This window comes from Accipiter gentilis, chromosome 1, assembly GCF_929443795.1.
Source record: "Accipiter gentilis chromosome 1, bAccGen1.1, whole genome shotgun sequence".
Classification (NCBI taxonomy): domain Eukaryota; kingdom Metazoa; phylum Chordata; class Aves; order Accipitriformes; family Accipitridae; genus Astur; species Astur gentilis.
Window position 1 is genome coordinate 55,294,105 of NC_064880.1, and position 502,500 is coordinate 55,796,604.

At 41.4% G+C, this 502,500-nt stretch overlaps 4 protein-coding genes and 1 long non-coding RNA gene across 46 annotated transcripts in view; 3 read left to right on the forward strand and 2 right to left on the reverse strand.

Annotated features, from left to right (window-relative positions):
• The window catches only part of TANC1 (tetratricopeptide repeat, ankyrin repeat and coiled-coil containing 1), a 119,434-nt gene extending 33,332 nt beyond the window's left edge, over positions 1-86,102 (forward strand). For 4 of the 9 annotated variants that reach the window (XM_049816509.1, XM_049816572.1, XM_049816518.1 and 1 more), the window contains 25 exons: positions 11,993-12,067; positions 26,709-26,912; positions 37,651-37,752; positions 40,818-40,939; positions 41,904-42,093; positions 49,525-49,782; positions 55,029-55,154; positions 57,267-57,548; positions 58,451-58,602; positions 59,876-60,107; positions 61,341-61,507; positions 63,551-64,158; positions 65,550-65,658; positions 65,876-65,998; positions 66,885-67,121; positions 67,779-67,964; positions 69,954-70,032; positions 73,688-73,821; positions 74,353-74,476; positions 74,598-74,773; positions 77,311-77,443; positions 78,286-78,377; positions 80,674-80,820; positions 82,386-82,486; positions 83,357-86,102. In XM_049816509.1, coding sequence (XP_049672466.1) covers positions 12,007-12,067; positions 26,709-26,912; positions 37,651-37,752; positions 40,818-40,939; positions 41,904-42,093; positions 49,525-49,782; positions 55,029-55,154; positions 57,267-57,548; positions 58,451-58,602; positions 59,876-60,107; positions 61,341-61,507; positions 63,551-64,158; positions 65,550-65,658; positions 65,876-65,998; positions 66,885-67,121; positions 67,779-67,964; positions 69,954-70,032; positions 73,688-73,821; positions 74,353-74,476; positions 74,598-74,773; positions 77,311-77,443; positions 78,286-78,377; positions 80,674-80,820; positions 82,386-82,486; positions 83,357-84,728 — 5,517 coding nt within the window. In that variant the 5' untranslated portion in view covers positions 11,993-12,006 and the 3' untranslated portion in view covers positions 84,729-86,102. Of the gene's footprint in view, positions 1-11,992; positions 12,068-17,607; positions 17,642-26,708; positions 26,913-37,650; positions 37,753-40,817; positions 40,940-41,903; positions 42,094-49,524; positions 49,783-55,028; positions 55,155-57,266; positions 57,549-58,450; positions 58,603-59,875; positions 60,108-61,340; positions 61,508-63,550; positions 64,159-65,549; positions 65,659-65,875; positions 65,999-66,884; positions 67,122-67,778; positions 67,965-69,953; positions 70,033-73,687; positions 73,822-74,352; positions 74,477-74,597; positions 74,774-77,310; positions 77,444-78,285; positions 78,378-80,673; positions 80,821-82,385; positions 82,487-83,356 lie in introns of those variants that run through there. The other 5 variants (XM_049816528.1, XM_049816546.1, XM_049816555.1 and 2 more) reach the window with 5 other exon arrangements.
• On the reverse strand, positions 73,828-119,253 carry WDSUB1 (WD repeat, sterile alpha motif and U-box domain containing 1). Of its 9 annotated transcripts, none has more exons than XM_049816603.1 (13): positions 118,985-119,253; positions 118,547-118,697; positions 113,981-114,402; positions 110,597-110,781; positions 106,211-106,303; positions 105,304-105,397; positions 103,067-103,100; positions 101,411-101,451; positions 101,200-101,306; positions 100,124-100,303; positions 89,957-90,097; positions 89,000-89,059; positions 86,390-86,633 (listed from the first exon to the last, which is right to left on the reverse strand). In XM_049816603.1, the coding sequence occupies exons 3-13, from the start codon at positions 114,376-114,378 to the stop codon at positions 86,470-86,472; spliced, it is 1,497 nt and encodes a 498-aa protein (XP_049672560.1). In that variant the 5' UTR covers positions 114,379-114,402; positions 118,547-118,697; positions 118,985-119,253; the 3' UTR covers positions 86,390-86,469. The 9 variants fall into 9 exon arrangements, with proteins under 9 accessions (XP_049672602.1, XP_049672560.1, XP_049672567.1 ...); XM_049816610.1 differs by lacking the exon at positions 118,985-119,253 and adding an exon at positions 116,100-116,323 and having other exon boundaries at positions 118,547-118,912; XM_049816619.1 differs by lacking the exon at positions 118,985-119,253 and adding an exon at positions 118,800-118,907.
• A 3,537-nt stretch (positions 119,254-122,790) lies between these two features.
• On the reverse strand, positions 122,791-408,532 carry BAZ2B (bromodomain adjacent to zinc finger domain 2B). 22 transcript variants are annotated; one of them, XM_049809455.1, is made up of 38 exons: positions 287,915-288,046; positions 247,751-247,793; positions 215,395-215,505; positions 210,702-210,857; positions 195,515-195,676; positions 193,758-193,951; positions 185,888-186,094; positions 184,809-185,207; positions 181,729-182,338; positions 180,143-180,439; positions 177,708-177,768; positions 177,054-177,162; positions 176,677-176,778; positions 170,485-170,695; positions 165,805-165,897; positions 165,620-165,681; positions 160,568-160,633; positions 159,750-159,815; positions 159,030-159,074; positions 158,747-158,779; positions 157,491-157,556; positions 149,845-149,985; positions 148,805-149,059; positions 147,807-148,021; positions 146,326-146,400; positions 140,948-141,191; positions 139,505-139,567; positions 138,147-138,291; positions 134,795-135,459; positions 133,869-134,145; positions 133,529-133,684; positions 132,917-133,077; positions 131,699-132,009; positions 131,176-131,311; positions 129,406-129,552; positions 126,944-127,203; positions 126,023-126,166; positions 122,791-124,750 (listed from the first exon to the last, which is right to left on the reverse strand). In XM_049809455.1, the coding sequence occupies exons 3-38, from the start codon at positions 215,399-215,401 to the stop codon at positions 124,597-124,599; spliced, it is 6,495 nt and encodes a 2,164-aa protein (XP_049665412.1). In that variant the 5' UTR covers positions 215,402-215,505; positions 247,751-247,793; positions 287,915-288,046; the 3' UTR covers positions 122,791-124,596. The 22 variants fall into 22 exon arrangements, with proteins under 22 accessions (XP_049665412.1, XP_049665459.1, XP_049665566.1 ...); XM_049809502.1 differs by lacking the exon at positions 215,395-215,505 and adding an exon at positions 222,471-222,546; XM_049809609.1 differs by having other exon boundaries at positions 182,158-182,338; positions 287,735-288,046.
• Positions 326,585-355,625, forward strand: MARCHF7 (membrane associated ring-CH-type finger 7). Of its 5 annotated transcripts, none has more exons than XR_007507176.1 (11): positions 326,585-326,759; positions 332,942-333,098; positions 337,769-337,927; positions 340,062-340,233; positions 342,485-342,652; positions 346,399-347,515; positions 347,780-347,949; positions 349,172-349,304; positions 350,663-350,776; positions 352,593-352,641; positions 354,498-354,585. XR_007507176.1 is itself a non-coding variant. In XM_049809630.1 (11 exons), the coding sequence occupies exons 1-11, from the start codon at positions 326,587-326,589 to the stop codon at positions 354,657-354,659; spliced, it is 2,334 nt and encodes a 777-aa protein (XP_049665587.1). In that variant the 5' UTR covers position 326,586; the 3' UTR covers positions 354,660-355,625. The 5 variants fall into 5 exon arrangements, 3 of the variants coding, with proteins under 3 accessions (XP_049665587.1, XP_049665579.1, XP_049665594.1); XM_049809630.1 differs by lacking the exon at positions 352,593-352,641 and having other exon boundaries at positions 326,586-326,759; positions 346,399-347,193; positions 347,362-347,515; positions 349,172-349,281; positions 354,498-355,625; XM_049809622.1 differs by having other exon boundaries at positions 326,586-326,759; positions 349,172-349,281; positions 354,498-354,658.
• On the forward strand, positions 384,629-386,202 carry LOC126042514 (uncharacterized). The gene is made up of 2 exons (XR_007507204.1): positions 384,629-384,738; positions 385,585-386,202. It is a non-coding gene; the product is annotated as an uncharacterized LOC126042514 (long non-coding RNA).
• Positions 408,533-502,500: the final 93,968 nt, after the last annotated feature.

The following is a 502,500-nucleotide window of genomic DNA, read 5'->3' on the forward strand; positions in this document are numbered from 1 at the left end:
CTAGTGTTTTGACCCTTTCATAATTGATTTTAAAGTAGGGCGTTTGTCGCTTTTTCTGTGTTTAACATGAGAGGATGGAGAGAGATGGGATGAAAGTGGCCGTTATGACAAAGGCAAGAAAAAAAAATCTGTGTCTATATTTCATTTTCCTTTGCTCCATCCTGCCTCAATGCAAACTACGTCGGTGATATCCACTGGTTCCTAGGGATTGCTGGCTGGGATGCTTATAATGGTGTTTCTTCAGGACTTTTTTTTAAACCTTGTGACCTTATTTCATTCTAGAACGCCTTTCTAAATAGTGACCCCACTTGGAGGAGGGCCAGCTGGTTGGTTGTGGGGTTTTTTCGAAACCTTTTTATTGAGGTGAGGATTATTGCTGAAGACAAGTAGCCAGCAGTCTTCCTCTTAAACACCCTTCATTATTCTGCTCTCGCCACACCCACCCACCTTCTTCTTGCCTCTGAAGTGAAAACTTAGTTTGTGGCATAATCTATATACACTAATCCCTGTCTTGCAAAGCTGGAGGAGAGAAAAGATAATTAATTGAATTTAGAAATAAAAGGTTGTGGAATGATAGAGGGTAATTTACTTCTGTGATACCTAAAGATAAAATTGAAGGGAGAAAACAGCCCTGGTGAGAGTGGAGTCAGGCTGAATGAGGTGAGACTAGGAAAGCACAGTGGATCTTTTGATCCTTTGAAGAATTTGGCAGTATCTTGTAATTGACAAGAGCTACAGGGGTACCATTCAGGAATAAGCCTAAATAGCAACAATAAATTTGATAAGTTCAGTAGGGATGAGAAGCAGGGGGTTTTGTTGGCGTTTTTTTGCTTGCTTGGTTGGTTGGGTTTGGTTTGGTGTTGGTTTTTTGCAAGTCAAAACTGAGGAAAGGGGAAATTCTGTAGAAAATGGTAGAAGGCTATGGTCTTGGCATTTTCTCTGGAGGGACTTGGCAGAATGGGGAGAGAAGGGGAAAAATAAATTTGTCTGCACCTCATCTGTGGTCAGATATTTTTCATATGAGAAACAGCTGCGAATGTTTAAGATTTTATGGCTTTTCTGACAACTGCTGCTCTTCTTCCCTGGTGTAGACAGGCAAATGACTCAGCTTATGATTCTTCATCCGCATCATTGCTGAATTGTTCAGGTTAGTTCAGACAGGTGCTTATGACCTTTGAAGTTAATATTTCTGACTTGTGAGTGCTCTTCACCTGCTTGAGTGTAAGATCAGTTTCTTCAGTGCTTCAGGGTAGTAACAGGTAGCTGGGGAACAGTAATCTTTAAAACTGAAAAGCAGTCATTTCTGCAGTATCTGGCACCTGACCAAGAATTTTTGGACAGCAGTCAGGTGGAGAGACCATCTTTTCCCCTGTGTTGGCAGACCTTAGAGACAGTGGCCAAAATAATCAGCAACAGGGTAAAAGAGTAGCATAGCAGAAAACTGGGTGATTGCAGGGTAGAATAAGTACAACTATGATATCTGGGAAGTCAAATCTAGAACCAGACTGGTGGGAAAAAAGCTACTGCAAAAGAACATTATAATAGCTAACATGATAATGAGGGGTTTTCTCATGCTTCCTCATCTTTCACCTCTTTCATTTTATTTTCATAGTGCTTTGGGGCATAATTCCACTATTTGGAAGTGAGCAGCAGATTGGAAACCTTGGTGTTCTTTTGCAGTCTCCTATTAAATTGATGCATAGATTTCAGGGGTGTCAGATAAGGGGGTGGGGAGAGGAATGTGGAGTATCTCATAGGTAAGATTAATAATAATTAGGTTATTGAATGGGCAACAAATGAAACAAATGTAGTGTAGCTTGTCAATTTTGTATTGGTATTGATCTTCCTGCATAAGAAATACCTACAAAGGGTAAAGACCATAATTGTTTAGGATATTGTAGAAGAAAATTTCAATAATAGCTGTTTAACTTCAGTGAGTTTGTTTAGATTTGGCTAAATATAGCCCATTGGAAACATTGTAAATGCCTTTTACTTTTTTTTATTTAACGAAGTCAGAGACGGACCTCTTCAGTGCATCTGTTTTATCTTTTTCATTCATGTATTTGAATAATAATAAAACACAAATATATCTCATCAGAAGTTGTACCTTAAAAAAAAAAAAGTGAAAAACACTATTGTCTTGTTTTCAAATGGTTTTGTTCGTTCTTGAATGAGGAGTCTCTCAGATCTGGGAATATGCCCTCTGTTTGTTGTAAAACATTAGATATTGATGACTGAAAATGTAGTCATTTTAAAGGATTTTTTACTTACTGTCTTGCTTGATTTCTGTTACATCAGTAACACCTTGCTGCTCTAAGTATTTTTTGTTGCTGCTGATTTCCTCTTGTTTGAAAAATACAGTTAAGCTAAAGGAATTTGAATTTGCCAGAAAAGGGAAATGTTGAAACTTTTCTGTATCTAAGCAATGAATTTCTTAATGCGTTTAAAGGCAATGAAAGCAGCTGTGACTAAATGAAGTTTTCTGCAAACCTTAGGACTGAATCTTGGGATATTTACAAAATACAAAATGCACTTTTTAAAATACAGCTTTTTTTGAAGTATATATTTAATAAATCCTACACTGAGGGTGGTAAGTCCTTAAGTACTTCTGTGCAAATGGTAGAATGACTAAGATGTTCCACCCTTTATTTCTTTGCAAATATATGCTAACTGTTTTTCACGATTTAAATATGGAGAGGCTAAACAACACAGCTTTGGGAAACAGGTAAATGTGGAGTTCATGGGCATTAGCTCAGGTGCTTACATACCATGTAGGATTAGTTTATTTCATCTCTCCAGAAACGATGAACTGTTGTGGCTAGATCTTTGAAAATAACCTACTCTGATAGGTAAGGTATGTAAAACGTGCATGCTGCAAACCTTTAAGGAAGGTAGAACAAAAGTTACGAATGCAAACAAAATCTATGAATCATCTTGTTACTGATGTTAGTACCTGTCAGTAATAGCTATATGTGGAAAATATTCTCATGCAAGGAAGTTGCTGAGTTTTAAGGGAGACTCACAGGCAGAGTGAAAATGTGGAGAGATACTTTTTTTTCTGTCTTTTTGCTTTTCAGAGGAGATTCCTTAGGTAGTGAAGTTAATTTGTAAAGATTAGGAATAAAGTAAAATGTTATGTATGTCTCTGCTCCCAACTCTTTACATAACCTAGCATTTGTATTTTATAAATCTGATCTTCTTTTGGAGTCCCTCATTTATAATAACACTGATCATACAAATTCTTAAATCAAGGGACTTTCCACCCCTTCCCTTCATGCTCTTAGTATGATGCAATTGTATGAAAATGTCTTGTGTATCTGAAGATAAACAGTTGAACTGGTGGGAGGGCAGCACCTATTTTAAAATAATGTATTTGACATGAGCTGGGGTGGGGGATTGAGTTTTGTAAGCAGCTAACATGTTTGATTGCATAAGCAAAAGAGCATTGAGGTATTTTCCTTCTTTTGTGACATTATTAATATCAGCCCTTAGATAACAAGTCCACATCTGGTATCTGTTTTAAAAATGAAAATGATAGTTAAAGTTTTTAAAAGACCTTGAAATCTTTTAAAAAACAAAGAAACAAAAAAACCCACAACCAAGCAACAAACAGGTGGTTTCAAGGCAGAGTTTAAAAATTGGAACCAGGGAAATCTAAAACTGAATTGTTTACCAAAGCAAAACTGTTGCAATAGCTTAAAGTGATTCTGAAATCTTAGTTAGTGAATTATTTTATTTAAGTTTAGTTGTGGAGAAAGAGGAAATACGGTGTGCTTAGAATAAACAAGATGCCAGCATTGCTGGAAAATATCCTATTAATACAAATATCTTTAAACCAAAACAAGATCCAATATCCCATGTCTGTTTCAAGGGATGAGGAAATAAAAATGTACAGTATTGCCGTTCAATTTGATCAGTCTTCTTGAAGTGTGAAAGACAGGTATGAAGAAACTTTTTACCTGAAGCTGAAATGCTTTTTGGTATATGTCAGAAAGCTTCACAGTATGTACAAATAAGTTGGGATTTTTTTTATTTTTTTTTAAACACATAGTTTATTAGTAATCAGTATTTCTAAGCTGTAGAATTTGATTCGTTTCCTAAATGGTTCAGCTACACACCTTTGTGGAATTTGGATGATGTTGTAAAGTAATGGAGTTGTTGTGTTTAGAACTACTCAAGAAGACATTTTATTTTTTTGTACCTTTCAGCTTGCAAATGAATAGTAAATTTCACTGTGTTTGCTTTCCTGTTCAGAGCCTTTATTGGTTAGGTCTCTCCTTGAGTGTGATTGACAGATCAAAAGATAAATTTCTTTGGAAGTGGTTACCTTTCATTTTTGCATATCATTTTATAGGGGAGAAGGAAGGATATGGACTTTGCTTCCAGGTAATAGGCAACTTTTGTGTCTACACTGAATGTGTCTGAATAAGCAACCATCTCGTGTGACATATCTGTTCTGTACTGGAATAGATCCTTGAAGAACTGTATGCACAGTAGGGAAGTTGGCCTCAATTCCAAAAAGAGAAAGTCTAGGATGGAATTGTCCTTGATTCCTTTTATTTGATCTCTTATTACCCCCTACCTATATCCTAAGAATAGGATTGACACATACTGTAAAATTTCAGTTCTATAGCAAGCCTCTCTGTTCTGGTTAATCGAAAATTTATCCTTGTCATATTTGCAAAATAAGTATAGTATGCAAGTTCTCAGGTGTTTGTGGTTTTGTTGTTTTGTTGTTGTTCTTTTTTCTACTCTGTTCCAGCTATGTATGAAGAAAATCTTTCTCAGATTCTAAAATTCATTAACAGCTCCAGATCCTACCATTGCATAATGCAGTCTTTCTAACATGGCATACATTTTTTGTATGGGAAAGAAAAAAAAAATCTTTTTATTTCAAAAGCAGAGTGTAATAAGTACATTGGGACTTTTCTTTGATGTCTTAGCTTAGGAGGTTATCTGGAAGAGTGTTTGACTATTTATTTAGAAAAAATGCTTAGAGTTAGAACCATAGAATAGTTTGGGTTGGAAGGGACATTTAAAGGTTATGTAGTCCCAACTCCCTGCAATGGGCAGGGACATCTTCAACAATATCAGGTTGCTCAGGCCTGGCCTGAATGTTTCCAGGGATGGGGCATCTACTACCTCTCTGAGCAACCTGTTCCTGTGTTTCACCACCCTCACTGTAAAAAATTTCTTCCTTATATCTAGTCTGAATCTACGTTCTTTTAGTTTAAAACCATTACCCCTTGTCCTATTGCAACAGGCCCTGCTAAAAAGTTTGTCCCCGTCTTTCTTCTAAGACCCCTTTAGGTACTGGAAGGCTGCTATAAGCTGTCACCAGAGCTGGACGCAGTACTCCAGGTGGGGTCTCACCAGAGCAGAGTAGAGGGAGAGCATCACCTCCCTTGACCTGCTGGCCACACTGCTTTTGATGCAGCCCAGGATACAGTTGGCCAGTAGACTTAGCACACTGCCAGCTCGCGTCCAGCTTTTCATCCACCACTAGCCCCAAGTCCTTCTCGGCAGGGCTACTCTCAACCCCTTCATCCTCCAGCCTGTATTGATACCAGGGGTTGCCCTGACCCAGGTGCAGGACCTTGCACTTGGCCCTGTTGAACCTCGTGAGGTTCACGTGGGCCCGCCTCTTGAGCTTGTCCAGGTCCCTCTGGATGGCATCTCCTCCCTCGGGCATGTCAACCGCACCACTCAGCTTGGTGTCATCTGCAGACTTGCTGAGGGTGTGCTTGATCCCACTGTCTGTGTCATTGATGAAGGTAGTAAACAGTACTGGTCCCAATACGGACTCTTGAGCGACACCACTTGTCACTGATCTCTATCTGGATATTGAGTCATTGACCACTGCCCTCTGGATGAGGAGAATTCCATCTGACACCAGCAAGCCTGGTGCCGTGTAGTTGATTTTCTTTCCTTTCGGAATCTAATAATCAGAATTTTTAGACCTCGTAGTACTGGGAGGTATATGCCGTTTAAAGTAAGATTGAGTGAGTTAGAATACACGTCCTACTACAGTACAGCTAGCTTCTGTAATGTTTTTATTCTCGTCTGTGCCATGAGGTTTTCTTCAGAGGCAGAATGTGTCCTCTCTGTAGCCCCTTGAGCTGGTTATTTACTGCCTCTGCTAGGTGTTTGCTCCAAGGTGAGTTTTGTTGGAGAAAGGGAACATACTTGAACCAACCCAAAAGATTTACAGTTGCATTTCCTGCTATTCCCATCACCCTCCCTCAGTATGTTAGATACATTTTAAGGCATTTCTCCTCTTTTGAGTTTGAGTGGGGCTTATCCCTTAAAAGCAGTATGTGCAAGTATGTGCAGTATGCTGGCCTACAGGATGGATAGACTCAAAGGGAATAGTGTACTGTAAATGGTACAATGTGAAACGCATGCAATACATGTGGTCAGTGGCATGAAGTCTAGTTGAAGGCCAATAACTAGTTGTGTACCCCAGGGGTCAATACTACGTCTAATCCTGCTCAGCACCTTCATTAATCATAGAATCACAGGTGGCTGAGGTTAAAAGGGACTACGGGAAGTCATCTTGTCCAACCCCCTGTGCTCAAGAAAGGTTATCTAGAGCCAGTTGCCCAGGACCATGTCCAGATGGCTCTTGAATACTTCCAAGAAGGGAGACTTTACAACCTGCCTGGGCAACTTGTGCCAGTGCATGGTTGCCCTCACAGTGAGAAAATATTCCTGATGTTTAGAGGGAACGTCCCATGTTTCAGTGTGTGCCCATTGCCTCTTTGTCCACGGGATTCCTCTTTGCACCCATTATTTTTTCCACTGACTTTTTTTAAGCTCACAATTCTTCTTCCTTTGAGCTGCTGCAGAGGGTTTCTTTTAGCACTGCACCTGTTCAAGATCCTGTAAATGTTGTAGTTTATTATTACTGCATTTTTTCTTAAGAAAGATCCAGTTCTCTTGCAACAATGTCATTGTCTTCACTTGCAGTAGGCTCCCTACCCCAATGATCATCTCTGTGAAACCAAACTCTTCCGTAATTACCCTCTTGTATTTTTCGTTCTGATTGCATTACACCACTAAGCCATATCACTTTGGGGTAAAAACAAAACAATTAAAAAAAATCTATCCAGTGGTCTCTGTAGGGCAGAGCTAGATGAGACATGCTCTGTGAACTTCAGCAAGACTTCGGGTAGACTATTTCTTCCTTGTTCATGTGGTGATACCAGCTGAATTTTAATAAAGTCACTATTGTTCTGCAAGACCTAAGACATTTTAAAATGCTTGTAAGCAAAACTTATCATACAACATACCAGCAATATACAACACTGAATAATTTTAGAGGAAACATTAACGTTTCAAAGCCAGGCAGAAGTTAGGGAATACCAAATTAAGAATGTCTCTGCAGCTCTAATTAGAGTTTCCATTCTTCTACATATGCATTATGTTTCAGCCTTGAATTATATGATTGAACACTGTTTTCTTCACTGAATGCTCTAACTGAACCTGGGAATGCCTGCTAGTAAAGTTAAAAGCTACAATACCCTAGAGTGCCGTTGCCTCAATTGCAACATACTGAAATGAGCTGAGAAAATTTTAATTTTAAGGAACTGTCCAATTACATATAAAAATGGGTTCCAAAGAATGTAAGACCTTCAAACTGTAATATCAAGGTGAAATTTATATATTTAGGTTTCTGGAACAAATGACCAATGTCCGAATATAAAGCACAAAGTCTGTGTTATTTCCAAACTCACACATGGACCAGTATCTTATGGTGTGAAGTAGCTGGAAGGATTTGAGGTGAGTCAGAACAGTTGTTTTCAGTTTGGTTTGTTGGGTTTTTTTTCCTAAGAGTTTTGTACTAAAATTAGAAAGGTCCTTTTTAAAATGGTGATCAAGAACGTGGGAAAGAGAACAATGGACCTGGAGTCTACTGTTTGCCGGAAGAAATAACAATGAAGACTTCTAAGAGTTTGGCTGATAGGTATGAAATGTATATCACAGCTGTCCTGTAACAGTACTGTACTTCACACAGTTGTGTGATTCAGAAAACATCAAAGAAACCTGGTTTTTGAGCAAAAACCATTCACTATAGCACTTTTTTTTGTATAGCCAAAGTACATGCAGTGCAAACTGGACGTGCATGTTTTCACAGCCGTTGCAGCCTACATGATATGCACAAGGAGGAAGCTATTCTGAAAAAATACTTAATGAACTTGGGAAGTGAGTCATTCAGATTTTAGGAAAAATACATTTAAGGTGTTTGAGCAGTCTTCTGCCTTTTTTGTTTAATCTGCAGATTTTAATCTTGTGCTGTTACAAGAAGTAATATTTTAAAATACCTTTTTCCATACATAATAAAGACCAATATTTTGTAGCAATAGAGGAAAGTTAGCTGTCTGTAACATTAGAATATCTGTAATAATTCAAATAATGCTTGTATATATCATTTTTAATGTGAAGTCACTGTTACCTCATACCTATTTCAAACTATGGAAGATATTCTTAGGTTCTTGATTTGTTAATACTGTTTGAAGATGGATTTGATTTCCGAAAATATAAAGTGTTCACATGTCTCTTGCTCAAAAAAACCCCAGACTCTATTTAAATAAAAAATGATACTGTTCCTCAAGCACTAAATTTCTGTAAGAGATACCAGTTGTTAAAGAAAGGAAAGCTGCTTAAATCTTTGGAGTTTGAACCCTTTTTTTTAGTATTTTTTTTCCTTTTTAATCTACAGTTTCATAACAAGCTATTTGATAACTAGTTACAGCTTTCCTATGAACCTGTTTGTAGCCTGTATATTCCTCTTGGCTGAAGTCTGACACCACAGAAAACAGGTGTGGGAAGGACTTTTGAAAGGTCTTTTAGTACATCCTCCAGTTTACGTATCTGATCCATGTGACAGATTTCCGTTATTAAACAACTTTTGATAGAATTGGAAGAAAAATAAGCTTTTAAAGTTTTCTTCATGCCTGAAGCAGAAGCTTGTGAGGCTTACAGCTTGTCTTGTGGTTTTTGTTTTGGTTTTGTCCCCATCCTTTAACAACTGTGTCATACAAATTAAATGCGTTAATTTGTCTGGATCTTTAATCCTCAGTCTAACACTTCTTACTCCAGCCACAACCAGTTGTGTGGTGGTTGTTTTTTTTCTTGCAGATGTCTGTTTCAAAGATAAATATTCCACTCTTTTCTTATGGGCTGGCAGTTTTCCTGTAGTTTGTTGTCCATACTGCTGGGAAGTTTTTTCTTAGTCTCTAAGCTAAATTTTGTCAGCTGCAAAGCAGGCTTGTATTACTTGGTCTATCAAAAGTTGATATACAGGATAGATTTGTAACAGTTAAAATATATAACAGGCTAATGTAGTTAGGTCTCTCCTCAAGTGTTCTCTTAAAAATAAACCACCTTTTCAGTCTCTTAAGTTGCACTGTCTAGACCACTGATCTCTGGCATTGTCTTCTCTGTGCCTTCCACCTGGTCCAGATCTGAATTCTGGTGCCTGCAATGGGATGTAGGCTTTTCCAGAGGCCTCATTAGTACCAGGTAGAGTGGAATGATGACTTTATTTGTTTTAAAGGTAGTGTTGGTCTTCATGCAACTTAGTAAGTGGTTTATTTTCTCTTATAATCATGTGGGCTGTTTCCAGCTGACCATGTCCGAGTCTCTCAGAAAAGTCATTCTTCCTTTTTTGTAACAGCGTAGCTGAGGACGTGACTTGTCATTTTCCCTTGTTACTGCTTTTTGTGAAAGCTGTTGTGTAAGGGAGAAGTGCTTCTTTTTCCCTTTGCAAGCCTAGAAAGCTTAAATACTGGGAAAGGGGAAACAATTGGGGAACACATAGGATGAGTGAGAGTGGAGGTACAGTACTTAGCTATCTTTGTCATCCCCCCAGTAATTGGCTGTTTGGGAACATGAAGTATATGGTATTTCAGAGGAAGTAACCAGGGCTGCAGTTAAATTTTGCTTCAAGTTGTTCCATTTTAAACTTCTTTTACTAGTTGTCAGTGCAGTTTGTTAATCTCTGAAAATTCTTCGCTGTTGTGGATTGTCTATCTAGCTCATCCAGTCAAGTGAGGAAGGGAGAGTGTTTTCTCATGTTGCATTTAGTTTTTCCTTGTGATCTTGTGGTTGAATTTTAGGAATTATTTTCTTATTTTCAAAAAATTGAGCATTGTTCAAGGGAGTGTCATTAACCCTGTTCTTTCAATCCAGCCTCTTCTACCTTGCTGGACAGATGTGTTGATAACTGGCATATAGCCTCTGCTTATAGAGAATATGATTGATACCGAGTCACTGATATTAGAAGCATGTAGAGTATATATTTAAAAAACCCTGCGTCACTCTTTCCAATTGGCATTCAACATTCTAGTGTAGTGTAGTGATGCTTATCTTCAGAAATTTATTTATAGTTTGTAGTCCATAAATAATCATAATTTGCTTCCTTTTACTTTATTTGATTTTTTTTTTTTTTTTTTAGTTAGATGATCCAATTTTGAGGGTGGTTTTGTGAGCTTTTTCGATTTTTTTAATGCTGAAACTGGAGAGGGCTGCTTAGTTTACATTCTTTGGGAAACACCTGAAAATACTGCAGAACTTGTTTTACTCCTGTAGTTTGCAGAAAGATAGTTACTAGCAGAGCGTCTTTATTTTCCTGTGTGTAATCCTTAGCAGATACTTTGCCCGAGATGCAGAGCACAGAAGATAGTGCCCTATGGTGGATACTAAGGAATGTAACTCATCAGTACAATTTGCTTGAGTTGTTACCTTGCCACATGAAAAACAGCCGTTTGCATGCACAGCTGTACCTGTGTGGAACTGACCCAGGGATTTGTGCATTGAATGTAACAGAGGCTCTGGAAACCTTCCCGTTTTCTAATTAGTATTAGTTGTATGTGCTTCAGGTTATTCATAGAAACTTAAGAACTCTGTTGTACTGATTTTTCTTTTTCTGCTGTATTTCATAAAAAGAAGTGAACTTTCTGAAGAATCTGTATTTTTTGGTTGGAAGATTTTTGCTTTCCCTGTTGATTTCATGTGGTGTTTATGGCAATCCATTACATAAGACAGCACAGTCAGATAACTTTTTTTTTCCTTCTTCTTGCATATTCTGTATGGCAAGTTCCCTAAAATGAGATATCCTTGGAATTTTTCAATAGAGAAAACAAATGAAATTAGAATTTATAGTTGCTCTAGAAAGCTTTTTGAGAAAGAAGTGCTCTTCATAATTCTGTTCATTCTATTTTCTTTGCCTTGTAACTGAAGATAGTTATCTGAAACAACTCAACTGTCTTCCAGGTTTACATCCCAGATATAGTTTTCTTACAATTAATAATCTTCTGAAATCTGCAACTGCTGCTCACTTGAAGTTGGTTGTTAAATTTGAGATGTGGAAGATGGAAATGCGTGTGCTCACAGGCATGGGGGAATATGTGGGCACATAGGCATGTACTTCGCAGTGCAGCGATTTAGGGAATTTCTTCTTCAGCTTTTTCTGTGTTGGTCAGCAGCGCGTGGCATATAGGTAAAGAACAGTTGTGTGGTGATACCGTGTCCCATTGTCAGCTGTCTCTGTTCTACGCTCCTGCAGCTTGGACCGTCCAGCTGACAGCAGGTTTCTGACATGTCGCCTGCTCCCCCAGCTATGCTGATGAACTCTGGTCAGGAGTTAGACCTTTATTCTGTTTTATTTTTGCCAGTGTTTTACAGTAACTTACACGGGTTTAGCCTTATAACCTTAATTATATGTGGAATGTGGAGAATGCTGTATTATTTTTCTGTACAAGAAGACAGTGAACTCTAATTGCTTAGTTGAAGTATTAAAACATTCCTTGTGCATCAGGACTTTGCTTAACCAAGCTACGTTGTAAAAAGCAATGTAACTAGCAGAAAGTTTCTTCCGATTACCTCACTGTTTTATTTGTATTGATCCTATCTTTATTTTGTTCGGGTTTGTGTGAATGGACGTTATTAATGTTTCATTTATTTTTTGTTTCTTTCTGTTATCCTTTAGGAGCAACATTTAAAATGTTAAAGGCAGTTTTAAAAAAGAGCCGAGAGGGTGGAAAAGGGAACAAGAAAGACTCAGGTATGAATATTAATAAAATATTTTATAACGTAGATGAGTTGTGCATTATCAATCCGGCAATTAAGTTTATTCCGTTGCAGCAGTGATGCCCCATCTCGAGGGCGGCGGGTGACTCCTGTTGCTGGTGCCAGCGGCAGGGAGGGAGGTCTGTAGGCCATAGCCCCTCGCCTCTGTTTTGGCCGGACTGCTTACACACAGAGCATGAGTAGCAGGTCTGAAGCTTCCTGGAAGGGGTATCCAGTGCACTAGCCCCCGAATCGCTGCTGGGAAGGACAGATAAGAGCAGCTTGCTCTTGGTTCTTAACCATATGAATAGTGACAGCGGGCTGTGTGTATTGTCCTGCTAGCTTAAACATGGCCCAAGGCCAGAGTTTCAGCACCCTGAACTATAGAAATAATATTTTAAACTACTGATTCAGTTATGTGGTAGAAAAAAGCCATTATGTGTTATGGGCGATAGAATTTCTGTTATTCATGTATTTAGAAAAGTATTTATTGAAAATAAATTTAGTCAAAAGTTTTGAAGTTGATTATCAAACTTCTATCATCTTCTAGTTTTTGCTTTAACTATGGAGATTTTTGAAGGTAAAATTAATCATCAACAAATTTTACTTTAAAAAAAAATAAAGTTTATTTTACTATTGATTGTAAATTTAGTAGGCCATTACTTATCTGTATTGCCTTTCAGGAAGAAGGGTAACTAAGAACACTTCACTGCCGTTTTTGAGGGCAGAGAAGGACCAGCAATGCCCCTTTGAGAAAGAGTAGTAGTTCTAGAAGTGCAGGTGTTGGTGGTTGAGTATTAAACCTGCCTGCTCTGTGCAGGTCACGCTGACGTCTTTGCTGCAGTGTCTGGAAAGCTAATGTATCTGAGTAACGGTTACCTTTTCTTCACAGTTAAATTTTTAGCTTCAAACTATTAATGTAGACTAATATATCTGAATTTCTGATGAGTTAGATCCTAAGTTATCTATAAGAGTGAATTTATGCTCTTTGGCAACACGAATTTATTACTCCCATAATTAAATAAAAGAAGTAAAAACAAATATTCTTTTAATGTATTAAGTACAGAATGTAATATAGACCACCACATTCACATTTGCCAGAACCTTTGAAACAATGGAGTCATATTTTCTTTGACAAACAAGTTATATATGTATCTTGTATTGCAGCCTTTAAAACTATACTGAGTTATACTGAGTCCTACAAGGCAAGGTTATTAAAAGTGTTCTTTTGCAAAAAGCAGTTCTGTTTTCATCTGGCAGGTAATGTGTTCTTCAGGAAATTCTTGTGGTCTTCTGAAGTATACGCTCTGCCACGGTTTCTTTGTAAGTGACTGAATGATGAGAGCTATCTTGAAAAGAGAAAACATTGACACTAGATCAAAGATGCACAGAAGTGATCACAGAGCAAGACAAAAGGCATCCTGTTAATTTTGTATGTACTGCTGACTTGAAGTTACCAGCTGGAGTTGTTTAAACATAGTGGGCTAAAGATTCCTGTGGTGAGGCTTTCATTGGTACATTTTTCCTTAAAATACTAGATGGAAATTGGTTTAAGCTCAAAAGGAAAATCAGGCTGTTTGGAATGGAGCTGTGACCAGCCTTTGATTAAAATCTGAAGCTTGAAAAGCCTTTTTCCTTTAGGTCAGAAAACACATATTTTTTTATTTTAGGATCTCATCACATCTGTCTGGATTAATGTGTGCAAAAGAAAGAATTTTTCCCTTTGTTTTAACAAATGCAATGCTGCTGTATTTCTGAACACCAAGGGGAGTGTTAGAGTGTGGGAGGGTTTTTTGATTTAATTTTTGTTCTGTTTTTAAGCAAAGCTCTAGAGTTTCCTGTATGAACTGAATGTTATGGAAACCAAGTATTGGGAAAAATCGATGAATAATGCCTGGCTGGTGAAAGCTAGAGTAAGGAGGAGTGCAGGAACTGCTTTTTAAAAGGAAGTAATCTATACAGTGGATTCCAGAGATTTTGGCTTGTTTTATATTTGAAGATGTTGTGAAGAGTTTGAAAAGAAATGTGTGTGTTCTGTTCTGTGTTACAGCTTCTGTAAAGCTGTGTTCAGTTTAATAAGTTTTCTCTTTTATTCCGAAGGACCTTCCAATTCTTTCAGCTGTTAGACATTTCTCAGCTTTTGGAGAAGATGTGAAGCAAGGCAAAGAACACTGGTCTTTGTAGAGCTTATTTCTTAGTCACTCCTCTCCCTGATCCTTAAACTTGAAACAGTGAGAAATGGGATTTTTTTCATTGTAGAGTGGTCCTATTTCATGGCCCTTCAGGACTTTAGTAACAACAGCAGCTCTTAAAATTTACTACTCTACAGAACTGTGAAGAGTGAAAATGAATGCTAATGGTGGAAGCTGACTTGAGAGACAGCTAATGTGGAAACATCCATCCTTCTAGCTGCCATTTAAGAAAGTAATGCAATAGTGAATTTAGATGCTTCTCAGGTTTGTGGGCATATAGATTTGATTTTTTTTTTTTGCTGATGAAATTTTGAAAAATTTTCAGGTTTTTCGGAGCTTCAGAGTGTAGCATGAAGTAGGTGGGAGAGTGCAGCTCAGTAGTGCCAAACTGAACCTGGTTAGGAAGACTTTTGTGATCTTTTTTCAATATATACCCAGTTAAGGAATAATGCTGAAGAGCTAGAAGGTAGTTACGGCAAATCTTAAGCTGCCACAGCCATTTCAGAACTGACTGTATGAATGGGCTTGCAAACTTCTGCTAGAGTGCGTGGGTAAATCTGTCAGACTTTGCATCCCAGTAGACAGAAGAGAGATGTTGAGGAGTTGAATTGCAGCTGAGGAGCAGTAACTCCTGAAAGCTCTGTCTTGACCACTTGAGATTGTTTCACTCTAACTGAAGTCAAATTGGAAGAGGTTTAGGCTAAACTGCAATAGTTTATTCTTGAACTGAAGTAACCCATGTTGTCCCATGGGTTTATTTGTGCTTAAAAGGAATGCCTGGAAGTCTGCGTAAGTCAAATCTGAGTATGATGATTCCTGTTTTACTGAATAGAACTTCCTGTTTGTGCATTAACTATATCTTATTGGTTTTACATCTGTTAGCCTTGCAGAATCAGTGCAAACAGGAATGGTTTGTTTTTTTTTTCCTTGACTGAAGGCACAACTCTAGTATTAAAAAGTCTGTAAAAGGATTAAAAAACAAGCAGAAAATTAGGAATGTTTTTTGGTGTGGTTTTTTTAAATAGCTTGTATGGATTTTAATGTTAGAATTTCCTCAGTTGCCCTGATATAAGAGCTTAAGAGCTGAAGATGTGCATAAAATTTTTGAAATCTAGCTGCTGAGTATGTTAATTACAATTTTTAATAAACTTTTAAGTTCAGGATTATCTTGAAAAAGAGGGTTGCAGGAGTTAGTGTTGATGCTTCTGGGAGAGAGACTGAAGTGCTATGCTAAAGACTGGTAGAGGGTCTTTACATAAACAGTTTCTGCCCTCTTCAGATGAAAGTCTGTCATGTGGGAATCTCACTTTTGAATAGAAAAAAACGTACCTTAGGCTACTCCAATGGCAGTATGCTAGCAGTGCATAGTTGGGCTCAGATCCTGCAGTTGCTTCCATAATAATTCTATCATCTACAATTCTTGTATTAAAATGGGTTTATTTAGATGTGGCTGGGAGGCATTGATAGGTAGGTGGCTGTTGCAGGATTAGGTAAAATCTAAATGAAGCAAAATTTTTGTGTTTAAACATGCACATATGTAATTACATACATAATTGTATATCAGTATGTGCAAACATATGTGAACATAGATTAAAAGAGAGCAGTGTTGACAGCATATTGTTTATGCATAGAACAACTTTTCAAAACAAAACTTACTAAACTTCTAAACATGGATTTGAAGACAAGGTAGTTAATAGTGCATTTAGGTAAACTGTTGTGCTAAAGGAACAAAATGTCAGACAAACCAATTTTTAGACCTAGGCATCCAACTTTTTTTGCATCCAGCTTTTTTTTTTTCGGGTTTTCTGCATTATGAAGCAACCTGTCTTTACACCCCTTCAGACATAGTTATTTCTGTGGTATGGAAATAAGTGTCTGTAAGTTGATTTTTGTTCTGTCTTGCCCCCCTTCCTTCAATTAAAGTGATGTACATACTTGGTAAAGGGCAGAACTCAAGGGGAAAAAAAACCACAATCTGCACCTGTTACATTAAAGTAACAGAAAACTATTTTGTGAATGTTTGGAACCTAGCAGGAAAAGGGCAAACAGGAATATTAATTATTGTGTCCTGGAAAATAATCTGTGGTGTTATACTGTCTCATGTACACTGAGCTGGAAAGGTACAGCAATTACTCTCTCATTTTCCATTTCTTTCTCAAGGTTTTTATCCAGTCTCAGAAACGAAGTAAAAATTCAGTATTTTCTCTTCGTTGTCAGGTTGCTATCATCAAATAAATATTATGTATTTAAACTTTGGACAGGTTTCCAAGTTATTTAGCGAATCTTTGGAAGGTGTGTTTCTAGTAAGGAGTGGCAGACCTAGTCTTTTTTGATGGGGAATCTGTTAGTGTAACTCTCACTGGTCCTTATGACTTCTTCTTAAGGCACCCATTTTCTTTCCTTGTTCTTTGCCTTTTGCCTTTGTTTTGTTAATGGACTTTATTTTCTAAATCTAAGATAATCTCGTCTCTTTGTCTTTATTTCTAAATAAATTTATTTCTCTCTTTATTTCTGTGTTTCTTTTTTAACTACCTTGGAAGTTACTTTCTACTCTCTTCTGTGTTCTTTTCATAGTTGATTGTGGATTGTATGTTTTCCAGTTTCTTTCCTTGAGGTTTTTAAATTCACCTCTGTAGCCACTGGGAGATTCTCTGCCTCTGGCCTCTCTTGGAAAAGGACCTGACCTTTTTTATTTTAGTATAGCACAGAAACTTCACATCTCAGTGTCACAATTCAAGAAATTGGAGCCAGAAGACTGTTGTTTGAACTCAGGTTCTACAGGATTACCTGCAAGTCTTGTCTGTGTCTGTGATGAGGTGATAGTATGAAGAATATACATAATAAGGTTCAGAATGTAAACAAAAATACTTTTAAAATTATGATTGTTTTAGTAGATGTTCTACTCAGCTACTTATTCTTAAATGCTTAAAAATACTTCAGAGCTAGATTTGTATTAGTATTTCCTGTTGGTTTTTATATGCTGCCAGCTGCTTTGCAGTATATAATTATGTTTTTCTTCTTTAACTGTCCTAAAGCCAGCAACTTGCCTGCATTCTGGGAATCTGCATTTTTTTTCACTTACTAAGCAAAAGACCATTCAGTATAAAATACTTGTAATGTATTTCAACTTAAAAAGAAAAGGAAATACCGTATATTAAATTTCTACAGAACATGCTCAGTTATTTCAGATGGCTTTTTAGTAGCATGAGCATTGTCGATCTGTTGACCCAATATCAGGCCTGAAGGAACATGAATAATGGAAGTATTGTGCTTAGTTTGCAGTGTTCTTCCTGCACTAAATCCCATCAGAAGTTTAACATCAAATGTAGTACACAGTATGCATGAAAACTCCGTTGATTTCAGTAGAAATTAATGTGGTAAGTAGTTAGGACTTTCAGGTTTTCCAGCTTAAAAGCTTGTTAGACATTCATGTTGTGCTCAAATAACAAGGGACAAATTATTATGTCAACAAAAAGATAATGTTTAGAATGTAATACTACAGTGCTGTAAAGGTAGATCATCTGGAGAAATGAAATTAGTGTTTCTGATTTCTAGATGATGAAATAAAAGGTATTGAAGTGCTTATATATTCGTATGCATTGTACTTTCAGTGACTGTCTTCATAGTCAGATTTTTTTAATTTGGGCTACAAAAAAGTTCCATATTAATAATCTTTCTAGGCTCTTGTTTGATTGTCCTGTAGATCAGACTTAATTTTTACAATATTCTTTTGAGACTTAGTTTCCTTTGGTTTACCACCTTCTTGTATTCCAGTATCTTTATATAAGTATCTCTGACCTAAATATGAGCGTACAAAGCTTTTGAATGTTAGGATAGAATGGATGCTTTTATTTCTGCATTATGTTCTGTTGTAGATTGGCATACTCTTAGTTATTTTGTTTGTATGCCTTGTTCTTTATCAACATTTTATACTAAACAAGTTGGATGAAATCAGTGAATTTAAAATTTCTTCTTTATTTACATATGATCAGACACAATTACAAAATTGAGATTATACTTAGTATTCTTTTTGAAAAATAAAATGGCTTTCAAAGGCATGAGCTGTGATTGCTCATATGATGTTCTGCCAATCTCATTTTTCTTTCTCCCTCTCCTATTAGCAAAGACCACTGCTAAAAGCCTGACGCGTAGCACTTTGAATGATAAACATAAATGTGCTTAAATTCACTGACACAAATTGCTACTTTAAAATAAAAGTGAAGTTGCTATGCAAGAAGGCCTAATCTTTTATTAAGACCCACTACTTAATCATTATTTTAAAATTGTTTTCAGAGTTATTTCCCTGTAGCAGCAAAGGTTTGGTGATTCTCAGCTGAACTTGTTTAGTTAAATGCATATTTGAACCCCACCTTTCTGCTATTAAGTCTCATTAAACATTTCTATCTGACTGATACATTTGTAACCAAGCTGAGAGCATCAAGAGTTTCAGATGCTTTTCTGACAAATGGAAAGGCTCAAAGTAATTAAAATAGTTTGCATTTTCAAGCTAAATATGCAAATTCAATTGGCTTTTTCTGTCCAAACTCTCTATGATACTAGGCTTTGAATTTTAAGTGCAAAGGGACTTTGTGGTGCATAAAGTACACATCCACTAACTGTACTGGAATACTTTAAAGCTTCAGTTTGACTTTTTTTGTTGTTACTCTAAAAATATCTTGCAACAGAAGAAGCATTGTTTCATGCTTAAAATATGGAGCTGTTTTTGATTATTCTGTGTTGCTTTGCCCACTTTCTGCGGCTGTTGACAGTTATTTAAGAGTTCAAACTATTTTTGCTGAGTAGTGAGTAGTTAATGTGGTGAATGTCTTTTCTCAGAAGCTAATTCCAGTGATACATCCTGCATACATATAAACAAAGGGGCGGGGGGGGAAAAAAGATCCTGTCCTCAAAAAACATAAATAGAAATTATTTCAGTGGTCCTAATAACCTCCATTTATCACTGTTTTCTTTAAAAATTGGTTGTTTTTTTAAGTAAGCACTACTAGAGAACATTAGTATTTTGTGTACTGAAAAAGTAATCCAGGGTTCAGAAATAAATGCCAGAAAGTGAGTAAATAATGTCAAGTCTCAGCATAGTTGGCAAAGACTGTCTATTTGGGCCTTTTATTCTAATCTTCACTTGGTTTCTCACTCATTGCACTTCACTGCTTCTGTTACTCAAGCTGTCATGAGTTTTCTTCCCATTCCATGCTAGTTTCTCCCTTTTACTGGTCTCTCCAGAGTCTCAAGAGCAAAAGAATTAAATGTTGATCTTCCCTAATGCATGTTTTTACATGATGGAAGCCTGTTTTCCTTTCCCAGAAGGCTAGCTGATGAACTACTTCACTGTGAATTTCTCTTCAACTCCTGATCAGCATTGGTAGTAGTGTGAGTGGTTACCTTGTCCTAACTGGAAAGACGGTGTCACTTGGCTCCTTCTGTCCTTCTAGATTGCCTTCTGACTAAGTTGGACTGGCTGTGTGTACACAAGTACATGCACACATGTAAGCATTTTAATTCTGAAAGACACAGATCCTTTAAAGGGCAATTTTCGGTGGTTTGCAGTTAAAATAAAGCACCTTATACACAGTCACTGAATCATGCTACAGAGTTCTGTCTACAGTTGCTTGTCAATTCTGTTGAAAAATAAGATGGGAATGGAACGTAGAAGAAAACTGGTTTTTAAAATATCAAAACCACTGGTTTTGGTAATCTTTAAAAAGTTTCTTATTACAGACATAGGGACGCCTCATTCTGGAAAGTGCTTTCCAGCTGCATGACTTTCCTCACACCACACAACTAATTTCTTTTTCCCACTTATAAATTCCTTCTGAACTTGTCTGTAAAGTCTCTTCTTTTATTAACATTTGTTAGGATGAAATATATCCTATGAAGTGGAATAAAGTTTCTTAAGACTGTCAGTAGTAACGTGTAAGCATATCTGAGTGTTTGATATTCCTGTTTGCGGAGACAGTCTTCATAGTGCTGCGTTTGCATTGGTACAGTTTGTTACTTGTGCTGTTCTTCAGAACTCAGAAGTTTTCACAGAGGTATCATGATGTCCTTGGTGCGGAGAGAACAGAAGCCTCATGTAAAGCAGCTAACAAAATAACCCAGCAGTAGTTACTGTCATTAGAATCTTTTGCGTGCTCCCCATGTCAGTGTGATTTAATTGCATCTCAACTCAGACGTTATGCTTGCTCTCAAATAGGAAAGGAATTACACCTCTTAAGCTCACCTTTTAAGCTTTTACTGGTAAAGATTCTTGAAAGAGCTTTACAAGAGTTTCGGTGATGGCTGTATAAGCAGAAGTTATCGCAGGTTACCCAGGACTGTGTCCAGTCGGCTTTTGAGAGTCTCCAGAGATGGAGACTCTACAGCCTCCCTGGGCAACCTTTTCCACTGCTCCACTGCCCTCACAGTCTCTAACAACAATACACTAGTGGCTGACAAATTTAGTGATTCTTCTATTCCCATAGAAATGTCAGGGCAGTTTGCAGACAGAATAATTGCATGCAGGTTGAGGCCGAGCCGGGCACCAAGTTTAATGCTGGTTGTGTTCTCTTCTACTGACAATCCTGATTTTCTTTCTTGTCTTCACTGTGTATTGATCTCTGAGGACTGTCGATGTAAGCCAGCAGTGGCCTTGGTAGGCACAAAGCCCTAGGCCAGTCCTGTCAACATTCTCTCTTCCTAAGGATAGTTAGCAGTGGTACCCAGCTTTTTGCCACCTTCTGGTCTCCTGCCCCAAATGTGTAATAAAAGTGCGAAGTTTGCAACTGTTACATGGCAAAGTGTGTTTACTGCTTCTTTGCTTTCCGGTTCATGCCAGAGTAATCTGGTCAGAGCTGGGCTGTTACAGTCAAGCTCTCATTTGTTTGGGAGGTGTTGTTGGTGCACTTCACCCCGTGGCGCTTCCAGGGAACCTTTTGCAGCAATAGGATGCTGTAGTGTTAATGCTGGTTTGTTTTAAAAAAACCCAAACAACAAACAAACAAAAAAACCCAAACAAACTTAAGCAGAACTGCAGAATTTAAGATTTCTTCTGCTGTAACATAATTTTATAGCAGATATGTTTTTAAGTGGGTTGAGAGTCTTTTGCTTCACTTCAGATGGGTTAAAGGAGAAAAAGACAAAAATCAGTTATCTCAGAAATACATATTGAGAGAAGTCTGTGGAACATTGTCTGTTCTGCAGTCGCTGTCAATATTCAGACTTAAGCAGTCTGCACTTCCGTTGTTTTAGTTTTCAGTGTTTTGAAGATGGCAGTCCTATTCATTCATGTTAAAATAATCTGAATTCCAACATCTGCACCAAACTCCAGTTTACACGTATTTTGGTAAAGTAGTTAGCATCCTTCTGGTTTCTAAGCAACTTAAATTGAATGAAGAATTAGATGTGTTTTATGATGTTTAATACTGACATACACTGTAAAGGTTTTCATTGTAGTTATCCTCTCTAGTCAGTAGAAGGATAAGTTTAATCTTAAAGTTCAAGTTCTCTTTTAGGATATTAGGCTCTACAAAATCATTACTTTAGTCAGCCATCCTTGTATCTTTTTGTATCTTAAAGAAAAAAACCCTACAGTTTTTGTTAATCAGATTATGCTTTTCAGTTACATCCCTAGGTACAACTAAACTGGGATTTGATTTCCATTCTCAAAGCTTTTTGTGTGTGGATTTTAAAGCTATTAAGTTGTTTCCATGGTTACTTTGACCACTGAGCAAGAACTCTGCTCTTGATTGATGCTTATGAAACTTTTTTTGTCCGGAGGCTACTTGGCAGTGGAAAATGTACAACTCAGACGTTTTAAAAATAAGAAAGTGGGATTTCACAGGACTTTACCTTATGTTTTACTTTGACGCTATTAAAAAACTTGTGAGAGGTCATCTTCCTGCTATTCCAGAACTTATGTTTGTCTGTTGTACATTGGGGTAGAGGCGCAGAAATATAGTGTAAATGTAAAGCATTGTTCTGGTAGCTAAAATATTTGAAATCACTAACCTTTAAGCTAGTAACAAATAATTTTGGTTTTCTGTGTGCATCAGTGTGTGGCATCTGGTTATATTCAGGCATTGTAACAAATTGCATTTTGATAGCTGTTACTCGAGTATTTTTCTAGTATTGTTTCCCTAATATCAAGTTATGTGGAAAGCATAATGTATTACCTTGTGGATCCCACAAGCTTGTTAATTTTGAGTCTGTCTTGTCATATATGTGGATTCAAGTATCTTGTGGGAATTTTGCTGCAGGTTGGATGAAGTGTGTAGATTTGGTCATCAGCCCAATTTATACAAAATAGAAGATGCAGGATTAGGATAAATTAAATATACAGGATAGATTCAGTGACTTAGGAAAGGATGATATGAGCATATAAAATGAATCTTGCCATCCCACATTATCACATGTGTAATTTAACTACAGCCAGCCATAAATAACATTACTTGTGTGGATATAGAACCTCCATTCATGCTGTACTGCAAGAATATTAAATTTTGTAGGTCCGTTTTGAGGACCAAGAGACAGAGGTCATCTGCCTCTGATTTTTGTCCTGTAACTCTCACTGTGATATGGACCCATGAGCCTATTATAAAATTGCGTATGTCTGAGGCAAGTGCTTTAATATTCAGTGGAACTGGGTTGTCTCTGTGGGAACTTGGTATCTCGCAGTCTTAACTTGGCATGAAGCAGCTACTCCTCCTGCTGTGACTCCGTCATATGTGGTAAAGAAAGGTGAGCCTCATCCTAGCATCAGCTAGAGACAGGGTACGTTTCCAAATCTTCTGCCCAGTTCCGCCCTTCTACACATTTACTTCTTTGTGCCCCTGCACCCCCTTTCTTCACCTCTTGCTCCCTTTTGGGGGGTGAGAGTATGTTTACACCTATTAGGGAGAAAGTCAGTGGGAAGAATAACCCTGAGGAGGTGTGTAGGAAAGAGAGAAGACAAAGCCAGCAGCTGTCCTGCTTACCCTCTAACCAGCCTCGGTCTATGGACTTGGGGACTGCCTCACCTGAACGTAGCTGTTAGTTACCATCAACATTTACTTCTTTACATAGTTACTTTACATTTACTTCTCTCTGAACAGCCCCTTCAGTCCATGTAAGGTTTTAGTATTCAAATGCCACGGGTTTCCATTTACTATTTATCAGAGTTCTTCTTGGATCATGGGGGTCTATGGGGGGTTGTTCTGGTTTGTGCCTATAGTTGGGACAGTATTCGGAAGGTTGTGGTGTAGTTCTGTTGGTTCCCTGCTATTCCTGTTTATGTTTTTTTGAGGCCACAAATGTGGGATTGGTCCGTTAGGTGGTGTTGCATTTAGTTAACAGTTTTTTAGGAAGGTCCTGGAGGAGCAACTGTGCACTTTCTGCTTTCTTGGAATGTTTTGTGTCTAGTAGCTGTCTGCGATTCCATAGTATCCTAACCATTTTTCATTTATAATGTGCTTTTTTTCTGCTTCAGTAGAATACGTTACTGTTTAAACATGTTCCAGCATCACTGAGGATATGATGTCCTCATAGGTTGAAGCCAGTATGGTTGGCTTTTCTCAAGGTGTGCTTTTTTCTCTGAAGAGCTATTGTGTCTTAGCAGCGTGGGTATGTGAGTGACAATAAGCAAAAGCTTGTTGTAAAATTAGGAAAGTAAGTGATTCCAAAGAGGATTTTCTGTGGTATGCATTTTGGATTTTTGGGTTTTTAAGTCATACTGCTCCTAGATTCTGAGTCGTGAAACCCCTATCTTTGTACCTCTCCTCACAGTATCTGCGATTGTTGTCAGGAAAATGCAATAATAAGAAAAATCAGAGTACTGCTGTACCAAAAATTGCTAAGATAGAGTGGTGTATATATATAGACTGTAAAACATCTTTCAAGTTACTGTCATGATCAAATAATCTCAATTTATTGATTAGACTTACACCAGCAGTGTATTTAGCCCTATCTAACTCTCTTCCATGGCGTAATGTTTCATGTACAGTAGAGAAGGGTAAATTAAAATAAATTAAAAATTCAAAAGTCTACTAAGAAGACAGTGAATTAAACACTGATTGTTTGTGCCATGGTAAAAGGGAAAAAGAGAAATTAGGGAATTGTAGGTGGACTTACTAACCCTGAAGGGGAGGAGGTAATTTTTGTTTGTTGTTCTTGTCTCTTGCACCCCCTCACCAGCATTCCAGCTGGAGTACTTACACAAATTCCAAATTACAACCTTGGTAACGTGTCTAGTAAAAAAAACTAACAAGAATGCCAGTATTTTCTAACTATAGTTAGCTGCATTACCGTGCTACTTCCTTGCTTTTCGCTTACGTTCAAAGGAAAAACTGGAATATCACAAGTTTCTCTGTGGATTCTTCAACAATTTATGAAGCAAACTCACATGTACAGTATTGGATAATAAATAATAATATACCTAATGCTAAAATCTGTGTTTAAAAACAGCTATTGTGAAAGTTTTTAATTTCTAAGAGAACAGAGAAAGAAAATCCTTAGCCTCTTGATTTCCACTGAAAGTGAATGGGAACTCAGTAATTTAGATATCTTGGTGTTTCAAAAAAATGTCATCTGTGATTATAGTCTCTAAAATATTTAGTCTTTTTATTTTAAATATATACTTAGGTGGTACTTTTTAAGAACGGTGTGTTACAGCTAGCTTTCTAAACCTTTGAAGCTGCTCTTCTAGTTCCCAGGATTTTAAACCAATAGTTATACTCCTATAATAGCGGCAATGGACTTCAAAAAAGAATATGAAGTTACAGTTGCTTAGTTTTTAATTTCCATCTTGACTTGATGAAACTAGAGTTGTTTCCTTAGAATCATTACCTGTTACTATGAATTTTGTTTGAAGAGAGATAACTTTTGGAAAGTGGTAGTTTAGTTGGTGTTTAGTTAGTTGGAGGAATAAGAGAGTAAGTTTTATAGTTATGAAATTTTAAGAGAAGTTTGAATCTAGCATAGCATTCTTCAAGGTCATTTATTATACATAGCCCTCGTGTGGTACTTGTGAGGAATAAAGTATGGCTAGGAAAAAAACACCAAATAATCTTAAATATGGGCACCTTTGGAAATAGGGAATTAGACTTTAACATTCAGGCATGTTTGGTTTTCTATCTTCCGTGCATACTTCTAAAAAAAAGAGACCGGCAGTTAAATTTACAAAAATATTATAACTTTTTTTCAGTGGGTTAGGTTTGGTTTTTTCCTTCTGACACAGTGTGGAAGTTCGTTGTATACAGTTAATGCTGCTTGTAGTGAAATGTGGTTGGAGAACAGCTGTTAAAAATTGAAGGCAACAATTGAATGAGAACAAAATGAACAAGAAATGTGGATCTTGTAGAGCCACATTTATCTGAAGTGTTTCCTTACTGTAAGAAAATAAACCTGTTATGAGGGATTCACATCTGAAAAGATATTACTTCTCCTTTGTTTGTCTTTTCTGCTAGTTGTACTTTGGGTTCCAGTACTTTAACCGTGCTGCTTGTTGCACGTGGACTTGTTTAAAAAATGTTCTGGCATTCTCTTTACTCTTTGCATCAGTTTTGTTTTGCTATTTCTTATCTTTGGTCATACCAATTCAATTTCAACAGTAGTTCATGTAAATTATTGTTCAATACCCTAATTTGGATATTAAAAAAAGCTGTAGTTAGTTGTTAACCTTTGTTTTTCAGCTCTGTTTCTGTTATCTGACTAGGAAAAACCTAGCACTTTCGACATGTATTTCTGCTGTCTTTGAATCATTACTGTGAGCAATATATTTTTCTGTTGTTTTGAAAATACAGTCTTGATGTAGCTGAAATTGCATATCCTGCACCAGCAAGAAATTTCTCTTTTGTGTGTATTTCCCTGTTTTGATGTGCCACTTAGTATGTTGTGAACCAATAGCTTGTTTTTTTCCCTAGATAAAAAAAATCACCGTTGCTGTCAAATTGCACATAACTGGACCTCTCGGTTTTAAAACAGAAAGATAAAGCTTAGACTGGCCATCTATGAGTGTACCTTTCAGTGATCCACCTTATAATTGAGTGTAAGGGGTAACCTGACTAAATTCCTCCTTGAACTAGTTCAGTAAACAGTATTTTCAGCTGGTCTTGACTTTCAGGATATCACAGTGATCCAAAAATACCTTTTCAGCTGTAAAAATAATTTTATCTTCATAGGAAATTTGGTTTTACCTCTAAGGATGAAATCTGAAAAGTACTTACTGTGTTGAAAGTAAGGTTTTTCTTCCCCCTTGCTATGTCTATTACAGTAAAATAAAACCTCGCTTACTTGTATATTTAAATTTTTCCAGTGGCTATCTGGATTCTGTAGTGGAGGGTGCACAGTAGGACAAGTCATGCTGAATTGTTGCTGGCAGATGTATTTTCCTATGTTAAATACTTGTATTTCAATGCAACTCTATGCTTTTTATTTTGGTATATCACATAACAGATGACAAAATTTTATTTTTAGCAGGTGACTCCTGCCCAGAGAATGCCTTGCAGGTTATAGCAACATCTGGCCACAATGCAGATTTTCCCATTGGCAATCAGCCAGTCTCTGAGGACACTTATAGAATGAACTTGACTAAAGGAGTCTCAATGTCGCTGCCATCTTCACCTCTGCTGCCACGCCAGTCCTATTTGATGCAGTCAAGATCAAACAAAAAGTCTCCAGGTAAAATGAAACTGATGAGCAACTAAAATCTTCACAGCACCTTAACTTAGTTTTCAATACACTTTATATAAAGTAACACAGTAAAATCACGTTAATCTTTTGCAATAAGAACAAGAGCAGTGAATGCTTTTTGCATGTTCCCAGGGCAAAAAGGTAATTGGTAATTAAATAGAATATGTTATTTCATATAGCAAAGAATTATTCTAATCGGTATTGCAGATACCTATATTGAATTGTCTGAATATGTTTAAAACCTGTTATTTGTGATTAGTATATCAGTTAGGTAGAAGACAGTGCAAAAACCTCTGTTTATGCGTGTTAGTGACTGTGTAAGAATGAATGTTGTTTGTGGCTTTTAAGTTCATTTATTTTACTCATATCTACATACATAAATGTATTAGTAGATAGATTGCTGCTGAAGTTGGGACAAGAAGCTTGTTAATTTTCAGTGGTTGTGTCCTTAATAATGACCGTGTACTTATGTGTGAGCCTTGCTAAATAAGGTCCTCCATCTGGATCTCTTTTTATCAGCATTCTGTACATATAAATCATTCCAACACGCTAGCATCACTTAGGTCCATTCAGGTCAAAGCTTGAGCTTCAAGTGAAATTGTCCATGTTCCTATTACTTGTGGAGACACTTAACAGTTTTGTGGTTCTTTGTTGTAAAGTTCATAAGGTCTAGGAACAAAGTGTCAAAAGTTGGTTTTTGTCAGCACTAAGAAATGTCTTGGTTAATGACTCATTTTACATAAAAATAAGGAAGAAATGTTACTCAAAGAATTGCCACAGGATAGTAAATATAATTTGTAGAAAGTATTGGTTTAAGTTGCCTATCAATGTTTACTTTTTCCTTTCAAAATTAAAAAATAATAATCTTACTTCATGTTTAAATAATTTTGGGTTGGTTTTGACAGTTCATGTAAAAATTTTGAGCCACAGAATGGTAGTTTGTTTGTTTTGTCTCTTATTACAAGTGATTTGCGTGGTAAACAATTTCAAAAGATAGGGTGAAGTCCTTGTAATGGAGAAGGAAATGGTATTTTTGCCAAAGACTTGACTGAAGGTCGAGATCTAACTCTTAGTTTTGTTACTGTTGGTAAAACTTAACTTCATTCTAGGTGCATTTGAGATAATGTCTTACTAACCTCCTTGCTCCATGGTTTACTTTAGTGACATGCATTTTCATAAGGAGAGTATAGGCTGCTAACTATTTCTCATGCAGAAAATGTGTAGCAGTTGACAAATTTTGAATGAAAAGCCATATTCACAATGACTTCAAAGTCATTGCACTGTGATACATAGCCAAAGGAAAAGATTTCTTAAGATTATGAAGTGCTGTGAATGCACTGGCATTTATGTGTCATTATTTTGTATGAATACCTAAGCAGGTGATAGGATGCTGATGGAAACATTCTGTGCTGTTCGTTTGACTTTCAACAAACTGTAGCTGATGGAAGATGATTTAATATAAGTTATCTGTCTATGCTGGGGCAGGAGTAAGAGAGAGAGTATACTAATGTACTGATTTCAAAGCACTCTCAATTAGTAGCTTACAAATAGCAAGTTGAAGATTTTTCAGGGTATGGTGGATGAAAGAAGAAAGGATTGCATGGAAAGTTAAAGTAGTATTCTGAAGTTAAGATGTAGTGATCAAGTTATCTGACCAGTGGTAGAAAAAAATTCTAATTCCAGTCCTCAGTTTACAGGTGAAGACAAAGCAAGTACTCAGAGATGTATTTTTCAATGTAAATAATACCACTAATATTTTTTAAAGTCTTTGAAACTGTGTAATGGAGTAGAGGAAAAGGTTGTCCCTTGACATATAATCATTTGTTCTACCTTTGGTTTTGTTCTGTAGTTCTGTTTTTATAACCCAGGCATGTCAATGGCCATACACATATAAGGTGATATCCTTGCATATCTTACTTCCTTGAAATTAAATTCTATGTAGTGTCTACTAGACTGAAGCAATATACTGTATATATAATCAGTGGTTATTATGAATGTGTATATTCACTAAATGCTACCCAGGAGTTTTTCATAAATTTTTATTGAGTCTCAGTAGTTTTAGTTAAAAATTTTGGTTAGTAAATTAAAAAAAAATCAGGTTTTCCTGACAGTGTGTTTCAGGGTTATAAATTCAAAAATAAAAGTTGTAGTTAACCAATAGTTATTTGCACTAATGTTCTTGAAAACTTCTGTATTTGAGTGCTTCGTAGTCAGTACATTACCACTTTTCTAGCAAGTTTGTCTATACTCTAGCTTACATTTATCTAGTCCTGCATCTATATTTGCTGATTTAAAACCAGCTACTTAATTATGCTTACATGATCAGTTAATAAAAATAGGTTTTCCTGGTTAAATAATTTTAAAATGATGCGTGGAAGAACATTCTGCAGTAAGAAATGCACTGTAAAATATTTTAAGTTTTTGTGTAACTGGTATTAACATTCAGACTCTTTCACAGGATTAGACTCTAGTTGGTGATCTCTAGAACAGAAAAATCTTCAATGTAAATTAATTAAGCAACGAGTTGCTCTTACTGCTTTTCCTTTCATTGCCCTTTCTGCATATTTCCAAGTGGGTGTTAATCTGTGGCTTCAGAGGGGTATTCTTGGTTTTGTTTTTTGTTCTAATTTGACCTCTCTGCTTGGCTTCACTACTGCCTGAGCAGCAAGTATTTCTGTCTATTGTCATTTCTTTAAAATGTGTCAGCATTTTGGGTAGGACTCGAGCAAACTTTTTCCTTTTATAATGGCTTCATCCACTCATAATGTAGTTATCCATCACATAAAACTGTTGAAAAACCAGCATTTTCGTTCCACCAAAAGTGATTTAGTTAATGATGGAAGTATGTTTTACACTCAATTTCCTACCTTTTCAGAAAGTTGCACACTCATAGATAGATGGTGCTTGAAAGAAAGCAAATTCTTTGACTGTATCTTGATAAGCAAAAGGTATTGCAAGTACTTTTAACATCTTAATAAATGTTGGTAATTTACTATACCATTTAGCAGTAGTACCATGTGAAAAAGAGCAACAGCGACAAATAAAATATAAGGCCAGTTTGTAAATTTACATTCAAGCAACATAGAAATTAAAACAAAAGCTGTTTAATTTATAATTTAAAATATTGGAAAAGTACTTATTTCCCCCTTCATGTCAGGCATATTCTTACTTGCATGAATGTTTGCTAATTTTGAAGGTTATTTTACCTTCTGGGTTGCTTCGGGGTTTTTTTGAGTTTTATCTAATTTTTTTTTAATTAAAAATGGGATGGTAGGAAAAGGATGTTATGCTTGAAATTATTTTCCCTGTGAATGTTGTATACCTCTTTGTAGTTTTCTACTCCAGATGACTCAGAGAATAGAATGCTTCTGCAAGTATGCATTAGCCACAGAGGTACTATGGGGAGCGTGGTGTTTTTGTTCTGTCCCTTTAGACTAAAAGGATTTTGTTCTGTCATAGGCATATTTGTTCCATGAATAATGTAATTGTAATTTCTCAGGTTTGGACTCCTCTCACTGGGAAAAGCACTTAGAAACCTCTAACTTGCTAAACATTGAGGTATCTGTTCAGAACAGATTTGGAAATTGCTAGTCTGGGGACTCCCTGGATGAACACAGGACTTTTTGGGTTTGGTGTCTCTTTGAAACTGCTATCCTGGTCTCTGGCATCCCGCTTCTCATTTCCTTTCACTCATCTGCTACCCCTCTAGCTAGGGGTTCAGGCTTGAGTCTGAACTGATCAGTCCTCATATGCTAGGAGACCAGTATGTTAGCACTGTTAGGTATTTTATTGTTCCTATCACAGTGGGCAGGCACGATGACAAATGTATACAACTGAGAGATGCATCTTGGCTGCAGCGCGTGTGTGGTCATAGCTGCTTTTTTGCCCATCCATCTGCAAGTAGGTCAGCCACTAGAACCTCGTAACACATAGGCAGGCAAAACCATGGGAGAGCAAGCTGAACTTCCTCACTGGCACACGGAAAGCTGCACAATCCCGTTTGCACGATCTGCTGTGAGTGACATTGTGTTTTAATTATTTGCATAGGAGGTGGGGGAGCTTTTTCTTTTGTGGGAAGAGCTTGGAAGAGTACCAGTGTTTCTGGCCCCAGTTCAGTCCTCAACTCTAACTATAAAAGGAGGGAGGAGAGAAACTATATCTTAAATTACTAATGAGCCTAAATTTATTGGCAGAACTAAAGTGACTGGTTCATTTGGAGTCAAAAGCTTCCTTAATGAAATAGTTCATTGAGGAGGAGGTGGGTAAACGAACAGAAGCAAACAGAACAAGGAAAAAGTCAGCAGGACAACTCTGGGAAGGGGAGCAGTAAATGAAAAATTGTCACAGTAAGTTGAGTTTCTTCTACTATAAAGCTAGAATGAACATTGCTTGGATTGGTAATCTTACAGGTGTGCAACTAAATCAATATTCATGTTCTTAAAGAGCAGTAGTTGATTGTACTCTGATTTAGGAGAGTCAACTAAAAGAATGAAAACAGTGATTTATAGAGGAGGTTCCAAAAAATTGGTTGTTGGAGTTTAAGGTGTTAATGAAAGATACTGTTGCTGCCCTTGAAGTAAATGTTTACTGACATAAATTATTGATACTGTCATGCCTGAACAGAGAAAGAAAGCAGCTTTCCTTTTAAAGACATCAGTGAATATCAAAGATGACTGCTGGAAGAGTCTTCCATAAATGTGCAATAGAACTTCTAGTTAGTTTTTAAATTAAACTTCATTTAAAACTTTTAATTAAAATAATCTGCATACCTGAAACTTGAGACTAGACTAGGTAAGAGAACTGGTTTCACCTAAGGCTTCAGTTTTGAGCACCGATCTTGAGAACACTGGGAAGCAGTTCCTCTTGCACGCACTAAGCTATCCAAATGCAAGGTCCTGCACCGGGGTCGAGGCAAGCCCCAGTATCAGTACAGATACAGATTCATTTAATGCTGATGGGAGGGAAAGCCAGTTTGGAGGACTAGGAAGGAGATGCACAAATTACAATAACCTTGTGGAAAATCAGCTCTTCTGCAGTCAAAAAAGCATTAAAAATTACTAGGAAATCAATAGATGATAAACAAAAAAAAGTATAATTATGGAATTGTATAAATCTGTAGTTTGTCTTCCTCAGGAAGACACTGGTGTCGCTCTGGTGATACCAACTTTAAAAATCTACAACAGAGGTAGGAGAGAGCTAGAGAAGGGCTGCAGGAATGACTAAAGGTGTGGAATGGCTCTGAAGGAGAAATTATTTAAATAGATTTGGCTGGTATTTTTCTGTGTGGAAGACAGACAATTGGTGGGAAAAGGAGACAGTATGATTACTGTTTCATGCAGTGTTGGGTTAACTTGTGGATGGTGCAGATTGTTAAAGAAAGGCTGGGATAAATTCTTGGAAGGAAAATCCATCCTGAACTCTTAGACAGAAAGTGACCACTTCTGACTCAGGAAACGTTAAGCCACTGAACACAAGTCAGGAAAGGTGTACCAGGGAAGTATGTTTTCCCTAACTTAGATTCTTCTCTGCTGTTTGCTGCTGATAAAATACTGTCCCAGATGAACCTTTTATCAGACCTGATGCAGCCATCTTACACTTTTGGAAAAGAGCTTCCATTTTGCAGGTACAGTTCATGTTTAAATGGGTCCTTTTTCACCCATGGATTAATTCATGTGTCCTATTCTAGATCAGTGCATGAAAATAAAGTTACTGTGAATTTTCCTAGTTATTGCAGTGCTGTGTATCTGATTTGCAAGTACCGTAAGTCACTTCCACGTTAGTTTATGAGGAAGAAAATGCAATAAAGGGTCTCTTTCACAGCTTAAAGGGTGAGTGTTAAAAATACATCCTGAAGATATCTCCATTCTGATCTGTTTTACATGACTGCTACATGTTGTTCTGGTTCTTTTAGAATAGTTGCTTTTTGTTGTTCAACTTTGATACATCTGATTATACCTCTGCTTACAAATGACAGATTTGGACTGTTGTGTCCTTAAAGAATGTGATTCTGTTTCAAAGGAATGTATTTTTAGCTGCTTTCACCAGGACCAATGCCCTTTGTTTTTGTTATGAAACAGCGTCGAAAGAGCACCCTCTGGTGATAGTTGGTAGCTAAGCTATCTATTAGTTCAAAAAATGTAATCGTCTTATAGTCTTTAGGTGGAGATACAAACATACGTTCATGTATGACTTACATTCCCTGCCCAGTATTTCCTAGCTAAGAAATTAGGTTATCGCCATATTCCCATATTCCACTTCTAGGTGGAAATCTGAAAGAACAGGTAGGTCCTGTAATGAAAGGCCTCAGCGCTCTGGTAGAACCAGATCGTACCTGGGCCATAATCATGTATGTAGGCCTGTGGTGTAGCAGGCTGTGCATTTTCAGCTCAGTTGCAGTGTGCTGGGGTGGTGTGTTACCCAGGGGAGCCTAAGGCCAAAATGGAGAGAGTTGTAGCTTGTCTTTAAAAGCAGTTGTCAGCCTTAAAGTGGTCATGAAAATGAGCAAGAAATCAATGTCGCTTTCGGAGACTTAATGTAGCATCTGAGACTGCTGCCAAAAGGAAGGATGGGACACTTTGTGTGACTGCAAGTGTCATAGCCTAAATATACTGCGGATTTTTAATAAACAAAGTGTGGGATGTCTCGGAGAACTTCAGCATGCCCTTGAATTTTGAGCCAGGTAGAAGGATGCTATTTGAAGACCCAAACTGAAGACAAGAAAGCCACCTTATAAAGAGTGATGTTGTATAGTTAGCATCAGTCCTGCAGGTCCCTCTCCAGTGCTTTGTGAATGGGGTTTACTTTGCTAGTGAGGGAGATTGCAGACCAGAAAAAGGAGGAAAACTTGGAAGCCCGAAGTGCAAGACCTAAGTTACATATTAGCAATAAGGAGGAAGAGTGAAGGGAAGCCAGCCTACTGGAGTTGTTTGTAGCGTGCAGCTTGAACACCACATACTAATAACTGGCAAGCCAATTCTGTTTTATCCACATACTGTGAGCACTTTCAAGTAATGTAGGTAGGTAAGTACTTCTCCTTTTGTTACTGGTGTGAGAGGAAGAAAGTGAGACCTGAAGGGCTGCAGTGGCAAAGTAACACTTAGCAAGGCAGTAGCGCCGGGAGGTGGTTATACGCAAGGACTGAAACTCAGTTTGTGCCTGTGTTGTTGTTTGGGGTTTTTTTGGTCATTTTTTTTCTCCGATTCCAGTATGCTACAGGCTATTTTATTTTAAAACTGTTTTTTGTTATTATTGAGGATGTATTTTTGTTGTTGTTTAATGGCACATTCACCTCCTGTGTTTTGAAAACTCTACCTTTAGTTATGTTTGAACATTTAACCTAAGGAAAGGTGCTAGCTGTATCCTTCATTGCTGTCTTGAAATCTCATTGTAAAACTAATTAAAGACATCACTTGTCAAATGCTGCAGTAGCATCTGTGGATGCAGTTACAGCTGTCCATGTATACTAAAAGAATAAGTAGCTGTAGACACTGAGGCATTGTCATGATTGACAAATGTTGGCTTCAGAAATGGTGAAAAAATACGTTTACAATTATTTGGGAATTTACCGGTAGCCTTTTACTTTTATCTACTGGAACTCTTTTGTGTCATGAGACTTATGCTTCTTGATAAGTTTGTGAACTTTGTGGGAAGGAAAGATCTTGCTTAATAGCTTGATAACTAAGCTGCTTTCTCTGTTTTTTTGGCTTGGTTTCCTTAGGAAATGAGAGAACCAATCGTGCTGCATAACTCTTTTAACAGATGAATTAATCTTTGTAAAACCAGCTTTTCAATCTGGCACTTCATTCATGATATTATAGTTCCTACAGAAAAGAATACTTACCTGAAATCTTTTTTCACTCCTTTCTTTTTAGAAATGCATGATTTCTCAGTCAAACAGTATCTAATGTGTTATTCTATAAGATTAAGGGATTGAAAGACTATAAACTGTAATTTAAAAACCTTTTTAATACCAGTTTGAGTTTTACATGAAATCCATGTAAGCTACAGTATGAATTTTAAGTGCTTCCGTCAAATACATTGCTTTTTAAAGATTCCTTTAATATTGTAGCAGGCGAAACTCATGAAGATATATTGGTTAAAAATGGGCATATCATAGGCCTGTAAAATTACTGTGTGGGTTTATGAACTGTTAGGACATAGGAAGGATTCATTAACAATTGTTTTGTGCTGGGTCGGTGATTCTCTAACCAGGTATCGGTATGCTACTGTGATTATAATGATTAAGTCAGGGAAGTTTAAAAACCATGGCCACAAATTTGTCATCTTTACCACTGATACTCGGAGTGGGTGACTGAGCACAGCTGCTTTCTTTGTGAAAGCATTGCTGATCCAAGACGTCGTGAGGGGAGGAAGGACTGAATTCATTCAGCAGGTGAATAGGCAGTTCAGTTTAGAGAAGGGGATGCAACATTGAGGATGTGTTTACACAGTAGCATAGCTAGCTGTTGCTCCGAAGATGTATTGTGAATTGCCCTTGCTTCACATAAAACTGCCTCTAGCTTTCTTGGAGCTTCCTGGCTTCAGCTCTGGCCATCTTCAGAAGCACTGGTCGGTGCTCAGATGTAGAGTTCTGACGCTCCGCAGTTACCGTGTGGACACGCAAGTAACATTTCCTGATCTGCTGCTGTTTCACTTCTCATTGACCGTAAGTTAAACTGTTTGTAAAAGGCCTTCCATTGTCCAGTCCCTAGTTCTGCAACAGGCAGAGTCAGAGAGTGAAACGACTTGAAAATTGCAAAGTTTCATAATAATAAAATCCATGTTCTGCGGCAGTGTTGTAGGTCTGCTTCTTAAAAGACTTACTGGTTTTGTGTACTGTGTATTGTTTATTGATTGTTTTCCATTCTTAAAAAAATCAGCCGTATCAGTAGCTTATTGCTGAGAGATATAAGAAGTAACTAGTATTTGAATTCATCGCCTGATTTAAGAAAAAGAAGAAATAATGTGACCATGTAACTGTAAGTTCAGGATTCTGTGGAGTATCACAAGAAAAGTTCTTCATGAAATATGCCAAGTTCTCCAAGCTTGCTTTTGAGACTGATTTTGTTATTATTATGAATAAAATAATAAGAGTAATATGCAAACTTGCAAGATGCAAAAGTGGAATGCTGCTGGTAGAATGGTTTTCTCTTGTGCTTTGTCACTGTGGCCTGGTGTACATATTTGAAAATCACTTGGCTGCAACATGTCAGACATATTTTCAAGCAAGGAAACCTTCTTTCTTACTCTTACAATGATGTTGCATGGTAGAGGAAACCTGAGATCATAGCTCTGTAATATAACAAGAGGTTGTATTTAAATAAGAAGGGAGAATCACTGTCTGTTGCTAAAGCTGGGGCACTCCACAAAAATACCTCTGTTTCAGCATTTTCTTAAGCATAGCAACTGACTGTGTTTCTAGGGACTTCCAGCTAATACTTATGTTCTTCTGGATGGAACATTGCAATCACCTTCTGCACCTCAAGCTCACTAAAACTTTGAAAGTTTCAAGTGGCTTTGTTACACACATTGCAAGAAATTGGGATTGTCTTAATGAAAATTTAGGATAAAAATTTGGGTTTGAGTTTTCAGTACCACTGACGATGATGTTTCTGTTCCCTATGCCATTTAAGTATCTTAGCTTTCTAGTGCGTAACTTTACAAGTTTCCCTGTTCGTGCTTTTCCAAAACTTAGTGTTGCAAATGCCTTTATTGATACAAAATTCTGTTGACATACTTTTCAGGATGAGGATAAATACACTGTGGAGTTTCAGTTCTATGATGTATCACACGTCACCTTAGTGGTCTACCTGCCAGTACTGTCAGTTGCTGAATTAAGATCGGAATTTCACCCAGTATTTGTAGCACAAGCAGATGTTTGTTGATTCAATAGTACCAGTACACTTTTTCTGCTAAACCTTTAGAGGGCAGCATCGTTCCCCTTCTGTTAGATAAGTTGTGTAGTTAACATTTCCTGTGGTTGCTGCTAAAACATATTTAGCAAAGATTAGGATCATAAACAGCCTGAAACCAAAACATGAAGCTAGAAGTGAGAGGAGTTTAATTTTTGAAAAGTGTGTGTGTGTGTGAATACACAATTCTTCTTAATACTGAAGGTGGCATGTTTGAACTTAGTATGTATGTGAACTGAGAATGCTGGTGTTTAATGAAACCATTAGTAGCCACTAATGTTTTCTTTTGTTTTTTGAACTGCTCTTCATCATTCCTTATGATCAGGGCATGTGCCAGTATTTGGAGAAAGTACGCTGTAATATAAAGCTTCTTGGGTTTGAATTATTTCATGTGTTGATGTTGCAAGCTGTCTGCCTGTAGTCTTTTTCTCCTAGCTTCAAAGATGCTGATAACAAAATTATCATTCTATTATAATGGAAAATAAAATCTCTGAACCAAGAAGACCCATTGAATGTTCTCTGAGTTTGAACATGAAAAAGTCACTCACTACATATACAGGAAAATTTTTCAGGTTTGTCACAGCAAGCAGATTGGTTTTGTTTTCCAGCAGGCTTTTTTACTCCCAAAAGCCCAAAGAGTGTTTCTTTCTCATAAGAGTGGAAGTGCAGCAGCTCACTAGTCTTTACAGTAGCAGCTGTGTATGTAAGAAATAATTCCTCTGCTTTTTTTGCGTCACACAGGATAGACACTGTACATATGAAACCTGAGGTCTCTCTGGAAAAAACTAGACACACTCAGCTTATTCCCGTTGCAGGTCCGATCAGGAAGCCCAAGTATGTGGAAAGTCCTAGAGTGCCAGGTGAGGCAGCTCTACCTCTGAGAAAAGGATCAGAGGAAGGAGAATCCAGTCAAAATGGTAAGAGTCTGTTCAGTGGTACTTTATTTGGTAGAACAGATGTTCATTTCAGAGTGATACAAAGGAGCCTGCATAATAAGGAAATCTGATTCTTTATTTGTAAGAATGTTTTGCAGATTTAACATGCTCGTGGTAAGGAGGAGATTCTTGCCATTATACTTACTTGATCTTTATAACTGTCTCAGATCTCGGAGCTGTGCATGCACTGCAGGCAAAATGATGTCCAAGTGTTGTTGATTACTACATATGCCAAAGGCCTACTAGAATTTTTCTGAACTTGTTTTTAAATTAAATTGAGTCCAAGCGTGTAGCTCTGCACTGGGTACAATGCTTCATTTGAGAAATTTTGTAAAAGCTTGCTCAATAAGAAGGCAGTAACTGTAGACTCTTGTGTTGGAAAAGCTGGGAAAAGCTACCTCCCTGGAGTTAATTGGTATTCTTGGAAAGTTTCATGTTTGTTAAATTTGACTAGTGCATAACAGAGTGTGGCTTTGACAGTGAATGTCATGGTCAAAGCAGAATGACCCATATGTTGGTCTATGACTATGTGCACTGTAACGTGAATTTCACATGCCTTGAATTTTTAGATTAATTTTTCAGTCATTAAAGTCATTGCATGTAACTGATGAGCTTCCAGCTGAACAATTTTTTGGTTTTGTTTTGCTTCAATTTTGAAGAAAGCTACAGTTATAAAAGCCAATGCTTTCTTTTTCAGAAAGCCCCTTGGTTTTGATACGTACTAGTGAAAACAGAACTCATTGTAATTGTTTTCACCATCTTCTGTATGCCCTATTTGATAGGTTACAGTTACCCTGCTCCCTCTTGTGCGTCCACCTTCAAAGCCATGTTAGTGCTGGCATTAAAATTCTATGTCCATCTGGGAGAGCATGTATTCCTCATCTCCCTAATCTGAAGGTGACCATCTCATGATGATCCTCTTTTTCACAGAGTTGTACTCCCAGACAGTAAGACTGCTGGAGGTCAAAATTAAACTCTAGTGTTTAAGGATTAAACAGTGATTGCTGGGTTGAGCACCTTAGACTTTTGGCTTTCATCTCTGTTTCTGAACTGAATTTGGTACTATGCCTAACACTTACTCAGACTTGTCAAAGATTAAGATTGAAATATAATAGTAATAGGGTTTTGTAACCTTGATAGAAGAATGAAGAGGTTGATTTCACAAACTCTGTAATTGCCAGGATTGTAATTTTAAAGAGTAATTGTAATCCTCAAAATGAAAATATGACAGAGAAAATATGTTTTCCAGTGAAATATTCTAAGACCCGTCAATTTGCAAAATATTCTGAGATACAGAAGTTTTTGTATCTGCTTTCAAAAAAAGACACCATTTCATACACTTCCTCCTTTTGGGATTAAGTGAGAATCAGGTAATTCGATCTTCCAGAGTAAAACTTTAAGCTGTCTGCAAAATTAAGAAATAAGTGTGTTCAAGTAGGCATTGAGCTGGAGTGAAAAAAAAGATGGTTGACTAGTAAACTACTCATATTTGCAAACCATGGGGTTTATGTCACTTGCAGTGAAACATTGTTGAAGTAATGCTTACTGGTCAAGCTGTTCAGTTAAAGTCATTGTTTTCTATGTTTTTCTTACAATCTGCAGCTTGGGGAAAAATGTGCTATTTATTGCGAATACCACTGAATCTCAGCTGTGTCTTATGTGGTTAGATAACATATGCTCTTCATGAAGAGTGAATACTGTCCTGATGCTCACTTGGCTTAGGGGAGCCGTAAAGGAAAGAACAAATTAAAAGGGGCAGTTCAGCCTTTTTTTTTTTTTTTTTTTTCCTTTCCTTTCCCCCCTGCTCTGCTTGTTGATAGTGTAGAAGGTAGTGCAGCTGAGAGGCTTGTCTGTCCTCTGAAGTTTAAACTTCATCAGTTAAGTCCGTACACTTAGATCTCTCTTCCTCTCTTCACACTTCCTCTGAGGTGCTCCTTATCAATTAGGAACTTTTTGTTGCATGAAGTAGCCAAATTTGAAACAGATAAAACTGTTAGGATGTCCCTACTGACTTCCAGTTGTGTGGGGATGACATCCAGAAGCTCGGTGCCTTGCCCAGACGGCACTGACTGGGAAGCAGCAGTGTGGGTGCTCCTGCTTTTTTCCCTCTTTGCAGTCAGGTGGTAGCTACTGCAGCAAGCAGTTCTGTAGCTGAGAATTCCTGCTGTGAGCTATTTCTCCCAAGTGGTTAGATGATGCTCCTTAGTTAACTATTTATACCTGAGGATGGGACAGGCCTATGTATTATTCTTTTTTTTAATGGACAAAAGAAATAAATACTGTATAAATGTTTCTGCTAGGGAAGAGCACGACAGCTTGGTAGGTGATGCCAAACTGTTGGCATCAAAGAAAGAAAATGACAGAAGATGCTAGTTTGTGAGATTCTGTTAGCAATAGGTGTTTTTCCTAAGCAGATCTGTGGTTGACTGTTTTTGTTGGAGGTTCCCTCGTTTTGATCTTTGATTATTATCTGTTAAACCTCAGAAGACATTTTAAAGCACTGTACTGATAAAATACTGTTACAACCAGAAAAGCTGAGACATTCAGAACTGGTGTCATATCCTTGGCATGGGAAGCACAACAAAAACATATGGCATTAGTTCTAGTGTTAACTGTAAGCTTACAAAACATCTGTATTACTAACCTCTACTTCTCACGTTTTTAACATTACAGAAAACTGTATTAAAAATTACTGGAACAGAATTTCAGTCTGCCACTGAGCTTTGATAGCACTGAGTTTAACGCTGACGTTAGAATAATCACATCGATCATCAGTCCAGTGATGAGCTGGTTGCACTTAACCATTTCTGGTTTGACTGGCAGGGTAGGTTTTTTCGCCCCTGTGTTTGTGCAGATATGTAGAAGATCCAAGACCCACCAACAATTTAAAGTCTGATGGACAAAAAGTTTAAACAGCATTAGTTTCTTTGTTGGACATATTGCTGACAGAAGAACTGGTGTTTACATTTGATTGTACTTTTGCTACCTCTTGTAACAGTTTCCAAATACAAGACTCTAATCTTCAACCTTTTTCCCCTACTCCAAAGCAAAGCCTGATAAAGACTCAAGCTGTTCTCCTGCAGCACAAGAATTGATGACAAGATTGGGTTTTTTACTGGGAGAAGGGATCCCAACTTCTGCTCATATAGAAGAAAAAAATGAAGTCATGGTAGGATAATGGAAAATAATACATTTAATGTTCATCCTGTTTGAGAGGACTAATGCTATTTCCTCTATCTGCTAGTTGCAGTTACTTGATATTTACTAAAATACATTATATTTTAATAGACATATGGTAATAGAATTGTAAATTAACTTATAACAAGTGTGTGTTTTGAAGTTGTGAGTTGGCATTGCATACTTTAAAAAAAATAGAGTAGACTTATCATTTCTGCAAGATAAATCTAATCTACTGTGAATGTGAATAGCTTCTAGGGTTCTCTGCCTTATTTTAGTATTTAGGAGGAACTTTTTTTTCCTTCTATTCTCTGTGATTTATGAGAATGGAAAATGTCAGTGGTTTGTTAAAATAGGAGCATGCTTTTGGGGCGTGTGTGTGTTGGTTTTTTTCCCCTGAGAAGTTCACTTCATTTGACAGTCTTTCTCTGTCATTTGAGGGTAGAGGAATTAGGGAGAAGCAAGCAGTTGCTATCCATATGAAATGCATCTGCTAACCAAAACTGCACAGTAACTACCAATATCTCTTTCTTCCCCCCTCTCTCTCCACTTTTAGTCCAAGGCCTCACAAATCTTAGTGCATCAGTTTGGGTTTTATTGATAGTAAAATGTGAATAAGTCTGCAGTTCTAGTGTTTGTTACCAAAAAATAAATACTGGGGGTGGAGGGGAGGGGTATCCAGTAAAATGTTTAATGGAGAAGAAATCTGCCTCACTGCAACTCTTCCCTGAACTGTGAAAATTCCTTTTTTCTTCAGAATTCACTTTTTAAGAGTAATCTGAAAATATGTCACTAAGGTTCCCAATCAAAATAAAGTTTCAGCTCCTTGAAGTTTTTGTTTGAAAAATGGGCTCTTTGCTTTGTTCTTATTCTACTTTACCTTGTTGTTTCTATTTTTCAGCACAGTAGCGTACTGACTCCTGTGCAATAACTATTCCTTTTTCTTCACATTGCAGTGTACAGTAGCCAGTCAAGGAGTGAGTCCATGTTCCACCCTCACAAGCAGCACTACATCACCTAGCACTGATAGTCCCTGCTCTACTCTCAACAGCTGTGTTGGCAAAACAGCAGCTAACAAAGGTAGTCCCTGTGGAACCATTAGCAGCCCTAGCTCCACCCTGGAGAGCAAGGACAGTGGAATTATAGGTAAGCGTCTTAATTAGTAATGCAATTAATAGAAATTAATCTTCTCTTAATAGTACAAGTCTGAATAGCTGCTTCATGACATTGTGTTCAATTTTATACTGTCCACAGATCCTGTTTCAAATCCTCTGTACCTGAAAGATTCAAATCATATTCTTTGGCTATGACAGTTACTGTTGTTAGGTGTGCATTTCTCTTGTTTTCCTGGTGCAGTTCTAATTTCTCCATGTTTTCCTTTAAAATCATTAATTTCCTCTGTTATACTCCATTTCATATTTCTTCTGCCTTTTTCCTTTTCCATTATATGTCTCTACAATGCATTTCAAGCATAGCTTGAAGCTGGTTTCATTTCCAGCTGAGGAAAAAATAATTGATGCTACTTCTTATGAGAATAACATAAATCAAACCATTTAAAAACAGTGCAAATGTTTGAGTAATTGGCATGAAAATGAAGCTAAAATGGGGCATCATGGAAAAGGTGAAATTGTGTGATCCTCCACTGAATAGATGACTGAACTGAGGCTATATAAGCTTCTTCTGTGGAGAGTCAGCTATCTTTAGAGGCAGCTACCATCGCAGACCAACTGTTCCATAGCTCCTTTTACCAACTAGCTGAATATTTCAGTAGGTCTGTTCAGTATTAAAGAAAAGATCTAAATTCTTTGCTGCCTCGTTTGTACCATCTTCCCTATTTCTGCTCCCTGCCCTAATGAATCTTTGTCTGTACCGCTATCTACCTGTACCTTTGGGCACCCAAGTGGCTGCTTTAATATTATTTTCTGGAAGGTCAGACTAAGATGTAAAAAGCATATTTTTCATGTTGCTACAAACTGTTGTAGGAAGGTTTGTTCTTCTTTATTGGTTGAGTCAATATTTCTTTTAAAATGCTGACTCCTTAACCAATTGATCCCTTTTAAAATTTATTTTGTAACAGCTGTTAAGCTTACCAACAAAAATAAAGCACAGAATGCCCCCTAACCTGATGCTTTCTCAGTATACAAATGGAATAGGTGAGCTTTCAGTTTATCTAAGTCTAGCTGATGGACTAAATTTAGAGAGGCTGAAAAAGGGAAGTAATTCTAAATCTTAAATGCCTATATTTAACCAAGTAAGCTTCAGATGTGTCATTGTCTTTGACTGTGAACTTAGTATCTTTTTATTTCCAACTTTTGTTTATAGAAGGAATTCCAAGTAAAAGTGGTCTCTGCCTGCCATTATGAATACTAACATGATGATCATTGGTGTAATACTTGCCAAGAAGTAGTGATAATAACATGTTTTGAAAACACAGTTGATAACGCTTCACTCTGACTTTATAGATGTTCTTGCATTTTATTATAAAGTGAAGTAACTAATAGTCATAAGTTATGACATAATACTATTTTTACTGATCAGTTACCCTAAAAGAGGTGTTCATCATGCATCAAAAGACTCATTTGTGTAACACTTAAGTACTTCAGTTATAGAAACTGATTTTGTGAACTCATTCTTAGTAGATTGATAAAAGCCATTGTCCATGGTTAATTTTGTGTAGGATCTAGTTTTGGGATAGCATTTACATTTTGATGTAAAGGAAAGGGTATATCAGACTTGTTGCTCTTGGGTTCACAGGATTCAGTCACTGCTTGACTTGACAATAGAGTACATTAGTTATAGGTTTTGTCAGAATTTAGGGTTTCCTGTTTTGATTACACTGATGCAAGTATGAAACAAACTGAAATGATTGTACAGGTGAGTATATTGGTGTAAAAATACAGCAGTGTATGTCTAGAAGAAACAGTAATGCCTCTTGTGGCAAAAAATATTTATCTGTCAGTATACCTTAGCCATTTCCTTGTTTAAAATGTTTTACTTTTTTTTACTTTTTGCTTTTTTAATAGAGTAGTTTAAATCAGTTCTCTGAATGACACAGGGATCTGAGAGTTGTACCATTAAACCAAAACAGGCTTCCCACATAGGACATGGTTACAAAGATACTTCTAGCTTCATAAATGCATCTATACTTAAGCTTTCACTAGCTCTGTAAGTGCTATTTAGACTATTAGGCACTTCTGCTTAGGCATGTTTCTTAAGAATTTGGGACCTTTGTTAAGGCTTCTCCAAGTGATGAGTGTTTGCCCTTTATAAAAAGAGGAGTCATGTTCGTTTGGAATACTTAGTTGTTTGGAGATCTAAATCAATGTGTTTGTTCATTTGTTTAAAGTGGTACCACACTGAAAAACTTAGTTGACTTTGCAAAAAAAGTTTAAGACTGCACAGTATTTTGCACGCAACTTTTGTTTATATCAGTGAGAGTAGCATCAATGTGAATATAAAAATTGGCATTACTAATACACTAAATTGCTTCTCTAGTACATGATTGTTGTGGCTTAACCCCAGGTGGCAACTAAGCCCCACACAGCTGCTCGCTCACCGCCCCCCCCCCAGTGGGATGGGGAGGGAATCGAAGGGTAAAAGTGTGGAAACTCGTGGGTTAGGATAAAGGCAGTTTAATAGAGAAAGCAAAAGCTGCCTGTCCAAGCCAAGTAAAACAAGGAATTAATTCACCACTTCCCATCGGCAGGCAGGTGTTCAGCCATCCCCAGGAAAGCAGGGCTCCATCATGTGTAACGGTGACTTGGGAAGACAAACACCATCACTCCGAATGTCCTCCCCTACCTTCTTCTTCCCCAAGTTTTGTATGCTGAGCATGATGTCGTATGGTGTCATGGTTTAAGCCCAGCCAGCAACTAAGTATCACGCAGCTGCTCAGTCACTCGCCCCCACCCAGTGAGATGGGGGAGAGAATCAGAAGGAAAAAGGTAAAACTTGTGGGTTGAGATAAGAACAGTTTAATAGAACAGAAAGGAAGAAACTAATAATGATGATAATAATAAAATGACAATAATAATAGAAGGACTGGAATATACGAAACAAGTGGTGCACAATGCAATTGCTCACCTCTCACTGACCAATGCCCAGTTAGTTCCCGAGCAGTGATCCCCTTATGCCAACTCCCCCCAGTTTATATACTGGGCATGACATCATATGGTATGAAATATTTCTTTGGCCAGTTGGGTTCAGCTGCCCTGACTGTGTCCCCTCCCAACTTGTGCCCCTCCAGCTTTCTTGCTGGCTGCGCATGAGAAGATGAAAAATCCTTGACTTAGTCTAAACATTACTTAGCAGCAACTGAAAACATCAATTTATGTTATCAACATTCTTTTCATACTAAATGCAAAACATAACACTATAGCAGCTCCTAGAAAGAAAATTAACTCTATCCCAGCCAAAACCAGCACAGTGATATAGAATGGGAAAAAGGCATCCTCATTCTCTGTTAATTACATACTTTCAGCTTTACTGAGCTCTTGTGTGAGGTACTGCAGCCCAGGGGAGGGATGCATGTATGTTTCGTATATGCAGTTTATAAGAAATGCATCTTCTGTGACATTACAGATACTTTATGAAGTCTTAGAATAAATACATTTACAGTATCAGTAATGCGTAGTTCATCCAAGACTATAGAAGTAGCTGCTGGTTTTGGAGTGGATTGGATTCTTTCTTTCCTTCCAGAAAGGCAGGATAACAGGCTGAAGCTCTGTTCTTTAACCGTCTTTAAAACCTGTTCTTGACTGAGAGCTTTCCTTCTCTCAAGTGGACAAGCGTTGATACTGATATGAACCTACTACACATGTTTTGCAAGCTTGAAATACTCTATGAATATGTCCATGTTCTAAATGAGTTCAGAACTAGCTTCATGTTTGTTTAAAATAGTATATTGGCATGACAGCTACATCATCCATTATATAACCTTTAAGTACTAATATTTTTAAGAAAAGGTTTTTTAACCCAATGATAAAAGTTGCTTATTGAACTAATGAAAAGGAGGGAGTTTCAAAAATAGGAGAAACATGAAAAGAAGTCCTTCATTATAGAGAAGAGAGAGCATGGCGGAATTGTGAAGAGTATGAGTGTGAGAGCAGGTGGGGGGGAACTCTGTATAGTTTCTTCAGTCAAGCATATATGGTTCATGATCATGGGACCATATGAAAATAATCTGCCACAGTTCTGCAGAGCTGTCATTTGTGTCTCAGAATCAGGGAGAATTTGAACACCCCTTGTCAACCCATGACAGCACCCGTTACATAAAGGCATGAAACCAAGAAGGGGAATAAGAGGCATCTCTCTGATAAATGGCCTGTGTTTTCGTTTTTTAAATACAAATGTGTCTGTGCATTCACATTTGTTATTAGTAGTAAATGTGCATTTTAAATTATGTTTAGCAAGTATATGTTTTCTAATGTCTTTGACAGAGTTTATCCAACCATGAAAATAGCTTTCTCTTTCATGCCACTTATGTGGGCTTCCATTGTATTTCTACTCCCACTATGTTTTCTGGGCCGGCAGACTCTGATGGGAAATCTATCTTTTCTTCCTTTCCCTCTTTTTTCACTCACAGTTTAGGTTTCTTCTAGTTTTCTAATGTTTTCCTGCTGTAGTTGTTTCTGTTGAGTCTGACATAATAGTGGAGGCAGGTTTTAATCTTCAGCAATGAGCTAAGTAGCAGAAAAGTCTGGGCTACTGGCCAAAATGTAAGCTTTTTCAGGATACTTGCCACTGTTTCAGTATGGAAATCTTGAGCAGTGAGGTTTCCTGATGCTACGTTTCACTCCACGAAGAATCACAGTTTTAACTATTTCATACTCCAGGAGGAGCCAGATTTTTTTGACACGACCATAAAAATGAAATAAATTTGTCATGCATAAGTACAGTCTGAGCTGTGTACAAAGGTTAATGAAATGCCTGAAAAGCTTTTTCTTCTATTGCCTCTAAAATGTATATCATATTACTGGTATTTCTTAGAATAGAAGCTCTTGAATTTAAGCATCAGGTCTTAAATTTCTTGTGAATGTGAGGCTAAGCAGGAAGGATGCAAAGTTGTACGAGTACCTCATCGTCCTACAAGGCTAAAGTCACAGTGCAGTTGATGTGAAAAAAAGAATAGTTGGTGCTTCTTCTGACTGGAGAAGCCTCAGAATTCTAAGGGGAAGTCTGTGTGTTTGCATTTTGTTAGCAGTCTAATATGCCAGAATGTTTTAGTTAATGATTTGGTGAGTTGAGTGTAGAATTGCCACATATATACCTTTAACATTTAAAAACTTAGCCTGGGGAGGATCCACAGTTCACATAGATATTATTTGAACTGGCATTAATTTTTTATTTTTTTTTTTTTTTTTAAATCCTGGCATGTCGTGGTTTAACCCCAGCCAGCAACTAAGCACCACGCAGCCGCTCACTCACTCCCCCCCCATCCAGTGGGATGGGGGAGAAAATCAGGGGAAAAAAACAAAAGTAATACTCCCGGGTTGAGATAAGAACGGTTTAATAGAACAGAAAAGAAGAAACTAATAATGATAATGATAACACTAATAAAATGACAACAGTAGTAATAAAAGGATTGGAATGTACAAATGATGCGCAGGGCAATTGCTCACCACCCACCAACCGACACCCAGCCAGTCCCCGAGCGGCGATTTCCCCCCACACACACTCCCAGTCCCTATACTAGATGGGACATCCCATGGTATGGAATACACCGTTGGCCAGTTTCGGTCAGGTGCCTGGTGGTGTCCTGTGCCAATTTCTTGTGCCCCTCCAGCTTTCTCGCTGGCTGGGCATGAAAAGCTGAAAAATCCTTGACTATAGTCTAAACACTACTGAGCAACAACTGAAAACATCAGTGTTATCAACATTCTTTGCATACTGAACTCAAAACATAGCACTGTACCAGCTACTAGGAAGACAGTTAACTCTAACCCAGCTGAAACCAGGACATGGTGCCCTTTCATTTTATGTCTTCCTCTGTTGCGTTCAAGTGTTCAAAACACATTGAGTGTTGGTTTAACCTTTAATAAGTATTTGTTGTTCAGTTATTTCGTGAGAGTTTAATGTAAGTATTGAAAAACATTTTAAATGAAGCAGAGTAATTTCACTATTAAACATACAAAAACCAGTATATACTTGCAAAGTGTTTTTACGTGAGCACATTAGCATAGTTTTATCAAACATTACTCAAGTACGTCTTCAGGAATATAAATTCTTCACACCTTCAGTTATTGCAGGAGGCCTTGATTAACTACAATCTTGAGGAACTAAAGATGCACTCTGATAACCCTCAGCCACCAAATTGGACAGCCACCAAATTGGAATATTTGGAGCACTCTAGATAATGCAGTTTGTGTTGTTTCAGCTTTCATCAAGTGAATCACTGCAGCAGTGGAAAACTACTGTTCTGTAATGCAGCATCCAAAAACACCTGTGTGGTCTTTAGTTGTCTTTTAGCTGAGGATCTGTCTAAATTTGTGCTGCTTATTTTGTGGCATCTGAAATTCTCATAGCAAAAACCCCACATCTTACTGCCAAAAAGTTTCACAAACTGTTGAAAAATTATTTGTAAATGTTTTTTGGTTGGTTTATAATGACATCAGAAACAAACCCAAAAAAGCCTTTATTTGAGCCTCTGATTTATTTTACACTGCAGTACACTGAAATACTTAAAAACCTAAATCAGTATGTTTAATATAATCTGAATTTTTGTTCATATACAGTACTGGGTCTGATCAAACATCCATCAAGCCTTGTATACTCTTTCTGAGGGTGAAATGTGGTAGGTACTTAAGATGTAGTATACAGCTCAGTTGCTGGAAGCTTTTTCTCAGGATTAGTTTGCCAAGTATGTGAGTGCAGGCTGGTTGTAATCCTAATGTAGCTAAGCTATCTATGTTAGGTGAGCTAGATCTCTGAACAATATTGAATTTTTGTCATTTATGCTTCACAATATACAGGATGTTTGGCCACAAGTAGGCTTATGGAAAGCCTTCCAACTTTGGAAGAGCTGTGGAAGTTTTTTCGAAGAAGTGAATTTTGAATTATTTTTTTAAAATATTAGTCTTCAAAAATATGAATCATCAAAAAGATGCATTTAATTTTTTTTTATTGCTCTCCATGCTGTTTTTACTACTTACTGCGCTTTTGTTGTCTTCATGTTTACAGAGTGGTTTGCAAATTTGCAAGATATGTTATAGAATTTTAATTTTTAAAACAAGTTGACGCATGTTTTGGTGAAGTAGTAGATCCTTCATATAAAGTCATAAATGCTCTGGGTTCCCCCCGCCCTCAGCACAAATTGCATAGATCTAAAGATACACCTGGATTCTTCAGAACATTTTCTTGTCTCCTTTCTCAGGTGTTCTTCCCAATCTGAGAAGCTGTGTTGTTCAGTTCTTTTAGATAAATAATATTCCTTAAACTTAACAAAATATCCAGTGAAGAAATACTTGAATATCTGCTGGCCCAAAATGCCATTTGAGTATGAAAATTACAACACATATTAACATGAGTGCACCATTTTCCTCTGATGTGTACTTTAGGGTTTTTTTCTCTCTTTTTCAGCAACTATAACAAGTTCATCAGAAAATGATGATCGTAGTGGATCCAGTTTGGAATGGAACAAGGATGGGAGTCTTAGAGCTGGAAAACATCAAGGGATTAGTCATGATCGAAGAACAGATAATTGTTCACCAGTTGCAGAGGAGGAGGCTGTTGGATCTGCTGAGAACTTGCCAAAAGCAGTACCAACAGGAGAGGGTCCTGTTCCTTATGCTCAAAGTTCTGGCTCTTTAATAATGCCTCGTCCAAACTCCGTTGCAGGTAAAGTCCTGAGGTGGAAAAAAGGATGTTCTTAATGATAGGACTTTTCTGTTGAATCTTTCTGTTGAAGTTAGGGTGTTACGAAAGTTTTTTTATAGGCTAAAAAGAAAAGAGCATAGGTTCTAAATTGAATAGATGAGCATTACCCAAGTTGTTTGAAATTGTCATACGGAGGCCTTTTATGGTGCTTTTTAGTAGGTATTGGTTAGGTCAGGACTTCTGGAACACTTAAAAGTGCATCAGTCATTCTAGGACTGTATCTGGCGTCAACTAATCCTTGAGGTTGTTGCTTCTGTGCAAGTTCACATTTGCTGGATCTGTAAATCTGACTAACACTAAGAGCAATATCATACTTTGATCTCTGTTGAACAAGTAACATATTTTTTAAAGAACTATGTGAAATTCTGCCTTCTACTGGAACCTTTCATTTAGAACATGTGAGTCCTTTCAGTTGTGATAAATATGTGAATTACCGTTACTTTTTCTAAGAGTTGTGAAATAGACAAATCTCTGAAAAAGCACTTCCAACTTGGAATCTATTAGTAGAGCCTATCAGATTCTGACAATAATGGGCAATTTGCTTACATAAATAACCCTGCAAGAAAAATGTTCTGGTAGTGGTTGGAAGCATGGCTGCCATATATGTGGCGGTAGGTTTAGCTAATTAAAAATTAAAAATTAAAAAACTTGGTAAAAGCAGTGTGAAGAAGACTTCAGTAATGAGGTTAGGTCTTGGGAGTTGATGATTCCTAGAGGGAAGATGGGAGGATATTATACTACATTCCAGCTAGAAAATACTGCAAGTAAAAAGGAGTATTTTTAGCATAAAAGACGAAACAAAAATTGATGCATGGGATTTTCTTAGTATGGTAAGACGTATAGGAGAAATATTGCTAGTAAACCAACTTTTGACATCGTCAATAGCAAAATTTTGGCAAAGAACGTGCTAGCAATTTTGATGATAATCTTTTAAGTTCTGACAGCACCACTTTAAATTTTGGAAGGCTACAGATTTTAGTAACAAGCACTAATTCTGTGGTTTTGTTGTGAAGGCACAAACATGTTGGTTCAGCTGGGGCAAAAAAAAGAAACATTCTCCATTTCATTTTCAAAGGAAGTATATAATGTGTTTATTCTGGAAGAGTCCAGCAAATTATAATACATTGGAACTGCAATAGAAAAAGATACTTATGCAGCCCAGTAAATGTTATTATGAACCTAAGACTTGTCGGTAATAGCCAAAATCCGATGCTTTAAACAAAAAAAGTCCTACATTTAGAATGCTTCATGAAAGATACTGAAACGCACACTGTAATCTTAATAAAGGTAATTTGAGGTTTTAAAGTACCACAAAAGTCATTAGCACATTGTTTCAAAATTCTACAGTTGAACGCGTATTTTGCAGCAACTTATCATAATATGAATACAATAATGCCCAGGTTCACAGCAGGAGAGAGAGTCCACAGTTCTCCATAAAACTGCTGTTAGCACTGAGCAAAGCTTTCTGGCTTTCTGCTATGTTTGTTCGTTAGAATCATCTGTTGACGAAAGTGAATGTCTTACAGTGAGTGAACAGCAGCAAGCAATGGTAATAAATTTGCATGTCTCTAGCTATTTTATGTAGTTATAAAATGACAAACGTTAGAAACAATTTTTGAGTCTGCTTTGAAAATACCTTGATTTATCTGCAGTTTGCCTGTTGAATGAGCTGAGCTATGGTTTTGTAGCGCCGAGAAGTTAAAGCTCTGTGCAAATTGTCCCATGTCAAAGGAAATGTAATATCCTGATCTTAGGTGTTCTAGTATCTAGATAGTGCAGAGATTTTGGCTACAGATTTTTGTGAAATCTTAGGTACTTTTAAGCTGTAAATGACTGTTTTCTGGCTTTTGACCACCAGTGTTAAATTTCTCTCTTTAAAAACTGGATACTTGTGCTACATGTGCAAGAAATCAAATAATTAATCTGCAATAACCTTGCAGATAAGGGTGACTGCAGAAATTTTTCCTAGATGAACATGGGATTGGAAGTTGTCACACTTCCACTCCCTGCTAGAGAAGCGGGAGTGTTGTTTTAGGAGTCATTGAATTGCATCTTGCTGTTACTGCTTCCCCTTTTAATTATGTCTCACTCCCTGTTTTGGAGTTCTGAGATGGACCACAACCATGCCATCCATGCTCCCGCTTTTCCTTTTATCTTATGTTATTCTCTTCGTGAAGAAAACTGTCTCATTCATGAACATGGTGAATACGATATTCCAACTCTGCATCGTATGTCAAGCTCATGATTATCATTTGAAGCATTTTTATTGCTTGCATGTGATCCATGTTTTTTCCACGTAATTGATCTGCATGTCTATTTAAAACTAGTGCCTTTTGGAGGTGGACATGAGTTTTGCTGACTCTAGGACATGATGGGGGAGGAAGCAGCAACCACCTTCCTCTCATGGATATTATAGCACTACTGCATAAATTTTGGGGAATTTCACTCTGTACTAAATAGCTTTGTTGCCAAAGAGGACTGCACTAACTGCCTTTTCATTGTTACAGCTGCCTGAAATACAGATCCCCAGATTGTAGCTTTGGCTTCTTGTAGACTTAGGAGTACCTGAGTTTTTCAAGTGTTAAAAAAGCATAGTGTACTTGAGGTCGTAAGGGGCCCCTGGAGGTTTCTGGTCCACCACCTCACTGGAAGCACATCCAATTAGAACAGTTTGCTCAGGGCCTTGTTCAGTTGAGTGTTCAGTAACTCCAAGGATGAATATTCCCCCATATCTTCGGGCAACTTGTTTGGGTGTCCTCAGTGAATTTTTTTTGCTTTATATCTAGTGTGAATTTCCCGTGTTCCAGCCTGCGTTCATTGCCTCTCATCCTGTTACTGTGCCTCTCCAAGAAGAGTCTGATTGTGGCCTCCTGTTAGGTGAAGAATGACAGTCAGCTGCTGTCTTAGCCATCTCTGTTCAAAGCTGAACAAACTCAATTCAAACCTGAGACCTCCCTCCATGTTTGATGCAAAGGAATTCTGTGCAGCTTCTCATATTTTTAAAGTGACATCCACATGAACATTGCCTTTTTTTGACTCTGGCTCTTTTTCTAGTCTTTAAACTCTTTCATTTCATTGTTTTATTATTCATCCACTGCATTCAGGATTTTTTTTCATTGCTGTAAATTTGGACTGGAGTTTAATTTTCAGGCTGGACTTCTGCTGTATTAGTACTGAATACCTTGGCTCTGAACATGCCACTGCAAGCCCTGTTCACCTCTTACAACTTGGACCTGTCGTTTTGACTTCCCTGCTTTACCCTAGGAAGAGATGGTAGTCAGTTAATGCTCAGTAGGTCTGTCTCTTTCTTGAACTGGGAAGCCCAGAACTGGACACAGTACTCCAGGTGTGGTCTCACCAGTACTGAGCAGAGGAGGATCGCCTCCCTGAACCTGCTGGCAACACTCTTCCTCATGCAGCCCAGGATGCTATTGGCTGCCTTTGCCACAAGGGTGCATTGCAATCTTATGGTCAGCTTGTTTACCACCAGAACCCCAAGGTCCTTTTCTGCCCAGCTGCTTTCCAGCCTGTCAGCCCCCATTGTGTACTGATGCCTGGGGTTACTCCTCAGGTTGAGGACTTTGCATTTCCCTTGGTTGAACTTCATGAGATTCCACTCAGCCCCGTTCTCCAGCCTGTCAAGGTCCATCAGAATGCCAGCACAGTTGTCTGGCATGTCAGCTGTTCCTCCCAGTTTTGTATCATCTGCAGACTTGATTACGTTGCACACTGTCCCATCATGTAGGTCATTAATGAAGACGTTAAACAGTACTGGACCCAGCGTTGATTGCTGGAGTGTACCACTAGTGAGTTGCCTCCAGCTGGACCGATCACAACCCTCTGTGCTCATTCATGCAGCCAATTTTGGGTCCTCCTCACGCTGCACTTATGTAACCTGTACTTCATCAGCTTGTCCATGACAGTGTTATGGGAGACAGTGTCAGAAGCCTTACTAATGGGAGACAGTGTCAGAAGCCTTACTAAAGTCAAGGTAGACAACATCCATCCACCAAGGCAGTCATCATCTTATAGTATCATAGAATCACAGAATGGGTTGGGTTGGAAGGGATCTTTAACTACCACCTAGTTCCAAACCCCTGCAGTAGACAGGGACATCTTTTTCTAGATCAGGTTGCTCAAAGCCCCATCCAGCTTGTGTTCAGTTAAGAGCTCCTTGCTTATCCATGCAGGCCTCATGCTATATTTGCTTTATTTCCTGCTTGTCAGGATGGCCCTTTCTTGAGCTTGCAGGACATTATCCTTGAGTGTCAACCAGCATCTTTGGATCCCTCTTCTCTCCAGGACTATATGCCATGGGATTCTTCCAAGCAGAACTCTGAAGAGGTTATAGTGTCTGCTCCTGAAATCTGGTGGTGTGCTCCTGCTTTTTGCTCTGCTCTCTCATATCAGGATCCTGAACTCCGCCATCTCATGGTCACTGCAGCCAAGACTGCCCTCAACTTTCACATCTATGACAAGTTCTTCCTTGTTTGTATCAGGTCCAGCAGACCATCTTTCCTTTTTGGCTTCTCAGTCTCCTATGCCAGGATGTTGTTGTCAGTACGCTCCAGGAATCTGAATTGCTTGTGTCTTGCTGTGTTGTCCCTCCAACAGATGGAAGATTCTGGATTTGATACCAGTTTGAAAACTGCTTTTTTAATGTGAATATTCATTTGGTTTATTTCTGGTGAAAAAGTATATATTCCTGACATAACTCGGCAAATATGTTCTCTGAATTTTCAGTTCCTCTTTTGTATAGCTATCATTTTGGTTTAAAGATTGAAGAAAAATAAAAAGTGTTATCCAGAATTCTGTAGCATTCGATACACAAAGAATATAAATATTTCCTCAGAGATAGTGTACTAGCAGCTAATATCTGATCCTGTTCCTAACACCTCTGACCTTACGGAAATGGTTGTTCTCATAGTAAAAAAGGAAACTGTATTAACATGAGAACTGTTTACCACATGAGGAAGTTAAGGCAGATGTGAAGGCCATCTGAAAGGGGAAAAAATCCAACTGAATCTTTAGTGAAATTGATTGAAGAGCATTTTGTAAATGTTATAACATGAATGACTTCAACCACGGCCATTGTCTAGAAAAACTTGTATGTAAGTACTATGTTGAGGAAAGAACTGTAATAAATAATGATGTTCTTTGTAACTTACGCTGAGAGAAAAATAAGCTTCAATCCTTTAATACTATAGCAACAAGTTCAACCAAACTGGAGGATCTGAGTTATTTGGATGGACAAAGAAATACTCCTTTACGCACTTCAATTCGCTTACCTTGGCACAACACTGCTGGTGGAAGAATGCAGCAGGAAAGTAAAGGTATACATATTTACATCTGCATCTGTCTTGACACAGTCATACAGTTCTTCAGTAGTTTTGTAACATGGATGTTCTGTGATCCTTGTAAACACTTCCATCCCACAAAGTGCTCCTGAAAGATCCCTCAACTTGTCTGAAAATAAGATGCTTGCTTACGCTTTTTCCTCCATAATGTTGTGGCTTAGAAATTGAATGTATAGCTTTTAATAAGAAATCAGTATACTGTTTATCTAAGTGTGCATGGGCAGTGCAGCGCAGATCATGTTAATCTCCAAAATGTGTAATACGAGTGTTCAGGAACTGTTCTGAATATTTTCTTGACTGCTAGATTTTATCATGTGATGTTCAGGTAACAGTGTATTGCAATTTAAGAAATACTATGCTGAATTTAAAATCTTCAAGAGGCTGTCACTAGAATTCTATTTTAGGAAGAAAACTGATCTAATAGCATCACACTTACTTGTGGCTAATATACACTTCAATATCTCTGGTCTTTGAGTCTGAAAATAGCAGGTTTATGTTAAATGCAAGTGATGTGTGTGATTTTTTTGTTTTCTCCTCTTAACTAATGCAGTCATCTGCAGGCTCTGTTAATTTACCAACATCACAAACGGGTGATTTAGACCACTTAAGGAACCACTGTCTTAAGGTATCAGCAAAAGTGGTTTTATTGAAATAGGATGTTATAAAAGTACAACTTAAAGTTTGAGGGCAAGGTTTGCTCTATTACTTACTGCACAAAGGATATAATGATTCAAAGCTACCAAGACAAAATCTTAGTGCACTGTAACACAAGGTTATGCACAATATCAGTCACTTGCAAAAGATGTGCAGCGTGTGAGGTGTCTGCCTCGAGGAACAACCTTGAGGGGCGTCCCAGCCCAAGGGGAGATCACAGCTGTGCAGCCACACTGCCTAGCAGGGAGAGCTCAAAGAAGGCTCGCTTAGGCTGCCATATTTATGCGATAAAGTGGTTGGCTGGTAGTCAAATTGCATGTGATGGGAAAGGTATGCATGAGACTCCTTGTACCCACAACTTTCTTTGTTCTTTGGTGAATGAGTCTTGGAGGAACCACCTGCTGTTCGTGTATTAATCGAATGATCAGTGTTCCAAGCTCATATGCATTGATGCTCACTGTGTCACTCTGCTCCTTTGTGGGTTTCCAGAGAACAGACTGGAACTAGAGAAGTTCTTGGCCTGGTTACAGCTCAGGCCTCTACCTCCTTTGGAGCCTGAACCAAACTACCACTGGTTTGGTCGAGAAGTTGAGTGCATCCGTCACAACCAATGACAACTAAAAGCAGAACAATTTAAGCAAATTCCTGGTAAAACTGATCTTGAGATCATGTATAGGTGTTATGCTGTTCTCTTTCATTTATGTTTTTTCATAGTCTTAGATCAATGCTGAAACAGCATTTGTGTAACATTAGGTTTGGTTAATGAATCCTCAGCATTATATAAGTGAACATTATTATTTTTGTAAATTTTAATGCATTTTATGCAACCAAACCCAAATTACTCTTCTCTCTGTAAGTCTTGTCAGGTGTGCCAAATGTATAGATTAAAGTAATCAAACATGACTACACTTTCAGCTGTGCTCTGTAATTTCTATTCTTGTGGCTTCAAAAGTACAGAAAAACAGGGTAGTAATTTTTTTTTTATAGTACTTTAAAAATATGGGGAGTGTTAAAACAGAAAAATTTATTTATTCTCTGTACCTTTTTCTGTTTCTCGCTACATGTCTTTACAGATCTGAAGACCTGACACTGAGATGCTCAGCATTGTAGTTCACTCTAAACTGAATGTTTGGCAGTTCCCCATTTATGGAATTATTAATGCATTTTTAAGAAAACTTTTGGATTCTGCAACTTACTAACTCAAATTCAATAGTAAAAAAATCCTCAAATCATAGTTGTAGTTTCTCTCCTAGAATTTAATTCACGTAGGAATTATGGAGGCTACTTGAACTGAGCAAATCAGTCTTTAGCTCTAAGAAGCCTGATTATGAATGTTGTTAACAAGGTCACTGAATTAAATGATCTGAAACAGTGCTGTTTTATTGCATGTCGAGTTTCTTCTAATAAACTTCTCTCCCTGCCACCTCTTCTCAGCTCGTTTCATCCCCTATAAGCCTCAAGACATTTTGCTGAAGCCACTATTGTTTGAAGTGCCAAGTATAACAACAGACTCGGTGTTTGTTGGAAGAGAATGGCTGTTTGAAGCGATTGAAGAAGGATTGAAGAATACTGATCCAGCAGAGAACAGAGGAGCAGTCATTACTGGAAATGTGGGATTCGGGAAGACTGCAACTATTTCACGGCTGGTGGCACTCAGCTGCCACGGAAGTCGCATGAGGCAAATAGCTTCAAATAGCCCTAATTCATCCCCAAAAAGTACGTTCTTTTTCTGAGTAATTGTTTGGTTATTGTGCTGATAGTAAGCATCCAATGTTGTTTGCTTTTTTGGCTTAGGGTAGTGGGGCCTCAACTCCTCACCAAATACTTGTTTCCTCCAATGAGGAAAGGAAACTGTTAAAATTGTATGCTTTGACAAATACCTTCCACATAATACAGCATGGGCTCAGCCCATGAAAAGAGACAGTGAAATGGAGACAATACGTAGAATCTATTCCTTCTGTCAGGCAGCGTGTACCCTAAACTCTGTTGGTAGTGTGACTGGAGTAGCTTCTTCCCCCATTAGTTTGGAAAGAGAGAAGTGACGTGTTTCTTCCCCACTGTGTACCACATGCTTTTTGCTACCAGGTGTTTTCCATAGAATTTCAGTAGAGGCAAGGATAAAGCTATGGAGAAACCCATTCTGTCTTCTACTGAGATCCATAGGATTCTGTCACCTGACCAATCCAGTGCCTGTGTTAACTGGACAGATGGTGCGACTGTCATTACTACTACTTCCCCCTGCTGACACTTCAAAGAATAATAGTATTAATAACAATGATAAATTGTTCATATTTTTCAAGAGTTCAGTCATATAATAACTATTAGTTTAAATGTGTCATCACATATATAATTTTCATAAGGAAACTCTTCACATCAGCATGGTTTTGCTTTCAGTAATGCTATAATTTTCCTCAAAAAGTCAGTTGAATTGTTTTAAAATTGTGAAGTTGCAAATATGGCCTGTATTTATCAGACTAGTTGCAGGCTTCTTTTAATGCTAGTGTTCAGTTTTAATGTTCACTCTAGCAGTAAAGGGTATTCTGTGGTGTTTTCCTGTAAAACAATCTGCTGTCAGCAAATTTGGTCTCTTTTGTATTTGTTGCCTTTTAAAAAAATAGGTGGTGACTCCTGTCAGGAGATTCCCTTAAGTCAGTTACCCCTGTCTGCTCCTCCAACAAGTAGTACCAATACAATGAAGACTCTGAATTGTCCTGGTACTCCTGAATACCAAAATCAAACAGGTGATTCTGTGAGACGCCTTGCTTCAAAGGTGAGTTTTCACTTACTAATAGATTTTCAGTATGTTAGAAAACCTCTAACATTGGGAAAGACAGTCTGCTTTGCAAAGCCTCCTGGGTATGCCAGTAGTCAGTGGTGGGAGAACTGGCAGTAACCTTGGACGCTTCTAAAAGATGCGTATGATTCATGACTGGTGAAACCAGCTACCTACCATTTCTACCTTTGAAGTTGTTACTTGAATTCTGCTTGGTCATAGAAGGAGTTGCGTTAAAAATTTCACATTTGTTTTATGTGTGTATGGGAGGCTGGGATCCTTTACTTGCAAAAGGGGCTGTGTGTTCTCTACAGGTAGATGCTTAGTGTACCTTCCAAAAGCAAAATTCTGGAGGAAAAAAAAAGAAGATAAAATGGTTTATGTGTGTATAATCCATCTTTATGATACAGGTTGAGTCTGAATGTAGTCTTTCTATTTTCCATACTCTGAGAGTCTGAAGTGAGCCATTAAAGTTATTTTTGCATTAGATTATTATGATGTGTTTTATTTTTTGCTTAAGTAGTAAAAATAATTAATGTCTGAATTGCTTACTTCATGCAAATAGTTGTGAGGAAAACGTGAGGTTATTGTTGCAGTCTTTAAGGTGATGTGTATTAGTTGGAAAAAAATGTTATGAAAGCTACTGAAGTGAAAACTTTTTATTTACTGTGAACACTGTGTTTTCCTTGTGGTTTGATCTCCGCCCCGCCCCCCCGAAGAAATATGCCCTATGTTATATTTTTAAGTAATACATACCTTTTCAACAATCAGAATAAAGCCAGTTGTCCTCTTTCTCTATTTGCTATATGAGGATGTCTTTAATAGCTGTCTGTCATTTACTTTTGCCTGATAATGATCAAATTTAGTCCTTGGGACATTACAGTGTGTGACACAATGTTATTAAATTACAGTTAACAGGTTGCTTAGTCAGAGCCTCATTATTTTCCGTGTACTACTTGGTTACTTAGCTGTTTACCCACTGTATCCAAATAGCAGAAACTCGGATTATTGTTTTCTTGCCAGAATCTGACACTTTGATTTCTTTTCCTCTTTGCATGCCCTACAAGATCAAAATCTATTTCATTGTCTTCCTTTCTGTGTCTCTGACACAGGCCATCTGAGATCAGTTGCGGAGTTGGATAATTATCCTAACACTGAAAAATATTCTGTAGTTGAAAGAGAAATTTAGTAACACTTTATCATAATTGGACTAACTAGTAACCAACTTAAATATTGAAGGGGTAACACTTTTTTTTTTTTAATTCTTCAGGTCGTTGCTTATCACTATTGTCAAGCTGACAACACATACACGTGTCTTGTCCCAGAATTCGTGCACAGTATTGCAGCTTTACTTTGTCGTTCAAATCAATTAACAGCATACAGAGATCTTCTAATAAAAGAGCCTCATTTACAAAGCATGCTTAGTCTGAGATCTTGTGTCCAAGATCCAGCAGCAGCTTTTAAAAGGGGAGTGTTGGAACCACTTTCAAACCTCAGGAAAGGTAGGTTAAGCAGGAAGTGACTTGGAAACTGAAGCTAAACTGCATAAAACGTGAAAAAAACTAAGAATATGTATTTTAATGCTCTAGGAGAAATAAATAAAGCAGAACATTCCCAGAGAAAGGGATTCCTTAATTGTGGTAGTTGTTTGTAACAATAATAGGTAGGTTTTGAACAGTTGTTTCATGTTTTAAAATAAAATTCTGTGAAACTTGCTAAAGATCATGGAAGCTTCACAGGGGTTTTTTTTTGCCAGAAAGCTCAAGGATAACTTTGTAGCTTGAAGTTAAGGCTGGCACATTTGCATTAAAGGATTTTGTTTTCAGATGCTTTTGAGTTTTGCCACACTTACTTGTTTTGTAATTTTCTGTGCCTAAACACCTGCAAAGTGGGTGTGGTTTTGCTTGCTTTTAAAATTGATATGGTAATGTTCCAGAAAAGCATGTAACAACATGATTTTGGTATTTAAAAAAAACCTAGCAAAATCCTCCTTGAAAACATCTAGCTTCACAGTATATGCCAGCTTGTGCAGGTACTTGATATATGGCAAGGCAAGGGAGGAGATTGGCCCATGTGTGAACAGACCATGTGTCGTTCCTATGAAAACTGGTTTGCAGTCTTGAATTTCGTTGACAGTCGACAAAATTCCTGTGAAATCCATTGGCAAATCTTACATTTACCCCTGAGATTTTCATCCTTACCAAGTGCTCAAAATGAATATTGGTAGCTTCTCAAGCTGTTGCAAAATAACCTTTTCTCCTCAGAACTGAAAGTGTAAACCAATGCCTTTATGATTTTTGCAAATTGTAAACTTTTTTTGTTAGGTAAGTCCAAAAAGGATAAGTTTTAAGTAAATAGCTAATAATTAAAAGTAGTGTTAACTAGTAGCTTAAACAACCTACATATGCCTTCTTCCCATATCCATGCATCTCTTATGTTAACAGCCTTGTTTAATCTTTTAAGTCTTTTTTAAATCAGTTTTGAAATAGATCCATAATAATAGTGCAGTAAAAAACACTATTGTAGGTGATTGCTTCCACTTTTTATCATTTTATGGCAATGTTGTTTTATATCTCCGGATGTTTTTAATTTCCAAAGTAATGCTTAAATGCCATAGGAGTATTGCTGTGCATAAAGATATGTTTTTATTTCTTGATGTTCAAAATTTGGGGATAAAATGCGTCACTTGATAGGAGAATTTGTTAATCCTTTCCTTCTTTATTTTCATACTTCAGAGCAGAAAATTCCTGAGGAAGACTACATAATTTTGATAGATGGTTTAAATGATGCTGAATTTCATAAACCCGATTATGGTGACACACTTTCTTCATTTATCACAAACATAATCTGTAAGTTTCCTCCCTGGCTGAAGCTCATTGTGACTGTAAGAACTAACTTCCAGGTAAAAACACCTTTTGACTTTTTTCTTCCCTCAAAGACTAAGTGATCTTTTATATGGGTGCAGCTCCATTATTATGAAAAATGCTGGGTTTAGAGGAATTCAAAGTAAAGTCTCTTGGGTTTTTTTCCTTACTTTGTTGTTGCATGTTTATTTACAGTGCACAAGTATGACATTGGAGGCCTTTTTTGTTTTGAATCACTTTCCTGGGTATGCTAGTAGAATTGCTAATACAAGAAGTGGTGAAATCAGAGTATGTTTCCTTGGCCTTCAAGAGTGAAATAGATAAATGAATGATTGAAAGCTTATAAAAAGAAAAGTAATTAGAAGGCCAAAGTGATTTTTCCTTCAATGTTTACTTGTTGAAGTGTATTTCTGCTGGTATTAAGCTCTGGATTTTTACTTTTTGGGAAGGGATAAGCCACAATTCCACTATCTATGTTGATGAGATTGATTTCTGGCCTTATTACCATTGATCTTTGCATCTCTTCATCTGTTTGCTGCCCCTGAAAAAACCCAGTCTCAAAACTTATGGTTAAAGCATTTTGTCAGAACTAAGCAGCTAAGAGATACTTGCAGAAATCCTGAGGGTGTTTAAGTGAGGCCATACAGAATTCCTGGTTTTCTGTGCTGGACAGTAATGTTCTGAACAAAGTTCTGGGTTTGTTTCCAGCACTAGTCAGGCTGTTTTAAGACAGTCAACTTCAGTTCCCTTCAGTTTAAAAAAGAAGGTGTGTCTGTTTTAGTCTTTTACCATATCTCTGAGATATAGAGCCCTTTATATATTTTGACAGTGCTTGAGATACACAGTTCTATCAGTCCTACACTGCTGCTTGACTAGGCATCCCTCATTCTTAAAGAAAACTTGGAGGACTGAGTCCAGCTCTGTGGTAGCTGTTTACTAATGCAGTTGAGAGTAGATCTGGACAGAAGCAGGCTGATGGCTCCAGAGTTGCTCTGTGCACCAAGCTGACAAGGTGCAAGACAGTGCTGATGTGAAGTTGGATGTGTGATGTGGTTGGACTAGATGACCTTTAAAGGTCCCTTCCAACCCAAACTGTTCCACAATTTTGTGTCTGTTTTGACAATGTTAAGGTGCAGGTGTGCTTCAGTATGACCTTCCGAGAGTTTATTTCATATCTGCCTTATTGCCACTAGGACTCTAAGCATTTAACTGGCTGAAGAGTTTAGTTCTCTACTAAATTTTATTTTTAATGAGGGATCTCTATAGTAGAGATGGTTTTCTCTCTGGAGAAGTATGTGTCTCTGATCAAAACATCTTACTAGCCTCCTGAAAGTTCAGCTTTTTGAAATCCATTCAAAGCGGAATAGAGAGTTCCTTTTTGTGTTGTGAAAGTGTTGAGATGTTTGTTAAACCCTTCTGATACATGCCTCTGTGTAAGAAGTTTTAGGTCTTTTGGATCTTTACATAAACATAAATGTGTTCTATGTTACCTAAACATAAAAATGTGTTACAGTAAACCTGTTGAAGTGTCTTGACTTGTCCCATAATTGTTACTTGCCTTAAACTAAATGGGGGGCTGTATATGTTTGGATGGTACCTTTCTGGTACATTGTTACAGGAAGATGTAATAATGAGGAGATTCTTGTCTCTCTTGTCACTTCTGATATTTCTTAATAAATCACTCCCTCTTAATAGATTATTCCTTCTACCTCCCCCCTTGCCCATCTTAGGGTACAATTCTGGTAACTGTTTTCTGTTCCCTTAATCTTGAAGTGATCATTTCTATAACTTACCCCTTCAGTTCCCTTCCTGAGCTTGGTCAGTAAAATATTTGAGACCTTCCTATGAAAAATGATGGAATGTAGAAATACTGTTGTACCTGTTATCAGGGGACAATATTTGCAAAGCCATCACAGAGACACTGAATTTATTTTTAATCTGTCTGGTACTCATTACAGAAGAGAAATATAGCAAAGATGCATTGTTAAATTTTCAGTGCTGGAATACTGTAATGCCTGTGTGGTTTGTTTTTTGAGTTTTTTTTTCCTTTCCTGTTTTTTCCCCCCCTCTTCCCTTCATAGGAAGTAGTAAGTTCACTGCCCTTTATCGCAATATCCCTGGACAATTTTCCAGACAACAAAGAAATTCATGATGACTTGAATGCTTATATTCAGTACAGAATTAATAACAGCCAGGAAATTGTAAACAACATATCTTTAAATGGAAAAGCTGATGCAGCTATTATTGGGAAAGTGAGTAATCACCTGATCATGAGAAGCCTGGGATCTTACCTCTATTTGAAACTCACTCTGGATCTTTTCCAAAAAGGTCACTTAGTAATCAAAAGTGCAAGCTACAAGGTTGTTCCAGTGTCTCTATCAGAACTGTACTTACTTCAGTGCAATATGAAGTTCATGACAAACTCTGCTTTTGAGCGAGCCCTGCCAATATTAAATGTGGCACTGGCATCCCTACATCCCATTACAGATGACCAGATTTTCCAAGCTATTAATGCAGGCCAAATAAATGGTGAACAGCAATGGGAAGACTTCAGCCAAAGGATGGAAGCCCTTTCATGTTTTCTCATAAAAAGACGTGACAAAACACGTATGTTCTGCCATCCTTCCTTCAGAGAATGGCTTATTTGGAGAGCAGATGGTGAAAATACTGACTTCTTATGTGAGCCAAGGTAAATGAAACCTGTGGTAAATCATGTTCAAATAACTGCAGTTATGTTTTATATAATTGGTTGCAACAATTGGTGAGAGGAAAGAGTAATGTTAAAACACAAGCATGCCTAATTTTTTCCAAAATAAAAACTTCTATACATTTAGAGCTAGACTTGACCAGAAGTATCAGAGGTTACAATGCATAATTGACTTTGTAGAATTTGCAGATCTGCATTTGACTTTGCTACCTTCATGGAGAAATGAGTACTATGTTGTTATTAATATAGCAAAATTGTTGAGAATTATGTGCAGCAGTACCTTGTCTATTTAGAGTGCAGGAATAGAAAGAACAGATCATTTGGGCTCTTTTAAACATAAAAATATTAAGACATTTTGTTCTAGAATTATATCCTCATGGCATTGTTTCAGTTTGTTCCATCTCACCTTCTTTGACTTAGCATGAATTAGTTAAATTGGAGACAATAAGCTGTTGTTGTACATGCATGTTCTCGTTGTCTGCATCTTCCATTTTTTTCATATTCTTCAGGGTTTTACTTTTTTTGTTTTTATGAAAGAATAAATAATGCTGACGTTTAAAATTAGCACCAGCCCAAGACTTCTCTGTGCTTTTGAGTGGATTCAACAAAAACAGTTCAGCGGCTGGAATTACTAGGGTTGCAGACTGTTTGGCCCCTACCGTTTTTCCACGTTGCTAGCTGCACCCTGGGCCCATTGAATACATGATGCATGTAACATGCGTGCTGTAACAGATGGTGGAGTGTTGCCTAGTCTTACTTAAAGCCTCCTTTTTTTTGAAAAGTTCTGTTAAAAAATTTCTGAAGGTGGGGTGAGAAGCTCCCCGCAACTTCATCCCCCAGATGAATAGTCTAATTAGCGTATGGTTAATTGTTCAGTTCCAGTATACAGTCTGATTAATGTACAGTATATGATAACCTTGTTTTCTCACGGTTATGCCATTTCTACTGTTTCCTAGAACACCAACTAATGTAGATGTAGAATTACTAAATACACATTTTATCTCAAATTTCAAAAGGGTTTAGATCTTCTAAAAGGATTGGATTTTATCTGAGGTACCTGCAGTTTCTGGCTGTGAGATGAAACAATACAAAAAGGGAGCAGTATGCAAATCGGTGTCCAAAGCTGCTTTGGTTCTGACATGGGCCTCTTGTGAGGTGACAGTAGAGAAATATTAGGAGTGTGTTTCAACTTTGAAATTTACCTTTTTTCTCTTTGCATTATTTTGTTACGGAAAGAATTTATTTTAGATGTAGTGGTATGTTTCAGTAGTGTGACAAAGAAAGTCGAGCTATTGTGACAGGCATACAGATGCGTTAGGATACTTAGGAAAGTATATTTATAAAAGCAGTTCTCTCTTAATCCTTTTTACTAGGAATGGACATGCTCTGCTGGCTTTCATGTTTTCTCGACAAGAAGGAAAGTTAAACCGCCAACAAACTATGGAACTTGGTCATCATATACTTAAAGCTCATATTTTTAAGGTAAAGCTTAGAGCTTAATAGGTTTTTTGATCTATTCATATGAATGCATCTTACAGATTCTCCTCTGAGTTGCTTTAATAATTTTTTAGAGGCTTATGCAAAATACTTGGTAGTGCTAACAAACAGTATTGTTACTTCTCTTTATACTGATGAGATGTAGATATAAATAGTATTTCTAATCCTATGGAGGGATTTCCTGTTATATCATTTCTGTTAGGGTCTCAGTAAAAGGACTGGGATTTCTTCCAGTCATCTTCAAGCCTTGTGGATTGGTTATAGTACTGATGGACTGTCTGCAGCCCTTGCCTCTCTTAGAAACATCTATACGCCCAATGTGAAGGTAAGAAAATAAGCATTCATGTACAATCAGTGCTTCACCTGCCACTGTTGCTGTAACTGTTGATGAACGTCAAAATTAATGTAACCCGGGAGAAGAAAAAAGTCACCACTATGCATCTGTAACTGAACTCCTTTATAACAAGTCTTCATGTACTTTTTAAAGCTGTTGTTAAAGTCCAGTTCAGTTCTCCTTGAGAGTTTTGATGGAAGGAAGGGTTTCACCCTGACTCTGATGTAGCCACGCTCTGTAGTGTAGATAAGCATGTGGATGCATTTTCAGGGGGCCAGATGTACCGCCTGATTTGCTGGGCAGACTTCAGCCATGGTTTTTTTATATGGGGAAGTATTAAGGGAATTGTAAAGGAGGCAATACTGTGAGAGTGAAAGGCTGTCAAATACCAGAACTTTGCACTATTATTTGAATCCCTGGATTATGGATGGGGAAATCCAAGTTGACAAGTTGCAATTTTAGCCGACCGCTAAGCCTTTTGATCGGAAATTTGCGTGTGCACGCACACACACACACGCTGATAATTTTGGGGGATTGCTTTTTATGCACTCTGGCTCTCTATTAATGGAGTCAGGTATGTAAATCTGCACAGTAGTAGCAAATTACACAGATGAAATTGTGCTGAGAGAGTAGTGAGTTTCAGGGGAGAGGTGAGTTCTATTGGGAGTTCACAGTTTGGTAGTACAATAATCTATGTGCTAACAGATGATTTTAAACTTTCCATATTGCTACATATGTGATAAAGTCGACGTCTGCCAATAAAATCTGCATCAGAATTAGGGAGTAACATATGAGTACCTGAATGAAGATGTCAAAGTCTCTTAATAAATTCAGACAAATCTGAGGAAAAAAATGTTTTATTTAAATTAAATTTTAGGTGAGTCGGCTGCTGATCTTGGCAGGAGCAAATGTGAATTATAGGACTGAAGTACTAAATAATGCTCCAGTGCTGTGTGTTCAGTCGCACCTTGGACATGAAGAAGTAGTCACTCTTTTACTAGAATTTGGAGCTGCTATTGATGGAGCTTCAGAAAATGGGATGACAGCACTTAGTTATGCAGCTGCTGCAGGTCACATGAACATAGTTTCACTGCTGTGCAAAAAAGGTGCAAAGGTAAGCTGATGCACAAAGATTGCAATGTTTGCAGCCAAAAAAATCATGCACAGGCCTAAAAAAACTGTTCTTGATTACATAAGCATATAATTAACAAACATAAACTTGGGGCAGGGTGGCAGGGGAGTCCAGAACATCTACACAGGCTTCCATGAAGCATTTTCCATGTGCCACTGATCACAACACTCTGGCCCATCTGTTCAGTCAGTTTTGGGTCTGTCTCACTGTGCACTTACGTAACCTGCACTTCCATCAGCTTGTCCATGACAACGTTATGGGAGACAGTATCAGAAGCCTTACTAAAGTAGAGGTAGACAGCATCTGCAGCTCTCCCCTCATCCACCAAGCCAGTCACGTTGTTGCAGAAGGCTCTCAGGTTGGATAAGCATGATTTCCCCTTGGTAAACCCATGCTGACTACTCCTGATCACCTTCTTGTCTTGCATGTGTTTGGAAATGTTTTCCAGGATTAGTTTTCCCATCCCCTTCCCAGCAACTAAGGTGAGGCTGTTTGATCTATAATTCCCCAGATCTTCCTTCGTGCCCTTCTTGAAGACAGGAGTGACATTTGCTTTCTTGCAGTGCTTAAGAGCTTCTCCTCTCCATGGTCTTTCACTAGACTTTTTAACTTTGAATATTTTTTTTTTCCCCAATGCAGGTTGACTATGTAGACAAGAAAGGCCAGTGTGCTTTGGTCCATAGTGCGTTGAGAGGGCATTGTGATATCCTTCAATACTTGCTTAATGTTGTTTGGATGACTCCTTCCCAAGAACAAAATTCACTAAGAAAAAGTCACGCACTGCAACAAGCTCTAACAGCAGCTTCCAGTATGGGACACTGTCAGGTAGGTTGACAGTTGAAATATTTCAAAATGTGTTTGAATTTATGAGAATTGTACAACAATGCTTGCAGCTATTTTTAAAAGAAGTTTGGAAAGCAGAAATATTGAAACTTCTGATATTTAAAGTAGTAAGCATTCTTAGCAGCTGTTTTAAATGCTGTAGATAATTATCCAGTAATAGTATTTGCTTCAGGATTTGTTTATATGTAATTTTCAGCCTACTTTTTCCTCTCTGTTCTTGGAAGCTGTCCTAAATCTCTAGTGGTAATGATGATATTCTGTATCAGTGATCCACCCTAGTATGTTTCTACTTCAAGTTGAATTTCTTTTTTTATACTGTAACAAGTTGTATATTGCGCATACATGCACATGCTTAACTTTTCTTAACCTGATGCGCATGTCAAGTTACACACTTTAGCTTACTTCAGCTTAATGTCACTTAACAAAGAAATTTGGAGTTGTGTGGATTTATATGATAAAAGAAGTGTTTGTCAGAGTTACAGTATTGCTCAGTAAAAGGAACACTAAAAGTAAACACATAAGAAATACTCAAAATGCTTTAGATATTTAGGTGATACAAGTATGTTTTCTGTTCGTTGGGAAAATAAATCTTAACCTTATCAAGGTTATCAAAAGTAATCAGCAAGTAAAGATACTTGAATAAAGATCACAGTAGGCTGATGGAATTTCCTGTTTATGTATTACAAGTGATGTGCCAAAAGTGGAAACGTAAAATCTCTTCCATAAAACCATTTCAATATTTACTACTTTTAAATCTATTTTTTAATTGCTATAAGATCAAGAATCTGATCTTTGAAGTTGTTTACATGATTCAAATGTATGTCTGTGCAATTAATTTATTATATGATATATAATCCATCACTGTCTCACAATATAAATTGGAGGATTCTGAACTATCATTAACTTGAATTAGTGGAGATTTCCTTCACTCTCATAAAAGTTCTTGTTTGCTATCCACTGATTAAATGAAAGCAGTCAACTCCTGAATATCGGCAAAATAGATCACATTAATCATAAATACTTACTCTTACCTGAAAATGTCTATCTTTCTCTATTTTTAGGACAATAAGAAGCTTTATTTTTCTTAGCTAGAAAGAAGACCCGTGTGTTTCATGAATTTTGAATAGATTTTATTCTAGCATTTTGAATTTTAGAATTCTCCATACGTTGTTTACAACACTTCTCATACAGCCTGAAAATATCCATATATTTTCTCCTTTCCTACCTTTGCTTTTTCCCATAGCATACAAAACTTTTGTTAGTGTGGTTCTACTCCCTTACCTGCTTGCTGCAGTCTCAGTGACGGTGTCCCCCATTAGAAAATCTGTTTAAAATAGCCATTAGCAGAGGTTTTAATTTAATAATCTTTTACTGGTAGGTGGTTACAAAACATAGATTTCCTTAATAAAACAAAAACAGAGCAAAACTTAATTTATAACTCAACTCAAGTTTAAGAATTAGCATTTAACAATGTATTTAAACCATTCTGTGAAGAAATTTTGAAAAACAGCTAGATAGGAATCACTATTTCACATTGTTTATATGTTTTTCCTCTTATAAGATGTGTGCAAGTGCTCTCTTTCTTCCTCTTTATTTTAGACAATAGGGAATTTCCTCACTGAACTGGGATGCTTTATTTTTGGCATTGTTTGTCTTGATTATTCTCGTATACATAGGTCACACAGGAGCTTATTAAATTATAAACATGTAAAACACCCTGAACCAATCAACAGAAGGGCACTAGGCTTTTTTTAGAAACTGCTTTCAATAACATTCAGTTGTCTTCAAGTCATACTAAAAATCACACTGAACTTGCTTTGATGGATTGTGAACAATATTAATTTTCTTTGATTTTGTATGCATTAAGAGAGAAGCACTCTCACTTGTTTTAAATCTTTTACCTGTTGCTGTATCTTGCAAGTGACAACTGATGGGTTTTGTGACTCACTCTCTCTCTGCTGTTTTTGACAGGTGGTTTGTTACATCTTGACAATTGAAAAGGACCATGAAATAGACATCAATGACACTGATGCTTTGTGGGGAGAAACAGGTATTTCCTTTCTCATATTTTTCCCTAATTAGAGTTGCTCATTTAAGAAGTAAGAGTTTTTAATTTTGATATTTTTTTTTTAATTGAATTTTCTGTGATAAAAGTCACAGGAGAATACCAGTTTTGATAATAAAATGCTCTTTATAAGTATAGAGTTTTTAACTTATTAAATCTACTCATCTCATGTATTGAAAAGAAGAGTTATTTTAGATTAAAATTACTGTAAAATACTGATTTCCTAAATTGAAAATGTCTGTGGAAATATAGTGCTTCAAGCTTCACTGTAGAATTTCATAGGATTATCTGTTTGAGAATTTATTTTTTTTTAAACCTCATTTATTTGCAGGAAATGCTATGCAATTGCCTCATTTGTTCTAATTAGGCAATGGATGAAAAGACATGCCTTTGTATGTATGGGAAATGCCAAAATTTTTTTTAAAGACAGACTGTAAACTGTGCAGCCTGCAGCTGAAATTTTTCCTGTTTTACCATATGAGTAACATCTCAATTTCATTTAAACAGTTGAGATTGCAGAAGCAGGTGGGAAAACAGTCTCTTTTAATGATCATCAGTAGCCTCTTCACGGACCGGAGAAGCAAATGTTCTTTATTCCTATGCATATACAAAACTCTTGCTGCAAATCCAATGAATTCCAAAAAATGTACATCTGTTGCTAAAGTAAATTTCCTTTAATATTTTGTTGTCAACAGTTTGTATTGAAATTCTTGCCTAATGTATTGGGAATCTGTATTCATTAAGTAAGTGCTTCCTTATCCAGTCCTCATTTGTTGTAAAGGTCTGAGTCCAGAGAACTACAAGCAGTTCCCTGTGGCACTTTTGTGCTCTCTGAGATACAGAATAGTAAGTTTGGGACAAGAAAAACCTGTAGAGTGAGTCAAGATAGCCAGGGTTAGTATTACATGAAATATTTATTACTCTTCAATTATTGAACATAAAAAACTTAAGTGGAAAGGATGCTAATTTATATGCTGCTGGAATCTTGGGAGTTTTGCATGTGTGGGTGAACTGACATTTGCATTGTACTGCATGGTTCTTTGCTGTCTATTTTGTAAATGAGATCAAGGTATGGAACTGGATAGTGATAAAACTTAGAAGTATGAGGCAGATGGAGTGAGAAGTGTGTTTTGTGAGTGCCTGTTTCAAAAAGGGAAAATCCATTGCACCTTGAAACAGCATAGAACAACCTTAAAGACCGTTCCTTTTCATTTAGTAACATGTTCGGGAACAGCTTGTTTCTGTTCATTTATTTGTATTGCTGTTATCTACTTGAATCCTAAGTTGGTTCTGCTCGTTATGAAGGCTGTTTCAGTAGCATTTTATATTGTGAGTCTTTTGGAATGAAAGACAGCTAAAGATGATCATTGCCGGTCCCAGTATTTTATCACATTAATGTAGCTCAAGGCCATATTTGTACAAAGTACAGGTTCAAGGCAAGTGAAATAGCAAATTAAAGTGAAACAGATAAATTCACGTAACACATTATATAAGAGGATATAGGGGTGAGAGACTTTTAAGCCTGTTTTCTAAATTTCCGTAGTTTACCCTTTTCAAAATCCACATTACTGTGTCTTAACTGGAAAAGACAATCTTAGGTTAAAGACATCTCTGAGATGTTTTTCCAGCCTCATATCTTCTATACAGATTAGCTAATTCGGAGCATTGCTTACTGTCTAGTAAAAGTGGTAGAAAATAGCATCATTTTGTCCGCTCTTCACTTTTGCAGAGTGCCGTTGGGCAGATCAGAGGTGATCCTTTTGAGTGGAATAGTTGGAATTCCTGACCAGAGTTTAATCCTGATGTTGTTTAAGCTGACTGGAGGAATTGTTTAGTCATTTTATACCTGGATAAGGTGTAGGGAGTTACATTGTTGCTGTAATGTTAGTTAAACCATGAGCTAAAAGGCTGGTACTGACAGAATAAAAAATGTGACATTTTTGAACAAGATAGTTTGGTTTGCCTTTAATGGTGATACCTGTAGGAGTTACATTCCAGTTTTTGAGATCTAAACAGTTGATGTAATTGTAACATAGTGAAGTATCAGTAAGTGAAGAGTGAATGGGTTAGATATTGTTGTTAAAAAAAAATAATAATTAAATTACTACTTCCTGCAGTGTTTGTAATTTCATTTACTATCAGCATCCACTGGAATTTTTTAAAATTCTACTTAATCATGTTTGAAAATGCTAAAAAATTAGTAACAAGAAATTCACAATTTGACCCACTTCTTATTGGAAAATATATGGTATTAGGATTTAGAAAATGGAGGGGAGAGTCCTTTTGCTGATTCTTGCAGAAGTTAGCACGTGAACCCTTTTTCTAAACAGTGTTAACATTACTGATGATGCTTCAACACAAACAACAAGAAAAAAAACATTTTCATTTCAAGCTCCATTTAAAACACACAGTAAGTTGATGTGAGCGAAATGGAAGAGGGGAAAAATAATGATGGGGAAAATATTTTATTTTCAAGCTTCAATGAGTGTCACAGGGAAAAGCAAGGAGTATAATAAGCTATGGGAGAAGGTGGCAAGTTGTGCAAATGCCTTACAGCAACACTTCAGTGTTATGGTACTGAGTAGAGTCACAAAATATTAGTGCTGGATCTGTGGAAATTACCTGCTTTCTCATAAGCCATATATTGTGAACATAGATGTGCAGTACTTTGTATGTTATGGATGTCTAAAGTAAAGATCGTATCGATGGTTTTATTATTGTGCTATGTGAACACATTTGGTACTGTATTGTGTTGGACTGCTCCGTCACCAGCGCATGTAGGCATGCATGCAATTGCAATACTCTGGTGTTTTCAGCCAGGGCTGAGAAGGTGTCCTCTGATAGTAGTAGCTACCTGTTTAAAAGTTGCAAGGTTACTGCGTTTTAGATGGAGGTCAAGAGCACTCACTCTTGACAACATACATTGTTCAGTTCAAAAAGATTTTTAAGGTGAACTAGAAGGTTGATGCCTCTTCTATACTGAAAAATGTACAGGAATCCCTTGCAGTCCAGAGCAAGGGTAAACACACAGGAATTAGAACTATTGATTGATAACCTACTGTGTTTTTCACCGTGAAAAACAGGGAAAGCAATTTTAACTAGTGCAGAATGAAGCTAAGTTGTCCAAGATTACAGACTTTCTGCAGAGATCTAAATATCTGATGTTTGGCAATACATCGCTGCTAGGGATCAAGTAAGCAGTACTTCTGAAACTTGAGTTACAGTCCTTTTGTTGAATCCCAGAACTGTTATCATCTTCGCCTTTTGAGAAGGGCCTGGTGGAAAGAAATGAAGTTTTCTTGTCATGAAGAAAATGATTAATGAAAAAGGAACTAGAACTGCCTCAGGCTGGTGGGTTTATCGAAAATTTTCATAAAGATTCCTTTTAACCTACAAGCTATGCACATGATACAGTTGTTATTCTTTGAGAATCATCTTTTTATTTACCAGAGAATGCCTGTGGCTTATTGACTTAACCTGATTCTGACTAATTCATTTGAGTCTGAAAGTAGTTATGAAAATCTTACGGAGCAGCTGAGTTGAAAAAATCGGGGATTCAGTAATATTCCCATAACGTGCATGTGTCAAAAGATGTGGTAAAACAGCTGAGAGATAATGTTGATGAAAATGCTTTCTTTAGCCCTGACAGCTGCTGCAGGAAGAGGAAAACTGGAAGTCTGTGAATTACTTCTTGAACATGGAGCAGTTGTGACGAGAGCTAATCGGAGGGGGATTCCTCCACTTTTCTGTGCAGTACGGCAGGGGCACTGGCAGGTCTGACACATATTTGCAAATTAAATGGATTCCTTTGGGAAGTGGTCCTTGATTCCTCCCATCCCATCGCATCTCCCAGTCCTGTAATAAATTAGTGTAAATTTTCTAATACACATTTGCATCAGCTTTGAAGGGATGTGTTCAGAAGCTCACTTTTTAAGTTATTGAAAGCGATACAAAGGATTTTAAAGTACATTGGCTGCATGACAACCTTAGTTGTAATATACCTGAAAAATAATACATGGGAGTTAAAATATTTTATTTCTGAGACCAAGAACAGAGGCAATTTCAGATCCTCTGTACTGTTTCTGTATTAATGGAGAGAACACCTTAGAGTCTGGAGCCTTCCTCATGCTGGCCACTCCTGTCAGGAGAAGGCCCTGAATTGCAAACAGTTAAGGCTTGAGTTGCGCAGGATTTCTCAATGATTGCTATAAATAACACCATAGTCCTCTTCTTTAAAAGTTCATGCTGTTATGGCTAAAATCTAAATCTGCCAATTTATTTTTAAATTGCTATTTTGTATTTCAGATTGCTAAACTTCTAGTGGAACATGGGTCTGATGTGAATTTAAGTGACAAGCAAGGCCGAACTCCACTTATGGTGGCTTCTTGTGAAGGACATTTGAGCACTGTGGAATTTCTGCTTTCTGAAGGTAGAAAATAAATAGTGATTCAAGGCTGCACAGCTGTTCCAGAGACTGTATCTGTGAGAGTTAGGTAATTTTGCTTATTAAACAGGACACCTTCATAACAAAGTTAATTTTCATTTTACAGGTGCAACTATTTCATCTCTGGACAAAGAAGGACTGACAGCTTTGAGCTGGGCATGTCTAAAAGGCCACAGGCAAGTGGTTCAGTATTTAGTTGAGAAAGGTGCAACAACTGATCAGACAGACAAAAATGGACGAACACCCCTAGACCTGGCTGCTTTTTATGGAGATGCTGATATTGTAAGTAGAACTAACAGCAGAAAAACTAAGCATGTATTGAATTTTCATAATAGAAAACAAAGCTTAGAAAAATACTGCTAACCAAAACAGAAAGGAAATTTGAGGAAGTAGCCAAGATGCTTACACTGCTAGCATTTTGACTGCAGTGCAAGTATTTACTCAGAAAAGCATTTTCTAGATAAGGTGTTAGTACCAAGGTAGTTGTGATAGATAGAGCATGCTGTTGTACTTCATCATGAGTTTTTAAATCTCAATAAAAAGTAGCATTTACAATTTCTGTGTTGGATGAACTGGAATTAAAAAAAAAACAAACAATAAAAACACCTGTGGGACGTGAAAGGAAAATATCTCTTTTCAGCCTCTGCAAACCCACTGAGGTAACTGACAGGGTCCCAGTCTGTTGGGTGCCTTAGGTGGAACAGAGACCCCAAGTAAGATATGTAGGAAGAAGAATAATACTGCCACAACAGATGAAATGCAGGAAGATTTTGCTTTTCCATCATAAGGCCGCATTACTTGTCTTTAATGGGTATCTTACATGTTTTGCATGACAGGGAGAGAACCGTTAGAAATCCGTACACTTTTCATCTTGCGAAGATGGCACTGAGCACATCTTAGTGTTACTGTCCAGTCTATATATGTGGAAGACAGGGCCTGAGGCTTAAATTCAGTTTTTCTCGGTTTGTTCCACAGATCATTTCAGAAACAGGACAACAACTGAAGTTCCTTTTTCAGTCCTGTACCTTTCTCACATACTACCTTCTTCCTGTATAATAAATGTTACAATACAAGATTTTAAGGCATTTTATGTGAAGTTCTTCTGAATCTGAAATGGGCCATGCCAGTAACAGATCAAAAGTATAAAATAAGTTTAAAGTCTATGATTTAGAATCCTTTACATCTTTAAAATCACAGATTTTTGAAGTGATTGTATATTTTTGTTCTCATGCTTCAAAACTCAGTAATTAAGCACAATTCAGAAGCCTAACCAGATAGGAATGCAATTTCCACAACCTGCATGGTAGGGCATGCTCAAATCTGCATGCACTATAAACAGATCCAAGAGTTCACCAGGAAGCTAGAAAGAATAGCATATGCAGCCTCCTAAACTCACTAGCATCTTTATTTCTAGAGTTGGTATATACAATGTCCTGTTTCAAAACAGCAGTTCTTGAATAAGAATGCTGCCATACAGTATTACTTGCTGTAGCAGTCTAAGTCCTATTCAGCCTTAGTCAGGATTAACTTGAAATTGTAAATTAAGCCCTTAGATTCTGTAGTGGCTTGATAACATGTTTCAGAAGTCACATCAGAGCTATTCCTGCCACTGCAAGTGTTTCTAGGTAACACTGGGGACCTGAAGAGGGACTTCTTTCCTGCTTGGGAATGAGGGGTAGCCAGACTCCTGTGTAGGTTACTGCACTGGAGTCGAACAGACTGCCAGTCCACCTGCTAGACTGGCCACATCAGCGGTTCACATGGCTGAACAGCCTGGTCTCTCTGCTAGGGCAACAGACAAAGGTGCAATAATACTAATTAAGAGATCACTCAGCAGGCCTGCAGCTTTCCTGTCAGTGAGAAGGATTGTTAATACATCTGTCCATACTGGATTACTGCCAGTCGCATTTGGGCAAGCAATGGTTATGTGAAAGTACTATTGCTTACATCAAACCTGCCATCGCTGTAATTTCCTATTTGTTGCACTTTTAATTAATATTGCTGATGGACAATTACAAGAATTACTCTGTTGCTCTGGATGCCTGGTGAATGCTTGGTGGAAGCTGATGGTGTCTGACATACTTATTTTGCTTTCTTAAACTTTTTTATTTGCCCTTGCTGCATTTTACATTTGCTGCATTTATGTCAATCTGCAGCGTTAGACTGCTGTAATAAATGGTTTAAGAAATGAATAAAATTACAGATGTTTTTTTCTTCATACAGAACAAGTGGTCTCTCGGCATCATAATTTGTGTTTACACTGTTAACTAGCATGTTTTAAGTATCTCACATTACAGAGAATAGTAGTCTGTGTATTTTCTGTTTATTGTATTTGTATAGCATTGTGTCCTACACTAGGAGCATATTCCGGCACTACACTTCATGCTTGTCATTGTTGTGTTAGGGTGTACTTGAAGCTGAAAGCACAGGGCCTGCACTGCTGCTCTGCTTTCTTCTGAGCTTACTGCCTTTACGCTTGAGTTGCTGTGTCTGCATATTGGCATGCAGAACATGAACAAAGGAGGCAACAAGCATAATGTTTTGGTCTTAAGTGTTTTTTCTGACACAGGTACTTCCAGGAATTTGCATGTTGGTTTTTTTAATACCTTAATGGCAGCTCTTGAGTGCAGTTCGATTGCATTCCCATGCCGTGTTGGCTTCAATGGATTCAGTTCAATGGATTTAAAATGGCTTTAGCACACTCTGGAGTGTATACACAGTATACTTCAAGGAAGATTAGATGGTAGCTTAAATATTTCACTGTTCTGCCTCTCCTACCAAAAATCACGTTACAAGGCTTGCCTTGTTTCTTTTCACAGGTGCAGTACTTGGTAGAGAAAGGAGCAATGATTGAGCATGTTGACCACAGTGGCATGCGGCCACTGGACAGAGCTATCGGATGTCGTAATACATCAGTAGTGGTTATGCTACTGAGAAAAGGAGCTAAACTAGGTCAGTAAAACTATCCTACACTCAAAGGAAACAACTGAATATCTGCTCTGCTAGAATTACTGTAATTTCTGTAAAGTAGATTAAATAAATAAATCTTGAAATACATACTACATTTTTGCAGGTCTTATGGTTTGCAGATGCCCACTCAAGAGAAATCAATCTCTTTCTTTTAAAGGCAGACACTCAAGACTCACTTCAGAAGTGAGGAAATGCTTAAGTAATTTTATTCTGTTCCTTTCTTTGATGTATGTTGATGAGGAGATCTGGAGGAGTCAAGTCTTTACATGATTATCATGATATACTTAAACAAGAAAATTTTCATTATACAATTAGTGATACTTAATTCTGACACTATTAATGATTTAGAAGTTTTACATTTAAATAACATGCTTTTAATAAATTAGAGAATCGTACATTTTGCAAAGGGTGGGCAAAAAAATACATGTGCAAATCATGTATCATCACTAGGCAAGCAGATGGTGCAGATGTGTACATGATAATTACTGAATCTGTAGTACCTTTAAATCATCATTTACTATATTTGGGTACTAAGAATGATCAAATATAGATCCTTATTTAGTCACTTTACCGTGACTTTCATACTGTCCTATATTGGCTTTAGACCAGGGGTGACATGAGTCGGACCATTTAATATCTGGCTGTTATCTGTGTGGGGTGGCAGGGGGCATGTATGGATATATATGTATTTTAAATATATGCACATAATAATAGTAATCCATGCAGGTGGAATACTTAAGTAGGATTAGGCTTTCTAGTGTGAATAGATATCAGAAACATACTTTCTTCCCTTTTGTCAGAGATCCTTAAAATTTAACTTGCAGGAAATGCAGCATGGGCAATGGCCACCTCAAAACCTGATATTCTCCTTATTCTGCTGCAGAAACTGATGGAAGAAGGAAATATACTGTACAAAGTAGGTAGATTTTTATTTTTTCTGATAGCAGAACGTTATAATTGGACTTCTGTCTGAAGGTAGATTAAAATTCTTTATACCTCCTTTTCTGTTCAAACAAGATGTGTTCTTGCACGTCCTCTCATGTTGGGAATAAGACCAAGAAATCTTGAGAACCCTGGGAAAGAATAATTGAAAACTCTTGTGTAAAATAAATAAATAAATAAAAAATTTAAGACAGCTAAGTAACATTTTCTTTCTGTTGAGCAAATCGTTCTGTGAACATTTGTAGCAGTCAGTTGCTTCTTAAGAGCAACTCAGAATGTAAGGTACTCATTTGAATGTGTCTTGTTGAATTAAGTGACATTTAGGAATACCTTTTCTTCAGGATAATGTTCTTTTGTGTGCTATTTAAATATATAATGAGGGAAGCGACAGCTCTTGTGATACATTCTTTTTACTAGTGGTGATATACTGCTCAGAAGAGAGACTGGAATTATTTTTGTAAACTGTGATACACCTGCATTATTTCATTAGTACAACACAGTGTTCAATGGCTTATATAAGCATAATTTAAAGTCTGTTCTAGCTACAATACTTGTGAATTTGTATGGATTTTTTTATAAGGGCCCTCAAATCACCTTACCTCTGATTTTTGTTCTATATCAAATGGCTTTGCATAGTACAGAAGAGAGACTCTTGATGAAGACTTTGGCATCATGAATCAGCGTGGACCTGCTTAGATTCTCCCAAATTCTGTATAGGAGTCTTAGGAATACATCTGGATAATTTATAGAGTTTCTTGATCCTGAAATGGGTTTAGAGCTTTATATCCAAGCAGGTGCCTTTAAGCATGGGACACCTTTCAACATAAAGGGTAACAGATTTTATGCTACAAAGGCAGTTCTGCCATCCCTGGGAAGCCTCTTCCAGGGATGTCACACTTCTCTGGTGGTGTGTTGAATGCAACTCACTCGTTGTTCAGGGAGAAGGTGCCACCATGTCACCAGCACCAATTCATTTCCTTCAGTTTCTCCTCAAGTTGCTCCACAGGTTGAAGCCTGCTTGGACTCTGAGACCACAGAGTAACATAGCAGGACTTGGTACTAATATGTTTTACCAGAGGCTAAATTCCCTGCTGGTATCTATTTTTAGAGTGCTTAATTTTATTACAGTAATTTGAATGGACTTGCTAGAGCTATGGTATGTTATTTAGCTTATTAAACTTTTTGCAGTATACTTTGATTTATTTACTTGCCAAAGTGGTTTTAAATGGAGTTATTTTGCAGAGTAACACACATTTGAGCATGCTCACAGTATGCAATAACTACTTTTCAGCTCTCCAGCTAAATAAAATAAGATAAACCTTAAATATTTTCCTTGCCTGTTTCAGCAGTAAATTTTGACCACTTTGAGTGTTAAGATGAATTAAATGATAAAAAACACCTGATGTTTATGAAAAGAAATTAACTTGTAAAATATCCGTAAAATCTCTTCACCTGTCACTTTAAAAGATGTGCTTTTCTATCGCGCTACAAGGATGTCGGTGGTTTTTGCAAAACCGTCTCAAATCTTCAGTTTATTGTGAAGATGTTCTCCAAGCATCTCTTGGAGAGTCTGAATATTTCTAGTGCATGGGTGGATCATTCAGGTAGTCAGGTTAGCTCTCTTACTCAACCTCTGTTAAGCAGTAAGGAGAGTGACCTTTGACTACTTCAAATTCATAGAGTCAGTCGCCCCACTATTCACAGCTGAGACTCCTAAGTGGATCTGGCAGTAGCTGGACTGCATGTTTGAATGTTGTACCGACTCCTCCTCCCTCTCCCATCCAGCCCCTTCTGTTGCCAGAGGTTATTCTGCAGTATCACCACCTGATTAAGGATACACCATTCCTGATTAAGGCTATGCTCTACTAGAGGCATCTAGGCCTTAGAGTTTTAATCAACTACATCATCAGATATTTGACTGCTCTATTTTAAAAAAATAAAGAAATAAATAATGAATTGTATCATACATAAATTCTACATACATGCCTTTTTGTGGTACAAGTAGTACGTATTAATGAAAATATGATCCTGGTGAAATACTGTTAAAGGTATGAGTTTAGAAACAAACACAAATTCTAGTTAACATGCAAGTTCTCTGTGTTTAAGTGTAATTCCTACTGTATGTATTTATTTTTTAAAAAATCTGGCTCTGCGTTTTCTATGTGAAGAGCACATGTTTGTTGGTAGATGTCAAATACAAATGTGCTTTGTTGCACCAGTATTGCAATATTAAGAGTTTGTGAAAAGCCTTTTGTTTCCTAAATTTGTAGAAAGGTAAGATGAAGGAAGCAGCACAGCGCTACCAGTATGCCTTGAGGAAGTTTCCAAGGGAAGGATTTGGAGAAGAAATGAAAGCATTCAATGAGCTGAGAGTTTCGTTATACCTAAATTTATCACGATGTCGCCGAAAAACAAATGTAAGTTTTGCTGTTAATCTGTTGCCTCTCCGGTATTGGGAATCTTAGACTTATACTGCGTTATTGAGTTTGTACTTGGATATTTGGGGGTTTTGCTATTTTAGAATCCTTTTCACGGTATCCTGATTTTGGGCTTTGTTATGTCAACAAATGGGGACAGCTCGTAAGATGAGGGCATGTTGCCATGGGGGATGCATTACAGCTGTCCTTATGTAATACAGTTATTTTGGAATGATGAACTGCTGGATGGTTTTGGTACTTTAAAAAGACTAAATGGAAAATGCCACCACCACTACCCTTTGTTACCATACAGCATAACTTACTTCTACAGCTGTATTGTATGTGCTGGTTGTTTCTTTGTACCTTCACCACCGCATTAGGTGGCTGGTAAGAACCTGAATGAGTATTGGAGCAAAAACTTCTGATTTTCTGAATATACCTTACACAGTTCCTTCTTTTCAAACAGTAACTTCTTAATTCCCTGGTCATCTAAGTTGTTCTTGGCATCTGCTCCCATTTGAAGAATTTCTATATATAGGTGTCCAGGACTTCACATAGGCAGTTCTGCCAGTGCTTTGCATAGCAGTACTAATCCTTTCTTTTCTTTGCTAGAACTACCTCTCCTAATGCCTTTCTTGCCGAGACTGGCTTTTTCAGTTGCATCAAACTAACGGCAGAAAGTGGCTCTGTGACGAACTCGTGTGTGTGTGTGCATGCCTGTGCATTTCTTACATTTCTTGTGTATCCCGCTGATAAACTCTCATTTATATTTTGCTAATCCTGAAGTGCATCACCTTACATGTAAAGCTGAAGCTCATCATGTTGCTTTTGCATGATATCTCAGGATGGTTTTTTTGGTGTTAATACTTTCCAACCTCCTGTATCATCATGTTCGAGATGAGATAATTCAGTATCATGCACACCCTGTGCTGTGTATGGCTGTTATAAAAATTAGACTTGCTTCTGCCTTCATCTTCCCCATAGCCATCTTTGCCCCCATTTCAGTTCTGCTTTGTCAATTCCAGTCTTTGGTTTAACCAATGATTTACTAAACTCTTATTCTGTGTTCTTGTTAAACAAAGACCAAATACATTATGTTCAGTGCAATTCTTCTCTAAAAATTTCACGTACCTTGTCAAAGAAAGCTCTAGACTAGTCCTAACCATTTCCTGATTTTTCTTTTTTCCTCTAAATTCCTAGGTCTTTAACTGGCCGTTTTTCAAAACACATTCTAAAGCCTTGCTATGTGAGGTGGTCATTTATCCTGTTAAACATGCATTCTCTTATATTTTAACATCTTTGGGTTGAAAATAACTGTATTGTATCTGTATTAACATTGCTTTTTAGCTACCTTGGAGTCAGTTTCCCTTAGACATGAGAGACAAGGTTAGCAAGATGAGGTCTGCTCTCAGTCTTTCACAAAATATCTGCTTTTGCTAACTGATAAAAGGTGACTTTCTATACTGCATAAGCTATCTGCACTTTTGAAGCAGTACCACAAATAAAAAGCATGCAGCTTTCTTTTATTGTCAATGTATAATGAGTACATTTGTTTAAATTGTTAGGACTTTGGTATGGCTGAAGAGTTTGCTACCAAAGCATTGGATCTGAAACCCAAGTCTTACGAAGCCTATTATGCTAGAGCAAGAGCCAAAAGGAACAGCAGGTACTGTTGGATTCTGTGTGTCTGTCTGCACAGATCTTTTTTAACTTCCTAACACTTCCAATAACTCTTTTCCTGTTCCGCTAGTTGTATTTGGAATTTACAAAGGAAAAGTTATTTTGCTTGTGCACTTTCCATCTGTATCAGGTCTTTGTATCAGTTAAAGCCAACCAAATCCAAAAAGCAATACTGAATACTCCTTTAGGTAATTATTAGGCAGTCCAGAAAGTAACAAACTGATAGGAAGAGGGTTTATTTTAAGTGTAAGAGTGAATGGGACTCCTACTCCATGTGACTCAGCAGTGTGCTACCGAACTCCAGCGCTGCATTATTTATTACAAAGAATAACTGGGTGCTTTTATAGGACAGGATATGTTGAAACATTAGCAGTTCAAGACAAAAACAAGGGCAGAGAGGAGGAACCATCTCTTTAAGCTGGAAAAATACCAAACTACATTGGTATAGTTGAAATATAGGGAGAGGTGCCTTTTTGATTCGTGTCTTTTCTAAGCAGAATAATAAATGGTCATGAAGCAGACTTTGGCAAGGTACCCACTCTGACGGTAACAGTAAAAGGCTTATGAGACAGAGTCAGTTCCTAGTGTTATCAGCAGACTTCTGTTGCCTTCCTGAAAAAGCTGTTACAAGGGGAGGGGTTTAGCCCTGGGGCTGTGCTTTCACTGTAGGAAAGAATTTCCTGGGTTTGGAGAACATCCAGTTCTTACATTGTCACCACCTGCAGCAGATGACAAATCAGAAGATTTCTTTGAAAGTGGTGGAGGTGGATTAGTGGTAGGCAATGCTGAGACTCAGATTTGCCCCAGGTTTTTATTGCTTGCCTTTTTTTTTTTTTTTTTTTTTCCCCCTAAACAGAAAGCTACTTGCTGCTCTTGCTGACTTACGTGAAGCCACACAGCTGTGTCCTAGCAATCAAGAGATAAAACGTCTACTGGCTCGAGTAGAAGAGGAATGCAAACAGTTCCAGAGAACACAGCAACAGAAGCATCAGTCTCCACAGCTACTACAGCAAATTAACAACTCTGATAATGAGGAGGAGGGCATTACACAAGGTGTGAATGATAACTTTAATCTTCAAGACAGGGAGGATGAACTGCTACACCCTGATGAATCTGTTTCCTCTCCACAAAGGCTGCAGTGTTCCTTAGCTGCTTCATCATACAGCAGGACCCTTCAAGAAGGTGTTCAACAGAAAGCTAGATCTGTGTCCCCTCAAAGCAGAACAGGCAACAAATATCTGAGAGAGCCAGGCTTGATAGTGCAGCCAACAAAGCAGGCACAGATTGTAAAAACCAATCAGCACCTGAGCTCCATCCAGCCTGGATCAAAAATGGGAAGCAGTCAATGTAATACAAAGACACAGTCATCTTTTCAGCATCTTCCTCAAAGTCCCTTGCCAGTCCGGCACTCTAAAATTCAGCATTTGGATGGGACAAGCACGTTATCACCTGGAAGTGTCTCCACAGGTCCTAGTTCTGAACTATACAGTGAGAAGTTTATGTCCAGCCATTGTTCCCATTCACAGCATAATGAGAATATCTCTTCTCATTCTTTTGCAAGTAAGTCTAAAACCGCTGACAGGTTAACAGCCCCTGCTGAAACAAATTTCAGTGAAGCAAGGCAGCAAAGTCCTCTAACCAGTGGTGTGTCTTCCAGTTCTCCATCCAGTAGTATGATTCTTGCCAGCTCCACCAGCAGCTTAACTTCAGCCAGTAGTTTTTCAGATAGTATTAAGGGACTAGGCCCAGACGTTCGACTCAAGGAGAGCAACGTTAATCAAGTTCAGGGTATTGTTGCTGAACACAGACCTCGCAATACCCCATTTATGGGAATCATGGATAAGACTGCAAGATTTCAGCAGCAAAATACTCAATCCAGTCGCACTTGGCACTCTCAGGCATCGGATGGATTATCAACAACTGTTGCTTCTGGGGGCATTCAGTCCTCAAATTTTGAGCCATTTTCAGTCAAACACTACCAAACTAAAATTTCCTCTACTGCTGCTGGCCCAGGAGATGGCAACCAGAATGGTATGCAAGCTAAAGAACGTGAGGAGCTTAAGTGCCAAATACCTACCCACTGTCAAGACAGCAGAGCACCTAAACAAGCTTCGCATTTATACCCAGATGCTGTATCAAAACAGCAGTCTCACATCAATAAGGAAGGCCATCTAAGTCATGTCATGTCTACAAAACCAAAGCGATCATTCATTGAATCAAACGTATAAATACAATTTTGTATATTTACAGGGATGTAAAACTTAGCTCGTAACATCATAGGGTTCTATACAAAAATACCGATTGGCTGGTCACTTGTGAGTTTTGAGTAAGCAGTCTGCATTGGCCAGTACTTAATGGGATACAACCACTTTACACTGTTCCTACCATCACAGGACAGTTACAGTAACTGGAATAGTAAATCTGTGTAGAAAGAGGATCACCAATCCACCAAACTAGGACCTCAAGCAAAGAAATCCTTTCCATTACATTTTACCATTAAATAATACTTTCCTTTTCCATAGGGCTTTAATCTTGGCTTTTGGTTATATTACATCTCACCACTGCTTACATAATAATTGTGCCTCTATAATGCTTAAGTAAGTGCTTACTTCTCAAAACAGTGTTAAGAAAGATACCTGCTGCATAATACTCGGATCTGTATATGTATGCTTTTTTTAAAATCAAAGATAGTATTTTATCACTTTTCTAGTGGGATCTAATTTGGGTTGCATAGTGTACATTTAGGAAGCATAAATAATTTGTGTATGAGTAAACTAAAAGTAAGTGGCCATGTTTTGACATGTAAATATAACTATTTTAGTAACTAGAAGAAATCAAGTAAAATAAACATTGACATTTGCATGTGTATTGAAAGGCTTTGACCATATTGGTTATTGCACTGAAGAACACAATATTATGGCATATTAACAATAATCGCACTTTATATAGTTTATCTAATCACCTTTGGGTGCTATCTTAAAGCAGAATGATTTATTGTTTATTTGCAAAAAAGGTACAGCAATGAAATGTTCAGTAAGTGTTTTTATGAAAAACCCAAGAAATTGATGGGAGTGAAGACGAAAGTTTGAGGAAAAGTGTATGTACAGTTGCATGATGGGATGAAGTCGTGAAGGTTTTTTTTTTTTTGGAGGAAATAAGATTTTTATACTGGCAAAAAGAGCCTGAAAATAAACAGATGTAGTGACATTCCTATGAGTGCAATTAGGTTGGAGTGGTCAACATTACATAGTCAGTCACTTTTCATGTCTTGTTTGTATGCAGTGTTTTATGTACATTGTAAACAGCCGTACCCATTTTTACAAATTCTTTTTGAGTTTGCATCATTATGCTTTAGCTTATTTATTGTTTACTGTTTCTTTGATATTTTGTACAAGTCCTATATTAGCCTTGTCCTGTAGTTCTATTTTTGCACACTACTGTATTTTTTTCCATACAAAATAAAGATTATTAATATACCTGTGGGATGAGATGCAGTCACTGATGGTTACAGGAGAAACTCCCTCCCAACTTTTACAACTCCACGTTCATTAATAGGGAACAGAGAAAGACATTTTTGGTTTTAAATTGGAAAAAGGAATACAGATTATATACTTTGCTATTTCTTACCTTCTGAAAGACTAACTTAGCAAAACCAAAACTCATAAATGTAGTGAAAATTTTGAGACAACTTTATTTGAAAAACTGTATATCTGAATACTTCATTTCTTAAACAGATATACTGCAAAGTAAAATTACCAGTAACTTAACTTAAAAGTTTTTCGGGAATTCCCTGGGAGCTTCCAACAGTGAAGATTCTCCTTCTAACACCCACTTAAATGACAGCCACAGATTAGAACAGAAACACACAATTTTTTTTTCTTTCCAGTTGTTTCTGATACAGTTATTTCCTTTAGCTACATACAATTTCATTTCCATTAATTTTAACAAACAACTTCAAAACTAAGTGGTTTAACTGTCTTTCTGCTGAGTCTCCAGCCAGCGACTGATAGCCATTTTTAGTGTCCTATTTGGTGTAAGCATAAGAGAGGGGAGAGGAAGATTCGTCATGGGACTAGATCGTCTTCTAGTGCTGATCCAGTTTTCCATTGCTTCCTTTTCATAGGAGTAGCCATCTATAAAGAAACCACCATCAACAGCTTATGCTACAGATGCCTGAGCACTGTTATGCTGTACAGCTTGTAGCTATTTAAATTTAAAAGGGATGTAAGGGGATCAGTATTTCCAAACAGGAAAACTGAGATACAGAAAAATGGTCTGTGAAAGCTTTACCATAAACTGAAACATATTTGTTTCAAATTACATAGTTAAACATACTACAATAAAATTCTATACAGCAGTATTAAGATCAAAATTTGGTTCAACCTTTCTAAATTATACTATACTCAGCAAACTAACCACTACAAGCTATTTTAGAAAGCACTGCAAATTTGTCAAATAAGTTACAGCTGCATAGGTTCATTGATGACTTCAAAGCAGCATATTATCTGAAAAACTCTTGCAGCTGTGTCTGAAGACACCCCCTCCCTGCCCTGTGCCAAGAACCAGGTATGGCTGTAAGGACACCCGAAATAGAGAAGGCTCTGTGTGTACGTACACTGATGTTTTGCTGCTGTAGTGATTTCAGTTGGCTTGGAATTTTGCCTCTTGTGTCTGTTTGTTAGCAGCAGAGGCATGCCAGCGAAAGACCTTTGCTAAACTAGCCCTTTCCCACCCAAAGGATTGTCTCTGATGAGGTCACGGGATTAAGCCAAGTTCATGCATGAACTGGTGACTAAGGTACACAACAGGACCAAATTACATAAAGACTTCCTGTGTCCTTATTTGTGGTTAAGGAATTACCTACTGTACAGATAAAGTTCATTACAAGGCTATAAAAAGGAATCATCAGAGCAAGAAACACTGAACCAGTGAGGTGGCTGGCCAGGAAACTGCGTTGACAATCAGCATTTATAACAACAGTACTTACTCAGTTCCTTTAAAGGAAATCAGGTGATGCTCATCAAGTTGCCTGTAACTGCAGTTGCTTAGCTCTGTGATGTTTAGTTCTAAATTACTCGACACCATATTAGACATTGTCAAGCCTCACCAAGCATTTGCAAGTAATATTCTCCCCCCACCCCAGTACTTTGAGAAATACATCACAATGTTTGTATTTGCTAGTTAAGGACAATGGGAGAGGGAAAATAAAGGGTACTGAACCATTACTATACATGAAACAGAGTTGTTAATAAAACCAGCACGTCAGTCAGTTAAAAAAAAAAAAAAAAAAGTGCCTAAGGTGGGGGAAGAACTCCATGCCAAACAAAAAAGTCCAAACTAAAAAAAGCTGTGTACCAAAAAAAACCCCAAACCATAAATGGCATATTGGTATTAAAGTTAGTGCATGCCTTTGGTTAATAAAGCCATTAGATTTTAATCACAGTTTAAACAATCATTTCCATTTAGCTGAATATAAAGTTCTTGACTAACTTTTTAAAAATTATTTTCACCTCAGGAACCCTTTATAGTTTAAAAAAAAAAAAAAGGAAAAAAAAAGGACAGTGATAGCTGACCATGAATATAAACAGTTCAGACTAGTTTCATGTTTCTCTCTCTCTCACTGCAAAGCACCAAAATATATCATGCACGTTACATAAGGCTTCCTTTTCAGTTTGAATGATCCATAATATGAACTGAAAGCTCATTAACATCTAAAGGCTAACACAACTAAAGACTGCTGCTGTGCAGTACTCAGTGATGAACACTCAGCGGGCCGACCAAGCCCCGAGTTGGGCACTTAGCCCTCAACGCCCATCTGGTTTCAGGATTTCAGCTCTTCCAGTCAGCACCATAACAAGCTGCTACTTGAAGAACAGAAATAGAGGAATAAACCCCACCCCACCCTGCCATGTATTAGCACAATCACCCAGGAACACCTCCATCTGATGAAATACAAACCTGTGTCTTCCACCCCTCCTCTAACACAGGGTGACACTCTATTTCCTTCCCCTTATTGAATATCGGCCACTTACTTAACATGGAAAAAAAAATCTTATTTAGGCTGGTCACTTGAGTAAAAGAAATAGGCAGTTTGGCATTCTACCTTCTATTTAGTTTTCCTTAAATTCTACATAGCACAGAAGCATAAAAGTTTTACTTAACTCTTACTTCGCTTACTACCCTAAACAAAATACACAGCTCACTTCAGTTAGTTACTTTCTCATCTCAGAAATATCTAAATTCCTCCAATTTGAATCTGCAGAATTGCCCCCATCTTCAAGTCAGCCGCGTTCATACTACAGGAACTTCAGTTCTACAGTGTCAGGCAGTAAAGTAGCTAGTTAGTGAATACAGAAGTTTACGAACACAGAACTATACTTTCCTTCACCTGTCTTGCCACAAACCAACCTTTCTCCTGCTGCAATAGCTAACATTCCTGTTATTATTCATCAACTTCTATAAAAATAAAGCAGTGTGAGGAACTCCCAGATATGCCCACCCGATGTTCTGAAAAGCAGAGGGGTCCCATGTTTCAGGACAGCAGTGTAACACACAAATACTGAAAGGCAAACAAGCATTATTTATTAGCTACTAAATACTATAATTGATCACACACTGTGAACATTTTTTTTTAAAAGGTCAACAGTTTCTCTTTAAAATGCCTATTTCATTTTGTAATATACATGTGAACAGTAACTGGGAGTAATTTTCAAATTTTCAACAAAACTATCCTGCTCTAAAGCTATGTATCCTTATTTCAAAATCATGCAAATAAAAGGAGATGCAAGGCTGTCCCCCTACTGCTACTGTTTAGAAGCTCAAGCCCTGTTAAGTGCAGTGCTTACCACTCTAGCAGTTAGCAAATGTCTTCATATTTTTAATGTTTTAATTCTCAAAAATCTGGCATGATACCTCAAAACTGTATGAAATTAGTCACTGTTTACAGAACATAAAAAAATATACTGGTCTTTTGATGATCAATATGCTCCCCCCACCAAGATCAGAACTATAAAACACTAGTTCTTCTAAAATGTTTTAGCTACATCATAACATCTTCTGCTCCTTGCATATCTCAGTTCCAAGGTCTTGTTGAATTTAAATTAATCTCATTCTGTACAAACTTTTAAGTGCTATACACATGGTGTGCTAAGAGTAGTAACGAGCCTGGCTTTTGGTCATGTCATATCCCCCCCCCCCCCACCCCACCCCCCCAGGGTGCACAATTCCATTTTGCACTTAACCGAGACAACTCTGTAATTAGGCTTGTAATTACATTTGCAAAAGCACACAAAGGAAGGAACATAACAGTATTATTCTCTGTATCAGCAATGTAATTTGGCAAATTAAACATTTACCACAGTTCTATTTTGTTGCAACAGCTATTTGATTTTCGTGTCCCCACACCTATCTTTACCCTTAAGCAATTCATTTTAGTCAATGCTGTCTAAAGACATACCTGCTGCAATGACAGGATCCTTCATAAGCTCCCTTGTTATAGGGCACAAGAACTCATCGGGGATAGTAACAGAAACAGAGATCATTGTCATCCGCAATTCTTCAATTTTCTGGAGGACTTTACTGCGCAGGCCTAGAGACTCTGAAAAGTTAATTGTATGTGAACCGGACAACACAGACATGTACGGCAAAGAGGTTAGGCCTTGCATTAATTAGGAGTTGTGTTACAGGAAACACAGCTCCATCTCACCACCCCCACCTAATACAGAAAAATCTGCAGCCACTCCTGGCCGCCACTACAAACAGCCCAACTACAGCATGTCACTCCTGCTGGCTAACAGTAACTCTGTGGAATAATGAAAACAAACAGTAAAACACATGCAAGTGCAACATTGCTGCAAAGACACGGCTAGTCAGCAGAACAGCATTTTAGTTGATGCATAATAGAATCACACACATTGCCCCCATGTGCAAAGCTAACTGCAGATAAAACTGAGATGGGGTGGAAGATAGTGTTTCTCCCTTGAAACTGGACTACATAAGTAACAGTGTGACTGCGTAAGAGTGAACAAGAGCCACCACCACCTTCAAACAGAAGGCTACCTCCCACCAAAGCATGTGAATGGCTACTCGTCACTCTTGAACCAGGTTTGCCCTGCAGGGTGGCACAGGGTGATATTTATATCAACATTATGGACATAAAGTGCTAAAGTTGTCACATATCAGTAGAGAGGCTTTCAGATGTTGCTTAATCTCCCCAAAAGTCTAATTCCAATAAGGCTGAGCACACTTAACAGAAGGACTCTGCTGTTGGTGTAGCATTACACAAAACAAGATGAGAAGGAGGTGGTATTACTCCACTTCCAACCCTCTGTGTAACAGCTTAGTGGTTTACCACTGCCCCTAGGCACCAGGCAGTCTGGATTCCAGTGTGCTTTTGGCTGTGCAGCATCAAGTCCACCTTTCTCACTTCCCAACTGTATATATTAACTGCTCTTCCAGTAGAATATTACACCAAACAGGACAGCAAAATTCACTGACACTGTAGCAGGATCAGGAGACTCCATTAGGAGGTTCTGGCCCCTGTTCCTTACATTCTCACACTGCATAATTGAAGAAAAAGCATACAAAGTAGAACCATTCACCCAAGTATATGCTTACTAGGATATATTAAATCTTCTACCTCTGAGCCATGTCTGCACAACACACATAAAATTAGACTCACACAGGTTCTGAGACTCTGCATCCAGGCCTTATGAGTTCTTGTGACTCTCTTACTAGAGATCAAGAACCACGTTCCTACTTCTTGAATTCAGGCCACCATTAACATATACATTGACCTTCACTGTAGAGTGTCAACATTGAGTGCCAATTTACAAAATGGAAGCATGCAGCACCAAGAATAAAACCACATGCCAGTTGTAGCGGTTCCATTCCTTAATGTGATTTACAGTTTGATTGACCCATTTTTAAAAATGGTAAAAAGGAGGAACCTGGGAACTATCGACCAGTCAGCCTCACCTCTGTGCCTCGTAAGAACATGGAACAGATCCTCCTGTAAGCTATGTCAAGGCATATGGATGACAAGGAGGTGATTAGAGACAGCCAACATGGCTTCACAAAGGGTAAATCATGCCTGACTAATCTGGTGGCCTTCTATGACTGCATCAGTGGACAAGGGAAGATGTACTGATGTCATCTACCTGGACTTCTGTAAGGCCTTTAACGTGGTACGAGACAACATCCTTGTCTCTAAATTAGATGGATTTGATGGATGGACTGTTAGAAGGATAAGGGGTTGGCTGGCTGGCTGTGTCCAAAGAGTTGCAATCAGTAGCTCAATGTCCAGTAACGAGTGGTGTCCCTCAAGGGTCCGTACTTCGAGCAATACTATTTGCTGTCTTCACCAGCGGCACAGGCAGTGGCATTGAGCACACCCTTGGCAAGTTCGCAGGTGACAGCAAGTTGAGTGGTGCAGTTGATTCGTTCGAGGGAAGGGATGCCATTCAGAGGGAGCTTGGCAGGCTTGAGGAGCGGGCCAACTCGTGAAGTTCAAAAAGGCCGAGTGCAAGGTCCTGCACCTGGGTCAGGACAATCCCCAGTATCGGTACAGAATGGGGGATGAGTGGATTGAGACCAGCCCTGCGAAGGAGGACTTGGGAATATTGGTAGATGAAAAATGAGGTGTGAGCCAGCACTGTGTGCTTGCAGCCCAGAAATCCAGTCGTATCTTGGGTTGCATCAGAAGAAGCGTGGCCAGCAGGTTGAGGGAGGTGATTCTGCCCCTCTGCTCGGGTCTCATCAGACCCCACATGGAGCACTGCATCCAGCTCCGGGGTCCTCAGTACAAGAAAGACATGGACCTGTTAGAGCAGGGCTAGAGGAGGGCCAAAAAAATGGTCATGGGGCTGGAACCCCTCTGCTACGAAGAAAGGCTGAGAGCACTGGGTTTGTTCAGCCCGGAGAAGACTCGACTCTGGGGAGACCTGAATGTGGCTTTTCAGTATATAAAGGGCGATCATAAGATAGAAAGAGAGAGACTTTTTACCAGGGCCTGCAGTGAGCGGACAAGGGGCAGTGGTTTTAAACTGAAAGAGGGTAGGTTTCGATTGGACACAAGGAAAATTTAACTGGAACAGGTTGCCCAGAGAGGTTGTGGATGCCCCCTCCCTGGAAGTGTTCAGGGCCAGGTTGGATGAGGCTTTGAGCAACCTGGTCTAGTGGAAGGTGTCCCTGCCCATGGCAGGGGGGGTTGGAACTAGATGATCTTTAAGGTACCTTCCAACCCAACCCATTCTATGATTCTATGATAGCATGTGTGCAAAATTACCTTCCTAATACCCCCTTTTCTCCCCCACATCATCTGTCAGTCTCCTGGTTTCTGCCACAAGACAAGCATCACGCCCATTCACTTCTTAAGCTGTGTCTTTCTCCCACTCTACCATGACAGAGTGAGCGTTTAACTTCTAACTGTGCCAGATTTAAAAAAAAATAACAAAACATTACCCTGCCAGAGGAACCCTGAAAAAGCTCATCAACAAACCTTAGAATGGCTTTTTAATATTAGTCTTTAAAAAATGCCTTTAAAATATTGACACAACTTTGAAAGCTTAAAACATTTAAATTAACATAAACATTGCTTTAAATTTGATACAAACCATAAAATGGCAAGATCCAAAATAAAAGGAGCTGGCACAGTATAAAGAACTAATTTCAAGCCACAAATACAGTCATTTCTCTAAGTGACTGATATGTTACAAAACACACTATTAGCGCAGTGACTGTCTGTTTGCAGGGATTAAAAAAGTAATTACAGAGTAAAAATCTGAATACCACTAATATTACAGGGACTGATTGCTTTTTTACTGACTGCTGTGGCCTTCTAGTCATGCTAAATGTAAGGACATGCCATTTCAGTAAAAGTGTAATTCGCTGGATTTCCCTTAACCTTCACATTAGCTTTTGTCATACAAGGGTATTTACATCTGTTACAATACACTACACCTGTTGCATAGTATTGCTGTCCTATGGCTTACAAAGGGACAACTGAAGAATGCCTGAACCTGTGTTTTTTTAAAAGATTAATGTCCTCCTAATCTAAAAATAAAACTACAAACACAGTTGTGGTTCTGCCATGCTGCCTTGTTTTCTTTCAGACTGTTTAGTTCAGACGCACTCAAGCTGATAAAGTGAAGACGCATCAACAGTAACTTTGCTATCTTCAAAGATTGCATCAAAACAACAAGGTGTGTTTGTACACTGTGCCTGCAAATTACACTTCATTGTTGTATGCTCCTATTTCATGAAAGATAAGGTCTTAGACTTGCAGCACCTCAATGTTCATGCAATGCTTGTGTAAGCACCTGTATCAAAATGGAAGTAACTTATCTTTACAATTAAATCGTACACTGGCATCCCTCTCCCCAGAAAAGTGCATCACATTTATAATGACGTGGACTCTCATTCACACAGTATCAATAAAACCATAAAGCTTCATTTACTCCCAACTGTCCATTCTTAAAAAAAAACAAAAAAAATAACCTCACTGTGGATAATCCCCTTGTGGCAAGATTATGATAAACCTTAAAAAACCTAGGTAAGACATACTGAAGACCTCATGATACACACAGATCTCTACCTTTTGCTCAAGGTCTCAGTAATAGACCTCCTTTATTATTACAATGCATGAGATTGTTCCCACCAGACCTCACTACTGTGCAACACTGCTACTGCTAAACTGATTCTCTTCTATCAGTTCTAGAGAACAAAGTAAGAGTATCTTGATGAGTTGCTCAACTCTCTTTTTTTTTTTTAAATATCTGGCAGAGAAAATATTATGAAATGGCACAAAAGCTGCTAACTTAAATTTGGATTCATGGTAGGGCTTTACGCTTACATATTATATTGAGATTAATATATGGGAACCAAAATCTTTTATAAATTCTCATCAAGTTTGATGCTTGATTCCAACCACTAAAGGTGGGGAGGTGGTGGGGATACACACACTCTGTTTATTCCCACAGATTGTCTAGAATCAATTTATATTTCTCATTCATGAGAAACAAAACCAAATACCATAGTGGCATGACTACCTGTAAAGCAGCATAAGACATCAGTGCTTCGATTATGCTATTTAAAATGCTAAATTAAATTACTTACATTTATGGTTTCACTATTAAACAAGACAGCGCAAGCAGAAAGCTGTGAAAGGACCATGCACTCACTCCATGTAAACAAACATAGTGCATATTTGATTTAGGGGGGAAAAAAGCCCCCAAACAGCTGTAGCCAAAAGGAAACTCATGCTGCAAAAATGCATGCAACTTCTGACCAGAACTGAACATCTTACATGTTGGGATGGAAGAATGACATTTCAGAAGAAATTGTTTTCAAAAAACATGATTGAAATGCCCAGTAGCCTAGTCATCATTATCTTTTATACTGATGTACAGCTCCAGTCTAACATACACTTAGTGTTCACAACTAGTATTTTTAGATTTGATGGTATATGAATATATTATTACAAATGTTCTCAAATTAGATATAGCAACGTACTATTGCAAGTGAAGGTCACAGAGCTGATTCTTGGCAGAAAACAAAATCCCTTAAAAAAAAAAAAAATCCAATTGTGGAGATGGCTAGGGGAAGAAGGGTCTGTTACTGTAAGCAGTAAGAATCTTTGGGTTTAATAAAGATTCAATTCATTCAATTCAGTTCAATTAAACATAATCAATCTCTCTTGCATAAAAATGACCTGTGCAGCCTGAGTGCTGGTATTTTATCTAAGTCTATGAAAACTGCATTTGTTTTGGTTGTAGTTTTTTTAAAGAAAGAATACTCTAATCAGAGATTTGTGGAACTTGCAAACTCTTCTCTTTACAACGTACATATTGTGGTATAAACTCTTATTCATAGAATCATAGAATCATTTAGGGAGGAAAAGACCTTCAAGATCATCGAGTTCAATCATCAACCATGCCCACTAAACCACGTCCTGAAGTACCCCTTCTACTCGATTTTTGAATACCTCCAGGGATAGTGACTCAACCACTTCCCTGGGCAGCCTATTCCAATGTATTCATGATCATGTAAGGCATCACAAATACCAATTAACGCTTATTCCCCCATGAAGAACCACAAGTTTATTTAAGTATCCTAAAACTGATCTAAGTACTTATTATTACCTATTTACTGAGAATATACAATAGCTGTGAATCTGAAAAAAGAGCTGTATCTGTGTTTGAGACAGCAGCCATTCTTTCCAACTTAGTTGTGAGTATAAGAGGAAAAAAGAAATCTAACAATGAGAAAAGTAATTTTAAAGTTCTATAAACTGTCACACTACAATTTTAACCTGTCAAGAGTGGAAATGCATCCCAGATATCGGTAATCTTCATCTTGCAGCAGCATAAAACATGCCTCCTTTTAAAAATTGTTTTATGTCAAAAACCTGTGAGTGTAATGTGTCACAATTTTTTCTTCCCATATAGTAGTGGTAAATACTAGTTCCTACTCTGGTTCATCTTCCGTCTTCAGTACTAAAATGGAGAATTCATACAACAGTCTTCCAACCAGCTGCTCTACTCTGTCCGTCTGCAGAGTGCCAAGCAGACTGGCCTTAACATACCAGTGCTTGCAGCTTCACCATACAATTAATCAGCTGCCTCAAACAATGTTTGCAAAGGGATAAAACTCAGTCACACTGATATGCAAGTCATTTTAATCAGCAAAGACAAAATATGTCTCCAAGTAAGAAAAATATATGCAAAAGAAAAAAAATTAACCTACATTTCCTTAATAAGGACTATGTAATGACATATGTAAAGATAAAAGACAATGTAAGAATTGAAACATAGTATTGAAATACAATATAAGTTCATGCTTATTCTTAGGAAGAGCTGCATGGCAATTTTGTAAAAATGTACAAGATCAGTTTGGGATAAAGAAAAATTAAGAATATAACCAAAGGAAAGAAAGGTAAAAAAGGAACCAAATAATTCTGTAGTTATAACTGGATTTTGAGGGCATCTTCCACAATCTTCATCACATGGGCAATTTTTCCTAAATTCCTCTCATGTAAACAGATTAAAGAATATTGCATCCAGTTTGCACTTCAATTAACTACCTTCTGATTAAAACTCTAGTCAGGGATTTAATTAAGAATTGTCCATGACACATCATCTTTTGAAAACTAGTTATAAAAGAACACTCAAAATAAGATTTTGTTGATACAGGCAAAGCACGTGCAATTTTCTGCCTAATCTATACTGAGAAATTCCCCCAAAGTTTACTCCTATGTCAGTATACATGTAGGGCATGGTGAATCACAAGTGATTCAAATTCTGTTCCAAAGTATTGTTTTCAGGCTCATTCTCAGACCCAGAGTTTCTTGATAAAAGATGTGAAAGAGGAAAGAACTTACTCATACTTTTTGTACATACCTAGAGTGAAACCTTAAAACCAGAAGAGGAAGACAAAAAAAAACCATCTTTGATAGCACATTGCTGATGAAGAGAAGACAAAGTCAAGCTGATCAGGTATTTTAGAATTCAGTTTATGCATATTCATCCTTGCTTTATAATCTAAGAACACCCTGCAGTAAGTGAGGAAAGGATTGAACTGTCTTTAAGACAATCTGTTCTGTTGACATACCTAACCCAAATCAGGATAGAGTCACATGAAAAGAAGCCTTCCCAATGTGCTGCAGAAGAAGGGAAAGTATTTGGAATGCCTCCAACTTCTTTACAATTTGTTGTATTACAGTACAAAATAATTTGTATGGCACTAAACCCTAAACTGAAGATGTGGTTTTCCAAAAATTAGACCTAGTCTCACCTCCTGCCCATCCTCTGCAAACAAACTGCAAGTCAAGATTCACCTTACATTAACAAATTCAGTTAGCCTGATAGGAAAAAAAGAATGCAGGCATGGAACAATGTACCCCCACTTTCTATTCTGAACTGGAAGAGGATGTGTATTCTTTTTTTTCTGATTCAACTGCATCACAGAATTGCAATGAATGTGTCATTGTGTCTGTTAAGAATGAGAAATCCTGAACTTTTTTGAATGTACACAAGCTTTTCAGCCAGATGTATATAACGGTCACTTTACTTTTGCTCAACACCTTACAGTGTTTAATATAGTGTTATTTATATTATATGGCAATTAGTTTAGAAAGAGGCTAGTTCCATTTGCATGGTAACGAAGCATTCTTTCAAAAAGCTGTCAGAAACAATCAAAGAAGCTAATGAAATGTTATGTGAACCACTTGCTGATCACTTTCTCCTAGATCAAACGCCTTCAAAGGCGTGTGGATACCCTTTTTATTAAATGCAAATCAGAGCTGATGCAAAGACTAACAGAACAAGAAATAAGCAGCTAATAAAAAATACTAGAAGAAAAAGCTCCTATCCTATCAATCATCAAGTAAAATGGTCTAAAAAACCTCCCTTTGCTAAGACTGTAAAAAAACCTCAAGAGTTCTTTGGCAAGATCTTATGGAACTGGTAAATGTTGCATTTTTAGAGCAAAGAAAACAGGTTATCAAAGAGAAAGGATATACTCATTCACGATTTTGTATAGTGATAGACTCCTAAAATTTAGTTAAACTGGAATAACACTGAAAAACATGTAATTTTTAGACAGTGTTTTCCTATTTTGTAAAAGCTTGAGCTATGGCAGATAGAGAGCAATTCTTCAAGTCAAATATATCAGGCTACAATTTCTATTCTGTGCCAACTATAGCTGTAGAATGATATGTAGAAGCAGAATCACAAGCATTTACCACTTCAGAACTCATCAATTTGAATAATTTTATTAGGTGACTTTGAGTAGTATATTTCATTATTTTGCTTTAAAAACATCTTTCATATAACCATTAAAGTGGAACTCATTGCTTCACATTGCATATATGCTGGTTCATATTTGTGGAGTAGCTTATGTTTATAAAGACAGTAAGTGACTTCAGTTAAGAGCTTTTGTAAGAATTTCTTATAGCTGCCTAATACCTGTGAAAATCTGACTCCTTATCCTATAATCTTATGATGGGTGTTAAAGTATCTACTGAAGAAAAAGCATGGCAAAAGACCAAAGTCTTGAGAACAGAGACTGAGCAATGAGTATTTTACCTGATAATGGGAAAGAACATATTGAAGCTACTTCAGCTCATATGTACAATCAATCCTCACTGCATCCTTTTATAGCAAATGAGTCAGAAAGCAACAGCTTCCCATAATCAGCCTGTATTCTACATGTACTCTGTCTAAAGCCACATCTATCCTTTGCATCTTACAGCCTGCCTTACAATGGGCTCTGAGAACTTTCATTTTAAGATTTTAAAAGATTTTTTAAGATTTTATTTTCTTATTTGAGTTTGAAATTGTTCTTGATAGTGTCATTACAAGTCTATTACGCAACATATGTTTTTGCTGATTTTTTTTTCCCCATAGAGAATGCTATGTTCAGCAGGTCAGTTCCCATCATTGGTCACACTGCATTCAATTCTCACATAACTTTCTAGTCAGCATTATTTGATTAGCCTCAGCTGGTGATTGCTACAACAGAGTTTTAGGCTACTCTAATGTTAAAGAAAATGTGTACAGAAACTGATGAAGCTAAATGTCTTTCGTGGATGACAATTCCTAACAGATTCCCAGCATCTCTGTTGATTTCTAGAATTCAAAGCTAGTTGATGCAAAGAGATAATATGATCTGATACTAACCAATACCACGCATGCACACACACATATAGAACAAAAAAGGAAGGGAGCAGGCTTCCTACAATGAAGAACACGAACTTCTAAAAATAAACCTGTACCTTTTAAAAGGTTTCTTAACTCCTGCAGCCTTTTGCTATACTTGCTCTCACTTTGGCAAACATACCAGCACCTAATCTACACTGAAATCTAGGCATCAAAATGAATAGAGAGTTTACATTCAGAAAGTTCCAGTGTAGTTCACCATCCTTAAATTTCTTATTTCAGAATTAACTGCTGTAGAGTCATTACTAATACAGCACTTCCTTGTGATTGCTTCCAAAAAGTAATCACAGTTTTGCAATAAAGTGACAGGACAATGTATTAACTAGGACACCTGATGAATTATAAAGTGTCTGAGCCAGGCAAGCTTTGTTTGATCCTAACTAAATGTCAACATCAAATGCTTCATCTCCAAAATAAGTGAAAACTAAAACACACCTTGTGTTTTTCAATTATGGTAACACTGCACTGAAGAATTTCACTGCTAAATTCAAGGTAATTGATCACATAGTATTATAAACATGGCACTTCTGCAGACTGATAGAAAAACTATAGAGTACCCTATTTACCAAAGTCAGAATCATTCAGTATGCACAAAAGCTGAAATTCCTTTTCCACAGCGTAATGATACAAGATACCAAAAGGAAAATAGAAACAAAAGCAGGTAAGACCACTTCACACGGCATTGTTAGTGGAAGTGCACTTTATGTCTCTAGGTATAAGTAAACGAACAAACAAAAAAAGAGTATTGTGGATAATGTGACATTAGGGGTTTTTATCAGCCCTGGTAATGAAATAAAAATTCATTTCAGGGACAAAAACATCCATGTATGGAACTAACTCATTTTCATTCCAATATTTCACACATTTACTCTAAAGATTAAAAACTATTTGGATTTCTATACTCTTACCAATTTTTAATTCATTAGTCAGACTTTCTTTAGTAAGATTCAGCAGTTCCTTGCCATCAATGTTATTCATTTTGAAAAGCCCAACAAAGTCTGCTAAGTCTTGGGCACAAAGCCAGGCTGAAACATCGTCCTCTGACCAGTCCTCAACAGTCACCTTAGATTCATTTTCTACAGTATTTCCTTTAGAAAAGAAACATAAAAGACAGTTTAAAAAAAAAAAACAACAAACAACACCCTCCCCCACCAAAAAACCCCCAACAATTAAAAAAATCCCAGTTCTAAGAACAATGGCAGTACTGAATGCTGTTTTTCAAGTGTTCTCAGTACTATACCTTCCCCAACATGTAATAAAAGAGCTGCTTATTAGACATTACTTCGGGGGGGGGGGGGGGGGGGGATAATTTGGGTTTGCCTTTTACCTCTCAATTTTCAAAGTTTAGAGGAATTTAATCTCTTGGATGCCTACACTTCTGTCAAATCTGAACTGAACTAAAAGACAGAAAAGTATCAGCAGACACCAAAACCAAGTTTCACAACTCCTTATAAAAGCAGACCAAAGTCCAGACTTACTTTTGTGCTTTGAACAAAGATCTATATACCTTTGTTCCACATACTTTAGATGCTGATCTATTTTGTAACATTAATTATCCTGGTTTTTTCACCTGTAACAACTGGTAAGCTGTATTTCTTGTTCACAATTATGCTTGCAATTAGCATATTTTCTGTTTAATTCATCGCCAATGATACTAATCCAAAAAGTCTTTCAGAGCTCTGGGAATAATATTCACCTCTTAAATGCTGTCCAGAGAGTAAGAAATGGCAAATATCAGAAAAGAAGACACAGCAGATTAATAAAATTAAAATACTTCTAGTATATCTTTTCTTTAAAAAAGATAATACCTCTGTAGGACATTAATACGATCAATTCAGAGAAAAGATAAATAACGTGCACATAATCCAGAGGTTACAAATTAACTCTATGTAATAAAAAGTGGGTTTTTTGCATCTTCAGAAGGTGTCCCATAGTTTTGTGCTTTAAATTTAAAGAACAGGTTACAAACACTTCACACACTAACCTGCACAGGGTTGCTTAAGGTCAAACTGCCATATGTTCACAGTTTTATCCATTGAACCTGTAGCAAGTAAGGGACTATATGGTGCAAAAGCACAAGTTGTAACATATCTACAAATTTAAAAAAAAAAGTATGAAATTATGAAAATTCACAATAAAAGGATTTAATGTCTTTTATTTATTAACAGTAGAACAAAATCATACTGAATTCTTACCTGGTATGCTGAGACAAAGTATGAAGGGTATTGCCAGTACTCTGTAAAAGAATATTTGTGATTTTAAATCTTAAAGAATAAAACGAATGTCCATTCATTTGTATACTTTCTTTCAAATTAAGGAGTAATATTGCTTCTTGGAAGATGACAGAAGTTAACCTTCAGAGAAGTTATACAATCTTGCCAAAGCCGATCAGCAGCAGAGTCAGAAATGCAACCAGAATGTCGTACTTGAAGACCCCTATTCAATTCACCGGAACACTGCTATCCTTCAACAATCGGCCAGCATGGAACTTTTAGCATAACAATGCCAGAAATACCAACTGAATTAATTACAACCATATTGGCTGGTTGCTCATGTGGATAAAAATATTTCTTCTACAAATCTAGGATTAGAAAAGACCAAAAGTGAAGAGGTAACTGAAATTCAAAGAGATCTCATGCTACAATCTTTCAGTTGGGCCAATAATTAATCACACCTGTGGTTCTCCTGTTTGGCCACTAGATGCTACTAAAAAACAAATTCCTGAATTCTGCACAGTTTTAACTTACTATTTGAAAGATTTTCCTTCTTATGAAAGATATTATTTCTTTGACAGGTAAAAACAGACTGGAAAGATGAAGAGCAAAGTTATCCTGAACCACTAATTGATCTTTCAGCACTCCAGTTTTTAGAGCTGTCCATCATGAGGAAAGTGCCCTATTTTAGGTCAAAATCTCTCTTCCTCCCACAAAGGTTTATTGTTCCCACTTCTCCTCAACAGCTATAAAAGTCATTGTCCCATTTGGTAAAAACCTAAGGCTACAAAAGCTGACAAACAGTAGTAAGAAATACTTACACTGCAGTTTTCTGCATCTTTCAATTTTGGGGTTCCAAAAATCTCAGGGACTGCTTACATACCTGTCTAAGCTTCAAACTGCTAAAATAATTGGGCCAAAAATTGGGAAGGTATCATATCAGCGATTTTGATGGAAAAATTTAACTGTAATTGAAAAATTGTATCAGTACAATAGTATGTGCAGAGAAAGCTGGAGAAGCTTAAAATTTGTTCATCCTTCCTTTTCAGCAAAATTACTATTATTTTTAATACTACAAAGTGCTAAAGGTAAATAACACTTACAGGTGAACCACAAAGAATGAAATAACAGTGTTATAGAAAATACCTAAACAACGTCTTTTAAAGAAAAGACATTGTATTTAACATAAATATTTTCCTGAATTCTTTATTATGCTTCTACTTTATGTGCACTTAATATATAATTAACTAAAAAATTTCTATGATCACAATTCACGATTTTATATCAAAAGCTACAGTACTTGCTTTGGAAGCCAAGATAGATTTAGGATAATAAAAAATCCTACTTCAATATGAAGATAACATGTAAGTATGGAATTCATTGAGTAATACTGTACTGTAGAGAAATCAAATAACAAACCCCTCAAAGAAATTTAAATAAAAAGTGAGATCAATTCTCGAGAGACATTTTTCTTCAAACTCCTTCCCACCCTCCCGCCCCCAAATGCACAGTCAGTATTTTGGGTTTATATAGTTTCTATTCTTCAATATTTTTTTACGTTGATAAGACACTGCAGAAGCAGCGCTGACATTTAAAGACACCAATCCAAGGAATGATCTTGCACTATGCTATACTTACAGTTTCATATATTATGACGCACTTGTCCACAGACCTTTTAAAAAAAAAACACATCGACATTAAAATGATGCAGAGAGGAAAAAGGGCACCACTTTTAATTAAGAGGAAGAAAAAAACCTTTTTCACAAACAAAATAAGAGCAAACAGATACACCGCTTTATGAAAAGCTTAGTTAACTAGCCCCTCCCCCCCCCCATGCCCACCTTAAAACAACACTGATTAGCTCTACATCCAGCGTGATATAAAAACCAGTAGTTAAATACGAAAACTCTGCACTTCCATGAGAATTTCTGATGTGGAGGATTTGCATAAGGCTTATGCAAACTGGCCCCCCACTCCCACTGCTCTCCACTGTCTGTACCGCATCTACTTTATGCCTCTGCAAGCAGTATCTGTAAAGCAGAGACACAGATTCTGGCTATCCATGAGCTACTCCCAGCACTTGTATTTATCTTGGAAACCTTTACATCTGCAAACCAGGCTAGAGGAAGTAGTGCAATGCAATACATAAAATATAGTGTTGCAATGCAATCAATACATAAACTATTTCATGAAATACAAAATGCATAGTTATTTACCATGACAGCAGCATTTCCTGAAAGACTTTACAGGATAGACATTTCCCTTAACAACAATATAAGTGGAAACAATAATCTGTATGTCTAATGGAAAATAAAATAACTCTAGATCACAAACATTCACAACAATCTTCAAATACTGAAAAAGACTCCCTTAAAAAGAATACAAAGTAAACTGTCAGAGCAAGCTATTGTCTCCTGGGGTTTGTATAGTTTTAAGTTTATTTGCTGGCTATTGTAGACTTTCCTTCTTCCTTTGCAAGACGTCAGTTTTTCCATTTCGATTTAGAAAGTCTTCATAAAAAAGACAATTAATATTTAGAGTTGAATCGTTTTGTTATTTCAAGTTGCCACTTAAACAGTTTAGAAGTGATTAAGTACTGTTCATAAGAAGCGCAGAATGAAAGCATACAGTCATTAATATTCATAAAACCATAAATTATTACATCTCCCTCATTTATAATTTCTTCTTTCAATAGCTTGATCCCTGAGGAAATCCACTAGTAACCCAGCTGTCAGTTTATCTTCATGCTCCTGATCACCAACAACCATTTGAGCCTGACAGTCCCATCATTTTTCTACACAACTTATATCCACTTTTCTGGTCTGTATCTCCCCAACTTGGTTACAAGACTACATTGGGAGACCACATCAAAAGCCTTGCTAAAGCTGAGGTGTAAAACGACACTGCTCTCCCTCTGTTTACACAGCCAACCTTCTCATCACAGGAGGCAGTCAGGTTGGTCAGGCTCACTTTGCCCTTGTTCAATTCCTGCTGCTTTCCCCAAACATGTTGTGCTTGGAAATGGCTTCCAATCCCACTGGAATGATTTGCTCCATAACCTTCTCAGAGAGTAGAGTTAGGCTGACTGGCCTGTACTTGCCTGGATCCTCCACCTTGCCCTGCTTGGAGGTTAAGTGTGACATTTGCCTCCTTTCAGTTATCAGGAATCTTCCCATCACTCCCCTGGGTGTTTCAAACATAACAGAGTGACCTTGCAAGGATACTGCCAACTCCCTTACCACCCTCTAACAAATACTAATAATACTAGTCTTTAACTGATGGTGTCTGATTAATTTTGGGGTCTTAACCATTGTTCTGTATAGGGCTGACTTCAACAACACAGGTCTACAGTTATCTCAGTCGTGCACTTTTTATTGAAAAAAGGCTTATGTTGCCATACTCTGAGTGTGGATCAGTGAGGGAAGTTTTAATTTCAACCAAATCTATCAAAGACAAAAATCTCAAGATATTTAACTTTCTAAAAAGCTCCCAAAAGTCAGTGAGTGAGTGAGAAGGAAATCCTAAATGGTGTCCCAAAGAGATGGCAAGACTGCAATGTAGATTTGTATTTTTAACAGATGCTAGAGTATCCACAGGAAAGACCTCATAAATGCCCCAAAACCAGGAAATCATGAATCTCATTACAATACTCAAGAGAACAGAGCTTGCAACATGCTAAATTTCAAACTCAATCACCCACAAAGACCAATTGGAAAGACACTTCAATAGTTTTGGAGGTCACAGAACTTTTCCTTAATTACTGGAAATACATTTTGAAATCTCCAACTCTTCTGAAGTTTCTGTTTTACAATACTGAAGCATGAACCTGGACAGCCATCTGTGTGAAATTAAAACAAGTAAAAGATACTGCTTACCCTGAAACTAACATCTGCCCATCATAAGAAAATGCACAAGCCAGAACTGGGGCAGAATGTCCATTCAATGTGCATTTATATTTCAATTCAACACCTAAAAATACAAAAAGTAAATTATTACATATGGACGTATTTGACAAGGTATAAGACAAGCTGCTTTCAGAAGCTTAAAGCTGCACCAAAGATCTGACTCTGTGACATACTGTCTACAAAAAAGGGGATAAAAGATCACGGAGACAACTTAATTTGACTTCCTCACTTTGTAGTCTTAGCATGTCTAACTGTTTTAGATAATTAAATGTGTATCTGTACACACAGTAGTAATCATTACAGACTTCTATATAAAAGACATTGCAAAAAAAAAAATACCCACTGAAGATGTTCTTGGCCATCCACTTAGTCTCTACATAGCAGTCACACATCTACATCGCAGTTTTAGCAGGAGCCAACACTGTTTTCATTTCTCCAGCTCTTGCTCAAGGGCTAAGATGTACTGAAAAATGAAAGGAAACCTCTCCCTGGCCTGGCAGATTAAGAGGTTTCAACCTATCAACCTGCTCAAAGGCCACAGTAGAAACATTACTGGTTACCAAAAGATAAAAATGCTAATTAAAACCAAGTGTTTATCATAACATTAAGTTTGACAGAACTGGGGGAATTTATTTTTTTTTTAAATCTTTACTTTTACAATTATTGATAAACAGATCACTAAAGAAAATTTACAGGGCCTAATGTCACAAAGTGCCGCATGCCTTAGCTGCTCTCCTGCTAAACAATTAAAAGAAAACTTTAAACTTGTGGTTAGTTTGGCTGTGAATCCATGACAGCAGTATAAATTTGACATTAGATGTAAATTGTCACTAAAGACTTAAGACATTGGAATATGAAAAAACCACACTATACACACCTAAGAAATCTGCAAACAAAACAAGCCAGAGTTTGATCTGATTATCTTGACCACAAGAAGCCATCTGGAAGTATCTGAATCCATGTTCACCATCTGATAAAATTCAAATATATTAATAGGAATCAGAAGCACTGAAAATAACAGCATATCAGTAAACTACATCAGCATTCTTACACTGGAATTTGGTAAATTTCCTTAATCTCAGTACTACTTTTAAAAAGCGTTAATAAAAATAATTGCAGAAGTTGTAAAACCATGTAGAAGTAAGAAATAAGTGTCACTGTTACACTGTTTCCTGAACAAGTACATGAGGACCAGAACTGTGCTCGTATTTTTTTTCATGATGGTAAATGTTTGATTCTTCTATCTACCGAGTGCAACAATATAGTCTTTTAACCTAAATTATATGATTATATCCATTTCTTCTACAGTTCAGTAGTTCTCAAACTTAACCACATACGCGTGTACAAAATTTGAGAGTATCTGACAGGCTATTTTCATAATTTTAAATGCTCAACTTTTCATTTTTATAAACTAAGTGATGTTTCATGACTGCAGTCCAGCCAACCACTCGAGAAATACTGCATTAAAGATGAAATACAAAGTAACAGTTTCATAGCTTTGCCCTCTCTATTCAGTGGACATGAACATTTCTGAACTATCATGTTCCATTCTAAATGTGTTGTTTCAGCCCATTATCAATTTTTTATTATTATTCTTAAGTCCTGTGACAAAATATTTCTGCTCTGCTACTCCACTGAGCTGGCATACCAGCCTGACACAAGTCACCATAACAATCCTTCAGTGGCATTACCTCTGCCAGTTCCAAGTCTTAGAATTCCTACAAGAATCACCAGGATTAAAGCTGGAAATCAGAAAATCGCAACAGACATTTTAAGAGCTCATCTTACCAGCCCTGTAGTTACCAGAGATGTCAAAATATTTACTGTCAAGTGTCTTACAAAATAACCCCAGTGATTTTATCTCCATTTTTCTACCACATAAAGTATATTTTAATTTCATATGGTTATCACAATAAACCCCTTGTATACATACAGCTGTTTGTTCACAGGATCAGAGCTATTACAACTGTGGCAAATCTTAGGACTTGTTAAACACTAAAGCATCAAAGTGCATCACTTTTACAAGGATTTTACAGTGTAAGACTTGGGTCTTACAGACTGATGAGTAGCATGTATTAGCTATCATGTTGTAAAAACACATGTCTCTTGGTAACTCAGAACACGTTACTTGGAAACTGGGTCAGAATTCTGTCATGATGCACAGACTTCGATGTTATTTTACAAGTTACCAACTTGTTAATGGGATATTACAGTTTTGCACAGGCAGAGCTCTTTGGGATAACTCAGAGGAGGACTACACTGTCTTCCACTGAGGTTCACTAGAAAACTTTAGCAAGACACACCAATTTTTCACCAGTATCGCTACATAATTTCACTGAAGTTTACTTATTCAGGAGCAGGGTAGCACTGAAACTTCGCAGTCGGACAGGAAAGCCGACACAGCATTACAACTGCTCTAGATCTGACGAGCTTCTACGCAACTGTGAATCCACTTTAAAAATAGGAGAATCACCTGTTACAAATAGTCTAAAGCACAAAGAACCGATCAGACACTCTGGTTCTAATTTTGCTCTGAATTAAGTAGGTGAAGAGTCTCAATCTAAAACCAGCTTGTAATTGTACTGGATAAGCACTGCTTCTATGGATTTTGTAACGTGTTAAACCTGCCAATAATCCCAGAAGTTTCAATCCTTGGTGATTAAACAGCAACACACAAAAAGGAAAAATGTTGACTTTCAATAACATTTGGCTTAAATAAAATTAAGAATGACCACAAATCAGCTACAAAAATCCACGGTGTAGGAAATACTTGCTTTCTTGCCTATTTCTCTCTATCTTGGCAGAAGGCTGAAGGGTTGGCAACATACTTTTTTTTAAACCAAAAGTATAATATCAACAGGAAATAGTGTAGTGGAAATTACACTCTGATCTGTTTCAGCTTCAACGTGTTCCTTTGCCCTCAGATGCAACTCTTAGTTCATGATGGAGTTTTTTGTGTGGTATTTTCACCAGAAAGATCCATTGGTGCTATTTAAAGATTAATCCCCTTTCTGTTGTGACAGATTAATTCAGTGCTGTCCCAACACCTTTCAGTGGACACACATTTGATGGATTTGATATCGTCAGTCACTAATTCTCTGTACTGCAGTATATGCTCACATCCTACTCCCTCAGCTTTCTCCTGCTTCTGTCCTTTTTTCCCTGCTTCTTCTGCTTTCTTCCTGCTCTGTACCACCTTAAGCAAGGTGGTACCCAGACAGGAGAACTTATTGCTGTGTTTAGCACTAAAAGATGTAAGTGGCTGCTCAGTTATAATTTTTGGTACCTTTGAAAGAGCAGCTCATGTACTCTGAAGATAGAAGCCTCCATATCTTTACGGAGACCACTTTGTCTCCATAGTAGATCCGGAAAGCACAGAAGTATTCCTACAAGGTTGTTAAGACAAGTTACAGCATTACTTCTGAAATCTGATGATGCTCCTGCCCAATTTCCCAACCTCCATCAAAAGCAGATGACTATGTGATTTTCTAACTATTTATTGAATACTTTCACCTGACAAAAATTTATACAAATTAACCTTCCAGCTTTTCAGACTCTTATATTCAGAATGTCCTATATTTGGTTGTTCGGCTATGACACTTTCCTGTACCGCAATTAACTTCTACCAGGATATTTCAAATAGAACTTCTTTTTTGTGCAGAAGTTTCTTCCTACTATACAAGCTATGTAAGCTTAAGACATGCAACTCTTCTGTATTCCCACAAAGTTATATAAAAAGGCTGTGTCATGACATAATTGTACTGGTTTGGGCTGGGATAGTAGCTCCTATGGTGCTGTACTTTGTATTTGTGACCAAAGCAGCGTTGGTAGCAGAGAGATGTGTTAGATGTGTCAGAAGCCGAGCGGTGCTTGCACAGCACCAGGGGCTGTTCTGCTCCTCACCTTGTGCTGCCAGCCAGCAGGCTGGGGATGCACAAGGAGCTGGGGCTGCCGGGGGGGGGGGGGGGGGGGGGGGGGGGGGCACAGCCATGAGAGCTGACCCCCAACTGACCAAAGGGTTATCCCGTACCACGTGGCATCCCGCTCAGCAATAAAAGCTGAGGGAAAAAGAGAGGACATTTGAAGTTACGGCATTTGCCTTTCCAAGCCACTGTTATGCGTGACGAATCCCTGCTTTCCTGGAAATGGCTGAACACCTGCTTCCCGATGGGAAGTGGTGAATGAATGCCTTCTTTTGCTTTGCTTGCACATGCAGCTTTTGCTTTCTCTATTAAACTGTCTTTATCGTAACCCATGAGTTTTTGCACTTTTACCCTTCAATTCTCTCCCCATCTCACTGAGAGGGGAGTGAGTGAGCTGCTGCCGGGGGCTGAGCTGCCCACCGGGGTTAAAATACAACAATAATTTTAAAAGCCTGTACACACAAATGCAAAGCTTTCCCTAAGAGAGCTAGAAGTTTAAATATGCAATTTTCAGTATACATGGTTTTGCATATAGAGAAACCTATGTTCTAATTATTTTAGTTCCACAGAAAGCCTTACAAATGTGAAATAAATGAAAACTGAACATAACATGCAATGCAGCCTTGAGAAGGACCTACACTATGCGTGCTTTATGTTTTTGATCTCAATACCCAAATACATACAAGAATATCAGATTTCATTCTCAAAAGAAAAAAAAAAAAAGAAGTTCTTGCCCATCACAACCATGAAGAAGCACATAATGACAAAACTCAATTGCAAAAATAGCTGTAAAACATTTTAGTGGGACACATGAAATTCTGGGCTCACTGCTCCCCCAAATTTCTCCATCTGAGAAAGTCAGGTGCAGGAAAACAATCTATCTATTCACATCCCACAGCTCAAGCATTCAGTCTATTAGGAGTTCAGTTCTCTGCATTGCTTTAATCTGGTCCTGCCCCTTGGGGAAGCGAAGTGTGAAAGAGTAAAGTGGGAATGGTAAACAAGCACAACATCTTCTAACACCCTTGTTAGCCCCGGGAGATAGGCTTCACTTACAGACACTGCCCAAACATTTTCCAAAATCCTGACAGGATAATTAACTACTGAAAGCTATCATAAGCATGCTTATCACCTTGTTTGTTGACCTAGTATATTCCTTGTCATCAACCTGACCACAACTTTTACTTAAGAATATTCAGAATATTCTAAAACATCAGCTCTTCCCAATGTCATTTGTTATCTTGAGCAGTGATGACAAAAAGAATATGAAAACAAGAGCTAGAGAGAAATAAAGCAACTCTTTTTTCCATGTTCCTCCCCTGACAAGTCCAGTAACTAACCAGAAATTGGCTGCGAAGAAATATCACAGCAGGTAACGCCAAGATCATGTGCTTTTTCATTATACAGGCATCTCATTTTATCATCCCAAAAGGTTAAATCACCACACGATGATCCAGTGACAAAGAAACTTCCATTAGGAGAAAATGCACAGGCCACCAAAGAACCATCTTTAACATTCCCAGATCTGAAAAGCAAAAGTACACAGGATTTCAATTTAGAATAAGTAATATTCTGAAGAAGTGATCTCTCAAATGCAATCTTATACAATAAGCCAAAGTGTTCTGAGTTTTGCACTTTGAAACTTGGTAACAGCAGGGAGAGAAACTCACACCAACTGTGGACAGAGATGCAAAATAAGCATAGCTGCAGGAACCAGGACCTGATCTTTGACCGCAGGAGGAAAAATGTGAGATGGCTCCCCAAGGTAATAATTTTAACTGAGTGATAAAATAATTTTCAAACTAAAGACAATCTGCATGGACTTACCATGTGAAAGGCATAATGCACTGTTAAAATTCTATGGCAGGATAGATTTTAAAAGTCAAAGATAAATACACAACTATCATAACTCAGGTTTACATGTATACAAATGGGAAAAAAAGAGACACCCACAATTTGTTCTGTTCTGGTTTTAAAGACAAAACAGAACACCTACTAATCTATATGATAAGCTGTAGCTGAGTAGATTACTTTGTGATTTAAGATATAGGGTTAATTTTGGACTACTCATATACAAAAGAAAGCAATGTGAAAAAAATGACTTTTGTATTTTAACTAAGTCGGCCAAAGCACTTTATAAAACTGATCTTAGAAGAAAATTCCTAGCAGATACGGAAGTATGGTCAATCCTTGGGAAGTAAGTGGGGTCAACCTAACATCCTCTAGGTTATCTGATAGTAACCTAAAGTCAACTGAAAGCGTCTCACTCCTTTTAATGGACACAAGATGCAGCCCAGCATGCATAGATGAATCTTTAAGTACAGGAGAAAAATCACAGCCATAAGCAACAGTCATACAGCAAGAAACGTCGGTTTTATTTACTCTGTCATTGTATTTTGTAGAACAACTGCTCATTCTCTCTTGCTGATAGAGATTTTATTTACCGCCAGAGGTGTCAAACAATGCCACAGAAGTCAATAAACTTTCCTCTAAGTCTCTCTATTCAGACCAAGACCTTCAAAAAATCACTGACTCCCTTAATTCTATCATTAAGAATACTATCAAATACACTACAGTGCTTCTCATTTTTATATGTACAATCCTTTTTCCTTAGTGCAGCTTTTAAAACTTTCCTTCTTTCACACAAAAAGCTGCAGATTCTGCTCTGAAAAATGTAACAGTAAAATAAATAGTACTATACATGTTCAGAGAATGCATTGAAGACTTTCAGGCCAGATATCAGTATCATAACTACTGAACAGGAAAGAAAAACGCATAAATTAACTTGCTTTCATGTTGTTCGTATCCATCATAGAGATGTTCTAAATAGCCATCTTCACAATTTGAACGGGCAGTCAGTTACAACAGTTGAGCTGATAAGAAGTAACTGGATACCTTTGTTTTAATTACCATCCATATATTTAGTCAAATGACATAACAGTGTGGTAAAAGGTGTTCTCTTTTTTAGCATCTACACAATCAACTTGCAAATGAAACAGCAGACCACAGACTGACATTAGACGGTTAACTAAAATCCTCTGACATAATTTTTAAGTACCTTGATCATTTCTAAGTAATACTGATCTCAGCTTTAAGAAAATGAAACAGGTGCACTTTTCTATCTGCAATTACAAATGACAATAATAATAAAAAAAATTAATCAGCTGAAAATATATATACACACACATCCCAAAGTATATACAGTTAAAGTTACGCTGACTACTGTTGGCATGTTAACACTTTGAAATGAACTTTAAAAGTGAAGGGGATGGGACTGTTCAAGTTCTTTCTTGTTTCTTGACAATGGAGACACCGAAGTAGAATAATTTCTTAAAACAACAATATAGTCTCTACACATTATACATCCACCATTCAACTAAGAAGAAATTAAGGATGTAGGTCTAAAATATGCATCACTGCATATATTAATAGCATATACTTTTATGCTTTTTAGTATTTTTAGTATTTCTGGGTTTTCCCCCATCACTAACAAGTATTCTGAATTAAAAAAAAAGAACCTCCTCACTAGTAATACCTCAAAATAAATAAATCCTTAGACTTCAGAATACTAATTCCTCATTTTTCTTAAAGAGAAAACTAAGAAAAAATACATAACAATACCTCTTTACTCTCAGAAAACAAAACAACCATTTCAGTGTTTCTGTATGCATTACAAACAACAAGGTGGCAAAAATCTATTAGAATTCTGTTTATGGACATGATTTCAGATAACTAAAATCAATAATTTTGAAAAATTTTACAGTTCCAATCTAAATCACTGCTGTGGAAGGCAAAGGTAGAGAGGCCACAAAAGCAGTAACATGCTTGACAAGGGATTACCAAAACCAAACAAGTTTGGCTTTCAGAAATGGCAGCTCCCTCATCCCGAGTGAAACATCTCATCAATTCTCTCAAATTCTTACTTCATTCCTAACTTTAGAGAGATGCTGTGTAATTACTGCTCTAAAACCTAAATAACATCTTGCCTAAGTATAGATTACAACTGGCCTGAAGACTTTACTGAAATATAGATGTGTGGAGGAGGACTTTGAAGATCACTTTAAGGTTCACGCCTTTCACTGTGCAACACCACTAAAAATGCTCATCTGCTTTGTTTCAAATGTTTATTTGAACAGTCCTTTCTGTCACTGTTATGTCTTAAACTGTATGGTTTCAGGCTATGTCAATAGTTTATAAACTCTTTGATTGCTGGGTTACTATCAAGATTCTAAGACCTTCCTGGACTCCAAATAACCTTGTAATTAAATACCACTATGTATAATGCAGTGTAAGGCACACAGCACAGTCAGGCTCCACTAACTAACTGTATATTATGTACCATACTTTGTTGATCCACTGTCTAGAAACCAGATGCATGCAGTGTGCAATGCATCCTGATTTCATGTTAAATCAATGAAAACACTTCCACGAACTTAAAAACCCCCAGGATTTAGATGAAAGATAACAGTAAAAATTAAAGTTTCTCAAGTTTGCATTGTTTAACTTGAAAAAAAAAGGGGGGGGGGGTGGGACGACACGGGACGGGACTTTGCACATCTCCCTCTCCTATTGATAATCTTTTGGTTTTCTAAATCCTATTCCTGTTTCTTTGCGATATCAATCAGTGGTGTAAGTCTGCAAGTCTTGTACACAGTACAGCATACTACTTAAATTATATTCTTGTCATTGTAAACAAGGCTGTCAAAAAAATATTTGGCACTCACCTGTACAGTTTCAATGACTGCATGTTCCAAAGAACTACACTCCCATCCGCTGCCCCTGACACTAGATATGTGGACTCAGGAGAAAATCGGCAGACTCTAACAGGACTGCCACTGGGCTGCTCTAGCACTGCCAGCATCCGACCATTGCGAGTGTCCCAAACCATGGTAGTGCCATCTGTTGAACAAGAAGCTAAAACGTGTCCTGATGGAGAGAAGCAGCAGCAGTGGACAGCATACGTATGACCTTTTAAAGGCGAGTATGGAAGCTCAGTAAAGTTGTTTAAAGAATAAACACGAATTGTTTTGTCCATGGAACAAGTAGCCAAGCACGATGATGAGAAAGCACAGTAGTTGACATCATCACTATGATCTGATAAAGTGTGAATTAACATCGCCATTTTATCTACTTTCAACAAAAATATCTGAAAAAAAGTTTAAGAGTTAGTCTTATCTCTCCTATTTCATAAATGAAACATACCACCTTAACAAGACACATTCACTAGGAAAAAAATAATAAATTCATTTGCAGAGGCAGATTTTCCATCTAAGCATTGTTTTATCTTCAACATAAATCAGAGATTAATCACAGCAATGAGATGAGGGGTTTACGACTTGGTTAGAATTAACATATCTAAACTTTTAACGTCAACTTGCAATTTTGCAGTATAACATGCAAGACTACATAGTAGCTACTTGGTCTTATAGCAATAACAAAACAAGTTATTCTAGTTATTTCATTTATACTAAAAAGTTCACTGTTCAAATTTGTTATTATTTGCATCTACACTAGACACAATGGAGTAAACGGACACTGTACAAGACAAAGCATTAATTAGGGTTGCAGCAGGAATATAGAAGCATAGAATGGTTTGGGTTGGAAGGGACCTTTAGAGATCATCTAGTCCAACCCCCTGCCATGAGCAGGGACACCTTCCACTAGACCAGGTTGCTCAGAGCACCATCCAACATTTCCAGGGGTGGGGCACCCACAGCTTCTCTGCTCCAGTGTCTCACCAGCCTCATAGTAAAGAATGCCTTCCTTACACCCAATCTAAACCTACCCTCTTTCAGTTTAAAACCACTGCTCCTTGTCCGCTCACTGCAGGCCCTGGTAAAAAGTCTCTCTCTTTCTATCTTATGATCGCCCTTTATATACTGAAAAGCCACATTCAGGTCTCCCCAGAGTCGAGTCTTCTCCGGGCTGAACAAACCCAGTGCTCTCAGCCTTTCTTCGTAGCAGAGGGGTTCCTGCCCCATGACCATCTTTTTGGCCATCCTCTAGCCCTGCTCTAACAGGTCCATGTCTTTCTTGTACTGAGGACCCCGGAGCTGGATGCAGTGCTCCATGTGGGGTCTGATGAGACCCGAGCAGAGGGGCAGAATCACCTCCCTCAACCTGCTGGCCACGCTTCTTCTGATGCAACCCAAGATACGACTGGATTTCTGGGCTGCAAGCACACAGTGCTGGCTCACACCTCATTTTTCATCTACCAATATTCCCAAGTCCTCCTTTGCAGGGCTGGTCTCAATCCACTCATCCCCCATTCTGTACCGATACTGGGGATTGTCCTGACCCAGGTGCAGGACCTTGCACTCGGCCTTTTTGAACTTCACGAGTTGGCCCGCTCCTCAAGCCTGCCAAGCTCCCTCTGAATGGCACCCCTTCCCTCGAACAAATCAACTGCACCACTCAACTTGCTGTCACCTGCGAACTTGCCAAGGGTGTGCTCAATGCCACTGCCTGTGCCGCTGGTGAAGACAGCAAATAGTATTGCTCGAAGTACGGACCCTTGAGGGACACCACTCGTTACTGGACATTGAGCTACTGATTGCAACTCTTTGGACACAGCCAGCCAGCCAACCCCTTATCCTTCTAACAGTCCATCCATCAAATCCATCTAATTTAGAGACAAGGATGTTGTCTCGTACCACGTTAAAGGCCTTACAGAAGTCCAGGTAGATGACATCAGTACATCTTCCCTTGTCCACTGATGCAGTTACTCCATTGTAGAGGGCTACTACCTTAGTATATTAGTAGTATACCAATTACTAGATTACGATAGCAATAATTTTTTATTAAATACGATCTAAATGAAAAAAGCCTGGTAAGTTTACCTACCAATCTCGGATGAAAGTTACAAGGTGTCTTTGTGTTTGCTTTCAAACCATCCTGTCTTTAACTGAAAGTGTCATGCATCCACTTCCAAGCCATCCACATCAACAAACTTTTTTGTGAAAATATGGAATTAGCAGTAACATGTTTCATCGCACCTCTATAAACCTGAGCCCAGGAATGAAATGCTAAATTGCTAGCTGGGAGCAGGCCACAAAAGTATGCTAGGTCTGAAATACGAATCACAGAAAAGTCCACTTAGTCTTTGTTTCCAAATACTAGCAGCTATTTTGAACTAATGGCTATGGGAAGCAAGCAAGAGCAAAGAATAAAAGCTAACCTCAGGTATGGTCTGGGGATGTGACAGCTACTGATTTGCTGGGAAAGAGCTGCTGCACCTTCCTTTCTATTATCTTCCCTACTCTTGTGAAATCAAATTATCTGTATCACCACAGGCTAGGTTCTACTTTTTTGCCCTGGAGAGATCTGGTTAGGTGACTAAGTGTGGGACTCCCGTCAAAGGAAGGAAAAGGTGATTTATTTCCTTACCCCTGCAATCTCCAAATATTAAAAAGAACATTTACATCCCCTCTCAGCAATGCTGTGCCTCTGCTTATACAGCAACCAATGCAAAATGGCAGGCTTTGGAGTACTCAGTACTGCAGAAGACTTACAAAGACTAAAAACATTATGACAGAAATATCAACTGACAGCTAGAAAAAACTTCAGTTCAGTGCAAGCGCAGTGCTTTCCTTATACTGCCAAGAAGCTCTGTCATTTTTATCTTCTGTATTCTTTAACATTTGTGTACTACAGTGCACAGAGGATGCAACCAGGATGAGGCCCCATCGTTTGGAATGTAACAGAAAAAATGTAAGTCTTGTACTAGCAAATGTACAAATTTGCCTAAAAAGAAGCAAGTGGAGATAATAAAAATAGAATAACTGAGCATAGAATCAAGGGTTGCCTGTTCAGAATGTTTTACAGTAAAATGTAAACATTAGGAGAGTCCTACAGAAGCAAACAGTCAAAGATACTGTTCACTCTTTATTCGCCTTAATTCATTATTGTGAGACTCGTCCTCAACTATCCTTTGCTCTAACAGAATACAATTAGTACGGTATAGACCCAAGAGCAATGCTTCAGCTATACCAAGAGCATACAAAAAATAATCTTACACTCTTACATAAACACTTTCAACAACTACAACCATGTGTATTTAGCGTTCCTTCTCTTCTTACAACTCCAAAAAACTATGTTTGCATGTCATCACTGACCCCCCAAAAAACTTAAACAGGAAGCAGTATCAAAAAGACTCCTGGAAATTATTCTAATCTGGAGCTTGCTGAAATATGTTCCAATGAATTATACCTTGCAATCTGCAGATCCAACAGTTGATATGCTCCTTCTAAAAAACCAGCATTTAGAGCCCTTGCTATAGTACAACTGAGTAGACAATTGTATATATTCTTTGGACTAAAAACAGATTAAATACTAAATTCATATCTGCAGGTCTAACACAGACGAGCACTAAGATTTGATGACCTGAGTCCAAGATAAATTTTCCTTTCCAGGCCTGAACAGCTTATTCAAATTCAAATTTCTGCTACCTTTCAGAGTTAGGCAGCAACACTAGTGATGGCAAAACATCAGGGTCATACCAACAACATGCTTGTGTTGCCAGTCAGAGAACTGACCTGATTTTCATACAAGTCAAATATTATATACTGAGTAACACAATTAGTCAAATTGTGACTATGAAGAAGATAATCAGAATATGAACCTCTCCGGAAATTGCATTTGCTGCTACACAAAACAACAAAAGAAAAGATTAACTCTATTCACATTTTCCCAGTACTTAAGACTACTGGGACCAGTTTAGATCTCAGCATCAGACAAGCGATTTACACTCCTGATGTCCAGGAAAGCCCCTACAAGGTAAATTCCAACCAGTTCCTCCCCATGCTGGAGATTACAGCCAAGCTTCCTGAGAAAAAGGAAGCATAGAGCCAAAAGAAAGTGCCTAAAACTCTTAAAAGTTGTTTATGCTGAACAGAAGCAGTAATGCTATTTATATTAAGTTATCTAAAAGAGCAGACTAAGTGCTTCATGCTGAACGATAATTTCAAAGCTAAGAGGCAACCACAAACAGGTGTGTTTATATATATACACGCACAGACAGATTTGGTTTTACATATAAATATATATACATACATATGTTCATATATATATGTGGACATATAAATATGTATAAACGTATGTATACATACACTTGTATATATGTATACATAGAGACACAAGGAATATATAAGGGCAAAATACCTTTTCCCTTCAGGCAGGGCAGAGTATGCCAGTGTAGTTAAAGATCTGATCTATTTTAGCTTGAGGATTCTCCCAGTTTTATTACTATTCTCTCTAAAGCCACTAAACAGATTGAGTAGTGTCAACACCACCTCTTATCTGTAGAAAGAACATCAACATACTTCCTTCAACTACGAGAAACCGAAGAGTCACACAAAGCTTGGCATCTGGAAAGATGAGGCTGAACAAGGCCTTAATCTCACTGTTACGAGATTTTCGGGAGCTCAGTGCAGAAAAGCAAACCTAGGAATGAGAAGATTCGGTATCAGTAGTTTAACTGGCTGAGGGAGCAACGAGAATCCGGAGCATTTGTCACCAAAGCGGCGTTTAGCACTACAGCATTACCTTCTCTAGCAATTACAATTTTCTCCTAACCCATAAGCCACCAGCAGCCCCTCACAGAAAAAGCAATTCTAGGCATTACCGCCAACCCCCTTCCTCTTATCATCGCCTACAGTCTACCACCATCTGACGTCGCTGCACCGCAGACGCAGTCTGGAAACGGCTCCAGAGGACGGCCGGTATCTCACCTCCAACTCTAATGGCGCCTTTGGGGCAAACACTCGGGCAGGGCCCGCAGCGGCGCGGAACGCCACCGCAGCCCTCCCGCAACGGCAGCGAGAGGTCACGCCCGCCGCCGCTGAGGGGAGCGGCTCGCCGCCTCCCGAACCGCCGCTCTCGGGCCCGGCCCGGCCCGGCCCAACGGCCGCCGCCTGCCCGCGCCCCGGCGGGCCACTGCGAACCCTCCGTTAAGCACCGGCCCTCCCCCTAAAGACGGGAGGACAGACACCACCGCGCACCGCGCTTGCGGAACCCTTCGCCCGCCCGTCCCGCCGCGGCGCTCTCCTTCCGCGCGCCCCACCCCCGCCCCCACCGCCCAGGCCGGCATCGCTGCGCACGCGCAAATCTCGCCCCCGCCCGCTCAGCGTGGCGCAGTCCGAGCTGGCTTCCCCTGCTCGGGGCTGCACCACGGCGCGAAGGCCGAAGGGGGAGAAGGCGTTGCGCCTTAACCGACTCTTCGCTGCCTCCGTCATTCCCCTCACTGAAACAGCGTCGGCGTGGATGTTGCTTTCGCCCCGCTGCGCCCACACCTCTTGTCCGAACCCTTCCCACGTTTCAGATTTGGCGGCCTGGATCCACGTAATGCCCGCCACCATTTTATCTGTCCAGGTGCCTGTTGGGGCTGTGTGACACAGGTCCCGTCGGCAGGAGGTGGGCTGAAAGGGGGTGTCAGTACCTGGCATGAGGGCAGCAGGCTGAGGGGAGGGAAAGGGGGTGCAGGAAGGGAGGCTCTAGGCCAATGAGCTCTAGGATGCTGCTCAATCTTCAGAACGGATCAACTCCGGACAGTGCCAGTCTCTGAAGGGCCCCATGCTTCTACACGAAGTATGTCTGAGAGAGTGGGGGCTGCGTTTGCCAAGGCTGCAGAACTGCAATCACGGCTAGTGGAACAAAACATCACGACTGCCTTTTCCCTGCACCTCCCTGGCTGCCACCAGTGCAGCCCCCTGCTTCAGAGTAAAAGTCTAGGGCTGGCCTCCCAGCTGTTGGTCCAACCAGTAAATGATGAGAATGCAAGTGAATATGTGAAGTTACCTGCTATTAACAGCTTAATGAAGGGGGTTTCAAACAAATACAACTCCCCCATCATCTATCAGGAAATTTACATCCAGGTACAGGTTTAGCAACTCATGCAAAATCAATGGGTTGTAGAATCATATAGTCATTTAGGTTGGAAAAGACCTTTAAGATCGAGTCCAACCATCAACCATGCCCACTAAACCACCTGAAGTGCCTTGTCTACATGCTTTCTGAATACCTCCAGGAATGGTGACTCAACCACTTCCCTGGGCAGCCTGTTCCAGTGCTTGATAAGCCTTTCAGTAAAGAAATTTTTCCTAATATCCAATCTAAACCTCCCCTGGCGCAACTTGAGGCCATTTCCTCTCGTCCTATCTCCAGCCACCTGACAGAAGAGACCAGCACTCACCTTACTACAACCCCCTTTCAGGCTGTTGTAGAGAGCCATAAGGTCTCCCCTCAGCCTCCTTTTCTGCAGACTAAACAGGCCCAGTTCCCTCAGCTGCTCCTCATCAGACTTGTGCTCCAGGCCCCTCACCAACTTGGTTGCCTTTCTCTGGATGCACTCCAGCACCTCAATGTCTTTCCTGTAGTGAGGGGCTCAAAACTGAACACGGTATTTTATCTTCGAGGCTGCACCTTGAGTACTGTGTTCAGTATCACGTCACCTACATTTTTTGAGGACAACGAAGTCACTTTCTTGGAGTCAGTCTTTGCCCACAAAACATTCCCTTTTATGTAAATGGTCTACCTTCCATGTTTGAATCTGTATGATCTTACATTCTGTTTTATAGTATATGTTATGTGATTGCACACTATTTGATGACTGCCCATTAATTATTGTGAATCCTAGGTGAGGGGTAGTATTCAGTCTATTTCATATGTGCTGCATTGATTTAGCAATCCGTTAAGATTATACATTACTAAATAAAACACCTCATGGCCTTAAAAGAACTTTTTATAAATTGCTGGAGACTTCCTTACTGAAGACGAGGGTAGATAGTTGATTGTGAATACCACATGCTTAGATTGTGTGGACTGTGAATACCACACCAATACACATAAAAGACTGTTCCATAATATTTTACGGATAGGAAAGTTGAAATTACTCACTAAATAAGACATTGTGAATCAGTAACATGCCCAGAAATTTAGCTACTATCAGTTCTAGTAATGATGGTTAGTTTGGACAATACAAGCAACAGAAATTTGTGTAACAAAAGATAACACATTCTTTTTTCTGAATGTACACACCAGCTATAAAAACTTCTGGTTAAGTTTGAAGTTCTAAGCTCAAGGTAGTTTGAAAAGAGTTACATCATCAAATAGCATGATTGTGGTGCTCCTGATTTCAGACTTCAGCCCTCAGTTTGCAGGCATGTTTTGGTAAATCTAAGACACCTAGGAATGATACAAGTTTAAAGTCCCCCAGGCCACCTATTCACCATATTACATAAAATGACTGTTACTCAGATATCTGTGCCCATTCACAATTAACAGAGCACCTCTACCCTTCTAGTCATCATTAGGAAACTACAGAAATCATATAAAAAGATTAAAGAAAAAGCTTTGTACCTCTTTTCAGATATGTATTTTGGCCCAGGCAACTACAGCTTCTGATTTTCAGCTGCTTTTGTATCATCCTTTTTTTTTTTTCCAAAGAGATACCAAAAGACAAAAGAGAACCCACACTCAAAACCAGAACATTCTTCATTGAGCACCATTAACAATACTTTAAATAAAGTTTGAAAGCTTGTCAATAAATTCTCTAAACTAAGACCAGCATACTTCATTCAGAAAGGAAGAGAGCACACTGGAAAAACTTTTCCTCTAAGAAAACAGAAACATCAATCGGAGAGAAAGGTAGCAAAGACAAAAAGCACACTTTTCTAGTGGTTAAACCCCTGCTCTTTTCTATGGAGCTGCATGATTGCAGGTGTATGATTCAAACTTGCCATTCAAATATTGTAATTCCTGTAAATTTAATTTTACTGAAATAGTAATGAAGACACTGGCTGCTAGTGAGCAAAGCAATACATTGGTCATCAAAATTCAAGTTAAGTGACACTTGTCTCGCTGTCATAGCTATATAGTAGCTGTTACCACCTTAACTTTCCCAGCTGTTCAGCTGCATTAGGATACAAGCTGAAAAAAACGCAGCTATGTATGTAGGGTAGCTGGTACCATTGTTCTGACTTTTCAGAAAATAGTACTAAATCTAATATGGCAGATAAAGCATTAACCAGTACAGAATCTGAGAAAAAAGAAACACATTGTTTTGCATCTAAGAAATAGTTTTCCCAATAGTCTAAGCACACTTACAACACTCTTACAAGCCTACCATACTATGTTCAAAACACTGATTAATCTTCACATCTCTGGAACATGTCAGCAAACCTTTTTACTGAAGTCTTCAGAAAGGTGATGGAAAAGCGTGTAGCAGTCAGTGGTGAAGCTAATGTTAGAATGCAAGACTGCCTGACACCCAAATGTGCATTTTTTATTCTAGGTAACACAAATTATTCTAACAGGACTTCAGCAAAGAAAACTAGTATTGAACAAGATGTTCTGGGGAGGGCAATGGAAACAAAAATTTTATTAAGAACCAGGCACTGACTGTTCTTTTTCAGCAGAGACAAGTAGTAATAATGATAAGGGAGTATATAAAACAAGGCTCTAAGACTCAGACATGGCAGGCCTAGTTTAATAGCAGAAAAAATCATCCCCCCCCCCCCCCCCCCCCAAAAAAAAAAAAAAACCAAAACATTACTTGGTGAGGGAGCTATAGGTATTGGGGCTCCACAGTATTCATTTGCAATTCCTCTGTTTTCTTCAGTGAGAGCAAGGATTATGACTCGCGCCCTTCTACAGACCAAAAAAGGACAAAACTTTACATGGACAGTGGTTTTAAGAAACATTACATGTGGCATGTATTTACATTATCATGTGCATTCAACACTAACAACAGTCAACAGGACTGGCAGGAACAGGTCAAATACTAGGCAGCCCAAGGGTTACACCTGAAGGCCTTAGCTAATGTTATTTACGCTCATTCAAATAGGCACTCTGACTGCCTGGCAATTGCTGCTTTTTCAATTACCATTAAAAGGCCAGGAGAATTAGATGCATCATAGTAAGAACTGAATGTTAAATGCAAGACTCCCAAGATATTATTAAAAAAAATCCTGTATACACAGGATCTGAGGTATTAAAATCGCCAAGAAAATCTGGTTTGCAAAACAGTCTTTTATTGTATCCGTGCCACACATACTAGTGAAAAATAACACTCCTAAAAAAGGAAAAGAAAAAGAATGCTACCTTTCCACAACATTTCTTTTAAATAAAACTTCAAGTACTCTTACATTAGTACAAAAAAAATTCTGATCTATCTGCCCCAACAGGCCACCACAACACACAGTAGATAAAACACAGTGGTTACAAATGTCTTTTTTGTTATTTCTGTGGCAAGGCAAATGGAGGGAAATGTTTCTATGAAAAAATACTGTGTGCGTAGGAAATTGTCACAATTTTATTCCACATGGATACAAATGATTATACTTGAATTTGAGGCCGTGGTGGCTTGAAATTATATAACAAAATAGAAAAATGGAAAACTAATATCCCCTACACCCTGTTTTAAAGGCAGGCACTACCAAGATTAAGGAGACTCCACAGTGTTGGTAGAGGATAATTACTGTACAAGCCATATAGCTATAATTACCTTAAGACTAAAATAAAATGCTACCGTCCTCCTAAGGCATAAACAATAATGTCTGCAAACAATATGTACACATCATACATATTTAAAACAAGACTTAATATAAACAATAATGAACAGTATATACATGTCTCAATTTTTCTTCACTGTCTTGAAATACAATTTAACTACACAAGTGATGCAGCAACATATATATAAATGTACTTGTAACTCTACAGTAAAGTTTAATTTTTAGTGCTTTTACAGCACATCAGTGTAAACAGTTTTACTTGGCTTTGTTTTATATTTTAAAACATTCCTTGTTGTATTTTCAAGATTTAAAGCAATTTTCTAATTCTTCCTTTTCACAGAAAACGAAGATTCTGAATGCTGTATAATCATAAATAATTCATAAAATTAAATACATTCACTAAAAAATAAACTACAAAGTAAAAAAAAAAGAAAAATAGATATTTATTGAAAGGGAAAAGAGAATCATTTCCCCGAGTAGAGCTCTGGTGGTTGAATATTCAGTGCGTTTTGATATATTTTAAATTGCTATTGCACTATAACACCCCTTTCTTTGAAATTCTTTGGGTGTGCTTCCCTGTTCTACCTAAATTAGTTTGTTAAAACACACAAACCAATAACCAAGGGGCTATGGTTGCTGTAGGAGTGAAGCCTTTAGAACTAGTATCACAACTCTGTGATATTTTAAAGGAAAAAACCCGGTCATTAGTTATGCATGTGCCTTGCACTTTCATGTAAATACAGTTCACATTGCTGGTCTTATCAGTCCTCATTTAATGGAAAAAAAAAAGAAAAAAGAAAAAAGAAAAAAAAGAAAAAAGAGTTCTGGTAACTTCAGCTCACTTTGAAAATTTCTGTCCATTTTTTTTCAAAATACTTCCTCATGTTGTGGCCAGCCCTGCCTATGTCAGAATCATCTTCATTAAAGGTTTCACAGTTGTCAAAAACAAGCCTGACATCTAGCGAAAATGCTTCAAGATTAGGGTACCTGAAAGAAGAAAAAGGTGAATGATTTTTGGAACATGGAAAATCAAAGGGGAAAAACACTTGAACTACATGAGAAAGAACTACCTTAACATTAGTGAATTTACAACCAGCCTATTCAGAATATTCAGTGAATACTTTACATGTGAATTATACTTTTAATTTTTTTAATTCTAATTTAAAATATTAACAAGAAAATTTACATCAGTGGAAGGAAATACTCTCATCATTGAATTTGTTGTTTTCCTCAGAAACTCCATAAGGTAGAATTTCAAGCCTGTACTGGAAAACAAACTTCTTAAATTAGCTTCCCCCTTCCCTTCAGTAGCTTTCTAGTTAAAATGCTGTGGCTATTTTCCATTTATTCATCTATTCTTGGGCTCAAGTCCTTTCACAGTAAGGGTTGAGTACAGTTGCATTTACCTAAAAGAGGAACAATATAAGGCTGCCCAGATCAATCCTGTAACATTGTCTTTGTTATTCTTTTTATTATCCTGAACATACATGGCCCAAATAGTGTTCCAATATTCATAGGAATTAGTAAAAAGAAACACAGTACAAGTTAGAAGTCTACCAATACCAATGAGCATATGGGGAGCATTTAAATCTCAGATTCAAGGCAGAAAAAGCCTGAAGAGGTTAAAAATCCCCTTGTGTTATCCTAGGAAACTTGCTTTGTGCGGAGCTGACAGATGCTGAAAAGGGTCAATCATGGATGACAAAATTTTCTTTAGTGGTGGGGAGTCATTAGAGCACAGAGATGTAACAAGGAGGGAAGGGGAAGAGAGGCATAAAGTGTCTTTTTATTTTCTAAGAAGTTGTCTAATTCTGGGACTATAAAATTATTAACCACCATTACTGGAATGTTACCTGGCTTCTCACAATAGGGGTACCAATTCACTCCACAGCAACAACATTATTTACAGGGCGTCCGTTAACTTAAAGCCCACACAGTTGGTCCCTGCTTACATGTAACAACACTAAGATGTCTCAGTGAGAAAAGATAAGGAAAAAAAGTTTTTTCCTGTTGATTATTTTGTGTGTGTGACCTGGCAGATTTATTGTTTTTCAGCCAGTTCCACAGGTTCTCCCACCTGATATGGTATTTCACTTAGATATAGCAAAGACAAAAGAATTTTTATTTTGACTGTAAAAGTCATCAGAGATGCCAGAGCAGGCAGATCAAAATAGTTTAACTAATTTTAAAAGATGTACTGTATTTCAATGTTTAAATATTTTGAAAATGTAAAGTAAAATTTACAATAGGTTTACTTACTGTCCACTACTTAGCTTTTCTCTAATGGTGGAAAAGTCCATAGGTTTTTTAATAACTTTCTTATAACCAGGAACAAGTTTCAAGTTTACAGGAAGTAAGAAAGGCCAGGCATCTTCATGAGTTTCCAATTCTGAGAGAATCATGCTGAATAAAATAAGGTTTTAAATCAGTATTTTTAAGCTGTTCATATATTCACATAATTTTTTTCACTGTTCCATAAATTCATCATGTACTGCCAACCTATTCACTTTATAAAAGGAAAGCACTTTATTCTGTGCCCTGTGCAAGGTTGAGAACAATGTCGACAAAGATAGACATCTTAACTGAGTATTTAAAATAGCATTCTCTCTAGGCAACCTACACAAGATTAAATTCTAGTGATCAACATTCTAAAAGAAAAACACGGCCCTGCAACTTATATACTTCAAACCTCAACGTAAACCATTTGCAAACCAGTAAAACAGGTGCTAATACTGGCTTTCCAAAACTGTGATGAGACTAAACTATGTCACTTTTGACTGACCAGCAGTATTACAAAAGAAGATGCATTCATATTACTATACTGTCTCCTCCTCTGTAATGCAACACCTTTCGGACATAGTGGATAATCATCTTTGCTACACTTGAGAAAACTGTCAGTACCACTGCTATCAGGGTTCTTCCCATTCTTGGAAGGGCATGGAGGAGTAGATTTCACAGACCACATTCTAAGATAAGGTACTTTCTTCTTGGGCTTCATTACCAAACACAGCAGTTACTCCCAGCACACACATGTTAAATCCTTTTATATATACATTATCACAAACCTGTATGAGACACATGATAAAGAATAGCGTTCTTGTTCCCCAGAACACAGATAAAAGCAATCAGGCACTACTTGTTTCAACAACACTTAACCAGGTTTAAAATTTGTCACTTTACCTGCATATAGCCAAGTCCTTGGAGTCATCTCTTTTAGGTTTCTTAATAGCAGTGAAATTTTCTTGCTTTAATTGGCTTACAGAAACATTTTCATCCATTTTTCTTTTTTTAGGGTCTGTTTTTCCTCTTTTTAAGGAGGCGCTTGTAGTTGCAGAATCTTCATCCTCTGTATCTCCTGCTAATTTCCTGCTTCTCTTTTGTTCATTACTTTTTTTCCCTTTGATTTGAAGTTTTTTTATTTTTAGAGTTTGACCACTTGCCTACAATAGAGAGAACTGAAATAAGCAATAACCAAGAAATTACAGAAACCTCTGTTATTATATCTATTGACAGCAATGAAGATCAGAAAGACAGAAGCACCAAAACAATTGAAATGTTTCATATCAGAGATTATTCACTTTTTGCTTTTCTCTAAAGGGAAGTAAGGCTGTAGAAATTCCCATTACTAGTGATTTAGGGTCTCAACTTGTGACAATATAAAAGCACCTGACCTTCAGACTGGTAAAACAGTACCTCCTAACAAACAAGGCTAGCAGAGTTTTAGACAACTATTTGTCTGCTCCTAAAAGACGGATACAACTACAGCTGGAATAGTATATTCATTTTCAAGCAACCATATTATTCGCAAGATATAGAAAAGTGGAAAAGAGTTTTTAAAAAGTCAGGGACAAGATCAGCTGATTTAAAGATTAAAAGCTAGATATGAAAGATACAGATAGCTTGGCTACAAGACAACTACAGGAGAACGTAAAAGGAATATGACAATACAAGAAAATGCAGATTTCACTACCTACTAGAAACCATTACTACACAATCCCTTTACTTCACGAATGTCATAACTAAATTAAGCATTTGGCACTGACTGTAACTAGCATGGTGGGAAATGTAGTCAGTTTGTACAAATCACATGATGAATGAAGCATGAATGTGGAAAAATATGTTGTGTATAGAATTCCTTTTGCTTAACACAGAACACTAGAAGAGATTTGTAAATAATTGTACTCTCTAAACACTACTCTGTATCATGACTGTTCTTAGTCCAAGGATAGAAAAACAGTCAAGTATGTCAGTTCACAGGGCAATTGAAGAGGAATGTTGATTTTCAGCCATTTGGTTAAAAACACAATGTAAAGCAATGAGAACAGATCAGCTGTCATCACCCAAGGCCTAACTTGGAGATGTTCTGTGAATATTAATTCTAAGTAGGTGAGAATGGCAGATGTTGATGTTTTTCTTGTTTTAGGTAAGAAAAAAAATTAAATCAGGATGGCATAGTTTATATGAAGTCTTCAACAAAACTGTTTCAATGTTTTGCAGAATTATAAATCAATATTCAACATGTTTTAAGGTTCTGCTGGAATTTCACCTTAAATTTCTGGTGCCTTTAAGTCTCCAGCTGTTAGCCAAATTTAGGACAGAAAAAAAAAAAAACTGAGAAAAAAAATTTTTCTGTTATACTAAACCCAGTAGCTATTTGGGGGTGGGGGGTGGGCGGGGGGGGAAGAGATATCAAGAAAAGTGATGGGAGTGATGGGGTAAGTTATAGCATGATAGGGTAATTTCTATCTTTATAACAAGGTAAGTTGTAATATAACCAAGATAATGACAGAAAAAGTTACAGCATGAGTTAACCCTTTATAAACTACTACACAATCAATGCTCAACAGTAACCTGTTTTTATTACTTGTCACACATAATAGTTTAGAAAACAATTTATCTTCCTTATTACTTTGTGAAAGATGCACATTGACAATACCCAGAGAAAATATAAAATTGAGTATTTACTGTAAAGCTACTTTCTTTTCAGTTATAGTATTCACAGGTAGTGGTAGAAAACATAACTAAAGTTTAGCAAAAAATTCATTTAATTTTAGGACTAACTAGGGATGGAAAAATTGTGGACTTTTAAATGATACTAACCGCTATATCAGTCATTTGCATAGAACTAACCTAAACTTCTATTTACACTATTTTCCTTGGAAGGGGGAAAAAACCCCACAAACCTCACACAGGAAACATATATAGCTTCTCTCTCAAATATACTGTGTATCAAAAAAGTAAAACTAAAGCATACTGTACAAAAATGACAAAAAAACATTTACTACATATTTTCTCTGATTTTTCTTTTCAAACAGAAACTAAGATTTGTCAACACTTAACAATGAAGCTCAAAAGACAAACTGAAAAGATTCTAAAAAGAAATAAAAAACTAGGGTATTTAATCAGCAAGAAAATTCTGTACCTACTTATATTAAAAAAATTACAGTTTAAAACAAATAAAACTGTAGCCTTTACTGCCACTAAAATCCAAGTTAAAAAAAACTATTAATCTCATTATTTAATGGCAGCCCAACAAAACATACAGACCATTATTTTCATTGAAAAAAGCACTGGTAGACCTGTAACTCTACCATCTATGAAAAGGTCACTCTAAGTCACTTCATCTTTATGGTTAGTATTACCTTTGCTATGCAGGCAGGACAAAACCAGTCACCATCTGGTATGGTAGTGATCTTGGGTCTGTGGCAGTAGGTATGACAGCCTTTATCGCAACCATCACAAAGGAGCAGCAGTTCCTCATTATCTCCCTTTCGACAAATTTGGCAGTACTATAATACATAAAAAATGGCTTTCATTCATTTTTTTAAAATTTGAAACACAGGAATGGTAAATTTCCCTTCCAAACAAACAAATTCATTCTCAAAATTATTTTCCTTTCATTTTACCACAGAGTCTACTAATGATCACATCTGTAAAAGAATATATGCAGTATGTGAGGAACTAATCTAAAGGCTACATTTGGGAACACATTTGAAAAGCAATTCACTCTAAGATAGGTGTCCTACAGCACACAAAACTATGAATACTTTTTATATTTCATTAATGTCCATGAGAAGGAAAGGTATCTTATACCCATCAAATCACTTGGCCCACACATACTATCTCAGGAATTTTCTCTTCATTTATGCCCATACTGCATATATAAGTTGCTATTTCACAAAAATAACCTAAAACAGTATATTCAAACAATAATCAGTAAGGATCTTATCCAAAGGCCACCATGAACAAATTCAGTAAGGCAAAACAAATGATCCTAGCATTTCCTAAAATTCACCCTAACTTAAAAATATCTAATGTATTGTCAATTTTCTTACATACATTGTGTGATTTTGATACTCTTCTGTATCTGGACTTCTTTTTCAGGAACTTAAAGATCTCCACATTTTCACCAAATACTTACATTTACTGTGTAATTAAATGCATAGAACATTTCAATCAAATTGAGAATGATACTATACATTTTTTCTGGATAATAAAGTACTACACATTGAAACATTCAAGTGCCTTTTCAGGTGCTCCTACTAAATTCATAAACTTTTTGCTCTAAAGATAGAGCTTTAAACTTATAGCTATATAAACCCCTAGGTACAGCCTTACACTATAGTTTTTGTTTAAATCACCTTTTAGCTGTCCAGATGTAATTAGAATCTATATAGGACTGGCAGAAATTTAAAAAATTGGGGGAAAGACCACTAACGGAAGAATCACTTGCCACCCACTACATAGCATTGGCCATACTTAATCACATCATAATCACTATTGCTGTAGTAATAGTTTTGTTTTCAGAAATTTGAAGTTCAAAAGTCCATGCAAATTTTGACACATGCAGTTAACACAGATCTACTTCTTAAATGTACAAGGAAACAGGTATTGCAGCTTATTTGCTCACACACTTGCCCAATTTGTAAGTTCAGTTGTGAGAAGTGTGCATGCAAAGAAGCGACGGGTTTGGAGCATCTCAACGTTCTGAGAAATGAAGTCCTTAATTGGGATATGTAAGGTTGAACCTCCATAAAGCTTATGTCACGGATGAAATCAGAAATATTCCATCAGATAGAGTATCTTCCATCAGATGGAGCCAGAAATGACTCTTTATTACCTAAATGTTAACAACAAGGAGTAATTACCATCTTAAACAAAGCAACCCGTTACAGGGGCTTTTTATCTTAGAAAGATCAGGATGCTGAACTTGGCAAGCAAGGGACAATCTTCTCCATTAGGCTTGTATCTATCTGTGCACAATGTACAGTTTAACTGTATTAGTTTTACATGCAGTAATAAGAAACACATTAACAACCATGGTATCTTAAAATGCCTCAAGTGGGAAAAATGGAATATAGCAAAAATAGTTTAGTTACAGTATTTTTTTATAAAAAATTAAAAACACTTACAACTTTCATAATAGATTTTTCCCATGCTATTGATTTCTGTAACTGCTGAATGCACAGAGCTACCTGTGCAGCACTCCGTGCTTCTGACAATGCCCTTCTCCATACCCTTAGCCCTGGAGCAATATCCTCTTCAGTTCTGCATTGAAATACAGAGAAATTAAGTAGGTCACATCCATGTTTGCTTATGTTTAAACGTGGAACAATCATTATCACATTGAAAGCCAAGCAATGACAAAACGTACACAGCCAATAAGTATAAGGTTTAAGCAACTAAATTTCATGTAGTGCACAGACTGTGGCTACGTGCCTCAAAGCTTAGTCACAACCAGTTAAATGTAGAGATAACTTCGCAAGATTATCAACAAACGTAACAAAAAATATCTTTACAAAGCACCATGCAGAATAACATGATCCATATGGATCACAGACATACAAGAAAGTACATAGATAACAGGCAATAAGAAAATAGGCTCCAATTAGCAAAGAAGCACAATAATTTTTCAAGTTAATCTCAATAACCTACCCGTCACCATCACCACTAATGGATGGTGCAGGAGCAGGGACAGTAACTGTGCCCACATTATCCAGTTTGATCTGAATGGTGGTACTTAAGGGGCTCTTCAGATACCTTCTCTCTATGTTCCGCTCCAAGTCAGCAAGCCTGGTTACAGCTATATCTAGAGGGTTGTCACTCGTCCGCTCTAGAGAGCTGGTATTGCCTTCTTCGCCTCCAGCACAATCTCCATCGTGCTTCTTGCGCAATCTAGTAATTGACTTATGTTCACGATATACCAAGTCGTCTCTCTCTGATGCGGGTTCAGGACACAGCCAACCCTATGTTAATAGAAAGGTTTGTGCATTTATTGGTTGCTGTTAACTTAGTGTGTACACAGAGGAACTGTTTTACGGAATCTAAACTAAGTAACTGAAGTTCTGTTTCCAGTAGATCTTGGTTACTTGTAATCCATCTGTAGAGACAGTTTCCAAAATATCCAGAGAACTAAAATAATTGATCAAAAAAATACAAGCATTACCAGACTTTCTGAAGAGAACTTTCTACAACAGCCTGCATTCTTATCTCCTTTTGAAGTATCCTATTCCATTGGTCAAAACATCACAATAGGTCTGTCTGTCCAACAGGCTCAGAAGACAGTATCAATTGGTCACACAGAAATAACATCCACCCCTAGAACAAACTAGATCCCAAATACTACATCTGTACTATAACCAAACATACGCAATTTGATATCCATACACCCACCTTGGAAAAATTCCAAATTGTCATAACAGCCAGTGAATTCTTAACTCTTTCACACTCACAAGTATCACATGTTCTCCATGATGCTACAATACTCAAGCAAACTTGTAGGCTTTTCTGAAATCATTAACAGCAACAATGACCCAAACCAGGCAGAACTGTGGCAAAACCCACTACAATGAAGCAGTCTTTATGCAATAAATCTTTGCATCCATATAAGGTTAACAAAAATGTGCAGGGAACTGAACACTGTACAAGAACAGTCTCCAGGAACTGCCATTCTGAGCATCTTCAGCTGAAGATTTCACTGCAATAAAATGTTTCAAACACAAATATCCACAATAGTGCTGCAATGGATTTATTTGCAGACAATTAGAGATGGAACAAGAAGGCACTTACCAACTGCAAAAGGACTGCTAGTATCTACTTCAAATTCTTACCGCTTACTTTATAAAGAGACATTTTACTAAAAGTTGGTTTTACCTTAACTTGTAAACTAGCTGATGCAACTCTCCTCTCTAGATCTTCCACCTGCTGAAGAATAGCAAGATCCATCTCCATTGCTTGTTCTTCTACTGACCAGTTTTCCACAACATCTCGAGTTACCTGGTTATCTTCATTTTCATTGATATCAATAATTGCAACTGTTTTGAGAATCACATTTTTATTATTTTAATTAGTATTATAACTTCTCTGAGTAAATTCAAGCTGATATACCTGTCACTCCAGCCAAATGGTGAAGAACAGTTGTAAAAGCGTACTACTCTTAAGATACCCAACATGGACAACAAATTCTGTAGGTTTTCAAACTTGCAATTTAAAGGCAAGAAGAGGAAGGAGAGGCTGAGCAAGAGTGTTACAGAGAAGGGAAAAGCTTAAAAATGCTTATGCTACTAGAGCAATTTATATTAAATGGGATTTCTCCAATCCTGTAATTTCCCAGAACAAGGCTGGTAAAAAGACAACGACAGACAAGACCTTTACTTTTTTTCTCCAGCTGCTACTCCAACCCTGCACTTAAACACATCTCAAAGAGCTCTCTGCCAGTTGTCTTATGCCCCAACATCACACGTAACATAAATATCAATTACATACCATCCTTATTTTTGATGCAGGCCAGGGTGATATAATCCATGTGTTTCTGTATTTGCTTTTGTAAGGCCTTTTCTCTTATTCCCCTGAGATGCAGCACTTTAAGCAAAGATTTTAGGTCCTCTGGATCAGTAATCCTCCACCACCCATACTGCATTTCTAAATCAAGACAAGCATATGAACATTTTGCAGGCATTTTCTATGTGATCACACACAATCAGATTACAGAAATTATCTAGCCAATTCAACAGGCCAATTATAAAAAAAATAATTTGTAACATTGTAGTGGCACTGTAGAAGTCATCCTTCACATGGTTCCATCTTATTGCTGTATTATACTTACCTTCTGGTATAGGTTTTGGGTTAGGGTAATCTACTGGCTTGGCTACTTCAACTGCTGTAGAAGGGGCAGAAGCTGTTTTTTCAGTTTGTAGTGCTGGTGATTCACTTGTACTTGCAGGAACACTAGATGCCAAGAAGGAGTTACCATTCACTTCTGATAATCCCAACCCTGATCCGAGAGCAGGTAAAGGAGATGAAAATGGAACATTTGAAGTAAGAACTCCTGTAGGCCATCCACAAAACTGAAGTCCCATTATAGGTAGTCCAGTCTTCATCTGCTACACAGAATATATTGTTAACACAATCACAACTACCATTATTTCCAAGAAACCTGAATTATGACTAAGATGCTATTTGTCAAGCAATAATCAAAACAAAAAGGAGGCTTTTACTCAGTACTTTGAGTAGTTTAAGAAAAAACTAAATGTAACACTAACATGTAATACTCCTTATTAGGGCCCTGCTAATGCTTAAAAAAATAATAGCTTTTAAAGGGAGGGTGTGGTGTGTCATTTTTCTGAAAACTAGTTTTTATTTATTTATTTGCTTTTCATTTAATACCAGTGGCCAGCCTTCTAACAGCCAAATTAAATTACTGAAATACAGGTACAAAATATCATATATTGGCTTACCTAATTTTACTTATCTTAATCTTTTTTTATCAAGAAACTTCGAGTATTATACAACATCTGTAACATGGAATTAGTTATTAACAGAATCATATAACATAATATAATAATGATAACAATGATGATGATGACAATCGTCATCGTTGTAGTGATAGTAGTAATAATAATAATAATAGCAGTAATAGAAAAAAATAAAGAAGATATAATGATAGCACTTCTGTGAAACAATTTGTCTAAACAGAAATTCTGCCCAAATAAGCAGAGCAAAGTCAGACTATTCAAAAATTCACTTATTTACCTGCAGTGGTGACAATGCAAAAGGACTTAATCCCATCGGACTCTGTGCGGAGGTTGTGCCCAGAAGAGGTGAAGGAACAGGTGAAGGTGACTTTGATGGTGGATGTGATTGAGGAGTAAGTGAAGTTGTAGTAGCTGGTGTATCTATATGGGTAACTGACATGTCATCACAGGGTATTCTCGGTAAAAGGCTGAACCACTGTCTGCTCTTTTCAGTAAGAGTCTTTAACAATTGATCATTTGGAATTAGTGGAGAACTGTAAAACTTTCCTGTCCCACTTGCATTAGGACTGAAAAGATTATTAGAATCAGACTTCTCAATGGTGCTTTGTGATACAGTGGGCTGAAGACTGCAGAGAGAGTTTTTTGAGTTACTTGGGTAAGATAATGTGCAGCCATTTGCTGCACTGCCATTAGGTTTTGGGGACATGATATCAGATTCAGGTGACATTTTTGCTACCTCTAACAGTTTGCTTAGTTTTGAAAATGACCCAGGCTTCTGTAAAAACAAATTAGTGTTGTCCTTTTCTTTCAGATCTTCCTTTTGCTCACAGTGAGTTGTATTTAAACAGTGTAATTTTTCTTCTGTCTCAGATTCTTCTTCTTTGATATGCATGCTTTCTACCTTTTTTAACTTCTCCTTTTCTTTTGCAATTTCTTCTAGGCCTAAAAATGAACAAGAAACATAGATGAAATATAATAGACCAACTAATTTAGACCATTGTTATCATCACAGTTAAATAAAATTTACTTCATTTTTGGCCCAACACATGCCAGATCACAATGTATTTTTTCTTTTCTTTTTTTTTTTTTATTTTTTAAATGAAATCACTTCTCACTTTACAGAACACTTTGCAGAAGGAAACAAGCTTCAAGGTACACACAGGTTTAAACTCTGTTAAACACCTGGAGGAAAAATAACATAGTTCACATAGCTATAGTATTCCCCCTTAAGATGCTTATATGTCTGGAGCAGTTTGCCAGTGTGAACTCTTTGAAAGGGACAAATTTTTGGCAGCCTTCTTTTTGCAAGACTCTCATGCTTTATCAAAAAACTCCTCTGTTTCTATCAAGAGGGTACAATGTTTATAGCCTTAAAGCTTTCTTTTGCAAAAGACCATTTCATTAAACTCATAACCAACTACAAAAAGGAGGACCAAAATTCATGTTGTGATATCAAATATTCCCCAAATATTGAAACACAACATTGTATTTTACCTCTTTCAAGAAAAATCATTAACAACTTTGACTGTGAAACAACGTCAACATTCTTGAAAGTTTAAAACACTTTAAAGAGCCACCCAACATGATGACTGGGACTCTACACACACCTAAGCAGACAGATGTGATCAGACAGTGTAACAGCTAAGCAATTTAAAGTACAACAAGCAGAAGCTGACTGCAAAAGCCGGTTTCTTCAAACATATGAGGTGCAGAAGATCTACCTTTTCTGAAAAGGAAAAACATTTTTCTTACTTCTTTGCTCTCCTAGTCTTCCTTAACCATTTCTCTTCTAACCTTATACTGATGTGTCAGCTTAGGCTAAAAAGTCTTAAAAACTGTAAAATGCCATGGAAAAATATCAGGAAAAGAGGAAGTAGAAAATCCAACATTCCAACTTCTTATTTTCATCAGATACTGCAATCGCAAGTAAACAAAGGTCCTGCTTATGGTTTATGGCCAAAACATCCACAAAAGCTTACCTGCTCTTTCTGGAAAATCATAATTTCTAAAAAGATAATTCATTAAAGAATATCCCCTCCCATTAAAGCTTCAAAATGTGTCCAAAGTTATGGTGTATGTCAAGATATAAACACTTTGAGTATCAGCGTTAAGAACCAAAATGACTACATGAAGAGGGAGAAGTATTTTTTAAATGGACAGATCATTCCACAGTTTGTCTCATATTTCCAATGTTTAGATAAAAGGAATTAGGAGTGGATAAACAGTAGAATTTACTGAAATAGAGCAAATTAAGAGTTGAAGGGAAGAGGGAGTAGTTGAGAACTTAAATACATGTCCATTTTGCTATTCAGGGAGATTAAACTTTCATTAAGACAATATATTAAAAAAAATACGGGTTTGCCCTATAGTTCTTGGCTAAAACTTGTGTCATTTTTTTGTTTGTTTGTTTTTACTACCTTAAGACAAGTAGGTGTGTTTCAATGATTTTGTGTACAATTTCTGAAGCATTTGGGGATTCACCTGGTTAAAATGTAATAAATGCAGTGAACAAAAGGAATGGAAGCAGTAAAGCATATGACAGTTTACCTTCTACATCCAGCTACTCATGTGCAAAACCATTCCTAACACAGAGCATAAAATAATGCAGAACAGGTGACACAGAAAAATTATTTCTTATGCTACCCATTTTAGAAAGGTAACTTGAAGATCAAGATTAGATTTAGGAGAAGTTCTACAGTTTATTTTGGGGGCCAAAACAGGTCTTAGATTTCATACCATGCGGTAATCTTACAGTTATTTTAATTAAATAGCTCTCTAAAATGATGCAATTCTCATGACATAATGCAATTCTGATGTATATCAGATTTTGTTGTTGTTTTGGGTGGGAAAATTGTGAGAGTAATTGGGTTTTGCTTCATCTATATCAGAATTAGTAAGGATTTTTCTGCAACCAAAATGAAGGCTTATGTTTAAGAATTCTAATATCCACAAAAAGGTCAGATTAATACATATTTTCTGCATCTATCCAATTTAAAGTGTGCAAAAATGCAATCACAGTTAGTATACAACTGTCACAACCACAAAATTACATTTTAACTTTAGCAAAAATAACTTCAGCATTTGCTGAATTGGAAAAAAATCAGTTTGTAAAATACAGAGGCTAAGTCATATTGTTGATCAGAAAACACAGTAGTACTTCAATGTGTGAAAATAATTTTCATGTTTTTGCAGACATACAGATCTTCAACCACAGAACAGTCTGTATATTTGCACAAAATATAACAACTGAAGATGAAAAGAATTTTTTTTTGCATTCTGTGGTCATCCTAGTTTTCATATGCAGAGTTCACTGCCATACGTAAACGTGAAATAGTTGAGAGACAAAAAATATCCCATGCAACATACAGAACATATAGAACAATAACAACTAAAACTTCCAAAATATTAATCCTCATTTTGAAAGATAATAACTGATATTTCATCATCAAAAAGAGAGCATCAGAGAGCACCATATGAATACAGAGGTCTACTGACAGTAGCCTGTTGAGCCTCCGGTTGAAGGTGAAGCATGAAGACCGTGCTGCACAAAATCATAGCCTACGGAGATGGGCAGTATGTCTTGGCATAGTATGGGCCTCGGTGTGACATTATTCTTTTATGTTTCTTACCTTCACCACTTTCCATGCCTTCTACAAAAATACCACCACATTGGGGCAGAATCCAGTATCGGCGCCTGTAACGATCTTGACCAAACATCATTGAACGCAAACAGTGCGAAGCTTCAAATAACTTCTTTCTATATTGGCTTTGTTGCTGTTTTAAAAAAGGGAAAGCATTATAATTCAGTAGGCAAAAAAAATGCACTATAACAGAAAACATCTCCTGGCAGCCAGACTGAACAAAAGTTCAAGGGTCACATGAGGAGGCTCTCTTATCGAGATTTCATGTGTGTGTTATGTGATATTCTACTCACAATTGCTGCCTTGCTGATTTTACTTACAAAGCTCCCTTGAAAAAAATAAATTCAATCACTTCCTGGTTCAGCTTAAGTTTATCAGTCTTCCTTTAAAAATACATTTTGTGATGGCAGGTCCTGTCTTTTTAACACTGACTCTCAGAGAACAATAGAATCAAAGATTTCATTGCACAAGAACTGCTGAAATCCTACCAATTATACAATAACAGCAAATGGTAAACAGAGCACTGAAGATAGCTGATATTGCAGCTCCTGATGGGAAACTAATGAGATATTTTAACTGGTTCATAAAAGAGTAAGAACAATAATGTCTGAAACTAAGTTCTGTATTCAAACACAAACAGTTCTCTGAGGGGGGCCAACAAGAAATTCAGTTTGTTTATTCAATTCTTGCTCTACTAAATCAACACTGCTGGAAGTCAGGTGTAATTCTGGACTGCTAATTTACTGCAATTTGGAAAAGGAGAGAAACCAAGAGACAAAGTCTTAAATGACAAATTTTCTAATACAAAGAATAAAAACATGGGCCATGAGTAACCCTATCTACAGCATTCTATCTTTCTCATTTACATTTCTCTTCCTATTCCATTGTTCTTTCAAAATCTGAAGCAGACAGCTCTCTGTATTGGCTTGGAACATAGTTGCAGAAATTAGCCAACTGTAGGAGGGAATGAGAACTGCAATCATTTGTACAATGGAAAAGTCATTGCTTCTTGTACATAATATTTATCATCACTTTCTACGATCAACAAACACAAGGATATAAATTAGGTCTGGATAAAAATTGTATTACTTTTTATTCTGAGATGTGCGAATATATTATCAACAGCTTTCTAACTGTCTTTTGAGTCATATCCACTTAGTGCCGCTAGACTAAACTCACAATTCAGGTGTCGTGAACAGTAGCATCATTCATATTTTCATGAAACAAAAGCTGATCCTTTATTTCAATTTATATTAAGTTGGAGCATTGAAAATGATGGTTAACATTCTTACCCGTGACATCCAGTGATCAAATTTGTAGTATAACAAAGACAAATGACCTCTCACCTTTGTCAGTTTTTCAATCTGCTTCTCTAGTTCTTCAACACTTGCTGTCTGGTCCCCATCATCCTATAATCACCAAATATACTGTCACGCCAGATTTATTTCAGGATAAAAATCATACTACCATGTCTTACTAGTATTACAGTAAAAAGGTGTAACAGAAAATGAGAGGCAAATTCTAAGTGTAAAGAAGTTCAAATTTTGTGCTTGTTCAATATATTTGATTAGGAACAACGTAACTGGAAAAAGATGTATCTTGAATCTTTCCAAACCATCCCAGATGCATATGAAGGAGAAGGCTTGTGGCCAGATGTTCGCTGAAAACCTTCTTTTACTGGAAGAAACAATTTGATTTGTACACGAACACTTAAGACTAACAGAATTTAATCCTAGTTTCTATGAAGCTTTTTAGATATTCAGATTCATTTCTAAGTGGTTTTCATGCATGAAATAATGGAATCTGTCAAAATCTTATCAATCAGTCTTTGGTCAGTGCACACTTGCATTTTATTTCAATGTCTACAAGAACTTGTAGAGCCACTTTAAATTACAAGTCTGCTATAAAAGTTCCAGTATTAATCTTACTGGTTTTTGAAGAGGAATGCACCCATGATTTAAGTCTATGGTTCCCTTCTTCCTGACATAGTTTAAAAATGAAAGTCATTTCCATAAAGAGAATTTTATTTAATTCAAGAAAGTCTTTGGGTATAACTGTAGGTTTCCAAAAAGAATACAACCAAAACCCTAGGAGCTCCCAATCACCTGCACCGTTAAGATAGATACTGGTCGTGTATTTCTTGGCTCTGTAGAACTGTACCAGGGTGAAGCCTTCTGAAATACCACATATAGTATGAATGCAGTGGAACTTCCGTTGTATCAGAAAATTAATCTCTCTACAGGAATTACCGGACTTTTGTCTATAAAATGCCCAGTGCACCAAAATAAGAGATTGTACAAAAGGGAAAAACATTAAGGGACAAATGTGAGATTAGATACCTAAATATTACTTATTTTTAATTCTCAAGTATTAATTTGTAAGAACTTGGTGCTATGCCACTAAGGTATTATCTTAAATTCATACACATTATGGTACTTAAAATAAATCCAGAATAATAGCAACAAAGGGCTGCTCCTACTGTAGAAACTAGAAACAAAACAAAAAACCAAACCAAAATAAAATAATAATAATAAACAAAAACAAATAAACCGCCAAATACCAACCCATACTATAATATATATCAAAAAAAAAAAAAAAAAAAAAAAAAAAAAGAAAAAATTACTCCAGAAAATAAAGTTTTGCCAAAAATTTAAAAATATTGGAGGTACGTTACACTTCTTTTTTATTGTGAGATTTTGGGGAAGCAGCACCATATTGCAGAGAAACAGAAGGGGAACAAGTTTTAACTTACTAGTTAATTAAGCTTCACTATACTTAAAATCCCTCACCTCATCCTCACAAACTTCTGTCTTCTTTCCTTTTTTATCTTCTTTGTCCTCTTCATCCTCATCATCCTCATCTGCCTGATCATCACTGTCGTCATCATCATCATCGTCGTAATCACTGTCCCCTGCCTTTCGTCTGCGTTTGCGGCCTGGTGTTGGTGTTTCCAAAGAGTGCTGTTCCTCTCCTACATCACCACCTCCTGCAGCATCTCTTTTGCCAGTTTTCTTGGCATGAATGATTCTAAGCCTTGAAACACATGACAGGGGGTGAAATTACAGAGTATGTCTGTAGCACAAACATACCTTTCTTCCTATGTATTGAAAGTAAATCATACATTTTAGATTCAAATTAGCTCTTCTATTCTAATATGACATAGTATGTTCTCAATACTTATTGCCATTAGTCAACAGGAAAAATTCAGGTTATTAAAGCCCTTAAGCCTCTTACTCAGTTCCGAATAGAATTTCTGTTTCTCCCAGATGCATTTTATTACATAAATATTCAGAAGAAATGAAACACAAGAGGGATTTTGAGAAGTCAGGAAAGACAGTTAGAAGAAAGAACCACTTCAACTTCCTTATGTTTTGTTCTATGCTTTTAAAAATATTATTATAAAATACCGGGGGGGGAATCCTCCGCTGGAAGTATGAAATTATTTACATTTGCCTGACAACAGCAACGTTTGTTTAAAATTTTTTTTCCAGATTTTTATGCCTTTTTAATTTATTATGCATTGTTTTACTTTAGTCCTTTGGCTGATATTTTTATTCTAGGACATACTTTCTTTTCCAAGAAATCTTAGCTACCTAAATTACTAGGAGATTACTCGATCAAACTCTCATTTTTCCTTTTATGAAAGAAAAGGGAAACTTACATACCAGTAATTATGGTTGTAGTAGACCTTCTTCTTCTATAAAAAGCCTATAAGACAAGATTCCACACAGCAAAAATTATAGTTCCACCTATCAGGGAGCTAGCAGGCAAACATGCTGAATCACAGGAGGTGTAAATAGCCAGGCCTAACCAGTCACTTACAATGCAGACCAAAAATGCAACTGACTTAGAAGAGATTCATAAACATGTGTAGAAAAGACAAAGATTTTTGTAAGAGATGATTAGAAGAAGGTAGGATGGGAAAAGTAGAATGGTGACGACAAATACAATTACCAGTAAGTAATTTTTCCTTGTCGTACTTCTCTCTCTTCCCATCCTACAAAACAATATTCCATACAGCAAGTGGCTACAAGTATGATGAGTGTTGTAGAAGTACTGGTTTCTGGGTATACTGACAAATGTATCAGTCTTCTAAAACGCGGACAAACAAAGTCAGTACTCAACAGCAGAGACTTAAATGAAGCCATCACTGCTCAATTGGTAGCAGCACTTTTTAAAAAGACCATTAGCAAGAAATCATTAAGGGGACTTCTGTTTGCTTGAAAACAGCTGGGCTTTGGGGTTTTTTTGTATGTGGGGACAGGTTTGTTTGTTTTTAATGCAGTGGTTAATCCACTGGAGAATTTAGAAAGTTTTATACTTTTATTTTTCCAATACAAATGGATTTTTAGCTATTTTAGTGATTAGAAATATTTTTTGATAAAAAAAATTTCTAAAGCCTTCCGGTGAATTCGGAAGTAAGTAACATTTTCAGATCTGGTGCAAAAAGCCTTAGTCTCACTGAGTATCAGTACTACTCGGGATTCCACTGAGTTAAGTTTTAAAATAAATAAATAAATAAATAAATTTGCTTTTTATGAGGATAACTTCAAACCATCAAATCCTCTTCATCTGGACCGGAAATTACTGTCTATACACAGGAATTAACTATCAAATAAAGCCACTAATCAATGATTGGATTGACTGCTGCATGACTGGACAATTTTAGAGACAAATTAGACTAAGATAATCTTGAAGACAATTCAATAATAAATGTGGCACGTGGGAGTTCAACAACCAGCAAACACCTCTTTCATATACCTAAAAGAAATGAGAAGCAGCAAAAAGGGCTACTTTTGCCAAAAGCAAAAATAAAGATATAATGCTGTCAAGCACTAAAGGAAGCCTGCATGACACTAAAATTATAAGGATGGAAATAAATCAAAGATGCTCTTTTTTAATAGCACCATAAGCATAAGGCGGCAGCAGTCTGTATCCGAAGTAGCATAGAGGCAGAAACCAATGACAACATAACATAAAAAATGTTCAGGTTATTTCAAGAGGTAGCATAATTTTCCTGCTGCTACCTAGACACATGGCTCCCTGAGAGAAGAAAACTTTCACTTGGAAAACCGTTTCATCTTTCTCACTTTCAGGTATATACCAAAACAACATCTGCAACTGTTCAGAGAATTACAAAGTCGACTGGCCCACAGAAAGAGAGGGTGGCCCATCAGATAACCAGATGCGTGACTTAAGCCTGCTCTAATCTAATGCGTAATGTTTACTAGATCACAGAAGGAAAATTCACCTTTGACTTAATTTTCATGCCTTCCTCATAATTTTTGCACATAAGTATTAAGTAGTAGCAAGTCAAAGAACTTCTAAGGGTCGTACTTTTAACACACTTTTAACGTGTTTTGGGTCTCAAAAAAATGAAAGTTTCCCAAATCAGCATTACCACCTGCTACCCAAACTCAGGGTGTAATTTAGCCCCTCATGTAACACTGCTTTTGATATACCATCATCATTTACAGTTGAGATGGCCTCACTGGAGAGAAATTAACTTATAAGGAATATGCCATAATACTGGCATGTTAAAAAGAACATTGTTGCAGTGAAAAACCTTGTTCTACAGTATTTCAAGTCTTGTAAAGAAACAGATATTACCTAAACCTTCAAGTAGCTGTATTTCATTTTTATTCCCTTTTATATTGATCAAGCTACAGAAGAAATGCCAAGAAGATATGTAATGGAAAACGAGACGCTGCGATTATGATTATCTTGTTAAAAATTAGCTGAATCATCTCAGGTGAGACAGTCTTCTGACTGTAGCTGTGATACAGAAAGCACAAAGAAAGATGAATTGATTGTATGAGATAGGTGCCTTTACAAAAATAGTGATTAGTATCAAGATTCATATCTAAATGTGATAGAGAAGGAACTAGATGCAACCTCTCACTGACCATCAGTCCAGCAGACACAGTCCAGGCAGCTCAGAATCCAGTTTCCAACCATATATATTACATTTATCAAGGAATTTTGTTCAGCATCCCTAACAGGGGGATGGGGCGGGGAAGCATCCCTATAGGCTTTTATACAATTATTCCTTTTTCCAACCTGGGATTTTTAATGTTGCTTTTTTGTATCTTACAAACATGGGGTTTTATGTTGTATTTTTAGCTGCCCTCCCCCTTCCCCCCCCCCCCCCCCCAATATCCAGTTGAGGAGCTAAAAGTGTGAACTTAAGTACAGAAAAAAAAAAAAAAATCACTTAGTGAAAACATCTGGTACAGGTAAAATCTTTTCTCATCCCACTGAGATATACTTCAAGACAGTCTGGACATAGTAGTATGAAGATTTACCACAACAAACACTGGCAAACCCATTCCTCAGCATCCGTTATTCTACCACTATACACTTCCCAGGCATGATGGGCTTGTGTTCAGGATCACGTAAAGGTCCGTACGCATATGAAAAGAGTACACATCTGTTGATCACATGATGAGTATTCAAGAAACCAGATATTCCTATGCAAAACTGTTTGGGACTGGGATGCTTAAAAACTAGACTGAGCTTTGAAATGGATGGGGAAGATAACATGCATAAGAATGAAGTCTGGAAGCAGAAAAAAAGACCAAACAAAAGACTGAAATGGACAGATTTCTTTTCAGAGAAGCCCCAGAACAGTTGTAAGAGTTTATGAAAAATAACTGGCATAATAAAGAAGAAAACATTATTTAAAATTGATCGAAGAAGACTTCTAAAAAGCTTCTTAGAGTTCATCAGAGAAACAGTGGAAAATCCAAAGATTTTGAACCAAAGATGAAAGATGAGTCAAGTCCAGTAAACTCAAAGAAGCGGAAGAACACTCCCGCAATACTTACGCTCAAAAATAGGGACAGCACTACTGGAACCTGAAATCCACACGAGGGGAAAACACAAGAAATAGAGAAATGATTGTAGAAAGGAAGAGAGGCTTGGGACTTCAGGTTATTATGCCTACTATTTGAAAGGGAAGAAAAGAGATCATGAGGAAAAGGGAGGATCCTACATCTACGAGTACTTACAGTTTGATGGAGGGAGAGAAAGACTAAGCAGTCCCTAAAGAGACAAGGACAGGTAAGGGTCCCATTCCACTAATGGGCAGTAGGCTACATCAGAACTTCAGAAACACTTTTTAAACTATATCCCATAGAGGGGATACAGATAAAGACAGGAAAAAGTATTTGGATTGTCCTAAAAGATAAAACATATTAACCCTGTGCAGACTGGGATCTGCAGTATTAGTAGATAAATTTTTTTTTAATTGGTCTAATTTTTTCCTCTACCTCCCTCTTGTCCTTCTTCTTTACTTCTTTCCTTCTTCCTTCTGAGATACATTAAAGGGAAAAAAGGGAGACATAAGATTAGAAACACAAGTACCTAAAGCAAGGACTAAGAAAGGATTCACTGTTCCTAGTAAGAGGTAAAGATGACCAAGAATTAAAAAAAAAAAAAACAAAAAAAAAAAAACAAAAGAGAGTCTGGCTATGTATTTTTACCCCCTGTGATTCATGAACTTTATGCCTTCCAGCTTCCTGTTAGTTGGAGCCATTATGCTTGCTGTATGGAATTTTGTCTTGTAGGATGGGAGAACAGTGGATATGAAACTGACAACCCTTAAAAAGTTCCAGTTTTACCTTAAATATAAATATAAAAAATATCTCAAAGTTTGCATTCTATATACGATCCCTAGCTATAGGGAACAATGCAACATTGACAGATGGGAAACACTATGATAACATAATATAAATTAGGAACATTTGATTGGTAATTGTTGTATGAAAATCATGTCTTCTTAAAACACCTTTCAAAATGAACATTAGTAATTACAGTAGGTACAAATAAACTTTGATAATGTCAATAGCAATTTGATAGCTCCTGTAATATTCCAGTAAAAAATTTTTACTTTCTTCCAAAGAATACAAAATGGACTTACTTTGCTCCAATTTCGAGGGACACTAACCCTCTGAATCTCATGCATCTTTAATAGATTATAAAAGACTGGTGCTGTTCCATTCTAAATCCGCATCCATCTTAATTAAGCAGTTCAGTTACTAACTTCTTGGTAAACCTGTAATTGCATCAGCTAATTTTGTCCCTAGAACCAGTTGCCTATATAGGAGCATATCAAAGCAAATGCAAAAAACCAATATATTGTAATATTTAAGGAAACAGAACTTACTTCCGAAGTTTGCCTTCAACCATCCATTTATCTCTCCTTAAGTTTGACATATAATCAATGTTTTTATCAATTTCACTGTCAAAGACAAAATAATCCATTAACTGTGAACTTACATATCTTTTTCTGACATACATTTTTGTACAGATACTTTGTCCCAAATAAATGTTTAAAATTAAAAGTAAGTAATTTTTAAGCTAGGAAATCCCAATGCTAGGAATGCCAATGTAGCCTACTGCTGTACCTATGTCAGGCAGTCTTTACTTAGAGTATCACGTAAGCTTTCTTTCCATAAGAAGCATGTCATACAAAAAATTTGACATTTCCTTCCATAGCTCTAATTCCATGTTGAGCCTCTAGATTTATTTGCCACAGAGCATCTATCCCTGCACGGAAAACAAAGTTATCACTGGTACATCTATGGTACTCTAACTAGGATCCATGTGATCTACAAACTAACGTTCCCTTTTCACTGCAGAAATTGAAGAACCAAAAAAAGCGCTTCACTACAGTGACTGTCTGCGAGCCCACTTCTGAGACACCCCAGCATCAACAATTTAGTAGGTTACAGTTGTTTCTACGATGAAAATATAGAAACTCAAGTACTGAATGATCATTTCTACATAACTTGCTTAACAGTTAATCATCTGCAGTAAGATAAAGTTTCTTACTATGATGAATTTGATTAATACACATGAACTCTCTTGCACAGTATATGCACAGCACTTGCACTGCCCACTTCTGCTGTTTTTCAGCTTGAGAAAACATGAAGCATCTCTTTCATTCTTTCCTTACACAACCCTGATTTTGCTTTGCAGACTATACCAAAAGCAGCAGGAAACAAAACAGCACTCAATTAGGTAATGAAAGACTTTACCACAGTAAGTAAGCATTCGGAGGTATATGTAGCCCAATGACTGGCATTTCCTATGTCTTTACTGCATGTTGCACGTTGTTGGGTTTTAAAATGTTGTTTAGCATAGTGGGGTTTTTAATTATGGAATGGTATACCTTACTGCCCACAAATGAAGTATACACTTTCTTGAATTACTACCACCATAAATCAGGCTCGCCACCTCAGCTTACAACCCCAGTTAAAGTATTTGGACAAAAGAAGTCTTAACAAACAAAAGGAAAAAAGGGAAAACAAGAGTACTGCAGAAGCCTTATACAACTGTTCTAAATTATCCCCCAGAATACCTAGTAAATTTCTCTGTAATCAACCTCATCTTTTACTCCAAAAATAGCTGGAGAAATTTTGGTGCGAGCTTTGAAAACAAACTTAGAGACCAAACATGGAAAAGTTCTACTCTTCCATCCTATCAGAACTACGTAAAGGTAAGAAGCAGTAACATAGCAAATTTCAGCTTTCATTGTAAGAACACCATGAATCCTCCTGTAACAGAACACAGTGTATGCAGTATTTTTGAATTATAACATTTTTATAATTTTATTTTTACAGACCTGTTTAGGAAAAAACTTACCTTACTACGCTTTTGCTGCATGCTAACTCGTTGACAAGAAAAGCAAGTACTGATGCTTTCTGAGCTGGAGTATGTGCCTGAAAAGCTTTTGTTTTCAAGCTCTCTATCAGCTCAGTTTGCCCACAGTGAGCTTCCATGAATATATGCAGAATCTCGGACACGTTATCTCGATTGATACCAACATTCAGTAAGTGTTCCCCAAGAATAGTTTTAGCCTAAAAAGAATAAAGATGTTTTGAACAATCACATTTTAAAATATTATTTTCCTCTGCAGGCTATATTGTTGTTTATAAAACAGTAGGTGGGTTTGTTTACATTTTTACATAAGGACTTTAATCAGGATTTTTCTTTAAAACTATTCAAATGTAAATCTTGAATGGATTAACAAATTTGAATGTCTTCACCTCTAAGTTTTTAAGAGCAGAGATAATATTAATGAAATAGGTTAAATGAAAAAATACATGGTCCAACTGGAACTTGATGAATACCTTTTGGTACAATCATGCTATGTAGAGTTCTAGAGTACAAAAGACATATGTTGGCATGAAAAAGAAGGATAATAAGAAAGAGAATCATGAATGAATCAAAGTTTTGATGAAGTGATGTAAAGAGGAGACTTTGGGGAAAGAAATGGCAAGATTCACTGAGATATAACATGAGGGCAAGAATGAAGGGGGGGGGGGGGGGGGGGGGAACGACACACAAAAAAAGACATGGCCACAGGTGTGATAGTGCCCTACAAGAGGTCCAAATAAAAATGGGGGAGGGTAGAGAAAATGCCCAGAAATGTATCACTTCTGGAAAATGGGAAGGCTGACAGGGCACAGAAAGTCTTTGAGTAACATTAGAACAGTGACACCAAAGAGGAGAATTAGGGAAGAGAATGGAAATCCAAATCAGAGAGGTGTCAAAGACAGATTATGAAGAACACATTCATAAATATAGGGTGTTTACTATGGATTTTTTTCTTCCTTTTTTTTTCTTTCTTTTTTTTTTACCTTGTATCCTGTAACAAGTCCTGGATCACAGACAGCTGCAGAGACAAGCTTTACCAGCAAGTCTTGTACTTCTCCCATGCTGTCCCCTATGTTTAGCAAACCCTCTTGAAGAACGCTCAGGGAAGGGACATCCACATTCACATCAAAGCCAAGAACTTTACCAAAGTTACGCAGGAACTGCACTACCATAAGACAATCTGAAAACGTGCTCCCATCGAGAACAAGGCCTGGGATGCGAGGTAACTCTGGCAAAGGCTGAAAAGTAAAGAAAAACAATGGAAAGATTCAGTAGTGTATTTTGAAAGAGAACTTTTTTGATAGTACCTGAGGAAATTAACTGATACTTCCCATATGACCTACAGCATGATAACGCTAGAATGTAAAGGCTATAGAGAAGGTGCCCCCCCACATACCATCCAGTAAATTTCCTTTAAAGGTGAAGCATGTTTACCTTTTCACATATTACAGGAGGCAAGAGATTAATAAATACTTACTTTTTGGCCAGGAGACGCTCTCAGGCTCTATTCTGAGCCAAAATACTATAAAAGGTGGTGTAAAAATATTTGGGGGACACAGGCAGGGGAATTCTCTGGAAGAGAGAGGGCTTGAACCTGAGGTAGAGGTATGTCAAAGTCCTGAAGGACAAGAACTAAGAACACAGAAGACTGGGAGAGTAAATTTTTGAGTAACAGCTTAGAATAGTTGCACATATGAGAAAAGCTCTATCTAGTGCCTGTGTACTGAGACATGATGCATATTCCTGCTGTAAAAATAACTCTGACTAATTGGGTTTTTTGAAGCAATCATGCAAGTGCTTTTTGGGAAGCAGGCCACTTTTAAACAAAATGCTTTTCATTAACTAAACATATGCTACGTTAGTGTTTGCAGTAACTTCTATTTGTATATATTTCAAATAGTTATCTAATTATCTAGACTGAAACTTGAATGCTTTGGGAGTGGCTGCAAGAAAAAAGTTACTGTCACAATTGCAAAATACAGAAACAAGAGACAAGAAATTAAGTTTACATTAGTATGATTACCTTCTGGTCTGCTAAGCACATATCTTCGTTAGGCTTCTTTAGCTCCTTTGCCATTTCTAATTCCAACCTTCGCTGTTCCAGTTTACGTTCTTTATTTAATCGTTTTTCATCGCGTTTCTCTTGCTTTAACCGCTCTTTTTCCTTAAATAGAATTAAAAGGGCAGAAAATAAAACCTACATATTATACTTATAATGGAAAAATCTAAAAATTTGAAAAACACTACTTACATAATCTTAATAATTACCACAGCAATTAAAGAACCTGCATTTAAGTAAAGGGAAGGGGGAAACTACAGCAATAGAACAAAATCATTGAATCTGTGAGCAAATCTAAGATTCACTGTTTTTCTCTCCTGTCCACACGGAAACGGGTATTGAGTATGTTTACACTGAAAGATTCTTTAGAATACCATTTCAGAAAGATGACTGAGTGAAAATATGGTCAAGAACTACCATACATGCAAGAAATCTGATTTTAAAGGCCCCGCTTACACACTAGTATCATCAATATACATCTGCTAAATCAGGGACCACTCAAGAAAGCAGTAGTTGGGAAGACCTGGACAACACATGGTTTAAAAATTCCCATAATACATGAGCTGGGTATGAATGGCTTATGAAACTTAACCGATTGTTTCAACATACATAGCATCTGGCCTTGAACAACCATGCACTTAGCATGCAATCTGAAAATTGAATAGTCATTAATATCTTATTCTGCACAACAAGAACACGGGGATAATCAAGCGAGAAGACAAGTGCCTATTAGTTTTCTCTTCCAACACCCTCTGCGTTGATGTGACACAGAATATTATACTAACTGTACCTCTCTAACCTTCTAAGACTAACTCTGAATTTGGACCTCCAACTGCCTTTTCCACCTGTCATGGTTTAACCCCAGCCAGCAACTAAGCACCACACAGCCACTCACTCACTCCCCCCCCCATCCAGTGGGATGGGGGAGAAAATCGGGAAAAAAAGAAGTAAAACTCGTGGGTGGAGATAAGAACGGTTTAATAGAACAGAAAAGAAGAAACTAATAATGATAATGATAACACTAATAAAATGACAACAGTAGTAATAAAAGGATTGGAATGTACAAATGATGCGCAGGGCAATTGCTCACCACCCGCCGACTGACACCCCGCCAGTCCCCGAGCGGCGATTCCCTCCCCCACTTCCCAGTCCCTATATTAGATGGGACGTCCCATGGTATGGAATACACCGTTGGCCAGTTTCGGTCAGGTGCCCTGGTTGTGTCCTGTGCCAACTTCTTGTGCCCTGGCTGGGCATGAGAAGCTGAGAAATCCTTGACTTTAGTCTAAACACTACTGAGCAACAACTGAAAACATCAGTGTTATCAACATTCTTTGCACACTGAACTCAAAACATAGCACTGTACCAGCTACTAGGAAGACAGTTAACTCTATCCCAGCTGAAACCAGGACACCACCCCTGACTCCAGGGGTTCTGCTGTCACCTGCCAGCATTGATATGCTGGCCTGCCTACACAATTCATTACATACCTCCGTGTAACCAGTATCAAATGCAAAATATTGAGTAATAAACCATGTATGGAATCTGTCATATATCCGTGCTCTCTCTTTAGATCACAGAACTGTGTGCATATACACAAACGTGTGTGCGTGTGTGTTTGTCATGACCTAAGAACATGACACAACATAAAGATGAAGACACTATACATGCTTTTCATTTGTGGACACAGAGGGCTAAAGAACCAAGCTAAGCTGATTCATATTATTCAGAATCACTCCCCATTATTCTGTCAGTTTAAGAGGTTACTCTAGTCTCTTCAGTTTACTACTACCAAATTTTGCATAAATGAGACTATGGGCTGTAACTGTAAGTCAGGACTCAGCTGAATTTGTAGAATGGCATTAACTGCTGACTTTGCTGTATAGTTCTGTCATGCCCCATGACTTTTTATTCTTTCTTTTTCTATATTGAATATTACTAGGCCACTGGTGATAACTGTGGCTCAACACTATGACTGCACAGAGCAGCTGATAATGACCTCTGCTACAGTATTTAGTGGATTTTAGGGAAGACAGAGGTCAGAGTTGGACATAAGGAACATATTTGGACCAGCAATCTTACACTGGCAGAAAAAAAGCAGTCATGTACAGAACTACCCATCTGCCCAACTGCTGCATTGCAGCAGTGTAAGCATCCTCTGTATTGACAGCACAGGCCCTCATATCTGTGATGATTTCATAAGGGACATGCTGCTTATTCATGTTTTTCTCCCTTTACCAGCATACATCTCGTATGGAAAATTGCAATACACTAAAGCAGCACACAAAATCAGTAACTTTATTTTAAAATGGAAAATACTCTTGTTTTTTTAAATGGTTCATTGCCTTTTATCTTAACCTATGTCAAGGTCTCAAAGCCAACTGGCATTTCCTACAACTTGTTCTTGACAACTAGAAACTTTCTATCTCAGAAGAAAACAAGAGAAGTACATACGGATATTTAAGTGGCAACATATTAATTTGGAGTTATGATTAAAAATGCAAACCTTAACAATGCTAAGTTTCATTAATGTATTTAGAGATTACTTTTGCTGGCTGCAATAAACATTTACCTATGTTTCTATTAGAGTAAGAATATAATTACAGCACTGGATCAGACTATACAACCATGTAGCCTGGCATCCTGATTTCCAACAGTGGATCAGGTGCTTAGGGTATCATCTCCCTCTACTCAGCGCTGATGAGACTGTATCTGAAGAGTGTCCAGTTTTGAGCCCTCCACCTCAAGAAGTATGTGGAGAACAGGGAGAGGGTAACACTGGTTTTAAAAAGGAACATACTGTTTTTTTGAAATCAGAGCTATCCCTTATTTATGGCTGATGTGGAAAATACATCTTCAGAATATTCAGCTCTTCGTAGCTTTATTTGCACAATTTTAACTGTCACTACTTACCAGAATGATATAGGTCAGAAACAGATTCCTGATTTTAGTTTATGGAAAATATTGTCAACAAAACTGCCATTATTTTCCTTTCCAGTTTGTATTATGGGATACTACTAGGAAGATCAGAAACAATTTAATCTAACTTTTTAACAAAGATTAATCATAGAATATCTTGAGTCAGAAGGGACCCATAAGGATCATCAAGTCCCACTCCCTGCTCCTCACAGGACTATCTAAAACTAAACCATATGACTAAGAGCATTGTCCAGATGCTCCTGGAACTCCAACAGACTTGGTGCTGTGACCACTTCCTGGGGGAAGCCTGTTCCACTGACCAATCACCCTCTCAGTGAAGAACCTTTTCCTCATGTCCAATCTGAACTTCCCTGATGCAGCTTCATTCCATTTCCTTGTGTCCTATCACTGGTCACCACTGAGAGGAGATCAGCACCTCTCCCTCTACTGCCCCCCTTCAGGAAGTTGTAGGCTATGATGAGGTGACCCCTCAGCCTTTTCTTCTCCAAGCTGAACAGACCATGTGACCTCAGCTGCTCCTCCTAAGTCTTGCCCTTGAGACCCTTCATCCTCGAATCCTTGATCTTGGTCATCCTCCTTTGGACACACTCTAACAGTTTGACGTCCTTCTTATATTGAGGAACCCAAAACTGCACACAGTACTCAAGGTGGGGCCACGCCACTGTGGCATACAGTGGGACAGCCACCCTGTCTCAACCAGCTAGCTATGCTTATGCTTGATGCACCCCAGGACACAGTTGGCCCTTTTGGCTGCTAGGGCACACTGTTGACTCATATTCAACTCGCCATCAACCCAAACCCCTGGATCTGTTTCCACAGGGCTGCTCTCCAGCCTCTCATCCCCCAATTTGTACGTATAACCAAGATTACTCCATCCCACGTGGAGAATCCAACACTTGCTCTTGTTAGATTTCATACAGTTGGTGATTGCCCAGCTCTCTAGTCTGTGCAGATCTCTCTGTAAGGCCTCTACCCTCGAGGGAGTCCACAGCTTCTCCTAGTTAAGTATCGCTGGCAAACTTAATGTACATTCAGCTCCTGCATCCAGATCATTTATAAAAACATTAAAGAGCACTGGCCCTAAAACTGAGCCCTGGGGAACTTCACTGGTGACTGGCCACCAGTCTGATGTGACCCCATTTATTAAAACTCTTTGAGCCCAACCCATCAGCCAATTGTTCACCCAACATATTATGCACTTCTCTAGCTATACGCTGGACATGTTGTCCAGAAGGATACCGTGAGAGACAGTATCAAAAGCTTTGCTAAAAATCATAACCACCCACATCTACTGGCTTCCCTTGGTCAACTAGATGGGTGACCTTGTCATAAAAGGAAATTAAGTTGGTTAAGCAGGAGTTTCCCCTCATGAACCTGTGCTGGCTACGACCAATAACTGCATTGTCTCTCAAGTGTTTTTCAATAACTCCCAGAAGAACCTTCTCCATAATTTTACCAGGCACTGAAATGAGACTGACAGGTCTGTAATTAGCAGGGTCTTCCTTCCTTCCCTTCTTGAAAATTGGTACATTTGCCAGCTTCCAGTTGACTGGGACCTCTCCAGTTTCCAAAGACCATTGAAAAATAATGGAAAGAGGTCCTGCAATAACATCGGCTAGCTCTTTCATTACCCTAGAATGAATCCCATCAGGCTCCACAGCCTTATGTGCATCCAGCTAAAGCAGCAATTCTCCAACATGTTCAGAGTCAGCTGGGAATTTATCATCTTCCCAGTAACAGTCTTCCAATACAGGGCTCCAGGGGTCCCAGGGCCCATCATCGGTGTTAAAGACAAAGGCAAAGAAGGCATTAAACATCTCTGCTTTTTCCATGTCCCCTTTTGTGAGGTAACTGACCTCATCAAGTAACAAACCAATGTTATCTCTGATCCTCCTCTTGCTGTTAACGTATTTTAAAAAGCCCTTTTTGTTGTCCTTTACAGTACTGGACAGCTTGAACTCTAGTCGAGCTTTGGCCACACAAATTTTCTCCCTACAGTAGCAAACAGCATCCCAATAGTCCTCCCATGTTGCCTGTACTTGCTTCGAATGTCCATAAACCTCCCGTTTCTGCCTAAACTCTAGAAGAAGATCCCTGCTCAGCCAGGCTTGCCTTCTGCCCCACTTGCTTGACTTCCCACACTTTGGAATTGCCTGCTCCTGGGCTCTTAAGAGATGGCTCTTAAAAATAACCAGCATTCTTGGACCCCAGTATCTTCAAAAGCCAATTCCCAGGGGACCTTCATACTGTCCTGGTTTAGGCTGGGATAGAGTTAATTTTCTTCCTAGTAGCTGGTATAGTGTTATGTTTGGGGTTTGGACACTAACTAGGCTCCTTCAGCAGCCCAAAGACTGCTCTCCCCATATACAGGGTCAAAGTTTTGCTGGCGGTTTTTTTCCTATCACCAATGATTTGAAACTCAACTACTTTGTGGTCACTGTCACCAAGACAGCCACCGATCACCACTTCGTCCATGAGTCCCTCTTTGTTTACAAACAAGAAATCTAGAAGGGCACCTTTTCTAGTCGGCTTAAGACTTAACCCTGAAATTTTTCCTTGCACTGAAGTATTATTCAATTTTTCTTTGTTTTGGTCTGTCACTTTCTTTTAAATTTACGAACATATCTAAGAGAAAAGTTTTACCAATGTCTTTGACAATTAGATGCTATAACGATAGTTATTTTACTTCAATCTCTTAGCTATCTGTATTTATAAAAGTCTCAGGATATAGTGATAAAAAAGTCTCAAAATATACAGAAATATATAAAAAGTAAAATTTGAGAAGTTAGCAATTATGTTTTAGCATTGATAGTCCCCCTTAAGACAATATCAGGGTTAAAACTGAAGACAGCCTCAGGATTAAGATGCAAATTAGTTTATCATTGTCTCATAAAAGTTTCATCAATCATACTGTACAGCTCTGGTTTTATCATCAATGCTATTTCATCATGTACTTGTAGATAATTTTTTTAACCATCTATAATGCAACTAAACTACTGTATTATTTCAAACCAATGAAGCTAAAAAAGTTTGAGTTGTTTTAGCTAGTAACATTTCATTTACTACAGTGTAACCTTAATAAGCAGGATGTGGTATTCTGTAAGAGAGGCTTTTTCTCAAGCTACCTCAGTCATGAACATAAGCAATGTGGTTACAACTGCTTTCAAGGCAAAGCTAAAGACTTCCCTCTTTTTCTTCCGCAACCTTCTAATGAAATTGAGACCTCTCAACTGGCTACAAGAACAAATTCTATTACAAAACCACTATTATATTAGCTTAAGAGCAGGGAAACTTCGGTGTCTTTCATGCGATAGTATGGCTAAAAGTAAAATTTAACTAGTTAAAGGCCTGATTAGTCAACTCAATTTAAGTATTTCAGTGGATTTTGGGTTAGGTTGTGCCGATATGGACTGCCAGTGTTTCTTGAATATTTTTCCCCCTCTAAGTAAAGTATCTAGAGTTCCTTAACTTGTAAGCAAAGTAATAATTTGAATGATGAAAAACAATACTTTAATTCAGATGCCCAAACACCCAATTTAATAGCACAGAAAGTGTATTTAGTCTTTAGCATTAATCCTCATAATACGAAAGTTTTATTAGGTCCTTTTGTGATATACTAAATTTATATAAATGAAAGCGATCACCAGAATAAAAAGCACTCATCGTAAGGAAAGGGCAGCTATTTTGGAAATAGTCTTATTTTGAGAAACAAAACAGAACAAAAAAATGCAGATGTTTAGATGATCAGAATCAAAAGAAGCCTGAAATTTTGAAAAGGGAAATCAACCAGTTTTTTCTTATCAGCTTAATGTCACTGTGTTCAAAAAAGAAAGCAAGTTAAATAACCGGATTCAGAGACGGACAAAGTAAAATGATTGTACGCAAAATGACACAGCACATACACATTTAGGACTTTAGGCTTCTCTATCTCTTGGTTCAGAATTTCTGACATATGTTTAGTAAAAGAAAATGAGAAATGAAGTATCTATTTTCTGTAGCGCGGCAGTACTTTCTACTGAAGGACAAATAAATAAAATTACTAAGGCATAATAATCCTACTTGCTTGGTTTCATCATGGTCCCCGTCTAGAATCATATATAAAATCCACAAGTTCTAAGAAGCCTGGGCTAGAATAAGATGTATATTTTTACCCCTGGGTAAGTATTGAGGAAAACCTGTTCAGCAAGTCTGACAAGTCAGTATGATGAAGTCCTTACTCTTCTTATACACATGAACAACGCGAAGAAGAGAAAATAAAACTTCCTTTCCAGGAAATACTAGGGTCTCTGAAGTGACTATGCAATTATTGGCTTCTTGCTCAGAATCACTGAGGATGGAAGGGAGCTCTTGAGCTCATCCAGTTCCCATTGCCGTGTGCATCCTGTCCACGCCAGCAACCCACAGCAGTATCAGCTACAGCAGGTTGGAACTCCACAACCTACCTGGGCAATCTGTGCCAGTGTTCAACCATCACCCTCAAAGTAAAAAAGCTTTTCTTAAGTTTAAGCAGAATTACCTGTATTTCAGTTTGTGCCTATTGCTTCTTCTCCTGCCACTGCCATGCATACAAATGAAATTATACAAACAGGTACGTTAAAGACACTGCTCTTCTACAGATCACTGCAGAATGAAAACATGAAAAGTTCAAACTTTTGAAGGTTGATACTCACTTCTGCTTTTTTACGTGCTTCCATGGCTTTCATAAGCATCATGTGTTGTCTTCTCCTTTCTCGTTCCTATTGAAGCAGGTAAGATTAGAACAAAACTAATCCACATTTTCAAATCAGTAAAAAAGCTGAGTAACAAATTTAGCATTAATAGACAAGTCACAGTAAATACTAAATATAGGACAAGAATGGCCAAGTCTGTGCATGTTTTAGTTCAGGTTTAGAAAGCAAATACAAGAACAATCAAAAGCAAAAAGGTAAAGCAATGAACATGGAGACAGTGTAAAAAAGAAGCATACAGATTTACTTATGGTCAGTTGTGATGCTCCTTCATAAGCTGGCAGAACAAAAAGCATAATGGTTGGCTGGAACAGGTCAGTTACCTTACATCTGCTATTACAGAACTTGCAATTTACTTCTTCAATAGCCAATTCAGCAGAAATTTTCAACTGGTCATTTTCAAACATTGCAAAAATTAACATTTTTGTAACCAAGCAACAAATATGATTAATTTTCTCAGGTCTAGATCATTTTTAATCAAGCTAGTGGTGGCGCTTATACATACGCAACGACACTTGCATTTACTGATGTCTGTGCCTCGATAAATTATGTCAGTAACTTCAGATGCTTTAAGGAGCTGTATTCTTGAGCGTTAAGTATAGAGTTTTTGCCTTAAAAGCTGTAGAGTAAATCTTGGCCCCAGTAAAGGCTATGGGAATTTTATCATCTAATTCAGTGAAGCTAGGAATACATTCTAATGTTTCATTCTATATTTATAACATTATGTATTTACCACCAACTGAAAGCTAATTTCCTCAGTACCTTACAAACTTAGGAAAGACATCATCCTGATTTCTAAAATAGTTAATTGAAATTATTTTTAAAATGTCTGGATTCATTCACAGTGAATGGGACAATGCTTGCAAAAATTATCAAAGTGACTACCTATTAATTTTGCATTAATTAATCCCTGATTTTATACAGTAGTCCAATTTCTATTAGGACATCAGTAACATAGATTTTTGGTTAAAAACCTCACTTACTTATTGTGATGTTCAATTTATACACATGTTCAAGACATGTCTTTTTTTTTTTTCCTTAACAGACAAGACAAGCAGATGTATGCAATGCACTGTGCTGTAAAGCCATGCAGCAGTATGTAATATGACAGCAGCCAGTGCTACATTTTATGCATTGCTATGACAACCATATCACAACCAAATCACAATGCGGTGTTAGATGTACAAAAATAAACATACCCATACCATATCTAGTCTATGCCTCTCCAACTCCTGGTAGAAAGAGTTGGCAAATATTATGAAACAGAAATCACAAAGTCATAAAACCACTTTATAATCCCCCAAAAGACCCCAAAACCAAAGCAAAGCAACAAATCATAAGGTGAAAGAAAATTTGTGCAGGAATCAAACCCAGAAATTTAAAAAGGGCATAGTTTGACGATTTCCCCACCTCCCCCATATAGCTTAAGTAGTAGTTCACAATGGGCATTCTGTCTGTTTGGTCAACTGAATGTATACCAACCTGGTGTTTCAGAAGAACGGCTTGCTGCCTTCGCATCTCTTTTTCCTTAAACAAAACAACAGAAATTTATTTAAAATATCTATCAAAATTTACTTACAAGTTGCACATTTTTGCCACACTAAAACAGTACTTCTGAATTAAATTCTTATCTCCCCACCCCCCATAAATTGACCACAGAGAAGTATACATGGTATACATGACAGCGAGTCTATTGAGTTGGGAGTTCCATGTTAAAATACACCAAGAATACCAAAGCAGTAATAGAAGTACACATGTAAACTGTATTTTCAAATGTTTGTAAAACAGTTCTGTAGTCTTGTACACATACACCCTAGAAAAGACTATGCTTGTTGAGAAGCAACAAAGTTTTTTGACACAGTGTGCTTAAAAGAACGTTGTGAATAATGTTACTGCACGAGCATTTTAAGTTATGCAAACCAAGCATCACGTAAGCAAAACTCATGGTAGTGGCACACAAAAAATCACTGTCTCTATATTCATGTGTGTATGTATGAATGTATGTGTATGTCACACATACACAAAATTCTCTCTGTGTATGCTTCATGTGTTTATGTAAACTTATGTACACATTATTCATATGCCATCTCTATTTACAGTTTCATTATCAATGAATATTCTTCCACATTTACTGCTTTTATACATCAACATATAGTATGCACAATAACACAGTTCTTGTTTTTGGAGCTCCTCTAAACTAACCTTTATTCGTTTTTCGGCCTCCAATAATTTGGCATTTGCTGCTTCTTCCTTCTTTTTCTTTTTTGCCTGTGCATGCAAAACAGGTCACACAACAGCACCATCACAACTTGAAAATAATCTGACTAGAAATAAAGTTACGTGCCTATAAAAAGTTCAAAACATCATCACATATCTTGTATGTTGCAACAGACTTCTTCCCCAATGCAGCTTTCATAAACAATCAATTCACAATTAATTTACTTTTTAAGAATTAAGACAGAAATTCAAGAGCCCTCAAAATTGCTTCACCTGGCTATTATAAGTAAGAATGTAAGCATACACAGAAACAATAAAACATAAGTGGCAAAGAAATTACCATTAATTTTTCCATGAATGGAGACTTGCAAACTAGCAATCTGTCTGTGCTAGTATACTAGCAAACTAGTATAGTATAACAATATAGTCTAGCATATATATAAACTCAGTATTTTAACTCCAATGCACTTTATACAGAGCAGAACATGATACTGCTTTAACATCCTATTATTGCAAACTTCTTTTTCAACAAAGGAATAGTTACGCTGTTAACTTTAGCAAATACAAGATTATTTGTGTAGAAAGTCAGGAACTCAAGTGAACATTTGCAAGATTTGGGTCAAAGTTAATACAGATTTTTTTTAAGAAAAAGATTTTAAGACACATTTTTGAACTGGCCTTTGGAAGTCCAGGTTGCTAGAACTGTTATATTTAGTTACATTCCTAACTGCATGCATGACTATTAAAATAAAACGTTCTTTAATATGGCAACACAAATATTGCATTTGAGCCATTATTTTTACCTCTAAAAGTTGCTGAGCTCGAAGTTCTTTCTCCATTCTGATTTGCTGGATTCGCTTAATTTTTTCCTACAAGAGGAAAAAAGTTATTTCTTTTTAAAAAAACAATATTGAGAAAGTAAACTTACTTTTTGCATTTTAAAAAATGACCAAGTTTATACATATATGCTTTTTGTTAGGGAGTCTCGCACCCATTGTAGTCAATTGTTCCCACATAACAAGGTACGTTTAGCATTTTTACTAGCATTAGATGATGTCTGGTATATCCCTGAAGGAACCAACACTGCGTTATGCCTAGGTGCTCATGTTTAAGTTGTCATAGTTTGTTGTTTTTTTAAAACAGCTTTAAGGGGACCAGATTAATGACAATGTAAGCAAGTTAGCAGCATTCAAATCCTAGCTGGCAATGGTGGAGAAATTTAAGAATGAATGGAAATGGGAGCTATCATGAAAAACATGATGTTTTGACGTGATCTCCCTTAATAAGAAATACAGGGTTCTGTCAAACCACTATTTTCTGCCTTGGTTCTAGCAGCCTTTCAGTTCATTATGGTACCACGGGCAACATGGAGAATCAGAGCACTGTGAAACCCAACGTACGTACCCTGTCAGCCAGTAATAGTCACCCACATGCAACTTGGATAATATATTCACAGTTTAGTACACTTCAGTTTCTCCAGATTTTTTAAATATTCAGGTAATTGATGATGAGTTTGGATGCCTTAACACGTAGTTTATGGGACTGAGTTTTATACTTGCCGAAGAGTGAAATAACAAAAAAAGTAACCAAAACAGCAGCCACGGTAAGTACAACACATTTCAGCATGTTTCATCATGGCAAGAACAAAATGATCAAGCTAAGAACTCCACAGATGAATGCTGTCTAACAATATTCTAATTTATTCTTTTTCAGGAATTAGTTCCTAAAATCTGAATGAAGTCCTATTACATTGATTTAGAAATTCAATCATTGCAAACTTTGGGATTAGTTCACATTTCTTGTGCTGCATGGGTTTTGTCTGTTAAATAGTAATAACCCAAGTTCATATTAAAAAATTTTTAGTACATTATTTGAGGTTTTATTATCTCAAAAAAGCTGCTTGAGCCACAATGACTAGGCAGGGACCATTATGAAGAGAAGTGCTACATTACATTCAGCTGAACTTGCTATAAAGTTTTAACAGCAAAACCCAGACCATGGAAAGGCCCTGCAAGCTGCGAGGCCTAAATCAGAAGCCTGAAAAGGAGCTCAATATTCTTCCCTGGAACAGCAGATATTTTCCCAACAGTGAGTGTAAAGCACATCTCTGTGGAAGACATTGTTTTCTTGTGAGCTGGTCTGAGACTCTAGATCATGGGCTACTCTAAGAGAACACACATATACTGTATACATATATACAGTGATGTATACACTTTATAAAAACAATAATTACAATCAAAACCAAGCCCCTAAGAAAACATAATCTAAAATATTTAACAAAAAAGGATCAATCAGAGAAGAGAAAGACATATAAAATTTCCTGTAGAGCTCCAATACCAGAAGACCTCATGAGGTCTTACAAACTCAAGGCAAATCTTACCAGTTCATTAAACTGTTAAGAAGTCCAGCATAAGACTACCTTATGCAGAAAATTAATTCAGGGGCCTTGTTTATACAGTGTTGAACTTTGATTTTCAACATGCAAAGCTCACAGTATGGACCTTAAGTCTCTATTATCCCCCAATATAATTTACAGACAAAACTGTACAGAAGTTTAGAGTATGTACTGTAGTCTCTCAATTCCATAAAGGCTAGAGTTAATACAGAATAAACTTTTCAGTAGAGGGCGGTGTCAAGAAATATCCAAGATTAGAAGAAGTTTTCAACACATTGGAATCATGAAAATTTTATCAGTTTGTAACTCAAGAAGGAATATGGAGATGATAAACGAGGTCTGGATTTGATGTATTTGCTAAGCAATTCTTGATCCCTGCACACCTAAGAATGTAAGGAACACTTTATAATCATCAGGTGATGTGACTGGATACAAGCCCAATGCTCTTAAAAAAAGAACAGTCTGCATTATTTACCCTTCTTTAGCAAGAATGGGTTGCCTTCATAAGTGGAAACCTGGAAGCTGTCACTAACTACAAAAGTTCAGAATGGTTGAGGTTGGAAGGGACCTCTGGAAGTCGCCTTGTCCAACCCCCCCAGCTCAAGAAGGGTCCCCTGGAGCCAGTTACCCAGGACCATGTCCATACAGCTGCTGAAAATCTCTAAGGTGGGAGACCCCACAACCTCCCTGAGCCACCTGTTCCAGTTCTCAGTCACCCTCGTGGAGGAAGAGTGTTTCCCGATATTCAGGGGGAACCTCCCATCAGTGTGTGCTCCCACTGCCTCTCATCCTGTCACTGGGCACCTCTGAAAAGAGCCTGGCCCCGTCTTCTTTGCACCCTCCCTCCAGGTATTTGTACACATTGCTGAGAGCCCCCTGAGCCTCCTCTTCTGCAGGCTGAACAGTCCCAACTCTCTCAGCCTCTCCTAGTTTAACTCATAGAAGGTAGAGTGACAACTTCTAGCCCGCTGTCTACTATACTGAGCACTTTCTTCACAGAAAAACATAAACAATTGCCAACAAGGATTAATTGTTATCCATTCCTGGGATATTTAAGGTATCTGCAGTAACAACAATTTTGGTTAACTACTTAATAAAAAAAATAATAATAATAAAAAAAGAAGTATGTTAGGTTTTAGTATCTGGATTTCAAAGATGTGAAAGGCCTTTATATTTTCATTGGCTTTTTTAACACCTCAGGATACCACTTAAGAGGCAAAATAATGAGATCTGGTTTTCCAGTATTATTTCTAACTGGTGGGATGGTGAAATCATACAAAGACATTGAGTTGCTGGAGCGCGTCCAGAGAAAAGCAACAAAGCTGGTGAAGGGTCTAAAGCACAAGTCTTATGAGGAGCAGCTGAGGGAACTGGGGTTGTTTAGTCTGGAGAAAAGGAGGCTGAGGGGAGACCTTACTGCTCTCTACAACTGCCTGAAGGGGGGTTGTGGGGGGGGGGTTGTGGGGGTGTCAGTCTCTTTTCCCAAGTAACAAGTGATAGGATGAGAGGAGATGGCCTCAAGTTGTGCCAGGGGAGTTTTTGATTGGATATTAGGAAAAATTTCTTCACTGAAAGGGTGGTCAATCATTGGAACAGGCTGCCCAGGGAAGTGGTTGAGTCACCATTCCTGGACATATTTAAAAGACGTGTAGGTGTGGTGCTTGGGGACATGGTTTAGTGGTGGACATGGCAGTGTTAGGTTTATGGTTGGACTCAATGATCTTAAAAGTCCTTTCCAACCTAAATGATTCTATGGTTCTATTACTCCATCTTAATTAATTCTTCTCTGACATCCAAAAAACCACAAAAAAATATATCCAATATAGACATGTTTTGTTTTGCTGATTTTTGAATCTGAATGTTAGATGAGAAGCTTCTATAGAGATCTAAATGCAACTCAGCTGCAAAATAAAATTACTCGGTAGATTACTCAAATAACACAACAGACTGAAAAGGTGTAACGAGCTCAAAAAAACTGTAACTAAACCATCTCTAGAAAAAACACAAGTGAACTACAATATAAATAGAAACCAGTCTTGAGACTACAGTGAAGACACTGCAGAAACATTTTCCCTGCAACAGACTTCAGCTTTATCCTGTATGAAAGGCATGAGGTATTTTAAATCAGGAAGTTAATTAAATGTCTCATGAAGCTGATGCATGAATGCAGTGAAGGCAAACCTGGAATCCTCTCTTCCCATGTCCAACTTTAAAATTTTATTTACAGCTAAAAAAGCATTACATTACAAAGTAACATATCATCAAGTGCAAATACTTATAGAATTTCATGGAAATGTCAGTTAAAGTTTCTATCACAAATGAAAGGTATCGGTTTTAATAGTAAATGTTCATCGTCTCCATCTTAATATATCCCTTGTATTTAAGACTCTATAAATACTACTATAATAAGAATATGAACATTTAACATAAAATAGTTAATCCAAACAATATTTAGACATCCTTTTTTAAAAAAAATTAAATGTACTATTAAATGTACTAAATGTACTATGTACTATGCATACACATACCAATTCAACAGCAGTACAGGTTGAATTTGCCTACCAAAGTCAACTTTTCCTACTTTTAAAAGGTTTTATATACTTATTCTCTGCCACTGTAAGAGGGTAAAAACCTGTAGCAATAAAAACCTGTAGCAATAATGGTACTGAACACAAAAAATGTCTTTTCACTGAAAGCTAAAAAACTTGTCCTTTGACTGCTACCAGATGAAGCATTTAATTTCTGTACTCTGCAGTAAGTTTCATAATGAACAGAACGAATATAAAAAACAACCACACAAATATATGTTTGGATGCAAATTATTCTCTTTTAAAAATCTTCAGATTCCCAACATACACAACTTTTCACTAATTCACTAAAAGCAGTTGTTAAAAAATTTAAAAGCCTGCTTCCGTAAGTAGGTTAGTTTGGTGAAGTTTATATGGGCTCGCTTTTATTGGACGTACTTGGTATGGCAGTATTTAACAATACTTGTATGTTTAAAAACATGTATTAATTCACTGGCATACTGAGATACAAGCCTTTGCACACAACTTAAAACCACTGACAGCCTTCCAGAACACTGAATAAGTTAACTGCGCTCTTCCAGTATTTACATAAACAGATATAACAGTTTGTTTTCACAGAGCGAAATAAAGGAAGACTGCATCACTGTACTTTGATAGCAGTTTTTTAATTTCTTACTGATATTAGCAAGCAATTACATATGTTGGGTGGCTTAAATCAACACAGACAAAATTGGGATGTCCTGACAACGTGAACGACAACTACAGAGTTTAGAATTTTAAATAATATACACTGTGTGCTCTTTAAAACCAGATTTAAAACATTCACTTTGTAATCAGCATACTCAATAATTTACTAAGTAATTAAAATACCCGTAATTCAATAATTCAAAATGTAATTTAAAGAACTAATTTAACAATCACTTAAAGTTTACCTGCTGCTTCATTATCTTTATCTGTTCCTTTTGCTTTCGCTTTTCTTCAGCTGCCATAATAGCTGAGAAACAAAAGCAAACAAAAAATTATTATCAGCAGAACATGACAAGTGATAGCTAACTTTTCATTAATACTTTCCACAATAATCTGCTAGCATGCACAAACTTTCCTAAGTAATACTTACCTTGCTGTTTTTTTGCTTCTTTGGCAGCTCGAGCTTGTTCCTGCTTCTGGAGTTTTCTCAGTAGCTTTATTTGTGCTGCTTGCCTAGCTATTTCTGTTACAAAAAGAAAATATTAAGTTCATAAAAGCAGTGCTGTCCAACAATAAATCCAGACACTTGCATGAGGTAAAGACATTTGCATGAGGTAAAGATAGAGGAAAAAGTGGATTTGTTTTGCACACATTTATCTTGACAACATTTCACTATCAACTACCTTTAGTGGTATCTCACTTATCAGTAACTACATCAACAGTACAAATGAACATGGATACTTTCTACATAAAAGAAAATACTACTTTTGGAGGAAAAAAAATACCTATTAAGTGATAGCGTCAGGCCAATAATGTTGCTTCATTTAAAAACTGATTTCTTCTTTCTTTTTAATGCAGAAAACACTTGTCTCAGAGTACGAAATCAACATTTTATTCAGAAAGCATGGAATTACTGTTTTCCTTACGAGTCACCTCATGTAATCAATCTTTTTTTAACAATGCAGTAAGAGCACACTCATCAGGGTCACACATCTCTCCAGCATGGCTACCTACAGCCAGCCACTCTTCTGCCAATTAGTAATTTCCTGAAGCATTCTACTGCTTTAAGTGAGAACATTTATTAAATTTGGATGAACTGTGCATGGACACACTGATGTAAGACAGCTGTAAGAAGGATTTTCTCGGGGTTGAATTCAGCTTGCTTTCAAAGGACTGAGGTCCACGACCTCTTTCATAGCATTCTCCAGAATACTGTCAACTTCTTGTGCAATGACCAAGATGCAGGCAGACATATGGAAAATCCATGTATAGATAAGATGATGCTGCAGATAGGAAGGGTCGTGTAATAGGTACACAACAGGGAAACCTTCAGGGCCAAGGGGAAACCATACAGAAGAAGTTACATCTTAACTGAAACAGAACCAGTGGCTGGAAGTTAGACTACATTATAGAGGAAAACTTAAGCTATGAAGTATGGAAGGCCAACAAATGCAGTGGACCACTTAGTCTGAATTAACACAATCCATAAGGAGGATGTAGTTAATGTTCGTCATGCGTTTGAAAAGGACAGATGGGAAACAAACACCTATACTGCAAAACACAGAGACGACAAATCAGACCACCTGTATTTCCATTCAACTAATATGTGCCATACCGAGCAAAATTTAAGGGCTTCTAAATCAAGCCAAGAAATCAAAAAAGAAATTAGGGAAAACAGAATTCTTGGTATCAAATGATAATCCAGATGTAATGGACATCTCACAGACACAGTAGAAGGATAATTAATAATACATGGTGTTGCCAGGTACCAATGTTACAGGAATATCAAAATGAGATGTACAGGCAGAAGACTAGCTTTCTATGCAAAGTGCAGTATCAAGTCACGTAGCATAAAAAACAATGAATGAAGAGACATCTATGTAGTCCACTTGGTGGAACCCTAAAAGAAGTTGTACAAAAGCAGTCTTCAAGCACGCATACTTCAAGTGAGCAACCTAAAAGCAGTATTTTAAAAAAGGTATACTTGTCCAGGTAAACATGGAGCCACATTTAAAAAAGGAAAAAGGTAGTCCATATGCAGGTCTTCAGAAAAGGAGGCCGTCATAGGAAAATGGTGAGCATATAAAACATGAAAAGCTTGCTCAAATAAGAACAGGAAAGCCTATGACAGACCAAACTTTAAGAGTTAGAAAGGCTGAAAAAGAATTTGAAGAGCACATTGCAAAGGATGCCTGAGCAGACAGTAAAAGATCTTTACATATATCACAACAGGAAGCCAGAAATGTAATCAGTGGGACCCAATGATCAACAGGACAGAAAAAAGAGCCTTAGAAAAAAGGGTTACTGAATTCCTTGTATCAATCTCTACTGCTGAAGATGCTGGGTAGATTCCCCTACTCAGTGCATTGTCCACAGCAAACAGGTTGGAAGAGCTAGATGAATTAGAGGTAAATATAAAAGAAGTATTAGATCAAGAGGGCAAGTCAGGTGTTAACAGTTCACCAGGATGGGACAGAGTAAACTGAGAAACGTGAAGGAACATTAACATGAAACCACAGAGACGTTGGTCTGGGTGTTTACTGTATTATTAACAACAGCCACTGTGTCATAGGACTGGCAACTCTCATTAATGAAAAGGGCTCTAGCAGAAGTCTTGGCAAGTACAGATAGGTTAGTCTGATTTTCCTTTCCTCTTTAGAGTCTTATTGTACATATTATGTCTTACATATACTTACTGAGTATATTATAAAACACCATCAGTTCAGACAGTTGGCGTGGCTTCTACAAAGGGAAACTGCCTAATTATGGGTTTCAATGAGAATGTCAGTAACAGGGAGATAAAGAGAATTTAATGAACATAACATATTCTGAATTTCAGAAAGTATCTGACTAGGTTCTAAGTCAAACATTAATACAACTAAGCTGTTATGTCTTTGAAGTACAGCTGCACAGACTGAAAGCTCTTTAAATGATAGCAGGTGAAGGACAGAGATCAGCAGTCTCCTTTTGTGGTGAAGAAGAGTTAGTCGAAGGTTTTTTCACAAATCGGTACTAGAACCAGCTTTATTTAGTATCTTTTTTCATCAATGAAACTTGTAAAGGGGACTGCAAAGTTAAATCCCAAAATGTGAAGATGTTATTAAGCGTTCTGGAAAATCCAAGGCTGTGCTGACAGCAAGGATCTCTGGAAGAGCCCTGCAAAACAGTGGGAAAAGGTAGCAGAGAAGCTTCATCATAGATAAATGGAAGGTAATACACCTAGAAAAGAAATACTGAAATTAGAGGACACATTAAGAGGATCAAAGGGATGGAACCTTCTGAGAACAGACTAAAAATATTTGGGCTCTTCAGTTTGGAGAGGAGAAGACTAAGGACAAAGAAGATCAAGGTCTGCAAAATCATCAAGGTGATGGATAACATAAATTGGAGAACTGTTATTCTCTAAACCCCACAATAATGGAACTAGGGAACGCCCACTGACAGTAACAGAAGATCATTTTTTAAAAATTAAAATGGTCCAGTAGTCAGCAGACTTCTGGAACTTGTTGCCACAGCAGGCTGGTAGAGCAAACATTGTCAGGAGGTTAAAAAACAAAGAACAGGCTAATTCATGGGCAACAGTTCCATAAATAGAAAATAAATGGAGAAAGAAAAAAATGTGCTCTACATCATCACTCAGAAAACACCTCAGGATACCACAGTGCATGTATGAGGAAATAAATGGACAAAGAAGTGATCAGGTTCACATGCTTTCTCCAAGCAGCATCTCCTATGGCCACTACTGAAGACAGAGCTCTGCACTCAATGACCCCTGGGCTGAGCCACCGAGACATTTCTTATGTTCTCATGAGGTGAAAAAAGCAGCAAGGTAGATATGAACATATGTAACATCAAATACTATACATTCTGACTGTTCTTGTATATATAAACCATATGTTTTTGTTCATTTTATTAAATGCTACAGCATGTGGTGGGAAAATAGACATGACAGAGTTCTAAGTACTTCCCACCACCCCTTACAGTAGCCAATATAGGGAAAGGGAAGATACAAAGTGAAGCAAAATGGCTTAGTGACTTGGGCTTATCTTTTCCCACTGAGAAGAAAAGACTTCTGGAATCAGTTACTGTGTCTCAATAATAAATACACAGCCTCTCAGCAAATGCTACAATGCTTCAGCAGTTGACAACAGTTTCCTAATTCTCAGACTGAGCAAAAGGCGGTGACCTTAACACACAGGTAAAATAGCTATGCAACACTGCAAAACATACCATGAATTAAGGCATTTCTAAAACTGACTTCTGTCTGTCCATCTGTCCAAACCATTACCATTGCATGCCTTAAATATATCTATACAGAACAGTACTCTTTGCAGGCAACAAGGGAAAAAGATGCAAGGACATGATGCAAAATACAAGGTAGCTAACCAAACATGTGCATGTCAGCACGTGAAAGAAAAATTAAGTCTTAAGTTAAAACAAACACCCTGACTCCTGGGCTGTAACAATTTTTCATATTAGATCAGATGCATTCAGAAAATATGGCACAGTTATGAACTAAAGAATTGAAATTAAAAACTCATGTATCTGATGTTTGTTTAAAACCAGGCCCTCGTGCTTTTGACATATAATAGTATTTGTTATCATGGAAGTTCTACTGTCAACATTGGTACTACTTATTATAGGATGCTATTCAACCTTATGGGCATTCAAATCTTGTCACTATCAGGCATTTCACAAGAAAAGTATTTTCCCTGGAACAGCCAAAAGCTTCACAGAAAGGCTAACTTCAGTGGTTCTCAATTTCAATTTCTAGGTCCACTGTTGTTTGAGCTGATACAGGAAAAAACAAAGATCTGTTAATTTTTGTCAATTTAAAAAATACGTCAGTGGTAACCAGATTATTGGATGTCTGGTTTTTTAGATTTTATAAAACTGAATAGTGTAACTGTAGAGTAAGCTTTTACACATGCATTTACACACACTTCTTCCTTTATATTTAATGCTCTTGAAAAAGGCTTCAATAAAAGCATGTGGCAAATTTCCAAAATAAAATGTTGCATACTAATACCCTAGTGAAACACATCACTCCTCTTCAGAAAACACATTAACTCTCTATATACTGATACCCTGTTTGTGAAAACAATCTTACCTTGAGCCTGGAGCTTTCTTAAAAGCTTTGCATCGGTGTTGTCTAGAAATTCAGCGCTACCAACATTCGGAGGTCGGCCTTTGCGTCGTCTCATCCTTGACTCCTCTCTAGAATGCTGTCTGTCTGGATTCGGTGGTCGTCCTCTACGCCCTTCCATAGCTCTGATACGGGGAATGACTTCCTCTTCCTTCAGAAGACACCACTGCACACCCTTTTAATTGACACATTTCACAGAGGTATTATAAACACAAATTTAAAAAAGGAAAAATAAATCTAAGATGCTTGAGAACATGAACAGCAAGAGATTCCCCCACCCCCCCCTTCCCATAAGTTATATATATATAAAATGTACTATTTGGGTAGTACAATGTTTTGATGATGCACAGAAGCTATATATTGAGAGCTTATCACTATGAACTTTTTTAAATTGTACTACTATGCAAGACTCTGAAGACTACTCAGTGACATACACAGTTATTACCTAGCAGGTATGCCACTATTGTGATATTTTTAATTATTTATAACACAATTGCTTATCGTTTAACCCTTTTTAAAAGGCAAAACAGATTCTTCCTTATTCCATAAACTAAAAAATAACTCCTCTGCTTTTATATAATCCACTGCTCAACATGAATGAAAAAATGTGTCAAGCTACGAGTTACTGTATTCCAACTGTTAGTATTTACAGAAATTTGGACATACAAAACAATCAAATGCAGTAGGGCATTTTCAAATATTGCTTTCTGCAAGGTTGTAGATCTCAACAACCAAGTTGAAAAAAAACACAGAATCATTTTAATCTTGAAGTTTCATTTAGTACAATGTAGTTCTCCCCTCACACACTGGCAAGAAAGTTAATTTCTGTGCCAACTTGAAGCAGTCAAAACTTTATAACTTTTGACAATCCATCTATCTGAACTAGAAGTTATGTTAACTATATTTTCTAAACACAGCATGCAGCACTACATTAAACCCTTTCTTTCACAATTACTACTGGTTTTCTGTGGAATCTCAAAAACAAATACTGAAATACTTTATTAATACAAATACCCAAGTTAGTCCACACATAGAAATAGCTTTACTTTAACTGATAGAAAGTAGAGATTATTGCATCTACTAAGCAGAGCAGGAGCACAGTCTATCTGATCCTGTTTGACTGCACATGAGTATTTCAAAATTGTAACATCTTTTACCATTTTCCAAAGTTTTTGAAAAATGCAGGGAAAAAACGTAAGCTAAGTATCCTTCAGGACTACTCCATAATTTGCCTTAAAAGGCTTTGTAAAAGATTTTTAAAATGTCTGTTAAAGCAAGAATGAAAGCTGATAACTTAAGAGTAATTAAATATCTGTTCAGAAAAAATAATGGCATTAGCAAAGTTTTCACACTCGTACATGCATAAATACCGAAATCAAATTTGCTGTACCATAAAATGCATTTTTTATTTGCTTACTCTGACAATTTATCTTTTAATTCTTTCTGCTCGTTCTTCATAATTACAAATGTTTAATATAAGATTCAACAAAAGAAATGACATTTTGCTAATGAAACATTCAGATTCCAAGGAAGTGATGAGTATCTGCAAAGATACCTTTTTTTGAAGTCTGAATCACTCCCAGTTAAGACCATCCGAAGAGTCTATCTCACGCTTAGTTTAGAGACATTCCAAAGAGCTTTGTTATTAGCTGTGTTCCTAAAACCAAGCTGTTCAGAATCATGACTTTACACTATGTGTACAGTGCATCATCACTAAGGACTTTTTAATGCAAAATAGTCACCTCTACCTCTTAAACACAAGTTAATTCATCTTCTGTCTTTAGGAGTACTACTTAGGCATACACTTTCATTTCACTGTCTAGTACCCGACTTACAATTTATCACAGGTTCAGTCTGTTGAGCAATGTAAGTGAGATTTAATACTGTACTTACCACCTACACCAACCTCCAGCCTAGGAGATCTTACCCCAGAAACTGCAAGTGCTGAATGTGGGCAGGGAAGGCAAAATAGAATTCAAAGAAATGGAGGAGAAGCAGACATAGTTCAAGAAGTACCTTAGATCCTGCAGTGAGATCACTCTTGCTCTGTATGTGTATTTTCTATCGTTACTGATACTAATGATAAGAAATATGTGCGCAAAAAAAAAAGAAAGAAAGAAAGAAAGAAAGATGGAGGTCTACAGGATCATTAGTGCCACAGAGACCACAGATGTCTATTACATTTTCATAATGCCTTCCAGGAAAGAAGCTAGAGGCCATCAAATGAAACCAGTAGAAGGTTCAATAAGCAAAAGAAGCTGGCGTTTCAAGGAATGGGGAGAAGACTGTTTAAAGTCCTGCCAAAAGACATTGTGGATGCAACAAGTTTCCACAAGGGAGGACAAGACAAAAATAGTCCAGAACAGATCTATTAAGGGTTAAGCAGGAGTTAACTGACCACCTATATTTTGTGCTCAGATATCCTTGAAAATCTGACCCAAAATACATTTCTATTAAAAGAACGTACAATCTGTTATTCTGTAGATTTTCCATATTCTAAGGAAAAAATATGAAGGTTGTGCCCCAACATAGAAGAATCAGGGGCATCCATAAAATCTAAGCTCCGCTACACAACCATTAGAGAAAAAATGGGAATAACCCTATAAAATGTTTTGGTTTATTGTTGAAACTAATAAAAATAAGAACTTAATTCAATTTCTCACCTTCAGGCACCTACCATCTATTTCAATACTGTACTAAGATCAGGACACTTGACCAAAATGCACCAGATAACTATGCATGGAAGCAGAATCAAGCTCAAAGCCTGTTAACCAAATTAATGAACAAAACCATAGGCACCTTGCAAGAAGCAGATATCCTCGTTTATTTCAGATTTGTGAGAAAAAGTTAACAACAAAGCTTTCTAAATTAAATTGCAGAATTCAGAATAGGAAAAACATTTTAAATTCCAGTTTCTAGAAAAGGAAACAAATAATTACTACTACATAACAAATGCATATGACAGCTGATTTTATAGTTGGCTGTTCTGTACGGTATTTCTATTGCATCTGTAATGAACATTTTAGATTTCTAAATACTTATTCACAGAGTAAGTCTCTTAAGTAAACAGCAGTAAGCTTAAGAATTGGCTTAAAAGAGGTAGACTTCATGCCTTATAGAGATGCACTATATTTGTTCCGAGGCAGCACCATAATCAGATACTCTGAGAAAGACTAATGTACATAGGAGTTACTTCACAATAAGGAGATCAGGAAAGGTACTTGAAGCACTTCCCTCCTCTCCCTTTCCTGAATTCAGCTGCCTTCCTAGGCAAGCATTCAGAGTTGGGGATGGGACGCAGATATTTTCACAGCTTTATGCAAAATCTCATTGGGAAAAAAAGTGCATGCCATGTTTACCATGACTTAATGATGACTCCCAGAGAGCTATAAGCAGGTTTAAAGGTCTGTATTTTGCCCTCACTGATACTTCATCTCCAACTAAAATGGATCTGAATGGAGCTGCACGAAGAGTCAAGGTTTCACTAACTACATAATGACCCTGCAAAGGGAAAAGCCGAGAGAGCTGGGACTGTTCAGCCTGCAGAAGAGGAGGCTCAGGGGGCTCTCAGCAATGTGTACAAATACCTGGAGGGAGGGTGCAAAGAAGACGGGGCCAGGCTCTTTTCAGAGGTGCCCAGTGACAGGATGAGAGGCAGTGGGAGCACACACTGAAACATGGGAGGTTCCCCCTGAATATCGGGAAACACTCTTCCTCCACGAGGGTGACTGAGAACTGGAACAGGTGGCTCAGGGAGGTTGTGGGGTCTCCCACCTTAGAGATTTTCAGCAGCTGTATGGACATGGTCCTGGGTAACTGGCTCCAGGGGACCCTTCTTGAGCTGGGGGGGTTGGACAAGGTGACTTCCAGAGGTCCCTTCCAACCTCAACCATTCTGCAATTCTGTGATGGATACCCTTACTGTCATTTATTAATCAAAGCCAGCAAGATGCAATCTTACGGCACAGCTCAGAATCACTCCACAACACTTTCACCTACTACTTGATACAGTATTCCTATCCGTATTACTCAAACTCTTAAGTACCCGTGCCCTCTCCATCACCCCAAATCACATTCACACTAATCTTTCTAAACTGCAGCAGTTTAAAGCCTCCAGGTCCTGCCACTGAACTTCCATATTTGCAAAACTTCAAACATTCCTCTAACCCTACTATTTCACGGCCCACTTCTGCCAGATATGCTTCTCTGTTAAAGCAGTTAATCACTGCTTTGAATAGCCTGTAATATCTGGTTGCTTGTGTACCAGGAGCACTATCAGAAGCACGTAATCCATGTATTTTTGGCTTGCTACAGGTAATTCTTCAATATAACTGATTAAGCCCTTAGATCATTTTCTTCACATCTTGTTTCATCTCTGAGCTTTGTGAAACTTACCCAATCACTTTGGATGCATGCTGCATGTCTCAAAAGATGAGAGAAATATATAACGAAGAAAGGGAAGAGTAACCATGAAAGGCTATACAGAAGAATCAAAGTTACAGCAAAAGCAGCAATACAATTCCTGGAATTACCTCCAGACATCCATAAAGATATGATTATCACATATTGTTTTGAAGCTGGACAACTGAAAAATTTTCAGTAAAAAGGGTGCAAATTCTCTTCATGAAGTACCAGTATCACATACTGTTTTTCTAAGTGCGTATTATCAGCCTGAGTATAGCTCAACTGTTCACATTATAATCTTCTCATTCAAAATGTCATATATAAAATGTAAATACCTTTTAGCACATCTGAAACAGCTGCCCTCAATCCCTATTTTTACGAGAAAACTTTTCTTTTGTTTAACCAAGTCTTAATGGAACCTACCATAAACTACACAGGTAGAAAATACAGTGAGATCTACAGCAACTTAATATTCATACTGCCAGCCTTGCCTACAGAAACCTGCCTTTCCCAATGCCTTCATTCTTAAGTTTTGCAGTATCAAAGAAGGGAAAAACCTGCAAATCATCTTATGAATTAAAGGGAGAAGAAAGAGATAACTAGGGAAGGGGACAAGACTAATGAACCAACATGGGCAACAGAAACAAAAATGTAACAGGGTAAAAAGAGAGCAGATACCCCAACACCACATTACGTTCACAACAAAAAGAATTATTTCAATCAAGCCATTCAGGTACATAATGAAGTTCACAACTACATGAACTTGCAATTGTTGTTTTATTAAGGCCAAACATGAGGAGGGTTTAGCAATGTTTTACCCTGTAAGCCAGGAATCAGGAAGCACCATCTAGAAGTAGCTGCTTCCTATGAAATCAGTCTTTATTGCTTTCAAATATATACTATGTAAACATGATGTATTTCTACAGGGTATCACAAGGACATAAGGCTTAAGCAGAGCCTGAATTCAAGACTGCTGAGAGCACGATTTCTGTCCATGTTCCTGTAGCAACATACTCAGGATACTTATCTTTTAAAGAAGAAAATACATACACTGACAAAAGTCCAGAAAATTTCGTGCACATCCTGAAGAAATGGCAACGTGACCAAAATACAGTAACACAGTATGGCACAAATATAGTAGTAATTTCCTTGAAATTGTTATTTTACTTATCCTTGTGTGGTTTATCTACACAAAGTCTAAGAATTCTACCCCCGTAAAGCATAACTGGTTTAAGTCAGCATTCCTTCCCGTAAAAATCTCATGCTTCAGAAAGCTCAGATGGTATTCTCAAAACAGGAAACACTTGTATTTAAACATGTATTTTTTTATATATTATGCAGACGAACACATGAAAAGAGTGTGATTTAATGCATACACATAAATCTAACAATATTAGGTTTATACAGTAGAGGAAGAAATAAGAGTTTTACTCAGAAATATCTGAATACTGACAAAGATAAAATATGTAGCTCAGAATTCCTTTGTACTAGACAAATCCAGGCTCAGAGCTGATCATAAGGCATGCCAAACTCCTGCAGCCTCCTAATAAAATCACTGAGAGGAGCTGTTTTCAACATTGCCCAGGATCAAGCTCTCACCATTTCAATATAACTACCATTAAGACATACGCACAATTTTTAGAAAGAATTAGCTAAAAACAGGCAATGCTTCAGATTGTAGCAAAAATTACTTCACCTAAATTTAAGTTAATGTTCCTTGGATCAAAGACTTTACTTTTTAAAAAGTGGATACCTGCGGTCCATCTCTGGCTTCATAGAAGTCACCCACTCCTATTTTTGCACTGAAGCTGAAATTGTCCCTTGAGATATCCATTATTCCATTTCTGCTGAGATACTGAAAAAATCACATATTTTTCCACTTCAGCTTGTAAATAATTACAACCCAGCTTTGATGTACAGCTAACTTTGTGAGTGTAATGTTTTGCATATTCTATCAAAGGGATATGCATTTATATGAGATCAAATCAATAACAGACTGAGATACATTATGCCTCACATCACAGGATATTTTGAAATAAGTATCTTTATTGGAGGGGAAAAAAAAGGCATTTTTTAATTGCAAGCATGCTTAGTAGCATTAGAACACAGAAGTTAAAAAGAGGAATGTACCTTTACTACTTCAGGATACTGTCTCAGCTTCTTTCCACAAGGTGCAAAATATGCTACTTCTCCTTGAAGACGACCACCGAAGTTTCTTATTCGGGTTTCTCTTTGCCAGCTGGAGTGATATGAAATAGTTGCATACAACAATACACTTTTTAAAAAACAACTAATGCCAATTTAAGATTATTACATAAAAGGAAAAAGGTGTGTATCTAAAATGTGACAAGAGTATCGTAAATGAAACAGGCAAAACCAGAAATTGTTATTATCTAGGTTGTCCAAACTCTGACTCTATATGGATTTATTTATATCAAGCTACTTGCATATTACCAGATTTTAAAAACCTTAGAACTATATTTCAGGGAGTTATATGGAGTCTATACTGGCTCAGATTTAACCAATAGGATTAATTTCCAGTGGCAAAACTGCTAAGAGACAGGTCAGGTTTCCAAAAGAACAAATTTGATGCACAAAAATTAACACATGAAATATGCTGACACTTTTAGAGATCCACAGTCACTGTGAGTTGGAAATCCAAATTGTTGAAGTTCTTTCCTTATTATTCAGGCTCAAAATTTTTTTAACTATCATTTCTTTACCAACTGACTTTTGAAGGTATTAATCTCCCTTCAAGTAATATGAAGTATACACATAACCTACCCGTATTCGAGAGGAACACGCAGCTCACGTTCATCTGTTACTCTTCGTCTTTTTGAAATACCTAAAACAGAATTTCTCATTAACACCTAAGAGAATTTACAAAATGAAAATGTGTTGCTAAAATATGCTCTTTCTATCCCCAAACCAAAACATAAATAATTTTTACATTCTAGCCATTACATACCTTGAGTACCAAGAAAATTAATGTAACTATTCTCCTTTTAAAATACATTTTCCTCTAAGTTTCCTTTAACCTCTTCTAAAATTGTAAACAGAAGAAAACCTAATTACGCCATACTGAACTGCTTGCCTTGTTTGGCTCTCTCAAATAGGGCTAAAATAATTCCTTGCACACCTGTTTTTCTACACTAGACCATATTTAAATTTTTTCAGTACAGAAGATGAAAATGAAAACACTCTTTAAAAGTCCATATATTATAATAGGCTCGGCCTTCAAAGAACACTGTGTCTAGACTGCAGTCAACCGCCAAATGCAGAAAATTTTCAAGATTATTCTACCTTTTCAAAGTTCAAACAGAGGTGTTTGGCGCTAGTCAAGAGACTGAATCAATAATACAACAGAGACAATTGCCAAACATGGGGTTTTACAGAGTGCCAAAGACTGATACTTTTCTCAGGCCTCTTTGAGAGAACTGCAGGACATGCACTATGTACACAGACAAACTTTTGGAAGATGCATTTCTTAAAAAAGTAGTCTGGGCTTTGTGTAAAGAATGTGACATGTCTCTTCCCTGTGGAAACAGACATGAGAGACTATCATCATCAGACTGAACCCTTGAAACTTGCTCCAACCTCTTGCAGCCAAGGAGTGTCATCTGGTGCAATGGCACAGGTTTCCAACTGAGATGCCTGCACGATGTGGAAGCAACTGCTAAGAGTCCTCTACAGAAAGCACGGACGAACTGCCCATGCTTGGATGCCAAACTTTGCGGACACATGTCTGCAGTCTTAAACTAACATGACTGATGATTACATTACTTCTAATAGTCACAGTAGAGGGAGGGAGATTGCTTGTCCAAATACAAGTGAATTGAAAAAATGAGGTGTCCAGTGAAAAACATATAGAGAAGAGACACAAAAACTCTTCAGTGACTGACCAGCTTTAGGTAAAATGGACACAAAAATATTTTAATTGTATTACAGTGAGTCTTACTAGGAAAAAGTACTACACCTACAACAAGGACACAAAATTAATTTATTCTACCTCCCACCTCTCCGAACAGACAAAAGTCCGCTACCGGCCTTTTCAAAAGCATCACAAATCAATACAGATTCCTAACCAAAAAAATTAACTTTGTATTTTAACAATTTGGATTACTCCTAATGCATGGGAAATATTTTACAAACTGTGTGGTGAATAGGCCTGTTTCTTAGAAAAATATGAAGTAGATCACATTACATTGCTTTAAAGTTAATGCACTTGATGACATGCAATGAAATTCCTATTCCACTGAATCAAAATATAAAACGAAGTTAGGAGCGCATGTCCCCACTTAAAATCTACTTACTTGCATGTTAATTAAATATCAAGTTTCTAATTCAAAGTAGTAAATATGCAATTTCATTTAATTGTTACCATGCAAATTGAGAAGTGTGACTTTCAAAAATGCATTCTTTTCTGTAGCAGTAGTAATTACTAAATCTTACAAATTAGTCACCAAATGAAGGATTATAAACACTATGTAACATCAGGCAAATACTAAATGTACTTTTCATGAACTTTTTTAAAATAATTCCTTGCACGTAATCCATAAATTCTACTGAGAATTTTGAAGGAATAATGAATAAAGTTATATTTTAACTAAATACAGTTATTAAATTTGTTGAGGAAGGGGCAGAAATAAAAGATTCAGAATGCAAACTGTAATGCACAGAAATTAGAAATAAATAAAAGTAACTAGTTTATAATAAATTTGTAAATAACGAAGACTAAACAATGAAGAATTTTAATGTAATAAATATCAACCCTGGCTATTTCATCCTACCCTCTCTCAAATAATTATGTGAGCTAATATGTCCTGGACTAAGCATAATGTTCAGGTTTTGAGAACTTGCAATTCTGCTAACCGATTTTAATGTCCCTTGCAAACACTCATGAAAAGATCACAGAATCACACAATAACCCAGGTTGGAAGAGACCTCAAAAGATCATCCGGTCCAACCTTTCATGGGAAAGGGAGCCTAGATAAGACTAACTAGCACCCTGTCCAACCGCATCTTGAAAACCTCCAGCATCAGGTACATGACCACATCCCTGGGAGGTTGTTCCAGTGAATGATTGTTCTTCCTGTAAAAATTTCTTTCTTATGTCCAGGTATCACTTGATACCAGTGTCTAAACTACTTTTGTGACTACTGTTACAACACATGCCGCTTAGATGTTACATTGTACTATAACAAAAGACATTCAGGTACCACAGTGTGTACTTGGTGTAAGAGTAGATGGTGCTGTCCCAAGAAAAACCGCAGGCTGGGACTCAGGACATAAGGCAGCTGGTGCAGAGCTTGGGGTCTTTGCTACTTGGAGATTAAGCGGGGTGGAATGAGCTGCAAGACCAGTGGAAGAGCTCTTCGCAGAGGATGACGTTTTACTCAGTTTCAGTGGAGTCTTTTCTCCCTCAGTGTCTGTATCGGATTCATCTTGATCTTTATCATCCTCATCATCTTCATCCTCAGACCCTTCTGTATCTGACTCAGAATTACTGTCAGACTCTGTTTTAAAAAAAAGTGTGGCAAAATACACATTATGACTTGATAACCAATGGCAAATACATTTAAGTTCTAACACTTGAAAAGTCTTTTGCCTTATTAAATAAGAAGCTTCTCTGACTTCAGGGTTTTTTTTTTATAACATCTCTTGAGTATAAATAGAAGGTTATAATTAACTACCTAACCTTTAAAATGCCTACAAATACGACAGCATAAAGAAATTCTGCATGATATTGCACTCTTTTCAGATGGAATTCCTTCATTTTTCATGAGGAGATGAGAGACAGAAGCTGCAATATTTTAAGAGACTGTACACCCTAGAATGAGCTACAGCTAAGACATCCCACGAGCCAGGCAGCAGTTGAACGCTACCACAGGAAGGGCACTTCACAGGCTGTGAAATCTAGCATGAAAAGGAAGCAAACAATGGAACTGGGCACAGGCTGAAAGGTGTCAGAATTGGAAGTGTGGCGATATAGGCAAAGGAAGAGTTAAAGGGTAGACAGGATAAGGAACTGAAGACAGGCTACAGCTGTGAGGAAAAGAAAGAGGATTAGTATAGGGTGTGTGGATGAGAGGGGGAAAGAGAACGATGAAGGTGGAGCTGGACCCAAGGGATATTGGCACACATGGGGGAAAGGAGTGACTGGGAATACAATCAACTCTTTAAAACAGGCATTGCCTTTCTGAATTGCTGAAGAGCCTTTAAAATAGTAGTCTGAATGCTATCTATGAACACTGCAGCCCTTACAACTGTTCTGGTAATTTTCTCTAATCTTGCTCACTGACTATTCTGCTCCTGAATGAAGCCTAGAAACATGCTTTTCTTGCCACTCTTGACAATTTGAAGGCCTTCGTTTAGTCCCTCTCTGGTTGGGAAGCTTGTTCTGCAGACAGGCTCTGCCTGCCAGAAGAACTAACCATCAACCAGCCTATTCTCTCCATCATCCTCCTGGGCACCTTGCCACTTAAGCAATACATGAGCTGCAGGCTGAGTGATTGATCTGGAAGGTAGGTAGGTCTCTGACAGCCTTTCCAGAAGGCTGTGGAGCCATCTTACCAGGACAGATGAAAATATATCTGCCATATGACCAAGTAACAGATACAATTTTAGATATGACATAATGGGGAACTGGGAGCCATGTGTTACTTTCCAGGATATCTGCAGGACACTGTGTGGGCCATGCTGTCCCAACATTTCCTAGCCCCTATTTTAAAATATGGTACAAAATGCATGTTTTCAACACTCAGAAATAAAGTTTCTGCTTTTCCTATTAAAAAGGTTAAACCACCTGATTGGCTATCATCAGAATCATCATCTTCATCGTCCTCATCTTCATCTTCGTCGTCATCGTCATCATCATTTGAGTCGTCAGAGTCCTTACTGCTGGGGGCATCTGAGTCTACCCCTCTGAACTGCTCCACCACCAGTTTTGCAGAATGAAGGCGGTGTTGTGTTTTTACTGCATTTACTGCATTATTGCTGACTGTTTTATCCTTTCCTGAACCAGGTAACACAGGAGAGGTAGAGGGCATAACAGATGTCCGGTTACCAGTTGTTTTTTTCCCACATGCACTCAAGTTTACTGGCAAAGAAAAGGGGGCACTACTAGAAATGGCTACACTTTCATTGATCTTGGTCTGGGATTTCAGTTTCGTAGTAAGTGCAAGAGGAGCCTCCTGGATGACGCTCTGAATAACTCCATTGGGTTGGTGATTACCTAAAAGTGCATTTGTCAGGAATGGATTAGAATGGTTGTTTTCCAAGGATGTGAGTTTTTGATGAGCTGGTGAACTAGATGTTGGTTTGGGGCTTGACAAAGCTGCAATAACCTTCTTCAGGTTCTTAGATGATTCCTGTTTCTTTAGCTGTGCTGCTGGGAATGTCTGTTTATATTGTTCCTAAAGAAATAAGAAGACAGAGGAATAAAATGTGGAATTTTTATTTATTTATTTTTAGTATTCAGGCAGGTGAACTCTATGAAATCTTAAACATCCGCTAAGCCATTTTTAGTAGATCAAAGGTAGGTGCTAGCTACAACAGAAGAGATGAGTACAAGTTATATACTCTCTCTCTTGATTTTCACTGTAAATGCAGTAGAAAAAGACAAACTGAACTCCAGATAAAGCTGATCTAAATTACGTAGTGAAGCTTTTTCACTTGCTACATGGCTCTAGACAATCATTTTCATAAAGATATTAAGCATCTTGAAAAAAGAAATTTTTAAAGAGAGACTACTCTCAGATACTGGCATAGGAAACACTCCATTTCTTATTCATTTCAGCATATAAAAATCTCATTAGTGAATGTAAAACTAACGTTAGTAATTTGTTCATTTTAAAGCACATGGTAAATACAACACACTAATGGCAACAATGCTAGCAGAAAAACCAAGAGAAGGCTCTTGGCATAGAAAAATTTTATCAAAAGAAAACATGGGAAAAAAGATATTACTCAGAAATACTGTGATATGCTAGTTTTTTAAATCTGAGAAAGTAGTACTTGAAAGTTCTTCCGGTAAAACTTAATCAGTAGTGGCTCAGAAATGCATGTAAAGCTTACACTGTCTTTAGTCTCAAGACTCTTCCAAGGAAGAAGAAAATACATCATCACTGATGGAAGAATATAACACAATGGATAAAGATGGTACATTTTAAATCAATTTTTAAATATTAAGTCAAATACAATACATTCTTGAAGTTACTAACATTTAAAACTGAATATGAAATTATGAAAACCTATAAAATAAATATTCACACAGTGCATGCTTCCAGTAAAAGCTTTGAAGAAATCAAACCACTAAATGGGTAACGTATCATCAGCTAGAGACTCATAACCTGAATTTGACAGCAGAAGCCTCTTCCAATGGGAAAGACATATGTTTTTATAATTATAATTTATTTAGCCATTCCAGGTAAATGACTAGCTTATTTGAATTTTCTGAAGTACCTGGGAGCTGAAAGGAAAAAATAGTGTTTCTAGTCTGGTCTGGAATAAAAATGATGTGATAAAAGTATTTTTCAGTCCTCACCGAGGACTGCTAGTTAGCTGTGAATCAGAGTTCAGTTTACTCTTCACCGATACTACTTAGTTTAAAACAAAGTTTGTTTTTAATAATGACACTTGCCTTGATAAATGTACTTTTCTACATATTTGTTTACGTATCTCTCTCAAGCCACAACATTTCTAAAATGCTAGATTTTCTCTTCTAATCCCCATTCAAATCTAACTGAATAGAAAATATGAAAATTTATCACTAGTCACCATAACCACTATTAACAAAATAAATAAACTGAGTATCTATAAAGAATTGTTGTAAGTTACAGAACTGTTAATACATGTAATCATATTGTAGAGTCCTGACCAGAAAAAGGAAGATCAAATGTATTGCAGTAGCCATACTGAGTTTTAATAGCTATCAGTGCATTAATATCCTTGTGTCTTTAAAGAGCAAACAAAACCCAAGATTGAATCAAGCTTTTTTTTAAAAAAAAGGCTTTCAGCTACTTTGTTTAAAATCATGATTAAAATAGGTAATTTTAACTACTTTGACTTAAAACTATCCAACTTGAAACAAAGCAAAGCCATGCTTATATACTAGATATAGAAAGTATTAAATCAGCATTCTGACTGAAATTAGGAGCAGCACAGGAAAAATATCTAGGCCACACAATTTACCCATGAGTACTTTTCTATTTTGATATTGATTTTAACTACTCATTTTACTTAAGAAATGCATGACAAAATCCTCTGCTTTCTTTGTGCCCATTACTCTCACCAGTACACGGATTGCTTTCAGCTGAGCTGTAAAGTTCCACTGTATGATGAGCATAAAACTCAGGTTTGACATTATGTGACAGTAAGTTGTATATATGATACATTATGTATACATTACGGTATGCATACATGCACCACCAAGTAGACGACTTTTCTCCGAGATAAAGTTACAGAACAGTAACAGCACTTCTATAATGAATCATCACTAAAATTAAAGCATAATATTTGCTGCTCTTCAAAAAAAAAAAAAAAAAAAAAACACCACCAAAAAAAACCTACCAGCCAAAAAAAAAAAAAAAACCAAAAAAACAACCAAACAAACAAAACCCAGAACAAACAACAAAAAAACCACAAACCCAAAAACCAACCACCAGAGTTCACAACATGTACTACCCACACAATTTAGTTAGTTTATATCATTCAGAAATCCGTATCAACTGTAAATAAACACTTAAAAAAACCATGATATGAAAATAAATATACATATAATTTTAAAACTTTTTTTTTAAAAAGAGCTTGATAGCACAATGTTGCATCTTGTTAAGCAGGCAATACAGGTTACAAATAATCAAAAAACACTGTTTTCTCACTCACCCGTTTTGATCTTACATCGCTGGTCAAAGAGATAGATTCTTCAGAGGTATTTTTATTCCCTGCTTTGAGTAGATCAGGGGAAGGAACTATGAGTTTTAAATAGGTTTCCTTTTTGGCTTGATGTACCAAAGACAAAGGTTTCACATTGGGAACCAATCCCGTAGACTGTATTACACTTGTGTGTTTGTTCACAGATTCCTCCTTTGCCTGAGAGCTTTGGAAAATAAACGGAAGCTGCTGTGACAAAACCTGAGGCTGCTTCTGCTGGGACTGGAATGATGAGTGAGTCTGGGAATCAGACACAAGAGGTATCTGCTGGTGTGTTCTTTTTTCTTGGGACTTTTCATGTGGTTTTTGTCCATCAGTTTTCATATCTGTTACGCCACTATGCATTAGCACCTGCAAAATACATATTTTTGACTGTTTATATCGATCAGTTAAAGATCCTTTAAAAAAAAAAGTATATCATCAATCCCCATGAAACAATTATACTATTCTTGGTAGAGGATGAAGAATAATAAATTTAAAGTCAATCTTGTCAATTATTTATTGTTTAGGATTTTTTTTCCCTCCCCAGATAGTTTCAGCATGTGAAGACAATGCTTAATAGAGAAGGAGTACTAAACCATGGTTGTTTCTAAATATATTTTTGACTAGGTTTTGTAAACCTAACAGGATACCCAAGATTCCAATCTTGTTCTTCCATTGGCTACCAGGAAAAATAACCACTCTACTAGGAAAAAAGCAACCGCCAAAGCAATATCCATAGAAAGATTTATTTCCAATATACTATCAGGACACAGCACTCAATTTCTTTGGATTTCCCACTTTGTAACAAAAATAACAGCCTACCAACTGTTAAAACTCCCAGCTGATAAAGAACAACAAAACACACGCAAGCACACAAAGGAATCAAAAAAAAAAAACCAGAAAACCCTGAAGCAAACCCAAAAAGAGTATTCTTAGCATTCAATAATGTGTAGTTAAGTAACTGCTTGTGGGTACAAAAAGGAACAGGTCAATTTTTCACAAATAGCTTTCGGTGACAAGACTGTGAGAAGCAGAGTGAGGTGTCATACCTTGTTCTTGTTTTTGTGATGTGCTTCGTTTTCAGAATCAGATTCATCATCTTCACTCTCTTCAGCACTCTGGTCCTCCTCCTCCTCTTCATCCTCCTCTAGATCATCGGAGTCACTGCTACTTATGCCTTCACTTGAGGTGTCTGAAGAGGAGCCCGAATCACTGTCGCTGTTACTAGAGCTTTCTACAGCTTTTTTTCTGGGCTTCTACCAGGAAGATGAATGCTCTGTTAATGGTTCAGCTTTATCTGTCATATCATCTTATTATTATGCATAATCTTTAAAACAAAATCCAGTAAGACCTTGGAGTAAAGTGATCTGCAATCCTCGACCACAACTGTCTGTCTTTCAGGAAGACTAAAGAGAAAGCAGTGTTTCACAAGACGATGAAACTGAAAAACTGGTCACAAAGTTCCACTAAAGTATTTTTCTGACCACATGCACTGGCAGAACAGTTGGCATCACTACATTTTCAAAGCAATATATCAAATTCAGGCCTAGAAAGTTGGCCTGGAATTCCAGTCTACTACAGAATGTACTGCTTCCAAAAAAATTTTAAACCAAAACCTTTACTGCAAACTAACACAGTAAGAACAATACATACTAGATGCATCAATGTTTCAGTGACACATTCATTTAACTACATTACTTCACTTGTAATGTCACAGTATGCACTGTTCAGCAATGTAAGGTTTTGAGGACTGAAAAGAATATGCTCAAATTGCTTCAGGGATATGCTTCTGAAAAATGGACCAAAATCTGCTGAAATACTCTGAAAACTGTATTTAAACTCTTGGAACGAACAAATTTGCAGACCAGAGTGGGGAAGTAAAAGAAGCAACACACAAGAATGTAGAAAAGAAGAAAGGTGTAAAAAAGAGAGAAACTCCAGAATGTGGACACTGCAAGACCAGAGTTTAAAGCGCAACAGATGATGAAAGTTTGCTTTTTGGGGAGCAAACTAAAACAAACATATTTTACAAACACATCTGAAGGAGGTACAGGTGGACTCGAGTGTTATGATGGTGACTACGCAAGAGAGACATTGAAGTACATATTACTGCATTAAAGTGTATTTAATCATTAAAGAGAGTTCGCAGAATGATGTTCAAAGGTAGGGAAACATGTGAAACAAGATTACAGATGTCAGGCTGCAGCAGCAAAGTGTTATGTAGCCTGTAAACAGGGCACATGGAGTCACTGAGGGAACTATAAGGTTAAAATTAGTCAAAAGGAAGATAGGTGGACAGCAAAAGTAGGTGACTAGAGGGCAAAAAGGTTGCAGCAATACTAGATAACAATGCAGACAGGAGCATCAGAGAAACAGTACTTTAAAAATATATGTTTTCTTAACAAAACTTTTGCCAAAAGTTTACTTTTCAAATCTATTCTTTTATGATAGGTGTATTATAAAACAGAACATCTTTTTAAAGATTAATTTTATGTCAAAAATGCCTGTCTTATGTAGAAGAAATTCGCTTAAATTAGTACGGAGAACATGACAAACATTCTTGAAAGTGGGTGTACTGGTTTTGGATGGGATGGAATTAATTTTTTCATCGTAGCTCCTATGGTGCTGTACTTTGTATTTGTGACCAAAGCAGCGTTGGTAGCAGAGAGATGTGTTAGATGTGTCAGAAGCCGAGCGGTGCTTGCACAGCACCAGGGGCTGTTCTGCTCCTCACCTTGTGCTGCCAGCCAGCAGGCTGGGGATGCACAAGGAGCTGGGGCTGCTGGGGGGGGGGGGGGGGGGCACAGCCATGAGAGCTGACCCCCAACTGACCAAAGGGTTATCCCGTACCACATGGCATCCCGCTCAGCAATAAAAGCTGAGGGAAGAAGAGAGGACATTTGAAGTTACGGCATTTGCCTTTCCAAGCCACTGTTACGCGTGACGAATCCCTCCTTTCCTGGAAATGGCTGAACACCTGCTTCCCGATGGGAAGCGGTGAATGAATGCCTTCTTTTGCCTTGCTTGCACATGCAGCTTTTGCTTTCTCTATTAAACTGTCTTTATCTTAACCCATGAGTTTTTGCACTTTTACCCCTCGATTCCCTCCCCATACCACTGGGGAGTGAGTGAGCAAGCAGCTGCGGGGGGCTAAGCTGCCCACCGGGGTTAAACCACAACAATGGGATTCAATTTACTTAGTGAAATAGCTATGAAATGTGAAAGCTGTAAGTGGATTAAGTCCCATCTATTTGTCAATTGGGTAGTATCTGTAGCTTTCTTTTTTTTTTTTTTTTTTTTTTTTTTTTTAAACTAGGTTCTTTATCAATTCCTGTGATGAACACAGTAATAATTCACATCACCATACCTTCGGCATGCTGTCACATGCATTGCTTCACTGTTGGGAAGTCCATCAAATTTAAGTGTATTTATTTGGATTTATGGTTTCACTGCTCAGTTCAGAGAGGTGTCAGTTGATACTTCACATGAGGGACAACAATCTGAATGTACACAGACACTTGGAAAAATTAAAAATTAAATAACTATGCCAGTCTATGGTAGGTCCTACATGTTTCATTGCTGGTATCCTTTACATCATATTTAAGTATCTTCCTGTCTAATATTTGGCACAGATTCAGAATATTTCTTCATGAAGGTTAAGATCATAAAATGAAGGACAAGACCATGATCTGAGGCAGTGAAAGTAACAATGCCTCCTGGAATCAGGAGGATTTTATTCTAGTTTTTCTCCTTCAAGGTTCTCTATTTATCTCTGTATGTGAAAAGGGAAAAACCCAAAACACTGCAATAATACTAAAATCAGAAATATCCAGTTTATTCATGATGCTGATGAAATACATATTCATAACATCAGCTTCCTAAGAAACGCATGTGACAGTCTGGAAAAAGAAGAGTATGTCAATGGGCTTACTTAGCTGATAGTGTTTACTTCCACACATCAACACTAAAGCTTTTGCTGTCCATCTAACTTTACAAATTGCGTTAGCTGCTGTATCTTACAAATTTATCTTTTCATACTGCAGATGAGAATATAAGAAAATTACCATACCAAGAAAGGAGTTGGGAACATTCTTGTGAAAAAGGAGGTGGCAAGTGCCAAGCAACATCCAACATGCAGGTCTGATTCACAAAGAACCACCCCAAGTAAGAAAAGAGACAGCTAATTTTTACATAAAATTTAGTATAACTTGTAAGCAATCAAATGCTTTGAAACAAATCAGGCACATGACTACATTGTGAAATACAACTGCTTCCCAGGGAGTTTTTACTTCATAAACAAACAGAATCCTCTGACATAGATAAAACCTACACAAAGAAGTTGGATTAGTAGGATTCCACAAGAAGGTATGGCAAATTAGTAGCTTAGAAAAAATGTAATGAGAGGGAAAAATTAAACTCTTGCATTTAATGGATAGAAAAGGATTAATCTTGATGGAGAAGTTTCTATCAAATCCAGCATAAAAGGTAGAGGTAGAGCAGCTGAGTGGAGTGGGGGGCCACCAGTAAACTGCATAGCGAAGAAATAATTCAGACCGAATCAAATAATGTAAGCCAGAAGGATAAAAACATAACTGTAAAGAAAGACCTCTCTGTAAAGACATTTAGAACAACAAAAAATACTGGAAAGAAATTCTAAAATCTTGTTGAAACAAAAGAAAATAGTCAAGAGAGAAAAGGAAAAGTACAGACCAAAAAGTATTGTTCTACTTCATTTGAAATATACTAGGGAAAAAAAAAAAAAAAAAAGAGCATTAGACCTCTGAAGAGATATGTAAGACAGGCAGATACTTCTAGAATATAAAAAAATGTATTATTTAGAAAAAGATACTAAAAGACACTTCAAGAAAACTCAATAAAAAATTATTGTTATAAGAGCAAATTTCAGTTCAACTAGTTCCTATATTGGAAACAATATAGTCATAAAAGTTGAAGCAAGAGCAGGTTCAATTAAAATAAATTCCATATTTTATTTTGGTTCGTTGACTTTAGCAGATCTGCTGGATGGTTATGCTAATTGAAAGTGTCCATTGTTCAGAAAGCGATGATCTAGACTGAATAAGAGTATCAAGAAAAGGAGCCCGACTGTAATGACCCAGTGGGATAGTCCCATAAAAAAAAAGGTGACTAAAGTGGTAGTTTAAAAAGATTTTAGTCATCACTTCAAAGCACTGAAGTTTATAAAGGGAATACAACATGGTAATTGCCAAGAAGAGATCTTAAATATAAAGGATGTGACTACAACCCCCTCACTACAGGAAGGAGGCTGTAGTGAGGTGGGTGCTGGTCTCTTCTGTCAGGTGGCTGGAGATAGGATGACAGGAAATGGCCTCAAGTTGCAGCAAGGGAGAATTAGGTTAGATATTAGGAAAAATTTCTTTACTGAGAGGGTTGTCAGACATTGCAACAGGCTGCCCAGGGATGTGGTTGAGTCACCATTCCTGCAGGTATTCAGAAAGCGTGTAGACAAGGAACTTCAGGACATGGTTTAATGGGCATGGGTGATGGTTGGACTCGATCTTAAAGGTCTTTTCCAACCTAAACGATTCTATGTTTCTGTGATTCTACACAAGTTAATAACCAAGCATCCTGATGCTAATTCTGGAATCCAGACAAGTAAAAGCCTCCAACACAAGATCTTGGAGTGGATTCCTATCTCACCAGCTGCCCATAATGGTAGGGGACTTTCTAGAAGCCAAATGAGGCTCAAGTTCACCAGTAATGCCTTCTTTCCCTAGAGACTTGCTTTATCAATGAAAAAATCCTGCTGACCTTCCTCACCCTAGAAATTCACTAATGCAATCAACAGAGGGGCAGTCAGTTTTACATTTCTTTTGTGAGGCTGAAGCAGCACATTCAGATGAATGATTATTTATAAAGCGTATCTGCTTATTCAGCTTTATCTTGGCCACAAACAGGGCAGGCTTAAAAGACGACAATTAAAGCATGCTAAAGTTATCAACACAGTGACCAACACAGCAAAGTAAAAAGCTAACACAGTTACCAAATTTTTCTATGTAAGAAATAAGTCATGGATAATACATCAGATCATCACGATGACATCTATCTTCAATACAACATCATTATGCTCAACAGACATAACATGATATGCCACAAATACACAGTGATGAGTAAGGATTTGGCACAATTTTGAACTCTTGTTTTGGACAGATACCGGTTTATCATTGTCTGATATGTATAGCCCTCTGAATGATCAAATACACAACCCTGAAGAAACGAAATGGATGAGAACTTCTAATAACTACAGCTTTGAAGATCAGATGCTTCTATCAACTCAGAAGTTGTTTTTCACAAGCTACAGACAAAAAAAATTATATAATACAAGTTACTATCAGACTGCACTTTACAATTCCCTAAGATGGTAGGACAACAGAACTAGAATTCAACCAGGAAGAAAACACTGTACAAGAACTAACTCTTTAGCATTTCCCCAACTGTAAAAACAAGAATTAACTCTTTAGCTTTTCACCAACTGTGAAAACAGCCTGGTATCAGCTTTGCCTTTTAAAGAAAAAAATAATTTTTTAAATACCAACCTCAAAAGAAAATCACAACTAAGGATATGATTGAAGAAATCAGCAGATGAATACTAAAAAAATAAAACCCTAAAGAAAGGAACATTTAGAGAATTTAGAATGTTTTAAAAATAAACTGCGCTCTTTAGAAAAAGAGGCAAGTGTTGTTACACTTTGAAATTTAAAAACATAAGATCACTTGTTAAAAGCCCAGCACAAAATACTCCCATCTGCCTACTGCCCCCTGCTTATTCCTCTGCCTTCAATTCCAGTTGTAGCTTCATTCTAACATACTGAAATAAAAATACTGAATCTTTTTCTTTTTTTTCTTTTTTTAATCAAATCACTTGATCATCTCCTCATGTTGCAGTTCTCATTTAGAGTATTCTGTATGTTTTGATTGGAAAGCTTGTTCAAATCATTACATTGACAAATACCAATTACCTCAAAAAGTTTCAGAGGAAAAGTAGTTAAGAGTAAGGAGTAGAGGAATGTCTAGAATGTCAGCATTATCAGGTAAGACCAGGAACAAACTCCACTTCAGTATCAGAAAAATTACTACAAAAACTTAGGAAACAAAACTGTTGACAACCTGAAATTTATCTGCATTGGACAGATGATTTAAGTGTTAAGATACAAAACTGAACAAATTTAAGAAAGCATTTACATTAATCGAGTACATTTTTTTACAGCAACTCAATATTTAGCAAATTGAAACTGGAGTTTGAAATCAGTACCTACATCAAAAGAGAATGTCTCAAAGATACAGAATATATACTTAAAGACAAATGGTAATAGCAAGAAGATAACAATGCTGACCTACATTTGAAAAAAAGCAGCAAAAAGAGGTGAAATTTTCAGTGATGCTCATATTAACAAGTAACTGGCTTAACCAGCTCAATTTTCTGTATAAGGCAAAAAGCCAAAAAGTGAACAGAAAAGAGTCTGTTCATTTACTTATGATATAAAATTTTGGGATGATATTTGGAGATATTAGAAGATAGTAATTTATTTGATATCCTGTGTAACTGCAGTAATAGTCAGAAATGCAGAGACATTACCTAGAAAAAGCTTTACATCTACACCATAGAAACAAAGCTTATGTTTTGCACATATATACCCAGGATAAAAACAGAATTTTGGAAAGGAAAGAGCTGTTTCTAGTATTTAAACCTGAAAATAGTCAAATATTTCCCAAATACCTGTAACTACCTTAATACTTTCAAAAGTTGTTGATCGTTGAACACATGAAGAACGTTTTAAGGGAAAATGTTCTTTAACATGTTAATAATTTCCCTATTATCAATATATTAAACACCGTATCACCACACAAATACAATTAACCATTTGAGTGTGGAGAGCTATTTTTATACCGATACATACAAACACCAACTGTCCTTTGAAAATGCCAACCTCTCACCTAAGAACACTCACGTTTGGGAGCTGAATGTAATGCAATAATAGAAAGAGAAAGAAAGCAACAGGCCCAATTCACTCCCCAAACAAAAATATAAATATCAAGAACTAGAAGTATTTTAAGCCTAGATATCTGCCAGTAGGGAATGACTCCCTTAGCTTCTATTCTGACAGTAATCAATGTCTCAGTATCCCATTTCCTGTGTTTTGACTAAGTAGTTTTGATTGCAAGAGTAGCAAAGTTCTTAAGGAGTGCTTGGGTCAGTATATAAGGAAGCTTACCTACTCATTCAGACTACTCATGTCTTTCACATTAGATGGCTGTCTACATTTTTTGCTGAATCACAGCCATTAATAATACTTCTTTCTTCTGATAAATAGGAAATTACTCCCAAAAAGCATTTTTCTTTTAATGTCTAAAAATTTCATTTTGCTTCTGAAATTTTTTATATTTTTAAGTTACATGAAACATAATTAAACAGATGTAATTAGTAATATATTTATATTATAATTTATATTTTATAATTATAATATATAGTCATACTGTAATATAATATCATCGAACACTGGTATTAATACACTTTAATTTTATGATTATATAAATTAAATAAACATGGTGTCGCATACAGCTATTAACTAGTGGAATTAATGCTAATTATAGCTTTTGGTTCATAAACATGTCAAAAAATCAAACAAATTTCAAAAAAACAAAAACAAAACCACACACCACACAAAAACCCCAACACAAAAAAAAAAAAAAAAAAAAAAACCAACACCAAACAAACAACACAGAGACAAGGGTACAGATCTTGCTCTAATAAAGAAGAAGAAAAACCCAAACCATTTTGTAATGGGAGAGGACACTTAGAAATGCTGCTGTGTGCACAATCAGAACACTTACCATGTCAATTTTTTTGTCTGAATCTTAAGGGGTTCTCTGTGTATTTACCTTGTCTTTGATTTTGTCAGCTCTGGTGTCCAAAAGCTGAACTTTGCTTTGCTCCTGGTTATATTTGCGACCTCCTGCTCCTGAGGTTATAGCTTTCACTTGGCCTGCAGATGTTGCAATGCTAGTGGAGAGTACAGATGTGCTGATACCAGATCCTGCAGTGGTACTGTTCCCATTCAGTGATCCATTTATACCTTCAGATGACAGATTTACAAAGTGACACTTAAAAAAATCTGAAGTAGCACATACTTTTCTTTGAGATATTCCAGTCACATTAACCTAGCTTCCATAAACACATAACAAGATACTAGACTACTTACAGGTTACTCCCAACGTATACTAAAAATTTGCCATCCAAGAGTCACTTTGATTTGCTCACAGAGTTAGTTTAACTAAAACATGCAGAGCACCCATGATTTAAAGAACGAACACATGTAACACTCTAAGGAGGGGAAAAAAGGAAAAAAAATAATCTGAAATTGTCCATTTTTAAGACCAAACTATCCTTGAATCTAGTCAGGGGCAGAAAAAGATGATTTTGAAGAAAGGCAACACAAAAAATATACATTCCCGTAAATATCTTACAGAATAATTAATTTACAATTTTGAAGTATCAATCGGCTTCAAAGAAAACCACATGAAGCCCAAAGTATTTTATAAGTTTTGCAAAGAGTAAAATGGCGGGGGGGGGGGGGGGGGGGGGGAAGAGTTGTGGGAATGCTATTTGAAATCTGTCAAGACAACTGTTGTTTTCTAAGAAAATACCCCTAACCACACAAATGTGCTACTATGCAATCCCAGGACTATTGTCAGATTGATTCTGAAACACACATCAGGTCCTAAAACCTACCAAAACTATTTTTTAAAAAAAAAGCTTTGTTTGTACATCATAAAACCACAGAACAGAATATCTTGAGTTGAAAGAGATCCAGAAGGACCAAGTCCAGCTCCTGACTCCACACAGAACAACTTAAAAGTTAAACCACAGATCCAAGAGCACTGACTGTCCAAATGCTTCTTGAACACAGACAGGCTTGGGGCCATAACGACTTCCCTGGCAAGCTTGCTCACCCTGGTGAACAACGTTTTCCTAACATCCAATGTGAACTTCCCCTGATGCAGCTTCAAGCCACCCCCTCACATCCTGTTACTGGACACCAGAGAAGAGACCAGCACCTCCCTCTCTGCTCCCCTCGTGAGGAAGCCATAGACAACGATGAGGTCACCCCTCAGCCCCCTCTCTAAACTGAACAAACCTAGTATCAAACAAACTTATCCTGCATCTTCAAAAGGCGTGTAATACCACTACATAAAATAACGGTTTGCAACGCAAGAAAATGTTCTAATGTCATTGGGCTATTTTCATTGAGATCCTGTAGCCACAGCCATCCCTCCTTCCATGCCCCCCCAACAAACAACTACCTGACACCTACTTCTTATATGCAGAGGAACAGTATTCACTACAGAAGTACAAGGCCTCCTACACCAAACCACAAATTTTAAAAGAAAACATCTCCCTTCTACTCAGTCCCAGACAAACTATCTAAGGAAAAAGAGGCAGAGGGGAAATATTAGCAGAAAGAGTATTTTGTTATTGAAAGCCCATACTTGGATGTCTCATGCTTAGCTAACAGAATCAATTTTTATAGAACTGCTTAGGAACGGCAAGAACAACGAGAAGTAAAGCTCAAATTCCACATCTTTCTGCAGGTGCAGAAGTTCAAAATGATTATTCCCTCTCTAACTTCAGCCATTACCTTTTTCTGTACTGCTCCGACTACTTTTTCCTGTAGCTCTTGAGTGGAATGAAGCAGAATCGTGATTCTGTGCAGGAGGTGCAAACAATGGTGGAATTCCCAAAAGTGGGGGGAAAAAAGCTGCCCCGGGACGAGAGTGTGTGTCCGCCGTTCGCCACCATTCTACACCGCAAAGGAAATAAAAGCAAACTTCAGTTGTTCTAATAATACATTTAAATATTTCTGTAAGCATGTTGCTGTGCATAATCTAGAGCAGATTTACTGAATCTGGGAGTAAGAAGAAAGCCCAACACTTGGGAAATTCTTAAATGACATCGATTTCCTGCAGCAACTCTAGTCTGAAGTCATTAAAGCCATTCTGGTAAAGATGTCAATGCAGTTTTATTTAAACACATTCTGAAAATAAATACTTAATAGAAAGCTATGTGACAGTGATCACCTCAAAACGAAACTGGTAGTCTTATAAACAGGATCAATATCCGCAGGTTACTCTTGAACATTCACTATTACCCCAGCAGTCTTCCTGTATCAGAACTATAAAAAAGCACAATGGCTTTAAGTCACCTCTGCAATCTCAGTCTTGGAATACTCCAAGGCCTCCACCACAAAAACACAACTGAAGCAGTTCCCCATGAGATGACCTATTTAATATAGGAATCTCTAGCTACTCCATAGTAACTCTATACCCACTCTAAGAGGCTTCTACCCTGGAGTTTGACACCGGATCATAAAAAAGCAGTCTATATTTTTCTGTAACATCCCTATTAAAATGTTTGTTTCACAACCAGAAACAGGGCTACTCTGTGCTGCTTGTTACATAAATTCAAGCAGTTGGGCATTTTAAGAAACAATCTAATACTTTTTAGGGGGGGTTGTTGCTGTTTTGAACTTTCATCTTAAATGGTTATTGATTTTTGTTTTCCAGGAAAATTAACTCAAATGAGTTGATACAGTCCCTACAACTTTTGATTTTTAAAGTTCTTTACTCTAGCAGCAACTATTCAGAACATTTATGCAACCCTTATGTAATCCTTTTCTGCAGATTCTTGAAACTCTGCAAGACCAAACTGATTATACATTTTTTTCATAAGGCACTGCTAAGCCTGAACAGCCACTTAAGAGCCAAATATCCAGTGCACTGCTCTTGTCATACATTTCTGTGCTTAAGCAGGAGCCCAGAAACAGCGTGTAGCTTGGCATAGAGGAATTCCATAAAAGTGTCAGGGTCTTCTTTTATGATAGCTGGTGCAGTAGCTACAACATCATTTTGTAACACACTTACTAGTCAACAACTGAAAAAACAAACAAACAAACAAAAAAAACCCCAAAAAAACAAAAAACACCACAAAAAAAGCCCAACTAAAACAAAAAAAACCCAAACCCAAAACACTGCCACAATAACTTTTCAAATCCCTCTGAAGGGAAAGAAACTTTTGAAAGAAGAGCCTATGTTAGAAATTATATACGTGAAAGAAATTGTGTGTGTTTGAAAAAAAAAAAAATGCAGTAATATTTTTTCAGGAAAGAAAAATCTCCTCCAAACTTCTCTTAAAGCTAACCCTCCACACTCATCACAATCAAAACAGAAATGGTATCACATTACAAGATGCAGAAGAATCAGAAACATAACACACAAATGCCATTGTGACAAGGGCTAGAAACATAGGTTTGGTCTACATAAAACCTAACAAGCAAGTTCATATAAAATAATTCAAGCTGTGGAACAGATGGTTATCTCCTGGCCAGGTCCTATACTGGCCATACAACTCTGTGAAGGTGTTTAAAGGGTAGCAATGGTAAGTGTTTTGGTACAGTTGACTCATACAAAAACGCTGTTAAAACACAGTGCTTTTTTTATGCTTAAAACACCAAATTTGTGAGTACACTTTCCAGTCTTACACTGAAAACTTGTTTATGTAACACTAAGCACTAGAAATACACTGGAAGGCATAATCTACACAAGTAACAGGACGAACTAGGTGGTAAGCAAGTCTCTTCTGACTTCTGTGACTGCTTTTCCTCTCCTTCAAAATTATTTCTTTAGGGTTTAAGTGCAATTATGGGTTTTTTTGAACCCTGAAACATAGATTGAGTTGTGGCGTACATCCAGGACACACATAGTTTTGCCTAATAACCCCGTGAACAGCTGAGAAAGAGCAAAATCTGTGGTTTGGCCCACTGGCATGCTTCATTTCTTAAAATAAAAATATCAAGTTTTGTATATTACAAGGACAAGAACTCTGCCTTAAGTATGAGCTTCTGCTGTTTTACACACATGCATTACTAGTGGGATTAAAAGAATTAAACCATAGAGTTGAGCAGGATTTAGTCTAATGCATTTTAAGACAGCTATTTCATATTGCTATAAAAAACATACAGAAGGTAAAGAAAGTAAGAAATTGCTACGTAAGTATAAGGATGTTACATGTGGTAATTAAGACTCTTAGTGAATACATAAATGAAGTTTGAACAATACTAATAAACAAATTTTAACCTGCCAGCATCACCAGACACTGAAATCATAAGAACATATATCACAGTGATTTAAAAATGTTATAAATGAAAGATTCTCATTGCTAAAAAGACACAAAATATGGCTAGAACACCAGCAATGAAAACAGAAGACTGAACACCCTAGAGCAACAATTCCAAAACTTTCATCATGGTATGAAAAGCAGGCTGTAATCGATCTGCAAAAACTTCCCACTATTCTATTATCTTAAATTTGGAATTTGAGCATAGTGATACATAGTAGTTTTCTATGTATTCTGAGTGGTCCCACAAAGTTACAGAATCATTGCCTTGGAATATACTAACCCAAGAAACCTAAAAACAATGGTCACTAGGCAATATATATAAAATAGTACATGTGCAGACAAATTGCTGCTGAATTAAGGACAAAGATGCTGTTCAAAGGCTTAAGCAAGATTATAACAACTACATACAGACAGACTGCCTAAGATAACTTAAAATTATTTACTATATTATCAAGCCCTATGGAAAATACTGACCTTCAGTGAGACAGCAAAACCAAAATTTTAAGATTTGTCTAAGGTCAGATGCAGAGTTCTTTCATTCCTACTTGTCCTGGTTTCAGCCACGACACTATGTTAGCAAAAATAAAGTTTTCTCAATAAAGAGAGTTTCTCTTACAAAATGGAACAAAGTCAATGGAAGATATGAACAACTACCATCCCTTATAGCAAAGCTTAAAACAAGTACTGGTTAACTCTGCTGTGCTAACACACATTAGATGACTGTTACAACTGAAAGAATCTTTTTGTAAAATAAAAAAAAAAAAATAACTGAATGAGAACATTACAAATTAATCAGTATTCACTGCTTTTTGAAATTTTACCCCTCCTACTTCACCTCTACATGCATTTCTTTCAGATGCTTTTGCTTTGTATAGGTATATATATAGTATCTCATTATCCTCCCAGTAAAAAAAGTTCTGCTTTTACTCCTCTGGCATTAATAACTAAACCAAAATTCTGTCATTTGTATCAAACAAAATTTTAAAAATACTAAAAGATCTCTTTGCAATATTTGCTGCAGGTTTTTACCAGTACCTAAAACTCTACAGGTGGCAGAATCCCACAACCATAAATTCTACCAGGGGCAGGGATGGGGACGGACACGCAGGGCCTGGCCAGCCAAGAAAAGGGGAGGTCTCTTCAAGATACTCACTTCCTGGCAGGAATAGCTTTTCTTCAATCTACAGAAAAAGTGAATTAAGAAGAATCCTGACTTACTGCATACTTTGGAGAATGCATTACAGTATTTAATCTACTTTAGAAAGCTTTGCTCTCAGATATAAGATTTACAGAGACTGGAAAGATGAAAAACACTGGCTGAGTAGCTTACACCTTACGGTGGAAGTCAGATGCACTGGTGGAAGTCAGATGCATCATTTCATCTGTATTCATCTCTCTTGTGCAATATGTTGATTTTAAAGGATGGGAGACTACTGATTTTACAACATGCCACCAAAAATAAACCCCTTTACTTATGAATAAAATCAAGGGAGAAACAAGATCATGCTGACCAATTCTATTACAGACAAATTATATGTCTGTATAGTACCAAGTACTGAGGGGAAAAGGAGAAAGAAAGAAAAGGAAAAAAAAAAAAATCACTGAGCTCGCAAGAAGTTGTCAAATGAAATTTCCTTTTCCAAGTTTGGACAGAAATTTCACTGTTAAGTCTAAAAGACAAAAAGTACATTTATAAAGGAAAACAAGTCCACCTTATTACTGGCCGAGTACTTTCAATTATTGTGTTTATGCAATCAACACACCATGTAATGAAGAGGGATGTTACCTTGTGATGGAAAGAATAAAAGAGATCAAGCACTCCTTTGTTTCTTAGAAGACTACTATGAAAACACTGTTCCTGAGAAACTCAGCCAATATACTTATTTGTTCTCATCAAAATCATCCTGGACTTAAATCAAGCCTATAGTCTGAAGTAATTTACAAAGTCTGCCTAGTTCGAGGACAGTTAACCCTCTTCTTCAGTTTAATATTCCTCGCAACAGCATTTACCTGGAAAAGGTGCTAGCTGGGGATGTGCCGCTAAGTCTGTGGGTGTACCAAGTGCTCCCAAGCCACCAAACTCTGAATACCCTGCGCTGCCTGCATGCGGACCAAAGACTGGGTAGCTGACCATTGGGAAGGCACTCGACAAAGTGAGTAAGTTACACAGCTGATCCCCAGCTGTTCTGAACGTATGCCCTGAGCGGAAGAAACAACACTTGAAATTGCACTATCCAAACAGAAGTAGTGAAGTCCAACCTCAAGCTTAAAAAAAATTAATAAAAAGGTTTTCCATTGTAAAAGCTATCATTAATTTTTACATATAGAATCTTCTTCCAGTATTGGCATTGTATTTCTGTGACACAGAAAATATCTGAAAACATGAGCAACTCTAACAAAAGGCTTGTAAGCAAAAATGTAAAAATGTATTCTATTTGCCATGGCAACTTCTGCTAGCAGTGGAAAACAGTCTGTTCCTTTAACATACTGGGATCAGAAACAGAAAAATATGCTTTTATAAGCAAGACTGTTAGATGTATCTATCCTTAACACACACAAAATATCCCATTTCAGAGATGAACAGGGGCCTACAAAACACACAATGCACAAACTTAATAACGAAATGCAGAAAATAACAAAGATATCTTGGACACGTTTTGTAAATTTTAAAATACAACTCAAAAACCCCAATAACTTCAGTCATTTTTGAGATCTAAAACGAAACATCTATAAGCTAGTTTTTAAAAAAAATTTATAGAAACTTCCATTGATCGTGATCAAATTGTCCATTCATAGGCACTTCTACATTCAGTCCTCACTGGTATCAAAAGTACAAAATTGTTTCTAGGGAAGCCATTAGCTTTGCCTTGGAGAAGTTGTGAAACTGCTATTATATTGCTTAAACAGTGTATTTCATCTTTTTAGCTATGGTCCTAGATGAATTACATTGAATTAAACATGGCTCAATTTCTGAAGGTGATAAAAAAAAAAAATCCATTTTAAATGCCAGATATACATTAGTCCTAAAACATTTTCCACAGCAGTTAGTTCTAATCTCACGCTACATTTTCAAAGCCCACAACTTCATTTAAAACTCCTAGAATACTAATTTCCAGTCCCATGATCAAACAACAGGAAGCGTTACAGTGCTTTGTCTGTCTTCTGTCAACAGTCACATCAAGTGACTTCACCAGTCAAGCTTGGATGTTACAGCTGTTTGTAGCCTACATCTTGGTAAGAATCTTCTCCTTTTCTTGACCGTCTTAGAGCTTTGCCTTAAAGCCAATTTGTATTTTTTTTTCCTTCAAAAAACTGCTTTACAATAGGATATCTTTCACATAGCTGGACTTCAACAACAGCATCCAAAAAGCAAAGGCACTACTGTGAAAGACATTTTTTTAAAACAACTCTCATGATTCCTCTTTTTTTTTCTTTTTAAATTGACAGGGTTACCTAATCCAAAAAAACAACAGTCTACAGAAAAGGTCTTCAATCTGTGGCTTTAACAAAGAGAAGAAAGAAAAAACAGTCTGGTGTCTCCAAACCTAGCAGTCTGTGGTAGGCATTTCCCTTAGAAAAGATTCAGGAGTACACAAATCTAAAATAATGTAAACCTGTGGAATGAGACACTGAGAAACTTTTTTTGACACTCTACATTAAGACTTCTCCGTACTCGTCTGAGTTTTAGTGTTTTGGTTTTTTTTTTTTTTCTCAGTAGATTTATTTGAAGTGGAACGGATTATCCTGACACAATGTGCAGTCCCAGTCCTTGGAGGTTTCCAAAACCAGACCAGGTAACAGCCTGGGCAACATGGTCTGACCCTGTAAATGGCTTCTACTCTTCAGACTAGAGGCCTCCTGAAGTCCCATCCAACCTGAGCTTTCCTAGATCCTACAAATTTACATGCACTTCTCAGTGTAAACTCAAGATGATATCCCAATGATATTTTTATTTTGCAGCCATATTTCAGAAATACACATTACTCAATTCCAATCCAACTATTTTAATTACTCTTTTTGAAGAATCCAGTTCTTTACCTCAGTTTCATACCATTTCATCATCATCTTATAAACTGTAATCTGTGGTAACTTCTTCAGAGTCAGGAACTGGTTTCCTTTGCTTTTTACATCTGTACAACAGGGCAAACTTTTTCTTTGCATATACAGGTGATGAAAGGAGTAAAAATCAATACTACCACAAGCACCTCCACACATGTGTAATAACAAATTATTTGCAACTAGTTGCATTTAGCAGCTTACACGTCATATGAAAATTTACACACAGTTATGACAGGCAAATATACCTAAAAATAGAGAAAATATTTAGTAGTAAACAAAAACATTTATTTTAACTAGGTATTTCTGCTTCCAATTTACATTTTTAATTTACAGAAGTCTTGCCAGTGTTCCGTACCTCTCTAAAACCTTATAATTTACATAGACTTTTTTTATTTAAATTTGTTACTGTTGACAGGTATAAGCATAAAGGCCATTTTAAGCTTCTTTCTTGTAATTTATTAGTGTCCAGAACAATATTCTGACCTGACTTTTGACACTAGAATAGCTATAACACAATTATGCATTTCCCATCATGACTGCATACAGTGGACATACTGAAAACTCTCATAACCATCATGTATCTAACTGCCATGGTTTCTAGCCAAATCAGTCCATAACTGTAAGTTGACTTAAGGATAGAACCAGCCACACTCTATCATGATCTTTGAAAGGTCATGCAGGTTAGGGGAGGTCTCCAACAACTGGAGAAAGGCCAATGTTGCATCCATCTTCAAAAAAGACCAAAAGGACAATCAAAGGAACTACAAAATGGTCAGACTTATGCTAGTCCCCTGGAAAATAATGCAGCAAACCCTCTATATGAACCATGTAGGAACACATTCCTGGGCACATGCAGAATGCCTTCTGTGATAAAATTACTGGGTTTACGGACAAGAGGAGAACAGTTCTTGTCATTAACCTCCAATTAAGCATGGCATTCGATACTGTCTCCCACAAATATTCCTTAATCCAAATTAGGACATTATGGTCTGGATGGGGTGACAACTAGATGGGTAAGACAACAGTGGGATGCTCACAGGATAATGGTTAATGGGCCCTACTCTACTTGGATGCCTGTGACAAGTGGAGTACTGCAGGGTTTTATCCTGGGATCTGTTTTGTTTAACATCTTTACCAATGACCCAGAGTAGGAAACAAAGTGCTTTCTCACAAAGTTTGTGGAAGACATCAAACTGGGGCAACTCCAGTCAACCCTCTTGAGGAAAAGGCTGGTATCCAGGGGGTCCTAGACAGGCTGGAGGAATGGATTGGCAGGAACTTTATGAAACTCAACAAGAACAAAAGCAAAGTCCTGCACATGGGAAGGAATGACCCCTTGGAACAATACAGGCTGGAGACTGACTGGCTCGGGAGCAGCTCTGCAGAAAAGACTCTAGGGGTTTCAGCAGACACCAAGCCATACATTAGCCAGCAGTGTGCCTTGGCAGCAAAGGTCAGCAGCAGGCTGGACTATATGAGCAGAAGGACAGCCAGTAGACCAGGGGAAGTAAATATCCCTCTTATCTACATCTACAGATACGCAGAGACCCAAGGTAGTTTTGAATAAACAAGTAGCAACTGCCAGAAGCGCTTTAGCTGTGGAAGCTGAAGCTCCAGAAGGCTAATTTACTGTAATTTTCAGCAGATTAACCTATGGAATCACCAGCACAGTGATATTTGCTTGTTACAGCCTAGCCGGCTTGACCTTCTCTTTGATGTACTTTATTGAACTACAAAGACTTACTCTATACATGTTGGAGGGAATCACATTCACGTATGTAAAAAGTCTCTCATTGCAAGGAGTGTGTCACCTGAACAATTTGCCCCTTTGCCCTAGCAGAAAAATAGCATCATTTGAGTTTTTAGTAAACACATTTCTTGAAGAGAGGCAGACAATAACACCCCTCTACTCACTAGGTGCTATTTGTTGGAGGTGGGAAGTGGACAGAATTATCTTGCTGCTAGGTGACAAATGACAGTAGAGGTGGCCTACAGTGAGTATGTTCCACGATTTGTCTTGTACAGGGTGGCCATAACACGTTTGTTGAACAGATTATTTCAGTAAATTTTACTCTGTTCTTCAGATCTCCTGCCAGAAGCACTGAAATTCTTACGTGCAGCAATGAAAATGCCAACCAGTCCAGTCACAGTGCTTATTTAAAACTTTCCAGAGCAGGTACTGACCCAATTCAACACCCTCTAGCAACTGTTTTTTACTGCACAGTCTCATGACGAAACAAATGCATTACAGAAAGCCTGTTCCACCTACAAGCACTGTCTTCAGTCATGCCACTGTGATAAAACTTAAACATTTCAGAAGGTAAACGATGAGTACATCGCATCATTATCAGAAAAATCAGACGGGGGTGATTAAAAGTTGATTAGTTTTTTCTTATTAGAAAGCCATTATCACATTGTCAGGCTTTCACCTTAAAAATTAATAAACCAAAATTTTATGGCTTCAGCCCTCTGCAAAACCAGAATGTATGAATTAACAGAAGATGCTAGATATTCTTTACCTCTCTGAGAAAATCATCAGAACAAGCAACACATATCGAACAACTCTATCTGTAGAAATGAACTGAAAAAAAGGTGATGCAAACCAGCAAAAGAACCACTAGAAATCCTAGAGGAAAGCCTAATCAAGCAACAGTTAAGCTCTATTGTGCCACCTTCATAGTTCTTGTTGGAGAAATGTCCATTGTTTTTTTAAAAAAAAAAAAAAAAAAATCACCAGGGGATTAGCTGCACAAAACTGCAAGATGATTGCAAGTTTGCACTTTATGAATGCAATTTTAACATCTTCCATCATTTAATTTTTATGTACACTGCAGTATTATTTCTTTAGTTTGCTTTCACAATAAACCTGCTCTGACCAAGTTAACTGAAAAGCTCTAGAAACAACAAATGCTTTAGAACAAAAGTTTCTTCCCTTTCTTCTGGTCTCATCTGTTCTTTGATAGAAAAGCACCATTCAAACACTCAACAGCTGTTACCTTCGTATTTACAGCTTCCACTATGGTGAGACCATTCATTGTATCATCTATCACTCAGAAATAACTAGGAAAAGGCAGGTTTGGCAATAGTTTATTTCATCTGAAGTCTAGTATCATCGCTATGGAATACAAGACTTCTACAGAGGGCTTCTCTATTTGCTGACTCTTGCATAGACCGTTTAAAATGCATAATTTAAGTTAAAACATCCTTTGAGCCTGTTAAGTTCATCAACTTTCTTCATCACACACACACAAAAAAAAAAAAAAAAAGAGTAGATGACTTTATACTATAGTACACATTATTACAGCCTTTTAGAAAAATACATCGTGCACTACCTAAGCCATTATCTAATGTGTCCAGAAAAGAGAAGCCGTCAATTTTTAAACATGCATTTGGAAACATGGCAGAAATGAAACATAAAGGAAACATGGGAGCAAAATCTTGTAACAATAAACTGAACTGTAATGACATTTTTCTTCTGATTTGATGAAAACATTAACCATCTGTCTAGTAATTAATTCCAGTATTTCCTTAATTTTCCTATTTTAGTGTTTGCTCTTCAAGTTACTAACTTACTGTAGACACACTCTGCATAGCAAGATTTCATATTAAACTGCACTCTTTTAACATTCTTGACTTACTTCAAATAGGTTAAATATTTTTGAGCACAGCTTTTTAAATTCTACTAACCACTACACAGATAAATGACTGAAAGCATTACTCCAAAGGGCAACATACATTTCAACAATGCTTGGTCTCTTAGTAACAAGGAATGATAACTGTGAATGCCTTTGTTAATATTAATGAACTTCACGGTGCAATATAAGGTTTTCCGAACAGCTAAAAAGGAATAAATACTTAAATACTGCCTTAAAATACAAAGCATCAATGCACCAACCAGCAGAAATACAAAAATAACATGATATTTCTAACAATGCTAAGGGCATTCCAACTTACATGGCAAGTCTAGAGAACTGCTTAGGATGACACAAATTACTCTCTATTTTCCTCCTTTCTGTCTTGTTCTTTAATCATAACAGTGCTAGCAAAGCTTGCCTTCTACATGCCTCCCAACACCAGTAAGTCTTCCAAACTGCTTGTATGCATGATTCCAAACTATTTGTATGCGTGATTTCACGGTACTGGTGAATGTCCCTCAATGTAAAAAAGCTGGAAAGCATGGAAAAGGCTGGATATGGTTTATATATACATAAGTAACAATTGTCCACTCTTACCATTCGTTTAAAAAAATAAAAACCCTCATCTGAATAGAGAAATGTCAAAAATATCTGTTAATTTAAACTAAAAACAAAGCACTGGCTATCTCATTAAAGTACTTTAAAAAAAACACACCCGAAAATTAGCATTCTGAATATGCTCTCACAGAAGCAAGTACACAGGTAACAAATATGAATGCAATTGCAAGGACTCCATCTTTAACTTTCCTTCATAAATCATAGGTTAAAAAAAGCTAGTCTTGGACTAATTTTCTTTAAAAAGGAAAGTTTCAAAAGGGATTGACAAAACTGCACTCTACCAAGAAAGCTGATACATAATTTAGGCACAAACACTGCAGATGATTAACTTTGAGGAGTAAGAATACAAGGAACATACCCAGAGCACTGATCTACTTAGCCATATTTTAAAAAGTATCAATCACATGGCAACTCTTAATGATGCTTGCTTTAATATGAAAACTACTAGGTGCTTGATCTGGCTTTAAATGAAATTACGTAGGTGCTCAAATACAATGGTTTCCCTTAATCTCTAACATCCAAAAAGCAATGCACTGAATTTGTTTTTCTTTCAATGTTGTTTCTACTAAGTCAGTTTCTTACAAATAAAGGTAAAATTCCATGTCCAAAAATTGTTCACTCATCTGTGTAGTCCTTATAGGCAAATATTAGAGGACACAGAATTTTTAAAAAATAGGGGTTTGTGTAGTTTTTTCCTACATCTGGCATATTATTCTCACAGTCTTGCCCCTAAAAAACAGAGTTTGGCCAAGTGCCTGGACCGCACTGCACTGTGCAGTCCAAACACTGAGAAAGAAATCAGCTTCTGGCCCATTAAGGTAATAACATGAAGTAGGAAGTCTAAATGAAGCTGGTATTATGTTTAAAGAATTATTGCTATTAATGAAATTAGAAACTTTGAGAATGCTTCTTAATGATACGTATATAAAACACTAAAATAAAGATGTACTGACCATCTTAACATTGATTTCCAAAAATTGAGAACTTGTGATGTAGATTGTATAACACTATAGGTACTCTGTTAGTATCACAGCTGACAACTGCACTCTGTCATTCACATCCTTGTACTTAATCTAGGTATCCACATTGTTTTAACTGTTACCATCACATTCTCCCTCAACATTTGAAATTGTTGTACATTCCACAAACTGTAAATCACTACTTTATTTTTACATATCCATTTCAATTTTGCTGTTGTCACTTTGCATTCAGAATCCTGGAAATCTCCAGAAGTCAATAAATACCCACAAGCCTCAGATTAATATTTTGACAAAACCAAACACTATAAAAAACACTTATCACAAAAGACAGGTTTTTGTACAGTTTTACATTTTAGGCACTAAATCTGATCTTTCTCAACATTTATTTCAGGATTCACAATGTCGCATTTATATAAAGACTGAGACACATAAAAATAGCTGGTCTTAAAAAAAAAAACCAACAAAAAACCAAACAACTTTGTTACCGTAGATCTGAAAATAAAGTGGAAAATTACAGACATTTCCAATTAAAACAATCCTGTGACTTTGTGCATTTATGTCCACAAGTTTAAAATTCTTCTGGGTCTCATTTAAGGAGAAATAGTGGACTCCAAAAAGACTGAAGATTTTTGCTTTGATAGAAGCAGCTTCTGGTTCAGAAAAAAGTTGCATTTGTTTTTTCTGTTTGTTTGGGGTTTTAATTTTCCTTTTATAAAAAGTTAATGAACTTCCTTTTTTTGAAAACTAAAAATAAAGAACCTTTCAGGTCTGATAATATTGAAACTGTAAGACTCGATTGTTCAGCTTTGAACAGTTTCACACACTGGTATTATTGCCCCTCATAAAGACAAAACACTGAACTGTGACATCATTTACTCATGTGAGGAAAGGCTGTTGATTTATATTCTTCCAAAGTTGCTAACAATCGCATGAGGATGAATTTAAACTTCTTTCCAGAGTCAATTTTCTTTTCCAATGCAGGTTCTTATTTTCAGCAATGGGTGAATAATAAGAAAGCAAGTAAAGTTCTCTTTACTTGACTGGAATGCTTCAATTATTCAGGAACTAGTGCTTTATTAACCAATTAAACTAACAGTATGTGAAATACTCCATAATGGTTTCACACAGGTGCTTTGTCTATTTGACCTGGGAATATGCCAAAATAATTCATCTGTAGTGTAATCTCCCTGGCAAAGCATAAAGACTCCCAGTCCCAACTCACCATGTATTGTGGGGACCTGACAGGGTATCCAGTCAAGTTCACTGCGAAGACTACTTAATAGACTATTGATTGCTACACAGATAATAAATAGATGAACTGGAATTAAAAAAAGCCTCTCTAATCAAATGCATAGATTAAGATGCCTTCACCTTCTCTTAGTAAGAATAATTGTTCATTCTTAAACAATTATTAGATGCTAGAGAAATACATTTTTAAATGTGAAGATAATTTAATTATCTGATTGAGATTGACAGACATTGTCACTTTTTTTTTTTCCTAAATATCACAGAAGTGAATAGCATCTCATTTAGGAATAGGCTAGGATACTAGTCTATCTTGACTACATAGGATCTTGTAAATTCAAGAACGTTTTGACTCAATGAAATTGCCATTCCAGCCATAGGTCATTCATGGGAAAACAGCCTTTGGCTGGTTCACAGCATAAACATTTCTGTGAAATTTCTCTAAGACAGTGTATACCTTTTCAGAGTGGATGCAACAGCAACCCTAGTGTACTGTGCCAGGTAGAGAAATGGACATACTCATAAATAAAACTGATGGGACAGAACTGATATTAAACTACATTCCAGCTTGTTTTTAGGAATACAAAGTGTCCTTGAGAAAATATATACATTCTTAAAAATCAGATGCAGCCAGGCAAAGGATCTGACCATTAAATAAAAACTAAATGGAAACAACCCATGAATACTAGGAATTACTATCAGTCTTTTTGACTATTAGCTATCAGAAATGAAACTTTTTTTTTTAAATAAAGGTTGAGAATAGATTTTTTAAAACCTTGAAGAAAAGGACTATCTGGATTTTCTAATGAAGAAGAAACTGTCAGTTCAGTATCTTTATTACATTATTCATCTGCTTTAGTCTTACTGTATCTTGATAGACCAAATATGTATCCTATATATACACACAATGTTACAAGCAATACAAAATCACATGCTGTAGTATCTATAAAGCAAAGGCAGAAAGGAGAGGTAAATGAGTCACATAAATCCTCAGTTTGGGACCGAACATTTATAGCCATATGTAAATGAAGTCCTACTACATTCTGGGAATCACCACAGAGAACCATTTCAAATGGCATGGGCTAATGAACATAGACATAAGAGTCTTTTGGAGTTGAATTTGTAGTGGGGTACTGAAAATAAAACATGTTGTTATTTGTTCCAGACCAGTTTTAGTTAAGAACTCCTCTGGATGGTTTTAGAGTAATTAAAATAAATAGCTAAGACATAATTCTAGGTACACAGACATTCTGGTTTGTTTTTTTCATCCCAAGGAAGCTGCAAATAAACAAATACAGGCTGTAATAGGGCACTCAGAATCTACTGGTTCTATAGGTATGAGAGCATAAGAGTTTTTCAGTTTGGAGAGTACACGTTTGCTCACTCTTCTGCAAGAACCAAGTTTGTTCTGAGAGTAGCAGATTACCATGACTTTAAGCTGAAAAACTTCCTATTTACTGTATATCTTATAGGAATCAGTAGTACTCAGGCTAGCAAAAAGAATGTATATCATCTGTTCTCTAAAGTGAAGAAAGAAACAGCAGGGAAGAGATATTTACCATTTCTTGTTCTGTTGATGACATATACATCATCCAGTTGAAATACAAGTTTCATCCACAAAAATGAGATTTCTGCATGGAGAAATCTTCCTTACAAGTTTCTGATTCAAGCCAAGATGTTTCACGCTAGTCAGGACTATCTAAGACTATGACACTTTGAAATTCACCTTTTCAATCTCAAGTTCCATTAGAAGAAATGAAGAAACTATTCCTCTAGATATAAAAATACAGTAGGGGTTGGGCTTGAATGCTGAGAACATGATGTATAGTCAAGAAGTAATTAGATCTTAATCTGAAAGTGGCACAGGCAGCTTTGCAAACTGAAAGTTTCTTTTACATTTGAAAGAGACAATTTTAAATTCATTTAATTTCTTCAATAAACAAGTACTATGTAAAATGTATTGACATGATACTACTGTTGTTTAGCAAAAAAAAAAAACCCAAACATTTTTCTTTAACGCATCTGCACAACCTTATTCAATTTGACTTGTAATAATTACCCATGTTGGCAAACACTGAAATCACATTGCAATATATAATTGAGTCATTTTTACCGCATGTGTTGATTGTGGAACTCAGTGGTGCAGCTCCAGTAGAAAGGCCACCTTTCGATACTGCTGAAGCTACAGACAGTGTAGAAGACGCTGGAGTCAAAGCAGCTGCAGTAGAGGAGACCGATGGTGAGGTTAACCGCTCTCCAGACTCCATATCTGTAAGATAGAGGCCTTCACATGAGAGGTACATCACATGAACAGCACTCACGTCATCAGGGGAATCCAGCACAACTGCAGCAGTAAGGGAATTAGGCAGTGCCATCGAGAGCTATGTCACATATCAACTTGAATGCCAACAGCCTCGCCTGGGACCACCACCCACACCATCCACTCAGGAGGTCCATTTTGGCTCAGGCTGGCACCTCCAGCCCTTGCCCAAGTCAGGTCACCGCTCTCCAGCCTGGCCTGTGCCCACGTCTCCGGGTGAGATCCCATGTCTCATGCTACAGCTTCCCTCCAGGCCTGCATCAGCTCCTATCTTCTGCTACTCCTGATCAGACTACCCAATGGACCCTGGGCCTGAGAGATTCTTTAGTTTTGTCTGGACCCTGTCTGGACCAGCACAGTGTTCAGACCCTGAGGGACTGTGCCAGGGTCAGGAAAAGCACTACCGGAGTCATCCTCACCCGCCAGCTTGTCCCTCCTTGCAGAGCACCCCTGCTCTTGCTGCTCCCGGACAGACCCCAGCTTTAAAGGACTTGTAATACATGCTAAGAAGTCCACATTTAGTCTCTTAATTTAGGGAAAGACACAGCAATTATGGTGAGATAGTATGAGTATAACAACTCCTGTAAGTTGCTAGCTTGTTTTTTCCCTGGTGAGCTTTTCATATAAAATAAGGCATTTTTATTTGTGCCATGAATTGCCTACATCCAAATTTACCAGACTGACTTCACTGAACAAGCATGTGTATTTTAAGAAAAACAGACAGTAAAATTATTATTAAAAAATATGACTTGTTGAGAAATAGTTTTCTCAAATACTTCAAAATTACAGCCAAGCAAATGATGCCTAAGCATACTGGTAGCAGAGTCAGAGGACTATCTGACTCCATCTGCCAGAACTGCAGTTGACGGCGAGTCAGGATCAGAGTATAAATAAGGTGGGGAAGAAATCATTTCAGAGTCCCTTTATTATTACAAAAGCAAGACAACTAAGTACAGTTAACTCCTAACAGGGAACTCCTCAGAAACCGGTTCCTGTCCTGGACTCTCCTTCAGCTAGAGAGGCAACACCCTTTCTCAGGCCTATCACTGGAAACCGGAGGAGGCCAAGTACTAAGTGTAAAACAATTGCTGTAAAATCTCACTCCCTGTCTTTGTAAAACAGAACGTCAAGTACACAGGAGACACACACTCTTCCAAATTCCATTTTAATCAATTTACAAAACTGATGTGTTAAACAGGACTTCTGATCCAAAGTTATGTTGAACAGTGACTTCCCAAATATTCATTTGGAAAGCCAGCATAAAGGCTGTTATCTGCTTCTCCGGAAAGATGCAGTATCCTTGTGTGTTGGTTTTGCATGGCAAGGTTTTGGTAGCAGGGGGGGTTACAGGGGTGGCTTCTGTGAGAAGCTGCTGGAAGCTTCCCCTGTGTTCGAGAGAGCCCATACCAGCCGGCTCCAAGACGGACCCGCCCCCGGCCAAGGCCGAGCCCATCAGCGACAGTGGTAACGCCTCTGTGATAACATTTTTAAGAAGGGAAAAAAGTTGGGACAGGGAGAAACAGCCGCCGGAGTAAGGAGTGAGAACATGTAAGAGAAACAACCCTGCAGACCCCAGGTCAGTGCAGAAGGAGGGGGAGGAGGTGCTCCAGGTGCCAGAGCGAAGATTCCCCTACAGCCCGTGGGGAAGACCACAGCGAGGCAGGCTGTCCCCCTGCAGTCCATGGGGGTCCACGGTGGAGCAGATCTCCACCTGCAGCCCATGGAGGACCCCACGCCGGAGCAGGTGGGTTCCCGAAGGAGGCTGTGACCCCGTGGGAACCCCGCGCTGGAGCAGGTTCCTGGCAGGACCTGCGGATCTGTGGAGAGAGGAGTCCACAGAGCAGGTTTTCTGGCAGGACTTGTGACCCCGTGGGGGACCCGCGCTGGAGCAGTGTGCTCCTGAAGGACTGCATGCCGTGGAAAGGACCCATGCTGGAGCAGTTCGTGAAGAACTGCAGCCCGTGGGAAGGGCCCACGTTGGAGAAGTTCGTGGAGGACTGTCTCCTGTGGGAGGGACCCCACGCTGGAGCAGGGGAAGACTGTGATGAGCCCTCCCCCTGAGGAGGATGAAGCGGCAGAAAATAACATGTGATGACAGTAAACCCCATCCCCATCCTCCTGTACCTCTTGGGGGTGGGGGGTGGTAGAGAAATCCAGGAGTGAAGTTTTGCCCGGGAAGAAGGGAGGGGTGGAGGGAAGGTGTTCTGAGATTTGGTTTTATTTCTCAGTACCTTACTCTGGTTGATTTGTAATAAATTAAGTTAATTTTCCCCAAACTATGTCTGTTTTGCCCGTGACGGTAATTGGTGAATGATCTCTCCTGTCCTTATCTCAACCCACAAGCCCTTTGTTATATTTTTCTCCCCCGTGTCCAGCTGAGGATGGGGGAGTGATAGAACGGCTTTGGTGGGCACCTGGCATCCAGCCAGGGTTAACCCATCACGCCTTGGTTCCTCTCAGTCAGTAAAAATGAATTTTAAATTAAAAGCCAAAGGAAATACAAAGCAAAAGTCACAGAGAAACACACAAAATATCTGTAAGATACACATTTTACCTAAACCATTAATTCCTCAATACTAATAATTTTTATACATGGCAATTTCTGTGTATCGAATAAAGTCTCTAGACTTTGCTAGCTAGTAGAAAAAAAAGATACTACTTTCCTGAAGTGAAAATTCTGCTAGCAAGGGTACTATAGTATGTCATACAGAACTGACTACCCTTTACACAAACCGCAAACAACCACTCTGCACAGAACAGCACCAAAAGACTTCATTGCTTTTATTCTTTACAGCCCAATTTATCACACATAATTTTCATGCATGCAGAATAAAATGATTTTTTTTTCTGCAAATACGAAAGAATCAACTACTTGCACTGATATGGTGCAAAAAGTTATCTACTACTATACTGAGTGAGGGCTATTAAGTTTTCCTTCAGAACAGTAGTAGAAATCACAAAAACTATTTCCTTCACAAAACTTATCAAGGCAGAATATTATTAAATATTTTAAATTTTTAATTCAGGAACTCCTAAATACTTACTTTTCTCCAATTAAGCATTTTCTATCCACAGTTAAAGAATACCTCATTGATTTTTGGTAATCTGTGAATATAATTCAGCTAAACTGCTAATCAGTGGAAGCAGGCCACTGAAAAATACTGTATATACTGTAGACTTTAAATCTTATATTATGTCCATTAAATTTTATAAATATTCCTAAGGATAATAATTAATAGAAATGCCTTTCATAAGGGATTATGACTTACGTACTTATCTACAGATTTAAGTCTGTAGCGTTGGCAAACAGATGCATTATTTCACGCCACAAAAAATTTACTATCTTTAGTATATAGAGATTAAGAAATAGACATAAATGAATATAAACAAAGTACATTTTTTAGACACTATGAATGATTGAACTTAGGTGAGGCCAACAGGCAGTCCTTGCACAAAAACATATGGTTTTGTTGTATTTTAGTATTCACTGTTGTAAGTATGGCCACAGTGAATTTACTGTATATATGGATGGCATAAAGGACATTAGAAACATATCATAATGTTATTATTACAGTAATCACTTGTAAAAGGGAAGGTATTTCTAAGCTTTAATGCCCTGCATTCTAAACTCTGGATCGAAACTTTGTGTTCTACTTATGCTTCCTGCCAAAACCATCCAGAACTCTCCAATTTCTAAAAAAAATTGCTGTCATGTTGTGTGTAATAATACAACACTAAAATAAGTCTTTACCATCTAATGTATTTTATAAATGAGCACAGTTAAGAACCACCTATAAGCAATCTGCATTTGTGTCATAAATGGGAAGATTTCCTTGGTAAAACAATTTATTTTTTTTAAATACAGAAATGTAAATTTAGCTATAGGTGCAAGCTTTTAACCTACGTAATCCATCTGTTTAAATTGGTAATACAGCATCAAATAAGAACTGGGAGAATAGTAATAAACTGCCCTTTTAAGGCTCCCCCCTCCTTCCTCCCTGCTCTTTTTGTTTCAGTTTGCAGGGGGGTGGGGGTTGCATTTTCAACCTTCAATTCAGCTGCTTGTTTAAAGTCATTAATAGAAAACTGGAATATTGGTATTTCTGAATGATTTTGAATTGAAGAAATTATATTCTTTTCCAAGACACATACATACTTTTGCTTTCAAACTAAGTCAACGCTTAATTATGTTTAGTTAATTACTCTAACCACAGCAGATGGCTGACTCCAAAAGAGATAATCCCCGAAACAGTCATTAGTCAGGATCAGCAATAATTACACTGTAGACCTAATGCGTTCTGTGACTAAAAAAGTCCATAGCCGTTAACAGCAGATCCATATTCTTTTTCACCTCAAGTATAAATTAGACATTTGTTCCATTTTAGTGTATTTTGCCAATCAATCATTATGAACTTTCGTGATTGCTTTTTAAACTCTCTTATTTGCAAACGAGAAATTAAGTAAAACCAGAAAAAAAACCACAAACCTGACATTTTTTATTTTCCAGATGTAATGATTTGTGTCAGTTCCTCTCAACACATTGCACGTCAGAGTCTCTCAGAACAGACAGTCCAGCACAGCAGAGTTCATCACAAATCTGAAATGCAGTTTCATTTTATGAAGTAAAATTTAACATCTAACTCTTCTCCTTCAAAGTGGAGCAGAGCCCAGAAAGGTCAGCAGACAGAAGGTAAATGCAGAGCATGGGTGCTGGCTGGGGAGGTGACCCAGCAGGCCAAGGAGCACCCATGGGTTCTGCGCCGTGATATCACGGAGGCTGCAGAACCAAGGAGGAGTGGGTGTAAAAGCAGGGGTGTGCCAAAAAAATACACAAAACAAACAAGTACCCTGACCAAAACCTCACGGAGGAGGAAGCGTAGCACCCACAGGAATGGCCCCAGTTCATTACTGACAAGCTATGGACACAGGAGGCTCCCTGGGATGCTCCCTGCTCTGGTGACAAGGTCTGGTCATTGACCTTCCAATATGCAGTCTACTACTGCTACAATGTTTTAGACATCTGAGATTTTTTTGAACTCAAATAAAAGTGACAATATAATCAATGAGATTCACTTTACATGTCTCAAATGCTGTACAAACCTTAAAGGCCAGGTTAAGTGCTAAATATTGCAAGTTTTGCAGAACTTCACTGTAATTATGTCACTTCCAATAATTTAAGCCCTTTACATAAAACTCTAGGGGGAAAAAGCCACCACAATAAAACCTTTCTTAGTACATTAATCACCACAATAAAACTTTTTTTAGTAAATCAACAGCAAGATTGGTTTGTGTTTCATAGGTACTATACGAACTACAAAGTCACTTCTTTCTAAAAATAACCATAATATATTACTGTCAGTTACACTATGCAAGGCACACAGGGTACATTCCTGCATTACTCTCTGAACCTTTTACAGCCCTTCTCTTTCTAATCCCAGGCCAGATTCAATCAGTGGTCTAACAACTCGCTGTTTATGGCATCACAATCCATAGCAGTGAAAATATCCATAAAATCACAAATATATCACTTCACAATTGTACAAATGTTTAACAGTCTTTACCCACATAAAGTGGCTTACCAAAAGCCACATAAAAGCAGATCCAAGTCTTAAGTTTGGCACAACTGAGTCAGGACTGGCCTAGCAAAAATGGAAACACTGAAGGGAATCAGTTGCCATTCTACTATTTGGTAACATGCAATGGCCACTTTAGATAGACTCAGGACAAAACAGGACATTTTAAAAAGATGCATCTGTTCTGACTCCATCTGACAAGATAAACCCATCATTAAATGGTACATGCAAATTAAGTTGCAACTCAAAGTCTTATCTTCTCCCATTTTACACATAATTGTGGTAGTTTTAGTTAGAAATAAACCTCACTTCAAATACTTCCGCATTCACACATTTCATTACCTTCGTGATTATGGTAAAGAAAGAATACAGAGGGCATTGTAATTCAGTTGCTTTACATTCCATGGAGGGAGAAGCAGCACACAGGTCAGGTTAAATTACAATCCTCCATGATCCTCGTTTCTGGATAAACCTCAGAATACATTCCTGAAAGCTGCATGATGCTGGGCAAGAAATACAATCTATCCAATTTGTACCATAAAAATTGAATGACCATACGAAGTACCCATCACGCAACACAGCACTACAGGGAGTCACTTAATGTTCAACTGACCCAAGTCTACTTAAAACAAATATTTCAAACCCAGAATATCAACACTAAGAGTCTGGTTTAAATAAATAAATGCAAATCTATCTGTATTATTTGTATTCCATATGAGGTTATCAACTTTATACATGTATGTTTCGCAGTCACCACTTTTATTTTGAATAAGCACCCTTTCACCTTCTGTTATCTTCACTTCTACATTGAGTTAGGATGGGAAAAGCTGATACCATCACCCTCAAAACACAAAAATAGATTAGTGGAGATAGCTTCTTACACAGATGTAAACACTTTTAATCAGGAATGCTCACCCTAAAAAAAGCAGCCTACTAGTACAATTAATCTGCACGAGCCACTCCTGGCACAACAAATTTCCATGAGGTGACAAGAAAAGGACCCCATTATATAATTTACTTTTGCCAACAGAAAAGCTGTGCAGTTTGTCCAGCCTAAGAAGATGAGCACTCATGCTTTATATAGCACAATGACAATGGGACAGTCCAGTTCTGTGGAGATAACATTAAGACTCACGGAGACATAGTTCATGGAGTGGAGATGATGGCACCACACATCTGTATTCCAACACTGCTAAGCAGATTCTAAACAGCAAATAAGTACCGGCACTAACCAAAACTGATGCAGAGACTGGACTCTGTGGTGACTGCAGAGGCTGAAATAATAGTATCTGAAGAATATTCAAATGCGAGGATTCTCTGGCAACAGTTTGGTAAGTGCCCAAAAGAGGCAATTCCGCCAGATGCCGTCAAACTGAAACAAATGCTTCATCATTTCAGAACTGACGTTTCACAAACCTTTCTGTTCCAAGAAAAAAAAAATGAATCACTGTAAAATTTTATACTGACTTGGGATGAATATCAGTTTTTAAGGATTATATTTTTGTGCATGACAGTTCAGCTTAAATAGATTAAAAACGTGTTTCTAGTTTCTGTGTAAAAAGTCAATTTTTCATTCTCCACATAACTATTTTTTTCATATCCTGATTATGAGACTTTGGTACTTGGTTCATCTGCACTAGATAACTAGTACTACTAAATCTTGTTGTACAGAAGCAAGACTGACAGTATTTTATACTATTACTTACGTTCATGAGGGCACTGAGCAAACTCTATCTATAACTACCTCTATAACCTTTAAAATCATAAAGTGGTATTCAATCTTTGCAATACAATATTTTTTAAATACATAACAAAAATTCTTTCTTAGGGTAGTTCTGAAACAGCTAACAGGAATCCACATTAGAAATCCTATGCCAACAGTAGTTTGAAAATCAGTTAAGTGCTAAAGGACCACAGAACATAAATCACAAGTGAGCAGTTTCAGTAGCAGGCTTTTTACAGAAATTACTATTTAGGTCTATCAAACAAAAACTCTGTTTCTAAGGATAGCTGCAAAAATAATTAGAGTATTAGGATGAAGAAGTATAAAGATTATCAGCAGTATTTCAGATATTTGAAAGCCCGTTTTTTACTCCTTTTTGTTGTATATATTCAAAAATAAGGTATTAAACATTCTATTTCCTCTAATTTTGAACTACACAATAGATTTGTGCCTGATCTATCCAGTCATTTGATAATCAGGTGATTTTTAACACTGAGTTAAAGACAAATGCATTGCCTCCTTGTTGGCAATACTTTGTCGACATGCCTGTTTCATTGCAGCTTACAATCAAGAAAACTCTGAAATAGATTCATAAATATATGTATAAGTAGGCTTCCTATAGACAATGTCATGAAAGTAACTCAGATGGGGGGCAGAGCGGGGGGATTCTTACCATGCATTCCTTGACATGGTAGCATAATTTATGTTTAAGAACTCAAAAGAATTACATTTTGCTCTAGAGTCTTACATACCTAATTGTGTGCTAGGGCTCCCAGTACTATGAAGCTCAGGCTCCCAGTTTCCAAACATGACTAGTCAGTAGTATGTTATCAGGCCACTACCTAGTCTAGCATTCTGTGACAGAGTAAGCACTATCACCTACTTTTGTTATCTGTAATCCTGTTCTCCTATTCACCTCTCTAAGCTAAACAACTGGACTTTTCCAGGTTCTTTTCCTGAGAATCACTTGGTTATCTTCCCTGCTCACACCTAAAACTTGAACTTATATCTAAAACAAGTATTCCTGCATATAATTACCCAGGGATACATTCCATATTACTTTACTTACCAGTTCTTATGCACCCAAATTTTTTACTTGCTAAAGTCTATCGAGCTAATATTTTCATTCAACTATGCACTACTTATGCACAGAACACCTACCTATTTTATAGAGGTGAAGAAATGCATTTAGAACTTAGAAAAACATGAATGCACATTTGTATTACTACCCTTTTCCTCAGCTACCAAGAAGGGAAAACAGTGTCATTTTAGAAATTACAGTACCTGAACGACCAGTGAAGTGCAGCAACACAGTCTCTTTCGACACACTACTCGAGCAGGTCTTTAAAGCAGCAAAACTTCAGTGCCGAAATAATACCAATAACAGAAAGAATTGCTTTGACTAGACTTTAACAGGAAGGAAGAAAAAGGAGTGTCTGAGCACCCCTATGGCAGACAAATCCATTAAAATCAGGAGTGTGAAATAAAAACTGTTACTTTTTGTTTATCTGTCTCAAATTCTCACCATCACTGCTTTAAAGACATCAGACATTCTAACAGTAGAAGACAAATATCCTATACTGGCAAGTCTAGGTGAGAAAGTTCCTGGGCCTCACATGACTAAACACTTGAGACTTGCTGTTAAGAACTGCATTAATTGGTCTTTTTGTACTCAACTGTGTAAACAGCTAACCAAACTCCTTTGTTACTGTTTTCCCTCCAACTTCAAGTATCCAATAAAATCAAGGTACAGTAAGAATAAAGAGAAGAACACTGCCTTGCGGTAAATGCCTTGTCTTGTTTCATTAACACCAGCAGAGGCTCCTGAAGTGTTAATTTTCCACAGGATACAGCAGACCAGCTGTGAAAAAACAGTTCAGTTGTTTGAATGGCAAAAGCACCAAAAACTTTTTCCTCAGCAAAGCAAGCCAGTTTAACAGGGTTATTCATATACTAGATTAAGATGTGTACCTTTCACGGAACTAATGCTATTTTAATGTCACTGTGATCCAGCCAATTTTTGACACTATCTCCTTTTCTAATCTGCCTGAAATCTACAGATCATTCAGGTGCTAGAAAGCTCTACATATATGAAGAACTGGATTTGGCTTTTCCAACTCCTCTCTGTAGACACACCATCTAGAATTCTTTGGTGGTATAGGTGTCCGTGGACTGAATTACAGGTGCTGTTAACAATGATCTATGTGTAAAGGACAGAAGCAACTGAAAACAGAAAAGGCTCCAGGAAGTTTACATAGAGTCATTTCACTGAAATGCCTGTGACACTAACATGTCCTGAAACTGCCTTCATCTCCAATAATTACATATCTAAATAGATGCCTAAAAAAAGCTTATCTTCCCTCTACATCCTAATTTTTCCTCCGAGATAAATACTTTCCCCTCAGTGAAGAAAGCCTGAATATACTTGAGAACCAGGTAAGAAATGCTCTTTCCACCCAAGTCCCTATTTGTTAACTTAAATGGGAATCAGTATCATACTTTTAAGTGACCTAGTTACGGGATAATTCTGACGAGTTTTTTCAAGACTGATGACACTGGAGTGTCCTGCAGTCAACATTTTTTTAGCTTGGTAAATACCACCATTGAGAATGGTAAGAGGGAAAGAGCATAATTAATGTCTATTACCATGTAGCAGTAGCTCACGTACCAGGGGGTTAGGACAGCACTTTCTAATCTTTTTAACGTTCATATCTAGATACATGCCACTTGGTAACTATCTACCTCCTAATTTTGTTCTCCTTATCCTTCTCTACAAAGAAGGAAGGAGAAAATAAGTTTGAAAAATGAGAATGATATTTCAGTTGAGCCTAAAGAAGAATTTCTTACCCACAGTTGTATATTTTAAGTAATAGTGAAAGGAAGACTAATCACAAAATAATCTCTTTTAAAGTGAAATTGAAAACAGGTGAAAGTCACATACATATGTGGCTCCATAAACCATATTATAGCTTTCTGACCTTGCCTATGATGGTGCACCAAACAAGGCAGCTGACAGAGGCAGAGCAATTGTTGCAGCAGTTAACCAGGTTGCTGCTTCAGGGAATTTTGGGGGGAAATTTCCTCAAGAGTCACCTTCTAGGAACTTCTGGTAGCCTGCTGCCAACAGTGATAGCTGGCATCAGGAGCCTTTTGCTTCTGTCAGCTGTTAACTGTCAGTGTGTACTAGCCATTTACTGGGTGGGGAGCACCTGTACCTGTTGCCTACAACTAAGGGAGTGCCAATGACCCATTCCAACAGCTTTGGAGATGTGGCTACAGACAAGGCAGCTCATGGGGGAGCAAGCAAAGTGGCCCAGAAGCCCTGCTGATGGCTGTGCAAGGACTGCAGTCATGCGCCGTAGGGCCTGAGCAACTGTCCCTAGTGCATCAGAGAGCTCAGACCATGAAAATCTCTCCTGGAGCTGCTTGACTCTCCATCAGTATGTTTGATTTATCAAGATGAAGCAAACCTGAAAAAGCCGTGATAGTTTCTTGCGCTGTCCTATAAACAGTCAGGAAGGATTACTGGTAGCTATTTTGCATCTGACTTTTCAGGACAAACAGCTTGGAAAAAAAGGAAAAAATAAAGGATTCCAACATTTTCTTCTGTTTTATTTCACCTGACAATATTCATGCAGCAAAACAGCAGCTGTCCAAGGACTGGGACATTAAACCAACCGCTCTTCTTTCAGCAAAGCACTTTTAATTAAGCCTGATTATCTGCAGAATAAGCGATTTTTAAATAAACACAGAATTGACTCACTGAAGTCTTTACACATAATTCTAAATGTTATTGACATTTGACTGAAACACTACGTGTTTTATTTTTAAATGCAAGTATAAACAAGTATTTAAGGTAGCTAGTTACCATACGTGATCTACTGAGCTGAACTAGTGTTCTCTTATTTTTTAATTCTAATTTTGGTCTCAATGTGTGTGCATGGCATAAAACAGTCTATTATCTAACCGTCTACTATTATCTACACAAAAAGTTTACATTAATGCCCAGTGAAAATATCCAAATTTTGCACTGTTATGCTCAACTGAATGGAGTTCAAATAACAGATAACTTATGTGCACCTTCAAAAAAGTAAGCTTAGATTTCTTATCATGAGTTCTGAAAGCCTATTGTCAAACGATTACAGGTATTTTACATTTGTATTTCATAAAAATTCCAGTCCTCATAACTGTAATTAGTATTGTATATAATGTTTTCCATTGCCAGCTCTACAACTGAAAAAAATGGTACCAAGAAAAAAACTTCACCTTTTAGACTAACACTCCAAAAGGGGAGGGTGGTGCCAGGGGATGGTCTCTGTCTCTTCTAATATGTTTAGAAGTCCTAGAATTATAAGAAAATTCCATTTCAGCTATATTTAAGTAAATTCTCCTAACAACTGCATATTAGCACCAAATCAACACAATAAAAGACAGAAAAGCAATCTATGCAGACTGTTTTCTAAATCAACTTAACAGTTACACCCTGAAATCAACTGTTTATGTATGTAGCTCTCAACATGAACTTTCTTTAGTATTATGTAGTGGCGTGTATTATTAAAGAGTCAACAAACAGGATGAAGCAGTGTTACTTAGCAGCTGGGTATTCTTGACCATTGTATGATCTGTCTACAATTTTCTAATCCATTTCTGTATTTGAGCATTGTATTTTCTGAAAACAGCAGGTCTCAAATAAAACATTACATTAATTGAATAGGTATTGTGTGTTCAAAATATCTGTTAAAACTCAACTCATGTTAAGGAAAATCCCCAAAACATACAACCATCTTTCTGTAAAGTTTGTATTTATTTTAAATAAATTCTGCTTAATAGCTCAAGAAATCTTTTCTTTTCAATCTCAGAATGTGTTTCTTAATCTGCTACCAATAAACATATATAGCAGTGCATTTGCACAAGATAGTAACTTCAAGCATTTTTAACTCTATTAGAACATGTCTTGGAGCAGATGAAGAACTAAACAGGAAATACAATACAAAAGAGAAATACACACTGTGGCCAAGAAGCTCGAAACTGGGACAGCTGAAGTCAATGTCTTTTTTTTGTGCTCTTCCAAAACCTGACTTGCAGTCTGTCAGAAGCAGAATTACTGCTTTTCTGCTAACTTTTTGTCATTCAGAAACTTAGTTCCTGTTTAGTCGTTTTATTGTACACCTCTTCCCATGGTTCAAAAGCCAGACTACATCTCCTCAAGTTCAAAATCTAGGCTTAGCTCCAATTACAGACATCAACAGAGCTTGAGAAAATTTAGAGAGGAAGTGCCCAGCTGAACCTTTGATGGCAAAAACTGCCACAGGTTTGTCTGGAAACTGTTAGAATTCAAAACTGTTAAAATTCATGCTTGTGCCAAACATGCTGGTTAGCATTTTCATAACCGAACCTTGCCTATCTTTCCCAAAGAACAACAGAAGGCACTAAAATAAAGGCTAAATTTGTGAAGCCTAATGTATCTGCTCTAACATTCATATACAAAAACTCTCCAAAAAACTCACTATAAACAACTTACTTTGCCCACCTGGTATTATTTTGCTTCATGTGGGGAAAAAAGCGCATAAAAAAAATGAGTAGCAGAGAAAATGTCAATCCACACAGTTAAACTTTAAAAGCATAAGCTACAGGAAGGATAATTTTGGAAAGAAATAACTACAAACCCAGGTATCTGTTTGTGTGTATGAACGCCACATGAGTCAAAGTAACCAACTCGGAACTAGTTCATTGGCACTCCCCTGTAAATCTTTCAAAGAATAAAGATGCAGAGAAAAGGATTCCTTTACCCTGCAGTCCTAAACTTACAGACTACCATAATAACTCATGTACTCCAATGAGTAAGAATGTGCAAGGATGTTAATCAAACTCCTTGATAATAAATGGTCTAGAGTCTGCATTAGCTGCCACTTCTTCAGATTTTCCATCCTAAGAATTTAAGATACTATTTTACTGCTTGAAAAATTGCTGTAACTAAAACAGCCTCCATACTCTGATGAGAAATGAGTACTTAGATATTAAGTCAGAGTTCCAGAAAGGCATTCAGCAGAAACAAATCTTTTGAGTGTGTACCTGTTACCAGCCTCAGGCATTGCACTAGGTCCCAATTTTGTTTTAGAATACCACCAAACTTCAGTCTCATCATTCTAATATTAATATTGTTTTACATTTAAACAAAAAGAGAAAGAGCCAAACATCTAAATGGTATATTCAGTTCTCCAGTGCCAGCAAAGACTAGTTTTAGCCCATACCACAGCGAAGAGGTCCATCAGCCTCTCACGTCATTAAGTGAATTTTGGCACCTTGACTAAAAAACTTATCACTGAGGCATGCTAATTCCTCAGTTTTGAGCTCCTAAAGCACCTTGTGGTATCATCCAGCAGAAATGCAATGGTTCCCACTAACAGTCTGAGGCAGCAAGGCTGAGACACAGATAAATGGTTTCCACATTTTCATGTTGTTCCACTCACGTAGTTCTTTGGAAACCCAGAACCAACTGTAGAAAGAAGTATTCTGTGCTATGCTACCCATTGATTTAAGTCAGCTTCATCACTGGCATCCACCCTCATTTTCATAGGTTATTTGTTCATTGCTTCTTCCAGTTTTAAGGCATTATGATCTCTAAAAAAATTTGAGACATTTAAGCAAAACAAGAGTCCACTGAAGTTTACCTAAGCATAATAACCGGAAGGAATAATAATGGGGTTCTTAAGATATAAAGAAATAAAACCAAGCCTCAACAGAAGCCACAGCAGCTATTACCATGTCAGAAGACTATCCTTGCTAACTCCATTCACAATATTATTCTTACAAACCAAGCAGATGCAAATCTGACATCTCAATGTTATTTACACACTTGAAGGAAGTGGTTAGACATAAAAAACCTGACAGATTGCATTTTTATTTCCACATACTAGAGAGAAAGAAGATAATAAACTATCCATATTTCCATCTACAAAAACAAAAGTACGTGTCAGCATGTCTAGATTTCAGGCTTCTAACAAAGCCACATGCTACACATTACATCTTCCTACACTATTAAAGAATACTAGTTAAAATACAAGAGTCCATTTCAGCTGTATCAGGCGTTGTTTTCTTGGCAAAGCTTAGCAATCATTTAAAAATTAAGAATGATACACAGTATTCCCATAAACCATTCTATCAGAATTTAAAAGCATTTTGCAAAGGCAAGCTGGTGCATCTTGGCCATATTTGAGTAACAGATAAAACTGTAGCTCTATTGCAGGGTCGGGGAGAAGGAAGCCTAAGCAGCCCCAACTCCTGCCACACAGCATTCACTTCAAGAGGACAGCAACAAGAAGCGCACAGCGATGGCCTATTGCTGCACTCTGGATTAGGATCTGCCCTTCTCCGTGCAGCAAGAGCAGCTGTACCCCTCAACTGAGGCTGTCCCCCCACACTTCCCTCTCCTGGTGGGACACAGAACAGACATGAACTGAAAGGGAGCCCACAAACCAGTAGCTCCAGCAGCACCCATCAGGGCTGTCCCTCCTGTTTTACAGGAATCCAGTTCCGTCAAGTAAACTAAGCTGAAGCTTGAGCCAACAAGTTCAGCTGTGAGGCACCGAGCTTTGAGTTTAAGAGCCTCTACAGAGACAGAGTATGCAAAAAGATATCATGCAAAACATTTCTGAAACACCAGGATTGTAGGACATTGGAAACAACCGACTGGGGTACAAGAAGCCAGCTAGACAGTGAGGGAGTGCAAGCCTGCTGGAAAACAATATTCATGTTTTGCTGGCACCCAAATTAGAACACTTCTTGGGCATTGTCAATATCAAGTATTATTGTAACATATTTAGAACATGAAATTTATATAAAATTCTATCTAGTAACAGGAGCAATTTGGTATTTTATTAAAAAATTTAATGGAATCTTGTTTTGTAAGAGGGATTAGCCTAGAACAGTACTCCAGGTCACCGGTCTTTCAAATTAAATAGCCAGTGTTAAGGGGCTTTTAAGGGAGACAGCACACCTAAGAAACCTAAGGCTATCCCATGAAACCTTTATTTTGCAGTTAATGCTTTCAATATGAAGAGGTCATAGTTTCACACAGAATGCTGACTGTCCCTCACTCCTCAGTAATCCTCAGAATACATGGGTATTTGGGGGGGAAAAAACAGTGCAAATCAACAGTTTCCAAATACCAGGTCTTCACCACCACTTGAGAAGCCCTTTAACAAATTAATGTAGGTTGAATCCCTCTTCTTTTCTTCCCCATAGCATTTTTCCTGCCCTGTTCCCCTCAAAATAGACCTGTATCTGCACATTCTAGCCACTCTATTGTCCATACCCTTTTCTCTGTATGTAACAACCCATGTGAAATAAAGGGTCAAGCATCTCCAAAAACCTCCTTCTACCCCAAGCTGGAAGAAGAGTCTCTGTTCCTCACCTACTTACATTTCTCATACTGTGAACAAACATAGATGTCTTGTAGATGCTGTCTAGTTTACAAGTTCTTTAATAATGGCTATTTAATTTGAAAATATTTAACTGAATCAATTTTTCTCCAGATTTCATTTTTGGTTCCAGTATCTGTCAATATAGTGGATACCTCCTGTTACTAAATGAAACTGTACCTGTATCATTTTATTTCCATAGTAAGATAAAATAACAGAAAAAGTGGACATTTTGAAAAGCAACAATGATTTTCGTTAGGAATTCGCTACCAGTTTTTTTTCATTCTCTAACTAGCTACCAAAAAAAAAAAAAAAAAAAAACCCACCAACAACAAAAAAAACCCAAACAAACAAAAAACCAACCAACCAAACACACGGACAAGAAGTCTTTGGTACCAAAGGAACAATATTATTTTAATATGAATTTATATTGGAACTGCAAAATTTTACTTAGCACCTTTCTGAACTTTCACAAAATAACCAGGACCGTGCATTGGTATTATCCAGTATAGAACTTCAGTAACATCTATCATGGCACGTGCAATGCTATTGCAAATTCTATGCCATTTATACTAGTGTTAAGGTAAGACCAACCTTAAGGAAAAAAAAAAATCATTGTAGACCCATTTAACAGAGCAAACCAAGACCAAAAATGCACTGTAATCATCGTTTTACAATGTAAAATCTGTTAACTGATACTCTGGAGCAAAATAAACCTGGACCTGTGGACTAAGTGATACCTGTCACACCCACCTAGTCCTCATCAGCAAGAGCCAAGAAATTACTTGAAGTAAAAAAATCACGTCAACTATAATAAATACAGAGACAGAACATTTCCTATACATATAAGAAAAGCTGACAAAAAGTTTTCAAATAAAACAAAACAGCCTATGTTTGTTAGACACGAAACAGTTCTGCAAGTGATAAAAATAAGCTATGAAATACCAATACTTCAGAATGCACATGAAACACATGCATTTTATGTCACTGTTTTTGCCCAATGAGTATTCATCAGAATTTTTCATAGTTACTAATAGTTGTCCAACACCTAAATAGACTTTAATTTTTTTTAAATCTCATGCAAATCAGATATATTCGCTCATCACTACTATCAGATAAGCATTACAAAAAAGCAGTAGTTTTCTATCTTAGAATATAGAAAAAATTTAAAGTTGCAACTCTATATATTCTTTCTTCAATCTATAAACATTTCAAACTACTAACCTGGGGAAGAGGGAGGGAGGGGAAGAGGGAAGGAAGCACAGAAGGAAAGGACCGAACACTTGGCATTACAGAAGAATAAATACAGAACATTAACAGCTTACTGTGGAGGGTGGTTTAATCAGGAAGTAGCCATTATCCTGTCGCTACAGAGCAATGACAGCACTCCAAAACAACAAGCCGTGGCTTTGGTGTTGGTGTTTGGTTTGTTGTTTTTTTTTCCTTTCAGTCAAGAAAGAAGAAAGAACACATGCTATCGTGCCTGAGCTTTGCTGAGCCCAAAGGTTGCCAGATGTCTATTGTCAAAAGCTACCCTGAAAACAAAATTCAAGCAAGCATTTACAAAGCTGTATTTGAGGAAGCATCTAAAATCTACCACAACCTCCCTCTGTGTTACACACAAAACATGGCTGTCTTATTCAGAGATTAGCAATTATTGTAATGAGATACTGTCGGAGAGGGTCAAATAGTACTTCCTGCAGTTTACACATCTTGATTTCCTGGTAAACAAACTGAAAGGCAGGTGGAGCACTTAGATCACTAGTAAACACACATGCTCACATGACCAAAACCAACCTAGATGGAATATGCCGTTTTAATAAAACGTGTATCTGTATTTTAATTACATGAGGCAACAAGGTAGCAGAAACATAAAAATAACTGAACCATGAAGGAAATTTTTTCCACAATGTTACACAGTCATCAATGCCACACTTTGTTGTTTTCTTTTTTAAGCAAAGTCCAAGAAAAATATTTTCTTTTAAGCGATGCTTATGTACACACACCCGCACCTCAGACTGAACTGGTCACAAAGTTGTTTTGGTATGAGAAGGTGCTCTGAAATGATAACCTGAATCAACCCTGGAAAAGCCTGAAACTGAGTAAAAAAATTACTAATCACTGTGTTCAGAATTTAAGCTTCAATCTCCACAAAAGCACTATTAAAGAAATCTACTAACAATATTCAGGACAGAAATGATTAAAATTAACTTCCTGAATAATTTTTAAAGAAAAAAATACAAATTACTTTTTTATTTTTTAAACTGCCTAACACTTTTCCTCCTCAAAATAAGTTAATCACATATGGACTAGACACATGGCAGTGATCCAGTGAGAAAAGCTAGTTGTTTCCTACCTATAAACTTTCCAAAAATTAATTTCAACAAGCTCCAGTTTAAAAATCAGATGTTCACAGTGGAACTCAAGAAGGCCTTAGGCTACTATAAAAATTGAAAGAACAAAAGAAAAAACAAACCCCCACAAAAAAAATCCTTGACTAATGGAAGAAAAAGCTTGTTACTCCTAAGCAACTAGAACAAAGTATTTGGTCCACTGACAGAAGATAGAATTTCTTTAAGAGATAAATACAGTCAACTTACTACACAACAGGTTGATGCAAGTGAAACTGCTACAGTGCCCTAAAACAACAGTACAAGGGCATAAACTTTAGCATGCAATAAAAGATTATCTGCATACTACAGGAAATACGCAAAGGTGGGGGCAGGGGAGGGGAATGGATTAATCAATTAATTCTCCCTCTCTCTGAAACTCAGCAGCATGAAACAAGACGACCTAGGGAATACACCAAAGTAACATGTCTGAATAAACAAATCGAGGAACAGAACAACAAAAAAGTTTCTAGTAATGATGTTATAAATACATTGCAGCCATTTCTCACATTAAGCTCAAGAAAAGAACAAAGGAAAGCTATGAGTAAAAAAAATACAGAAAGCATTACTGAAAAGGTCATGAAATATGAAAGGGTATATCTGTATTAGCAAACACTGCTACTGAAGACACAGCTTGTGCCAATGAAGGAGTTATTCTGCCATCATAATCTCCCAAACAAGGTAAAATACTTTAACGAGAGGGATCTCTGGAACCAAAACAATACCCAAAGCAGGACCTGGGCAAGCTGTGCTTGTTATAGATATAATTAGTACAGCCACAACTTCCTTATCAAACACTTGGATGTAACTCATTCCCTTAAGTAAAACCACATCAAAACTTCAGCATTTCATTCATCTGGTTTTCTATTGTTACTCATCTTACAAAAAAGCAGTCTTGTCAAACAATATAGAAAACAGTAAAAATCCAAACAATCAAATGAGAAAAGCCTTCTGCAAAGACGACTATCAACAGAACTCTTCACAGTAGTCTTAAAATAGTTTTAGAAAGCAACATATGTTGTTTTTAATGAGGGTAAATTTGGTACTAGTATCACTGCAAACAAGCTCTCACAACAAGATTTAGGAGATTATGATCTAAAATCTCAATCTGGGAATTATTCTTAATTCCAGAAATCTGCATGCTAAAATACAGGCACAATGACTTTGAGTCTTATGTGACTCAGGGAAAATCACATACACTAGATCTGCATGTTAAAACACTAGCTCATAAATGATGATTTTTCTAAAATTATTGCAATCCATATTGCTCAATGTGAAAAATATTTAGTGGGGATCAGCTGTTATCCATTGAGATAGCAATGAAGGAAAGGGAAACAAAAATATGACATTGGAAACAGCCAAACAGAAGGTCCATACTTACTTTCTGAACTCCAGGTTGAATCAGACCCTAGCCCAGTAACAGTCTGCGCAAGATGTTAAAAGCAGGGATTTGTTTCTACCAGTGCAACCATTAGTTGACCCCCATGTTCGTCAGCAAGAGAATAAGAATAATGATTCAGAAATTAATGTTCTCAGTTAGAAATTCTACAGGCTACTCAAATACTGGTATCCCAACACCTAAGCTCCATGAAAAAATTATGTTTATAAAACATGCCTAAGAGGACACTGAAATATGATACAATAAATCACTACTCCAGCTATGTCTTAAATATACATCAGCACCTGCACTCACAAAATGGCACAGAGTCAACCTGTGGAGCCCAACTGAACAGTTACTGTCTTTCTGGGAGATTTTATTTATTTTTATTTTTTAAATAGGAGTATCAGTTTCTATATAACAAATTCTAACTATAAATATGGGTATTGAATAAGGGTCTAACTATAAATAAGGGTATTGAAAAAAATAAATAAAAAATTAAAAATATTTTCAAACCAATACATAAAGTAACAGCAAGTACAATATTGAGGTGTTCTTTTATTGAGATTTCAAACATAGCCCACGGGAATTAAATCTATGCTCATAAAGAAAATACAAAATCCTGAAAACTTTACTATTTAAAAAAAAAAAAAAAAAAAAAAAAAAAAAAGGGTTTCTTACAGAGCCTTGTGTGCTACAATGATTCCTGCCAAAGAAATTTCAAAAATTTAAGAGTCATACCACTACAGAGTGTAAGAATCATCTCAACACTGTATCAAAAAACCAAGTATCAACCCCAAAAAAGAGCCTGGAGCCTATCTAGAACTACCTGTATCATTCAGGTAGCTCTATTCCAAAATAAGCTTTGATTTAAAACTTCATAGTTTACCCTGTGTTTAAGAAATATAAAAGCAGTTAAGCCATGAATGTTGCTTATGCTCACCTGAGAACATGTAATCTCTGTGAAACCTCTAGTGAATGCCAACAAAGCCGGAGATCTGTATTTTGCATCACACCTTAATGCAAATACCAAAATTGCTGCAGAAATACAGATTACTTCACAGCAGAAACACTTGCTTAAAACGATAAATATTTACAAATATAAACACAATACCTAAATCCAGCATCTTCTGTGAATACAACCTGCAGCAGTGTTTTTTGAGAGTATCAACTCCACGCAGTCACCTCCATAGTGCATTAAATCAATATATTTAGTTCTAAAAGTTTCACATGCAGTATTAGCCTACCTTTTGCTTCTAGCAATTTTAGTTGGAATCCTTTGACACTAGCTACATGGACAAATAAGGAGGGGACAAAAGGGACCATTCATTACTTAAAGAATTATTTTTCTGGGGTGGGACACCAAAAGTTCTAAATCACCTTTTTACTCAAGGAAAACTAACAAGTTAATAAAAGTGACCTCCAACTAAACTACAAAAGATGGGGGAGGAAGAAGACTTGGACGGACACACCAACCAACCAACTTTCCTCCTCATACTCAGACTGTGCCAAAAGTCTCAACCACCTTTTACTCCCAAGAGCCCTTCATACAATGGCATACCAAAGCAAGTCCTATTTGCGTCCCTATAAATTAGATTCTGACAACATTCACAAGGTTTGATATAATTTTTTCCCCACATATGCTACTGCACAGAGACCATTCTTGGGTTCCACTGTTACACAGCATAACACCAGATGTTGAAACTGGTCTCCACATTTGAAAACATTAAGATGCAGCAAGAGACAGATTATTTCATTTCAATTAGCTTCTCGACACCAAAACCAACTAAGCCAACCAATCTTTAAAATTCATCAGCTGACGCTAAGTAATCTGCATCCTTATACTGTTATAGCCCTACCGAAGCAAAGGGAAAGGGGATTCCCCTTCCCATGGGGAAAAGCGAGGCAGCATCTTCCCTTTGTTCTACCTCCTCCATATTCTGGTTGCATATACTGGTCATATTGCTCATGATTTAGCTTCATTTTAAAGGCCCTTTGGTCCTTATTGAATTATTTACCAAACGCATGGACACTTCATCTATCAATTTGATCCTTAAAAGAGCATCTTGGAATTGGAATAAACACAAGAGCTACTGCAGAACTCTCACTCAGAAAGAGCCAGCCGTATTCAACTATTAAACACATCCCTAACAAAACCCTAATAAGAATAGAATTGTTTCAAGGCATGTAGAAGTCACTCAAATGAAAACCCAGTAACTAGTTTATTCTTTACAGTACGACAGTGCCCAAAAGCGTTCTTCATACTGGCTCATTACCTAGAACTAATCACAAAACTACTCATAAACCCAGATTATTATTTATTTAGTAGCATTTAATACATCTGCTACTAGATTTCAACCCCACAAAGTTTATATATGGAATTAATTCTGAAAGAACATAGGAAAATACCTGAATTAAATAATTTTAGTGCATTTTCATTTTCCTGCACCAAAGCCTTCTTATATGTTCCTTCTCATATTTAATACTGTGTTTATCAAAATGTCTTAATATTACAGAAACAGTAGTTTTAACTAGCAATATGGAAACAAAAGAAACTAAAGCACACCAGTATCCTAATGAACACATTGTCCTATGTACCAAAACATGTCATTTCATAATAAAGTTGATGTATCTTACCATAAACAGTTTTTCAATATTTTTCACTATATTCTATTAAAATATAAAGAGTGATTTGAGTTTGATGAGATTTGAAACTGAGATGATGTTTGTTTCAATGTTCTATATACATTAGTATCAGCCATTTTAAAAAAGCATTACAGAGACCAATATTCTTATAGTTAAATTTTTATTTTGATGGTTAATTCAGCACTAACTGTTATTTAGTCAAACTGAAGGTTTGGGGGAAAAGACCACATGGGTAGCAAACACAGCAAAGAAATCCACAGAGAAGGAGGGTTAAACTGCTGTTCTCCATAAAAAATAACAATTTACCTTTTTATTGGAAAATTGAAATATAAAATTATTCTCAAAACATAAAGATTTTTCTGAAGTTTTTAAAGGTTAGAACTATAAATATATATTCTTTATCTATCATCATAACATACACATACACACACTCAAAGACCCTCTGAGAATACAATATTCATTTTGCTGCAGAAGAACAGACATTGCATAACAATGAGATTTGCTAATGAAATCAGCCATCAACCTGGAATACATATGTATTAAACCAAGACCTCAGTGTCATTTTCTTTTTGCATCGTTCGTTCTTTCTCTCATTTTTCCTCGACCTTTCAGTATCTTTCCTACTCCTGGTTTCACTGTTTCAAGTACAGCAATATTGCAAAATATTTTGTTAACACCGTATATACAACAGTTTTTACTTTACAAAATTTATTTCTCTACTTATTGCTAAAAGTAGATTCTAATTGCATGGGTTCTATCAGCATTCTTAATGTAGCCTTGAAAGAAAAATCAATGGGTGCTAAGGAGACAAAGGAGTTTTATTTCTCTGTAAAACAGCAGGAATATCTAATAAAAATTGAGTGTCACTTGGAACAAACTATACTTTCACAGCTAAAGTTGCACACCATTTAACTCAAGAATTTAATGCAAGAACAACACATTTTTAAAAATTGCCTCTATGTTTATCTAATGATTACACAAGAACAGAATTTAGAACCATCACACAAATAAAAGTGTGATTGCTTTGCATGAACATGCAAAATCATCATGAAACCCAGTAAAACAATCCAGCAAGTTCACTAACAGTATGTATAAGCATGCAGTATACATCAGTTACACAAAACATTTTACTGAAAGAGAGATGAATACTGAATGGAATTATTTATTCTGCTACTCAGAGCTGACCAGAAATATTAAAACATTACAAAAGTTTTTTAAAAGACATTTTTCTCTCATTATAATAATACCGTATTTTGGTTTTGGGGCGTATAGGCCGTCTTATACTTCACAGATAAAAAGCAACCTATTTACACCCCTAGCTCTAAAAGTATCAAAACTATGTTTTGAATTCACCCCAAAACTATCAAAACTAATAACACAGCCCACTAAATTTTTCCACTGTTCTCATTTTACAGAGTTTTTTAATTGAAATAATACAAATAAGCTATTGCTGCTATAATGCCACTATCAAGTTAGCATTATTGTTGATAAGCTCCAAAGTCATACCAAAAACTAATACAAAACAGTAGAAAATAAATGTTTCCTGGCTTGTTTGGTAAGGCTGGTTTTTTTCTTTGTGTGGGGGGTTTCTTTGCTTGTTTTTCTCCTTTCTTTTTCAACTAACACTCCAAAACCCTAATTCCATGAAGACAAACCACCAATTAGTTAGTTACCTTTAGTATACCAAAATCACATACAGAACTCCTTTGGAATAAATGAAAGTAATTTGTAATTTATTTTCTCATTTTATCTTCAGAGCATAAGGAAGTCATTCAGTCATTCTACAGTTATGATGGCCATCACAACACCAAAGAAACAGACGGCACAAGAGACCACTGAAAAATAGAGGAGAAAAATAATGAAATGTCTGAAAATGGACTTAACCATCCCTGGAGCCAGTCATATCAAATTGTCGCTATACAACCCAGGAAGAATACCATCAAGATACTGGACATAATGAGCTAGGTAAGTAATTGAAAGCATAAAAATTTCCATAAACTCTCTTCATATGTGCTCCAATTCACTTATGTCATTGGGAGCTTTGAAAGCTGAAAGCATATAACACATGGCCTTACTTTTCCTTCCATTTCTCTCACTTTTAACAATATGCAGCTACATGATATAAACATCCAGGCATATGTCATATGAAGCAGTCTTACTCTCATTCATGCATTTCAGTGTCCTAATACAAAGATGCATGAAGACTGTTTTCGATCACACGCTATCAAAAATGCTTCTGTTTCAATTACAAAGCATTTGTCCTTCTGCAAAAAAGCCATCCACATTACATCTCAAAATGACTGAAACTGAATAGATAGAGCTACAGTTCATTATAGTGGGCTCACCTTTGAAAGCAAAGGCTATACAGCCTCCAGGGTTTGAAAGGAAGAGACTCTAATGCAACAACCTTGACCCTTGAAAATGCTGGGTCATTTTCTTCTGTGATGAACAGTGATTGCTTTCTATAATTCTAACAATTGTCAAGTAGGCTAAAGAGTATGGCTGGCAGATGATAGTTGTGAAATGCTAGCACTTTTAACAATGACTTACTACCCTGTAATACAGGTCAACTGTCCAACTGAGCATCTTCTACAAGATGTTATAGGCTTTTGAAGCCATATACTACAACTGAAATCAATGGCTTCATTAGGGATCAAGCTAGTGTATACAGGACCTAAGAATATAGAGAATTGTTAAAGGATACAGTCTTAATGCAAACAATTAATTAAGAAAGACTCTAAGATATCCAAATCTACTGTACATATGAAATATGTGTCATGGTTTAACCCCAGCCAGCAGCTAAGCACCACACAGCCACTCACTCACTCCCCCCCCGACACCCAGTGGGATGGGGGAGAAAATCGGGAAAAGAAGTAAAACTCGTGGGTGGAGATAAGAACAGTTTCATAGAAGAGAAGACACTAATAATGATAACACTAATAAAATGACAACAGTAATAATAAAATGATTGGAATGTACAAATGACACGCAGGGCAATTGCTCGCCACCCGCTGATTGACACCCAGTTAGTCCCCGAGAGGCAATCCCCTGCCCCCCCTGCCCCCAGTTCATACGCTAGATGTCCCGTCCCATGGTATGGCATACCCCCTTGGCCACTTTGGGTCAGCTGCCCTGGCTCTGTCCTGTGCCAACTTCTTGTGCCCCTACAGCTTTCTCGCTGGCTGGGCTTGAGAAGCTGAAAAATCCTTGACTTTAGACTAAACACTACTTGGCAACAACTTGAAAACATCAGTGTTATCAACATTCTTCTCATACTGAACTCAAAACATAGCACTGTACCAGCTACTAGGAAGACAATTAACTCTATCCCAGCTGAAACCAGGACAATATGTGATTCTGGTACATAACTTGACAGTAGGCAATCATGCATATATCTTAAGTACAGGACATCAAACTTCACAACTTACACAACTTGGCACAAATTTCATGAACAAGAATGAGAACATAGAAACCAGTTACTCTACAGATAAAAGTGAACCCTCATTCGATAAATACAGACTCAACCTCAGAGAACATCAATAAAATTCTATCAACAGTATACAGAATTAGATGCTGCCATGTGCTAAAAGATACCTGAATTTTTATCAATAAAGAAAAAACATGAACTCAGAAATGAGATTGAATTTATCAACCATATTTATCCTCCCTGAACTAACCAGAAATAGCTTCTTCAATATATTGTCTAAAATTCTGTATTTTACTGGAATAAATCACACAGATACAGATGCCCACAGTATGAACATATTCTAAAAATTAACACTGTCCAGTTTACTGTGGTTTAGGTTGTGGCTTAAAATCATATTCCAGAGAACTGACATTTTACATACACAGTTTTAGTATCATGCTGTACTAGTAGTCATACCTATGCACACATATACACACATGCCTTTACTTTCAGTAACACACAATGCTTAGTTAAAAGCTGTTTCTGGCACTTCATGCAGAAATTGCAAGCATCCTTCAAAGCTAACTTTTTAAAAAATCTGGCAATGACGCATGCTTATGTTTTTTCATAATGAAATACTCCAAATTGTACTGAATTATGATGACTACTATTTATATACTTTCAGGGAATAGAAGTAGAGGACAATTTATTAAAGCACAGGAAGAACTCCTGAACACTGGAAGGTCACAGCCTATGTGCTGAGCTGCTAAGCAAAAACATCTATGATGTTCCAGAGCTGCCATTTTTCTTCCTTGACAAAGACTCCATCTGCCACAGAGCCATTTACAGCCTCAGAGTCAGAATATCAATGATTTCCAACCATTCTGCAAGTCTGCTTTCACCTTGACTTCACCTCTGCAATACATCTAAAACAGATGATACATATAACCCCTCTACAAGCTCTAAGCCCATGCTTTACTCAACTGATATGCATTTAAGCTGTGCTCTCACATACCATTTCTTTACTTCTTCCGAACCATGCAAGAATATTAAAACTCCAAATTCCACATCCTTTCCATTGCTGTGCTTATTTTAAATAAATCACCTTTGGAAAATCTAAGCAGAAAACCTTTCAAATATTGACAAAACATGTAAAAACAGTTAGAAAACATCTGATTATTTTAAAATCTGTATTTACACAACCTACATGCACACAATCTCAATTTTTCTTTTCCAAATAAACAAAAAATGTTTAGTAAGATCCTTGTTACAGACCACCATGCAGAATAAACTATCACAGCTTCACTGAAACCAACAAAACTACATTCAGCTCTACATCTCTTGGTGTATATACAAACTGTTATAAAAAAAATTCCAGGTTAGAGCTGGAACAAAAAAGGAAAGAGAATCTTGTCTTACTGAATGAATACCTCAAGAATTAGGTCCTCAGATAAAACAGATTATACATCATGGATCAATAAAACCCATTTTTATCTATATATACATAGATAGATATTCATGTATATGCACACACATGTTCTCCTTCAAGTATGAGAATACTCAGTCTATCATCAGGCTCATCACAACACAACTTTAATGAATGTATTCCTTGATAGCAACTTTTGGAGTCTTGAAATTCAGGTACATGTTGGTACTCTAGAGCAATTTTTTAAACATGCAAACTTGCAGCTTGATTTTACAGTGAAACTGGATCACAGGATAAACAATTTTGTATTACAAATATAAAAGTAAACACACACAGTCACGTAGCTAGACGTCAAACTATCGCCATACAAACTCTCAACATGTTAAATATATAGTAGCAAAATATTTTAACATTAGACAAAACTTGCAAGCAACTTTAGGAAAATTTACTTCATAACAACAGTAAAGTACATACTTTACAAACTCAAACTTTACCTCCCATCCTTTTTTTCTCATTGCCTATGTCTTTACTTCTTCCTGTTACAGAAGTAATAGTGTCAGACGTTTGACAAATTTTCTGTTCTACTTTTACGTGCTCTCTGCCCACTATTCACTTCGTTCAGGCTGCTTTTAATATGCCAAACAAACACAATTTAAGCCAAGAATATTTTTCTAAATCTGCATGGAAAAAATGTCTCTGTCTCCCAAAATACATTGCACCCTAGAATTTCCCTGGCTAAATCACACTAGGGCTTGGGTAGACCACAGTATAAGGTTGAACTAGTTCAGGCATTACCTTTGTGCTTCCCTTAGAAAGGGTAGGATCAGATATACACAGATACATATCCAACATGATTATTTTATGACTTACAGGTATTCACCTGACACTCTCATATCACATCTCACCCCAAAAATCCCAAAACCAACCAAAAAAAGAAAAACCCACCACCAAACTTGTTCAATTTTCCACCTGCTATCAATATACATTTTGGTCATTTCTTATCTCATTTACAATTCAACTACCCCTACCCATCTCCTCATTACAACTTCTTACTTTGTTTTTTTTAGTGGTGTTAAAAGTGGGCTGGCAAACTACAAAATACAAGGCAACACCTGCATGAAACATACTTGTCTCAAGTCAAATACAGACCAGCACTTCACTGTTCACTATTTTTTGTGCCTAAGAGTCAAACCTGAAGAAGTGCACCATGCTACATCCAAATTTAAGACAATTGTTCCCAAACTGAGGACAATATGGCCCAACAGAAAAGCAAAGGAACCCATCTTTGAGAGGATGTACTACAGTGCAGCAGGGGTAAGGAGACAACCAAGATAAGGTATTCAGGCATGGCCAGATCTGGGAGACAGAAGTACCCTAAGAAAGATCTCACTGAGGATGTGCAAGGGCAGTGGAAAAAAACAAGTCAGTCACTGTTAGAAATCCAGTACCTCTCAGTCTTACACAACAGCAGCTTTCTTCCACCATGTATTCCCTGCTATGAACCACTGACTTGACTCAACAATTCCTTGATGCTACTGCCTCTTTCTAATTCTACCTTCCCCCTTGAAAAATCCTGGGAGGAAAGAGACAATGGTGAAGAAACAGAAAATAATTAAGAACTTTCTAGTTAAGACAGAATCATAAAGTTGTTTAGATTGCAAGGATCTTACAGAGGTCATCTGGTTCCATCTGCTCCTCAAAGCATGGTTAACTTCAGAGTTACATCAAGTGGCTCAGAGCCTTGTCCAGCAAACAAGATGTGGATTTTACAGGCTCTCTGAACACCCATTTCAGTGTTTCATAGAACCACAGACTGGTTTGGGTTGGAAGGGACCTTCAAATATCACCTATAGAGTCCAACACCCCCTGCCATGGGAAGGGACATTTTTTACTAGACCAGGTTGCTCAAAGCCCCATCCAACCAGAGTTCAACCACTTCCAATGATGGGGCATCCACAACTTCTCTGGGCAACCTGTTCCAGTGTCTCACTGCCTTCACGGTAAAGCATTTCTTCCTTATACCCAATCTAAACCTACCCCACTCAGTTTAAAACCATTTCCCCTTGTCCTGTCACTACAGGCCCTGGTAAAACCCTCTCTCCGTCTATCTTATGATCCCTCGTTATATATTGAAAGGCAACAATCAGGTCTCCCCAGAGTCTTCTCTTCTCTGGGCTGAACAACCCCAATTTTCTCAGCCTTTCTTCACAGAAGAGGTGCTCCAGCCCTCTTATGATGTTTGGTGTCCCTCCTCTGGACCCACTCCAACAGGTCCATGTCTTTCTTGTACTGGGAACCTCAGAGCTGGACACAGTACTCCAGGTGGGGTCTCACCAGCACAGAGTAGAGGGGGAGAATCACCTCCCTTGACCTGATGGGCACACTTGTGTTGATGAAGCCCAGGATGCAACTGGTTTTCTGGGCTGCAAGTGCACACTGCCAGCTCATGAAGTTTGACAACTTTCACGCTCGGGAATTGTTCCCTTTTATCTAATCAAATTTTCCCTTCACATAATGTGTGTCTCCTGCCTCCTTTCACTGTACACTTCCAAAAAGAATCTGACTTTTATTTTAACACCTTTTAGGCAGCTCAGGATAACCACTAGCTTCCTCAAGCCTCCTCAAGGCTGAACAATTCCAATCCTCTTACACATCTGTATTGTGTCACGTGCTCTTGCTCCCTACTCATCTTGGTAGCCAACCACTGAACTCACCGAAGTATGTCACTACCTTTCTCGTATTGGGGACCCCAAAATTGGGATACAGCACTCTAGATGCGGTATCACAAGGGCCAAGCGGGGCAGTGGGAATCATCTCCCTGAGACTGCTGCCCACACTTCTGCTAATACACCCCATGATGCAGTTGGCCCTCTTTGCTGCAGGAGTGCATGGCTGACTCATGTTCAGCTTGTTGTCTACCAACACCCCAAGGGCCTTTCTGCCCCCAACCTGTCCTGCTAGGCAAAAATTTGTGAAAAAAGATCTTTTATTCTTATTCACCCACTGTTATGATAAATTAGTAAACAATGTATGGACTACTGAAGCAGTAGAACAGAGCTACCACAACAAATCAAGAATAAGCCAAGGCCTTGTGCCTTTCACACATGGTTGAAGCAGCTGATCAAGGTGCCACTCCCAGTTATGAAGCTGTTCTATTTTCACATCAGTTTCTCACAAAACACTCATCGAAGCTCTTCCAGTTGTCAAGTTTAAAAACAAACAAACAAACAAAAAAAAAACCACAACTCTCATTGTTTATTTAATTAAGGATCCCAGTTTTGACTCTTTTGAATCTACTGTTTCAAGTTTTCTTTTTACCACAGGATTTGCTACTTACCTTAAAATCAGAAAAGAAAATAAATAAAGCAAATTTAGTTTTGCCTAAGGATTTTTAAGTCTTTAAGAATATAATCAAATACCAAATGATTCACAGTAATATGAATTCTGGTAACTGCAAATAAAAAAAGAAACACAGAAAATATGCCTCCCTCCTTGAACTTGTAACCCTTACCCAGACCACACTTTTTAGACCTTTCCTGCGGTGAATTGGTGAAGTCCTACTAAAAGCAGCTTTCTTGCTGAAACAGGAACACAATATTCAGATCAGCTACCAGCAGAAAAGTCCCTGAGACTTAGATTTAAAAGATAAGGTTGCATCAACTTACAAATGGAAAATTATCTTTTCAATAGTTGACTAGAAATGTCTTCTTAACCTAAACATCTAAATTACACAGCTACTATATATTAAGACACTGAAATACAATTAGAAAAAAATATTTCTCATTTCCCATAAGCAAAGCTTTGTATTTAAATGCTAAGAACACTTCTATAAGAAAGCCAAAGCAAAGTGAAAACTCTTATCTAATCATATGTAGTTTGAAAGATTCCCAAACTTTTAAACTTTTGAAGTAACTGTAGGCAACAAAGATACATTTTTGTGCAAACAGATCGCTGCTATTGCAAAGGTAAAACCAGCTGGTATTAACAATACAGTGATACTACCAAAAATTCAATTTACATCTGAGCTCTTCCAGTTGCCATCTGTACAGTAAAGCTCAATAAACCACTTATTCCTCCTAGCAGATGCTTATCATAGATTGACAATACATAATCAAAATCTGCTCTTTAACCCTTTCAGCAAATAACCATTATTAAATCTGGTTTCAGCAGCAGCATTATTAAAACAGTTGGGAGGAACTCTTACAGAAGTTGTGTTAGTAATGAGGGGATTTTTTTGGTTTTTTTTAAACTGCCTTCCTATTATAAATTACAACACATCAAATGTAGTCTAACTGTAATAAAACTAGGTATTCCACAGAGAAACACAGGCTTTATTAATTCTTTCCTTGAAACATTCAGTCATTTTGTAGTTTTATTTCCATAACTGTTTTATCTAACATGGTAATTTGTTTTCATTGATAAATAAATCTAAACATACACATAAAAGCAAGCATACACACATACACACACACAATGACCATATTTGCAGACAAATCAGCAATATACAGCAATAAACTTATTTCATTTTTTAATGAAATTATTTTCAAAAAATAACTATGCAAAACTAAGTAAAAAAAGGCATAATTGCCTTCTCCCTGTTGTTTACACTCTGTATAATTACTGTAAGCACATAAAACAGTTAAAATCTTATTATTTTTAGTTTCTTAGTCAATGTTAATTGTTGTTATTATACTGAAGGAAAAACATAGTTAAATCTGCAGGTGTTAGACATATATGAAGGAAGTAAATTCTCACATTCTTTGGGGGATGGGCTGTTTTGGAAGCTTTTATATTTTTTCTGAGCTTGCCAAATGTACATCCACCTACACTGTCAAAAAACCAAACTGCTACTTTTCAAATACTATTACTACAAGCAATTAATAGCATGTTTTCATAGAATGGTTTGGGTTAGAAGGGGACTTTAAGGATTATCTACTTCCAGCTAGACCAGGTTGCTCAAAGCCCCATCCAAACTGGCCTTGAACATCCCCTCCAGGGATGGGGCATCCACAACCTCTCTGGGCAACCTGCTCCAGTGCCTCACCACCGTCACAGTCAAAAAAATTCCTTCCCATGTCCAATCTACCCTCCTTCAGTTTAAAACCACTGCCCCTTGTCCCGTCACTGCAGGCCCTGCCAAAAAGTCTCTCTCCATCTTTCTCATGATCCTGTTTTATAGACTGAAAGGCCACAACCAGGTGTCCCCTAGAGCCTTCTCTTCTCTGGGCTGAACAACCCCAATTTTCTCAGCCCTTCTTCACAGGAAAGGTGTTCTAGCCCTCTGACCATTGTTGTGGCCTCCTCTGGACCTACTCTAGCAGGTCAATGTCCGTCTTGTACTGTAGGCCCCATAATTGTTTTGGGGGGAATATAAAAACAAAGATTCTTTTTCCACGACCAAAGGCAACTTCACACGAATTCTATGCATCCTTTAGAGTACTTACACTGATGAAAAGGCAAATACAGCTATGTATCTAGATGCATAAGCTAACTTCTGAAGAGAAGAATGGGAACAGTTGTGGGGAGACAGCTAACAACATACTCAAATTGCCATAAAAGCATAGAACTACTGTTGTTAACCCAAGTTCACCAAATTTTTCTTTTCTTTCCCCCTTACCTCTCTGTACAGCGTGCTCCAATTTGTTATCAATAGTTTCTCATCAGTTGCCAGTTCCCAGACTTCTTATCAAATTTTACTTACAGTTCAACAATCACATTTTTCTTGCAATTTCTTTTGATCTGAGACATAGCAGCTGACAAGTGATAAAGCACATGGTTTAAAAAAAAAAAAAAAAAAAAAAAAAGGCAAGATGTTTGCGTAACACATGTTTCTCCAAGTCTGCTGTGTTTTTATTTCATTTGCAAATAGGCTACTATTTACACACACTTAGGTTTCATAGAATCATTAGGTTGGAAAAGACCTTTAAGATCAGAGTCCAACCATCAACCACGCCCACTAAACCATGGCCTGAAGTGCCTTGGCTACACATTTTTTTTGAACACCTGCAGGGATGGTGACTCAACCACATCCCTGGGCAGCCTGTTCCAGTGCTTGATAAGCCTTTCAGTAAAGAAATTTTTCCTAATATTCAATCTAAACCTCCCCCGGCGCAACTTGAGGCCATTTCCTCTCGTCCTATCACCAGTTACTTGACAGAAGAGACCAGCACCCACCCCACTACAACCCCCTTTCAGGCAGTTGTAGAGAGCAGTAAGGTCTCCACTCAGCCTCCTTTTCTCCAGGCTAAACCACCCCAGTTCCCTCAGCTGCTCCTCATAAGACTTGTGCTTTAGACCCTTCACCAGCTTCATTGCCCTTCATTGTCATGTAAGGGAAGTGCTTCTCTTGGCAATTTGCTTCTGTATTTTATAACCAGTAATTCAAATACGCAAAATCTTTCCTGGGTCTGACACAGTAAAAAAAACTGCAAAACACTTTTTTGTTGTTGTTCACCTTTACACTCCTAGTCATCAACTCAAAGTAGGCCAATACATACTTCATTACTGTAAAAAGAAACTGGGTAGTTTTCAAAACCTGTCAAATCCTTACTTCTACTTTCTGTAGAAAGCATGATTTATGAATCCTTTAACATCTTCCTCTTTGCCCAAGATCATCTTTTTCTCCCTCCACTCTCGCCGCCAAAAAATGGAAAAAAACTTAAGTGTAGATCTCACCCACAAAGATTCTTCTGCTAACCACAGCACGCACTAACTCTAGTATTCCTGTAATGACAACATGTCTCATAAACATAACCTGTCATCACAGTTTTGGTCAAATTCTGAGGTCTCTCTTCTTAACTTTACTTTAACTCTCTAAAAAATTTTGTTCAGCCTTCTGCTCAGCTGATCTTTTACTTTTAAATCTCTTGTTTAATTAATTATAGCCATTAATAAATTTTTTAGTTACAGCCATACAGAAAATTTTTAGAAAGTATTATCTGCATAACTTTCAAGTACTGTGTCAACAGTTCTACAATGTTTCTGTTTCCACAGGTAAAGCGGTACTGTTAGAATTCACCACCACCGCCCTTTAAAACAAATAAAAAGAGCCATCGTCGGGAATGAAAAGGATTTTGTATTTTGGGAGTAGGAATTTAGAAGTTATCTAAAATGGCATGACTTTAACAGAGAAAAAAAACAACTGATTAAGTACAAGGAGTTATTACTTGCCATTTTTCCTAATCTTTTCAAGCTCTCCCTTCAGCAACCTATTTGTTACAACAGAATGCATACTGAAGTGTCATTTCTTTGGATGGAAGGGTTGTTATTACTTCACAACAAAGAAAGTATAATCTGTAGACTAAAGAATTGATTGCACCCACAAAAATGTTAGAGATGACTAAGGATATGTTTTTTCTTCTTCTTCAGAGATTTGACATTTCTCATCCCTCACAAAAGGATTAAGTAACTTATAGTTGGCCACAAACACACAAGCAGAATAAACTGGTACACTGAGTTAGTACAATCAGCCTTAAAAATAAGCTTGTTTCCCATGCATTTTTTAAGGCCTACAGGAAAATTGATCAAAAATGCAAAATCTTTCTATAAATTCCTCCTGCTCTTTTCCAATTGCATATTTAGAGGGAAAAAAGTTATGCACGTCAACTTGACCATTTATGGAGCATTCTTCTCATTCTACTGAGTAAGGCACTTCTTTGTTCAGTATTCATCCTGATTGTTCTACTGAGTAACGGGTCAGCTGCAGCCAGCCAGCAGCTTTCATTCCGTGGTTGTAGGTCTAGGGAAAACTGCCCCTCAAGTAGGATCTAGACTTGTTTGTGAGTAGTAACTCCCAAAACATTAAGGAGGAAGGAGCCCTCATAACACTTGAGTGTTCAGAGAAGTCACAGAGAGATTTTCAACTTGAGCAATGGGTGTTTTCATATTTCATGTACCTGTATTCTCAATGGGACTGCCTCTCCTTCCCAAGGAAAAGGACTAATTTTTTTAATATTTTTTTAAAAATTATTTCACAAGTGAGAAAGTTAGCAGGTTTAGCTTTTTTAAGCCCAAGACATGGGTAATGTTTAAAACTAATTAGATGCTACACACTCCTACCCCTTGCAAAACTGGAAGCTGCTTCTAGGAAGTTTCAACGTCTTTCTTCAGACATAGGGAGGCTGAGAAGGTAGCAGTCTTTCAGTTTCAGTATGCCCCAGAAAAAAAATGTTACCTCATTAACAAATAAACAACAAGGTTCAGCTTTTACCAAAAGAAAGCTTTTTCATTAAAACTGGCTCACCTTACAGAAATTGGCAGTATACTACCTACTGTATTACAGAAAGTTTCACAGTGTCTGATGAACTGCAGTAAACTCAAAATCCTAGATATGGTCTTTCTATTTTTGTCTATTATTGCAAATTGCTTAATGACTTTCCTAGTTTTTTGTTGTTGTTGTTGTTTCCCCTCTCCCCCCGAACCTGGTTCAGATTGTTGCTCCTCACTTCAAAATAGCAGGCTATCTCACCTCCTGCCCTTACCTGCTCTCATATCACTGCCCACTAAGCAATGTGTTCTCTAGAAAACTGTTCTTTTGACCTTTAATTCACTTGATCCCTCCTATTTAATAGAACTGCTCTCTCCATATGAACCTATTCATTCTTTGAATTTAGCAGATGTTGGTGCTCTTACCATTCCCGTAAATACTGTATTGTCACATGGAATGGTTTTAATAGCTTCTCTTTCTTCATTGTACAGAAAGCGTGCAACCGTACACTTGAAGTACTTCTGAACCTTTAAAATTTAATCTTAAAAATTATTTTAAGCAACATGCAAAAATGATTGATTTAGCCTTCCCCACCCACCCCCATTGTCAAGGCAAATTTTGTCTTTACTGATTGTACAGCTGCCTCTGGAATAAGAGCAATAAGGTCACTACTGAAACATAAGACTCCACTGTAACACACAATATCATGCCTGGGATCTAAACAAGGCTCTTGTTAATCAACATATCCCATTACTGAACATAAACTTACAATATGTCTTTACAAATTTAAGTATGTTATTTCCTATTTTCAGCATATATTATCACAAGTGTATGAAGAATTGATGGTTAATATGAGAAACACCAAAATAATAAACTTGAAAAATAATTTCAAATTTATTGCCAATGTTCCTCTCTTACTTTATGTACCTAACAGACAGTAAGTACAATAGAAGTTAAAAAGCATGCCTGAAAGTTGAATTTGTGAGCTAAACAAAGCCAGTCAGGCTTTCTGTTCAAATCTCTATCTATTTCGCTTTTCACTGTTAACTTCATCTGAAGCAAAGTACTGGAGTAAGACACAAACACTTGTTTTTCTTTAGTTATCCTGAAAAAAAAACCAAGCAAACTGATGTGAACACAAAATTCTTTATTTCCTGATAGTCTAATAAACTATCTATTAATAAAACCAAGATCATTCATGCTCATCACATAGCAAAATATCACACATTCTCTGACTTTTCAAAATACTTTTAAAAGGTGCTAAAATTGATTTTTGAATCAAAACTCTCAGAACAATCTCTTAATTAATTTTAAATATTCCCTAAACTACTAAAGGTATATTGAAAATGGGCAACACACTAAAATTACTTTCTATCATATTTATTATTGCAAGCCTACATACAAAGAAATCCAGAAAAATTATAAGAATGATATTATGGACATTAATTGTTAAGGACCTACTCCGTAGTTAAGCCTGAAGTCACAAAGGTAATTCCACATGTGGACTAAGAATCTAGAAGTCTTAGTTAAGCCTGTGCGTAATGTCTTGCTGAAATCATGATCTGGATGCAGAATTTAGCACTAAGCCATACAGTACATAATATTTTCCTTTTCCCTATATGATTTATACTTCTCATGAAATTATCAGAATGCTAATGGCTACAGCTTACTTACTGTGATGAATGTGGTCAGTTCTGTGACATCGCTGTTTTGCAACCTGCAAACACAAAACAACTAACGATCAGCTAAGTCATCCTTTCATCAAGTAAATTTCACAAAGGCACATCAAACAGAACAGTAAAATTTCTCAAAAAACACGTCTGTGAAGTATTTCCAATGTACTGAAAACATTGTTTCCCACAGCCGGATACGAAGCCATTAAAACAAGAACACATTAAGCCAAATGTTATGTAATCACACCTTTTTTGTTTGCAACCAGCTGTTTAAATACACATACCTATTTTACCCTTACTAAATTGTGAATGATATAGTACAATGTGTTCCCCTTTGATGTACACAGTAAGTCAAAGGAATCTTACTGTTAAAATGCAAAAAGAATTCTGGCCTTCTATTTTGTTTATATGGAACCAGAGTACCATTCCATTGCTGATGCTCTCTAGCATAAGGATTTCAAATTCTCCTCGTGCTATGAAAATTCAGAGGCATTGCTATGTCAATACAAAATCCACACATATTTCACTGAAAATTTAAAACTAAAAATAATTTTTGAACACTTGTTTGGACTGCTTTCTTCCCAAAATTTTTTTCCCCTGGGTAGATCAAGTTCTTCTAAACACATAGTTCATATACGCTGAATAAGAAAAGGGAAAACAGCATAACAAAAGCAACATTTGGAATACAACCATTTCAGGAAAATGTTACTTGCTATATAGTAGTAGAAATCTTGATACTATTGGGGTTTTCTAGTAACTTTTTTTTCACTGAAGACTAGTAAAGAGTCAGTGAAATTTTACAGTTTGATCTTTTAAAAATATCTTCTGTAGCATTAAACATATACTTGCTATATAAAGCTTGTAGATGCACTGATAGAAAATTTTCACTGAGTAAATGTGCATAATTGCCTACATATAAAAAAACCACTAGGGTAAAATGTCATTTCAGGGGCTTTTTTTGTTGTTGGGTTGTTTGGGGCTTTGATTTTACACTGAACACTTTTTTCAAAAAACAGATGTGTAGAAAAATGGATGGTTTTACTCTGGAAATTCTTCTACAGCATCACACTGATGGGAGCTTAAAGCTGGCCTACCTCACAGTGGCGCAGTCAAGAAAACACACTAATAAAATTTACACAAACAAAACTTCACCCATCTACATGAGCAAGATGATCTTTTACAGAGTTAGGTAAGCTAAGTAACAATTCAAATCTAGGTAGGTAATTACATCAACAACAGCCAGTTTTTTTTAAATTTAATTTTAAATTACAAACTGTAAACATATGGGCATTAACACAAACAATTGCTTTTTCGTTTGTTATGGCCACTACTGTCAAACTACACCCCCAGGCCTGCCAGAAAAAAACAACAGGTATTTTTCTCCCCTGTCAAAGGACAGCTAGGAACAAATTGTTCCTCATAACAGTCAGTGGCAGTATGATCAACCTATACAGGAAAGGAATCATGTTTGTTCTCCCAAGGAGAAATCAAAACATTACTGTTTCCCTTCTCTACCCTACTGCCATGCTTTGACAACATAAAAAAAAAAAAAAAACCCCCACACACCACAAACACCCACACACAAACAACGTACTAGACCAGAAACAAGAAAGAGAGAAGTGATGGAAGGAAATATGACACAGTAACTACACCATTTAAAAAGTGGGAGCAAAGCATTTGAGAGAGGAAAACCTAAAGAAGGTATTTACTTTACTACTCTCTCCACCATCCTGCTGGCTGACTAGAACCCTGAGCTATCCTTCAGAAAGTAGAAAACTTTCTTCTAAGCTGGAAATATGGTGTTTCCTGTCAGCCGAAGCTCAAGTACTTGCTGCCTTTTACAATTTTGCACATACTACTGACTGCATCTACATCTGTGGCACTGCTATGATTTGGTTTTGGGCTCAGTCCTGAAGGCACCAACTAGGCCACCAAAACCTGAACCTTGGGACAAAATGTTAGAGGTTCAGCAGAGTTGAGGATACTGAAAACAGCTCTTAAAGTTCCAGCTTGCCATCTGCAAGGAATGATAACCAGCTACCTTACTGGCAGGTAGATCGTACTGCACAGTCACAGCTTCCTCAGCCCTGAATACTGTCCAATGAGAGGAAAAAGTTTCTTTACAGAAAAGTTACCCAGATCCCCAAGAATCCAACCACTTTGGAAAATACTCTTCTTGTTTTCCCCAGGATAACAACACTTCCAAAAGACCAGGAGGAAATCCTCAGTAGCAGATTCAGCCTGATGCTCTCTGACTATCTGTTGCTTCAACACATGTCCTTTACCAGCTGCTGACTTCTTCTCTACACTTCATCTGCTCTGACTGGATGCAAGTATGTCAACCAAGGAGTGAGGAAAGAAAGAAGGGCTTTTTTCATCTCTTCTCTGTCCTTAGTACATGAAAAGGGTCATACTTGGAAAATCCTCTCCGACTTTACTGGAAATGCAAAAAATTGTAAACAGAGTAGTTTCCGCAAGAAATTGGAATAGGTACTTAAGAAATTACAATACGGAAGACTGCACAATTGCAAGTAAAACCAGATAACAGTTTTAAAAACAGGCTTTACTATGGTTTAAATACGTCAGGGTCTGCATATGTTAAGAATTATTCCCAAAGCAAAAAATTTAAACATTAGCCACGTGCATAAGCAAAATCACTTCGTACTGTCTGGAGCTAGCTTACCTTCATGCCACACAAATTACTTCAGATACTAATGTAAAATATATTTCAACAAAGTACATCCATATTTTCTTAGCTTTCTTTGACTAAAGACCTACTAAAGTCAGTCTTTCATCTCAAATGGTGCAATAAACATTTCAGTCCACCTTCAAAACTCATCTGCTGCCTGTGTAAGCTTTCAGCCTTCTGTACTCTGGTACTCATGTTATTAGAGATCATGTTCTAGGTCCATTCCTACCTTGAATACCTGTGTACTTACATAAGCTAAAAGGTGAGTACCTTTGCATAGGCAGTTGAGGCATGAAGTTGATTGCACCTGAGGGAAGGGTTGGGATAGGAGGGTTTTAAAATCTAAGCTTGGAAAGGGGTGATAGAACATGAAATCAGAGTTTGAGATGGATGAGCAGAGATGTCAGGAAATGTCTGAGAGATGCGAGGATGACAAAGCAGGAGAGGAAGGCACCAGAAAACACACAGTTGTGCAATACCACCAGCAGGTGCTAGGGTATGCAAATACAATAATTTCTTAATCCCCTTCTTGAAATACTTAACAGAAATACGGGAACACAGCCCTCCATTAAAATATCATATGGTATTATGCAAATCACCCAGCATGAACATATGAGTATCACATACTTTCATTAGGCTAAATAAAAACTCTGTATTCAGCAGGAAAATTCAGCAGTATATTCAAAATTACAGGTAATAAAACTAGTACCAGCATTGAACTAATCTAATGCAGCAGTCAAATGTTCTTCCTCCCAGTGTCAACTACACATAGTCAAGATCTCAGTGAAGGTCCAAATCCACGAATTTTACAGATTGGGAAAGTAGATCTGGCTAGATGTATGTACACAAACTTACCTACTATCTTTTGATAAGCCAAAACTAACTTCAGTTGGATAATTTTTTATCACACACAACTGACTGACAAACGTTCTGTGTATCTAATATGCTCCAAGGGGAAAAAAAAGTGCATCTTGGTGCAACTGCTGTAAACCTGAGCAAATACATTCAGTTTTTAGGAACAAAAATACAGTTGTCTATTATATTCACATAAGAACAAAACCTAACTTCCCATTTCTTACTCAAGTAAACAAACAAATGTAAATATAATGCAACATGTACAAAATGCATAACATACTGCCCTGGTTACTTCTCCCATATGCAGTACATATTTACAATAAACAAATTACCAAGTTAATCAAAGACCATTGTCCATTCTTCATCAATAAAGAAATGCATATTTAATGCATGGTCTTGTATGACTGCGGTTGTTTATTCGCTTTCCAAAGACTAAAAGTGTCAGTGTTTAGAGCTTATTCAGTTGCTGTAGAAAGCTACCTCAGTATATTAATAGCACTACGCCACAGTCAGTAAATAAATGGTTCAAGACCTCTAAAATAGGCACAGCAATTATTTTCCCTTTGAAACACAGAAGAAACTTACACATTGAAGACATCCCTTCCACCACACCCTGCCGTTCCCAGCATCAAAGAAATATTACAAGCTTAGGTGTTGGAACGGATTGAAATTTACCTCATGAATTTTTCTTAAAGATAATGGCATTTTTATATAGCCATAGCCAACCTTCCCAGGTATTCACTTTATTTTTAAAATAAACACTATGAAAACTTTAAAAAAAAAAAGACAAGATGAGGACCAGTCAAAAACTCAAAGTCCCAGGATTTAACAGTGTAACTTGGGCTTCTTCTATCACAAGATTAAAAAGTGTTATATAAAATGCATTCATTACTTGACTACTTTGAAACTCTTCTTTTTGGTTTTAAATATACATTTCATTCCACAATGGTTACAGTATTTCCTTAAACACACTATCATGAAAGCACAATGAATGGCTTAAAGTTGTGTCATCATTGTGTCATCTGTTCATTTGGTTCCTGTTCAGTTACTGTAGGACTTCTGAATCTACCTCCCTTCGTTACCTTGGCAAATCTCAGCCACACACCATCCACTTCAATAATGGAACTTCACCTCCCTGTAAAAATAATGCTCATTCTCTCCCTTCACAGCAGTTGCAGAAAAGATACTTTTGTAACTCTAATCATTATTTTATTTTAAACACAGGGGAATTTTACATTTGCTATCACCTGTACATTTCACCTGTGTTTGAGATACACACGTATCACACATCGAATTAGCTTGACTTGAAAAATCATTTGAGGATTACACATGAAGCAGAATTCACATATTTTCCCTCTTTCCAGCACCTCGTATTTGGTGCTCCCAAGAGAGTCAAAAGATAATTATCAGCAGTGCAATCCAATTATTTCACACTTTATCTTGGAAAAGTGTAAATAATACATTACTCTTTACCCTCCAAGTAAATACAGTTGTGCATTTCTTCCTAAAGGGAAGTAGCACTCAGTAGTAAGATAATTTTTTGATTAACATTCCAAGACCTAATTGGGCATTTGCATATTATAAGCAAACCCATGAGGAAGTAGTGGCGAAAAGGTAGAGGAATTTAATATCATAAAGACCATTAAATAAGACAACGTAAGAAATGCACATAATGGTAAAATCCAGACAGTCTGAAGCTTAAACTGGGCTATCATAAACCCAATGTTCAGGCTGCTTTGTATAAAATTTAATTGTAGCAAGACATCTAACTCATAAAATCAAGGGTAAAAACAAAATAGATCTACCACACCACTTGATAGATTCTCAGAAGCAAAAGACTCGCCTGTAAATAGGATATATCCACACAACAATCCCCACTGTGACTGTTTAACTAGTTTTCAGCCAAGGTTAAGCTAAGCTAAACAATGCAACTATCTTCTTACAGCACACAACACAGTGCAGTTAATTTTCAAGTATTTATTGCTTTTCCTTTCAGCTCATGAGCAGCTGCATACTCCTGCCTCTACACTTATGAACATTTAAGTTAGCCAGTCCAAAAGTGGTTCAGGATTCTGTATGAGCTACTTCCACTGCAAATACCTTAGCTCCCCAAGATTTTGTACAAGTCTTCAGGTACCAGATTCTACATATTCCAAAATTATTCCCTTACCTGTTTACAAATTTCAGCTGACAGTACTTCAGTTTAAAGTACTCCCTTTTCTCCTTCTCATCCCATTGCTTCTGGTGGCAACTCCTTCTAAACAAACTCTCTATTCCCACGCTACCAAAATCAGTCTGAATGTACTGCTCATGTGCTCAGGAGTTCAGTAATACTGCTCTTGAACAGCCAGTTGTAAGTGAGATTGAGATGTACTGTGGTAAAGCAACCTATAGTCTATTTACATACACAAAGACATCTTCCAACACTCTTCACTCAGCTGAGCAAGCGTACAATCCCAAGACAAACAGGGGCAGGATGCAGCCACAGTAGCGGGACTGCTCCTTACAGCAAAATCTCGTCACAAGATGAAATAAGGCACAATAGAAAATCGTACCAATTAAATGGCAGCAGCACTGACCCTAAATTGTTTCAAACCTCTATTAGGAAAAGCAAGAATTTTGATCATCACAACCAGAATGGATTAGATGGCCCAAATGAAGGCAAATACTCAGGTAGAAACAACAGCACATCCTTTTGATAGCTGTGGGGCTTCATTACTTGAGTACCTTATAGCTGCCTATTGGACATTCCTACCATCCACTTTACAACTTATTGACATGTCCAACTTGATCACCAGCATATATTAACTAACTAAGAGGCACGCCTATCATGACAAATGTCATTCTGATTGTTGCTTCCTCTAGAGTCCATCCTCATGTTTGCTTTACTCAAAATTGGATTTGCATTAGCTGACCATGTAAGGGTTTGCACTACAGGTATAAAATCAACATATAAAAACTCTTTTTAGAAGCAAGCTCAAGGAAGAATCCAAATTTCTATGTTTACTGAAGGTTTTAAAAGCAAAAAAAAAAAAAAAAAAAACCACAACACAACATAAATCATCATTTATAAAAAAACCCGGCTTTTATTTATAGGGCAAATCCAGGGAAAACACGACTAAGACAAGTGACTGGAAGGTTTGAAAAAAATCATTCTATTTGCTGCAGATATGTATATACAAAGACTGAAGCTTTTAAATTTTGAAACTAAAACCAAAGGAAGCATCTACTTTTATGAATAATATGTTCTTTACGTATTTCAGTATTTTTCTTCTCCCTGATTAAATGCACACAGACTGGTTTTGGCCCTAGCGTCCAAAGTACAAAGTAAACAGGTCCCTTAGGTATACAAAGTGGAAAACTAAGTTAAAACTCAGCAGCAAAGATATGATTTGGCATGAACTTAAGGAAGTTACAAAACACCAACTTCTCTGTCCAGTAAAAAAAAAAAAAAAAAAAAAAAAAATTAAAAGGACCAAAGAATATCGTTTCAGACTAAATATTCTCTTCCTTGACACAACTGTGCATACACACAAACATGGAAAGCTCAGGATTTACCATTTAATTGTGCAACAACAGAAGTCTTTGCAACTAGTTTCTTTTCCCTTTTAGTATTCACAGTTATTCCACCAACAAACCCCAACAGAAAAGCATTTTATTGTGGTTTATCTTTTACATTTTAGAAGTGATTACTACAAAGCGTAAAACAAAGTATCCTTAAACACAAACAAAATCCTAATGCAATTTGAGAATAGAAGGCCAGAAACAGCTGACATTCCACACTCAATGGAGATAAGTGGAAGTTGAACATTTAGAACAGGAAGAATACAAAATGTGGGGTGCCTGGAAGAGGAGACTGTAAACTTTCCTTTATGTTTATATTTCCCGGTATCAACCCAGCACAGGCAAAATGTCTCACTGGCTGCACTGTGCTACACAGACACACAGGTGTAATAACCGCTTCTTATTGCAAGAATAGGACAGTAAATGTGGACAGGAAAGATTATATTATTTTTTTCTTTACAAATTTCATTATTAACTATGCAATGTTAATGCAACCTAATCTTTTTTCCTGCATTATTTCCTTATTGTGTACAAAGTAAAGAAAAAGGAAGTTTCCTGTGCTTAACATTAACATATAAATAGAGCTAATTGAGGTTTGACTTAAGTGGGAAGACAGGGTGGGGTGAATTCCCACCTTTGTTACTGTTATCACTTGCAAGGTCGTTTTTTAAGCAAGACTAGAATAACAAGTTTACATTCTGGCAATGGCATCTTCTCAATTAAATCAAAACTTAGAATCTGAAAGCACTGCCAAATGCAGCAAAAACTGCACCATTCTCATAAAACGAGGAGGCAAGAGTTTTCTTTCTTGACTGCAATTTCCTTCTTTCTCCAATGCAAACATACTACAAAAGATATGCCTGTCTTCTAAAAATTGACTTGGTGCCCTTTTTAATTATATTGCAAACAAAGGTTGAAAGAACATGAGTTTTCAAGTTACATTCTTCCTGGTTTTCATTAGTAATTCAGGACTTGTCTGCTCTGGAAGTTTACTGTGACAGGAGAGCTAACAAAGTTAGGGCATTATAAAAGACTGAAAAAGTGAGATTAGGGAAACTTTGTCAAACTGTTTCATACTTCTGTTAACATTTGTAACTAGTATTTCTTGAAAGCCTGGCAGAACATTTGATAAAATGGGGGCACTTGTTCCCTAAAACTTACATAAATATTTGAAAAAACTGAAGTTAGTTTCTCTATGCAAGACAAGATATGCCATTACTGATACCTTTGGAAATCTTAGCAGAAAAGTCATTAATACCTATTAAAGACTAACACATGACCATCTGCTTCTTGGAAAACGCTTCTAATGGAATAGTCAAAAGGAAGAGAGAAGAGAAGCCATGGCCCTAAAATACACACTTTTATGAAAATAAGCTGATAAACCCACACGTTTTTAGAAATATTTTTTAAAGGCTTTTATCTCCTTTGATGAACTAATGTGTGGAGAGCCAATTCAAAATACGGATTTAGAACAAAAGATTGACCAAAAAAGTCTCCACTGTGACAGTGCAGTTAACAATGTAAGCTTTGTGCAAATATATTATATAGTTACAGAAAAATTTTAATCTGCCAAAGCAAAATTACCCTTTATGATTCTGGAAACTGACAATTCAACAGGAGTTCATTATTTCAGCAGCAGATTTCAGCAATGTGCATATTCGTGCTACCAACTGATGCCCAGTCTTTGCTATGAGGATTATTTAAGTACTAGAAATCAAATGCTTTCCCTAAGAGTTCGGGGTGTAAATTCTTTTAAAAGATTTATATGTAGTTGGGTTTTGCCCACTTGCAATTCTTCTCCCACCCCCTTCTATAAACCAGTGTACCAATACTGAAAGAGCACATAACTGGGAAAGACTTCCTGGATCAAAGCTAATTCCTTCCTATCCCACATCATGCAAAACTTATAATGGATCAAATGCCATCTTAAAACTTGGCTTCTTTCTCCCATCTTTATGTTCCCCAGGTTTGCAGCCCGAAATTTTTCTCTATCAGCTTAACCGCATTTGTTCGAATCCTACAATTTGTGTGTTCTTTACACTGTTTTTCTTGGAGTTTGTTGCCTGTAGGGCAGGAATATGCAAGCTCTCAGTTTTTAATTTTATTAAACTAAACGAGTCTAAATTCTTTCAAATCCTTCTGTAAGTCTCCAAATTACCCTCAGAATCCTAGTGTATGTTCTTCTCACCTATTTTAGTTTCAAGCTTCTTGAACACAAATAATCCCTTCTGGAACAAAAGGGAAATACACTGTATTCCAGATGAGGCCTTACCAGGACATTCCCAGCGCAACAATGATGTTAGAGAATCATTAAAGCCACTGCACAAAAAGCCTCCCATCCAGAGATGCCACATTCACCTCAAGTGAATCATTCAAGTATTGGCCAATAAAGATACAGCAGTCACATGCTCACCTGCACCATGCAGAACTGTTTATTGGTTAAGCTCTTTACAGCTCTTGCTGTACCTTCTGAACAGGAGCAATGCAATGTGGGGGCTGGGGGTGGGGGGAATCTGATAAAAAACCCCACACTGAACTGTCTTGAATATTATCAAGTTCCACTGGGTCTCTTAATTTTAGCTTAAGACCAAAAATTTCTTTAAAGATCTTCTTGTTTCTTCCACTCATTTGCAACTGTACATTCCTCATTACGTTAAGTATTTGAAAGGAGAAAAACAAATGTAACTTCTATTCCCCCAAAATGCCCTGTTTTCTCACAGGCTATTACTTTATCATTGCTCAAAGAACTAACCATTATCCACCTACATTAGACAAAATTCTAGAAGTGGCAGGAAACAAAGGCCTTTACCTTATCTTAACTTTGTAAAAACAGAATGAAGATAAGAAATGTTAATTCAGTTTCACTGTACTAAGAAATCATCTTTTGAGCAGCAGCAAATGGAAGTTGTCCATCTTTATGACAACTGTCCTAAACTCAGGAAGACACATTTTTATTGTGAGTATGCTAGCACTGCTTTATGAAAGCAGAAGCCACATAAAACCTTTGATCAATTGCGGTCCTTGCTTTCTTCAGTGGGCAGGTTATACCTCTGTGCTGCAAAGGAAATAGTTGGCCAGCTGCTAGAACACTCCACACAGGAACTCTGAATTGGCCCCAAAATGCAAGACTGAGGCGTCTAGCCCACAGCTCCTCTGTATTCTTTTATTCAACAATTTGATCCATGAACACGGAGACTTCTCTTGCATTCAATTCTTTGTGTATAGGGACCCACTTACATCCATCAGAGAAATATTTATGTTGGAAAGACCTTTAAGATCCAGTTCAACCCTAAACCTAACGCTGCCAAATCCATCACTAAACTACGCCCCCAACTGCCACATCTACATGTCTTTTAAATACCTCCAGGGAGGGCGACTCAACCAATTCCCTGGGCAGCCTGTTCCAGTGCATGATAACCCTTTCAGTGAAGAACCTTTTCCTAATACCTAATCTAAAATTCCCCTGGTACAAGATTGTCTGATCATGATCAAGTAAACACCTTCTGGACATAGTCCTTATCATTCTCTGAATTGTTATCCTTCCCCCTTAATCTTCATTAATTTAAATTTGCTTGTTTGACCATTGTCATGGTTTAATTTTAAAAACATTATTATTAATTCTCATACTAGAACAATTACACATAATCTGATTTCCAAATGCTGCAAATCTCTATATACACTCTGTGAAGAACAAAGAGGATCCTCCTTTTCCTTATTTCTCTTTGAGTGCAAAAGGCCACAAAAGCTTAACTACCAGTCGGAGACCTTATTTAATTCAGTAGTACTAAAAAAGAATTCAACTTCTAAGTCCTTTTTGCATTTTTCAGGTAAAACATGTGTCTGCAAGACATACTAGTTTTGTAGAATCATTATCCCCTCACTGAAAAAGAATTCCAAGCTGAAACAGTGAAAAAGTTCAGAATGCTGAGGTTTGTTTTTTTATTCACATTGCTGACCATTTCACACAGCTTGACAAGGTAAGATTCCTAGACTCAGCTACTAAGAAAAAAATCTCTTTGGAAGAAACAAAAAGCTGCATGGATCGTCAAAGCTCTGTCAGCACATCAGACACTGCTAGGCCATGAACCTTTCCACATCAGGACCTTTCACTGTTATGACAGATGAAAGCAATGATGTCAGCAGTGACAAGGTCTACATCATGATTAGGTATTTTGATCAAGATTCAAGATCTGTGAAAAAAACGATCGTTTTGCAAACCTTGTCTAAAAGTGCTGAAAGGCTTTTGCATCACTTAATTAGTTTTCATCGACTCCCACATTCTACAGACACGAGAAAATTTTTCTCTGACTCAGCATTTACAGGGATCGGCAAGCACACTTAGAATTAAAAAGTGTTGGCTATTCTATATAACCTCCCTTGTGTGTCACTTCTGTACATTTGATAAACAAGAATGATGTCAAGGCCATTCTCCAACAAGTAGGGACATGTTGATTAACAACTCTACCATGCCAGTATAAATTGAAGAAAAGAACACTGTCAGTAAAAATATAATAGCGTTCCTTTTCCTGCCATCATCATCAGTGGAAGGCGAAATTAAAATGTGGAAAGAATTAAGTTTTTTCTTTTAGCGAAGGAAGTGCCATTTCATCCCTTAATATCCATTTTGAGCTGAACAACAAGAGAAAGTCTGACTATTTATTACTGCATTAAGAGGGACTTTATCTTCATGCTCTGTTTAAAGACTGACCGCTACCTTGAGACTGCGTATTTGCTCTACAATGTTGTAAGCTGTAGCAAACGAGGGAGCAGGAAGATGTGACTTCAGCATTCATGCAGCTGCTCCTGTCTGCCAATAAGACACTGTAATTGTTTTGCTTATTGCCCCATTAGCCAGAAACCCCAGTCACAAATGAAACTTCACTGCATTTTTCATGATTCAAGGAAATGTGCACAGTATTAAAAAAAGCAATAATCGCACAGACACAAACGCAGCTGGGGAAAACAGAGAGAAAACAAAGATGAAGAAGTCAGTCAAGGGAAGACTGAGGAAAAAAAATCAAACCTATGAGAAAGGGGAAAAGGCTGGTTTTTTTAATTAATAAATTAGGCTACTTAACCGAAAAACAAAAATGCAATGCAAGCAAAAAGTAAAAAAAGCATATAGGAACAAAGTGACAATTCTTTCCATTATTATTGTTATAGTTATTAGAATTGTGAATACACACTTTGAAGTTCTTTTAATTTTTGTAAATTCGCACCATTGATACAGGTAGCTTTATTAGGCGTGTATTTACTATCGCAGCCAGCATAAAGTTGAGACATCATATTTAAAAGGTCAGTAAGTCACTTTTAAGTCTCCCAGCACTGAAATCTGCTAACACGTGGTTAGATAAGGTGCGAAATACAGGTTTGATTCCCAATTCAATTATATCAACTACACAAGCAAATATCAAGAATCCTATTCTGAAAACTGTAACAATAAGCTACTTCTTTCCATGTAAAGATCTTATTCCCAGGTCCTTAACAAATAAAGCAGTTTCATCTCTAAAATTTGAAATTTGGGCTCCCTCTGACATGACAAACAGAAAGAGCCTGTATCTTCTCTAATAAAAGCAACTAGCAGCTGCAAGATAAAGCACTTCAACCAAATGCAATTGGAAATTAATTGGTTATCAAGTATAGCTACATTTAAACATCCTTTGCATCAGATCTTGTCTATTTTCACATCAATGACAAAAACACTGCCCTGCCTGTTAGAAAAACCAATTAATCCAACTTGTAAAAGAAAATATATATATATATCCTATTCTTACAAATTAACCAGACAGAGAAATAAAGAGAAAATATTATATACATGGTTTTCTGAAACACTAACAAATACCTCTCACATTAATCACAGAATGGTTTGGGTCAGAAGGGACCTTCAAAGATCATCTAGTTCCCACTCCCCTGCCATGGGCAGGGACACCTTCCACTAGACCAGGGTGCTCAAAGCCCCATCCAACCTGGCCCTGAACACTTCCAGCGATGGGGCATCCACAACTTCTCTGGGCAACCTGTTCCAGTGCCTCACCACCCTCACAGTGAAGACTTTCTTCCTAGTATCTAATCTAAATCTACCCTACCAATCACCTGCTATTTAGAGCCTGAGATACTATGGGAGAAAAAGATCACCCATATTGTGTGACATGAAGAGTTCATTTAGACCTGACACAGAAGTAGTATTTTTGAGGCAGAAACACAGGTTACTTTTTAGAGTTACTTGTAACTGTTCTCTTGATGTGCGATACATATTTTTTAAAAAAAAAATCATTTTTCAGATTAAATACACAAGAAATTACATGACCTGAAGCAGGTAAGGTGTAACATATTTTTGTAACACCAAAGTCACAAACAGAAATTTGGGGGAAAAAAAAAAATTCTGTGCATTGTATTTGAAAGCTTATTTGGCAGAGTACTACTGGAACCCAAGAACAAAACCACTTCCAGAAAAAACAATCTTACATAATGCTAAGATCATACTATTTACTATATATCAGTGCATATATTTTATAGGCATATCAGAAAAAACAAGAATAGATTTGACAGTAAGAGCATTATAGAAATGGAGACAGCTTTTACCTACAAATATATATTAAGTAACAACAATATCTATCGTAATTCTAATTCACTCTTGCCCAAGATAACATTATCTTCTTGAAGCACAAATGCGTAACATTTTTAGGCACCGGAATATTCTGCTCACAGGGACTAACAGTTTCCATCTACCCACAAACCAAGTCAGCATAATACAACATCCAAACACACAAATACAGCCTTCAGTAGGCCAAACACCTAGCTTACAGCTCTTGCTTTTTCTTCCGAGATAGGAAGAAAAAACCATAGGCTCCTGCACTGACACCTGTCATACAAAATGGAGAGTAACACTTATTTTACGTATTGCATAGTCCTTAGACAGTAATATCACATTCCCTATTCTGTATTTCACAATGTATACTCTTCAATTCTGTCCTTGAGAACCACATAGTCTGCAGCTTTTACAGTACTACAGAAGCAGCAGATATCCAAATCTGAGTTCCATAGCCTTATATTGGGAGATGCCATTAAAAAATACCTAGTAATATAAGATAAATAGCAGCACTTCATAAGAAAAATATATCAGGATATGAAGAAGCTGTGATAATAAAATACCCCACTTGTGATTCAAATACTGCATCTTCATTATCGTTTAATAGTGTTTAGTAAAATATTTGATTTAAATTAAAAATCATGTAGTAGATTTTATTGGTTTACATCACTCCACTACATTTAGACTGGAACACTGCCTGTATTGAAACAGTGACAATTACAAAGTAACAGATCATACAGTATGTTTCCTAGTTCCAGGTATAGTGAAGGCAGCATTATTTTTCAAAACAACCAATAAAAGATGTAAAAATGCATTTTGTTATTACTGACAGATTTTTTTAAGTATTTGTTTGGTTTCTGAAGTTTACTGCCTTACCAAATAAAAGCACTGAAGTTGATAAGCTAACTTTAGCACAAAGAACAGGGAAACACTGATTTTCCTAATTTTCAAAATCATGATATGTTTACATATTACCCTTTATGTCTTCATATTTGCAGAAATGGAGAGTGATTATTAAAAGGTGGAATTACAATCATAAAAGAATGAAACTAGTGAACATATTTTATCAAATTAAAACAGTGACTTTAAAGTAAAATATTACACTTTGGGAACAATAAAAGGCTTCAAATGGGTCAATGTGCAAATAATCATATGAAAGGCAATATAAAAGCCTGCATCACAGAAAACCAATAGTACTAATGGACATCTTCAGCTGTTAATCCCTCAATTGTCAAGACACATGACATGAGCCATATGACAGGCATACCTAGCTGATTTATCATATCACATGGTAAGTACAGGTCTAATACATGTTACCTGGAAAAAACCCACACTGGTGGGTGAAGTCTGTTCCATAGAGTTTCCTAAACACAGAACCCTGCTACAGAAAGTTCATCTCACTGAAGCCAAAAGGCAAAGCAGACCCTCCAGCTGAGACTACCACAAAAAATTCTGGAATACAGAAGTTACGTTGCTCCCTGCTAACATGCAAAATAGAGGCACTGAGAAAGCCAATAAGCAGACACAAGATAGGAGTCAGATGAATGAACCTTACACACTACAGGAGCACTGACAGATAAGCAACAACTATACTCCCAGTAAGAAGAAAATATTTTCCTTCTCTCAGAGAGAAGATAAGTACTGTTTTAATTTATCCCAACAACACCATTTATACCATGGCTCTATAATGCCTGGTTAAGGAAAAAAAGCAGGCACGAGTGATTTACATATAGTTGGACTTGGTAATTACTTTATTATAAGCTTAGTAGCAAGTTCTTCAGTTCCGTCTTTGATCGATTATTGCATATATTTACATTGCCAAGTTCTCCCTTCCCCAAAACCTGAGGGGAGAAGAAGGGTTGATTTTTCTTTTATTAAAATTAGCTCCTTTGTTTTTCACTGAAAAACAACAATTATTTCAGTTCAAATTTATCCACACCTAAACAAAATACACAAGTTTCTTATAATTTGACAGAATGGAGCTACAGACATCTTTATTATTCAGAGTAGAAGCAACAAAAAGAACAGAATTTTAACCTATAATGCTCAGGTTTCACTGTACTCGCTCACACAGTTTATCACAAAGTTACTAAGATCACCTGTGCCAAGCTTTTCTCATATCATGATATAACAACAGGACAAGAGAAGCCATTTTGTACTTTCCAATTCCGCCAATTTCCTTAAAGCACACTTTCATGAAGTCATTCTCTCTCAGGACATTGTGCATTCACTGTCAAAACAGTATAAACCAGGAAAGAACAGAACAACAAAACAAAAAGTTATCTTTTTAAAGATCACATTGGGCAGACTGTATTTTAATCCTCATGCAACTTAATCCAATGAAACTTAAAGACCTCCGAATTTTAGAATACGTTAGTTCTAAAGACTGTAGCAATATGCTACTCTTCTGGACAAAACTTACAACTCTGCACACACTCCTAGTATCATTCTGACACAAAATTAGCTTAAACAATTGACCAAAACATCCTAAAGCATAAAACAAGTGACACACAGAATCACAGAGTGGTTGAGATGGAAAGGGAGGTCATGTCATCAAAGCCCTTGCTCAGAGTCACATACAGCCAGCTGCCCAGGACTATGTCTAGATGACTCAAGTATCTCCAAGGGTGAAGACTTCACAATCTCTCTGGGCAATCTGTGCCAATGCTCAGTCACCTTCATGACCCTTTCTCAAAAGGGTTTCCTGATATTCAGGGGGAACCTCCCATGTTTCAGTGTGTGCCCACTGCCTCTCATCCTGTCACTGGGCACCTCTGAAAAGAGCCTGGCCCCATCCTCTTTGCACCCTCCCTCCAGGTATTTATACACATTGCTGAGAGCCCCCTGAGCCTCCTTTTCTCCAGGCTGAACAGTCTCAGCTCTCTCGGCTTTTCCTCACAGGAGAGATGCTCCCTTCAACAGCCTAAGGCCATTTATCGGACTGTCTTCAGTAGCTCCCTCTCTCTCTCCCATACTGAGGAGGAGCTCAGAACCAGACACAGAACTCTAACCTTCTGACAAATTTCACCTCTGTCCTTCAGCATCTATTCAGCTAATTTTCAAACAGTGAAATGGTATAAAGAATTATGGTAACAACTTATCAATTATGGTAATTCTTATGGCATAAAGAATTATTATATCAACTAATTCAAAGAAACATAAACTGCATACAGATGTTTCTCCATACTATCAGAAAACACAGTCGCGTGATATTAATGAACAAAATACATTGACAGTGTGGCGGCACCAAAACAACAGACTACAGGACATCACTGGAAGCTGGAAGTGTAAAGCAAGCTAGCAATTTAACCTCTTACCAGTTAAAAGAAAATTGAGAACTAGGTAGGAGTGATGGACTCTGCTGCCAGGAGTGCCACTGTTTTTTCTACACTCTCCCTTCTCATTTCCTATGAGCCAAGTCTTGCTGAAGTGACGATGTAAGTCTTGGCCACGTGGCAGAGGGTGAATTATGAAATAGTCTAAAAATAAGGAACGGGTGGTAGTCTTTCTTATTATTATTATTTCAAACCATTCATATATATTAAATTCATTATCCTAGCATCATTCTAGTACAATAGCAATGGCCTGGCCTCTGATGATGATGGGAAGCAAACAGCAGCATGGATTACAGCAAGCCTGAAGACTTTATTAATGGCTACCTATTGAAAATAACTATAGCTTTGTGTTTCAGATTACTTTCCTTCTGCTACCCTACTCTTTCTGAGCAAAAATAAGCTTGCAAGTACTTTTTTCTGGTCTGCAAGTTTTCAGGTTCAGAGTAAAACACAGTTTTAACTCAGGTTTCTGCTAAAATGAAGGCTGACAAGATAACTTATGAACTTGTAGAAGAAAGTTGTCTGCCCAGTGACTGAGAGAGAAAATTTTGTAAAGAAAGGGCACTAAAACCTGAGTGGAAGGGACCAGGGCAGGGCATGATGGGGCAAGAGGCCACAAGCTAGCTTAAATCAAAATATATCAAGTGTTTCATACTAGAATATCCTTGTCTTTTCATTGCTTAAAAGTTGGAGCTTGAGCTAAAGAATGAAACTTCCACCACTGCTTAGCACTAATTTAACTCTGCTACTAATGGAGTCCAAAGCACTTCTAACAAGAGTATCAACAGAAATGCTAAGCATTTTTTAGATATTGCCCTAAGCATCAATCAATATCTATCTCAGACAAAAACCATTAAAGTAAATTAGTAATAATCCACCCTGGCATAGTTTTACTAACAAACTACTTTTTATTTAGAAGGAAAGATGGTCAAGATATACATTGGTTCTAAAGCGTAACACACTTGCTTTCAGTTTGTGATCTACAGACCCCTGGTAACCTGACCCCTGACTGCTTCTTGATGGCCCATAAAAAATAACCAGGAAAGCAAGCAACGGGGAAGTTGAAAATTAATCATTCTGAGACCAGACTCTTTAAAAGATGTGATTTCTGATTATTTCATTGGTTGCTATATGCAAGATATTCCATTAAAAAAAGGAACTTAAATGACTTGTTTAAAAAACAAAGCTTCTGCAAGTCCTGTAAAAATTGTAGTCTTACACTTTTGCTGTTCAAAATTAGTTAAATTTATACTGGTCTAATGGCACCAAACTTCTGGTAGCTGACTCAGAACATACTGAAAACCTGTTTTCCAGCAATGATATGACGACTTCTTTTCTACCATCGGCAGAAGTTAATTATTGCCACATGCATGAACCAGTGTGATTTATATTACAATAAAGCAGCCATTTGTGCAGGCTTCCTAATATCTGACAAACAGGTCTGACTCTCGTTAGTCTGGTTTACAGTATGGAAATGAACCAGGTATGATCTACTGCATCACTAAAATCCAGTCCATGATATTTTAAAAAAAAACAAAACAAAAAAAAAAAAAAAAAACACCCACAACCACACATTCACTTGCGTTAAAAGATAGCTATGACTATAGTTTTTAAAACCCTATGGTTTTCATTTACATTTGACCAAATAAAATGGCAAGTCCTGCTTTTATTGATAAAACTGCTATCAGCTGTCCATAACCTAACCATGTGCACAATTTGTTTCACGGGACACTAGTGAGCACACAGACTTTGGTTCTGAAAACTAAAATGAAAGCTCTGGAAAACTGTGTATTATGTGCATGCATTTCACTAAGGCAAGTTTTCCTTTCACACATCAATGCAAATATTTGTTCTCTCATGTAATACTGGAATGAAAAGATAACAACAAATTAGCATGAATTGTGTTAGCATATCGGTGTCCTCAGTTAGAAATACTTACATGTGCACATGGGAATGATTCTAAGGTATTTTCACTAACAGAAATAATTGGATTGTTTATTGCTTGTATTTACATATGTAAACATCATTCTATTCACGTTACTTAAGTGACCTACATCTTCTAATTGAAATCACACCAAATTTATTCCAAAAACATAATTTTGATCCAAAAAGTAAACTTTAGTATCCAGTATCCACATTCTATTACGCACAGAAAACATGCAAGAAGGTACCATGCAAAAGCATTTTACTTCACGTTTCCTTACGCGCATGCTACTTGTGAGGTGGCAGAAAAATTCTCCTGCAAGCAGTGCTCCTATGATGGTCCTTTGCATTTTCCTACTGCCATAAACCAGATCCTCTCCAGGAAATACAAGCCCACTGCAACAACTCACTCAGCAAGGACAGCGATGACAGTGGAGATATACTTGCTGAGGAATATACACACTGAGGACTCGGAGAACTGTTACGGGCAAGAGTGAAGTAACACTAATACTGCCTACCATTTCCTCAGCTGGTGGGTCTAATCTGTGCATCTTCAATACAGTGATTGATTTTCACAAAACTGTAGAACTTTACCTTTGAATATCTATCCTACCTTCACTTATGGCTGAAAATGAACAGCAAAGAAAAGTTACTGCATGGAATGGATAGGCACATGGACAAACAGGTGAATGGACACAGTGTTGTCATAAAATTTTACGTGTTGACAACAGGTACTTAAAAGGGAAAAAGCTACAAAGGAACCTCCTGCATAATTAGGAGTGACCAGAAGCATTATAGAAGCAGTTGAGTTTTATCAGAACTTACTTGTTCCATTTCATTAACAGCATTTGAGTTCAATCTGTTTATAATAAAGTGTGTAAATACAGGTTAATCTGCAGCTCCAAGGCTAACAAGGCTGTGGATCCATGACAATAACTATTTAAGGATTCTCAAAAATCTACATTATGTAGAATCAGTATTCAAAAGTGTGTCATTTTTTAATTAATGCCATTCTATGCATCACAGGCAGCTTTTTAATTGGGATGGTCCCTCGCATCACTAAGAACCACAGTGTGAATACTGTACATTCATCACAGCCAAACTTTTAAGTACAAAACACAACCATATTCAAAATGGTATCATATTCACTGGATCAGCAGCCGCACAGAATACTTTCCTGCTTTCTCTGGTGATTCTGTCCAGAAAAGGTAGTTATGTTTAAAAAGCAAAACCAAAAATGCTCCAGCTTAGAGTGTGCCCAGATAATAAGGCCTCAATTTTTTTTTACAGCCTACATTCTTCTGACTACTGTGATTCAGTGTTAAGTGGGGTAAAACATTTTCCATAGTAAAGAAAACATCAGCTAATGAAATGAAAAAACTGTTGAAATCTGGTAATTTTTTTTGAGAAAAAGTGTACATTATTACATTTTGAAGACAAAAAACCCCACACTACTGAAGGTGTTAAAATAGCATCAATGTTACTACTGAAATCATGAAAAAAGCCTAGTCACTGATTAATTTAAGGCTGAGATCCTGTAAAACAATTTTACATGCTTAGCTCCTTTAAGTGTCAGTAGGTCAATGTCTGTTTAAGAACGCAGGCACACACTTACACCCATTCAGGATTAAGATGTATTGACTTAATCTAACTGCATCTGAGTTATGACACATGCCCTACATCTCATGGTAAACTTGTGTAGTGGGGTCACCCAAGATCTATATACTGCTTCAGTTTTCTTCTAGCAGATGCAGGCATCAATTCAAGGAATACAAGTGACAAATAAACAAGCACCTTTATAGAATCATGGAATCATTTCATTTGGAAAAGACCCTTAAGATCATAGTGTCCAATCATAAACCTAACACTGCCAAGTCCATCACTAAACCTTGTCCCTAAGCACCACATCTACATGACCTTTAAATACCTCCAGGCACAGTGACTCAACCACATCCCTGGGCAGCCTGTTCCAATGATTGACCACCCTTTTCAGTGAAGAAATTTTTCCTAATATCCAATCAAAAACTCCCCTGGCACAACTTGAAGCCATCTCCTCTCATCCTATCACTTGTTACTTGGGAAAAGAGACTGACCCACCCCACCTCACTACAACCCCCTTTCAGGCAGTTGTAGAGAGCTATAAGGTCTCCCCTCAGCCTCCTTTTCTCCAGACTAAACAACCCCAGTTCCCTCAGCTGCTCCTCATAAGACTTGTGCTTTAGACCCTTCACCAGCTTTGTTGCCCTTCTCTGGACACGCTCCAGCAGCTCACTGTCTTTCTTGTAGCGAGGGACCCAAAACTGAACACAGTATTGAACGTGTGGCCTCAGCAGTGCCCAGTACCGGGGAACAATCCCTTCCCTAGTCCTGCTGGCCACGCTGTTTCTGATACAAGCCAGGATGTTGTTGGCCTTCTTGGCCACCCGGGCACACTGCTGACTCATACTCAGTCAGCTGTCAATCAACACCCCCAGGTCCTTTTCTGACAGGCAGTTTTGCAGCCACTCTTCCACAAGTCTAGAGCATTGCATGGGGTTGTCATAACCCAAGTGCAGACCCAGCACTTAACTTTGTTGAATTACATATAACTGGCCTGGGCCCATTGATCCAGCCTGTCCAGATCCCTCTGTAGAGCCTTCCTACTCTGAGCAGATAAACTCTCCCACCCAACCTGGTGTCATCTGCAAACTTAGTTAAAGTGTACTCAACCCCCTCATCCAGACCATTGATAAAGATACTAAACAGAACTGGCCCCAACACTGAGCCCTGCGGAACATCACTCGTGACCGGCTGCCAACTGGATTTGGTTCCATTCACCACCACTCTTTGGGCCCAGCACAAAGGGTGTGCCCATCCAAGCCATGAGCAGCCAAGTTTCTCCAGGAGAACGCTGTGAGAAACAATGTCAAAGGCGTTGCTGAAGTCCAGGCAGACAACATCCACAGCCTTTCCTTCATCCACTAAGCAGGTCACCTTGTCATAGAAGGAAATCAGGTTAGTCAAGCAGGACCTGCCTTTCATAAACCCATGCTGGCTGGGCCTGATCACCTGCTTGTCCTGTATGTGCTGTGTGATGGCACTCAAGATAATCTGCTCTGTAGCCTTCCGTGACACCAGTGTCAGACTGACAGGCCTTTAGTTCCTCCTTCCAGCCCTTCTTGTAGACAGGTATCACAACTGCTAACCTCCAGTCAGCTGGGGCCACCCCAGTTAGCCACGACTGCTGATAAATGATTGAAAGTGGCCTGGTGAGCACTTCCACCAGCTCCCTCAGTACCCTTGGATGGATCCCATCCGGCCCCATAGACTTGGGTGTGTTTAAGTGGCGTTAAGCAGCCCCCTTGGATTATGGGGTCTTCATTCTGTTTCCCATCCCTGTCTTCCAGCTCAGGGAGCCGAGTACCCGGAGAACAATTGGTCTTACTATTAAAGACTAAGGCAAAGAAGGCACTAAGTACGTCAGCCTTTTCCTCAGTCTTTGTCACTATGTTTCCCCCTGCATCCAATGAAGGATGGAGATCCTCCTCAGCCCTCCTTTTGTTACCAATTTATAGAAACATTTTTAATTGTCTTTTATGGCAGTAGCCAGATTAAGTTCTAGTTGGGCTTTGGCCCTTCTAATTTTCTCCCTACTTAACCTCACGACATCCTTGTAGTCCTCCTGAGTTCCCTGCCCCTTCTTCCAAAGGTCATAAACTCTCTTTTTTTCCCTGAGTTCCAGCCAAAGCTCTCTGTTCAGCCAGGCCAGCCTTCTTCCCCATCAGCTCGTCTTTCGGCACATAGTGATGGCCTGCTCCTGAGCTTTTTAAGATTTTCTTCTTGAAGAATGCCAAGCCTTCCTGGACTCCTTTGCCTTTCAGGACTGCCTCCCAATGGACTCTTGCCAACCAAGCCCCTCAAACGGCCAAACTCTGCCCTCCAGAAGTCCAAGGCAGCAGTTCTGCTAACTCCCCTCCTTACTCCTCTGAGAATTGAGAATTCTAGCATTTCGTGATTGCTGTGCCCAAGACAGTCTCCAACCATCACATCACCCAAAAGTCCTTCTCTGTTCGCAAACAAGGTCCAGAGGGGCACCTTGCCTAGTTTACCTCCTTTACTGAAACACAATTTGGTAATAAATGCATACCTTCTTGCTGAATCAAGGCTTACAATCAATGTTAACCCAGTACATTTGTCTTAGTAAGCACACTGGATCAGGTCACTTTCACTTAAAAGTTCTCTGCTTCAATTGCCTACATTCCATTCAGAAAATAAGCATATACAACAAACCAGATGCCTTAATTTTTACAATATATCTGAATTGGAGACAAACTTAAGCTCGTGAGCAGACTTAACTTGTTTAATTTAGCCTAACCAAAATAAAACACTTACTTAGTAAGTAACTAAGGTCCAAAAAGTTCCTTTAAAAATATCACTGTGCCATTGAAGCCACAAACCTCTTAAGAAAACATTAAAAAAAAAAAAAAAAGACTTGTTGTGCTAGAGCAAAATGCATTTCAACACTTTAGAATTAAGTACCCATCTACCACATACAATCTTTCAAATTCCTAGTATTGCTATTTCTTATTCTTGTAATGAAAGTTAAACACAGTATATCCATGTACAGAATGGCCAACCTAATAGTTAAGGCGGTTTGTGACAATTAACACACTCAGGCTTCTGTGGTCAAAAATAATGTTGTCTGCTACTAGAAGCAATCTCATAGAAAGTATAATTCTGAGATATTATTTTAAAAGCTGCATTTCAGAGAGCAATTACCCCAAAAATGCTCTGCTTATTAGTACTAGGTCATTCACATTGACAGCATTGATAGGATACCTGCTGCACTCAAAAAGAGACAAAACAAACAGAGTAACATGTTTACACTAGTTTCTGATCTGTTTTTAATCTTCTCTTTCACAGGTGATCCAGAAGGAAAACAGGCTGAGAACTGTAGGTAGCAGGTGGCCTCCTTTAGCCTTTTTTTATGTACAAGTTACAACAGATCTTCTCTAAGGCAGATGCAAGCTCTATGCCTCAGCTACTGTAAGGCCCACAGGACACAAGTACTTTCAACATATTTTTTTTTTATTACTCCAGCCAAACACATTAGCGCAAATTTAAGTGCAACTTACTTGCAATGTTGTGTGAAGTCTTTAGGATAGAACATTTTTCATTTCCATTTAATATAATCCCAAAAACATACTCTTGGAGTTGACACCTACTGCTGTTTATCTTTTTGGGTTTTTTAGATCATAATTCACAAGAAACTGACACTTTTCAAGTAACAGTTTTATTGCTTACTACACTGTTATCACAAGTTTTCCCAATGAAAAGACAGAACTTCTATTGGTCAAGTAACTACTTATTTATGCACCTTACATGTTTTTACTAGTAGTTTCACATTATTCCCATTCCTGAAATTCTGTGCAACACTGAAGACCTTTTCAGAAAGTTCATAAAAACATATTTAAAATACATCCAAGACATAAAGCTTTATTTAAAAAGAGCTTATTGTACATAAAAAATAAAAAAATTTTAAAATAAAGTTTTAACAACATGCTGCAAAGTCTTGCTGAAAATTCTCTTCCTTGTAAAAATTTCATGCCAGCACCTCTGAGATTGTTTCAGATGGCTTGGGACTTTAATGCTTGTAAAGCAAATTCAGAATTCCAAATTTACAGAGGAACTGGATTTTCTTGTTATTTTTCTAGTATGTGCTTTAATTTCTACCTCTAGTATGTAAATTTTTACATCTTAGCTATAATATACATTATGCACACTGAAAATATTGCATTTTGTATTTCTGTGGTCCAAATATTTAAATGTTTATATATGCTAATACACAGACACACAGTATCCAAAGCTTAAATAAATTTTCTAAAACTGATGATCAGTTCCAGTCAAAGACAAATATTCAAGTATAACATCAACTATTCAAATGCATCAAAGCAAACAGTCTATAGTTTCAGAAGTTCTCAAACGGAAATAATTTATTTTTTTTTAATTTACAATAGAACAACATAGTCCGTGCTCTAGGAATTAGTAAAATTAGTCTAGGATTAATAATTGAGGCCTGTAAGAATCTAGTCCACGGCCCAAATGTTTGTTCGCACAAAGTTTCAAAAACAAAGGAATTGTTGTAATGGCTTGTCACCGATTTTAAAATGCTTTATTTGGCTAAAATAAATATTATTTTGTTTGTAAGACACCTGTGCAGTTTGGTCTGAATGGAATTTTATTTGCATGTACAAAACATTTACTAAATCAGTGCCTGAAAGGCATTTATGGATACAAGCACCATAGTCCAAGTTGTTCATTTTTAGGATTTAAAGGAAACATACACAATTTAAGACACAACATATTTATGTATCAAATCCTGGAATCACTTGTCAAATCCAAAAAAGAAGCAGCAGCTCTTCAACTCTATCTTCTACTGACACATTAATCTGACTACTCATTACCTGTTCCTCAAGTCCATACAAAAATCCCATTCTCAAGTGCTTTTTTTCCAAGTCAGATGAGTCACACAAAGGTAAAGCAAAAATTGCCAGATTAATTTAAGTATTTACTTTATCCTCCTCTCTAAAACATCTGTTCCCATGGAAAGAAAAAGAGAAACTAAGTCAGACAGTTCAGTTGCTGGCTGCTGGTTCTCCAGTTCTGCTTTTGTTCCCATGGCAACTGATATGGCATCAGGAAAAAACAAATAAAAAAAAGGATAAACAACAGCTGAGGGTAGAAGTACTATTTCACAAAAAGAAAAAAAAAAAACAACTCTCTACTCCAAAATTCTAATAAACACAAATTACACCATTAGAGGCCTTGTGCTAGAAGTCAAAAACCAGTCTGCAAAAATAACTACAGAACTATAATGCGAAGCATCAAACTCTTCATTTATAAAAGAATCTACACAACACAAAAACTCTTCATCATCCAGCAAAATCCTTCTTCCCCCTTCCTATATAAGAACACACATATATACTGCCATACACATAGCTGTCATTTATTTGCTCATGCATATCTGGCACTATAATAAATGAGCTTGTCCCAGGCTTATTTTAGAACATAAATAGCTTGTTTTTTCTCGGGGTTTTTGTTTTCTCTTTCTGAGCAGCTCAGCCCTGAACTATCACAAGCAGCAGAGATTAAATACAAAGTATTCTCAGTAACTACTACCCAGTCATAGTTATACTTGGCCACTGTCTCAGGAGAAAACAGAATGAGACTGCTAGTTGGACAAAACTTTAATCATGTCTCTGCCATATGACAAAATATAAGGGATTCCTTTGGTCTATGCATTGTTCTTTAACTCTGCCACTTCCTGGGCAGTTTTTCCTTCTGAATGCTTTTCTCCTTTGATCCTGGAACTTCTGGTTTGTTTTTCACTTTGCTGAAACTAACAACAGCTTATGGCCTACAACCTATGAGGGTCTTATTTCCCCCCGCCATGTTTCCAGCTAGTGTAAGCAACACTGCAACATGCAGTTAGTTCAAGACTCTTTCTTATACCTGGAAAATACATACATTAGGACTACTGTACTTTCTTCGACTCTTCCCTTCCAATTTTGACAGTATTTGAGATCCAGACTATTTTAGAAATGTATGAGGCTCATCTTATGAGCTACGGTGTTAGAAGAATTTATTCAAGAAGCAAACAAAAATACCCTCTTCCCCCAGATTAATTTCCTAGAGTTGGAGAGAAGGTAAAGAAATACTTAAATGGTAGAACTGGGGTAAAGACTGACTTTACAAATATCACGTGATATACCTGAAGACTAAATATATACACACAGACACAGGGAAAGAAAGAGATAGGAAAAATCTGTAAGGTTGAAGTTACAGTACATAAAATTATTCTCTATTACATTATCTTAATGGAAGAATGCACATTAACAAAAATCAGTGCACAAAGAGCACAGTAAGGAATCAATAATGAAGGACAGGATAATCAGTGATGACTGAAAAAACTGTGCCGAGCTATCACAAATCAAAGATGATTACTTTTCAATCCCTCGCATAAAAACATGATGAAACTTCTATATTCATTTAAATCTTGTAAGAATTTTTGTATTTTTAGCATCCTTATTATTCCATCTATGCAAATTATCAAAGACACGAAACATTAAATATTAACAAAACCAAAATTAATAGCAATTAATTCAGAATAAAGGTCCATCTACACAAGTAATAAACATTTTAAGAAATAAAAGTATATATCCTTCTCTCAGAAATTAGAAGTATGAAGATTTAACAACCCTAACGCTGCATTTCAATCACCATGTTCAGCAGCCACCGATAAACACATATTGCATTAATATATCCAAGTGCATTGTGATTTGGCTCTCCACAGCATCCAAGGATGATTCCACAATTTAACCCAGCATCAAGTGAAAAGCACTATTTCTTCTTTTATGTTAACAAACTACTGGGTTTTATTTCACTGGGTTATTTTAGTTCCAATATCATATTTCAGTCGTATCTCAAATGCCAAAAAAATTGTTTCCTGTTTACTTTACTATTCCAAGCATGACTTTCTAGCACTTGGTCATAGCCCAAGCTGAAGACTTCTCTATAATCTCACCTCATATGGAAAGTCTTCCAAAAGTGATGATTCCTTTCAGTTTTATTTGCTTTTTATTCTACTTGACAGAGTGACCTGAATTAATAGTGTCCTAGATGTTTTCTGTTTTGTCCTTATTTTTTTTTCTCTCCCAGTGATGTGTCAAACTTGCATTGTGACTCTTGCTGAACTGTTTTTAACAGAACTATGCATTATGACTCCAATACCTCTACCTGACAGCAGGTAATTAATTTAGAACCCATCACTGTGTCTGTTTAGTTCACGTTACTCTCCCTGCTTCCCTCTATGTGCATTACTTCAAGCTCATCAGTGATTAATTTCATGCAGCCACTTAGTTTCCTGAAATTCTTCCAGTTCAGTTTGATCTTTTCATAAGCATGGTGGTTTTTCCACTATGGTAAAACTTCCTTTTTTGTTAACAGATAAACTCAGCCTGTACCCTTTAAGGTCCTTTCAAATCACATCCTATTAAAAAAATATATATACTGCATTGTAGCCAAGCCATCAAAATATCTGACATCACTCATTGTAAACGCAAGCCACCCAGTAGCAAAAATCAATGGGGGTCCCGTGACTTTGTAGTACGTTGTTTGTAAACGCTGTTCAAAAGGGCTTAAACTTACTTTTAATCTGCATGTGGCTGCTCCTTTTTCAGAACAAAACAAAAAATAAGTCAGAACTTCAGGAAACCAGGATCTATAAAGCATCTGGTGAATTCATGCTGAAAGTGTAATTTTCTTACAAAACTAGGTATATACATGAAGTAATTTGATGCCCCTTTGCCTACATAGTGCAACATTTTAGAGTCAGTTATGCATTTTTCTGTCCATAAACACTAACATGGAAGTTCAATAAACAAGTAATATCTTATTTTTTATTATGATACTGCAATGGCATAGGATACAGCCAATGGGCTCAGGGCTAGACAGACCCAGTCACCACACTAACTGCAAAAGAAATAACTGTCTTTTAAAGAAATTGAAGAGACACAAAATGATGTAAGGCCCATTATGCCCTTTTTTCAGGGGAACAGTTTAGGTTTGAATAGTTTTGACCTGAAAAATCAGCATTAACTGATTCTGTGAATGTCTTTCCATGGCTAGTAAAACAGGCAAACAACTCGCAACTACCAGTCATTTACTTGTTATCCTACTTTTTTCACCAAGTAAACCATTGCAAACTTTAGAATTAAATAATATGAACGAAAAAAAAAGTGACAATTAGTCATACCAGCAACTACCCCTTCTTACCAAGCCAGAGAAACCTTTCAGCATAGTACTAGATCACTGTACATCCAAAATGATACGTTAATCTTCATTTCTACCCTTGACATTCCAAGATCATAAGTAACATAACTAAATAACACAGGTAACATCTCTAAACTGTTCCTTTATTTCTGTTAGGCTGCTAAGAATTATCTATCAATCTGTCTAATGCTATATGTAAACAGGGGGGTCACTGTGCATCTCCAGGCTGACTAAATCTTAATATACAAAAAATGCAACTTTTGCTTCTAAACATCAAATACTGTATGCCTCAAACATTCTTCTGAAACATCTCTGAAAAAACTGTGTTTAGGTGTTTGTCACTGCTTTCCACAATCAGCAGTCTCACTAAACAACTCATTACAACTTGCAGAATACTGGTTTACTATTTCTGGATCACCTTCTCTGTCATGGGTCTCCCTCAGAAGTCAGCATATGATTTTTTTCTAAAAAAACTGAAGTGACTATTATAAAGAATCAGACTTGAAATTTGGCACTCAAATAGTTCTTTAAAATTTAAGCAAAGTTTTGCAGAAAAGTACGAATTATTTATTGAGTTATGAATCACCCCAATTATATATGGAAACAAGACAATTGTAAGGGGCTGCTAAACTAAAGAATAAGATCCCGTGTATAAATAGAATATAATACAATGAACATTACACACATCACCTAACTATCCTAGCACTCAAATTAGCTATGTTACTGCCTATGCTGCTGGAAGCAACAGGGACAACAAACACTGAAAAATGAACCCTTCCCTCAGTCCAAGTTTTCCAAAATTAATAGAATGCAGGCCAATTCTATTGAGGTCAATATATGAAGCAAAAACAAAAGTAACTCAGCTTTACCAAGTGTTAGAGATCCCACTTATGTGCATTTCAAAAGTCTCCTACAACATGTAAAACAGATCATTCCATAAGATGATTGCTTGTGTATTTATTTTAAGCACTTTGCAAAATACCAAAACTACAACTACATAAATTAAGCATTTAGAGGCAAAGAAATTTTAAAAAGTAACTGTCCTTCCTACATGCCTGTTTTATTATCAAGTCTTTACATTATTAATGGGTCTCTCAAAACACATAATTCATTTCCATGACTGCAAAAAGACTGTAGGCCACATTTGAATACTACTCTATATAAACCACTTATATAAACACAATGAGCTTTGCAATATGCTGTATATCCATAACATCATAATTGTTCACACTGAAAATTTACTGGCATCTGCAAAAGTCAAAAGATTATAAATTTGCCTCAATGATATTCAGAAACAGCTTGATACATAGAAAACATCTCTCAAAAAAAACAGTAAAGTATTCCAAGCTGCTCTGTATCTTTATCACATACAAGTAAAAGGGAAATTACCTAGCATGATCTGTTCCTTTTAGTTCCTAATGCCAGGAGAAAAAGGGCATTTTATAACTGATCGCACTTACTAGTGCACTTAACATTAGTTTTACCCTAAAATAAGCAAAAGTGAATTCCGTCCTTCCCAGCATGCCCTTTGACTATTCCTTTGCATGATGAATACAGTTCTTCACGCAAGAAGAACTAATTCAAAACTAACCTTCTAGACAATGCTCAACTATAGAATCAATACTTCCTATTCTTGTTCAAAAATATGTTTGGTTCAGTGAAGACAACTTGCTACACATTTAAGGGGGGGGGGGGGGGGGGGGAGAAATAAGGCTTGAAAAGCACTTCTAGGAAAAAAAAAAGATGACAAAGGACCTGCAGTAAGAGTTTGTTGTCATTTTAGGAATACATTCTTTCCTTAAGCCTTTTTTTTCTTTTCTAAAATTTACTTCTCCAAACACTCTTACATGCATTAAGTAGCAAGTAAACTATACAAACCCTTAAATAATATTTTTACTTGGTAGCTGTTGGCATGTTAAAAAAAAGACCAAAAAAAAAAAAAAAAAAAAAACAAAAAACAAACTTGCCAAATGGAAGGCCTCTAGTATGCCATCCAAAGACAGGAGTTTGGGACATCCCTATTTTGTTTTTAAACATCTACCCACTTTGCTTAAACCCTAGCCTCCAGATCTTTCACCGATACATTCCAGGTATGACTAAATCTGAGTGCTTTCTCTACTAAGTTGCCAGAAAGACAAAGAATTGCTGGAATGTATTACTGTGATTTTTTTCAATAATCTACACGCTTTCATTGTCTTTCATCAAGACTTTGGATCTCAACTTTCTTCCCCATTTCTCAGACTTTCTTTGGGACAGTAGCTTTTTAACATGGTCTGTATTGACAATATGGGGAAAGAAAAAAAAAATAAAATCACTGTCTGCTGTTGTCCGACTGTCAATGATTATTAAGTAGACTACTCCCATTCAGTGTTTGGGGGGGGGGGGGGGCATCCATTTACTTCTTTAGAGTCCCACTTAAGGTAATTTTCCTGAGAGACCCAAAATGGGACTCTATTGATTCTAATATTACAGTTAGTAAGTAAAAAAAAAAAAAAAAAAAACAGAGGAATTCTCCTTGTTTTGAAAGCTCTTACAACTGTGCTATAAAGAATTCTTTCTGGCATTACAGCTGTCGTAGAGGTTGGGTCCCCAAATGATCTAACTATTGAGCACTCTTCTGCCTCACTTTTCTCCTAAACCACACAGCTGTAGTCTCAACTATTATCACTGATCTAGTTCTTCCATCAACATTGAAAAGAAGCAGTGAGGTGCTTAAGGGTAACTGCAGGGATGAAAAATGATCACAGTTGCAATGGAAAAATACTGGTTTACATTTCTTACAGTTTAGCCTTCCTAAAATTGCTGTAACTACTTAGAAAATACCACAGCTGAGGGAGTGATAATATCTTTTATTAAATCAACTGATACAGCTTGAAAAACTAGACTATCTTTCAGGCATATATGCCTGGTATTTTTAACTTGCTAACTGACTAACCCAGTGAGGAACCTTCCTTAATGGCTCCCCATCTTCCTGGACCCATACATATTAAGTAAGAATGTATTTACAACTTTCCTCAGCAATACCCTCTATCTATATGCCAGGTTATGAGGTAGTAACTTGCAACATACTGGATCCAAAGATGCATGACAGTGGGCATTTCAGGCTCCCTTTTATTCCCACAGGAACTAAGTTCAGAAAACTGATTTTTATAGTCAGAAATATAGTTCTCCTTTTAGAAGTTCCAGTCACTACGGCAAGCAAAGATACAGAAAAGTTATCAAACTAAGTGTATAGTGGAAATGCCTGACAATGCCAAAACTGAAAGGGGGGGGGGGGGGGGGGGGATATCAACTTTACTAAACACAGCTTATACATATTACTAACCAATATTTTTAAGTATCTATTTTTCACATTAAAGCAACAGATAAGCTTACCCATGTAAGAGTACAGTCATTTCTAATACATCCATTATTTTTTCCATGTGATACTCGGCAAGACTGTGCTTCCTACTATTTTACTACCCCATCATTTTGTCTAATATTTTATTCTTCTGGGTCTTCCTCCAAAAGCACTGGGCGTACAATGCATGAAAACCATAAATTTCAGCAACTACAGTTTCAGCAAGGTAACCTTGGGTAAATCTAACAAAGATTTCTTATTCAGAAAAAAAAAAAAGCTACCAAAGGATACAAAGGTTGGCTGATGTTACTTTTTTAGGCTGCCTTACATAACAAGATATTGTATTTAAGATGTATGTCACTGCCCACCCTTACACATGGTTTTTTTGAAGCTCACAGTTTATCATTTTATTCAGCATTTAGTTAAAATTAAATATTTAATACTGAGGCTGTTCTATGATGCAAGCACAGCTAAAATGAAAGGCCTCTGTGGCTGCAGTGACCAGATTTCAAATGCAGGTAGATCAATAAAAAAAAAAAAACACAAACCAAACTCAAGTACAGCCTCCATGTGTGAGTAGAATGGTTTATAATAGCTTGCAAATGACTATGTGCTTGCTGTAACCAGCTGTTCTTAAATTATGAATATGCAACCAATTCATGTTAAAGCCAAATCCCAGCACTATTTCTACAGGGAAATCCCAGTAGTTTTTGCTTGTTCTACATGTTAGTTCTGTTAAGGATACAAATAGCAGTAAGCTTCAGAACAAATAGGACCAAACTATTGGCGTTTCATGCACTAAGTCCATTATCACAGCAGGGCTTGTCAATCTCTAGAACCTTCCTATAACAGCTCAGGCAATACAACAATGATCTCCCAGCCAAAAAATAAAAATAAGATCTCCACAGCATACATGAAAGCCCCTCTGCCAAGCTAATGCTTTTTTGCTTCAGCCAATCAGGTGGCTAGCCCTGACCTGCTTGAAGGCTTGCATCAAGCTTCAAACACTTAAAAACATCAATCATAAAAACAAAGACAGGACATTGAATTATACAGTATTAACCTCCAGGGTTTGCATACAAAGACCTCACATTTATTTATGTCCTAGCACGTTAAGAGCTTCAGTACACTGTTCTTTACACCATACCGGCTGCCAATTTGATGAACCTCTCTGCCCTCAGCAGGAGTACAGTGTCTTTGATTAATGAGTGCATGCTTGTGGAAAAGTGTAAGAACATAAAATGGGGCAAAATCCACACGATTATGTCCCTACACATCCGATGGACCACTGCAATAATTTTTGTCAAACTGGTTTTCTTTTGTACAAGAAAAGACTGAGGGCTGAGGAAGGGGTTGTGGGGTTATTTTGCTAATTATATTTGGATACCACACATCACTACTCTAAAATAAGTATCTGACAAAATGCAATGCATTGTTTATTAAAGAAACTTTCAACATTCAAAAAATATGAATTCATTAATAAAAATTTATTTATAAATAGGGTCACAATCCAAAAAAAGTTAGCTATGTATTCAAAGTGAAGGAAAAAGTACTCCCTAGAAGATTTCAATTATTAACTTCTCATCCAACAGTCTCACACCTGAGATTCAAGCTCAAGAACAGCTAGGCAGAGTACTTTGTGCCTTTAAATCACCATATTTAAAAAATATTTTAAAGAAAAGGTTACACTTCCTGTAATTTGCAAGAAAACACTGGTAGGGATCTCCATTATTCAAAAATTAAAGTTCTTCATTATCCCTGCCAACAATTCCAGAGCAGAAGTGAGTTCTGTGTGAGGCTCCAAAAAGAAGGCAACATTATCTGACAGTCACTGCATTATTTTTAAACCTACCATCTTTTCCAAGGTTTTATACTGCAAACATTACCTGAGACAAGTATTTATTCTCAGCAGTCCGACTGATTTCAATGGGACCATTACTAATGTAAACAGTCCACCAGGTAGACCAATTTTTCAGATGGTGCCTTTACTTTTTTAGTAGTTTGAATTTTAAAGGTTTTGTGTCATTCTTCCCTCAGGGGCTAGAAAAATCTCTGCAATCTCTTTTTGCCAACTACCAAGGCTTAACCCATTCAGCTCTTTACAATGCCTGACCTACATCAAGTGAAAAGAGAGTCTTAACGTTCTTTACACACAGAAAACAAGACATTCGTGAGGCCCTGATGGGTGTGAGTAGGAAGGCAATGGGAGAGATTTCACGTTAATGGCAACAGGCATCATCCTTCTGAAAGAATGAAACCGAGGCTGACAAGCCCAGCACATCTTTTTTAAGTCCGTACTTTCAGAGACTATGTCTGAGAGGTCATCTGTCACTACGTAAGGTTTAAAAACATGCACTTTCTTTGATATTTGTCTTCCCCCCTCCCCCCCCACCTGAAAAACATTCACGTGAGAAGAAACCGGTATTAGGAATTTTGTCAAATGCATAAATTAATTCTGTTAAACTAAGCAGGGAAAAACCCTGTACCCTCCTTTCCTTGTTGCTACATTAGAAAACTGAAACAAGCCGAAGACTTCCTCACTCTCAGAGAGTGCTTCTTTCACCTAGTGGTTTCATGAAGTGCTAATACCACAATAAAATAAATCACAATTTCTCCCCCCTACCTCAAAAAAAAAAAAAATCGAAATGATACTGTAAAATTAGTAAGGGGGGTGGGGGAGGGGGTTGGTTTATTTCCACTTAAATCTCAAAGGAACTTCTGCATCAGACTTTTAAAAGTATATTGATTTTTTTCTTTTTAAGGAATGGCTCGAGACCATAGCATTATGTAACTGTAAATTTAGGGCAATAGAGAGATAAAAGAGTAAGCAAGAACTTAACATAGCTAATATGTGAAACTGTGTGCTAATTGGATTAAATGTTCTGCATATATTTTTCAATTTAAAATTGTTCGATTAAGAAACAAAGTAACAGAAAAATACTGCATCTTGCTTGGCCTTTCTGCGGAGACTGGATGAGAAGGTGGTCCCAATTTCTTTTAATGACGATGTGCACTCAACTGACCTACTCTAGTAGCATTACTCTCTGCAAAGTAACAAACCACACATTTCAGTTTTCAAGGAAACATCTACCCAGCACACTACAGATTAAAGTCAGTGAAGACAGCTTTTCTTTCTACCTCTACCATAAGCTTCTTGTGATGTTTGTAAAAGACTAAATCCTTCTGTGCATCAGAGTCCTCTCTGTAACAGTGAAACTAATACATTCTCACCTTAATAAAAGTACTAAGAAACACAAATTTAAAAAATTAATGTGAACCTACTATCTTCCTTATGCAAATCTTCTGGAGACCCCTTGTTAATTTGTTTGTTGCTTTTTTCTTCCCCCTTTTTTTAAATAAAGAGGCAAAAATTAGGGGAGTGGGGTGGGGGAGGATCTATTTTCTCTAATCTTACTAATACAGTATCCTTGTTTCTGTTCCTCATCAGTAAAGAGTAGGCAGGGAAGAACTCCCAAACCCTACGACTCACTTAAAACAAAGATGCACTTTCATTTTACCATTACGCATAAAGAATACAATAAAAATAGTTTCAAAGTAAAAACATAGCAGTATAACAAAAAATTTTTAAAAAGCATAAATGTCAGTCACAAAGAGGATGTTTCATTTCCTTCTTTGATGCAGTGGGGAAGATCATCTGTACCTAAATTTTGAATTCTGCATAATGTTATCTTCACCACAAACTTCCAACTTCTTTAAAATATGTTGATCAACACATACCTACTACATTTTGTTAATGTTCAGGACATTGTAAACTACCCAACAACCACAAAAACCACTGCTGTCCTTAGACACCGATGTCAGTGTTTCTTCTGATGACAATTTATGGTCACAAACTAGTTTATAATGTGTTATGACATAATTTACTGAATGTACTATAGTAAAACAAAATTAAAAGTAAAACCATATTTGGGAGAAAACTGGTATGTAGATGTGGGAATCTTCGTTGGGCGAAATTATCTGTGATGAAAACACAAAGTACCTGTAAACTTCTAATCTTCTGTAATCTTCTATTAGAATAAAGTTTGCTGATTTTAAAAAAAAAAAAAAAAGAACACCTATTTGGTTTTATTTCAACGGGGGGAGATCACAGTGAAGCAATTTCAGCTTTGGGATGCCCTTCCTGTGTCGGGGCGGGGGGTTGGGGGTAGCAAATGGCATTTTTAGTTGTGCTAAGTCTACCTCCCAACAGCTAAAATATCTTAATCCCAAATATGCCATTATAAGAATATTGTAAAACTAAAAGTGGTCAAGTACTAATGCCTCCTTTCCCTAATTCAAGATGAGACAGAGGACAAACTTCCTTTTCTTTGCAACTGTGATATTCCACATCTTGTGTAGGAACAGAAAAGTAGCAACAAAGACATTAACAATTGCAGTTCAAGCTGGGAGTGACTGTTCTGTTTCAATTCAATGACACCACTAATGGCTTCTTAGCAGTTCCATGAAATCAACCAGCTGTCAAGTCGATGCATCAGAAGGAACAGTTATGCACTCCCAGAAGAAAAAGCAACACATCAGGATGTTTTGCAAAACATCTGCTCCTTTACACTGCAGTTCTATAATAGATATGCAAACAAAGAAAACGAGAAAAAGGGCAGCAGGACCTAAAAAGAAAGACTTCCATTACTTTCTTATTTGCATTCCCAGTGTCTCCCAAAGAAACAAAAAACTCAGTCTTGTAGCACTTTCTTCCTATCGTAAGGTCAGTATAAAGATTAAACAAATCTACTGCAGTGGTCAACCAGTGCTTATTCCCTCCATAATATAAAAATATTGCTAATTTGTCTTTTGAAAATGAAAAGCATCTTATTACATGTTCATGAAAATCAACTACTCACCAAAAGGTACAAAGCATGTATTTAGTTATCTTCCCCATAACACTATTCAAATAATTTTACAATGTTATTGACAACTTGTAATAATCTGCAAGAATGAATCTTAAAAACAATGACTTTTTGTGAGAACACTGACTTGTAAGAAACCCAGCACAGTGGTATTTAGTTAAAAAAAATTAGGATGAGAAATACCAATACCACAATTCTAGTTTATTTTCATTATAATCATTAATTATAATAGTTTCATTATAATGATATACATTAGTCACAAAACCTTATTTTGTGCCATTCAGAACAGACTTTGGGTCAGTAATGAAAAAGGAACATTGCCTGATCTTCTGAAGAAACATTTTTTTTTTTTTTTTTACTCTCCAGAGAGTTCTATTCATGAAAAAGTTCATCATAACCTGATATTAATACTCCATTGCTTGCAAGGAATTGGTACCATCTATGATTAAACAAATATCCCCTGCTCGAAGTGAACATAAGATTTCTTGGACATCAAAGAGATCCCTTAACAACTCCTAATGCTTCCTCTATACACACTTAACAAAAATTACCTTGGCTACCATTTTCTTAGTATTATGTAGTTTATTGATTTTGCAGCATTGTGACAAAATGTATACGTAGTTTATTATAGGTATGAGAAATGAAGTATACTATAATTTTCTGAAACTACTTATCCTCTCTTGCTCACCATTTATAATCTGTCAAATCTTCTAGACCTTTGTGGCATGTGTAATTTAGAACCATCTGTTGTACATGCTTTCAAGTATTTAAACATTTTCATCTACCTAATATTCACGTAGATTGCAAACGCTCAATTCAACCACACTTTCTGATGCATTTAAAAAAAAAAAACCAAACACACAAACCCATACACACACACACACCCGTCAACGTAAGTATCTGACCTTTGTCCAACATAACCTTAAGGACACTTTAGGTACATCATTCAATACTGACTTGGATAGAAAAAAAAGTCTTGATGTACTAAGAGCTATTCCTATTACTTTATATGTTAACTGTTGTCAATGTTTTCCCAACCCTGAAGACAAAGAAAATGCAAATTAAATACAGGCAGTTTCATGTTCTCATTAGTGTGACTGTAAATATGCAGCAAGTAAGACGAGTATAAGAAAAAGAATGGAAAAAAATAACTTTACTTACAATAGTTATTTCTTATCAAGTACCCTGTGCTTCACTAAGTCATATCATGTGACCAGAAAAACTTTTATGATATTTAAAAAAAAAAAAAGGTGCAATTGAGAAGTAAATTAACAGAACAGTACCGTTTATTGTTTCCCTTTTCACAAAAGCTGACATAAGAGCTTATAGCCAGAAGAGACTTTTCTTTTTTTTTTTAAATGAGTTTAGCATAGTAACTACGTTTTGCCACCCACGTTATATAGTATCTGGATCATAACCCAAACTACATGTAACATATATACAGGTACTCTCCAAGCGGAACCTTTTAACAATATATCTTAACAAGTCTGTTGCTTCCAAATATGCCCCCCAAATCTGTCATTTAAAAATGGAACAACTGCGTATTTCCATGTTCCTCATCCCAAGTAGAAACTGTTTATTCTTCAGGGAAGATTCTGTACCAACTATTTCACATCAGATTACTACTTTCACATCATATTACTACGTTCTGTAAACAAAAATAATGCAAATCCCCAGATGATTCGTTATTTAACATAAGAACTTTGGAATGTTTTTTTAAACAACCAAACGGTTAAGCTAGCACTGCACATTAAATACTAAAGGCCAGGACATTAAAAAAAAAAAAAAAAAAAAAGAGGGGGGGGGGGCGGAATAACCCAAAAGCACAATTATCTCTCTACCTGTTACAAAACCAGACACCAGATAAAGAAGCATATTCTTAATGTTCCCTGAACGTGCAGCCTCAACTAGGAACCTTTCTCTTTAAAGTGCGGTTTACAACACGCTAGATCAGGAATTCCGGGGGAAAGCACACACTCTTGGAAAAATTCCCCTTAAACTTTACATGACGTCACTGTCTGTCCCTGTAACATTTCCTAAACTTTGAGTCTAATCCAAAAGGACTTTCAGATTTCCACTCGCTCCCTCCTAAAAGCGACGGACAGACTTGGGAATAAAAATTTGCCCAAGATGGCGAAAGGCTCGTTGTTTAGAGGGCAGAAAAATGGAGGATATTGTAATATACACAAAGGGATAAATTTCAACAACTCGGCCCGGGGCTGCAGCTGCTTGTTTCTCTTTATAAGGAAGCAACGCGCACAAAAGATAAAGGCAGAGGGGCCCGCAGCGAGCCGGGTGCGCGGAACGGCGCCCGCTCCCGGCCCAGCCTGCCCCACGCCCCGCCGCCCTGCTAGCGCTACACCGCGGAGTGAGGTAACACCTACGCACCCGCGCAAAGGTAGGCGGAGGCCGGGGGACGCCCGTGAAGAGGCCGAGCGCGCTCCCGCCGCCTCCCCGCGGCCCCTTCCCAACGGCCGCTCCGCCCGGCGCCGCCGAACGCCTCACGCCGGTTCCGCGCCCGCGCGCTGCCGGCCGGCACGCCTGGGCCGGCCTGACAGCCCCGGCCGGCGGGCCGGCGCCGAAAGAGGAGCGCGCGGGGCGGCTCGGCGGCGGCGAGAGGCGAACGGGAGTGCCGGCGGGGGACCGGAGGGGGGAGGGGGGGGGACCGGAGGGCCGCCGCGGAGCGCGGCGCGCCGCGCCGCCCCACACAAAAGAGCCGCCCCGGCGGCCGCCGCCAGCCGCTGCGCCGCCCGAGAGGCTGCGGGCGACCGCCGGCAGGGACGTGACCGTGCGCCGCCCGGCCCGGGGCCGGCCTCGCGACCGCCAGTAAAGTTTAAAATCGCTCGGGACCCGGGCCGTCCCGTCGCGAGACGCCCCAGCCCCGGCCGCCTCCCCAGGGCTCGCCTCCCCGCGGCCCCTCCGCCTCCCGACCGCAGCCCTTGCCTGGGCAGGGCCCCACGGCGGGACCCGCACGGAGACGCGGCCGGCCCACCACAACAAAGAGGCGATACGCACCGGCAGGGGAAGGGTCCGCGAGGCGGGCGCCAGCCTCAACCAGGGAACGCCAGCGCGAGCTGCGAGCGGCAAAGCGTCGTAACGCTTCAGGTGTTCGGCCCGAAGAAGAGGGGAAAAAAAACCCAAAAAACCACCAAAACTCTCCCGGCGCCGGGCGCGGAGCGGCACTCACTCACTCACCTCCGCCGTTGGGGAGAGCGCTGCCCGCCTCTCAGGTGGCTGAGGGCTGGGGTGCGCGTGCCGGGAAGGCGTCCCTTCCCGGCGCTCTCCGGAGGCTAACGCAGCTCGGGGAGGGGGCGGGGGCGCGCGCGCGGGGCGGGGGCAGCGGCGCGCGCGGGGGGGGGGGGGGGTGGGTGGCGCGGGCGCGGCGGGCGCAGTGCCGGCCGCTCCGTGCCCCTCGCCGCCGCGCCAGACTGAGACGATCCCTCCTCAAGGTTTATTCAGCTTCAGCAACCAAAAGTGACGTCAGCCAACCCAGCTCTCCTCTCTCCAACAATGCAAGTTGCTGTTAACACGACGGGAAAAAGAGCGAATTGTTTATCTCGCCCCAGCCCCGGTAATAAATGACCTATCAGCTCCTGAAAGGAGCAGGGGAGCGAGCTGCACTCCGCCTTCCCAAGCGCAGCCTTCGCACTCGCGCTGTACGGTCGTTTTGCGCTCAGAAAAAAAGTTAGGAACGGTTCTTCGTGTTTTTTCGAGCAGCGACAAAAGGATGCAAGTCTGCGTGTGGTCATTTTTTTTAACGAAGACTTTATCGATCGGGGGAGAAACACGGTTACCCACCTTAAGTACCTACATTAATTCTTACACTGCAGACTAAGTTCAGGTAAAAAAAAAAAAATTAATACAGCAACAAAGAATCTGTCATACAAACAATAGCCATCCGCTGAAAAGGAACAAAAAAAAAAAAAAGGCGACCCATTTCCGACAGAGGAGACATTTTAAAGAAGCCTAGCAAATCAGAAATTCACAGTGGAAGCAACGTTCAACTTTTAGGCTCTAGCAGAACTAGACGAATTAAATTCAAGTAAAACAGGTAACAAGGGTGGGGGAATTAAGTTAAAGTTATGGGGAAGTATTAAAATTCACCAGCTATTGACACGAGAATTAAAAAAAAAAAGAAATACAGTACATCTTTTAAATACCAATCTTCTCGCCTTGCCTGAAACAACCTATACAGGTTATTTGCACAAAAAGTAAAAGCTGGGCTTCCCTACGCCAACCCTTCAAACTGCACACATGGTATCCTCCTCTTTTTTTCTTTCTTTGGCATAGTCTCAAACTCAGCCAGGGTTAAAGTACACTTCGAGAGCCGAAGGACTGCTCCCTACAAACCGTAACACTGTAGATTTAAAGTTATACCACAGCGCAATGAAGAAAACCTAAGTGATTTCAGTATGAGCTAGTAAAAATAATACTTGCAGAATTCAAGAACACATACAGCTTGTCAACCTTGTTAAACGCTACATACAAGTATTTTAAAAATCAACATTATTTCTAAATAAAGCTGATCTCAGCATAAAGAAATATGCATATGTAGAAAGATGCCATTGTTTTCTGTTTCCTCTTCAGCCACTGGCTGTGATTTTAATTGTGCTGGAGGATCTTCATTAGTATTAACACATGGGGAGATTTCACAAAGCTGCTTCATTAGGAAAAAAAAAAAAAGCTTGGCAGACTAGCTCTTTTTGCATGCAATGAGAATGTCAGCCTTACCTCGGTCATTTGTAACATAATAAGTGCAAGCACAATGATTGCAATGCAGGAACATTGGGGGAAGGGCAAAAATGCTGCCTAATACGGATATGAGAAAAGAAAGCTTCTCATTACACAGTAAAATGTATGCTAAAAATTAGTGAAGACCATGTCTCACGAGACTCATGCTAAATACATTAATGTGCTGATATGTTTTTAATTATTATTTTTGTACTAGTTTATTTCATTCCCAGGATTCACATCCAGCAGCAAAGGTTTGCTAGCATTTATTGATTTTTTTTGTCCACCACATTCCCGGAATACAGATTTTAATCATTTCACTACACCACACTCAGTAATTTCATTAAAAACTGGAACCTTCCATCCCCAGAAAGGCATTTAATTTCAATGACACACAATTTCTTTTAGCAGCAAACTGTCTCAACAGTAAAAGCTGGCCTAAGGTTCAAATGCATAATTTAGTCCTGAGTTCTCCATGCTCTGCATTCCTTTGAAGCTATAATTTGACTAACTACCTAATAACTGTAATAAGGACAATGATTTCCTTATAATATGTTATTAACCCGTATTTAATTAACTCGGAGGCCATGCTCTGTACATGTTTGATTGGGTCAGTACCTCTCTAACCTCAAAATTTACTAATAATGGTCTTGAAAAAAGAGTGTGGGATAAGAATGAGTATGGGTATAATAAATAGCTGTTTTGCTCAAAATGTTATGCATCAAAAACTCATGCATTTTCCAAGACAACAATATTGTCACTCAGGAGATAACAGGATTTTATAAGGGGAAACAAACAATGCATTTAGATAATTCACTATCAAATGTACTGCCTGTTATGTACATATTTAATATCTCTGCTTGTAACATTTAAAATAAATTCTAGTATCTATTATTATTATGACTACTCTAAATAACCATTCTAAATATATTTTCTGCTGTTAATAAGCAAAACCATAGTATCTTGTGAAAAATAAAGATGTGTATTTTTGGACAATGTTACGTAATCTTTGTTTCCTGTAATGCTCAGCAGGACAGAATTTAATCAACTTGAATAGAGAACCACAGGCCCCAATACATACTTCTTCTCTTCACAAAGTTTAGTCAACTGTCCAAATTTAAACCGCTGGGATATATCTGACATCAAAATATGAACAATATCATTCTCATTGCACTGAATATTAATTTGGTCTTCAGTCAACAATTTAAAATAGTTTTAGGTAACTACAGAGTATTTTATAGTCTACACCAAAATATGTTTAAAAAGTTATTGGTTTTCCATTGGTCACAAGCAAATCAGCTTTACTACTGCAAAACTTACTAAGGTTTTAAAAATGTATTAACAATTCCTCTGTTTAAATATGCTTATTCAACAGAAGCTGTTGTTAGTGGATGCTACCGATGCATTTAAAGTGATTAACTATTACATCAGAAGGGTTCCTAGCTTTCAAATTTGGCTGTTCTCCCCCAGGCATTATTAAAGCTGTAATTCTCAATTTTAAAAAATGTGAATTCAAACTGCAGCATGTATACTACAAAAAACAGGATTCTTGTTTCTTTTGCTTTCTTTGATGATGAATTAATTACAAATATAGTTGGCTTTTGCATTCTTTTCAGGCTTGCAGTGTAAGTGCCATAAAAAAACCACCAATATACCATGTCAGAGTATTGTTTTGTAGTTCCTTTTGTCTTTTCTCCTATGCTTATTGACTCTATCATTAATATTTCTCTAACTAGTTGCACCCACCAATGCACTCATAAACTTAATTGCTGAATTGGGAGAAAACAGAAATAAAATCAGGTAAGCTCCATATTTCCACACATGTAACCTGACACATTTGAATAATTATACTGATGTCACTAGGACCATTTACGTACCATACATAAATGTCTGGAAGGTCAAGCCCAAAATTCCTATGGGACTATGTAGGTGGAGTTCACTGTAATGATCTCGCCAGAGGCAAAGCCAGTTTAAGAGGTTCCTCTCTTCTCCACCCCTATTCACAGGTTTACAACCCTTCATTTGTAGCTATTCAGCTGTTTGTGGGGCTACACTGTAGGGTCAGTGAGTAAAGTTAAAACTCACACAAACATTTCCAGACTCTGATCTTGTAATATGGTCTATTCTAGGCAGACCTTCTTATCCATCTAAACAAACAAAAAGTCTTTGGAAGTGTTTTTAAAGACTATGCAGTATTCACTAGAGGCTAGAAACCATACTATATACTTCCGTTAACAGATGTCCTGGAGTAGTGCTTGCAAAGCATGTATTTTATTATTATAAAATCTATTAAGACAGATTTGACACACAGTAAGTACCAGCAGAAAGTTACCATCAAAGAAAAAATAACAAAGTTTTTGCAAGTTTAGTAGGACTAGTCATTCCTCTGATGAAGGGTAGACACAGTTAGCATTTAATGCATGCTAGTAATAAATAACCATAAAGGTCGGTTTTCATTAAAAAAAAATGAATAGATCATTCAATTCTGATGTGCAATCTATATTTTAAAACATTAGATTCAAAAGTATAACAGTGTAAACCAGTTAAAACCACACCCTTCTTCCTGAATTTACTCTGTGTTCAGGAGGCTAATTCTCGTCACAGATACTTGTTGTCATTGCAGAGGTTATGCTACCGCTCTCTGACGGCTATTAATACAAGTTACCGTGTCTAAGTACTCCTGGCCTTATGCTCTTACACTCCTGGGTTTACTATGTCATCCTAGAGTGGTCAAATGAGGGTCTACTTCTCCTCACTATAATGAAAGATGTTAGAGATACAAAAGGCCAAGGAATCTTTAAAAGCACAAACATGTTTATACACAATATAAACCAAATGTAATAGCTTTGCAACTGGATTAATGTGTTCACCACTAAGTTGCTTCCATTAAGAAATGCTGTTTAACTGCTGAAAATCAGTATGTAGATAGCTTTTCTTCTAAAGCTTTGCAAAGGTGCTGAGGCAAATGAATCCCCAGTAGAACAGCCTGTTTGCAGAAAACACAGATTTGAAGTTAGATGATCTGAACAAGGGCCAAAATAAGAACTTCCAAAGGATGGGAAAGAATCTAGACTGCAACTTCACACTTACTATCAATGCCTAGTTCCCTAAGGAGCTTCTGCATCAGCCTATGTTACAGACAACTTAACCAAATACACTTAGAAAATGCACTCCTCTTATCACACATCTCACTGTGAAGGAAACAAAATTAGCTCCAAGTTATTTTATTTTCCTTCAGTCCTCAATTATTAAATAGTACTTCTGCTCTTCTTAAAAGATAGAGAAATCTATGTTTTATTCTGCCAACCCCATTTCAGCAGTCTCATACTCCAACTTTGCCTTCTATTGCTCCTCCAGCATCTCTTACACATCTTCCATCTGAAAGCCCCAAATGTGAACAAATATTAACCAATTTAATCCCTAACAATAAGAAATGTCAGTTCCTTCTGAACAATTAAACTATTAACCCTTTGAAAGTAGATAGATAAAAAAAATATTCTTTGCTGTGTCCCCTCTATACTGGTATTCTCATTCCATTTTACAGTTAAAATATATGGCTCTATCTTGTACTCAGAACCAATGTTTGATTCTAAGTACTAGAATGTTTTCAACTGCAAGTTGTTCGGGCCAGATATCCAGGATGTAATTTTGATCCTTGGAATGAATGAAAAATGAGCTCATTTTAAATTTTTTTCAGTCAGGTAATAAAATACTTCTACGTTAGAAAATACTTAGGTTACTTGTTTCTATTTGACTGGAGAAACAACAGCCTAACCAACAGTAGTGTTAGCAATTAAGGTACTGAAAATCTTCTATTACCATGAGAGCACATTATGCTATCAATTATCCTATCAAAATTGTGCTATCAATTATGCTGTCAATTATGCTATCAAAATATTTGCAAAATAAAGTGACAAAAAGAGATCCACAAAAACAAAAAATTGGGGAGGGGGGCCGGACACGGAGACGGACGGGGACGGGACGGGATGGGACAGGAAGGGACTGGGTGGTGGTGGTGTATCCTTTTTTTCCTAAATGTTTTATAAGAAATAAGACAGGGAAATACTAACTTGCAAATCCAGTTCATTTTTTATCTTCTTCCAAAAAATCAGATGCTTTTTGCTATATAGGCACATCTGGCATTTCCCCTTCCCTGTATAACTCTATGAAATACCTTATAAAATAGCTGGATTAATTTTCTTTATGTCAATGAAGCTCTCTTTTTTCTGGACCAAAATTAAAGCTGAGTTTTCTCTGATCAAAGGATGTAGTGTGGGGGGTTTTTTTCCTCCTGGTGCTTCTTTAACCAGGAGCATTCAAAAAAGCCCGCCTCAAAATTTAGTGTGAATCTGCAGTAATTACACCCACAAGTGAAAAGAAGATCTTTCAGGGTGGAGTACAACAGCTGTTACACAGCAGACAAGACTACACAATAGTTTAGGACAGGAAGTGATAGCATCTCTTATTAAACTATAGCTAAGCAGGAAATAACCTTATGTAATTAGCCAGTTTGGAATATGGCCAGGTCACAAGGATTAAGAACTCTTGCAAAAAGTTCAGCACACTCTTCATTAATTGTCCATGAACTTAATTTGAAAGTACAGCATATTACTACTGCATATACAGTACAGTATGCACTGAAAGAAGCTATGACAAATTTTGTCAGTATATGCATATTCATGTTGCACTTGGGCAATTAAAGATAAGTTACCTTTAGTGTACTTTAAATAGTTTCATCCATAAAATAATACAAAATTGCCTACCTTTAAAGCTACATCAAATTTATACATATTGTCTAGCTGGTTTTTAGTATATTAAAACAGAATAATGGAGAATTTCTTTTCAACACTCACCGATACTGTGACACAACAGAGATTTTTTAGTTGGTTGGTTGGTTGCGGTTTGGTGTTTTGTTTTTCTTTTTTTTAAAGAGATGCATGCTGGCCAAATTTTATTTGATTAAGATCTCTGGTGCTTGCAAAACCTTTACTTTTGAGGCGCAAACTGTCTCTGCTTATGCAATTCAGATTCTTAGGCTTCTAACTCTTCTCTTAGTCTATCCTTATTGTGTTTACAAATAATGTTGCTAAAGACATCATAAACACACTTGTGTATTTTAAGAACTTGGTGATGCATCCATAAATAGAAAATATATGGAACAGAATAAGAATAACTGCAGGAAAGCTAACCTGGAGGGTAAGTTGGATGAATTTACAAAACCATGTTCATAAAGAAAAAAACCCCAACATCCTAAAATACCATTTATCCAATATACACGTGCATGTATGATCAAATTAACCCCTGGTACCTTTCAGTTACAAAAGCCTCTATTAACTAATTCTTCCCAGAAAATTATTTAACTTAATCTGACACTGTATCATTACAGATAACTTCATTGATTTGATTAAATATGGCTGATACAATAACCAGTGAAGTAATTTAAGACAAAGCACGCAATATGTCAAAGTGGTCTGACTCGCCTCTTGAGCCATTGGGATAATGGCTTTTCCAACAATACCATCAAGTGAAAGAAATACAAGGATATGGGTCTAATGTCCAAAGAATGTCCTTAGCATAAGAGAATCAACCCTCTAGTATATTTCATTTTTTCCCTATATCATAAATGCTATTCTTGATGAGAGCTAGATTCAGTGGTAAATCATACAATGATCCTTACCAGTTACATTTACTTGTTCTTTCTTCATTGCCTCACAAAAAGTAACACTTAAATTTGAAAACTGCTAATGATTATGTCCTTTTCATAGATAAGGACTGAGGTAGACAAAACTGAGAGCTGAAATCATAAGCTTGTGATTCTAAGTCCTACAAAGTTCCACCTTCCAAACACTAGCCAGAGAATTTTTAGGAAGAGTTTTGTACTAAGGTTAGTTGTACATGTTGGTAAAGAAATACACATTCCAGAAACTGATTTGTTTTCTAGGAATTTGGTTTATAATAATACAGTTTGTAGAAGAGTTCAGAACTATTCTTCCTGAATGCAATATTGACTATTGCCATTTTTTAAAAATGTTTATCCTACTTCCATGCCTTCAGAAACTCTTGTTAATCCACTATTTCTTAATCAGAGCACATTTTCTGCATCATCAGTTTGATTTCTCAACTCTTCACACTCACTTAGAACCCTCAGAACATCATCACCATGCATGGCACAACATAACCCAAATACAGATCAGGCTTCTTTCACAGGACTACAGAGTGCTGAACCACAGATCTAGAAATTACTGTTGCAGCTATCAGAACTGGAATATTTTTCAAAAGTGTTTCTGAAAGGATTGAAGCCTGTATTAAGGAAGTTTTACACTGTTTCGTACATCAAATAACTAGCATTTCTTGGTATGAAAGCAAGCATGAAAAGGACTTTTTCCTTACTACCAAAAATTCAAAACACCCTGGGTTTATTATTACATATTTGGGGGTATCTTAGGCAAACAATTGTAATGAAAAGCTACTTACTGTAACTAGAAAAGTAAAAAGCTGACATCCACATACTAATAATTCAAAACTTTCACAGTCTTGGCCTTCCTGCTGCCTTTTCCCTTCTTCTTTTCCCCCACATTATACTAACTTGCTCAGTTGAAAGTTAAAACTGCAGAAATTCATTACTATCCCCTACAGAGAGCTTTTGGCAAAGCTCTATGACAAAACCTTGCCTAAAGCACTTGCTGGCATGGTGAAACAACTAATCTGTGGTTCTGTGAAAGCACGTAAGAATTTTCATAAGTGGGAAAAGTGTATCATATTTGAACTTTTTATTACTATAATAGAGACTGTTCTCAAATTAAGCATGTCAATCCAAATTTTAGCTTCTAAAAATTAGTTTTCTGATCATATTTTGATCAAGGAAATCAGTAAAGATTCCTTTGATGCTTCTCGTCATTATTTTTTAACATAAACAGAGAAATACTAAAAAAAAAAACCAACAAAAAACCAAACAAAAACATTCCAAGTGTCTAGTCTTGACTCAACATTAACTCATACTCAGCAAATATAAATACAGCTGCATGACAGATAATATAAAAGATTGCATACATTCATAAAATGCAAGAGTTAAAAATAACCTCAATGCTTTCTCCAACATTTTTAATAAGCTATATATACTAAATTCGATCTCCTTTTCTGTGGTACTTCAGCAGTTTAGCAATAACTTTAAACAGCTATTAAAAAAAAAATGTTAGAGCAAATAGTGGAATACCTATAGAGTTAATTGCTAGACCCTGCAGCTTTTCTCTTGTTCTACAATGTTAATGGCTTTCGGCCCACATTCAGCCATGTTTTCGATTTCTAGCTGTTGAAGACAGCACACAAACTAGAGCCAACCTGGGTTTTCACAGTCCTACACCAGCACACGTGAAGCATCAAGCCAAGGAGCATCTCAGTACCTTCATTACCCCGGAAGGCCCAAGGCTGTCTCCCAGTTGTCCACCTCTTCCCTTATGCTCACGTGTATCCAAACAAGGCCTGCTGTAAGCTGATATATAACGATGTGAGTTTCATCTAGCTAGCAACATAAGAAAACAGGGCCCTCGCTGCACCTCGCACCCATGGCACAGCTCTCACACACCTGCAGTGCAGTGCGGCCGTCGCACGGCAGCCTTCGCACAGTGGCCCTCCACGGTGGCCCTTGCATGGCGGCCTCCGCGTGGTGGCCTTCGCACGGCGGCCCTTGCCCGCCCACTCACCCTCACAGCATGCACTTGGACCTCGCCCCCGCCAGGTACAGCACAGAGTCCTGCTGAGGGAGCGGGCTGGCAGGGCAGAGCTGCCTGCATGCTGATTGGCCATCCAGTAACATTCACGGTGATTGGCCCAACTTAGTCTAAAGCCAGGCAGCCCTGCTGGCCTGCCTGGCTGTGAGAGGGGAGGCACGGCCTTGCCTTCTGATTGTATGGTGTGGCACAGCGGCAAAAGTGACAGACAGCTCCAGACTGAACTCACCCTCACTTTTCTGGAGTTTGTGTTCCCACTACCAGACCAGCCTCTGAGTACCTGAAAACACTTTGGTCCAGGTACCACCGTGGTTATTAAACCGTATCTCTGCTTGAAGTTGGGTTTTACTGGTATAAGATCAACCGGAGGTGACCTCATGCACCACTGGAGTGCTTTATTGCACAATTTTCTCACCTACCTCAGTCATTGGCAAGGATTCTTCCAAATACAGTGAAATCCAGTTTATGTTCCTTTGTTTAAAATGTGTGCAGGTGTCAAATAGGGTGGTGCTTCTGAATGAGTCGATTTATGTACACAAAAGGTGTTAGGCAACAGCAAGTTAAATGTTGAGTGTAAAATATGTGAATGTTTAGAGTAGGCAAGAGCATATTTGCAGGCAGAGGAATCAAGGTAGACAATGGGGGGAAGGAGTAGCCATCAACGCACAGTTCAGATGGAAAACAAAAGACTCTGTTATTTCATTTTTCAAAGCATTTACACATACAGGTGAATAGGTGTACTTGCTTCTTAAAAGACTATGTCTTTTATGAAATGACTATGAGGCAGATTTATTAACCTTTTTTTCACTGCTAGACATAGCCCTAGCATGGAACTCTACTGTAAAAGTACTGAGGGTAATGGCAGAAACTCTTCTCAATCTCCTATTATCGGTATACGAACAAGAGGCTAGGGAAGCGTTTTTTAACATTTTGGGGCAAATATATAAGGTTCAACTTGAAAGGAGATGTGTATTTGGGTATAGATGCAGTCTGAATTATGAAGCCAAGAACCCTGAGCTTTAACACGGTCAGCGTAACCACAGTCAATATAAAGGTAATAATAATGCCTCTGGACTAGTCATGAGTGCAAGTCTTAAATTTTACAGGAAAAAAAACCAAGCCAGTTTTGGACTTTTTTCTCTCAATACAGATAGAAAGAGAGGAATAATTCTTCCCATGACATACCAATGTGGAAATTGAATGAAGAATTCCAATGACAAAGAATTATAAAAAAGGCTTGCTCTCTATTAGACATATTACCTGCTGTCAAAAATCGGTGTTGGTAGTAGAGGCAGTTCAACAAGTTTGTCCAGTATTGAACATTGTTTAAGAGTAAGGACAAGCTGCCAGCAACAGGCAATTTTCCCATTGCAGAGTAACCTCAAATGATATCATTCCGTATGCTTCAGTGCACATAGAAGACAGCCAAGAAATCTATAGATACTGATGACTGCAAGAGAGAAGATCAAGGTAAATCTCAGACAACCTTAATAGCTAACCTTAATAGTATCATCATAGCGCTACTGTCAAGAGATCTAGATGCCGGCAAGGAAACTTCTAGCAAAGAATTCCTGTACTTATATTTGAAACCTATGACTAAGCAAGTCCTCAATATTCTGCCTTTTCCTCCATTGGGCATTTATTAAGAAAATGTGTTTACTAAGGAAATGCTGAATTTCTGAACCCATTCTTACTGAGCACTCATTTTCCATTTTACAGCGTACAAAAGGGTATGCTTCTGCTCTAAGACCTTGAGCTATGCCTTGTTTTTTACTAATATTTTTCCATTTACTCTGCTGAAGAGTTCAGATAAAAATAGGGGGGGGGGGGGGGTGTATTTTCCCCAATGTCAAATCTATTAGTTCAGTTCTCTGAGCCATCCTAACTTCCACCAATTGGTCTCAAGTAAAAAAAATTGACTAAAGTAATCTGAGTTTTGATTTCTTTTCTCTATTTTTGCTGCATATTACTAATTGTATTGATTGATACTATGTCCTTTCATAAAAGTCTGAATTCTCTAAGCACACCAGCAGGTATTTACTACTAGCTATTACATTACCTCTTAAGGTTGTCTGAGACTTACTTTGATATTCTCTCTTGCAGTCAACAGCATTTATAGATTTCTGGGCCGTCTTCTATGTGCAATGAAATATATGGAATCAAAATAAATAGAGGAGCAGGTTCCTTGGTCTAACAAGCCTAAGCTTCATAAACAATTTGAGGAAGTTGAAAAGTGAGGCTTTTTGCTCTCAAGTTCAGATGCTAGTTGGATTTCAACTAGGGCTAGGTTGAAAGCACAGCACAACTAGCCCACTAATAACAACTTAGGTTTTGAAGGGCTGGCTTGATGCAGTCAGCCCTGGAAATTATCTCTTCCACACCTGCCCATATGTTCTTAATTGAGTGGACTACAAAAGGTGTCCACGAGATCCCTTTCAATCTGGTCTATTCTAAGTGCAGCTATTCTGCCTTCACATTCTGTAGCTTCATTTATATATTTACATATAGGATGTATGCAGAATAATAAGTGCAACTGTCCATCATCTTTTGAGTTGTTCTTTTTTTTTGACCTAAGAAAGTAAAAATTCCAAATACCCCTCTTTCATGGATGCTGGAAAATCCACACCAGAGGACAGTACCAGGGTTTGCTCATATGCACAAGAGCTTCATCACAAAAGACAACTATATACCAATGGGTATGTCTTTAATAACACTCCAGTGCAATAGAGATTTTGATGGCCAAGGAAGAAGTGTCTGCATTCCTAAATCCTGAGTGGCAGCTGTAAATTAAGAAAGAAAGAACAGACTTTTGCAGAGGAGCAGTGAGAACTGACAACTTTGATTCCTATTCCTCTGGTTTAATTTTTTCAGTAAACTGAATAGACAAAGATCTCAGATTTAGCTTCCTGTCAGGGACTACAAAGTTGACAGCTATTAAATGTCAATCACCTATGAGCTGAGCCGGTCTAAGGACCGAAAATTTACATATATTATAGAAATAATCTTGTACCTCTTCATTGGCCCTACATTTTGCTGTTATATAAAAAAAATATTGTCAAGACTGCAAAGACAAGCTCTCTGAGTTAAGAACGAGCAGAACTAAAGCTGCATGTGTGACATCAGTTTGGCCTCCTTGTGCTCATTAGCTTATTATGCTAGTGTGGTTTGGTGGGGTATCAGGGCTGTACACAAAGGAGACAGTTGTCTATTGAATTCCTGACTCATTTGCTGCGGAAGTTGGAGCACAGCATTAATGAAATATTGAGTTGTTGGTCTTTAAGTTAAGGAGAATGAACACCACACAGGAGAGCAGGCTTTCTATCTCTATGTCTGACATGAAATGTTTTTTCTTAAACTGAATTTTCAGAGCTGGTCAGTAATTAATCTTCATTACCTAAATATGCAGTTTGACCCCCTGTTTTCTGAAAGTACAGTATATAAATTGCAGTATATTCACAACTGCAATCGACATAAATTTAGAGCTGTTGTTTGAGCAAAGATCTTCACAAAACACAGGTGCTTGATCTGAGTATCCAAACTGGTCAAGCAAAGTTAGCAGATATGCCACATATGAAAAATGAGAGAATCATTCATAATACATACAAACTGGTATGCCAGATCAGGACTAATTATTCCAGAATAAGCTGTCACCTAAACAAGGTCTCATGCATGGCCTAATCACCATACTGTAAAGAATCTGCTTTAAATTCATGTTTGCTTTTGTTCCAGATTAATTTTCACCTGTAAAAAAGTCATTACTTACAGCCTGCTTCTTGCCTTTGAATTAATAAACTCCTCATGTGCCTTTCTAGTCTGTGCATTGCTACAGTACAAGAAGTAGATGCTTGTTGTCCTTCTTTATTTTGTACACAGAAGCATTTGTCAACATCATCTGGCTTTGTAGTTTGACTTCAGTTGCTTCCAAACAGGGCAATTGATTTACAGTCAATGCAGTAACAGACATATGAAGACTTGTTTAAAATATCTCCTTGTAATCTGATGTGTATTGCCATTGCTAAAATTACACAGCAGCAATTTGAGACCTATGACTGGAGAGGTAGTTTCATTAAAGATTCCTGCTCTCGGAATACTGGCATTTCAGACAGAATTATTTCACTCATGCATCTGAATACAAAGGTGATTTTTATTACTGTTGATTTGTAAGTGTGGCAAATTGAATAAAAAATATTTTCTCAAAGTCCTTACTTTGTGAAAAAAGGTGGCAAATCTATTTTATTTTGTCACTAAATTCAGGACTATTTTTGTCTCCATAAATAAAACATCTGGTTTTCCATAAGCTTAGTTCTCATTTACAAATCCAACTTGTTCAAGGAAACTGAATTAAAAAATAGAGATTTTAATCTAAAAACTATGTAATAACCCATGCATTGACTTCATATCCTACCTCCTATTAACCTTTTGTTAACTACAGAAAAAGCTGTAATATGGCGTTCTGGAAGAAGGAAAGGAAACTAGGCTTTTCTAGTTCCACTAGTTATAGAGCTATTTTAATTTGTGTTTATTGGTGTTGTTAAAGCAAAACTGTTCACCTGAATATTTATGTTTGCACAAAACACAAGTTTTCAGTGAACACAAGAATCAGGAAAGCATTATTTCTATGGATTTTTGTCCTTTGACTCCTCTTTTACCACAGTAGTCCAGTTTATCCCAAGATCCCTTTCCAGGGCGGGAGACAACACATGTTACAATAATGTAAATCCATGTAAGTGTTGACAGGCCAGGAGGTTTGTTCCAACTAGAACATAAGCGTGTGCATCCTGCCACTCTTTTCCTCTCTGAAAGTATTATTTCATTTTAGTCTCCTTCATGCCTGGAAAGATCCAGCCACTGAGACCTCCAGTAAGTTTTCTTGCTGTTTGCTTTTACTGCTTTCCCATGATCTTCACTGAGCATCTCTGTCTCAGCAAGCAACTTCTCCCGTCTGTTCAGGCTCAGATTTAGAAATCTCTGCTCCCATGCACCCTGGGTTCATCACTGAAATGGCTACTATTATTTTGGCATTCACCTCTGTATAGCCACTGATTTTCAGAAAACTTGCAGGAACACAGTTATCTTTAAGATTTCTATCCATCTTTCAAAATGTGTTGAAATTGGTCAGGACATTGAATGCTGTGACTGACAGGGCATTTGTATGAGTCTCATTTCCTTGGGAAAGAACACTAGAATTGTATCTCCCAGCCATGCTGGTAAGAGCATTGTGGCCTGTGTAGGGGTCAAAGTGGCTCTGCTTACAGGGTAAGCAGAGATAGATACTCATCCCCTTTGAGAACACACCTCCGTTATCGTCTATCCATCAGGCCCAGGCACATCCACTCCTGAGATTTTACAGGAAGTCTCTAACAAAACACTGCAATTTATGTATGGTAAATGTTTACATTAGACAGATATGTATGAAAGAAAAAGCAACTGGTAAATGACTTACAGTTATTCCCGTCTTTTTCAAGTCCAAAAGAAGGTGATAACCAGGAATGGCAGAGGAGCTGAAAGTGAACCTCACTGGAAAGGCAGCAGGAGGCAGCTGAAAGGAAGAAGGCATGCAAAACTACACAGGTATTTGGGGGAGTATGGGTTTCTGACAGCTGCAAAAGATACTTCTCAATATAAACAGAGCCAGGTTGGGGGGGAGAGGGGGGAATGAATGACTTAGGGCTATGAAAAGGGACTCTCAATCAAAATTTGTTTCAAATAATTTTTTAAGATTGACTCTGATCTTTACTCAAAGTTAATCTAAGCAGGAGCGGAAGCCTGCCAAGATGTGCTTTGACACAGCGCACTCAGACTGGCTCAGTATTTAGAACTAAGCAGGTACATTGTCTTCAGACAAGACTCAGGTGTAAGACTGTTTTTTGGCAATCTTCTAGACAAAGCAAACAATTGCCACACACACATTCGTTAATAGTTTCAGAAAGGTTTCATTTTAAGTAAGTAAAAGGTAAGAAGGTAGCAGCTGATGCCTAGCATTCACATGTTTTCCAGCAGTATGGGATTAGCTCTTTTGCCAGGGCCTTAATGGCTGCTTATGGTTGACTGCAGACTCCTCCAAGAATGTGTATCTATTGCTATCTGTATTTTTTTATTGCAGAGGATTGGAGAAGATGCTGTGATAAGTATAATTTTTTAATAAATATAATAGTAACAACTAATCAGTATAAATAAATAACAAAAATAAATAAGAAAAATAATTAAAATAAAATAATAAATAAAAATATTTAAATAAAACTAAAATAAAAACTAAAAAGAAATTATACAAATAAATTAAAAATTAATAAATTTTAAGTACAAAATGGAGGACATTTCCTCAAAATAATATGACTCAACTTTTTGCATTATTCCTGTACTCTCTTCCATTAGCTTTGTTTCCACATTATAAGGACACAAGTTTCTCATGTTTGTTTGTTCCTTTTACGTTGACAATAATGATGGTTTCTCATGAGTCTTGGGTTGCTGGCTCTAACAGTATACTCCTTTTTCTCATTATCAACTGCCAGTGGAAAGAAGCATATATTTGGCAAAAGTGGGCAAAAAGGTAAAATAAATAGTTGGTCCAGAATAATGTTTAAAAAACTACCCCACTTCATATTTGGAGGACTCCCAAATCAGTCGCTATGTATACACAACATAGAGGAAGCAAAGAACACAGAGAACAATTTTACTAACTTCGGAAAGATATGTACATCGGAAGTTGGGTGGAATAAGTAGACTATCATGAAGTGAATTACTCTATTAGTGGTTAATTTTTCCCTTTGTCATAAGTTACCTTTTCCTCCATCATTCAGAAGCAATCCTGACACATAGTAAGCACCACAAGCATTAGCCTTCTACAGGCAGTCAACTTACCTCACACTGCACGACTTCTTTCCAAGTGCTGTATCAGGCAAAACTGCCACATGTAAAGGCAGGTTACATGCCTTTCTGTGTAGAGCACAGAAAGCCCCACTGATGGTTTTAGGGATCATTGTCACCGATACCTCAGTCCAGGATAATAACCACCCATCTGATGAAAAGACATGCAAAAAGCACCAAGCCTATTAGTAAACAAATCTTTGGAAAGCCACAATATAACCTTTATTTTAGTCTTAGACAGAAAACAGCTATTTGGATTCTTGGAAAGCACTTAATATTATGCCAGTCAAATAGGCACCTGTGAGCCAAAGGCTTTGAACATCGGTTTTATCTGGACTTCTAAAAATCCTCTATGAATCTTCAGATGGCTCTAGACTTTTAAAAGTCTAGAACTGTTGCCTAAATGATTTCTGACAAAATTGCTGGAAGGGTGTAATATGCAAGCTCAGTTCTCCTATTCTGGTAATTTGAGGGGTTTCCTCTTTTTTTTCTTTTTTTCCTTTTTTTTTTTTTTTTTTTTAAGGTCAGTAACTATTTGGGTTCAAGACCATAATTAATGTTAATTGCATATATTTGTTTTGGGTAATTGCTTGGATGACTGTTTATCATAAAGTAAACATTAACCTTAACTAGTTATTTTAGAGCTGACAATAATAAATGCAGGCTGATTATTTTAAAGGAGTACTGTATTTGTTTTCACCTCTCACTTGCAGCTCATAGAGCTTGGTGATGGAACTAAAATCATGTGTTCTCTTTTTCCCTGCATTATATCTTCATATGAAACTGCCAGTCATGCTTACTTATTAAGGCAAACAAAAGGACCTATGGTTTTGATATCAAATAAAAGATATTAACTGATTTAACTAATTCCATGAATGTGCCTTGCATTATGAGAAATTATGAGTATGTCTTACCATATTTGTTCTTTATCTTATTAAGTGACAACAATGCAGGGGCTAAATGAGACCTTCCCAACAAAACACATTCTAAATTTAATTATGTCAAGTGTAATCACAGGAATCTAAATATACTAGCATAAGAATATTATAATTCTGCGCAGTAAATAGAAGTAGACCAAGTTATGTTATAAAAAATTCAAGCTATAAGCTTTCTTTTTGTCAGACCCTTATTTTGCTCTCCAGAGCTAGATTCAAATCCAGGGTTTTTAACTTCACAGATAAGCAATAATCCATAATTCAATCCACTCTTCCTCAAATGCAAATATTTTTCTTACTGGATCTACATTATTTAAATTCCAGACAATATTACTTGTTCAGCAATATGCTAAACTCTTATTAGAGCCTGAGCTAAGAAGACAGATGATCTTGAAGATGAAACAGGAGGCAGTTAAAAAATCCATGACTGATTTCAAATCTGACCAATGCTTAATTGATTGAGACTCAGAAGGCAAAAAGAAAATAACATCAATCTTTATGATTGTAACTGAGTAGAAAGGCTCTAATATATTATAAAAAGAATCATTAACATTGATAATGACATATAAACAAGACTGGTGTTTTTGCATGCAGTTACATGGATGCAAACCTTATTTGCAAGGGAGACAAAGAAAAGGAGCAAATTTATTAGAAGACGCAATGGATGTGCTCAAAAATTAAAGAGGATAACTTATCCCCAGAATATACACTCAGCCATTTCAGTGATGTAATAAGTGACCTTGTCTGTCTCGCATTACATTGAAAAAGTACGCATAAATTACACAACAAAGCAGCATAATGTCTTGCAACAAAGCAATTTCTCAAAGGGTATTTAAAAGCAGTTTGAGAGTATTAGGATTGGGGTGGTACAGTTTGTCCTGCTGTGTGGTCTTGCCCCTCTTTGTACATCACTGGCATACAGTTAATCAATAAGAATTCAGTTATAAAATTGCTTCAATGTGTAGCTTTCCAGAGCAAGTTCTACTCATCTGAATGGTTTTCCTCACAAGAGAAAAAAAGAAATAAGAAGAGTACATCAAAATCGGTTTTTACTGCAGCACAAGGTTTCTGATTTCACCAGTCAGTGTTACTGTCTCAACTGGTGCTAATGAACTATTACAACAAAGGGGAAAAAACCATGCTGCATCAGTGAGGAAAATGAATACTGAGACACAAAAAGGAAAAAAAAAAGCACAACATCATATTGTGTGATTACACAATAGAGTCATTGAGCCTGGAGTATGTTTTAGAAACCTTTTTCTACTTACACATGGGATTTGGTCTTTTAAGGTAAATAAATTATTATGAAAACCTTATTGCTGTTTTGTTAGTGTACTATCGCTTGCTTTATTTCCTGGAGATTATATTTTTGGCAGTGTATAGTTCCAGTGAAATCCTAACAAATCTAACAAATATCACCAATACAATATTGTTTACAACCCCACCTAGCGGTCTTAAACTTAAAAATTTCCAATGGATTTTTGTAGTTGACAGCCTGCAGGTTTAGAACTCCTTATTTGTTTCTGGCTATATTCTTATTTTTATACCTGAAAATTCAATTAAAAACTAAATACATTTTATTTACCCAGGCTTTGTAGTATCTCTATTACATCAGTATTTATTTTATAGATATTTATCAATTTTCATTGGGAAGAGTCAAAATATTTTATAACTGCAACATAACAAGCCAAGATACAAACTGTATATAGGGATCCTCTCACTCAGGGCTAACTGAATCCATTCTTGAAGTGGAACTCAACATCTATTTGACAATATATGGCAGCCTTTTAGACCATTTAAAACAAAGAGGAATAGCGTTAAACTGCAAAAAGAAAGAGACTCATACTTCCCAAATGAGGATATAAGGAGTACACAAGTATCAATATTTTAGCTCTTGCAAATAATGACCTAGAATATGTAATTACAAATGCTGAGGATCTTGATTTTATATCTAAACTAAGAAACAAATAGCCTATCACCTGTAGAAGAACACTGTCCCCCATTACAGTACAGGACATTTGTACTTAAGTTACTCAGAGGAAAGGGTGCCATCTGCTGAATTGCCAATGTACAAAAGCAATTTATTTCCCAGGATAACCTGAGAAAGAGAATCTTACATTTAGAAATCTTTAAGCACTTGCATCTTAACCATCTCTACATTGGTCTCCTGTGCATATGGATTAGGATTCAGTCTTTAAATACATGATGAACTTTTGCTGAGACCATTTTTTTTTCTTTCTGCATTAGAACAGCAGCTATTTCAATAAGATCCAACGGGTCATTACAGCTTATGTGTGTTTCATGGTACAGATAATACAGAAGAAGTCATGTACTAAGGCCTCATGGACCATATATGTAGGGTCAATAAGGCATGAGAAATATATGCAGTACAAAACTATAATTCTTAGAAAGGGAAGAAAATATAATAAATCTGCAAAACAAAAACATGTCTTTGCAAGAAACAATTTTTCTAATTGGATTTTGGATGAGGCCTTCATAAATGCATTTACCCTCATTCCAAATAGATCCTAAATTTTTAAATAATGTCTTGGATGTGAAAATCTATATTTAAAAGTTATCTTTTCCTCTAGAAGAATAATTTGTTTCTGTGAACACCAACCAATTATGCATTCGTGAATATATCTGATTATTAGTGGTAAAGGCAATAATGTTTTAAAAGAGATAACCTTATTTCCTGGTTCCATGGATATTGAATTATTTTTAACCTTTTTCTGCATGACAGCTTCCAATGACAGGATGCATCCTCCTTACTTTCTCATATACACAGCATAGCCGACAGTATAATGTAAGGACATTTCCTAAAAGTTACGAGAGAGTTTCCCCAGGAGACTGAACTTGATTTTTACCTCTCCTAGGCAAGGGGTCAGTTGACCACAAAAAGATGCAATTCTTCTATTGTATACCTAACTCCTTTTATAGATCCAGGTCATAGTTTGCGTTTTTGATGACTCAACATTATTTAAGAATGATCTAGCATTCCTCTGTTCAGCCTAAATGGCATGTTTCCTGAGTTTCTGACTCTGGGTATTTGCATTTGTTTTCTTCATTTACTCTGTGTTCCAGCATGAACGGCTATGTTATGCTTTCAGAGCAATTCACAAAGGCCTTACGCAAACTGGGAGTGCTGGTCGGCAGCAGCTCAATAGGAGCCAGCAGTGTGTCCTGGCAGCCAAGGGGGCAAACTGCATCCTGGGGTACATCAAACACAGCAGGACCAGCTGGTCAAGAGAGGGGATTGTCCCACTGTATTCAGCATTGGTGCGGCCTTACCTCCAGTGCTGTGTGTGGTTCTGGCCCCACCATTTAAGAAAGAGGTGAAGGTCCCTGAATGTGTTGAGAGGAGGGCAACCAAGCTGGTGACAGGGCTGGAAGACATGTCCTCTGAGGAGCGGCTGAGGACTTTGGCCTTGTCTAGTTTGGAGAGAAGGAGGCTGAGGGGTGACTGCATCGCGCTCTGCAGCTTCCCGAGGAGGGGACATGGAGAGGGAGGTGCTGAGCTCTTCTCCCTGGGATCCAGGGAATAGGACACCGGGAAATGGTTCAAAGCTGCACCAGGGGAGGTTTAGGCTGGACAGTAGGAAGCATTTCTGTACCGAGAGGGTGGTCAAACACTGGAACAGGCTTCCTGGAGAGGTGGTCAATGACCCAAGCCTGTCAGTGTTTAAGGGGCATTTGGACAATGCCCTTAACAACATGCTTTAACTTTTGGTCAGCCCTGAACTGATCAGGGAGTTGGATGAGATGATCGTTGCAGGTCCCTTCCAACTGAAATAGTCTATTCCACTTCTAAACCTTTTGGCTGAGTTAGTTGTACAATATCTTTGTTTTAAGATATCCATCCATTTATTATAACCTGGCTGATACTTTATCTCATTTGTCATTGTCATGGTTTAACCCCAGCCAGCAGCTAAGCACCACACAGCCACTCACTCACTCCCCCCCCCACACCCAGTGGGATGGGGGAGAAAATCGGGAAAAGAAGTAAAACTCGTGGGTGGAGATAAGAACAGTTTCATAGAAGAGAAGAAACTAATAATGATGATAACACTAATAAAATGACAAGAGTAATAATAAAATGATTGGAATGTACAAATGACGCGCAGGGCAATTGCTCTCTACCTGCTGATCGACACCCAGTTAGTCCCCGAGAGGCAATCCCCTGCCCCCGCTGCCCCCAGTTCATACGCTAGATGTCCCGTCCCATGGTATGGCATACCCCCTTGGCCAGTCTGGGTCAGCTGCCCTGGCTCTGTCCTGTGCCAACTTCTTGTGCCCCTACAGCTTTCTCGCTGGCTGGGCTTGAGAAGCTGAAAAATCCTTGACTTTAGACTAAACACTACTTGGCAACAACTTGAAAACATCAGTGTTATCAACATTCTTCTCATACTGAACTCAAAACATAGCACTGTACCAGCTACTAGGAAGACAATTAACTCTATCCCAGCTGAAACCAGGACAGTCATTAAGTTCAAAAGTAGTGTGGCAGTACACTCCCCCCCCACCCCGCCCCCACCCCAACCACCCCACCAGCAGGAAACAAAACTTCTCCAGGCAGGGAGAAGGGGAAAAAACCCCCAAAACCCTAGAGGCAGACGGCAGGTTGAAATTTGAGCTGGCCAATCGAGATGTGCCAGGTACACTGATGTGACCTTCTTGGCCAACAGGGATTAAATGACCACAGGTCAGATTCGACAGGGGTGTAGAGAAGGTCCCGCCGGAAGACATGTTGGAGTCAGTCCTCCTCGGAGCAGCAGGTCTGTGGTTTTATAAAATGTTACCGGACTTCTAACTAACTTTTTATTGAAGAATAAATCTGAGTTTTAACACCTGTTGGATTTGGTTGTGCGTGCATCTGTAACAACTACTTAATCACTGAGCCTTTTGAATTATTGCCTAAAATGCAGAAATAAGTTTAAGGCTGTGTTTTTATTAGACACTTAGGCTGATTTAATAGGTAACTACAGAGAAAAAAGGGAGACACCATTCAGCCTACATCTTCCTCCCAACTCTTATCTATTTAATTTTGCCCTTAACTTGTACTGTAACTTTATTTGGACTCCAATTAAAGCCATACAGAACAATCCCACTCCTGCCAACATAGATTTTGTTTCAGCAGTTTAGTGATATAAATTCACACACATAAGAATCACAGAGGAGAATCAGTATAAAGGAAGGGTATGATCTCTGAATATCCACTAGTGGAGAGTCAGGAGCTAAGGAGAAGCAGGAAAAGGGATGAGCAAGGATGGGCACATGGAAAGGCAATGAGATTGCCTTTTGATAGTCATGAGCCACTAGATGAGCTCAGCTGCCCATGGAACCAGCCTGAGGATAGCCAGTTAACACAGTAAATAGTAAAAAGCTTATGGCCAGGTCTGGTCCTTGAACCAGAACATCACTAGGTTGCACAAGTACTAGTGCCTTTGAACAGGCCTGTGGCTAGGTAGGAGGAAAGGACCCTGCCAATGCTAGTACAGAACAGTCTGTGGTACCGTTGAGCTACACCCTAAGGACACCCAGAAGAAGATGGAAGCTCAAATTACTGGAATTTAACTGCCTATCAGCTGAACGACCCTAACTACCCATGAGTGCTCCTTACCCATAGCAAACCTGAGGTTAATTTGGCTTACATGGAAAGGGAAGAAGCTTAAATTAGGGTACATCACCTAATATTTACCATGGTCCGAGACTGGGCCCTCTGCCAGGGTGCACATAGCTCAGCAAACAAGCAGGATCTTTTTTAGCTCCAAGAGCTTGTTCCTGTGGATGAGTCCTAACTCGATACATTGCACATCTCCCACTCCTAGCATCAATACCACAAGCACAGCTGTAGTCTTGAGAAACGTTAAAATGGGATGTGAGTTGCAATGTCAAAGTGACTGTTGCTGTAACTTCATGTAGCCATAGAACTCACTCTTATTCCCAGCTACTACAGCTCTTGCTTTCATGTATCTATACCACTGCCTACATGTAACAAGCAATACATTACACCAGTATTATAAATTGATCAGTATTTAATTATAATAACTCTGGCAATGGTCTGTTTTTTGATTCAGATGTGCTTTAAAGTGTCTGCCTTTTTCACATTCAGAGTGTTTTCTCCTGTGCAGGCCTCTTTTTTTTTTTTCTTCCTTTTAAGTGTTTGCTCCAAAAAGGTGAAAACCACTTACATTCCTGTTTAAAAGTGATTCAGCTAGTTTGAGAAGTCAGTAAATTATTCTGTAGGTTTGCAAAGGACCTTGTACCTTGCATTAGCATATGTTACTTCAAAAGCTCAGCAGAAATATGCATATCTATATAAAAAAATAAATATACACTGTAGCACCTAAGCTACTTTTATAGTCAGTCATAAGGTTTCTGCAAAACAAAACTGCAGTCCTATTTGGTGAATGCAGTTCTGCACATCCATAGCTACAGGATGGTGTCAGTTTAATCTCTTTTCAAGCTTTTGACACTTCATTAAACAAATACTAGCTTGTATAAATTTGTTTCCGAAACTATTTTGAGATTCTGTATTTAATCAAGGTGAAAAATAGAAGAAAAATCACATGCATGAAAGATGATGTTTAGTGGTACTCATAAGCAAGTAGGTCAATCACACCACCACAATCAAATGCACTCCAAGTGGGATTTTGAATGTGCTATGATGGTGCAGAAGAAATGAGATGCTAATAGCCAATAGTTTGGCAAGTAAATTTTTTATGGCTTCTGTCGTTTGAAATTGTCCTAGTTTTGGCTGGGATAGGGTTAATTTTCTTTCTAGTAGCTGCTATAGTGTTGTGTTTTGGATTTAGTATGAGAATAATGTGGATAACACACTGATGTTTTCAGTTGTTGCTAAGTAGTGTTTGTACTAAGTCAAGGATTTCTCAGCTTCTGATGCCCAGCCAGCAAGAAGTCTGGAGGGACACAAGGAGTTGGGAGGGGACACAGCTGAGACAGCTGACCCAGACTGGCCAAAAGGATATTCCATACCGTGTGACATCGTGCCCAGTATATAAACTGGGGGGAGTTGACCTGAGGAGGGAATCGCTACTCGGGAACTAACTGGGCGTCAGTCAGCAAGTGGTGAGCAATTGCATTGTGCATCGCTTGTTTTGTGTATTCCAGTCATTTTATTATTGTTATTATTATCATTACTATTTTCTTCCCTTCTGTCCTATTAAACTGTTCCTATCTCAATCCCTGAGTTTTACCTTTCTCCTTCCAATTCTCTCCCCCATCCCCCTGGGTGGGGGTGAGTGAGTGAGCAGCTGCGCGGTGCTTAATTGCTGGCTGGGGTTAAACCATGACAGAAATTGAGCCTCCAGAAAAAAAAGATAAATTAAGCAACATTTTTGCAATAACATTTTTATTGGGTTTTAGATTTGTTCTTAGGTGGATACAGGGAAGGACATAAAACATTGAGTTATGTTTGCAGATTTTGTATGGTTTGAGAATTCTGTTAAATTCATTTAGAAATAACAGTACAAGCTACAAAAGACATTATAATGAGTGTAGTGAGTGAGAGGGATGTGGGCTCAGACCTGATTACAACGATAGTTAGTTCTCAATTTTATGCTTAAACCTTGTTTGGTTCCCACTCAATACATAAATATTTACTGAGGTAAGATAGCTCTTGAAATTAGCTTATTGCAAATTCACATCTAGCTCTGAAAGAAATGTCAGTAGCGAACAATCCTCACTCTATTCAAGATCACTGATATTCAGTCTTAAAACTATTAGAAGCAGCAGGCTGAATTCTTCATTCACTAATGAAACAAACTGTAATTCCTTGGATTGAGTTATGTACGTAGAAAGATAAAGTTGAGGAGAACACTAAGACCATGTAAGCAAATGATCGTTGCATGGAGATGTGATCAAAGGAAACATATTTCGAGTTTTCATGCAACAAGTGAACACTTTTCAGTCTGTATTGGTAATAGAATTCAAGTTTGCATTGCTGAAAGATTTGCCAAAGTTAAATCCAGGACAAAAGCCTGATGTACCTGAATATCAGTTCTGAACACATTGAATCTCAGTATACCAAAATATATTTCAGTCCAAGGAGTTGCAAGGATCTTGATGTGGGCAAATGTTTGAAAGCTTCCAGAAAGTATATGACCCAGTAGTGAGATTGAATATCTAGGAGAAAGCTTCTGCGAACTGTAGGAGTGTCATGTCAGGTAAAAATGGAAGTTGGTAGATCAGCAAAACTGCATCAGTTACCATGAACTGCTCTTTCTATCTGTTCTAGGGCAAAAGTATGTTAGCATCATCTACTGCTTCCCCACCCAGTCTTGAAAATGACCCAAAGGAAAACCCAGTAGAGGAGTGTGAATTTCTAGTTTGCTAAAACAAGTTTACATTCTGTAATTCTTTTATTGTGTTAGCTGCCTTAAAACCAGAAAAGCTCCACTGGGATAAAACTGGACTTTTGGGGAATAAAAATTACCTTTCCTTCTGCCTATATTGATTCATGTCAAAGCCCATTATGTTGCAGGTGCAGAGAGCTTCATCTGAAGGGAAACATGAAACAGAATTCGAACTTGCTATAACATAGATGAAAAAAGGGTATAATAGCCTTGTACTAAACCATATCTATTCTGAAACAGCTTACATGAGTAATTCTGTCTTCCCTGAAACCCAAAATAAGCTATGTTAATTTTGCTACCAGCAGATGTAATTGGTCTCATGTACTAAATTATACATTTACTGGGTCCTCTACAGGCAAGCAATACGAGCAGAATTGTTTGCAAGCATTTCCATGCATGCCCATGTATAAAGTTCTTCTTATTTACGTCTTCCGTTTAAAAATTTATTTAAATTACCATCACAATCACAAGTTATTCCTATGCAGTTTGACTTTCTTTGGATAAATGCTTCTTTGAAAACATTTAAGATGGCTTGGAATCCTTGGTTTTGTTTTTGTTGCAAACCCGCAAGCAACCTAACTGTAGACTTCTCAGTCTTTGCAAGATAAAAAAAATATTGTAGTTAGTCTGGTAGAGTGGCAAGATCTCAAGGTAATCCGTGAGTAAAAACAAGGCCACATTTCCAAACTGGTTAAAACAGCTATCCCAAAATTGTTTCCAGAGAAAACCAGTATGTTTTCAATAAATTATAAGACATACTTTTTAGCATGTGGCAATGGCATCGAAGCCCAAGGTCTTATTGCAAACTTATGAACACACTGCGAGCATAGCCAATATCTCCATATCAAAACAACTTTATATTTTGCTACTCTTAACCTCTAACATTACAAAGAATTATGAGTATACTAACCTTTATGGTTTGTGAGAAATTCCATAACCTATGTAGCATATAAGGGCAGTGTGGTGGGTTGACCCTGACTGGATGCCAGGTGCCCACCAAAGCCGCTCTATCACTCCCCCTTCTCAGCTGGGCAGGGGAGAGAAAATACAACAAAGGGCTCGTGAGTCAAGATAAGGACAGGGAGAGATCACTCACCAATTACTGTCATGGGCAAAACAGACTCAGCTTGGGGAAAATTAATTTATTGCCAATCAAACCAGAGTAGGGTAATGAGAAATAAAACTAAATCTTAAAACACCATCCCCCCACCCCTCCCTTCTTTCCAGGCACAGCTTCACTCCTGAATTCTCTACCTCCTCCCCTCCAGCAGCACAGGGGGATGGGGAATGGAGGTTGCAGTCAGTTCATCACATGTTGTCTCTGCCACTCCTTCCTCCTCTTCAGGGGCAGGACTCCTCACTCTTCCCCTGCTCCAGCGTGGGGTCCCTCCCACGGGAAACAGTCCTTCATGAACTGCTCCAGCGTGGGTCTCTCCCATGGGCTGCAGTCTTTCAGGCACAGACTGCTCCAGCGTGGGTCCCCCAAGTCCTGCCAGGAAACCTGCTCCAGCGTGGGCTCCTCTCTCCACAGACGCACAGGTCCTGCCAGAAAACCTGCTCCAGCGTGGGCTTCCCACAGGGTCACAGTCTTCTTCGGGCATCCCCCTACTCCAGCGTGGGGTCCTCCACCAGATGCAGGTGAAGATCTGCTCCACCACAGACCTCCATGGACTGCAGGGGGACAGCCTGCCTCACCATGGTCTTCCCCATGGGCTGCAGGGGAATCTCCACTCCGGCGCCTGGAGCATCTTCTCCCCTCCTTCTTCACTGACCTGGGGTCTGCAGGGCTGGCTCTCTTACATGCTCTCACTCCTCTCTCCAGCTGCAGTTGCTGTGCCACAGCAACTTTTCTTTCCCTTCTTAAATCTGTTCTCCCAGACGCACTACCACCGTTGCTGATGGGCTTGGCCTTGGCCAGCAGTGGGTCCATCTTGGAGCCAGCTGGCACTGGTTCTGTCAGACATTTTAGCAGCTTCTCATAAAACCCACTGCTGTAGCCCCCCTGCTAGCAAAACCTTGCCACACAGACCCTATACAGGCAGTTGCTTGATAATCAGGCTAGAGATCTAAATATGAATATCATAGGCTGTCTTATAGAGGATATCAGTAATATCTGTAAATATAAGTTTAATATTAAATTGTCAGTTGTGTATATAAAGCTTATTTATTTGAGTGAAGTCTGCAGGACCAATTCCAATATATCAGTAATCAGTCCACTAGCAGATACTAGATGCAATATTAGTTTTTACTAGAATGTGAAGAGCATGATGTCAATATCTGCACAGGTCAAAACCAGAAAATTCTGGTAGTTCATAGGAGGTTATATGAAAAATAAACTAAAAAAAATCATGCAAAACAGAATACATATGTTCATTTTTAAATAGATAATATGAGAAATATACTATAAGTGCTATTCCATTTCTACAACACTGTGGGTAGGAATGTTTACACACATTTTTATAATAAAAGTAAATGGGACAGGTCTGTTAATAAGTATGAACTACAGTTTCTGTAACATTATTTACATCTGTAAATGGTTATAACTAAAAATGAAGTTTACAAATTCTAAGTATGAACTCATAAGAAAGAGTTCCAGCAATGAAGGGGAAACTTCCTAGAAAAAATGACTGATTATATCCTTTCCCTAGCAGCCAGCTGATGCAAGACAAATACTATTCTGCAGTTCTTTTCCAACAGTTGTCTGTGTCTGAATTTCAAACCCATTTGTATGCTGGTCTTTGTTAGGAGCAGAAAATTCTTCCTGGTTGCCAGGAAAACCTTATTTTGCAGTGATTTGTCTAGTTTTTTGCATTGCACATCCCTCCTGTGCATAAAGGAAGTTAGAAATATTGCAAGTGATCGTTTCTGGAGATCGTGATCTCTGACCTTTATCTGCATTTAACTACAGCTTAAATTCCACATTTTGTTCAGCATAGTATTCACACAAAAGTCTCCTAAATAGGCCTCTACCAGCTGCTATTCAGTGTGTAAGAGCTGCTCCCATTGTAAAAGCCTTTTCTCTCACATTTCGTTGTTTTAGGAGTAAAATGTTACTGGTTGTATTTTTAGATTTTTTTTTTTTTTGATTCTTTACATCTTTAATGAGAAGTGGAAATGCTAATAGTCTGCCATGCACTTTCTTTCTATGACTTTCTGCCAAGTACAGCTAAATCAACAGTCAAAACACTAACAGTTTTTATGTTAACAATAGGAATAATTTGAATAGTGGTTTGAAAAATGTGATCATTTCACTAACACTTTAGTTGCCATCTCCCCAACAAACATTTACAAAGAAAGCAGATATTTCTAGCTGTGATAATTTCATATTTTCACAGCCTGTGGCCAAACCCTCCTCTGACTTTAGGAAGCAACAGATTTGTTAGTAGTCTTAAGCTCTAATAATGAAAAGGTTAAGAAGTGCTAAATAACTATATTAAGAATATGATTTAAAATGTAAGATCTAATTTTTCTTCTTCTATCTTATGAACATGATGTTATATATTTCTTATTCAGGCTACAGAGGTTGGACAAAACCAATTTATTATTTACAAAACCAAAAAAATGTGCAAAACATCTAAGTAGAAGCCTTTTATATTGTATTTGACATTTAAAATGAAGAAGGAAACAGAAATAAATTTCATGAAGCTAGGGGAGACAAAGACATTCTTATTTTCATAGAATCATAGAATGGGTTGGGTTGGAAGGTACCTTAAAGATCATCTAGTTCCAAACCCCCCTGCCATGGGCAGGGACACCTTCCACTAGACCAGGGTGCTCAAAGCCCCATTCAGCCTGGCCTCAAACACTTCCAGGGAGGGGGCATCCACAACCTCTCTGGGCAACCTGTTCCAGTGCCTCACCACCCTCACAGTGAAGAACTTCTTCCTTGCATCTAATCTAAATCTGTTCTCTTTCAGTTCAAAGCCATTACCCCTTGTCCTGTCACTACAGGCCATGGTAAAAAGTCTCTTTCTATCTTTCCTGTAGGCCCCCTTTAGGTACTGGCAGGCTGCTATAGGGTCTCCCCGGAGCCTTCTCTTCTCCAGGCTGAACAACCCCAACTCTCTCAGCCTGTCTTCACAGGAGAGGTGCTCCAGCCCTCTGATCATCTTCATGGCCCTCCTCTGGACCTGCTTGAGCAGGTCTATGTCCTTCTTATGTTGGGGGCCCCAGAGCTGGACACGGTACTGCAGGTGGGGTCTCACGAGAGCAGATTAGAGGGGGAGAATCACCTCCCTCGACCTGCTGGTCATGCTTCTTCTGATGGAGCCCTAAAAACAAGTTATTTTCCTAAAAAACAGGTTATAAAGTTAAGATGCATGTGTGTGCTGGTTTGGGTGGGGATAGAGTTAATTTCCCTCATAGTAGCTAATATAGGGCTATGTTTGAATTTGTGCTGAAAACAGTGTTGATAACACAGGGATGTTTTCGTTACTGCTGAGCAGTGCTTGCACAGAGCTGAGGCTTTTTCTACTCCTCACTCTACCCCACCAGTGAGTAGGCTGGAGGGGCACAAGGACTTGGGAGGGGGACACAGCCGGGACAGCTGACCCCGACTGACCCAAGGGATATTCCAGACCATAGGATATCATGCTCAGCATATAAAGCTGGGGCAAGAAGAAGGAAGCGGCTAATGTTCGGAGTGAAGACATTTGTCTTCCCAAGTCACCGTTAGGCGTGATAGAGCCCTGCTTTCCTGGGGATGGCTGAACACCTGCCTGCCAGCGGGAAGTGGGGAATGAATTCCTCATTTTGACTTGCTTGCATGTGTGCCTTTTGCTTTCCCTATTAAACTGTCTTTATCTCAGCCCACAAGTTTTCTCACTTTTACTCTTCTGATTCTCTCCCCTATCCCACTGGGGGGGAGTGAGCGAATGGCTGGATGGAGCTGAGCTGCCCACTGGGGTTAAACCAGGACCATGTGAGATAGGAGAAGCCTGCATTATATTATTCCTGAATATTAGGTCCTGATTTCCAGGACGAAGAACATAGCCCTCTGAGTCACTGTCATGTGACCTCTAAATGGAACACAATAAGAGAAATAGGCCCTGTATTCAGTAAGAACTGTGTATTGCTCCTAAGACTTTGGCCAAAACCCCCAAGAAAATGGTACCTTTAGGGTGGGAACATGGTATGTCACCTGCAACAGTGCATCCTGGATAACCCTCCTATCCCTCTCCCCTGCCCACAACAGCTCAGGCACCAGGCCAAAGCTTTTAGAACCCCTCTGGGTCACACACCTATTGTGGCATGCAGGAGAGGACAAAAAATGATCTTTAAGATTGTGTATAAAACAAAAGAAGGGAAGGGTATTAACAGCTGCCACTTCCTTTATGCATCTGGATAAGGGCTAGATGTACTAAAATAACTGGAACAGAAATTAATCCATATAAATTCACCTTTTCTGGATCAAGGCAGTATAATAAAAAATGAATCCCTTTTTATGTAAGGCACTGCATATGAGACACCCAATGGGTTTAGATACAGCATTAGGAAGAAATAATCTAATTAATTTGTTTCAGGCTTGCCAAATTTCACACAAGCTTGCCTTAAATGAAAAAGCCATATATCATTAACTGTAGATTCTGATTTCATGTTCAGTCCTTCCAGGCAGGAAGAATCACACTTATTTAGGGACACTTGCATAGCAGTAATAAAGTTAGCTAATCATTTGTCTATTTTGTAAGCAGCGGAGATCGCTACCTCTCCCTTCACCTGAATTAAATTGCTAATGTGCTCTATGCTGACTGTACTGTCTGGGTGCTAGTTATGCTATCAAATCTCCATCATTAGAAGACTTAAAGATGCCTATTTTGTGCATGCAAAGAGACTTTGGAGATCGGTGGCAATGTCTTTAATTAGTCGCGGAACAGTAAGTGCCTACAAAACACCAGAGGAAAAAAACAGTTACCTACAGACAGACATGAAAGAGGTTAGCTGCTTTTTTTATTTTGTTTTTGCTTTTCTGAGTCCTACTGCCAAATGTACAAAATTAAATTCCACTTCAGCACCTAAATATTTCTAGACATGGACCTGAGCAAAATTAGCTGGAATTCTGCATTCACCATGTCATGAGATTGTTCCACAGCTTGGTGATTTCAACTTGCTGTGCTGAAATATCCTGTAGAATCTTGTAATTCACATAGAATCTTCTAAATGAGAAAAGGCAAAACTTAAAGTTGAGATGATAGGCATCTATAAAGTCAGAACTTGAAAAGGAAACAATTACTTGCTGTTTCTCTTACTGCAAGCATTAGGAAGTATCATATTAAATTATAACATAGCAAGTTCTAAACAAACCACAAGAGGATCAGGGTTTTTTGCACAGCACAAAGCTAAATTCTGGAATTATTACTACAGGATGTAAAAAAATATCCAAAAAAGTTCCAAAAAACAATTAAGTAATATTATGATCCATCAAAGGACATGGGTGTTGTGTCCAAATTGCTGATATCTGGGGTTGGTCAAACAGAGGAAAGTTTCACAGTGTGCTTTGCCCTGTTCTTACACACTTTGCTAGATGTGTCTACCAGCCATTATTTGAGATGAGATACCACACTGACTGGACCTTTCATCAGCCTAATACGGCTATTCATATGTTCTAACAAGGGAGTGCAGTTCAGTTCAACCTTGACCCCTTGGCTTCACTGCACGCAAATTCCTTTTTCATGACTACTCACCCAGAACTAGATCCTCCTTATTTCAGATTGAGCCTGCTCACTTCTTAGCAAGATCCGTACTTATTTCAAGGACAAATCTCCAAGAACATCCCATCACTGTATAAAATGGAGAGTGAGAAGACATTGCTTGTAATGTGTGTATATGTACTCTTATAAGTGTGTGTGTGTGTACATATATATATATTTATGTGTGTGTGTGTATCAGGAGTTTTCGACACATTTCAAGATGACTTTTAAATTTTTGGTTCTAAGTTATAGAGTCTAAAAAAAAAAATTAATTCCAGCTAAGATTGGAGTAATCTTTTTTTCCCTGTGATTTTGCTGTACTTGTTATTTCAGAAGGGATTTTCCATTCTATTTGTGACACTCCAAATTATCTTTGGAGTAAGCAGCAAGGCTATATTATTTTTATTTTTTTTCAAATGTGGAGAGAATATGTGTGGAGTCATATTATAGAGCTGACAGGTAACATTTTATGAATACTAAATCAATAAGAAAATTATTTGGTAAATTATCTAGTCTTACATATGCCCTTGAAGACTTGTGTTTAGCATATTTAAAAAAGTAATTGGCTACATTGTGTCAGCAACCTCATAGTCATTTTGTAGGAATTCTTCTTTCTCATCATTCACACTCATATGCATTTTACTCTCTCAAAAAAAGGTGCAGAACATAAATGGACAACAGCATTGGAAACATGACTGCGGTATTTACAAGTGTTTGTCTACTGGAATTAGTGTAGAAATTCCTTGTGTGTTCTCTGCATTGGGATAATGCTGGAAGAAGTGCAAGATCAGCAAGCTAACTTTTTTGCTTCATAATCACACTGGTTTTTAGGTAAAGACAGAGACAGTAACAGCCCTGCTTCCTTCACATACTTAGGAGATTAAAAGAGCGATGAACTATTAGGAATAGTAAAGTTGGAACACCATTAATATAAAGGAATGATAATAGATGTAGAGCCAACTCCTACATTTCTATCCTTGGAACTCCACTTAAATGGAAAGGATTAAAAGCTTGCAAGTGGTGGGACAGAGCAATCTAACCTTGTGTAACATCAGATCCAGAGATAATGCTAATACAGACTAGCAGCACTCCTCTTTGTAAAACCATATCCTTACCTAGAAGCTAGTGCCCATGATGGGCTCTGATAGCCCATGGTACTAAGTCCATTATTACAGTATCCATGTGGGAATATATGCTGGATGCTGGTTTTGTTCAAAACTATCAGGTCGGCCCTGCAGTATGCCTAATTGCACCAGGGATAGGACACACATTGCATTTTTTTTTCAGTCATGGTCATTTTTAGAAACAGATGAAAGTATAGCTCTGCTTACAGGCAAAGCATACTGGGCTTTACCAGTCATGACAGGCAATGTGGAATGCAATTGCACAGGTATGACGCCCCTTAGTATTTCCCATTCATTAGTCACCGTAAGTATTAACACCCATGTCTCTTATTTATAAATGTCCTTTTCAACGCACCCCCCGCCCTGCTCCCTCTCCCTGATGTTTCTTTTAACAGTCATGCAACACCCTGCAGCTTTGGGCTCTGATGAGGAAGAGTGTGGGATTCTGGAAAGGAATAGCAAAGCTGAGCACTCTCTCAAAGAGTGATGAGTGCAGAAAATAGACGTGTTATAAAGTATCAAAATATTTTAGGGTTGTCTAGTATGGAACCATTTTTTTCTGCTGCCAAATACAGGCAAATTATGTTGACCTCACATAAAGTACTGGCAAAAAGCAAATCCTGAAAGTCGGCATGTAATAGCAGTATGCTATGGGCAGCCTGTTCCATTGGGAGGCATAAAAATAAATGAGGACATCTATATGGAGGTCAGAACAGCTTAGCGTGATTCAGCGCACAAAGAGTAGGAGAGTGCAGAAGGAAAGGCTGGACCTGCATACTGGGACGGCACACTGCACTCAGGAGTCCATGGCTAAAAGCATCGTGTGCTGTCTGAGATTCCCCTGAGTTCATTCAAATTAGACGAACACAGAAGCCTGCTTCAGGTAACTTGCCTATAGTGCATTCTCAGAAAAAAAAAGACATGAAGCATTAAAACCAGTTATGTTCTTGCTTGGCCCTTAATGGCACCTGAGAAAGAAAAGGTATCTTGTAGCATCAGTCTGTGTCTGTGAGGATAAAATAATCAGTCATCATAAAAATGAAGACTGAAGATGTGTGTCACCACCTGTTTTCAATGTACAGCTCTGGGCTGCTAGTCTGGCGTTTGGTGTCTCTTCCCACAAACACTGTGTGTCCAGTATCACAGCCTGTGAGACACTGATTAGTGCATATCATCACATCAGTGACAAACTCAACAGAAGGCAACAAAAATGCCTTGATTGACCAATATTCCATGGAGTCAGGGAGCACCTTTACTGCCTGATGTGTTTCCAGCATTGTCTATGTTGTCCTCTTGTTATTTCCAAACCTCTCTCTGGGAGGTAAAGGTGAAGATATGCTGTCTCAGGCCCACGTGGGCCTGCCCGATAAAAACTTCCAAGAATACCTTACACCAAAAGCAGAAGCGTGACCTCATGTCCTCTCTTCCCCCTTCCCATCTCTGCTGACTGGTGGCTCCCCATCCTTGGTCAAAACAAAATCCTTTTCTTTTCTCCTTCAATTTCTTTATCTTAAGCTGGTATAAAATGGAGACAATAGAAAATATGGTTTGTTTTTTTCATGCAAATCACTTGTTATCAGGCAAACTCTAACTGGGCCTTTGTTGTATTTATGTACATGCCCTTTCATTTTAAATCAGTAATTATGTATTTTTTTTTTTAAATTACGTTACTTTATCTACCACATCTGCACTGTAAAGCAGAAGAAAGTCAGGCAGCCAGGGAGCAGTTGAACAAGTTTTCCACAGGTAAAATACACTTCTGGTACAGATAACAGTAGAAGCCAGGACTATGTTCCTAATCCTACACTTGATTTATTAAGTCAAATCTTCTTGACATTTATTTTCTTATTTCTGTTAGGCACAAGAAGAAGAGATTTACTCTGCTGCTATTAAGTGCACAGGAAAACATAATTGTTTATTTTGACTTTTTCTTAGTTGAACCTCAAGAAAGGGATACTAGTCTTTTCAACCATATAGCAAGAGCAACAGAGAGATGTAGTTTCACCAGGAGTTGAAAATGTCTTCTATTTTAATCACAGTCATTTGTTCCTATCCATAAAAATGATGGACATAATATAAATTAAGGAAACTAACTAACTAACTAACTAACTAAAGTAGCTGTTTGCAGGTGGGGGGGGGGGGGGGGGGAGAGAGAGAGACAACACTACTGCCTGTATTTCAATTACAGGAAAAGCATAATGATCCCCTTGTTGTTTGTACATGCAACTAAGAATTCCTGATGCTTTGCCCCTCCCACTTCCTTCTCTGCTTTAACACTAAATTAGTCATAATAACACACTAACAATAATTATTTTGTTCCTGGATCCCGGTCCATTCTCATCAACACAGTAGTAAAACATACTGTACTCCCCCACTACATACTATCCTCAGTGACAGAGCTCAGATAGATTTCAATAAAATCTTACATTGCTATTATTCTTGTTCAAAAACTTTTTCAGCCCCATGTGTTCATGTATATACAGTGTTGGTTTTGTGCTGTTATTTAATTCTTATAACTCAGGCACATAGAAAGATATCTTAAGGCTATCCAAGTTTTCTTAGGTTTTCAGCAGCAAAAATTTCTTCCTAAATAACAATAAGCAATGACATTTTCATCATCAAAGGAGTAATTTCCACTGCTCTAGCCTGGGCTAAGCAATAGAAATTCCTTCATAACAAATGAATATACAAGATGCAATCTAAACTGCATTAAAAAAAACCAAAAACAAAAAACCCAGTGCTCCCTAATAAAAATCTTGCATTCTGGTCAGAAATGTTATGAAAACTCTTTGGAAAGTGTCTATCTCCAGATAGTTATTAGAAGTGAATTTGACTTAAGAATGACTTACTAACATGGGTAGATTGAAGCTAGACAACTAGACAACACCAATTTCAGACCATCTTAAAATTTCAGAGTATGATCTACTGAAGTTAAGGACAGACTCTATGAAAAGTTCAGTCATTTGTGGAAAAACAGCTTTTGTGAGAGGATGTAAGAAAGGACAGTTAGGGGTAGTAAATCTGTTAATAATTACCTGACTTGAACCTGCCTATTTCCATATTCTTGATATGGTTAAAGGACATGATGAAGCAGATTGTACTCTAAACCTCCTGCTTTGCCATTTACAAGCACATTATTACACAGGCTTTTGTGATTTCAGCCACTATCACCCAACGTTTTGACATTTTCCTTAAGACAAAACCCAAAATGTATTCCAGGCTCATTAGATGGTGCCATTTTAGCAGTGATTCACAATGTAGAGATGTCTTTGTCAAGTGTGGTGATCATTGTATCTTAACCTTTCCCAATTTTGTATATTTGTAATTAAACTAATTTACTTATGCAGTGTTGCAATATTACAGGGTAGATCTTTGATCCATTGTGCAGATTAAAAAAAATGCCAGCCTATGAGCTCAGGTGATAGTGTAATTTTTTTTATTCTAAGAAGAGGAATAAAGCTGTGACAAGAGTATGGCCAACAAATGGCTCATCGATTGCTAATAAGAGGGGATTGCATCAACCCTTAAGTAATACAAATTGTGCATTGAACTGGACAGGGCTATTGTAGTGAATGGTAGAACATCTTTCTTAGCACCCCCAGTAAATCCTCTTCTGATGATAGTGAGACTGAGTTGAAGAGCTCTGAAGTTTTGTATTGGATAGAGTTTACCCTACTTACCTTTTAACTTGCTTTTAAAAAGAAAAGCATAATGGACTTGCCTAGTGGTGACTACGCTCTGTTCTGGCTGCAGGAGGGCTGTATGCTCTGTCCTCTACATTCACACAGTCGTTTTACTTGATCTGTGAATTACAGTTCATTTGTGCATGACTAAAAGACAGAATGCCTCCTTTAAGGATTTGATTTAATTTAATGTAGATCTAACTCTATAAATGTTCTTGTTTGTTAACCAGGAAAAAGGGCAGCCACTACTGCTGGAATGATTCATGAAGTCCATTCCCAGCTGTCCTCCTTCCCTGGAGACGGATACGCCAAATAAATGTTATTGGCAGGGGCAGCAGCCTGCTTCTGGCTGCTATAGACAAGATTTTTCCAAGTCCAATAAGCATTGCTTTGGGCATGCTGGTGAAAGGCAACATGCCCATCAGCAAAAAACCAGCAGCCTTTCTCCTACCAGTTTTTGTTCAATTACTTCTCGCTCTGTTTACAGCTCTTCCCAGCCCTTTGTCCTCGTCTCCAATTCACTAGTACTTTGCCTACCATTTCTCTATGGAAGAGAACCAGTGTACAAAACCCATCACAATCCAAACACATGGAAAAACACATTTAGGAGCATGAATGGGAATCAGAATCAAGGATATTTCTAAACATAGGACTGTCCCATAATTTAGAGATGCCACCTGGCTAGTTTCTAACCAGCCTAGCTGGTCTTACATGTGTCCCAGATCTGTCAGAGCTATTAGGCATGCACACATTGAATTTGTATGTGTGGTAGGCCTGTGCCAGGGTGGCTGGTCGTGTTTTCTGGTTTGGGGTTGGGTTGGTTTTTTTTGTTGTTGGTTTTTTTTCTTTCTTTTTTCCTGCTTTAACGAATGGCCAGTCAGCTACTATTGCGCACCCCTTTATCTGACTTGCAACCATGCAATCTAGGGCACTCGCTGTGACATTGGGATTCAGGAAAGCCCTGCTGTATGTAGTCTGATGACAGATGGATATTGGATCAGCAAAATACTGAGACTTTTGACTGCAGCGATAGAAGCCTGGGCTCCTTAGTAATAACACACCATGTCGTCTTCAGAGCCTGGTTCAGAAAACACAATAGTGTGAGATCTCTGCCACATTCTGCGGCGGGCAGGGACTCTGGAAACCATCAGCGGTTTAGGATTGACAGAGATTTTGTGAAGGCTTGGCATTTTCAGAATTGGTAAGATTATCTCCCGATTTCGTAAGCCATGCAAAATCTTCCCCTCAAGGAGAAATGTCTGCCAACGTCTAGTACTTCCAAGAGTACAAAACTGCAGTCAGAATACAATTACAATGAATGGCATTGCCATCGCGTCGCAGTTGAGGTGGCTTTCTCCAACACCTCCATCCCACCGTGTCCTTCAGGGACCCGAAATCGAACACAGACGGCGTGTGGCTGTTCAAGAGACACAGGGGATTTATTTACAAAACAATACTGAAACTCCGAAGAGCGTGCAGCACAGGGAGAAAACTCAACACCTCTGCTTGCAGTTTTAAGGCTGAACGCTGAACTTGAAAGTCGATTCAAACCGTGGCTTTCGGGGCGTTTCCCCACAAAAAGAAAAGGAATTCTGTCTTCAGTGTGAGGATTTTTCAGACGGCCTTCCTTTTGCGAAGCACCGTAACGTTAACCTCCCACGGCCGAAGTGCCCAGCCATAACCGCCGCCTCGGCTCCCCCCCACCCCGGCAACCCCCGTCGCAGTTCTCGCGAGAGCGGGGCATGGGCGGGGCGGGGGTGGTGATCGACAGTCGTGCGGGCTCCGGGCTGTCGCCATTGTGTTCCAGGGAGAGGCGGCCGCCTTGGCGTGGCAGCCCGTGGGCCCGGCCCGACTTGGCCCGTCCGGTGGATCCTCAGCCCCTGCATGTCTGCGGCGTGAGGGTTGTGCCGCGAGAGTGAGTACAGGCCGCTTACGGTGCCGAGGAGGGGAAGATGTCCCTGTACGGCCCAGCTAGCGGCGGCGTGCGGGGCCGGGGCCGGCGGCTCCGCGCCAGGGCTGGGGGGAACCATTTTGTCTCGGGGCTAGCGCCTGGCTCCTCTGCCCTCCTCTCTGCGAAGCAGCTCGGACGGCCGCAGGCCTCCGCGCCTTCTCTGGCAGCGGAGCTGTGCCCTCTGTCCCCCCGCCCCATTCCTTTCCTCCCTCCGAGGAGCCTCTGCCCTTCGGGGTCGGGGCAGGGCGATCGGCGCTGCCCTTCGGCCTGGCGCCGGCCCCAGTTCGGCCTTGGCCGGGAGCGCGGGCGCAGCAGGGGTGCGGCCGTCAGCTCCCCGCCGGAGCCCGGCCGGCCGGGCCTCTCCCTTGGAGCCTGGCGAGGAGGGTAAGTGCCCTCTTCAGCGTCTCTGCCGAGCACCCGCTGCCTGGGGCCTGCTGGCTCCGGTCTGGGGGCACAGCCCAGCGTCATGACACCAGCCGCTGCAGCGTAGGCAGAGGATCGGCATTCGTAAACGTTTTTCTTGTTCGCGGGACTCCCGAGAGGCTGCTGGGGTTTTCTGTCAGCCTTCCTCGATTGAAGGTTGGGAAAATACCCCGAACAAAGAATTGCGCAGACTGAGAGAATTGTCCCTGAACTCCATCTTGTTTGTCGTAAAGACGTGATTGTGAGTAAACACTGGAGAAGGCACGTGATCACAAGTTGCTCGGCAGAAAGTCTCGTGAACAGTTGAATGCCGAACCGTACAAAAACCTGTAGACACAAAAGCTCAAAAGTTAGGTGGCAGTGTCACCACCTAGTTCCAAGGTAGAAAACTTGAACTTGGGAGCTGGGAGTGAAGCGTGTGCTTCACCCTGATTGAGGGTACAAGAGTGCTTTAAGCTGTTAGTAGAAAACATGGAAGCTAGTAAAGGCTTCCCATACTGGTAGGCATACATGGCTATCTCAAACTGCCTCTCATTTCTCAGTAGAGGGCGTCAGGGCAGAAGAGAGGAGGAGTGAGAAGTTTTTATTTGAAGTATTTGCTCTTTTTGTTATTTTTACCTTTTGAGATTACACTGCTTTCCCGCAAAGACCTCTTGGATCTTTCATCTCTTGTTACCTCTATCTGTGGCTATGTTAGGTCTAGTTGATCTTTTGTAATGTAGTTGGAGGGATGACAAATCAAGAAGGGCAGGACATTTGAGCTGTATACTCAAAGTAGGCTGTTCAGCTCCCACCTGCCATTAAAAGCTTGTCATCTGTTTCCCAGGTACAACTTTAAAGTTTGATTCCAGAACTTGGTTTCTTACCAAGTCTTGAGAGGCATCATATGTAATCCTTATTGCAGGAGACACAAGAGTTGTTTCCAGGTTTTTGCATGAGGTTTTGATGGCTAAGTTGCGTAACATGGCATGAGCTGATGAAATACGTTGTTTTGATGACAAGAGTGCTTCTCACCCTGCCGTTCCCTTTCTCATTTCTCAGTTGTTGGATACCAGCATGAATAGTGTCAAAATGATGGAGAAGCCTGAAGTGTGTTTTGCTAGGATTGTGTGTTTAGGTTGCTCAACGAAGGACACAGCAGGGGTCATATTTGAGTAAGGTGTTCCTTTTCTTTGTGGCAACAACAAGCTTTTAAATCAGTTCAGACTGCAACACAACTTAGACTTCTTTTTTTTTTAATTTTTTTTTTTTAATTTCTCAGATAAGTCATTTAGGTATTTTTTTGGCCTCACTACTTTCTGTGTAAAGTGAGGTGACTACTTTGTCATTATAGAACTCATTACAGCATGTTAATTACCACTTGAGATTTGTTGAATTCCTGTGTGGGTAAACAAAATGTTTGAGGTTTTAATTTGAGTGTCTTTGTGCTCATTCAAAAAAATCCTTAAGATACTGATACTGTAAAGGGGAACCATTCTCATTCTGAAATATCCTCTAAAAACATGATATTCCGCTTGCAGACAAGTATTATTGTGGCTTTAGTAATACGATTTTTTTTTTTTATTGTGAGACTACTGTCTCGCTCTGTCCTGTGTTCTGTGCTAGCTTAGCACGTTCACCTTGACCACCTCATTGTGTTACCATGATCAGCATGTGTCTTATATGTGTATTGTGTGTATTCAAGCCAACTATGAAGATGGTTGCTTCTCAAGCTTCCAAGGTGCAGTGCTTAAAATGGTTTTCAAAGAACTCTGGACAAAAACAAACAAACAAAAACCCAACACCAAAAACCCGCCACCCAAAAACCCCAGAAGACTTCTTACTAGTATTGATTACCAAAGTTGAGATGCCTAGTAGCTAACTTGTCTAATATATTCAAGTCATGGCACCATTGACTTCGATTGCAGATATGTGCTTTCATGATTTCTGCAAGTTGGATTCCAAGCAAATTTTATGATGGATGCCCAGAAATTGAAGACCTCTTGTGTAGTGGTTTTTAAAATATGATTAATCTGGATTACATGCTTCATGGCACTGAATCTTTGTTGAAAAGCAGAGTTAAAATGCAGTTTCCTGGAGCAGAAGTTCTCTGCCTAGTCCATAAGGCTTTTTCTTCAGTACCTTTCCACCTCTGTATCAAACAAGGTAGGGTTCCTCTTGTCAAATGCCTGTTGTTACACAGCTCTGATTCATCTTTATAGCAGATCCTTCTTGTTTGCTGACTGAGGCCAGGACTGCAGAAGAAATGTATGGTTGTATTAAAGAAATTAATCATAATGTATATGCATAAACTGACATATGAAATTTTGCATTTTCTAATGTGCCGCCTTTATCTTGTTATAACACATTTTTTGTGTATACTTTCTGCAAGATTTCTTCACTTTGAGAAAGAAAACATTATATAGATAGTATCATCCCGACATATTCAGGTTGAAATCACAACCTGTTCTAATTTACAAGATAAAGCTGATTGATAGCATTGTCCTCTTGGGGCTACCACTGGAGGAGAAAATTAATTTTGTGCCTTTTTATGTATGTTTGTAGAAGCAATTTGCTAATCTTGCACTCCATTTTAGCTTCTAGAGATAGTTGGCTCTGGTGTCCACAGTCTTCCACCCTGTCCTTTCTGATCGGAATGTTCTTCTTTTGTCTGTTATGTGGATGGAGCATAAGCAATTTTATTAGTATTAGACGATCTCTAATTTAGTCTTGAAGTTCTTATAACTTCTTACGCTTCTGTCTATTCCCCCTGTTTGTCTGGACATTAATTTCTACCCGTAGAAGCTTCCATCCCTTCTTTTAGAAACTTTGTGTATTCTACAGATGTCTGTGTCTGATTCTATCTATGTTATTTAATTAATCTGGTTCCACACCTGTCTGAAGCAAAGTGATCCAGAAACAGAATGATCCCTAACGAAAGGGATAATGCTGGTGCTCTTTGTCAAGTACTTAATAGTAGAGAATTGGATCCATTGTTCTGTGTGTCTGTCCCTTATATTTTGTATCAGGGTAAAAGGTAGATAAACAGTCCTTTGGATGTCAGATCTCATCAAGACCTACAGCTGTCCTGTTCAGCATACGCTCTAGTCTGTATTACTGTAACATTAATTTAGCTTCACAGTTTGCAACTTGGAACAATTACTTTTTCACACTCAGTGCAGCTTCAGACAAGTACTAAACTTGCGGTGGACATTATGGCAGCTTACGCTAAAGCTTGAATTAACCATCTTTACAGTGTCTTATCTAATGTTACAAATACAAAGAAATGTGATTGTTACATTTTATTGCACAAATGATCCACTAAGTGGTGTAGCTTAGATTATTAGGTTTGTCCTTCCTGAATTTCTTTTAAGCTTCCATGACTGACAGTGTTGTTCTGGACTTCGGAACACTGCTTAGAGCATTCTTATTGATAGAGCTGTATTTAAAACTTTGAGAATTGCATACAACTGCTCAATAGTTACTTAGGGGTTTAAATGTGATCTGGGAAATTTAACAAATTCATGATTCCGTGTTCCTAATCCGAAGTTAGACAAGTGAGAATTTCAGATTCCTGAAGTGATCTTGTTTAACTGGTGATATCTCTGGCAAAAGCAAATGGGCTGCTAATGTTTGAAGCATGCTTTAGAAGCTGGTGTGCATCTCCATAATACAACCCAGTAGCTCTTTCGTACATGAATGTAAACATTCACTTAAATTTGGTATGCTTTATGTTACAATTTTTTTTCCCCCAAATTTAAAAAAAAAAAAAAGAAAAAGAGCCCTACTTGAAAGATTAAGCATTTAGGCTACTTTATGTTGTGACCTGTGTTGTAAAGCTAGCAACGGTATGTGCACCAGAACAGTGGTTAAAAAACCTTCCATTAAGGAAATTAACCTCAGCTGTCCAACTACTTGGTCAATGGAGTTCTGTACAAAGTAGCTTGTACCAGGTAGAATGTGTAATGCAGCATGACTTTCAGCTAAGACTAAAAGTCCCGAGTATGTGAACTCAACTTGAAACTGCAGCCACATGAGGTACGTCAGGATTGATGCAGCAGCTTTTCACAGACCGTGTTACTGATGAGCATGTGGAAAAAAATGTACTTTACTGATAATTTTTTTTTTCTGATATAGCTTATTCCCATTCTCAGAAGGTTAGGCCAGGATTAAAAGTGGTTAGAAAACCTTGATTGTACCACTTTTGCAAATCACCTTGTATCAGTGGAGTTTTCAGGTATCTGTTTTAGGGTTGTTGGTTATCATGCTACTCTTCCCACACCACACCACTGAGTATACTGCAGTTCTCTTAATTTTTTTTATTTAAGAGCTACCTTTTGTGGTCTGGTTCTGTCTCTACCATCCTGAGGAGGGAGAAACTGTGAATGTTAGCAAACCAGTTAGCTAGCTATCTGGAGCTTTTGAGCAACGTTAAGTCAAGATATCCTTTCAAGGACAGGAATGACTGCAGGATCACTTCTCATGCAGAAGAGGCACCAGCATTTCTTTTGAAATGCCTTGAAATACCAAAAGACCAAATAAACACCCAGTGACTCAAAGATAAATTTATATATACACCTGTGAGCCAGCATGTACTCTTTTGTATAAATTAATTTTCATGGGAGTTGTCTTTGGAGAATTTAAATATATCTTTGAGGTGGGTGGACTGCAACTGTATTTTTTTTTCTGCAGGAGGGTGAGGTTCCCTAGTTCTGACCCTGAAGAATAAGTCTTAGTTGTCGTGATTTAACCCCAGCCAGCAGCTATGCACCATGCAGCTGCTCACTCACTCCCCCCCACCCAGTGGGATGGGGGAGAAAATCGGGAAAAGAAGTAAAACTCGTGGGTGGAGATAAGAACGGTTTAATAGAACAGAAAAGAAGAAACTAAATGATAATGATAACACTAATAAAATGACAACAGTAGTAATAAAAGGATTGGAATGTACAAATGACACGCAGGGCAATTGCTCACCACCCACCAACCGACACCCAGCTAGTCCCTGAGCCGCGATTCCCTGCCCCCGCTTCCCAGTTCCTATACTAGATGGGATGTCCCATGGTATAGAATACCCTGTTGCCCAGTTTGGGTCAGCTGCCCTGGCTGTGTCCTGTGTCAACTTCTTGTGCCCCTCCAGCTTTCTCGCTGGCTGGGCTTGAGAAGCTGAAAAATCCTTTACTTTAGTCTAAACACTACTGAGCAACAACTGAAAACATCAGTGTTATTAACATTCTTCTCATATTGAACTCAAAACATAGCACTGTACCAGCTACTAGGAAGACAGTTAACTCTATCCCAGCTGAAACCAGGACATTAGTGTAGTTTCTTCAAGTGTTGAGGTGCAGTTCATTAACAACCAAGTAAAGTAAGATTTTGGGAAATCTGAGGATTCTTTCCCTCAGTCCTGGTTCATTTTGTGTTAATACTAGTGGTGCAGAGTTCTTAAGGGAGTCTCACTTGTAATATAATATCAATAATATATTCTAATATAATAAGAAGCAAAAAGGGCTTTTTTTTTTTTTTTTATGTTTTCTAACATGCAATGGAAGAGATCTAAAGAAGAGTTATAAAAACTAGGGTAAGAACTCATTTCCCCATCTTACTGATGCACAGTCAGACCAGAGCACTCTGTAAATGTTTGTATGTCCAAGTCATGTTTATGATGTACTCAGAATGACTTGTGCATGTTCTGCATGTAGGTCCCTGCTTCTAAAAGAAAAAATGATCTGTGTGTCCTTATGCAGGATAAAAAGAATGGAGTCAAAACCCTCACGAATTCCTCGAAGGATATCTGTTCAGGCCTCCAGCTCATCGCTAGGATCTGGAACATTGACTGGAAACAGTTTAGCTGGTGCATATAGCGCAAGAGAATCTTCACGGAGATTAGAATCTGGATACCAGGTAATGTGTTTTGTCTCTTTCTGTGTAGTATAAATTAATTTAATGTCTGTTTTCCACCCAGAAAATCCCTAAACCCCAGACTAAAACAAAAAAAGGGCGCAGGGGGGTGGGGGGGGGGGCGGGGCGTGCGTGGAAATATAAGGAAAAGTCCTACCCAGAGCCCCATGTTTGTGAACAAAACCCAAGATTAATTCTAAAATGCAAGGATTTAATAACCAGGCCAATGACAGTATTCTGCAGTGTGAACTGGTAGTTCTAGGTTTGCCATCTTTACCTGCTTTGTTTGTAGCTGCACCTTTAAAAATCAGATGTTAGGTGAATGAAGGGCATCCTGATACTATGGGTCTGTTTTGGCACTAGTCACTGCAGTTTTAATCCTGGGTAAGTGGGGTTTTCTGTTGAGGAGAGGTGAGGATTTTGTTTGAATTTTGATGTGTATAGGGTATTACACTTCATGTGTGGATGATGCAAAAAGTATAGGAATATGTTGCGGTTCTAAGAGTTGACAGTAGGCTGTAGTGCTCTGCAGCACCTACTTTCTTTGCATTTTGTGAAGGTAAGATGAGGACCTTTAAGCTTACATCATACTGTCATGTCAGTATGTTAATACAGCTAGCCTTTGTGTGTGGTAGACAGGACTGGAGTAAAGGCTCTGCTGTTTCACATGCAACATTTTACACTAACCAAATTGCTTTTGTGTGGAAAGGGAGCCATGTTCAAGAATAAGAAGTCACACTGCAGGTACTTTCACTTTGAAAGTGTTATGGGAAGTAGGGATTAAACTGCTTCAGAAATTATTTTGGGCACTTGGACACAACAGATTGCTGTTTGGCTCAATTCTCTTGTTATTTTGTTTCTACTACTGTCAGCAGTTCTCACCTCAATTTTGGGCCCAGAAATGTAAGCCCATCGTGGTCTTCGAAATTGCAGAACTTAACTCCATGATTAAATGTTCATATTTTTTGATAAAATGGTTATGAATTTGGTCCCTGCTGACAAACTATCTGGGACATTGTATTATATAATGCCTTTTCCAGAAACAGTTTTACAAGTAATAGAGCATTAATTATTTTTAGCACAGTTACATGTATATGCATTATATTTGCCACATCTAGCATGCATGTGTTCATTAGTTCATACAGTGCACATTCTTCACTGGCTGTCTACTCAGTAAAACCAAATCAGATAGTGTTAGGATCCAAACCAAATCAGATAGTGGTAGGGATTTATGGACTCTCACACCCTACATATCACACTGAAAGCTGTTGATAAGATGAGTCTTGAGCTGAACTGGTGCTGTGAAGTTAGATGTGTTACTGCTGTTATGAAATTATAACACAAGAGAGTTATGTACATTATTTCATTTATTACATGAACTGCAGTGTGTTCACTGCACTATATATTATCTTTTGACTATTTCCTGTTGAGCAACGGGCTTCTAATCTGAGCAGTGATCTTTATAACACTTTGCAGTTAGAACAGAGAGGAAAATAATTGTATAGAAGATGATGTTGTATCACTTCTTTCCACTCCAATTCATAGAAGGTAGTCTGAGAGCTTGTTACACAAGACAAGTGCTTAGTGATAAAAGTACAGGGAAGCTCCCTCTCTTGACTAACCTTTGGTACTTACAGAGGTGTTAGGATCAAATTCCATTATTGCTTGCAGGTTAAGATTACAAGTGGCTGGGGCAAGAAGAAACAAATAGTTTAAATAAGCTTAAGTCCAGTCAGATAGGAATTGAATGGGCAGGCCTTTTTGCTTTGTTAATCCATTCAGAAGCCTACCTTAAAATATTAAGAGCTACTTCAGTTCCAAATCATTTAAAAGATTTGTCATTTAGAAGAAAAAATGTGTGACTATCAGTAGTGCTTTGGGTATTTAGAGGAAAGGGAACTTGGAGACTTGGCTTTTTAGCATAAATTCATTTCTGCAGCTAGAGACCATACTTGATTATGGCTTAACTCAAAACCTTTTGGATACAGAGCATTCAAACTTCCAGTATTTGTTTTTGACTAGGGCTAAAAAAAAAAAAAGGTAGGTAGGTTTCTATCGGGTGGGTTTCTTCTTTTCCCTTCCCTTTTTTTTTTTTTTTTTTTTTCCATATAGGTGCAAATTCGTATATGTCATGCACTTTTGAGATCAGTCTGGGTAGTAGCCTCTGCTCATCTGAGGAGGCATAATAAGCGGGTTAATTGCAGACTAATCTGATGTATGTGACATAGTGTTGTTTCTAGGTGACTCACAATACAAAAATCAAATTAGTGTAACAGTAGGAGAAAAAAATTTCCTATGCTTTATGATACAGCATTGTTAACCTTTTTGTGAGAAATGAAGTGGAAGTTTGGATTTTGTTTTTTAATGGAGTGATAGGGTCAAGTGTGGTGTATACAATTGTTTTGAATGTTTTCCCGATCACGTTTTTCTGCTACTGAAAACAGACACCAAAAATAGAATACCTTCTGTAATGCTTTAATTGTTAAGTTGTGACAAAGGATATGAAATAGTCCTAAGCTGAACCGAAGGAAGAAAGCAAACTGAGATATTTTTTTAGTTTCAGATATAGCAATTAGGTTGAGCTTTCCTGACATCATGCCTGGTCATCTACTTTCTCCTAAAGCCACTTTTTTGATATCCAGTATGTTGCTTTTTTTCTTTCTATTTTGGCCTTGGGACATCTTTCAAAGAAATGAGTGCAGTGCAGCGATGCCACAACTACCAAAAGCTGTGTTGGCATTAGAATGGTAGATGGTGTAGTTCCATGAACTGGCTTTTAGTGCTGTGCTAGTGTGAGTGGGTTGTTCTTGGATTAAGGTCTTCACTGTGGTGATCCAGACACTTAAAATGAGATTAAATTCTCGGATCTTCAGAGTCTAACAGCTGGAGAAAAAGGAAAGGCAAGTATTTCAAGATCAGTTAAGTCTGCAGGTATGGCTCATATTAACTAAGAGAGCTTTGCCCTTATCTTAGAGTCACGTAGTCTTGCCCTCAGGGGCAGAGAATATCCATAGATGAAATAATTTCGAAACCTGATGAATCTTACTAAGACTTTGAAATATTAGAAAACTTACCGCCCGATACCTTATTTTCAGGTTTAATTTTGCTTGTCAGAATGACGAACATGAATATTTCTTCAGCTTTTTAAATCCTAATACTACAACTTTAAAGAAATAGTGACAGAAGCTACTGTAGTTGTAGTATTAATAGCTCATAGAAAGAGGGTGGATAAATAATCATTTACAAACCCTGCTTAGCTGTAATAAAATGGTTGGATTTCTGTTATTTCTATTAATTCTACTAGTTTCAACGATTATTCTGTGGAGCAGATTAAATTGCGATGTCTTTCCTTAATTATCATCTATTCACTGAAATTCCGTGAAAGTAGTAGTGTAGAACCTCATGCCTTAGGTTCTCTTAAAGATAGACAGATTTGCATGTTAAACAGTTCCTAGTTTCATTATTAGAAGCTTGCCTGTGTAGCCACGGTAAAGATTAGAGCTCCTGTGTCTTGGAAGAGAAAACGAAAAAAGAACAGTTACAGTCTTTGCCCTGCAGACATCAGACTTAAAATAATTTGAGCACTTTGTTCTGAAGTAATGTGGCAAACAATGTTTATTTGCAGGGCTGTTTTGCCAAACAGTCTTTGTTATGCATGTCAAGCTGTGGATTCAGTATCTTTGCATTGTGCCTGAAATGGGCTACTAAAACTATGTTATTTCTTAAGCCCAAAGTGGTTTTGTACCCAGTGCTGTTTACTGTTTTATGGTGGTCTTCAATGCTACTGATTTATAAGAAACTTAGAGACACAAAAGTTTCAATTTTGTAGTGGAAAATGGAAATGCATTTTTGCTGCTTGGATGAAATGTAATTGGAATTAATAATGACTAATTTCCAAGCCTTCCCTACCAATATGATGATAATCCAATGATGGATTATCAGAATAGACTGCAGACAAATAAAAAACTTAAGTAGTGGTAAAAGGGAAGTGTTTAAGACTCAGAGAAGATACTGTGTAATTTGCAGTAGTGTAGTATTTTTTTTAAAGGAACAATAGCTTGATGACATGATTGACATTTTTTGTCCCCTCTATTTTACTAGAACAGGTCATGGTCCTTATGTAAAAATAATTATTTGCTAGTAGGCCCAAAGCAAGATTTTTCTTCTTTCTCTGCGCACCCCTCCCCACCCCCCACCCCGCTCTTTTGCACCCACTCTTTACTGTATTAAAACTGATGACCAGGACAAGACAGCTGGCTTGCTTTAGTGCCCAAAAAGCCACTTTTGCTGTTGTGGAGACTTTATCTACATGTGTGGGTTTTTTTACTTAACACTTGAAAGTGAGGTCCTTAATTCTGCCCTGTTACTGGTGTATCTTAAGTTGGGGTAATGCCTCAAAAGACTTACGCTTCAACTTTTTATTGTCCACCATCAAATGAGAGGACAGATAAAGGAGCTGATAATTGCTAGAAAGTAATTAAAAAAAATCTTTGCTTTTGGCAGTGGTTCTCTCTTAAGCCTGTTTCGTTTCTTCTTGGGTATCCCTTGAGGTTTCTCATGAAAGGTTTCCGGATTTGTTAGTACCTTCACTTCCCTGTACTTTCAATATTCAGATCAGATACTGATTTCATTTTGAGTTACAAGATGCATATGATAAGCATGTTGTTCTTCAGGAATCCAGTGTATTGAATAGTTCCAGTAGAGACTGGGGAATTGGAGAAAGAGACACCCGTGAAACTCCTTGGAAACTTACAACATCCTCTCCAACTCGCTACTCGGGGACACTTGATCATCCACATTCTGGAAGATTTTTGGGAAGCAGAAGCAGATTGGTGAGAATTGTTAATATGTAATACTTTAAACAAACAAACAAAAAAATTAGGATTTTACCTTAGCTTTCCCAATTTGAAAAGCTGCTAGTAGGGGCTCACTGTAATGTTTCTAGATAAGTAGATCTTATTAAGTCAAGATAGAGAGAAAGCAGGAAGATAGTGGTGTTATTTGGAGGATTAAAATAATAATTATATTAGTTTTACTAATAGTTAAGAAATAAATTTGAAATCAGAGTGCCTTTGCAAGTATCCATTTAAGAAGAAAAAAGGAGAGGGTGATTAGAATCTCATACATGTTATAGTCCTATGGATGGCAAAATTAATAGCATTTATATTCAGCTTGTTCCATCAGGTATTTCTAGGGGGTGTGTTTTTTGGATGGTACTAGCTTTGTGAGTTAACACAAAGTTCATGGTTTTGGAGACCTGCTTTAGAAAACTTAGTTGTGGAGGAGCAGTTCATAGTCTGACTGTGCTTACTTACGTGGTGGTCACAACATACTGTGAAAGAAAATGGAGGCTGAACTGTTACCTGACTGAGATCCAAGGCTCAGGCCTTAACAGGTTGTCTTAATTGGGCTCCAGAATGTGCCTTCATAACTCCAAAAACAAAGTAGTTTGCTGCTTTGACGTGCTTATGCACTGTAGAATGACAATAAAACACTTCCAATTGCAGTAGAAATACTAAGATGGGAAAAGCAGAAAACTGTGAAGACGCTCGGCAGGAAGATAGTGAACAAGTGAAAATTCTGGTCACTTTCAAATTGAAAGATGTTTGGGTACTTGAGACTGCTCACACCTTAGATAGGTGTTTGGTTACTGTGACTTAAAGGTGAAGACTGTTTGAGATGGGGCGGGGGGTGGGAAGTAGTGCGGAGGTGCTGGCCTTCTGGGGAAGTCATGGTAGGTGTCTCTACGTATAGTTGACATGCAAACGGAGTCTGTGGTTGTAAGTGGCCTATGTATCTAGTTAAGTTGGTGCTGTAGAGTTTTGAAAATGACACTTTTTTTTCCCAGTAAGTTTAATTTTTCCTCTTAATTAAGTTCTAGTACAAGTGAACATTGCAGGATACACTCTGAAACTTCCACTTATCAAATAGCAAATGATTAAAAGATAAGTTACATGTTAAATAGATGATTAATGAGGGAAATTAACCTGGCTTTGTCCTTGGTTTGTGATGTTAGTTGCTGTGTCTCCCTGTCTAGCTTTTATGGTGGGATAAGAGAAATACTTGGATACTTCTTAGTTTTAAAGAGTAAATAGTAGTGGCCTAAGCTTAGTAAAAAACATGACAAAAGTAAACCACAACTATAACATCTACTCTGATTTGGTTGATCCTTAAAGGATCTTGGTTGTAGATACTTTCTGGGAGGATAAACAGCTCAACTGAGCTTTTTAATTGAGCTCAAGTTTTTTTATGTATCAAAAAATAAAATCGGAGCGTTTCAAATAGAAAATGAATGCCTTGGCTGCAAGTAACCAGACTATGAGCTTTATAGGCTATCCCAGTTTGTATTTGTTTATTTTTTTTTTTTAGTACTAGTTTCTGAAAACTGTTTTATGTCAGTGCTGTACACTGCAAAAATTGTTTTGTTCCCATTCTTTACTCTGAACTGTTTCAGTTGCAGTTGAGCTTGATGTAATCAAACTATATCTGGTCTAAACAGCTTAGTAGAAGCTAGAACTGAGTCCTTAGCCAAGTATATCAGAGTGGTAAAAAATAAGGTGGATTAGTTAAACTATTAAGTAAAACAATGAAGCTGACCAGTTTTGGCCATTTCTTGACAGCAAAATTATGTTTCGTTGGAGACCCGTAAAGCTGTATTTGATGATGTTTATAGCATCTTACAAGTCAGGAATATCTTTTTTCCCCTGTAAGCCACATCTATCTATAAAGGAAAAATAATGCTGATTATAGTAGAAAGCAGCTTTTTTTTGGTGGGATTGTCTTGAGTAAACCTGGGAATACTGATCAAGAGCACAAGCATAAATCCTACATTATTTTTAAATAAAAAGGCTTTGCATCTTAAAGTTATTCCTTTCTATTTTTGTAAGTCTTACATTATGTACACTTTTGTTCAGTGTAAGTACATCTGAAATACTGTGTCTGTAATTTTTTTTAATGTTATTTCAGTCTACATCTTCTTCCTCTCATTTTACATCTGGGTGTTATGGTGACTCTGAGAGAACTCAGGGAGCATATTCAAGACTGCATAGCCAGCAGCGAGATAGTGATTCAAAGAGACCTAAGCTGTCTTGTACATCTACCTCTTCTGTGAGAAGTAATGGCTTGACTGCCTTTTCAGGTGAGAGGTTGATTACTACAGCTGAGTTGCATGAAAATTGTCTGAGTAGTAAGACTGGGTTTTATTAAGTTTTAAAAGACTTGCTTTGAAATATTATGCTTTTATTATTCTTAAAAACCTATGCCTAACAGAAGAGTATGTTCACACCAATAGCAGTATCCAAAATACTGAGAATGCTGTTAATGTGGTCTTTTGAAAACCCAATTGTACTTTACACAATTTCAAAATTACTGCCTGTACCTATTCCGTTTGCAGTAAAGCTGAACTTCATGGTTCAAATATGTCTTAATTGGTTAAGATTTCAAGGAAAGAATGAGTGCAGCTGCTGTTATTTCATGAGTCAAATTGTGCTGGTAAACCTACGTGTGCCAGGGACAGCAGAAAGGAAGTCATTACCTACTTAGCTCTGTGTTCCAAGAAGCACAGTGTCATGGCTAGAGCACTGTTGTTAGGGGTCAGGGAAGAAAGGGTTCTTTTTAAGCAGGGCCTCAACTCATTATATAGGCCAGGCAAAAAGAAACATTCTACACTAGGAGTTCTTTCAGGAAAAACTGAGATTTTCATTAAAGCTGTAAATAAGTATACGATACTTGGATAGACGTAAGTTAAGCAATATGCTAATGGAAGTCTAAGGGTCAGGAAATAACAGTCAAAAACTTATATTGAAAATATTTTTTTAATGTTTTGAAACAGACCATTAGATCCATTCAGATTACCCTTGTGAGTATGTATCAATGTTCTCTTTATATCCCCTTATGGAACCACATAGCCATCCAAATAAAAGTTAATAAATTCTTGCTCAAAACCCAGTATTGATGTTTTCTTACTCTGTTAATAGAATGACCACCGTTAACATTTCTCATTATGGTGTAGGACTATCTATCTTTCCGTTTCTATATTGGTTGGTCATCACACTGTGTTGTGGTTTAACCCCAGCTGGCAACTAAGCCCTGCACAGCTGCTTGCTCGCTCCCTGCCCCTTGCTCCCCACCTCTTCCTGCCCTGGTGGGATGGCAGAGAGGATCAGAAGAGTAAAAGTGAGAAAACTTGTGGGCTGAGATAAAGACAGTTTAATAGGGAAAGGAAAAGCCACGCACACAGGCAAAGCAAAATGAGGAATTCATTCACCACTTCCCATCGGCAGGCAGGTGTTCAGCCATCTCCAGCAAAGCAGGGCTCCATCATGCCTAATGGTGTCTTGGGAAGACAAACACCATCACTCTGAACGTGTGTCCTCACCCACCCCTCCCACCCCCCACCCCCCCCCGCCTCTTTCTTTGCCCAGCTTTATATGCTGAGCATGACATGATATGGTATGGAATATCCCTTGGGTCAGTTGGGATCAGCTGTCCTGGCTGTGTTCCCTCCCAACTTCTTGTGCATCCCTAGCCTACTCCTGGTGGGGTGGTGTGAGAAGCAGAAAAGGCCTTGACTCTGTATAAGCACTGCTCAGCAGTAATGAAAACATCCCTGTGTTATCAACACTGTTTTCAGCACAAATCAGAAACATAGCCCAATGCTATGGAAGAAAATTAACTCTGTCCCAGCCAAAACCAGCACAGTCCTTAAATTTGGATTTGTAAGTTTAGCAGTAAAACAAAATCAAGGTGAATTTTTCAGAGCTGTTGAAGAACACTTCTTTTGGAAGAAGAGTTTTTTTTCACAGCTGAAGTATGTACAGTTCCTGATTTAGTTGTTGGAGCTGTTAGCAAAAAACAAGATCCCTTTTTGAACTGAAGTGTTTTAATCTGCAATATGAGCAAGAATAGTATTAGTCATTGTTCTTAAAGTTGTGTCTAAGCTGCATTTAAGCTTCATCTGTCTTTCTGGAAAATTAATTTTAGGAGCGTTTAAGAAGCATCATTAAAATGGCAGCATTTACTAAGTCTTAAGCTGCTATTTTGCCATGTTGTGAAGCCTATTTAATAACTAGCTACCATTAGAAAGCAAGATACTATTTCTCTTCCTCCTCCTGTCCTGTATGAGTGTTAATGGGTCTGACTCTTCACAAAAGTATTACTACTTTTTTCTGGTTTAGTTCTCAGAACTAACTCACTGCAAGATTAAGTAAGCATCAGCAGAGTGCTGCTTGCTCTTTACTTTTGTTGGCAGCTGGCCACTTGATCATCTTAATGGTATTGTTAAAACTTGCCTGTGATACGGTATAACCAGAATGCCTGCATAAGTACTTGCTTTAATGGATTTTTAAATTATTACAAAAACAGGGGATTTATTTACTTTTTCTTTCTAGATTCCTCTTGGAGATATAGCAGGATTCCTAGATCTTCATCAGTGATGCTTGGTTCCCTTGGAACTGAGCTGGTGAGAGAGCGAAGAGAGTTGGAAAGAAGGACAGATCTGTCTGTTAATAACCTGGTGGATCACAGCTACAGAAACAGTGACTTTTCATCTTCAACATGTATGTATTGTACAGCTGAAAGCTTGTAAACCCATAGGTTGCATGCCTGTTAGTTTCTTCATGTGTTCTTTTAATACTTTCTTCAAAGCATAAAGCCAAAAGATCTATTTAATTTTAAGGTATCCTTTTAAATAAAGTTGGTTGGCCACTTTCCATGCATTGGCTAAACCATTGAAGGATACATGAATGGTCTAGCTTGTAGGTGCATTCAGTATAAGAAAATGGTATTGGTGTAAATATATAATATTAATTTGAATCACAAAAGGGTTTTCATGAAGATGCCCATATTGTATTATCTCTTTCCATTTGGGTTCTTGAGTTGTTATTAGGGAAAACTGCTAGACCACCATAAAAAGGAATAAACATGTACTTTACATGAGTTGAGAGGTTTGTTCCATGGTAAGTGCTAGGACTAGTATGGACTTCAGCACTGTCATGACCCAGGCTGGACAGACCAGGGAGTCACGTTTTGTTCAAGATTCCCTCAGTCTAAATTAAGGTGAAATGACACCAAATGATCAGTTAAACATTTTATTCATGGCAGAAGCAAACTGAACTTGGAAGGCGCTAACAGTAGGTGGTGTGGTTTCTCTCAACAGGAATTGGCATGGAACTACCTCAGTAAACCATGTTACCCATGGTAACAATATACATCCATTCAGGGAAGAAGGAGATCCCTCCTGTTGAGTCAAGAGGTTCAGAGCGGACTCCCTTGCTTTCTAGACTCCTTCTATGAGAGGAGCCTAGGGGTGGCTAGATCCACTCCTAGTCCCAGACTTGGTCAATGGTTTATATCTAAAGGGACGAGGTGTAGCGATTATGAAAAAGGAAAGAGAAAGAGAGAGCAAGACAGGGAGAGAAAAAGGAAGAGGAAAGGGAAAGGTGTCACTGGTCCTGGATTCAGCATTGATCCAGTCAGCCGAGGGGTCCAGTTCCAGTGGGCGCGTGCGTGAGGCTTCAGTTCGTGTCCTTTTATCATCTCCTTGCCCTTCCTTCAGGCAGGCACTCAAACTCATTAGGCTAATTAGGTGTCATGTGCGGTTTGTGCTTTTAGAACCTTAGGGAAATGGGTTGGTGGACTTGGTGGTCATCTGGGGAGTAACTTCCCCTTCCCTGCAGTCATGACCATTGTTTGACCTTTGGCCATGTATGGTGAGCTGTCCTGCTCAACCTATCAGAACACCCTCCAGCACACCCTCCCAGTCCTGTTGCTGATGTCCTGTGCTCATCTGTGTTGATCTGATCTGCTTCTTTTAACCGGTGTGTGGTTCCAGGGCTTGTTGTTACACAGAGTTGGTCCTTATGCAGAACTTGCCCCACCACAGTTTGAGACATTAACTCTTTCAGTCTCTCACACGCTGTCATTTTCACTTTCTGTTGGGAGTTGTGGCCTTTTAGAGCTGTGTTGGGGGAAGCTTGTCACCAGTCTTGATCTGCCACCTTTTGCAGATGTATTAATGGTATTTTATAATGCAGGAGTTTAAAAAAAAAAAATTAACATTTTTACAAGTATAGAAGATAAGCAGAAAAGATAAAAACTAGTTCCAGATTTCATCCTGCATTCTTGCCTTACCAGAAGAGTATGTTTTAATGTCATCATACTCCATGCTTCTTTAATAAGTGGACAGTTGGAGTTTATGTGGTAGAGCCTAATGGGAGAAATGGATGGGTATACAGCTTTGCTTTGTACTGTTCATGCTGTGCTTCTAGCAGTAGTGCCACTGTTAAGTGCTATAAAAATAACTCCCAACTGTGTTCCCTCCTGTGTAATCAAAACCATGTGGCAGATGCTTGGCATCTGTGCAGGCGTTTCTTTAGTTTAGAGTCTGGCAGATGCATAAACCTCAGCTTCAACAATAAATGGTGATTGCAATGCAGAACCCATTTAAAAAAACAAACACAAAACCCCAAAAGCCACCCACCAAAACTACAAACATGAAAGGTTTCAATTCTAGAATACATAGAGAAAGCTTCTGCCTCCTACTTTAATCTAACCTATGCTTGTTAAGCAGTTAAAATATTGAAGAAGTTTCTGTTCTTATGAGTTTAGTGGGCTTCAGCTGCTTCCTCCTTCCCCCTCTTCTCTCCCCCATGCCCCCCAAATCTAGCCATTTGAGGAAGGAGACTAGCTGATGTTAGCCTCCTCAGCTGCTTCACGTAATGTTAACTACAGTTCAGTTAGAGTAGAATTCTTCTCAGTGTGTTGAGGTACTTACACAATGTTTACAGAAAATACAAGAATCATAGAATGATTTGGGTTGGAAGGGACATTTAAAGGTCACTTAGTCCAACCTCCCTACAACGAGCATGGACATCTTCAACTAGATCAGGTCACTCAGGGCGGGCACCCTGACTATCTGACCTTGACTGTTTCCAGGGATGGGGCATCTATCACCTCTCTGGGCTACCTGTTCCAGTGTTTCACCATCCTCACTATAAAAAATTTCTTCCTTATATCTGATCTGAATCTACCCTCTTTTAGTTTAAAACCATCACCCCTTGTCCTATCGCTACAGGCCCTATTAAAAAGTCTGTCCCCATCTTTCTTACAAGTCCCTTTTATATATTGGAAGGCTGCACTCAGGTCTCCCTGGAGCCTTCTTTTCTCCAGGCTAAACAAGGCCAACTCTCTCAGCCTTTCCTTATAGAAGAGATGTTCCATTCCTTTATCAATTTCATGGCCCTCCTCTGGCCCCACTCCAACAGGTCCATGTCTTTCCTGTACTGAGCTGGTTGCAGTACTCCAGGTGGGGTCTCACAAGAGCAGAGTAGAGGAGCAGAATTGCCTGCCTCAGCCTGCAGGCTACTGGGAAGTATTGGGTGATCAAACATACACTTACAAAGCAGGGAAGGACACAACAGTGTGGTGAGAGTTATCTAATTGACTATAGGTAATCAAGGTAATTGGGAGAGCGGATGAGATTACTAATCCAGAATGGTTAAGTCTGGGCTTAAGCCAGTTGCCTAGCGGAACATGTGAACTAACTTAGTTGTTGCATTTCTTTGATAAAAGCAACAGCTAGATAACCCTTTTGGGCTGGATCAGTGGAACTACAGTATTTCTAGGGTATTCTTTTTATTTTTGAGTTCTTGGTTTAAAACATTATTACAGTAAGATACACATCTAATTTAGGTACTATTCAATTTCTGTTACCCAAAGTCAATAATTTTATGTTACCTTTAAGTAGTGGTTGCAGCTGCATCTGTCAATACTCTTATGATGAGAAGAAAAAGGGTAGGTAGTTGTAACAGATGGGGAATATACTTGGCTTTATCCATGCATTTGTTTCAGGTGCTCTGGTGTCTGCTACATTGCTGAAATTTTGATTAACCCGTCTTCTTTCAATCTATAGGCAGAATGGACCTTTAAGTTATAAATGGTATTGTATATAGTTTGCCATTTTTGATTCATATGCTGTTCTTATGTAACTTCTGACAGATGGTCAGAATTTTCATATTCACATATAAGAAAATGAGGCATACCTTGAAAATTTGAAGATTTGGGGCTGTAAATCCAAATGGATTTACCAGACTGAAACCAGTCTAGGTTTCAGTTCCACTGTAGAATTCTGGTAAGTAAATTTAAACCTAACATTGCTCTGGAATCTACCTGCCAAATTTGAAACAATTTTGATTAAGGATCACAAATCCTGAACTTTTGCATTTACTCTTTAGAGTTATCCATCTGGAATGTGACAATCAGAGCACATCTTGTCATAGTATTTTCCTCTGCTTTTCTGCAACAGATCTTCAAGACAGACCTGCCTCTTCATATGCAGAGGGAGCAAGACCAAAAGAGAACTCATTAAGCACTTTGAGGCTGAATGCATCCATGAACCGCCAGTTGTCTTCTGACCATCAGCCATCTTTTTTCAACAGAGACTCTAACATGAGCTCTTCAAGATCCAGCTATTCTTCAAGACAAAGGAGAAATGAATTGGAATCTCCCCAGAGAAGCATGCAGCCAGCGTTTTCTCTTACTGCCATCAGAGACGAAACTCCTTCCTCAAGTGGTTCTGAAAGGGTTTTATCTTCTCAGAGGTCATTGAATGAGCCTGTAGCTGACAGTGAAGGGAGGCGCACAACCAGACAGCTGCTGTCTCGTTTAGCATCTAGTATGTCATCAACATTTTTCTCTCGAAGGTCTAACCAAGACTCATTGCATACAAGATCATTAGGCTCTGAAGAGTCAACGGTGGTCCCAAGAGTTCAAGCATCAACTCTGTCAAGCAGTAATGGAGCTGCAACTCCGGAAGTTCCAGGACTTCAGACATCTGAAGCTTCTCAGGGATTTAGTTTTCTTAGGCGAAGATGGGGTTTATCAGGAGTTTCACAAAATCATAACTCTGATTCAGACGGGGAGAGTTACAGACCAGACTCTGAAAGTAGGAGCACAGGATCCTGGTTATCATCATCTTTGAGGAACAGATGTACACCTCTCTTCTCCAGAAGAAGAAGAGAAGGAAGAGATGAATCCGCAAGGATCTCTACCTCTGATACAACTGCCAGATCACAACATGTCTTCAGAAGAAGAGAGTCAGGTGAGGAGACCTCTCTTGAAGCATCAGATAGCCCTCCTCGGGCTTCTGTTAGCAGACCACCAACACCTGCAGTATCTGGTATTCCTGCAGCTACTGCCTCCCCACCAGATTCAGCCCACAGTAGGAGAAGTTCTGGAATTCTGCCTGGTTCTCTCTTTCGCTTTGCAGTGCCTCCAACATTAGGAAGCGGTCTGTCTGACAATCTTATGATAACTGTAGATATTATTCCCTCTGGCTGGAATCAGTCTGATGGACAAGAAAGTGGCAAGTCTAAAATACCACCTTCAAGAGATCCAGAAAGACTCCAGAAAATTAAAGAGAGGTAAATCAGTATGTTCTTTGGAGATAATAAAATGTACCTGACTTAACATGAGAGGGTTTTCTATAACCATGATGTTAAAAGGAAACTTTTCCTTCCGAGAAGGCGGCAACTCATTCCTCTGTCACCTGTGTTCTCGCTTTTGTCTTTAGAGAAACTTGTTTTAATCCATGTAGGTTTGAGAACAGTTTGATGAATGGAATTGTCTTTATTAAAAGTCTTACATGAAATGCATCACAACATTTGTTGATATTCCTTCCTATTCAGCTTGCTTTTAGAAGATTCTGAAGATGAAGAGGGTGACTTATGCAGAATCTGTCAGATGTCCTCTGCAAGTTCTGACAACCTTTTAATAGAGCCATGCAAATGCACTGGAAGTCTGCAGTATGTTCACCAGGAGTGCATGAAAAAATGGCTGCAGTCCAAGATTAATTCAGGTAAAGCAGAATCTAGATCAAGGTAGACTTCCAGTTACATTAGGGGGATTACTCCTACTAATATTAAGGTATTTATTTGAAAAATGAGCAGTTGGGGATATACAGCAGTGTGGCACTTCCAGGCTTCTTGTGTGTCTGTGCAGCTTCTCATTTGAGTAGTTCCAAGAATTGTATTTGTCATTCAGAGAATTATATTTTTGGGATTGTCTACTAAGACATTAGTCAAAATATAACATCACAAAAGTGTAGCTTTAGAGCTACTCTACCAGTTTGGGTGAGTTTGTTTCCCACCCTTCCTTGTGCATGTGGTTCTAGTTTTTAAGACTTTTATAGCCAGGCTGACTGGAGCAGAGTGATAGGAATTTGAAAATCCAAAAATACTTTTCTGTTGTAACTATACTTAAATCTTTGTTTGTTTGTTTGTTTTTAAGATACTAACTCCTGTTCAAGGCAGTTAAAACTGGTTGTTCAAAAAACTACTTCAAAGTGCATATAGAACTTTTTTAAGAAACACTTCAGAAATTGCACACTGTACAAATGTTTTTGTAATAAATTGATTGACCAGTTTATAACTAAGTTATCTGTAGTATTTTTAAGACTTAAAAATAGGTGGCTCGGTAGAAGACATCAAGACCATGGAATACTTGTTACCAAAGGAATGTGCTAGCATCTGTTTACTTTTTCAGTCAGTATTGGAGAACACACATCAGAGTAGGGATGTATTTAGAAGCCTCAGCCTGTAGGAGAAATTAGAAGTATTTAACTGTGCAAGACATAAATCCACCATAAACTTGCGTGGTTCACCTTGTTGCTTATGGAGCAGCTTGTTTTAAACCTAGTACTTTAAGGCAAAATGTTACTCTGACAATAACTTTAAGCTATTCCAGTACATTTATTATTACTTTTGTGTATATTTGGATTGCACTGTAGAATTCTAACAGCCCAAGCAGCGATTTTATGCCAGACTTTCAGCAAGAGGCGTATGGTATCCAGAATGAACATGAGGCAAAATATGTGGAGCTGGATGGAGAATAAACATTCTATAGCATTTAAATTCTGACAGTAGCCGATAGTCACTACGTTCCAATTAGAGGCTTTCTTTTCTTCTAACCTTGCCCTGCAAAATAAAGCCAAAAACTAGTTACAGTTTGTGATGCTTGTATAATTGTGTTGTAGACTGTTGCAACTTGACACTGACTTTCTCCCTGCCCCTCCCCACCAGGTTCTTCTTTGGAAGCAGTAACAACTTGTGAACTGTGCAAGGAGAAGTTGCATCTGAATCTGGAAGACTTTGACATTCATGAACTCTATAGGGCACATGCAAATGAACAAGTTAGTATATTTTGCCTAATTTGGTAAGTGTTGGTTTAGTGCTGGGAGGGCGCTCTTCTTTACAGAAGGAAAATGCATCTCCTTTTCAGAAGGAATGTTATGCACGTAAAGTAATGTCAACATGGAACAGATTTTTCTCCTCAGTATTCAGACAAATTCTATCACCCTGCTGTGTTTCCTATAGCTGAGCTTTCAGTAAGTGTAATATATCTCTTATCCTTTTTTTAGTTGCAGATCTGTCATCTAGCTTTGCAGTCCAGTGTCTCTGCTACATAGCTGCAGTGGGAATAGTAGTATGATTAGATTGAATTTCACATTAAGTCATGAATTGTCTTAGCTGTTTTTTAACACACTTAAGCAGTTGGTTTAAACATAGCATTAAAAACTTTTCTATGTTTCATTAGAGTGGTGGAAACTAATCTCTTTTCTTACAGCTTCCTGCTGCTCCTTCAAGTCCTATGCTAAATTAAAAATAATTAAAGGCCCATTACTATTACTCTCTTTATGTAAAATACATTATTTTAGAACTACTGGGTTGTGTAGCATTTAAAGATGAACAAATAACAAAAAGCTGGTGTTATTTTAATGAACTTTATTCAGAGGGTTTTCCTTCTCTGGGTTGTATTGTGTGAATATAGAAAGACTACTGAAATTTGCTTAGCTCAGAAGTTGAAAGAAAATAGAAATGAGTGCCAGTTTTGCAGCCAAACATCAACCTCTAATTTTATTATTTGGAGTAAGCTCTTACTCTAGTACTCTAGTTCCTGTCACTTGGGCCAGACTCTGTGTCTTTCTGGAGAGTGCCATCATTTTATGTTTTAGCACTACTGATTGTTGGTTACTGTCACTACTTTGATAGAAATAAGAGCTTTGAAACTTCTTAAAGAATTGACTCTAAATGATCAGTTCAGCAGTAGTATTTTGAAAGTTTATCTTAGAAGGGAAAATAATTTCTCAAAAAATTTATAACATAATGAAGTTCTTATAATATTTCCCTTTATTTTGGTTTTCTGTAAAGCATTGGGACCACTGAAAAGAAACAAACAAAGTACGTTGTTTATTTTCCCCAGTGGTATAATATTCTGATTCTCAGATTCCTTCCTGTGAACTGATCATGCTGACTGAGATTTTCTTTGTAGAACTCTTTCTATTTATCTTCAAGGATAACATGTTAGATCTGGGCTGGGTGGGAAGAACCAGAAGTACAAATAGCTTTTCAGTAATTCAAGTTTTTTAGTATTACATTTCCCTAATTCTCTTGCAACAACTAGAGATCAAATATATAATGTTTGTAGTAAAATTTGATTCTTGTTCTACATCTTGAGTTGTATATACAGACATATCACTGACATTCTGAATGTTTCTTTTGATCTCCTTTAAGGCAGACTATGAATTTATCAGCTCTGGTCTCTACCTTGTAGTGTTGTTACACTTATGCGAGCAGCGCTTTTCTGATATGCTAGGAACTGCAAGTGAGGCCAGCACACGTGTCAGAGTAAGTATGCAGTGATTTTATGGCAGGAATTGCTCGTACAGAGAACTTGGAACTAGATTGTTACCTTGAGCAACCTAGGAGCTAGATACCCAAGAAGCATGCTTATTTAACAAATTTAGGTCTAAAATGGTCTGGGTTTGTCAATGCAGTAACACCATGTTTGATTCGAAACTGAAGGTACTACTTTGCAAAATTATTTTTGTCAAGGTTGTTGGTAATTCATTGCTTTGCATGTATGTTGTCATGATTATTGTGAATTTAAGCAAAACTGGAAGGTTAATCTCCCTCTGTACAAAACATGCAGTTGAGAATGTTGGACTATCTTATTTGATTAATTTTTCTCATTATGCCGGTCTACATTGCAAAGGTCTAGACCTTGCAATGCTTGTCTGCTGGATTGCGCCTAAATAGGTACTTGAATATTACATTCTGAAACTGCCTAGCTATAGTCTGATTTTGTGGCATTAGTCAAAACTCCTTATTAGTTTTATTTGACTGGATTCTTGACACTTAAATGGCTTGGCTTAGAAGTACAGTAAGTACACATTTTACCAGTATGAGATCATGGTACAAAGTTATTTCTGCAGTGACTCATTCCGAAATCCTGTATTCTACACGTTTATTTGATACTAGATAATGAATTAGTGCTCTTCGTCAATGGAGCTCCTGAAAAGCTGATTATTTGTTTTTAATTACATACAAAGAATTTACAATATTAACTTTATCGAATGCTTATTGGGATGATTGCTAGCAGGTACTAGGCCCTTGGGTAGAGGCAGGACTGTGCTCTAATCTCTTACTGTATTAGAATAGTGGTCCTCTTTTCTGTACACATCTAATGTAGATCTTGTATTCCACGATCCACAAATGAAATATCCAGTTTTCTCTGCTACAAGTGTAGAGACATAAAAGACATATAATCTAGTAGTAGCAAGCATCCAGTACAGATTATTAGCTTGAGTGTATTGCAGAAATAAGATGTTTTTACTGGTTTTTCATCAGAGGTGGCATTACACAGTTGTGTGACACTGCATTTTAAACCATTGAGAGCACTGATACGTGTTTTGATGCTGAGCATACAGCTGAGCTATGGAAACTGTAGCATTACCTTCTCGTTTCATTTTTGCTGTATCTTAAACATCTGAACCATCACTGAAACAGTGATGTAGATTGTCATTGACAAAACAACGCTCAGCTGAGACTTTCCAAGTTGCCTAATGAACTTGTATTCCTGGGGATTTTGGCTTTGGGTTTTGATACCATGTACTTCCAACATTAAACTGCCACCATTGCCTGATAGTAATCCTGCTCTGAAACTTTTTATTTACAGTTAAAATCTTAAGTGTATTATGCATTTTTTTATTAACCTTATTCAATCAGAGGGCTCTGTTTTGTCATATGAAATGGATCCAACTAATGCAGTCCTTACAGTTTATGTTTTTTTGCATTGCAATTTCTAGTAACAGTTTTCATAAAACTGGCACTTGTTTATGTGTGCTACTTTCAAAATTGATGTGTTTTACAGACTGTAGAACATGAAGGTGATGCCACTAACTGCTACCAGAAACATTTGACATACAGTGGAAGCTGAAATAACTGTGCAATAGCAATTTGAAGTCTAATGTGTGGGGATTTGTATTAAATTTTGCACAGATTTTTGTAAGTTGGGCAAATGGGTTAGGATAACTGACGTCTGGGATGAAGCTTTGGGATGTAAAAAGTGAAGAAAAAGTGAAGAAAACTTTGCTAACTTGTTGCAAATTTCTGCAGATAACTTTGCAACTTTTAAACTACTTTCTCTCTGCCTTGTTTCTAGTTTATTAACCTTGCAAGAACTCTTCAGGCACATATGGAAGATATTGAAAGTAGGTGCTTCCCCTCTTCCCCTCCCCTCCCATTAGGTCAACTCAAAGTTAAATGAGTACAATCCTCCTTGCCAAGATTCATAATACTGAACTTAAATACTGAAAATTTGAATTTTACCCAGCAGTGCTTTTTCCATTATCAGTAGAATTATTCCGAGAGGGAACTGGTTTTAATTCTCCATGATTAATTTCCCAACAGCATAGGGTTGTTTAGACCACAGAAGTGTTTTCTGCAAGTGATAACAAGATTCCTCACTATTTACGGTTTGGTTATTGTAATTCTAGTAGTACGTTGTTATGGATTTGCTGGTAACATTCAGGTTGTAGCCTTTTACATGAGTCCTAGTAGAAAAGAAATATTTCAAGTTGAATTTCACTGCACTTAAATTACCATACATCTCTTGCCATTTCCTCTTCTCCCCTTTCTTTTTTTGCCCTCTTCTCCCCTTTCTTTTTTTCGATCCACACACAGTTTTTGGTTGTGTGTATTCCTTGATCAGACCTATCCACTTGAAGAATGAAATTTAGCTATGCCAATTTTGGCAAAGGACTAGCCTACTTTTCGCCTAATCGCTTCTTCAGTATGCTTAAATTTAAAAATATATGTTGGTTTCTGGTAAATATATCCCGAATCTAAGTCTAAGTATTATTTCTGGGCATGATGAATAGGCAGTAGAAGGGTAGCTGATCTACCTTTTTTTTTTTTTTTCCCTAGTGTGCATGTGAATGTCTATCAATAAAGTTTGTGTATGAATTTTCAGTGCATAGGATGTATCTGGAGTATGATAAGGAATGTTGTGTGTGTGTGTAAGTTTTAGCTCAAGGAACAGATGATTATTTCTGCATTCGGAGCAGAGAGAGGTGGACTTGTGTTCAGAATTTATTCTAAAGTTATGTGCATCCTTATTAGAGTAAAAATCTTAATGAGTGCCATTTTACACGGTAATTTAATCTATATTTGAATCAGGCTTTATCTGACTTGCAGGTGAGGAATACTGAGGTTGAGATTTGTTACTGGTGCTACTTTAGTTACATTTCTCTTCTAAGAACTGGAGAAGTGAGGAGACATACCTTGCTTCTTTCTGCATTCAGAGATGGAACAAGTTACTCAAGTGTAAATACTTTCTTGACTACAGAGTTTGCTTAAGAGGACAGATTAAATTTCTGTTACGGACAAGCTAATGCTTTACAACCCTATCGTAGATGTGTGTACTGACTTTTTTTATTATAGTTGACAAGTGTGTATTTGTCTTTTCATTCACCTTGCAACAACAAAATCCTATTCGTATATGGGCTTTATGTTCATTTTGCATGTGCTGAAAGAATGGGGATAGAGAGAAGAGCTGCTTCCAAGTAGGCCTGACTTAATTGGATTAAGCAACATATATATGTGTATAAAAATTTAAGAGCCCTTCTGTTTGTTTAGACTGCTGAACCTTTCTAGATATTATAGTATCCAAATTGTTAACTTTGTGAGTCATTTCTTTCCCTTGTGTTGGGTGCTGCTGTCATGGATTGAATATATTCTCCTCTGACTACTGTTGGAATTAGCCACTGTAAACACTACGTAAAAGTTGAATCTCTGGCGTAATTAAGTTTTCTTCCTTTTGTTTTGAGGAAGAACAGCAGGAGGACACTGCATTTTGTAATGTAAAGTTTTGATTTCGAAATGGTATGTTTTTCAGATATGAGGTGCATTTAAAAATTAAGCTATATAATTATGCAAGGTTTGGGTGGGTATTACAATGTGCTATTTAATACTATAAAATTACCTTTATTTCTACTACTCATCTTAAAGTGATCTAATTTCACAGACCTTTGTCAAAGCTTCTGATTATACTGTGTTGTTCCAACAGCTTCAGAGGATGATTCTGAAGACTGATGCGAGTAGAACTTTCATACTGCAAGAGATAAATGGAATTGCTGCACAATTGTTGAACTGGCAAGAACAACTTCAACATGCATTTTTTTTTCCTCTCCTTAGTAAAAACCGCATTGAATATTACTGTAGTTTTTGAAGCATTGTTGAATTCAAAATCAACTGCTGCACAGTGGAACTCAGTGGACTTGAGAACTACTCAGCATGTGTGAGGGTTAGATACACATAAAGCAACTTCCCTTTTTAAATTATGAGGATGATGTGCTTTGTTTTGGAAGACATCAGATTTTGAATATTCAAGGAAGCTATTATCTCCCTTTATGTTTCCTTCTTACTGTAGTCAGATTTCTGGTTTTGTCTATCGAGTTTTGCTCCTCTACTGGCACTAAGTGGTTATAGTGGGCTTCAGGGTGAGGGTGGGCAGGGAGGGTGGGAATGTCCATGTACTTAAATAGGTTTTGTTTGGATTTTTTTAAATGCCTCTGCTGCCACATCATATAACAACTGATTGCTTCCAGTGTTAATGAATGAACAGGAGGATGAGCAAGATACTGTAGAGATTGTTTGGGTTTTGGTTTATTTGAAGATTATTATTTAACTCAAAAAGCAATAAGAACTTGCAGTGGTCTTCTAATACTTAGTGTTAGTGATGGCTTTTTTATGTACTGGTTTGGGAATTGGAGATTATATTTGATATTATGTGGCTGTTCCATTATGGAATATTGCAGGTGTAAACTCTTGCATTTCAGCATTCCTGGCAGATATGCAACTTGATAAAGACCTAAGGTTGTTTAGTTTAATTAGACTTTTTTAGATCCCACCTTCACTGTTCAAAGCACTGGTTATCAATGTGTTTTCTAGTGTTGTCACTTCTTTATAAATAAAGACAATAGAGGTATGCATCTCTACTGGTATTGTCCATTTCATTTAAACATGGATATCTACCAGAACTTACACTTGAAAACTTAGAAAGCTATAGTCTGTGGTATATCTTTACTAATGTTTGTAAATTCTTATGCAGATATTTAAGATTGTTTCTGACCATTTTGGATTGAAATGCTTTATATGAATGGTGGTACAATAAATTGTCATATATGTATTGGAATTGTATTTGCTACAAATATTTATGTTAGCTTTTTTCATTACTACAGTAACAATGTATCTGCAAAGAGTGCAGTGTGTTGAAATACCTTGAGTTTAGTTTTTTGTTACAGTATGTAAAACTAACTTGTGGCGAAGAAAGGATGTGCCTTAACAGCTGAAATGAACTCATGTGATTTTAAGAGTTAACTTTGCTAGCATTACATGAGATGGCCTGTCATCTGTAAGACTTCAAAGAAAATGGAATGCTAAGGAAATTGCACATTTCCGTGCTCATTCTGGTAACCTTAGTCATTGGGTATTCAGTGCCAACACTCAGAATTATTCCAGGAATTAGTTGAAATACAGCTCTCTTTCAGACATTCATTTGAAAAGTGAAGGTCCAGGCATGCCTGAAAATATTTCTAACTCACTTCTGAAGAAAGTGAATTCAGGTTTGTAATAAAAGTTCAATGTTTAATCCCTTCTGAGTTAGTTGGTATAGCTTAATAAAACATCATATACAGTGAAGCAGACAGTAATTCATATGCACTCAATACATTTAGAGTTACAAGCGTGAGCTCTGATAGCCTAATAAATTGATGACTTGAAGGATATTTAAAAAAATCTTTTTCTTAACTCCATCCAAATAAATAGCATTCCATGAAGGTGAGCAATTTAAGTAGCTGCAGTTCCATGTACAAATTTGGTTCAGGTGATTTGTCACTTTGTTGTCCTGCAGCCTTGTTGAGCTCCAGTGTGAATGAAGGAGTGACATGAGGGAATATTGTGGAATCAGTGAAGAGCAGAGAGTTTGAAGGTGTCAGCTGGGAAGAATGCTACTGTGAGCCCCAGCTGCCTCCGAGAGGAGAGGTCTGCCTTGCAACCCAGACCCCCCCGAGCTATGGAAGGGTAGAGGCTGGGAGCAGCCAGGATTTGTTGTTTTCCATATACCTGTGCTGTGAGATCTCTGTCTGTGGAAGCGTCTGTCTGTGCAAGCTCTTGTGGGTCCATAAAAGTGTATTTGTGTCAGCACAAAGCATATATGTGTTCATGCAAGCATCTGTGCAAGCATGCATTTGTCTTGTCTGCTGGTGCTGTCTTGTGCCTGTACCATGTTTTTTTTCTGGGGGTTTAGGGACACAGGGAATGGCCACAGCTTGTTGCTGGTTCTAGCTGTTCCCAGGTGTACCTGATCCTCAGTGGTGGTCCCACATCTCCCCAGTGAGGCCAGTGATGACAGATCCAGGTGTGGATGGCCTCATCCTGATGGGAATAAGCTGAAGACTTGAGTGCCTCATCTCATACTGGGGCCGGTTGAGAGCTGTGGGGTTGACAGGGCCCAGAGGTGTTAGTGCCATTGTGAGTCCTTAGGGCTGTGGCTCTCTCGGATATCCTTGGCACCCTCAGATGGAGGTGCTTGCAGGCATCCATCCTGGGGTTCTGCAGCTGCTTCTGTGTTGAGGGTGAGGGAGAAAGTATGTTTTTCCACATCACAATTCTGACTTTTGCTACTGTGTGTATACTATTATTTTGTTGTGTGCCACCTCATCTTCCAGGTTGCTTGTGCTGCACTGAGCTGTATTGTTTCAAATGCCCTTCATCTTGTGCATTGTTAGGCTTTTCCCAAACCTGGCCATGGTTCTGGCTTTTCTGCCACTCTTTCATTATGAGGAGGTGACTTCAGGCTTGATACCACTCTCTTTGGACAAGTGTCTTACATAGGAGATCTAGAAAGGTGCTGGAACAGCAAAGGATGAGCAGTGTCAGCTTTCAGTGAGCTTAATGAGCTCAGAAGAACAGAAAAGCCTGGAGTTCTGGGTCATCTAGCATGTAATAAGGTAGTACTGGAGTTGGAAGGGTAGGGGTTTAATTCTAGCTATGGTATCTGTTTTCAGGCAGTTGGACTAGATGATTGTTGGAGGCTGCTTCCCAACTGAACTATTCCATTCTAGAGTCAGGTGGGTTATGTGTGTGGAATTGTGTGTGCTTCTTGTTTGGAAAATGAAGGGGGGTGTTCCCTATATGTCACTGTGTGTGCTTGATAGCTATGTGGTACAACTGGTGCAATGTTGAAATCTTGGGACCTCTAGTAAAGGAAGTGGGTGCAGGCTTTGTTGTTGGTTTTCTGCATATGCATGTAACTTTGTGTGTCTGCGATAGGTCGGTGGCTTGAGAATGGAATTGGATAGGAGACTGCAATGTATTTCTGTGTCACAGAAAATGACTTGCAGTCTTGGCTTTTTCTGCAGTCCGAGCACTCGAGAAGAATTGTCAGCCGAGGCTGGCTGAAGGAGTTCCCAAGTTTTGCCCTTGATTACCACCAAACGTGGAAGTGGGTAAATACAAAGAATTGCCTTCTAGTTGACTTGGGACTGCCCCGTATGCCACCCTTTCCCCTCAAGCTCCCTGTGTTTGCCTTCCAGTGCATTGCAGAGCCCTCTATTGGCCCATCAGTCCATTCAGATGTCCTCGAATGTGTAAGCACTGCTCAGCAGTAACGAAAACATCTCGGCATTAGCAACACTGTTTTCAGCACAAATCCTTAACTCTATTGCAGCCAAAACCGGCACATACTCCACCCCTTATTCCATACCATTTACATCATGCTCAGGTATCACATTATCCTATACATTCTCGTTGTGGCTTCCATTATGTGCCACAGCCCTCCATTAGAATTCAGACCTCCTCAGGGCTACTTCATTGTCCTTACAGTCTGCAAAAGAGCCCTTTTCTTGGCCTCTGTTGCACCCCAGAGATGTTTGCTTGTGCTTTGATATCCTCAGCACACCTTCACATGCTGTCACTCTCATCGGGATTCCCCCGCTTTTTGTTTTCTACTTCCCTCAGGACACCCTCTCATTGGTCCTTGGATCCCTTTCAGGATCCTTCCATTTCAGTGTTCCCTAGATCCCACTGATTTGTCATCTAGTTCCTCCAGGACCTGTTGATTTGCCACCCTGTCTTCTCATAACTCATCTGCCCTCCTTGTACCAGGGCCTTCTGCTCCTCTGGTGTCTTCCAATTCCCTTATTACCTCTCTATTTGCCTTTCTGCCATATGTCCCACTGTTGCTCTTCTGCATGCCCCAGAGCCTTCTGTTTGCCATGAGGATCCTCCATCTGCCCTTCAAACTCTTCAGGACCCCTCCATTGCTCTTTTGGTATGCCTTAGAGCCCTCCAATTCATGGAATGACAGAATGGTTGAGGGTGTTCGGGATCATGAGTCCAAACATCACCACCGCCCCACACACATACACACATAATTCTTAAAGCTGTCAAGTGGAGCAGGTTGCTCAGGACCATGCCCAGTCAGGTTTTTAATATCTCCAAGGGTGGAAAATCTGCAGCTTTTCTGGATAACCTGTTCCACTGTTTAACCATGCTCACAGTAAAAAAAGAAAAAGATTTTTTCATGTTTAAGTGGCATTTCCTGTATGTCACGTTGTGTCCATTGTCTTTGTTGCTGGGCTCCACTGAGAAGAGTCTGGCTCCATCTTCTATACTTCTCCCATCGGGTACTGATGTACATTGATAGGATTTACACCCCCACCCCCCCGAGCCTTCTCTACACGAGGCTAAGTAATCTCAGCTCTTTCAGCCTCTCCTCATATGATGCTCCAATCCCTCAGTCATGTTAGTGCATGCATGATTTTAACTATGAAGATAATACACTATAGAGATAAAATATTTGTATAAACATAATGATTATACAGCTAATGGAAAACAAGTAGTTCTGTACACTGTGAGTGAAAATCAGTACCACAAGTGCAAAATTTCTTCCCCCACTGTAATATAACGGTGTCCATGATGAATGGAGGGACTGGGAGGGGGGATGGGGCAGGGCAGGCAGCTCAGGGGTTTGTTGCATCTCCTGTGAGGGCTTGCTAAATTTGTGGCACATTCCTCTGTAGAGTCAGGTACTCTGTGATGACTTCATGCTGATTTTGCATTGCCTGGTGTCCTGATAGAGGGTCCCAAGTTCCTATTGTGATTTGGTTTTTCTGAGGTGGAGAAAAAGGGTAGGGGGACAGGGACTTTGGACTGCTAAGGGCTGCTTCATTCAAGCTTGTTTTCTCTACTGACCTGACTGCTCTGAGCTTCATTCCCCAATACTTGTATAGGTGTTCTTTTTCAGGCTGCCAAGATGTTGTGAAAGCACCTTCTGCTGTGTTTCTGTGAGTGCCTTCCAGAGATATGTGGCTGGAGACACAGTTCTTCCCCAGAGACCCTCAGTTCATCTGTTTAAATAATACCTATATCCTAAAGAAGCTGCTACTGTTAAATGGTTAAAGAATATCTAGAATGAGGTGCTTTGCAAGTAATTAAGCCTGTATAATTCTCCATTTTGGCTTGTTAGGAAGGCCGATAGAAAACCTTGGCAAATGATGGTGAATTACCACCAGATAGGCAAGTTCACCCAGATGATGGCTCCTATTGCAGCAAGCATACTTTAAGACTATTGGTAAGTTACAAGAACAGAACAAGTGATTTTCAGTTACAGATCTGTTTCTCTGCCTTCACACAAACTGAAGAACTGGTCTACAGGTTTGCTTGTATGTTTAGAATCAAACACCTTTACTCAGGTACTGCAGGGGTTTCACAACACACTTGCTGTAACACATGGTCACATTCAAAAAATGTTAGAAAAGCTGTTTCCAGAGAATAAAGAAAAGGTGTGGTCTTATGGATGATATTCTAGTGGCTAGAGATACAGAGAGCATTATAACGCTGAAGCTGCAGGCTTTAGGTGAGTGATGTGTGTGCCAGAGGCAGTGCAAATCTCACTGATGTGCCAAGTAGTTGGGTAGCTTGGTCTACAAATACTCATCATGTGAGTACCATGGTAAAAAACATCTGTTCTACATCATAAAAAAACTCAGCCAACAACAAACAAAAAACATTTCCCCAGCTGCAGTGTTCCACTCTTGTTCTGGCTACTCTGTGAGGCATTTTCTGGTTAGTCTTGAGGGTTGGATTTACTGGCTGGAGGAAGGGGTTTTTGAGGTGCTGTTCATGACTGCAGGAGGAAAATTACCAGTTGTTACAGATGTTTCTTTGTCTCTCAGTAGGTTCTGCTTTCCTTAAGGAAAGCCTGGTTGCTGGTAATAAGTGTGATTGGCTCTGGATGTTTGCCTGTGGAGCTGGGAGGTCCCCCCAAAATTATCTTAATTGTCCCTAATGCAGATGAATTAGGGCTTGCGGTGTTGCAGGTAGGTTCAGTTGGAGTGCATTCTGCTGCATGTCTTCCTTGGAAACTTTTAAAAGCTGTGGGCAAACAATTCCTCAGGTTCTCTTTACTGTTTTCCTGCTCGTATGTGCTTTGGTGTTTCTTACTTGAAACTGAGAGTTCAGAGTCTTTCACTTATGGTTTATATTTTAGAGTTTGTAGCTGAGGTTTTCTTACTCAGAGGCTATACTTTCTTTTGTGAGGTGCAGTATTTGTCAGGGTTTATAGTTTATGCATTTATTGATCACACATCAGAGTTTCAAATCTATCATCATCCATAAACTCTAAATCCCCAACAACCATTTTAAGCTTAGAACTTAGATTCAGGATTGATGACTTAAAAAAATGGAAATGTCTAAATCCTATGATAATAAACTGTACACTCTGAACACAAAACACTAGACTGTGAACCCTTCTGTGTGGTTTGTAACTTTCTCCTGTGCCAACAAGGGTTCAGCTCTGTGCTCTCATCTAGGGTCTGGATTTGAAATGGTACAGCCACCTCACACAAAGTCAGACTGCTAAGGTGATGAGTGAGCTGAGAGCTATGAAAATTTCTTGCAGGGCTTTATTCCAGAGGTAGGGCAGAAGTACAGACAGACAGGTGAAATCAGGGCTTTTTCTATCAAATACCAGAGCTGAATCCTATCCCTGAAGGAAAAAGGGCATGGGTTTGATAGCTACCTAAGTTTCTTGCCTCATCAAGGGCAGGAGCAAGAGGCAATCCTTCCCTACTGGACTGATGAACAGTGGAATGGCTCCTCAGGTGTCACAGGAGAAGGGGGACCATGCTGGCACCAAGCCATGTGATACACTCATTCCTGGGTGTGATTTATGTGCATTAGTTAATAAATGATTGTTTTATTCTTTCAAGTCATGTCCATATGATGGAGCTGCCACAAAGGTGACCCAGTAGACATACTGACAAAGAAAGTTATCCTCCCAAGATGCCCCGATAAGTTCAGCTGAAACATCCTTGATGACTAGTAGTTGGCGGGACAAAAATAAACTCGATGGGTGCAGGACAAAGAAACTTTGATAATGAATTGACCATCTAGGACAAAAGGAGTCAGCAACAACTATTCCAGGAACTAATGTCCTACACCCACTTACGTATCTGCACTAGAAAATTATAAAAAGTAACTTGTTACCTACCCAAAATGAGCTTCTCTGCCTGAGCTTCCTTGAGTGAAATCTACTGGACAGACCGGACCCTCGCCAGGGATGCATGGCTGGCTCCAGACTCCATGATACAGCCCATCTTTGAAGTGAGACTTTTCTGTTGTCAGTTAGCCTCGCTCCTAGAGCCGTTTGGTGAGTGTCATACCAGTCACGCCTCGCATAATATATTTACAGGTATGCATATAGGTAAAGGTTCATAAATATATACTTGGTTCACTAGTTGGAATTCTGTACTATCATGTAATACACATATATTTGCTTTACTCTTGTAATATACATACTTGCTTTCCTAGTGGTAATTTTGTAGTGACTTGTAGTCTGTGTATATATATACACCCACTAAACATACTAATTTATATACATATATATATTTGGTTTTAATAGTAGTTTTGTAGTAAACCAGACATCTACGTCCGTGTGTATTGCAGAATCCTGAGAACCCCATGGTCATGATCTTTACACATCTGCAGGTCAGGTAACCCTGACAAGTCATGATCACGACTGCTACACCGTGTCCCTTTGCGCTCTATAAAAAGTGCCTCAACGCAGTGCTCCAGGGAGGAGGTTACGCATCATGTCTGAGAGGCTGGGGACCAGTCCCAAGGGCTCTTGGACCACTTAAAGGTTCTTCAGTGTTCCAGGACAAGCCCAGTGCTGCTTACAGGGATAGGGCTGCAGGGGATTTTTCTGGCAGTGCCATTGACACTCGGGTGTTAGAAATGCCTTGCATCATCCTGGGAGCAGCCAGGGTTCCTCCAGTGCTGTGCCGTAAGGTTGCCTCTGGGTTTGCCATCAGCAGCCTGAGATGTTCCTGGTGTTTCTGGTGCCTTTGCTGGCAGCGGTGGGAGATGGAGTCTGCACAATGATAGCTGACTCCCCCCTGGCCCCGCTGAGCCCCCCTGCATGCGCTAGGAGCCCTTTGGTGTGTGCCAAGGTCCCCCATTTGCCTTTCCTCGGTCCCAGAGCCATCCATTTGCCCCATCACCCCATGGTGTTCCCCCCCACCCCCCCTTTTGTTGCACTGCTGGGCTCCCCCATTAGTTCTCTTGTCTGCTTAATACTACTTCTCCTCCTTCCCATTTGCGCACTCCAGGGTACTCTCTTGACCGTTCAGCAAGCTGTTCTCAGGAGCCAGCCCACGCCTCCGCCGCCCTGGGAGGCCCAGCTTTCCCTGATGGCAGATAGTGGCTGCGGCCCCGAGGTCCTGATGGGCGGCAGCTGTGAACCAAGGGGCCGGTGGGCCAGGCTGCAACTGGGGGCAGACGAGCGTGCTGCCGCCTTGCCCCCGGGGGGGCAGCTGCACATCGCTGGCTGCCGCCAGAACTACGGCTGCAACTGTAAAGCGGGTGAGCGCGGTGGGCGTTTCGTGCTTGGGCGGCAGGTTCAGACAGCGGGGAGCCCGGCGGGAGAACCGGCGTGGAGGTGTGCGGCAGGCAGCGGTACCGGAGCCGCAGGGGGCGGGGATGAGGGGCCGGCGCCACCGTGGGGCCACACCGGAGCGGTGCGAAGCGGCCGGAGCGCTGGGAGCCGTGGTAGTGCGGGGTGCGTTGGGACGGGCCCGGGTCAGAGCCGAAGGCTCGGGGCGGGGAGGTGAGGGGCGGCGGGGGCTGAAGCGGTTGGAGCGGTTCGGGGCCGTTCGGGCAGCACAGCGCGGTGCCGGACTGTACGTGGTCCTGGTTTATAGCTGGGTGGGAGGGATTGGTTCCAGTTACTTCTGATTTGCCCTATTTAATATCGTAAATAGCAGTGAACAGGGTGATTGGAACAGTTTCGTTTCTACAAGAGGAAATTTATAAATCGGTTTTTATCCTGTGTTGGAATTAAGATATGTATTTACTGGAGACAACGAGTCTAGCCTGAACACTGAAACACCTCCGTTTTGGGGACACCATTGGAACTTTTTTAAAATTTTCAAATCATAACAGTCTGTCAGTTTATGCTTGTTGAGTCTGAGACATTACATGATGCCCTTTGAACAGGTAAATATTGCTAATAATTGATATTTGGTTTGTAGACTATACCTTTTGTATGCTCCGAAATTACATGTAAATAACTTCTGTTGTTTCCTTTTCATTTATAAAAGCTCTGTTCATCAAACCATATAAGCACATACCTAAATTCAGTGTTAAACTTCCTGAATTGCTCTAAACTATTGTGTTGCTGTAAACTGTTTTGGCTGATAAACCTAAGCGGTCAGCTTGGTATTCCTCCATGTATATGTGATTAAGATGCAATAGCTCGGAACAAGTTACCAGGCAACTGCATGCTCCAGCTGCATAGGAGGCACAAAGCCTGGCCCGTTCCTTGTAATCAGTGGGAAAGTACAGATTCTCCTGAGACCTTGGTCACTCTTGTCTATAACATATTAGATAAGAGTATTTTTATACTCCTTTCGCAGTGGGAGAAACACTGCTTGTGTCTGTGCAGTGTGTGAAAATCACTTTACCAAGATGCTTTTATTTCTAAAACCCTTGGAAAAAAAAAGTCAAAACAAAGCGGAATTTTAAAACTTTTTTAATCCAAGGCAAACTTCAGGATTCTCATTCTTACAAAGTATTTTACAATTGTGTAACCTTGTAGACTGTACGGAGAATGAGGATCTTGCATGTGACATATTCAAAAGTTTCATTTTTTGTGTTCTACATGCTTCTACTGATCGCAGCGCCTTTGTTTCCTAATGGCAACTGGCAACAGACAATGCGTATGGGTTTCAAGGCCCTGTGGAACAGAGAAGGTAGTTTGCCAGTGTTCTTACTGATGTTGGCAGACATTGTTTCAGTGGACTGAAAGTGGCACGTTCCAAGTACCTTTTCCTACCATTGCTGCGTATTTTTTTTTAATCCAGAAGAATGTTTCTGTACTTCCCTTCCCTATAGGTAGGTGCATGTTGATTTACATTGCATGCTATTGCAGTGTTCTTAGTCTACCAGTTACAGATTACTCCTTTCAGTTCTTGTGCATTTCTGAATGTGTATCTACCTATATAGCTACTAAACTCACATTTATTCAGACATGATATGCAACTGCTACGGAAGTCAGCTATTGTGCTAGTTACGGTGTTTGCCCCCAGTCAGTTGTTTTACTATCTAATAAGTACCTGATGACAGAGAAGGGGAGTGTCAGAAAATAGACAAGTCAGGCTTTATATTAGAGATGGTTTTCATAAGATTTAAGAGAACACAGTTTTGGAATAAGGATTTACATACCGCTCCCGGTGTTCTGTTGGGCTGACGTTTTGCAAGAAGCTGAGGTGTTTAACTTTCAAAAGCTGTTTATGTAAATTGGCTTACCTATGAGTACTCTCCTTCAGCTGTGTGTAACGAAGAAATAAATGTGCATCTCTAGACATGTGCATATGCAGATATAATTGTAAGTGCACAGCTGGGGGTGATGCTTGTGTTTGAGGGTAGAAATACGGAGAGGGACAGCAGTGGGGAAAGAAGAACCTTTAAAGATAGTCTAGCGTTGCTCTCATTCTAGAGGTGAATGATCAACTTTCTGTACCATTCTTGACAAATGCTTGCCTAATTTATTCTTAAACATTTCCTGTAATTATTACTACTGTCGCAAAGATTGCCACATACCCTAAGTTTTTCAGGTTGTAATTTAAGCCCCATGATTCCGTGTCCTGTGTGCAGTGGATGTACACAAAAGTTCTTCCTTATAGCTACCTTTTAGAGTTTAAACATTGTTATTTCTCTTCAGTATTGCCCTTTCCAGGTTAAGCGGATGTTTTTCAATTTATGCTTTGAAGTCAGACTTCTGTACATCGTTGAGTACCCTCTTGGACTTACTGTAGACCCTCACCAGTTATACTACACCCTTCTTGAAAAGCAGTACATCATCTGGAGGGTTCAGCAGCTAATCCATGCAAATGTAGCGCTGCAGAAGTAATGCTTGGATGTACTACCTCAAGTGTGATGTGTGACGAGGAGTCACTGGGCCTTTTGATTAGCAAGAAACAGTACATAAGAACTAGGTGACAGAAATAGGACACGAAGCTGGCATCCTGGTCTTCAAGCTTACAGTGCAGCTCCGTGGGCTTTGGCTGACTGCAGAAGAGCATGAGGCACAGGAGACAACTGCTGCTGGATCTTGGTGAAAGGTGGTAATTCATTTGGAGAGAGGTTTTCAAAGTCAGGAATTCAAGTCGGGTGCCCAATTCCAGATTGCCTGTGAAATCACGGTGTACTTCCCTCGCTTGTCTAACTTTGTGTTGTATATTGTCTAGCAGCTTTTATTTCAAAGTTAACGAAGCTACACTTGTGTGATAGGTGATGTAATGATCTCACAATAATAGGCAAAATCCAAGTCACAGAAAATGCCAGCATTTGAAAGAGAGCCCTGATAAATTGCTAGTGCCTTATACCACTGCCACTTACCAGGCCTTCCATGTTAGAGCTGTCTTAATCACTGATGCTGTTTGCTCAGACTTGGAGCTGTAATATCTGCTTCTTGTTTCAGGGTATATTATGAAGTTGCTGATGGCACTGCCTTAGCCCTTTGGCTAAGAAGAAGAGCAAATAATTTGTGGATTATCCGTATAAGCAGCAGCCAAACAGCATTCTCTTCGAATCAATAGGGAAGAAAGCTGCACCGGTTTGTCTGGGTTCCCTAATACCAAAGGTCTTTCTCACATTTATTGATCCTTTACATTTTCCAACTTGTTCAGGGTCAGTTGATGACCGGAGCAAACTGTCACGTCTTTGAAAAGTGCTTGTAACTGTGAAAAGAGGTTTGTTGACTTCCTCACGTGATAAGTAGACATTGAAGAAATTGCATGTTGCTCATCTCTTAAGTCAGAGACAGGAATAAGATAGATACTGTGTTACTAGAAAATAAAATACAACTGGGCCCCTTGAGACAGAAATGTAGTGATGAAATCGTGTAATATTATCACAGAGACATAGTGACTGTTTTCTCAACTAATAAACAGATCCTAGGCAGAAATAATGTTTGTTCCAGTTAATTCTGGTCAGTCTCCCAAGGCGGTGGATCTGCTTTGCAAATGAGAAAAAGTGGACCTAAATATGGAAACAGGAAGGGCTATTTTTGTTCCCCAGTTCAAAATGGGCACGGCAGAGCCTATATAGTTTTCAAATTGGTAGCAGCTCCTTCGCCTGCTTGTTAGCAGACATAGCAGAATCTGTACTTTCTCCTGTATGGCTCTTGAAAGGAACTTGGTTGAACTCGTTTGCTTGTTGGGAAAAAAAAGTGGGATGTTGGATCAAGTGCAACTGTAGCAAATACTGACCTTCCTGAAACTATTTAGAGTTTTCATGTGTTGATACTCATTAGAAAAACCCAAAACTTGAAAAAAATCCTATAAGGATTAAGCTATAAGATTGTTTTCAGGGGAAAAAAAAAAAATAATGGAAAACTAAATGGAAGATAGTTTTAGAGAAAGTAACTTTCATAGCACTTGGAGGTAACATAGCTGTCTGTAAACAGGATGTTTAAGGAAGAGATTCTTGGTCTCTTTATGATTCTTTCTGTGGCCTTCTAACTGAAAAGTCTGACTGTGTGAACCCTGGTTATCTGTGTTACAGAAAACTGATCTGCTTTGGAAGCTGAGATTCTTCTGAAACAGAGCAAAGTAGGAGAGACATGGTCTGGTGGTTTGGGTTACTATCATGTAATTTACACAGATTGTGTAACAGCCAAATCTTTTTGTGATTTAAAAACTTCATTTAACTGCATAAAGGATGAATGTGCCCCATGAATAGTTTCTTGTGTTCATGCACATTGCCAGTGATTTACCACTGAGAGAAGTCCTAGCAATTGTAAACAACTAGATAATTCATCAGAACATCACACATAAATATATCTCAAATAATTTTTATACCACAGCTAGTCTAATGCATTAACTTTTTTTCTGTGGAGCTCTTCCGTAATAATCTACTTCTCATTTTATGGGATAGACAATGAAAGAATTTCTTGAAATATCTAAAAGAAAACATTAGATGAGAAAAGAGCAGAGATAGAGTGGGTTTTGAAGTGTTGATGCAATATTACAGATTGTGTTGCCATTCAGAGAGGAGAAGACTACTTTGGTTATGATACCAAAATATTTCTCTTCCACATCTGTAAGCTACACTAATTATTTTATGCTTAGAAGCTTAAAAGATCCTGAGAAGTTAATTTCAACCTCTTAATAAAGTCTGCATGGTGAACATGATATCATTCCCCTTGTGTGGTTTAGATTAACACGTATCTTTCTCAGTGACAACTATTAAACTGAAAGATTTATTTTCACATATCATGGATATCAGAAATGATAAGACTACGTAAATTGTCAGAGGTTTGAACTTACAAGTCTACTGAAGCCTTTAAGTGCCTGATTAATGTTTAAAAGCAGAAGAAACCCTACAGAATTCAGGTGGGACTGTATTTCTGTGAAGCAGCACATCTGGTTTTATTACCCCCCCATGCACCTTTGTACCCTCACCTGCCCTCCCCACTATGTCCGTGTCTCCCCCATGCACACCCCCATGTCCTGCTCCAGCCCACCCCCTTCACCCACACGAGTTTTTAACCCACACGAGTTGTTTCTCCCTGTACCCCCTGCTCTCTTATCTCCTGCCCTGCCTCCCTCCTTTCCCTCCTCCATATTCCACACCACCACCACCCCCCATCATCCATCAGGCTCCAGACCCCTGGTGTGCTGCCTGCACCCTGTTCTCTGTCATTTTTTTTCCTCCTTTTCCTTACAAGTTGTTGTTGTTTCTTTTTAATGATGATTAAACTGTTTTCGTTTCAAGCCACGAGTTTTCTCGCTTTTGCCCTTCCGATTGTCTCCCCGTCCCGCTGGGGGCGGGGGAGCGAGTGAGCAGTCGCGTGGGCCTTTGTTGCCGGCTGGCGTTAAACCACGACATGAGGTGAGTTGCAAGCCCTGCCTGGCTAATGCTGGAGGCTCTCTGTGTTCCTCCTGCCATCTCGACGGGCCGTCCTTGTTCTTCATCGCCGCTTTATAGCGAGCGCCTCTCGCTCTGTAAGCGGCAGTACTGGGGCCGTGTTGCAGGCAGCAAAAGGCAATTGTGATGCTTGCTGGCAGGAGCGGCAAGGAGTGCGGAGCCACGCTCCTGTGGGGAGCAAAGATGGAGCCTCGAGGGCTCTATGGTCCTCTGCTGAGGACATCTAATATCCCGATAGGCCTCTTTGCTTTCCCTGCTTTCAAGTCTGATTACTTTGCACGCCGGAGGGCAGGGCGGTAAGTAACACCGTGCAGCGTCTCTTCGATAAGAGACAAGCCCCGCGCAAGGAGCCTTGCGTGCGTGCGTGCAGGATTAGGAGAGCAGCGTTCTGATAGCACGGAGGTGCCCACCCCGACCGAGCCCCAGGATCGCCGGGGTATCGCTCGCTCGCAGGTGGGCCGCTCGCATCTGGTGCGCTGGGCCGCGGCCTTTCCTGCCGAACAGAGCTGCCCTTCTGGCACGAAGCAGCTTTGGGTCTCTTGTGGCCTGCCTTCAGGCTGTCAGCTGAACCAGGCGTTATTTTTTGTTGTAAACCTCTCACCAGCGTCTGCTGACTGGCTGCTGTCGCTCCTGCAACCCTGATGCCACATGCAGAGGGATACAGCAGTCCCTGGGGCTTGCTCCAGGGGACACCCCCCTTCCCCCCTCCCCCCCATTTGCAGGTTCCCTGTGCTGCTTCTCCTCTCTAGATAATGGAGTGGGGGGACAGGGACAGAAGTGGCCGCCCGAATTGTCTGTTCTTTGCACTTGACTGCTGTAAACGCTCCAGCCGCTCGGGTGCTTTTTGGAAGGGAGGCGATGAAGAGGAGTGCCCGGGCTGCGAGTGGGGAAAGGGCAGGGCGACGTCAGCCCTGTGCCCCCAGTAAGGAGTTGCCGCCTGCGGCTGGTCTCTACTGGGCTGAGCTGTCAGTCATCCCTCACGCAGCTGACGCTCAGAAGAGGATCGTTGCGGGTGTGCGAATTCTGCTGCCCCGTGGCCGCAGGTGGGAACTGGCGTTGGGGAGGCGCGCATGCGCGGTGGGGTGTGTCGGTGGGCTCCTGCTGTTGACGGGTAACCGAGACGCGGTAAGGCATCTCGACAGGCGCGCATGCGCAGTGGCGCATGCACGGGGCTCGCTACTGTTGCCCGGCAACGAAAGCGCGACACGGCGCCTCGGAAACAGCGCATGCGCGGCGTCGCGGTTTACGGCAGATCTGCTGTTGCCTGGCTACCAAACCACGGTACAGCGGCTCGGAAGCCGCGCATGCGCGGTCGCGGCCCCTTGCGCCAGCGCTCTCGCACGCCACCTAACGACCAAAGTTGGTACTGCATTTGGGGTGCCGCGCATGCGAGCTGGCGCGTTCTGCCAAGCCCTCGCCGCTGCCACCCCGCGACCAATGTGCGGTACTGCAGCTCGGAGGCTGCTAGTGCGCGGGGCTGTCCCGGTCCTGCACATGCCGTCCGACGGTACCGGCAGTGCGTCCCCGGGGGAAAGTGCCGCCGCGCTCGTTGCTTCCTCCCTCCCGGTAAGGAAACGCCGCTGACCGCCCCGCGGGCGCGGTGTCGGCGGGCGCTCCGCTCGCAAAGCGCCGAACATGCAGCGCCGGCACCGCACAGGTGCGCAGCAGCAGCGCCGCCGCCGCTGGTGCCGCCTTGTGGGCAAAGTGCGGTACTGCAGCCCGGCGTTCGCGCGCCGGCTCTGAGCCCTCCGGCGCGCCGTCGTACGGCCGGCGCGCATGCGCGATCCCCGGGAGCAGCGTGGCGGCGCGCAGGGCGAGGGTGTTGGCGGCAGCGGGCGAGCGCCAGGACCGCGGGTGAGGCGAGCGATCCCCTCCGGCGGGGGCGGTGGGTGCCTCCTGCCCGCTGGCCGCCCGGGGCCGGCGGGACGGGAAGCTGCGAAGCGGCCGCGGCGGCAGGCTCTCGGTCCGCCGGAGGCGAGCCTGGCCAGGGCAGCGCCGGGCAGGTCCCCGAGAGCCGACAGAAGGGAAGAGGGGACAGAGGCGGGCACCCCCCAGGCGCGGCCAGCGGGCGCCTCCCCGAGTCGCCGGAGCTCCCCCGGCACCTTCCCCCGGCCCCGCTCGGCCCGTGCGGCTGCCCCCAGCTGCAGTCCCTCCCCTGAAGCCTGTGCTGCAGCCGCAGGCAGCCCCCGAGCCCTGTCGTGAGGGCGGCAAGCTGGCCCTCCGGTGTTCTCGAGTCTCCCTTAACGCGGGTGCCGTTACCAGCGGCGCGGGGAAGGAGCGGCGTCCGTCCGCGGAAGCCCTTGCGGACGGAGGGGCTCCGGCCAGGGCGGCGCTGCGGTAATAACGGTCGCTGCTGCCTCTTTCCCTCTGCCAGAGGCCACGCTGTGAGCGCGGTTCTCTCTTGTTCCCTCTTTGGTTTTCTTGTTTTCCGGGTGGCTGGGCCCGGCTACCCGCCGGGGTGCTTCGGCTGGGGGGTTTGGGGTGGGGTGGCGTGGCCTGGCCGTGCCGCCGGTGGCGGGGAAATAAAGCCTGAAACGGCAATCGAGAAGCAGCGCCCTGCCTGTGCTGGGGCTGCCCCACAGAGGCGTGGGGCCGGGCCCTCCGCAGGTCCCGAGCGCTCCCCGAAACTACGTGTGGGGCCCCGGGGGTGCAGGGCTGTGGGGTGGTGACGCTCGGCGTCGCCCTTGGGCGCTGCAGGGTCAGAAATGGAGAACAAGTTTTCTGTTCCTGGGGCTTGACAACAGGCTCGTGTGGCTGATGTGGGGGCTCGGAAAGAGACCGAGCTGCCCGGCTTTGGGCCCAGAAACAGAGGTCTGGCCCTGCATGTTTGGGCCTTGAGAACAGGCTCAGCAGCCGGGTGTTTTGGCTCCCAAATGGGCCCCGAGTCAGCTGGTGTGGAGGCCAAAAGTGGGAGCCGGCTTGGCTGGTTTTGCAGGCGGGTGGGAGTGTGTTGGGGGCTGCGGCAGGAAGCGGGGGGCGGGCAGGGTGCGTGGACCCTCCCCGGAGATGGGGGTCTAGTTGTGTCGGACGCCAAAGTTCGGGAGGCCGGCACGCAGTGGGCCGAACTCAACATCTGCGGTGGTCTGTGGGGGGAAAGGCGCTTTTCAGACCTCACGTGCCCTCTTGGACTCCAGCTCTTCTTTCTGCACTGCTCAGAATAGTTGTTAAGTAATTAATCGCCCAAACTAACAGATATTTTCTTGGCGTGTAACTCTGATGTTTAATCCTAATGCTCCAGTTTTGGCAGCAGTTGATATACAGCCTTATGGAAAGCCCAGACTGTTGCACGTAGCTGGAGCTTGTAAGGAGAAGCAGCTGAAATCAGCCGGAGCTTCAGTGTGGAGCTGGGGCTTCAACAAGCCAGAACTGTAGCAAGCGGGAGCTGGAACGAGGCGGGGTGTCCGCTGTCTGGAGCGTGCATTATCCACAGGCAAAAGTACCTGCGGCTGTAATGAGCAGAAGGCGCGATTAGCTGGAGCATCTTTTCGCTGTAGCGTCCGTCAGCCGGACTGTGCTCCCAGCATGGCCGAAGAGTGGCCGGGCGCAGGCAGGGCTGTCTGCAGCAAGCAGCTCCGAGCAGCAGGGAGGTGAGTTGTCCTTCTGCCAGCAGGGAGCCCGGCCTCTTCCCTCGGGGATGCAATCCACGCCGTGCTCCTCTCTCTGCGTGGAGGGTCTCGCCCGGTCCGTTCCCATGGGCAGAAGCGAGGTGGGGGTCCCCCGGCTCTCCTGGGGCAGCCCCCCCGCAAGGGGGCGCAGACAAGGTGTCGTCGTCCCCTCGGTACCGGGCAAAGGGGAGAGAAACCAGCCAGCAGGAGCTCCTGGGGTGCAGAGCCCTTCCGGCAGAATCCTCCCGTCTTTTCACCGTTGGCTGGGTGTGACAAGCAGGTTCGTTTCTTTGTCTCCTCTTCTTCCAGTGTCACATTCCGCGTCACACGAAGAAAATCCTGCGTGGTCAATTCCACTTGCTGCTCAGGTAATCGCACGTATCGGGCTGGGGGAGTGGAGAGAAACGCTTGTGAGTTCGAGGGTACTACAGATGCTCCACGTTAAACCCACAGAGAAGGCAAATATGCTGCTAGTGCAGAAAAGCTGATGGAAAAATTGCTGTTAACAGATCGTGCCCTGTTCCTGAACTGGTCGCTTGATGTGTTTTTGTTTCAGGTGAAAGAATGAAATTTCCTGTCTGGTAAATTCAGAGCTGCCTGTTAGCTTCTTCAGGGTTGAGTGTTTCTCTTCTCTCTGTTCATGTTGATTTTATGGGCAAGTTGGAAATAGCCTTTTACTTTTTTATGTATAACTGAATTTTTAGGAATATGTGGTGTCCCTGTAGTTCATTTTTGAGCACCTAGATGCCAGTAGAAATGTAGTGAGTGAAACGTGATGGGAACTGGTACTTAAACTTGATTTTTATTTGTTGGGGTTTTTTTTTTTTCTTCCCCATTAAGAGTGTTGATGGCATGTTGTCCCGTGGCACAATCCCCATTCCGTTCAGTGGAGTCTTCAGCCTAGGACTTTTAAGTAAAAAAGTTTGTCCTTCCAAAAAGGGGCTAGTCATTCCTAGGACTGAGGCATAGACTTGGAGAGTCGCTTAAGTACGTGATCGGAATTAAAGCCAACTTTCAGTTGAAGTTGCTGCTGTTGGTCTTTGCTTTCACTGATTTCTCCACCACTCCCTTGTGGTTGGGAGCTCTGAATCGTAACGTTTTTCAGTCTAACGCATTTCCACCCCCCAAAAAAAGGAGAGGCAGTTGTCTAAAAGTTAATTAGTTTCCTCACAAATGCGTGAGTACATAAAATTTGAGTTATGATGATTAAAACCATAAAAATGATGCCAGTCTTGCAGATCTGGACTATTTCTGGACAGGCGTTCATCACACGCAGAAGTCGTCAGGGTACGGATCACCTGCGCTTCATGCTCTGACAAGACAAAATGCTAAGGCAGGGATGAGCTCTGAAAGAAAAAAAAAAAAAAAAAAGGATACAGGGTCACGGTTTTGTTGTGTTGTTGTTTGTTTTTAGAGTGCAGTATTGACTGGTGCCAGCCTGCAGAGCTCTTCTGCTGCCTGACCTCTCCTTCTCTTTCATGGCTGTAATTGTTGTTTGGATAATTGTAGAAGAGCAGTTAAGTTACTTGCCTCTGTGAATGTGCTGGTAATACCAGGAAGGCAAATGCTTGAACCAGTAGTGAATAACTTGGCTACAGGTAGAATTTCTGAAGGAAGAACAGCAGCAGCAACAGGAAGCCAATAGCAAGCGACCAAAAACTTGCATATGTCAAATGCATCAAAGCTTTATTGCCGAATGTTGTTTGGCAATACGTTCCAAATGGCTTTTTTTGGTAAACGTAAATTTTCAGGAAGTTCAGGGTTGCGTGTGGCAAAACGTGTCCCTCTGCGTCCGCGTCCTGCTACGTAAATAGCATGGGTCAATGGCAAGTCCAGTGACAGGGCTGCTGTTCCCTACTCTTGACGTTGTCTTAGTAGTGTTGCAGCATTTAGACCTTAACAGACGGGCTGAGGAATGGAAGGAGAATGCCCGTTTTCTGTAAGGGCTCAGAATGCCAACCCTTTTCTCTGCCTGCCGCTCCCCGGTGCGTGAGATGAAGTTGTTTTATTTTTCTCCCTTGTTCCTGGTCTAAATATTTCTGGAGCTGTTGCTGCTGTAGGTTTGCAGTTGGTGTTGCTGCGTTTTTGTAGCATCCTAGCGATGGGTCATTTCTGCCGTGGCGAAGCGTCGAGATACGGTTTTCAGTGTAAAGCGTCAGAAACTACATTCACTACAAACCGGTAACTTGCGGTGCAGGTGAAACCGATCTGGCGTGTGCAACTGTGCTTGCAGGGATGCTTGGTGGCTCCTCATCAAAACGGCAGGCTGTGTGCGTGGACATCCGTAGGGTTGCACTCTGGGTCCGAGAGCGTTAACGTATTTTTGCTGTTGGAAGGTGGAATGGAGCGTGTGCCTGTTAAATCTCAGGGCAGTCAAAAGCTAGGAGGGACCCTGAGCGGGTTTGGTGGCACAACTGTGGTTTTAAAAGATCTTGCCCGTTTGGAGCAACGGACTGGAAAAAAATGATTCCTTTTTTGCAACAAGGCAGTTCACAAGATGTGTTGCTGTGCTCTTTAGCAAAAATACTTAACTTGGGATGTATAGGTTTGATGGAGCCTTGGCTGTACTAAAGCTTGAGAAAATGTATGTAGGTCTCTGGGTGTGTCACCTGTGTGTATCTATGAAAGTGAGTTCTAGTGAAAGTAAAGTTGCCAATGAGTCAAAAAAGAAAGGAGAAAAAAAAAAAAAGGCCCGGTTGTCTGAAAGATGCAAAAGCTCTAGTGGCCTGTGTCAACAACTGTACAGAAGATGACGCAAACATACTTTTTCCTCTGCTCAGTCATACTGTCTTCACAAACCTTAAAAAAAAAAAAGGCAGCTTTGGCTTCCTACCCAGCTTTGTGCTAATGTGTTGGGTTTTTTCTTCTCTCAGCTGGATGTCAGCTGGCACCGTTTCGCTGTGGTTGCCCTTTCTTCTGCCGTGACGGTACAAGACAGAGGGAAAGATTCCGTAGTGGCCTGCAAGTACAAGGTACGCCTACGATGTGTGTCTGCGTTTTTGCAAAGGTACTTGCGGTATGGACTTTAACATTGAGAGTGTGCCAACTCTCCTTCTACTTTTTTTTACGTGAAGTATTTTAACAGAAATACTAAAAATAAGTTCTGTTCTGGAGCATGTTACACCTATACAAAGCTTACTTCCCTCAGTTTATTTTCTCTTCCTGAAAGCATAATCATCTGTTTCTGTGTGCTTGCTAGTAAATGATACTGTGAAAATAATTTTGTACTAAGAGGGAAGAAACTGTTCGTAAGAGTTCAGGTGTTCAGAAGAAACAGACTTTGTTTTCATGATAAAAGCTTTATGCTTTTACAGTCAATGAGTTTTTTAAAATATATTATAGTAGTACTCAAAAACGTTACGGAGATAATTAGCATCTGTACTAAAAGCAATCAAGGTCAAAGAAGAGACGGGGGACAAAACAGGACAAACGGGCATCGCATCTGTGTGTTTCCCAGGCTTTCCCAGGAAGCATTAGCAGCCTTGTAACTAGTGACAGTGAGCCCTGAGGTGTTTTTGATGAGTTACTGCTTCAGGAATGTATTTTTTCCTTTAACCTACAGTGTGTAATTTTGACTTCAGTTGGAAAGAGATTTTCCAGAATGGAAGTCTTTCTCACTCAAAGAAATTTTGTTTTAGGAACTTCCCATCAGAGTGGATCTTCAGAGGTGATTGACTTGACAGTAGAAGTCATCAGTAACAAGACTTTTCACTCTCTGTAAAAAAAAAAAAAGTCCAAAGACCCAAGCACAGCCCATCTTCCTAAAGTTGATGGCATCACTGGTCTTTGGTTTCTCAGTTGTAACAGTCGAGATAACATGAAAACGTGTTACTCTGCCTGCTTCAGTACTGCCAAAAGCATTAGGAAATCCACCAGTGCTTTTTGGTAGTCTGAGGTATTGCAGCACTGGGGATTTTACAAACTGACTTGCATTGTTTAAACTGTAACTGCCAAATAGCTGTAGTATATGATGTGTTAGGTGTATGTAAGCAGTTAGGTATTTTTCTAAATGTTTAAAAAGAGAGGCAACTGAATGTTATGGGTTTTTTTTCCTGATGTTTTGACGGGGTGCTCTGAAGTACTTTCTTTCTGTCTGGCTTTCAATGGTGCATTTCCCTGGCAGTTCAGTAGCGCCTCTCTTGGGCAGCTCAGCTGGCCAGGTGTCCCTCCGCATTATGTAACACGCACAAAACCCCCTAGTCCCATTATAACTGTGTACTTTGGAGAGGGATAATTTAACGGTACGAATTCAGAGCTGTGCAAGTTAAGGTAATGGGAAAGGGAAATCAAATACTTTTACAGTATAAGTATTTTCACTGGATGTATATAAACATGGGCACACCTTTTTAGTGTAAAGTGAATTACTGAGATTTATTCTTTATTTTTCATTTTGCTCTTTGAAGTTTTCCACTTCACTTTCAGCTTTATTCACCAAACAAGCAAGATGCAAAGCAGTAGCAGCAGCGCAAGGGCTGTAGCTATTGTGGTGGATCCGTAAGTGTAGATTCTGATTGCGTACGACCTCGTCCCGCAGCCTCCCAGGGTTATCTCCCTGCAGCAGTGCTGTAAGGAAGGGAGGAGACAGTTTTCCAACACCGGCAAGAGTGTTTACTTGTATGCTAAGAAGGTGTTCAAAATGGTATCGATTAGCCTAAATGCTGATTTTAAGTGTTCAAATCGCTCTTAACTTTTAGAGGAGGTGGTGTATTTCGAGCTGACCTTTTTTACCTGGAATCCTCCTTTAGCTCAGCGACTCTTCTTGTGCACCCCCAGCCTCTGCTGGCAGGGCGGTATGAGAAGCTGGAAGGTCCTTGACTTAGTATAAACACTGCTTAGCAACAACTACAGCATCAGTGTGTTGTCAACATTATTCTCATCCCAAATCCAAAATGGCCCTGTACCAGCTACTCAGAAGAAAATTAACTTTATTCCAGCCGAAACCAGGACAATCCCAAACCCCCTGATTCTGGGTCTGCAAAGGAAAAATACCAAACAAATTTGGGACGCCTGGGAAAGCCCAATCTGCCTGGATTTGCGCAGCTGGAAAGCAAAAACCCCACCCCATTTGCATGCACAAACCGCAACCAAAAGATCACTCCTTTTTATGTTGTGGAAAAGCACTGAAACACACCCCAAACTGAGTATTTTGAAAGAGCAAAAAACTCCCCAGTTTGGGGAAGACTGGGGGTGAAGCACAGGCATTTTGAGGGGCATTGCTGGGGGTCCTCCCAGCGTGGATGATCTGGTGTGGATGCTCTGTTGCGGGTTATCCCAGGTGAGTTACCTGCTGTGGATCATCCTGGGTGGACTCCCTGGGGTAGGTCATCCCCACCCGTGTCCCACCATGCACCTTTGTACCCTCACCTACCCTCTCCCTGGCGTGTGTTTCTGCCCCATATGCCCCCCGCTGCTCCAGCCCGCCCCCTTCACCCATGCGAGTTTTTAACCCACGCGAGTTGTTTCCCCCTGTACCCCCTGCTCTCCTATCTCCTGCTCCCCCCCTGCTTCCTTTCCCTCCTCCATATTCCACACCACCCCCTCCGCGCCCCCATCATCCATCAGGCTCCAGACCCCTGGTGTGCTGCCTGCACCCTGTTCTCTGTCATTTTTTTTCCTCCTTTTCCTTACAAGTTGTTGTTGTTGTTTCTTTTTAATGATGATTAAACTGTTTTCGTTTCAAGCCACGAGTTTTCTCACTTTCGCCCTTCCGCTTGTCTCCCCATCCCACTGGGGGCGGGGGAGCGAGTGAGCGGTCGCGTGGGCCTTTGTTGCCGGCTGGCGTTAAACCAGGACACGAGGTGAGTTGGAAGCCCTGCCTGGCTAATGCTGGAGGCTCTCTGTGTTCCTCCTGCCATCTCGACGGGCCGTCCTTGTTCTTCATCGCCGCTTTATAGCGAGCGCCTCTCGCTCTGTAAGCGGCAGTACTGGGGCCGTGTTGCAGGCGGCCAAGGGCAATTGTGACGCTTGCTGGCAGGAGCGGCAAGGAGTGTGGAGCCACGCTCCTGTGGGGAGCAAAGATGGAGCCTCGAGGGCTCTATGGTCCTCTGCTGAGGACATCTAATATCCCGACAGGCCTCTTTGCTTTCCCTGCTTCACGTCTGATTACTTTGCATGCCGGAGGGCAGGGCGGTAAGTAACACCGTGCAGCGTCTCTTCGATAAGAGACAAGCCCCGCGCAAGGAGCCTTGCGTGCGTGCGTGCAGGATTAGGAGAGCAGCGTTCTGATAGCACGGAGGTGCCCACCCCGACCGAGCCCCAGGATCGCCGGGGTATCGCTCGCTCGCAGGTGGGCCGCTCGCATCTGGTGCGCTGGGCCGCGGCCTTTCCTGCCGAACAGAGCTGCCCCTCTGGCACGAAGCAGCTTTGGGTCTCTTGTGGCCTGCCTTCAGGCTGTCAGCTGAACCAGGCGTTATTTTTTGTTGTAAACCTCTCGCCAGCGTCTGCTGACTGGCTGCTGTCGCTCCTGCAACCCTGATGCCACATGCAGAGGGATACAGCAGTCCCTGGGGCTTGCTCCAGGGGACACCCCCCTTCCCCCCTCCCCCCCATTTGCAGGTTCCCTGTGCTGCTTCTCCTCTCTAGATAATGGAGTGGGGGGACAGGGACAGAAGTGGCCGCCCGAATTGTCTGTTCTTTGCACTTGACTGCTGTAAACGCTCCAGCCGCTCGGGTGCTTTTTGGAAGGGAGGCGATGAAGAGGAGTGCCCGGGCTGCGAGTGGGGAAAGGGCAGGGCGACGTCAGCCCTGTGCCCCCAGTAAGGAGTTGCCGCCTGCGGCTGGTCTCTACTGGGCTGAGCTGTCAGTCATCCCTCACGCAGCTGACGCTCAGAAGAGGATCGTTGCGGGTGTGCGGATTCTGCTGCCCCGTGGCCGCAGGTGGGAACTGGCGTTGGGGAGGCGCGCATGCGCGGTGGCGTGTGTCGGTGGGCTCCTGCTGTTGACGGGTAACCGAGACGCGGTAAGGCATCTCGACAGGCGCGCATGCGCAGTGGCGCATGCACGGGGCTCGCTACTGTTGCCCGGCAACGAAAGCGCGACACGGCGCCTCGGAAACTGCGCATGCACGGCGTCGCGGTTTACGGCGCTCCTGTTGTCGCCTGGCAACCAGAACGAGATACGTCATCTCGGCAGCCGCGCATGCGCGATGCGCCTTATACGGCGATCGCTGATGTTGCCTAGCAACCAGGACGCGTTACGGCAGTTATGCATCCGCGCATGCGCGCTGCGCCTTGTACGGAGCTCGCCGCCGTTGCCTGGCAACCAGAACGCGTTACAGCAGCTCGGAATCCGCGCATGCGCGCCGCGCCTTGTACGGCGATCCCCGCTGTTGCCTGGCAACCAAAGCGCGACACGGCGCCTTGGTAACTACGCATGCGCCGCGTCGATGTTTACGGCACCCCTGCTGTTGCCTAGCAACCAGAACGCGTTACGGCAGCTCGGCATCCGCGCATGCGCGCTGCGACTTCTACGGCGCTTGCCGCTGTTGCCTGGCAACCAAAGCGCGACACGACGCCTCGGTAACTACGCATGCGCGGCGGCGCTCCTGCTGTCGCCTAGCAACCAGAACGCGTCACGGCAGCTCGGCATCCGCGCATGCGCGCTGCGCCTTGTACGGCGCTCGCCGCTGTTGCCTGGCAACCAAAGCGCGACACGACGCCTCGGCAAACGCGCATGCGCGGCAGCGCTTCCGCTGTCGCCTAGCAACCAGAACGCGTTACAGCAGCTGGGCATCCGCGCATGCGCGCTGCGTCTTGTACGGCGATCGCCGCTGTTGCCTGGCAACCAAAGCGCGACACGGCGCCTCGGAAACCGCGTATGAGCGGTGTCGCGGTTTACGGCATTCCTGCTGTTGCCTGGCTACCAAACCACGGTACAGCGGCTCGGAAGCCGCGCATGCGCGGTCGCGGCCCCTTGCGCCAGCGCGCTCTTTCGCCACCTAACGACCAAAGTCCGATAGTGCAGCTGGGGTGCCGCGCACGCGCGCTGGCGCGTTCTGCCAAGCCCTCGCCGCTGCCACCCCGCGACCAATGTGCGGTACTGCAGCTCGGAGGCTGCTAGTGCGCGGGGCTGCCCCGGTCCTGCACGTGCCGTCCGACGGTACCGGCAGTGTGTCCCCGGGGGAAAGTGCCGCCGCGCTCGTTGCTTCCTTCCTCCCGGTAAGGAAACGCCGCTACCGCCCAGCGGGCGCGGTGTCGGCGGGCGCTCCGCGCGCAAAGCGCCGAACAGCAGCGCCGGCACCGCACAAGTGCGCAGCAGCGCCGCCGCCGCCGCTGGGCCCGCCGTCGTACGGTCGGCGCGCATGCGCGGTCCCCGGGAGCAGCGTGGCGGCGCGCAGGGCGCGGGTGTCGGCGGCAGCGGGCGAGCGCCGGGACCGCGGGTGAGGCGAGCGATCCCCTCCGGCGGGGGCGGGGGCGGCGGGTGCCTCCTGCCCGCTGGCCGCCCGGGGCTGGCGGGACGGGAAGCTGCGAAGCGGCCGCCGCGGCAGGCTCTCGGTCCGCCGGAGACGAGCCGGGCCAGGGCAGCGCCGGGCAGGTCCCCGAGAGCCGACAGAAGGGAAGAGGGGACGGAGGCGGGCACCCCCCAGGCGTGGCCAGCGGGCGCCTCCCCGAGTCGCCGGAGCTCCCCCGGCACCTTCCCCCAGCCCCGCTCGGCCCGTGCGGCTGCCCCCAGCTGCAGTCCCTCCCCTGAAGCCTGTGCTGCAGCCGCAGGCAGCCCCCGAGCCCTGTCGTGAGGGCGGCAAGCTGGCCCTCCGGTGTTCTCGAGTCTCCCTTAACGCGGGTGCCGTTAGTAGAGGCGCGGGGAAGGAGCGGCGTCCGTCCGCGGAAGCCCCTGCGGAAGGAGGCGGCTCCGGCCAGGGCGGAGCTACGGTAATAACGGTCGCTGCTGCCTCTTTCCCTCTGCCAGAGGCCATGCTGTGAGCACGGTTGTCCGTCGTCCCTGGGGATGCCGTTGACTGCAGCAGCCTCAGGCTCGCGTGGGCTGTCTCTGCCCGGCCTCCCTCTCCTCACGGCACGGGAGTGTTACTGATTGGTTATTGTTTATGTTATTGATTTGTTATTGACTAGTTAGTAGCTTTGATTTGTTATTGATTTGGTAGTAGTTAGAATAAATCATGTTTAATAAGAATATAAAATGGTAAGAAGTAGTTTAGCAAAGGTATCTCTATTGTATTTGCACAACCGACAGCTGCTGTGAAACCTTCTGTACAACCCGCTACCAAGGCCAGAGGAATTGGCCAAAATCATTTAATAGGAACATTTAGAACTTAGCTAATAAGTAACAAGAACATTTAGAACTTAGCTAATAAGTAACAAGAACATATAGAACTTAGGTAACAAGCTTGAGATTTAAGATGATTTTGATATAGTGTTTGTCAGTAGGAGTATATTATAACAACCTAGACGAATGGAGAAAATGTCAGAATTTTAAATTAATGGGAACTAATAAGAGTTGAATGAAGCAACTTGTAGTTATTTGCCAAGAAATAGTTAGTTACCTGCCAAAGACCAAACTGCGCAGAATCACCTGAAGGAGGTCAAGAAGCGGACAAGCGAGGAAGACTATGAAAGACCACCAGAGGACTCTAGAAGACCACCAGAGACCTTCAATGCGCATGCGTAAAGGACATTAACGTATGCTAATAACTTCCCAGAAATCTAATGAATATGCATAACATTTCTCGGAAATCTAATGAATATGAATGAATAAGTTTAATATAAGGTGTATGATTTTGGAGTTCAGATGTGTGTGGTCTTTTGAGAGGACTCACCCACGCACCCGGCCGTTAATAAAGAAGTGTCTGCTTATCTACACTAAATTGGTGTTGATAAGTTTTTTACTCCGAGTTTTTCAGTAACAGGAGCACAGAGGGACAGGCAGAGCGCTTACTGGCTGTGGACGGGAGCTGCTGAAGCTGGAGAGGCCACAGAAAGGTAAAGAAGAAGAAATGGAAGGCCATCTGGCTGGCAGCTGCCTCCCACTGCAGGCCAGAGGGACCCTGCCTCTGTGGGTGTGGGAGGATCCCTGCTCGTAGTCCACAGCAGGTCAGACCGCCAGGGTCTGTATGCATGACCAGCAGCGCAGTACGGCCACGTAGTGAGCGAGCGAGGCTACATGTCTAGGAGGCCTAATCTCGTAAGAGCTGCGAGGGGCTCGTGTGTTCCGTTATGCGGAGGACAGCCAAGCGACTGGAGTTACAGAAGAGAAAGGGAGGAGAGAAGGAGAAAGAAGCGGCTGAACTGGCAAAGTCTCCTGGCAGCGCCAAGAACAAGAGCTGCGGTAAGCCCCAGGCCCTCGGGGCCTTGTCTCCCCTCTTCAGCGTTCTGGTCCCTCCCTGCCCCTCCCTCCCCTGGTCCCCTCTCTTTCCCACACCCCTGCCTTTTTTTTTTTTTTTTTTTTTTTCTTTCCTCCCTTGTACCTCTGATACTGAAAAGCTGGTTGAAGAAACTCCCTAAGACTCGTTTTGGAGTTTTAGAAAGCAGGCATTCTTCATTGCAGCGCTGGATGCACAGGGGATAGTTCCACCTAGTGTGCATGCCACAGCTTTAGCACAAACAGGTTATATAGAATAACTAATTGCTTATTAATCAGATTAGTATACGTATACATAAAAACGACGGCAACCGATTATCATAGCACTGCCTACATGCGATCACACGCAATGAAGGATCCATTTGAGACGAAGGGGTACTTTTGTGACCACCGACCCATTTGAAGTTCTTGCTGGCTGTCCTCGAAGTCTTTATTCTTGTCCTTGTTCTTTGATCTTGAAGTTTAACGCAGTTTCAATCACATGTGGTCAGTTTCAGCATTTTTCCCATTTAGCGTACAGGAACATCTAGTCATAAGAGCAAAGAACTGCAAAACTTAGGAGTACCTACCTCTGCTAGTTAATTGCTCGGCTATACTTTTGTCTGTTGTTTCAGTCGTAGCGTTAGTATAAGATTTCTAACAATTATTTACCAAATCTCACTTTTACAGTCACCTAGCAGCAAACCACAGCTGGTACAAAGTATTAAAACCATCCAAATATTTAGACGTGCCATACAGAACGTATGGAAATATGCTATCAGAGGTGTCCGAGGGGCAGGGGGAGTGCCGGGGGGCGCCCCAAGCCCTGGAGCAGACTCGCTGGCAGGACTCGATAGGCGTGCGACTGACTGAATAGACGCTGGCCGTCCGTCCCCTTTGCCCTCCGGGCTGCATTTGCGCTCCCTCTGCACGGCGCGAGGGGCTGTGAGGGAGCCCAGGGGAGGAGGAGGTGAGGCGCTGGGGGGGGCGGGCCGTGCCCCCCCTGTTCCTGCTCGGCTCCGGCTGTTGCAAATATTCTGGTAAAGAAATCAACATTTAATCACATAGAAGAGTTAGGTTTGATTAAGAAGTAAAATTGTGAGGCATAACGTATAGGATTGTTAAGTTTGAAACGTAGCCATAGAAACTTTAGGAGCTGTGTTATGTGTGACACTAGGAACTGTAATATTGTTAAAGTTTGAAACAGCTAACCCTAGAGACCTCACCAGGAAGTTACTGTTTTTTCTGCATGCTGTTTCAGGAAACTAAGGAAACCGTCGTGGACGCCAGTTTGCTGCTTGGAAACCCCCTTACCCTTCCCATCTTGATTTGAGTATTGAAGATGCCAGTCAGCAGAGCCAAGTGTCACTGACCAATGATTGTTTTTAAATAAGAATATTGATAAGGTTATATAATCACAGGCCGATCATTACAAAGGTTAAATTTAAGAACAAGCATAGTATGTGTTTTTATGGAAGGAGCTTAGGTAACAATGACCTGACGGGAAAAGTCTGTAAAAACTGATGGATTTTGATACTAAGTGGGACACGCCTTTGGAGGAGCGATCCCCCGTGTCCCCAGCCCTGCGATAAACAAAGTGCCTGCTTCTTAACTTCACGTTGATGTTAAGGAGTTTTATTCTGGATTTCGGTAATGGCTTTGGCGACCCAGATGGGACCTTGTGAGTGAGACTGGACGAGATCGAGCGTCGATCGAACTCCGGCTGGCACCGAGGTATTCTCGGGGAGAACCGTCACCCTTGACGCGCAAAGCTCCTCGCAGCGTTCCCTGGAAAAAAGGTAAGGCGCTGCTTCTTTGGAATTTGTTTGGAAAGCCTGCCCGTGACGCGCGGCGAAAGCTTCGCAGGGTTGGGGCTTGGAGGGTACCCGTCTGGAGTGGAAGCCTAGGCGTCTGCCTGTAAGTCATAAGCGGAAGCTATTGCTGGGTTGGAGTTTGTGTATTATTTGGGACAGCTGTCATTTGCATTTGTTTGGTATTTAGTATTTGAATGTATATAAGTATAATGGCATTAGCAAAATTGTTTAAGAATAAGAAGCAGGAAATAGAACTGCTGATGAAAAGTTAGCAGAAACATCACCGTTGGGATGTTTATTGGCACATTGGGGTGAATTGCAGGAAAAGTGGTAAACAAACAGAACTTTGAGTTATAATACTATATTGCAATTACTGTTGTTTTGTAGGAGAGAGAGTAAATGGAATAAAGTACCACATGTAGATTTGTTCTTTTTAAGTGAACATATCTGACGGGGACTGGAGGGAAGTCTCCCAGCAGAACCTCTGGTTACAGCTTGTTACAAATATTCTGATAAATTAAAATTTTATATAAGCTGGGTTTGATGAAAAAGTAAAGACTGTAGAATATGTAGGGGTTTGAAGCTCGCAATGTAGTCATCGAAACTTAGGAACATACAAAATGTGCTGTATACAGTCATAAGAAAATAAGTATTGTCTAAAATAAGTTAACCGTAGAAACTTCGACCTATTTGTTAGTTTGTAGTGTTTCGTCCTAAGAAACTAAGAGAGATCGTTATGGATCTTAGTTCTGTTGCTTAGAAACCCCACTTTGATCAAGATTCCAGTTAGTGGAATTAAGTAAGATTAACCAATGAATGTTTTAGTATAAGAATATTGAAAAGGTGGTGTGACTGAGGGCCAATCACTAGAAATGTTAAATTCAAGAATTAACATTGAATGTACTTTTATGTAAATCTAATACATGATGGCGAAAATCATACTGCGCAGAATCACATAAGAGAGGTCAACTATCGGACAAAGTGAAGAAGACTATGGAAGACCACCAGCGGGCTTCTGAAGACCACCAGAGGGTTCACCACGCCTGCGTAGAAGGACATTTACATATGCTAATGATTTATCGGACAGTTGATGATTATGTATGACACTTCCCAGAAATTTAGTGAATATGGATAACAGGTGTGTATTTAACCTGCATGATTAAACTAGACAGGTGCACACACTAGGTGGAGTGATCCCCTGTATGCCCAGCGCTGCAATAAAGTACGTGCTTCTTAACTTCTCATTGCTATTAAAGAGTTTTATTCCGGATTTCGGCAACAAGCTGAACTGGGAGAACAGAAAATTGAATTTGAGTTGACACTAGAGTCACCTTTTCAGTTTTAAATACCTTAGAGGGAGAGTTAAGTTTTGAAGAAATTGGTGGTGGTGGTGCAACAAGCGAACGAGAAACTAGACCCTTCTTTAAATCTTTAACAATGAAATTAGGAAAGCAATGGGTCACTCAGCAGTTTTTGTATGTGCCAAATTCTCCTAAACTCCTGTTAAGGAGAGATCTATTTGAGAACTTAGAGGCAGAAATTAAATTTAAAAATGGAGAGATTAAAATTTTAATTCCAGAAAGTAAACGTACCGAAGCAGTGGCTTTCTTGTTAACAGGATGTTTACCGAAAGCAGAAGATTATACCAGTCCAAGTATAATGCTGTCATTCCAATTCTCTGGACTGGGAAGTTCCTGGTAAATCCAAAAAGCAGAACCTGTGAGAGTTGATTAAAGCCAGGATCGAATCCGGTAAGAATTAAACAATACCCCCCAAAACCAGAAAGTCGGAAAGGGTTAGTAATGGTAATACAAAAATTTTTAAGATACAAATTGTTAATAGAATGTGAATCCAGATATAACACCCCGATCTTGCCTGTTAAAAGGCTGATGAAAAAGATGACAGATTAGTTCAAGACCTCCTCAGAGCAATAAATCAAATGGTACAAGATATTCATCCGGTAGTGGCAAATCCTTATACTTTGTTAACAACCCTAACGGAGAAACGAGAATGGTTCACAGTGTTAGACCGAAAAGATGCCTTTTTCTGTATTCCCTTGGATCCCAATAGTCAAGAGGTTTTTGCTTTGGAATGGGAAAATCCTGAGACTGGGAGAAAAACACAATATACGTGGACAGTCTTGCCTCAAGGCTTTAAGAATAGTCTTACCATTTTTGGAAATCAACTGGCACGAGAATTAGAGATTTGGAAGAAAGAAAATAATCAAGAAATCTTGCTGAAATATACGGATGATCTGTTAATTGTAGCTGAGAAGGAAGAACAATGCACAAAGTTAACTGTTAACTTTTTGAACTTTTGGGGAATCAGTGGATATCGAGTGTCAAAAGAAAAAGCCCAAATAACCCAGAAAGAAGAAACTTATTTGAGTTTTAAAATCCTAAAAGGACAGAGACAATTGGGACCTGAGGGAAAAGAGGCAATGTGTCGTCTCCCCGAACCTAAGACTAAAAAAATTAATGACAAGCATTTCCGGGAATGGTCGAGTGGTGTCACCTGTAGATTATAAATTGTGGCTTGCTGGCCTGACCTTTATAGGAGCAGCTCAAAACCTCAAACAATGGATTGGACCGATGCCAAGAAAGCTACGTTCCAAGAATTGAAACAGGCTGTAATAGGGGTGCCAGCCCTAGCGTCTGCCAGATCTCACAAGAGACACTTGAACTTTTTGCTCGTGAAAGAAGAGGTAGAGCTCTGGGTATCCTGGCCCAATATTTAGGGCCAAGTGGGCGAGCTGTGGCCTACTTCTCGAAGCGATGAGATAATGTGAGTCTGGGATGCTCTGGTCGTCCGAGAGCCATCGCTGCAACTGTGCTACTGATCCAGGAAGCTCGTAAGTTCACCTGAGGACAAAGGATTACTGTATATTTCCCATATGATAACTGTTGTGCTAAAACAGAAAGGGGGGCACTGGTTATCCCCTAGCAGAATGCTGAAATACCAAGTGGTGGTGTTGCTGGAACAAGATGATGTTTACCTAAAAACTACTACCGCCGTTAACCCTGTTGCGTTTTCAACAACTGACCAAGTTAAAGGAGAACTGGAACGTGACTGCTTGCAGGCAATCGAAAGAGTTTACTCCAGCTGACTGGATCTCTGAGATGTGCCACTAGAAGAAACAGATTGGGAACTATATGCCGATGGGAGTGGTTCCATCCGTGAAGGAAAACGTTTATCGAGATAGACAGTAACTACTGAGGAGGTAATTGCGTTGCCAAGTTTGCCTTTGATGATATCTGCCCAAAAGGCTGAATTGATAGCTCTTACTCGAGCTCTGGAACTAAGTCAAGGAAAGCGAGTCAACACTTGGACAGACTCAAAGTATGCTTTTGGACTAGTACGTGCGCATGGAGCGATACGGGGAGAAAGAGGACTGTTATCTGCACCAGGAACCACCGTTCAGCACGCAGAACAAATACTGAAATTGTTAGAAACCATTCAAAAACCAACAGCAGTCACGATAATGCACTGTAAAGCACACCAGTTAGGTAAGACCGGTCCTAACGCAGGTAACCGACTGGCTGATAAAGCTGCTAAAGAGGCTGCAAAAAAAGGCATCCTAGCACTAGTTCCAGAGAAAGGTATAAAATTGCCTAAAGAAACTCCAAATTATAATGAAAAAGATGAAGAATTAATTATTAGATTGCAGGCTAACAAAATGAAACAGGATAGGCTGTAACACCGACAGGTTGAATAATAGTCCCACCCACAATAATAAGACAAATTGCCCCATTGAACATCACAAAGTATATTGGGAAACAGAAAGTGAAATATGACAAAGATTGTTTAAACAATTATAAGCGGACGTGAAATGTATATGTAAAATTATCCCCGAATCAGTAATAAGATCATCTTTGGGATTATTAAATAAGGAAATTTTTTAGAAGAATATTAGCAAATTGATTTTATAGAATTGCCTTGAAAATAAGGATATATCCTAGTTTTAGTTGATATCTTTACTGGGTGGCCCAAGGCTTTCCCTTGTCGCACCAACAAAGCAAGGAAAGTAGTCAAAGTCTTGCTCGAAGAGATAATACCAAAATATGGGGTGCCTGTAAGAATGCCATCTGACAATGGCCCTCATTTTATAGCAAAGATTATGAGACAAGTTGAGCAAAGTATTATCTATGGATTGAGACTATCACACCCCACATAGACCACAAGCAAGTGTGTGTGGGGAGAGAGAGAGAATGAACTATATCCTTAAGCAACAGTCGAGTAAAATTTGTCGGGAAACCTCACTCCTCACATGGGTTAAAGCGTTACCCATGGCTCTATTGAGAATCAGAGTATAGCCAGAAGAGAAAGAAAAGTCAAGTCTTTATGAAATGTTGTATGAAAGGCCATATCAAGAGTCCTATGTTCTGAGTATCTTGAGTGCATTTGGAGATATGTTTTTAAAAGGTGTTATTTCTTTAAGCAATTCTTTTCAAGAACTTTGTCAGTATGTCTCCACAGCTGGACCCTTAGAATTGGACGTAGCAGTGCATCCCTTCCGACCAGGAGATTGAATATATATAAAATCACCGAGAAGTGGAAAGGACCGTATCGAGTCATTTTAACAAAACTTGTAGCAGTAAAGGTCTGGGAGAAGAACCTTGGCTTCATTATTCGAGAATAAAGAAAGCACCCAACAAGAAACTGGAAGTCTAAGGAAACTGGCCCTTTAAAACGGAAAATCTATAAGTAAGTTTCACATTACCTATTTGGGAAAACAGTTGTGTAAAGGTTATAATGCTGGGGTTGCTATTAGGAATATTGTCGAGGGCAATAATCTTTTTGTGTGTTTAGAGGGTGTATGTATTTTTTTTGAGGGGTTCTAAACATGAGATAAACAAAATGAAACAATTATTGTTTGAGCTATTAATCCTGATATTAACCGTTTTTGTAATTTGGATTAAAAAAAATAATCTAGTTTTGTAACTGATTCAAAGTTTTGTAAAGACACAAAATTTAACCTCAGTAACAGCCTGCCTTCCGATTCCAAAGTCAGATGAAAATCTAGTTCCGTGGAGAATACTGACATTGAATTTAACCAAAACTTGAGAAAAGAGGTAGAACAATGAGAATCATTTTAGCAGATTAAATTGGATGGATTTAAAAGGCAATTATTTTTTTTAAATTTGAAAGAAGGAATTACAGCGTTGTGAATTATAACGTTACCAAGCCATCCACCTCACGGACAAAAGAATTAATTTACTCGCCCTTAGGGAGAAACTTGTACAAGCACCCCTTGGGGCTGTCAGCTGCCAAAACCGTAAAGACAAGTGCAAAAAGGAACTTGGGATCATGTTTAAAATATAAAACGATGTTTAGAACTTACTGGAGTTCCAGGATCCTTGTTAGAGCCACCCAGAGTCGGGACCATCTGTGGAAATTTAGACTGGTTTAGACAACCAGAGAAACATCACACATCCTAAACAGAGCTGTATGAAAGTTTATACTTGCAGCTCCTCTGACCCCAAACTCCCAAGACTTTCTCTAGTAGCTAAAGCTCTAAGATGGGGGTGTATTTGTAGAAAGTATAATAATATTTCACATGATCTTTGGTCCCCTCTTAATAACGGGAAAAATTTAGCTTGGAGTTGACGGCATTAAAGGACAGGTGAAAAGTTCAGGGTTAACTGCTTGGGTGACTAGTGATGCTATATGATCCACTCACCTTTTCATGAAGGAGAAAAGCAAATCGTGGTCTTTAGACTTAATAACTCTATCCTCTCTCTGGAAGAAATCTCCCTTGTGGCCTCGCTCTCTGGTGGACCTGGGGAAATCGAAAAGATGAGACCTGGCAATCGCCAAGTCTTAGAACTAAAATAAGATGGGTATTAAAATCTGTATTTTGACCCCAGTTAACACCTCTTCCACATCAGATGACTCTTGACATCTTTCACTCAATCAAGGCAGTGCCTGCTGCTTCACTTCACCTTGGTGTTGAGGGGTTTTGTTCCGGGTTTCGGTACCACAGCTGCGGGCCGGGGCTGGAGGAGCCGCAGGTGCGGGCAGTGAGGCTGATGGCGACGCCCCCTCCCTGGCAAGGGGAGGGGCCGCCGGGGGAGGGTCCGCCGGGAGCCCAGGCAGGAGCGGAGCAGAGCGGGGCCGGGCGCCCCTCGGAGCGCGAACATCGGAGGCGGGGGTGGCCCGGGGGAGGTGGGGGCCGCCTGTGCCGAGGCCGGGAGGGAGCCCTGGGGGCTCACAGGGCGGCTGAGAGAACGGGCGCGCGGGGCTGGGGAGGGCGCTGACAGGGCGGCTGAGAGAACGGGCGCGCGGGGGTGGGGGGGGGCGCTGACAGGGCGGCTGAGAGAACGGGCGCGCGGGGGTGGGGGGGGCGCTGACAGGGCGGCTGAGAGAACGGGCGCGCGGTGGGGCCTCACCGGGCCCCGTTGCGGGGCTGCGCAGTCGGCCGGCGGGTCCCGGGGAAAGCCCCGAGGAGGACGGCGGGGTCCGTGTCGGACGCACGGAGCGGCAGCGGGGCCGCGCCGTGCCGGAGCGGCGGCGGCGGGAGCGCGCTGGAGCTACCCGGAGCGGCGCTGGGGGCTCGGCAGGGACTGTCGCTGCGCCGGCGTGGGGAGGTGGGGGGGAACGGAAGCGGCGTCCCCTCGGGGTCAGGCAGCAGGCCAGGCTGCCTCCCGGGGCATGCCGGGAGCTGTAGTTTTCGCGGACTCGGCGGCAGGGCAGCAGCGTGGCTCTCGGGCGCGGCGTAGTCCTCGCGGCCCCCGGAGTCCGACCAGGTCAGACTCTGGAGCGTTGCCGGTTTCCCGTGGTTTTCCGCGGGCTTCCCGCTGCGCCCGCTCCCCGACCAGCCGTGCGGACGCGCTTCCTGGGCGCATGCGCCGTGCTTCGCGTGGGGCAGCCCGGCGTTCGCTCGCCGGCGCAGGCGCCGTCCACGGAGGTTTGTGATCTAGATAAGCCTGTGTCCTGGATAGCTGGGGTTGTGTTTTGCAAGCCTGTGACTCACACCGAGTTCCCAACAAATTCAAACGTAGAAATTGTGCATCAGCCCTCCTCGCCCCTCCTCGCTGGTCTGTTCTCTGTGGTCACCATTAGTAGCCTCGGTTTCCCACCTGTGGTTCTCCACAAACCCAGAGCCTCGCAGCTCCATGCTGAAGGGAGTGGGGAGCTACACATGGAGAAGGCAGAGGCCTGAGTTTGTCTTTTGGGGATGAGAAGCGGGGAGGAACTGCCATAAATGGGATGCATCCCTGCTTGAGGCGTTGCTGTTTCAGCTGTGCACGTGCAAAATCCTCAGATACGTTGCATCTACCCCTCCTTTCCATTGACCATAGGAGAACTGGCCTCCTGTGTCCCCCAAGTTTATTTACTTCATGCTGTAGTGAAGTGGCTATTTTTCTTCTTTTCTCTGAGGATTTTGTGGATCTGGGAGTGGGAAGGACTGCCTTAATGCTGGCTTTCTCAGCCTACTTCTGGGAAGCCAGGCATATCTGCAGATTAGAGCCGGGGTAGTGGCCCAGGCACTTTTTATTCCTCGGAGGGCAGTGGATTTGTGGAGTTAGAGCAAGGCATGCCTGGATGTTGGTCTCCCTGAGGGGGAGGGGGTTTACAGCCAGATGAATGAAAAGCCTCCCACAAGCACTTCTGGGGAAAGGGTTGGGGGGTGGCTTTTAATGTACCCACGGTATCAATGTGGCAGGTGAGCATACACCCCCCCTCTTGCCTGGGGGATCTTATGTGGATGCCTGCTGAGCCAGGGCTGGAAGCCCCTCTGCACACTCTGGAGGAGCTGGGTGCAGACTGGGGACATGAGGGCAGTCGTGACAGGGACACAGAGCGGCAGAGAGTCCTGCTTTTTCAGCAGTTAACGGTGCTACTGCGTGGTCAAAATCTCAAGTGCACCCGTCCAACCGTGCATTCTCTTTCCTGGGGTTTGTTTATGGGACAAATAAACTGCCCAGCACTAGATGAGAAGGTTGTCTGCACTCCACCTCAAATCAGGTGCGTCACCTCTCTGTCGGGAAAGAAGTATGGGGCTGGGCATAAAAGGAACAGTAACTCCAACGTTGGGATTCTTTTTGGCTCTGGGCACGGAGCAGGTAACCACAGCGATACAGAGAGGGAAGGAGGTGCTGATGGGTTTGTACCTTGGACTTAAACTGTAGAGGATGATCTGTTCAGGACATCCATGTCATAGAGTAGCTGTTGCATGATTTATACTTGTAATCAGGTTCCTACTTGATAGCCTTAACTTTGCGTGGATTGTGTGTTGAACTTTCCAGTAGTTTGTTTGTTTTTACATTTCCTTAAGGTCTAGGCAAAGGTTTAGAAAGTTAGCAGACTTAAGGATAAGTATTTATTACTTTGTCCTGCCACTTTGCCATTTGAAACCTGTTCTGAGTATTGGTGGTATTCAAGAAATTGCCAAGATTTCGAGGGTGAATCTGTATCTTTAGGTGTACTGAGCAGAAAAGTACAATGGATCTTTTTAGTTGCCAGATAGCTTTCTTTATCCAGGCGGTCAGTTTATCAAGATCAGGCTGCAGTGTCCAGGGGGCCGGGGCGGGAAGGTTGGTGTTCAGACTTCTCATTCCTGTCAGCGGTGACTCTGCTTGCACCACTAAGTGGTGCTGTGTACATATACTTCATTAAATTGGGAGTTGCCTGTGCCTGCCTGCTTGTGCAGTTCAGAGTGGTCATTTTAGAGAAAATGTTCTTTTGGCTGCATTTGTTCTCCTGTGATACAAAAACTTGACAGCGATTGGGGGCAACTACTATTTTAGGAGGATTTCTATAAAGTAAGAAATTGCTGGTTTTATTTTGTCATGATGGGCAAAACATTAACTGATTCAAAATCACGTCCACTGCAGCTTATGCTTCCGTAACACACCACTCAACTGATTTCTATGCGTAAATGTCTTCAGAGAGGAATCCCAGGTGCCTGCTGTGACTATAGGGACAAGCCGTATGGGCTCACAGGAACAGAACATGCTTTGCCTTCCCATCACCAGAAGAAAGAAAGAAAGAGTTGAAGAAGGGTGCTCAGGAGCAAGAGGCTGCAAGGAAGTTGCTGTACATGATCCTTTTGCCTTGCTTTATCTGACAGAAAAGCTGCCTTCTGCTAGTTGGGTCTTGGCTTGAAATACAAGGGGGAAGAGACTCCCACCCCTCTCCCAGGGAGTGTGCTACTTTTGACTGACTTGTTCTGACTATGTGATCTGCAATTACAATATTTAGATTGCATGGTGACAATCTATACCACTGACTCCCTGAGTGGTTTTTCATTTCTGTCCCCGCTTCCTTCTCCAGCTTTTTTCAATATATCAATTTAAAAAAATAAAAAGTAAAAAATATTTTTAACCTTACATGAACATCATCTGTTGGCTTTGGCCCCAAACACTTTATTTCCTAGAAATGAGTTGAGTCTTTTCATCAGAATATGTAAAAGATTTCTAGCCACTGTAGTACTATTGTATTGTTTGTTTTTTTTAAATAAGTTTCTATCCAGGTTCCAGTGTGTGCACTAAACTTCTGCTGCAGTAGAATATAGTCTTAAGCTGAAGAGAGATTTCATGGTTGGGAGAGAAAAAGAGCAGATCCTGACTCAAAGGTAACTTTTCCAAGGGAAAGGTAAACTCTTTTGTTTCTTTGGGGATTTTTATTCTGATAGCACAAGCATCTTGTTCTCTCAGGATTTTGTTATCTCTGGAAAAAAAACCTTGGTGTTGTGTCACTCCCTCCTTCCCTGGTTGTGGGTTTTTTCACTCCTTTCAGAGGAAGTGCTAAAACTGTTATATTTTAGGAAGACATTTTAACTTTTGACTCGGATGTCTGCAGACATCACTGTAAAGACGATTTCTGTGCATCCAAATGCTGTTAATCCATTAAAATACCAAATGAAAGATGTGTAACTTGGAGCTGAGACGTCAGACTATTCCAGATGGGTCTGGTTTACTTTGCATTCAGTGTTCCTGTAGCCTGTTGCTTTGGAAGTGCAGGTAATAAGCTTTTCAATTGAATAAATGAGTGGTAGTGGTTTTTTGTTTTCCTCCCCTAGAAATGTAGTGCTTAATCATACTGCACTGACCTGTAGAAGTTGTGGACACTGTGGTGTTCTCCAGAATGCTACTTGGGCTGCCACTACAAGGAGGTCATTTAAAATAATAACCTTAGACTTTAAAAATACATAAAAATTTAATGATGCTTAAAGTATAGAGCAGAGTAGTCACCAGGTTAAAATACCTTCATGCTTATGACATGCACAGCGATGGTTCCTTTCAGGTTTTTTGGTTGGTTTTTTTTTTGTTTTTTTTTTTTTTTCTTCTTCTTTAAGATGGCACTGGTTGCAGTGATCTTCAGTTTTACGACACAGCTAACTGTCTTAGTATGGATATGGTTCCTTTCTGCCTACTCTTTCAGTTTACTGGCAGACATAGTTAAGATAGCTCTTTGGAGTTGTGGAGTGTGCGTGTGTATATAGATATATGTGTGTGAATGTGTATGAAAATAAGAAGACCTAAAGTCCCCTCCCCACATCATTAGTTTTTGCTGACCTGTATTTCAGTGTTACCAAGATTTTAAAGTGACCCAAGTATTGCTGTTGCAAATGTTTCCATGTTTGTCTAACTATTGTGATGACATAAATAAAAAAAAAAATTCAAAACACTAAATGTTTTATTACTTGCCCTATAACTATATAGGCGTTCCCTGTCTAATATCTATTTCTTTTTTCAGGATTCACTGTATTTTTTTTTTTTTACCCTATGAAATGGCAAGAGATTTCTGGCTTCCTGTTGGCTTTTGATAGATGTTTTATCCTTGGGGAATTGCCCACCAATTAATTCATAGAGTTTGGAATTTAACTGAAGGACATTTTGCATGCCCGTGTTCAAATATTGATGCTAACAAGCCACCATACAGTTCATGTTGATAGCTTTATGGATACTTAAAGGTAGGCAATAGTCTTATTTTTTAATAATGCTTAACCTTTTTCTGTTTGGCAAGAACAAGCAAGTCTGCCTGGTTTTGTAGGACTTGCAGCTTTTCCTTAACAACAGACTTTAAAAAGGGGAGAACCGGTATCAGGTACACAGTGAGGATGGTGATTTTTAAAATACTAAGCTGCGTAACAGTCTCAGGAAGAACATGTGTGACTGGGCGTGGGAGTCTGTGGTACAGCATTACTAACCTTTGCTAAAAAAAGTTTTGAAGAATGAAGCATTTGCTTTATGAACAGTACTTGAGGATGAATTCTGATGCTGCTAAAGTTTATTGAAAAATAGGCACTGATTTCAGTGATGATGCAGGTGTGATTTCTGTTCATGCCTTAAATCTGAAGAGAAACCTCCATTTGAAGGAGGGTTTTGTATGAAGGGTAATCAAACCAGTAACCTGCTTTAAGAATGACTTTAAGATATTTGGAGCATCGGTTAAAGGCAAATAAGTAAAGTTTATCATATCCTCCTACATAAGCTGTGACTATTGAATACAGTCAGCAGTCCACCTCAGAACTTGTTGGTGTGCAACTGAAACGTGTTAAGTTGTAAGACTTCACAGCCACGAGCTGACGGGCCACAGTTCTCTCTGAGCATAAAGCGCTGTAAGTTTTAGTTTCTTGCACAGCAGTGACTCTTTTCAACATTAGTAACTATACGACAGGGTAAAAGGCAAATTTAGTGAATAATAATGTGTCGTTCTCAGAGTAGCTGTTTGCATTTCACCGTGATGCAGATGCTTTCTATAGCAGTTGTGTTGGCACATGTCTTAGAATTTGGTTAATCCTCTCCTGAACTCATTTAAGCTTTTGGCTTCAACTGCATCACTGACAATAAGTTTCACAAGAGAAAAATTATTTCCTTCAAAAAAAAAAAGGGGAGGGGGGGGTGGGAGAAGAAGAAGAGGTGGAGGAAGTGGGGATAAAAAAATCTGTTGTCTGCCAGTGCTGTGGGCGGCTCACTCATTTTTCTGTAGAACTCCTGGGGTTTTTTTTTGTTGTTGTTTTTCTACCTTAGCCTTTTAGCCTATCCTCTGCATCTTTGGTCATTTCCTGAAGTTTGTCTATAGTTTCCTACATTAGTAGGTAAATGTATCTTTTTTACTTTACAGAGCTTTGCTAGTTTTTTAAATTGTACAAGTAATTTAAATCTTGGAACAAATGTCTTTGCTTATTGATTTTTGTGAGTAGCTGCAAAAATCTTATTTATTAGTTGCCCCTTTTAAAATTAAAATAAAAATGAATGCTATGCAAGAAATACGTTGCAAGTAAATGTTAGGGTCTTACTACTGCTCACTGTTGGGAGATCGTGGGAAGTGCAGAGAATTTGTGTTAGAAGTTATGGGCATTTTTCAAGATAGTTTTCCAGTCCTGAGGCATGGTGAAATATCTCTTTCCTGTGATAGTGTCTTTAGTTTCATTGACTTCAGTGGAATACACAGAATACATTGACTTAAACTAGCTGAGAATCTGATGATAAGGTTTTATACTCTACCTAACATAGTGTTGTGATGACTTGTCCTCTGACCTCAAAATTATGTTTGATGATCTTAACAGGAGGCCGGATCTTTGATCTGGAAATTATGCTGATAGTGACATTACAGAATCCAGGCTTGTAACTTCACTGGTTTCTTGCAGCCCCTCAAGTTCATGAAGGACAATAAAGACCCATTCTCTTTTGTTCTTGTGCTGTAATCAGTGATGGAAGTATGACATTGTCAGTTGTAAGAAGTGGCTTAACTGCTGTTGGAGTCTGCTTTTATGCCTGAAAAACCTGTTGATTTGCATGGGTTTGCACAGCTTATGCTAATGATATGGCTGGAATGAGACAGGATCTTGTGTAGTCTGCAAGGGCTGTATATGGTCCTGGTTTATAGCTGGGTGGGAGGGATTGGTTCAGGTAACTTCTTATTTGCCCTATTTAATATCTTAAATAGGACTGAGCAGGGTAATTGGAACAGTTTCGTTTTTGCAAGTGTCCTGGGTTCAGCTGGGATAGAGTTAATTTTTACAGGAACCTGGAGGTGGGGGCATAGCCGGGGCAGCTGACCTGAACTAGCCAAGGAGCTATTCCATACCGTGTGACATCATGCTCAGTATAGAAATGGGGAGCGGGCCGGGGGGTGCTCTCTCTTTTCGGTGGGGGAAGTGGCGGAGCGTCGGGTCCCAGGTGGTGAGCAGTTGCACTGTGCATCACTCTTTTTGTATACTTTTTCATTAGTGCTGTTATAAATTGAGACCACAACGGATCATAATCCAATTGAAAATTTTATTAATTGTAGCAAGTAGAATATGAGCAAAGACAGCGCTGGGCGGCAGGGGAGTCTATGTTCCGCCAACTGCCGCGCCAAACAGTTCTAACAGTCTCCTTTTATCAGTCATCCAGTTCCGCATTCAGGTCTTCACTCTGCGCATGTCCCAGTTGTTGTTGGGGGGTCTTTTTCTGCCTCCTGGTGGTCGTTGAGGCCGAAGGCTTGAAGTCTTCCTCGGTTACCTTTAGATAACCCTTTCTTCAACTTGCTGTGTGGTATTTCTCAGAACTGTGTTGTAAGCTCCTTTAGCAAACGCCTCTAAGCAAAGCAATAGCTATTTCCCGTATTCTTGCATCTTGCGGTTTGACATTTCTTTAAACAAAGCAATAACTGATTCCCATATTCATGCATCCTTATCTTTAGCGATCTTGCAAAATAGTTTTGACTTGTGCAAGCAGTATCTGATTAGGTTTTGACTTGTGCAAGCGGTATCTGATTAGGCTTATATAAGCAATTATGGCTATCTTTTCTTTGGTTATTTAATCTTTATATTGGGCTTAACATAAATCTTAATAAACAATACTCTAGTCTCTAGTTTCTCACAATCCCCCCTTTTTCTTTTTATCCTATTATTGTTTATTAGACGCTACTTTCATTCTCGACACTACAAGCCAACCTTTTCCCACAACCCCAACATTTATCACAGTTACACTCATAGAAGTCCTAGGATTAACATAATAAGCGGTCCTGCTAAAGTAGACAACAAAGTGGTTAGCCAAGGTGAAACATTAAACCAGTTTTCATACCATGGTCTACCTGTTTCAAAATTCTTTCTGCGTTGTTCCAATCTTTTCCGAAGTTCAGCCATTGTGTCCAGAGCTACTCCCGTATGATCAGCAAAGGAACAGCATTCTTCGTTGAGGGCTACACACAACCCCCCTTTTTCTAATAACAAGTCTAGTCCTCTTCTGTTTTGCAGCACTACTTCTGATAAAGATTTTACTGAAGTTGCTAAACGTTCAATGGATTGTTCTATTCTTTCTAAATCTTCATTTACGACCTGTTGTAGACCTTGCAATTCTTGACTCTTTACCAAAGAGGCTATACCTGTGCTTGCCCCAACTCCGCCCGCTATCAACAGCGTAGCCAGGGTTATCGCTGTGATTGGTTCTCGTTTTTGTGTTCATGTGGGTTTCCTCCTTCTGCCTGGGTTATTATCAATAGCACAATTAACGGTATACCAGGAAAAAGGGTGTTCATTAATTTTTAATTAATTTTAGTAAACTCTTACCAGTCCTGGGGCAGTTCAGCCATGATTGCCTTTGCATCCCATTTTCCTGATTCGTTTCTCCACAGTTGGTTTCTCTTCTGCCTCGCCCGTCGACTCGGTTGCTTCGAGCCTCGGGGTGTACCATCTTCTCGGCAGCAAGGGAATTCTTCAGGAGAATAGCTGTTTCGGATTTTCTGCCTGTGTACATAGGCCTCCCACTTCGCAGCTTTAATTAATGGGGTCAGGCAAGGCACGGTTAGTACTTCCCTCCGACACCGGACAGTTACGATCTCAGTTACAAAGGGGACTGGTTGATTTGGGTGCTAACAATAATATTGAGGATGTATTCCTTTAGTAAAGATATCCCACCATTGGAGGGATCCCTTTACTATTTCTCGTCTTTGTTCGAATTGTTTCAATTTCCAATCAGTTAATGATCTTTCAAATTTATAGCACTGCTCACAGACTCCGTTTGGAGGGTATCCTTCATGGCAATGCACCCACCATTTGTCCTGGCATACCTTGCATTTAAAACATACAAATGGATAACAATCACACTGTTGGTCGTTACACCTTAATTGTAAGTTTTGTATATAGTTGTTCCTTATTCCCGTAGAATCCCTATATTCTATATTAGGTTGCATGAGTGTTTAACAATTTTTACGACCACACTTAGTATGTTTCCACAAGTAATACACCACTAAAGATCCTATAAAAGCAATTGCAATACAAATCGCACACTTTACACCAAAGGGCAAGGCTTCAAAATAATCAAACCAAGTGTGTATCATTACTTTATCTTCTTAATATAATCTTGGTGTCACCTGGTGCACTGACCACCTTCCAGTGGGGTTTTGTTACCGGGCCTTTAATGCGACTGGCATGAGTCCATCCACGCTCAGCAGTCCGGACAGCTGTTTCTGTTGTAAGTAAAACAAGATAGGGTCCCTCCCAGTTGGGTTTTAGGGTTTCTTCTTTCCACGTTTTAATTAGTACCCAATCCCCAGGTTTAAGATTATGAATTTTTAAGTCCAACGGCGGTCGTTGTACAATCAGTCCACGTTCCCAAAGCTTGTTACGATGTTCTGCTAATTGTAAAACATAGTCATTAATCGCACGGTCCCGAATTAAAATGTTTGTTTGTGGGCTTTCAATCCGATAGGGCATTCCATACACCATTTCGAATGCTGATATTCCCACATCCGTTTGGGGTCTAGTTCTAAGAATTAATAGTGCCATGGGTAGGCACTTAATCCATGATAATTTAGTTTCTATCATTAATTTAGTTAGGATAGTTTTGATTTCCCCATTCATCCTTTCAACTTTTCCCGAACTCTGTGGATGCCATGGTGTATGGTATTCCCACTTAATTCCTAAGTTTCCTGTTAGATCTCTGACAATTTTTGACACAAAGTGTGTTCCTCTGTCCGAGTCAATTACTTCGGGTACTCCATATCAAGGTATAATGTTTTCAAGCAACACTTTAGTAACTTGGTTAGCAGTTGCCTTGGAGGTAGGAAAAGCCTCAACATAATGTGTTAAATGATCCACCATCACTAGCAAATATTTGTGACGCCCTATCGTGGGTAGTTCAGTAAAATCCACTTGTATGTGTGAAAAAGGTCTGTATGCTGGGGAACGTCCTCCAAGAGGTTTTTGTCTCATGTTGTTTCGATTGACCTTTTGACAGGTCTCGCAGGCTGCTGTGACTGTTTTTGCGATGTTGTATACACCTATACAGGCAAACAGTTGATTAAAATGATCAACTAATGCCTGGGTTCCCCAGTGTGTTTTACTATGTATTTTTGAAAATATTTCGAGTGCTATGCCCTTCGGCAAAACTTCTCTCCCATCTGGCAATATGTATTTACCATCTTGTTCCTTAGCTCCCATTTGTTCTAATTTTTCTTTTTCTACAGACTGAAAACTCAAATTTTTACTAATAGATGTCTGTTGTATAGTTAAAATCGTATTATAATTGCCTGCCACTCGTTTTGCTTCCGTATCAGCTGCATTATTTCCCCTGATTTGGTAACTTGTACCCCGTTGATGTCCCTTCATATGTACAACTGCTATTTTATTCGGCATTTTTAATGCCCCCAGAACTCGTCGAATTAATTCTGGGTGTATCAGTTCTTTTCCCTGTGAGTTAACGAATCCCCTTTCCTCCCATATTTTTCCAAAAGTGTGTACTACTCCAAACGCATAGTGTGAATCTGTATATATAGTTCCATCTTTTCCCTTGAGTGACACTAACGCTTTCCATAATGCATACAACTCACAGGCTTGAGCTGACCAGCTGGCACTCAGGGGGCCTGATTCTATTGTCTTAAATTCTCCTTTCTCCAATTTAATGATGGCATATCCAGACAATCGTTTACCTTCTACTATTCATGATGACCCATCTATAAATAATACTTCTCCACATTGTAGTTCTTCTTCTTCTAAGTCTGGCCTAATGCGTGTCTGCTGTTCAATCGTTTGAAAACAATTGTGTAATAGTTCATTACCTTCTCCTGGGTACAAAAATTCAGCTGGGTTAATTGCTCCAATCGTTTTTAAAGATAGTTTAGGGGATTCTATAAGTATTCCTTCATACTTTAATAATCGGCTATCTGTAAGCCATTTTTCTGCTTTTTGTTGTAACACTCCCCTGATATTATGAGGTGCATATAAGACAACGTCTCCATTAAAAGTAATGCGATTTGTTTCCTCGAGTAATAAGGCTGCAGCAACAATTATTTGTAAACAACTTGGCCAACCCCTGCTTACAGGGTCCAACAGCTTTGATAAGTATGCCACCGGTTTCTTTTGTCCAGCCCATTCCTGAGTTAAAACTCCGAATGCCGTTCCTTCATGTATATTAACAAATAAATGGAATGGCCGCTTTAAATCTGGTAGGCTTAAAACCGGTGCTTGGCTTAGTTCTTTTTTGAGACTGACAAACTGCTCTCGATCTTGCGGGGTCCATTTGGGTATTTTGTCTTTAGACAGTTGTTCATATAAAAATTTAACTTTAAAACTATAGTTCTCTATCCATTGCCTACAATACCCAAATAGCCCTAATACCTGCCGAATTTGTCTCTTAGTGACAGGCATAGGTAATTCCAGAATTGCTTTAATGCGCTCTGGATCTAATATCTCCTTGCCGTTAAACAAATAATGCCCCAAGTATTTCACTTTTTCTTCCACAAATTGTAACTTTTCTTGTGATACCTGTAGTCCTTTTTGGGCAAGAAAATTTAGAAGTCGAATGGTTTCTTTTCTTACATCCTCCTGATTATTTCCTGCTATAAGCAGATCATCTACATATTGCAAAAATACATTTCCCTTTTGTACCTGGTATTCCTTTAAGAGTTCTTCCAGGGCCTGTCCAAACAAATTAGGGGACTCAGTGAACCCCTGGGGGAGCACGGTCCATCTCAACTGCTGTCTGCGGCCTGTCTCTATATCTTCCCATTCAAAGGCAAAATAATCACGGCATTCTTCTGCCAGTGGACAGGCCCAAAAGGCATCTTTTAGATCAACCACACTATACCAGGAGTTATGTGGTCCTAACTTACTTAGAAGTGTATATGGATTTGCTACTACAGGGAACCGGGTGATAGTTCTTTTGTTTATTTCCCTTAAATCATGTACGAGCCGATATTTCCCATTTGGTTTCTTTACAGGCAGAATGGGGGTATTAAAGGGTGACATACACGGCTCTAAGATGCCTTGTGTTACCAATCGATCAATTTCTGGTTTTAATCCTCTCCGTCCTTCTAGAGATATGGGATATTGTTTTACCCTCACAGGTATGTGGGGTTCAGAAATTTGGATTTTAATTGGTGGGATTTCCAGTCTACTAATTGTGTCCGGAGAGTACCAGACATCGGGGTTGATTTGTTTTTGATCTTCCACGGTCAAAGGATAAGTAGACACTGTTAGTTCTTGATTTTTTACTTTAATTTCTAATTGCAATTCGACAATTAAATCTCGTCCCAGTAGATTAAATTCTGCTTCAGGGACGAGCAAGAGTTCACCCATTCCAAATTTATTTTCAGTTTCGAATACCACATTTTTGATTTTGCTGACTTTAAAGGGTTCTCCTTTTGCCCCGATTACTTGTACTTTTTCAGGAGAAACTTTACATCCCTCAGGTATTTGCTTAATAGTTGATTTCTCAGCTCCAGTGTCTACTAAAAAGGTGAACTCTTGTTTATGGGGACCTATTTTTAATTTTATCAAGGGCTCGCGATGACTCCAGTCCCCTAAGATATAGAGCCCCTGACTCTCCTATTCCGTTTTTAATATTTCTTCATCCTTGATCCTTTCTCTGCAATTCTTCTTTATATGTCCCTTCTTTCCACAGTAAAAACAACATCTCTGTTCCTTCTTTACTACTGCGTTCCCTTGTTTCATTCCAGCTGATATGTGTTCATTAGTCCGCCCTTTGCGATCCTCTCTGACCGCTGCTACCATCATTCTTACTTGTCGTTTACTACTCTTTTCTTCCCGCCTTACGTAGACTTTCTGAGCTTCCCTCAATAATTCATCCAACCCTCTATTCTGCCAGTCTTCTAACTTTTCAATCTTCTTTCTGATATCTTCCCATGATTTGGCCACAAACTGAGTCTTGAGGAGCACTTGCCCTAAAGGCTCGTCTGGGTTTACCCCAGAGTACAGCTGAAGGGCTTTCCTCAATCGTTCCAGCCACTCAGTAGGGCTTTCGTCTTTCTTTTGCATTTCATTAAATGCTTTATTGATATTCTGGCTACGGGGTACTGCTTCTCTAATTCCCTGAATTACTATAGTTCTCAGGTCCTGCATATGAGTTCTATGCACCGGATCCTGATTATCCCAATTAGGTCTTTGAAGTGGCCATTTAATATCTGCTTGGGGTCCCTGGACGTGTTGAGCATCCCACAGTCTCATTCCTGCTCGTCTAATCATATCTCTTTCCTCGGTAGTAAATAATTGACCAAGGATAGATTGCATCTCATCCCAAGTATAAAGGCTTGGTCCCAAAAATTGATCTAATCTTTCTGCCACTCCGAGTGGGTCCTCAATTAAGTTTCCCATCTCGGTTCTTTTGAAATCTCGCAGGTCAGCCGAATTTAGGGGTACGGAAATGTATCCGATCACAGGTTGAGGTCCCCCCATGGGTATTTCCCTTAGGGGATACATCTGAGCTGCCCCTGCTTGACTTCTAGTTACGCGTCTCGGAGGAGGGGGAGACCTCTGTTCCGACCCTGATGGGGGAGTGGGTGCTCTGGGGACCTCTGGAGGAGCTGTGGGAGCAGGAGGAGGAACGTAAGGAGGGGGAATCAGAAGGATTTCGTCCAATTCTTCCTTCTTTTTCTTTTGTTTAGTTTTCAGTTCATTCAATGGATAAAGTCTAGCTCCCGGTCTTTCCAGCCAAACTTCCGCATATTGACTCTCCTCTGGGTTAAGAGGTTTTTTATTATTAACCCAGAGGTTTAATTGTTGTTTTATCCAATCTTCTTCTGACCCATAGACTGGCCAGAAGACATTTTTAGAAATCTTCTTCCCTCCCCATATCTTAGTACAATATTCTATCATCTTCTGTTTATCTTTCCCTAGAGTTCCAGGGAAATATCTCCAATTGTCTAAGATATATGCCAGAGGGGTATTCCTAGGTACAGTAGGTACCCTTCCCATGGGAGTCGAAGGCTTGCTGCCCTTCGCCCCCATCTTCTGGACTATCCGCACACACACTCACTCACTCCCCTTATTCCTGGCCCAGTCCCTCGCAGGAGGTGGGAACCGCAGTACTAAAGGGTCCACACTCGCTTGGTTCAGTATATCGAACCTCTCATTCGTTATAGTCCAGGAAAACCCAATCCCGCCTGAACGGCAAACCCGCGACCAAATATCACAATATACTTACGCGTCCAGCGTCTTCGTCCGGACTCCCGTGCACAGAATTTTTATGGGATTTTACCGGTTTTTCCTTTGCTCACTATTCTAGAATTTAGGTTCGTCGGTAAGGTTGGGGTAGGCTGTTGGTCGCGGGGCCGCGAATTGTCGCGGGGCGCGCCTCCCCGGAGGACCAAAGCCCACCGTTCCTTATCCGAGTCACGGCACCAAGAATTGTTATAAATTGAGACCACAACGGATCATAATCCAATTGAAAATTTTATTAATTGTAGCAAGTAGAATATGAGCAAAGACAGCGCTGGGCGGCAGGGGAGTCTATGTTCCGCCAACTGCCGCGCCAAACAGTTCTAACAGTCTCCTTTTATCAGTCATCCAGTTCCGCATTCAGGTCTTCACTCTGCGCATGTCCCAGTTGTTGTTGGGGGGTCTTTTTCTGCCTCCTGGTGGTCGTTGAGGCCGAAGGCTTGAAGTCTTCCTCGGTTACCTTTAGATAACCCTTTCTTCAACTTGCTGTGTGGTATTTCTCAGAACTGTGTTGTAAGCTCCTTTAGCAAACGCCTCTAAGCAAAGCAATAGCTATTTCCCGTATTCTTGCATCTTGCGGTTTGACATTTCTTTAAACAAAGCAATAACTGATTCCCATATTCATGCATCCTTATCTTTAGCGATCTTGCAAAATAGTTTTGACTTGTGCAAGCGGTATCTGATTAGGTTTTGACTTGTGCAAGCGGTATCTGATTAGGCTTATATAAGCAATTATGGCTATCTTTTCTTTGGTTATTTAATCTTTATATTGGGCTTAACATAAATCTTAATAAACAATACTCTAGTCTCTAGTTTCTCACAGTGCCGTTGTTGTTGCAATTTCTTTGTGTTTGTCCCAGTAAGCTGCCTTTATCTCAACCCTCGAGGTTCCGGTTTCTTTTTCTTTGTCTTCTCTGTCTCCTCCCCATCCCACCGCGGGGGGGCGGGGCGCGGAGGAGAGAGCGAGCGGCTGCGTGGTCCTTTGTTACCGGCTGGGCTGAAACCACGACAAAGAGGAAATTTATAAATCAGTTTTTATCCTGTGTTAGAATTAAGATGTGTATTTACTGGAGACAATGAGTCTAGCCTGAACACTGAGACACCTCTGTTTTGGGCACACTATTAGAACTTTTTTAAAATTTTCAAATCATAACAGTCTGTCAGTTTATGCTTGTTGAGTCTGAGACATTACATGATGCCCTTTGAACAGGTAAATATTGCTAATAATTGATATTTGGTTTGTAGACTATACCTTTTGTATGCTCCGAAATTACATGTAAATAACTTCTGTTGTTTCCTTTTCATTTATAAAAGCTCTGTTCATCAAACCATATAAGCACATACCTAAATTCAGTGTTAAACTTCCTGAATTGCTCTAAACTATTGTGTTGCTGTAAACTGTTTTGGCTGATAAACCTAAGCGGTCAGCTTGGTATTCCTCCATGTATATGTGATTAAGATGCAATAGCTCGGAACAAGTTACCAGGCAACTGCATGCTCCAGCTGCATAGGAGGCACAAAGCCTGGCCCGTTCCTTGTAATCAGTGGGAAAGTACAGATTCTCCTGAGACCTTGGTCACTCTTGTCTATAACATATTAGATAAGAGTATTTTTATACTCCTTTCGCAGTGGGAGAAACACTGCTTGTGTCTGTGCAGTGTGTGAAAATCACTTTACCAAGATGCTTTTATTTCTAAAACCCTTGGAAAAAAAAAGTCAAAACAAAGCGGAATTTTAAAACTTTTTTAATCCAAGGCAAACTTCAGGATTCTCATTCTTACAAAGTATTTTACAATTGTGTAACCTTGTAGACTGTACGGAGAATGAGGATCTTGCATGTGACATATTCAAAAGTTTCATTTTTTGTGTTCTACACGCTTCTACGGATCGCAGCGCCTTTGTTTCCTAAGGGCAACTGGCAACAGACAATGCGTATGGGTTTCAAGTGATATAGAGAACAAACTATTGTGCGGCAGGGAATCGCCGCTCGAGGACTGGCTAAGCGTTGGTCGGCGGATAGTGAGTTTACTTTTCTCGGTTACGCACCAATTAAGCAATTAATATTTAAGCAAAACACAATTCCTTGTCACAGAAGTTTTACAGCAGAGTAACATATTTTACTCTTACAACTATTATATAGGAACATAAAGAAAATTACTATGTTACTTTTGGTGATCTGAGTCCTCAGGGCTGTTTCCTGGGTCTCTCTATTTGACAAATTATTTTCTCTGATTCGGTAATCTAATTTCTCTTGATGTTCTCTCGTGTACTATTGTTAGCCCTTTTGGTTTTCTTAATGTTCTTAAAATTTTTCTTATTAATTTCTGATGTATAAGATTTCTCCCTTGAGTATTAATTAAACCTTTTTCTTTTCAAATTTTTCCAAAAGTGTGAACTACTCCATATGTATTTTTGTAATCTGTAAATATAATCGCCCTTTTTTTTTTTTTTTTAACTAATTCTAGGGCCCTTTATAGGGCATACAGCTCACAAGCCTCAGCTGACTATGATGGGTTTAGAGGTCCTGATTTTACAGGTTTTAGGTCCTTATTAATTATTGCCTCACTTCAGTCTGGGTCTCAATTACCTCTAAGCAGTTATGTTGTGATTTCTTTGATGGTTTTCCAAACAAAATGTGTTGGACTCTGAGCCGAGGTTACTCTCAGTTTTAAATTGGGGGAGTTAATTAACATTGTTTCATATTTTAGGATCCAGCTATCTGTTAGCCTTTTTTTTTTTTTTTTCCACTTTCTGTTGTAAACACTTCTGACATTATGTGGAGTATACACCTTTAAAGGGGTACTAAAGGTAATCTTTCTAACTTTTTCTGTTAATAACGCCATAGTGACTAAAGCTTGGAGACAAGTAGGCCATTCTCTACTTACTGGATCAAGTAACTTAGAACAATACCTCACGGGTTTCTTAATTCCTGCCCAGTTTTGAGCAAGGACTATTTCTACACACAAAAAAGTTCTTTTTTTTTTTTTTTTTAATCTGTGAGGCTTAATACAGGTGTCTGTATTAATGCCCTTTTTTCTTTAATTTTTGATCATCTTTTGTAGACCATTTAAGTTGGTTATTAGTTAATTTCACCTTTTCACTGTAGTTTTTAAGCCATGGTTTACAATATCTTAGTAATCCCGATATTTGTTGAATTTCCTTTTTAGTTTGTAGGGGTTTTACAATTTCATAGTCGTTTCTTGGGTTCTTTCTTTAGTTTCTCCTGTTATTAATAGATCATCCACATAATGTAATAACTTGACTTCTCTGGGTAGAAATGAAATCTTGTAAAATTTTCTCTAAAGTTTGTCCAAATAGATTTGGTGACTCTGTGAACCCCTGTGGTAGCACAGTCCATCTTAATTGTTGTCATCGATAGCGATACAGCAGTCGCACAGAAAGCCCCGCTCCCTTTGGCTGTTTACAGAGTTGACTTTCATTACAGCCCTGCGGCGCGAGGAGAGGCGGCGGCCGCCGCCGGGGTGGGGGGAGGGGGCTGCCACCGCCGCCGCTGCTGCAGCAACAAAGGACGTTGTCCGCTGCCACTGCAGCGCCGGCTCCGCTGCGACCGCACAGAGCCGGACTCCTCTCCCTGACCCTGAACGCTCAAGTTCAATTTCAAAATCAAATCCCTTCTTAACAAACCGTATTCCGCCCCAGGGAGCCAGAGTAAATCACCAAGGACCTCAAGAGGTTTCCCTTTTGCACCTACAATATTCACGGTGTTCCCAGCAAGGGTGTAGCCAGAGGGCAGCCCCTGAACGGTGGATCCTTCGGCCTCTGCATCTACCAAAAACTCCACTCCCTCCCTTTGGGGACTCAACTTCAATTCCACTCGGGGCTCTGTAGATGTTCCAGTCCCCAATAAGCAGAGCCCCTGACCCCCCCATTCACCTCCAAACATCTGTTCATCCTACTGTTCCCTTCCACAACTCTGCTTCAAGTGCCCTCTCTTCTCACAACAATAGCATTCAACTCCTGCTTCTCTACTTCCGGTCCAATCGACTTTCCTCATCTCCACGTACGTACACCCTCTGAGTCTCCCTCAACAACTCATCTAACCCTTTGTCCTGCCAGTCTTTTAACTTCTCTAATTTCTCTCTTATGTCCACTTACGATCCAGCCACAAACTGTGTCCTCAGCAGGGCTGGACCCACGGCTGCACCAAGGGCCAACTCCAGAACACAACTGCAAACCTCTCTCCAATCTTTCCAACTAGTCAGTCAGAGCTTCATATCCCCTCTGACACTCACCGAAGGCTCCAGTTACATCCTGACCTCCGGGAACCGTTTCCCGCACTCCCCAAATCACCATGTCTCTCAAATCACTCATACTCTGTCTATCTCCTGCAACCTGACGGTTCCAACTTGGTTTCTGTAGGGGCTATTTCACATCTCCTATGTTGATGTCTTTGGTCCCAGTGTCTCATCCCTGATCTCCTAATCATATCCCTTTCTTCAGATGTGAAGAGTATTCTTAAGATAGCCTGAATTTCATCCCAGGTGTAAACACTAGGGTCTAAAAATTGAACTAGTCTTTCGGAGACCCTTAGAGGGTCCTCGAGTAAACTTCTCATTTCCTTCTTAAATTCTCGGACGTCCCCAGATTTATGGGTACCGATACAAATCCTACTCCACCTTGATTTCCCCCCATGGCAACTTCTCTTAGGGGCAAAAAATGTGTCACTTTCTGGTCTCTCCGAGTCCTACTTCGATTTTTCATCCCCTCTGTTTTTACCGTGGCAGAAGGGGTTGGGTGAGTGGGTAATTGAGGATATATTCGGGGTGGGGATGGAGAGGGTGATGGATTCGGGGATGGCGGGGGATTCGGAGCCGGGACATACGGGGGTGGGGAGGGTTGGTCAGTTGGGGCCCACTGTTCGCATGGGGGTCCCTTCATCTTTTTCTTTTCGGTTAAGGCAAAAATATAATTTCTAGCCGAGGATATTATCCAGAGGCTGGCATATTCACTTTCTTCTAAACTAAAAGGTTCTTTTAGGTTCACATATACATTCAGAGCTTGACATATCCAATCCTCAGAAGACCTGAACACGGGCCAGAGTATATGAGGATTGCTGAGAGGTTTCCCACCCCAAATCTCAATACAATAATTAATAATTTTTTCCTTTAGACTTATCTTTTCTCTTTGGTGAACTGTCCCAATATCTTATCATCAGGCCTAAGGGACTATCAGGGGGTATGCCTGGTAACTTATCTTTCCTCCCCATCCCCATGGATCCAGAGGGCTTGCTTTTCCTCTGTCCCATCTTCCGAGGTGCCCTTATCCACACACACACTCACTTCCCCTCGGTCGTGACTCGCTCCCTCGCGGGCTACGAGAACTGCACTACTGGAGGGTCCGCACTCGTGTGATCTCAGAGAGACCTCTCACACAGTCGCACCTCGGGATAACCACCCCAACCAAACAGCTCACAACTTATATACTTACCCGCTCTGGGGGTCTTCGCTTGGTCTTCGTGCACAAAATTTAAGGGGTCCTGCAGGTTCTTTTGCTCAGTTATCGTAATTTAAAGGGGTTCGCAGGTCCAGGGTGTGGTGGCAGCACCTCCTCAAGACGGGGCTATCCAGGGATAGGGCGCCTCCCCGCTTGCGAAGGCCCGCACCAAAGAACCTGGATCCGAGTCACGGCACCAAATTTGTTATAGACGCTCGTGACAAATTGGAGGAGCCAATTTGTAGTGAATAAAAAAGGTCGAATTTATTGGCAAGCGATAAAAGAGCAAAACAGCGCTGGGCGGCCGGGGAGGCAGTGCTCCACCACAAGCTCACAACTTTAGGTTATAGTTACATTCCTTATATACATTCCATGTATCTATTTCTTGCAAGTCTCCGCCTTGTCCTGCTTCTTCTTTCTTCATTCGTGCAGGTCTGTCACTAGGCAGATTCGGTCTATCTTCTCAAGGACGAGTGTCTTTTGATATAGAATGTCCTTCGATGTAGAAAAGTGCAGTCTTGGTGGAGTCCATCCTGTTATTTGGTAAATTATAGTTGTTGTTCTTTTCCCTCCTTAGCTAGTAAGTTATAGCCGTTGCCCTCTTCCCGTGACCTTTACGCACCAATTAAGCAAGTTTTGTTATTTACACAAGGCATCTGCTAACTCTCAATATGTCTCTTCTCCCTTCCCGATTTCATGAACAAAGTTAACTCGTTCATTACAACTTTACCAAGTTGCTTTTATTTCTAAAACCCTTGGAAAAAAACCTCAAAACAAAACAGAATTTTAAAACTTTTTTAATCCAAGGCAGACTTCAGGATTCTCATTCTTACAAAGTATTTTACAATTGTGTAACCTTGTAGACTGCACGGAGAATGAGGAACTTGCATGTGACATATTCAAAAGTTTCATTTTTGGTGTTCTACACGCTTCTACGGATCGCAGTGCCTTTGTTTCCTAAGGGCAACTGGCAACAGACAATGCGTATGGGTTTCAAGTGATATAGAGAACAAACTACTAATTGCTCAATGATTGTCTCTCTATAACTTTACATATGAGACAAAGACTGGTGTTTGTAAGAAGGAACCATGAGCAATCACAAAATCTTGTCGAGAAGACACAAGTAGAGGCCTTGCTTGAATAGATAGGGCTAGCAAAGATACGAACTCCTGCCTTTGTTCTCGTAACCATATGATTCTTGTAACACTGCTTACCAAGTACTGGTGCCTGTCAGGGATTAAGCTTGTCAGGGACCAGTACTCGTCAAGGACGGATGCGTCAACCAAGGAAGTGATAATAAGAACTGAAATATAGGTCTAAGATAAGGTGTATGAGAAGCAACCATAAAACTGTTATAATTGCCTAGTAAGAAGAGAGCATGCGTGAATGACTAAAGTTCATCTAAAGGACAGAAGAGGAAGAAGAAGATAGAACCCCTGAAGAAGTAAACGACCACCAGAGACAAATCTGAGCATGCGCAATGATGACATATACATTTTAGAATTGCTGACACAAGCCTTTTTAATTACTCCGCCTCACTTATGCATATGTATGTTTTTGTATTGAATAACCTTACGAATATGTATATTTACATTGTATAAATTTCTGGTAAATTGTGCAACGGTGTGCACGATAGGTGGAGCGATCCCCTGTGCAACCAGCGCTGTCAATAAAGAATACCTACTTAATAGTTAATCAAACTATAGAGTTAATTTCTTTGAATCACAAGGCCCTGTGGAACAGAGAAGGTAGTTTGCCAGTGTTCTTAGTGCTGTTGCAGACATTGTTTCAGTGGACTGAAAGTGGCACGTTCCAAGTACCTTTTCTTACCATTGCTGCGTATATTTTTTTTTTAATCCAGAAGAATGTTTCTGTACTTCCCTTCCCTATAGGTGCATGTTGATTTACATTGCATGCTATTGCAGTGTTCTTAGTCTATCAGTTACAGATTACTCCTTTCAGGTCTTGTGCATTTATGAATGTGTATCTACATACTAAACTCACATTTATTCAGACATGATATGTGACTGCTACGGAAGTCAGCTATTGTGCTAGTTATGGTGTTTGCCCCGTCAGTTGTTTTACTGTCTAATAAGTACCTGATGACAGAGAAGGGGAGTGTCAGAAAATAGACAAGTCAGGCTTTATATTAGAGATGGTTTTCATTAGATTTAAGAGAACGCAGTTTTGGAATAAGGATTTACATACCGCTCCCGGTGTTCTGTTGGGCTAATGTTTTGCAAGAAGCTGAGGTGTTTAACTTTCAAAAGCTGTTTATGTAAATTGGCTTACCTATGAGTACTCTCCTTCAGCTGTGTGTAAGGAAGAAATAAATGTGCATCTCTAGACGTGTGCATATGCAGATATAATTGTAAGTGCACAGCTGGGGATGACGCTTGTGTTTGAGGGTAGAAATACGGAGAGGGACAGCAGTGGGGAAAGAAGAACCTTTGAAGATAGTCTAGCATTGCTCTCATTCTAGGGGTGAATGATCAACTTTCTGTACCATTCTTGACAAATGCTTGCCTAATTTATTCTTAAACATTTCCTGTAATTATTACTACTGTTGCAAAGATTACCACATACCCTAAGTTTTTCAGGTTGTAATTTAAGCCCCATGATTCCGTGTCCTGTGTGCAGTGGATGTACACAAAAGTTCTTCCTTATAGCTACCTTTTAGAGTTTAAACATTGTTATTTCTCTTCAGTATTGCCCTTTCCAGGTTAAGCGGCTGTTTTTCAATTTATGCTTTGAAGTCAGGCTCCTGTACATCGTTGAGCACCCTCTTGGACTTACTGTAGACCCTCACCAGTTATACTACACCCTTCTTGAAAAGCAGTACATCATCTGGAGGGTTCAGCAGCTAATCCGTGCAAATGTAGTGCTGCAGAAATAATGCTTGGATGTACTACCTCAAGTGTGATGTGCGACGAGGAGTCATTGGGCCTTTTGATTAGCAAGAAACGGTACATAAGAACTAGGTGACAGAAATAGGACACGCAGCTGGCATCCTGGTCTTCAAGCTTACAGTGCAGCTCCGTGGGCTTTGGCTGGCTAAAGAAGAGCATGAGGCACAGGAGAGAACTGCTGCTGGATCTTAGTGAAAGACGGTAAAGTCATTTGGAGAGAGGTTTTCAAAGCCAGGAATTCAAGTCGGGTGCCCAATTCCAGATTGCCTGTGAAATCACGGTGTACTTCCCTGGCTTGTCTAACTTTGTGTTGTATATTGTCTAGCAGCTTTTCTTTCAAAGTTAACGAAGCTACACTTGTGTGATAGGTGATGTAATGATCTCATAATAATAGGCAAAATCCAAGTCACAGAAAATGCCAGCATTTGAAAGAGAGCCCTGATAAGTTGCTAGTGCCTTATACCACTGCCACTTACCAGGCCTTCCATGTTAGAGCTGTCTTAATCATTGATGCTGTTTCCTCAGACTTGGAGCTGTAATATCTGCTTCTTGTTTCAGGGTATATTATGAAGTTGCTGATGGTACTGCCTTAGCCCTTTGGCTAAGAAGAAGAGCAAATAATTTGTTGATTATCCGTATAAGCAGCAGCCAAACAGCATTCTCTTTGAATCAATAGGGAAGAAAGCTGCTGCACCGGTTTGTCTGGGTTCCCTAATACCAAAGGTCTTTCTCACATTTATTGATCCTTTTATATTTTCCAACTTGTTCAGGGTCAGTTGATGACCTGAGGGAACTGTCACGTCTTTGAAAAGTGCTTGTAACTGTGAAAAGAGGTTTGTTGACTTCCTCACGTGATAAGTAGACATTGAAGAAATTGCATGTTGCTCATCTCTTAAGTCAGAGACAGGAATTGGATAGATACTGTGTTACTAGAAAATAAAATACAAATGGGCCCCTTGAGACAGAAATGTAGTGATGAAATCGTGTAATATATTATCACAGGGACATAGTGACTGTTTTCTCAACTAATAAACAGATCCTAGGCAGAAATAATGTTTGTTCCAGATAATTCTGGTCAGTCTCCCAAGGCAGTGGATCTGCTTTGCAAATGGAAAAAAGTGGACCTAAATATTGAAACAGGAAGGGCTATTTTTCTTCCCCAGTTCAAAATGGGCACGGCAGAGCCTATATAGTTTTCAAATTGGTAGCAGCTCCTTCGCCTGCTTGTTAGCAGACAGAGCAGAACCTGTACTTTCTCCTGTATGGCTCTTGAAAGGAACTTGGTTGAACTCATTTGCTTGTTGGAAAAAAAAGTGGGATGTTGGATCAAGTGCAACTGTAGCAAATACTGACCTTCCTGAAACTATTTAGAGTTTTCATGTGTTGATACTCATTAGAAAAACCCAAAACTTGAAAAAAATCCTATAAGGATTAAGCTATAAGATTGTTTTCAGGGGGAAAAAAAGAAAAAAAGGAAAACTAAATGGAAGATAGTTTTAGAGAAAGTAACTTTCATAGCACTTGGAGGTAACATAGCTGTCTGTAAACAGGATGTTTAAGGAAGAGATTCTTGGTCTCTTTATGATTCTTTCTGTGGCCTTCTAACTGAAAAGTCTGACTGTGTGAACCCTGGTTATCTGTGTTACAGAAAACTGATCTGCTTTGGAAGCTGAGATTCTTCTGAAACAGAGCAAAGTAGGAGAGACATGGTCTGGTGGTTTGGGTTACTATCATGTAATTTACACAGATTGTGTAACAGCCAAATCTTTTTGTGATTTAAAAACTTCATTTAACTGCATAAAGGATGAATGTGCCCCATGAATAGTTTCTTGTGTTCATGCACATTGCCAGTGATTTACCACTGAGAGAAGTCCTAGCAATTGTAAACAACTAGATAATTCATCAGAACATCACACATATAAAAATTATTTGAGATATATTTATCACAGCTAGTCTAGTGCATTAACTTTTTATCTGTGGAGCTCTTCCGTAATAATCTCCTTCTCATTTTATGGGATAGACAATGAAAGAATTTCTTGAAATATCTAAAAGAAAACATTGGATGAGAAAAGGGGAGAGACAGAATGGGTTTTGAGGTGTCGATGCAGTGTTACAGATTGTGTTGGCATTCATAGAGGAGAAGACTACTTTGGTTATGATACCAAAAGATGTCTCTTCCACATCTGTAAGCTACACTAATTATTTTACGCTTAGAAGCTTAAAAGATCCTGAGAAGGTAATTTCAACCTCTTAATAAAGGCTACATGGCTAACATGATACTATTCACTTTGTGTGATTTAGATTAACACATATCATTCTCAGTGAAAACTGTTGAATTAAGAGTTTTAGTTTCACATATCCTGGATATCGGAAATTATAAGACTATGTAAATTGTCAGAGGTTTCAGTTTGCAAGTCTACTGAAGCTTTTAAATGCCTGATTAATGTTTAAGCGCAGAAGAAACCCTACTGAATTCAGGTGGGACCGTACTTCTGTGAAGCAGCACATCTGGTTTTATTACCCCCCCATGCACCTTTGTACCCTCACCTGCCCTCCCCACTATGTCCATGTCTCACCCATGCACACCCCCATGTCCTGCTCCAGCCCACCCCCTTCACCCACATGAGTTTTTAACCCACGCGAGTTGTTTCGCCTTGCGCCCCCTGCTCTCCTATCTGCTGCCCTGCCTTCCTCCTTTCCCTCCTCCATATTCCACACCACCCCCCCCATTCATCCGTCAGGCTCCAGACCCCTGGTGTGCTGCCTGCACCCTGTTCTCTGTCATTTTTTTTCTTTTCCTTACAAGTTGTTGTTGTTGTTGTTTCTTTTTAATGATGATTAAACTGTTTTCGTTTCAAGCCACGAGTTTTCTCACTTTTGCCCTTCTGATTGTCTCCCCGTCCCGCTGTGGGCAGGGGAGCGAGTGAGCGGTCGCGTGGGCCTTCGTTGCCGGCTGGCGTTAAACCAGGACACGAGGTGAGTTGGAAGCCCTGCCTGGCTAATGCTGGAGGCTCTCTGTGTTCCTCCTGCCATCTCGACGGGCCGTCCTTGTTCTTCATCGCCGCTTTATAGCGAGCGCCTCTCACTCTGTAAGCGGCAGTACTGGGGCCGTGTTGCAGGCGGCAAAGGGCAATTGTGACGCTTGCTGGCAGGAGCGGCAAGGAGTGCGGAGCCACGCTCCTGTAGGGAGCAAAGATGGAACCTCGAGGGCTCTGTGGGCCTCTGCTGAGGACATCTAATATCCCGACAGGCCTCTTTGCTTTCCCTGCTTCACGTCTGATTACTTTGCACGCCGGAGGGCAGGGCGGTAAGTAACACCGTGCAGCGTCTCTTCGATAAGAGACAAGCCCCGCGCAAGGAGCCTTGCGTGCGTGCGTGCAGGATTAGGAGAGCAGCGTTCTGATAGCACGGAGGTGCCCACCCCGACCGAGCCCCAGGATCGCCGGGGTATCGCTCGCTCGCAGGTGGGCCGCTCGCATCTGGTGCGCTGGGCCGCGGCCTTTCCTGCCGAACAGAGCTGCCCCTCTGGCACGAAGCAGCTTTGGATCTCTTGTGGCCTGCCTTCAGGCTGTCAGCTGAACCAGGCGTTATTTTTTGTTGTAAACCTCTCGCCAGCGTCTGCTGACTGGCTGCTGTCGCTCCTGCAACCCTGATGCCACATGCAGAGGGATACAGCAGTCCCTGGGGCTTGCTCCAGGGGACACCCCCCTTCCCCCCCCCCCCCCCATTTGCAGGTTCCCTGTGCTGCTTCTCCTCTCTAGATAATGGAGTGGGGGGGCAGGGACAGAAGTGGCCGCCCGAATTGTCTGTTCTTTGCACTTGACTGCTGTAAACGCTCCAGCCGCTCGGGTGCTTTTTGGAAGGGAGGCGATGAAGAGGAGTGCCCGGGCTGCGAGTGGGGAAAGGGCAGGGCGACATCAGCCCTGTGCCCCCAGTAAGGAGTTGCCGCCTGCGGCTGGTCTCTACTGGGCTGAGCTGTCAGTCATCCCTCACGCAGCTGACGCTCAGAAGAGGATCGTTGCAGGGGTGCGGATTCTGCTGCCCCGTGGCCGAAGGTGGGAACTGGCGTTGGGGAGGCGCGCATGCGCGGTGGCATGTGTCGGTGGGCTCCTGCTGTTGACAGGTAACCGAGACGCGGTAAGGCATCTCTACAGGCGTGCATACGCAGTGGCGCATGTATGGCGCTCGCCGCCGTTCCCTGGCAACCAAAGCGCGACACGGCGCCTCGGAAAGGGCGCATGCACGGCGTCGCGGTTTACGGCAGTCCTGCTGTTGCCTGGCTACCAAACCACGGTGCAGCTGCTCGGGAGCCGCGCATGCGCGGTCGCCCCCCATGCGCCAGCGCTCTCGTTCGCCACCTAAAGACCAAACTCCGATATGGCAGCTGGGGTGTCGCGCATGCGCGTTCTGCCAAGCCCTCGCCGCTGCCACGCCGCTGCCAAATATTCGGTACTGCAGCTCGGAGGCTGCGAGTGCGCGGGGCTGCCCCGGTCCTGCACGTGCCGTCCGACGGTACCGGCAGTGCGTCCCTGGGGGAAAGTGCCGCCGCGCTCGTTGCTTCCTCCCTCCCGGTAAGGAACCGCCGCTGCTGCCCCGCGGGCGCGGTGTCGGCGGGCGCTCCGCGCGCAAAGAGTGGAACAGCAGCGCCGGCACCGCACAGGTGCGCAGCAGCAGCGCCGCCGCCGCTGGTGCCGCCTTGTGGGCAAAGTGAGGTACTGCAGCCCGGCGTTCGCGCGCCGGCTCTGAGCCCTCCGGCGCGCCGTCGTACGGTCGGCGCGCATGCGCGGTCCCCGGGAGGAGTGTGGCGGCGCGCAGGGCGCGGGTGTTGGCGGCAGCGGGCGAGCGCCGGGACCGCGGGTGAGGCGAGCGATCCCCTCCGGCGGGGGCGGGGGCGGCGGGTGCCTCCTGGCCGCTGGCCGCCCGCGTCTGGCGGGACGGGAAGCTGCGAAGCGGCCGCCGTGGCAGGCTCCCGGTCCGCCAGAGGCGAGCCGGGCCAGGGCAGCGCCGGGCAGGTCCCCGAGAGCCGACAGAAGGGAAGAGGGGACAGAGGCGGGCACCCCCCAGGCGCGGCCAGCGGGCGCCTCCCCGAGTCGCCGGAGCTCCCCCGGCGCCTTTCCCTGGCCCCGCTCGGCCCGTGCGGCTGCCCCCAGCTGCAGTCCCTCCCCTGAAGCCTGTGCTGCAGCCGCAGGCAGCCCCCGAGCCCTGTCGTGAGGGCGGCAAGCTGGCCCTCCGGTGTTCTCGAGTCTCCCTTAACGCGGGTGCCGTTAGCAGCGGCGCGGGGAAGGAGGGGCGTCCGTCCACGATAGCCCCTGCGGACGGAGGGGCTCCGGCCAGGGCGGAGCTGCGGTAATAACGGTTGCTGCTGCCTCTTTCCCTCTGCCAGAGGCCACGCCGTGAGCGCGGTTGTCCGTTCGTCCCCGGGGATGCCGTTGACTGCAGCAGCCTCAGGCTCGCGTGGCCTGTCTCTGCCCAGCCTCCCTCTCCTCACGGCACGGGAGCACAGAGGGACAGGCGGAGCGCTTACTGGCTGTGGACGGGAGCTGCTGAAGCTGGAGAGGCCACAGAAAGGTAAAGAAGAAGAAACAGAAGGCCATCTGGCTGGCAGCTGCCTCCCGCTGCAGGCCAGAGGGACCCTGCCTCTGTGGGTGTGGGAGGATCCCTCCTCGTAGTCCACAGCAGGTCAGACCGCCAGGGTCTGTATGCGTGACCAGCAGCGCGGTACGGCCACGTAGTGAGCGAGCGAGCGAGGCTACGTGTCTAGGAGGCCTCATCTCGTAAGAGCTGCGAGGGGCTCGCGTGTTCTGTTATGCGGAGGACAGCCAAGCGACTGAAGTTACAGAAGAGGAAGGGAGGAGAGAAGGAGAAAGAAGTGGCTGAACTGGCAAAGTCTCCTGGCAGCGCCAAGAACAAGAGCTGCAGTGAGTCCCGGGCCCTCAGGGCCCTGTCTCCCCTCTTCAGCGTTCTGGTCCCTCCCTGCCCCTCCCTCCCCTGGTCCCCTCTCTTTCCCACACCCCTGCCTTTTTTTTTTTTTTTTCTTTTCTTTCCTCCCTTGTACCTCTGATACTGAAAAGCCTGTCGAAGAAACTCCCTAAGAGTCGTTTTGGAGTTTTAGAAAGCAGGCATTCTTCATTGCAGCGCTGGATGCACAGGGGATAGTTCCACCTAGTGTGCATGCCACAGCTTTAGCACAAACAGGTTATATAGAATAACTAATTGCTTATTAATCAGATTAGTATACGTATACATAAAAACGACGGCAACCGATTATCATAGCACTGCCTACATCCGATCACGCGCAATGAAGGATCCATTTGAGACGAAGGGGTGCTTTTGCGACCACCGACCCATTTGAAGTTCTTGCTGGCTGTCCTCGAAGTCTTTATTCTTGTCCTTGTTCTTTGATCTTGAAGTTTAACGCAGTTTCAATCACATGTGGTCAGTTTCAGCATTTTTCCCATTTAGCGTACAGGAACATCTAGTCATAAGAGCAAAGAACTGCAAAACTTATGAATAATTACTAGTTAATCATTTGACTACACTTTTGTAGTTATGTCCCCAGGTACCCTTTGTCTACTGTTTCAACCATAATGTTAATATATGATCATTTATCAAATCTCACTTATAGAGCTATCTAACAGCAAACCAGTTTTCATCGGTCTACATTCTAAAGGATGTGTTGTATTGAGAGCTGACTTGTTTAGTTCGAGTCCTAATTAGGGCACCTGCTGGCCTCTCCCTTTGCTGGAATTCCTCTATTCATTTGGTGTTATTTTTTTTAATATGCTGAAATACAGTTTGTGACTTCAATTTTTCAGATGTGTTGTTGTAAGGGTGTGGTGATGCTCAGCAGATGCCCTATCCTGTGGGAAGCATGCCCTCCATGGGGCAGGCAGTGTGGATTATGTGGTGTTGGGTCAAGAACCCAGAGTGGAATTGCTGTTGCAGATGATCCCAGATGAGTTCACCTACTGTGGATTACCTAGTTGGAGCCCCTGGTGAAGGTGAACCTCATGCATGACCCCCCCCAGCCTGTGCATGTTCTTGCGCACATATCTTACCACCGCAAACATATCTAACCCACCTTCCCTGTGAGTTTTTTCCCATGCTGATTGGTGGGGGCATCACCCCCTTCCCCCCACCCGCCGTGTATCCCTGAAGTTCCATGTTTTCTTGGTGTCATTTGTGGCTGCAGCCCCCTCCCCCCCAAACCGTGGGGGTGTGGCTTCTGCTGACCCTTTCCTGCATGACTGCAGGGGGTGTTGTTGCCCCCCTGCCCTGCCCTGTCCTTGTGGGGCATGGCTGCTGTCTGGTCCCCCCCATGTATTTCCGTGGGTTTTTGTGGTGTCTTTTGTGCTTTGGGGCTCTTGTGCCTCTGTTAAGGGAGTCAGCTGGAGACATGCTCAGGGGGACTCTGCATCATTGGCTGTTCACAGGAAAGAATTTGTTTAGCAACCAGAGATGTTTTGGAGATGGAATTCTTAAGGGATCGAATTCTGCTTTTTGATTCATTCCTACCCAGAAGGTAGTTCTGGTAGAAGTAAGGTGGTATGCACAGCCTTGCTAGAAATGAAGCATAAACACAGATTGCTTTGGCTTTTTTATAGGAAACTAAAGCACGTCGATTTTGATAACAACATTGTCATTGCATTTAATGAGCTAGTTTCCTACCTAGTTTGGAAGGGCATCTATTGTTTTCTATCTACACCCCAGACAAATTAACTTTAATTCCATACCTGGTCCCATTGCTGATGCAATAGGTGTAGCTATAGTACAGGAGCAGGTATCGTCATTGTCAGTAAGGGTTGCTTTCTCTGTTCAGGGTCTCATTTGCTGTAAATTTAAGGCAGGTGAGAACAGTGCTGCTGCCCCTCCAGCTGACTTTATAACTGCTGGTGGTTTGCCCTTCCCCTTTTGCAGGTGATAGTGCTAAGGGTGGTGGGCGGGCACTCGGGGGTATTTGAGCCACAGCCTCTGCTAAGGGAGCTCATTGTGCTCCTGGGTTTCTCTGGTGTTGGTGCTCAGTTCTTCCTTGAGTGCTTTGCAGCTGTTGAGCTGGCTCAGCCCTTTGGGAAGAGATGTCTGCTTGTGGTAAGATCTTCAGGACCAGTCAAGGTTCAGCAGCATGTGTGGTAGAAAGTCACACTTGTATGCAGCTTTTTTTTTCAGGTCTGTAGTTTTGTTTTGAGTGTTCAGGGGTAGAAAGATGGCTTAATATTATGCATTGTTTGTTTGTTTGTTTTAATTCTTCATGCATTGTGTTTTCCTGGAATTCCCAACTTTATTGAAAATGGAACCTTGTTTTTTTCACCAGTTCTGCTGTATAAGTTGATGATATCTCTCTTAACGGGACTGATGGTGACATTGTTTAGCAGGGGTTAGGATGAGCATCTTGTATGTATTTGTATATGGAGTTGTAGTAGTTCTGAAGAAAGCAGAAGGACCGTGAGGCACAGTGCCCTTCAGGGTTTGGGATGCCTTTCCTCCTTGCCCACAGAATACCACGTTGTCCCAAGAATCTTTGCAGCTAGTGGCAGGCCCCTCATAGATTACAAGCCTTGGGACTTGAGTTTATTTTGTGGGCATGGAGCAGAGCTCAGAGTCTCTGGGGAGCTGTAGGTTAGGAGGTGCCCCCAGAATTTGGGATGTGTCTCCGAAGAGTGGCTCCTGAGGAGTAGCCACCGAAGGCGGTTCAGGGGTGCTGATTGAGGGCAGGAGGTGTCAGGAAGCAGTGGGGTTCCTTTACTGACAGTTGAGGAGAGGAAAAGGGGTTTCTTAAGTTTTGGGACTGCTGGGGAAAGGGAGGAGGGTTCACCAGCCTTTCTCACATGAGTTTTGCAGTTGGATTTGGATGTCGTAGAGTCATAGAATGGTTTGGGTTGGAAGGCACCATAAAGATCCTCTAGTTCCAACACCCCCAGGGACACCTTCTGCAAGATCAGGTTGCTCACAGCCCCATCTGACTTGGCCTTGAATGCTTTCAGGGAGGGAGCATCCACAGGTTCTCTGGACCATGCGTTCCGGTGCCTCGCCACCCCTAGTGAGAAACGTCTTCCTAACGCCTAAACGAAATGTACCCTCTTTAGGACTAAAGCCGTTACCGCCTTGTCCTATGGCTGTACACCTTTGTAAAAAGTCCCTCTGCAGGTTTCTTATAGGCATCTTTTAGGTCTAGCTGCTGCTGGGTTAATGGAAAGGGGGTGCATTATGGCTCTAGTGATTGAACAACTTTGAAATTGGAGCTGTAGCTAGAGAACTGTGAAATGGGCTCGGGCGCGGTGCGGCGCCGAAATGGGCTCGGGCGCGGTGCGGCGCCGAAATGGGCTCGGGCGCGGTGCGGCGCCGAAATGGGCTCGGGCGCGGTGCGGCGCCGAAATGGGCTCGGGCGCGGTGCGGCGCCGAAATGGGCTCGGGCGCGGTGCGGCGCCGAAATGGGCTCGGGCGCGGTGCGGCGCCGAAATGGGCTCGGGCGCGGTGCGGCGCCGAAATGGGCTCGGGCGCGGTGCGGCGCCGAAATGGGCTCGGGCGCGGTGCGGCGCCGAAATGGGCTCGGGCGCGGTGCGGCGCCGAAATGGGCTCGGGCGCGGTGCGGCGCCGAAATGGGCTCGGGCGCGGTGCGGCGCCGAAATGGGCTCGGGCGCGGTGCGGCGCCGAAATGGGCTCGGGCGCGGTGCGGCGCCGAAATGGGCTCGGGCGCGGTGCGGCGCCGAAATGGGCTCGGGCGCGGTGCGGCGCCGAAATGGGCTCGGGCGCGGTGCGGCGCCGAAATGGGCTCGGGCGCGGTGCGGCGCCGAAATGGGCTCGGGCGCGGTGCGGCGCCGAAATGGGCTCGGGCGCGGTGCGGCGCCGAAATGGGCTCGGGCGCGGTGCGGCGCCGAACTGGGCTCGGGCGCGGTGCGGCGCCGAAATGGGCTCGGGCGCGGTGCGGCGCCGAAATGGGCTCGGGCGCGGTGCGGCGCCGAAATGGGCTCGGGCGCGGTGCGGCGCCGAAATGGGCTCGGGCGCGGTGCGGCGCCGAAATGGGCTCGGGCGCGGTGCGGCGCCGAAATGGGCTCGGGCGCGGTGCGGCGCCGAAATGGGCTCGGGCGCGGTGCGGCGCCGAAATGGGCTCGGGCGCGGTGCGGCGCCGAAATGGGCTCGGGCGCGGTGCGGCGCCGAAATGGGCTCGGGCGCGGTGCGCCGCCGAAATGGGCTCGGGCGCGGTGCGCCGCCGAAATGGGCTCGGGCGCGGTGCGCCGCCGAAATGGGCTCGGGCGCGGTGCGCCGCCGAAATGGGCTCGGGCGCGGTGCGCCGCCGAAATGGGCTCGGGCGCGGTGCGCCGCCGAAATGGGCTCGGGCGCGGTGCGCCGCCGAAATGGGCTCGGGCGCGGTGCGCCGCCGAAATGGGCTCGGGCGCGGTGCGCCGCCGAAATGGGCTCGGGCGCGGTGCGCCGCCGAAATGGGCTCGGGCGCGGTGCGCCGCCGAAATGGGCTCGGGCGCGGTGCGCCGCTTTTCTTAAAGGGGCTGGGGTACTGTGTAACTCTGAAATGGGCTTCATAAGTGGATAATATGGGGGGGTGGTGGTGGTGGTGCTATTCTGTATTTCACTGTTCTTGTTGTCCTTCCTGTTCTTCTCTTTGCCTGACCCTTTGTGGTGCTCCCTACTCTTTTTATTCATGTCTTCTCTCTCTCTGCAGGGGTCCTACTCTCTCTCTCCCCCTCCCCATCCTCCTGCGTTTTCCATAGTCTCTCTCTATCTCTTGTCATTATTATCATCTGTTGCTCTGTGTTATTTCCTGTCCCATCATGTCATGTTGTATCTGTTCCTCCTGCTTTTTTCTCCATCTGTCCAGATCCCTGTCCCTTTTTTCTTCTATTGCTGTCCCTCTGCCCTGCTTCCTCTTGCTATCTTTTCTGTATTTCTCTCTGTTCCATTCCCTCTTCCATCCTTTCTAACTGTATCCCCCTCTTGAGCTAGCTGTCCCTTCTCTTTTCTCTCTTCCTCCATGTCTCGCTCAGAGTTGTTTTTTCCTCCAGTGCTGTCCTGCTCTGTCCCTTGTTTCTCACTCTTTCTGTCACGCTCCCTGTGTCTTTTTTGAACTCCTCCATCTCTCTCCTGCAGCCTATCACTACTTCTTTCCTCTGCCATCCCTTTGTCCTTCTTCCAGTCTTTGTATCTCTCTCCCTTTGTTCTCCCTCCCTTCCTGTTTTTCCTTTCTTCCTACACCTCTGTTCTGCTCCCTAGAACAGAATCAAATCGCATTGAATCAAATCGTCAAATTTGGAAAGGACCTCTAAGATCATTAAGTCCAACCATCAACCCAACAGCACCATGCCTGCTAAATCATGTCCCAAAGTACCACAGCTACGTGTGTTTTGAACACCTCCAGGGATGGTGACTCCATCGCTACCTTGGGCAGCCTGTTCCAATGCCTGACAACCCTCTCAGTAAATAGGTTTTTTTCTGATATCCAATCTAAACCTTCTCTGGCGCAACTTCAGGCCATTTTCTCTCATCCTATTTCTAGTTACTTGATAGAAGAGACCAGTACCCACCTCGCTACAATCTCCTTTCAGGTAGTTGTAGAGAGCAATAAGGTCTCCCCTCAGCCTCCTTTTCTCCAGACTAAACCACCCCAGTTCCCTCAGCTGTTCCTCATCAGACTTACGCTCCAGGCCCCTCGCCAACTTGGTTGCCCTTCTCCGGACACGTTCCAGCAACTCAACGTCTTTCCCGTAGCAAGGGGCCCAAAACTCAACGCAGTACTCAAGGCGTGGCCTCACCAGTGCCGAATACAGGGGAACAATTACCTCCCTGCTCCCGCCGGCTACACTATTTCCGATACAGGCCAGGATGCCACTGGCCTTCCTGGCCACCTGGGCACACTGCTGGCTCATATTCAGCCGGCTGTCAACCAGCACCCCCAGGTCTTTCCCTGCCAGGCAGCTTTCCAGCCACTCTTCCCCAAGCCCATAGCGCTGCACAGGGTCGCTGCGACTGAAGCGTAGGACCCGGCACTCAGCGTCGCTAAACTTCATACAGTTGGCCTCGGCTCATCGATCCAGACTGTCCAGATATCTGCGTAGAGCCTTCCTACCCTCAAGGAGATCGACCCTGCCTCTCAAGTTGGTGTCGTCTGCAAACTTGCTGAGGAGGCACTCGATCTCCTCGTCCAAATCGTCGATAAAGGCGTTAAGCAGAACCGGGCCCAACACCGAGCCCTGGGGAACACCACTAGTGACCCGCCGCCAACCGGATTTAACCCCATTCACCACAACCCTCTGGGCTCGTCCATCCTGCCAGTTTTTCACCCAGCAAAGAGTACACTTGTCTGAGACAGGACACGACAGCTTCTCAAGGAGTATGCTATGAGAGATGGTATCAAAGGCCTTGCTGCAGTCAAGGTAGGTATAATCCACAGCCTTTCCCTCATCCACTAGGTGGGTCACCTGGTCATAGAAGGAGATCGGGTTGGTCAAGCAGAACCTGTCTTTCATAAACCCACGCTGACCAGGCCCAATCCCCTGCTTGTCCCAGACTTGCCACGTGAGCGCTCTCAAGGCAAACCGTTCCATAATCTTCCTCGGTACTGAGGTCAGGCTGACAGGCCCGTAGTTCCCCGGATCCTCCCTCCGACCCTTCTCGTAAATGGGCGTCACACCGGCAAGTCTCCAGTCCTCTGGGACCTCCCCCGTTGACCAGGATCACCAATAGATGATGGAGAGCAGCTAGGGAAGCACCTCTGCCAGTTCCCTCTGCCCTCTTGGATGGATTCCATCTGGTCCCATAGATTTGTGAGCATCCAGATGGTGTAGTAGGTCACTAACTATTTCTTCCTGGAGGATATATTCTGCTCTTCATCCTCAGCTTCCAGCTCAGGAGGCAGAGTACCCTGAGGATAACTGGTCTCCCTATTAAAGACTGAGGCAAAGAAGGCATTAAGTACCTCGGCCTTTTCCTCATCTCTGGTGGCAACGTTCCCTTCTGTATCCCTTAAAGGATAGATATGCTCCTTGGGATTCTTTTGACCGTTAATGTATTTGTAAAAACATTTTTTGTCGTCTCTTATGGCAGCGGACAGATTTCCTTCTAGCTGAGCTTTTGTCTTTCTAATTTCCTTTCTCTATGACCTAACAAGATGCCTGCACTCCTCCCAGGTTGCCCGCCCTTTCTTCCAGAGATGATAGATTCTCCTTTTGTTTCCTGACTCCTAGAAAAAGTCCCCCGTTCAGCCAGGCCGGTCGTTTTCCTCGGCGATTCGACTTGCGGCACGGGGGAATAGCCTGGTCCCGAGCTAGTAAGATTTCCTTCTTAAAGAACGTCCGTCCTTCCTGGACCCCTTTGCCCTTCAGGACCGTCTCCCAAGGGACTCTCTCAACCAGTGCCTCAACGAGGCCAAAGTTTGTCCTCCAGAAGTCCAGAGCGCTGGTTTTGCTAACCCCCTTCCTTGCCTCACCAAGAATTGAGAATTCTGTCATTTCACGGTCGCTAAGCCCCAGACGGCCTGTGACCATCACACCTCCCACCAGTCCTTCCCTGTTCGTAAACAATAGATCTAGCAAGGCTCCTCCCCTGGTCGGCTCACCTACCGCCTGTGTCGGGAAGTTATCTTCCACATGCTCCAGGAACCTCCTAGACTGTTCACTCTCAGCTGTGGCATATTTCCAGCAGACGTCTGGACACTTGAAGTCCCCCACGAGAACAAAGGCACGCGATTCTAAGACTACTGCCAGCCGCTTGTAGAATGATTCATCCGTCACTTCGACCCGGTCGGGCGGTCTGTAACAGACTCCCAGCACAATATCTGCCTTATCGGCCTTCCCTCTCATCCTCACCCATAAGCACTCCGCCTTGTCATCGCACTCGGGTAGCTCTGTACAGTCCAAACCCTGCCTAACATAGAGAGCCACCCCACCACCTCTTCTACCTTGCCTATCCCTTCTGAAGAGCTTGTAGCCATCTGTCGCAGCACTCCGCTCACGGGAGGCGTCCCACCGTGTTTCCGTGATGGGGAGTAAGTCATATGTATCCTGCCGCGCGATGGCTTCCAGCTCCTCCCGTTTATCGCCCGTGCTGCGTGCGTTAGCATAGATGCATTCGAGCTGGCCTATCGAATCCACCCCTAACATTGGCACAGGCTGCCCCCAGGCTCATCTCTGGTGCACCTAGTCTTATCCCTTACCCCCTTCAACCCTAGTTTAAAGCCCTCTCTATGAGCCCCGCCAACTCATGAGCGAGGATTCTTTTACCCCTTTGAGATAGCTGGATACCATCTGTCGCTAGCAAGCCCGGTGCTGTGTAAACCTCCCCATGATCAAAAAACCCCAAACGCCACCGATAGCACCAGCCTCTGAGCCACGTAATCACCAGGTGTGGTTTCCTGTTCCTTTCAGTATATTTCCCTGCCACTAAGGGATTGAGGAAAACACTACCTGTGCTCTGTTGGAGCGGCGGATGAATGCACATAAGTCGACCCAATATGAGTGATAGAAGTGATTCCACTTTATTTGCACGGATAGCTCATATTTATACAGTTTGCGATAATTATGCCTACTAGTCCTAATATGATTGGTACATTGCTAATGTTTATTCATTACTAAAACACACCCACTTGTGATTTGCAGCTATGCGTGTTCCGTAACTTTCTCATAGAAACTTCTTCAAAAGTTACTTATGAAGTTATGCCAAGGTCACACCGTCCCTGTCTTTCTCCTGATAACAGTGAGACCAGCTGTTGTTTTTCTCCCAATATCAGTAAAGCCAGCTATTTTCGGCCAAGGCCTAGTCTTGCTGCTCAAACTGACATTCTTTCACGCAGAACTCTGCTCGCACAACTTTTCCACAGGCCCATGTCCTTTTTCAGCAAGCCACTTCCCAACAATTCCCCCTTTTTCTTTTTGTGCGAGTAGAGCTTGGTGTGTCAGCTTTGAGACTCCTCTCATCATGTACCTATACGCAATTTTAACTATTACACAGATTAATATCAATATACCCAACCATCGTAAGGCTTCCTTAATCAATGACATTAGCCGTGGTGTTATCCCACCAAATATTGACTCTAACACCCCATCAAACCAACTAGTTTCTTGCTGGATCTTTGTGTATGTTTCTTCAGCCAATTTATCTGTTTGTGAATAGATTGAGGTGAAATTTTAACACCTGCTGTATTGCCCTTTGCAAAGATCTGTGAACACAATTAATTAAACACAGTAAAAACAACATTATACCTAATAAAATACATAAGCACACAAAAAGAGGTTTGATTAATAGCTTTAGCTAGTGACACCCAAACATTCTTACTGTCCCATGGTGTTAACCGATGTGGATCAATCACTGGTGTCACTGTCATGCTGCTTACTACAGTCAGTGTGTTCCATATCAATCTCAGCATAAGGTTTCAAATTTATGGGTAAATCAGGAACGTATCTGCCAGACATGGATGATGTGATTTTTTGTCTAATTGCTGTCAAGGCTTGCCATCCCGGTGCACTTAGTTGTCTTGTAGAAGTTAAGCTATCGCTGCCCCTCAATAAATCCAGCAGCGGCTGTAAGTCTGTATTTGTAATACCACAACAAGGTCGAATCCACTGTAGGTATCCATTTAAATCTTTCTCCCTCTTTTTGTTTTTGAGCAATCCAGGCTTGCTTAATAACTTGGGGTGCCATTTTCCTTAATAAGCTGAACAAGATAAAACTATTACAATAGCTACAATCACAGTAACTACAATAATGCCCATAATTCTTTGAGCCAACCTGTTACCCCTAATGACCCAGACCATGAGGACTATGAACCATCCATACATTCTTGTGCCATCTTGCTCCACGAACTCAGCCCAGCAATCGGTAGGTGCCAGCTTTCCGTGGGCGTCCCCACAGAGGCAACAACGGCCTCACCGTACACCAGCCCGATGCTCTTCGGAAAATCCTGGTATTTATACATTTGCAGAGGAACGGGTTTTAGCACACGTGGCCAGCGGGTGCCAAAAGTCCGCCTCGGTTGCAATCTATGACGCATGCGCTCGCTGGCCAGGCGCGCTGCACGAGTCATAGCCATCTTGTCTATTGGTTTGTGGGCTTTACGATACAGTTGCGATGCGCAGAGAATCTTGACCTGTTATGTTAGCCAAGGTGACCTATACATTAGTTTTTGGCTGAGGTGGTATTCATATTGCCACATCATCTATGATGCTCCAGATGATGATGGTCGTGCAAATTGAACAGGAGTCCATCGTGGGCCTGTATCTGTGGAAACACAATCAACCTCGTTCCCAGGTTATTAATGGAAATAGACCTTACCCCTAATTTTGGCTTTAACTAACTTTTACATTTACCCCACACTGTCTTCCCGTAATCACGCTATGTTTAATCAAATTATGCTTAACACACTTTTTACCTAAAGCAAGTTCTATATACAATAAGGCACGCTGTTCTAAAAACCTGTCTGAAGGACTCGGTGTCCGCTAGTAATACTCTATTAGTTAGAATCTGTCGGATCAGTGGCTTCAGTACCCGCCAGTGCCGTGCCAGTCGCCATTGGGACAATTCCGGGTCCAGCATCAGTGCGAAGCCATGGCTTGACCCACTTAGCCAGGATCTCCCAGTAAGTTTTACTTCTGCTGATCCACACCATTTCCTGGATTCTGGGTCCTTATACATTACCATGATTCCTGTACTTTGTTGCGTCCTTTCTGCCTGTAAAAGAACATGATGCACTACCATTGGTGGGTCTTTGTGATCACCTGTCAATCTAAGATAATTTAGCACAAATAAGGCTTTGGCCAATCCTTCCTCTGGGAGTAAGCCCTGGGTTCCCCCCTTTTTGTTTTTGCAGCATGTTCTTTTAGGGTTTGGTTGGCCCATTTGACAATAGCCTGTCCTGTGGGAAGATGTGGAATACCGGTACCGTGGTGAATTCCCCACAAATTACAAAATCGAGCAAATCGTGTAGAACCATAGGCTGGGCCGTTGTCCGTCTTAATTTCTTTAGGCACACCCAGTACTGCAAAAGAAGCGTGAAGATGTCATTCAATATGTAAGGCCTTTTCTCCAGTTCATGCCGTGGCCCACATGGCAGCAGGATAGGTATCAATACACACGTGCACAGAACGCTTTGCACCAAACCACGTGACATGGGTGACATCCATTTGCCACAACTGCAATGGCAAAAGACCTCATCGGTTAACCCCACGGCCCAAGCCCAGCCCTTCCTTTTGACAATCAGGGCATGCTTTAACGATACCTTGGGCATCAGTAAGTGGTAAGTCAAATTGCTTTGTTAACATCCTAGCGGGTTGTTAACAGAACGCATATGATTGCCGTGCTTTGTTGAAAACGATTCCCTGGAGGAGGCTCCCGTGGCGCTGCAACCAATTGGTCAACTCTGTCATTTCCCGTTTCTCATCTGCACAGTGTTCTCATACCCAATAGTTCTACCAGAGGGGTCATATCGCCATTAGTGATACCGCAAAGATTCCACACCCACTGGATATCTCCCACAAGCTTCTGGACATCATGTAACGTTGAAATTTCTCATGTTATTTGAACCTTCTGAGGTTTAACACTGCTAACATCTGTGTGCCACCCCAAATACTTCCAAGGTGCTGCCTCTTGCACCTTTTCAGGAGTGATTATTACTCCGCGATGGCTTAAGATGTCCTGCAATTGAGTTAAAATCTCATCCTGTGGCAAGTTACTGAGGAAACTGCTTTCTTACAGGCTCTGATGCCCAGGCCACATACACCTGACACATCGTGGGGGAATTGCGCATTCATTGCGGTAACACGACCCAATGGTATCTCTTATAGGGATCTGCCTTGTTAATTGATGGTACCGAAAAGGCGAACCATTCAGCGCCATCTGGGTGCAATCTTTTAGATTTATAATTAACAAATCCCATTCTTCTGGAAGCATAACTGGAGATGGCAAACCTGGCTGCAGGGCTCCCATACTGTCCATCACCGCATTCACAGCTCTGAGATCATGTAACAGTCTCCATTTCCCACTTTTCTTGGGAATGGTAAATATTGATGTATTCCATGGACTAGTAGAAGGGACAACATGTCCCGCTCTCAATTGGTCTTCAACTAACCCTTGTATTTTTAGCAACCTTTCAGAATTTAGCGGCTACTGATCAATCCAAACAGGCTCATCTGTTTTCCAGTTAATTTTCAGAATTGGCTACCCCTCAGTGACCGCTCCTAAAAAGGATGCGTCACTAACATTGCCTTCATTTGGCTCAATAAATCATGGCCTACGAGGCCAAACAATTCAGTTGGGGTAGTCATGACATACGGACACGTCGTAATGTGTTCACCGTTGGGGAACACAAATGTAATCGGTAGCTGACTTACTAAGGTGGCTTGTGTGCCCCCTATCCCAGCAATACCAAAATTTGGATTGATCGATAGCCGTGATGGAGGCCAAATGCATCATAAAATAATCGTAACATCAGCTCCTGTATTGATTGTCATCGGTTTCTTGACGACAACTCCATTGGGCCCTTCCAATTGCACTACCTTTTCTGGTTTACCTCTTGTTGTGTCCATGGCAAAGTATACCTGCGGTTTCCCTGTGGAGCCGAATCCACCATCTCCACGTTGTACTTCACCTGGGTTCGGAACGCACGACCTGAATGGAACTAATTGTGCTATTCTGGTACCTTTAGGAATAGAAACAGGAGGGATTACAACATGAATCATAATTTTCACAGTCCCACAATAATCTGCATCCATAAGCCCTGGGAGCACCAGAATTCCTTCTAGAGCTGTTGAAGACTGCCCCATTAAAAATGCACTAAGTCCAAACCCCAATGGTCCCTTTATGTTGACTGCGGTTTCCACATCCACTCTGGAGCTTCCTGCGGTGGCGGATCTGGTGGTTGCGAGGCTGCCTGAGGGCTGGCAGCTCAAGCCCCTTGCATTCGTGTCGCCGCGCGAGGGGCCTTCGCGGTCGGTGTAAAGTTTCCCTTCTTCCTGTATTCTTGGTGGTATGGTTATCTTTCTTACACTTGTTGCAGCACTTACTGTTAACAGTACCTGTACATTTGCTCCTAATGTGTCCACGTTTGCCACAGTTAGAACACTTGACCAAGGGTGTCTTACTGGCCTTGTGTTTCTTTGTAGCTCCTTGGAGAGCTGTGGCAGCATAGGCTACTTTCTGTGAGTCCACTGATCGATCCGTGTATTCTATGATATCAATGACGTCTGCATTTTTCGGCAAATTACACAATGCTTTGCGTGTCTTTTCAGTAGCATTTTCAAAAGCGAGTATTTTGAACATGTTTTCTTTCATGCCCTCGTTCATGTCAGGGTGGTCATAAATTGTATTCTCCTGTTTCACCTGGGTAAAAGCATGGCTGTGCATATTGTCTGGTACGGTAAGAAAAGCTTGATACGCCAAGATCTGTGATAGATGATGAACCTCAGTGACACATTGTAACTGAGCGTTCCCTGATGCGAAGGGTCCAGTACCCATCGGCATCTGCATGGTTACTCCCCATAGGGGATCTGTTTGTTGTCGTGATGTTGCTTGTTCCCTGTCACAGAGCTTCTCCCACTGCCAGAAAAACACTAACATTCGGGCGGGTGTCAAAATCAACTGTGCTAGCTGTTTAATATCTTGAGGTATCAGCGTATCAGCAGAAAAAATGAATTGCAGTATTTGGTGAGTTAACGCAGATTTGATTCCGTACTGACTCACAGCATTCCTTAATTTCTCAATGACCTTCCAGTCAAACACCTCCCATTTTTTCTGTCCATTTGATGCAATAACTGGGAATGCTTGGAGCATAGTCCCTTCTATAATGGCATCTTTTATTACACCCCTCCAATGTCTCTGCCTTTCTTCTGCAGCGGCTATTACAAGCGGCTATTACAGGCGGCTCCGCGTCTATCACGGGTGCGGTTGGTTTCCCCGTCTCTTTTCTGCATTTCCTTTAACAATTCTAACATTGTCTCTTTTTGTTCTATTATTAGAGTAGCCAAGTCCTTGTTTGCATTATTTGAATCAGGGTGTATGCTAGGTATAATTTGTTCATGTTGAACGGTGGTATCTGAGGGCTGGTTTTTCGTAGGCAGATTTTTACTCACTCCCTGATTCTGTAGGGTTTCCTTTAATCGTACGGTTAGGGAGGCTTGGGAACTGTCGGATGGCTGATTAATATCGGCAGTCCCAGGGAGTGGAGCAGAAGTCAAGGGCACAAGAGTAGGCGAACAAGCTCCAAAAAGTCTCTCTCGCTGCATTATGTTTTTCTCCCCGCTTTTCCCTTTCGCTTGCGGTTGGAGAGAGAGAGCAGCAAAAGCAGACACAGACGCTTTACGATCTGCTTTCATTTTTTGCAGAGTTGTCTTAATCAATTTCCATAAAGTTGCAAGATCTTTAACTTCTTTAGACCCATCACTGATTTCATCCCATAGGGAGGTTCCGATAGCATTCCAGGTACTAAGCTCAAAAGCTGTACCCACACTAATTGAAAGGTTTCTGTCCTTGCTTCATTAGTTTTTTAGCTGATTTATCATCATCAGTTACCATATCCCATAATACGTCTCCTAATCTACGCCATTCACTCTCCTCAAATAATAAATCCGGATTCTTAAAGCATCCCTTAACGCGACCCAGCGCGACTAACCCCGAAATTTGCTTAATGCAGTTTACTCCCCGCTTTTCTAAAAAGCACTGTAATAATTTTAGGGCTACCTCTTGATCCATTGCTGGCCGGCTTCTTGATACTCCTGGGTGCTACCTTGATTAAGGCACCTCGGTTAAAAAGTCTTTGCAGCCTTTTTCCAGTAGCCCTCACTGACGGCGAACCCCTTTTGGACGGTCCAGGCACGAGAGTTAACACACCAACCAAGACGATCAGCGTTCGGTTAATCTTTTGCCCCCCCGGTCGCTGCTACCGGTGCTTCTCAGTGTCCGTCGCTCCAATTCCCCTTTCTTCGGTCCCCGTTCAGGCGTCATTTGTTGGAGCGGCGGAGGAATGCACATAAGTCGACCCAATATGAGTGATAGAAGTGATTCCACTTTATTTGCACGGATAGCTCATATTTATACAGTTTGCGATAATTATGCCTACTAGTCCTAATATGATTGGTACATTGCTAATGTTTATTCATTACTAAAACACACCCACTTGTGATTTGCAGCTATGCGTGTTCCGTAACTTTCTCATAGAAACTTCTTCAAAAGTTACTTATGAAGTTATGCCAAGGTCACACCGTCCCTGTCTTTCTCCTGATAACAGTGAGACCAGCTGTTGTTTTTCTCCCAATATCAGTAAAGCCAGCTATTTTCGGCCAAGGCCTAGTCTTGCTGCTCAAACTGACATTCTTTCACGCAGAACTCTGCTCGCACAACTTTTCCACAGGCCCATGTCCTTTTTCAGCAAGCCACTTCCCAACAGTGCTCCTTCCACTAATCGCCCCAGTGCCCTGCCAGCCGCTTGTAGAATGATTCATCTGTCTCTTCAACCTGGTCAGGCGGTCTGTTACAGACTCTCAGCACAATATCGGCCTTCCCTCTCCTCCTCATCCTGTGGGATGGGTCAGGACTGCATATTGGGCCCTCTGTCCCCCTCAGAAGGGACTCGCCTATGACAATTACCCTCCTTTTTCTGTTTTTCGGGGGCTTTGGGAACGCGTGGGGCTGCCCGGCTGAGCCTAGGCGCCTCCCTGGATAGGGCTTCACCTACACCCTGATCTTCATTGACCTGGTCCTCAAGTTCCAGAGCCACGCTCCTGTTGCGTAGGTGCAACTGGGAAGGTGAGGGAGACTGGGAGGGGACTCGCCTGCCTCCCCGAGCAGGGACCTGTATCCATTCCCCTCCATCTTATAGGTCCCCTCCTGCCCGGTGGCGAGGGGGGAGGGGAACCTCCGCTTCTCGCGGAGCCTCCATCTGCTGTTCTGCCCCAGGGATGGTAGGGTGTGGGTCCACCAATCTATCTCCCTCTCACACTCCCTGATACTCCTCAACCTTTCCACTTCCTCCTTCAGCTCTGCCACCAGGCTGAGCAGATCCTCTGCCTGGTCACATCTCACACAAGAGGTGTCCCCGCTGCCCTCCGGCATCACTGATAGACTCGGGCACTCCCCGCAGCCAGATACCCAGTCAGCTGCACGTTTACATGGGAGCTCAGTCTGCATCACCACATTTTTCCTAGCGATGGCTTTCACCTCAGTGGTAGCCATACAGGGGTCTCCTCCCGAGGATGATGCCCACCGCTTCAGTAGCCTGCTTGAGCTGGGAAGGGGGAGGCTGCGCCCTGCCCGCACGAACTACCGTGCAAACCGCCGCACCACGGCACACCTTTCTGACGCACCACGCCCTGCTTGCCAAGCTCCCGGTCGCTGGTGCTCCTCGGGGCCATTTAAATCTCCCACGGTTGCCCCTGGCAATGCCCACGCTGCGTCAGCCTCTCTCGCGAGAGCTGCCTGCTCTGCACGGTAGCTCTGCTCTTCCCCGGGGCTCCTGGGCCTCGGGAACCTCCCGGTCTGCCTCAATCTAGCGCTTAGCCACCAACTTACCATTGCGTCTACTGGCCTCGCCATTGACCGATGTGATTTTAATAACTACATTGTTATTGCATTTAACGAGCTAATATCCTACCTAGTTTAGAGACACACATGTCTTTTTCTGTCTATGCCTCAGAAAAATTAAGATTAACTCCTTAGCTGGTCATGTTGCCGATGCAACAGTTGTAGCTGTAGTACAGGAGCAGGTATTGTAGTTGCCAGTAAGTGTTGCTTTCTCTGTTCAGGGCCTCATTTGCTGTAAATTTAAGGCAGGTGAGAACAGTGCTGCTGCCCCTCCAGCTGACTCTATAACTGCTGGTGGTTTGCCCTTCCCTTTTCCCAGGGGATTGTGCTAAGGGTGTGGGTGGGGGCTCAGGGGTATTTGAGCCACAGCCTCTGCTGAGGGAGCTCATTGTGCTCCTGGGTTTCTCTGGTGTTGGTGCTCAGCTCTTGCTTGAGTGCTTTGCAGCTTTTGAGCTGGCTCAGTCCTTTGGGAAGAGGTGTCTGCCTGAGGTAAGAGCTTCAGGACCAGTCAGATTCAGCTGCATGTGTGGTGGAAAGTATACAGCTGCCCTTTTTTTTTTTTTTTTTTCTTTTTCTCCCCCCCCCCCCCCCCCCCCTTTTTTTTCAGGTCAGTAGTTTTGAGCGTTTAGGGGTAGAAAGATGTTTAATAGTATGCTTTGTTTGGTTTGTTTTGTTTTTAATTCTTTGTGCATTGTTTTTTCCTGGAATTCCCAACTTTTTTGAAAATGGAACCTTGTTTTTTTCACCAGTTCTGCTGTATGCTGTGTAGAGCTGATGGTATCTCTCTTAACGGGACCGATGGTGACATTGTTTAGCAGGGGTTAGGGTGAGCGTCTTGAATGCATTTGTATATGGTGTTTTAGTATTTCTGAAGAAAGCAGAAGGGCCGTGAGGCACAGTGCCTTTCAGGGTTTGGGATGCCTTTTTTCATTGCCCACAGAATGCCACGTTGTCCCTAGAATCTTTGCAGCTTGTGGCAGGCCCCTCGTAGATTACAAGCCTTGGGACTTGAGTTTATTTTGTGGGCATGGAGCAGAGCTCGGAGTCTCCGGGGAGCTGTAGGTTAGGAGGTTTCCCCAGAGTGGAATTGCTGTTGCAGATGATCCCAGATGAGTTTATCTACTGTGGATTACCTAGTTGGAGCCCCTGGTGAAGGTAAACCTCATGCATGACCCCCCCAGCCTGTGCATGTTCTTGCGCACATATCTTATGACCGCGAATTATCCATCTAACCCACCTTTCCTGTGAGTTTTTTCCCATGCCGATTGGTGGGGATGTCACCCCCTTCCTCCCACCTGCTTTGTATCTCTGAAGTTCCATGTTTTCTTGGTGTTATTTGTGGTTGCTGCCCCCACCCCCCAACTGCGGGGGTGTGGCTTCAGACGACCCTTTCCTGCATGACTGCAGGGGGTGTCATTGTCCCCCTGCCCTTCTGGGGCATGGCTGCTGCCTCTTTCCCCCATGTATTTCCATGGGTTTTTGTGGTGTCTTTTGTGCTTTGGGGCTCTTGTACCTTGGTTAAGTGAGTCAGCTGGAGACATGCTCAGGGGGACTCTGCATCATTGGCTATTCACAGGAAAGAATTTGTTTTACAACCAGAGATATTTTGGAGATGGAATTCTTAAGGGATCTAATTCTGGTTTTTGATTTATTCCAATCCAGAAGGTAGTTCTCGTAGAAGTAACGTGGTATGCACAGCCTTGCTAGAAATGAAGCATAACCCCAGAGTGTTTTGGCTATTTTATAGGAAACTGAAGCACATCAATTTTGATGACAACAATGTCATTGCATTTAATGAGCTAGTTTCCTACCGAGTTTGGAAGGGCATCTATTGTTTTCTGTCTACACCCCAGACAAATTAAATTTAATTCCATACCTGGTCCCATTGCTGCTGCAATAGGTGTAGCTGTAGCACAGGAGCAAGCAGTGTCATTTCCTGGGGGGGGGGTTACTTTCTCTGTTCAGGGTCTCATTTGCTGTAAATTTAAGGCAGGTGAGAACAGTGCTGCTGCCCCTCCAGCTGACTTTATATCTGCTGGTGTTTTGCCCTTCCCCTTTCCCAGGGGATTGTGCTAAGGGTGTGGGTGGGGGCTCGGGGGTATTTGAGCCACAGCCTCTGCTGAGGGAGCTCATTGTGCTCCTGGGTTTCTCTGGTGTTGGTGCTCAGCTCTTCCTTGAGTGCTTTGCAGCTTTTGAGCTGGCTCAGCCCTTTGGGAAGAGGTGTCTGCTTGAGGTAAGAGCTTCAGGACCAGTCAAGGTTCAGTAGCATGTGTGGTAGGCCCAAGGACACTTTGTCCTGGGTTCAGCTGGGATAGAGTTAATTTTTACAGGAACCTGGGATGTGGGGGGCATAGCTGGGGCAGCTGACCTGAACTAGCCAAGGAGCTATTCCATACCATGTGATATCATGCTCAGTATATAAATGGGGAGCGGGCCCGGGGAGCGCTCAACTTTTGGTGAGGGAAGTGGTGGAGCGTCAGGTTCCGGGTGGTGAGCAGTTGCACTGTGCATCACTCTTTTGGTTTACTCTTGTTATTACCGTTGTTGTTGTTGCAATTTTGTTTTGTGTTGTCCCAGTAAACTGCCTTTATCTCAACCCTCGAGGTTCCATTTTTTTTTTTTTTCCTTTTCTCTCCTCTGTCTCCTCCCTATCCCACCGGAGGGGGGCAGGAGGAGTGAGCGAGCGGCTGCGTGGTCCTTTGTTACCGGCTGGGCTGAAACCACGACACACTTGTATGCAGCATTTTTTTTTTTCCCCCCTTTCTTTTTTTCAGGTCAGTAATTTTGTTTCGAGTGTTCTGTTTCTCGAAATGAGCATTCGGCTATGGAGTTAAGTATTCTTTATTGCAGTGCTGGAAGCATGGGGGATCGCTCCTCCAAACGTGCTTCCTGGCTGGGACTAATCATATAGGTTAAATACATGTCTTACATATTCATAAAATTTCCGAGAAATAATATACATATTCATTGATTTTTCCGAGAAGTCATTAGCATATGTAAATGTCCTTTATGCACGCGTGTTGAAGGTCTTCGGTGATCTTCTGGAGTCCTCTGGTGGTCTTCCATAGTCTTCCTCACTTGTCCGCTGTTTGAACTTTGTTGTACGAGTTTGTGCAGTACGATCCCCTTCTGGGCCCCACAAACAACTTCTCTGCTTATCACCTAGCTTTTGGCTCAGTCATCACAAGAGACAGAACATATTTTCTTATCAAACAGAATACCTCCTCAAAGAGGGCATGTTATTTTGTCTTATATTACAGACACAGGAATCTTGTGCTTTATGTCCTTGGCTTGTCTACGTAAATCAACTTACGGAGGCAGCTGTTAACCTTCTAACAAATTCCTGAGTCTTTTATTTAGCAATAAACTGAGTCTAAACATACGTTCTATTTCTACATCTACTAGGCCTAGCGTCAGTCTCTGCATCAGTTCAGGGGGAGAAAGATGGTTTAATAGTATGCATTTTTTAGGGTTTTTTTGTCGGTGTTTGTGTGTGTGTTTTTTTTTTTTTTTAATTCTTCATGCATTCTGTTTTCCTGGAATTCCCAACTTTATTGAAGAAGGAATGTTGGGTTTTTAACAGTTCTGCTGTGTAAGTTGTTATCTCTCTTAACGGGACTGATGGTGACATTGTTTAGCAGGGGTTAGGGTGAGCATCTTGTATGTAATTGTATATGGAGTTTTAGTAGTTCTGAAGAAAGCAGAAGGGCCGTGAGGCACAGTGCCCTTCAGGGTTTGGGGTGCCTTTCCTCCTTGCCCACAGAATGCCACGTTGTCCTTAGAATCTTTGCAGCTGGTGGCAGGCCCCTCGTAGATTACAAGGCTTGGGACTTGAGTTTATTTTGTGGGCATGGAGCAGAGCTCGGAGTCTCTGGGGAGCTGTAGGTTAGGAGGTGCCCCCAGAATTTGGGATGTGTCTCCGAAGAGCGGCTCTTGAGGAGTAGCCACTGAAGGGGGTTCAGGAGTGCAGACTGAGGGCAGGAGGTGTCAGGAAGCAGTGGGGTTCCTTTCCTGACAGTTGAGGAGAAGAAAAGGGGTTTCTTAAGTTTTGGGACTGCGGGGGAAAGGGAGGAGGGTTCACCAGCCCTTCTCAGAGGAGTTTTGCAGTTGGATTTGAATGTCATAGAATTGTAGAATGGTTTGGGTTGGAAGGCACCATAAAGATCCTCTAGTTCCAACCCCCCCCCCAGGGGCGCCTTCTGCGAGACCAGGTTGCTGAAAGCCCCATCTGACTTGGCCTTGAATGCTTCCAGGGAGGGAGCATCCGCAGGTTCTCTGGGCAATGCGTTCTGGTGCCTCGCCACCCCTAGTGAGAAACGTCTTCCTAATGCCTAAACTAAATGTACCCTCTTTAGGACTAAAGCCGTTACCGCCTTGTCCTATGGCTGTACACCCTTGTAAAAAGTCCCTCTGCAGGTTTCTTATAGGCACCCTTTATGTCCCATGAAGTCTGCTCTAAGGTCTCCCGAAAAGCTGTGTGCCTGTGAGCGGTCCGAGAATGTGAGGCGCTCGTCGGCTGGGTCGGTGTTGAATAGCAAAGTATTATGTGGCTGCTCAGTTCAGCATTTACCTTCTTTCCTGGAGGTCCTGTGTGGGCTATCTTTGAATTGGATGAGCGTTTGAGGGGAGGTGTGGATTAGTGAGGAGGAGCATGGGGCCGATGACTTCTCACGAGTGCCATGCTAACTTGGTGTTTCTTGGTACCTTAGGTAGCAGGAGTGATGACGGCTGCAGGGTCTGACTCTGGAATGAGTGGGGAAGCGAACACGGTGGCACTTGTGAGGAGGGTGGAGTTGGGGAAGTAGTTGGTGTTGGCCAGCGGGATGCTTACTCCCTGTTCTGATGTGTTTGTGTTTGTTTTTTTCGTTGCAGATGTTGAAGAGCAATGTGTCCCATTGAGGAACATCCCAGTTAGCCCGTGTGGTTTTGTGGAGGATGGATTGGGACCCTCGGCCCTCTGGAAGCTAATTTGAGGGACCAGGCTGGGAAGAAGGGGCAAAGCTGGGAATTGCAGGGAGGAGTTTTAAAGTTAGCTCAGGAGAGAGGGCTGTCCCAAAGTAGTCACCTTTGCGCAGGCAAAGGGAGCGGGTTGCTTTTCAGCACGAGCCCTGTGTGTGCCGGGCAGGGCAGTTCCAGCCCGTGTCTGCGGTGGCATGTAATTTGTGTGGTCTGTCTTGTGCGCTTAGACCTTCCTCGGGTCTCGATGTCCTTGTCGCGCTTTGCACCGGAGGAGCAAGGCATGCGCTTTGGGTGCTGTCCCTAGGGTTTCGAATGCTCTTGCTCATCGGCCCGATGCCAATCGGGTGCTTCTTTTCTTGTGCTCGGAGCCCTAAAGCATGGATCGGTCTTGGCGGGTTCCGGTCGGTGCTCTATGGCAGCATTTTTTTGGGCTGCATTGGCAGCTCTGCTCTCTAGCTGTCTGTTTTCTCAGACTGGGACTTCTTCCCCGCATCCTGACATCCTTAGGTCTCAACGCCAGGCTTCTGGCGCATCTCTTGTCTGGGTTTTGACAGTGCTGTCTTGTAACGGGCCGCTCCGTTTGACTCCTCTGGGTCTGCTGTGGAGCCTCCTGGCCTCACGGTAGCGGCCCCGTAGGTCATCTTGCCCGACGGCGCCTCCTGCCCGGGGGTCATTCTTCTTGCCGAGAGTTTTCTCTCTCGTTGAATCACCTCGTTGGTAGCGTTCCACGTGGTGACGCTCTGCACATGGTGTGCTTGGCTTGGAGCTGCTCTGCCCGGGGATGTAGAGTCAGGGGTAGGTGGAGCAGCGATAAGAGCCTACGGGTGAAACGTTGATGTGCCTAGACCATTTAGGCGAGGGTTGTACAGTCATCTCGGCTTGAGTAGGCATCAGCGGGCTGCGCGGACAGCCGTGCCGATAGTGTTTCACGGAGACTATTGGAGCCGTGTGGCAGGGGTTGTTGAGGGGCAGTGAAGCGGATTTGACTCTCTAAGGTGTTAAGACTTGCATGTGATGGGCTCCAAGTTTGGCCCTGATTTTTTTTGGTTGGTGGGGTGTAGGGTTTAGGGTTACTCCATGCGGGGCCCAGACGATAGAACACCAGTATGATGATTAATAAAGTTGCCCCTTTATTGAGCTTAGCTGATCATTCTTATACAATTCTCTGAGTTGTTTAGAAGCTTTGATTGGCTGCTGCACGCAAGCATTTGGTGTCCACGTGCACAAGCATAAGCGGTGATTGGTTACATCGATGCTGTCCACGCGTATAAACATAAGATACAGTTATACTCGCTCTGTACACATGCATACACACAGGATATAATTGGCGATGTTAGAGCATGCAAAACTTGTCTTAGTCCAATCGGTCGAGATAAGCCCCTGAACTGAGGTTGGTTGTGCCAAGTTCCCTTTATCGTGGAATGTGCACCTGTGTTTTTCTAATTGGGGTCTTTCTTCTACTACCTTCTTGTTTGTTCTGTTCAGGGCCTTCAAACGTGTCTGGAAGGCTCTTGCGACCATGAGCTACTTTCAGGCCCAGTAACTAAGTTCCATATATTTGAACGCTACAGTGGGGGGGGGGGGGGGGGTGGGTGGGTGTGGTGGTGGGGTGGCAGTGGTGCGTTTTTTTGTTGGTTTTTTTGTTTGTTTGTTTTTCATTTTTTTTTTTTTTTAAATGACAGGCTGTAGCTGGGCTCCAGATGGACTTTGTCGATGGAATCAAGACCTCTGGAGTTGTGAAGCTCTTGCTCTGCATCCAGGTGACTCGTTCAATATGTTTGTGGGGTTTATTTTCAGATGTGGAGGGACAGGATGCGTCCCACAGAGCGATGCGGAAAGGCAGCAGAGCGCTGTAAGGAGGTGGGCCCATGAGTGGGGTCGGAAGGAAGATGCGGCCGGTGGCTCTATGAGACTGCTTTGCTGTGTTTTGCAGTTTTCTTGCATTGTATTGGTCTGTATTTGCCTTTGCCTTGTGTTGTTTTGTTGTGTATTTGTATTGACTGTCATGTGAGACTGTCTCGTATTGCCTGGCCCTGCATTGTGTTTTGTATTGCAGTGCTCTGTACTTGTATGGATTGCCACCTGAGACTGCCTTGCCTTCTACGGTTCTGTATTGGTTTTGTATTGTTTTGGTCTGTACTTGTCTTGACTGTCACATGAGAGTCTCTTGCATTGGCCCTGTTCTGTTTTGACTGGTATGGCAGTGCTCTGAGTTGTTTTGCCTTGACCGAGGTAAGAGTACTGCCTTGTATGGCATTACATTTGCATGTGAATTACATGGCTCTATGTTCGTGTGTGTCTTGTACGGCATTGTAGAGGCAGCGTAGAAGGTTTAATGACTTTGGGCTCTTTGCATGCAAAGAGTTGAGGGGATCACAATTGGGCTGTGAACTAGCATTGAGTAAGGCAGGAACTGCGCAATGGTGTTCATCTTGTTTATGCAGATGCTTTGTGGCAAGTCTCTAGAACTGGTCAAGGCCTTGAGGTCTGAGTAGCAGCGTGATGGGTTGTGGATCGATCGGTATCTTTGGGACAGCTCTGTGTTTTTGATGCTCTGTTTTTTTCAAGTGCCATGGAGGACACTGGCTGTGAGGATGTGTTATTTTTGGAATAGGTGGGAAGCAGGGTAGGGGAGGGGTGGAGGACTTGACTTCTCTCTCAAGGATGAAGTGTCTGTTGACAAGCTTTGTGTGTTGTTTTTGCAGGTGATGACAGGGCACGAGTGGTGCTTGAAGGAACCTTGCGTTTAGGTGACATGGCTGCTACGGAGGTTGGGCTGTGACACGTGGCACTGTGAAAGCTCAGTGTTGTGTTGAAAATGCACGGATGGTGGAGATGATGGTGCGTGTTGAAATGTTGGTGTAACGGAAGGGCAGTTTGTGGGGAGGTTGGTTGGAAGGAGGTTGGGCTGGGGCCCGGGTTTTTGCAGGTAGGGCGATTTTTGAGGCCCCCGCTGCCGCAGGCACGGGGTGACGGCCTCTCCAGGCCTGTGGGCGGTAGGATAGATGAGGTGAGAGTGAGGGCTGGCGTGCATGTCGTCTGAATGAGTGGTGTGTTGTGAATGTGTCTAATCTTGTTTAGGGTTATGTGGTTTAGACTTTTGGGGTTTTTTTTTTTCCCTTTCAGGTTGGATGTAGAGTTGAGATTTTTTTCAGGGAATTAGGAAAAAACCCCAAAAACTTAGAATAAAAAACCCCAGCTGGGATCTGGGTTGGTTTTTGGTGTGTCTTCCCCTGCCCCAATTTTTTTTCTTTTCCCTGGTCCCAGCTGCTCCATGAGGCAATGTTGATTGCCAATGTTTGGACTGGGGTCTGCCTTGGGCCCGGGTTTTCAGAGGCAGGGCGATTTTTTTTTTTTTTTTTTTTTTTTTTTTTTTTCCAAGGCTCCTGGGAACGCCGTTCCCGTGGAGCGCTCCCCTGGAACCTGGTAATTGCCAGTCAGCGCAGGGAAATGTGTTGTTCGGTGGATGGTCCTTGGAAGACAGTTGAGGATTTTGTGGGCGAAGGGTGGGGGGAGTTGGACTAGATGGCCAGCATGGAGTAGGCCAGGGTTGTGAAGTGCGTGAGTGTAACTGTATTTGTCTGTGGTGGGTTTGTAAAAAAAAAAAAAAAAAAAAAAAAAAAAAAAAAAATTTGGGTGCTGTTTGTAGTTTGTGATGTAATGATATGTTTCAATTTCTGGTTTTGTGTCGAGGTGTGGAAGTGGACAGTCTGTCAAGATGAGTGGAGCTCCCTCGTTTGCTGCCCGGGAACGGGGATCGTGCAGGTAATGTCACCTCAGGGAGTAAAGCTTCTGGATGTGCAGCGATGGATGTAATGGGCGCGAGGAATGTGGAAAAGACCACTCTGAAGAGCATTGCAGGTACTAAATAGTGGCATTTCTTCTTCAGGTAATGCTAGATTTTTTGGAGTTTAAATGTATTTGTAAAAATAAGGATTAAAAGAGGACTAGAACTAATAGTGTCAAATATTTGACAAGTGAGGCCATAAAGTCTTTTCTATATATTGTAGAAAAAGAAGGTTGTAGAATTGGACTTTAAATACTGACACAGCTGAAAGTATGTGGAATGAGTAATGGACCAAATGAAGCACTAAGAACAAAACGAAAGAAAGACAGGTAATTAGGTGTCCTTGTGGGAATCACAGTACTAATGGCAATCACAAAGGCAAGTGCAGAGCGAAGCATGTGCCCATAGGTAAACTTAGCTGTTGAAGTGAGTGAAAGTGTCTGTTGGAATTAGGCATCCAAGGGCGAGTTGTAGATACCTTGAGGTAAATGTAGCTGCTGCTGGGTTAATGGAAAGGGGGTGCATTCCTGGCTCTAAGTGATTGCAGAACTTTGAAATTGGAGCTGTAGCTCCATAAATGTGAAATAGGCTCGGGCTCGGGCGCGGTGCGCCGCCGAAATGGGCTCGGGCGCGGTGCGCCGCCGAAATGGGCTCGGGCGCGGTGCGCCGCCGAAATGGGCTCGGGCGCGGTGCGCCGCCGAAATGGGCTCGGGCGCGGTGCGCCGCCGAAATGGGCTCGGGCGCGGTGCGCCGCCGAAATGGGCTCGGGCGCGGTGCGCCGCCGAAATGGGCTCGGGCGCGGTGCGCCGCCGAAATGGGCTCGGGCGCGGTGCGCCGCCGAAATGGGCTCGGGCGCGGTGCGCCGCCGAAATGGGCTCGGGCGCGGTGCGCCGCCGAAATGGGCTCGGGCGCGGTGCGCCGCCGAAATGGGCTCGGGCGCGGTGCGCCGCCGAAATGGGCTCGGGCGCGGTGCGCCGCCGAAATGGGCTCGGGCGCGGTGCGCCGCCGAAATGGGCTCGGGCGCGGTGCGCCGCCGAAATGGGCTCGGGCGCGGTGCGGCGCCGAAATGGGCTCGGGCGCGGTGCGGCGCCGAAATGGGCTCGGGCGCGGTGCGGCGCCGAAATGGGCTCGGGCGCGGTGCGGCGCCGAAATGGGCTCGGGCGCGGTGCGGCGCCGAAATGGGCTCGGGCGCGGTGCGGCGCCGAAATGGGCTCGGGCGCGGTGCGGCGCCGAAATGGGCTCGGGCGCGGTGCGGCGCCGAAATGGGCTCGGGCGCGGTGCGGCGCCGAAATGGGCTCGGGCGCGGTGCGGCGCCGAAATGGGCTCGGGCGCGGTGCGCCGCCGAAATGGGCTCGGGCGCGGTGCGCCGCCGAAATGGGCTCGGGCGCGGTGCGCCGCCGAAATGGGCTCGGGCGCGGTGCGCCGCCGAAATGGGCTCGGTGTTATTTTTCTTAAAGGGGCTGGGGTACTGTGTAACTTTGAAATGGGCTTGGTAAGTGGATAATATGGGGGTGTGTGTGTTTATTCTGTATTTCACTGTCCCTGTTGTCTTTCCTGTTTTTCTCTTTCCCTGACCGTTTGTGGTGCTCCCTACTCTTTTTATTCATGTCTTCTCTCTCTCTACCTCCAACCTCCTGTGCTTTTCATAGTCTCTATCTCTTGTCATTATTCTCATCTGTTGCTCTGTGTTACTTCCTGTCCCATCATGTTATGTTGTATCTGTTCCTCCTGTTTTTTTCTCCATCTGTCCAGATCCCTGTCCCTTTTTTCTTCTATTGCTGTCCCTCTGCCCTGCTTCCTCTTGCTATCTTTTCTGTATTTCTCTGTTCCATTCCCTCTTCCATCCTTTCTAACTGTATCCCCCTCTTGAGCTAGCTGTCCCTTCTCTTTTCTCTCTTCCTCCATGTCTCGCTCACAGTTTTTTCCTCCAGTGCTGTCCTGCTCTGTCCCTTGTTTCTCACTCTCGTTCTGTCATGCTCCCTGTGTCTTTTTTGAGCTCCTCCATCTCTCTCCTGCAGCCTATTGCTATTTTTTCCCTTTGTCCTTCTTCCAGTCTTTGTGTCTCTCTCCCTTTGTTCTCCCTCCCTTCCTTTTTTTCCTTTCTTGCTACATCTCTGTTCTGCTCCCTAGAATGGAATCAAATCCAGCCAGTTCTTCACCCAGCAAAGAGTATGCTTGTCTAAGATAGGAGACGACAGCTTCTTGAGGAGTATGCCATGAGAGATGGTATCAAAAGCCTTGCTGCAGTCAAGGTAGGTAACATCCACAGCCTTTCCCTCATCCACTAGGTGGGTCACCTGGTCATAGAAGGAGATCGGATTGGTCAAGCAGAACCTGTCTTTTGTAAACCCACGCTGACCAGGCCCAATCCCCTGCTTGTCCCAGACTTGCCACATGAGCGCTCTAGGCAAACTGTTCCATAATCTTCCCTGGTACCGAGGTCAGGCTGACAGGCCCGTAGTTCCCCAGATCCTCCCTCCGACCCTTCTTGTAAATGGGCATCACACCGGCAAGCCTCCAGTCCTCTGGGACCTCTCCCGTTGACCAGGATCACCAATAGATGACGGAGAGCAGCTTTGGAAGCACCTCTGCCAGTTCCCTCTGCCCTCTTGGATGGATTCCATCTGGTCCCATGGATTTGTGAGCATCTGGATAGTGTAATAGGTCACTAACTATTTCCTCCTGTATTAAAGGGGGGGGAGATATATTCTGCTCTTCATCCTCACCTTCCAGCTCAGGAGGCAGAGTACCCTGAGTACAACTGGTCTCCCTCTTAAAGACTAAGGCAAAGAAGGCATTAAGTACCTCGGCCTTTTCCTCATCTCTGGTGGCAACATTCCCTTCTGTATCCCTTAAAGGATAGATATGCTCCTTGGGATTCTTTTGACCGTTAATGTATTTGTAAAAACATTTTTTGTCATCTCTTATGACAGCAGACAGATTTCCTTCTAGCTGAGCTTTTGTCTTTCTAATTTCATTTCTCTATGACCTAACAGGATCCCTGCACTCCTCCCAGGTTGCCTGCCCTTTCTTCCAGAGATGATAAACTCTCCTTTTGTTGTCCGACTCCTAGAAAAAGCCCCCTGTTCAGCCAGGCCTGTTGTTTTCCTCGGCGATTCGACATTGTGGCACGGGGGAATAGCCTGGTCCCGAGCTGTTAAGATTTCCTTCTTAAAGAACGTCCATCCCTCCTGGACCCCTTTGCCCTTCAGGACCGTCTCCCAAGGGACTCTCTCAACCAGTGCCTCAAAGAGGCCAAAGTTTGCCCTCCGGAAGTCCAGAGCGCTGGTTTTGCTAACCCCCTTCCTTGCCTCACCAAGAATTGAGAATTCTGTCATTTCACTGTCGCTAAGCCCCAGACGGCCTGTGACCATCACACCTCCCACCAGTCCTTCCCTGTTCGTAAACAATAGATCTAGCAAGGCTCCTCCCCTGGTCGGCTCACCTACCGCCTGTGTTGTGAAGTTATCTTCCACACGCTCCAGGAACCTCCTAGACTGTTCACTCTCAGCTGTGGCATATTTCCAGCAGACGTCTGGACACTTGAAGTCCCCCACAAGAACAAGGGCACGCGATTCTAAGACTACTGCCAGCCGCTTGTAGAACGATTCATCCGTCATTTCGACCCGGTCAGGCGGTCTATAACAGACTCCCAGCACAATATCTGCCTTATCGGCCTTCCCTCTCATCCTTACCCATAAGCACTCCGCCTTGTCATCGCACTCAGGTAGCTCTGTACAGTCCAAACCCTGCCTAACATAGAGAGCCACCCCACCACCTCTTCTACCTTGCCTATCCCTTCTGAAGAGCTCGTAGCCATCTGTTGCAGCACTCCGCTCACGGGAGGCGTCCCACCGTGTTTCCGTGATGGGGACTAAGTCATATCTATCCTGCCGCACGATGGCTTCCAGCTCCTCCCGTTTATCGCCTGTGTTGCGTGCGTTGGCATAGATGCATTCGAGCTGGCCTATCGAATCCACCCCTAACATCGGTACACGCTGCCCCCAGGCTCACCTCTGGTGCACCTAGTCTTATCCCTTACCTGCGGAGAGTTTCGAGCAGGGAAGACACAGAACACTCAATATGAGATCCTGCAAGCGTCTTCAATGTTTATTTCTAACAGGGTTCTTTTATATGATTTCTATAACATATGCCTACTACTCATTCTCTTATTGGTTACATGATAAAAAAGTTACACTCACATACTGCACATACTTACGGTTACAGGCTACTTATTTTTACATTTCTTCAACCACAACTTCTCTTCACAAAGTTCCTTGCTTTCACCACTGTCTTGTCGAAGCAGAAATCTTCTTGCTTGCACAACGCCTCTGCAGACTTGTGACCCTGTTCTATTTAGCATTCCTCAACAATTTCCCCTTTTTCTTTTTGTTGAACAATCCAAACTGGATTCACAACTGATTCTAGACCCTTCTTCACACAAGAAAAAGTACGACAAATAATAACAAGTACAATAATGATAATAACAAAAAACCGAATGCCTACCTTCATCAAGGTTTTTAACCAACCGGTAATTCCCCATTTTCAAGTCAGTCATCAACAGGATTTATAACAACAGTAAACTTTTTCATGTTATCTTGCAATTGGGAAAGTTTCTTATGAATAGATTCAGAGTGATCAGAAAGATTCATACAACACATTCCTTCAAACTCTTCACAACCGTGTCCCTGTGCTAACAACAAAAAATCAATGGCAGCTTGATTTTGCAATAAGGTATGCCGTATACCATCGACATCAGCGATGAGTTCATCTACTATTCTGGAGGTAATATTAATTTGTTTTCCTGTCCAACAAGCTAGCCGTTTTAATTGGGTTAGTGCTTTGGTAGAGGCAGCTTGGGGTGTAAAAAGAGATGCTAAAATAACAGTCGGGCGTTCCCACAATTCCACATTATCTTTACATTCAGGTCCCAATTGATATGTATCACATCTAGCACATTTAGATTTGTGACTTATATTACTCATATTCAACAATTGATGAATGCTGGGGGCAAACAACTTTAATTTGCCAAGATAACACGGTCCTCCTTGTGCTTTTGTAGGTATAGCTGGCCAAGCACGATCCCCACAAATAAGAAATAGTCCTGGTGGTAACATTTTTGCCTTTTTTTACTTTGCCATACCCGGTTACGGGCCAATTCCAACCATTACAATAACCAGTAATGTTATAGTACCAAAAAGATTTAGGGGTAATCCAGATACTATCATTTCTTGGCTTTTCAGGTCTAAAGTTCTTAATTTTAACTAAATCTTTACCTTGATCATCCCCCAAAGTTAAACAATAATCTCCAGGTACAGACCCCAAAATATTAAGTTCCTGAGGCTCTATACCAGTAACATTCAATTTCTTAATAATGCTATGTGTTTGGGCTCCCAAAGGATTTATGGAGATATTTAATGTGTCACACCAATTGTTTGTGGTTAATCCAGGCCGAATGGTACAGAAATCAGTCTTTGCTTGATTTAGATCATCATAAACTTTGGCTGTCGTCCAAGGCCCAAATCCTTTCATGTTTTTTAAAGGGACCCCAATTAAGCACGTACGAAACGGATCACATGGGGTAGCTAATGATGGACAAAATGAATCCTGTCCTGTCTCGTTAGCCCAAGTAATCCACATATTCTGTCGAAGATCAATCTTGTGAAGGTTTCCCAATCCCTTTCCTAAGATAACAGACAATGTGATTAAAATCTTCATCCCAGTTATAATTCTATCCATTTTCTGTTATAAAGCAAGCGAAGGTTCAAAATTGTTAGTAATGATTAAACAGTCTATAGTTCTATTTACAAACCAGGCGTCTCAGTAGAAACATCGTTTGCAGCTGGTCTAGTCCATTTGGACGGAATCCATTGTAACCCTGTTGGGGTAAGTACACATGTGACCTCTTCCCTGATAAACAACTTCAGCTGGTTATTGCCAAATCCCAGTTTTCAAATCTCTATATTTAACCCTAATTTTTGGCGACTCAGCAGACTTTGGTTTTGGCTTTATATCATGAACCCAGGCTGCAGGCTGATCTTGCCCCAGAATACAAAGATGATTTAAAGTAAACAATGTACGAGCTAGACGTTCTTGTATATCCACAGTATCATCATTCTTTACTAAATATCGTTTTAATACTTGATGCGTTCTTTCTATAATAGCTTGACCAGCGGGTGAGTGTGGTATACCTGTTACATGTTTCACCCCCCACATTTGCACAAACTTTTGAACTTTTGTACTGATATATGCTGGACCATTATCAGTCTTAATCTCTTGAGGCACCCCCGTAACAGCAAAACATGTAGCAAGATGTCTAACTACATGGAGTGCCTTTTCTCCAGCCTGAGCTGTTGCCCATATATATTTACTGTAAGTATCAATGGTTACATGAACATATTTTAAACGCCCAAATCCATTTACATGGGTTACATCCATTTGCCATAGTTCATTCGGACCAAGACCCCTGGGATTTACTCCTATTCCCAAACCTGGACCAAAACGGCTACATTTTGGACAGCTTCGTACAATACCTTTAGCCTCATCTATGGTAATTCTGAATTGTTTGAACAGTCCCTTGGCATTTTGGCGAAAGGCTTCACGTGCCTCACGAGCTTTCACAAACTCACTTAGAGGTACAGTCAAAGATACCAATTGATCAGCCTTCTGATTACCTTCACCCAAACCTTCTGACCATTTATGACTTCTAATATGAATCACGCAATATGGTTCTGACCGTTGATGTACGGCAGATTGAAGTTGCCGTAATAACTCAAACAATCTAGGATTGTTAACCTCTTTTATCCTTGCTCCTTCTATTCGGTATACTATTCCAGCCACATGTAACGAATCAGAAACAACATTAATTGGTTCATTTATCCACTTAGCAAAAGTCCACACGACTGCTGACAATTCTAACAATTGCAGCGAATCTCCTTTTTCTGCTGCAATTATCTGATGACTCCACTGTCCATTCACTTCCCAGGTGACAGCTGCTGTCTGCGATTTTCTACCCGCATCTGTATAAACAGTTAATGCATTCTTAATAGGAGCTTCACTTCTCTTTGGTTTTTCAATCCATCCTGTTCCAGACATCCATTTTAGCACTGGACTTTTTAAAGGGCTTAAACTGATAGACACACCCTGGGTCAATAAACTCAATTGCAACATTTCCAAATGTTGTAACCACCAGTCCAAATCTTCTCGCCGAATTGGGAGATAAATTGTTCCCGGTTCTTTACCCAAAATCTGTAACAATCGCATTCTACCTTTACGAATTAACTCTGCCAAATTTTCATCTTTTTGTCGTATCGTCTTTTTTGGTCGCAAAGACGTCAAGAGCCACTCTAAAACCTGAGGCTCCCCCTTTTTCTTTTTACATTGGGTTAATGTACCTATGAACCGATTCTTGGAGTGTAAGATAGCGAGATCGACAGGTAAATCTGGATCAAAGCGGTCCACCATACGAGATGTAATGACAGTGGAGATGTTTTTTATTGTCTCTTCTTGCAGACTTGATAATTTCACTGGTAAGGACGGATCAGTTCCCTTTAACAAAGGTCGTAAAACTTCTAACTCCTCATTGGTAATTCCCACTATTGGTCTCAGCCACTGTAAGTCTCCTAGCAGCTTTTGTGCATCGTTCAAAGTCTTGACATCAGTCTGTATTTCTAGGTTTTGTGACCGTACCTGGGAGTCTGTAATAAGCCATCCCAAATATTTCCACACTGGTTGACATTGTATCTTTTCTGTTGCAATTTTCAAACCATGCTTATATAATGTCTCTTCAAGATATTGTTCCTGGTTTGCAGAAAATGGTTGTTGTTGGGCCAACAAAATATCATCCATATAGTGATATATTATCATCTTGTCCCAGGTTGATCGGATTTCTCTCAGGGCATTGTCCACAAAAAGTTGACATAAAGTAGGACTGTTTTTCATGCCTTGTGGAAGTACGATCCATTCAAATCTGCAAGCTGAGCCAGCTCGATTAACCGATGGTAACGTAAAAGCAAAGCGTTCAGTATCTCTGGGATGTAAAAAGATGGTGAAAAAACAGTCTTTTAAGTCAATAATTAATAAATGCCAGCCTATCGGTAACATAGCTGGGCTAGGCATTCCCGGTTCAAGCGCTCCCATGGCTTGCATCTGTTTATTGACTGCTCTGAGATCATGTAATAGCTGATATTTGCCCGATTTTTTCTTGATAACAAAAATGGGTGTATTCCACGGGCTAGTTGAAGGTTTAATATGTCCCAATGCTAATTGTTCATCTACCAATATTTCTGCTTGTTCCAGACTTTCCTTCCTTAGCGGCCACTGTTCGATCCAGACAGGTTCATCATTTGTCCAAACTAAAGGAATCGGGAAAGTCCAATCGGTGACCGCTCCTAAAAATGCGACTCAGTTGTCAATCTTACTCCTAACTGGAGAAGAATATCTCATCCAATCAAGGCTGAAACTCCATGAGGCAAGGGCATTACAGTAATTGTGGCATTGGTTCTTTGTCCATCTAGATAAACTACAATTCTATCCTGACTTTGTTGAACACTAGCTGTTCCCCCAACTCCTTCCACGCCTCCAGCAACAGTCCTTGTTGGCCACGATTCTGGCCAAAAATGTTCGCCGACGATAGAAATATCAGTTTTGGTGTCCAACAAGGCTTGTAAAATAACTCTCTCCCCTTTATTTTCCAGAGTGACTGTTGTTATTGGTCTTTCTGTGAGAGGCATGGATAACATCACTAATCCTCCTGTCGAGCCGAATCCTCTATCACCTCTAATTTGCTGATTTCCAGTTGTCATTCCCTTGGTTAATTGTAACAACGGCACCAACTGTGCTATCTTGCTTCCCTTTGGTATAACAATTGGAGGAAACAAAGTTTGTGCTACAATATAGATTTCACCTTCAAAGTCACTGTCTATTACTCCAGGCAGCACAAATATTCTTTTTATTCCACTTGATGAACGTCCCAACAGCAATGCCCCTTGTCTCTCGCCATTTATAATTATTTTTCCGCATATTCCTGTAGCAATCTTTTGTGGTTTAGGGTCAATAAGTGTAACATCTACTGCTGTTGCCAAGTCCAATCCGAGGCTGCCAAGCGTTGCTGGAGATGGTTGTCCCGCTGGGGTGAGTTGAGATGTGGCTCTGGAGCTGGCGTAAGGTCGTCCCTCAATGATACCGGAGCCGCGATTGGTGTCCTCGCGCTGCGACCCCTAGCGCTCGACATCCCGTTTCCCGATCAACGGCACGCAGTGGTACTGTGGGTGTCTTGCCGGCAGTTCTGGCACCAAACTCCTGGCTCCCTACGCTGTTGTCTCTTGTGACCTAGCTTTCCACATCTATAACACTTAAACTTTCCACCCCTACTGTCATTAAAGCCTCTATTGCCCCCTGCTGGTTTTAAAGGTGCAAGGGTGGCTGCAAAGGCTTGTTGTTGCTGTTGTTGACCTTCAATTAACTTTTCCCCTAGTTTCTCCAATGATTCCACTAACATTGCTTGTGGACCTACAGGGACCTTGCTCATACGTTCTAACATTAGTTCAATTGATGCATCAGCTGGCAAAGTAACCAATACAGCTCTGGTGGCAGCGTTACCGTTTTCCAAAGCACATTGTCACAACAGTGCAGCTTTTAGAGCCGGAGGCATATTTGCCTTATTCAAGGCTGCTGTGAGCCTATCCACAAAGGCTCTTGGGTTCCCTGTTTGATTGACATATATGATGGAGTGGCTGGAGTTTCCCTTACATTTGACGGGCCTTCCTGAGCCAAACGCATGGACTCCAGACATTTCTCGGGACCGATTTCCATCTGCATTATCACATGTGCAAAGGCTCCTGCTGGCTGCACGGCAGGACTTTTCTGTCGATCTGCTCCTCTCCACTGGTTTCCACAGGGAAAGTGTAAGTCCCTGTCGGTCCCTGTTTGGGCACCACTTGCGGAGAGTTTCGAGCAGGGAAGACACAGAACACTCAATATGAGATCCTGCAAGCGTCTTCAATGTTTATTTCTAACAGGGTTCTTTTATATGATTTCTATAACATATGCCTACTAGTCATTCTCTTATTGGTTACATGATAAAAAAGTTACACTCACATACTGTACGTACTTGCGGTTACAGGCTACTTATTTTTACATTTCTTCAACTACAACTTCTCTTCACAAAGTTCCTTACTTTCGCCACTGTCTTGTCTCAGCAGAAATCTTCTTGCTTGCACAATGCCTCTGCAGACTTGTGACCCTGTTCCATTAACCATTCCTCTACACTTACCCCCTTCAACCCTAGTTTAAAGCCCTCTCTATGAGGCCCACCATCTCACGAGCGAGGATTCTTTTACCCCTTTGAGATAGCCGGATACCATCTGTCGCTAGCAAGCCCGGTGCCGTGTAAACCTCCCCGTGATCAAAAAACCCCAAACGCCACCGATGGCGCCAGCCTCTGAGCCACGTCATCACCAGGTGTGGTTTCCTGTTCCTTTCAGTATATTTCCCTGCCACTAAGGGATTGAGGAAAACACTACCTGTGCTCCTTCCACTAATCGCCCCAGTGCCCTGCCTGTCACTTGTAGAATGATTCATCCGTCTCTTCAACCTGGTCAGGCGGTCTGTTACAGACTCTCAGCACAATATCGGCCTTATCGGTCTTCCCTCTCCTCCTCAACCTGTGGGATGGGTCAGGACTGCATATTGGGCCCTCTGTCCCCCTCAGAAGGGACTCGCCTATGACAATTACCCTCCTTTTTCTTTTTTTCAGGGGCTTTGGGAACGCGTGGGGCTGCCCGACTGAGCCTGGGCACCTCCCTGGATAGGGCTTCACCTACACCCTGATCTTCATTGACCTGGTCCTCAAGTTCCAGAGCCACGTTCCTGTTGCGTAGGGGAAACTGGGAAGGTGAGGGAGACCGGGAGGGGACTCGCCTGCCTCCCCGAGCAGGGACCTGTATCCATTCCCCTCCATCTCTTAGGTCCCCTCCTGCCCGGTGGCGAGGGGGCAGGGGAACCTCCGCTTCTCGCGGAGCCTCCATCTGCTGCCTCTGCCCCAGGGATGGTAGGGTGTGGGTCCACCAATCTATCTCCCTCTCATGCTCCCTGATACTCTTCAACCTTTCCACTTCCTCCTTCAGCTCTGCCACCAGGCTGAGCAGATCCTCTACCTGGTCACATCTCACACAAGAGGTGTCCCCGCTGCCCTCCAGCATCAGTGATAGACTTGGGCGCTCCCCGCAGCCAGATACCCGGACAGCTGCACGTTTACATGGGAGCTCAGTCTGCGTCACCACATTTTTCCTAGCGATGGCTTTCACCTCAGTGGCAGCGATACTGGGGTCGTCTCCTGAGGACGATGCCCACCGCTTCAGTAGCCTGTTTGAGCTGGGAAGGGGGGGGGGGGGGGGGGGGGGGCTGCGCCCTGCCTGCGCAAACTGCCGCACCACGGCACACCTTTCTGACGCACCACGCCCTGCTTCCTGTGCTCTTCAGGGCCATTTAAATCTCCCACGGTTGCCCCTGGCAATGTCCACGCCGTGTCAGCCTCTCTCGTGAGAGCTGCCTGCTCTGCACGGTCCCTCTGCTCTTCCCCGGGGCTCCTGGGCCTTGGGAACCTCCCGGTCTGCCTCAATCTAGCGCTTAGCCGCCAACTTACCATTGTGTCTGCTGGCCTCGCCGTTGACCGATGTGATTTTAATAACTACATTGTTATTGCATTTAACGAGCTAATTTCCTACCTAGTTTAGAGACACACGTGTCTTTTTCTGTCTACGTCTCAGAAAAATTAAAATTAATTCCTTACCTGGTCACATTGCCGATGCAGTAGTTGTAGCTGTAGTACAGGAGCAGGTATTGTAGTTGCCAGTAAGTGTTGCTTTCTCTGTTCAGGGTCTCATTTGCTGTAAATTTAATGCAGGTGAAAACAGTGCTGCTGCTCCTCCAGTTGACTTTATATCTTCTGGTGGTTTGCCCTTCCCCTTTCCCAGGTGATTGTGCTAAGGGTGGTGGGCGGGGGCTCAGGGGTATTTGAGCCACAGCCTCTGACTGAGGGAGCTCATTGTGCCTCTGGGTTTCTCTGGTGTTGGTGCTCAGCTCTTCCTTGAGTGCTTTGCAGCTTTTGGGCTGGCTCAGCCCTTTGGGAAGAGGTGTCTGCCTGAGGTAAGAGCTTCAGGACCACTCAAGGTTCTGCAGCATGTGTGGTGGAAAGTAACACTTGTATGCAGCTTTTTTTTCCCCTTTTCTTTTTTTCAGGTCAGTAGTTTTGTTTTGAGTGTTCAGGGGTAGAAAGACAGTTTAATAGTATGCATTGTTTGGTTTTGTTTGGTTTTTTCTTTTAATTCTTCAAGTATTGTGTTTCCCTGGAATTCCTAACTGTATTGAAAATGGAACCTTGTTTTTTTCACCAGTTCTGCTGTATGCTGTAAAAGTTGATGATATCTCTTTTAACGAGACTGATGGTGACATTGTTTAGCAGGGGTTAGGGTGAGTGTCTTGTATGTATTTGTATATGGAGTTTTAGTATTTCTGAAGAAAGCAGAAGAGCCGTGAGGCACAATGCCCTTCAGGGTTTGGGATGCCTTTCCTCATTGCCCACAGAATGCCAAGTTGTCCCTAGAATCTTTGCAGCTTGTGGCAAGCCCCTTGTAGATTACAAGGATTGGGAATTGACTTTACTTTGTGGGCATGTAGCAGAGCTCAGTTTCTGGGAAGCTGTAGGTTAGGAGGTTCCCCCAGAGTGGAACTGCTGTTGCAGATTATCCCAGATGAGTTCACCTGCTGTGGATTACCTAGGTGGAGCCCCTGGTGAAGGTAAACCTTATGCATGACCCCCCCAGCCTGTGCATGTTCTTGTGCATGTATCTTACCACTACAAATTATCCATCTAACCCACCTTCCCTGTGAGTTTTTTCCCATGCTGATTGGTGGGGGTGTCACCCCCTTCCCCCCACCTGCTTTGTATCCCTGAAGTTCCATGTATTCTTGGTGTCATTTGTGGCTGCTGCCACCCCACCCACCCCAAAGTGCAGGGCTATGGCTTCAGCTGACCCTTTCCTGCATGATTGCAGGGGCTGTTGTTGTTGCCCCCCTGCCCTTCTGGGGCATGGCTGCTGCCTGGTTCCCCCCCCATGTATTTCCATGGGTTTTTGTGGTGTCTTTTGTGCTTTGGGGCTCTTGTACCTCTGTTAAGGGAGTCAGCTGGAGACATGCTCAGGGGGACTCTGCATCATTGGCTATTCACAGTAAAGAATTTGTTTTGCAACCCAGAGATATTTTGGAGATGGAATTCTTAAGGGATCGTATTCTGCTTTTTGATTCATTCCTATCCAGAAGTTAGTTCTGGTAGAAGTAAGGTGGTATGCACAGCCTTGCTAGAAATGAAGCATAACCCCAGAGTGTTTTGGCTATTTTATAGGAAACTGAAGCACATCAATTTTGATAACAACAATGTCATTGCATTTAATGAGGTAGTTTCTTACCTAGTTTGGAAGGGCATCTATGGTTTTCTGTCTACACCCCAGACAAATTAATTTGAATTCCCTACCTGGTCCCATTGCTGATGCAATAGGTGTAGCTGTAGCACAGGAGCAAGTAGTGTCATTTCCTGGGGGGGTAACTTTCTCTGTTCATGGTCTCATTTGCTGTAAATTTAAGGCAGGTGAGAACAGTGCTGCTGCCCCTCCAGCTGAACCTATAACATCTGGTGGTTTGCCCTTCCCCTTCCCCAGGTGATTGTGCTAAGGGTGGTGGGTGGGGGCTCGGGGCTATTTGAGCCACAGCCTCTGCTGAGGGAGCTCATTGTGCTCCTGGGTTTCTCTGGTGTTGGTGCTCAGCTCTTCCTTGAGTGCTTTGCAGCTTTTGAGCTGGCTCAGCCCTTTGGGAGGAGATGTCTGCTTGTGGTAAGATCTTCAGGACCAGTCAGGGTTCAGCAGCATGTGTGGTAGAAAGTCACACTTGTATACAGCTGCTTTTTTTTTCTTTCTTTCTTTTCAGGTCAGTAGTTTTGTTTTGAGTGTTCAGGGGTAGAAATATGGTTTAATAGTATGCATTGTTCGGTTTTTTTAAATTCTTCATGCGTTGTTTCCCTGGAATTCCTAACTGTATTGAAAATGGAACCTTGTTTTTTTCACCAGTTCTGCTGTATGCTGTAAAAGTTGATGATATCTCTCTTAACGGGACTGATGGTGATATTGTTTCGCAGGGGTTAGGGTGAGCGTCTTGTATGTATTTGAATATGGAGGTTTAGTATTACTGATGAAAGCGGAAGGGCCGTGAGGCTCAATGCCCTTCAGGTTCTGGGATGCCTCATTGCCTTTCCTCATTGCCCACAGAATGCCATGTTGTCCCTAGAATCTTTGCAGCTTGTGGCAGGCTTCTTGTAGATTGGGACTTGACTTTATTTTGTGGGCATGTAGCAGAGCTCAGAGTCTCTGGGGAGCTGTAGGTTAGGAGGTGCCCCCAGAATTTGGGATGTGGCTTAGAAGAGTGGCTCCTGAGGAGTAGCCACTGAAGGGGGTTCAGGGCTGCAAATTGAGGGCAGGTGGTGTCAGGAAGCAGTGGGGTTCCTTTCCTGACAGTTGAGGAGGAGAAAAGGGGTTTCTAAATTTTTGAGACTGGTGGGAAAGGGAGGAGGGTTCACCAGCCCTTCTCACATGAGTTTTGCAGTTGGATTTGGATGTCGTAGAATCATAGAATGGTTTGGGTTGGAATGCACCATAAAGATCCTCTAGTTCCATGCCCCCCCCCCCCGCCACCGGGAGACCTTCTGTGAGACCAGGTTCCTGAAAGCCCCATTTGACCTAGCCTTGAATGCTTCCAGGGAGGGAGCACCCACAGGTTCTCTGGACAATGCGTTCCAGTGCCTCGCCACCCCTAGTGAGAAATGTCTTCCTAACGCCTAAAGTAAATGTACCCTCTTTAGGACTAAAGCCGTTACCACCTTGTCCTATTGCTGTATACCCTTGTAAAAAGTTGCTCTGCAGGTTTCCTATAGGCACCCTTTATGTCCCGTGAAGTCAGCTATAAGATCTCCTGCAAAGCTGCATGCTGGTGAGTGGACTGAGAAGGTGAGGTGGTCGTTGGCCGGGTCGGTGTTGAATAGCAAAGTATTATGGGGCTGCTCAGTTCAGCGTTTACCTTCTGTTGTGGAGGTGCTGTGTGGGCTATCTTTGAATTGGGTGAGCATTTGAGGTGAGCTGTGGATTAGTGAGGAGGAGTGTGAGGCTGATGAATTCTCATGAGCGCCATGCTTGCTTGGTGTCTCTTGGTACCTTAGGTACCATGAGTGACAACAGCTGCAGGGTCTGAGTCTGGAATGAGTGGGGAAGAGAACACGGTGGCACCTGTGAGGAGGTGCAAGTTGGGGAAGTAGTTGGCGTTGGCCAGTGGGATGCTTACTCCCTCTTCTGATTTGTTGTTTGTTTGTTTTTTTAATTGCAGATGTTGAAGAGCAATATGTCCCCTTGAGGAACATCCCAGTTAGCCTGTGTGGTTTTGTGGAGGCTGGATTTGGACCCTTGGCCTTCTGAAAGCTAAGTTGAGGGCCCCGGGCTGGGGAGAGGCTGGGAGGAAGGGACAAAGCTGGGAATTGCAGGGAGGAGTTCTAAAGTTAGCGCAGGACAGAGGGCTGTCCCAAAGCAGCCGCCTTTGCGCAGGCGAAGGGAGCGGGTTGCCTTTCAGCATGAGAGCAGTGTGTCCCGGGCAGGGCAGTTACAGCCTGTGTCCGTGGTGGCATGCAGTTTTGTGTAGTCTGTCTTCTGTGCCTTAGACCTTCCTCAGGTCTCGATGTCCTCATTGTGCTTTGTGCCAGGGGAGCGCGGCATGCATTTTAGGCGCCATCCCGAGGGTTTCGAATGCTCTTGCTCATCGGCACGGTGCCAATCGGGTGCTGCTTTTCTTGCGTTCAGAGCTCTAAAGCATGGATTGGTCTCGGCAGATTCCAGCCGTTGCTTTTTGCGTTGTTCTTTTGGGCTGCTTTGGCAGCTCTGCTCTCTAGATGTCTGTTTTCTCAGACTGGGAGTTCTCCCCTGCATCTTCATGTTCCTAGGTCTTGATGACAGGCTTCTGGCGCATCCATGGTCTCGGTTTTGACAGTACTAATTTCTAATGGGCTGTTACGTTGGACTCCTAGGGGTCTGCCGTTGAGCCTCCTTGCCTCAGTGTTTTGGACACTGTAGGTCATCTTGCTAGATGGCACCTCCCATCTGGGAGTCATTCTTCTTGCTGAGAGTTTTCTCTCTGATTCACCTTGTCTGTAGTATTCTGTCTTGTGTTGGTCTGTGCACAGGTGTGTTTGGCTTGGAGCTGCTCTGCCTGGGGATCTAGAGTCAGGGGTAGGTGGAACAGTGATAAGAGTCTACAGGTGAAACGTTGCTGTGCCTAGACGGTTTAGGCTAGGGTAGTACAGTCATCTGGGATGGAGTAGGCATTGGTGGGCTGTGTGGACAGCAACGTGGAGATTTTTTTACGGAAATGATTGTAGGCTTGTGGCAGAGGCTGTTGAGGGGTGGTGAAGTGGATTTGAGTCTCTAAGGTGTTGAGGCTTGCATGTGATGGGCTTAAAGTTTGGCCCTGGGTTTTTTGTTTTGTTTTTTTTAAATGGCTGGTTGTAGTCTGAGTACTGCTATTCCTAGATGGAATCAAGATCTCTGCAGTTGTTAAGGTCTTGCTCTGCATCCAGGCTGAATTGCTCAATATGGTTTTTTTCAGATGCAGAGGGACAAGATGCGTGCCCCAAATGACAAAGGAGGGGAGCGGAGTGCCTTAAAGAGGTGGGTCCGTGCTTGGAGTCAGAGGGAAAATGCAGCTGGTGGCTCTATGACTAGCTGATAGGGTTCTTTTTTTCTTTTATTTTGAAGGTAGGAAGCAAGGAGCGAAGCGGGCCATGTGTAGCGGAGGTGACTCGGGCAAGGTGAGTCATGACTACTGTGTTAAAGGAACTGTTCCTTTGGAGTGTTGTATTGTTGGCAAAGTTGAAAGCATCCCTTGTTTGTGTTTGTGCAGACGATACGTATGCCTTGAGGTGGCAAGCTCTTGATGAAAGAGTGGGGTATTTGAGCGGCCAAGGGAAAGGAGAGGGAGTTGCGAATAGGTCCAGGCAGGCTGCAGTTTCGGGCGGCCTCTCGGCATGCGTCTCCCACTTTGGTTTTTGCAGGTGGCGCACGCAGCATTAGAGGAGCCACGCTGCAGGGCGATGTGCAGTCTGAGGAGGTGAGGTGGTTGTGGGCTGGGTCAGAGTTAAATATCGACGTAGTAGGTGGTTGCTTGGTTAAGCATTTACCTTTTGTTTTGCAGGTGCTACATGGGCCAGCTTTGGATTGGGACGAGTGTTTGAGGCGAGCTGCGGCTTAGGGAGGAGGAGCGTGGGGCCGGTGCCTTCTTGTGAGTGCTGTGCTAAATGCTATGCGTCTTGCTTTCTCAGGTACCCTGAGAGATGATGGCCGCAGGGTGTGACCCTGGAAAGAGCAGGTAAGCATAACACGGTGCTGTGTGTGTGATTAAGTGGGCTTTTGGGAAAGGAGCTGGTGTTGGCTGATGGGTTACTTGCTGCCTCTTCTGCTTGTGTTGATGGTGGTTGTTTTTTTCACTGTGGTGTGTGTGTGATGAAGTAGGCTTTTGGCAAAGTAGCTGGTGTTGGCTGACGGGTTACTTCTTGCCTCTTCTGCTTGTGTTGGTGGTGGTTGTTTTTTCACTGTCTTCACTGCAGATGATGAAGAAGAACCTGGCGACCGCTGGATGGTCCCAGTTCGCCGATGTGATTTGTGTGGAGGCTGGATTTGTACCCTTGGCCCTCTGAAATTTAAGGCGAGGGATGGGGGCTGGGGAGTGGCCGGGAGGGAGGGAGGGACAGAGCTGGGAAGTGCCGGGAGGGGTTTCAAAGTTAGAGTAGCAGGGCAGGAGCCGTCCTCTGTGGGCAAGTGAAGGGAGCGGGTTGATGTTCAGCCCGAGACCAGCGTGTGCCAGGCAGGGCAGTTCCGGCCTGTGTCTGTGGTGGCGTGTACTTTGTGTAGCCTGTCTTGTGTGCCTTGGACGTTGTTCGAGTCTCAACGATGTCGTCGGTCTTTGCCCTCGGGGAGCGTGGCGTGTGCTTTGGGAACACTCCCTAGGGTCTCGAACGGCCTTGCTCGTCTGCACCATGCCAGTCGGGTGCAGCTTTTCTTGTGCTCGGAGGTCAGAAGCGTGGATCGGCGTCGGAAGGTGCCAGCCGGTTCTCTTTTGCGGCGCTCTTGTGGGCTGCTTTGGCAGCTCTGCTCTCTAGCTGTGCGTTGTCTCGGAACACGACTTCTTCCCCGCACCTTGATGTTCCTAGGTCAAGATGACAGGCTTCTTGCGCGTCCACGATCTCGGTTGTGACGGTACCATCTTGTAACGGGCCTTTCTTTTTGCCTCTTCTTCTTCGGGGCCGTCGTCGAGGCTCCTGGCTTCGTGGTCTTGGCCACCGTAGGTCGTGTTGCCGGCTGGCAACTCCCGTCTGGGATTCATTCTTCTTGCGGAGAGTTTTCTCTCTCTCTTTGGATGGCCTCGTTGGTACGTTTTGCGTTGTGCGTGTTGCGTGCGTGAGCGCGTTTGGCTTGGAGCTGCTCTGCCCGGGGATCTAGAGTAGAGGGGTAGGTGCAACAGCAATAGGAGCGTATGGGGGAGGTGGCCGAATGTCATGGGGTCAAGGTCTAAGGTCAGCATGGTCAGTGGTCAAAGCTCACAGTGCCAAACTTCATGGGGGTCAGGGGTCAACAGTCACGGGTCAGCTGTCAAAGGGTTAGGATTAGGTTGTCAGTTTAGGTTTAGAGCTTAGGGTTAGGGTGTCATGTCAGGGTTGGGGTGGAGCCGCAGGCGGATGTGCGGTCTGAGGAGGTGAGGTGGGTGGGGGCTGGGTCCATGTTGAATATGGTGGTATTGGGTGGTTGCTCAGTTAAGCCTTTCCCTTTTGTTTTGCAGGTGCTGCGCGGGCCATCTTTGGAACGGGACGAGCCTTTGAGGCGAGCTGCGCCTTAGGGCGGAGGAGCGTGGGGCCGGTGCCTTCTCGCGAGTGCTGTGCTAATTTTGTGCGTCTTGCTTTCTCAGGTATCCTGAGAGAAGATGGCCGCAGGGTGTGACCCTGGAAAGAGCAGGTAAGCGTAACGCTGTGGTGTGTCTGTGATGAAGCGGGCTTTTGGCAAAGTAGCTGGTGTTGGCTGATGGGTTACTTGCTGCCTCTTCTGCTTGTGTTGGTGGTGGTTGTTTTTTTCACTGTCTTCACTGGAGACGATGAAGAGGAACCTGGCGACTGCCGGATGGTCCCAGTTCGCCCATGTGATTTGTGCGGGGGCTGGATTCGTACCCTCGGCCCTCTGAAAGTTAAGGTGAGGGACGCGGGCTGGGGAGCGGCTGGGAGGGACGGAGCTGGGATGTGCCGGGAGGGGTTTCAAAGTTAGAGTAGGAGGGCAGGAGCCGTCCTGTGTGGGCAGGGGAAGGGAGCGGGTCGCTTTTCAGCCCGAGACCAGCGCGTGCCGCGCAGGGCAGTTCCGGCCTGCGTCTGTGGTGGTGTGTAGTTTGCGTAGTCTGCCTTGCGTGCCTTCCATATTGTTCGGGTCTCGACGCCGTCGTCGGTCTTTGCGCTCGGGGAGCGTGGCGTGCGCTTTGGGAGCAGTCCCTAGGGTTTCGAACGGCCTTACTCATCTGCACCGTCCCAGTCGGGTGCCGCTTTTCTCGCGCTTGGAGGTCTAAAGCGTGTATCGGCGTCGGAACGTTCCTGCCGGTTCTCTTTTGCGGCACTCTTCTGGCCTGCTTTGTCAGCTCCGCTCTCTAGCCGTGCGTTGTCTCGAAATGGGAGTTCCTCCCCGCACCTTGACGTTCCTAGGTCTCGATGACAGGCTTCTTGTGCATCCATGATCTCGGTCGTGACGGTACCATCGTGTAACGGGCCGTTCCTTTTGCCTTTTATTCTTTGGGGCCGTTGTCGAGGCTCACGGCTTCGTGGTCTTGGACGCCATAGGTAATCTTGCCGGCTGGCAGCTCCTGTCCGGGAGTCATTCTTCTTGCGGAGAGTTTTCTCTCTCTCTTTGGATCACCTCGTTGGTACTTGTTGCGTTGTGTGTGTTGCGTGCGTGAGCGCGTTGGGCTTGGAGCTGCTCTGCCCGGGGATCTAGAGTAGAGGGGTAGGTGCAACAGCAATAGGAGCGTGTGGGGGATGTGGCCAAATGTCACGGGGTTAAGGTCTAAGGTCAGCAGGGTCAGTGGTCAAAGCTCACAGTGCCTGCCTAGGGCCAGACTTCATGGGGGTCAGGGGTCAACAGTCACAGGTCAGCTGTCAAGGGGTTAGGATTAGGGTGTCAGTTTAGGATTAGAGCTTAGGGTTAGGGAGTCATGTCAGGGTTGGGGTGGAGACGCAGGCCCATGTGCGGTCTGAGGAGGTGAGGTGGGTGTGGGCTGGGTCCGTGTTGAATATTGAGGTATTGGGTGGTTGCTCAGTTAAGCCTTTCCCTTTGGTTTTGCAGGCGCTGCGCGGGCCATCGTTGGAACGGGACGAGCGTCTGAGGCGACCTGCGGCTTAGGGCGGAGGAGCGTGGGGCCGGTGCCTTCTCGCGAGTGCTGTGCTAATTCTGTGCGTCTTGCTTTCTCAGGTACCCTGAGAGACGATGGCTGCAGGGTGTGACCCTGGAAAGAGCAGGTACGCGTAACGCTGTGGTGGCCGTGATGAAGCGGGCTTTTGGCAAAGTAGCTGGTGTTGGCTGATGGGTTACTTGCTGCCTCTTCTGCTGGTGTTGGTGGTGGTTGTTTTTTTCACTGTCTTCACTGGAGACGATGAAGAGGAACCTGGCGACTGCCGGATGGTCCCAGTTCGCCCATGTGATTTGTGCGGGGGCTGGATTCGTACCCTCGGCCCTCTGAAAGTTAAGGTGAGGGACGCGGGCTGGGGAGCGGCTGGGAGGGACGGAGCTGGGATGTGCCGGGAGGGGTTTCAAAGTTAGAGTAGGAGGGCAGGAGCCGTCCTGTGTGGGCAGGGGAAGGGAGCGGGTCGCTTTTCAGCCCGAGACCAGCGCGTGCCGCGCAGGGCAGTTCCGGCCTGCGTCTGTGGTGGTGTGTAGTTTGCGTAGTCTGCCTTGCGTGCCTTCCATATTGTTCGGGTCTCGACGCCGTCGTCGGTCTTTGCGCTCGGGGAGCGTGGCGTGCGATTTGGGAACACTCCCTAGGGTCTCGAACGGCCTTACTCATCTGCACCGTCCCAGTCAGGTGCCGCTTTTCTTGCGCTCGGAGGTCAGAAGCGTGGATCGGCGTCGGAAGGTGCCAGCCGGTTCTCTTTTGCGGCGCTCTTGTGGGCTGCTTTGGCAGCTCTGCTCTCTAGCTGTGCGTTGTCTCGGAACACGACTTCTTCCCCGCACCTTGATGTTCCTAGGTCAAGATGACAGGCTTCTTGCGCGTCCACGATCTCGGTTGTGACGGTACCATCTTGTAACGGGCCTTTCTTTTTGCCTCTTCTTCTTCGGGGCCGTCGTCGAGGCTCCTGGCTTCGTGGTCTTGGCCACCGTAGGTCGTGTTGCCGGCTGGCAACTCCCGTCTGGGATTCATTCTTCTTGCGGAGAGTTTTCTCTCTCTCTTTGGATGGCCTCGTTGGTACGTTTTGCGTTGTGCGTGTTGCGTGCGTGAGCGCGTTTGGCTTGGAGCTGCTCTGCCCGGGGATCTAGAGTAGAGGGGTAGGTGCAACAGCAATAGGAGCGTATGGGGGAGGTGGCCGAATGTCATGGGGTCAAGGTCTAAGGTCAGCATGGTCAGTGGTCAAAGCTCACAGTGCCAAACTTCATGGGGGTCAGGGGTCAACAGTCACGGGTCAGCTGTCAAAGGGTTAGGATTAGGTTGTCAGTTTAGGTTTAGAGCTTAGGGTTAGGGTGTCATGTCAGGGTTGGGGTGGAGCCGCAGGCGGATGTGTGGTCTGAGGAGGTGAGGTGGGTGGGGGCTGGGTCCGTGTTGAATATGGTGGTATTGGGTGGTTGCTCAGTTAAGCCTTTCCCTTTGGTTTTGCAGGCGCTGCGCGGGCCATCGTTGGAACGGGACGAGCGTCTGAGGCGACCTGCGGCTTAGGGCGGAGGAGCGTGGGGCCGGTGCCTTCTCGCGAGTGCTGTGCTAATTCTGTGCGTCTTGCTTTCTCAGGTACCCTGAGAGACGATGGCTGCAGGGTGTGACCCTGGAAAGAGCAGGTACGCGTAACACTGTGGTGGCCGTGATGAAGCGGGCTTTTGGCAAAGTAGCTGGTGTTGGCTGATGGGTTACTTGCTGCCTCTTCTGCTGGTGTTGGTGGTGGTTGTTTTTTTCACTGTCTTCACTGGAGACGATGAAGAGGAACCTGGCGACTGCCGGATGGTCCCAGTTCGCCCATGTGATTTGTGCGGGGGCTGGATTCGTACCCTCGGCCCTCTGAAAGTTAAGGTGAGGGACGCGGGCTGGGGAGCGGCTGGGAGGGACGGAGCTGGGATGTGCCGGGAGGGGTTTCAAAGTTAGAGTAGGAGGGCAGGAGCCGTCCTGTGTGGGCAGGGGAAGGGAGCGGGTCGCTTTTCAGCCCGAGACCAGCGCGTGCCGCGCAGGGCAGTTCCGGCCTGCGTCTGTGGTGGTGTGTAGTTTGCGTAGTCTGCCTTGCGTGCCTTCCATATTGTTCGGGTCTCGACGCCGTCGTCGGTCTTTGCGCTCGGGGAGCGTGGCGTGCGCTTTGGGAGCAGTCCCTAGGGTTTCGAATGGCCTTACTCATCTGCACCGTCCCAGTCGGGTGCCGCTTTTCTCGCGCTCGGAGGTCTAAAGCGTGTATCGGTGTCGGAACGTTCCTGCCGGTTCTCTTTTGCGGCACTCTTCTGGCCTGCTTTGTCAGCTCCGCTCTCTAGCCGTGCGTTGTCTCGAAATGGGAGTTCCTCCCCGCACCTTGACGTTCCTAGGTCTCGATGACAGGCTTCTTGTGCATCCATGATCTCCGTCGTGACGGTACCATCGTGTAACGGGCCGTTCCTTTTGCCTTTTATTCTTTGGGGCCGTTGTCGAGGCTCACGGCTTCGTGGTCTTGGACGCCATAGGTAATCTTGCCGGCTGGCAGCTCCCGTCCGGGAGTCATTCTTCTTGCGGAGAGTTTTCTCTCTCTCTTTGGATCACCTCGTTGGTACTTGTTGCGTTGTGTGTGTTGCGTGCGTGAGCGCGTTGGGCTTGGAGCTGCTCTGCCCGGGGATCTAGAGTAGAGGGGTAGGTGCAACAGCAATAGGAGCGTGTGGGGGATGTGGCCAAATGTCACGGGGTTAAGGTCTAAGGTCAGCAGGGTCAGTGGTCAAAGCTCACAGTGCCTGCCTAGGGCCAGACTTCATGGGGGTCAGGGGTCAACAGTCACAGGTCAGCTGTCAAGGGGTTAGGATTAGGGTGTCAGTTTAGGATTAGAGCTTAGGGTTAGGGAGTCATGTCAGGGTTGGGGTGGAGACGCAGGCCCATGTGCGGTCTGAGGAGGTGAGGTGGGTGTGGGCTGGGTCCGTGTTGAATATTGAGGTATTGGGTGGTTGCTCAGTTAAGCCTTTCCCTTTGGTTTTGCAGGCGCTGCGCGGGCCATCGTTGGAACGGGACGAGCGTCTGAGGCGACCTGCGGCTTAGGGCGGAGGAGCGTGGGGCCGGTGCCTTCTCGCGAGTGCTGTGCTAATTCTGTGCGTCTTGCTTTCTCAGGTACCCTGAGAGAAGATGGCTGCAGGGTGTGACCCTGGAAAGAGCAGGTACGCGTAACACTGTGGTGGCCGTGATGAAGCGGGCTTTTGGCAAAGTAGCTGGTGTTGGCTGATGGGTTACTTGCTGCCTCTTCTGCTGGTGTTGGTGGTGGTTGTTTTTTTCACTGTCTTCACTGGAGACGATGAAGAGGAACCTGGCGACTGCCGGATGGTCCCAGTTCGCCCATGTGATTTGTGCGGGGGCTGGATTCGTACCCTCGGCCCTCTGAAAGTTAAGGTGAGGGACGCGGGCTGGGGAGCGGCTGGGAGGGACGGAGCTGGGATGTGCCGGGAGGGGTTTCAAAGTTAGAGTAGGAGGGCAGGAGCCGTCCTGTGTGGGCAGGGGAAGGGAGCGGGTCGCTTTTCAGCCCGAGACCAGCGCGTGCCGCGCAGGGCAGTTCCGGCCTGCGTCTGTGGTGGTGTGTAGTTTGCGTAGTCTGCCTTGCGTGCCTTCCATATTGTTCGGGTCTCGACGCCGTCGTCGGTCTTTGCGCTCGGGGAGCGTGGCGTGCGATTTGGGAACAGTCCCTAGGGTCTCGAACGGCCTTACTCATCTGCACCGTCCCAGTCGGGTGCCGCTTTTCTTGCGCTCGGAGGTCAGAAGCGTGGATCGGCGTCGGAAGGTGCCAGCCGGTTCTCTTTTGCGGCGCTCTTGTGGGCTGCTTTGGCAGCTCTGCTCTCTAGCTGTGCGTTGTCTCGGAACACGACTTCTTCCCCGCACCTTGATGTTCCTAGGTCAAGATGACAGGCTTCTTGCACGTCCACGATCTCGGTTGTGACGGTACCATCTTGTAACGGGCCTTTCTTTTTGCCTCTTCTTCTTCGGGGCCGTCGTCGAGGCTCCTGGCTTCGTGGTCTTGGCCACCGTAGGTCGTGTTGCCGGCTGGCAACTCCCGTCTGGGATTCATTCTTCTTGCGGAGAGTTTTCTCTCTCTCTTTGGATGGCCTCGTTGGTACGTTTTGCGTTGTGCGTGTTGCGTGCGTGAGCGCGTTTGGCTTGGAGCTGCTCTGCCCGGGGATCTAGAGTAGAGGGGTAGGTGCAACAGCAATAGGAGCGTATGGGGGAGGTGGCCGAATGTCATGGGGTCAAGGTCTAAGGTCAGCATGGTCAGTGGTCAAAGCTCACAGTGCCAAACTTCATGGGGGTCAGGGGTCAACAGTCACGGGTCAGCTGTCAAGGGGTTAGGATTAGGTTGTCAGTTTAGGTTTAGAGCTTAGGGTTAGGGTGTCATGTCAGGGTTGGGGTGGAGCCGCAGGCGGATGTGCAGTCTGAGGAGGTGAGGTGGGTGGGGGCTGGGTCCATGTTGAATATGGTGGTATTGGGTGGTTGCTCAGTTAAGCCTTTCCCTTTTGTTTTGCAGGTGCTGTGCGGGCCATCTTTGGAACGGGACGAGCCTTTGAGGCGAGCTGCGCCTTAGGGCGGAGGAGCGTGGGGCCGGTGCCTTCTCGCGAGTGCTGTGCTAATTCTGTGCGTCTTGCTTTCTCAGGTACCCTGAGAGAAGATGGCCGCAGGGTGTGACCCTGGAAAGAGCAGGTAAGCGTAACGCTGTGGTGTGTCTGTGATGAAGCGGGCTTTTGGCAAAGTAGCTGGTGTTGGCTGATGGGTTACTTGCTGCCTCTTCTGCTTGTGTTGGTGGTGGTTGTTTTTTTCACTGTCTTCACTGGAGACGATGAAGAGGAACCTGGTGACTGCCGGATGGTCCCAGTTCGCCCATGTGATTTGTGCGGGGGCTGGATTCGTACCCTCGGCCCTCTGAAAGTTAAGGTGAGGGACGCGGGCTGGGGAGCGGCTGGGAGGGACGGAGCTGGGATGTGCCGGGAGGGGTTTCAAAGTTAGAGTAGGAGGGCAGGAGCCGTCCTGTGTGGGCAGGGGAAGGGAGCGGGTCGCTTTTCAGCCCGAGACCAGCGCGTGCCGCTCAGGGCAGTTCCGCCCTGCGTCTGTGGTGGTGTGTAGTTTGCGTAGTCTGCCTTGCGTGCCTTCCATATTGTTCGGGTCTCGACGCCGTCGTCGGTCTTTGCGCTCGGGGAGCGTGTCGTGCGCTTTGGGAGCAGTCCCTAGGGTTTCGAATGGCCTTACTCATCTGCACCGTCCCAGTCGGGTGCCGCTTTTCTCGCGCTTGGAGGTCTAAAGCGTGTATCGGTGTCGGAACGTTCCTGCCGGTTCTCTTTTGCGGCACTCTTCTGGCCTGCTTTGTCAGCTCCGCTCTCTAGCCGTGCGTTGTCTCGAAATGGGAGTTCCTCCCCGCACCTTGACGTTCCTAGGTCTCGATGACAGGCTTCTTGTGCATCCATGATCTCGGTCGTGACGGTACCATCGTGTAACGGGCCGTTCCTTTTGCCTTTTATTCTTTGGGGCCGTTGTTGAGGCTCACGGCTTCGTGGTCTTGGACGCCATAGGTAATCTTGCCGGCTGGCAGCTCCCGTCCGGGAGTCATTCTTCTTGCGGAGAGTTTTCTCTCTCTCTTTGGATCACCTCGTTGGTACTTGTTGCGTTGTGTGTGTTGCGTGCGTGAGCGCGTTTGGCTTGGAGCTGCTCTGCCCGGGGATCTAGAGTAGAGGGGTAGGTGCAACAGCAATAGGAGCGTGTGGGGGATGTGGCCAAATGTCACGGGGTTAAGGTCTAAGGTCAGCAGGGTCAGTGGTCAAAGCTCACAGTGCCTGCCTAGGGCCAGACTTCATGGGGGTCAGGGGTCAACAGTCACAGGTCAGCTGTCAAGGGGTTAGGATTAGGGTGTCAGTTTAGGATTAGAGCTTAGGGTTAGGGAGTCATGTCAGGGTTGGGGTGGAGACGCAGGCCCATGTGCGGTCTGAGGAGGTGAGGTGGGTGTGGGCTGGGTCCGTGTTGAATATTGAGGTATTGGGTGGTTGCTCAGTTAAGCCTTTCCCTTTGGTTTTGCAGGCGCTGCGCGGGCCATCGTTGGAACGGGACGAGCGTCTGAGGCGACCTGCGGCTTAGGGCGGAGGAGCGTGGGGCCGGTGCCTTCTCGCGAGTGCTGTGCTAATTCTGTGCGTCTTGCTTTCTCAGGTACCCTGAGAGACGATGGCTGCAGGGTGTGACCCTGGAAAGAGCAGGTACGCGTAACGCTGTGGTGGCCGTGATGAAGCGGGCTTTTGGCAAAGTAGCTGGTGTTGGCTGATGGGTTACTTGCTGCCTCTTCTGCTGGTGTTGGTGGTGGTTGTTTTTTTCACTGTCTTCACTGGAGACGATGAAGAGGAACCTGGCGACTGCCCGATGGTCCCAGTTCGCCCATGTGATTTGTGCGGGGGCTGGATTCGTACCCTCGGCCCTCTGAAAGTTAAGGTGAGGGACGCGGGCTGGGGAGCGGCTGGGAGGGACGGAGCTGGGATGTGCCGGGAGGGGTTTCAAAGTTAGAGTAGGAGGGCAGGAGCCGTCCTGTGTGGGCAGGGGAAGGGAGCGGGTCGCTTTTCAGCCCGAGACCAGCGCGTGCCGCGCAGGGCAGTTCCGGCCTGTGTCTGTGGTGTGTAGTTTGCGTAGTCTGCCTTGCGTGCCTTCCATATTGTTCGGGTCTCGACGCCGTCGTCGGTCTTTGCGCTCGGGGAGCGTGGCGTGCGATTTGGGAACACTCCCTAGGGTCTCGAACGGCCTTACTCATCTGCACCGTCCCAGTCAGGTGCCGCTTTTCTTGCGCTCGGAGGTCAGAAGCGTGGATCGGCGTCGGAAGGTGCCAGCCGGTTCTCTTTTGCGGCGCTCTTGTGGGCTGCTTTGGCAGCTCTGCTCTCTAGCTGTGCGTTGTCTCGGAACACGACTTCTTCCCCGCACCTTGATGTTCCTAGGTCAAGATGACAGGCTTCTTGCGCGTCCACGATCTCGGTTGTGACGGTACCATCTTGTAACGGGCCTTTCTTTTTGCCTCTTCTTCTTCGGGGCCGTCGTCGAGGCTCCTGGCTTCGTGGTCTTGGCCACCGTAGGTCGTGTTGCCGGCTGGCAACTCCCGTCTGGGATTCATTCTTCTTGCGGAGAGTTTTCTCTCTCTCTTTGGATGGCCTCGTTGGTACGTTTTGCGTTGTGCGTGTTGCGTGCGTGAGCGCGTTTGGCTTGGAGCTGCTCTGCCCGGGGATCTAGAGTAGAGGGGTAGGTGCAACAGCAATAGGAGCGTATGGGGGAGGTGGCCGAATGTCATGGGGTCAAGGTCTAAGGTCAGCATGGTCAGTGGTCAAAGCTCACAGTGCCAAACTTCATGGGGGTCAGGGGTCAACAGTCACGGGTCAGCTGTCAAAGGGTTAGGATTAGGTTGTCAGTTTAGGTTTAGAGCTTAGGGTTAGGGTGTCATGTCAGGGTTGGGGTGGAGCCGCAGGCGGATGTGCGGTCTGAGGAGGTGAGGTGGGTGGGGGCTGGGTCCATGTTGAATATGGTGGTATTGGGTGGTTGCTCAGTTAAGCCTTTCCCTTTTGTTTTGCAGGTGCTGCGCGGGCCATCTTTGGAACGGGACGAGCCTTTGAGGCGAGCTGCGCCTTAGGGCGGAGGAGCGTGGGGCCGGTGCCTTCTCGCGAGTGCTGTGCTAATTTTGTGCGTCTTGCTTTCTCAGGTATCCTGAGAGAAGATGGCCGCAGGGTGTGACCCTGGAAAGAGCAGGTAAGCGTAACGCTGTGGTGTGTCTGTGATGAAGCGGGCTTTTGGCAAAGTAGCTGGTGTTGGCTGATGGGTTACTTGCTGCCTCTTCTGCTTGTGTTGGTGGTGGTTGTTTTTTTCACTGTCTTCACTGGAGACGATGAAGAGGAACCTGGCGACTGCCGGATGGTCCCAGTTCGCCCATGTGATTTGTGCGGGGGCTGGATTCGTACCCTCGGCCCTCTGAAAGTTAAGGTGAGGGACGCGGGCTGGGGAGCGGCTGGGAGGGACGGAGCTGGGATGTGCCGGGAGGGGTTTCAAAGTTAGAGTAGGAGGGCAGGAGCCGTCCTGTGTGGGCAGGGGAAGGGAGCGGGTCGCTTTTCAGCCCGAGACCAGCGCGTGCCGCGCAGGGCAGTTCCGGCCTGCGTCTGTGGTGGTGTGTAGTTTGCGTAGTCTGCCTTGCGTGCCTTCCATATTGTTCGGGTCTCGACGCCGTCGTCGGTCTTTGCGCTCGGGGAGCGTGGCGTGCGCTTTGGGAGCAGTCCCTAGGGTTTCGAACGGCCTTACTCATCTGCACCGTCCCAGTCGGGTGCCGCTTTTCTCACGCTTGGAGGTCTAAAGCGTGTATCGGCGTCGGAACGTTCCTGCCGGTTCTCTTTTGCGGCACTCTTCTGGCCTGCTTTGTCAGCTCCGCTCTCTAGCCGTGCGTTGTCTCGAAATGGGAGTTCCTCCCCGCACCTTGACGTTCCTAGGTCTCGATGACAGGCTTCTTGTGCATCCATGATCTCGGTCGTGACGGTACCATCGTGTAACGGGCCGTTCCTTTTGCCTTTTATTCTTTGGGGCCGTTGTCGAGGCTCACGGCTTCGTGGTCTTGGACGCCATAGGTAATCTTGCCGGCTGGCAGCTCCCGTCCGGGAGTCATTCTTCTTGCGGAGAGTTTTCTCTCTCTCTTTGGATCACCTCGTTGGTACTTGTTGCGTTGTGTGTGTTGCGTGCGTGAGCGCGTTGGGCTTGGAGCTGCTCTGCCCGGGGATCTAGAGTAGAGGGGTAGGTGCAACAGCAATAGGAGCGTGTGGGGGATGTGGCCAAATGTCACGGGGTTAAGGTCTAAGGTCAGCAGGGTCAGTGGTCAAAGCTCACAGTGCCTGCCTAGGGCCAGACTTCATGGGGGTCAGGGGTCAACAGTCACAGGTCAGCTGTCAAGGGGTTAGGATTAGGGTGTCAGTTTAGGATTAGAGCTTAGGGTTAGGGAGTCATGTCAGGGTTGGGGTGGAGACGCAGGCCCATGTGCGGTCTGAGGAGGTGAGGTGGGTGTGGGCTGGGTCCGTGTTGAATATTGAGGTATTGGGTGGTTGCTCAGTTAAGCCTTTCCCTTTGGTTTTGCAGGCGCTGCGCGGGCCATCGTTGGAACGGGACGAGCGTCTGAGGCGACCTGCGGCTTAGGGCGGAGGAGCGTGGGGCCGGTGCCTTCTCGCGAGTGCTGTGCTAATTCTGTGCGTCTTGCTTTCTCAGGTACCCTGAGAGACGATGGCTGCAGGGTGTGACCCTGGAAAGAGCAGGTACGCGTAACACTGTGGTGGCCGTGATGAAGCGGGCTTTTGGCAAAGTAGCTGGTGTTGGCTGATGGGTTACTTGCTGCCTCTTCTGCTGGTGTTGGTGGTGGTTGTTTTTTTCACTGTCTTCACTGGAGACGATGAAGAGGAACCTGGCGACTGCCGGATGGTCCCAGTTCGCCCATGTGATTTGTGCGGGGGCTGGATTCGTACCCTCGGCCCTCTGAAAGTTAAGGTGAGGGACGCGGGCTGGGGAGCGGCTGGGAGGGACGGAGCTGGGATGTGCCGGGAGGGGTTTCAAAGTTAGAGTAGGAGGGCAGGAGCCGTCCTGTGTGGGCAGGGGAAGGGAGCGGGTCGCTTTTCAGCCCGAGACCAGCGCGTGCCGCGCAGGGCAGTTCCGGCCTGCGTCTGTGGTGGTGTGTAGTTTGCGTAGTCTGCCTTGCGTGCCTTCCATATTGTTCGGGTCTCGACGCCGTCGTCGGTCTTTGCGCTCGGGGAGCGTGGCGTGCGCTTTGGGAGCAGTCCCTAGGGTTTCGAATGGCCTTACTCATCTGCACCGTCCCAGTCGGGTGCCGCTTTTCTCGCGCTCGGAGGTCTAAAGCGTGTATCGGTGTCGGAACGTTCCTGCCGGTTCTCTTTTGCGGCACTCTTCTGGCCTGCTTTGTCAGCTCCGCTCTCTAGCCGTGCGTTGTCTCGAAATGGGAGTTCCTCCCCGCACCTTGACGTTCCTAGGTCTCGATGACAGGCTTCTTGTGCATCCATGATCTCCGTCGTGACGGTACCATCGTGTAACGGGCCGTTCCTTTTGCCTTTTATTCTTTGGGGCCGTTGTCGAGGCTCACGGCTTCGTGGTCTTGGACGCCATAGGTAATCTTGCCGGCTGGCAGCTCCCGTCCGGGAGTCATTCTTCTTGCGGAGAGTTTTCTCTCTCTCTTTGGATCACCTCGTTGGTACTTGTTGCGTTGTGTGTGTTGCGTGCGTGAGCGCGTTGGGCTTGGAGCTGCTCTGCCCGGGGATCTAGAGTAGAGGGGTAGGTGCAACAGCAATAGGAGCGTGTGGGGGATGTGGCCAAATGTCACGGGGTTAAGGTCTAAGGTCAGCAGGGTCAGTGGTCAAAGCTCACAGTGCCTGCCTAGGGCCAGACTTCATGGGGGTCAGGGGTCAACAGTCACAGGTCAGCTGTCAAGGGGTTAGGATTAGGGTGTCAGTTTAGGATTAGAGCTTAGGGTTAGGGAGTCATGTCAGGGTTGGGGTGGAGACGCAGGCCCATGTGCGGTCTGAGGAGGTGAGGTGGGTGTGGGCTGGGTCCGTGTTGAATATTGAGGTATTGGGTGGTTGCTCAGTTAAGCCTTTCCCTTTGGTTTTGCAGGCGCTGCGCGGGCCATCGTTGGAACGGGACGAGCGTCTGAGGCGACCTGCGGCTTAGGGCGGAGGAGCGTGGGGCCGGTGCCTTCTCGCGAGTGCTGTGCTAATTCTGTGCGTCTTGCTTTCTCAGGTACCCTGAGAGAAGATGGCTGCAGGGTGTGACCCTGGAAAGAGCAGGTACGCGTAACACTGTGGTGGCCGTGATGAAGCGGGCTTTTGGCAAAGTAGCTGGTGTTGGCTGATGGGTTACTTGCTGCCTCTTCTGCTGGTGTTGGTGGTGGTTGTTTTTTTCACTGTCTTCACTGGAGACGATGAAGAGGAACCTGGCGACTGCCGGATGGTCCCAGTTCGCCCATGTGATTTGTGCGGGGGCTGGATTCGTACCCTCGGCCCTCTGAAAGTTAAGGTGAGGGACGCGGGCTGGGGAGCGGCTGGGAGGGACGGAGCTGGGATGTGCCGGGAGGGGTTTCAAAGTTAGAGTAGGAGGGCAGGAGCCGTCCTGTGTGGGCAGGGGAAGGGAGCGGGTCGCTTTTCAGCCCGAGACCAGCGCGTGCCGCGCAGGGCAGTTCCGGCCTGCGTCTGTGGTGGTGTGTAGTTTGCGTAGTCTGCCTTGCGTGCCTTCCATATTGTTCGGGTCTCGACGCCGTCGTCGGTCTTTGCGCTCGGGGAGCGTGGCGTGCGATTTGGGAACAGTCCCTAGGGTCTCGAACGGCCTTACTCATCTGCACCGTCCCAGTCGGGTGCCGCTTTTCTTGCGCTCGGAGGTCAGAAGCGTGGATCGGCGTCGGAAGGTGCCAGCCGGTTCTCTTTTGCGGCGCTCTTGTGGGCTGCTTTGGCAGCTCTGCTCTCTAGCTGTGCGTTGTCTCGGAACACGACTTCTTCCCCGCACCTTGATGTTCCTAGGTCAAGATGACAGGCTTCTTGCACGTCCACGATCTCGGTTGTGACGGTACCATCTTGTAACGGGCCTTTCTTTTTGCCTCTTCTTCTTCGGGGCCGTCGTCGAGGCTCCTGGCTTCGTGGTCTTGGCCACCGTAGGTCGTGTTGCCGGCTGGCAACTCCCGTCTGGGATTCATTCTTCTTGCGGAGAGTTTTCTCTCTCTCTTTGGATGGCCTCGTTGGTACGTTTTGCGTTGTGCGTGTTGCGTGCGTGAGCGCGTTTGGCTTGGAGCTGCTCTGCCCGGGGATCTAGAGTAGAGGGGTAGGTGCAACAGCAATAGGAGCGTATGGGGGAGGTGGCCGAATGTCATGGGGTCAAGGTCTAAGGTCAGCATGGTCAGTGGTCAAAGCTCACAGTGCCAAACTTCATGGGGGTCAGGGGTCAACAGTCACGGGTCAGCTGTCAAAGGGTTAGGATTAGGTTGTCAGTTTAGGTTTAGAGCTTAGGGTTAGGGTGTCATGTCAGGGTTGGGGTGGAGCCGCAGGCGGATGTGCGGTCTGAGGAGGTGAGGTGGGTGGGGGCTGGGTCCATGTTGAATATGGTGGTATTGGGTGGTTGCTCAGTTAAGCCTTTCCCTTTTGTTTTGCAGGTGCTGCGCGGGCCATCTTTGGAACGGGACGAGCCTTTGAGGCGAGCTGCGCCTTAGGGCGGAGGAGCGTGGGGCCGGTGCCTTCTCGCGAGTGCTGTGCTAATTTTGTGCGTCTTGCTTTCTCAGGTATCCTGAGAGAAGATGGCCGCAGGGTGTGACCCTGGAAAGAGCAGGTAAGCGTAACGCTGTGGTGTGTCTGTGATGAAGCGGGCTTTTGGCAAAGTAGCTGGTGTTGGCTGATGGGTTACTTGCTGCCTCTTCTGCTTGTGTTGGTGGTGGTTGTTTTTTTCACTGTCTTCACTGGAGACGATGAAGAGGAACCTGGTGACTGCCGGATGGTCCCAGTTCGCCCATGTGATTTGTGCGGGGGCTGGATTCGTACCCTCGGCCCTCTGAAAGTTAAGGTGAGGGACGCGGGCTGGGGAGCGGCTGGGAGGGACGGAGCTGGGATGTGCCGGGAGGGGTTTCAAAGTTAGAGTAGGAGGGCAGGAGCCGTCCTGTGTGGGCAGGGGAAGGGAGCGGGTCGCTTTTCAGCCCGAGACCAGCGCGTGCCGCGCAGGGCAGTTCCGGCCTGCGTCTGTGGTGGTGTGTAGTTTGCGTAGTCTGCCTTGCGTGCCTTCCATATTGTTCGGGTCTCGACGCCGTCGTCGGTCTTTGCGCTCGGGGAGCGTGGCGTGCGCTTTGGGAGCAGTCCCTAGGGTTTCGAACGGCCTTACTCATCTGCACCGTCCCAGTCGGGTGCCGCTTTTCTCACGCTTGGAGGTCTAAAGCGTGTATCGGCGTCGGAACGTTCCTGCCGGTTCTCTTTTGCGGCACTCTTCTGGCCTGCTTTGTCAGCTCCGCTCTCTAGCCGTGCGTTGTCTCGAAATGGGAGTTCCTCCCCGCACCTTGACGTTCCTAGGTCTCGATGACAGGCTTCTTGTGCATCCATGATCTCGGTCGTGACGGTACCATCGTGTAACGGGCCGTTCCTTTTGCCTTTTATTCTTTGGGGCCGTTGTCGAGGCTCACGGCTTCGTGGTCTTGGACGCCATAGGTAATCTTGCCGGCTGGCAGCTCCCGTCCGGGAGTCATTCTTCTTGCGGAGAGTTTTCTCTCTCTCTTTGGATCACCTCGTTGGTACTTGTTGCGTTGTGTGTGTTGCGTGCGTGAGCGCGTTGGGCTTGGAGCTGCTCTGCCCGGGGATCTAGAGTAGAGGGGTAGGTGCAACAGCAATAGGAGCGTGTGGGGGATGTGGCCAAATGTCACGGGGTTAAGGTCTAAGGTCAGCAGGGTCAGTGGTCAAAGCTCACAGTGCCTGCCTAGGGCCAGACTTCATGGGGGTCAGGGGTCAACAGTCACAGGTCAGCTGTCAAGGGGTTAGGATTAGGGTGTCAGTTTAGGATTAGAGCTTAGGGTTAGGGAGTCATGTCAGGGTTGGGGTGGAGACGCAGGCCCATGTGCGGTCTGAGGAGGTGAGGTGGGTGTGGGCTGGGTCCGTGTTGAATATTGAGGTATTGGGTGGTTGCTCAGTTAAGCCTTTCCCTTTGGTTTTGCAGGCGCTGCGCGGGCCATCGTTGGAACGGGACGAGCGTCTGAGGCGACCTGCGGCTTAGGGCGGAGGAGCGTGGGGCCGGTGCCTTCTCGCGAGTGCTGTGCTAATTCTGTGCGTCTTGCTTTCTCAGGTACCCTGAGAGACGATGGCTGCAGGGTGTGACCCTGGAAAGAGCAGGTACGCGTAACACTGTGGTGGCCGTGATGAAGCGGGCTTTTGGCAAAGTAGCTGGTGTTGGCTGATGGGTTACTTGCTGCCTCTTCTGCTGGTGTTGGTGGTGGTTGTTTTTTTCACTGTCTTCACTGGAGACGATGAAGAGGAACCTGGCGACTGCCGGATGGTCCCAGTTCGCCCATGTGATTTGTGCGGGGGCTGGATTCGTACCCTCGGCCCTCTGAAAGTTAAGGTGAGGGACGCGGGCTGGGGAGCGGCTGGGAGGGACGGAGCTGGGATGTGCCGGGAGGGGTTTCAAAGTTAGAGTAGGAGGGCAGGAGCCGTCCTGTGTGGGCAGGGGAAGGGAGCGGGTCGCTTTTCAGCCCGAGACCAGCGCGTGCCGCGCAGGGCAGTTCCGGCCTGCGTCTGTGGTGGTGTGTAGTTTGCGTAGTCTGCCTTGCGTGCCTTCCATATTGTTCGGGTCTCGACGCCGTCGTCGGTCTTTGCGCTCGGGGAGCGTGGCGTGCGCTTTGGGAGCAGTCCCTAGGGTTTCGAATGGCCTTACTCATCTGCACCGTCCCAGTCGGGTGCCGCTTTTCTCGCGCTCGGAGGTCTAAAGCGTGTATCGGTGTCGGAACGTTCCTGCCGGTTCTCTTTTGCGGCACTCTTCTGGCCTGCTTTGTCAGCTCCGCTCTCTAGCCGTGCGTTGTCTCGAAATGGGAGTTCCTCCCCGCACCTTGACGTTCCTAGGTCTCGATGACAGGCTTCTTGTGCATCCATGATCTCCGTCGTGACGGTACCATCGTGTAACGGGCCGTTCCTTTTGCCTTTTATTCTTTGGGGCCGTTGTCGAGGCTCACGGCTTCGTGGTCTTGGACGCCATAGGTAATCTTGCCGGCTGGCAGCTCCCGTCCGGGAGTCATTCTTCTTGCGGAGAGTTTTCTCTCTCTCTTTGGATCACCTCGTTGGTACTTGTTGCGTTGTGTGTGTTGCGTGCGTGAGCGCGTTGGGCTTGGAGCTGCTCTGCCCGGGGATCTAGAGTAGAGGGGTAGGTGCAACAGCAATAGGAGCGTGTGGGGGATGTGGCCAAATGTCACGGGGTTAAGGTCTAAGGTCAGCAGGGTCAGTGGTCAAAGCTCACAGTGCCTGCCTAGGGCCAGACTTCATGGGGGTCAGGGGTCAACAGTCACAGGTCAGCTGTCAAGGGGTTAGGATTAGGGTGTCAGTTTAGGATTAGAGCTTAGGGTTAGGGAGTCATGTCAGGGTTGGGGTGGAGACGCAGGCCCATGTGCGGTCTGAGGAGGTGAGGTGGGTGTGGGCTGGGTCCGTGTTGAATATTGAGGTATTGGGTGGTTGCTCAGTTAAGCCTTTCCCTTTGGTTTTGCAGGCGCTGCGCGGGCCATCGTTGGAACGGGACGAGCGTCTGAGGCGACCTGCGGCTTAGGGCGGAGGAGCGTGGGGCCGGTGCCTTCTCGCGAGTGCTGTGCTAATTCTGTGCGTCTTGCTTTCTCAGGTACCCTGAGAGAAGATGGCTGCAGGGTGTGACCCTGGAAAGAGCAGGTACGCGTAACACTGTGGTGGCCGTGATGAAGCGGGCTTTTGGCAAAGTAGCTGGTGTTGGCTGATGGGTTACTTGCTGCCTCTTCTGCTGGTGTTGGTGGTGGTTGTTTTTTTCACTGTCTTCACTGGAGACGATGAAGAGGAACCTGGCGACTGCCGGATGGTCCCAGTTCGCCCATGTGATTTGTGCGGGGGCTGGATTCGTACCCTCGGCCCTCTGAAAGTTAAGGTGAGGGACGCGGGCTGGGGAGCGGCTGGGAGGGACGGAGCTGGGATGTGCCGGGAGGGGTTTCAAAGTTAGAGTAGGAGGGCAGGAGCCGTCCTGTGTGGGCAGGGGAAGGGAGCGGGTCGCTTTTCAGCCCGAGACCAGCGCGTGCCGCGCAGGGCAGTTCCGGCCTGCGTCTGTGGTGGTGTGTAGTTTGCGTAGTCTGCCTTGCGTGCCTTCCATATTGTTCGGGTCTCGACGCCGTCGTCGGTCTTTGCGCTCGGGGAGCGTGGCGTGCGATTTGGGAACAGTCCCTAGGGTCTCGAACGGCCTTACTCATCTGCACCGTCCCAGTCGGGTGCCGCTTTTCTTGCGCTCGGAGGTCAGAAGCGTGGATCGGCGTCGGAAGGTGCCAGCCGGTTCTCTTTTGCGGCGCTCTTGTGGGCTGCTTTGGCAGCTCTGCTCTCTAGCTGTGCGTTGTCTCGGAACACGACTTCTTCCCCGCACCTTGATGTTCCTAGGTCAAGATGACAGGCTTCTTGCACGTCCACGATCTCGGTTGTGACGGTACCATCTTGTAACGGGCCTTTCTTTTTGCCTCTTCTTCTTCGGGGCCGTCGTCGAGGCTCCTGGCTTCGTGGTCTTGGCCACCGTAGGTCGTGTTGCCGGCTGGCAACTCCCGTCTGGGATTCATTCTTCTTGCGGAGAGTTTTCTCTCTCTCTTTGGATGGCCTCGTTGGTACGTTTTGCGTTGTGCGTGTTGCGTGCGTGAGCGCGTTTGGCTTGGAGCTGCTCTGCCCGGGGATCTAGAGTAGAGGGGTAGGTGCAACAGCAATAGGAGCGTATGGGGGAGGTGGCCGAATGTCATGGGGTCAAGGTCTAAGGTCAGCATGGTCAGTGGTCAAAGCTCACAGTGCCAAACTTCATGGGGGTCAGGGGTCAACAGTCACGGGTCAGCTGTCAAGGGGTTAGGATTAGGTTGTCAGTTTAGGTTTAGAGCTTAGGGTTAGGGTGTCATGTCAGGGTTGGGGTGGAGCCGCAGGCGGATGTGCAGTCTGAGGAGGTGAGGTGGGTGGGGGCTGGGTCCATGTTGAATATGGTGGTATTGGGTGGTTGCTCAGTTAAGCCTTTCCCTTTTGTTTTGCAGGTGCTGTGCGGGCCATCTTTGGAACGGGACGAGCCTTTGAGGCGAGCTGCGCCTTAGGGCGGAGGAGCGTGGGGCCGGTGCCTTCTCGCGAGTGCTGTGCTAATTCTGTGCGTCTTGCTTTCTCAGGTACCCTGAGAGACGATGGCCGCAGGGTGTGACCCTGGAAAGAGCAGGTAAGCGTAACGCTGTGGTGTGTCTGTGATGAAGCGGGCTTTTGGCAAAGTAGCTGGTGTTGGCTGATGGGTTACTTGCTGCCTCTTCTGCTTGTGTTGGTGGTGGTTGTTTTTTTCACTGTCTTCACTGGAGACGATGAAGAGGAACCTGGTGACTGCCGGATGGTCCCAGTTCGCCCATGTGATTTGTGCGGGGGCTGGATTCGTACCCTCGGCCCTCTGAAAGTTAAGGTGAGGGACGCGGGCTGGGGAGCGGCTGGGAGGGACGGAGCTGGGATGTGCCGGGAGGGGTTTCAAAGTTAGAGTAGGAGGGCAGGAGCCGTCCTGTGTGGGCAGGGGAAGGGAGCGGGTCGCTTTTCAGCCCGAGACCAGCGCGTGCCGCTCAGGGCAGTTCCGCCCTGCGTCTGTGGTGGTGTGTAGTTTGCGTAGTCTGCCTTGCGTGCCTTCCATATTGTTCGGGTCTCGACGCCGTCGTCGGTCTTTGCGCTCGGGGAGCGTGTCGTGCGCTTTGGGAGCAGTCCCTAGGGTTTCGAATGGCCTTACTCATCTGCACCGTCCCAGTCGGGTGCCGCTTTTCTCGCGCTTGGAGGTCTAAAGCGTGTATCGGTGTCGGAACGTTCCTGCCGGTTCTCTTTTGCGGCACTCTTCTGGCCTGCTTTGTCAGCTCCGCTCTCTAGCCGTGCGTTGTCTCGAAATGGGAGTTCCTCCCCGCACCTTGACGTTCCTAGGTCTCGATGACAGGCTTCTTGTGCATCCATGATCTCGGTCGTGACGGTACCATCGTGTAACGGGCCGTTCCTTTTGCCTTTTATTCTTTGGGGCCGTTGTTGAGGCTCACGGCTTCGTGGTCTTGGACGCCATAGGTAATCTTGCCGGCTGGCAGCTCCCGTCCGGGAGTCATTCTTCTTGCGGAGAGTTTTCTCTCTCTCTTTGGATCACCTCGTTGGTACTTGTTGCGTTGTGTGTGTTGCGTGCGTGAGCGCGTTTGGCTTGGAGCTGCTCTGCCCGGGGATCTAGAGTAGAGGGGTAGGTGCAACAGCAATAGGAGCGTGTGGGGGATGTGGCCAAATGTCACGGGGTTAGGGTCTAAGGTCAGCAGGGTCAGTGGTCAAAGCTCACAGTGCCTGCCTAGGGCCAGACTTCATGGGGGTCAGGGGTCAACAGTCACAGGTCAGCTGTCAAGGGGTTAGGATTAGGGTGTCAGTTTAGGATTAGAGCTTAGGGTTAGGGAGTCATGTCAGGGTTGGGGTGGAGACGCAGGCCCATGTGCGGTCTGAGGAGGTGAGGTGGGTGTGGGCTGGGTCCGTGTTGAATATTGAGGTATTGGGTGGTTGCTCAGTTAAGCCTTTCCCTTTGGTTTTGCAGGCGCTGCGCGGGCCATCGTTGGAACGGGACGAGCGTCTGAGGCGACCTGCGGCTTAGGGCGGAGGAGCGTGGGGCCGGTGCCTTCTCGCGAGTGCTGTGCTAATTCTGTGCGTCTTGCTTTCTCAGGTACCCTGAGAGACGATGGCTGCAGGGTGTGACCCTGGAAAGAGCAGGTACGCGTAACGCTGTGGTGGCCGTGATGAAGCGGGCTTTTGGCAAAGTAGCTGGTGTTGGCTGATGGGTTACTTGCTGCCTCTTCTGCTGGTGTTGGTGGTGGTTGTTTTTTTCACTGTCTTCACTGGAGACGATGAAGAGGAACCTGGCGACTGCCCGATGGTCCCAGTTCGCCCATGTGATTTGTGCGGGGGCTGGATTCGTACCCTCGGCCCTCTGAAAGTTAAGGTGAGGGACGCGGGCTGGGGAGCGGCTGGGAGGGACGGAGCTGGGATGTGCCGGGAGGGGTTTCAAAGTTAGAGTAGGAGGGCAGGAGCCGTCCTGTGTGGGCAGGGGAAGGGAGCGGGTCGCTTTTCAGCCCGAGACCAGCGCGTGCCGCGCAGGGCAGTTCCGGCCTGTGTCTGTGGTGTGTAGTTTGCGTAGTCTGCCTTGCGTGCCTTCCATATTGTTCGGGTCTCGACGCCGTCGTCGGTCTTTGCGCTCGGGGAGCGTGGCGTGCGATTTGGGAACACTCCCTAGGGTCTCGAACGGCCTTACTCATCTGCACCGTCCCAGTCAGGTGCCGCTTTTCTTGCGCTCGGAGGTCAGAAGCGTGGATCGGCGTCGGAAGGTGCCAGCCGGTTCTCTTTTGCGGCGCTCTTGTGGGCTGCTTTGGCAGCTCTGCTCTCTAGCTGTGCGTTGTCTCGGAACACGACTTCTTCCCCGCACCTTGATGTTCCTAGGTCAAGATGACAGGCTTCTTGCGCGTCCACGATCTCGGTTGTGACGGTACCATCTTGTAACGGGCCTTTCTTTTTGCCTCTTCTTCTTCGGGGCCGTCGTCGAGGCTCCTGGCTTCGTGGTCTTGGCCACCGTAGGTCGTGTTGCCGGCTGGCAACTCCCGTCTGGGATTCATTCTTCTTGCGGAGAGTTTTCTCTCTCTCTTTGGATGGCCTCGTTGGTACGTTTTGCGTTGTGCGTGTTGCGTGCGTGAGCGCGTTTGGCTTGGAGCTGCTCTGCCCGGGGATCTAGAGTAGAGGGGTAGGTGCAACAGCAATAGGAGCGTATGGGGGAGGTGGCCGAATGTCATGGGGTCAAGGTCTAAGGTCAGCATGGTCAGTGGTCAAAGCTCACAGTGCCAAACTTCATGGGGGTCAGGGGTCAACAGTCACGGGTCAGCTGTCAAAGGGTTAGGATTAGGTTGTCAGTTTAGGTTTAGAGCTTAGGGTTAGGGTGTCATGTCAGGGTTGGGGTGGAGCCGCAGGCGGATGTGCGGTCTGAGGAGGTGAGGTGGGTGGGGGCTGGGTCCATGTTGAATATGGTGGTATTGGGTGGTTGCTCAGTTAAGCCTTTCCCTTTTGTTTTGCAGGTGCTGCGCGGGCCATCTTTGGAACGGGACGAGCCTTTGAGGCGAGCTGCGCCTTAGGGCGGAGGAGCGTGGGGCCGGTGCCTTCTCGCGAGTGCTGTGCTAATTTTGTGCGTCTTGCTTTCTCAGGTATCCTGAGAGAAGATGGCCGCAGGGTGTGACCCTGGAAAGAGCAGGTAAGCGTAACGCTGTGGTGTGTCTGTGATGAAGCGGGCTTTTGGCAAAGTAGCTGGTGTTGGCTGATGGGTTACTTGCTGCCTCTTCTGCTTGTGTTGGTGGTGGTTGTTTTTTTCACTGTCTTCACTGGAGACGATGAAGAGGAACCTGGCGACTGCCGGATGGTCCCAGTTCGCCCATGTGATTTGTGCGGGGGCTGGATTCGTACCCTCGGCCCTCTGAAAGTTAAGGTGAGGGACGCGGGCTGGGGAGCGGCTGGGAGGGACGGAGCTGGGATGTGCCGGGAGGGGTTTCAAAGTTAGAGTAGGAGGGCAGGAGCCGTCCTGTGTGGGCAGGGGAAGGGAGCGGGTCGCTTTTCAGCCCGAGACCAGCGCGTGCCGCGCAGGGCAGTTCCGGCCTGCGTCTGTGGTGGTGTGTAGTTTGCGTAGTCTGCCTTGCGTGCCTTCCATATTGTTCGGGTCTCGACGCCGTCGTCGGTCTTTGCGCTCGGGGAGCGTGGCGTGCGCTTTGGGAGCAGTCCCTAGGGTTTCGAACGGCCTTACTCATCTGCACCGTCCCAGTCGGGTGCCGCTTTTCTCACGCTTGGAGGTCTAAAGCGTGTATCGGCGTCGGAACGTTCCTGCCGGTTCTCTTTTGCGGCACTCTTCTGGCCTGCTTTGTCAGCTCCGCTCTCTAGCCGTGCGTTGTCTCGAAATGGGAGTTCCTCCCCGCACCTTGACGTTCCTAGGTCTCGATGACAGGCTTCTTGTGCATCCATGATCTCGGTCGTGACGGTACCATCGTGTAACGGGCCGTTCCTTTTGCCTTTTATTCTTTGGGGCCGTTGTCGAGGCTCACGGCTTCGTGGTCTTGGACGCCATAGGTAATCTTGCCGGCTGGCAGCTCCCGTCCGGGAGTCATTCTTCTTGCGGAGAGTTTTCTCTCTCTCTTTGGATCACCTCGTTGGTACTTGTTGCGTTGTGTGTGTTGCGTGCGTGAGCGCGTTGGGCTTGGAGCTGCTCTGCCCGGGGATCTAGAGTAGAGGGGTAGGTGCAACAGCAATAGGAGCGTGTGGGGGATGTGGCCAAATGTCACGGGGTTAAGGTCTAAGGTCAGCAGGGTCAGTGGTCAAAGCTCACAGTGCCTGCCTAGGGCCAGACTTCATGGGGGTCAGGGGTCAACAGTCACAGGTCAGCTGTCAAGGGGTTAGGATTAGGGTGTCAGTTTAGGATTAGAGCTTAGGGTTAGGGAGTCATGTCAGGGTTGGGGTGGAGACGCAGGCCCATGTGCGGTCTGAGGAGGTGAGGTGGGTGTGGGCTGGGTCCGTGTTGAATATTGAGGTATTGGGTGGTTGCTCAGTTAAGCCTTTCCCTTTGGTTTTGCAGGCGCTGCGCGGGCCATCGTTGGAACGGGACGAGCGTCTGAGGCGACCTGCGGCTTAGGGCGGAGGAGCGTGGGGCCGGTGCCTTCTCGCGAGTGCTGTGCTAATTCTGTGCGTCTTGCTTTCTCAGGTACCCTGAGAGACGATGGCTGCAGGGTGTGACCCTGGAAAGAGCAGGTACGCGTAACGCTGTGGTGGCCGTGATGAAGCGGGCTTTTGGCAAAGTAGCTGGTGTTGGCTGATGGGTTACTTGCTGCCTCTTCTGCTGGTGTTGGTGGTGGTTGTTTTTTTCACTGTCTTCACTGGAGACGATGAAGAGGAACCTGGCGACTGCCGGATGGTCCCAGTTCGCCCATGTGATTTGTGCGGGGGCTGGATTCGTACCCTCGGCCCTCTGAAAGTTAAGGTGAGGGACGCGGGCTGGGGAGCGGCTGGGAGGGACGGAGCTGGGATGTGCCGGGAGGGGTTTCAAAGTTAGAGTAGGAGGGCAGGAGCCGTCCTGTGTGGGCAGGGGAAGGGAGCGGGTCGCTTTTCAGCCCGAGACCAGCGCGTGCCGCGCAGGGCAGTTCCGGCCTGCGTCTGTGGTGGTGTGTAGTTTGCGTAGTCTGCCTTGCGTGCCTTCCATATTGTTCGGGTCTCGACGCCGTCGTCGGTCTTTGCGCTCGGGGAGCGTGGCGTGCGATTTGGGAACACTCCCTAGGGTCTCGAACGGCCTTACTCATCTGCACCGTCCCAGTCAGGTGCCGCTTTTCTTGCGCTCGGAGGTCAGAAGCGTGGATCGGCGTCGGAAGGTGCCAGCCGGTTCTCTTTTGCGGCGCTCTTGTGGGCTGCTTTGGCAGCTCTGCTCTCTAGCTGTGCGTTGTCTCGGAACACGACTTCTTCCCCGCACCTTGATGTTCCTAGGTCAAGATGACAGGCTTCTTGCGCGTCCACGATCTCGGTTGTGACGGTACCATCTTGTAACGGGCCTTTCTTTTTGCCTCTTCTTCTTCGGGGCCGTCGTCGAGGCTCCTGGCTTCGTGGTCTTGGCCACCGTAGGTCGTGTTGCCGGCTGGCAACTCCCGTCTGGGATTCATTCTTCTTGCGGAGAGTTTTCTCTCTCTCTTTGGATGGCCTCGTTGGTACGTTTTGCGTTGTGCGTGTTGCGTGCGTGAGCGCGTTTGGCTTGGAGCTGCTCTGCCCGGGGATCTAGAGTAGAGGGGTAGGTGCAACAGCAATAGGAGCGTATGGGGGAGGTGGCCGAATGTCATGGGGTCAAGGTCTAAGGTCAGCATGGTCAGTGGTCAAAGCTCACAGTGCCAAACTTCATGGGGGTCAGGGGTCAACAGTCACGGGTCAGCTGTCAAAGGGTTAGGATTAGGTTGTCAGTTTAGGTTTAGAGCTTAGGGTTAGGGTGTCATGTCAGGGTTGGGGTGGAGCCGCAGGCGGATGTGTGGTCTGAGGAGGTGAGGTGGGTGGGGGCTGGGTCCGTGTTGAATATGGTGGTATTGGGTGGTTGCTCAGTTAAGCCTTTCCCTTTGGTTTTGCAGGCGCTGCGCGGGCCATCGTTGGAACGGGACGAGCGTCTGAGGCGACCTGCGGCTTAGGGCGGAGGAGCGTGGGGCCGGTGCCTTCTCGCGAGTGCTGTGCTAATTCTGTGCGTCTTGCTTTCTCAGGTACCCTGAGAGACGATGGCTGCAGGGTGTGACCCTGGAAAGAGCAGGTACGCGTAACACTGTGGTGGCCGTGATGAAGCGGGCTTTTGGCAAAGTAGCTGGTGTTGGCTGATGGGTTACTTGCTGCCTCTTCTGCTGGTGTTGGTGGTGGTTGTTTTTTTCACTGTCTTCACTGGAGACGATGAAGAGGAACCTGGCGACTGCCGGATGGTCCCAGTTCGCCCATGTGATTTGTGCGGGGGCTGGATTCGTACCCTCGGCCCTCTGAAAGTTAAGGTGAGGGACGCGGGCTGGGGAGCGGCTGGGAGGGACGGAGCTGGGATGTGCCGGGAGGGGTTTCAAAGTTAGAGTAGGAGGGCAGGAGCCGTCCTGTGTGGGCAGGGGAAGGGAGCGGGTCGCTTTTCAGCCCGAGACCAGCGCGTGCCGCGCAGGGCAGTTCCGGCCTGTGTCTGTGGTGGTGTGTAGTTTGCGTAGTCTGCCTTGCGTGCCTTCCATATTGTTCGGGTCTCGACGCCGTCGTCGGTCTTTGCGCTCGGGGAGCGTGGCGTGCGCTTTGGGAGCAGTCCCTAGGGTTTCGAATGGCCTTACTCATCTGCACCGTCCCAGTCGGGTGCCGCTTTTCTCGCGCTCGGAGGTCTAAAGCGTGTATCGGTGTCGGAACGTTCCTGCCGGTTCTCTTTTGCGGCACTCTTCTGGCCTGCTTTGTCAGCTCCGCTCTCTAGCCGTGCGTTGTCTCGAAATGGGAGTTCCTCCCCGCACCTTGACGTTCCTAGGTCTCGATGACAGGCTTCTTGTGCATCCATGATCTCCGTCGTGACGGTACCATCGTGTAACGGGCCGTTCCTTTTGCCTTTTATTCTTTGGGGCCGTTGTCGAGGCTCACGGCTTCGTGGTCTTGGACGCCATAGGTAATCTTGCCGGCTGGCAGCTCCCGTCCGGGAGTCATTCTTCTTGCGGAGAGTTTTCTCTCTCTCTTTGGATCACCTCGTTGGTACTTGTTGCGTTGTGTGTGTTGCGTGCGTGAGCGCGTTGGGCTTGGAGCTGCTCTGCCCGGGGATCTAGAGTAGAGGGGTAGGTGCAACAGCAATAGGAGCGTGTGGGGGATGTGGCCAAATGTCACGGGGTTAAGGTCTAAGGTCAGCAGGGTCAGTGGTCAAAGCTCACAGTGCCTGCCTAGGGCCAGACTTCATGGGGGTCAGGGGTCAACAGTCACAGGTCAGCTGTCAAGGGGTTAGGATTAGGGTGTCAGTTTAGGATTAGAGCTTAGGGTTAGGGAGTCATGTCAGGGTTGGGGTGGAGACGCAGGCCCATGTGCGGTCTGAGGAGGTGAGGTGGGTGTGGGCTGGGTCCGTGTTGAATATTGAGGTATTGGGTGGTTGCTCAGTTAAGCCTTTCCCTTTGGTTTTGCAGGCGCTGCGCGGGCCATCGTTGGAACGGGACGAGCGTCTGAGGCGACCTGCGGCTTAGGGCGGAGGAGCGTGGGGCCGGTGCCTTCTCGCGAGTGCTGTGCTAATTCTGTGCGTCTTGCTTTCTCAGGTACCCTGAGAGACGATGGCTGCAGGGTGTGACCCTGGAAAGAGCAGGTACGCGTAACACTGTGGTGGCCGTGATGAAGCGGGCTTTTGGCAAAGTAGCTGGTGTTGGCTGATGGGTTACTTGCTGCCTCTTCTGCTGGTGTTGGTGGTGGTTGTTTTTTTCACTGTCTTCACTGGAGACGATGAAGAGGAACCTGGCGACTGCCGGATGGTCCCAGTTCGCCCATGTGATTTGTGCGGGGGCTGGATTCGTACCCTCGGCCCTCTGAAAGTTAAGGTGAGGGACGCGGGCTGGGGAGCGGCTGGGAGGGACGGAGCTGGGATGTGCCGGGAGGGGTTTCAAAGTTAGAGTAGGAGGGCAGGAGCCGTCCTGTGTGGGCAGGGGAAGGGAGCGGGTCGCTTTTCAGCCCGAGACCAGCGCGTGCCGCGCAGGGCAGTTCCGGCCTGCGTCTGTGGTGGTGTGTAGTTTGCGTAGTCTGCCTTGCGTGCCTTCCATATTGTTCGGGTCTCGACGCCGTCGTCGGTCTTTGCGCTCGGGGAGCGTGGCGTGCGATTTGGGAACAGTCCCTAGGGTCTCGAACGGCCTTACTCATCTGCACCGTCCCAGTCGGGTGCCGCTTTTCTTGCGCTCGGAGGTCAGAAGCGTGGATCGGCGTCGGAAGGTGCCAGCCGGTTCTCTTTTGCGGCGCTCTTGTGGGCTGCTTTGGCAGCTCTGCTCTCTAGCTGTGCGTTGTCTCGGAACACGACTTCTTCCCCGCACCTTGATGTTCCTAGGTCAAGATGACAGGCTTCTTGCACGTCCACGATCTCGGTTGTGACGGTACCATCTTGTAACGGGCCTTTCTTTTTGCCTCTTCTTCTTCGGGGCCGTCGTCGAGGCTCCTGGCTTCGTGGTCTTGGCCACCGTAGGTCGTGTTGCCGGCTGGCAACTCCCGTCTGGGATTCATTCTTCTTGCGGAGAGTTTTCTCTCTCTCTTTGGATGGCCTCGTTGGTACGTTTTGCGTTGTGCGTGTTGCGTGCGTGAGCGCGTTTGGCTTGGAGCTGCTCTGCCCGGGGATCTAGAGTAGAGGGGTAGGTGCAACAGCAATAGGAGCGTATGGGGGAGGTGGCCGAATGTCATGGGGTCAAGGTCTAAGGTCAGCATGGTCAGTGGTCAAAGCTCACAGTGCCAAACTTCATGGGGGTCAGGGGTCAACAGTCACGGGTCAGCTGTCAAGGGGTTAGGATTAGGTTGTCAGTTTAGGTTTAGAGCTTAGGGTTAGGGTGTCATGTCAGGGTTGGGGTGGAGCCGCAGGCGGATGTGCAGTCTGAGGAGGTGAGGTGGGTGGGGGCTGGGTCCATGTTGAATATGGTGGTATTGGGTGGTTGCTCAGTTAAGCCTTTCCCTTTTGTTTTGCAGGTGCTGTGCGGGCCATCTTTGGAACGGGACGAGCCTTTGAGGCGAGCTGCGCCTTAGGGCGGAGGAGCGTGGGGCCGGTGCCTTCTCGCGAGTGCTGTGCTAATTCTGTGCGTCTTGCTTTCTCAGGTACCCTGAGAGACGATGGCCGCAGGGTGTGACCCTGGAAAGAGCAGGTAAGCGTAACGCTGTGGTGTGTCTGTGATGAAGCGGGCTTTTGGCAAAGTAGCTGGTGTTGGCTGATGGGTTACTTGCTGCCTCTTCTGCTTGTGTTGGTGGTGGTTGTTTTTTTCACTGTCTTCACTGGAGACGATGAAGAGGAACCTGGTGACTGCCGGATGGTCCCAGTTCGCCCATGTGATTTGTGCGGGGGCTGGATTCGTACCCTCGGCCCTCTGAAAGTTAAGGTGAGGGACGCGGGCTGGGGAGCGGCTGGGAGGGACGGAGCTGGGATGTGCCGGGAGGGGTTTCAAAGTTAGAGTAGGAGGGCAGGAGCCGTCCTGTGTGGGCAGGGGAAGGGAGCGGGTCGCTTTTCAGCCCGAGACCAGCGCGTGCCGCTCAGGGCAGTTCCGCCCTGCGTCTGTGGTGGTGTGTAGTTTGCGTAGTCTGCCTTGCGTGCCTTCCATATTGTTCGGGTCTCGACGCCGTCGTCGGTCTTTGCGCTCGGGGAACGTGTCGTGCGCTTTGGGAGCAGTCCCTAGGGTTTCGAATGGCCTTACTCATCTGCACCGTCCCAGTCGGGTGCCGCTTTTCTCGCGCTTGGAGGTCTAAAGCGTGTATCGGTGTCGGAACGTTCCTGCCGGTTCTCTTTTGCGGCACTCTTCTGGCCTGCTTTGTCAGCTCCGCTCTCTAGCCGTGCGTTGTCTCGAAATGGGAGTTCCTCCCCGCACCTTGACGTTCCTAGGTCTCGATGACAGGCTTCTTGTGCATCCATGATCTCGGTCGTGACGGTACCATCGTGTAACGGGCCGTTCCTTTTGCCTTTTATTCTTTGGGGCCGTTGTTGAGGCTCACGGCTTCGTGGTCTTGGACGCCATAGGTAATCTTGCCGGCTGGCAGCTCCCGTCCGGGAGTCATTCTTCTTGCGGAGAGTTTTCTCTCTCTCTTTGGATCACCTCGTTGGTACTTGTTGCGTTGTGTGTGTTGCGTGCGTGAGCGCGTTTGGCTTGGAGCTGCTCTGCCCGGGGATCTAGAGTAGAGGGGTAGGTGCAACAGCAATAGGAGCGTGTGGGGGATGTGGCCAAATGTCACGGGGTTAAGGTCTAAGGTCAGCAGGGTCAGTGGTCAAAGCTCACAGTGCCTGCCTAGGGCCAGACTTCATGGGGGTCAGGGGTCAACAGTCACAGGTCAGCTGTCAAGGGGTTAGGATTAGGGTGTCAGTTTAGGATTAGAGCTTAGGGTTAGGGAGTCATGTCAGGGTTGGGGTGGAGACGCAGGCCCATGTGCGGTCTGAGGAGGTGAGGTGGGTGTGGGCTGGGTCCGTGTTGAATATTGAGGTATTGGGTGGTTGCTCAGTTAAGCCTTTCCCTTTGGTTTTGCAGGCGCTGCGCGGGCCATCGTTGGAACGGGACGAGCGTCTGAGGCGACCTGCGGCTTAGGGCGGAGGAGCGTGGGGCCGGTGCCTTCTCGCGAGTGCTGTGCTAATTCTGTGCGTCTTGCTTTCTCAGGTACCCTGAGAGACGATGGCTGCAGGGTGTGACCCTGGAAAGAGCAGGTACGCGTAACGCTGTGGTGGCCGTGATGAAGCGGGCTTTTGGCAAAGTAGCTGGTGTTGGCTGATGGGTTACTTGCTGCCTCTTCTGCTGGTGTTGGTGGTGGTTGTTTTTTTCACTGTCTTCACTGGAGACGATGAAGAGGAACCTGGCGACTGCCCGATGGTCCCAGTTCGCCCATGTGATTTGTGCGGGGGCTGGATTCGTACCCTCGGCCCTCTGAAAGTTAAGGTGAGGGACGCGGGCTGGGGAGCGGCTGGGAGGGACGGAGCTGGGATGTGCCGGGAGGGGTTTCAAAGTTAGAGTAGGAGGGCAGGAGCCGTCCTGTGTGGGCAGGGGAAGGGAGCGGGTCGCTTTTCAGCCCGAGACCAGCGCGTGCCGCGCAGGGCAGTTCCGGCCTGTGTCTGTGGTGTGTAGTTTGCGTAGTCTGCCTTGCGTGCCTTCCATATTGTTCGGGTCTCGACGCCGTCGTCGGTCTTTGCGCTCGGGGAGCGTGGCGTGCGATTTGGGAACACTCCCTAGGGTCTCGAACGGCCTTACTCATCTGCACCGTCCCAGTCAGGTGCCGCTTTTCTTGCGCTCGGAGGTCAGAAGCGTGGATCGGCGTCGGAAGGTGCCAGCCGGTTCTCTTTTGCGGCGCTCTTGTGGGCTGCTTTGGCAGCTCTGCTCTCTAGCTGTGCGTTGTCTCGGAACACGACTTCTTCCCCGCACCTTGATGTTCCTAGGTCAAGATGACAGGCTTCTTGCGCGTCCACGATCTCGGTTGTGACGGTACCATCTTGTAACGGGCCTTTCTTTTTGCCTCTTCTTCTACGGGGCCGTCGTCGAGGCTCCTGGCTTCGTGGTCTTGGCCACCGTAGGTCGTGTTGCCGGCTGGCAACTCCCGTCTGGGATTCATTCTTCTTGCGGAGAGTTTTCTCTCTCTCTTTGGATGGCCTCGTTGGTACGTTTTGCGTTGTGCGTGTTGCGTGCGTGAGCGCGTTTGGCTTGGAGCTGCTCTGCCCGGGGATCTAGAGTAGAGGGGTAGGTGCAACAGCAATAGGAGCGTATGGGGGAGGTGGCCGAATGTCATGGGGTCAAGGTCTAAGGTCAGCATGGTCAGTGGTCAAAGCTCACAGTGCCAAACTTCATGGGGGTCAGGGGTCAACAGTCACGGGTCAGCTGTCAAAGGGTTAGGATTAGGTTGTCAGTTTAGGTTTAGAGCTTAGGGTTAGGGTGTCATGTCAGGGTTGGGGTGGAGCCGCAGGCGGATGTGCGGTCTGAGGAGGTGAGGTGGGTGGGGGCTGGGTCCATGTTGAATATGGTGGTATTGGGTGGTTGCTCAGTTAAGCCTTTCCCTTTTGTTTTGCAGGTGCTGCGCGGGCCATCTTTGGAACGGGACGAGCCTTTGAGGCGAGCTGCGCCTTAGGGCGGAGGAGCGTGGGGCCGGTGCCTTCTCGCGAGTGCTGTGCTAATTCTGTGCGTCTTGCTTTCTCAGGTATCCTGAGAGAAGATGGCCGCAGGGTGTGACCCTGGAAAGAGCAGGTAAGCGTAACGCTGTGGTGTGTCTGTGATGAAGCGGGCTTTTGGCAAAGTAGCTGGTGTTGGCTGATGGGTTACTTGCTGCCTCTTCTGCTTGTGTTGGTGGTGGTTGTTTTTTTCACTGTCTTCACTGGAGACGATGAAGAGGAACCTGGCGACTGCCGGATGGTCCCAGTTCGCCCATGTGATTTGTGCGGGGGCTGGATTCGTACCCTCGGCCCTCTGAAAGTTAAGGTGAGGGACGCGGGCTGGGGAGCGGCTGGGAGGGACGGAGCTGGGATGTGCCGGGAGGGGTTTCAAAGTTAGAGTAGGAGGGCAGGAGCCGTCCTGTGTGGGCAGGGGAAGGGAGCGGGTCGCTTTTCAGCCCGAGACCAGCGCGTGCCGCGCAGGGCAGTTCCGGCCTGCGTCTGTGGTGGTGTGTAGTTTGCGTAGTCTGCCTTGCGTGCCTTCCATATTGTTCGGGTCTCGACGCCGTCGTCGGTCTTTGCGCTCGGGGAGCGTGTCGTGCGCTTTGGGAGCAGTCCCTAGGGTTTCGAATGGCCTTACTCATCTGCACCGTCCCAGTCGGGTGCCGCTTTTCTTGCGCTCGGAGGTCAGAAGCGTGGATCGGCGTCGGAACGTTCCTGCCGGTTCTCTTTTGCGGCACTCTTCTGGCCTGCTTTGTCAGCTCCGCTCTCTAGCCGTGCGTTGTCTCGAAATGGGAGTTCCTCCCCGCACCTTGACGTTCCTAGGTCTCGATGACAGGCTTCTTGTGCATCCATGATCTCGGTCGTGACGGTACCATCGTGTAACGGGCCGTTCCTTTTGCCTTTTATTCTTTGGGGCCGTTGTCGAGGCTCACGGCTTCGTGGTCTTGGACGCCATAGGTAATCTTGCCGGCTGGCAGCTCCCGTCCGGGAGTCATTCTTCTTGCGGAGAGTTTTCTCTCTCTCTTTGGATCACCTCGTTGGTACTTGTTGCGTTGTGTGTGTTGCGTGCGTGAGCGCGTTTGGCTTGGAGCTGCTCTGCCCGGGGATCTAGAGTAGAGGGGTAGGTGCAACAGCAATAGGAGCGTGTGGGGGATGTGGCCAAATGTTACGGGGTTAAGGTCTAAGGTCAGCAGGGTCAGTGGTCAAAGCTCACAGTGCCTGCCTAGGGCCAGACTTCATGGGGGTCAGGGGTCAACAGTCACAGGTCAGCTGTCAAGGGGTTAGGATTAGGGTGTCAGTTTAGGATTAGAGCTTAGGGTTAGGGAGTCATGTCAGGGTTGGGGTGGAGACGCAGGCCCATGTGCGGTCTGAGGAGGTGAGGTGGGTGTGGGCTGGGTCCGTGTTGAATATTGAGGTATTGGGTGGTTGCTCAGTTAAGCCTTTCCCTTTGGTTTTGCAGGCGCTGCGCGGGCCATCGTTGGAACGGGACGAGCGTCTGAGGCGACCTGCGGCTTAGGGCGGAGGAGCGTGGGGCCGGTGCCTTCTCGCGAGTGCTGTGCTAATTCTGTGCGTCTTGCTTTCTCAGGTACCCTGAGAGACGATGGCTGCAGGGTGTGACCCTGGAAAGAGCAGGTACGCGTAACGCTGTGGTGGCCGTGATGACGCGGGCTTTTGGCAAAGTAGCTGGTGTTGGCTGATGGGTTACTTGCTGCCTCTTCTGCTGGTGTTGGTGGTGGTTGTTTTTTTCACTGTCTTCACTGGAGACGATGAAGAGGAACCTGGCGACTGCCCGATGGTCCCAGTTCGCCCATGTGATTTGTGCGGGGGCTGGATTCGTACCCTCGGCCCTCTGAAAGTTAAGGTGAGGGACGCGGGCTGGGGAGCGGCTGGGAGGGACGGAGCTGGGATGTGCCGGGAGGGGTTTCAAAGTTAGAGTAGGAGGGCAGGAGCCGTCCTGTGTGGGCAGGGGAAGGGAGCGGGTCGCTTTTCAGCCCGAGACCAGCGCGTGCCGCGCAGGGCAGTTCCGGCCTGCGTCTGTGGTGGTGTGTAGTTTGCGTAGTCTGCCTTGCGTGCCTTCCATATTGTTCGGGTCTCGACGCCGTCGTCGGTCTTTGCGCTCGGGGAGCGTGTCGTGCGCTTTGGGAGCAGTCCCTAGGGTTTCGAATGGCCTTACTCATCTGCACCGTCCCAGTCGGGTGCCGCTTTTCTTGCGCTCGGAGGTCAGAAGCGTGGATCGGCGTCGGAACGTTCCTGCCGGTTCTCTTTTGCGGCACTCTTCTGGCCTGCTTTGTCAGCTCCGCTCTCTAGCCGTGCGTTGTCTCGAAATGGGAGTTCCTCCCCGCACCTTGACGTTCCTAGGTCTCGATGACAGGCTTCTTGTGCATCCATGATCTCGGTCGTGACGGTACCATCGTGTAACGGGCCGTTCCTTTTGCCTTTTATTCTTTGGGGCCGTTGTCGAGGCTCACGGCTTCGTGGTCTTGGACGCCATAGGTAATCTTGCCGGCTGGCAGGTCCCTTCTGGGAGTCATTTTTCTTGCGGAGAGTTTTCTCTCTCTCTTTGAATCACCTCGTAGCTACGTTTTGTGTTGTATGCATGGGTGCGTTTGGCTTGGAGCTCCTCTGTCCGGTGACCTGTAGTCAGGGCTAGGTGCAACAGCTGTAGGAGTCTCTGGGTGTAACATTGATTTGCCTTGATTGTTTAGGCCAGGGTTGTCAAGTCATCTGAGATTGGGTAGCTGTCGGTGGGCTTTTTGGACGGCCAAATTGACAGTGTTTTACAGAGGTGATTGGAGCTGTGTGGTGTGTGGGCTGTTGAGGTTTAATGAAGCAGATTTGAGTCTCTGAGGTGTTATGTCTTGCATGGGAAAGGCTTAAAGTTTTGGCCTTTTCTTATTTTTTTTTTTTTTCTCACAGGGCAGGCTGTAGTTGCACTCCAGATGGTCTTCGTAGATGGAATCAAGACCTCTGGAATTGTGAAGCTCTTGCTCTGCAGCCAGGTGACTCTTTCAATATGGGATTTTTTTCAGATGCCGAGGGATAAGCTGTGTGTGACGTAGGAGGGGAGCGGAGCATAAGAAGGTGGGTCCGTGAGAGGAATCGGACGGAATATGTGGCTGGTGGCACTAGGACTAGCTGAGCGGGTTCTTTTTTTCTTGTATGTGGAAGGTCACAAGCAAGGAGCGAAGCGGGCCATGGGTAGCGGAGGTGACTTGGGTAAGGCGAGTCGTGACTGCTGGGTTAAAGGAACTGTTCCTTTAAAGTGTCCTGTTGTTGGCTGAGTTGAAAGCATCCCTTGTTTAGAAGGTCATCTACCGAATTTAGAAGGCCATCTATGGGTTTTTTTATCTACCTCCCAGACAAGTTAAGTTTAATTCCTGACCTGGTCCCATTGCTGATGCAATAGGTGTAGCTGTAGCACAGGAGTAGGAGTAATGCAATTTCCTGGGGGGGTTACTTTCTCTGTTCAGGGTCTCAATTGCTGTAAATTTAAGGCAGGTGAGAACAGTGCTGCTGCCCCTGCAGCTGAGTCTATAACTTCTGGTGGTTTGCCCTTCCCCTTTCCCAGGTGATTGTGCTAAGGGTGGTGGGCGGGGCCTTGGGGGTATTTGAGCCACAGCCTCTGCTGGGGGAGCTCATTGTGCCTCTGGGTTTCTTTGGTGTTGGTGCTCAGCTCTTCCTTGAGTGCTTTGCAGCTTTTGAGTTAGCTCAGCCCTTTGGGAAGAGGTGTCTGCCTGAGGTAAGAGCTTTAGGACCAGTCAAGGTTCAGCAGCATGTGTGGTAGAAAGTAACACTTGTATGCAGCTTTTTTTTTTTTCTTTCTTTTGTTCAGGTCAGTAGTTTTGTTTTGAGTGTTCAGGGGTAGAAAGATGGTTTCATAGTAGGCTTTGTTTGTTTTCTTTTTTTTGGTTTTTTTAATTGATGCATTGTGTTTTCCTGGTATTTCCAACTGTAATGAAAATGGAACCTTGTTATTTCACCAGTTCTGCTGTATACTGTGTCAGTTGATGATATCTGTCTTAAGAGGAATGATGGTGACGTTGTTTAGTAGGGGTTAGGGTGAGCATCTTGTATGTATTTGTATATGGAGTTTTAGTACTACTGAAGAAAGCAGCAGGGCCGTGAGGCAGAATGGCTTTTCAGGGTCTGGGATGCCTCATGGCCTTTCCTCATTGTCCACAGAATGCCAAGTTGTCCCTAGAATCCTTGCAGCTGGTGGCAGGCCCCTCATAGATTACAAGCCTTGGGACTTGACTTTATTTTGTGGGCATGGAGCAGAGGTCAGAGTCTCTCTGAAGCTGTAGGTTAGGGGATGCCCCCAGAATTTGGGATGTGGCTCAGAAGAGTGGCTCCTGAGGAGTAGGCACTGAAGGGGGTTCAGGAGTGCAGATTGAGGGCAGGAGATGTCAGGAAGCAGTGGGGTTCCTTTCCTGAGTGTTGAGGAGAAGAAAAGGGGTTTCTTAAGTTTTGGGACTGCTGGGAAAGGGAGGAGGGTTGACCAGCCCTTCTCAGAAGAGTTTTACAGTGGGATTTGAATGTCATAGAATCATAAAATGGTTTGGAAGGCACCATAAAGATCCTCTAGTTCAACTCCCCTTCCCTCCAGGGGAGTCCTTCTGTGAGACCAGGTTGCTAAAAGCCCCATTTGACATGGCCTTGAATGCTTCCAGGGAGGGAGCACCCGCAGGTTCTCTGGGCAACGTGTTCCAGTGCCTCGCCACCCCTAGTAAGAAATGTCTTTCTCATGCCTAAACTAAATGTACCCTCTTTAGGACTAAAGTCGTTACCGCCTTGTCCTATGGCTGTACACCCTTGTAAAAAGTCCCTCTGCAGGTTTCTTATGGGCACACTTTATGTACCGTGAAGTGCACTGTAAGGTCTCCTCCTAAGCTACATGCTGGTCCGAGAAGGTGAGGTGGTCGTCGACCGGGTCGGTGTTGAATAGCAAAGTATTTTGGGGCTGCCCGGTTCAGCATTTACCTTCTGTTCTGGAGGCTATCTTGCTCTTGCAAGGAGCGAAGCGGGCCATGGGTAGCAGAGGTGACTCGGGCAAGGTGAGTCGTGACTGCTGGGTTAAAGGAACTGTTCTTTTGGGGGTGTTGTATTGTTGGCAAAGTTGAAAGCATCTCGTTTGTGTTTTTTGCAGATGGTACGCATGCCTTGACGTGGAAATTTTTTGATGACAGAGTGGGGTAGTTGAGCAGCCAAGGTAAGGGAGAGGGAGTTGCGAATCAGACCGGGCATGCCGCAGTTTCGGGCAGCCTCTCGGCATGCATCTCTGTTTTTTCCAGGTGGTGCATGTAACCTCAGAGGGGTGAAGACGCAGGGCAATGTACAGCCTAAGGAGGTGAGGTGGTTGTCGGCTGGGTCCGTGTTGAATATCAAAGTATTAGGTGGTTGCTCATTTGGTTCTTTACCTTTTGTTTTGCAGGCACTGCGCGGGCCAGCTTTGGAATGGGACGAGTGTTGTAGGCGAGCTGTGTCTTAGGAGGAGCGTGGGGCTGGTGCATTCTTGTGAGGGCTGTGCTAATTCTGTGTGTCTTGCTTTGTCAGGTACCCTGAGAGAAGATGGCTGCAGGGGGTGACCCTGGAAAGAGCAGGTAGGCATAACACTGTGGTGTGTGTGTGATGAAGTGGGCTGTTGGGAAAGTACCTGGTGTTGGCTGATGGGTTACTTACTGCCTCTTCTGATTGTGTTGGTGGTGGTTTGGTTTTTTTTGACTGTCTTCACTGCAGACGAGGAAGAGGAACCTGCTGACTGCCAGATGGTCCCAGTTAGCCGATGTCAGTTGTGTGGAGGCTGGATTTGTACCCTTGGCCTTCTGAAAGGTAAGGTGAGGGACGTGGACTGGGGAGTGGCCGGGAGGGAGGGACAGAGCTGGGAAGTGCTGGCAGCGGTTTTAAAGTAGAGTAGGAGGGCAGGAGCAGTCCTCTGTGGGCAGGCGAAGGGAGCGCGTCACTTTTCAGCTCTAGAGCAGCGCATGCTGGGCAGGGCAGTTCCGGTCTGTGTCTGTGGTGGTGTGTAGTTTGTGTACTGTCTTGTGTGCCTTCGACCTTGTTCGGGTCTTGACGCCGTCATCAGTCTTTGCACTCGGGGAGCGTGGCGTGTGATTTGGCATCAGTCCCTCGCGTCTTGTATGGCATTGTTCATAGGCACCGTGCTAATCAGGTGCTGCTTTTCTTGCGCTTGGAGGTCTGAAGCGTGGATCGGCGTCGGAAGGTTTCTGCTGGTTCTCTTCTGCGGCGCTCTTGTGGGCTGCTTTGTCAGCTCTGCTCTCTAGCCGTGCGTTGTCTCGGGACGGGAGTTCTTCCCCGCCCCTTGCCGTTCCTAGGTCTCAATGACAGGCTTCTTGCGCGTCCACGATCTCGGTCGTGACGGTACCATCTTGTAACGGGCCATTCCTTTTGCCTGTTCTTCTTCAGGGCCATCGTCGAGGCTCCTGGCTTCGTGGTCTTGGACACCGTAGGTCATCTTGCTGGCTGGCAGCTCCCGTCCGGGAGTCATTCTTCTTGCGGAGAGTTTTCTCTCTCTCTTTGGATCACCTCGTTGCTACGTTTTGTGTGGTGTGCGTGGGTGCGTTTGGCTTGGAGCTGCTCTGCCCAGGCATCTAGAGTAGAGGGGTAGGTGCAACAGCAATAGGAGCGTATGAGGGAGGTGGTCAAATGTCATGGGGTCAAGGTCAAAGGTCAGCATGGTCAGTGCTCAAAGCTCACAGTGCCTAGGGTCAAACTTCATGGGGGTCAGGGGTCAACAGTCACGGGTCAGCTGTCAAAGGGTTAGGATTAGGTTGTCAGTTTAGGTTTAGAGCTTAGGTTTAGGGTGTCATGTTAGGGTTAGGCTGTTGGTTTAGGGTGTCTGGTTAGGATTACGTTTCCAGGTTAGGGTAAGGGTGTTCTGTTGGAGGTCAGGGAGAGTGCGTCACCCTAGGGTTAATGTGTCGGGTTAGGGGTTAGGGTGTGGGGTTGAGCTGTCAGGTGAGGGTCATTAGGGTCAGGGGTTTAGGGAGTTAGGGGTTAGGGTCAGGGTCATTAGGGTTAGGGGTCAGGGTTAAAGGTTAGTGCTGTTACGGTGTTGGGTTAGGGTGTTGCCTTAGGGTTATGGCGTTGCTTTAGGGTGTTGTGTTAGGGTTAGAGCGTCACCCTAGGGTTAGGGTGTTGGGTTAGTGTATTGGCATAGGATGTTGCCTTAGGGTTAGCGCATAGCCTTGGGGTGTCGCCTTAGGGTTAGGGCGTCGCCTTAGGGTTAGGGCGTCGCCTTGGGTTGTTGACTCTAGGGTTATGGCCTTGCCTTAGGGTGTGGCCTTAGGGTGTTGACTTAGCGTTAGGGTGTGGCCTTAGGGTGTTGACTTAGCGTTAGGGTGTGGCCTTAGGGTGTTGACTTAGCGTTAGGGTGTGGCCTTAGGGTGTTGACTTAGCGTTAGGGTGTGGCCTTAGGGTGTTGACTTAGCGTTAGGGTGTGGCCTTAGGGTGTTGACTTAGCGTTAGGGCCTTGCCTTAGGGTGTTGACTTAGCGTTAGGGCCTTGCCTTAGGGTGTTGATTTAGGCTTAGAGTGTTGGGTTTTGGTGTTGATTTAGGGTTAGGGTGTTGTCTTAGGGTTAGGGCCTCTCCGCAGGGTTATGGCCCTGCCTTGGGGTGTTGAATTATGGTTAGAGTGTCGGGTTACGCTGTTGACTTAGGGTTAGGGCCTTGCCTTAAGGTGTTGCCTCTAGGGTTAGGGTCTTGCCTTAGGGTATTTCATTACGGTTAGGGCCTTGCCTTAGGGTGTCGCCTTAGGGTTAGGGCCTTGCCTTAGGGTGTCGCCTTAGGGATAGGGCCTTGCCTTAGGGTGTCGCCTTAGGGTTAGGGCCTTGCTTTAGGGTTAGGGCCTTGCCTTAGGGTGTCGCCTTAGGGTTAGGGCCTTGCCTTAGGGTGTCGCCTTAGGGTTTTGACTTAGGGTTAGGGTGTCGCCTTAGGGTTTTGACTTAGGGTTAGGGTGTCGCCTTAGGGTTTTGACTTAGGGTTAGGGTGTCGCCTTAGGGTTAGGGCCTTGCCTTAGGGTGTCGCCTTAGGGTTAGGGCCTTGCCTTAGGGTTAGGGCCTTGCCTTAGGGTTAGGGCCTTGCCTTAGGGTGTCGCCTTAGGGTTAGGGCCTTGCCTTAGGGTGTCGCCTTAGGGTTAGGGCCTTGCCTTAGGGTGTCGCCTTAGGGTTAGGGCCTTGCCTTAGGGTGTCGCCTTAGGGTTAGGGCCTTGC

Bases quoted from the DNA above. Each gene is read 5' to 3' on its own strand.
- BAZ2B (XM_049809455.1), bottom strand. The intron at 157,557-158,746 runs GTATGTTTATTT...CTGCTTCAATAG, and splicing joins ATAGACTAGATATGGTATGG to GAACGAGAAAGGAGAAGACA. The intron at 133,685-133,868 runs GTAAGTATAATA...GTCTTGATTTAG, and splicing joins CCCAAAACCTATACCAGAAG to AAATGCAGTATGGGTGGTGG.
- MARCHF7 (XM_049809622.1), top strand. From the start codon at position 326,587: ATGGGCGGGGCGGGGGTGGTGATCGACAGTCGTGCGGGCTCCGGGCTG. The intron at 349,282-350,662 runs GTTAGTATATTT...ATCTCCTTTAAG, and splicing joins GGGCACATGCAAATGAACAA to GCAGACTATGAATTTATCAG. The intron at 352,642-354,497 runs GTAGGTGCTTCC...TTGTTCCAACAG, and splicing joins ACATATGGAAGATATTGAAA to CTTCAGAGGATGATTCTGAA.
- WDSUB1 (XM_049816585.1), bottom strand. The intron at 90,098-100,123 runs GTAAGAGTATAG...TTAACTTTTCAG, and splicing joins GACTAATGAATTAAAAATTG to AGTCTCTAGGCCTGCGCAGT. The intron at 89,060-89,956 runs GTATGTCTTTAG...TTTGCCTTTCAG, and splicing joins GGATCCTGTCATTGCAGCAG to TATTTGTGTGTTACACTGCT.